The 487,587-nt window shown below is 41.2% G+C and overlaps 3 protein-coding genes and 2 long non-coding RNA genes across 12 annotated transcripts; 4 read left to right on the top strand and 1 right to left on the bottom strand.

Annotated features, from left to right (window-relative positions):
* Nucleotides 1-2,078: 2,078 nt before the first annotated feature.
* On the top strand, nt 2,079-223,563 carry PEPD (peptidase D). Of its 4 annotated transcripts, XM_073307879.1 has the most exons (15): nt 2,079-2,139; nt 9,909-10,092; nt 12,174-12,301; nt 38,655-38,718; nt 42,621-42,668; nt 44,114-44,175; nt 56,398-56,442; nt 70,323-70,398; nt 72,647-72,693; nt 132,782-132,850; nt 144,272-144,349; nt 172,003-172,151; nt 192,297-192,481; nt 209,217-209,408; nt 222,901-223,563. In XM_073307879.1, exons 1-15 carry the CDS (start codon nt 2,096-2,098, stop codon nt 223,045-223,047), a joined length of 1,518 nt encoding a protein of 505 aa, XP_073163980.1. In that variant the 5' UTR covers nt 2,079-2,095; the 3' UTR covers nt 223,048-223,563. The 4 variants fall into 4 exon arrangements, with proteins under 4 accessions (XP_073163980.1, XP_073163982.1, XP_073163981.1 ...); XM_073307881.1 differs by lacking the exon at nt 42,621-42,668; XM_073307880.1 differs by lacking the exon at nt 56,398-56,442.
* An 8,033-nt stretch (nt 223,564-231,596) lies between these two features.
* On the bottom strand, nt 231,597-242,216 carry CEBPG (CCAAT enhancer binding protein gamma). Of its 4 annotated transcripts, XM_073307876.1 has the most exons (3): nt 242,086-242,216; nt 241,102-241,170; nt 231,597-233,857 (listed from the first exon to the last, which is right to left on the bottom strand). In XM_073307876.1, exon 3 carries the CDS (start codon nt 233,738-233,740, stop codon nt 233,288-233,290), a length of 453 nt encoding a protein of 150 aa, XP_073163977.1. In that variant the 5' UTR covers nt 233,741-233,857; nt 241,102-241,170; nt 242,086-242,216; the 3' UTR covers nt 231,597-233,287. The 4 variants fall into 4 exon arrangements, with proteins under 4 accessions (XP_073163977.1, XP_073163976.1, XP_073163975.1 ...); XM_073307875.1 differs by lacking the exon at nt 241,102-241,170; XM_073307874.1 differs by lacking the exon at nt 242,086-242,216 and having other exon boundaries at nt 241,102-241,605.
* Nucleotides 241,859-275,566, top strand: LOC140896296 (uncharacterized). The gene is made up of 3 exons (XR_012154507.1): nt 241,859-242,160; nt 248,315-248,377; nt 275,209-275,566. It is a non-coding gene; the product is annotated as an uncharacterized lncRNA (long non-coding RNA).
* Nucleotides 262,816-267,063, top strand: CEBPA (CCAAT enhancer binding protein alpha). The gene has a single exon (XM_073307873.1). The coding sequence runs from the start codon at nt 264,115-264,117 to the stop codon at nt 265,069-265,071; it is 957 nt and encodes a 318-aa protein (XP_073163974.1). The 5' UTR covers nt 262,816-264,114; the 3' UTR covers nt 265,072-267,063.
* Nucleotides 275,567-294,657: 19,091 nt separating the features above from the next.
* Nucleotides 294,658-355,295, top strand: LOC140896295 (uncharacterized). 2 transcript variants are annotated; one of them, XR_012154505.1, is made up of 3 exons: nt 294,658-294,769; nt 297,698-297,785; nt 355,057-355,295. It is a non-coding gene; the product is annotated as an uncharacterized lncRNA (long non-coding RNA). The 2 variants fall into 2 exon arrangements; XR_012154506.1 differs by lacking the exon at nt 355,057-355,295 and adding an exon at nt 325,905-326,259.
* Nucleotides 355,296-487,587: the final 132,292 nt, after the last annotated feature.

The raw sequence follows: 487,587 nt of genomic DNA, 5'->3' as shown, positions 1-487,587 counted from the left end.
TGTAAAAAGCTGCCATCTTATTTCCTTCCTGAGTAGAGAAATATAAACAATGTCTGGTAAATGACCAGATAGAGACACATGTGGCACTCTTGAATCCCTTTATGTAACTTGATTAATTTACTTGATTTATATTGGCCATTAGGCTAATTATTTTCATGTATCTATTTTAATATTAATGAATAAGTAGAGTTTCCAGTTTATTTTTTAAATGTTTGTCAGAAGAGGTGGGAAAAAAATAAATTGGGGCAGTGAATTTACCTCCTTCTAAAAGGAGCATTAAATCCAGTTTTCTGCAGATTTTTTTTTTTAATTTAAAGCTGAGCAGAGTCAAGCCACTGTAGCTTTAAGGTGAATAGAGGGAAATTTAACTTTCCCCTGCACTGCTAGGCTATAACAAATTCACTTCCAGTAAGTCATTGTGAATGATACTTTGTTGCAAACCATGACCACTCAAATTTTCTGGGGACACTGATGATAGAACTTGTTTTAAAAGCACAGGTAGTTACCACCCCATTTAGCAGTGTAACAGCCGTGTTAGTCTGTATTCGCAAAAAGAAAAGGAGTACTTGTGGCACCTTAGAGACTAACCAATTTATTTGAGCATAAGCTTTCGTGAGCTACAGCTCACTTCATCGGATGCATCCAATGAAGTGAGCTGTAGCTCACGAAAGCTTATGCTCAAATAAATTGGTTAGTCTCTAAGGTGCCACAAGTACTCCTTTTCTTTTTAGTATAAAGCCTATGACTCATAATTGAGCAGTTCTGTTTCTACTCAGCAGAGGATAGTGGTATACATAAACAACTGCTTGCTCCTGACAGTATATGTCACTATATCACAGAGGCATCTAATCTAAAGAATTTATTCAAGTCATGCAAGAGGTCTGTCACGCTTTAAACTGTAGTTCGTGCTTCTGGGTCTTTTCTATTGCTGCTGTATTACGGATAGTTATCTGACCTCTAGCACAATAATACTTAGTTTCTACAGGTAGCTTATTATTTGTGCGCAAGGAAAAGTCAATTCAAGTTCTGAAGTAGTCTGAGGGGTGTCTGTCTCATCAAAAGGACCAGATTTAGGGCTTGGATCCATTTCCCACTGAAGTCAGTGAAAGCACTGACATTGATGGACATTGGTTCAAGCCCTTAAAGATTATGGGTAAACAAGTTCTCAGTTTCACAAGATACAGAGTAAAAGGATCTCTTAATGTTAAAGGGATTATACCTCTATAGTGCATTCTAATGGAATGTTTGAATAGCCATTTATTTCAGTGATCTCTATGCTATAAATGAAAGCAATTCATGTAAAAGGTAGATTCCTAGTCTGTTGCTCTTGGCACAGAGAAAACTAATTGTTTCAACTGGCCTATTTCTTGTACAATGAAACCTACACAAGAGGCCACACATATTAGGCAATCTCTTGACCACGAAAGTATTCACAAATGTGTACTCATTTGCACAAATGAATTCTGCTCCTCCTACATTAGAGGGAGCGAGGCATTTAAGAGGTTCAAGTCCCATCATTTTACCTGTGCCAGGGATTTTCTCTGAAATCATGTGAGCCAGGCCTCTGGGATTTGTAAGAGCCAAGCAGGGTGGCCTCGGGGGGCTGTACGAGGTAGGAGGTTGGGGCTGGGGAAGGGCTAGTCAGTGGCTGGCCCCAGAGCCAGGCGCTGTAGGAAGCAGCCCCAGGAACCAGAGGAGTAAGACAATCTGGGGTTTAGGGCAAAGGGTTGCCCCGTGATTTCTGGGCCGAGGGCTCCGCGTTGCTCTGAGGCCGAGGTGCAGTGCACGGCCCCCGACCGCAGGGCTCACGGCATGGCTTGCAAAGGAGCATCCGTCTCCCACGCCCTGCCTTTGCGGGTCCCCGCTCGCGCGCAGCAGGCAGGGTTCCGCGCGCACTTGCCCCAGCAGGGCCGCTGCCCTTTTCCAGGGGCGGCGGCCCGGCGCTCGCGCTCCGCCGGTCCCCGGTCACGCGAGCAGGGCAGCGCGGCCACAACGGTCCCACCGGAGTGGCTCCGCCGGCGGCTCCTCCCTCGCGAGCTCCGCCCCCAGCGATCCGCTCGCCACCGCCCCATCAGCTGACGAGGCAGCGGATCACATGACAGGCGAAGTCCAGCGGGGCAACATGGCTGCGGCTGAGGGGTAAGCGGCGGTTCTCTGGCAGCCGGTGCACAGCCCCTGGCCGCTGCCCGGTCGGGACCCCCTGAGCCAGCTCTGACCGCGGCTCCCTCTTCGTGGGGATGCGGGCCTGCCCCTCCCGGGAAGGCAAGGCGAGGTCCCCTGCTAGTCCCTTTGCAGACTGACCCAGCCGTCTGAGTTACCGCCTCCTGCTAGTCCGAGCCGGGTGTTTCAGGAGAGCCCCTGTGATAGTGGCCGGGGACAGACATGAAAAGTGCCTGTGGCATAGCTCGTAAGAGCAGGGGCTGGCTCCTGTGTCGCGGGTCAAAACTCCCCTCTCTCCCCTGTTGTATTGGGGGTGGTCTTCTGCCCTGGTGGCTTCACTCCAGTGGTGCTGTGGGCGGCTAGTGTATGTAGCATCACTTTTTCTGAGAGATTGAGAGCTGCTCAGCTGTGTGTCATAGGCCCTGTACTGCTGTCAGATAAAGGAGTTTCTCCTGTAACTCAATTGTTAGTCTTGTGCTTGGAGCAGCGTGGGTCTGAGTTCTACTGTTGCCGTCACAATGAAATTCTGGTTTGCCCTGGTATGTGGCATAGTAATAGCATTGGATTTTCTAAGTGACCCCTAGGTTTATGCACCTATAGTTATACTTAAGGCCCTACCAAATTCATGGCCATGAAAAACGCATCCTAGACTGGTGAAATCTGGTCTTTTGTGTGCTTTTTACCCTGTACTATATAGATTTCACGTGGAAGATCAGTGTTTCTCAAATTAGGGGTCCTTACCCAAATGGGAGTTGCAGAGGGGTTGCAAGTTACTAAAGGGAGGGTTGCAGTATTGCTACCCTTACTTCTTCACTGCCTTCAAAGCTGGGCAGCTGGAGAGCAGCGGCTATTGGCTGAGTGCCCATCTCTGAAGGCTGTGCCCCACAAGCAACTGTGCAGAAGTAAGGGTGACAATACCAGACCATGCCACCCTTAATTCTGTGCTGCTGCCTTCAGATCTTGGTGGCCAGGGACTGGTGGCTGCTGAGGGCTTAGCTCTGAAGGCAGCAGCACAGAAAGGTGGCAATATCATCCCATCCCATCCTTATCTCTGCGCTGCTGCTAGTGACGGCTCTGCCTTCAGAGCTGGGCTCCCGGCCAGCAGCCACTGCTCTCTGAGCCCCCAGCTCTGAAGGCAAGCGCCACCGTCAGCAGCAGTGCAGAAGTAAGGGTAGCAGTACCACAGCCCCCCCTATAATAATCTTGACTCCCCCACAGCTCATTTTTGGGTCAGGACCCCGACAATTACAACACTTTGAAATTTTAGATTTAAATATCTGAAATCATGAAATTTACAATTTTTAAAATCCTGTGACTGTGAAATGGACCAAAATGGACTGTGAATTTGGTAGGGCCCTAATTATATGTAAACTGAACTATAGCAGAGCTCTTGCTGTGCCATAGTAAATGTGCGTAGATTTGAAATCCTGAAGGCTCAAAGGGTCTCTCTAAATTACTTATACACAGAAGTCTTAATGTCCATCTCACATAGGCCATTTTGAACATGCTTGCCTTGACATCAAGCAGTTTTAACTATCTTTGTAGTGCCCATAGCAGTTATGCTGAGGATCATTTTTATCAGATGAAATATAGGGGCAAAGTTTCAAATTGGAAAACGAGAGAATTAAAGTTAATTAGATATTAAATGTCTCACTGAAATATTGAAGCAAAAAATTTCATTACAAGAGGGGGAAACTGTAAAATGGGTTAATCATTTGTTCAGCACATCATGTGATTTCTTTCAGCTTGGGTGGATTAGTACCAATTATATTTAACATTAACTTGCCTATAGAAATGAAAGCTCCATTAGGCTGCAGGAAGTGTGGTGAATTATGTTTAGAAATAGATTTGTGCTGAGTAGGCAATCTGATTATAGCTCAATTTTTGTAACAAAATTAAACCATTTTGCAGTTCTTCTTTTAAAAAAGCCATTAAATGTATCAAAATGACGGAGCCTCCCTCTGAATAACAAGAAAAGGTAGCTCTGGAAATACATTAATAAATCTTGTATGTTTACATGAAAATCAGCATCTTGTGAAGTTTGTCTCTCCCCACCCCCTCACAGTTAAGATAAATAGTTCCTTTTTTAAAGGCTCTCACATGCTCCTATTGAAGTCAGTGGCAGACTCCCAACTTGCACGAAAGAGAGTAGGTTGCAGGCAGGAAGATAAAAAGGACATCAATTTAAAATTGATGAAGTTTTTGACTACTATAATTACAAGCAACATTTAGGATTACAGAAATTAAAAGATTAGTGGTGAGGAAAATATTCTTTTCGATTGTTTGGTTTACTCTGTGTATTTGACAACACATTGTGCACGGATGAAGTTGCTTTTATGGTTTCCTCTGTATAGTCACAAAATATACTACACAGAGAATTAACATTAAAAATGTTGACTAGAATACAAGAAAATAGTGTTCCTTTAAATATAGCTTTTTAAAAGGTGCTCTTTATTAGTGAAAGAAAAGGGTAATCCTTTCAAAGCTTTCAACGTAGTTGCAGCTTGCTGGCAAGGTTAATGAAGCCTCAGTCTACACTACCAGAGGGGATATTACAGATGGATAAACTGAGGCACAGGGAAGTTAATGGTCTTAGGGGGAGATAGTAGAACAGCCAGAAATATATAGGAATCCAGGCTCTGAATGTGTGTTAATCACTATACCATAGTTCCCTACAAAGTCCCTCTGCCCCCCCACAACTCTCTGACATAACTCATGGTACCCTACAGTAATGAAATAATACCTGTCTGAAATACATAAACTTCTCACATAAGCTTTGAATGCCTGAGATGAAAGAAAGTGACATTTTAAAAGATGATGTGGTTTACTGTTCCTAGCTATGTTTCACTTTTAGTTTAATAGAAGTACAGAGTAAAGTAAACAGCTATTGTTCTGATCTCCTTTTGATGTTCACGTGTCATGAACTGGGTGGAACAGTAATCTCTCTTGCAGGGTTAAATTAATTTTTGCAGCTCTCTCTAGAAAGATATTATTACTGTGTATGTTTTCTAGTAGTATTATTAGGTAGCAAATATGGCCGCAGTTCTACACACACCCGCATGTCCCTTTGACTTCAGTGAAATACTGACAAGGGTAAGTTTGCAGGATTGGGGCCTAATTTTATTCATATAACTATCCTTCCACATTCTGCATCTTATATTTGCTTAAATTACAAGTATAAGAAACACATAAACAATAATTATAACATACCTGACATTGTGTAGTCACAATAACAGCTTTTAAACAAAACATCTTTAGTTTCTGAGCCACTGCTGTAGATATGCAAAGTCAGTAGTTTGGCAGCTTGTTATGCACCTCTTAGTTGGCAATGCAGTTGATAGTCATTGAACTTTTATATTCTGCATTTGAAGAAGGGTTTGATTAGTGTTCCATTCCTAAATACTACACAAGTCGCATTTCCAGTGTCACAACATGCAAAAGGAAACTGACTAAAGGATAATGCATACTACATTCTTAGTAGTGTTCTAACAATTGAATTTCTGTGCAGTTACTAGCCTGAGAAAGAAATGATTAAAATGAAGGATGGAGAGAAGTTAATAGGAGATGTGCATGCACAGAGGCTGATCCTCTTTCTACTGGAAAAATTCTCATGGATTTTGCTCTCTTTGTAGTCAGTCAGTCTATCTTCTATAAGATTGCCATCCTTGTAGTAAGAAAAGCTCAGAAAAGGAAAAATGGGATTTGGGAGGGAAGAGTGAGTAAACAAAGATAGCAGAGAAGATGTTTTTTGTTTTATTTTAAATAAAGCACTCAAACCCCTAACTTTGTCTCCTTATAATTTTCAGTCTGGACATTTGATATCTTCCATAGCAAGGTTGTATGAATTCATGCTGTGGGCTCTATAAAGTGTTCAGCAAAGAATCTGGGGAGCTAAATAGAACTTTGCACAAACATTCAACCAAACCCTGCTGTGTCCCACAAACCTTGCTGGTGGGGGTCCAGCACTCTCCGCTAATCTCATTCTATTTAGAAGCCACAAAGTAAAGTCCAACATGATAGTTTTTTTTTTTTTAAACCACAGTTTTGTATTCGTGCCAAATTACGTTGCCAGTTATATCCATGCTGTCACATTGACTTCAATGGAGTGTAATCATGGCATCTCTTAGATGCAACTGAGAGTAGAACTTTGCTTGTATGTAAAAATGCTCTCAGAAGAATTCATTTTCATCCTTATTTTAATGAATGTTTCAGTCAATATGTTCAACTGCTAGTAAAAGATCCTTTGTAGAATGGCTCGGAATGAGGTTAGCAATTGTAGTTGTATGTAGACTGATAGTTTACTCCTGAGGGCATTCTGTGCCAAAAAATTAAAAATTATGCACCAAAAATATAAAATTCTGCACACAATATTTTAAAATTCTGTAAATTTTAACTGTCAAATAAATTTGGAGTCTTCAGCATGGCATGGGGGAGCAGAGGCTACTGGCTGCACAGAGGTGGAAGGTCACTATGCAGCTCCACCTCCCCTGGGACACAGACTTAGCGGTGAGGCTGTACCCAACCCTGACACAGCTCAAGGACTGGGCCCAGAGGTGAAAGTAAGCCGGTATGCACCCGTACGGCATACCGGCATAGATCGGCTTCCCCAGGCGCAATTTAAAGGGTCTGCGGCTCCTAGCAGCGGCTAGAGCCCCCGGACCTTTAAATTGCTGCCAGAGCCCGGGGGTAGCGGCGGCGGGGCTGGGGCAGCAATTTAAAGGGCCTGGGACGGTAGCGGTGGCTGAGCACTGGGCCCTTTGAATTGTTCCTGGATCCCCGCCACCGCTCAGGGCTCTGGCAGGCTCTGGGGACGATTTAAAGGGCCTGGGGCGGTAGTGGCGGCCAGAGCCCTGGGGAAGCAGTGGCAGGGCTCCAGTGATGATTTAAAGGACACAGGGCTTCAGCTGCCGCTACTGCCCAGGGCCCTTTAAAGCACTGCCAGAGCCCCCGGCTGCTGCTGTTACCCCAGGGAGGGGGAAGGAGGCACTTGCCGGTATAGAGTGGGCTGGAGCTGGCTCTGACCCGCCCCCCCCTCCCCCGAGAGAGAGTTTATAATAAACTTAATGGAGATAAAAATCTGATCATAACAGCCTCATATCAGGAATACTCCAGGTTGTGTAGATGAGGGAGATCAGTTTGTTTGTTTTTTTTTAAAATCAGATGCACCATACAACCTTATAACTTTTCTCAATTTACAGTGAAGATGGTTTTTCTTCACTTGAAAGTGTAGACTGTGTTGTGCCAAAACATTTGTCTGTCTTCTTGCGCTGTGTTATAGAGGCTGTCCTCACATCAGACCATAATAGCCAGGAGAATCTGAAAAAGTAGTGTGGCATCTGACTGTCCCCTTTGTGCTAATCGCACTTTCTTATTCATATAGTGCTGGCAATAGGGAGAGCGTGTGACTTAAGAGACCCTGCATTGACTTTGTCTCCCAGGATCGCTCCTGTAGGGCTAGTCTACACTAGAAGCAGTACATCAGCACAGCTGCACTGGTGCAGCTGCGCCACTGCAGCACGTCTGGTGAAGATGCGCTATGCCTCTGGGAAGAGAGCTCTCCCATTGGCATAATAAATCAACCTCCGTGAGAGGCTGTACCTATGTTGGCGGGAGAAGCTCTCCTACCGACATAATGCTGTCCACACCGGTGCTTGGGTCGGTGTAACTTTATGCTGCTCAGGGTGGCTTATTCACACCCCTGAGAGACATAAGTTATGCCTAAATAAGTAAATAAGTGGTAGTGTAGACCTGGCCTCAGTCTTTTGCTCAGTTGTCCTACCTGGGCTGTGTAAACAGATTTTATAGCCCCCTTATAAAACAATGCAGTGCAATGCACGCAGCCACACCACACCTGAGAAACTGGCCTTAGTTTCTAATTAAGTTTTACTGCATTATTTGAAGATTTAGAATATTTATTGCTAGGGTTGAATAGATTTGCTTTATCATTCCTACAGCTGGAGTTAGCCCCCAAAGAACGCTTATTCTGTGCTTCTGTGCAAATGTGCTGCACAGCTAGTGACTCACTGGTCCCTGTAATTATCACGTAGCATGTTGCTGGGGTTGTGGGAGAAGGTAATAAAAATAATCAGATTTGAGCTTTATGCATCATCAGCTAAATTCCTATTCCTGTATTCGATCTTTCATCTTTTAAAATGTACACTGATATAACAGTGTAATAAAAAATAAAACATAAAATATTTTATTATCTTCTTTATGCTGTATCTGCAGTTAGAAATTGTTGGTTAGATTTCTGATTATAAAGTTTGCTCTACTCAGCTATAATAAATCAAAGGTTACCTTTCGGACGTGTAATTTTCCATGAAAGCCATATAATTAATACATGAAGGTTAATGTGGGTTAATTTTTTTTCATTGTAGCAACAGTGTAGCATAGTAGCAATGTGGCTGAATTCAGCACTATCATCTCTCTCAGAAATATTGTAAATGTAGAAAATGATCCTCCAACTGCTGAGAAGAATACATGCAATAAAGTGTCTGGAAAGAGGTTGAACTATATAGAACTAGTTGAACTTTAATCCTGGGTTTTTATTAATACCGCAGTTTTGAAGCTCCAGATCATTTTTTCCCTGTTGTAAATATAAAATAGAGGAATTCTGTTTTAGACTTTTTTCTTTCAGCTGGTTATGAATCAGCAACATATATATTTATGGAATTTTAAACACCTGAGTTATTTAACTAGTGTCCCTCAATTCTCCTTTCACTCAGCCATAGACAATAGCAGCTCCTTTAAGATTCAGGGCAAAATAGTGAATGATCATATAAAAACAAACTCATTAGTCTTCACCTGGGCCAAAGATGTAGCTAAAAGAACTTATCTAAACATGGATAAATCCATTTTACGTAAAGCTACCCTTTGGCTAGGATATTTCTTGTTGTTGTTTTTAAAGAAGTGTATCTCTATTCTAAATTTTACTCAAACAAACTGAATCATTGAAGAAAGTTTCTAAAAGACTATCCAGGCTTTGCTTTTGTGCAGCAATTTCCTATATGATCTGACCCAGTTACGAAGAAACACACAGTCATGTGTAACAGTAGGCTACTGATATTTAGGTTATGTTCCTGTTGGCCATCTATATGAAAACTATAGCTTTTCTTTGAAATCCCATATATACATACAAATAGTAAGGGAGTATCAAAAATGTTGTCGTTCTGCGTGCCATTTCAACTGCCATCTTTTCTAGGCGGTCCTTCGTTCAGCTTCTATAGGTTTTCCCAGATACTGTGTAATATTTGTTAAAGAAACTGTCCCATTCTAAATATAATCTTCAGTTCTATTCTCAACAACTCATATTTTTCTCTCTCTCTCCATGTTTGCTCTTATTTCAAATATCTCGGCAGACTAACACTGTTGTAATTTATTGCATGTCTCCCCTCACCCCAAATAAAGTCACTTCTGTTTTCTTTAAAGGAGGCTAACTTCTGTGTCACATTACGGACTATAACTGTAGCCAAAAATATTCATTTTTAGTACCTATTTATCATTTACTACTTGTACGACTGAAGTTTTAATATTTCATTCTCCCTCTCAGCAATACCATGCACTGTAACTACGTGGTTCTCTCTCTCTCTACAATCCTAAAACCTAGTCCACTTTTGTGATTGACAAATGACTTTTTTCAGATTTGACTTCCTTCTCTGTTAGACTTCAAATAAACCCTGTGCCTCGCAATGATATTAACCAGTATATTATTTTACAATACAGTTATCTTTTTTTAAAATCCTTTCTAGACCATCTTTTTGGTTGGGGAATGAGACGCTGAAAGTGCCAGCAGCACTCTTTGCTTTGAATAGAAAACGGCTGTGTGATCGACTAAGGGGGAACAAAGATGTCCAGAAGAATGCAATTGTTCTGATGCAGGGTGGCGAGGAAGCCCAAAGATACTGCACTGATACTGGCATTGTCTTTCGCCAGGTAAGATTTAGGTTCATAACCCAGAAACAAACTCTTGAATTACTTCTTTTCTAAGCTTGTCTCTCGCACTCTTTCTTGTAGTTTTTCCCTCCCTTTATTTTAGACTAGGGGCCAGATGTTTAAATGTATTTGTGTTGCTGCCCTCAGGATTGCAATGCCTAACTAATTTAGGAGCCTAAACCTCATTTTCAAAAGGAACGTAGGCACCTAGGAGCCAAAATCTCATTGACAGTTGATGGGATTAGACTAAGTGCCTAAATCACTTTTGAAAATGAGATTTCATGGAATCTCATAAATGTGGGACAGGAAGGGACCTTGAGAAGCCCTCAAGTCCAGGCCTTTGTTCTGATGCAGGCCTAAGTGAACCTAGACCTCCCTGACAGGTGTTTGTCCATCCTTCTTAAAAACCTCCAGTGATGGGGATTCCACAACCTCTGCAGGAAGCCTGTTCCAGTGCTCAATTGTAGTAGTAGTAGTAGTGTCGTACTTCTGTATTTTTGCACTTATTTGATAACCATGTTACCCTGTAGGTGCATACACCTTGATTTAGGCTGAGCACAGAAATGCCGAAATACCTTTAAAAATCAAGGACTAGTACATTCCACCCTGTTTAAAAGGCATTGCTTTTATTGTTACTGACTACTTCAAACCCTAGATTAACCATTGTAATAACAATACATCTTTCTGATGTATTGCTTCTTTGGCTTGGGGTTGCTCTTCTTTTTAATTGCTTATTTACTATATGTTTTCATGTTGCTTAGGTCAGTGGGGCCCCAACCTGGTTGAGACCTCTAGGCACCAGTGCATTATAAATATTTGTTGATAACTGTACATGTAGAAAGTGAACCTTTATCCTCAGACTTGCTTAGTTTTTGTCTGGCTTGGATCATAGAAGCCGTAATCTTCTACCTCACTGTGTAGCATTTTGCTAAATATGAGTGGTCTAACACAGGTTAAAAATCTTTCACTAATTTATTGATTTTCCCCATCTCCCCCCAAAATAGGCACATGGGTTTAAATGCCAGTTCTGAACACACCCAAGCTGTGGAAGAGCATGGATATGTATTTTAACTTGCATGTTGGACCTAAACTTAATAAATTATAACTTGACTAATACATAAGTACCTGTGTGTTTCTTTGTTAGCCCAAGCAGGATTTTGTTTCTTGTTAATTTCACTTTGAACACATCATTGATTTGTCATTAGATGATCAAGATAATTGAATGATTTTTAGCTAGAGTCAAGCTTAGTTGGGTCTTTTTGTTATAGCAGACTGTTTTCTGCTTTGCCAGTTATAAAATAAACTCTAGAGTACTGCTTCGGTTTTGTGAACGGAACTTTCACATTTTGAAGAAAGGGGTGGGAAAGTAAATTTTTATCTTCTGTGACAGCAGGCTGCTTAATACATTCTGTCTGGCATCTAGGGGAGAATGATACACAATCTATGGTCGCTTTTTGAAGAGGGTAAAAGGAGGCTTATTACCCAATCTCTCTTGCCTCTGCCTCACCAACCCACCCTTGTCAAATTTTGTTGTTCTATGTCTGCCTCATCTTTGAGTTTTGTCCATTCCTTTCTGTTCCCAATGCAAAATATCCCTTGATTTCAGGTCTTGATAAACTTGTGCCATTTTTTTATTGCAGCTTCTTCCTCACTCTTCTCCCCTCTAATTTGTCCAAAATTCTGCTGCAATTTAGGGTTGTGATTCGGAGGCACACTGTGCCCATAGGCTCTGCTCTGGTCTTACCCTCTTCTTTCTCTGACTGGCTGTTTCTTCTTGCTGTCCTTTTATCTTGCTTGACATAGATCCTTCCTTAAGGCTTACAATCTTATACAATAACATGCTATATAAGAAATAATTGTTAGTTCCAAAGTAAGGTTTGTATCACCGTGAAATGAAATGAGGTCTAAATTATTACAAAATCTACAAAAATCGTGATGCACAAAACAAAAATGTTCTTATTCAAGTCCACATAAATAGGAGTTAATATTAATGAACTGTTAGTATGTTGGTGTATTGTATTAGTATTTTGGGGGCAGGGTGATTGACGGATAAAGTAATGACACTCCATTTATTTATCTAGGAATCTTATTTTCATTGGACTTTTGGAGTAACTGAACCAGACTGCTATGGAGCGATTGATGTTGATACTGGAAAATCCATTCTCTTTGTCCCCAAACTCCCTGAAAGCTATGCAGTTTGGATGGGAAAGTAAGACATCTTTTTCAGTGTATCCGCTTATTTTACAATTCTGATGTATCTGGCTGTTAACTATGTGCATAATGTAATCAGTTGATATTTCAGTTCTTAAAGTGGCTTTAATGGTAGTGAAAGGTGCTGGATTAACCACATTGGAGATTTGAAATCTTCTGTTTTAACCATAGAACAAAGAAAACTGTACAGCTTAGGCTGCCCTGCCAATTTACCTCAACCCTGACTTGGGAGGGCCACTTCTAATGGTGAAAAGAAAGTTCAGTCTTCATTACCTCTCTCAGTTCTTGGATTCCCTGCTGAGACTGCTAGCAACTGACATTTTTGTTATGGGATAGTCTATGAAGCATTTACTAGATTTGACAATAACTGAACGAAGCTGAATGCAGCTCATTTCATGTACATTCTAAACATATATTTAATCAAAAGATCACTTAAGATTTTATACTGATTGTACATCAGTTTAAACTCTTATTGTCCCAATCCTGGTTGAGCCACTGACATGCCATGTGACCTTTGGTAAATCTACCCCTCAAATTAAGTCTTATCCCAATATCTAATAATTAGAGCTTGGTTTAAGACCTGAAACATCAGGTTTGATTCATAGATACTAAGGTCAGAAGGGACCATTATGATCATCTAGTCTGACCTTCTGCACAACGCAGGCCACAGAATTTCACTGACCCACTCCTGTGAACAACCTCTCACCTATGTCTGAGCTACTGAAGTCCTCAAACCGTGGTTTAAAGACTTCAAGGAGCAGAGAATTCTTCAGCAAGTGACCTGTGCCCCATACTACAGAGGAAGGTGAAAAACCTCCAGGGCCTCTTCCAATCTGCCCTGGAGGAAAATTCCTTCCGGACCCCAAATATAGTGATCAGCTAAACCCTGAGCATGTGGGCAAGATTCACCAGCCAGATACTACAGAAAATTCTTTCCTGGGTAAAGAAAATTCTTTCCTGGGTTCCCTTCCAAAATTGTTGTGATCAGTTATGACAATTCTGGATATCTGTATAAATGTCCAATTACTTTTTGAATCTTGCTAAGCCAGGAGGCAGGAGAGTTCTTTTTTAAGAGCCTCCTTTCCCCCCTTTTAAACCTGATTCTCAACTTAAGCCCTCAAGACCTTCCATTAATTCTGCATTATTGAATAAATCACATCAAGCCAGAAAGCTTGTGCTCTGGCATATTACTATGCAGTACTTTTTTTGGTAAACCTTTTGCAAACTTTGCTAAAGTGACTTGGGTGTTATAAAACCCTGGGTGCTGAAATTGCTAATGCCCAGATTTGCAAACAAGCCCTTCTCCTTGGATCAAATCCTAAACTGATGCTTCATCAGCTCTCAAATTCATCTAGGCACTTTTGATTCTTAACAAGGATTTTTGCATATTAAAGAATCAAGAATTCTTGTCTATTGTTTACTTCTTAATCAGTTTTCTCTCTTCAGATCCTGTTTCAGTCTTCTGAATCTTTGTTTCCCAAAATGTGCTTGTTATGGTTCAGGGATGACTTGTGACCTCTTTCTCTCCCTCCCCCCCATGGGCACTTCTTCCAAGTGACAGGCCTACACCTGCACTATTGAGTGCAACCCCCAGTTCACCTGACTTTATCCTAAGGCGACAATACCCCCATTTACCACGGTATCTACCTCAGCTTGGCCAGCTGGGTTTGGGTCACAAGCTCCCAGGGTAAACTTTCGCAGTGCTTCAGGACAGCTTCTTCAAAAACAAATATGATTTATTGGTTCATAGAAACTTGAGCAGAGTTACACATATAGGGTTTAATTGTTATATTTCTTACCTAAACCTAGCCTTTCGTTGCCAGTTTAGGTAGGTTCTCTTTAACCCAGGCTCCCCCAAGCTTTGGGGTTGGGTGAGACAGGGTGCCCTCTGCAACTCCTGCCACCTGATAGTCTGACTTCCCCAGTTCAGTGAGTGTCTCTCCTCAGCTCACAAGCTGACTTTTATCTGTTCCAAAGACCTGATCTGGGACCATATGCCTGGCTAAAACAGTCTATGTATTTCTTCAGAAGGGGTAGGCTGTGGTATCCCAAGAGTAGATTCAAAGTATTGTCCATTTGGGCACTAATCAAATAAGGTTATCTGCAGTCATTCATTTGGTTTCTGCAACCCAAAAGCTTTGATTTTAAACCCTTAACTAGCAACCTAATCCATCAAACCCACAGATATATAGAAATCTGTATATAGCATACATAATAGTTAATGCAGCTACTTCCCACATTTTTCACAATGCGTAGTTGCAAGTAGATGTTCATCTGTAGTGTAGAGCTCATAGGTGTATATAGTGCTTTATTTAAAAAACAAAACAAAAAAAACCTTCAGTTTTCAATGCTTTGAGATTCTGGCCTGGAGACTATCACCATACATCTGATCAGCTCAAACATTAATATTATCCTCACAACATCCTTGTGAGGTAGGGAAATATTTAAACTCATTTTACAGATGGGTAACTAAGGCACAGAAAGAGAACATGCCTAATTTTACTTGCGTGTTTGATCCTGTGCTAGTCCATGGAGTTACAGATATCCATGACTTTAAGCCTATGAGTAAGTTTTTTTTTTTGCAGGGTCAAAGTCAGAAAAGGAGGTCTCTAGCAGAGCTGAACTTCAGTATCTGTGTCCCAGACCAATGTCTTAACTACCAAACCGTTAGAAGATTAAGTTTAAGTTCGTAGCTCTTTCTTGTATGAGGGACATAAGCAATTCTCTTTCCAGATCCTGTTGTTTCAGTTCACTTTTATCGTAAAAATTGCTTAATACCATAGCCCTTGAGAAATTGGACCTTTTTATATTAATTTACTTTTTCAGAATCTTAATTATATTTATCCTGTGTCTAATAAGTTATAAAATTTTTGGCCCCTACAACATTTCAGAACTTGACTTTCTAATTTTGTTGTGATCTCAAATTGGATTGTTTCTAACTGAAGCTATTACCTTTATTTTAATGAGGAATACGGTTGCAGCCAATCCCATGTGCTGAACTGTGTTAAATAGACCATATGGCAGGGCATGTCTGCTGTCTTCTGAGAGAGATTGTGACTATTATTGTCTTAAAGCTACCTTGGAATTGAAATTGTTTATGATCACTTTAGAGTGGAATATTGCTTTCTGAAATGTTCTAGTAGAAAAGGTGCACCTGTCTGACAAAGTGTAGATGCTACTTAACTCCCACATGTACACCATAAACTCTATTCCCAGTGTAGGCTATTTGCCTGTTTGTAGATGAAACTTTACTACCTCCTCCTTGGTTCTTTTATGCTAGTTGAGATACGCTGTTTGCTGCCCACACTGATCATGAATGTCTGATCTGAAAGAAAAGCCTTCCAATATATCCAGTATCCATCTTGTCATGTCGTATTTCCCCACCAAGTGTTATTCCTTTGTAATGTACATATTCTAGCCTTCTCAGTCTAATGTTGTGAAGTACTCATCAATTTGTTTAGTAAATTATTGGTTTCTTACAGCAACAATTATGGTAAAACTGAGTTTTGTTGTAATTCTCTCCTTGCAATGTATATTAGAATAATTTTATCATCACTGGTATCTTTGTGTTCTCCAGACTCCTCTCTCTATCCTTACTGAATCCCTTTGTTTGATTCTTGTTTTGTTTTGTCAGCCACTGTCATGTACCTTTACTACTTGTCAGAAAGATGGATGAATAACTCCTTTGTGAGTCAGAAGTCCTGCTTCATAAGCTAGTTGGCAGGAGGTACTGCACTGTGGTGAGGTTTAGTTCCTTCCCTGAAGACTCAATTTTAAGTCAAAATTAGTACTGCAAGAAAAACAGCAAATTAGTTTGCCTTCCATCCCATTTTTATTTATCTAACATGGTTGGCCTTGGAAGTTCTTTTGTTTGCAGATGCAAAAGGTACTATCAACCCACTGAGGAAACTGTTATTTAACATCAGAGCAATGCAAATTTCTTTTATCCTTGTTGTACAGTATTCTGCAGTCTTAGATGCATCTGTAGCATCTAGTCTCACAGTTCATAGTGCAAAAGGCTTTTAATTTATTTGTTGCATTGTTTTTTATTTTTATATAAGGTAGATGTGGGAAGTTTTCTCTGTCCATTTTTGTCTTGATACAAACAGGTGAGTTTTAAGAGTTCTCTTTATAAATGTTAAAGGGTTGTTATCAGTTATATTTAAGATCCTGTTTAACTGTGGATTTTGTGTAGCTCTATCTCGTATCTCATTTTTGAGGCAATTAAATTTCCTTTTTGCTGCACATCTAAGGAAACACACGCAATTACATGTATAGAGAGCTGTTAAGTAAATTCTGCAGATTGGCCAGTGGGGAAGTTAACCTTTTTCTTGTACATCTTTCAAAAATGGGTCTACTGAACTTTTTTATTTTATGATCTTATTTTGGCCAAAGACAATTGAATGCGACAGAGAGAATTTGCTTACAAATGGACGGAGTGTTGGATTACAAATATGCTCATGACTATTGCAATCTTGATCTCGCCAGCTGCAGGTTTTTTTTTCACTGTCTGTTTTGGTTAACTGTTGAAGTGATGATACAAAGCTCTAATGGATGCTTAACCCTGTATGAGGCAGAGTTAAAATACAGCAAATAGTATCTACTGAAGGCAAGAGGCAATGATTGGCAGAGTTCAGTTTAATGAGCTTGAAGACTTGAGAAGACCAAACACAATGCTCAAGTATCAACTGGATGGTGGAGATAAAGTTCTCCAGGTGAGAGTAGTCAAGCTTAACATGAAAGGGAATGAGAAGAGATTCTATAAATAGATTAGGACCCGGGTTCTTATACTTTATTGCACCACAACTGCATTCTGACAAAAAAAATTACTACATGACCCCATGACGAAACCTGAGCCTGCCTGAACCCTGCCACCCTAGGGGAGTGGGGGTATATGTGTGTGTATGTCAGGGACAAAGCCAAAGCCCAAGGGCTTCAGCCCCAGGAAGAGGGCCTGTAATCTGAGCCCCGCTACCACTTTAGCCCCTGGTGGTGGGGCTCAGGCTTCGGCTTTGGCCTCAGGCCCCAGCAAGTCTAACATCAGCCCTGGCGACCCCATTGAAACAAGGTCCTGACCCACTTTGGGGTCCCAACTCACAATTTGAGAACCGCTGCGTTAGGAGTAAAGATGAAGGAAAGTGTATATCCTCTACTTAGCGGGAAAGGAGAGCTAATAAGGGATGACATCAAGAAGGCTTATCTTGCTTCAGTCTTCATTAAAAAGGTTGATTGTAACCAGATACTTAACACAATTAATATTAACAGTAAGGAGGAAGGAATGCAGCCAAATAGAGGAAGAATTGGTTAAAGAATATTTAGATAAGTTAGATGTGTTTAAATCTGCAGGGCTTGATGAAATTCCTTAGGGTACTTAAGGAACAAGCTGAAACCATCTCAGAACCATTAGCTGTTATCTTTGAGAATTTATGGAGGATGGATGAGGTCCTGGAGGACTGCAGAAGAGCAAACATAGTACCTGTCTTTAAAAGTGGGGAGAAGAAAGAGAACCTGGGGAATTATAGACCAATCAGCCTAGTTTCGATACCTGGAAGGATACTAGAACAAATTATTAGCCAATCATTTTGTAAGCACCTGGAGGATATTAGGGTATAAGTATTAGCCATCATGGATTTGCCAAGAACAAATCATGCCAAACCAATTGAATTTCCTTCTTTGACAGGTTACTGGCTAGGCAGATGGGGGGGAGGGAGATTTAGATATAATGTATTTTGATTTTCTTAAGGCTTTTGGAACACTCCAACATGACATTCTCAGAAGCAAACTTGGAAAATGCGGTCTAGATTAAAATAATATAAGTGCGCAACTGGTTGAAAGACCATACCCAAAGAGTCATTATCAATGGTTTGCTGCCAAATTGGGAGGGTGTAAGTACTGGGGTCCCACAGGGATCAGTCCTGAGTCTGATACTATTTGATATTTTCATTAATTACTTGCATAATGGTGAGGAGTGTATATGGAGAGACACTAGGCTGAGAGGTATTGCAAGCACTTTGGAGGACAAGACTAGAATTCAGAATGACCTTGACAAATTGGAGAATTGGTCTGAATTCAACAAGATGAAATTCAATAAAGATAAGTGCTGAGTACTTCACTTAGGAAGAAAAAAATCAAATGCACAATTACAAAATGGGAAATAACTGTCTAGGTGGTTGTACTGCTGAAAAGGAGCTGAGGGTTATAATAAAAGGTTTAGAAAACGCAACCTATGAGGAAAGGTTTTAGAGAAACAAAACCCTGAGCATGTTTAGTCATGAGAAAAGACGAGAGAGAGAGAGGATCTGATAACAATCTTCAAATATGTTAAGGGTTGTTATAAAGAGGACAGTGATCAATTTGTTCTGCATGTCTGCTGAAGGAAGGACAAGAAGTAAGAGACTTAATCTGCAGCAAGGGAGATTTAGGTTACGTATTCGGAAAAGCTTTCTAATGATAAGTGTAGTTAAGCTCTGGCTTCCAAAGGAAGTTGTGGAATTGCCATCACTGCAGGTTGGTGGATTTTTTTTGTTTGTTTTTTAAAAGAACGGGTTGGATAAACACCTGTCAGGGACTGTCTAAGTTTACTTGATCCTGCCTCAGCATAGGGGGCTGGACTTGATGATTTCCCCAGGTCCCTTCCAGCCCTATATTTATATGATTCTGTGATTATATGAACTGAAGAAATACTTTGATTTTTGATATGTTCAAATATCTCATGACTGCAAAAGTGAGCAGGGAACATTTTTCATAGGGAATAATTCCAAGATGACAGCTACAGGATAGTCTTGTGTTTGGAGGGTGCCTATAGGAATTATGGGTCCACTGCAAATCTTAACATGCTAGTACTATGTATATGGCAGTTAGGCTTTTAATAATATCGGAACTGAGTATGAGCAGTTTCCCTAGTGTTTAGATGGGCTCTTCCTCAGCTGAAGGATCTATTCTGGGCATCAACTGAGGAGAGCCATTTTATATAATACTTTTGATTCAATCTCCTTCTTGGTGTTTGGATAGCAGAGACAAATTCTCCTGGGATGTTTTAGAGAAATGTTTTGCCTTTGAAAAGTATCTGTTCCTCCTCTTCACATTTTCCGAGCAAGATATTTCATAAAGTCAAGAAAAATATATGGGTGCATAAGTTACAAAAATGGAAATACATTATTAAAAAATGCTAGTGTATTTCCAAGATTATGTGATGCAAAGCCATTAGCATGTTTTGCTTTTATACTTAGAAAGGATTAAGTTAGTATGACTGCATATCTTGCAGATACTTCAATTTTACTAATTAATGCTGCACCTGCCATTTTCCTTGCGTTAATTATAAATGACAGAACTAGTCACTATGCTGATTAAAGATATTTTGTAAAGTGAAACATACTGTACAACAGCTGCTTTATGTGCCGCACATGCCAAAATAACTTAATTGCCTTGCCATATAAAGAACAATTTTTAGTAAAAATAAAAATACTTTAACTCTTTAATGCTTTATGTTAATTGAAGAAATGTATATTAAATGGGGACTGAGAAAATATTTATACACGGTTTCATATGTTTTTAGAAATTGAAATATCATTGGGTTGCCTAGTGGTGGAGACGTTAATCTAACTTTGCATTCCATTTTAAGTAACATCTTCATGGAGAAGCTACCCTTGACTGGTAGCTACCTTCATTCACAAATAATATTTGTGCTGTAACACTTATATAAAAGTTTTATTTTCATAGCATGGTACAAATGTTAATCCAACACCCTAATGAGCACAACACTTTATCACTTTCACCAAACTAAGTTGCCTCCCCCAGCTCTTTCAACAGATAGATGTTCAGTGGCTTTAAAGGTGACCATTGTTCCTCTTCTTTGTGTGGGTTTTTCAAATTGAATGCACTTTTTCAGGTATGGTCATACCAATTCTTTATGCAGACTGTGGCCTCCTCTGTAATACAATACTCTCTCTGTGTGGCCCAAAATTGCACTTTCTGTGTATTTTGGAATTGCGTTCCAAACTAATTTGCTGTCTCACCCCTGAGTCTCTTTCAGCGTTAGTGCTTTCTGAGTTTCTCCCTAAAATGGAATGTGTTTGGGACTATCCACAAAAGCAATCCCATTTGTCTGGCAAGATTTGTTCTGTGTAAATCCTCATGCTGCTTATTCTTCTCCCTAAATGTAGTAATTTCCACACCTGCCTTCCATACCTTTGTTCCAGTAGTTCACTTGACTTACATTATGATAACTGTCAGGATTGCTCTTGCCACATTTGATGATAATTGCCTTTCTCTAATCTGCAAGTACCTTCCTAGTTCTCTGACTTCTCAAAAATTGTCAGTGATACAGGAACTTCATTGGCTGACTCTCTTAATGTGCCAGCTACGTACAAGTCTGCCAGTCCACATTACATGCTCGCATTTTCTAAGTATCTCTTTACCATTTTTTTTAATCAATTGTGATTTGTACAGGACTTTCCTTTTCTACTAATTGTTTAAACTTCTTTGCTATATATTTCTAATTGAAAAACGTTGGTAACTGCAACTTTTGGTATTATTTTTCCATCACTAACTTCGGTGGAACTACTTGCATGAGCAAGACTTGCCAGATATACGCTGAATTTACAAGTTCTAAGAGCACGTAGAAATACCTGAATATGCAATTTAGCAACTTTAGTAAATGTTAAAGCTCTCTTCTTCAGATTCCGATGTGGAGGAGAATGAATTTAACCCTAAAGTAACTAAATCTATTGAATGGTGTTTGCACTGAAGGTTTTTTTAATATCTTGCTATGATTTAATCCACCACAACAGAAAGTTGAAATACTTGCATATGTATTATACAGGCCTCTGGTGCTAAGAGAATGTTCTTAAACCCAGCAAGCATTTATTTTATATATTTACTTTAAAAACACTACAAGGAATATATAGTACAGTGCAATAAGCTCCTAATCACATCTCAGCAGTATCACCAAGTCCTAATTTTTCTTCTGAGCAGGCATGCCATCTGTTTTTGTCCAAAGATTCAAAAGCTGTTATCTGGAAGGTCAGTTGCAGTCAAAGAAATACCCATAGGGGATTTTACATGAGTGCTCCAGAAAGATTCTGCACCACCTCCAGAGACCACAAGACCAAAAAAAAGCCTTTGGGATAAAAGCCTGGGTTTTAAACTGATACGGGGCCACCTTCCTGATCCAGCAAACAGACAGAGAGCATCCTTGGTCCATGGCGTCAGCCTATTGAGGCCTCATAAGACACTGTGCTTGTTGTGAGCGGAAGCTCTGATGAATTTGTAACCCACAAAGAAACCCCTAGAGTCAAGTGATATCTGGTCAGCTTATTAGTATGCATGTAGGCTATTTTATTGTTGTTATTTTTAAATGTGGTTTCTTAATAGTGATTTTTTACATTAAGAATAAAGTAGGCTTGAGTAGAAAGTCTGTGTAGTAACTTATATCTGTAGCAATCACTCTATTATCAGTATCTGAAGAGAAAGCAAGCAGACCTATTTCAGCGGATTGTTTTTGCACAGTGAAGGGAGGGAGCTGTGCATTCTGGACTTACCCTGGTAAAACTCAAATGACTCATGTGTGTCCATCCAAGGGAGGCAACAGCTGGGGAGCTGTATCCTTTGCTAGGCCACTGAAGGGAAATGCAGGTACAGTTGCCCCAAGCTGTGACAACCGTAACTTTTACAAAGTGAACATTGCAAGGTGAGAGAAGACATTACAAGGTGAATGAACAGGGAAAAATCTGCCTGGTTGGTTGGTTGTGGAGGCATGGAACAAACAGAGGCAAACCTAGAATGGAAAAGCAGGTGAGATCCAGTGTGTGTAACAGTGCAGTAGAATTTTGTTAGGACACTACATTCCACAGTGTCCCCACTTTTGCTCTTGTAATTTTAGAGTTTTGAACATCTGAACTCCCCTTCCCCCTGATCCTGTTGCTTATACATCAGAAGTTCTCAAATCTCTTCTGTTTGTCAGAGGGAGAACGTGGGCCAATAGATAAGGCATTGGGTTGGGAGGTCTAAATTCTGTGCTTATTCTCTACTCAGTGACTCACTGTGTGACCTTGGGCAAGTTATTTTAACTTCTTTGTGCCTTAGTTTTCTTATTGTATGAATGGGGAAAATGAGACACGCTCCTTTTAAAGGTCTTTGAAAACCTCTGAAAATAACTATAAAAGTACAGAATGCTATTTCTTTGTATACTAGCACAACTGAAGATAACAGATGTGTGTTCTGACAATACTTAGGACTGCTGCAATGCACTCTGAAGATGACACGTCCAAACAGTGGTTTTGGTTTTGTGATGGAATTTTTTTCTAAATAAAATCCAGAAAATATCTTCAAAGTATAGCTATTTTTTAAAGTACATCAAGTACAGGGCTCAAGCAAGTCAACAGCATCTTAATACCATGCTTGTAGCACTGTTAAGATGGCACCTTTCTCAAAATTGTGCCTGTGTGCCAATCTTGTTGTTCAACTATTATAATTTTTTAATGTTCTGTCTTCTAAAGATCTCTAATGTGCATTAATTGAACATTGTTAAACTACATGCAGTCCTGAGATCCTGGCTTTCATAAATATCCTGGAACTGAGAAATTAAAAGATATAGTATTTTCAGTGTCATACTTGTGTAGTTGCATGATCGCCATCTCAGTTCAGTAAAATCCTTTATTCTCAAAGTCGCACAATTTGGGCAACAACAGTGCAAGCTTCTGAAGGCTACCCTGCCAACGTACTTCTACCATGTAGTGGAGGCAGCAATTCTAGCAGTGAGAGGGTAGTTCAGGCTTCATATATATTTAGTCGAGGAGTGCCATTTATGATAATGATACTCTTGTGATGTGAAGAGTCTAGTAGGAACAGTATTGAGACTGCCAATTTATCTTGCACCAGCTGAACAATTACATTATAGTGTTTGGTCACTATCAGGGCCAGACAGAATTGTAGTCTAAGGTGTGAAAGAGTCTTTAATGTATTATTTCTTATTCCCTGAGCACTATAGGCTAACAGAGCCCAGAAATTGTTTATAGAATTGTATTGTTTTTAAGTAATCTATGTGTTTAGGGAGTCCTGCATCTTGTATTATCTCCTCTTGCATATGAGTGGGCTCAACCACTTTAGTAATCAAGAAAACTTGGCTAAAGTTGCAGATTTGATTACTTTGCTTTTTTCAATTAAACCCATCAGGTTGAACATTTGACCTTCAGTTCAATTCCTTTTGGAATTCTGCTTGGTTAATGGCTTCTCAGAAATCCATCTTACTCTTGACTGCATCAAAAGCAACAGGGTAAATCTGCATACTTGTATGTAAGAGATTTTTTTCTCTCATGGCACCGAAACCAGACGAAATTGGGAAATGGGTACCAATTCAGGTACTGTCAAGCCCATTTGGGCTATTTTATATTCCATATCTAGTTATTTTTTCACCTTTTCTGTAAAGATAAAATTCCTTTTTTGATACATAGGTGAGTGTCTTATTTTTGACAGAGCCAGGAACATCTGTTGGTGCCTTGTAAAGCCTCCTGTGTTCCTTCTAGCAGTTCTTGACAACCTCTTGTTTTGTTAACGCTTCGCCATCTGTTAACCTGATGCTATTGTAATGAAGGGTGAGTTTCTTGACAGCATTAAAATGTCCCTCTTGCATCTAATCTCTTACTCCACTTCTATATGGTTGAATTTTGAAAGGTGGGAAGAGGGATTACTGTGTGACCTGTTTTGTTTAGTGACTTTCTAGTGACTGGGCGAATCGCTGTGCTGCATAAAGATACGTTTAGTAGACGCACATATTCATATACTCTTTTAACTAGAGTCCAGTGAGTTAAATTTGTTGCTCTGAACTTGAAAGTTAATTTGGAATGGAGGAAGTGATATTGTCATGTTTATGCTTTAAGGAAGGAAATATTTATATACTCTTGACTGTATAGCCTGCTGGCTTTAGCTCTACTCTCTCAAAGCTTTCAGAATTCCCTTGTTCTCATTAAAGGGATAAGAGCTTCCATAACTTCTCATGTAATCGAAAACATAATAGGTGCAGGATCTTCTAAGGTACTGTTCTTGGATTTCTTTAAGCCGAGAAGCATCTTGCATAGCCCAGTCCCTTTAGACTTTGTTTTACTATGTAGCCTCTTTCATATTCATCTACTTTGGGTTTTTTTTCCAGCTATGTTAAATCTTATTTATATTGTATACGTTATCTAGCTACATTATTACAAGGGGCTTGGAGCCCAAGGCTAACGCACAGTAAGTAAATGGACAAGGCATATGGGTCTGCATTTTAATCGTATTAAACACTCTTTAGTATGGCATGTCTTGTCTCCTTTCAGAACTTATTGTCTTTCTCCCTGACATTCTAATAGAATCTCAAAATGGTTACTGACTTTCATTTAGAAGATATTACTGATCCTTTTAAAAGTAAATTGAATTAATTACAATGGTATTTTTAACTGAAGGCAGACTTCAGCTATTGGAAATTGCAGGTGAGACTTATTCGACCCTTTTATATATGAATTAATAGCATGCAGGTGGTCAGATAGCCTGGAATACTTCATTGTTGTCTATGCAGCATTATATTAATGTAGTGTCTTCCTTTCACAGGAGACCCATTATCTATTATTTTGAGTTTGCTTTAATACATAGTGTTTATAATTCTTGCTTTCTTTTGGGATGTAGCAGTGAGGTAAGGCCTTTCCGCGTAATTGCAATGTACAAACAAACCATGGTGTAAAAGACACCATAGGTTTCTGCGTAACCATCAAACAGTGTAATGATTAGTTATAGTACATGTTAGTCATATATAATTTAGATGTAAATTTACTTTCTCACATCAAGTCTCTTTGACCTTTAAATTATACTTTCCAAAAATGTTGGATTGATTCTTCCTATACTGGAAAAATAAACATAAAAACTAAAATGTTTGTTAGGATTCTGATGTTTCTCATCCATCTGCATAGTTAAACAAGCTGAATAAAAGAGAACATAACTAGGAGGAAGTGTTGAATGCAGCTGAGTGAGTTTGGGAGTTAGCTTAAGGCAAAAGAGAGCATACCATGAAGGTGAAAGTAAACTGTCAGTGTTATCATTCCATAGAAATCCTATTGCAAGTCTAATTATGTGAAAATAACATAGGACAAACTGACAAAAGCAAGAAAGTCCACATTGAGTCTGTTGCACCACTTCGTAACTGAATGGCATTTTACTTAGACATTGCAGAATCTATGGGCTTCAGCAGACTAATACAATATTGTGTAGTGATGCAAACCGTAGATGGCTGTTACATTTTAATAAGAGTGCAGAAGGTTAACATTATGTTTAACCCCTCTTTAGGAAAATATATTCTCTCTCTTAATAATATACCATAACAAAATAAAATAAATGCTCTGTGCAGAGTTAGCTTTTCAGTATTCATTCATCTCCTTGTTCTCTGTGTGAACTGTCTTTCTAGGTTCAAAGGTAGCCTTGGTTCTTATGCCATACTATATTTGTATTTGCTGGAGCATTTCCTACAAATGTCAGTGGGAGTTGTGCATGTTTTACAGCCAACAATGTCTACAGAGCCACCATTGGAATAAATATTCCAACTATATGAGGAAATATACTATATTTCCAACTATACTTGTGGCTAAACACACTAACTCTTCTCGTTTGCAAGATATACTATATTATAGCTGCCATCCTGTCCAGGATATGCTGTTGTACCCAGTTCCCTCAGTGGCTGTTGTGGAATGTGGAATGAGGAAAAATAATGGCCATGAGTCTGTATTGAAGATGCATGTACAGATGAATCTTGATTTGAGTTACAAAAGAGAGTCACAATATTACTAAAATAATATTTAGACAATAACAAGTGAGTGTTCATGCATTGCTAAATGGTATCCATGATGATGATAGTATTAACATATTAAGAAAGAAAAATGTGGGTAATTACAAACTCTCTTCTCTGTCTGTAATAGCAGATTTAAGATTTCTTTAATTCAGCCTGCTGATGAGCTACTTTTATAGCTGACTTTTATTGTAGGGTGCCCAGGCATACTTTGCGGACAAGGTGACATTTAAATGACTTTTCAGTAATTAGCATTAAAAAACCTTGACAAATTAACTACTCTTCCAACTTTTTTTTATCTCTGCCCTTTTTTAAAAATAAAATTTTAAATGTCACAAAAGGAACTTATGACTTTCCAGTTTTTTAAATTAAGCCTCTGTTTAGGCAGAAAAGATTTGAAATTGACTCCAGACTATGTTTCTTCAACTTTTGGTAGCTGAAAGATATCTTAATAGATGTAAACAATTTTTTTCAACCAGAAAAATGATCATTTTTCATATTTTTTGAACATGCATTTCATTCAGCAATAGTTGTCATCTCATAACTTCTGCTCACAACTTTAATTTAGCATTCATCACTTGTAATTTGAATGCATTTTATTATATATAACTTTCTTGACTCGAGTTCTGAAAACTAAAACACTATTTCATCATGTTTGCATTATTATACTCTTGCCATAAAGTACTTTAAAGTAAAATGAAAAGTTTAATGGAGTTCTTATGGTAATATCAAATCTTTATAGAATCATAGGACTGGAACAGATCTCCCGAGGTCTTCTAGTCCAGTCCCCTGCACTCATGGCAGGACTAAGTATTATCTAGACCATCCCTGACAGGTGTTTGTCTAACCTGCTCTTAAAAATCTCCCATGATGGAGATTCCACAACCTTCCTAGGCAATTTATTCCTGTGCTTAACTACCCTGACAGGACGTTTTTCCTAATATCCAACCTAAACCTCCCTTTCTGCTATTTAAGCCCATTGCTTCTTGTCCTATCCTCAAACGTTAAGGAGAACAGTTTTTCTCCCTATTCCTTGTAACAACCTTTTATGTACTTGAAAACTGTTATCATGTCCCCCGTCCCCCCCCCCAAAGTCTTCTCTTCTCCAGATTAAACAAACCCATTTTTTCCAATATTTCCTCATAGGTCATGTTTTCTAGACCTTTAATCATTTTTGTTGCTCTCCTCTGGAATTTCTCCAATTTGTTCACATCTTTCCCAAAATGTGGCTCCCTGAACTGGACACAGTACTTGGGCTGAGACCTTATCAGGATGGAACAGAGCAGAAGAATTCCTTCTTGTCTTGCTTTACAACACTCCTGCTAATACATCCCAGAATGATATTTGCTTTTTTTTCAACAATGTTACACTCTTGACTCATATTAGCTTGTGATTCACTATGACTAGGGCCCTACCAAATTTACGGTCCATTTTGGTCAATTTCACGGTCATAGGATTTTAAAAATCTTAAATGTAATGAAGTCAGCTATTTAAATCTGAAATTTAACGGAGTTGTACTTTTAGGGGTCCTGACTCATAAAGGAGTTTGTTTGCGGTGGGGAGTGGGCGTCACGGTACAGCTACCCATACTTCTGCACTGCTGCTGGCAGTGGCGCTGCCTGCAGAGCTGGGCAGCTGGAGAGCAGTGGCTGCAGGCCAGGAGCCCAGCCCTGAAGGCAGCGCTGCTGCAAGCAGCAGCGCAGAAGTAAGAATGGCCTGGTATGGTATTGCTACCCTTATTGCTGCGATGCGATGCGCTGCTGCTGGCGGGGTCTGCCTTCAGAGCTGGGTGCCTGGCTCTCCAGCCACCCAGATCTGAAAGCAATGTAGAAGTAAGGGTGACAATACCACAACCCTCCTAAAATAACCTAGCATTAATAGCATGCAGGTGGTTTCCCCCTACCCCACAACTCCCTTTTGGGTCAGGAACCCCAGTTAGAGAAAGGCTGATCTCCTCTGTGAAATCTGTATAGTATAGTGTAAAAGCACACAAAAGATCAGATTTCATGGGGGAGAGCAGATTTCACAGTCCATGATGGGTTTTTCGTGGCCATAAATTTGGTAGGGCCCTAACTATGACCCCCAGATCCCTTTCTGCAGTACCCCTTCCTGGGCAGTCATGTGCATTTTTCTATGTGTGAAACTGATTGTTTCTTCCTAAGTGAAGTACTTTGCATTTGTCCTTATTGAATTTCATCCTGTTTACTTCAAACCATTTCTCCAGTTTGTCCAGATCATTTTGAATTTTAATCCTATCCTCCAAAGCACTTGCTTATATCAGAGGCTCCTCCCAGCTTGGTATCTTCCTCAAACTTAAGTGTACTCTCTATGCCATTATTTAAATAATTGATGACGATAATGAACAGAACTGGACCCCCCTTGATATGCCCTTCCAGCTTGACTGTGAACTACTGATAACTACTCTCTGGGAACTGTTTTCCAACCAGTTATGCACCCACCTTATAGTAACTCCATCTAGGTTGTATTTCCCTACTTTGTTTATGAGAAGGTCATGCAAGATAGTATCAAAATCTTAAATCTCTTAAAATTTGAAATTGTTTTGAATTATTGTGTAATGTAGTCAAGTGTAACTTTAAAATAGTTTTAATCAATGAAATCAAGGTTTTATTGGGTTTCAAGATAGAAAACAGAGCACAGTTAGTAAAGCTGCGAAGATAAATTTGTGATATTTTGATATGTCCAGCATACAACTATTTAAAATAACTGAAACAATAAACAAGATCTAGTGGTATATTTGTAGATATACTGTTAGATCTATTCAACTAATGGAAAAATGGAGAGAGGTTATGTCTACTTCAAGGGATCATGGGATGAGGCCAGACTTTAGCTCTGGGTTACTGATTCCTATTCCACTGATTTAAATGCTACACCACATACAATTATGAATTTAGTTGGGCTGAATGAGAAATACAGAAGCGAGTAAAACTTGAAATTTAATGAATGTCTGGTCATTCCGTATACTATCAGCTAGAATTCTAGCAAGTTTCTAATGCTGGCTCTCTATACTCACTCTTCTGATGATAGTTCTTGTGAGTGAGCTGTCTGGGATCGAAATTGGGTGAGACTTTAAAAAAAAAAGTACTTTCTTGTAATTTAGGATCTGATATGACTTGTATCCAATTCCCTTACCACAAAAACCCTGCTTCTCATCACCTTTCTTCCCCTTAGGCCATGTCTACACTGCAAAGTTATGTCAACTTCAAGTAAGCTGACATCGAGCCTCCAATTTAAGCAAGTCAATTTTGTGTGTCCACGCTATGTTCATTGTGTTGGCAGAGTGCATACTCACTAGCAGGGCTTGCATTGACGCACAGAGCACTGCACTATGGGTAGCAGTCTCACAGTGCACATACCTGAGTGGAATTTTGGGTTGGGCTTACAATGCCTTATGGGACCAAAACATTGGCGCAAGTAATTATGGGAACATGGCATTTGCCTCTCATGATGCACTTACCTCCCTCCCTCCGTCCCTGAAGTCAACGGCAAACAAATCAAGCCTTTTTCATGCCTTTTTTCGTAAGCCTGGGTTACCTGCATGGACCCATAGGACGATAAGCATGCACCCCGCTCAGTTGTATACTGATGCTATGAGCATTACAAACACCTTGTGCCTTATCCTGCAGTATTTACACAGCCGATACACAAGCCTCCGCATGGAACAATGTGGGTTTTTGTTTTTTGTTTTTTTTTGGTGAAACCTGTGATATTTGTTGTGTTTTAAAGTCCCAGCTGCTGAAATAAAGAGATTGAATGAGAATCTGAGCTTTCATTACAAAATATAAGTTCTTCTTTGAGTGCTTGCTCCTGTCCATTCCATGTTAGATGTGTGTGTGCCTCATGCACCATTGCTGGAGATTTTTCCCTTAGTAGTATCTGTTGGGCCGGCTTTAGCACCCTCTGGTGCCATGTGCTTATGCGCCGGCATGGGGGCACCCTCTCAATTCCTTCGTCCTGCCCATGATGGCTGATGGAACAGCTCCTCTTGCTTTAGCAAGGCTTCTTTTCATGTATTCTGTTTCCTAGTTTGCTAGTTTCAAATATAGTTTAGTGTGTGTATATAAATAGAAAATAGAATGTAAATAGAATGTATTAAATAGAATGCCCTCTCTCCTCTCGTCCCAGGGCTCTCTTTTCCCTTTGGGCTGGGCATGCCCTGATCCCCAAGGTTCAAACCTTGCGCTGTGTGTGGCAAATCTGTGCCCGTGAGTGACCCACACTCCAGTTGTCTGAAATGTTTGGGAGAAACTCACATGAGAGACTGGTGTCAGATTTGTTGGGACTTTAAAGCCTGCACAAAAAAGAATAGAGAGATAAGACTGAAAGCTATCATAATGGAAGCTGCTCTTGGACTAGCCTCAGAGCCAAGCTGATCTGATTCTGCACCAAGTACTCTGCACACTTCCCACCACCATTGCCTATCTTCAGTGCGAAGGAAGAAGCACAAAAAGCAGTGCGCTGACAGAGGGCTCTCACCCATGCAGGAGGAGGACAGACCTGGTGAAGGCAGTGAAGTGCAACCTGCACCAGGCTACTCTTCCACCCACAGTCCCACAGCAGCACCGTCAACTCCACCCAGAGCATTGAGTCTGGCGTGGGACCCTCTGCCGAAGCCCTGAAGCTACTGCAGCACCAGCAGATTGAGGGTACCATCAACTCCAGAGGCCTTTACAGTGGCAGGGACTTAATGACACTCCTGGTTCCACCAACTCCGATGTGACAGCTGCTGGCACCAACAGTCTTGAGCAGGAGGGAGCATGGGGCTCTGAGGTCCTTCCTGGCACCAGATCCTCCAGGACCAAGCTGTCCCTGATATTCTCTTCGTGACCATCTCCAGCCACTGGTCTCTGGACCCCCAGCACTGAATGGAGACAGAGAGGAGTACCACTCCACCGTGGTCACCTTGGGGGTACTCTTCATCTGAGTCCAAGGTGGAACCCTACATCCAGCATAAGGGCCACCACCAGTACCCATCCTATGCACCACCAGACCTTGGTATGGGACCTCCCACCCGTGCCTGGCCAAGTGGACAATGGCCTATGCAGTAGTTGTACTGCAACCCATGGTGGTTTCCCCATTGTAGTCCCCCCTTCCCACCGATCGTACTTGGCGCCTTCTAAAAGGCAGGCTACCACTCCTCCACACTTGGTACCAGACCCTAACTTCAGTACTGACCCAGTACTGGTGTTCAGGATGTGGCTCCCATGGGCATTATTGAGGCTGAGGAAGAAGCCCCTCCTCCCCCCCCCAGATGAGGCCGTCTCTGGGCTGAGTAAATCACTTCTGCAGGATGACATCAGGGCCCATCAGGACCTTCTGAAGCGGATAGCAGCTAATCTGGGGCTAGAGCTCGAGGAGCTTAAGGAATCATCCCACAGTCTTATCAACATCTTGGCTTCAGTTGTTCCTTCCAAAGTGGCCTTACTCATTAATGAGGCAGTAATGGGTCTGGTCAAGGCCCTGTGGCAAACTCCTTCTCTGTCTCCCCATCTCAAAGAGGGTTGAAAAGAAATATTATGTGCCAACCTGTGGGTATGAGTACCTATACTCCCACCCCCTTCCAGGGTCCCTTGTTGTGTTGTCAGCCAATGACCAGGGACAGACATGTGTCGTCCCCCCACCGCCCCCCCAAAACAAAAAGATGCAAAAAATGGAATCGTTGGGAGGAAAGTTTATTCAACAGGTAATCTACAGCTTCGTATCGCAAACTAGCAAGACTACAATCTGTCAGACTCCTTGTCCAAGTTCAAAGACTGTCTGCCTCAGGACTCAATGCAGGAATTCTCTGCCGCCTTAGAGGAGGGTAAGGATGTTGCCAGGCCCTCACTCAAGGTGGCACTAGACGCAGCCAATGCAGCAGCTAGGATAATGGCCTCCTCTGTCACCATGAGGTGATGCTCTTGGTTTCAGTCATCGGGTCTCCCTCATGACGTCCAGCAGTCAATCCAGAACCTCCCTTTCGAAGACTCTTTCCTATTTTCAGAGCAGACAGACACGAGACTGCACAGCCTGAAGCACTCAAGGTCCATCTTCAGATTTCTGGGCCTCTGCGCTCAGTCTACTTTGACAAAGCATTTCAGGCCCCAACAGCCACCACTCTTCTCGGCTCCAGCTCTAAGAAAAGGGAGAGGTTACAAGTGATGTCAACCACTTCCATCCAGCTCAGCCCCCCAGCTGGGGTTGCATAAGTACTCTGGTGGACCCAAGCAGGCCTGTTGAAAGTGCCAGTTCCCTCCTCAGATCCTCCCTCCCCTTTATTTTTGGACCAACTGTCCCACTTCAGTCTGGTGTGGTTGTACATAAGATCGGACCACTGGGTGCTAAATACAGTGGTGGTCAGCTATATCCTCCAGTTTTCATGCGCCCCTCCCTATCACCCCCAGCATTGTCCCTCCTCAGGGACGCTTCCCACAAGCAACTCCTCACCCAGGAGCTGCAAACCCTCCTACAGATGGGGACCGTGGAGGAGGTTCCTCAAGACTCAGGGGAAAGGATTTTACTCCCAATATTTCCCAATCCTAAAATCCATCCTGAACCTTTGTCATTACCTCCCTGGATTCAGGGGACTGTATGCTGCCCTCAACTTGAAGGATGCTGACTTTCACATTTCTATCTTCTGTGGCCACCGGAGATTTCTCAGGTTTATTGTAAACCAAACTCTCTACCTATAAGCTCTTCCTTTCAGCCTGTCCACAGCCCCCACAGGTGTTCATGAAGGGCATGGTGGCGGTAGCTGCCTTCCTCAGATGGTGAGGCATTCAGGTCTACCTTGTACCTACCTGTACCTAGTTGACTGGCTGTTCAAGGGTTGTTTAGAGGCTGAAGTAAAGAACATCATCATCATGGTCCAAGCCACCTTCCAAGCGCTGGGCCTGTTGATTAAACAAGTAAAAGTCAACTCTTATTCCAGTTCAGAGAATAGAATTTACCGGGGCAGTGCTCAACTTGACCAAAGCCAGTCTTCCTCCCAGAGGCTTGATTCCAGACTATATCAGACCTGTTATCTAAGGTCATGGTCCATCCAATTATGAAAGCCCGAGTTTGCCTCAAGCTCCTGGGGCACATGGCTGCATGCATTTACATGGTCCAGCATGCCAGGCTGTGCCTCAGGCCCCTGTAGATGTGGCTATTTTCAGTTTACTTCCCAAACAGACACTACTTGGATGCAGTGGTCACTGTTCCATCTCTGGTCCTTGCCTCCCTCGCCTGGTGGAAGGACTCAAGGTCGGTAATGATGTGAGTCCCCTTTATCACTCCCCAGCTGTCAGTGTCCCTAGTGTTGGATGCATCAGACCTAGGTTGGCAAGCCTACCTCAGCAACCTCAGGGCCTGTGTTCCCAAGAAGAACTCTCCCTGCATATAAACATCGGGGAACTCAGGGCGCTTCGCTTAGCCTGCCAACTTTTCCTTCCTCAGATCCGAGGCATAGTGATGCAGGTTATGATGGACAATACCGCCGCCATGTTCTATATCAACAAGTAGGGAGGAGCTTGATCCTCTGCCCTGTTCAGAAAGCCATCCATCTATAGGACTTCTGTGTGAAGCACTCCATCAATCTTGAGGAATACGCTGGCGGATTACCTCGGCAGATCCTTTTCTTCTCACCATGAATTCATAGATTCATAGATATTAAGGTCAGAAGGGACCATTATGATTATCTAGTCTGACCTCCTGCACAATGCAGGCCACAGAATCTCACCGACCCGCTCCTGTGAAAAACCTCTCACCTATGTCTGAGCTATTGAAGTCCTCAAACCGTGGTTTAAAGACTTCAAGGAGCAGAGAATCCTCCAGCAAGTGACCCATGCCCCATGCTACGGAGGAAGGCGAAAAACCTCCAGGGCCTCTTCCAATCTGCCCTGGAGGAAAATTCTTTCCCGACCCCAAATATAGCGATCAGCTAAACCCTGAGCATATGGGCAAGATTCAGCAGCCAGATACCCAGGAAAGAATTTTCTGTAGTAACTCAGATCCCACCCCATCTAACATCCCATCACAGGCCATTGGGCCTATTTACAATGAATATTTAAAGATCAATTAATTGCCAAAATCATGTTATCCCATCATACCATCTCCTCCATAAACTTATTGAGTCTAATCTTAAAGCCAGATAGGTCTTTTGCCGCCACTGCTTCCCTTGGAAGGCCATTCCAAAGCTTTACTCCTCTGATGGTTAGAAACCTTCGTCTAATTTCAAGTCTAAACTTCCCAATGACCAGTTTCTATCCATTTGTTCTTGAATGATCCCTTCACCTGGAGGTCATCAGGTTCATCTCCCAAAGGTAGGGGTCTCCCCAGGTAGACCAGTTCACGGCCAAACAGAACAGGAAATGCCATCAATTTTGCTCACTGTGTGGGCACAGCACAGGCTCCCTCTCCGATGCCGTCCTGCTCCTGTTCTGTGCATTTTGCTGAAAATCAAATGGGACAAGGCGAGAGTTATTCTTATAGCCCCAGCGTGGCCATGCCAACACTGGTTCAGCACGCTAATAGATTTATCAATAGTAACCCCGCTTGCACTTTGTCTGAACCTGATTTCACAAGACCACAGTTGGTTACTCCACCTGAACCTCAGCTCCCTTCAACTAACTGCATGGATGTTACATGGGTGAATCCAAAGAAGCAGGCCTGTTTGGAACAAGTTTGGCAGGTCTTCCAAGGTAGTAGGAAGCCATCCACTAGGGCGACCTACCTGGCCAAATGGAAGTGCTTCTCAATATGGGCTTACCAACAAGGCCTCTCTCCAATTTGGTCTTCCCTTTGGTCTATTTTAGAGCAAGTAGTTCATCTAAAACGGCAAGGTCTGGCTCTCATGTCTATCAAGTTACATTTAACAGCAATTTTGGTATTCCACCCAGTGGTGAATGTCAGGTCAGTGCTCTCTTGAGATGACAGTCTGTTTTCTTACGGTACTGCAGGGACTTTATCCTTGGGTCCGTGAGCCGATTTCCCCCCCTCCTTTGACTCTTGGGACCAGGGGCATGCGCAGGGTTTTAAATGTGATTATTTGGGGGGCGCACTTTAAACATCCCCCCACACACACACCCAATGTCCTCGGGCCCTGCTGCCTCCTCCACCCTCCTGACTCCTCCTCCGGCTCCCCACCCATCACCCCAGCCCCTGCTGCTTCCCCATTGTCCCAGATTCTAAACACTTACTGAAGGCTGTGGGCGAGGAAGGGATGGGGCTCAGCAGGTGTGACAGATTTTTTGTTACCAGTTTGCCTGAGGTGTCAGGTGATTAGGTTGAGGCCACAGGATGGTTAAGGGAGGAGATGATGGAACACACCAAGTGTCTAAGTTTTAAAGCTTTATTGATAAAATAATATCGGAGAGTGCTGGGGGCGGGGCGGCATTTTCCACATCACTCAGAGGAAGGAAAAAAGCGTTAGTGCCCTAAGCCCTAACCCACTTTTATACTTACACATGCACTACCCGAGGCTGGCCAGGCCTGGGTGTAACATAAGAAGAAGAGGGGGAAGGGTGGACGGGAGTTCTGTTTTGTGCGCACAGGTTGTTTAGGGTTCGCTGTGATCTCTGAATTACTCCAGCTTTTAGGAGGGTTTTAAGTCCTCAGTTTCTTTGGGGGTGTTTTATTTTTCGACCTCTGTTCCTGGTGCTTTTTGTGCCAGTCCAAATCGGCTTTCTGTGGTTTTCTTCACTTTCCCAAAACACAACGGCTTTAGGGATTCAAAGCTCTGCTCCCCCCTTGTTGTTTTGCCTGGGTGTTTTTTATTTTTGCAGCCCTGGTTTTCTTATGGCTGGCTGTGGCTGACTGAGAGATAAACTTTACGTCTAGCGCTGTGACCTTGGACTGGAGCCAGTGTCTTATTGTTAAACTAAGCTTGCTAGCTGCAATGTTAAATGAATTTGTTTTTGCTTCTTTTTTTTTTTTAGCCTTTTGCAGCCTGCAAAATTTTTTTTTATTTTTTACTTACATATTTAACCCTCCCCAAAATGCTTTTCAAAGCTTGCAACAGCATTAGCAACATGCAATGCTAATCTGCCTTCCCCCACAAAAACCCTAAAGTTGTAACACAGGCTACTCCTTTCACAGTACTCTGTGGCAAGCCCAGCTTCCCTGCTCAGGGCGCCATCTAGTGGGGTTCAATGAGAGCACTAGCTGCAGTGCCTTTCCCAGCCATGTCTCTTCAGCTGCGCTCAGCCCGACTCCCACACTGGCAGAAAGGGGGAAGGATGGTCTTGAGGCAGGGAATCACTGATCGGGGGCTGGAACAGAAGCTGCCAGAAATTGCGGAGATGATTATTGGGGGTGCGTGTACCCCTGATGCCCCCTGTGCACACCCCTGTGTGGGACTTAAACCTGGTTCTGTCAAGGCTCATTTGTCCTCCCTTCAAATGATTAGCATTGTACCCTCTACTGCATCTCTCTTGGAAGGTTGCCTTCCTGGTTGAGATCACCTCAGCCAGAAGGATCTCTGAAATCAAGGCACTTACCACCTCCATGATGTTCTTCAAGGACAAAGACCAACTGTGCCCCATCCTCCCGCCCCCCCCCCCCCCTTTCCTGCCAAAGGTGGTTTTGCAGTTTCATCGAAATCAGGCTATTTTCCAGCCAGTCTTCTTCCTGAAGTATCACAAGAACTCAGAAGAATGGTGGCTTTATTCATTGGATGTTGGGCATGCCCTCGTCCTCTAGATTGAGAGGACTAAATTCTTTCGCAAATCCACGCAACTCTTTGTAACAGAAGCAGAAAGAATGAAAGAACTTCCAGTGTCAGCCCAGAGGATCTTCTCCTGGATAACCTCCTGCATTTGAGCATGTTATGAGCAGGCAAATGTCCTACCTCTGGCCATCGTAACTGTTCACGCCACAAAAAGAGGAGAGTTCCTCACATATAGTCTGTTTGGAGCCTTGATTTTGGGGTGGGGGGAGGACACTTCACTCTTCAGTGTGGAGTTTAGAATAGCTAGAAGGGAGAAGTAAGGCAGAGAAAGGAGAAGTAAGTAAGGTAGACCCTTAAACATTCCAGAGAGGAGCCAAGTCCTCACACCAAGCAGAGTCTAAATGCAGTGAAGCAGGAGACAATGCAGCTGTGGCATATAATTCTGAAAATTTGTTCTGAAATAATTAAATCCAACCAATGAGTGTGGGGGCATTTAATATATGACCCATTTCAGTGAGTTCATTTTGCTACAATAAATCGAACAGAAAAAAGTGAACTAAGTATTGATGGATATTGATGATTTTAGAAAAGATTAGAGAGAGGAAAGAGAAGCTCACTCTTCAAAAGAAAGTTTGTCAGTAAGTGAGCGAATACCTTAGGATTGAATTATCAGCAATTTAATTTACTGATCAAAGGACAAAAAGAAGTTAGCAAAAATAGAAGAGCTAGTATACTAGACTGAGGATCTGCACATCATCAGGAACAATTCTCAGCTTTGTTTTGAACAATGCAGCAGGACATAAATGATGATTTGGAGGCACTGCAGTGGAGCATTAAACAACAGTGACCATAAGTTAACTGGGTTAACTTAGGGTTAGGGTTTAACTGTTAAATAGAGCCAAAATTATGAGAGTTAAATTTATTCCCAACTTTGTTGGAATATTTAAATACTTAAATATTTGAGGAATTAGGGGGAAAGAAACCTTGCTAATGAATGGGGAATATGCAAAGTCCTCAGAGGTAAAAGAACTATAAAATGTTAGGTATAGAAAGGGACTAGAATTCGAGTTATGTTTAAATAAAATGTGTAAAAAATAGAGAATTTCTGCAAAAGAAGGCAAGATCACTAATGTATTTTTCTATACCTCACAAACATTAATGAGAAGAGGTCATAGGGGAGGGTCACTTAAAGGAGTATCATGATTTAAAAAGTTTTTCTTCTGTTATCAGTAATTCCTCCGTTTATTAGACTGGCAAAAAACCTCTCCCACAAATTTTACCTATGATATGTGGTGGTTACTTTCTGCATGAGAATAGTATAGTCTTTCCTTTTGCAGGTGAGGGTGGGAAGGGACAGGATTTAGAAGTTGTTGATTCATCACCAGGACTCATCAGTTAGTGGAAAAACTCGCTTGCACCAAGTTGTTTCCACACCTTTTAAAAATTTGGACACAAATGAGTGTGGCACAATTCACAACCTTAACAAGGAGGATTACTCTGGGAATACAGGACATTTTAGGACTGGAGGAGACGATGAAGTGAGCTGTAGCTCACGAAAGCGTATGCTCAAATAAATTTGTTAGTCTCTAAGGTGCCACATGTACTCCTTTTCTTTTTGCGAATACAGACTAACATGGCTGCTACTCTGAAACCTAAGAAGTCTAAGTTTCAGACATGGTCTAGGTCAAAACCTTAAAGTAATGTAACCATAGTAAATTTTATTGTTAGCTATTGTACTGAGATGTTAATGTTTATTAACATTATTATTCTTGATTTCTTTATATCTATGATGGTAGTACTGTGCGAATAGCCCGGGCACTATGTCATCTTTTTCATAACCTAAACTATTTAATTTTATAACATGGCTAACACCAAGTATTGTATTTTCCTTGTATTCTAAAGGATTCATCATCCCGAATATTTCAGGAAGAAATATGCTGTGGATGAAGTACACTATAAAAATGAGGTGAGTGTCTGCTTTTCCTAATATTTTCCCTATGAATACAAAATTAATGATTGTTCTGAAAGTATGGCAGTAATTTCCTACAAAAAATCTTGTTCCACTAAATATTATCTTCATTTCCTAATTAATTAGTCCTACCTCCAGTTCCTGAATAATGACATTTGTTTTATAAACTTTTCTAAAACTCTTAAAAATATTATGCTGCCATTTTGTTGGATTGTACATTGAGACCAATTTAGAGACACTTTTTAATATGCTCTGTATTTAATAAAAAGGTTAATTGGGCATAATTCTGAAGGGTTCTGGGGACCTGTGGAGAAAAGACAGACAAATGGGTTAGCAATACCAATGCTTAACCAGGAAACATAAACTTTCCTCTTTATCCCTATTTCATAAAATGTATTAAATTTTCATGAGCTGCTTGAATGTAAAATATTTTAATTTTTCATTTAATTATTTATTCAAATATTATTTTGTCTCTTGTATTCATGTATTTTTAAATATGGGTATTAATTGGACACGTAAGTTTCTCTTTGTATAGTTGTTTTTGAGTAGATATTATGTTTTTGTGCACCTGGCTAGTTTTTTTTTTTTTTTCAGTAGGAAAGCTCAGCAGGATTATGGCAGCATGTTTGCCATACTCTGTGGTGAGTCTTATGGAGAGCAGCTTAAAAAGGAAGATCTTGCTATTTCTGTCCCCTGCAGGATGCTGACCTGACTTGTCAGACCGAAAATCTGATTTTTACCAGCTGTGGAGATGGTTTCATTTCATCTTCACATTGAAATTATCTCTAAACGGTGGTTGTGCTAGTGTATTTCCTTAACTGTGGGTTGAGGAAGCTGTGAAGAGATTGCTGCTTGACGCATTTGGATTGGAATCCTAGTTTCTTGTTATCAGACTTGATGTGTTAGAATACAGAAGTACAGAATACAGAAGCCAAGGCGAGCAATTGCAAGTAGGAACACATGCTTCTTTATAAAGAATCACATTTATTGACATTTTGTGTGCAGTCTCCTATCAACAAATGCCATTATCATGTATCTTTATATTCTGTCTCAGTGCTTAAAATTTTATCCAGGAAGGAATGTGGATCTCTTTAATTTGGGACAATTTGTAAGCCCATATAGTGACATTTTTCTCTTTGGAGTATCCCAGCTTAAGTCATAAACCAATGAAGTTTTGCAGTATTGTATTTCTCTGCAATATGAACCTGTCTGTATTTGACAAAAGCATATTGCCAGGTAATAAGTTAGCAAAGTCAGAATGGCCTGTAGGAACTCCGTGACAATACATTGTATATACATTAAATAAACACCATTCAAGAACACTTTAGCTTTTTAACTTCTATGCTTAGAAAGGAAAAGGGGCTTGTATGAAAATTGTCCAGTGCTTCCAAAGGTGAGCGCTCTCATTATTCATTTATTTGGTCAGTCAGTATGTACATATTTTGAGACATTCCTGGATTGTGCAAGCAGTCTTTCATTTTTCAAAGGCTTTGGATACAGTGCTTGCCCGTTCTACTAGGAACATACACTTCCCCAATGTCAAGGCACTAGGGGCCTGATTTGCAAAGGTATTTAGGTATCAAAAGATGCAGATAAACACCTAACCTGCTTAGGCATTTCTGTAAATCCCACTAGGTGCCTTACTCTCATTGGGTGCCTCTGTAATTCCACTAGACCTGTAAATACCTTTGTAAAATGACTCTAGACAGTGGTATTGGAACAATTTTTATAGTGGGGATGCTGAAAGCCAATGAACAAAACTGTAAATTCTGTGTATATGATGGAAACCACTTCAAGCCAGGGGGTGCTGCCCCACACCCAGCACCCTTAGTTCCAATACCCCTGGCCCTAGAAGTCTAATACCTTGGTTATCCACTGTATTAGCATCTTTAACTTGAATTCATCGGGTGAGCATGTATACCAGATTCTTCAATGATGGATACTGCTGGAAAGTGTGTAATAGTCACAGTATCTCATGAAGGTTAGAAAATACAAAAGATCTTTAAAAGACATTGCAGTATTGATATGTAATGTACTTGTGACTATGCATTTAGTTCTTTACTTCATGTGGTGTGTGTTATTGGAGCAAACTGGTAACAAGTTGATGCTAATTTGGTGAAATATCTTTGTCCTACTTATGTGGTTCATTTATTGGATCAATAAATGCATATCTCAGCACCCACATCTGTGCAGCCATATTAAAAGTATACCTGTCTGTGACCCCAATGTTTTCTTCTCAAAGAGATGGTAGGGTAAGAATTGACTTTAATATAAAGTATCTACTCCTCTCCATTTATTTATTTGTAATATAGTTACAACCAAAAGACAAAGCATTTTAAATACCAATAGTAGTATGAGAGTGGGAAACCCAGAATCTTTCAGATCTATCCCTTGTAACTTAAGTTGAATTCATACTGATTTTCAACAGAAGTACAAATAGTGACTAAAAATGTCTCAAGTGTGGTTTAATGGGACTGCTAGACTAATTCAAATCTGTGGTGATACCATTGTAGTGAGATGACATTGTTATACTTTTTCTTCTCCCGAAAGACCAGGCAGACTAGTGAGATGGCTGATAAATATTGTGTGTTTTTCATTCCCTCTTAAACAGTCAGGAAACCAGGCTTATTGAGAAATGTTAGCCACAGTGTGAAACAAACCAAGGGCATTTAACTGTGACTGTTCTTATGAAACCAGTAGAACCCCAGTGATGTCTAGTCTTGGGAAATGTGGCTGTTGAGTTGACATAAGCTATTCTGCGATAGAAGGCAATCTATGGAAATAACAATACTGTGGTTTACTTCAATTTCTTGTGGCATACAAATGGAACAAGTTGAAGAGTGTAAGCTTTTAATCACACCCCGTTGAAATAAAAGACCTACTGTAGCCTCAATTTATAAATGTGTCAAAGATGCTGAAGGAAGTTGGGATATTATAGAGAAGTTTTTAATCAAGAAAAGATGACCCAGTGAGAATAACTGTAAATATTCAGCACACGATAGTGTAATAACATTAATGCATACTGTGTTTTTATTTGTACTAGCACAAATCTTTTCCTGCTATAATTCCTGATTTCCATGTCCTATTATATGGGTCTTCATGGAAAAAACCCTTCTTAGCTCTCGCACATTTCCTCTGCCGATAATGGCTGTAGATTTAATCTTGCAATGCACTTGTTGCACGTGTCTTAAAAGGACACCAACTTAAAAACCACCCTTCTGTCTGAACATTTTTTTAATGACTCTTGTAACAAGTGACATAAGATTACTGAATCTGAAAGAGATCAAAGAAACATTTTTCTCTTTTCCAGTTTGTTTACTTTGTGCACTTGATAGCACTTTGTATATAGTGAGTATCACTGTTTCCTCTGTCAGCTACTTAGTCCATTTTCCCTGCCTGCATGGGTCTTTCACACAGCAACATGGGTGGGGGATGGAAGAAAAACTTATTTTAAATCACAAAAAGTGACAAATCCACTAAATTTGTCAGGCTTCGGGGAGGTGTAGGTCCTGAAACTACTTTATCATTTTTGTTGACTAGATTTTTAATTCATGTTTGTTTGTTTAATTGATATAAAATCAATTTTGGATGTGACATATTATAAGTCAGATGAGATTAGTCATGCTACTTTGGCTGTGTTCTGGTGTTTAACCTTTTTATTGTATTTCTTTTACAGCAAAAGGTTTTATTGATTCATACTTTTCACCAGTTGTATTGCTGCCTTTGCCTAACAAGCAGAATGTATGAAGTGACTTCTTTTAGCATGCTTGAAATGTTAGTACGTTTCTAAGATTGCCACATATAACATTGACAAGAAGCAAATTGTCCATGATAAAATAGTGTTATATGAAGTGGATAGGGAAAAAAAATGTACTATAACTGCAATCCTGTTCTTTTAGATAACCAGTGTCTTGGCTCAAAAGAAACCCTCAGTACTTCTTACCTTGGTAAGTCATATTTGTTGTTCCTGGAGAATACTTATTCTGTTGCTCTTCAGTAAACAGATGAATTAATCAGAGGTGTCTGCTCATTATGCATCCTCTTTGTCCCTTCTCCAGCCCAGAGAATAATGTCACCATCCTCCAGTTTGAGGTCAGCCGTCTTCGTATAGTTGACTAGCCTTTCTCCTCTCTCCTCACATTCAGTCAGTGAGTTGCTAAATCCTGTCCCTTCTTCCCTGTGTCCTATTACCAAAACTCTTATCCATGTTCTGGTAGTTTCGCACTTAATTTACAGGAAACTCACTTGACACCCACATTGTTTCCCTCCAGTCCATTCTAAATGCTGCGAAATCACATCCTGCTTTCCCATTGTTCTCACCATGTCACCTGCATATTTGAGTCCTCCCACTGGCACTTAGAGGAATTGGAGTACTGCCCGTCTGTATGATGAGGTAGGGGCTCAGGGCAGTTTTCCTTCAATAGTATGAGAGTGGGATCAAGTTACTATCTAGATCCCACTTTAGATTACAACATAACATTCACACGACTCCAGGGTGGGAGGGTAAAGTTATAATGCTCTTCACCCCTCAGCCACTTCTTCCCAGGGTGAAGTGTGATGGTGATTTGAGCTGTCCTTTCCTCTTCTTCAAATTTCCATTATCCTGTGCATGTGTCTGGTGCATGTGTCTGTCATTATTTGTCTATTTTTATGGAGGTTGAGCAACTCCCTGTCTACTGGGTCTGTTTCACTCAAAACTTCCTACTTCTCTGAGCTGCTTTCCCTTCCTGAGCTCTGGAGGAATGCTGATCCAAAGAACATTCTTTGCTTAGTTCAGCAGAATTCCTGCACTTGTGCCTCTTCTCCACTGGTTTTGTTCCAAGCACAGAAAGGCAGTGCTGTTCCATATGATTCCTCACAAACCGAGAGACGTCAGCAGTGCTATGTAGCAGCCAGTATGGTGTCTTTCATGCTTCTTGTGTGAATGGCAAGCTGTAGGGGAGAGGCACTCCAAGTTATGGAACAAGCGTTGCCAAGGCAGTATGGAATTACTTCTTTCCAAGGAAATGTGTTTTAAAAATTCCTAATACAGTTCTTATTCTACTCCCACCCATTACTGTCTTGTTTACGGGACGCACCTTTTTTGCCCTCTGCTCCCCACCAAGAAAATTGTCACCAAGATATTTTAGAAAAGAGAAGGTTAGCCCTGCTAAGATCCTAGGCAGCACATGTCAACTTGAGTTCCATCTGTCTCTTCAGTAATAAATAACTGTGTGTCTAAATGTGACTATGTAACCTTGTTTTTACCTCTTACTGATTTTATGCAATCGTTCAAATTATATTTACAAGTAAGCTTTCTAAAAGACCTTATGTAATGGATTCTGTCAATGAATTTATTGTAAAATTCGTGTCTTTAGCACACAATGATAGTTCTTTTCATCTTCCCCTCCAGCGTGGTGTTAATACTGATAGTGGAAACATCTCAAGGGAAGCTTCATTTGAAGGAATCAGCCAGTAAGTGACTATTGAGGTGGTTTTTATACATTAATTAAATTGTTGGATAATTATTAATAATGTTATGCTGGTTTTATATTTCAAATTAAATGACTGTGACTTTTGCTCATGACAAATTATAAAATGTTAATACATAAACAAGAGATTCTATGAGCTACCCTTCATTGAAATCTAGAGATTTGATTTGCACTCTAATGACTTAAGGGTATGTCTACACAGAAATTAGCCATCCATGGCTGGCCTTTGCCAGCTGACTCAGGCTCTGGGGCTATGGGGCTGTTTCATTGCTAGGTTGATTTCTGGGCTCGGGCTGGAGCCTGAGCTTTGGACCCTTGGGCTCCAGCCCAAGCCCAGAAGTCTACTCAGCAATGAAACAGCCCTGCAGCCCAAGCCCTGCGAGCCTGAGTTCGCTGGCACAGGTGAGCCATGGGTGTCTAGTTCCTGTATAGACAAATACTTAGTTTTCCATTTATTTGGTTGTTTGGAAATCTCTTTCAATCTGTGTTAGCAACAGCAGAGATATGTACATATGTTTCTTTTTATATTACTTGTACATTAAAGAAAAAACACTTAAATTCCTTGGCAGTGAATATTTGGATTTTACAATATGTGAAAAACAAACTTCAAATAACTTCTACTGTATGACTACCATACGTTATCCTCTTATGTACAATACTTTGTCTGTTAAGGATTCTGGAATGTCCACTCTTCTAAAAAGACACTGTGTAATATTTCTGCATAGAAGTGACCTTTTGAGGGCAATCCATACACTTTCAGATTTAATTCCTTTAAAAAAAGTTTGCTGCCAATGAAAAAGTGCTCCTAGATACAATTGTGTGAAATGGTAGTGAGCAAGGATAACAATTGCTTATTTCCTAGAGCAATCCTACATGATATAGCGTAGACTTATGCTATAATATGAAGAAGATGGTCAGAATTTTTAATCAAATGCAATAGTCTGCTATAAATTTTGATATCCTGAGATTTGATCGTCATCCATTTGGCTGAAAAATGGGCAGGGGTGGTGAACACTGTCTGGAAGCCTATTAAAATTAATGCTGTCTCAGAGATAATGAGTGGGTGGCCTTTTTATGATCCCTGACTCTAAGTCAGCCTGTTGTATTTTCCTCCATTCACCTCTGTGTCCACAGCAGATAACACTGTTCATGATAATACTGCATAGAATTTGTGGCTGTTGCCTGTAATTCTAGACACTCATTTTGCCAGGTCACATGGGATAACCTCTCCTCTGTGTCAAATAATGAGATTTGAAATCTGATTTCTTAATTACTTTTGTTCTCTTCTATAACCTGACTGGAAACTTAACCAGTCTGTCACAATTAAGGACACTGGAATAATGGGAACCAAAAATTAAAGATTCTGTAGCTTTCAGAATCTTTCTGTGGAAAAAAATGTAGACTATGACACTATTTTTGAGACTTTCTGCTCTTTCAGTTGTTACACCAGTGTTCTATTCTGATGTGTCCGTCTCCTATTGCTTTCTTAGGCATCTTTGCCCCAAATTATCACAGTACAACCGAAAGAAAAGGTGCTGCTCTTCTGTCCACTTCCTTGAAATTTTAATCTGAAAACCTATTTGGAGATCATGTTTATTTTAAATAACTTCTAGATCTTTTGTGTGGGAAACTATAAAATGTAACGTATGTAATATATACAAATATTTCTTTTATGTGACCTGTATTTCTCTATAGATTAATTCAAATAAATGTTATAGTAGCTGTGACGTAACATGGTGATCCAAATTGGGTTGTGACAGCTAAAGTTGGGGGGGTGATTTTTTTTTCCCCCTTCCAAAACTCATGAAGCTTACACCAAAATAGACAGGAGGTGTGGAGTGACATCTCTACTAAATGTACCATACATCATTTACGTTGGAGGTATTCCGCATGTAAAGATGCATCTATCTCCCTTTTTTTAGAAATATGTCACATTTAAGATACTGGATGGAAAAAAAAAAAATACCAACAGTGCTTGTGTCTTAAACTGTGAAACAGCCAGCTAAACGAGCCGCGTCTCTTCTCTTACATGCCTATAAATCTATAAAGTAGCTGCACAATTTCTTAACCTTTAGGAGTATGGCTCTTTTATTGTTGAAGTACTCTAGACCTGAACTTCAGTATATTACTTTTTATAACTGTTTCTTCAGTCCGCTCACAAATTTCTGAAGAAAGCAATTACAGTAGTAATTTTGGCCTTGTCTCTTGTTTTAATCCTATACAAGTTCCTTCCTGTTAGAACTGTTGGAAATTTTCCGATAGAATGCTTTTCCATCAGAAAAGACCAGTTAGTTGAAAGTGAACAATTCATGGAAATTTCGCTGTTGTTGAATCTTCAGATGAAAGCCACCCATTGGAAGCCTGCCTGGTTTCCTGCCAGTTCACTTGCCTGGTTCCTAGGCAGCCTGCCATGGTTCTGGGGCAGCTCCACCATGCAGACTGCCCCAGAACTCGGAACCCCAAAGCTTGCAGATTCCTGGACCAGCTGGCTCCTTGGGCTGTCTGATTTCCTGCAGCCTGCGGAACCAGCTAGTCTGGGAGCCTGGCAGATTTGGGGGTTCTCAGTGTCTAGTTACCCAGCTCCTCAGAAGGAAGCCTGGAAATCCTGGGGACAGTCAGTGTTTCTAGGCTCCCTGCTGCAGACCTGGAAGTCCTAGGACAGGCAACTAAGGTCTGTAGCTGCAGGGCAGTCCCACCATGTGGACTGCTAGAGGGTCAAGGGATCCCAGGGTTTCCAGATTTCTGGGGCGGCTGGTTCTCCGAACTGCCTGATTCCTGCAGCCTACCAAGCCACCTCCCCGAGACTCAGGAAGACTCAGCACTGGCAGCTCTGTGTCTAGTCTCCCAGTTCCACAGCAGGGATCCTGGAAGGCCTGAGAGCCCCAACTCAGAGGGGTTCCAGGGGTCCATGGCAGCAGGGCAGCTGGCCCTGGAGTCTGGAAGCCTTGGGTTTTCTGGGCCCAGGGGATTTTCGTGAGAGGGCTACCCTAGAGCTGTAGACCCTGGAAGTCCAGGCATCTGCTGACTGAAATTGATATGATTCTTATCAATGTTACAGATGCCCACTACAGAATAGCAACTGTGAGTGAAACTGACAAGAATCATACCCATTTCAGCCAGCAGCTACTGGAGTCCTAAGGACTCTATTTCATTTTGGAAAACACTGTATGTAGATGTTTTAGAAACACCCATTTTACAGATTTCCATTTTGTTGGAAAATTTTAAATACAATATCTTTTAATTGCAAATTGGAACAAAACCAAACATTAAAATGCTGAAATTTCCCACAGTAAGGAAATTCTGAGTTTTGATCAACTCTACTTCCTGGGCATTAGGCCTGTAATAGTATAAGCTAAGTGCTATAAATTATCATAACTCTCTTCCAAATTTGGTGATTTAGCAGACTATGTTCTTTAGCTTACCACTGCAGTTCTGTGTTAAATAGCTTCACGGGTATCTTCTGTAAACTTAATAAATCTGCATGATGGTAGACCCAGATAAAGTGTTTTCAGCTCATTTGTTAACTACATAAAAGGTAAAACAGCATGGAGGGTTCCTTTAAGAAAACCTGCAGATATGACCTGCTTACTACACTACATACTAATCAATATATTAATTTAAAGAGCACCCTAGATTTTAATCAGTTATAATTAGGATGTATTGTAGGTCATCGGATAATATAACAGGAGGTTCTAATTCCTTACCATACTATCTTTCTTGCTACACCAATAGAATTATTTGTAGATGCCAGTAGTCTTATAAATATATATCCTGTCCCAAAATAATAGTAATATAAAAACTGGTAGAGAGTGGAGAAAGCTGTTGCAACACTCATTTCTCTTTTAACTCTCCAAACAGTGACTCCTTGAGAATTTCCCTAACACATTCTATATGTATCTTGTCTTGTTCCTTATTAACTCCATTTATTTATTTAGGCTGTATGAGCTATATACACTAAACGCCTCATATGTTTTCAGTTTTCTCCATGACACATTTTATTTTATTTTTTTATATGTGCTCATGGTTAACACGCAAGGTGTCGGGTTTTTCATCTGTTGTACTTCAGAGTTAGGTTTACAAACTAAATCATTCTGTTTGGAAAGTTCACACATTCTTCACAGAAAGCAAATGGCAGGGACTACATTTTTACCAATCCTCAAGCTAGCTTCTGACAGTCTTGTTTTCTAAACTGCATGTGTGTAAAAATACATGTCCACTTGCTGTTGCCTAACTTGGGTGTGTAAATCCTACATTTACATATGTAAATGGAATATTGGGCATGCATTTGCTTGTATGCAGGTTAGAAAACAATTTGCCCCAACCTCCCCTCCCCCAATAGATAAAGTGAGGGTTTGCTCATGCAGATAATATACATGCAATCTTGTGAGCACAAAATTAAGCTCCTTCCAATTTTTTCCCCTCAAAACAGAATACATACTTGGGGTGCTGCCTTCTAGAATTAATAGCATTATGAAGAAGTGTTACCAGATTTGCCCGTTACTTTGGGATACGCTCATTTGTTAGGGTTACTCTTCTGGGGAGTGGGTTTCTGTAATTCTATCAATGTACTGCTTGTATCACTTGTGTTTTCATACAGAGCGCTACCTCTCCCTTCTGCAAGTTCCCTCCCAATGGAGCTATCCTGCAGGACCTAGGTTCCACCAGGCTGGGGTCCTCCAGCCCCAGAATCAGATGAACAGACACACGTATTAACAGAGCACCGGGTCAATCAGCACTCCCAAGCTGACCCCTTATATGTCCCTGGACTCAGCAAGCTGGGTCGAGCAGTACTTCAGGCTGCCACCCTCCTATGCCACAGGTTCAGCACACCCCTAGCCCCACTTTCATGGTACAATTGTTCTGGTAGTAACCCACTTGATGAACAAACCCCACAGGATTTTTGGATGCTACTGGGATCTTTAGCTTTGGTAAGAGGAGCATTGCTGCAGAGCAAATGGGGAAGCCAAAACATAAAAGAGAGAGAGAGAGGGAGGGAGGGAAGCAACCAGCTTAACCACAAAAGTTATTTATTGCCAGGTAATAGCCATACAAGGAGAGCCAAACAAACAAAACAGTTACAATATTAAATCTAGCTTAAATTTGATTACAAAAGTCAGGTTTAGAAAACTACACCTGATCACACAAGTCAGGGTTAGAAAGGTATACCTAGAGTAGAAAGAAAAACAGAGAGAGAGAGTTGGGTTCTCACCACACTGTGAAGCTTGAACCGGTTGGGGTTCCCAGGTGGTGGTGGTAATTGAGGGTCTGGAGTGCTGTAGACAGGCAGGGCCCCCAGCACGATTAGTCAGGAGAAGTAGTAGTCCCAGTGGAACTGATACAGATTTTGGATCCAGGCATCAGAACACTTACTTGAGTGTGGGTAGGTTTTTTTGTAGGGAAACAACAGTGGTTCAAGGGAGAACACTAGATTTGTTTATGGGTAAACTGCTGGCTCAAGGGAGTATACCAGAGTTGTTTTGTTCAGGCTAGACAATAGGAACTTATCATTCCTGGCTATGGGCAGTGTTCCTTCGCGGGAGCTCACAATGCAATTTTGGATACCAGTAAAGGATTTATGATGAAAATTGGCCTGATAACTACTGAACTGGGTGTGTGCAGGCATGGGTTCATTAACATCTGGAGCAGAGATCCCCCATCATGCAATGCTTCCCCGCTTTTCTGGTCCCAGAGTTCATTGCAGTTCTTGCCTTGGAATCTCTGTTCTCCATTCTGTATGCTAATGGAGATGACTCCCTGTCCCATCTCTGATGCAAATGAGGCTAGGGGAGTTGCCTTAATCCTGTCACCCTTGTCCGGAGGGGTTTAGGTGTGTCTCACACTGCCTTTTCATTGCTTTTTGTAAGTCTTTCTTCTGATCGGTTTTGGTTCAAGCAGAGGCTGCGGAGGGTCTTTGTGAGTCAGACAGGCTTGATACTGCACCCTAGTTCCCCGAGAACACAGGGCTGACAGGTCACAGAAGGTCTCTTATGAATACTTTGTTTCTGTGTATAATCAAAATCTTGTTGCTATGCTAAGTTACTTCAGGCCTGCTCTAATCCAGAGGCCAAAATAAGCAAACTTTCTACTAGAGTTGATCTTGTACTGTATGTTCTCCAAGAGTATGTGGACTCTGTACAATTGGGTGGAGTGATGTGTCTGAGATAGGAACTAAAGGCCTCTCTATATATGTATAATTTAAAAAGTCTTAGACCTCAAGGCAATTCTTCCCAGGAATACCATACCCAGGCTGTTTTGAAGCAATAGGATTCCTTATCTGTCTTAGGTAATGAAAGGTTGCTTTCTGTTGCAGTGTGTATAACTGTGTGGAGTTGCTACTACTGAGTAGTGCTCCAGAAACATTCCATTACTAGTCTATATTGAAGTAGGAATCTACCCCATTTGGCATATGGCTTGTATCCTTTTACTCTTTGCATAGTGTGTGTCCTGGGGCACTCAAGGGGTCTAAATAATTGTTTATCACTCCCTTCCCTGCTTATGGTAATTACATCTCCTGTTTACTTCCATAGGACAACATCTGTACCTTTTCAGGAGAGACTTCTAGCTATTTGGTAGGCAGGTCTCTCTGTTTGAGAACTCCGATTAAACTCCTTCTTCTACAACCATAGGCACAAAGATACTTTTTTTTATTGCTTCTGACAGATGTGAGTAATGCTTTTCAGACTCTCTCCCTCATTCCTCCCCACCCCATATAAAAGATTATTCACTGATTTTTGTTGAATATGCTGGAGATTTACTGCATCTTGCCTCTTTTGACAGATTTCATGCCCTCAGCTCTTAAACCACTTGGCATTGTACTTTTTCCCTTTATCTCCCTAATTTGTAGTTGTATCTTCTCAAGAGACTGTCAGTTCTGTCCATACAAGTTGCTTAATTTCTTTGACCACAATAGAGAGTCTTGCTATTAAGTGCTGCTAACTAATTGAACTGTGGGGGAAAAGAGCTTCCAAATGAAATCTGCTGTATTTGTAATTTCTTGTAACTGTAAAAAATATTTCTGTGCATTACTTTGATTTCTTTTGTAATAAACTTGAAACACCTTTAATTTTTTACCCAAGTTCTTATATCTCCAACTCTTTGCTTTATTAAAATGCTTGCCTATATGTTTACATGAATTGTGATGTCTTTAAATATGACTCGAGCTGGACTGTTTGACAGAACCTATACTCTCCCTCACATAAATAGTATGCAGTCTTTTTAGCTCTTGCTATTCATAGGTTATCTAGACTTTCTGGGCTATTTATGAAGATGTATGTTGTTCCCATATTCTTGATTGTCTCAATATTTTAGAGGCCTGGTGAAGATGAATTTGCTTTTCAGGACCCCTTCTTGTTTTACTTCGTTCCATTTGTGTGTTGTCTTCCATGTTTGCTGTGCTCCAGTGTTTTTTTGCTATGGATAATATTAGAAATAATATCACTTCGTAAAGCAGTTAAATCTTGTTCTCTATTTTCAGGATGTTCATCTGCTCCTGACAGAAGCTGCCTCTTACTTGTCCTAATAATGTTGCTTCCTTGCGTCACTTTTTCAACGTTTGGAATGTCTCCTTGAACATTAAATATCTTAGCTATTTTATTAATTTCCCACTTCAGAGCAATTACCGTGTCTCCATTTTGATCCCTGGGTTATTTCTACCTTGGCTGAAAGGCCAACCTTAGATTGCCTTTGTCTTGCCAGTGATGAGCAGGTTCACTTTTATGTATCTGCAGAAATGAACCTCTAATAATGATTCACATTACCATTTCCTATAGTATAGCCATCACTTGTTCTCCTGTTTAACTTCAGACTGTACATTTTGAAGAACTAAAAAGCAGTTGGTATGTTAGCTGCAACTTGTAAAAGTACAGAATTGTTTGTCTTTGTAAATGTTTCTGTTCACTAATGAATACTCATGTGCGGTATCATAGTCCTCCATAGGGAGAAAAGTGTTTTTTAAATTGTTTACAGTAGGAGACTGCTTAGGAAACCTGGTTCCTGTTCATGCTTCCGAAACTTGCTTGATTTTTAACCTTGGACGGGTAACATAGCCTCTGCCTGTTTTCCCATCTGTAAAATAGGCACAGTGATTTACCTGCCTCACATGACTGTAATGAAACATAATGCTTGTAAAATGCTTTCTTATCTTGAGTATAAGCACTATAAAATAATACAGCTCAAACATCAGATTATGTTCATACAAACTACAGTGCTGTGGTTTAATTTAAAAAGGCATTGAATTAATCTTTTTTACTTACAAGACATATTGAAGTGTGATTTTTTTTTTTCAAAATTGTTTGATGTAAGAGATTCAGACATCTCCTTAAAAATTGTTGGAATGTTTGGTGCTTTCAGAATGTCACCTGTTGGTCTGACAGAGCAAGACTGACCTTTAGATTACTCTGCAAGGTTCCTCTCTCTGATGCAGGCCTAGTACATTTTTAGGAAGGGTTTGACATTTCATAATAGAGGGAGGGAGATTTGGTCTTGTGTCTTTAATTGATACGCTGACAAGTGTAAGATTTCTATAGTTTTTTTTATCATACATGCATGAAGAGTTTCTGATCAGCGTATTTTGTAAGCAGGAAAAGCATTTACAGTGGCTGCTTATTCAGGATACGTAGACTGACTTTTTGGAAATGCATGAAATTGCCATGTTTATTAAAGAACTGGGCACAAAATTAATTCTGTTTGGACATGCAGTTAAATATAATATATCTTAGCTGTGTTGATTAATTGGGGATATTAACACATGTTACAGATTGTATAGCCACAGCAAAATGTCAGTTTTCCTTCTCCCTCCAGTCCATGTGTCAGATTTTCCAAGTGTTGTCAATTTGCAAATTGCAGTGAGATTTAAAATTGGATTGGTATATATGATCCTCTTAGCAGAAGGACAGCCGGGGGTTCATTTTTTTAGAGTATAATTGTTTGCTATCAAGTATAATCTAAACTTTTTAGAAGAATAAACTGGAATATTTATGTAATACTTTATATAAAATATTTTTGCTTCTCTGCTATTTGTGCATCCATATTAATGACTACATGTTCTTCCCCTTAGGGAAGTACCTTTACAGTGTAGTTTGTTCAGCTCCCTTATTGCTAATTAAAGTGAAGTATAATTTGAGTAATTAGTACGGGCGCCCTTGCAGTCATAAGTAGGGATAGCCTGCAGCCGTACTGCTTGTGTTGTGAGCCTGTCAGCATTAACAAAGGATTGAGCCAGGTCATTTCTTAGCTGATAGATTTCCAAGGATGAACTGTGTAGAATAGATGGTGCTGTTCCCTATGATTGAGCCAATTCCCCACCATTGTGTTCTAAGCTGCTATTCTGTACCTATCATTGTGGTATCTGCAACGCTATCTTTCAGGTCATGTCTACACTTAAAACGCTGCAGCAGTGTTGTAGCACTTTAATGAAGCTGCTCTACGCTGATGGGAGAGAGCTCTCTCGTTGGCGTAGTTAATCTGCCTCCTCAAGAGGCGATAGCTATGTTGGTGGGATAAGCTCTCTTGCCACCATAGCACTGTCTACATGGGGATGGGGGGGATGGGGGAAATAAGGAGGGATGGTTTGGTTGGTATAGCTACTGTTGCTCAGGAGTGTGGATTTTTCACACCCCTGAGTGACGTAGTTATACCAATATAGGTCTGTAGTGTAGACCAGACCTCAGATGAGAGATAAAACTGAAGTCCTGACTGTGACCTCTGGTCCCTTATTCATGCCATTCCTCTGTTTTCTGGCTTTTCCCACGTGCCTGCTGACCACAGCTGGTATTTAGGTGCCATATCTTAGGCAGTTGCCTCAACGTTGTGCTCTGGAATAGGTACTCTTCTCTACAAAGGTAGTGACTTCTGCAAATCTATTTAGTGACTCATCTGCCTCTGGCTTTTTTGTTCTCTCAGTCCTAAGTAGATCTTCTGAAAGAGGCTTATATTTCTTTTTGTTTCATTCAGTCCTTTGCATTTGGCTGCCTTTTTTGAGTTTGATCTCTTGTTTGGTTGGTTTGAGTAATTTTGCATCCTTGTATCTTTTGTTATGGTTATAAATTTAATAAGACAACCTCCGATTCACAGGAGAGCCAGTATGTTGGCTGACTAGATATGTATTTTCATCTTTCCTAGGTGCTTGCCTTCCCTGTCCTTTATGGTCTCTTAACCTTTCCCCTCAGAAATTGGGCTTTTTTTTTCTACTCATGTCATTGGCTGTTTTGTACTTGTCCATTAGAGAGACAAAGGTGGATGAGGTAATATCTTTTATTGGACCAACTTCTGTTGGTGAGAGAGACAAGCTGGGGCCAAACCTGAAGAAGATCTCTGTGTAGCTCAAAAGTTTGTCTCTTTCATGAACAGAAATTGATCCAATAAAAGATATTACTTCACCCACCTTGTCTTTATAATATCCTGGGACCAACATGGCTACAGCGCTGTATTTGTCTCTGAAAGTTTAAATAGAGCTGCTAGTGCAACTTTCTGCCTTGTTACAATATCTCTTTGTGCTATTTTTCTTCATCAGTCTGCTCTGAGTTTGCATTTCATTTGTTGTATTGATGTCACTTATGTCATTTTCAGCTTATATCCTTTCATATCTTGTTTCCTTTAATCTCTCTTTAGGGGCATGGTGGAATACTCTTCAGCCAGAGATGGAATTCAATCTTTTGTTCATTGAACCTCTCTATATTAACTTTATTACCTTGTTCATCTGTTTTTCTCTGTGTACATTTGTGTTTAACTGGCTCTTGCGTCCCATGATTACTTCTGTATAGAGCTACTTTAACAGCAGTTACTGGGATGATGTTCAGATGTTGTTCTTGAAGAAAATAAAACTAGACTCTTTCATGTTTCCAAGTGACCAGTTGTTTTCCATAATGATGCAGAATGCTGAATTGTGGTTTTCATGTTGTGGGGGTGTTGTGGGGGTGTCTAAATGAAGACCCTTAATATTGAATATGGTGCAACATGTAGTTGTATTTGTTGAAGTCTGAGATAAGTTGGCATTTTCTGTCTCATGCTCTTGAAGTAGGAATACAAAGCCCCTGACCCTCACATTTTTAGATTGTATCGGTTCATGAGCACATGTAGAAATAGTTTTGTTTGTTGTATTCATAGATTGATAGGTTATTGCTCTGCCATCTGAACCTCCAGACATTTAAAGGAACTAATCCCTTAAAAATTGGGTTTGTGCTTTTTTGGTGCCGTATGATATATATAAAGAAGTCCTGAAAGGTGCGCGTGCGCACTTTTTTTTTTTTTTTTTAAATACTGTGGAAATGGTAAGAGGAACCTCTAGTCTGTTTTCCCTAGCTTCACTGAAAGGTCTATTGGGGTGGGACATCCCGGGGCATTTTTACTGTGAGCTCTCAAACGCTAATTGAAGAGCTCATGGCACGGGATTGTCCTTTTATTCAAAATGTTTAGTAGTCATTGAAATGAAGTGTTAACAACAAAAACAAAATCCCTTCTCCCTGCTTAATGTCTCAACCTTTACTCTGCTGGCTCTTGTAATATGAAATGACAACAACTGCTCTAGTTATCAGTCTTTGACAAGATGTAAATGTCTAATGTAGGAAACAAAGAGAGCCCCTCCTTCCACAGTGTCTTGAGAGGTGGTTGTGGGGAGTTGGAACCTTCACATTCCCTTTATGCATCACAGAGAAGCACAAAGAGGACACATCCTTTTTTATTTTTTCTCTGTGCAGTTCACCTTTGACAAGTTTGTTTAAATATTATTTGATTTCCCCAAGGTTTGAAACTGCTAAAGAACTTTAGGGATGAACATGAAACATTCACCATTTTAATTTTAGTCAAGTGTATTTGAGGGATAAAAATGGAAAATTATATTTTACCTATTTATAAAAAAATCTCACTCCTAGATAGGGACAACTAGCATGTATGCCCTCTGAGCCTGATCTTGAAAATGCTTTAACATGGGTTTAAATGTATACATATGATTAATCCCATTGACTTCAATGGGACTACTGACATGGGTAAAGATAAGCACATGCATTTGCAGGATTGGGAACCTAAATACGTTTTTAAAAATTATGATGCAGTACATTATTTGATAACTAAAACTGTACTAGTTATCATGTGCTCAGATGAGACACTATGTAAAATGCATTTTGGTATTGTGTTTAAAAAATTCTGGCATCCACAATTCATAGTATTGCTAGTTTTTAATTCTGGTGTGTTGTTGGGTTTTTTTTGTTAGATTTAATGTGAACAATAAAATTCTTCATCCTGAAATTGCGGAATGGTAAGTAGTTTATAACCTTTCTTTTCCTACGCCTTTTTTTGTAACTTGTTTATTTTATTACTTCTCCCAGCAGAATCTGGTAAATTCCTTATTGCATGTTTTACAGTAGACATTCCAACAGAAGCCTCTCCCTTTACTGTTTGACATTTTTTTATTCTTATGTTTCATGCTGGGAATGAAAATAACATGCAAAGATTTAGTTTTTACTTTCTTTTAAAAATCAACATTCTGTAACACCATAAGGAACAGAGAAGTTAAGTAACATTTAAAAGGTCTAGGCATTACTACAATGAATACCAAAGGAACTATTAATTTAAAACTTGATATAAGGGGTGCCATTTTATAAACATTGTTTTTACTTCCTTTAAGGTTTATTTTAATAGCATTAATTCTGATGAATTATTTTATTGATCATATATATATCATATGTAATTCTAGAGGAACTCCATAGCAATCTATTTATATGTTAACACCAACCTAAGATAAACCAAATTATAAGGTGCCATAGAACATTAATGTTAATATTGCTTAATTTGTTACAATATTAGTTACAACACTTTGTAATATACGTAAGTTATAGTAACATACTATTTTGTCTTAGAAAGCTTTTGCGTTTTGGTACCCACGATTCCTCCATTTTAACAGTATCATTAATGTTGTCTTAACAACCGTTTTATAACTAAGGCTTTCTAGTTTTTCATTTAGCAAATTAACTGAAGAGACAGCAGAGTGGATTTTTGCTAATTAAATTGGTTTTTAACTAAGCATTTTAAATGTATTAGCATGGAGCTGAGAAAACAAAACCTTACTTATGACAGATAAGCTACTTGTTTTTCAGAACCTTTAAAAAATAAACAGGAAAAATACATACTGCATCCTACTATTGCAGCTTAATATATTACAGGCTACTATACATTACTCTTATTAATAACTTGTGTTAATAATAAACATTACTCTAGTATGAATAATCTTCTGTACAGTAGTCCATGTACTGAAAAGAAGTGTGAAGTTGAAATTTGTCTTGAAGGCACCTGATTATTAACATATCAGAGTAATGGAAGCTTAATAAGCCAGATTCTTTGTTCTGTTGCATATTCATTTCACTACTTTGGTAGTGTAATAATGTTTTAAAAGAAAAAAAAGAACACTTTTTAGATAAAATAAAGCTGTATTAGAGTCATCAGTATGAGATGGAGATGTGCAGTAGCTGAGTTCCTCTTCTGCAGTTCCCGCACAATTTAGGAGAGGGAAAGTCTCTTAGTGCAGAAACCTGTGACAGCCGCATAAACATTTAGAGTATGGACTTATTTTTATATATATATATATATATATATATATATATATATATATATATATATATATATATGTACACACAGAAGAAGGAAGTTCCCATGCAGAAGCTTTAATAATTTAGAGTCAAGGTTTCTGAATTAGGTGCTTGATCTTGCAAGGTGCTAAACTCTCTATGAAATGCATAGAACACATTGGTAGTCACTGTGAAATCAATGGAGCTACTCAAATACTCAAAATTAAACACAAGCTTAAGTGCCTTGTCATGATATAGACCAGTTCAGTGTGTATATCACTAATAGTTATGGCCCAAGATATACGTATTAATGAAGTTTAGGTTGAAAGAGTTCGTTATACATTTCAAAAAACTTCTTATAAATTGTTGCTTTTAATTTTCCCCCTCATTTTTCTGGTATTAAAAAAAGCTACAATCCATCCCCTGTTCCCCTTATCAAAGTAACATCTTGTTTAAAAAAATATTAAAGTTAAGTGTTGCCCAAGAGTGGGGCTGAACCCATGAGTTCTATATGAACTAGCATTGTCCTAATCCCTGGTTTCACACTGGTATATTGACCTGGGGTTGAACCTGGAGATTCAGGTAGTCACTGTGATACCTAGATTAGAGCAAACTGACTGGCTCTCATGATGTTAGTGTGACAGATATTGCAATCCCTTGTAATATTGTTGGGGACCATATTTTATTAAGTTTATGTATCATGGTGGTCCAAGGATTGTATGCAATGGGGGGGGGTATCACAAGTCTTCCAGGAACCCAAAATAGTAGGGGGTGATTGAGGTGAATCACTTACGTTGCGAACATCTCCACAGAGATACCACCCCCTGAAGAGGCTTGCATATACTGGTTCAAACTGGGTTTTCCAGAGACCAACAGACCAAAAGAGGGCTTTTGATATAAAAAGGCTGGATTTAAATTTTCTCCTCCAGCAAATAGACAGGACCTTCAGTCAAAGGCGGGCCCCAACTCTTGTGGAAGGGTTGGAAGGACTTTTTCCCACTAGGACCCCATAAGACAGATGGGTGACTCCTGGTATATTTAAAGATGATGTGTTTAAATCTGTTCATTGTTTTTATTATGTTTCATCTGTAATGTTTTTTCCTTAAGAATAAATGTGCTTGTTTGTATGGTAATTTGTAACTACTGGAAATACGCTGTTCATAGCCCTCTGAGAGAAAGCCTTTAGCCAGACTGACTTAATGGGCGTATCACAGTGTAAACTGTGCAGACTTAAAGCCCCTGGTCAGAAGGACAATGAGCAGGTGATTTCAGAGACCTGAGACCTGACTGGGCATTCCCGGAGTGGGCAACAGAGGAGGGGATACAGGTGCAGTTACTCTGAAACTATGACAGCTAGCACTTCAGAATAAATGTCACAGACTGTTTGCGTGTGAGGCAGTCAGGGTTGGTATCATAGTACTGCAGTATTTCTTATATGAAGCAAGATTACTTCAAGCATTTTGAACGGGTACTTAGATAAGTCTACTATTAAACTCCTTTTCCATTTTCTTGTCCATGCAAATCTTGAGATTCAAAGATAATTTATAGGGTGAGAGAATTTATTTAGCAGTTCAGATAAACTTGACAGGTACTCCGTTAGCATGGCTGGAAGTTTAGAATAGAGTTGCTGAATATGTTTAGATAATGCTATGTTTTATATGTGGTCACTTTCTATTGCATAAATTTTCTGATCCAGATGTCCTTTTATATATTGCTCCACCACTGATTTGTTCATCTTAATGCATGCAAAATTATGGAGGTGCTCTTGTAGCTCCTTAGTTAAAATTGCATTGTGATTTCCACTTCAGGCAGATGCTAAATCCTTCAAAAATATATATTAGTCTCTCAGAAGCATTCAAAGTATCTCTGTTGCAACAAGATCAAGATCCTTGGATTTGGGGCATTGCACATGGGAAAGGAGGGAATCACTTAAAGGAGCCTTCTACAAATGGCTACCTTTGGAAATTTACAGGAAGGAGTCTCATGATTCTGTGGGTCACTAAAGAATGTCAACAGGTGGCTGTCTGAAAATTGGTACCCCCCTTCTGAGACCACAGCTCAACAGCATCAGATTGAGGCTACAGTATGTGCAGGAGGGAGAGTAAAGGTAGATGAGGGATGTGAGGTGGAAGTGTAGGGGAGGAAATCAGAAGGAAAGTCTGAATTGAACTTGAAGAGATTGGTGGAGCTAGCAGTGGTGCAGAAAGAATCTCCTTTGTACTATATTGTACTTGAAAGCTAGAGAAGAACTTTGGACCTCAATTCTTTCCCAATTTAAAAAATAGCACTTGGTATGCTTTCTCAGGGCACATAGCTCTTCAGAAAATTCTACTGTAGTTGTCAGAGTTCAGGTTTTGTGTTCAGGTGTAATTGTAAAGGTGGTGTGTTCTTCATAACTTGGAAGCAAGTGTTTTTTGGGGGGTAAGGAGTCTAGCTGTTTGGGTGATATGGGATATGCACCAAGACTGCCTTAATTAATGGTTTCCTTGGCTTTTTCAGTTTGTACCTAAGCAACATTAGCTGGAAAGTAATACATTTTTGGAATGAAGAATATATTTTTTTAGAATATCGAATAGTTCGGGTCAATTGTATACTACATTTCGTGATGGGTGCACAAAAAGTCTTCTCCTTAAAGTTGAATTGATTAATTTGAGTTGTATTTTTCCATTGACATATTTACCCTTTCACATTTTAGCAAAAGCTACAACATTTTGTTTTCCATTATATTTGTTGGAGAAATCCCATTTTGTCAAAATTGGCAACTAAAGGTTAAATGGCTGAGCCTTCTGAACCAACAATAAATGTGAACTAGAATCTCCCACTGTCCTCTAACACCCTACTGGGACAAGGGTTCAGTACTGACAAGAGTGTATGATAAATTATGGATCGGATGTCCCCGATACTCTTTAAGCCTTTGTTTTCAAAGTTTTCTAATTAAACTGATTTATCACGCAATTTGAAAGATGAAACATATAAAAAGAACTTGACCTGAAAACTGAATGTATTTTAAATTTTTTTTGCAGTTATTGCAGAAGTTTTGTTTTAGATTATTTACATATCCAATACAATTTAAAACATACATTTAAGTGCTTTATTTAAAACGCCAGTTTAAAAATATAAAACATATATGCTGGATATGTAGTATACTTTAAATATTGAACCCCCTTTTCTCCCCCTGAAAAACACAACCCAGACACTAAACCTGTTTGACCTCATATGTCAATCAGAATGAAGTTTTTCTACAATTGCACAACGGGCTATTGTCAGTCTATAGTCCCAGTGTCCTTAATGCTGATCTCCACATCAATCATTTTATTGAAATAGAAATAAAGTAATTGCAATGAAACATTGTCACTGGATAAATGTGTCCCAGTTGGAACATGACTAAAAGTCATCCCTTTGCCTGGGTATTTATCTGACAGAAGCAGCTCATTACTCATAGTCACTGTTCTATTTCATTGCTTTTCTTCTTTAATTGAATAGAATCAAGCACTAAAAATACCAATTGTTATATAATGTTTGCAATAATTTTGGTATTTTAATAACTTGTAGTATATCTTAGAGGGGTTATCTGAACAGTGGGGGAGAAGCATTTAGCCGGCACCAGGCCCCACCGGGCACTGTTCCCCCTCCCTGGTGCCCAAGAAGTGGCAAAAGAAGAAGAGTCCCTCGGCACCAGAAGGGAGAGGGGCTTTGGGCAAAGGACTTATGTCAGGCCACATGCCCACCCTGGAGCTTCACGATGGTATTGCTGCAGTCAGACCCCCAAGCCCAGCCATGGATCTGCTTCCGACTCCCAGGAGCGGCAGGGGACCCTGGCTTCTCCTAGGGCCTTCATTGCCCTGCATTGCCATTGCATCTGTGGCCGGCTAAAGAACAAGTAGGCCGGCCACAGATGCCACACCAGGTGTCAGACTCAGCTAAGACCTCAACATCCAAGGGCAAGCTGGTCATGGGGCCACCTCATTAAGGCAGGGGAGCGTCCTCGGTCCCTGATTGCAGGCGTGGCTCCTCATCGCCACAGTCTAGGACACTGCCTCCGCATCCTCAGAAGGCCCACATCCCTGATGCTGTGCTTTCCCCCTACGAGGCATGGGACACTGGACTCAAAGCACCAGTCCCCATACCCTCGGTACCAGCAAACTTCCCACTAGATGTCGCCATGGCGCAGATCACCATCGCCTAGATGGTCTCCTAGGCATCCGTCCCCACCAGTGCGGGATCGCTTCCAGTCACAGCACCGGTCTCCACCTCCCCGGTACCGCTCGTCGGGCAAACACTGATCCTCGCCCTCTTCTCACCAATTGCTGATGAGGATCAGTCAGCAGTCTAAGGACTCCACAGCTCCACCCTGGTCACCAGAGGGGCAATGGTCCAGGAGTTCGCTCCCTCTCCAAGGAAGGGTGAATCACCGCCAACCCACGAGACCAGTATGGCATCCGCAGTGGTGGCATGGCAGCAGGGACAGTGGTCTGACCAATGGCCATACTGGAATCTGTGGGGTGTGCCTGTAATGCTGGTCCCTTATTCCCACCTTTGCTCCCTGGTCGCCTTGGACAAACTGCCCCTGGCACCACCGGCACCGAAGTCGGAACACAGTGCCGAGTCCAACTCAGGGACAGCACAGCAGGCTCCAACGCCTAAGGAGCCATCCCTAGAGGAGGAAGGGGAACCGCCCCTTCCTCTGAGGTGTCTCTGGACGAAGCGGTAATGGTTCCCTCCCAAACTGGCAGTCCCCCTGACGACTTCAAGGAGCACAAGACCCTCCTTAAAAGGGTGGATACCAATTTAAACTTGGAGATTGAGGAGTCAGCAGAGGAGTCTGATGACCTCTTTAATGAGATATGTCATCCTCCATCCCGGCCTGGGTTGCGCTGCCTGTCCACCCAGGGGTCTTTAAGATTGCAAAATTGCTGTGGCAGACCCCCTCTTCCATTCTGCCTACTTCTAAAAAGGAGGGAAATAAGTACTACGTCCCTGCAAAGGGATCTGAATATCTGTACACGCACCCTCCAGCAGGGTCATTGGTCATGTCCACTGTTAACGAAAGGGACAGGCAGGAACAGGTGAGTGGCACGCCAAAAAGCAAAGATGCCAAGAGATTGGATTTATTTGGCAGGGAAATTTATTCAATGGCAATCCTTCCATTTTGGGTGTCTAACCACCAGCCCTGTTAGGCAGGTACAGTTTTAATCTATGGGACTCCCTTAGCAAATTCAGGGAGGCCCTCCCGCAGGACCGAGCCCAGATATTTGCCACTTTAGTGGAGGAAGGTGAAGCGGTAGGAAAAGGTGCCCTCCAGATGGCCTGGGACGCTACAGACTCAGCAGCCAAGGTTGTCGCCTCTGCAGTGGTAATGAGGTGCAGCTCTTGGTTACAGTCCTCTGGGTTATCCCAGGAGATGCAGACCACCATTCAGGACTTCCTGTTTGAGGGAGCAGGGCTCTTCTCTGTGCTCACGGACGCAAGGCTCCATGGCCTTAAAGACTCCCGTGCCACCCTCCACTCCTTGGGCCTTCAGACCCCTGAGTTGTTCTGTCCTCTGCCTCCCCAGTGTAGGTCCTGAGTAGCTACAGGAAAAAGGACAGAGACAAAGGATTTAAGCAGTGACACTGGTCGTCTTCCCATTCATCTCCTCAGCCTGGCACTTCCAGTAACAAAGGAAGCCAGAAACAGGCATTTTGAGGGTGCGCACGAGGACTGCGCCCAGTCACATCCCAGGATCCACCCTCCTACTCTTTCCTCAACCACCTGCGCCCCTTCCAGTCGGCCTGGTCACGGCTGACCCTGGACCATTGGGTGCTTGACATAATATCTTCAGGTTACACCCTGCAGTTCGTGGCTGACCATCCCTCCCATCTTCCTTCCCCGTCACTCTTGAGGGACCCTTCTTACAAGCAACTCTTCGTTCAAGAGGTCAAGAACCTTCTGTGCCTGGGGGCAGTGGAGGAGGTCCCTCAAGACATGAAAGGGAAAGCTTTCTACTCCCAAAAGCAAAAGGGGGCCTCAGACCCATTCTGGATCTGTGTCACCTCAACAAGTCTCTCAAGAAGTTGAAGTTTCACATGGTCTCCCTGGCCTCCATCGTCCCCTCCCTGGACCTGGGAGACTGGTATGCCACCCTTGACTTGAAGGATGCATATTTCCATTTTCCTAGGACACAGACGCTTCCTCCATTTTGTGTTGGGCCAGTGCCATTTCCAATTCACTGTGCTGCCCTTCTGTCCCTTCAGCCTGAGAGTGTTCACAAAGTGCATAGAGCCAGTGGCTGCTTACCTGAGGTGTTGAGGTGTTCAAATTTACCCATACCTTGACGACAGGCTAATAAACAGCCGATCCTGGGATCCGGTGCGGCGGCATCTCTATCTCCATCCCCATCAGTGACCCACATCTTTGATGCCTTGGACCTGCAGTGGAGAGCCTACCTGGGCGATCTCAGTATGCAAGGTCATTGGTCTAGTCACGATCGCTCCCTACACATCAATGTCAGGGAGCTCAGAGCCGTTAACTTGGCCTGCCAAGCCTTCCTACCTCACATAAAAAGCAGGGTGGTACAGGTCCTGATGGACCGTACAGAGGCTATGTTCTATATCTACAAGCAAGGTGGAACCAGATCATCTGCCTTTTTGCCAAGAAGCCCTCAGGCTTTGGGACTTCTGTGTACAACACAACATACATCTCGTAGCCACACACCTCCCCGGGGCCAATTGCCTCAGCAGGACCTTCTCTTCTCACCATGAGTGGTCCTTCCATCCACAAGTTGTCAGTCTCATCTTCCAGAGGTGGGGGACTCCCCAGGAGGACCTGTTCACATTCAGACAGAATAAGAAGTGCCATGTTTTCTGCTCGATTCAGGGGATTGACAGAGACTCACTGTCAGATGCTTTTCTGCTCCCAAAACAATGGTAGTCTTCTGCATCCGAACCTGACGGCGCTACACCTGGCGGCTTGGCTGCTGCGTGGTTAAATGTGGAGGAGCACGAGTGCTCGGCCGGTGTCTAATAGGTCCTGTTGGGCAGCAGAAAGCCCTCCACCAGATCAACTTACCTGACCAAATGGAAGCGGTTCGCTTGTTGGTCCTCAGATAAAGGCATTCGGCCCAAGCGGACCTCGCTGCAATTAATCCTGGACTACCTTCTGCATCTCAAGCTCCATGGCCTGTCCCTTTCATCTATTAAGGTCCTCTGGCTTCCTGTTCTCTCCTTCTCCTTTCCTGGAAAGTCACATTCTTGGTTGCAATAACATCTCTGAGTCTCTGAGATTAGGGCGCTTACCTCGGAACCACTCTTTACGGTCTTTTACAAAGACAATGTTCAGCTGTGACCATACCTGGCTTTCTTGCCACAGTTTCATGTGGGCCAGGACATTTACTTACATGTCTTTTTTCCATAGTCACATAATTGAAGAAAGAGACTAGGTTGCATTTCCTAGATGTTAGGAGAGCGCTAGCCTTCCACTTTGAAAGAACCAAGCCATTCCACAAGTCGATGCAATTGTCTGTCATGGTGGCTGACAAGATAAAAGGTTGTCCAGTATCTGTTCAAAGAATTTCTTCTTGGATCACTGCCTGCGTTCGCTGCTGCTGCGATCAGGCAAAGGTGCCCCCTCCTGCATTTGTAACCGCCCATTCAACCAGAGTGCAAGCCTCTGAGGCAGCTTTCCTACCCCAAGAGCCTATCTAGGACATCTGCAGGGCAGCTAACTGGTTGCCCGTCCACACATTCATGTCCCATTACACACTTACCCAGCAGGCCTCGGACGATGCTGGCTTCGGTAGAGCAGTGCTGCAAGCCACAAGACCGTGAATTCTGAGCCCACCTCTGAGGATACTGCTTGTGAGTCACCTAGAATGGAATGAACATGAGCAAGCACTTGAAGAAGAAAAAATGGTGACCTACCTTTTCATAACTGTTGTTCTTCAAGATGTGTTCTCATGTCTATTCCATTACCTGCCCTCCTGCCCCTTCTGTCAGAGTTGCTGGCAACAAGGAACTGAAAGGGCGTGGGACCAGCAGTGCCTAATATACCAGCACATGAGTGCAGCACTCAAGGGGGCGCCACAGCCGATTCTAGGGATACTGCTAGGCAAAAATTTCTGACTATGGATGTCAGTGCGCACACCTAAAATGAAATGGACATGAGCAACACATCTCGAAAAACAACAGTTATGAAAAGGTAGGTAACAATTTTTTACTCTCTTACTCAGCTTTAATTTTTTTTCATTGCTTTAATGAAAGTATTTCCATAGCATAGTAGTTTGCATTAATTCATTCTTCTAACTGAGTAATTATTATAAAATAAATTGTAACCTTAAACTCATAAAACCCAGTAAATTTAGATTTAGGGTTGTCCCAGATCTTTAATGCTGCTCCTTAGCATACTACTGGATATGGGAATTTTTATTGCAAGATTACATACTCCCTTATAATTATGGACTAATTTTTGAAGATACAATAAACAGCGTATGAAATATTTATATCAGATAATGCACATAAATAGGTTTGAAGAGTTAGAGTTTAAACTCTTTCTTTGAAGTTCTTAACACTTATTTGAACTGAATCCTAGAGAGAAAACTTAACTGACATAAATATAACACTATTGTGGAAAAAGTGGCTTTTGAAAATTAAATGTAGAACGTAACAGCAGAATTCTGAAAGGATCAAGGCAACTCAGTTCTGTGTGATTTTGTTGCTTATCTAGAGCCTCCATATATAGGCCAGTTGTAAATTCCTAGCACTTGCCCAAAATGCAAGACTTCAGATGAAGTGACCAAAGAGTGAGTTGCGCACACAGTTCAAAAAGATACATTTCTGCCATGGAAAGCAGCTAAGAGATTGACAAATGGATTTACATTAAATATAAATAGGATTGATATATTGCTTTGATTTTTTTACCCATATAGTTACTTTCCAAGGGACCCAGATCACTCGTGCATTTTTGCACATACAAAGAGAAGCAAATAAATTAGAAAACAGGATGTTTATATGTCTCTGGAGACCAGAATACAGCATCTAAGGAATTCACAATTAAGTTATACCGTAGCCATGCTAATGACTTGTTTGGATCACTTCATTAATAGAGAGTAGGTTCTTGGTATGTTGGGCATGACAGTTTTGAAATTTAGCCAATTGAAAAGTTAAAATTAGTTTCAGGCACCACAGTGTTTCTATTTTAAAGCTTTTCTCTCCCCTATTGCTGTGTGAAAGACCCACAAAGAGGAGAAACTGCCTATGCAGAAAGTGCATATAAAAGCATAAAGTATATGTATGAGTGAATAGGGGTGATAGGGAAAAAATCTTTCTCTATTCTAGTTTTAGTAATTATAGGTTACATCTAACAGTAGCTTTTTTAAAAAAAAAAATCATACACGTGTGTGGAATTTTTTTAATTGACTGCTTTCAGTAATTTAGCTGTTAGTTTGAGGCTCAGTTTACATACCAACTATGTATATTCTGCAGTTGCATTCGCTTGAGCCAGTAAGCGATTTTTTCCCCATTCAAATATCAATGCAAGTATGCATATTTGGCCACAAGCTGTTTTTAATAGGATGCTTAAGTGCATATATAGTACACAAATACAATATTTTCTTCTCCTTACTAAGGATAATTATCTTAAAAAGTATAAATATTAATAATTGAGAATAGTAGGACTTTCACCATTTGGCTTTTCTTGCAATGTGAAACTCACTGCTCTTTACAGAAAGCCAGAGAAACTGGACTTTGTGCAGGGAAATGACTACGGGCTTAGAGGAAGAGAAAGGAATATCGTGCACGCAAAGCCCACAAAGCAGGCTGAAGCCCCTCCATGGTTGCTACCCTAATCTGCTGGTTGGAATATAGTCAGCTGTCCTTCTGCAATCCATACCTGGAGGTTATGAGCCATGTAATCATAAATTTGGTAGCCTAACAACCCCATCTGAGGAAGTTTTTTGCGGTCTTTTATAGATCACCACTACCACCACCACTGTGGCTTGAGGTGCAGAGGCCTCTGGGCAGTTGCACTGCCTGCAACCTCCCCTCATGGCAATCAAAAGCAGCACTTGTGTAGTGCGGAGGGCCTTGTGATGGCTCTCCAAGTGAGTGGATATTTCCTTACAGTTGCAGTGTTTAAATACCTAGAAACAAGGGTGGCAAATGCCACAGAAATGCCTATAAATAAAACTAATGCTAAATATGATCTCCTTTATGCAAAAGACAACATAAAAGTTATCATGCAAAGCAGAACATAAAGTTTTAAATAAATGTCTTGACAATAAAGCTTTGTGATCTATTCTGGTAGAGTGGGCTTTAGTCCATACTGTTTGTATATGTAGTTGAGCAGTTAGTAATTTGTCAGGAGCTGATCGCAGTAGAGATTAGACATTAAACTATGAAATAAACTATTTGTGAGGCACCTACAGATTACAGATGTATACTGTATATTGAAAGCAATAAAAAGGCAGATCAAACAGGTCTTAAATTGTCCGACTAGCACCTTTGGTACTCCAAAGAACACTATCAGAAATCAATAAACTGTTACTCCCTCAATCTAACAAGAATATAGTTAAATTGCTATTCCATGTCCCTTCTCCAAAATAGAGCAATTAATCTCCTCATCTGTACTTGGAATGGGAATATTTTATACCATTCTAGAATTATTCTTCTGGTTTTTCATCCATTCTAAAACACTATTTTTGAATGTATCAGAGGGGTAGCCGTGTTAGTCTGGATCTGTAAAAGCTGCAAAGAGTCCGCTTATGCTCCAATACGTCTGTTAGTCTATAAGGTGCCACAGGACTCTTTGCTGCTATTTTTGAATGGTTTATGCCAGTGGTAAAATTCTCATTGTGCTTAATAATTATTTTGTGTTATTTCCTAAGCTGTCAAGAAAAATCTAACCTATTCCCCTTTACCATGTTTCTGTTTATAATAGAATTTCAATCTGTATCAGCAGTTTTATGAAGGTGCCTTGATTGTCACCAATAAATATTATTTGTGAATGAAATGCACTATGTCCCGCCATCTCAAATAATTCTTGATTTGCAGTCAAATCTATGGAGAACTTCTCCTGTCACACACATGTTGGATGAATAAACAATTTCTGAGTTTCATTAAAGCAAGCCACGGGAGCACAAATATTTAGGCTTGGCAGAATTCAATTTTTAAAAAAATAATGTTGACAAATAAGGCTGATTATTTTTAAACATTTTTTAAGATTTTTATTGACTTAAATTTTCACAGTTTTGGATAATTGTTAGGAGGCAGGCAAGTATTTAATGACAGCAGACATTGAGATTTGAAAACTTAAAGCTTTATAACTCTTAAAACAGATATTTTCAACATATAAAATACACAAATTAAATATTCTTAAATCAATAAATTTTCATCGGTTTGTGTGTGTGTATGGTAAAACTGATATTTACCAACATTTATTGATTTAAAAATCTAATCCTTCCAAGCCTACAAATGTAGATACTGTTATTCCAAAATAGCATAAACACAGCAAGGTTAAAATAAAAAGGGTAAATGTGACAATTTCAGTACATTGTTGAATTATGATAATTTACAATCAATGCACGCTTAAGTTAAATTTGAAAACAAAACTTAAAGATGTCCACAAAACTCAATAGATATAGTTCTAATATGGGCAGTGCTCTCTGCTTTGACAGTATAAAAAATGCATTTTAGGGTTGCTTTTGAGATGAACATATGAATGGTGTGAAAACATGAAATCCTTAATGTGTAAAAAAGAATGCAGTTTTAATGGAAGAATATGCAATTACCTGCACAGTGTAGATCATATCAAAGTTACTTTTTTTTACTTGAAACATGCAATAAAAAGCACCATAGCCTGTAATTAAAAGTATATTTTTAACTAATCTCAAGAATTTTGAGTCATGAAACTCATAAGTGTATACACATACAATATTCTATACCAGAGTATTGCTTGGAAACAAGAACTCTGTCAGGAAACAAATACATAAAGAGAATGGGTAGAGTGGCCTTAGTTACTTTTTTCCTTTTGTTTTTGGGATCTCATATACTCTTTTATATCAAATGACCATCTTGTTTGTTTTTTCTTTGATGCACTGAAAATAAAAAGGAGTTTGGGTTGTGCTGCATACAAGCACATGGAGCCATGGGAAATTCCATTATGTAAAACAGTTTTGTATTGTGTTAAAAATAAATAAGGTGTAGAAATGTTCTGTTTGAAATAGTGTTTGAGACATAACTTAGAGAAAAGCAATTCATTTTTGTAGTTAATGTACACTGTTAGAAAATGTTGATTGGGCAAAATTTATGCTCAATATTATTAAAATAATGCAAGTCTGTTAAAATGCATGTGACTTCCTTTGCAAGCTTGCTGTGTTAATGACAAATTAATGCCAACAAAACATTTTCATCGAAAAATGTTCCTTATGTCCTGTTACTTATAATATCATTTCACTTTTGAAGCATATTTGGTCCAATTCTAACATAGGTTTATATTATTTCACTTGGTTATTTTTTTTGTTTGTTTTATTCTGTTGTTAGTCTGCTGACTTGCATGAAAAATGACTAACCTAACCTCATTCCTTGTATTCTTTTCTTTGAAGTCGGGTGATTAAGACAGACATGGAGTTGGAAGTTCTGCGGTACACCAATAAAATATCCAGTGAAGCTCATAAAGAGGTAATGGATCCTTTACTGTTAATAATTTTTGCTCTTAGTGTAACTGTAGTATTCAGAAAATGTTCCCATCAACCTGAATTGCTTAGTAATGAAATAATGGAAGAGTTGGATAGAAAGAGGAGGATAATAGCCCTCCTATTATAACCCTATAATACACCTTACATTGTCCTTGAGCTCACTGGCTCACTTATGATGTGGAGGAAATGAAGTTTTTGGGGGGCAGGAGGCTGGAGTGTCAGTGGATGGTGACTGTTTGCAATCTATGTAGTTACTATGTTCAGGTATACTCCCATGCACTTGTGGAGGAGGCAAACAGGTTTCTAGCCTGTTCCATTGTGAGGTCAGAATTTTGGAGGCTGTGCACAGTCTGCATAGTCCGGATTGCTTGTAGCCTGAGACAGTCAGCAGTTGCTCTTTGTGAGAGTTTTTCATTGCCTTTGGTAGAGAATATTGATCAGCTCAGCAGAGGATGAGCCCCTCATTGTTGAGACTGTCAGATTGGGATAGGGCAAATGCCCGCCCATGCTCGGTTGAATGTCAGGAGGAATTTTAGCTCAGACCCACTGTTTCAATTGAGGTCTTTGGGAGTGAGTCTGTCTCAGTTGCTAACTTCACACAACACTGGGCCAGCAGTAAGACTTTCAGTCAAAGGCCATAAGTTGTTGACATTTTTATACTATTATAGCATGTGAATTTCTTCTCTGAGGAGAGAAGTCAATGACAGACTCCAGTGAAGCCTGCCGCTACATGGTTGTCTGGTCTTAATTCTCCTCTGGGTTCTTAATTTAATTCACTTGCAGCCAGGAGTTTTAGCATAATGTTCCCCCTCTTGGAGCCTAATTTATTAAGTCCACACAAAATATACAGTTCTTTTGGCCCTTATAGTCTGAAACCCTTCTTTTGTCCTCATTTCCCTTACTTCCGAATTTCAAACTCCTCCCCTGTCTGCTGCCCAGTTCCCTCTGATTATCCCTGCTTTGGCCTCATAGCCTCTCTGAAGAGACTTTCTCATAGCTCTTTTCCTAGCCCCACTCCATGGGCCCAAACGTCTTTTGCCCTTGGGACACGGTCTCCAGAGTGCTCCTTTCTGGAATGCTCTTGACTCCTGGGAGACTTCCCTAGACCAGGGGTTCTCAACCTTTTCCCCCCCCCCCCGAGGCAAGCCCCTTCTCTCCCCCCCAACATTCTATAAAAACTCCACAGCTCATGTGTGCCACCAGAACTGGTTTTCTGCATAAAAGCCAGGTTTAGCATTAGGGGGTAGCAAGCAGGGCAATTGCCTGGGGCCCCAGACCACAGGGGACCCCGCAAATCTAAGTTGCTCAGACTTCGGCTTCAATCCCAGGTGGCAGGGTTCAGGGCCCTGGGCTTCAGCCCTGCACAGCAGGGTTTCAGCTTTCTGCCCTGGGACCCAGTGAGTCTAACACTGTCCTTGCTTGGTGGACCCCCTGAAACCTGCTTGTGGCCCCCTAGGGGGCTGTGGACCCCTGGTTAAGAACCACTGCCCTAGACCACTAATATCCTGGCTGGCCACAGCAGAGCGTCCTTTCTCCTCACTCTAGGATCCCTCTTTGAGCTAAGAGCACTTATTTTTAATTCTCAGCAGGTGATCACTTGATTCAATCACCTGATTATCATCCTCCTTTTAACAATTCTGTCCTTTCTGAGATTTTTATCTCTAGCAGCTAGCTGCCTAAAACCTTCATAATAAAGGCAACGGTCAATGAAAGAAAACTGCTAAAATAAAATATCTCAATGAACATCTTCGTTTCAGATAACAAAATCCAGATATGGAATCTCTTGTGGGGAGAAAAACCACATGTCAACTTCAGTTACTTTTTTCAGTGATTATAGTATTGTAATTAAATTATTTTTAAAGCTGTTCCATATTTCACTTCCTTCTGTGTTTTACAAAAGTGAACCCAAATCCAACAGAGCTTTCAGAATTAAGTTTTGACTTGGTAGTATTTTGATTATCCATGTCACTTTATTCAGGTACACTTAAAACTACTGAGCTTATTTTATTGCATGAAATTGAAACTATTCATAACTATTAAAATAATAATAGAGTTTGATTTCTAACCTGATTTTTCATATATTTCTAATTATATTTTTAATATAGATGTATAGGTAAATGATGTATATAATATATTTTTAAAATATAGGTTCTCTGAAAATCAGTCATAAGTGATATTATCTTAATATACCTTCTTACTAAGAATGTCCCATGTTAATATGTATTCCATAGGTAATGAAGGCAGTAAAAGTGGGTATGAAAGAATATGAGATGGAGAGGTAAGAGCTCCTCTTTCTGCATTTTTGATAAAAATAGAAAAAAGTATTTATGTTAACAGGAAAAGCAATATTGTTGACTGAAGGGAGATTGAGAGCTCATTGCTGTTTCAAGATTGTGTCTGAAGCATTATTTTTATTATTTACCAGAAGCATTTGATCAGTTTCAGCCATGTCTTTGATGGTGGTTGATTATCTTTGGATATGATTTAGTGCAGAATAATTCTGTTCTTAGACTTTCTGTAATTTACAGAAACTTTACAAAATAGCCGTATTATTGCTTGAATGTATCCAATAAAAGTTTTAGGGGTAAACATTGCCATTATGCCTGTTATGCTTACAGGGCTACATATGAGTATTTGAGGCGCTCATAAAATGTTCCGAGGTGCTCAGTTACATTTCAGCTACAATTAGAGGCAGCCCTGCTTACCCTATGGTAAGCACAGGTATGCTTGACCTGTGATGGAAGGATGAGGGGCTCATCCTCTTACTCTCACATTAGCTAGTGGGTATTATCACATTTCTTGAGACAAATCATTTGGAGTATTGTGCATGTACCTATGTATTCACTAATAACATGCACTATGTGGTACATTATTTCTGTCTTTTGACCTTGCCTGAAACCATAATGAAGCTTGTCATACAGTATACTAGGAATAATGCAACAAATGAAATCTGAAGCTAGAAGGCAACAGTGTTTACCAAACCACCGAAAGAAAAGGTGAATTTGAAATGGGAGCATTTTAGGATGGTACCAGATTTAGAGTACTGGACAGCCATTTAAACAAGGGATTGACTTCTGTTAATTGAACAGACTAGTGGCATGTCTAGATATGAAGGTGATAAATTTTCAACTTCTTTATCACAAGTTTCATCCATTACTCATCAGCAATGTAACTGTCCTCAAAATTGCTTTATAAAAATGTCCATTGTAGCAATAATATTTACACAGTGCTTTCCATCTTCAAAGTGCTTACAAATTGTGAGATATTTTTCAGACATCTGTCTTTCTTGACAGTTGTCTGCAGATTCCAGAATGACTTGTATTTTTCTATACTACAGAAGTCAACTGCAGGTCAAAATAAGGATTTTCTGTTATTCAGCAACAAGCAGCTTGCACCCTGCAACTTAATCTATCAGAAATATATACCTTAGATAGTAGCACAGATTCATTGCTATGTAAGGTTTCAGAGTAGCAGCCGTGTTAGTCTGTATTCGCAAAAAGAAAAGGAGGACTTGTGGCACCTTAGAGACTAACCAATTTATTAGAGCATAAGCTTTCGTGAGCTACAGCTCACTTCCTCAGATGCATATCATGGAAACATATCCACGATATGCATCTGAGGAAGTGAGCTGTAGCTCACGAAAGCTTATGCTCTAATAAATTGGTTAGTCTCTAAGGTGCCACAAGTCCTCCTTTTCTTATTGCTGTGTAAGTTATCAGAATTATCATCAAAGCAGATCAAACTTTCTTTAAGAGAATAAAGAAGTTTGTCTGCTTGAAGAAGTTATTTTTCACTCTCCCACACCCGCATCCAAGGAATTTAGTTATCACTCTGATGGCTTTCTGAACTATTTTTGCCAAATTCCACCTTTGTGTACATGTGCACAAATCCGATCAATGGCTGTAGGTTTTGTGTGAAGATGTTTGAAAACAGACTCTGACCCTTACATATATATGTCTTGGCAAACTGCTTTATAAAACACTTTTTTCATATTGCTTTACTGTGTGTGTATCTGTGTGAACACATATGATCTACACCTGCCTTCTGGCAGGAGGAATGGGGTAGCCATGCTAGCTCTTTTCCCCTCCTTTCAGGTCCTGAGGGGTTGTCTTTCCCTTGGTATTTTGATCAAATATCCCTCCCTCTGAGATGTAGGGGATAGCAGAAAGTTTTATAATACTCTAGAAAACTTCTTATATAATAAGCAATATAAAGAGAGTATATTTCCATTTCTGTGATTTTTGGATCATTCTCTGAGAATTAATTGGAAGGAAGTATAGTAAATCATGGTAAACTCTCTAGATAATCATCCTTTTTTATTACAAGGGTGGAAAGCTAACTTCATAAATATGCTGAAAATATTCTGTATGATTAAGGCTTAGTGAATGATGTTAAACCAGTAACACATTAGTACAGAGGTATATCAAAATATCAGCATATTTAACTTCAGGCACAGTCAACCCCCCTTTTTTTAACTTGTTGTTCTTTAAGTTTAATAACTGATCAGTTAACTTTAGAGAGACAGTCATGCCACTTATCTACAAATAGTGATTCAAAGCATGCTCAGTTGAACATAAAACTGTTTCTGTAGATCATGCTTTGGATTTGCTCTGACATTGTTAATTAATAATTGTGATTATCTGGTATTTTAATTGAAAAAGCTCTTTACGATCAAGTTGTAGTACAGCTAATACATTATGTTGAACTACAACAAAAGGTTACCAGAGATCTGTTTAGCATGGGAGGAGACGTGAGGAAGTAATAAAAGCCCAGCAGTTCAGTCAAGCTGTCCTACATTAATGTACTGTATCTATAAAACTATTTCAGCTGAAAGTGCTAATTAGGAAGCTACGATTATCTATTTTATCACCCTTTGAAATTATGCCAGTATCTGACCTTTCCTATGCACCCATCCATGTTCACTAGCCTCCAGGTTACTGCTTTTCATCTGTTGTTTTTGTTTGGTTCATAATTTGACTTTGTAAATATTAAACTTTGTCCCTCTTATAGTTTCTATTTCTTATGGGAACAGAAGGACAATTTGATAACTTTCTTTTTACTTTATATTCTGTCAGTTTGATTTGATCATAAAACAAAAACAAAACAAAAACAAAAATGCATTGCTGTAATAGAGGAAGCATGTAGAGAAGAACCAGTCTACTTTATCATAAGCGCAATCCTATTAGCTGTTTTGTGTATTGATTTTTTCCCCCTTTTCCTTTCTGCATATTGTCCATTTTGCTTGTAAGCTCCTCAGACCAAGGACCTATCCGGGTCTATATCTGTAAAGTCCCTAGCAAATACCCTTCTGTGCACATTAAATTATAGTGTACTCAACGTTGCTCCTGATAACAGGACAGATTATGTCCAGGACAGATTAATTATGTCTAATTAATTAAAGACATAAACTGAAGGTAGGACTTGGATAGTTGGATACCAGTTTATGTAGCCACCTCTGAATCCTTTGTAGCTGTGGAGACCAGGAGGATTGCAAAGCTCTTGTGCAGACAGCTTTGGGCTAGATTGTACTCTAGGGTCCTAATCCTGTCCTGAAATGTGTGTGGGCACAGTTCCCAATGAAATACAGGGAGGCGAATTGTGAGGAATGAAAGAAATTTGATTGATCCTACCATTTTGATCTACCACTGTTAATTCAAATTATACCCTTAGTGGCACAAGAGCTGAGTACTGTCATATGCTTTATATGAGGGTCATTCACCTTTTAGCAGGGAGCTGCCATCACCATGAGTCTTCCGTGGAAGTTATTGGATGTGGATATATTCAAGGATGAGTAGACCCTGAATTGTATTGCACATTCCCTTCCAGAATCAGCATAATAAGAAAAGGCTGCCAAACCTTTCAAGAGACAGCTTTGTCCAATGGATAAAGCACTGGACTCGCACTCTGGAAGCTTCAGTTTTATCAGGCCCCCCACTCCTCCCTTAGAAATTTTTCCCATGGTACACACCACCAGTCACTGTGCAGCCATACCTGTTGTGGTCGCTGATCCTGGTGTTGTGCCTGCGGATTCTCCACCACACTCAGCATCTGCCTGCTCAGGTGCAGTCTCACTCCCAATCCCTGAGAGAGGACACAGGCTGGAAGTGGGGCAAGGCTGGGCAGAGCCCTGGTGTAGGAGCTGGCCGCAAGACAGCTGATAGGAGGAGCAGCGCTGGCCACCCCACTGCCTGGTGCTTTGGCTTTGTGGCCCCTCTGTCATGACAGAGGGTCGGCAGAGCCAAACCTGATGGGGGGGCCAGAGCTGCTCCTCATCACCTCTATGAATGATGTGTACCTCGCATAACGTGTGATGTGGCTGCTGGTGCCAGTGGATTCTAGTACCAGTTCTGCTACTGTTCTGGTGTGTAAACTTGGATGAGTCATTTCATCCATCTGTCTCTCTCTCTTCCTCTATTTTCCCTCCTGCATATTTTGTCTGCCTTGTCTACTTAGACTTTGAACTCTTTTGGGGTCAGGGCCTGTCTCTAAATCAGTGGTTCTCAAACTTTTTTTTCCGCAGATCATTTGAAAATTGCTTAGGGTCTTGGTGGACGACTTAATAATCTTTCCAAACATTGTTTGTACCCTTAGCTAACCATTGTAAAGCACTTTGGATAAAAGTGCTATATAAAAAAACCTTAATAATAATAAACATTTTTTGGTTCTACAAATAAAAGCACACAACTCATATTTTAATATTAGTAGTCTTAGCTTTCTAATGCGATGGACGTGCCCTCTCTCCCCCACCACGGCAGCCCCCTAGCTGGGGCTGGGAAGCAGGGGGGTCTCCTCCACTGCGGCAGCCGCCAATCTGGGCTGGGAATGTGTGGGGTTTCTCCCTCTCTCCCCCACTACAGCAGCCACAGAGCTGAGGCTGGGAAGGAGGGCCGTCTCTCCCAGGCAGCTGCAGCCCTGGAGCTGGGGAAAGTCACCTCTTTCTCTGGCCCCTGTAGCCCTGCAAGTTCCAAATTCCCCCCACCCCCTCTTCTCACCCCACTGTCCCCTCCCACTTACCCCCTATTCCCCCCAAGGCCACCACCTCACCGTACATGTGCGTCTTCTCCAGGGTCCAGGCACCTAATTAGTGGAGCCAGGCCTGTGCAGCTCCACTAATTAGGTGGGTGGTCCTTCATTCTCTCATATCCGAACTATCCGCGGACCACCTGAATGGAGCTCACGGACCACTGGTGGTCCACAGACCACAGTTTGAGAACCTCTGCTCTAAATGCTTGTACAGTGCCTAGCACAATGGGGCTCCGGTCTCATTTGGGGCCTCTAAGTGCTACTATAATAAAAAATAATAAGAAATAAGCTTAAAAGTAAAGATAATTAAAACCCACTGTCTCATGGCAGTGACATTAAGAATAAAATACTGAGAAGATTACTAGAGAGATTTTTCTTTCCTGGCTTGCAGTATTTACAGTATATTTCTGCTCCCTACTCCACTTCACAGCTTGACAAACGGATTTGAGTTCTTTATCCTATATTCTTTTCAGTGTTGTCCCTGATTTCCAAGTCAGAGTTTAAACTATGAGATGAGTTGCTGTCATATCTGTCAATGTTAAATTTCCCCTATCTGTGAAGAACTGCAAGCACTTTCACGGATTACAGCTCTCATCTTTTATTTATCTCTCTCTTCTGCTTCACTGGAACAAATTGAAATGCTATTTCTCTAGAAAAGGGAAAATAGCAAGACCCATTTTAGTTTCCTTTGGGTATTTCCATTTTGCCAAACAGGGATTCTGGATTTTCTACTTTCCATCTTTTATTTGCTTTTGTTCTTTAAATGTTCCGGGGAAATCGTATTGCTCACTACAGCAATTGATCGCTAAACTTTTTGTATTTAATTTTTCATGCTAAGCTCAATTTACAAACTTTGAATTTCATTTTGGGTAGTCTAGTAATTCCCCAACGTGTTTTATATACATGCTTAGTAAATAAAAATGACTTCATTCCATTTACTTACAACAGAAGTAGCACAAAAAACCCCAAAATTTCTAGAAGATGGAGGAACAGGTAAATTCAGCTGATAATAGCTTCTGATACAGGAACAGATGTTACATTGTTCCATGACTGTCAGTGGTACAATGTATCTTACAGTTAGGAGTTGTTAGTACTGTGGAAGTGGCATGGAGGCATTTTGGTCCCTAAAACTGTTGAAAACTGTAGGTGTCCTGTTGTATAATTTTTAAAGATTGTGCATGTACCCTCCCACCCCCTGTTTTTTCTCTTGTGGGATGTATAAAGATAGCCTGAAATATGTGTATGGAGGGGAGTAAATGTTGTTCTTTAAATTTTTTCTTGTTTTATCTTGTGTCCATAATGCTACAGAATTCTGTCATATACTATGTGGGATGGTTTAGTACATATCTGCATGCATCTGGGCCAATCTGCAAACTCCATTTTGTTTTGTGAATGCCATTTTAATTATAAGACTATACTGTCCATACGTTTATGCCTTTTACCCTTCAACTTGTGCTGAAACCTCAAGTGAGGTATCAGGAAAAATTCTTGCACCTTACAAATCAACCCAGAGTTGTTAACCTGAAGGATTCACTATTCAAATGTCAGTACCAGATGACACCCAGAAGATTCAGCTCTGCAAAGCAGGCCCAGAAGCAGACAAGGCTGTGTAGTAATAAAAGGAGAGGAGGAATCCTGGACCTTCCAAAAAAGACACTAACCAAATCCCAAAGGGCTCTTTGATTGATGAGGAAACTGAGGCTGGGATTTGTGTGAAGGACTTGTTTTTCATAGGTGTATATGTTGTGCTGTCTAAGAGTAAAGTGTGTGTGTGTGTTTACAAATTACTTTGTAGAATCTCTGTGGTGCTTGCTTTCACTGCCTTAGTCCCAAAGAGACAAACAGTAAAGCAGAGGATACACAGCTTCAGTGGAACTCTGGGAGCATGTATTAACTATTGGAGAGGTTTATAAGAACAAGCACTAGTTTCAGGACCTAGGCAATTGGACTTCAGGTTCTTCACAGCTGAGAGGTGTCAGATACAGGATCTGCATCCAGAGTGTGTCTAGAGGCCTAGAGCCAGAGAGAGACAGACAGCTTGTGGGATCCTGCAGTAACTGTCCACCATGGGGAGCTCTTCTAGAGTTTTAACACCATGGATTTAACTTTTCACTATGTTAGATTAGATTATAAACTCTTTGGGGCAGGGACCATCTTTTGTTTGTACAGCACCTAGCGCAATGGAGTCTTTGTTCATGACTGCGTTGCTATGTATAACTGTAATAGAAAGATTTACTACAAATTGAACTTAATACTGAGTACTGTGCAACTTTTTTTGTAGAAGGTTGTGATATAGACATTCTTGGTTTGGTGCTGGGAACCGCAGCCAATGAGAGTGTGGAGGCACCACTCCGGGCAGGGCGAAGGCAGTGCTCAGAGCCGCCTGCCACACCTCTGCCTAGGAGCAGAAGGGACAGGTCGTCCTCTGGATCCGGCATCCTGAAACCGCTCCCATGCCTCAACCCTCCATCAGCCCCACACTAACCAGACTATAAACTGGAATTTAATGAAGATCAGAAATGCCGGTTTATAGAGCTTTTTGGTTGGTGAAGTGCCGGATAAAACAGCTTTTACTGTAATTAAAAAGGTTTTCCTAATATCTAATGTGTTAGATCCAAGTTTAAAGTTATGTCATTGTACTGTCTGACACTCTTCTATTATAACTTTTTGGCACTTACAGTATTTCATTATTATTTTTCTGTTGCTTACCTTTCTAGAGGCCAAAAGGTACAGAGCCTTGATTTTTATCTAGGTTTTCAGTCTGATTGAAAATGACCAGCGATATAAACCTGTAGCTCTTTCTTTGAATACATGTAGACTCAAACATGTCTACAGTAGTAGAAGAAGCAGCAGTTTTCTTTTCACATTAGTGATGTCCTCAATTTTTATTGAATCTAGCATCAGGATGACATATTGAGCTAATTAGCATTACTAATGACAAGCTAAGATTGCAGATATATGAAATGGAACTCATTGTAAAAGACAGCAGGCTCAGCTAATTATTCATTTGCTGTGGGTTTTCTTCATGCCTGCTCAGACAAGTCAAAAATAAAGATGCTACCATATGTGAGGCTTTATTGGCATTATGAACTAAGTTTTAAAATGTACTTTAATTGCTGTGTAACTGGAGAGATCAATGTTTTGTATTTGTTCCTCTTCTTTCTGTGACCAGAGCTGGTACATAATTGTGCTCTGTCAATGGAAGTCCTGACAACTTCAGAGTGGAATGTGTAGAATATTAAGATTGTCATTAATAACAACTTGTCACACACTGACCTTCGTAATATCAAAAACATTCTAGAAAAGTGCAAAGAAAATGAGGTTCTGCTCCCCACTTGCCACCATGCCCCCATGCACACAATAAATTTTGTTACTCTGACATGGAAAAAAAAACACGTGAAATGTGATGGTCTATGGAATCAAAGCCATTATGCCACAATAGTATTTCTCAATTAATCACAGCGCTGATGATGTCTGTAAAACATGTACAGGAAATCTTATTTCTTCAGGCCCTCTCCCCAGAATAATTTTGATTATTTTTACTACAGTGAGAGTTAAATTGTTTGTTCACATATTGTGAGCACCTACTCAGTGTAATGGTCTTTATTACCCACAGGGGAATAGTTTCACATCTCCAATATGAAAGAACACTAAGCTCTTTCTTAAGAATAATTAAAGTATTCAAAAAGAGCATCAAGGGGTAAATTAAACTCTCATTTGGAAGTCTAAACTACTAGTACTAACTCAGAAGTACAGTAAGGGCTTTCTTATAGTGTATTGTGTACAACACTCAGAACCTCAAATATTCAACTTGAAACTGAAATAAAGATTCTGAACCATAGCTATTTCTCTGTACAGCCAGTGGTGATTATGTTGGCATTTTGGGTCACTGAATAGCACTCGTTTGTACTATGTGTTGTGGGGGTGGCTGTGTATTTGCTAGGAAGCATAACTAAAGATGAAAGTTTAAGTAATTTAATTATTTCTTAGAGGCAAATCCGCCCTCCCATGGTTTGAAACTTGCATAGAAAAAATGAAAATACATCTGGAATATCAAAATTGGCTAAATTAAAAACCATTTGTTTTTACCCTATTTATTCTTCTGAATAATGAAATTTCCCTATGGTTCTTTGGAACATCTGTTAGATAATTACGCTGCAGAAGTGGTACTTTAGCTCAGCTTCTGGAGCTAGGGCAAACGTGATTCTGCTGCAAGCTTAAGTCCCTGTGTTATAGAAAATCTCATTCGAGGCTCTGTTGCAGTCAAGTGCATAAAACTATGACCCATGGATTGGTCCCTGTGGGAGCAATTATTCTTTACAGTGAGTTTTTTTCAGCACTGAATATTATAAATGTCAGGAAAAAGTTTAACCCCAGTAATTCTAAAAGAATGTTTCCATATCTGCTGGTAAGAAGATCAGTGTTTAGTCTTTGCATCTATAAGATATTTCTGATTTAAGCTTGTTTTTTAAATCTGTCTTTTATCAACAACTCAAAAGTAAAATTTTTAATCTATATTTTATATCTTGTTTTGAAAACAAAATAGAAGGCTGGATCTGGCAGCAAATACATCATACACATCTGGGAAACCCAAGTTGGAAGCACTCACTCATTTGGTGCATTGTGCATTGAGAAATAAATTTCCTTGTCTTCCAGTGACAGATGGGGAGAAAGTGGAGTGAGCACAGTGTTGCCTAGGAACACACGCTAGCATTTGATACCCAGTAGGAATGAGTGAACTGTTTTGGATTTAAAAAAAAAAAAAGGGGGGGGGGGAATCTACATCTACAACTATCAGTCTAGAAGGGAGGAAGAGGGTGGAGTGGGGATTCCATTGGCCTGATACCCGCCTCTAACAAGCCTACATCCTTTTTAGGAAGAGATTGAGGGGGAACTACTTCATTTATCTAGATTTTTAGGATGAATCTATCGTAAGAATGCTCATACTGGGTCAGACCAATCTAGCCAAGTATCCTGTCTTCCAACAGTGACTGGTGCCAGATGCTTCAGAGGTAACGAAGAGAACAGTGATCCATCTCCTATCATTCAGTATCAGCTTATGGCAGCCAAAGATTTAGGGACACTCCAAGCATGGGGTTGCATCCCTGACTATGTTGGTTAATAACCATTGTTGGACCTATCCTCCATCAACTTATTGGATTCTTTTTTAAACCCCATTATGCTTCTGGATTTCACAACGTGCCCTTGCAATGAGTTCCACAGGTTGACTGTGTGTTGTGCGAAGTATTTCCTTATGTTTGTTTTAAACCTTCTGCTCATTAATTTCATTGGGAGACCCCTGCTTCTTGTATTATGTGAAAGGATAAATAACACTTACTTACTCCGCACCATTCATGGATTTTGTAGACCTCTGTCATATTTCCCCCACCCTTAGTTGTCTCCTTTCTAAGGTGAACAGTCCCAATCTTTTTAATCTGTCCTCATATGGAAGCTGTTCAGTACCCCTAATCAGTTTTGTTGCCCTTCTCTGAGCTTTTTCCAATTCTAATATCTTTTTTGAGATGGGCTGACCAGAACTGCACAGAGTATTGAAGGTGTGGGTGCACCATGGATTTATATAGCGGCTGTCACACTGTCGAGTGGCTCTTGACTGTGAGTGCCTACCTCAGGGCAGATTGTCAGAAAACAGGGCAGACACCCCAAACTGATGGTGTGTTCTATAATTAATTAGATTTCACTAAGCCATTGACAAATGTGAACTCCTGGATTGCTATACCAGTCTTACCACAGACAGTCCCTTTAGACTCTCCAGACTATCTTGCCACCCAGACAAACTGGACTTCGTGATAAAACATCACTAAAAGCAAAAATCACATCACAGCAGGTTGCTCCCAGTTCTAAGGGACCAGTCATTTATCCCAGATCAACTGGTACTCTAGTTCTCAAACTTTTTGTGCTGGCTATCCCATTTGGACTTTAAAAAAAAATTGTGACCCCCTACCTGCCGTCCCACTCAGGGCAGGAGGCTTCAACCCCCTGCTGGTCGCAGAGCTCCCAGCTGGGGCTTTCTGCTCTGGCGACCCCATCAAAGAATTGTGTCCCACTTTGGGGGTCACGACCCACAGTTTGAGAACTGCTGTTCTTGATCTTCACCTAAGACAACTCTGGTAGCTAATAAGCCTGTAGTTAGTTTACTGTAGAATTGGCTAAGAAAAGGAAATGAGTTATTGAGAAGTTAAAGCAGGTAAAATATATGAACTGGTGAGTCACAGTTTGTAATTTCAAATGGTGGCAGTGATGTAATAAACTGCCAGTTTCCCAAAAGTATTTTCAGGGTACCCAGATTGTCTCTGGAAATATTCTCTTTGCATCTGGTACACTTCACTGTAAGTGTCCAAACAGTTCAGAGATCCAGAATCTTTCCTTGAATCCATACTTATAGCTTCTTCTCACAGTAAACAAGCTGACAGTGTCACTACCCCGGTGGGCTTTTCCTTTGGCAGAGAGTGAGGAATGCATTTTTAGTCTTTTTACCTCCGATCATCACACAAAATGACCATTTGCTTTGAAATTGCACTTTTCTGTTAAAGTTCTTCATTTGCATTCTTTCAAATTTTATGGGTTATTTAATTACAGGGGTATACACAGTGTAAATTTTTGCTGCTACTCCATTATAACGGTATATAGATAAGTGAAAACAATGCAAGTAACAGCCCATTAGCTTTCATGAAGTTTAAACACCAAATACATCCTTATACGTTATCAATTTGATCTGTACTAATACACCAGTGAATTGGTCTGAGGTCTCTGACACCTGGTCTGCCAGCGTCACAGTGGCATGATGATATTTTCTGTTGTATTTTCTATCCCTTTCCTAATAGTTCCCAACATTCCTTTTTCTTTTTTGACTTCCACTGCACATTGAGCAGAAGTTTTCAGAGAGTTATCCAAGATCTCTTTCTTGAGCAGTAACAGCTAACTTAGACCCCATCATTTTGTATGTATAATTGGGATTATGTTTTCCAATGTGCATTACTTTGCGCTTCTCAACATTGAATTTCATCTGCCATTTTGTTGTTCACTCACCCAGTTTTGTGAGATCCCTTTTGTAATTCTTCACAGTCAGCTTTGGACTTAACTTTTCTTCAGTCCTTAGCCAAATGGTTGGCCATAGCGTTCGTTCACCATTTGGTCTGTTCCTGTGTGGCCACAAGGGCTTGACGGGCCAAGAGTCTGATGCACTCATGTATTAGGGGGTCAGCCTCTGGGCCGCCTCCACCCTTTGGTTGGTGGAATTTTTTTCCTGTATGTTGCAAGCCATCCAGAGAACGGAGTTTACCGGAATATGTTGTGGCATTCATGTGACGTGTCTGAAAAGCATCAGATGATGTCTGCAGACAATGGCCCCAGTAGTCTGTAGCCTGGTGCAACCGTAAACATCTGCATTACAAATGAAGTCATTCCACTTTATGCCCAATATACAATGTTGGCATTTTGTGTGGAAAGCCTCAAGCTTTGCACAGTCTGAGTGGCATAGTGTGCATGTTTTGCAACTGTACAGCAGTACAGAGAGGATACAGCTGGAATAGATCCTGAACTTTGGTTGTTATGCTGAGATGGTGTTGTTTTGTTGTAAACGACTCATGGCAGACGCTGTGATGCCAGTCCAGTGGAGAACCTCCATGTGAGAGTTGGACGAACTAGTGAGTATAGAACCCAAATAGCATCTGGAAATTGCTTTGACAGTTTCATTATTCAAAGAGATAGGGGTCGCCGGTGGACCTGATCCTAGATTTTGAAGCTTTGCCTTTGACCACAAAACATGGAACCTTAGCCGCTGACTACTCCATTTGCTGGATTGCCTTGTGAAACCTGTGTACTAGAAGAACAATGTCATCCGCATAGTCAAGATCTGAGAGTAAGAGATCACCAGTCAATGCCTATAGATCTGACGGAATGCTGCATTATGAAATCCATTGCCCAACAAAAGAGTGCAGGGGTCAAGACACAGTTCTGCCTGACATGAGATACTGATTTAAAAGGTGCTGACATCTGATTCCCAAGATGTTTAGGGGCAGTGGTTCCATTATGCAATTCGCTAATCAAGTCCAGCAGAGTGGTTGGGACACCTAGGCCCTTTAATGCCTTCCATAGCATGACACTTGTATTGATGCACCAATGTTGGGTGAGGTAAAGCACACCATCTGCAAACTGAAAAATGGATGTGCAGCCAGCACTGATGGCATTTCTCAAGAGCTGCTAAAATGTGCTATTGACTCTGTAGCAGAATCACTTCTGGGCATCTTTCACCTGGTGTGGAGAACTGGAACCTTGCCAACTGCCTGGAAGGATGGTATTTTGATCTCACTTCTTAAGAGTCAGGCTTTATGAGGAACAGGTCCATATTAAATGCCATTTTGGACCTCCGCTTGTTATCGGAGATACATTGCAAGTTCAAGAAGCCCCTGCACGTGGCCTATTTTGATCTTAAGGGTGCATTTGATTCAGTTGACCAAGTTGCACTATGGAAGGCCTTAAAGGGCATAGGTGTCCCAAACACTCTGCTGGATTTTGAACTTAGCAGTCTGTATCATCTGCCAACTTTGCTACCTCACTGTTCATCCCCTTTTCCAGACAATTTATGAATATGTTGAATAAGATCCCAGTATAGATCCTTGGGTGACCCTGCTATTTATCTCTGTCCACTGTGAAAACTGACCATTTATTCCTGCCATTTTTTCCTATCTTTTAACAGTTACTGATCCATGAGAAGACCTTCCCTCTTATCCCATGATTGCTTATTTTCCTTAAGAGCCTTTGGTGTGGGACCTTGTCAAAGGCTTTCTGAAAGTCCAAGTATACTACATCAACTGGAGCACCCTTGTCCATATGTTTGTTGACACCCTCAAAGAATTCTAATAGATTGGTGAGGCATGATTTCCCTTTACAAAAGCCATGTTGACTTTTCCTCAACATATTGTGTTCATATATGTGTCTAATAATTCTGTTCTTTACTATAGTTTCAACCAATTTGCCTAGTACTGAAGTTAGGCTTATTGGCCTGTAAATGCCAGGATTGCCTCTAGAGCCTTTTTAAAAAATCGGCATTACATTAGCTATCCTCCAGTCATCTGGTACAGAGTCTGATTTAAGTGATTGGCTACCTACCATAGTTAATAGTTCTGCAATTTCATATTTGTTCCTTCAGAACTCTTGGATGAATACGATCTAGTCCTGTTTCAGAGTAGCAGCCGTGTTAGTCTATATACGGAAAAAGAGCAGGAGTACTTGTGGCACCTTAGAGACTAACAAATTTATTTGAGCATAAGCTTTCGTGGGCTAAAACCCACTTCATCGGATGCATGCAGTGAAAAATACAGTAGGAAGATATAGATAGATAGATATACACACACACACACAGAGAACATGAAACAATGGATGTTATCATACACACTGTAACTAAAGTGATCAGTTAAGGTGAGCTATTACCAGCAGGAGAGAAAAAAAAAACAAACCTTTTGTAGTGATAATCAAAATGGGCCATTTCCAGCAGTTGAGAAGAACGTATGAGGAACAGTAGGGGGGAAAATAAACATGGGGTAATAGTTTTACTTTGTGTAATGACACATCCACTGCCAGTCTTTTGTTCCAAAAAGTCCTCTGACACTTCACTTTGGGACAGTTCCTCAGCTTTGTCACGTAAAAAGAATGGCTCAGGTGTGGGAATCTCCCTCTAATCCTCCGCTTTGAAGGCTTTTACAAAGGATTCATTTAGCGTCTCTCCAATGGTTCCTTTCGCACCTCAATCGTCCAGTGGCCCAACTGATTGTTTGTCAGGCTTCCTGCCTCTGATATACTTAAATAAAATTATGCTGTTAGTTTTCATCTTTTGCTAGTTGATCTTCAAATTCTTTTTGGCCTGCCTAATTATATTTTTACACTTGACTTTCCAGAGTTTGTTCCTTTCTATTTTCCTCAGTGGGATTTGATTTCCAATTTTAAAAGGATGCCTTTTTGCCTCTAATCACCTCTTTTACTCTGTTTAGGCATTGTGGCATTTTTTAGTCCTCTTTCTGTATTGATTTGGGGTATACATTTAGTTTGAGCCTCTACTATGGTGTTTTTAAATAGTTTCCATGCAACTTGTGGGCATTTCACGCTTTTGACTATTCCTTTTCATTTCCGTTATAAGTGTCTTCCTCATTTTTTGTGTAGTTCCCCTTTTTGAAGTTAAATGTTATTGTGGTTGTTCTTTGGTATTTAATTACATTATGATTCCTATTACTGAGTGGTTCAGCTATACTCACCTCTTGGGTCAGATCCTATGCTCCACTTAGGACTAAATCAAGAATTGCCTCACCCTTTGTGGGATCCAACTGCTCCAAGAGGCAATCATTAATGGGGTCTAGAAACTTTATCTCTGCATCCCATCCTGAAATGACATGTTCCCCGTCAATGTGGGGATAGTTGAAATCCCCCATTATTATTGGGTTTGCTGTTTTTATAGCCTCTCTCAACTCCCTGATTTCACAGTCAATGTCACCGTCCTGGTCAGGTGGTTGGTGGTATATTGCTATTCGTGTACTATTGTTGTTCAAGTGTGGAATTTCTGTCCATAGAGGTTCTGTGGTACAGTTTGCTTCATTTAAGATTTTTTTATTGTATTTGTATGCTTTCTTTCACATTTAGTGCCAGTCCCACACCTGCATGGCCTTCTCTGTCATTCCTGTATATTTTGTATCCTGGTATTACTGCATCCCATTGATTCTTATTCACCAAGTTGCTGTGATGTCTGTTTATCAATATCCTCATTTAATACCAAGCACTCAAGTTCACCCATCTTAGTATTTAGACTTCTAGCATACGTGTACAAGCACCTAAAAAATTTGTCTATATTAGTTGTCTGTCTTCATATGACATAATTCAATGGGGCTCTTTTTCATTTGACTGTTTCTCTTTAGTTCCTACCTGTTCTTCTATCCTCTCCTCTTTATTAGGATATAGAGTATCCCTTTTAATAAATGCTTCTCTAAGGAACATTCCCCCAGCCCTTAGTTTAAAAATTTCTCCATGCCCTTTTTAATTTTACAGGCTAGCCATCTGATTCGGTTTTGGTTTAGGTGGAGCCCAGCCTTCCTGTATAGACTCCTCCTTTCCCAAAAGATTCCTCAGTTCCTCATAAACCCAAATCCTTCTTCTAGTTACCATCGTCTCATCTATATATTGAGACCCTACAGTTCTGCCTGTCAAACTGGCCCTGCGAGTGGAACTGGAAGCATTTCAGAGAATTCTACCATGGAGATCCTGGACTTTAATCTCTTACATAATGGCCTAAATTTGGCATGCAGGGCCTGTCTCCTACCTTTTCCTTTCTCACTGGTGCCTACATGTACCGTAACTACTGGGACCTCCCCCCGCACTTCACATAAGTCTATTTAGATGTCTTAAGAGGTCTGCGACCTTCACACCCGTCAAGCAATTTACTATGCTTTTCTCATGGTCATCATAAACCCAGCTATCTATATTTCTAATAATTGAATCACCCATTACTATTACCTGTCTCTTCCTAATAAGTGGAGTTCCCTCCCTGGAGGGGTGTCTTCAGTTCAAGAGGATATTATAACATCATCTGGAAGGAGGGTCCCAACTATGAGATCAGTTTCCTTTCTTCAGCGTGATGGTCTCCTTCTGAGACATTCAACTTCCTCAACAGTACAGAAGCTATCAGACAGGAGGTGGGACCTCTCTACTGTGTCCCTGAAAGTCTCATCTGTCTACTTTTGTCTATTTTAGCTCCTCTGGCTCAGCCATTCTGTTCTCAAGAGCCTGTATTCTGTCTCTGATGGCCATGAGTTGCTTGAACCAAATTCATCCAAAGCCAAAGTATGTAGGTGTCAATGCAAAAATTAAAATCAATTCAAATGGCTAGTGTACACACACATCAGACTGCTCCTTTCCTTACCTTCCCCCTTTCACACACACCCCCTCAGTGACAGGCAACTCCTTGTTCATTAATTACAGTAAAAGTCTGATGAAACTTGCACTATGTGTTCAAGGGCTTTTGCAAAGTGAACACAAGCATGAGCTGCAGGGATTACTGCTATATCACTTGACTCTTGCAGTTAAGCTCTGGGGATGGGCAACAAGAGCATTCCACCCATGATGATTACTTCAGTGAAGCATGAGAGAAAAGGCCATCTCAGATATAGCTGGGTCCCATGACATTGAAGATACGTCTACACTGCACACTAAGATTGGGCTCTGACTTCGATTTGAGCCTAAACCCCCATTCTGTCCTCACACAAATCAGTCTGATTCAGGTAAGCTAGCACTCCGGACCTGGGTTTTAGGACTCTGCTAGACGGGTGGGTGAGAGCCTGAGTCCCTCTGAGACTCAGGTTCAAGCCCTGTCATTTTGTAGTGTGGTTGCAGCTCAAGCTGCAGATCTGAGTTAGAAGGTCAGTGCAGTATGGATTTGTTAGCAACTGCGAGACCTGGTTCCAGCAATTGTAAGCCCAGGTTTACAATGTAGAGTGGACACTCAAGCACGGGTTTGGAAACACCAAGCCTGTTAGGCCAGGTCCCACAGACCTGGGTCTACAGTGCAGTGTAGACATACTACTAGGACCTCAGAGATAATCAACCCTTTGATTTGTACCTGGATGTGTACAGGATATCTGTGGAGATTACTTGAGAAATGTTACATGCTCATGAAACCCATGAAATGTTACATGCTCATGAAACTTAAGAAGTGATGAACCAGATTCTTCACCAGCTAAAGCTTCTGATGAGGCTTCAAAGGTAGCCTCAAGTAAAGCACATTATGGCAATCTAGTCCAGAAGTAGTCTCTGAGATCTTCTTTAGAGACTACTCCATAGTCTCTGACCCGGATAGAATAAGTAAAAGATATGGCGAGCCACCAATCCCACTGCAAATGAAACAGTGATATTTCCAACGAGATCTCCATATATAAAACTTGAGAGATAGAAGGTACGCATAGTGTATCCCCTCATTAGAGGGAATGGTGTTTTTTTTTTTAAACTCACAATCAACCAGCATAATCTCTCATCCAAGATGTGGAGCACATGTTCTTCATGGGTGACTCATGGCCCACTCCCCACTCTCATCACAGGGAATGCAAGTGGCTCTCTTCACTACAAGACTCAATCCACCTGCTACAGAGTCATGCTCTTATCATTGCCTTTAAATTTCCTGACAATCTGGTTTATGCCCATACAGTGTTGTGGTATTACGAAATCTGGGAATATATGATCCTCCTCCATCTTTCTCTTCATCTCCGTGTCTCTAGACTACTGATCGTGCATATTTTGCCATTTTGGCATATAGCCCAGAATACTGCTAATTTTAATTAGGATACCAGGGAGAACTTGAGCTGGTTGGTGAAGTTATGTTTATGGCTCCTTTGCACACCAGAGTGATCCAGAATGGCCATGCCAGAGGCCAGGGCAGGATCTGACCAGCCTTTTCTCAGTGGGAAGCCCTCAACTTGAAAATTCATTTTCTTTGTTGGTTCAACACAGCCTGAGTTTAACCTATAGGTAAGGCTATGGTTATTTCATGGAGGTCATGGAATCTGTGGCTTCCATTGATCTCCGTAACGTTTTCAGTCCTGGGGCTGGAGCTCCCAGCCAGCCCCGCCCTCGCAGCTCCCAGCCCCCAACCTGGCTGGGAACCCCGCAGCTGCCCAGCCACGGTGGGCGGCTGTGGACCCTGTTGCTGCCCAGCTGCAGCGGGCAGCCAGCGGACCCCTTGCATCTGCCCAGCCACAACAGGGACTCCCCACAGCTACCATGAATTTTTGTTTATTTCCCGTGACCTGTCCATGACTTTTACTAAAAATATCCATGACAAAAACTTAGCCTTACCTATAGGGCATGCTATAAAGTCAAACTATTTATTCAGGCTTTTGTAAAGAAGCTGGAGTTCTGGTGGGAAGATCTTAACTGTACTCGTGTTCATTTTTTTTGTTTGTTTCAGTTGGGGATTTTAACCTCTTATAAACTCCCTTGGCGATTATGATGTATTTTATAAACCTAAATAATATTGATGATACTAGAATGATCTCAGGAAACAGTAAGTGGAGAGCTATTCTACTGGAGAACTACAAATAATTCTAATTCTTCAATTGTTTTTATTTTGGCCTGCATCTTTACTCTGGTGGGGTCATGCTAGAGAATATAGGGATATGTATCTCTTACCCATTGTATAGTAGAATTTCAGTAGAATTAGACAGGTTCTTAAAAGAAAATGTTAATAGGTTTGATTCAATTATGCAGCAAAGTGCAGTATTACCTGGTTTGTGGCCATTATCTTGCCTTTTGTTGTAATTTTCACAGCTTCTCCAAATAAGAACAAAGATAAACTGCAGCAAATGAAGCTGGCCTGTCTGCCTTTATGAAAAGGGCTTTTTAATTTTTACCTGTGGAGAGTTCTTTTCATATCTATTTTGATGCTGATTGGCTACCTGTAAAATAAATACCCTTCCTAGAAATAATTGATCCCTATCTTCCTTCTTCCAGTTGAACAAAAGATGTATTTTTTTTTATGGTTTGTACTTAAAGTCCTTAATGTATTTGCCTAAACTTAAAGAACAAAACCAAACCACACCACTGTTGGGAGGAGATTTGACCTGAAAACTTCAGCCCAAAAGGTGAAAGCTTGAGAATCTTATAAACTATTGGAAAAGTGGAATAAAAATGGAATACATTGAAGCACGCTTATAGCTGCTTCTTTGTGTTTTTATATATATATATGGTATCTTTTTAATTTTATGTTTCCATAGCTTCTGGGTGCATGGCATATTTAATATGATAGTACATTAAAGCATGAGGTGTTGAGGTGAACAAAGGTGACTTGATGACCTAGCATTTATAATAGTCACTCTGTTTGCTGTAAGGATTTCTACTTGCTTAGGACTGAGCACCATTGATGGTTATAGTCTGAAATTGGAAGTTGAGCACAAGTAGGGCTGTGTGTTCAGTTTAAAGATATTGGTTTTGACTCTGCTCACAACAAACAGCCCCCAACTGTAACCCAGTCATAATCCAGCATCAACCAAGTGCTTTTACGTACAAATATATTTTATATTGTGCAGTGAAAGTCAGCAAGCTTTTGCTGTAATGCACTACTGGTGGGCTCAACTTTTATAGCTAGTGACCCTCCACTGAAGGGGCCCTACCCTCAGCCCCAAAGTATGCACATCAAGTTGGTGTACAGGGAGAGAGGTGCTCTGCAAATGAAGCAAATTCCAAAACTTTACAGATTATTAGAACTAATCTTTTGATTATCACCTGTGGATTGGAACTATGAAGCTAGTGCAGTTTGTGCAGCATAGATGTAATATTCTATCACAGGCCCATTTTACTAATTGCTTAAGCTGCTGCACTCTTGACTACCTGAAGCTTCAAGGACAGTTTTCAATTATAGCCCAATAGCCCAAGCAGGTGATGGCAAAGGCACAGAGGATTTTGCCTAGGTCTGTATCATCAAGAAAAGGCCCCAGGCTCTCTAACTGCAAGTGCGGGGTCTGGGGGCTAGGGGGAGTAGAATGCACTTCTACTGCCTGTTGAAATCTAAGCAGCCACAGGCCCAAAAGCAGATGGAGACTGAGAATATCTTTAACAAGGAATTGGAATCCTTCATTAAAGATGGTGCAGCCACAACCCCATGCAAATATCTGTTTCGATTCTCTGTCTGTGGTAACTTTCAGAGCAATGAGTGTGCCTCTCTAGAGCATTAGTGATTAGTTATAATCCTTCCAAAGGCAGTGGCAAATGTGATATTTTTCAACATATGATACACTAAATGAAACGTTCTAGTGCAGGGGTGGGCAAACTTTTTGGCCCGAGTGCCACATCTGGGTATGGAAATTGTATGACGGGCCATCAATGCTCATGAAATTGGGGGTTGGAGTGCGGGAGGGTGTGAGGGCTCCGGCTGGGGTGCAGGCTGGAGGGGTGGTGCCAGAAATGAGGAGTTCAGGGTGCAGGAGGGGGCTCTGGGGTGCAGGAGGGTGGGAGGGGTTCAGAGGGCAGCCAGTGGGAGCTGCGGGGATGGCGCTTGGCGCAGGGGCAGTGTACTATTAACCTTTTCTTGCAGAGCACCTGGTGTTTTTTTCCTAACATGAACACTGAAAATACTGTAAAATTACAAACATTGGTGATATAGATATAGGTATTGATATCATTTGGCAGTGGTGGCACAGAGCAAGTCAAATCAGCCAGCATCTGAAAAGCTGGGTTCTTGCTGTCCTCTTCTTCCTACAACATATTTTTGATACTAAAAATAAGCTTAATTTCTCTAATCAATACTCCAAAGTCTATTGCCTCCATTCTACTCCACCTGCTATCTACAACATAATGTTTCTGCTCTTTCCAGGTGTACCCATCCAAGCTTTGTTCATGTGCTCAGCAAATGTTCCTTTCAGCCAATCAAATGACTTTGCCAACTGCTTACTATGTTCATTCTATCATGAATTTCTCTCTCCATTTTATTTTACTTTTTTGCTTCTTTGATATAAAGACAGCCTGGAAGTGTAAGTGTGTCTGTGTGTCTGTGTTTGTAATCTCTGCTTGTTTTTTACTAATATGACTTGATAGACCCCTTAGCTCCACTAGTGTAAACTCAGCTTGCCGCTTCTTAAATTGTTAGTCATGTTGAATATATGAGGTAAAAAACAAGCCTTCTTTCATATATCCTAAAGAAACACAGACAAATGTCTATATTTTCCCTTGCTTTGAAGGTCACTTTTAAAGGGCAGTGGTAGTTTGGTCTCTATTTTCCGAAACAGGTAAAGCCAATTCTTCCTTTATTCTTTAAATCCAACCCAAGCCATCATAACAGTGCATGTGGACATATAAACAGTAGACAATGCATTGTAGTTTCTTCAGCTCTAGGTCACTCACAGCAGGTTTTACATATTCTTTTATTTCGACATGGGCCAGTATTTTGAGTCTATGAACTATTTATCTTGGCAGTTCTTTTTAAGACCGGGAGAAGGTGGAAATTCATCTAGCTGCTGAAAAAGGGAACTGGAAAAAAAAAAAGCATATCAGCTGCCATGATAGGTAGTGCGCTTGGGGACATTGCTGGTGGCTTAGAGATCAAACAGCAGAGAAATAGCTTCACAGTAAGAACCCAGGAAATTCTAACTAGATAACGAGTAGTGGCTTTCTTTTGATTTACAGCATGGCTTCACAATCCATCTATAATGCTTTGAAGAGAAAAGAAATAAACCTCTAAGGGAACAGAAAGGGCTATACAATTAGTTGTTACTGTCTGCTTACTTGTCTTCTCTGATTCAAGAAATGTGCACTGAAAATGAATGATAGTTTATATTTTATACTCTAACTTTTGATTCCTACCTAGATTCAAGCTGACACATTAGGGTGCATTTCATGCCAGCTCCTGGAGAATATTCAGTTTCATCCTGACTATAGATTACGTGTACACTGGCATAGTTGCAAGTATTTATAGCAAAGGTTACATGTGTGATGTAACTTTCATATTTTGAATTCCTGCTCTGATCTTCTTTTCTTTCATCTGTAACAGATGTCTTTCATTTAAGATTAGGATGCTGCAGTAGGTATGAAAAATGGCACAATATTTCAGAACCATATATAGTGCTATTTTTTTTCTGAAGTGAATCAGTATAGTTCAGAAAGTTACTGGGGAATATTGCACTGGAATCTGGATTTAGAAATGTACTTTGTAATTATCAAGGTAGTCTTTGGTTGAGCCTGCTTGGTCATTAATTTGTGGGACATTGACACTTGAGTTGAAAGACTAATAGCTACTTCAATGCATTGCTAAGTTTTAAACCTAATCTGTTCTAGAGTTTGGGTGTACTGTGACTGTGATGTAGTTTGTCATTTTTATAGCTAATGGGGCAATGCTATTGTTTTGGGATTTGGGGGTTTACTATCCTTTCACGTGCCCAGTCTTTTTGATGCCTTAATAGGGGTTGGATTCACTGAGGAGTCTAATGATGTGAACTGAAAGTTTTCAGATCTGTAATACAGAATTGTATTTTCCACTGTCTGGAAAAATATTTCTTTTACTTAGCATTAAAAAGGGAGAAATGTTTTATTTCCATGGTTTGTAAAATGAAAAAAATGATTCAAAAGTCACAAGTTTAATTCTTACTCTCTGTGTACAGTACTTGGTCAAATTGCCTTAATAACATGTACACAATCTCAGTTGGTTTTCAGTACAGTGTGGGAGATGGTACTGACAAAAGTGGAGGTGACTTTTTTTCTAAGCGGTTTAAAAAACAGTGGATTCTAATTTGTGGATAAGATTTTAGCTTCCATAATTAGCATTTGCAAATTCAAGTGAGATATATTCATTCAAGCAGTTTTTCTGTCATATTTGCTTTTTCACATTGTACAATAATTCATTATACTTGAACCATAATAACTTTAAATACTATGGCAATACTGTGTTCATATTACAAAGAATATGAAAGATACAGTATATACATGAGCTATACAATACCTCTATATTAGCAAGCCACTGATCCTTTGGGAGCCTTTTTATGCATTTTATGTCCCTTGGCACTTAATGTTTTTTTATTCCAGCTCCTTTTTATGTAAGCTAGCAATAGTCAACCAACAATTTTTTTATGTTTACATGCCTGCGCTCCATTCATTATCCCAGTATCAGGAATATTTGAAACTTGGAGTATAAAGCTTGAAATATTTGATGCACTGTTTGTTACATAGCTAATAGACATCTCAGATCCCCAAAGTCTAAATCAAATTATGTTGCCTATTATACTGTACATGGGAGAAGTAAAATTTGAAATATTTTATAACCATGAAAACGTACATGAATCAAACTTTTTTCCTAAGGGAAAATACCCTTGACAATTTTAGGTAGTTGTGATATGTTTATAGGAATGGTTAGCACAGATTTTGTGAGAACAATATACATACAGGCACACTACTAACAAGAGCATACTTTTTAGGTCACTGCGGCTATAGATTCATATTGTTATAGTGAAGAGTCTGTTAAGTGTGTCTTATATGTGCGCATTTTTAAGGGTTTTATAATTTTCATATCAATTCAATCCAGGCTGAACCCTGAGGGAAACGGTCAGAACAGTTGTTGATCTGTGCTCGGGAACTTTTTAAAAAAACAATTTAAAAAAATTAGTAATTAGAAATTAAGTAATCACTTCAAGGAAGTGACACTTCTGAAAGGGTCAGTAATTTCCCTCTCATTTAATGCATACGGATCAACAATAGTCATGCTCCAGCCAGCCCCATGCTAAACTGGTGTGGACAAATGGCTTAATCCAATCTAAAGTAATATGTTTGTTGGAATGACATTTGAATTAGCTCACCTAGCTCTGTTAATACACAAAATCCAGGAATGTGTTACTGTACAGAAAATATTTGGGGCTAAATTGTCACTTGACTATGCACATGCAACCCACATTAAAGTCAATGAGAGAGGGCATACACACAGGACAGGGTATGGCCTTTTATATTTACAATTTATAAACTAAATGCTTGCTTCATTCTTCTTATAATATAAAGTTTTTAAATGCTATTGTAACTTTCATCTGCTAAAAAGTGTTTAAGAATGTAACTTAAAGATTTGGGCTCCCATGTGGCTACAAAGTTATACACATGCTTAAGTCTAAAGAATCATGACCTTAAGAGTGAATTTTCTTGCTCTTGAAATTTAACTCAAAATGGCATATTAGGCATCAATCCAAATTTGCAGCCTCAGTTTGTAATTTCCTTGTTTTGAGCTGTTATTTCTTTGAAATTCTTTGGTTAGCATTCAAATATTTTAATAAATTTCTATACACTAAAACTATTTCAAAGCTACACAAATTAATAACCAATAATAATGGAACAGTCATACCTGTCCCCATCTTTTGTTTCTTTTTAATGCTTTTACTCTGTATTTACATTTACAGGTTATACTGTGTCTTTTAAACTCATTGTACTTGACTTTTTAGCATTATCGATTAAATAAGCTGCTGACATTTTCTGATAGAGATGATAGTAAAACTATTAAAAGTTTAGTTGTATTCTAGTATATCCTTCAACAGAACATAGTAAACATCAGAAGTAGGTGAACAACAAAATATGTTGAAGTAAATGGTGGAATTCAACATTATTAATTTCGCATTTATAGCAAAATTTCAAAACAACACAAGATACGTGTGGTGGAGTGTACTCACAAAACCCTGCATTTGATTTTAGGCATTTGTGCCTTATTGGTTATCTTTTTTTGGGGGGTGGTGAGGGGCGTCTGCAGTTGCTTGATATCTCTGCATAAATGTGGGTTGTTGAAAGTGCACTTGCATATTTGCTGCAGAATAGATAGGTCTTCTAACGTCTGTCGGACCAATAAAGGAAGCAAATTCCAGACCTGAGAGCCCCTTCAGCAAAAATATTCTGGGTAAAATCCTGGATCCATTGAGGTCAAGGGCAAAACTCCCATTGACTTCAGTGAGGTCAGGATTTCCCCTCTGGTCTCTGCTTGTATAAGTCCTGCATTATGGAAAGTACAAGGGCTACTTTCTTTCATTTTGTTGATTCGCTCAAATAATTCCATTAGGCATGAGAGGCGCAATTTTATTTTGCAGAAGCTACACTGATGTAAAATGACTTTTTTGTCTCCGTTTTTACTAAAAAGGTTGGTAGCAATTGGATATCAAACACAGTGTATGCCAGTGAAAATGAGATAGGATCAGAGGTTAAAATAAGGAAAGAATAAGATAAAAATTACTTAAATAAGTTAGATGTCTTCAAGTCACCAGGGCCTGATGAAATACATCTTAGAATACTCAAGGAGCTGACTGAGGAGATATCTGAGCCATTAGCGATTATCTTCAAAAAGTCATGGAAGATGGGAGAGATCCCAGAGGCCTGGAAAAGGGCAAATATAGTGATCATCTATAAAAAGGGAAATAAGGACAACCCGGAGAATTACAGACTAGTCAGCTTAACTTCAGTACCCAGAATGATGATGGAGCAAAGAATTAAGCAGTCAATTTGCAGATGAAGGAAAGATAATGTGGTAAGTAACAGTCGGCATGGGTTTGTCAGGAATAAATCATGTCAAACCAACCTAATAGCTTTCTTTGACAGGCTGATAAGCTTTGTGGATGGGGGGAAGCGGTAGATGTGGTATGTCTTGATTTTAGTAAAACTTTTGATACTGTCTCACGTGACCTTCTTATAAACAAACTAGGGAAATACAACTTAGGTGGAGTTACTATAAGATGGGTGCATACCTGGTTGGAAAACAGTCCCCAGAGAGTAGTTATCAGTGGTTCACAGTCAAGCTGGAAGGACATATCAAGTGGGGTCCCACAGGGATCAGTTCTGGGTTCAGGTTTGTTCAATATCTTCATCAATGATTTAGATAATGGCTTAGAGTGTGTAAAGTGTGTGGACGATCCCAAGCTGTGAGGGGTTGCAAGTACTTTGGAGGATAGGATTAAAATTCACAATGATCTGGACAAACTGGAGAAATGGTCTGAAGTAAATAGTATGAAATTCAAAAAGCACAAATGCAAAGTACTCCACATAGGAATGAACACACTCAGTCGCACACTTACAAATTGGCAAACCACTGCTTAGGAAGAAGTACTGCAGAAAGGGATCTGGGTGTCAGAGTGGATCACGAGCAAATATGAGTCAACAGTGTATCACTGTTGCCAATAAAAAAAAAAAAGTGAACATCAGTCTGGGATGTTTTAGCAGGGGTGTTGTCAAGCAAGTCACAAGAAGTAATTCTTCTGCTCTACTCTGCGCTGATTGGACCTCAGCTGGAGTATTGTGTCCAGTTCTGGGTGTCACATTTCAGGAAAGATGTGGACAAATTGAAGAAAGAGCAACAAAAATTATTATAAGTCTAGAAAACATAACCTTTAAGAGAAGATTTAAAAAATTGGGTTTGTTTAATCTGGAGAAGAGAAGACTGAGAGGGGACATAACATTTTTCAAGTTTCAGAGTAGCAGCCGTGTTAGTCTGTATCCGCAAAAAGAAAAGGAGTACTTGTGGCACCTTAGAGACTAACAAATTTATTTGAGCATAAGTACATAAAAGTTTGTTACAGGGAGGAGAGAGAAAAATTGTTCTCTTAAGCTCTGAGGACAGGACAAGAAGCAATGGGCTTGAATTGTAGCAAAGGAGGTTTAGGTTGGACATTAGGAAAATCTTCCTAACTGTTAGGGTGATTAAACACTGGAATAAATTGCCTAGGGAGGTTGTGGAATCTCCATCATTGGAGATTTTTAAGAGTGGGTTAGACAAACACCTCTCAGGGATGGTCTAGATAATACTTAGTCCTGCCGTGAGTGCAGGGGACTGGACTAAATGACCTCTTAAGTTTTCGTCCAGTCCTATGATTTTTTGATCTGTATCATATCATATTTATTGATGTTTTATAATTCTGGTTTTATTTTTTATTTTTAATTATCATTACAATGGATGTCCCTAGTACAGAAATCAGGCTCATTGGTCTGTGATACCCAGCATTACCCCAAGCCCTTTTTAAAAACGATTTAATAGAAGTATTGTGGGTGGGAATATATAGGGACTAAATAGAGTACTGAGTGAGAGTTACTGTTTGGAAGAGACTGGAGGGGTTTTGCAAAAGCAAGGGATGTTTTGGATCATGTGAGACAAAGAAAGCTGGAAGAATTAAAGGTGGAATAGAAATTAAAAATACTAAAAAGAATAAATTGCTAACAAATTTGCTCTAGCCCACTTCCAAAGGAGAAGTGAATAACAGAAAGAATTAATAAAATAGGTTGGTAGGGCGGAAAAGCAGTTTAGCAATAATGAGGAAAATTTAAATCTAGGCAGAAACGAGCACATGTGAGAAGGGTACAAACATGTTTTGTTTTTTCATGTTACAATGAAAGGAACCAGACCTGACTTGGTTCTTGGCTGCTTAATTAATGGAGAATTTGACTGTTGGTGCAGAAATGGAAAAGTACCATATTTAAGCATTAATGGCGAAAATCTGGTCATAAAACTAGTTAATGTTGGAAGATGAACGTATTAGGTGAAATCAAATTGAAGAAAATAAAAATGCCTGAGAGCCTGACCTTTTTTACCTACCACTCCAGTCAGGGCTGGATTAATGCTTATCTTGGTTAGCCCCTTTGTGCTGAACTCCAGTCCTGTACCATTCTCCCCATGTCTCTTACATGACTTGATTCCTTCATTATATTATTAAAAAATCAAGATGTTTCTGTAACAAAAGAATCTCCTGTTGTAACCCTTTTCCTTTCCATGCTTCCCCTGCTCTTTTGTCATCCCTTGTGTCACTGGACTGTAAATCCCTGGCTACAGGGACCTGGATGTCTATTTGTCAGTAGCCTGTATAAATGCCATTATATTGTGTTTTAACAATATAAAAACTAAAGGTGGATAATGAGAAGTTAATTGACTGGAGGTTAGGCTGAGTAACACATTTTATTCAAGTAACAGTGGAAGAAAGTAGGACTTCTAGGAGCTCAAAAGAGGGAATTGAAATGGCCAACATTTAAATAACTGAAATAATTTATCAGTATTCTCAAAAGACCAGAGACATCTGGCATATTCTAGGGTAGGGGTCTCAAACATGCAGCCTGCGGGCTGCATGCAGCCCACGGAGTTATTTCCTGCAGCCGCCAAACTCCCCTTACCTGCCGCCCCTCTCTTCCTCCCCAGCCTGCCGGATCCCTGCTCCTCTGCCTAGCTCCAGGCACTTCCCACCACTGAACAGCTGTTTGGCTGAGTTTAGCACTTTCCAGAAGGGAGGGGGGAGGAGCAGGGAGCTGCATGCTCAGGGGTGGAGGCAGAGAAGAGGCAGGGCAGGGGCAGGGATTTGGGGAAGGGGTTGGAATAGGGGCCAGGAGGGGGTGGAGTTGGGGTGGGAACTTCGGGGAAGGGGTGGGAAAGGGTGGGAAGAGGCGGCGCATGGGCGGGGCCTCATGGAAGTGGTGGAGTTGGGGCGGGGCTGGGGGCAGCGTCGGCGGGGGAGAGGCTTTTGTTCCTTTTATATGAAAAGGTGTCAGTGATGCAGCCCTCAGGCCAATGTACTAGTCCTGATGTGGCCCTCATGGTGATTTGAGTTTGAGATCCATGGTCTAGGGCAAGAGCTAATTCTGTTGCTCAGTTTTGAATCTTTTTGCGTTTCTCAGGAGTGTTTTCCACAGATCTATATAAAACCCCTTTGTTGGACTGGAAAAAGAGACTAAAAGGAGCACCATTATTTTAAAACAGAACTAGAAAACTAAAGACCTCTAAAATTTGACTTTAGCAATGGGGAAGTTATTAGAAGTACTCATCATGGAAGCACCGGAAAGGTCTGATTTAATGAAATGCTCTGTGGCTCACCAAAGAGAGAATGATATTCAAACAGTTTAATAGAATTATGGGGGACACTAATAATAGAATCATAGAAATGTAAGGCTGGTAGGGACTTTGAGTTCATCAACTCCAGCCTCCTGTGCTGGGGCAGGACCAAGAAAACCTACTCCGTCCCTCACAGTTTTGTCCAACCTGTTCTTAAAAACCTCCAACGATGGGGAGTCTGCAGCTTCTCTTGAAGCCAATTCCAGAGCTTAACTGCCCTTATCATAGGAAGGTTTTTCAAATATCCAACGTAAATCTCCCTTTGCTGCAAATTAAGCCTGTTACTTCTTGTCCTACCTTCTGTGGACATGGAAAACAATAGACGATCATCTTTTTATAACAGGCCTTAACATTTTTGAAGACTTTTATCAGCTCCCCCCTCAATCTTCTTTTTTCAAGATAAAACATGGCCAGTCGTTTAACCTGTCATCATAGGTCAGGTTTTCTAAACCTTTTATCATTTTTGTGGCTCTCCTATGGACTCTACAATACATCCACATCTTTCCTGAAGTGTGTTGCCCAGAACTGGACACAATACTCCAGCTCAGGCCTCACCCGTGCACAGTAAAGTGGGACATTTACCTCTGATGTTTTATAAATGATACTCCTGTTAATACACCCCAGAATATTTTTCTGAAGCTGCATCACATTGGTGACTCATACTCAATTTGTGATCCACTGTAACCCCAGATGCTTTTCAGCAGTACTGCCTAGCCAGTCATTCCCCATTTTTGTAGCTTTTCTCTAATTTGTCACGGTCCTTTTTGAATTCTAATCCTCACCTCCAAAGTGCTGGCAAGCACTCTCAGCTTGATGTCGTCTGCAAATTTTATAAGCACACTCTTCACTCCATTATCCAAGTCATTAATGAAAATATTGAATAGAGCTTAGACCCAGGACTGACCCCATGGCACCCATGAGATACGCACTCCCCTTTTGACAGCGAACCATTGATAATTACTCTTTGAGTACAGTCTTTCAACCAATTGTGCACCCCTTTATAATAATTGTATCAAGACCATGTTTCCCTTGTTTGTCAAAAACCTTACTTAAAATCAAGTTGTATCATGTCTACCACTAATAATCCAATGTGCATGTATTTTGAAAAATCATTTTCAGGGGCATTTAGCAGCCCTGGGAATCTTCTTTGCTGAACAAAAATAAAACCTCTTCCTTGCAGCAGGATATGAGAGTGGGAGCACCCACTAAGCAGTACCAGATCTGCCAGAGAGATGCTCTTCAGTCATGCTGGAGCATGGGAAGCATCACTAACGCACCCTTCAGCTACTGGGTCCCAATCCTGCAGTAATAGGAGGGTGGAGAGAAGGGGGACATGTGAAAGTACCCAGATGTCTTTTAGCATGATCAGTTAGAGAGGCAGGCAGGGGAGCTGAGTTAACTCCTCCCAAAAGAGCCATAGTTGTCAGGTTGAGAGGGAAGTAGGGAGAATACAGTCCGTTGATTGCCTATAGAAACCAGCTGATGATCCTTTCTTCTCCCCTACTGCAAGCAGAGGCACTGTTGACTTCTTTATGCCAAATTAGTCTTTTGATTTCAGTTTGCCACAGTGATGACTGGAGCCCCATGCTGCTGCACAGTAGTCAGCAGGTGCAATAGTTAGGGCATCGGTAGATGTCCATAAGGTTGTAGCACTAGCACCCCGTGAGTTCCCTGCAAGCCTGAAGAGGACTGAGAGACTTGATTGGATTGTAGCGTGTCTTCTCAATATGTTGCTGACAGAACAGAGAGGTCAAGCTTTATCCCCAAATAAGTACAGTCCTGTTTAATAGTGATTGGCTGGTTGTTCAGAAGGACCTACAGCTGTTGATGAGCTAACCAATTAGCGAGATGGAAACAAAATGACACTGTCTTTCTAAGTCAGGGTGTGTGTGTGTATATATGTATGTATAAAAAATATAAATGAGCAGTGGGCAGCGGAGACTGCGGGAACTGTGGGATAGCTACCCACAGTGCACCGCTCCGAAAGTCGACACTAGCCATGGTACTTTGGACGCACTCCGCCAACTTAGTGCGCTTAGTGGGGACACACACAATCGACTGTATAAAATCACTTCCTACAAATCAACTTCTATAAAATCAACGTAATTTCGTAGTGTGGACATACCCATAGCTAGGTCAACCTAAGTTTTAGGTGCAGCCCAAATATTAGTCTGTAAGCTTTTCATTGAGACACTTAGTGGTCGTTCCTAGTTCACTCAACCCCAATCTCATTTCTAGGATGTTTGAGGGTAGGATCCCCTTTGATCCCAGACTTTAGCCCTTGGAAGAGAACTATTCTAGCCTGAATTGAACCAAATAAGTAGTTTCTTCCCCATTGATGGCCCAACCACTGCCTTAAGTAGCCTTATCTTTGCCATTGTTTTGTTTCCTGTCAGTTTCTCCCTTAACAGCCCGTGACTGAGTGGGAATTTCATAATATTCATATGACTAATGGTTGTGCCTCAGTTTCCCCTATGTGCTGCATGTTTAACTAGGGGGAAAAGGTTGTTTACTCTTTGCAGAGACCCACAGATTCTGGTGTGACTGTTCCCTAGTTGGCTGGGGCATAGGCCCAGACAATGGTCCAGCCATTTGGTACCTAGCAACTAACAACCAGGTGGGCCCACCCTCTGCAGGAAGCCAGCCAGTTGTGACCAGCTGGAAAACAAAAGGACTAAGGAAGAAGGCCAAGTCACTATGTTTGCTCTGGGGATGAGACAAAAGCAGGGGCCTTGGGGGTTTTAAGTGGGGGCTGCTGGAACCGTGTCTAACTCTTCTGGACTGGGACTAAAAGGGGGTCAGAGGGCTCTGGGCTCAGGACTGACCCAGATAGACGTTGCTGTAAGTTTCTGTGTTAACCTAAGGACTTTCTATGGTGTGTTCCAGATGTCTAATAAATCCCTCTGTTTTTACAATGCTGTCTGAGAGTCACTTCAGAGTCGGGAAGCTGGGGATGCATTGCTCCTTTTGGGTGCATAAGTTTTCCCCAGGTGTCCAGTTCAGGTGGACTTGCTGAATGAAGTTCACAGAGTGAAGCAAGGGAGCTGATGGCTCTGAGGTTCAGTCTCAGGAGGCAGTGAAGCCAAGGGACTTACCCCAGCAAGAGGATGTGACCCTAAGGGGGTTGACACACTAAAGGGGTGTTGGGGACCGTTCCCAGGGACTGTTGAAGAGTGCTGGACCTGTGGATCTGTGACATAGTCTCCTTCGATTTAACTTCTGGCAGTCATACTATCAAACAGATAATCTGACAGGGGCATGTGTCATTTATAAATAAATAATATATATAATTCCTTCATTCTCTGAACCAGGCTTGTAATGTTAGTGATATTCCCTTTACTCTGAATAAAAGCAGGTAGTTGTTAGGATACTTCCCTGATTTCTTGTTTTATGGGCTTTTTTCTCTCTTGCTAGGATATCCCAGTCATTCATCTTCCAGTGGAGTTTAGTGGTCTTATTGCCTTTGTATACCTAATGCATATGTGAGAGTCCTTACCAAATTTCATATTGGCCACAGACAGAATGCATGGCGTTCAAGTCTGTTCTCTGAGGCCAGATGGAGTATTGGTATTTAGTCTGTGTGTCTGGGTCAAAGCATAGCTAGGCAATCTGACACTGCTAATGGTGATAGACTAGATAATCTTACAAGGCTTTTCCCTCTCTGATCTCTGTTAATAGCTGCTTTTTGGGAATAGAGAACCTATTCTTGGATTCCATTGCCACACAACTGTTGTTGCAACCTGAATTAAGGCTATGTAAGCACTCATCGTATCAACACAATTACTAAAAGTCAAAGAAGTGACCAGTTAAGACATTACCAATCAGACCAACCTCAAGTAAGAGTCAGCATAGTCCAGTGGACAGAGCTAGGAATCACAAAACCTAGATTCTATTTCTGGCTCTGCCACAAGTGATCTTAGGCAAGACGGTTGTTCAGAAGGACCTACAGCTGTTATCTCTCTTTACCTGTTTTCCCTCACCCTGTGTTCTGTCTACTTAGACACCTCTCTTTGGGACAGAGACTCTTTTGCTATCTATTTGTACAGCCTAAGACAATGGGTCTTTAATCTCAGTTGAGGCTTCTAGCACTATAGAAATAGAAATAACTATTCTTCACATGACCTAATAGCCACAGATTCCTCATTCCCAAAATAAATTCCCTTTCAAATCCAACATACAGCTATCCAAAGTATACACATCCATTTCCTTTAAAATCACACTCAAGCTTACTATGTTAATCAGCATGGAGTTCTTCTTCCTATATAAAATCTTTCATTATTTCTTACTGGGGTAATGTACAGGCAGTTCACAGCAAAGCAAATTACTAATTAAAAGGGGGCATAAATCTTTAAAAGGAAAATGGTTCTCCATCGATATGAACAGTAAAAATGAGAAAAAAATAAATTGTGTTCATCAACAAATATGGCTCGATAGTTCTAGGACAAGCACTCTAGTTAGGGTGTAGTTTAGAGTTCACCTCACCATGATAATTGCTAGAAATGGGGAGAACAACTAAAGTTGTTAAAGTTGTTAGACACAATTCTGAAGCACCACACATTTTGTAGCTGAAGTACCACATTTTTGTGTGGTTTTATCCACTTTAGTCTATGAAAGAAACCAATCTGCCTTATCCTGGTCTATGGGAAATCCACTGCCAGAACTCTCAGCCTCCAGCCTTTCTTAATGCTCTCAGATGTTTATTGGGCAGGCATTAAAAATCATCTCAAGGCCTATCTCTATGCCTTTCCACTCAATATGGTGGAAAACCCCAAAGAAACAGATTTGATAGGACAGAGGAGAAACAGGAACCACTATAAAAAGTCAGTTCTCTCCCATGCAATAGTTCTGCATTTTCCCCTATCTCCCATAATAATTTTCTGATTATCCCCATGTCCGGTAACTCCTTTCTTCCCAAAAGATCTTGCTGCAGATCTTTGCTCAAGTACATGTTGTATTGAGTAATTCTGTCTAATTTATTATGATGAGCTATATGCACTTAACAGTTTAGCAAAATATTTGTCACTTTGCTATAAACTATCTCATATGCTATGACCTAACAGGTTCAGACAGCAGATAGAGTTCAACTACAGCATAGAATTTTAAAGTTATTTACAGTGCTTGAAAGGTCTCTTTGCCTGCACTATCCACTTAATCCAGTCTAAATCTAGAGAGCTGTCTTCCAGTCCTGCCACTGTCTCTCTAATGGCTATTAATAATAGCTGTTCTAGGCACCATGTCTGCTGATTGAAAATCCATCTGAAGCTTTTGCATCTCATGAGGCAGATCAAAATTGACATTTTTTATTGATATAACTGGTTTCTGCCAAATACTTGGGGACAAATAAAAGTAGCTGAACTCAAAGATGAAACAGAGCCATTTGTTCGATGGAATTACCAGCCAATTGATGTCTGTCATTAAACAAGTGATTTCTCTCTGTCTCTCTCCCCCCATCCCTTTTTAAGGCTTTAAAATCTCATTGACAAGTTGAGAAATATAATTGGATTTTTAGTTAACAGTGATTTTGTGTATCAAATGACATTTTCAATTGTCAGAATTATAGGTGACTGGTTTATTCCTTCTGTAAGTGCCTAAATATTACACCAGACTAAATTAATCAATGATCTTGACTAACTTCATTCAGTATTTCACTATTCCACTTTTCAATTTATGGACTAAGTGAAAAATTAGATACATCTCTTTCATGGGTAAATTCATGTCACTTGTATTGGTTATATTTATTTTTCTCCCAATTTAGCTTTTCTTGGAGATAACTAAAAAGTAGGAAGTCAGTCTTAAAAAAAAAAAAAAAAAAAAAAAAGGTTTTGACTCCAGCAAGCCCCTTGTGCTGATTTACAGTTGGAAAAATTGTTAGGTGAATATAAAAACAATGAGGAGTCCGGTGGTACCTTAAAGACTAACAGATTTATTTGGGCATAAGCTTTCATGGGTAAAAAAACCCACTTCTTCAGATGCGTGGAGTGAAAATTACAGCTACAGGCATAAATATATTGGCACATGAAGAGAAGGGAGTTACCTTATGGGATATTAATGTACATTGTGAGGTGCTTAAAGCTTTGAGGTGCTTTCAGGTGTACATTAATATTGTAAGGTAACTCTCCTCTCTTCATGTGCTAGTATATTTATGCCTGCATCTGAAGAAGTGGGGTTATTTATTTACTCACTAAAGCTTATGCCCAAATAAATCCATTAGTCTTTAAGGTGCCACCGGACTCCTTGTATTTTTTGTGGATACAGACTAACACGGCTGCTCCTCAGATACTAGGTGAATATAGTGCCAGAAGATACCAGATTGCGAGCCCGGGAACGGAGGCCTTCTATCCACATATCCACTGTAGCACATACAGCAGCCATGGTCATGCTGATATGGGATTCAGTTAATGAAGAATTGAAGGCTGGGAATATAATTAATGCCAGTCAACATGATTCTATGGAAAATAGGTCTTGTCATGCAAACCTGATTTCATTTTTTGATTAGATTACAAGTTTGGTTAATAAACATAGCTATGTAGATATTCTTAGATTTTTGTAAGGCATATGACCTTCAGCATTCTGATTTTTAAAAATAGCACCGTACACTATTAATAATGCAGACATTAAATGAATGAAGGACTGGCTCACTGACAGATCTCAAAACGTCGTGTAAAAAAGTAGTTGGCAGTAGGGAATCCTCATCAAATGGGGCTGTTCCTAGTGGGATTCCACATGTACTGGAACTGCACCCAACGCTATTGAACATTTTTATCAATGATCTGGAAATACATATAAAATCATTTCTGATAGAATTCATGTTTCATGTTAAAATTTGGTGACATAGTATATGATGATGAGGGATCACTTGGTAAATGGGCTCATTCAGAAAAATGTGTTTTTAATAGAGTCAAATTCAAGATCATACATCTTGGAACAAAGAATGCAGGCTATACCTACAGAATGGGGAATTGCATCTTGGAAAGCAGTGACTCTGAAAAAGATCTAGACGTCATAGTGGACAAACAACTGAACAGGAGCTCCTCATGCAACGCTGTAGCAAAAAGAGCTAATGAGATCCTTGAATATATAAATAGGGAAGTAATGAGTATCAGTACAGAGGTGATTTTTACCTCTATGTATGGTATTGGTGATCTTGATGCTAGAACACTGCATCCAGTTTAAACATAATGTTGAAACATTGGAGAGGATGCAGAAAAGAGGCACAAAAATGATTCAAGGGCTGGAGAAAAAGCCTTACAGTGACAGACTTAAAAAGAGCTCAATCTGTTTATAAACCAATTGCTGTATAAGCAACTTCACAAGAAAATTCGAGCTACTAAACGGCAGAGGAAGTCATAACAAGAATAATAGCTGGAAGCTGAAACTAGAGAAATTCAAACTGGAAACAAGACTTTTTTTTTGCTTTTTTTTAAATAACAGAGAGGGTGACTAACCATTGGAATAACCTACCAAGGGGAAGTGGTAGATTCTCCATTCCATGAAGTCTTCAAATCAAGACTGGATGCCTTTCTGGGAAGGGATGCTTTAGTCAAACACAAGTTACTGGGCTCATTAGAGATGTAATTGGTTGGTAGTTTAATCATCTGTAATATACAGGAGGTCAGACATGATCATCTAATAGGCAAGAAGGGACTAACATCTATGAATTATTTTTTAGTGCATCTGCTGAGGTTATCAAGTGTATCAGTTAGTAAAGTATCCTTATAAGCTGAACTGGAACCTGTACCAACACCTCTAAATCATTCCACTAAGGACTTATTTACAGTAGGATTTTTAATTTTGTTTTAACATGTAAACTATGATGAATGTAAATTCTATTTGTTCCCTGCATTTGGGCAGATACCAGTTATATTTTCTCATTTGAGTATCTGAGAGAGCACACAGTCATATCTCTAGGTAAATATTGACTTCTAATGGTCTAACTGAATATCTGAGAAGACTTGCCAAATAAGGAGGCACAACAAGCTTAAAAATTCTACCTTTGATATTACTTGTAGTTCCAAAAATATTTTTAAAAGCCTATTTATTTCAGCCACCTGATGCTCCAATCCACATGCAGAGAGAACATTAAAAAAATAGAAGCTCTAGCTAGCAAATGTGGATATGAGCAAGCTAATTGTCAGTATTTTCCTAACCTTTGTTTCCCTAATTTCTTAGGAACAAATAGTCGCTTAAGTAGTTATGTACGCAGAAAATATGTAAATAGTTTTTTTTATTTGTTAAAGATAAACAGGATCAGGTTAAACTCATTTTAAAATACTAATTCTGTTCCTTCTGAACATTTGGATGTATAAACCTGGTCACGTTTTAAAATCTAGTGAGGTAAAGTGAATGTTCCTGGTCTATATTCCAGGCATTTAAATGCATGCATTAAATGATCTTCTCTTGACTACCATTAGTGTATTTCTTAAAACTCAATAAAAGAGCATATCTTCTTTGTTTTTAATTACTCCTATGTCCATGGATCTCATTCTAATGCACAAATAGCATAGTTTTCATTAGGACATAGAAAAAATATTGTACTGTTTCCATGCCAGTCTGGACATTGGAAGTATACTGCCATAGTCAGCTTCCAAAGATGACTTCATTGTAACACCAATTTATTTACCTTGCCTATGGATCCCTAATATCTGTCCCCACAAAGAGTTATAAATCAGCTTTTGCTCTAGCTTTTTGATTCCTTGGAACAGGTTGGACCTGTATCTTTCGCTGTTGAGAAACAATTGAGAAATTCAAAGATAATTTTCAGCTCAGCCTTTTGGCAATAGTTGCTACTACTTTGAAGACCTCTGTTCATTCCCACTGATGGTGTTTGGCACCTATAGTGTCTAGCTATGGAACAGTATAACAAAGCCATGTGTGCTGTGGGGTGTACTCTCATGCTATGAGGACATCAGCCCCATCTATAGAAGGGAGTGGACCCTCTACCCACCTCTGCAGAGGGTTGAACGGAACTACCTCTCGTGTCCGAGAGCTAGTTTAACTAAAAGAAGATAGGGTAGTTACATTATAGTTACAGTTCCCATAGTATAGTTAGAGTTTTTATTATTTGTTTGCCTTGGGTTATCCCCTAGGCTGTGTCTGGTCCCAGGCCCCTTACGGGATTCAAAAGGTGTGTGACCTGTGCTGCCATCTTTCCAGATGCACACATGTTCAGTGTCTAGGAGAGGCTCATGTAGTATCCCAGCATACAACTTGCTGCACAGATAGCTAAGACTGCAGACACATTTGGCTTCTTTGAGCTTTCAACTGCACCCATCTGTGAACTCCTTCAGGAGTTTCCGGATCCATTTCTTTGCCAAATTCTTCTGTAAGAGACCTGAGATGCATCTTGCCACCCCAACTTCAGCATCACCTTTGATATTGGATCTGAGAGCAACCTCCCTGAGTCAAATGCTTACTGGGGCTAAGTCTCCCGTCCAATACCACAGGCTGTATCAAAACAGATTGCTCTGGCACCACCATCTGTATCTGCACTGGAGATTCCCTCAATGCCCCAAAGTCAGCGGTGATCAACATAGTGAATCAGGCTTCTGGATCTAGTCTTGTCCCTGTTTTGGGAAAGAGGAAGGAAGCTCTCAGCTCTGCAAAAGGGGTCAGTGAACAAAAAAGAAAAGGAGTCATTGTTTTCGTCCAGTGACATATGCCACTTCTGGAGACTCTTCCAGTTTTGATACTGCCTCTGGCATGCATGTTACCTCACCTGAAAATCAAATTGGGGCTTCATCCATCTCCTACTCTCACCCTAAAGAGCAGAAACAATTCCAGGAGTTCCTGGTGGAGCTTCGTTTACAGGTTGGGGGTGGGGGGGGCGGGCAGCGCGGCACCAGACACATCTGATTAGACAAAAGAAAAGGTTTGTTTTCCTGTCCTCACAGGCTCACTCAGTCCAGCAAAGGACACTTGACTCTGACCAGTGTCCTCACCATCAGTATTGGAGAGACAATTATAGGTATCCTTTGCTCATGGAGGGTCATCAATTTGTATTGCAACATCCATTAGACAATTCAGTGTTAGTCTTTGCAGTTCAGGAACTCTCCAAAAGCAGCAGGATATCTCTGATGGCTCCCACAGAGAAGGGTGTAGCCTGAATGTTCTTGGGGGGAAAAATATATTCTTCCGCTTCCTCCAGCTTTCTTTATGGAGGGCAATGCTTCCTAATCTCCTATAAGTGGGAATGCACAGAGACTCTGGGGTGGGGTGGGGGGAGTTACTTACTAGTAATTTATTATTCCTAAAGAGTTGCTTCTGCATTCAAAGTGCCCACTGCTTTCCCCTCTGCCTTGGAGTTCTATATATCTCAGGACCCTGGGGGTAGAAGGAGCTGAGGTGGGTATAGATGATGGGGGGAGGGAATCACCCTTATATAGACAAGGCCAATGACATAACAACATGCCACTGCACCCCACATTGGCCATGGCTTTGTTCTGTAGTTTCACAGCTCCATGCTAGAGGCTAAATCGCATAAGTGTGGATGCACAGAGACAACTCTTGAAGAACAATAGTTACCAGTAAGTAACCTTTCTTTTTTCATTCTCCGCATGGATCCACTCTCCACAAACTGTCTAGTTGGACACCAGTCAGACTTATTCTATTTGCTGCCGGTGCTTCAAGTGCATGAAGCCTTGTGATCATGAAGTGGGGACGGTTGGAAACTTCCTCAAAATTCCAAGCGTAGTATTGTATAGTAGTTTGTGGTGTGGGTAAAACACTGCTCCTATTTAGTCAGTTGATGTCATCTTTAAAACCATAAGGATGAGTTTTATTTTTTTTTTTTAAATTAAAGCCTTATATTTACAGAAACTGCTAGTTTGAACCCACAAGTGAAAGCTTCTTTATTTGCCTTTTATGAGCAGGTTAGTGGATTTGTTAGGCCCAGCATAGATCCTGAGTGCCTGAACTGTTATCCAGATAAGTTTTGTCAGGGCTGCTGAGCTAGTTAGCATGATACCGTACTTGCCCACTTAACCAGGTCTTCTGCTTACTCTGCAACATGGACTATAAGGAATTATGATTCACATCATGAATCTTTACTTGAGACTATCTAGCTATGGAGGGAAGCAAGAGGTCCAAAAGCATTGAATTCTCTCTACTGAACATACACCATCCCCCAAGTCTTATGCTGGCTTTTGAGTTTTGGAAGCCATAAATGTCTGATGGCTCCCAAAAGTTGAATCTAGGTAAGGTGTTTTAGAATCTTTATTATAGTCAACTTTCACGTAACTGATAAGAGAAGAAAAGCATATAAGTGAGAATGTGTAGGTCAGTGAATTGGAAGGTCCTGCTTCCTTTGGCCTACTGAATTAAAACTTTCTTTGATTCTGTTTTCACCTTAAAATTAGTTGAATTTAGTCTTCTAATCTGAAGGGAGAGGAGGTTATTGGGGGCTCAGTAGATTTGTCTAGACACTTTAAGCCAAATTATATTAATGTTTTCATACATTTTTTACCCTAAATATTTTTCTAAGAGTTGTAAATCCTTGCTAGATTTTTGCAAGATAGTTCATAGCCCCAAGAGTGGATCCCCAGAGCCATTCATCTTTGAACTGGCTCTCAAAAGAGTAATTGCACTGGTTTGAAGTAGCAAATGTTTGAGATTCGGGAGACTATAAAATTGATTTTTCCATAAAGAGGTAATTTGTGGTAAATGGTGTAATCCTCTGGGCTGCTATTCACTCATTTTATATGTCCAGGACCCTTGAAACATGGACAGAAAGACTGGAGAAAGACCTCTTACATCAATTATTTATCTACACAAGACAGGAAAACCTTCCTTCCCGTTTTGAAGGCACAGTAGCCAGCAGCTGACCAAGACAAACACTCAATCTCACTCTCTCAAGCACATGCAAAAGATAGCAAGAGCCACAACTTCTTTAGAGGGAGGCATTTGTTGGCAAGGGAAGGGGAATGTAATATTCTGATGGATCAATCTAATGCATCTGGATAACATTTCAGAGTTAAATAGATGATTCTGGAGTATTTTGACCAAGTTTTGCGAAAGACATTGGTTACAAATTCCCTATCACTGAAGTGAAGAGAATTTTTAGTGCATGCATACTTTCCAAGCAATATAAGGGGACCCATAGAATAGTATGGAGGCTAAAATTCTGACATGAGCCTGGGAAGCCCTCCCCTGGAAAAAACGTTTAGTCACTTTTTCCCCTTACAAACCATCTTGATGCTAGGCTCACTCACCATGAGTGATGGCAGAGAGGGAGTTAGCATTTCTATATTATTTTCCTGCTTCAGTACATCAGTGCTCCTCAAATTGCTGGGAGGGGAATCAAAATATCTTGGAAGCCAAATGAACCACTACCTCAGAACAAAATGGGCTACTCTATAACTAGAATTAATCTCTAATAATATAAGATATACAATGGTAAGTAAGTTTAAAGCAAAATGTCAAGCAATTAATTTTAACCGTATGGATTCAGTTTGCACTTCTTTCTCATACCATTATTTATTTATTACCAGTAATATTGTCATATCTGAGTGAATGTTTAAAGATCAGGGCTCCCTGATACTTGTCCTCATTTTATATTATTGTTAATGTTGTCTTTTAAATTATTTGTATGGGTCTAGATTTCGGCCCTTCCTGCACGCCAGCACCACGCCAGGGAGCAGAGAGGATGTAAGGCACCTCCTTATTCCCTTGCACCAATGCACCATACTGTCACTCCCTGTTCATAGAGAAGGATGAGTTACAAGGTCCACAGAGCAGCTATATCCCCTCCTTGTGCATATGGGGAGTGGTGGTGGTAAGAAAAGTCTTAACTCCATTTCTAGCATACTCGATGGCATAGTACATTAGCACATTAGGGAACATACACTGTGACTGGAGTTGGCCTGTTGCAGTTTAATACCTCCTCAGAACAATGAGGAGACTAGGAGTCACAGTTTCTTTCCCACACTGTACTAGGGACAGCTCAATGCACTTTCCCTTACTGACAGCTGGATTACAAAGTGACAGCCTACCTCATAGTAACTAAAATGTCCTACCATGCGCTACAGAACAAATAAACACACAGTGATTTCCCATGAGAAACTTAGTTGTGACTCAACAAGTGAGCGCAACAAGCAATATTGGGAGAGAACAGGAGAAAGGGAGTTTGAGGGTTACAGTAATATTAAGCAGTGGTTCGTGTTCATTACATGCAACTCTTGATGATACCAAAAGTTTTTTTTAAATGGTGCAGCCATTCGCCTAGGAGCAAGAGTGGGGGACAGAGGGAGTTGGGAATGCTTTTTCTGGTGTGGCTTAAAAACAGCAATGTTAGAAGTTCAAGTCTAGGTAGGGAATCCAACTAATTGCCTCAAGTAATGCACAGTGGATGGCAAAAATGTTACCAGGATGTGATTGTTTGAGACATACATTGATGAGGTATTCCATCATTTGAAGTTTTTCTGCAATCCCAAATAAGATCGTGTCTCAGTCTCTGTTTATGGAAGACATAGGTGCATCTGCCATGTGATATGCAGGTGCAATTCGAAGTGAACCATGTTTTCCATGGGAGTGAAAAGCTCCTGGGTTCTTTGGTTGCATCCTTAATAAGATGTTTGTTCAGGACGTTCCACCTTGCTCACCATTGATCTTTGGGGTTAACCCTTTGAGCTCACACACTTCAAGCTAGATTTCAGTCAGTATCTTGGTATGTTATTCAGGTCTTCATGTACTGGAAGTTCTTTGTTCCATTGAATACAATGGTACTTCCTAAGGATTGTCATGTTGGGGTGAATTTGGGGTGGATAGATATGTGCCAGTACGGGAGGTCATGGTTATGCATTGATTTTACTGTACGTGTAATGATCTTCATAATGGTGTTAAGTTGAGAGTCGACAAATGATGTGTGGAAGCTGTGTGTCCAGACAGGTGAGCAGTGTTCTGTGGTATAGTAGACGGTGAAGAAGTCCGCAGAGTTTTTGCATCAGCTCCCCAGATCATTCCTGGCAGTTTCTGAATGAGACTTGCATGCATCTTTACTGTGTCATGAATATTTTTCAAGTGCTGGTGGCATGTGAGGCTTCAGTCTAATGCCACACCAACATATTTTCGGGTGGGATTGTATCCTATCAGCTGGTCACAGAAGTCCATATACAGTTCCACCCTAACCTTTGGATTGTTTAGATGGAATACTAACATGACTGTCTTAGTAGGGTTTCCTTGGTTAGGATTTGATAGGCAAATCTCATGCCTGTGTAGTCAGAACAATGTCATCAGCATAGACAAATTTCAGTGAAAATGGTTGCTGGTGTAAATATTAAATAAGATCAGTGCTAAGACTGATCCCTGTGGAAGGCCATCATTGAGAGTGCATGGCCTGCTGACCTGGTCACCAAGGAAAACATGAAACCTATGGTTGGTCAGAACTTCTTGGAAGACTTTTATCATTACATTGCATAGGATAACTTTGCTAGCTTTCCAGAGAAGACTGTTCCTCCAAATAGTGTCATAGGTGGCAGATAAGTCTAAGAAAGCTGCCCCAATCTTGAGTCTTCACTGTTAAGGCCTCAGTCTTAGTTCTTGGTCAGAGCAGCTGTGGCATAATCGAAAACCTACTTGTTCATTCACATTGTTTCTACAGATGGCATGATCCTTGCCAGTAATATTTTCTCATAAGTTTGTATAACATGCAGAGGAGTGATGTGGTCCTGTATGAGAAGCAATTACTGGTTGGCTTCCTGGGGTTGATAGTGGTACTGACCATAGTCTTGCACCAGATCCTCAGGACGACACCTGAGGAATGGATATAGGAGATTAGTGTGTTGCCAGCCATTTCTGTGCTTTGGCTCCGAGGTTTTTAAATCATTCTGGAACGACACCATCAGGTCCTTTTGCTTTTCTAGCCTACATGAGTGAGAGGATCTTGTTTATCTCCCAACAGTGAAGGGCAATGACAGAGGGGATGAGCTGGATAATGAACTGACTATTTGTCAGAATTCTCTGTGCACTTTGCATTTAATTGACTAGTCCCATGTGCTTTTGAGTTCATAAGAAGCATTTTTATGATAGCATCAGCTAAGACTTCAAGGTTTCGAGATTGCACTGTGTTTGCAAACCCAAGCTAATGTAATTATAACCAAGCTTTGCGGCTGGAGTGAGCAAAGTCCAGAGCTTCAGCCATCTCAATCCATCTTTGACAGCACATGAAATTCAATAACTCTAGCAGGGATGTTGCAGTGTTCAGGTCACATGACATTTGGAACTCCTTTAATAGCCTTTCTGTTTCTGGTTTCCAGTTGGGCCTCAAACATGAGGTTCAGGAAGGGAGGCAGGAGAGAGGAGGTGTGTAGGAGAATGTGGGTTTGCAGTGCAGACCAAGTTTAAGAGATGTCATCAGGGGTTACAAGGAAGAAAAAATGAGGGCTAGGTCCAGAAAAAATGGAAGGAAGATAAGGCAGAGAAAAAGAGCAACAAATATGGTGAGAAGGTGTGGGGATATCACAGGTAGACAAGAGAGAGAAAAGTGGTGTGAATGTTAACAGGCTGCTAACATTAAGATGCCATCCACAGTAAATCTGAAGGTTTTTTTTCTTTGAATTTAAACATTTTTAATAATGTAAAAGTAAAGCATTTTCTTGATTAAATGCTGTGATAAAGCAGTTTGTAACTTCAGCATCTGTTCCCTGTGTTTCGTAAGTGTACATTAAATTACAAAGTCTGAAACCTCAAACTGACCTTTACAAACAAGGCTCCCTACAAGGAGGGAGATAGTCCTGTAGGAATGTCTTGTTTTCATTTTTATTATTACTTATTCAGAGCATAAATGTGCATTGTCCCTGCCTCTAAGAGCTTGCTTGGTAAGTGAAAACAGCCAAAATGGGAGAAGAGAGGACAAGAGATACATAAGATTATGCAGCTACTTACCTTTTACTTGTCCCTTCAGGGGCCTGTGAGATGTTAGCATTTGCCAAGTCCTAGAAACTTAAAACACACAGGAAGGTAAACCAGGAACATTGGCAATTTAATTAATTCTGTCCTAATAGAATAGTGTTCATTTCAATGAAGTTTTTTTAATGTATTGAAGCTAGTAAAGGATAATAAGGTAGCATACCAATATAATTTTTGACTCTCTGTCAAGCACAAATTCAGAGATGACTTGTACAGTTTTCTGCAATAGGTTTACACATTAGTTTCATCTTGTCAAAGCTTAAATCATTGAATGCAGTAAAATCTTGACACTGTGAATCTGCTGTGTGATATAACTATTTGGAGTAAGCACAGTTTAGCAATATATTTAATAACTGTAATTAATCAGATGTGCTAGGTTGTCGCGGAATGCTTAAAATGCTCATAGTAATAGCATATAATTTTAAGGCTGGATTATGTAATTATAATATTATGCAGAGTTGACCAGTTACCCTGCATGCTGTGTAGTTCAAAAGTGTATAACTGATCCTACATTTGCATTAAAAACTGTTCCTGGAAGCCATTGCAAAGAATTATTACATATTTGAATCCCCTTTGTGCCTCTAAGTGAAGTAAAGCTGAATTGTGCGTCCATATAATATGTGTTCTTATAGTTAGGACTGTTTAAAAAATGGATCTTTACTAAACCATCTTTGCTGTGTTATTTGCTATACTTGGAATGGGAAATGTCTCCCATACTGTGCTTAATATAACATCCAGCAATCTATATAGTGCCGATCACTGTAGTGTCTTTGTGCAACTTAAGTAAATGCTCACTTACTGGTGTCTTCTGTATAAAATGTGTCAAATACAAGATTTGGATTAGAGGCATTATTGTATTTGGAGGTCATTCCTATATTTTACAAATAAGCAAATTTCCTTCTAAATACTTTTCTAAATACAGAGATTAGAATTAAGATTACTTTGTTAGGCTTGGTCTACACTAGCAATTTATGTTGGTATAACTATGTCACTCAGAGACGTGGAAAATCCACACATGTAAGCAACGCGTTTATACCAACCTAACTCCCGGTTTAGACAGTACTGTGTCAGTGGGAGGGCTTCTCTGGCAGGGATGCTGGAACAAAAAGAATCAGAAGACTGTTTTAAGTTTAGTTGCTTTAGTTTTCCTTCAAGCTAAAAAGACAGTTGCTGTCTTTATGCTGCAGTGTGATATTCCATTCTCTGTAATTTATAACAAAAATACATTTTAAAAAATTATTATTCAGACAACTCATATGAAATACTGTTTTCTGACTGTGACTGAGCCTAGGAAGGGGCCACATTGATCCCTTTGCAGGATTGGGAGATGTAGGAGGAATTTGAAATTTAAACAAATACGATGCTCTGCAGGAAAAAGTACTACAGTATATATAATCTGTTAATGCCAGGACCTGAGTATTCAACCCAGTAAAAGCAATTACAAAGTAGATAGGCCTTAATGTTTCTCATTTGGTGGAAAGATTTTAAATATAATGCATTACTCACTAAAAATCCCTACCAGCCTATTGAACTGTTTTTCATAATTCCAAATAATCCAAAACTATCAAAACAGGTAAAGAGGAGATGTAAAATTAATGTATAATTATTTAAATACTGATAAAGTAGTTAAATCCTCCCCAAGGTAAAAAATGAATATTATTCTAAAATAGCCTCAAGAGCTTTCAGCCTTTGTTTTACTTTCTGTTGGGGAAAAGGCCCTTTTTGGAACTGATCACGTTTATTTAAATATGGTGCTAGTAAGTCTAATCACTACGGCAACCAGTACTTCCTGACAAAGGGTTGAAAGAGCAACAATATAATCTTTATATTTACATTGTATATTTTCACCCAGAAAGACTAGGTGCGTGAACCCTGGAATTAGAATAGTTAAATTGCCCCAACAGTAACCAACATTGCCCTGTGTGGATACCCCATGTCAAGACCCACATTCAGGCTAAGAGGTTTCTTTTAGCACCATGCAAAAGAAGAAAGCTATCCAGCTGATCTTTTCCATAATAAAGAGAAAAGGTCCTCCAGCCAAATTGTAGTCCCTCCCCTTCTCATGCAAACATTTCAGGCCACTATCTGCACTAGGTAGTTGAATCCCCTATACTAACCCTCCATCACATGCCACGCTCCAAGCTTCCTGAATTTATTCAGTTTGCTAGGTGGTCCTTGGAAACTCCACTGGACTCCAGCAAATGTTCAAGATGAGCCTGTGTCACCTTTCTTACACACTGTGGTGTTTTCTCTGCTCCCATCCCCAGTGGCTGGATCAGATGAGTTTCGGATTTGCTGCAGACTTTGAGCGAACAGAGCTGGGTCTTTTAGCTCAGGCAGAAGAGGCTTGTGCTTTTTCAGTCCAGAGGTCCAAGGTTCAGTCCCCCTGCTGACAGCCAACCAAGGAGCATTGTCGTACATGCTCATAGCCAAGAACACCAGACCTTCTGGCTGCTGAGAATTTAAAAAATGCACTCTGTTCCAGTTTTGCATTATGGGAGGCAGTGGGGAATGTTTTCCTAACTCCTCAAAAATGATCACCCAAAACCTTCAGCCAGAACCACAAAATCGGGCACCAAACATAACACAACCACAGGAAGGTCAGGACAGCAGCTGTTGCCAGGAGGGGAGGGGGAAAGGGTCACTGATAATGCCCTGTCAACGGCAGGTTGAGGATGTGAGACAAAGAAGGGCGAAGCAGCTTGGTGGCACTCTCTTCATCATGAGGGTCACGGGCATGCTGAAGGGAGGGTGAGGAAGCCTTCCTCCCTACCTTACCTTCCACTCTGACCACACCCAGCAGAAAGAGGTGTTGACAGAAGAGATTTTCCCTTATTCCTGCCTGGCCAGCTCATAATAAAGTTTTATTATTTTTCATATGGGAAATTGATTGTGGCACAGCAAGTACTTCCGATAGTACTAACATACATTTTGAAGTAAGAGCTCCTGTAGAGAGAGAATAACGATTATTGTTAGTAGACATCTCAGCATATGCTGGCATCAGCTTTCCCCTGTAAACCAAGTGGCAATAGTCAGGTGAGTTTACAAGCAATAAAATAAGTGAAGGCTCTTCTATATACAAACCATGGTATCTATACAGGGTATGTCTATACTATTATTATTAACTCACAGCTGGCCCATGCCAGCTGATTTGTGGTCACAGGTCTTGGGCTAAGGGGCTGTTTAATTGTATACAGTATAGACATTCGAGCTTGGGCTGCAGCACAAGCTTTAGGATACTCCCATCTTGCAGGGTCCTAGAGCCTGGGCTCCAGCCCAAGCCCGAATGTCTACACCACAATTAAACAATCCCTTAGCCCAAGACCTGTGAGCCCGAGTCAGCTGGCATGGGCCAGCAGCAGGTTTATAATTGAAGTTTAGACATACCCACAGTGTTGGATTGTTGTTGTTTTTAACTTCCCAATTGCCTTAGACTGTGAAAAGTATCTGCAGTATTCAGGATAATTTTCTAACTAGATGAATTCTGAAGACAGAGAGGTCACCTTATTTAAGTACCACCAGTGTTACACCAGTTTAGGAAGCTCTAGGAAAATTCCATTTTAATAATAGGTATAAATCAGGGTGGGAAAACTTTTTGGCCCGAGGGCCACATCGGAGTTGTGAAACTGTATGGAGGGCCAGGTAGGGAAGGCTGTGCCCCTGCAAGCAGCCTGGCCCCTACCCCCCAAAACAGCCTGGCCCCTGCCCCCTATCTTCCCCCTCCCACTTCCCGCCCCCCTCAGAACTCCCGACCCATCCAACCCCCCCATTCCTTGTCCCCTGACCACCCCCTCCCAGGACCCTCTGCCCCTAACCACCCCCTGGGCCACACCCACCATCCAAACCCCCCTGCTCCCAGTCCCCTGACTGCCCCGACCACTATCCACACCCCTGACAGGCTCCCCCTGGGACCCCACACCCGTCCCACCCCCTGTTCCCCATCCCCTGACCCCTATCCACACCCCTTTCCCCTGACTCCCCGCCCCTTATCTGACTCCCCGGCCCTAGCCCCCTTACCATGCTGCTTAGAGTAGCATGTCTGGCATCCGCGCTGCCCGGCCAGAGCTAGACACGCTACCGCTCTGTCCATCAGGAGCACGCAGCTCCACCACCCAGAGTGCTGCCCACGCATCATCGTGGCTGCGGGGGAGGGGGACAGCAGGGGAGAGGCCGGGGGGCTAGCCTCCCCGGCCAGGAGCTCAAGGGCCGGGCAGGACAGTACCACGGGCCGTAGTTTTCCCACCTCTGGTATAAATGCATTTATCCCTATTTTCTTATATTTATGGCCAGTTATATCTAATTCACTTTTATGGTTTTTAATAGGGATTTATGAGGATTCGTTTGTATTTTAGGTTTAGAGATAATTAAGTACCTTGTTTCTGGAAAGAAAAAATGTAGAGAGAATTGGCTCAAACCTAAAACAAGATTCGTGTACTAGTGCATATATTAAACTTCCTTTTATTTGGTTGTCACCCCAATAGGAATGATTAGTGAGTCATAAAGAAAGAAAATGTATTGCACTACATCTATTAAAGCATGTTTTATATGTAACAGTAATTAAAATATAATTGAAATCATGAGTTCTTCTAATTATTGGCTTTACATAATGCATATTTAAAGAGTGAGCATCTATAAATGTGTCCTTTATATACATTCAGAAATGGTTTGCTGGCAGCATTTTAATTAAAGATGGATTAGTTAAAATGCTGTTTAATCATTCTGTCATCAAAGGATTTAGACCTCATTAATTAGCTGTTGATAAATAGGTTTAAACTACAAAATTTAATTTAAAATATGCCAGTTGAGATCTAGAATTATTAGAGAAGAAATGGAGCAATGAGTCTTAGAAAATCTTATGCCATCTCTTTATATAATATTAGATTAAGTGTGAAATTATTAGACCATAATAGTACTTGCAATTTTGTATCACTGTTAATGCTTGTAACACAGCGTCTTTTACAGTTGGTTAAGAAGTCAAAATGAGATCCTTATTGTTGACCACTCTTTTCATAGTACAAAGGACTACTATGCTATGTATTTAAATATTTATTTTGCGAAAGACTGAAAACTCCAAGGCTCATATGCCCAAGGAAAATGACCCATTACTGAAAGTGGTTTTCAGCAGAGATGGTGTTCCCCGTAATCCCAGATTCCTCTCAATTGGAAATTATTTAGCTGCTAGAGTGGATTAGCCAAAACCATTTTCAAAGTAGTTCCAGAAACTGTGATAGATATGTGGTGGAATTTGGTAATGATCACTCTTCTGTAATGGCAAACACTTTTAATCTCATTTATACTGACAGTTACAATGTTTTCAATAACAGTAGAAGGTAGGTTACCAATGAGGATAACTGTTGACAACTGTTGTCTTCACTGGATGACTTCCCACGAACAGGCAGTGCTTCAAAGGGGTCTGTCCTCCCCTCACTGTGCCACAATCTCACTGAGCTGAAACTGAAGTCCAGCTGAGTTTTCCAGCTTTCCCGTTAGAAACCTGCCCCTCAAACTGAAACCTCCAAGGAGTTTGGAAGGTTTGTTGTTTTTGAAGTGAAACTGTTACAGTTTGCAGTAAGAATCTGACACTTCCTCTGTGATTCATTAAGCACAGAACATGAGGTGGTTGTTTAAAAACAGTTCTATAAACAAAATGCTTTCAAATAAGAGGTTTCACTTTCTTCCTGTTTTACATGTGTCATTTCCAGATCCATGTTATGTTTTTGGAAACACAGGACCCTCACAGCTTATGTTCTCTTCCAGATTCAGACTCTTACATGATAGCCGTAATAATGGATCTTTGGTCCAAGGCTTCACAGCTTCTAAATGAATGGAAAGTAACAATGTACTGAGTAGCAATGAGATATTGTGGTGCTGTTCGTTATCTATTTAAATGCAGCAGATAGATAACTGCGTAGGTAGGTCAGCTTCAGGTGTGCAGGCAAGACAGTAACTACTATAGAATCCTTGAGCACTATGGAACCCGCACAGGAAATGAAGAGGACATGTTCTCCCACCCCGGACTTTTTATTATAATAATGTTTCTGAAGAACAAGAAGTACCATAGGAGGTTATACTTTTCACGCTCATTGTTTTCATTTCCAGGCTTCAGCTACAGCTCCATGAAAATGAATATTTGTCTAATTTTGATAGGCGGGTGAAGGAAGTTTTCACAAAATTCATAGTTCTATGAAATCTGCAGTACTTGGAGGAAAGTTAGAGAACTTCTTAAAAAGTTTTGGCTGTAATTGCATTTTCCCACCCCTGGTACAGCTAAAAACAGGAGGTTAAATTTAAACTCAAGAAGAGTTGTTTGGATGACCTCTATCAATATAATATGGTGAAACAAACAAACAAAAAAGTTAACTAGAAAATTTAAGCATAATCTGTCAAAATGCAGTTAGCAAAAAATGGGATCTCTTTATCCCTGTTCTCACCCAAAATGTATTCATTCTTTGTATGTTCCCAAATACCATTGGGAAATCCAGGAAGATGAGTAGTTTAATCAAAAAAGATCAAAGAAATATCAGCCAATGTCTTCTCATCTATTAAATTGTTCTTAACATAAGACAGACAATTTATAATTTCCAATTATCCAATTAATATGCTAGTTACGCCTCAGCTAAGTAACTCCATTCTTAAACTAAGAATATCATTTACCTTCGATGATCACAAATAATACATGACATTTGTGACAGTGCTGGATTTTGTATTATTTATGGACTTTCTCCTTGTTTCTTATTTCCAGGTGGTATTAATCCCTGGTGAAACAGATGTCATGGTATGGTTAGCTCCCTTGTGATCTTAAAAGCCCACAATCCTATTGTCTTGTATTCTGTTTTGCACCTGTCAGGCATTGTCATTCATAAATTACTTTTTTCTTAATCTTTTTGGTAATTTCACTTTTTGTTCCTTTCCTGAACTGTGGATGGGTATCCATCTGTTTTGGGGATAGAGTGCAAGAACGGTGGTACAACTTCTTGGAAAATCAACAGGAAACAATATTTGGAAATAAAGCAGATGCTGTAGAGTCATTTTTGTTTCTTACTCTTGAAATTCACATCTTCAGTGCTATTATATTCCTCCTTTGGAATGTATGTTCTGTTTATGGTTCATTTGACATGCAACCAATTATATTTCATGCCTACTTACTACGGTTCTAATTCTGGTACCTTTACTCAACTCAAGCATCCCCTTACTCCTCAAACAGCCGCACTGAAATCAAGAATCAGTCCCTGAGTTTGACCAGTCCTTTTTGCTTCAAGTTTTCCAGGATATTAAAACATAGTCTGAGGAACAATCTCTTATCTTTTTTTCTTGACTGGCACTAAAAATCTCAAAAGTGAGAGTGAAATTTAGAAATTTGAGCGTGCATGCATGCACACACACCATCCAGCTCAGATCTTAAATTTATAAGAAGCTTTTTCATTAGAGGAAGTTCAAATTACAAGTGATTGGATTTGAGAAATTAAGCTGTAGCAATGTTAATAATGTTGTGTATAGTCCTCTTGCTGATCGTGTAGTAAATTGCAAAGCTTACCACCCCATCAGGAAGAGGACTATACATAACAGCAATTTCTGATATCATGCAGGACATTGAAATAGTATTGCTTCATTCACAAAATTGTTAGGTATATTTGCCACGGAGCTATAGGATAAAGCTTCACTCTTCAGAATAGTTAGTACTAATTTCTTCATCGGCCTTGAGCTCACTGTTTGTGGACACGATGGTTTCTTTCTTTTAATTTCACTGACTATTTCTTCCAACTAGTTTATGTATAACATTTCTGTATGAAAAAACTTCTTTGCACATCGTATACAAAACTGAAAAGATACACCAGCGTATTAAAAGTCAAATGAGACTGAGTTTGTCAACTAAATCTGAGTAGCTAGTTAGCCCCAGATAGCCAATAAGAGTCCCATCTTAACCTGGACAATTAAGAAAATTGCCCTTTACTTATGAAGCTTTCTGTTGCTAATTCTTGGTTGTGTATGCTGTTTATGCTCATATCTCAGGGTAGAGAATGAGGTACTTTTCAAAAAAATGTGTGTACTCATTGATACTGATTATCTGCCAGACTTTAACTGGAGCTTTCATTTTTGTGTCTGTAATTCTACATATTTATGGTGGTGAGTGCCTTAAAAATACTTCAGATACAATAGATAAATTGCACCCATTGGTAACCGTGGATGCAAAAGTATAGACTATTTAGGCTTCTGTAAGCACCTTATCTGTAGGTACTTAAATGTCTAAATGATCAAAATTGTGGCTGCCAATTGCAGCACAAAAAAGGGAAACCAGTTTTGGAAAATCTGGCCCTGTGTGTTAGTTTATGCCTGCTACACCATACTGATACATCATCTTAAAATGAATTCCTAAACTACCACTGAGCAAGACGATTTGTTGAAATGACTCCAGAATCTGGAAGTAGCAAACCAGATTGTTCTGTGTTCTATTCCATCCTTCCAGGAAGCTCTTGGAGGGGGATGTTGAGTAGCTGTTTATTCACCCCCAGGTCACGCTCGTACTCTGGTGCCTCTCCTGTCCAGGAGACTCTGTAAAGTTCTTTGGGCCGTAGTGGCATCAGAAGGCTGATAACACTCTGTTTCATCTTGTTTTTTAAAGATGTGGATGATGCATTTCTTTGTTTTCTGAGTGCCTGACTAAGACCGAGAACTGTGTGTTGAGTGAAGATGTAGGGTGAAATCCTGGCCCTACTAAAATTGATGGGATTTTTGCCATTGACTTTAATGGGAACAGGGGACAGGATTTCACCCTCAGACTTGTAGCACTATTCTCCAGATTTGGTTCACCTGATGGTTTCTTCACATTTCTGGCCAGACACCAGGAAGTTGTTTTGATTTCTTTAAATCTTTGCCTTCTACCAGCCTCTAAGGGCTGTATGCTTCTGGCTATAAGGATGGGGGGAGACAGGAGGAGAGGTAGAAAGGAGAGGGGCAGAAGGCTGGCAGCTAAGACTCTTCTCCCTTCTCTGAGTGACCACCCACTCCAGGGTGTCAGATCAATAGCAGGTACTAAAGGGTGGAAGCCTGAGGGTAGAAAGGGATATTTTGGAGGGTGAAGAGCACAGGGAAGAAGAAATATGGACAGAGGCCCCGTTAATACTCACTTAAAGTAGGTGACAATTTAATTTTGGCGGGGTAGGGTGTGTGTTGGGGGCGGATTGTGTGGGGATTCTGTTTTGCTTATTTTGTACTTTTCCTTCAAAATAGAGAAAAGAATCTGCAGGGTAGGAAGGATTTGAGGCCAGAAGGAAAATGTCAGGCTTTTCAATTTCACATAGAAAACTAAAAATCAAAGCGAGGTTTAAGTTCATAATTTAAAGTTAAGCACATTTGTAAGCATTAGCATTATCGCTAAGGGAAAGTTGGGTACTTTTCCCTTTATCCCCCAAGTCCTAAAAAATGAGTACATGCTGAGGGCCATAACCCCAATTGCTCATATAAAAATGGGGAGGGGAGTGGAAAATGTTCGGCTAATTTTGAGGTTGCCTGAAAAACCCATGGGAGTTGTCCATTGTACATAGCACAGAAGGTTGCGATAACAAAGCACTTGGCATCTGAAAAGCAGTAGAAATGAATGAGAAATATGTGTGCATTGCAGTACAAGATCTGTGTATTTACTGAAGAATCTCACTTAAGCCAATGCAGCATCATTGGTTTCTTTCATTTTGGATAAAAAATTTTCTCTGTACTTACCCAAGTGTGTTAACTCAATTGCAGCATTAAATAAACTATCTTGACGACTGAATCAGACTTTGGCTCAGTGGAAGTCAAGCATAAGAAGCACTGTCATGTATCTGTCAAAATAATAGAAATTGGAGTTAAATTCTTGATAGAAAAAGTAACAAAGGGCTCTACTTTCTGCACTCTGTCCCTTATATTTTTTCTCTCTCCCATCCTATTTTACTAGATATAATTATAGATGGTACCGATTGTTAGACTAGACTCAAAAGATTTTATTTGTTTGATGTGATTTAGAAGTAGAAGTAGTAGTTTCTTAGTCCAAAAATATCTAGACTCGAAAGTGACTAGTTGAGAGGTATAGCGTATTGCTCTCTTCTACATATCCATTATCTGTTAAAAAGAACACCCTTGATAAGAATCATAAATAACATATTCTTTGTTCAGCCCATAAAGCGTTCACTTCTTTCTGGGAAATAAATACTATACGTTACTGAATGTGTGGGGATAGTTCGTATATTACGAAGAGGAAGATGTCAAAAGAAGAGAAAAGTGAAAAAAGTAGTTAATGAATATTGATAATACTCCTGGACTTTGCTCCTTTATTCTATGTATGCAAGCTATTAAATGAAGCTATGTTAAAATTAAACTCATACCTTATTTGGTTTCCTTTTTCCTGGTCAAGAGATCCCATTAGAATTTCCAACGTGTAAGATACTGCATTAGAAACCCTACCCACCTAAGGATTGCCATAAAAACACAAATGCAGCAAGTATAAAATATGCTAAGACAGATTCTAGTCATTTGTTTACAGAAAAGACAATCCAAAGTAGACTTTACATTAAAATAGTTTGAAAGACCCTTAAAAAATCAGAGTTTTTTTTATTTTCTGACAATTTTTGGCGGTTCAGCTCTACTTATATGCAATAACCACTTAGGATATTGAAAATACTGGTATGTGCTTGTAGAGACTGAGAGAGTTGTGTAGTATTTTTTATAAACATCAGATGCTCCTTAAGTTATCTGTTTGATATTAACCTATCTGAATGCCAGGAGTTAAATCAAACAAGGCTGTTAAGAAAGAAGCCAACAGGAAATGAAACAATGGCTCAGATAAGAGTCCTGAAGAAAATAATAGAAAAGCTGTTTATTGGAAAACTCTCTCTAAGGCACAGTTCACCCTGTAGCTGTGACAGTGCTTCTCTATTATTTCCAGTGGCTCAAAACCTAACATTTTTTGGGAGATAAATGTTCTTGTCCCTTAAATTAGCATTGTCAATAAAGTAATCAAGAATAGGCATAGCTGTGGGAATAAGATTACCTGATGCTTCAGATTTAAGAAAGAGTGAGCTAAAACTTTAGATTTTCTTCAGCTGTAATAAAATAGGGGCTAATGTTTGCCCTTTTTTAAATCAATGACAAAGAGGTCAGTTTTTAAAATTCTCTTTAAACTCCAGACTTTCCACCAGTTATAATAATTTTAAGAAGCTGAATTTCGAATGAAAATTACCTGATGGTATGTGCTCTTTTAAAAAATTAATTGTGGTTTCAAAGCAGTAAAAAAAAACATACAAGTTCAAAAGAACTTTGTGGATAAACAGGGTAACATCTGATGTAAATAGACCAATGACTGATCTGTATACACCATGAAGACATAGTGCGCATGGTGACAAAAAATACATATACCCTAAACTGGAAATACTATCAATGAAACATAAAAGGGGAGTTCAAAAAGAAGTGCCAACTGCTTGCACCTGTGATGCATGCATTAGAAATTCTTAGACAGATGATCCAGATCCAACATAAAACCATATTAAACATACATAGCAGCCAGTCAAAAAAGCGGCCAGCCTAAATGCCAGACACAGTGTTTCTAATATAACTGCATATGGATTTCCAGATTTAGGCCTTGTCTACACTAAAGGGAAAAGTCAATCTAAGCTACGCAATTTGAGTTACGTGAATAGTGACTCCCCTTACTCTTCTCGATCAGGTGGAGTACAGGAGTCGACGAGAGAGCGATTGGTGGTCGATTTAGCGGGTCTAGTGAAGACCCGCTAAATTGACCTTCGATGCATTGATCACCACAGCATCAATCCTCTGTTAAGTGTAGACAAGCCCTAAGTCATATGTCCAACTTGCAGTATTTCACTCCCTTAACTTTTGCATTGCACTTGGAGAATGCCATGAAGATCCATCAAATGTATTACTCAGAAAAATATATTCTGTTTCATATAACTATAAGCTGCATTGTTCAATGCAAAATTCTTACAGAAACTACAACACACAGCGTGAAATCTTGGCTCAAACTCCCATTGACTGTAATGGAGCCGGGATTTCACCCAGAGTGATATAGGCCACTTTTAAGATGCTGGACACGGTTGTTAACTTGAAAAAGCCAGCATTTGCCAGCAGTGGTATCTGAAATACTACAGTTATATCTTGTACTTGCAATAAGAAATAACTCTGGAAATTCAGGTGCCACACCATTGGCAAATGTTGACTTTTTTGATAGCAACCACGTTAGCACATAATTTATAATGAATCACTTGACTGAGAAAGTAACGATACAATAATGTGAATAATTTTACTCTGGTCTCTAGTGGGAAAACACATTACCCAGTAAAGATATACTATCCCTGGCTCAATCGCATTAACAACGCCTTTTTAATTTTTCTTTTTCAAAATAAATCCATAACATGTGAAACAACCAATGTAACCATTTTTGGAAAAAGAAAATGGGAAGTTCAGACAAAAGGTAGATTATATGCAGCATCTCTTAACTTATTTTACTACCTTTAATTGCTGATCTGGGAATGCTGCAAAAGGTAACAATTACATTACTGCATGAAGTTTCATATAAGTTCCAGCTTTATGAATATGTGGTCATTTGTCATATTGAAAAATAAGCCCTGCTATCTTTATATCACCAAAGATAGAAGGAAGTTTACAGCTTTCATTATTTCATTTTTAAAGCACTTTAGAAGGTTACTGAAAGCTTCTGAGACTAGGAAATATTTTACTCAGTCACTTAAATACTATGTAGGGGTTTATAAAAAACACTGAAAGCTACTTAAATACAGCATTATTATACATACATACAAATATAAGATGCTTGACAAAATGCTTGGGGGCATGTTCACGATGCCTGTAATAATAGACTTCTATATGCAAATGTGTTATGGAGACAGAAATCTAGAATTTGCAAATGGAAAGAAACAGAGATCCATAAAGTGAAGTGATAGTGGAAACAGAATGTGTGTGACTGCTAAATGGAAGATTGATAGCATCCAGTTGCAAAAGTTAGTGGAGCGCTTGTTATCCCATCTCTTAATTTCAGAGTGTCCCCCAGACTCCTGTACTGCTATCCTCTTCTCTGACTTTCTCTTTGCACACTTCTAAATTTCCAGAGTAATCCAAAACTAGTAAAATCATTGTAATTAAAGATGAGGAAAAATCATATAAAATCCATCTCCCTGAAAAGTCAGGATTTAGTCCTTAGAGATATAATTCTATTTTCATTTCCTTTCATTTCATTTCCTTTGTGTTCATTTCCTTAATTTGGGAGGTTTGGTGTATATCTTTTCAATTAATTATCCCTTTGGGAAGTTTTTGAAATATATTTTGACTCTATGGTTGTTTAAGTAATACTCTTAATGTCCTTCAAAGAATGAACATTGTGTTCTGTGGACTGCTATTACAAAAGGACAAAATCATAACATCTCTGAAGTTTGAATGGCACCAGTATCACCCTGTGTTAATGAAATGATTTTGGTATTACAACAAATGAGTTTTCTGAATCCATTCAATATTAAAGGGAATTGGATTGTAATTAGAGCATATTTCACAAAGAATAAAAGGGTCCGTGATATGTGCTTAACTCTTATAGCACCTAATCCTGTAGTGATTGTGCTCTGGGCGCGTCTGCCCTCATGTGCAAAGGACTTTTACAGTGCAATATTTGTGAAGATGAAAATGCTGTTGTGCTTTCAAGGCTAAATAGCTCCCCCAGGAGGACAGTGCTGCAAAGAGAATAAACTTCCAGAATGCATTATTTTATATATATAAAGCAAGCATTTTTGTAATATTTCCTTATCTGGCTCTTATTTACCACCATCTAGTCTTGGTGTTGAGATCCAGATCTTTATTTTGTTGCTCACATTTGAATGGTAAGATAACTGAGGTATTTAAGCGTATTTAAGGTATAAGTTAAGGTAAGATAACTCAGGTATTTAACAGGTTTCAGAGTAACAGCCGTGTTAGTCTGTATTCGCAAAAAGAAAAGGAGTACTTGTGGCACCTTAGAGACTAACCAATTTATTTGAGCATAATCTTTCGTGAGCTACAGCTCACTTAGCTGTAAGTGTAGCTCACGAAAGCTTATGCTCAAATAAATTGGTTAGTCTCTAAGGTGCCACAAGTACTCCTTTTCTTTTTGCAGTATTTAAGTGAAAATAAGTAGTTTCATGTTTTCAGTGTGTAATACAGCACACGCTTTTTTTCCTGTTAAGCTTACTGTGGATTGTGTAACTAGTAAAATGTGCCGGATTGTGGGACAATTAAGTCTTTTTATCTAGAGAACAGGTACAGCATGGGCAGCTGTCATGCAGGTTCCCACACACACTGCGAGTTTGCATCAACCTGCAATAGCAGGGACCATCTGTAGGTGTCAAAGCCAATTCAGTGGTGTGCAAACCTGAAACTCTGAAATTTCGAAAAGGCTTGGGCTAGCCTTGGATCATCTTTCCCAGTGGGACCCCTCATTCCACTCCAGAAAAGACTCCTTTATCTTTGTTTAGGTAGGCTCCTGTTGGTGGACAGAGCCAGCCTATCTGGGAAGTTGCATTTCCTTTCTGGAAAATATTAAGGTGGAGGTTTGCAACAAATGTGGATTGTATTTGTAGTTGGTGCTTCAGACATGCAACAGGAGGTATTTTATTCAACTCTGTAATCTCAGACCCAGGCAGTTTAACAATTGTTTTCAGCCTTTGATTCTTTAACTATTTATTAGCTAGTTGGTTCTAAGGTCAGATAAACCAGTGTATTCCAAAGTTGTTTTTCTGTGCTGAGTTACTAAGGAGAGCAATTTACCATTCTTCAGAAATTAAACGTGCTTCGCTGCAGTTTCAGTATTTTTCTGTTGCAAAGTTTCATACCAGGCTTGATGACAGGTACATCATGAAAAATACACAAACTGGCTGAGTTGAGAGAATGTAGGTTAATTTGAGTGTTAAATTGAGCAGAAATTCAGGGCGATGTTTGTCAGGTAGTAGGGAGACTTGCACACACAAGTCTCACTTCAGTGCAGTCTTGCTTGCTTTCTTGCTTGCTTTGTGTTGTTTCTGAATAAATTATTAATTACTGCTTTTTTTTTTTTTATTTGCAGCCTGTTTCAGCATTATTGCTATACTCGTGGTGGCATGCGCCATACTTCTTACACTTGTATCTGTGGCAGGTAAGATCTTTTTGTGTACTTCTGTAATATTTATTATCAAGATCCCATTGGAAGTATGTAAAATTATTTTTACCATATATGTCTGGATACAAGCAAAGTGAGCTTTAAAGTTTTGTTACTGAGAAAACAATGGGGAGATGGCTAGCACTGTGTAAACCAGATAGGTTACAGATTCTGCTGCACTCGGGAGATTATATGATTACCGATATTGCCAGTATCATGTTTATGCTCACGTCTCTGGGGCAATAGGTTTTTTTTAACGAAACAGCATATGAAGAAAGACTTAATATCTTCTCTTTGTAGCTAAAAAAAGGTACTTTCTTTGAAACATTCTTTCTTTAAAAAAAAGAGGATTTCATATCATTTTCAAAATTCCTGGTCTCTAAATTTATTATACACTGCACATAAACAAATCTTTTAAGGAAATTTTGCTCCAGCTCTCTTTGCTTGCTGAACATCTGCTGTTGAAATTACAGTTTTGTTAATATTGCTAAAATATCATTTGTAATTCTATAAACATAAATTTTTAATATGTAGAACTAGAAGACAAAATGGTAAATATTTTACTACAGAGATGTAAAACTCATTCTGTGAAGAGGATTTAGGTGCATTTTTAATTGTGATCCATGGGCAGATTTTCAAAATTAGAGCCATATGGTACCTTCAGTCCACAATAGATCTCCCACTGATTACAGTGAAAGGGTTGCTGTATCAAATAGTATAAAATAGCCTTTATACTGTAAAGTAAACTAAACTTAGGTTCATAAAGTTGCTGTTGCATTCAATATTGCTTGTGGGCAAAAATGACAAAGGGCACTTTTAGGATCGCTGTTTTTTTCTGCCATTTGCAGAAAATGCTCAGTTGCTTTTTTGTAAATGTATTTACTCTCTTTGCGTGTAAAATTATATAATTGCATATGCAGTTTTGATACTGAATTGTGCACCTAATTTGTTTGAAAACTTGCCCTTTATTCTCATTTAACTTGAGAGTTCTTGCCGTTTTCCTGGGAGGTCAACAGTTGATTTTCAGTCACTGGTCTGATGACCTTAGTCGCGGTTTCCCACTTAATAGGATGGACCGTGTAAAAGTTATCATCTTCCTGGTGAAAAGAGCAACAAAATAAGGCAATTTTTTCAGGGACAACATACTAGGCAGATCGAACTTGCAGAAAAGATCTACCTGTTGAAGGCCTCTCTCAGTCGTAGTGTGACAACCGGGAAAAAATACTGAAAATGACCAACATCGATGGCCTTGTCTTCCAGGGGATCCATGTCGCAAATTAAGAAAAAGTCCATAAATACAAAATCAATGGCTATACATTCCTAGCCAGCAATTACCATCCAAAATATTGGTTGGCAATTTACATAAAGCAGGAGATCAACTTAATATATGGTTCTACTTCCTATAGCACTCAAAAGAAACAACTACAATTTCCATGTGCATCGACAAGCTAACCATCGTTCATGTATATAAACCAACTGGTGCACAGTGGCCTCAACCAGCTCGACTGAATGCATAGGATCCTGCTGTATTTGTGCACGACTTTAATAGTCACCACATACAATGGGGCTATGCAGCAAGCAAATGATATGTTCCTCCTTTTTGATGCAAAACAGCGCATCACTTTCCATTCTGCAAGATGGGGCAGAGAATACTGCCCTGATCTTATGATCTTATTGGTGTGCCTAAAGACGATTCAGGCACACCAATACCCACATCATGGATCATCCTTGATAACTTCCCAAACAGCCAACATAGACCAATACTGACCCATATTGGCATTCAAATCCCAGTTGTCTACTCAAAATCGGCGCAGCGCTGGAACATCAAAAGAGTAGACTGTGCCATTTTCACTAGGACACAATCTCCTGCACTCCCCCCGCACCAAAGATGTTTGACTGTTTTACTGCACTCCTAATCTCCATTACAAAGAAGAACACGCCCCTGGGACACAGGTCATCATACATTCCAGGCTGAACTTCAGAGAACCAAAAGCTCCTCCACAAATATGACAAATGTAGAGACACAGAAACTGGAAAAGCCCTCCTGGCGTCACTGGATGCAGTAAGGGGGAAATGGTGGCATGAATGTGTAGAAGGTCTAAACTTCACACACTCGAGCAGATGCACCTGGCATCTGCTGACACACCTGGGGGCTGCAAATCCCACATATGTCACTAGCCTGCAGGTGAAAGACAGTGCCACCACTGCTAAAATTTAGTGGACAACAAAACAGCCTATGAACAAACAGTATCGAAGACAAGTCCAGCATCAACTTCGGCAGGTGTTGTCCACGTCCACTCCATCGTCCCAGTGGTCTGGACACAAGTAAGAAGATCGATGCCACCATTGCAGCCACAAAATTGGGAAAAGATGGTATCTATCCTGAGTTCATATGTCCTGGGTCCACTTACATGGAAATGGATGGTGCAGCTTTTCACCAACATCCTGAAGAACAATGAAATCCCTTGTGTGTGGAGAGAAGCCAAGGTCATTGCACCCTTAGAGCCTGGAAAACCTACAGATCACCTTCTAATTATAGACCAATATCCGTCTTGTGCATCAACTACAAGGTGATGGAGCATATGATTCTGAACCAAACTGGGCCCACTGTGGACACCAGCCGATCCAAGGAGCAAGCTGGTTTTTGACAGCACAGAAGCTGCTACTTCTGGTAGCAGAACCAGGTCCTGGCTCTCACTACAAATATTGAGGCTGAATTCTAATGAAAATTCAAGACTGATACCTGTCATCAATCTGTCAGCAGCTTACAACAATCTGGAAGGATGGTCTGCTACTGAAACTGGCCAAAGTGATCCCCATGTGTGGATTTTCAGGCTGGTGAACACCATGTATATGTCAGAACATAGGTGCTGACTCCGTAGGTGTTCTGGAGCTGGAGCACCCACGGAAAAAAAAAATTGGGTGCTCAGCACCCACTGGCAGGCCCTGTCAATCAGCTTCTCTCCCACCCCACCCCCAGCACCTTCTGCCCACCACTGATCAGCTGTTCAGTGGTGGGCAGGAGGCGCTGTGGGGGAGGGAGAGGAGTGGGGACAGGAAGAGGCAGAGTGAGGGTGGGGCACACACAGGGGAGGGGGATCCTCTTTATGAATTAAATTAACATTAGACTTTTAACAGTAGAAGGTGATAATAAGCATGCTTTCTCATATATTAGGAACCCCAAACTTGTTACAAAATAGACCTTTAAGATATACAACAAATAAACAGCTTGTGAAGATGACTCTTTGGGATAATTGGATTGTACAAAAATCAAACTATTGGAGCTGTGTATTAAAGCCTGTTATTCTATTAGTGCTGAGTCCAGAAGCTTCAAGTTTTGTAGCTCTAAACACTAAAGAATACATATATAACTGAATCTGTTCTGTGAGATACAAGCCCTGTTCTAATTTCTATAGAGAAATAGTGTTTTGAAATAAACACAAGTTTGCTGTTCAGTTAAATAAAAATTATGCATACATAGTCAGTTAATATCTACTAAATTCTGACAGGATTTTCAAAACAGAAATGACTTCACTAATTCATTCATGCTTTTTTCCCCCTCTCTTTCTCAAATTACCTCTTTCTTTTCTGAAGAAATAGAGGTACCTGAAAGTTCTGAGTGCTAGTAACTAAATGAGTTTTTATTAAACAAATCACAAAAGAAAAAGAAATCAAGAGCAATCAGTGCTGCAATTCAGTACAGAAATCTATAACTTTGCATGAATTTTTAGTGTAAGCTTTCAAAATTGTTGCCGTTCATCTCAAGATGGTAAATCAACATGTCAAAGACAGTACCAAGATTTCAATGTTTTGTAGGTAACTGAATAGGAGTTTACATCTTTTATTTTAGTTTACATCAATATTTTAGTTTACATCTTTACATACAGATTAGTCACCTTTAAAAAATCAATAAACTTTATTACTAACTATTATTATGGCTGAACACACACACTTGGGTATCAGATTGCACCTTGAAGGTCTTCAGGTAATTTCAACCAAGACTATATCACTTCAAAAGTAACGTTAAGTGTAGATGTGCATAAATGCAATTAAATAAGAATACCACTATTTGGTTATTGTGGCAGGATGGACTAGGTCTGTAGGCCCCCTACTGGAGGCCTCCTGGCCCTGCATCAGCCTGCCTGAGAATAGAGCAGAGAGAAGTCCTCCAGGCAGCCTAGAGTGGCTGCAGAAGAGTGGCCAATCAGAGGGGCTGATGGAGCAACCAGTCTGGGGCCAGAAGGGCCCTATATAAGACAAGCAGCAGACCAGAGAACTTCAGTTGCAGTGTGGAGCTCCAGGAGTGGAGACTGGGTGGCTGAAAGAGCAGCAATAACACAGACAGCTCACTGTGGAGAGCTCACTGCAGACAGGACTGAAGCCCAGGGAAGGCTGCTGAAGACCAGGTGCCTGGCTGGCAGGAAGAGCAGCAGGAGGAAGGCCAGTGCGGGCAGGCGGAAGCCCAGAGGGACTGAGCACAGAACCTGGCCTGATCAGAGGTACTGAGGTGGGCCCCGCTGGTCTGGTTGAAGACTGAGCCCAGGGAGGCATGCTGAAACACCACCAACTGTGGGTACTGACATAGGCCCTGGCTGGGTGGTTGAAGAAGGCAGTGCCTCTGGGAAGAAGCCTAAGAGCTACGGCCCCATACCAGGGCTATGATCAGAACTCTGGACTGTATACCCTGGAAGGAGGGACAGTGTCTGCAGCTTGGCCGGAGGGCTGAGTCGCTGAAGATGCACCAAGAGAACTATCAGCCGGAGGGGTGCTCGTGAGAGGTGGGTGCCACCCCGATATAAGAACTAAAACTGAAAGCAGGATCACACCCAACCAACCAAAGGGGGGCTGTCTGTGAGAGGCTGGTGCTGCCCTGAAAAAAGACCATGATTACAGGTAGATCAGCCAGAGAAAAGGGGGCACCCATGCAAGGTGGTTGCCGATCCCGTTACAGTTATTGGTAAGTAAGTGTGTGTGTGTGTATATTCATTCAGATGTGTGTATATTCAGATATACCTGACACTTACAGAGCACTTTGCCTACTTCAAAGCACTGTGTAAATATTATCCTTTTCAGTACCCCGGGAGATAAATATGTAGCCATTTTTACATCGGAGAAAACTGAGAGGTTAAGTGACTTGCCCAGTGACACACAGTGAATCGGCCAGAACTGTTACTTATGAGCTCCTTCCTCCTAGGCCCAGTCCTTTCAGACCACGGTGTCACTCTGTCAAAGATTAAAGCAACCACCTCACAGCCACATATGCTTTTTAAAATTAACATTGCAAATAAAGAAAGGTATCCTTGTAGCTGTGTTGATCCCAGGATATTAGAGACAAGACGGGTGAAGCAATATATTTTTTTAGACCAACTTCTGCTGGTGAATGAGACAAGGTTTCGAGCTACAAACACAGGACCTGAAGAAGACCTCTATCTCAAAGGCTTATCTCTTTCACCCACAGAAGTTGGTCCAGTAAAAGATATTACCTTGTCTACCTTACCTTGCTTTATAACAGTTGCTCAAAATAATGTCATAAGAAATTTACAAACATACATTGAAATGATATATTGAGCATTTTAGTAAAAGCATCAGATATTGCAAGAATGAAAAGGCAGCATTAGAGAATCACAGCTCTGCAATCTTGCACCTGAACTTGGAAACTTCTGTAGGATATCCAAAATACTATATACTTTTATTGTATACATTTCTTCCAATATTACTGGAAAGTACTAAGCAATGGTATACACAGGGCAAAGTACCCAGATCCTGAGCTAGGAGTAGAGGAATCATGAGATTCCATCCTGAGATGAGTAGGGCTGGAGGTCGAACACCTTAGGAATACATTCTGAGAGACCAGAAAGATTGACCAAGGTGCAGCTACAAGAGCACTAGTCTCTTACTTCACAGGTATGATCAGCAGCTATTTGGCAGCTGTTACCTCAGACATGGGTGTTTCTCAGGTACTAGTTTCCTCCATTGGTTATCTTAGCTCCCCACATCAAATGATTCTAGTTATATAAGAATAGGTAAGTAAAACGGCTCTTTATATCTGTGGACCTTTATAAATACTCTTGAGTCAGGTTGGTAAAGTTAATAACTCTCTCTGCTCCTTTCTTTTAATTATAATAAAAAATTATAATAAATTCCAGCCTCTCTCAGATCTAGAAGTGTAGAGAAGCTGCTTAATTCTCCCTTTTGGATTAAAATTATTCTCTCTATATCACAGAGGAAGTAGCTTGCTGTTGTAGTTTATGGTATCTTAATTTTAATTCAGGTTTTCCTGATATACTGCTAATTGTTCGTTTCAAATTGTTTGTTGCTATAGTTTTCCCCTTTTAATTTCTGCTGTTGTTATACTCTTTTTTTAATTGCTGCTATTACACTCCACTTCTCTTCCTTCTGCTCATTTCTCTTTTCATGGTCCTTTCTGACTGACAGTATGTTCTGAACTTTTCTGACTCCTGCAGTTTGTATTCTCTCAGTGACATGAATTTACCAAGTTATCTGGTCTTTTCCAATTCTTCAGATTAGTAACAATTTGGAAAAATTGTTAAAGGAATTAAAATAGAGGCAAAACATCCTCTGGCAAAACTTTTAAATTTGGATGCCTAAGATAGGCATCTAGATCCCTATTAAGGTGTCTAAATATTTTAAATATATGTCATGATTTTCAGAGCTTTTGAACATCATACTAAGTCAGTAGAGTGACAGGTGCTCAGCACCTCTAAGTTTTAGGATGCTTAAATATAGATTTGTCATGTACCATTTTAACACCTTTGCTCTCTGGAAGCAAAGTAATTGTTTCTAAATTAAGGATTGTGTATACCACCAGTGACTAATACTAGCAAATCATAGACCAATCTGATTTAAAATCCAGACTTTATTTTTTAAAGTTGCTTTGAAGTCAGCCTAAAAGTATAGCTGCAGCCTTATATTTGAGCTGACTTCCGGCAAAATATTAGAACTTCTCCCTATGGGCTGGTGTTACTTTCCTGGAGGTGATGTCTGTAGGTCCCAGATGGACAGGCTTCTATGACTTCACTCATACAGCAGTTTTTCCTCTCTGGTTCATGGAACACTGATCTTGATAACTTCTGAGAAGGCCATGTGTCTTGTCTCTCTTGACAGAAGCAGTAGAAGACAGTGGGTCATGGGCTGAATGAAAAGGAAATCCCGGAAGACGAGTGTGGGTAGATTAACACGCCAACTTGGTGCAAACTAATTGTCTGTGTAGACAAGCCCTCAGAAATGTCCTTCCAGTTGAAGGAAAATTATATTTGCTCCTATGCATTTAAATTAAAGAGAGGGTTTAAAGTATAGCAATTAGTGCTCATTAATAAAGGAGTGATTTTTACTATAAACCTCTACAATTAAACCATAACCTGAAATCCAGCATCATTGGATTTGGAATACCTGTTGCTGAAAACATTCTGCATAGTACACGTTTCCATAGTCGCCGTAGTTTTTCAGTACATGTATTTTTGGAGACTGTTTTACATTTTATATATTATAATAAAATTATAAATTTATATTATCATGTAAAATAAATTAGGAGAATCAATTTGCATAGGTGCACGATCCTCAAAGCAGATCCCATCACATGGTTATATGAAAATATCTACAGATACATTATGTCAGAATCAAGCCCTGAGGCGCCATGTTAAATATATATTTTTAAAACTGCTCATACAATATTTATATCTTGTTTTGTCCTCGCTTTTTGTAAAAATATTTTTAAATTATATTATTGAAATAACACAGCTAAAATAATGACAAACTGTGTTGTAGGGCTTGTTTTCATGCATGTCTGCATGATAACATTACAACCCATGCATACACGAGAAATTAACCAGCTGTAGGGCTCTTTATAGTAGAAGATATACATTTAATGTTTTTCTCACTTTTATTTATTCCCATAATTATCCACACTCACCAAGAATGAATAGAATCATAAAATCTTAGGGATTAATCCTACTAACCTTCGTCTCTCAATCTCCCATTTCAATGGGAGTTTTGCCAATGTAACAAGTGCAGGACCAGGCCTCTAAAAATTAGAACTCCCAACACTTGTCTTGGGAAAGGATTCCATAGTCTGTTTGAGATCATCAGGAACTTTTGCTGTTATTTGACCCAGTATGTTCTTTAAATTTTTTAAATTTTTGGTTACACCATCTTAGATCAACCTACACAATTCTTCTTGGCATTTACAACCTTCATATAAATGTGTACAGCTATTTTCTTCTTCGACCGTCTCCTCATCATTTGGCCAAGTAATTGAAAGTGGGGCTGGTAGCACTGTCTACTGTTAAGGCTGTCCAACTCTTTCCATTATAAGACTGTGTTTTCAGTTGCTTATAACTTTGCCAAACTTTGCAGGTTGATGTCTGTCTCTGGCCAAACTGTTTTTGAAAAAATCCAGACAGGATGGTTCAGTAGTGTCTGAGAATAAGGCTTAGGAAAAATATGTGTCTCCATGCTTTGCAGCAGGGACTTGAAATATGGCAGAGGAGTGTGGTCTTTGTGTCAAGGATGTGCCTTTTACTGTTCCCATGAAAATCTGCCCAGACTTGGTCAAGTGGTAAACCTTTGAGGAAAAATCACTGTTTGCACATGCTCAGTAGAGACTAGCTAGAAATTTGTGGCTGAAAACTCCGAAGATTCCATCCACACTGAGCTTGCTGCAGCTTGGAACTGAGTGGGACCTTCTCTGCCATTGCAGCTCCAAGCTGTGCTGGAGTCAGAATGGAAGGCAAGGAGATTCTCTCCTGCATTCTCAATTACCCCCCTGCTGATACCCAGGCAGTATGAAGAAGGAAGTTGCCTGATTCAAATTTAGAGGGGACAAGAGGTGGACCATGGAATGGGGAGAGTAGATTGAGACAGGAGCCAGAGTGGGGGAGACACTCACAACTAGGACAGGAGGTGGGGGCTAGAAGGGCCTGGAACTGACTGAGCCAGGAGACTGGGATTGATTGGAAAAGGAGACTGGTATTGAGATCAGGATCCAAGGGAGGAGACTGGAACTGGTAGTCGTATGGTAGGGAAAGGCAGAGGAATTAATTTGTTACAGTTTGAAGGTATGAAGTGAATGAGGTAGGAGATTGCAGGAAGATAAAGGACAGTCTCCTGGTTAAGGCAGTTGAATGCTGCCCTGAAGAATTTGATTCTCTGCTTCTGACACAGAGTTCGTATGTAATGCTAGTCAAGTCACTGAAACCAAACTTTTTGCACGTTGTCCCTTTTTGCATGTGTTCCTCATTTTCTGAATGCCTGATTTGAAACCCTGGGGTCTGATTTGCAGAAGTGCTGAGTACTCACAGCTACAATTGAATTCAATGGAGCTGTCCTTGAACATATAAAATACTGTATAATGCTAAGAACTCTGAAAAATCAGGTACTAGATGTGTCAAATTGGGCACCTAACAGTAGTGGATACTTTTAACCTTAAATTTCTCTATGCCTCAGTTCTGCATTTGTGGAATGGAGATAATATCACCCTTTCATTTCACAGAGCTGTTGTGAAAATAAATTAATAGTTGTAAAGAACTCAAATGCTATAGTGACATTCACCATAGAAAAGCCCATGAAGCAATTATTAATTCTGTATTCAGAGCAGGCTTTGATTAATATGCAGTAAATAAGGCTTATGGCCACACATTGAACAATGAGATGAAACAAAATATTGAATAGCTGCTTATGAAGTGAGCACCAACACTTCTTTGTACTGAATGAGGCAGGGGTCCTGTGGAGAAAAAATAGTGGACGATCATGTAAGTAAAGACTGTACCATGTATGTGCAGAAGGGGGCCAAATTAAAGTTGCACGGCAATTTTAATTCTGGCATTTCTTAACTTTTGAGTGCTTGACATTGTAACCTTGTAATGTTTTTAATGTTTGACAGTTCCTTTCCTCATAAATCAATCCCACAACACTCAGATTTTGGTACTTATAATACGAAAATCCTTAGCAATGAAAAGAAGTTTTTAAACAGGGCCTAGACCTTTAAACTGCATGCATGCAGAATTTGTACATGCAGTTGCTATGAATGTACACACAGTTATGTTAATTTCATGGACAAGTGATCAGTTAGACAAGTGGCCATTTCTGTGCACAACTACTAAATATGCATTGACTGTAAAAGCTCTCTGCAAATAATGCATAAGTATTTTCATTTCTCTAACTGCATGTGTACAGCTCTCAAAAATCTGGCCTCAAAAATATTTTAGAGGGATACTTTTATCCATGATGTGACTCCATTGAATTCACTGGAGTTAAGCCTAGGATGAATTACATCCAAGACACTAAGCCACCCTTTGACCGGAATTGAGAGAATCCTAATTGAACCAGCAAGGTTTTGATAAAAGGTTAGTCGCATATTGACAGCTGAAGTTGAGAGGTGACACAGATGCTACCAGTATATCTGTTCTGACACATGTATTTTTGGCTATAAAACAATTCTTTTAGCCTCTGTGAAGTAAAAAATGAGAGAGCACCTATCTGAGAATAGCAAAATGAAAATCAGTAGAGTTAGAGATCTCTCCTATCTTTTAACTTGATATTTGACAGACCTAGAGGAATAAGAGTAGACTAGACAAAAGAAGGCACCGTGGCCAAAAATAGGTCACTGGATGGATCATGGAGTTTTCAGAAATGTGGAACAAGTGCCTGTACTTCTCTGGAGACTTCTTGCTTCCCCTGTGATTCAGCAGTTTACTTAGTCTGGTTAATAAGAATAAAAAATGTATTTTTTACAATGAAAAGCTGTCTTTCTCTTTTTACTCCACAAAAAAGTAAATATGTCAGTTGTTATGCTTTGTATCGTGGCTGACGTCTTACACTGTGGCAATATTCCCCTAACAATCTGGGATGTAGGGCTCATACCTAACCATGCTAGAGGTAAGTTGGAACAGCTCACTTGCACAGAATTTTTCCCTGCCCCAGTAACTCTTAGGGAGTTATTAAACATCCCAGATCTTAAGTGAAGATTCAGTTTTATACCACTGTAACATTTAACCTTGAACAGGGGAACTTCTTATTTTAAAAATTAAGGACATTCTCGAAGGAAGTAGATGGATATTAGATGAAAATTACTTTTCTGTTGTTACATATATACTACTGTAGCATACATGGGGCTGCACCACACAATATGTTCCCTCCCACAAAAGACTTACATTCTAAAACCTAGATTTTCAGCTATGCCAATATCTTCTGTGCTCAGTCAAAGGGGATACAAAGCAGGCGGTTATGACACTGTTTCTGGAGCCAGTTCTATGTCAGCCTCAGCAGGTTGCATGATATTGGGCCTTAAAATATCCTGGTGGTATTTTTAAGAAAACTATTTTACACTTTATGGTTTTCTTTCTCCTTGTGTTTTTAATTGTTTCGTATGTTAATTCTGTGTATTTTATTTTTCAATGTCAGTGGCAACAACTCCTCTGTTTTGCACTATGGACATGCTGGAGCCCCAAATGACAAGACAATTGAAGATGGAGACTTGTGGTAAGTTAAAGGATTGTTTAGTGTTTCTTAGGCAGCTTTAAAAAGAAACAGTCTCAGCTTTGTATTTGAGTTCCTTTAGTCTTAATTTGAGCGGTAAAAAGATGGCCACCTAAGGATTAGGGTCCACATTTTTAAAAGTGGTGTACAACTTTGGGTGACATGGCTTTTTGGGAGCCAAACTTGACCCGTTTGTTTTTTTCTCTTCGGAGGTTCTGGGCACCTGTGTCTCCAATGGGGTGTGGGGTGAGAAGGAAGGACCCAGATTTCAAATACTTAGTTTCATGGGTAATTCGGTCCAGGGTTTTGATTGAGTGCATTATAGAGATAAAGGCCAACTGCAAAATCTAGATCCAGGTTTGTATTTGTAACTTCAAAGGAGGTGCTTGAATCTGGGTCCTTTAGTTCAGGTCCACATCTATTATTGTTTGTGGTTGCTAGTTAAACAAGTTTCAGAGTAACAGCCATGTTAGTCTGTATTCACAAAAAGAAAAGGAGTACTTGTGGCACCTTAGAGACTAACCAATTTATTTGAGCATAAGCTTTCGTGAGCTACAGCTCACTTCATCGGATGCATACTGTGGAAAGTGTAGAAGATCTTTCTATACACACAAAGCGTGAAAAAAATACTCCTGCTGGTAATAGCTTATCTAAAGTGATCACTCTCCTTACAATGTGTATGATAATCAAGTTGGGCCATTTCCAGCACAAATCCAGGTTTTCTCACCCTCTGCGCCCCCCCCCCCACACACACACAAACTCACTCTCCTGCTGGTAATAGCCCATCCAAAGTGACCACTCTCTTTACAGTGTGTATGATAATCAAGTTGGGCCATTTCCAGCACAAATCCAGGTTTTCTCACAACCCCCCCCCACACGCACAAACCCACTCTCCTGCTGGTAATAGCTTATCTAAAGTGACCACTCTCCTTACAATGTGCATGATAATCAAGGTGGGCCACTTCCAGCACAAATCCAGGGTTTAACAAGAGCGTCTGGGGGGGAATGTAAGCTTATGCTCAAATAAATTGGTTAGTCTCTAAGGTGCCACAAGTACTCCTTTTCTTTTTGTGAATACAGACTAACACGGCTGCTACTAGTTGAATCATAGACACACAAATATGCCTCTGGCTAATGACACAGGTGCTTCTGCAGATGCAGCAGATTGAACTAGGTAGGTAATGTCTTTATTAAACGTTTTAAAATTTTGTATAGTAGTATGTTGTCTGTTATTCTTGTTTGGTGTGAATAGTTTACTGAAAGCCATCCAATGTTCTACTCTATTATTCTGGTTTGTCACCATTTATTACTGCTTTATTGTTGTGGTTTGTCACCATTTTGTATTAGAGTATATAGTATACTATAAGAAGTTTATCATATCATAGTGGCTAATAGGATTAAGTAAGATATATGAACATGATACAATAGTGGCTAATGAGTTATATCAAGATTTTCCAAATGTCAGCGTTCAGCTTTCAGGGAATCCATAAAGTGGTTACTGAGGGAACAAGAAGTGTTTCCATAATGTATTATGATGTCATGGATTTATAATTTAACCAAAAGTGTTTTTAAAGAGTGGGGGAAATGTTATTAGGTGACTTCTTAGGCCAATGTTATGAATACAGTCCACTTATTTATGACCTAAAGCCTTGACCGTCATCTGTGGCTGTGTGCTGGACTGCAAAAAGACCTTCCTAGGGCCTGATGTAAAAGTCCATTGAAATCTGTGGAAAGACTTCCATACACTTCGGTGGACTTTGGATCAGCTTCCTAGTGAACAAAAGTCCAAGGGGAGATTTTCAAAAGTGTCTAAGGGATTTATGAGCTTCAGTGCTACTGACTTTCAGTGAAACTTAGGATCCTAAGTGCCTGTCACTTTTTAAAGTGAGATTTAGGCACTTTTGTGAATGTTACCCCATATCACAGTTGGCATCCTTTCTAGCAGTCTCAACAAAGAGAACAAGGATTAGCATGGATCTTCAATTATCCTCTCACCAGAGTGATTCTGCTAAGTCTTTGTCTTGACTAGGTAAAGTTGGTTGAGTTTAGGCTGGGTTTAGCTACTATATGCTAGCTAAGCCTGGCTTCAAATCAGCCTTTTTCATAATGTAGATGTAGGGTAGCATCTTTAGCTCAGTTTTAACTAGTCGTGTTGTCACGTAGACAGAAGGCTGGGCTGCAACTTGACTACCAAAATCTAGCTACAAGTAGGAAAAAGGTCAAATTTATATCAGGTTTTCCTAGTAAATGTTAACCATTTTTCATAGTCCAAACAAAGCCCAAAGGAGGATTGAGACTTACTGCTGGTCCAGTGACTGTGGTCTTGCTCTATTGCTGCTCATGTTGTACCTGCTACGTGACTAGAGGATTTCAATCCCTAGTGCTGGCATGCTGTACTTTTGTTATCTCGGTTCTGTTTAATCTATTTGTAATGCGGAAAAGAACTAACAGAACACTAGCATAGAAATCTGATCTCTTTCATAATCACGGTATGAAATTTAACAAAATTGTGTAGAAGTATTTTTAAACTCTCTCTAAAGCAGTTTTGTAGGCAGCACTTTTTAAAATCTTGAGCTACCTTGCTGTAGCACAGTGCAGCTTATTTAGCAACAGGAAACTTCACTGTTCTTCTCTGGATATTCTATCAAATTTTTAAGTTTTCATCTTGAAATACTCATTTGTTTAGGTGTTAATGAGCAACCGATTTAGCAACAGCTCTAATTTTGTTTTGGGCTGGCACACTGAAAATGCTAGAAATCCAATTATGAAAATCCTATATGTATTGTTACACGTAAATATTTGTATTTTAACATACCTATAAGTTCTGATATTTGACTCCCCATACATTTTGTAATGGCTGCTGGGAGCCCTCTGTTGGAAAAGATTGGGAATCCTACAGTACAACACATAAGGTTAAGAAAAAAAATTAGATCTCTCTGCCTGGTTAGATGAAGGCAGAGGTAGTGAAAGGTTATTTCTGCTCCTGCCAGCATATTGATACATAACGTGTTAAATTAATCATACAGGATCTGAAGGAAGACTTTGGTAGGAATACAATGATTTCTATGAAATATTCTTCAATTGAATTTTATACTTTTTTCCCCAGTTTTTTTCAGTTGATTCAAGTGGAATTCTGCATATGTTATAAATATTACATATTAAACAGTACATTGCAATAAACATGCAAGTCCGTAAACCATCTGGATACTGAAAAACCTGAATTTTGAAGAAATCATTAAGTGCCTGCTCCGTTTCTTAAATCTGTTACATCATCAGTATTACCTCTAAGGAAATCACATGCAAAGTTATTTGTGGTGTAACTTTTTTCCTCAGAAAATTCCTGTTACTCTTCTTTGTACTCTTCCTTTCCAAAATGTTGCCAATTTAGAATCTCCTGATTTACAATACCAAGTTATGAAAATTCGTCCACCTTTAATGTGTTTGTGGGTTCTGTAAGAAATCAATGCAGAATTGATGCAGACCTCCAATAATGCATCAGAATCCATCAGTATGCAGGGTCTGTGCTAGAAGATCTCCATGCAAGACAAGGGCCATGTAGTAGAGGCACCTAGTGAGCACTCTCCTATGGCCGAGTATTGCACTTCTGTGGTCTGCCTCAGTTTTCCCCCTCAATGAGGTTTCTTAAAGAGCCTGGTCAAGGAGAAGCCAAACACTCTGCTTTACAGCAGTATATCTCCCTTTAATAAAGCCTTCTGAAAGGAACACTTGTATGTTGGTTCAAAGGCTTTTGCCTCAGGGCCTAGATAAAACTTGAAAGTCCCCTAAAGTCTCTAGATTCCAGCACCACCTCCTGCTGCTGTAAGGCCTCAAGCTTCTCCGTTGCCTGGAGGGCTCTGCAGGCTTTCCCCTACTTGTTCCCCTACTATGCCTCTGTGCCTGGAGCGCTTTTGCCTAGTTCATGTTCCCTGAGAGCTCCCCTCCTCTGGATTTTCCTTTCTCCTCGGGGAGCCCTTGTCTAACTGAGGCCCTTATCTTTTTATCATGATCAGGTACCTTAGCTGCATTCCAGTTACTCAGTGAGTTAACTAATCCCAAGTGAACCTGAGTTGCCTCATTACCTCTTTTGAAGCCAGTCAGAGGTAGGCTGGGCCCCTGACTCCTTCAGAGGGCCAGCTACCCTCTGATGGACTGTAAAAAGGATTCCTCAATCTCTAATAGTGAGGCCTATGTTTTTAGGTGTATCAAACCTCTCAGGCACTGTAGCAGCCTAGCACAAAGCATATGAGGTGTCATACACAAAAATCAATGCACCGTATTAGGAGAATCTATGTACTTTATAGACCAATGCTCAATTCATTTATAACCCAGTACATTTAATTAACTATAAATATCACTATTAACATAAACCAGTGCTCCATATACAAGTTAATATGTTTTAAATTAACATCCACATAGTGAACAAGTAAATCAATATGGTCCACAAAAAAGCTGTTTTCATAAAGCAAATATATATTATTCATGCAGTCAAAAATGTCATGCAAATGAATCAGCATGCTCACTACACGTGTTGATCACAAGCCTACATGCAGTAGTTTGATTTGAAATTGCATTTAAACAAAATCTTTATACCTGAAAATATTATCAAATCAATGTATTACAAATGCAGCCCGCTCCAATAACATAAGTCAAGTAAAGCCAAAACGCTGATTTTCTTCAGTCATCTTAAACCCACAACAGCATGGATAGAAAATGAGTTTAAGGCTGAAATTTGCTACATTATGCCAAAGTATTGCAGCATTTATTTTGTCATACGATAACGACTGTTCCTGGAGCCATGCTGTAACTATGTTTCAAGTTAAAGAGGGGAGACATTTGGGCTAGAAAGACTGAGAACGCACCACTCTGTACAAGGGTGACACAGTTCCAGTTCTCTGGTGTCTTCTGACCCAGTCCTACCAATGCTGCCATGTGGGACACGGAGCCACAGGACAGTTATGGGATGAGAGGGAGGCTGGCAATAGAAAGAAGACTAGGGTGTAGTGGATGGGGGTGGGGGAAGGGATGCTTTGAGGGCAGCAAGGGGACATTTGTAAAGCAATGGAGTGTCACAATGTGGGGAAATGACATTCTTTTGGTTTGGAGCTATCTGTCCCTTGAGCATAGGGTAGTTGAACTGGATGGAGTCTGACTCCTGCTTTGCCTTCTGGGAGCATCAGGCAAGATGTCAGTTTCCCACATTGGGCTCCTCTCCCCCTTCATTGTCCTCAAAACGTCCCCTCTCCCTTCTACCCTAGGAAGTAGATAGGCATCTGGCTCTGCAACTGTGTAGCATGGGAACAGTCCCAGATGGTAACTTGAGCTTGACAAACCTTGTTGATGCTAAATCTATAATGTGTACTTTTATATTTTGACTCTGAGATGTATCCAGTAGAATCATTTGAGTTCATTATATTCAGTTTGCTAGGTAGGTGCTTAGTACAATATATTTTTGTTGATTACTGTTACTGCCAGTACTGTTACTGCCAGATTGATGAGGGAATTTTATAAATTCATTGATTTATTGAAATTGATCAGCAGGGTTCCTGCAACCTTTGATAATTAGGAAATGATTCCTATAATCCTAACATAAAGACTTCATATGTGAAATCCAAATTTAAATTTTTTTAAATGCTTGAAAATACATTTGAACCCAGATGCCACAAAAAAGAGAATATGGCTGCTGTTGCTGGACACTGTTTTATGTCTGTATTTTAAGGTGCATATTTCTGTCTTTTTATTGTTAATAAATGTGCCCCAAAGAAAATGTGGCATTTAGTAAGTTAGCTATTTTTGGCAGCCTTAAGCATTTGATAACATTTTTAGGATTGGTTTATATATTCTTGCTTTCAGAATACTGAAGATAATCAGAGTCTACTTAATTGCTTTATTTTCTTTAAAAAAGTTTTGGATGTATCCCTGTAGTTCACACTATTAACACAGAAGTGATCTTTATTCTTAGTGGTATGATCTCCCCCTATATGCATTTGTAATGCTCACTATCTGAGTTCCATGCACTTTGATAAATAGAATCCTGTGAATCTGTTATATACACTTAACTCACAGTGAAGTCAGTTGGTGTTTTCTGTGCATGAAGTCTGCAAGACTGGGCCTGATTGTCGAAAAGACGACTGAAGAGAAATACATAAAGGATTCTAGCCAGCCCTAAAGCAAATCCAAGGATGTAATTCATTAGGGGGACTCAAATGAAGTCATAAATAATGAGAGCCCGGCATGAACTACTTATGAAGTGCAGCAGACCTGTGAGAGAAAATGTTAGCCTTGTATTCACTCTGGAGCTATATATTATTTATACAATAAAATTAACTGTAAAAGTTTAAATGGGAGGATGTTGGAGTTTCAGGTGATATTTTTGCTTTTATTTTACCATTTTTTAATATTTTCAGTTATTAGTTCACTGATTCCAATGAAAGTATTAGAAAGTGCTACAATATCTTTTGTGAAGAGGGCTACTGTCCCATCACACCCCTTTGCTGCCATCATTGAGCTAGTACGTCCACACAATGATGTCAGTAAAATAATCACAGCTTTATTTAGTACTTAAATTCTGAAACCTGAGTGCTATAGACAAGTTTTATTCAAGTAACTGTTTTCGTCATAAGAACTGCATAAAAATATAGCCTTAATACTGGAATAATTTAAATCTACAGCAAGAAATATTTTATTTTATTCAGATTTATTTTCGTTAATGTCACATCTCTAGTTTAAATCATTAGCATAATATTGGCACAGTGAGCACCAAAATTAATATATAAATTGTCTCTGGAAAAAAAAAATCCTCCCATAGAAAGAAATTTCTCTCCCTGATGTTATTAGCAATGTATTGTTAATCTCCAGAAAAAAAGGTGAAACATCCACGCAAGTCTAAACATCTTTGTATAGTGTGTTAGTATATAACTACATCATCTTCTTGTATTATAATACTGAATTTCAATTTGTTTCTTCCCATTTGGCATAACTAAGAATCTGCAATTTAAGGGGATTCAAGATTCACATTTGTTTATTTTTCATAGTCTCACTATGAAAAGTCTCTACCCTGTTTGAACCACTGGTCCTCCCACCAACTGCCATTCCAGAAGTTGCTGGTTTTGCTCATCACTCAATCTCTGCACTGAAATGGCAGTATAAAAGAAGAGAACAGACAGATAAAGCAGGATGAATAGAATGAACAGAAAAAATAGTCCATTTTGAGCAATTAAGTGCATCTACATAAATGCACAGAAAAGATACATGGGAGACTTTTCAGGACACTTGTAGTTGATAATGATTATTCAAGACATATGAGGAATATGGCAGAAACTAGGTTACTTCTTGTAAGAGGCTATCAACCCGATATGAGTGTTGGTACATACAGTCTGAGCCCCTCTAAAACAACACAGATAATCTATAATTGCTTAGGTCTCATATTTCCTTCCTTGATCTAAGAACACAATATTGGTTTTTAATATTAAAAGCCGTGCCATAATGCCTAAAGTTCTGGATTTATTGAATTTGAAATACCTCAGAATATTCTCCATAACTAAATTATTTTTATTCTAATTTGCTGAAAACCATTGAGCTAGTACATCACACTATTTCTTTGTGGGAATGAGGGGGAATCTCTCTCTCTCTCTCTTCATTATACTAGGGTTTTTCATGTGCACCAAGCAGCTAACATTTATTTCTTTAGTACAAAATACTGAAAGCATTTGTTTAAAGTCTTCATCCATTAATGTATCAGATGAACTTTTTAAACAGATATATTAAACAAAAGGATAGGTAAAATTATTTGTCATGTTTTTTTAATTCTGTTTTAGAAAAACTGCTGCTTTTTATTGTTAGTGCTGCAACACTTAACACCAAACACTACACACCAAAAATGATTTTCTCCAGATGGGGGCAATGTTGCATTAAAAAGTGAGGACTGAGTCCAATCTTTTTGTATTAAAAAATACTGTTTTCCCCAAGACTGCTTAATTGTCTGATATTAAAACAGCTTATTTTATGATAGATATTTTATTCTTCTATATTTATTATTTTTTAAAACATTAAGGACTGCAAATATCCCCAGACATTAATATATCATATGTAAAACCTGAGCTGTTTGATATGGCTAAGCTAAGTATTTTCACTTGTCTTGTGCATTTTTATAGATTTTGAGGTTCAGTGCACTAATGATGTACAAAACTGATAGACTTTTTAAACTTTTTAATCTGATGCAGTTTGGAAACATTTTGTTAATATCTCTGTTACTGTTGTGTTTCTTAGAAGTAATATAAGGAATTAAATTGGTCACTACTTTTTTTAATGGTAGAATGGAGAAGCAACAGCCTGTCCATTTCTTTTAAAATTGCCCTTAAATTTTATTCAGTCATCTGCCGTTAGTTTACATTTTTAGTAAAAATTAGTTGTTTTTTTCTTATGGTATATGCATGGTTCATTTTACGCTAATTCACAAAAATCTGAACTTGATTAAAAATAGAAAAATGTATTTAGTAAGCCTTTTATTGAATTGATTTCCTTCTCTAATTGAACACATTTCCTATTCATACTAGATAATCCACGTTCCAAGTTTGAATTCTGCTTGAAATGTACAAGCATTCTAAACCAAAGCAAAGGTCATGAGCAACAATGTGCTTTTTACTGTAAAAATACTTCATTTTTCATTTAAGTGCTGTATTTTAGTCTTTTAATTTAACTTTCTCCTTAGAACACCATGTTAGTCTATTTCTCCTTTTTTGTCACATTCAGAAAATTAATTTCATTTTCTAGATTTTTATGGACTCTTAGATTTTGTTTGGTACTCTGTAAGTAAGACTGGAGAGTTGCTTTTGCATATCATGTTCCTGGTGTCATTGGGAGTTTGGTTGAATAAGATCAGCAAGACTAGGTCTCGTACTTTACTAAATGACAACTGAATTTAATATTTTCTATTTTAAAATATATTATTTAGCATAATAGAAAATAACATCCACAAAAATCAAAGTGGCTTTTTGTATTTTCAGCACATATAGGCAAATCATGTTTGAAATACTCTCTAAAAGATTAGGACTTATATTGCATTTCAGTAGAAAAATCAGCTTCCTAAAACCATCTCTTTTCTTGGTGTCAGAAGTTAACTCACAGTAGCATTGGAGTGCATAGATACAGAAGAACACAAATGCTGAGGCAAATTCAGCTTGGCCCTTAAACAGGTGCACAGTTCAGAGGAAGGGTACAAGGGAGCCTCCAGCCCATCCCTTAAATGCCCTGCATAAAAACCATGGATAAGCCCAGTCCCAGTCTCTACACTCAGGGCAGTTGAGGGACTGCTCCAGCTCTGTTACCCAGGAGCAGTCGTCACCCAAAATATTCAGTAGCAGGTATGCAGCCTCTGTGCACCCGGGAGCTCCAGAAGGCCTTCTCCTCAGGCATGCCTTCCAAGGCTGAATGCCTTCCAGTGCTTCCTCTAAAAGGAAACAGTTCTACACTGCCCCTAAATGGCACCACTGAGCCCTTCAAAAGCAAGAATGTTTCCCAATTGCAGTGGCATATTATCCTCTTGAGGTGCTGCCATGAAGAATAGACCTTGTTTCCCAACAGATAAAAATGTGCTTTCCTGTCGCTGGCAAAACACTCGTGGCACATGAACATTCAGGCACTGCTGTTCTAAATTACTGCCTACTGTCTTGATTGCTGCACATTTGGCTTGCACTTTTGGCCCTGTAAGTAGGAAGGCTGGCAACGCTTGGCTTTGTCTTCTTACAGCATGTATAGTATTGTGAAGTGTCTGAATAATGGATTAATTTGGAAGATGACAGAGTTAAGTAACTCTAAGGTTGCCTGCTTCAAAGCCAAGAAAAATCATGAGATGTTTCTGAAATGAAATGAAGTATTGCTTTGTTCACTGTTTGATGCTGACTCAGTTTTATCCATGGCAAAAGTGGGAAGCACTGACCTTTTACATATATGAGAGCTTGCGAGTATTTACAGTAAAATCAACAATCAAAGATCTGACATTTCACCTATTTCTCTAAGCTCCACTATTTGTTTAGCACACACAATCTTTGGTGCTGAAAGTTAAGCACCTAAATGGAAATTTTAACACCTAAATAACTGTGGGCTGACTTTAAAGGTACTGAATGTGCACAGCTCAGCAGGAGCTGTGGGTGCCCAGTATCTCTGGAAATAGTTGCATTTATTAGGCGTCTGTTATAAAATTAGATGCAAAACTTTGGTTCCTATGTATAACCATATGTGAATCATTTACTTTGTGCTGGCATTTTCTAGCCTTCACCTCATCAGGTCAGAACCAATGGGGTGTTCCCTCCCTGAGCTTGATGGAGAAGCATCCAGCTGCAAACAATTTACAGGGTTGCATGCTTTTCCATCAGCCTTCTGCTGCTGTGACATTCTCACCCTTGCCTCTGCAAAAAGAAAGTTGTTACAATGATGCTTCCGAATCTTCTGTTTCGAGATGGAGGTCTCAAGCAGATGACAAGCCAAAGTTGCAACCACGCTTAGGAAAGCACTAAGTGCAAGGCAGGCCTGACTTTCCTTCAGGAGAGAACTGCTTCTGTTAAAGATCTTCATAGCTGTAGCCTATTGAGCAGTACCAGAGGCAGAAAACACAGTGATTCAACAAGTTGGTAGACTTGTAAAGGAGGTAACCTCTTTGAGGAACTTTCCCTAAATTTTTTCTGACCTCATGAATATTCTCAATTGCAGAGATGCTAGAATAGAATACTGACACTCTTCTTCTGCAGCTTCCAGTGCATCCACGGCTGCCTCAGTCCCTCTTGCCCCGCAACCCCAAGCCCTTAGAGAGTCTAGCAGTAACTCCCTTCTCTTCATTGCTACCATTGCACTCCTTGTATTGAGCTGGCCACCTCCCTGCAAAAACTCAGTGAGTTATGGAGAATGAAAAGGCTTTCTCAGAAGCAGAGACTGGCTTCCATAGCAGATGATAGCTGTGCACAAGCTAACCAAGGTGCCTTTGGCTGCATCTATACGGAGAAAGTTAGGACCCATGATTTGCCACCAGTACAAAGCTTCCCCAGTGGTAGCACATTGGGCTGTATCAGAGTATGAAGACTTGTTTGATTGTTTTTTTTTTATTGCTGCTCTTTATTTTCTGATATTTTCGCAAAAGGCAAACAGTTAAAACAAGACAAAACCCAAGTACAATCTCTTACCCTTGTGTGAAGGGAATTAGAAAATGTATATAGGCTGTTACCCCTCTACTCTGGTATTTGTTGAAGCAGCTTTTAGTATCCAACTGAATGAGGTTTACAATTCATACCCCATGAGATGAACAGGGCTTAACTTCCAAAATTCATATTTAATTCCAATGAATATGGAAGAAAGAGGGAGGTCCCATGCTGCTGCTGTCTTTGGAGACTGTTTTCTTCCATACCAGGGTGATGGACGGGCAGACTGCTCCAGCAGCTTAGAAGCTTTGCACTGTGCCCATTTCTACAAATCTCTCCGTACCCATCTAGTACTGCTGCTGCTCCAGTGAGCCCACACCTTCTCCAGTCCTGTGAAAGGGAACCCCACTCCTAAGTAGTTTAGGAGCTGTGTTCCTGGGGAAGCTGTTTGCCAGCAGAGTTCCATAGCTTTCCTGCACGCCTCCCAATGTCCCTGTAAAAAATACTGAGGCCCCTTCCACAGCCGGCTGACCTTGTACCCTGCCACCTACTTCCTCAATGGACCATACAGTCCTCTCTCCTGCAAGGTCTTAACTAGCCAGAAAGTTCTGCATGCCTCACTTTATGCATGCCATGCTTTAACTTTGCACAGACTGTAAAGCTCCGTGGAAGATCTCTCACACCACCACCACCCTGCCACCGAGAGTTGTGGCAGGCTGGCAAATTTGGCAAAGCTATCTGAGGCTTGGACAGTCTGTCATTACTTCCTTTGAAGGGCAGCAGCATGAGAACCAGCACAGGAAATGGATTGAATTCCCTCTTCTGGTGAAAACACAAAGCAACCAGACAAGGAGGAAGACAGCAGGAAAAGTATGAGAGTGCACGGTGGCAGCATTTTGTAAATATATGTAGCACAAGCAGATTTATGTGACAAAGGTTAATTATGCAGCCATTTTCTGGATACATGACTGCATTCCCTGTATAAGCCATGGACCTAGTCACTATTGAATTGACCTGCTTTGAACAACCAGTTTAGAAGTGAAAGGCTCAATATTCCATTACCAGTGTTGAGTCTAATTTCCTGCACCCCATGTTCTGACCTACTTGAATCATGCAAAGAGAACAGAAACAGAACTGGCCACATCTCCGCTGCTGGAGAGCCCTCACTGGGTGTAAAGATAGTAAGTAGGTGGATCCTGCACCCTACCACAGAGATCATCTGGCTTTAATTTTGTCTGTACACAGAAGGTAGATCTGTAAAGTAAGGTGGCGGTTTGACATAACATTAGAAAGAGATGATTCTTTCATTTAACAAATACCTCATGCAGTGACTTTATGCCTATATATTGAGAAAATAAACCTGGCCATTTACACCTTATATTTTACAAATTTAAACTGATAAGCAAAGTGTTCTGAGGTCCTTCAGTATCGAAGACTCTTAATCAGTGTTATCAAACCACAAAATATTTTCCTAGATTTTAAAGCCAAAAATATAACTCTGAAGTTACCTTTTACTATACAGTGTGCTGTGTGAGTAATAGGACCACATCCTGTTCATCTTATTCACCCAGTAGTCCCAGTGTGACTCTGATGGGTAGGGTGAGGAGGATCTGGCCCATAGTAACAGATATTACTTTCAAAAGCATGTGAGTGACTTAGATGCCTAAAATTCCATTGAACGTCAATGGACTTAGGTGTTTTTGAAATTATTTCCAAGGTCCCTAAATTATATTATATATTAACATGGAACCTAACCTATGTAGTAAATGGAGAGTGCAGATTAGTGCTTAGCAACTGAACCTAGGACCTTCCAAACTTCCACTGAATAACTGAAAGGTTTCATATAAGAGAGAAGAATATCTATTAGTTCCCTTCTGCATTTATTTCTAACACAATCACAAGATTATGGAATAAGCCACATGCTGTCCCACTTTTGGCCTTTGCTCGTTTATGTTCAAAGTAATTTTAAATTGTGAGATCAGGCTTTTTGCCTGTGAAAAAAGAAGTGAAATGTACTTAGTGATTTTTGAAGGTTACTGGTCGAACAGATGTAAAAGGCAGCCTACCTTTTGTTTGACCTTATTGTCTAACATTACACTGCTGATACATAGCAATTCAGTCAGTCAGTAAAGCACCTGAAAGGTTATCTGCTTTTTCTCATACTTTGCATTGTCCAGCTTTAGTTAATAATGTTTACAGTATTTTGCAATGTGTGAGGGAAGGAAGATTATAAACTATATGCATGTGGACCTAGAACCAGCATGGGAGCTCTAAAAATTAAACTGTGCACTTCTATACAGGTAAGTCACTTTATGTCCTTACTCCCCCAAAATATTTTATTTGGCATTTTTTACTGTGTATCTTTTATATTAGATTCTAGATATATTTCCATATTTACTTTTAAAGAGAAAAATTGAAGAACTGGACAAAACCTATTAATAAAAATTATTAAAAGGGGGAAAAATAAGTAGGAGAATGTGGAATCAGTGACTATTAACTACTATTGCACACCATATGGATTCACCCTCAAAGAAAGTCAGGCAGGATTTTTGTTACTTGTCCTCCCTCAGGCGTAAACCAAATAAAGTTTGCTTTCTGGTGTGGACTTCAGGACTTGCAAGCGAAGATTTCAGTATGTATGAACTAAATCAATGCCTCACTCTCACTGATCATGCTCAGCATGTGATCAGTGACACTTTTCTGGCTGAACTGTCCATTGCAGACACATGGTAGATGTGAGTTTGCAATGACCTTATGCAACCTCAGCCACATTCTCCCTGAGCAGGTGTAAACCATGTATGAACAATCCTGTTTATAAAGTGCAAAAACCACAAGGAAGGGAAAATGGGGAAGTGATGCCAGTAATTTTGTTGGTTGGCTCTTCTTCCATAGTTAGACAATTCTGGGGAAAAAATGTGGAAAATATATCTTCATGTTTCAGAAAATGTGCAGTGAACAAGGTACATAAATAATGGAAATATACTGTGTATATTTTTCTTTAGTGAAGCATCACAATTTTTTAGGGACTTGTAGCATGCAACATATGTAGTGTTCCACATTTTCAGTTTTTACTGATTTTTCACTGGTAAATTACTGGGGTTTTTTTTATTAAAGAGGTTCAGTTTTTACTGATTTATATGTGTTTATCAATCCACTCAGTATTGTTTGCGATATTTATTTTTTAAACACTAAAGCTTTACACGATTGTTGTGTCCTGCAGCTCTGAAACTGAAGTGGTTCCACAGTGGAAAACACAAAATTCACGCACAGTGGAGGCTGGAAAATCAAACAATGTTAATATCGCACTATGGGCTTGCAAGGAGACTCTGCCTGCCTATTTCTTTGCGTCCGTTTAGTAGTGGGGGTACTGAATTTAAACAATCAATCTTCCACAGGTAAAGATATGTAGCGCCCCCTATCCACCTGGTTACCTCCTTTAGGGCCACTCTCCTCACTGGTTTGGATGGGCAGGCCTGGGTTCTTCTAGATCCCCACACAACCAGTTCTGCCCTTCTGTGGCTGGTTCCAGACTACCCCAAAAATTGCTTCTGTCCCTTCCAGGACTCTAACGAAAGGGCATCTCAGGCCCTATTAGTCAGGCTATCTCTTCTTCCCAGACTTTCCTTGGTCAGTCATTTGACTCTGCCCCTTCCTCTGAGCAGGCATGCCTGCAATCCTTCCCCAAACCCACAGGGGCCTCTGTTCTACATAGTCTCTCTCCTCTCTCCCTCTGGATTCCCTAGCAGACTCTGAGTCTGCCCTTAGCTCCCCTCCCTACCAGGGACCAGTCTGTGGTCTTGCTGCCTTTCCCACATTAGATCCACCATACAGCGGAGCATGTCAGTTTGCTCCCCCATAAGCTTGACCATAGCATCCTGCCTGCTCTCATCGCGTGCGTCCCTCCTCTCTTCATATTCATGTAACGCTTCACGCGACTCCGCAATTGTTTGCCTCCACGCATTCAACTGGGCCCTATCAGTGAGGGAAGACTGCATGAGCTCGGCAAAGATGTCGTCCCAAGTTCGTTTTTTCTGCCTTCTAATCTGGACCAGCCTCTGGGATGGAGTAGATAGGGGTCACATTGAAACATTTGCACCTGCTGCAGGAGGAGAAAAAGGGAGGGTAGTATTTTAAAAGATACATTTTAGAGAACAAAGGGGACACTGTTTCTCAGTGAAATAGGCAATTAATAGTACACAGCACATGTTCTTTCTGTACAAGGTCTCATTTTGCCTCTTATACTGAAGTGCCTGCCACTTTGGTGTGAGTAAGCCTTCACATGCGGCCAGGCAACAGAATTCAGCTTGCAGGCAGTGCCCAGGCAACAGAATTCAGCTTTCAGGCAGCCTGCGGGCTCTCTGGGATGATCGCTTCATACAACACCCTCCCCACACACACACACCGCGGAGCTCCGATGAGGCTCTGAGCAGGGATGAGCCCTTTAAAGTAAACGCAAACAGCCCAGCGTGGCTCTGAGAAGGGATGAGCCCTTTAAACTAAACGCAAACAGCCCAGCATTGCTCCGATGAGGCTCTGAGAAGGGATGAGCCCTTTAAACTAAATGCGAACAGCCCAGCGTGGCTGGGTTTCTCCCCATCCCCCACCATGTGGCTCCAATCAAGCTCTCACTCACCAGAAGTGCCTTCTCCAGGGTCATAGTCCGGGAGCATACTTTGAGAGTAGGGGGAGGCTATTGGCTCCAGCGTTAAGAATAGTTCTTGGCTGGGGGGAAAACAGATTCCCCACTTGCTGCCTGTGCACTGTCCTCCTCCTCCTCTTCATCCTCCAAAAACTCATCCTCCTCACTCGGTGCTACTCCCCCCTTGCAGGTGTCCACAGACAGTGGTGGGGTAGTGGTGTCATCACCCCTCATAATTGCATGCAGCTCATGGTAGAACCGGCATGTATGAGGCTGTGTCCCAGAGCACCCATTCGCCTCCCTGGCTTTTTGGTACGCTTGCCTGAGCACCTTGATTTTTGTACGACACTGTTCTGTGTCCCTGGAGTAGCCTCTTTCCGTCATGGCCCTGGAGACTTTAGCATACGTATTTGCGTTCCTTTTTTTGGAATGAAGTTCTGCCATAACAGATTCGTCTCCCCAACATGCAGTGAGAACCAGTACCTCCCGTTTGGACCATGCTGGAGCTCGTCTGCAAATCCGGGACTGCGTGGTCTCTTGAGATGGTGGACTCTGCATGGTCGCCTATGATGGTGGACTCTGCATAGTTCCCTGTGATGGTGTACTGATGGTGACCAAACAGGAAATTCAAAAGTTCCTGGGGCTTTTACTGCCTATCTGGCTAGTGCATCGGAGTTCAGAGTGTTGTCCAGAGCGGTCACAAGGGAGCATTCTGGGATAGCTCCCAGAGGCCAATATTGTTGAGTTGTGTCCACAGTACCTGTAACCCGGAACTGCGATCTTGATTTTTAGCGCTACTCCACTTGCCGAGGTGGAGTACAGAAATCGGAGTAAAGAGCCCTTTAAATTGAAAAAACTGGTTAGGTCGTGTGGACGGAACCAGTTTTATTTCGAGGTAACTCGGCTAATTCCGAAATAACCGCGCAGTGTAGACCAGGCCTTAGAGAAGAAACTGAGCTTCAGGATAAACAGTCAGTATCAGGAATTTTCACCAGGGCTTTAATAAAAGAGAGGACACAAGCACGATTGTGTCAATGAATTTGTGAGTGCTCTTTGTTTCACTGGACAACTGCTGTTAATTGCAGAGGAGCCTATTGGTGACTTCGTGTGACTATACTGTCCAGCAGCAAAACCCCTTCCTAATGGAGACAACCTCACTCCTAAGTATCGGAAAGAAAATTATGATGCTGTAATATCTAAACTGATGGAACAAATTGATGAAAATTGGTGTCTAGTCTGATTTTTAACTGACGTGTTTGAGATGTACCAACCATTTTGGGGAAATGTGGCCATAACACACATTCTGCTTCCTACATGGCTATATTTGCATAGGAGATTGAGTTTAATCAGAAAATGGAGCTACTACATATTACTTTCCTGCTCATCTGATTAATGTTGCACTGTCAGCAGCTACTGCTACAGAAGAAATGAAAGACATGAAATCTTGAATCGTTTGATTCAGGGCTGTTTTCAAGCATGCAAATAAGTTGAAGGCTTTATTTTACGTAGTGCGAGATGAGTGCAGAGCCAATTGCTAATTACCTACGCCTGTTGTGCCACATCAGTGGATGAGCTTGTATTTTGCTGCCTGTCATAAATATAATGCATAGACTGTGCTAATGCCTCTCCTAGATCATCCTAAATTTGTTGGTTCTAAAGCAGAAACTTTGAAGAGACTGGCAAATAAACAAAATGACCACCAGATTTTGTGCACCAAGGACATGTTCATTGTTTAAAAACTTGGAATCACTGTGTGGCACACAGAAATCACTGGAGTTTTGTTCAACTACTGCCAACACATTTGCCAATACAGATGTTTACTGGATCTTGACAACCAAAATCTCAGCTGAATTGAGCATGAAAGCTGCAGGAGAAACATACGGGAAGAAAACCCAGCTGTTTCCGGAAATCCTTGCTACGCCAGACAGTGCAAAACTGGATGTGCTGGCTTTGTGGAACAGTCCTCAAGACACTTCAGCAAAGTGGCACAGTGAGCTTTGAGTGTATCCACTGGACCTATTGATGCAGAGCGCATGCTTTCAAAGTTGGACAACCTCCAAGACAGCAAAAGTCTCAACATGAGTGAGGATATTTTGAAGAAAATTATGTGAGCATACACAAACAAGGATTTCTGGGAAAAGCTACTAACTCTGAGAGAGACAATGCATACCTTTGTACATGGAAATAAAAGTTTCAATTATATTGTTGTAAAATGTGTATATTACAAAAGCTTTTTGGTTTTCTTTTTTTCCCCCTTGGTTTTCTTTTTTTTATTGTTAACCCGATTTCATTCTGGTTTTAATGTTTGGAAAATAAACACTGAAAAATGCCCCCCCCTTTTTTTTTTCAAATAAATACTGAAAACGCAGAACACTAAATATACGGTGTATTGTTACATTTGTTACTGTGCGTTAAACTACACCTCTACCCTGATATGATGCAGTCTGATATAACGCTAATTCGGATATAACGCGGTAAAGCAGCGCTCCGGGGAGCGGGGCTGCTTTACCTCCTTATATCCAAATTCATGTTACCGCAAGCGGTTCCTCTGCCCCCCCGCTTACTTGCTGTGGCCACCCCAGCTCACCTCCACTCTGCCTCCACCTCCTCCCACGAGCGCGCCACTGCTCCACTTCTCCCCCCTCCCTCCCTCCCAGGCTTGCCGCGCCAAACAGCTGATTCACGGCAAGCCTTGGAGGGAGAGAGGGACGGGGAGAAGCAGAGTGGCGGCGGTGCGCTCAGGGGAGGAGACAGAGGTGAAGTGGAGGTGAGCTGGGGCAGGGGGGCATGGGGAGGGCAGCAGCAAGTAACCGGGGATGGGGGAGGGTGCAGAGGAACCGCTCCCCGCCCCAGCTCACCTCCGCTTCTCCCCCTCCCCTGAGCGTGCCGCCGCCACTCCGCTTCTCCCCCTCCCCTTCCTTCCAGGCTTCCCACGCCAAAGAGCTGATTGGCGCAGCAAGCCTGTAAGGGAGGAAGAAGCAGAGCAGAGGCACGCTCAGGGGAGGAGGCAGAAGCGAGCTGGGGTGGGGAGCGGTTCCTCTCCCTACCCCGATATAACGCGATCTCACCTATAAGACAGTAAGATTTTTTTGGTTCCAGAGGACCGCGTAGTATCATGGTAGAGGTGTATTCTTAAAAATAAATTGTAGATCAAGAAGTCCTCTAGGCTAAATATGATAGGCATGCAGTTGTGCATCTAGTGCAGTGGTGGGCAACCTGCAGCTCGCGGGCCACATGCAGCCCATCAGGGTAAGCTGATTGCAGGCCATGAGATATTTTGTTTCCTTTGACTGTCCGCAGGCATGGCACACTGCAGCTCCCAGTGGCCTGCAATCAGCTTACCCTGATGAGCCGCATGCGGCCTGCAGGTTGCCCACCACTGATCTAGTGTGTTTATGCAATTGCCACATTTAGTAACAGTAAAAATACTGCATTCATACAAACAGTCACAGTAATTGCACATATTTAATGGGCAGTCGTGTGTCTGAAAATATAGCTTTTAAAGTCTCTGGTCAGTGTGCTGTATTGCAACTGAATGTGGTGATTCTTTTCCTTGGTAGCAGGAAAAAAGAGGATGATACTCCTTTAAGGATCCTTCCTGCATTTGGGTTCTAAGGGAGGGGAAACAGGGACACACCTGAGTAGAAGCCGGGGGTGGGGGGATGGGGTGGGGGACAGGAAGTGGCCAAACCAGGTGGGGGCATTGAGCCACCATTCATGCATTCCAGATGGGGAGATCTCTCTCTCTCTCTCTCTCTCAGATCAGCAGCACCTACCCTCAACCCAGAACAGGACTGAATTTTATGACCTGCTGTGGCTTGCATTAGTCTCCTTTTTTCTTTTGGCGGCTGGGAAGAAATATTTCTTTCACCTCCAGATTGGCCGAGGCAGGGTGGGTTTTTTCATCTTCCTCACAGCAGGTCATGGACTGGTGGTTAGGTCGAGATGTCACAACTTAGTAGGTGGTAGGTGTGGCAGATTTTGGTGCAGGTAATTGTTACTGAGGAAATACAGTTCCCTGGTAAATGGGTTGGAAGTGGATTTATGGGGAGGCATGCTCTAAGGAAGCTGAAAAAAGAAGGGTTGAGGCTTCTAACATCTTGTACAGCAGGCAGACAGCCCCACGCCTTTTCCAGCTGCCCTTAACCCTCATACAAGGGAAGGCTGTTGGTGTCTCTGCAACAGGCTGGCTGATGTCTGGTCAGGCCATCAGCCTTCCTAAGTAGGTGTGAGCAATTAAGGAAATTAACTGTGACATACACTGCACGACTTGGCTGTCCAGAACCCAAGAGCCTACTCAAATGGTAGTGCCTGACCTGTAACTTTTATTCCTCTGTAGCATCTACTTGGTGATTTTCCATTACTCAGTTCTGCAATAACCCAAACATCTTAGAAAGCCAGCCTTCCTTATTAATATTGTTTGGTGGTTGTAATTATAATTGGTTTAAGAAAACCAGTAAATTTTTATGATGACAGTAATGTTAAAAAAAAAAAAACCTTAAGATTTTGGCTATTTTGATTGTGGTGTATTTAAATCCTAATTGCCTTTATTGAAACCTGTTAATCTATGGAAATTATGGAATGCCTCTGGAATTGTAATTATACTGAGTCAGGGCAGCCTTTACTTAGCAACATTACAGCTTTATATACCACAAACAGGAGGATAATTAATCCTAATACATTAAAATTTGAATGCATAAGGATAAGTACTTGAATGCTTTCCTCTTTCAAAGCAAGAATTCTATTCCTTTATGAAAGATTTGTAACTTGTCAAATATCTGTTATCATATAAGAGCCAATAGGTGGTAAAAATATAAGAATAAATTACCAAAGAATGTAGAATATCTATGTGACTAGAGGGAAATAATTTCTGCTCAGGCTCTAAAATTGTTACAAGGTTGTGAATGTGTGAGACAATTCAAAGTTCAGATAGTTAGTGGGTAGGTTTTTTGAATAAGAACACAGTGTTGGCCTAACTGCTCACATTGAGGTCGGTGGTAAAACTTTCATTGACTTAAGTGCAAGCAGAATTAGGCCAATGTTGAGCGTCTTTGAAAATCCCAAGTACTATGAACATCTGAATTTCACAAAATTAATTTTTTAGTTTCTGTCCTCTGAATTTGGGATTGTTTCACACTCTCAGGGTCTGCTACTGTCTAGAATGCATGCTATTGGAGTACAACACTAAAGAACATGGCGCCTTTTTACTGAGAACAATATTAATAATCACATCAAACAATTTCTCCATCTGCCAACACTTTTATGTATATGCTGTCTAGTTTGTTACTGTTTAGAAATGAGCCTGAACCATAAATATAAGATCCAACTTCAGCAATGTTGAGGGTTTTACTGATCTTGGGTTTTGGTTTGGGCTCACATGTAATTACCATTTTGTGAAATAATAGTAAAATTGCCTGTCTTTACTCTGAGTTGTGGGAATGGCTTCTCTTCTACAACTTTAATTCTTTAATTCAAATGTGGAATATATTTTTAAATATAAAATGTTTATTGAAGTGTATAATCTAGAAAATATCATGTGTTCATATATATACACACATGCACAGAATAATTTAATGATTAGCTATGCGAGAATTTTCTAAATAACATGAGCCTATATCCTCACAGCTGAATCTTCCAAACAGGAGTTTAATTTCTAATGCTCAGATCCTACAAATGGCTCCACATGGGTGGACCCTTGCATCTAGGCAAAGCAACATTGACTTCAGTGAGGTCCTGCATGGACACACAAGTTTGCCCACACAGAGCATGGATTTAAAGTCTGATTTATGCATTTAGACTGTAAACTCATTGGGGTACAGCAAGTGGAGAATTAGTAGGACTGACTTTTTTTTAAATGAGCAGTTGATTTTTAGTCAGACTATGGAAAATCTTGTGCCTCTTATCTTTTGTTAAAACCTATTTAACCTGGTTTTTGTATATATTTGTACAGTGCCTGGCACAATGGAGTCCTCATCCTGATTGGTCTTTGGACACTACTGTAATATAGCATTAAGTAGTAATTATGACTGTTCAGTTTTAACCCATTATATTAAAGTTAAATTATAATTCGTTTATTAATTGGAGATACAAAATATTAATTGGCTTAGCCACAAGGCACTTTAGGACACAAGGTATAGCCATCTAGTTATCTCAGAAGTGAGGGTCTCAAAATAGTCCTATGTGAGCTAGAGAATTGGGCTATTTATATTCTGATTCAGTGTTTTAAGTTGACTTATAAAATGTGACAGGGTCAGGCCAGATGGCTACAGGAGAGTGATAGAAGGCAGATATATTAACCCCAGGTTGAGTAGGTCCCTTTTCTCTGGGTAAGGCAACAGGGAAGGTTCCAGAACTATCAGGAACTTTCTGGAAACAATTAAGACAGACAGGCTGATTAGAACACCTGCAGCCAATCAAGAAGCTGCTAGAATCAATTAAGGCTGGCTAATAAGGGCACCTGAGTTTAAAAAGGAGCTCACTTCAGTTTGTGGCATGCGTGTGAGGAGCTGGGAGCAAGAGGCACTAGGAGCTGAGAGTGAGAACGTGTACGGCTGGAGGACTGAGGAGTACGAGCATTATCAGACACCAGGAGGCAGGTCCTATGGTGAGGATAAAGAAGGTGTTGGGAGGAGGCCATGAGGAAGTAGCTCAGGGAGTTGTAGCTGTCACGCAGCTGTTCCAGGAGGCACTCTAGACAGGTGGATTCCACAGGGCCCGGGGCTGGAATCCGGAGTAGAGGGGGGGCCCGGGTTCCCCTCAAACCTCCCAACTCCTGGTCAGACACAGGAGGAGTTGACCTGGACTGTGGGTTCACGAAAACAGCCAAAGTGAGGGCTGCCGTGAATCTCCGAGGCGAGGAAATCCGCCAATAAGCGCAAGACCCATCAAGGTAGAGGAGGAACTTTGTCACAAAAGAAAAAATAAATGGGGTGTTTGTTCATGAGTTTGTTACATAAAGACAACCTCCAAGTAAGTTTGGTTGTATAATTCTGCTTGTTTCTTAAAAACCTCCTAGGCAAGTGGAGAACTTGTAGGATTATGACATTTTAATCTTAAATTTCTTTTTTAAAAATAAACAATTGATTTGTAGTCAGATTATTGAAAATCTCATCTCTTATTTTTCATTAAAATCTATTTAATGTAAACGCATCCCAAACTGTTGGCAGGAGAGATCTTTGTTAATCATTCAGCACTCCCATTTTTTTTTTCAATTAACAGCTGAGCTCTTGCTTCGTTTCTGTGGGCCTCTATTGGGGACCATTAGCGGAAACAGTGAAAATAAGGTCTGATATTTCTAGGGTTAAAAAACAAACAGAAAACAAACTTAAACGCATACATCATAAAGAATCAAAGGGAACGCGCCATTTTTTCCTTTGAATATTACCCACTAATAGTTATTTTCCACTAAAAATGGCAAAACTTACTTTGTCTTCTGTAGGACCAGAATTGTTGCCTTGTAGAATGCAAACCAAAACACACAATCTGTCATATGTTATGAATTTCAGTATAGATGTTAATAGTTGGATTATGATTGGTACTAACTCATACTGTAGTTATTTCACTATAACCTAACCGCAAGATTTGAGACCCTGGCAAATATATACTTGCTTTCCATATTTGATATCAATCTCAGTGGGTATGTAATGTCTTCCCACACAGTACTTGTTTATTCCCTTCTGATAAGCTGGTGTGACCTCTTTGGTCATTTGGGTGTTTTGAAATAGGCCTTATCTGGTATCACTAGTATCCTCTTTCTATAAATTATTTTTATTACAGCTTTTGTTATAGGGGGTGGGGAGAAGGTTTGAAACACTGTTGGACACGTTTGTCCTAAAGAGATGTTAATGTGTTAACAGTGATACTAGGCTTTTAAGAGGTAAAGAATCATATAGTCACAAAAGAATGGAACAGATTTCAGTCAAATAATGTATTAAGTTATTACAAAGTAAGTTATTTACATTATGAATATTAAAATAAATATCCTCCTTTACAGCAACTTTCATAGAACTAAAATATCAAAGCACAAACTTTAATTTATGTCAGTGGCTACTAGTACAAATATGTTTAACTTGATTTATAGTTGTAGAGCCTATGTGGTTATAGCTAGCCAGAAGCCCCCTAGTGGAGATGCAGCATAAGTCAGCAAAAAGAAATTAGTACAGCTCATAAAGCTTATGCTCAAATAAATTGGTTAGTGTCTAAGGTGCCACAAGTACTCCTTTTCTTTTTGCGAATACAGACTAACACGGCTGTTACTCTGAAACCTGACATAAGTCAGCAGGAGTTCTTTGGCCAAGATATCAGCTACACCATATCCCTGAACAACATTATATAAGCCAACAGCGTACTCCTCTATCGGCGTAGTTGCATCTAGTGGTTTTGCCAGCAAAGCATTGTCAACTAGGGGATGTAATTTTTTTCGTGCTCCTAGGCAACATAGCTATGCCAGCAAAACTTTGTAGTATAGACTAACCTGAGGTGAGTGTCTCTCAAAAATGTTGGCTGAATATCTTACCCAAAATCCGAGAGAGACCTTTATGCATGCCTTTTAAGAAGCACATGTTGCTTGAGAGCTAAGGGATCAATAGAATTTGTTTATAATGTAGTAGTAACTCCGGATGAAATCCTGGCCCCATTGAAATCAATGGAAATGTTGCCATTGACTTTAATGGGGCCAGGATTTCACCCTCAGAGTGTACATTAATGATTTTTAATAAGTACATTTGCCACCTAAAAGATTCATATTTATTTCTGGCAAATTTACTTAGTTGATTCTGATTTTAATTTAATATGTTCAAATGTTTGTTTTTTCTTTTGTTTGGTGGTATCAGGGCTCAATCTATTTCATGATCACAAAATCAAGCATTTTGGCAGGGGAATGACTTCTAAGGCAAATGGCTTGTGCTCCAGAAGCCCTGCTTCCATTTAAAAACAAGTTTTTAATAGTTATGGTTGCAAAGATAACCTCAAAAATGTGAACTAAGTGTCCCTCCTGAGCCTTCATAGCTCCTGAAAGAATGGATAATAGATGGTAACGGCCCCATTCACCTGTCCCTTGGCCTCTAGTATTGTATCCCTGGAATGTGACATTTTTCCAAGATACAACAAAATTAAGCATTTATTGCAGTAGACAGGCATCCAGTATTTTGTTTTATCTCCCTGCCCTGCTGAGACCTGCCTGCAAGTGGCCTCTTCTGTAACTTTCTCCACAAAGGAGAATTTAAATTACAGTGCATTCTCCTTTCACTTGTTCGATAGAACCAGATGGGAAGGGGTCATGGAGCCAGGAATGCAGGCTAGGCAGCTAGGCTGCCTAGAGGATAAAGCAGCAGCCAAGGAATGAGGAGCTGAAAAGACGAATCACTGAGCCTACTATAATTTCCCCTCTTCCCCAACATGTGGTGAACACAGCTCAAAAAACCACCCAGCATCAAAAATAATCATTGCTGAAAATAATCACTGACAACGATTACATGACTGTGAGTCATAATCATATATGTTTGGGGTGGAATGGAATTGGAATGAAGGTTATTCTGTTTCATGGAGATACTATCAATTGACAATGCTGCAGATTTTAAAGGTACTTGCTAGAGAGTCCAGTCCCATTGTCCCTGTGGAATATACAGGGCTTTGGCTATTATAGAAGGAGATGCTATAGACACTTATCAAGTGTCTAAAACTTGAAGCGCAAAGGGTGAATGTTGGTTGAAACTAGAGGTGTTCCTCTTTGATTGCATAATAATAAAATGAACTTACATATTCCTCTTTATACCAAGGTTCCTCACAGCTTTGTAAATTAAAGTGATTTTGAGTTTTAAAACAGAAAGGGGGGAAAAAAGCAAAATGGGACAAATGTGTTTTGTTTAATTGACTGCACTATGAACGGCTGGGGAAAGAGAATTCAGTAACTTTACACACAATAGCTAAAAGCTCTAAAATCCATATTGTTTGAGATAGTAATTGTTGCCTAGGAGCAGTGAGAAGACCTATATCGGCAGATATCCGACTGTGGCTCATTACATGGGAAATGAGGAGATAATTCAAGTGCTAAGGGTCAACACCATACAAAGTCTTATATTGATTGTGGGAGAGCACCCATTACATGTATGATGATTGGGGGTGATAAGCCTTTCTGCTGAATTTTGAGTTTGCTGACACTGAGGCAGTGCCTTATCAGAAAGGCTTGTATCTGCACAGTATTGCAAGTGTGTAATCTGGCTGTCACAAGGACACAGAGTACCACTTAGAAATCAGCAAGAATGATGGCAGCTAAGTTGTAGTCCTACAATGGTAAACGTTTGATTCATATGTCGAATAAATATATTTCTCAAAGGGCAGGGCAAGGTTTATTGCCCCAGTAAAACTTCCTATTATGTGTTTTCTGTCTTTGATGCAGAAAGATGTATTAAATGATTCACCTCAACATGCAGATAATGTGTTTCTTAAAGTCCTATTGGACAAGTTTGTCATAAAGTGACATGAATGTTCAGAGCAGTGGCACTCAAACTTTAACAGAGAAACTGAGTTTAAACAAAAAATAGATTTTGACAATTAGATGCACATGGCCACGGTTTAATTAACAATACTCTATTAAGTTTTGGGGCTGGCCTCCCTGGAACGCCCTTGCTTCTTTTCACTGAGATACAAGTAGATGTTTCTTCATCTGAAAAATTGGTCATATGGGCAGTCACAGATCCACAGGATCAATACTACACTCTAGCTTTTAAACAGTCTCTGGGAGGAATCCCTTCAGTAATACAAACCTCAAAGGGTCTCATTTTTCCTTCAAGGTAGGCCATGCAGCCTCACCTCCTCCAGGACCAAGTCTCTGGGCACAAACACTTCTGCTTCACACTGTGAGCTATGCTCAGCAAGTCCAGATGAGAGACTCATGGTCAGATAGATTTACATTCTTTAGGGACCAATGTACCTCATCAAGTATTTTCAGAGACACCAGGCAACATTTCTAAAGCAACAGGATTTAGTAGTCAACTGAAACACAGCATCAGAATTCCTTAGGTTAGCACAGAGAAATAAGCATTAAGACATAGACCATTTTGCCAAGCCAGAGCAATCCACCAGCCAAGCTGTAATGGATTCTATTTCAGGCTGTGTTCTTCTCTGACCCCTTTGTCAGTCCCAGGTGAGAGCAGCTAGCCTCTTCCAGAAGCCCCCTCTTTATACCCTGCTTGTCACCACTCAGTCCTTTTGTTCGAGCTGGTCTCTGTTCAGCTACCCTGCTGAGAGGTGAAGGGAAAACCTCCTTCCTCTTGGTCATTGATTGTAGGTTGGCATGATCTGGTCATTGGGGCTTCCCATTGTCTCTTTCGAATTCTGCATTGATATGGGTTGGTTTCAGCAGTTCCAGACAGTTCCTTAGCAACCCATTCATTGCATTCCAGACAGCAAGGCAGGAACACACCCTCATGTCTTCTGTGATGCCATGAGAGCCCTTCTCTACCCCCACCCCACTGGATAGCATTGCAAAGTACAGCAGGAAACTGAAGTGCACACAGGATTCGTAAAAAAATCTCAAAAAAATCCCATTTTGTCAGAGGAGCTATAATTTGAGAGACTGCCGTGGATGCCTGCTACTCTTAAATCTTTTTCTAAAGGAACTGCCTTTATCCCTATTCATTCTTTTTACCCTGTGCTGAAATTCCCAGCAAGGGTGCTTGTTCATCATGTTCTCTGTGATGTGGATACCTGCCTACAAGGAAATACTGTGAAATTACCAACTCGTTTCACTTAGGTCACAGAACAGTGCTTTTGGGTCGTGATAATTTTGGCCTAATCTGGTTTAAATAAAGTCAGGAATGTAAAAAAAAAGTGTGTTTATTCTACTACTACTCTGGCATTTCATTTTTCACATTTTCCCCCTTTCTTTTCAGCTTGTTTGACATGGGAGGAGAATATTACTGCTATGCTTCTGACATTACCTGCACTTTTCCAGCAAATGGAAAGTTCACTCCTGACCAGAGGGCCATCTATGAAGCAGTGCTTAAGTCATCTCGTGCTGTAATGAAAGCAATCAAACCAGGTAAAAGATTACTATATGTCAACAGAAATTGATAAGCTTAATGGGAGCATTCAGGCTGTCAAAACAATGATGCTGAGACTCAAAGTGTTGGAAGAAGCAAGAAACTGATCACCAGATCATAGTTTAATAACAATAAAATTGTATGATGAGAGTCCTATTGCTAGGTTTAAATGGCTGTTAGTGGAACATAGAAATGGCCGTATATATTGCTCATCCAGCCCAGTATTTTCAGGACATAACATACGATGAGAAATTTCTGTCTTAGTTAATATTCATTTTTCTCTGAATACCTTAAAGGTGGCGGTGGTGGTGGTTATGTCAATTTGTAAATTGGCAACATTTTGTGGGGATTTTAGTGATGATTGCAAGGTTCAAAACTGGGCAATACATAAGTTTATTTCAGGCATTTAGTTTTTTAGTTTCCGTGTTACTTAAATAGAAAACTTTTGCTGAAAAAGTGAGTGAATATGTATTGGGGAATATACTTAATTATCTTGGAGGGCATCAGAAAACAGACTATGGAATACTATGCATTGTGTCCTTAAATTACATGTGAGCCGGTTCATCTAGCGAATTGTACGTTTTCTTAGTTGAAGCATCTACATGGAGTAATTGCAGAAAACACTGCAGTGAAAATCTTGTTTTTTGTCATTCTGTTTTCATTCAGTTTAGCAAATAAATGCTTTTAGAACTAAATGCTTTTAAAGCTAACTGTTGTGGTGAGCTTGAATATTTCAATGGTGAAGGTACTTGAACATTTCTAAGTATTAGTAATAGACTAGCTTTAGCTTAATTCACAAAGTACATTTCTCCTTTAATATTACCTTACCAGCTTTCAACCACCAGACCTTAGGAAGCTTTTTAGTTTGCCAGTTAGAACATGTTATTTCCATGTTATACAAGCTGGCTGCACATATAAGTGCTGCACATCCAGATAGGATTTTATTGTTCCACTTCAAGCTAAGATTATCTGGATCTGAAGTCTAGATATTTGCCAGTTTAATAATAATGTACAGGCTCCATCATCTATCTAATTTTTCCCCTCAAAGTCCTGGTTCCTCCAGTCTTCTTATTTTTCTCTACATTTTATTGCAAGCTTTAATTGTTTCATTTAATATGTATTGATAAAGTTGATTTCTAGTATGTTGCTTATTAGTTTTGGGAGTTGAAACCTAAAGCAATGTTATGTTCATAATAATATAGAGATTTTCTAAATTAACTTACCCATTTACTTTAACAAGGTCACAAAATTAAGTTATAATTTCTGAAACTACTTGCCAGGTTCTCAGCTAGCTTTGTGAATGTACCAAGCCCCTAAACAGCCTTCCAGATGAATTATTTTAAATTTTAATATTACTAATCAGATATTTGGCATCAGATCTTTACTGTTCTTTCTGAAAACACCATGTTGCTTTTAGCTTCTTGTCTAGTTGGAATATTGGTGCAAATATATTTATTGTACGTTCTTGAGGTTGGTAATCACAAACAGTGGCACATAAAGCAGGTTGAATTCATATGCTGCAGACTGGTTTTGATGTTGCTGCCAATATGCACCATAGTATTATGATGCATCCATGTAACTGTGATCATGGGAAGTGTCCATGAAAATACAAAATCTTCCACTGTAGAGACAAAACCCTTTGGGAGTTCGTAGGGCTGTTGCACCCTACCTCCTCAGCAGCCTCTGAACCCTTTTCCCTGAGCAGTAAACATGAAGGAAGCTCTGAGAGCAGAACCTCGTGGGTTTCTTTACCCTTTTTTCCCTTCCTATGTATTCTTCCTTGGCCACATTATGTTCCTAATAATCTTTACTGCTGAAAATGATGTGGGAGCATGTCATAAAGGTGGTTAAGTGAAAAGAATTTGCAGAAGCGCTGATTACCTGTGTTCTGCATGAAAGCTAGAGCTGTTGAAAAATGAAAACCTGTTTTGATTAAAATGTTGAAGTTTCCATTTTGAAGTATACAGAACAGACTGACATTTTTCTTTTATTCAGTTTTTAAATTTTAAAAATATCAAAAACATTATTGAAATTGTTATTGAAAGTTTTCATTTGCCCAACCCTACTTTTGACTTGAGGAGAGAGAGGATGGTGTGAGTGGGAGACCTGACTTTGTTTTTGAGGATTTTTCACCAAAAACTTTTTTTCCAAATAAAAACCCATTTTTACCAAAGAAACTTCCCTTAAAATTATTTTGACCAGTCCTAATAAAAACTCTTGTTGACTACAGTTTGATCAAATAATTTCAATAAAATCATAGAGGAGGAATGAAAATGTTAGAAACCAGAGTGAGGGAAAGAACTGTGATCTTTATAATATTTTGAAATAAAAGAAATGATCTCCTCTCTGCCTAAGAAAATAAAGCAGTATAGTTCTGCCTACTAGGAAACAAGACGCAAAAAACCTGTCAATTCAAGTGTCTTTTAAATATAGCCAGGCTCCAGCATATTTCAATCAGCCTTTTTAGCCTCCTGAAAGTCCTTTGTTCATTCCACTTCTACTTTTTTTTTTCTACCTCCATTTCCAAGTGTTACTCACTATGCAAAGAAAACCGTACAATTATAAACCCCTAATGTGGCAGGCTCCAGAAAAAGAATTTGCACACACAACAAAAATCAGCAGCTACTTTTTTTATAGAAAATAATATTTCTCTCCAATTGTAGAACTGGGTTCTTGGTTAATTTTGCTTGCTGGCATATGGTCATGTAGGACTTTGAGTAGCCTTTTCAGAAAGTTAGAGATGCCAGTAAAGAACTATTTTCAGAATATGAAATATATATCTATAGCTAGGGCTTCTAGATACTATGATAATAAAAATAAGAGGTTATTACTATATAAAGATATGAAATAAATGCTCTTTTTGGTTACATCATGTCATCTTCATGGGGAATACATGCTGCTAAAGAAAGCTAGCTCCGTTAATTGATGTGCACAGGATTTTTACACGTACAGTTTAGGAATTAACTTTTGAAACTTTGGCTCTCAAATGAGGCTAGTGATATCTCTGAAAGTTGATTTTGCTTCTGTTTGTTTCTATTGAATCTAATTTCTATTAAAGAATAACTTCAGAAGGCTCCCAAAGTTTCAGATTCTATTATAGCAAAGCATTAATTTGACTCTGTTCTCTGTATGGGTCAAAATACATATAATTCAGAAGTTTGCATATCCTAGCTTCCAATCCAAAAACAAAACAGAAAAAATCCCTGTGGGTTGCAAATACTATGTTCTGCAAATTGAGAAACCATCACGATGGAATTGTAACTCAAGTGCAACAGCAATTATGCCACAAAACTGATTTGTAGGAAAAGGCATATTCAATTCTATTGCACAAGCAGCAACTTTGGAACCACTAGACTATAGCTGTGTTACCAATTAAAAAAAAAGTTTGACCGCGTTGTTGATTAAAAATGAAAGTTTGAAGAATAGTAATTGTAGGGAAAAGATGCAAAAAGGGATGTTTGCATGTGATTAGAGCAGACATTTGTATCAATTTTCTTGATAGGTTAATGATAAAATATTTCAAAAATAGCAATGGAAAGAAACTGCATTTCTACTTATGTTGTATTCTTAATGTTTCATAACCATCTCAGCTAAATCTATGGAAAAAATCAGAAGGGAAATATGGGGACAGATATATATAAAGTACTGAAATTTACATAATTTAATGATATGATTCATCAGCTATTCGCTTCAAATATCTGTGTCTCGAATGCAAATCTTAATACGCATACAAACATATATATACAGATACATGATCACATACAATTTTTGCCACAGACCCCTGCCTCATTAAGTGAACATTATGGATAGTGCTCACTTAATGAACAGCTATTATATATATTTTTATCCTCATTGTTAAGTGTATAGCCGCATGCCTTATTTGCTGCACCTGCTCTGAAGACAGAATTATTAATTTCCTCATGGGCTTTTCAGTGGTGCTCATCACTATAATATCTAAGTGCTCAGAAATATTAACTAGTTTATTTTCAGAACATCCCTTTGGGTGAAGGGGTATTATCATCCCCGGTTTACAGATGGGGAACTGAGGCAGAGAGATTAAAGTCAAAAGTATCCATTAATTTTGGGTTTGAGATGCCTAAGACATGATTTTTCAGAGTACTCTTGTCACCTTTGCATTTGAATCAGACAGCTTCCTCCACACCAAAAGCACAGGAGAAAGTCTCGCCCAGCTTACAGTTCCAATGTCTAGACACAGACCTGGCCTCACCCTCTGCAGACCAGAGCAGCAATTGCAGAAGAAGTTGGAGAGGGCTGGGGGATGCATGTTGCCAGGGCTGGCATTAGGAGGCAGCAAGCAAGACAATTGCCTGGGGCCCTACGAAGCTAAGTTACAACACATCTACAGAGTCACTGTGGGTAAATGTAATGCAAATATTACAGTAATCTCTAAAAGTGGAAATAAATCACACTAAAGCAGCGGTTTGCAAACTGGGGGGCACACTCTCCTAGGGGAGCACAGAGGAAAGTTTTTGGGGTGGAGCAGAGACACAGGTGGCTCGGGCTTCAGCTTTGGCCCTAGGCAGCAGGGCCCACTCCTTAGTTTCTGCCCTGGGCCCCAGCAAGTCTAACAGTGGCCCTGCTCATTGCAAATGGAATCTTCAGGGAATTTAGCTGCATGCTCTTTCAAGTCTCAACTGAGCATGCGCAAGCTGCAATTTTCTCAAAGGCTTTTAAATTGGCTAAATTTGGGCAGATTTTCAGAACAGCAAAAGGCCATTCCTAACAAAAAGACCAGCTCGTGCCACATTTCAAGTCCTTGCTCCAATGCTCCACTAGAGCTTCTCAAAGAAAGGTCTCCAGAATTTTTAACAAGGACAAAACATATTTTTCTCTAGCCTCATTCTCAGAAATGACTGAGACACTTTGACTGAAATTTCAAAATAAATAAATAGAATAAAATAAAATAAAAAGCTGGAGGCAGTCACCCAGGATATAAAATTTTAACCCAAATAATTAAGCTTTGGCAAAGTTATAAGCAACTGAATGCAAGGTTTTAAAGTGGGAAGTTTCAGGAAAGCATAATCATGGGCAGTGCTAAGAGCCCCAATAGACGCAAAGAACTAGTATCCTAATAAAATATCTTCTCACACAAACACAAAATATGAGTACTCTCAAATAGGTGGTTTCTGCCTCCAAAACTAATGAAGATATATGCATGTTTAAATGGATATTTATAATTATTATTGCGGACGATACCAAGCTGGGAGGGGTTGCAAGTGCTTTGGAGGATAGGATTAAAATTCAAAATGATCCGGACAAATTGGAGAAATGGTCTGAAGTAAATGGGATTAAATTCAGTAAGGATAAATGCAAAGTACTCCACTTAGGAAGGAACAGTCAGTTGCACACATACAAAATGGGAAATGACTGCCTAGGAAGGAGTACTGCGAAAAGGAATATGGGGTTCATAGTGGACCACAAACTAAATATGAGTAAACACTATAACACTGTCGCAAAAAAAGCGAACATAATTCTGGAATGTATTAGCAGGAGTGTTGTAAGCAAGACACAAGAAGTAATTCTTCCACTCTGATTAGGCCTCAACTGGAATATTGTGTCCAGTTCTGAGCACCACAATTCAGGAAGGAGGTGGAAAAATTGGAGAGAGTCCAGAGAAGAGCAACAAAAATAACTAAAGGTCTAGAAAACATGACCTATGAGGGAAGATTGAAAAAATTGAGTTTATTTAGTGTGGAAAAGAAAAGACTGAGGACATGATAACAGTTTTCAAGTACATAAAAGTTTGTTACAAGGAGGAGGAAGAAAAATTGTTTTTCTTAACCTCTGAAGATAGGACAAGAAGCAATGGGCTTAAATTGCAGCAAGGAAGGTTTAGGTTGGACATTAAGAAAACCACCCTGACAGTTAGGAAGTTTAAGCACTGGAATAAATTGCCTAGGGAGGCTGTGGAATCTCCAGCTTGGGAGATTTTTAAGGGCAGGTTAGACAAACACCTGTCAGGAATGGTCTAGATAATTAGTCCTGCCACAGTGCAGGGGGGCTGGACTAGATGACCTCTCAAGGTCCTTCCAGTTCTATGATTCATTGTTTGGTTAGGCCCAGTTTTAGCAAGGTGCTTACACAAGCGTGGGACCGCTGAGTTCAGTGATTCGTGTGGTTAAATGTCAGCACATGCTTATATACCTTGATGAATCAGGGCATTAGTGTGGATCCCATACAAATATCCATAGCTTTTGCAGCCGCTTTCTTGGATTTGTAAACTAGTTTTACTATACGTTGGGGTTTTTTTAGGATAGGGGTTAGACTCTCTACATTTCAGCAACCAGTAAAACTCTTCATCAAAAATTGGAGGGAGTTATTAAATAGTGAGGTCTGCATTCTCTTTGCCCTCACCCATTAACTTAAAATATTCAGAGAATTCTTGTAAATAATTATGATCTCACAACAGGACTGGTCTTCTGACACCATTTTGAAATCCCAGTTTAATGAAGAGATATGAATATAAGGAAAATATGACCTGTGTATACAAATAAAAATGTTACCCATTAGTAATGAAAACAAGAAAACTGTGTAGACAGCATGGTCTGTTGCTTAGTGCCAAGGGACTATAGTTGTGTTTCTCTAGCACTGATTTGCTATGTAACCTTTTGCAGGCCACTTCACCTCTCTGTGCTTCAGTTTTTCTGTGTAAGAGATGGGTTCATACTTACCCAGCTTTGAAAAGCCCTTTACCATCCTCATGTGAATACTGTTACATAAGGCTAGTAATGTTCCAGTAATAGCCCACCCCACAGTAGCAAGACTGCTGAAAACTGTGGTATTTGGGCAATTACTGTAAAATAGTCCAGGGGTTCTCAAACTTCATTGCACCACAACTCCCTTCTGACAACAAAAATTACTACATGACCCCAGGAGGGAGGACCAAAGCCTGAGCCTGCCTCAGCCCTGCTGCCCCGGGTGTGAGGGCCAAAGCCCAAGGGCTTCAACCCAAGGTGGAGGGCCTGTAACCTGAGCCACACCAGTTAAGGCTGAAGCCCTCAGGCTTTGGCTCTGAGCGATGGGGCTTGGGCTTCAGTCCTAGGCCCCAGCAATCTAACGCCAGCTCTGGCAACCTCATTAAAACGGGGTTGTGACCCACTGTTTGAGAACCGCTGGAATGGTCTATTTTATAAGGTTATAACAAATGATAGTGTTGCTATGCCACCACCATTGTTTCAGGTGACTTATAAAGGTATTTACCGGGTCATTATAATGAGTATTTAGAAGACATCAATAAATACACATATACAAGCTAAATCCTAATTCTTGAGGACATAGTGCTGGTGACATTACATCTTTTAAATGTATTATTGCTTTAGACACCAGGTTGATAGATGGAAACTTTTTATTTCCTTTATTCAAACTTAGGTCCTTGAAACTACTTGGAATTAATGTTCTAGATAATAAGAGATTTACAGTGCACCTTCCATTGTTCTCCTGTTTAAGTTAAATACTCTACGATCCTTAATTTGTAGGCCCTACATCTATTCTTTACAGTGAGATACAGTCACATTCCAAGCTTTATTTTTAAATTTATGGACATTTTCAAAAATGACTACTCTGTTTTGTTCAGTCGCTCTCTAGTTCTTGATTTCATTTTCCCAGGTATACATCATATTATATGAAGAGAATTAAACACCTCTTTCAGTAAGGTCTATTATTCTAAATTCCTCTTTCTCTAGTCAACTGTTCACAAGCAACAGCTAAGGCCAACTTGGCAACCATTCAATTCCCTATCTGTACATTTATATGATTTAACAAGCTTGTATCTCAAGTCCCCACTGAACTGAAATTGCAGTCAGACATTATTTGGGCAGCTGGGCATATTTGTTGATTGATGTTGTTTGTTTCAATAAAATATGCAAAATTGTTCCAGATATGCACAAAAGTTGTTCACCAAGCCAGCTTATATCCAATGTGAAAGCTATTCTCCTTAATGACATCACATTTACAGAGCTACATATAGGAGTCTCATGGCCACAGAACTTTCAAAGTTGGCATTGGCATTTAGGGGTGTGGGCATATCCCTTGAGCCCTCCATTCTCCTTTCCAAAAGAGTTAACCCCATGTCTCCTCTACCTCTCCAGATGGAGTTGGCAGAATCCCCTCCTGAGAAGGTCAGACTTTCCTATGATGAACAATGTTGGGAAATGTAGTCAAGGAAAAGTTCTTCTCACTCCAAGCACCTCAGATAATGATGGACACGGATGTCGCTGGTATAGTGTGGAGCATAATTAGTAAACTTGACTGTTGATAGCCTTTCAGAGTTGAGGCTCCACGTAAATTTTCTAGTGCTGAGGACCCCTCGGGCTGGTTCTCAGTCATGGACAATATGGTTGTCCTGTAATACCTCAACCGAGTGGGCACATGGTCACTTGTCATATCAAAAAGCAATTAATCCATGGGAACAGTGAGTCCAAAACAAAGAAACCCCATCTGGCAGATGATGACCTGAGTTGAGGGGGTAGATTATTGAGTGGACGTTCAAACCCTCAGTGGCATCTTTACTGACTGAGGTCATCCAAATGTGGACTTGCATGTTAGAACTCAGAGCCAGTGTCTGAGGTTTTGCTCAAGAGTTAGCAGGGGCCTGCAACTTGTAGCATTGTCATTTTTCATTTGTGCTGGAGAAATACCCAAAGGCTTGAGTTAGGATTGGGGTCTCAATGTGCTAGGTGCTGTACCACACATAGGAAAGCACAGTACCTTCCCTTAAGAGTTTATAGTCTAATTTCAGACATCTTCTTTTATGTTACAGGGGAACATGCTCCTTGAAATTTCAATTAGGTGCTAAATAGGTCCTTTGATCCTACGTGAACTCACTCACTATACCACCTCTTGTGGAAAGTTTTTTTCTTGATGGCCATAACCTTGACTATTGGGATCTATAAGTTACTGACTGTTATGGGGTCAGGTCACCCTTTAACACCTTGTATAGGGAGAAGGTGATATTTAGGCCTCATCCAAAATTTTCACCTAAATCAATGCATATCGCTGCCTGTATTTTCCCCAAAGCCCTATAGCTGTCCTGGGAAGATGAGCTACATGTCCTGGATATCAAGAGAGTAGTCAGTCCCTACTTAGAAATAAACCTTTTAGATGGTCCAATACAATGTTTATGATCTTTGGAGAAAATTGGGCCACTTCAGCTCACATCCTACCTGAAAGGATAAGGCTGTACATTGTCTTATGAGATGGCAGATATTTCAGGGCTGAGGCAAAGGGTGGCAACTTCAGTGGCATGTATCTGTAAAGTGCCCTTATCTGAAAAGTGTAGAGCTCAGTTTGCATCTTCACAAATCAGTCAGTGTCACATCAAGAACTGATTTTGGTTTCGGGAGAGCAGTTCTGCCTGTTGAACAGTGACTGAAGAAGTCAGCCCTCTTCTTGACAGGAAGGTTACAGCTAGCTAGTCTCCTGCATTTGGGTTCTTATAGTCAATTTCATTTATGAGAAAAAATTACCAAAACAACTCCTGTACTCTGAACATATTGCCTCTAACGGAGCCACACTGATTATAAATGATTCAGAATTCAAGACCTAAAGCTTTTGGAGGCTGAGAAGAACTGAGTAATGGCTATACAGGCTGTAGTCTTGATTCCCTTGGAAAATAGAATGTAAGGTTTGAGTGATGTGCATCCTTGAAAAGGATTTGTGGCTGAGCGGTAGGCACACAACTCTGTGGAGGACGTATGTTCAGAGAACAAAAGCTACAGTGCTGAGTAACACCTCTTGTATACAAATAAAATGTAGAGAATGCTGTTTATACAAAAATCAACTTGAAAAATTCAAAGGTGCCATTTTTTTTCTGCTCTGTTTTTGCTACTTAAGTATGTTCCAAAAGGAACAAAATGGAGAAGATTGTTGGGTTTAGATAGTATAAGATCTGGGCATGAAAAAATCCAAATAATGTTAAGAACCGGTTAAAGGCACTAATAGCTACAGATTTGACATAGGATAATGTACTATTGATGACTTGTTCTCCATGTTATTAAATTGAGCGCACATGCTGTCAGGAATGTATGCAAATTCAGAAATTGTAAGGTCACAGATTACTTATTAAACACTTATTTGGAAGCATGATAGTTCCATATCTCACAAGAGCTCAGGTTTATTTCTGTATATTACAGTTCCTTATGCTGTTTTATAATGTCATTAATCCTATGTGTTCTACTAGAAAGGAAAAAAACTTAAACACATGAAGAATATCATTGTAACAATCCTATTAAAAAAGAACTATGATCTCATTCATAAATGCTGTTGACTACAAGATAAACTTACTAAAATATGACAGGTTTCAGAGTAGCAGCCGTGTTAGTCTGTATTCGCAAAAAGAAAAGGAGTACTTGTGGCACCTTAGAGACTAACAAATGTATTTGAGCATAAGCTTTCGTGAGCTACAGCTCACTTCATGCATCCGATGAAGTGAGCTGTAGCTCACAAAAGCTTATGCTCAGATACATTTGTTAGTCTCTAAGGTGCCACAAGTACTCCTTTTCTTTTTATTAAAATATGTTTCTCTCAATCAGAGATTCAGTACGTGGTTTTTCCATTTAAAATTCATTTATTTTTATTTTGTGTAGTCCACATTTTTATTGAGTTATAAGTGCATATTAGCTGTCAGTTGTGCTTTTTAAGGACAAACGTTTCTTTTAATTGTTTTTTTTTAAAGAATTAATACAGTTTTATCATGCTCTAAATTGGACTTTTTGACAGCAGCATTGCAGAGAGGGACTGGGGAAGACATGAGGTTATTTCATGTTTGTTTATTAATTTCTATCTTTCCTACTTGTATTACGGAATTATTTCTGTCCAGGTTTTCTTCTTTTCATGCAAACTACTGCAAGTCATTTTTACTCTTCTGAGATATCTAAAGCGTGGCAGTATTTCTTAGGCATAGAACATTTATAACTTAAGTTGAGGATTTCATATTGATTCCCTTGAAGAATAAGTGTTTTCAGAGTGTTACAACTAGTCCTTGATATTTAATGAATCCCAACAGATAACATGGCAATATACTTTTCCCTTTCAATTAAGAATGTGCTCTTGTGTTAAAAACAGTTGAAAAGAATCTAACCCTTGTTCATATATAATGTTGCAGCAATTAATAGTCCATTCTCTATTGAATTATGCCTATAGTATTTTCCTGCTGATAGGATACCATTATTTCTTTGTTCATAAACTAGATGCACTCTGTTTAAGTGTTAGTTATGTGTGCGTGACCCAGAAAAGGTATTGTGGCTTGCCATTGTAACTTAAATCAGAATTCATCAACATAAATTGTTCGCTAAAGGCGGCATGGCCATCCCCAAAGGGGGTTAGAAAGTGGGAGGCAGACAAAGTTCTAATATTGAACAGCAAGCGACATTAATTGATAAATTGAAAATTTACAACTTTTTAAAAATTGTTACACAAGTCTATGAACTAATGCGTGTGAATCCTATTGTGTTGGGGTGAGAGTCACTGTTAACCATACAGACTAACTACCCAGAGTTAGCATTAGCTAACAGTAGGAGATGAAAGAAAAGGGCATTATTCTCTGTCAAATTCTGCAAATCTTTCAGTCCCTCAAAGCAAGAAACAATCCGTTGTAATGTATGATCATCTTTTTTTCCCTAGATGCAAGATTTCAGACTGAGAGTCTCTCACTATGAACCCCACTGGGAGCTGTTCTTTTCAGATGTAGGCTAACACACAGCAGTTGACCCATGCAGAGTGACCACTGCAACATTAGAGAGGCAAAAATAACAGAGTATTCCCAAACGTATGAAACAAGGCACTTCTGAGAGAAGGCTGCCATTGTGTCCCTGAACTCTCTCCATGTGGCTTAGGTATTGTAGAGATCTCAGACCAGTTGGAATTGCAGCATATGCAAGACCTACAGTAGATGCATTGCAGTAATACAAGAACAAACGTGCAGCCTTAGACCCAAATTCTGCAAAGATTTATTCATGTGCTTAACTTTAAGCATGTGAGTATTCCCATAAACTTCAGTGGCACTATTCGCATGTGTGAAAGGACATGGGGTTGAATTTACATTGTTGCTTACGTTCTCAGCATTTCATAGAATGCTAAATTCATAGAATTTCTCTTTATTTAATATAGTTTTATGTTTCTATTATTAAATTTGAGAAATAACTTCCCCATTACACCTTACTGGCTATAGCTGTGACACTGCAAATACAAGTTTTGGATACTGTCATTGTGGGGGAATTGACTTTTTGTTCACATGGTGTCTGATCTGCAGTACTTTACTTCCAATCCAATATTCAAGGGATTGCTATGTGTTGCCCATAGTAATTTTCATTGATGTGTGAGGTACATGAGTCCTTCAGACTTGATACCACATCAAGGTAGCTCTTAGAGAACCAACCTACCAGAAACAGAAGATTATGTCTGGACAAGGTTAAAAATTGCCCTGAGTATTATCTGAGCTAAGTTTTCTCTAACCTTCAAAGTTTGAGTTTCCCAACTAAAACTAAACCCTGAAGTGCTGCTACTCTTACCCCAAATATGTGCATCTTTGAAGATCTTGTGTTGAAACTGACCAGGCATGATACATTCTGCTGTGCTTCACTGCAGCTTGTTTCAAAAATTGCATCTTTTCAGGCTTCCTAATAAAATGTTGTTTAAAAAGAACCCACAGGTGTGCAGTATCCATTCAGCTGACTTAAGCTACTGTGCTTTAAGAAAAATGTCATCCTAGTTTAGAATTATCTTGGTGGATTGACACACATTAAAAATCATCAAAATATAGGGCTTATAATGGAAGAAGTAACTGACCGTTATGTACATGTAGCAACAAACTATTGATTACCGGTGCAAAATAGGGCCCAAGTTTCAAACTTGGGTGCCTAAAGATAGGCACCTGAATATGTAGTACATTTAGGTAAGTTGTAAGTAATCATGCACCCACTATGCAAAATTGAGATCAGGATACAGTTTCCCCACATTTTGGGTTGCTGGCGGCAAAATTTCCCCAAAGTTCAAAGGTTTGTGGATTTGAGCTATGACTTTGGGCCCATTTCTGGTCATCAAGAACCCAAACGTAGTTGTAGATTTTAGTTCCCTTACATCTTACTTTGGTTTGTTTTTAGAAGATAGAGATTCTTGTTAGCAGTTACCTGCCATTTTTTGTCACAGCTACATAGTGAAGGCTAAGAAACATGCTCAGCAAACTAGTTTATTCAGCCACTTCAACAGGACAATGCTATTTATAATAAAGATTATTGTTAAATTACACCTTTTTTGTTGATGTTCAGGGGACATTTGCCAGGCCAGGTTCTTTGGGAACCAAATCTAGAAAACTGAAAACAAATTATTTGCTGTCTGATCTGTTGTGCAAAGGGAAGCTTTGAAAGTTTGAAATGTAGCAATTTTTTCAACAAAACAAAAAGAGAAGAAAGCATCATCTTTCTTATTAAACATTATTTAAAATGTATTTGCTTAGCATTTTAGGAAGCTTTTGTTTTATGTCTGCTATGTTTGTTACGTGTCTAGCCAATTTTAACATGTTCCTGTGGTTCACTGGCTGAGACAGGGATTGCATAGTTCGTCTGCATTTTAGTGGCACTACCAGGGGATGTCGGACCTTTTGCCCTTGTTTGTAGACACTCCGAAATTAAATATAACCTAACCTTAACACAGTTTTGGGAGAAATTTAGTATAACCTTGCACAGTATTTTTTTTTTTTACAAGTATTGTGACATCTGTACTGGCAGATCACTGCTAAATCACTTGTGGTTTAATCATTGTCACAATTATAACCACAAAATACCCTAACTAGCAGCAAAAAAATTGCTGTGTGCGACCTTTTGAGAACAGTCTCCAAACAGAAGTGACTAAGTACCAAGCAGTAATCCCAAGTTATTTTTGTATTTTTTGTTCTATATTCCAGTACAATTTCTAATAAAACTTTAGTAAATAACCTCAGATTACTTGGATGAAAAGATAACTGGGATAGCAGTAGTTTCTGAACAACTATAAAACCTTTTCTTAATGTGATATTCTTGTAAATTGCTTATTTAAGTTAAATAACGAGGATTATCCTGCCTTTTAAGAATGTCAGTTACAAAGTTACAGTACATCTAATAAAATTAAAAGATTTGTGTCTAATTCTCAACTTCACTGAACTCATTTTTCTCTTTTCTGTATCACCAAAATCATCTAGGCTCCAAATGAACATCCAGAGAGAGTGAGTGAGAGCAGTGGTTTTGTATGATGTTTTAAGTCTTTAAAAGTTAAATTTTAAGAAAATATTACAAAGTAGTTTGGCAGTTTAGGGGTTGGTGGGAAAATAACCTAAAAGGTAAAAACAAGAGGTGTCTTTTTTTTCTGTCATACCATTAGAGGAGTATCTAGGCATAGTATCTGATAATTTCAGATTATTGCTGGAAATTATATAACTATATCTATATAGCTATATCTTTGTCTCTGTATAACTATAGATGTGGCTCTGGTTTTTTTAAATATAATAATGCCAAATGTATTGATTGTGCCATTTTTAAGCATATTATACCATATACCATATACAACAGAAGTGTAAAATAATGGTACTTTTAGCATAGTAGCTTTCTCTATAGGTTAAGAACCACTGATGTTAGATTTTTTGCTATTTAATCCATGGACTGTCACATTCCATTATCTGAATTGCCCAACAGCCTGGTCGTTGTATATTTCAGAATGTATATTTAAAGCTCTTTAATATTTACATTGCATATGTCACTGTAAAAGGTGATTTTTATCCTGGCCTCTTGCCCAAAAACATGCTGAATGGCAACTAACCAATCAAAACTTACTGAGCCTTGGTAACTGGACTTTAGTGAGAAGCTCAGTCACTGGTTCACTGACCTGTATTACACAGTATCTCATTTGGCAGTGAATTAAGAATAGAGCAGACACATCATCAGCAGATTTTCCTGAGTGCAGACTTCTCTTGGTACTAACTTCCAAAGTCCAAGGACGCTCCAATCTAGCTTTCTAAACCTGATCTGTCAGTGTGGTATAACCAGCTTATAAATTGGCTTAAAGATGATAATTGAACTAACCTTTCTACGTTTAAAAAAACCCATAACATTTTGGCAATCATGATAAACTTCTCATAACTGATAGAGAAAGAACCTGAATAATACAAACCTTGAAATATTTCACAGGGTGATTGGGGATGCAGGACAAATACAAAATGATATTAAAGCACAATCAACTGTTATGATTACATTTGCAATAAACATGTAAATAATGCTTTTTCAGCAGGAACAAGATAGATAGATGCATCTTTGTTTTTATACTCCCTTTGGTCTCATCCAGATTGTTAAGTGATACTGCTCTAATGTAAAAAGAGGTTACTGACAAGATTCTGCTCTCAGCTGTCCAGGGTGAACCTTGGCTACAATATTTCTTTTTCTTTTCCCCTTCCATGTTCCCGTTGCCAACATGTGTCAGGAGAGCAGAGCATCAAAACTGGAGACACTGATAAAAGCCATGCGTTCCAGATGCACTTTCTAATTAATTTAGGATCTTGCTGGGGGTCTGGTCAGCTAAAGCCAGATTTGTATGTGCCATTGTATTATAAAGAAACATAATTCTATTTTGGTGGTTCAGTTATAACAGCAGTCCTTGACAATTTCACTCAACACAATTTTAGGATTAAAATTAAACTTTTAGTGTATGTTTTTATATTTATTGTATACTATATTAAAAACACAAAATTTGCATACAAATTTCTATCTCTCCTGCTTGTTAGTTTGCAACCTTCTTTCTTGAATAGACTGTATGCTCAAAATTTTTAAATATTTGTCAGATTACTCTGAAATACTTGTTTCTCATAGTAAAATTAATATTTTTGAGGCTCTATTAAGGTTACCAGTTAGGGAAGGTTTGATGAAAAGCTTATAACTGGAAAAGCTCTGTTAATTTGCTGTTTTAAAAAAAACCTATGTTTGCACCATATTAACCAAGCTTATCTCCAGCATGACAATCAGTTCATACCTAGCAAGACGATGACTCCAGCATTTTTTACTCCAAGAGCAGTAAGTTCATTCCACTTAGTTCAATATCTCCAGTTGGCTCAGAATTGCTAGTGTTTGTCCTTACCACACGAATAATGCATGATCACGTTCTACTGTGCAGTAGGTTAACAAAGATCTTAACATTTTCCTGTCTCCCCAGAGAATATACATTTAACCAGATAAAATGATCTGCAGGTGAAATATTTTAGTATTTAGAATTAGAACCATTTGAACTCGTAGCAAACAAGGCAGCTGAGTTGTTCAAAATACAAACACCCTTTTAAGACAACCACATAAAACGAAACATAAAGACAAACAGTGCAATAGCAAATATAGCTGCCTGTGCACTTCACGTCCTTTGTTTATTTTTTCATTTAAAAATCTTCGTTGTATTTTAATACTTACATTACAGGCCTGCTTGCAAAATGATACATGAATCATTTAAAAGGGTCTCTTAGGCAGTACTTAATTTCCCTATAGCCAGTGCTTTGCCAGTGCTATTTACAGCTACAAGAGTGCGATTCAGAGAATTGGAGCTGAAGTGATTCTCTCCTATGACTCAACTAATAAACTTTGTCGGAACACTAAAGAAGATTTCATGTTTGGTCTTTTTTGACTCTCACCTCTGAATATTGTAATAGGCTAAAGCCTCAGAGTTCCCATCCAACTTTAACTTTTCTGAACTCAAGGATAATTCAGAACTGGAGCTTTGGTTCTGATACATTTCTATTTGCATGACTAGATATGAGGAACACTCAATACTAGGAAACCAGGGGGGAGAGGATGCACAGAATGTTCTGGAGAAACAATTATAATTCCTTCTCAACTAAAAGAGAGAATCCAAAATTGTTCTCAGCAGTGGGTGCAAATGCTCAGCTAGGACTTGCAGCTAAAAATAATCAGTAAAACACCTTTTAATTAGAGCATTATAATGGTTCACTTTCTCAAACTGTATTGCCTACTAAGGATGAATATTTTTGAAGATTTAATTTACGGTTGGAAAATGTCTCCTAATGCCTTTTGTTAGCTGTAGAGCTTTCTGTGTGATTTTCTAAGTGTTGTTTTTACTCATGTGGATGCTTCTCCCCATCACAAAAATGCACCCATCATTTGGTGTAATTGATTCCATGTGCTAAATAAAGGCAAAGGGATGTTGTGAGTCAGGACTGAGGTGCATTATATTCTGCAAGGTTATGTAAGGAAGCTTGCACCTTACCTGTTTACGCTCAGCACCCTTTTTCTCTAATACTCTACAAATACCAAATGCTATTAGTGCTTGGAGAGGCCTCATTTTAAATTCATTGAAACAAGTTATTCAGAGCTTTCCACTTTATACACTGACCAAATGCTGACCTCAGTTACACCACTGCAACTGCATCGAATATGGTCCCAAATGAAATGTCCAGGATTGTGTATTAGCAATGTAGAGAAAGTAGAACTGATGACACAAAAATCCATATTCTGTATCTCAAGGCAGATTGTTATTGCTACTCAAGTTCTTCTCCATGCAGATTTTTTCTAATAGCAAAGGTTTGATTTTAAATTTGCAGAGTTTAGTCTAAGTTAAAGATCTCCAAAAGAACCAATCAGCAAACTTGTAGTCACAGTTGTGCCAGAATATTTAAGTGAAAGTACAATGTCTTTGCATTCCTAATGTTAACCGAGGTTTATTTTATTTTCTATTTGTTTAAAAGCTGCTTTTCTACCATTTTTTGCATATCTACTAGGTTCTTAATCTATTTCTGCTAACAATATTGTGCAAATAACACCGAAACTCACCAAATGTCAAGAAACCTAAATGGGTGCTCCATAAAGTGAAGTTACATATGTAACATAGTTATAGTTCGATGATGCAGAATTACAAGAAGTGAAATTTATCTAGAGCTTGAGGGGGGTGAGGTGCCTATTCTTTCTTTGATACACAGGTATAATTAGATCCATGTTTAAAATCTCATTTTAGTTCTACTTCACAAATATTCATGTGTGGAAACAGAGATTTAAGTGACTTTTCACACATATCCGTGCTTCTTGTGTGGCCGGTGCACAGCCTCACCAGGAGCGCTTGTACCAATTTAATTGCCAGTGTAGAGCATTGTGCAACAGCTTCTGAAAGGCTGCAACAATCAATGTAAGCAACACTGTGTCTACATTGACACTCTGTCAGCCTACTAGCTACATCGACCTAAGCGCTACACCTCTTGCAAAGGTGGAATTAAGTCGGTGAAGTGGGCGAGTTACATTGATGGGAGCTTTGTTTTAGTGTAGATACTTAGAGTTATGTTGGCATAAGCTGCCTTACATCGACCTAACTCTGTAGTATAGACCAGGGCTTAGTCCTAACCTAAAAAGCAGACACAGAAGAGAGATTTTCAAAGGGCCTTAGGCTCCCAGTTCCCACTGAAAGTCCATGGGATCTAACTCTCATTTGTACCTTTGAAAATCTTCCATAGCATGCTTCTCTTGAACCAAACAAAGGAACACATGAAATACCAAAGACTCAAACATCTTAAGAATTCTGTATGTCCAGAACTCACCAGAAAGGTTCATCACTAGTCCTCTAAGCTCAGACTGGTACAGAGGGAGACAGGAAGTCAGAGATATGTGGGAACAGTGATGTTTACCACACAGAAGTTGAGTACAGGAACCATATAATCCTAAGTCTACAACGTAAGAAGAAAAACAGACATGTCTGTATAGTAAATTACTGTATCAAGACTGTATTGATGCAATTTAACATATAATAGGTGTGGAATCTGTTATGAAGTAGCTGTGGAATAATACCAGACAAACTTAGAGAGTTGAATATTAGTGTAACCAGTGTTCAAATGTATGCAACACTTGAAGAAAGAGTGTAAAAGTCTAACGATGTGGGACTAATCCGACAGCTGAAATAAATGAATCTGCGTGTCATCTAACTTGACCCTATGATCAATTGAGCAGTTCCTGTTAGTGGAAACTCTTTGAGATGTGTTGGTTCATGTTTGGATAGTTTGCAGCGCTAAACGGATCTGATGATTTTAGACATACAGTGCTGCTCATCCTGCTCCTGACCTTTATTCCAAAGACACGTGACAAGTACGAATTTTATTTGAGCCCTGCTATGGGAGTGAAGTATTTCTCACTTTGCAACTTTATTACATTTAGCAGAAATTCCTTCTGTAATTATGACATGACATTAATGTTCACAGGAACTCAAAGCTGGATGTTCCACTGGGTAAAACAAATGGTAGTTGAAGTGGGGAGGGTGGACATAAAAATTGCTGATTTTTCTATAGTCATGCCAAATTTGAACAAGGAAAATACTCGTTACTGTACTTTAGCCCTAGTTACCTTAGTTCTCCGACTGTAATTGTTAATGATGACTCAAATCCTTGGTGAACTAATCAAAATAGTATACTATGTTACCAACAGTGGAAAAGACCCCTTCAGCAGTTTTAGTCAAATTATACTGTATAATACACACAAATAATAGGTATGTAATGTGTCCTGATACTCTACTTATAGGCTACCAGCAGTATGTTGTAATGGTCCTTTAGCATACGTAGTGGAGGACTTGACTTTTACACAGCCCATTTGCTGGGGGAAAGAACGAGGGAGTCATTAATTTCTGGAGAGTGTTTTTGCCAGAAAGACACAGGCTATAAATCTGATATATTCACAGAAAAGTGACATACATTTCAAATGTTCTAACCAGTATGCTCACCATGAGAGAATTGATTATACTGTAAATATAATTAAGTTAATATTTTATGCTCTGCTTTTCAAATAACTGGCTATGGTTTTACCCATTGATGGTCTTTCTAAAAACTCGTGAGTATATTAATGTTTGCACAGACATGAGCAAACACATACAATTTAGCAAAAAGTCTTATTCAAATCCCGGTTATATTTCATTAGGTGTTAACCATCTTGTTAACCTTCTAACGTTGCACACCCATGTTAGCTGTTTGTTTCAATTTGAAATGTTTTCCTGCTAATATGGATACTCTGCTTACTTCCTTTTTTTTTTTTTTTTAAAGAAGTGAAGGGGCTAGGTATATTTCTTTTGGTTTTTTTCTGTTTTATTTAAAAATATCTAGAAATAGTTAACTCAGCTGCTTTTTTCTGCTCTCTAAGGGGTCGCCTGGCCTGATATGCACCGTCTGGCAGACAGAGTCCATCTGGAAGAGCTGATTAAAATTGGCATCCTGAAAGGCAATGTAGATGACATGGTGAAGGTTCATCTGGGTGCAATATTTATGCCACACGGACTTGGACATCTACTTGGAATTGATGTGCATGATGTTGGAGGCTACCCAGAGGTTAGTGCTAGCTGTTTTGCAGATTAACCCTTCTGACTTGAGTAGGCATTTCTTTTAGTTTCACAGTCAGTAGCGTCTTCTCTGGGTAGGAATTGATATGCACTGAAGTTTTTCTTTGCTGGTGTGGTATTTCATGTGGTTTTCCTGAAATTAAATGATGATTTCATCAACACATGAAATGCTCCTGTGAAATGCCTACTCCTGCTGGCCTGCAGGGATTCTTAGCGTTCCTAAAGCTGTTCCTGTGAATAAGGTGCAAGAGTGTGTTTTATTTTCAGTTGGTCCATTTGTTGCATCTGTTTATTCAGCAGTAGCCTCATGATCAGCAGTGTGCTCATGCAGAAGCATGTGTTCCCTGCCTCAAAGAGTTTATGATCTACAAAGACCACACCGGAAAAAAAAATGTAAGGATGGAGGGAAAGGATTGCAACTTTGATGCAAGGTGATCAGGGTAACGGTTGGCACACAGCTTGGTAGAGCCATCATTTTACATGTATGTGTATTATATGTTAAAAATTTAGTTTGCAGGAGCGCATTTGTTAGTGGAGAAAAGGAAGAAATTGTTGGAGTAAGGGAAGGGAGTGGGGACAGAGAAACTGCATGGGAGGGAGGTGGAAATGGTGGTGGAGGGAGTAAAAGCAATGGACAGAGTTAGGTTGACAAGGTGGGAGAGGTCATATCTTTTATTTGACCAACTTCTGTTAGTGAGAGCATTAGGTTGGGCAGCTGGGGTGCAGCCATTGTAGAAGAGGTGTATGATAAAAATGTGACTAACACCCAATGGCAACACAGCGGTGAGACCTATTAAGACCTCTGATTTTTCCACTGCAAAATTAAAAATATACTCTGAAGCCATAGTCAACCTGGGTCTTGTGAAATCCCATAAAATACAATATCCCTGTTTCCCTTCATTTCCAACAATAATTGCTAGTACCTCTGTTTACCAGCCAGCACCTCTGTTGTTCTCTGAACAATTTTAGAGGGATTGATGCGAATATGCAACATTTCAAACAAAATGTTTTTTTGCCTATGAGTATGCTCAGTATCAATACTCCCAGCCTTGACACATGCTTCAAAAAACATTTCCCTCCGAGGAAATGCCATTGTAAAGTGTACATTTATTCTGAACCTGCACGGTGCAAAGTTCCTCCTGTGAGAAGCTGAGTGTCTTCCAGTCTGAATGGTGTGGGAGGTTACAAGAGCTCACCCTCCTGCAGCAAGGCCCTGAAGGGACTGATGACAAACTCATGCCAGAGTAGGTACAGATATGCCTGATACATGCACTCACTGTGGAAAAATAAAACACACACCTGCGAGGAGCACACACCTTGCCAATACATAATGCACATCCCTGCAGTTCTTTCATGGGGATTTTTAGAGGAAAGATACTTTGCCAAAAGGAGAAACCTCTCTTGAAGGGAGGAGGGAGATACGGTCCCTCCCAGACACCTGCCCATGGGTTTTTCCGTGGCTGCCCATCTTCCTACATTGAAGTCTAGTTCCAATGAATCATTAGCTTATTCTTCCAACTTGGGTCACCATATATTCATTGGCTGTAGTGTGTCACTCAGTGTATTGGTCAGCAGTAGGCATAGAAAGAACCGGACTGCTAGGTCTCTCCACAACCCTTTGCAATCTTTTCAAACCTAAGAGCGTGACTGTTGTGTCTGTACTACACAAGCTGCAAAAGGAGAGTCTCCTGAGGCAGGCTGGTTGCTATTAAAATGTTTTTCTCTATCCTTTTAATACTAATTTTAAACAAAACTGTGTGGCTCCTACATTTTTCCCTCTTTGGTTCAATTTTAAAATACATATTTTTCTGAAAAAAGAGTTTAAAGTTGAATGCGGTTTGTTAAAGTGAGGGTCAGCTTGAGTGGATTCTTGCATCAATTCTTAGTCCCACAACTGCTGCTACTGCATAATAATTGATTTAGGCTATATAGGAGAAGAACGTAAGGCTTTGGTGTGAGTGTACATACATTCCCTATGCAGAAAGAATTACTTTCTCCAGGCACTATTTGATCTTTACATGTAACCATATTCTGGCCACTTAGAAAACTTTTCAGTGCACTGAAAAGTTTTCTTTCTCAAGTACAAGCACGATATGCAACTACTTTTGTTCTTAAAAGATTGGTGACAAATGTCTTAAAGCCTGACTAAAACAGTAATGAAGAATAATAACCGAAATAACCAGGATGAAGTATACAGGGATAATTAAACAACTACATAATGATGTAACGTGTATGTCGATGTGAAGTCTGATTAAGGCCTGGTCTATGTAAGGAAATTAGGTCAATATAACTTCATTGCTCACTGATGTGAAAAATCCACACCCCGGAAGACACAATTAAATCAACTTAACCCCCTGTGTAGGCAGTGCTAGGTTGACAGGCAAATTCTCGCGTTGACCTTGCTACTGCCTCTCAAGGAGGTGGAGTATCTATGCCAATGGGAGAACACCTTCTATCGGTGTAGGTCAGTGGTTCTCAAACTTTTGTACTGGTGACCCCTTTCACATAGCAAGCCTCTGAGAGTGCGACCCCCCACTTATGAATTAAAAACACTTTTAAATATATTTAACACCATTATAAATGCTGGAGGCAAAGCGGGGTTTAGGGTGGAGACTGGCAGCTCACAGCCCCCCATGTAATAACCTCGCAACCCCCTGAGGGGTCCCAACCCCCAGTTTGAGAACCCCTGGTGTAGGTCGTGTCTTTACAGAAGTGCTACAGTAGCGCAGCTTTAGTGATACAGCTACACTGCTGCAGCATTTTAAGTGTCGACAAGCCCTAATATAGAAGAGTGACTAATACACTTTTCAGAGCATTAAAAACATTATTTCCTAGAATTAGAAGAACTATTTTTGTGTATTAAATGCATACTCTGAGTGCTATGTGAATTTGACAGTAGTTATGATTTCCCCCAAAATTAATATGATGGTTCATGAATAGCGTCTGAAAGAAGAGACTCTATAATTCTACTACCCAACAATGAGACATTCGCAACAGTCTAAAAAAACAAACTGTAACTGCCAAGGGGTTTGGCTGATACAATAATAAATAAAACTAGTTGAAATATTTTCAGAAAGATTTTTCTCTGTTTTGTATTTTTTGAGTATCACAAGATTTTAAGAAAAAAGTGTTTTCAATAATGTATCATACAAATGTATGTGTTCTGCTTCACATTTTTGTAAGATTTCCATCTTTTACATGGTCTCTGGGCCCCTTCATATGAGGATGAATGGGACTGGAAAAAGGAGTGCGAATTGGCTCCCACCTGCACCAAATGTTAGGAGCCCGGAACCTCCACTTCTCCAGCTTCTTTAAGGGATGCTTTCTTCTAGTCAGCTACAGAAGCTTTTTAGGCATGATATTAATACATTTAGGAATATGTTTGTGTTGTGGGGGTGTTCATTTATGTACCATGATCTTATTGGTTGAACAGTTGTGAATTGGATGTTTCTTTTTTAAAAGCTACGTTTCACAGTTATGATTTAAATACTGACGGAGATGTAATTTGAACGCTGTGTTAGATTTCTCTCCAACAAACCACAGGGTTTCACATTATCTCAGTTATGCCATGTAATGACAGCTGTTTGGGGATTGCATTTTTTAAGGAGAAGGAAGAAATCATACATAAACATTTGAACCTATGTTTTATTTTAAACATCACGGTATACAGATGTTCCCCAGGTTACGCAAGACCTGACTTACGCAAATTTGCACTTACGGAAAAAGTTCCGTAAACTAGAAATGGGGGGGGGGGAGTCTTCTTTTCTTTTCTTTTTTTTGTGTAACGTTTGGGGATACGTTTCCGACTTACGCAAAATTTGAGTTACGCAAGGCTTTCCGGAACGGAATGGAACAATTGAGTAAGTCGGGGAGCGTCTGTACTTAATGATTGACATAAAATTACAGTAATGTCAGTGTACTGGAATGGGCTTTTCAGCTTGAATTTGATGAAAAAGAAACAAAAATTAAATTGAACCCTTGGCTGTGTGCAAAGCTTCATCGCTAACTTATATGGCACAGATAATTAGTGGCCCTTTGCCCTCTGTCCATGCTGTTCTCTCACCTCATGTTGGCATTGAACTCACATAGCAGGAGTGACTTGGCAGACTCAAGGGAGATCTGTTAGTGGACTCCAGAATTTAAGAGCCCAGTCAACGCACAGTCAACCTATGGAACTTGTTGCCAGGGAATGTTGTGAAGGCCAAAACTATAACTGGGTTCAAAAAAGAATTAATAAGTTCATGGAGGATAGGTCCATCAATTGCTATTAGCCAAGATGGTCAGGGACACAACCTAATGCTCTGGGTGTCATAAGCTTCTAACAGAAGCTGGGAGTCGACAGTAGAGGATGGATCACTTAGTATTTGCCCTGTTCTGTTTATTCCCTTTGAAGCACGTGGCATTGACCACCATTGGAAGACAGGATGCTGGGCTAGATAGACCATTGGTCTGACCCAGGATGGCCATTCTTATGCTTCATATACTTATGCTCATACTTAACTTTTACGCATGTGAGTTGTTTTGACTTTAATCATGTGAGTACTGAAACTACTTCTACTTATAGTTTAATGTTTGTATAAGCTTTTGTAGGCCCAAGAGCCAAGTAAGTTTTAGGACAGGTGAGAGGAATCAGTGAAGTAGGATATCTCCTGCACTTTTAAAATTAACTACAGGATATACATTTTGTAAGGCCAGAGCCTCACATACAGAGGGAAAACCCATAATTGTTTTTCAATTAGATGTAAAGCAACAGATCCTTCTGATCCATCACAGACCTTTCTTCATTACAAATCTGTAGTTGTCCCAGCTATGCCAGAAGAAAGACAAGATGCAATGGATGTGATTTAATTAGACTGCAACTTAATTCGCTTAAAATATCTGGGAATAACCGGCAATAAACTGTTAGCGAGCAGGTCATCATTAGTTTCTTAATTGTTTCCCCCCTACTTGGAAGAACTGCTCTCAGCACTCTTACATCCCAACCTGGTCCCAGCCAGCCTGTTTCTGGGCCCCCTCATATGAGGATGAATGAGGCTGGAAAAAGGAGGGGGAATTGGCTCCCACCTGCACCAGATGTTAGGAGCCCCAAACCCCCACTTCTTCAGCTTCTTTAAGGGATGCGTTCTTCTAAATCTTCTTCTAATCCATTTTATCTGAGAACCATATCCCCTCTGTGAGAAGTACCCCTCCACTAGACATCTTTCACAAGGAGTTCCCCCACCACCTGATCCAGCCACTTCCTGTTCCTCCCTGCTCTGTCCAGGTAGATTCTGCTCACCACCTCCATTTGCAGAAGGGACCCCACATAAGGACAAACAACCCCTTTTCTTCCAACCAGCTGGACAAGGACATCCCCACATTTTGTGGTGAGCTAGTTTCTACAAATACTCATTTAGCATACAGAGTTGCTTTCTTTTCCCTTATGTGTTTCAGGAAAGGAGTTGTTTATATACATAAATCAAAATTAACAAATGTTCGTTCTCTTGTGTATTGTACAATCTATTTTAAGGGCTATATATTCAAATTCTGACTAATCTGTGTCGGCAGTTTTGCAAATACAGTCAGTTGTGGGTGCATAGGAATTTAGGGATAAGATTTCAAATAAATTAAGCTCTCTGTTGCATGTTTGTAAAATAAGTCTAATTGTATGCTGAATTTATGAACAAATACTGAAGTTGAATATAGATTGAGTGCATGTAGTCATGTAATTTCATTCTCAAATTACACATGCATTTGCATGCCTAACCACTCTAAAAATCTGACCCTAGACCCTATCCAGCTTCCTGATTTCTGTGTGCAAAGGTTTGTATCTACAGTTGGTCTGGAAAAAGGATAAACAATGAGGTGGCAAAGTTTGCAGACGATACAAAATTACTTGGGATAGTTAAGTCCAAAGCTGACTGTGAAGAGTTGCAAAGAAATCTCACAAAACTGGGCTACTGGGCAACAAAATGGCAGATGAAATTCAGTGTTGATAAATGAGAAGTAGTGTACATTGGAAAACATAATCCCAACTATACATACAAAATGATGGGGGCTACATTAGCTGTTACCACTCAAGAAAGCGATCTTGGAGCCATTGTGGATAGTTCTATGAAAACATCCGTTCAGTGTGCAGCAGCAATCAAAAAAGCTAACAGAATGTTATGAACCATTAGGAAAGGGACAGAAAATATCATGATGTCACTATATAAATCATGGTACACCCACACCTTGAATACTGTATACAGATCTGAACAGCCCATCTCAAAAAAGATATATTAGAATTGGAAAAAGTACAGAGAAAGGCAACAAAACTGGGGTATGGAGGGGTATGGAGCAGCTTCCATATAAGAAGAGATTAAAAAGATTAGAACTGTTCATTTTAGGGCATGTCTACACTTACTGGTAGATTGGCACTGCTGCAATCAATGCAGCGACTGTCGATTTAGCAGGTCTGGTGAAGACCCACAAAATCGATGAGAGAGCACTCTCCCATCTATTTGTGTACTCCATCTCCCTGAGAAGCGTAAGGGAAGTTGATGGGAGATGCTGTCCTGTCGACATAGCGCAGTGTAGCCACCGTGGTAAGTGGATCTAAGTACGTCGACTTCAGTTACATTATTCGCGTAACTTAGATCAATTTACTGCGGTAGTATAGACTAGCCCTTAGAAAAGAGGCTGCTAAGGTGGGCGATATGATAGAGACTTATAAAATCATGAATGGTGTTGAGAAAGTGAATAAGGAAGTGCTATTTACTCCTTCACATAACATAAGAAGCGGAGGTCACCCAATGAAATTCAGAGGCAACAAGTTTAAAACAAAAATAAGGAAGTACTTCTTCATGCTATGTACAGTCAACCTGTGGAACTCTTTGCCAGGGGATGTTGTGAAGACCAAAAATGTAACTGGGTTCCAAAAAGAATTAGATAAATTCTTGGAGGATAGGTCCAGCAAGATGGTCAGGGATGCAATCCCATGCTCCGTGTCCCTATATCTCTGACTGCCAGAATCTGGGACTGAATGACAGGGGATAGATCACTCAGTAATTGCTCTATTCTATTTGTTCCATCTGAAGAATCTGGCACTGTCCACTGTTGGAAGGAAGGATATTGGGCTAGATGGTCCAGTGCTCTGACCCAGTATGGCTATTCTTATATTATGTTCACATTTCAGATGATTAGATAACTCTTATCTACAAAAGATTGTGTGTGTAAAATTACAGGTCCACAATTAGTTTTGTTTTGAAAATATGACTGTAAAGATGGATTGGGAGTTTGGGGAAGGGAAGGAAACTTTTAAAATTTGGTCTCTTAGACACTTAAACGTCTGTCTCTGTGAATTATATGGAGAGTTTACTACCAGTGTTGTATCAGGAAATCAATGCAAGTAATTCTGCATGCCATCAACCTTTCTACAGTATTTTTCTTAATTAAATTATAAATATACACAGTTGGACACTGTAGCACGAACACACCGCTTATCCATGTTAATTAAAAGAAGAGTCTTGGCTATGTTTCATTTTCTTATGAGGAGACAATACATTTTAAATATATTTTATAGATTGTGAAGTTCTTTTGGTGTGTTTAACATTTACCAAGTAGACTGCTTTTATGAGGAATTTCACAATGCTGTTTGTGTATTTATTACATGCTGTGCACATGCTTGCCGTATCCTGCCCTATTTTCTAATTAGCGAAGAAGCAAGTTACTTGCTTTTGGCTGAGAGAATTTTTGAAAGCATTAAAAATTATTTTAAAAAAGAAAAACTTTCCAAGTGCTTATTATTCAATTATTTTTCAAGTATAAGCAGCAAAGTTTGGAATAACACTGTAAGTTTTTCATTTCCTAATTTCTATCCATAACAAAGTATGCTGTGTTCCAAAAAACTGATTCCAGACATTGTTAGCTTAGATTAGTTATTCATTAGTAGCCAGGTTTTTGCAAAATTGGCAGTAATATTTTTTTTCCAGTAAGCAGCTTTCACATGCAGCATTCAATAAGCACTTCCTTGCCCTTTGACAGCAACACTGCAAAATGTGTGCAAATATCCTATAAAAATAATGTTGTTTTATTCAGAATATATCTATTATCTTTCTTTTGTTGCTTTGTAAAAACTTTTAGTTTTGGAAAACAGTGTTGGTGGTATACAAACTACATTTATGGCCAGATTTTCAAAAGAATTTAACACCCAACAGCTCCCATTTAGGGACCTAAATAAGTGCCCTGATTTTCAGAAGTTCTCTGCAGTGAACCGCTCTCATGGAAAACCTTGTCCTAAATAGCATAATTCTTGATGGGAGCTGCTGGATCCAAAACACTTTTGAAAATCTGGTTGCTTCATTTAGGGCCCTAAATGGCAGTTGAGCAGGCTTGAAAATCTGGGCCCAGTGGTATACACTAAGTACTTCAGAAAATCTGACCCTTAGTCAGAAAAAGCTAACTTCAAAGTATGAAATCTCTATTAGGTTTAGCATCAACCATAGCATTTAATCATGGATACAGTTTTCCCACACACTTTCATTTGTTTTCTGAGTAAATTCTTTGTAAATGAGGATTTGTGGCTGTTCAATTGAAAAATGTTAAACATTTTAAATTGGAAGATGGTTGAAATTTTCTTTTAAATCCCAATTCCTTGTCTCTTGATTCTAGAGATGTTTCAATTTCATGTTATATTAATTGACTGCAAGGCTCTGTAAAATGTTAAGTATATTTTAAGGCTTTCTGCAATAACAAATCAGTTAATTTAAATTGGGTTAACAGCTGTCACTTGGACATCTCAAGTTATAAAAAAAAGTTGTAGAATTTGTCTTTAAACATCTCTGGTTTTAATTGCCTATATTCCTTGTTCCTCGATGTATACATTTACAGTTAGTCATATTAAAACGCATATTGTGTGCTTGCACCCTGCTTACCAAATGATACAGATTGTTCTGTACCAGGTACCTGTCCTCTTTATTATTTTTGTGTCATGGGCAAACTTTATATCAGTAATAAAAATGTTAAAATAGCATAGGGCCAAGAAGTGATCCATGTAGAACGCCACTAACAGCTCACTCATTTGAAGATGATTCCCCTTTGACGATCATTTGTGTAGGGTTAGTTCTGAGTTCATCTTTATCACTATAATAAATTGTGTATCTGGAGTGAAGATAAGGAGGTACTTGCTTCTCTTTCTTTATCTTTTTATTTTAATTCAGCCCCTTTTCAGCAATATACTGCCATGCGGGCCACCTTGGCAATGAGCAGGAAAAGTATTGCCAAGAAGAATGTTTGCAAAGGCTTCCCATAAGGAAAAATCCTATAGACTTTAATGGGGATGAAACCAATCAGGTTCTACAGAAATTAGCCTGAAAAAACCATGGTGTTTAGTACAGAATAGGATCCTTTCTATAAGACTTTTAAAGCCACCTATATAATTTAATAGAGCATTATATCCTAGCTGTGTAATTCTACAGGTGTGGAGAAAAATTATCATTCTCTATCAAGTCCCAAAGGCCTTTTCTGTGAGGGTTTAGTCTAAAGATTTTGGATTTACAGGTTGTAGTAGAAAAACGGTTTTTAACATAAGCAGAACAGGAAAAAAGCTCAGTTCATGATACAATGCAGCCCTTTACCTAACAAGTTATGAAACTTTGACTTCTCAGGGTCTTTACCCCTTCATTTGAATATTAGGAAACTGATTTTGTTTTGTTTCTTTTTAATTAATACACAGTCCAAAAATCTTTACATTTGGGGTTTAGATCTGAATTTTGCTGTGCCAGTCCATCTCTGTTTTTAAACAAGGACTAATATACATATTGGTGAGTGTATTCGGAGCAATTTACTGTATGTACAGATTGTGACTTTTATGTAAAAGACTGTGATAATATAGTTTTCTTTTAAACTATATACAGAAAATAAGATGTAAAAAGTATTACTATGGGGTGTGTTACAGTTTTGTGCCTTTGGGTTTTTGCAAAGGCAATTCCTATCAATATTAATAACAAAAGGCCCTCAAAAGAAAAAGCCCAGAATATCCTACATATGTTCTCTGTCTGTAACAAAAAAGTTATTTAAGTATTAAAACATTGAGTATTAATGTTCTCCTATTCTTTGCGATTATATGGTAGCTGCCAACATGGTGATTTTACCATTCAATATCTGCCATTTACTCTCATTCCTGAGTTGTATTAAATCTGTTGAAATAGAAAAAACATTCAGTATCTTTTAGTACTTTCATAATGGCATCAGGGGAACCTGGTGACATCTGAGAATGGGGAAGCAAAAACGACATGGGAAGTTAAGATCAGAACCAAGTTACAGGAGTAGATTAAAATCCCATTGTACCTGACTCCAAACATGCAGTGCTACTTGTAATAAATCACACATAATTCTGCTTTCTGATTCTCTTCCAGTCATTGCAAGGGAAGTATAGAGTGCAGTTTAAACTTGGTGCAAAGCTTGGTGCCTATGAAAAGAAGAAAAACTTTAAAAATAGCCAAATTACATTGTGGTCTCTGTTGCCCCAGTGTTAACTTTTAGTTGTGTCCCAAAAGCTCTGACACGTACAGTAATTAGATTATCCTACAGAAAAGGAAACTGTGACTCCCAAATACCAGGAGAAGTATATGGTGCTTGAAGTAGGAACTCATCTAACCTGCTGTGAGTTTCAAACTCAGTTAACTAGCAGCTTCTTTTGCTGGCTGGAGTCTGCTAGGGCTGTTGATAAAAACCCAGACAGAATGGTGACTGAAGTTTACTTAATTCACTGAGCAAGAAAACCAAGAATTCAGGGAGAAGGGACCAAGAGACAAATTATATGAAATTCAAGGTTTTATTTTATTGTTCACCATTCAGGACTCTGTTTTTTCTAAAATAAATGAGCTCATTAAACATAGGTGTGCACAAGGGGTGACTGGTAGAACAACCTAACTCTTATTTTTAATATAGATATAGTATAATATAGTATGAGTATTTAAATAATATTTGATTTTTTAATTAGATAACATTGTCATGACTGCTGTGCACTGGATGTGATCGAAAACTGAGATCCCAACAACTTGTGCTAGCTAAAGATCCCATGGCAACTTAGTAAGAAAAAGTACCAGTGTATAGTTTGAAACTGTTTAAGAGCCTAGCCCTGTGAATATTGCCCAGAGTTTACAACTACGAGTAGTCATATTGATCCAGATCTTGATCCCTGCTACAGCCACTTTGAGCTGTCCTAATCAGGTTGATATGGATTCTCTGTGAGGGTTGTGGAAGGATGTGACCAGAGCATCTCTACACTCAGGCAATCCCTGGCTGATATCCCTGGGGAGCCATTAGCAGCTGATACAGCTAGCAGAGGCCCTGGGCTCCCTCTTAAGTCCTGTGCGAAGCACAACCCAAGAGGACCCAAGGACTGGGGACACTAACCTCGCTGGAACTACTCACATTACATAGTAAGCATTACATCTGGTAATGTTACCAGGACTGGACCCTAAGTTAATAAAATACTTTGGATCCCTCAATGGAAAAAGTACTTATAAATATAAGATATTGTATTATTATTTTTATTCTTCTCAACTCCTGATGATGGCAAGATGTCCATGTACTGAGGCACAGCAGGGACATTGCAGCCCTTTAGTTTTAATTGGATCCTTTTACTAGGAAAGAATCAATGTATTTTTTCACCTCCTAATTTCCTTTTTATTCCAGACGAAATCTGTATTTCATATTACTGCCCACTTATCTTAATTTGAACTTTTATTTTGATCACATAGTAGCATACTCAGTTTACATAATGATTCTGTTGTTCCCTTGACAGTGCTTGTTGCCTAGATTTGCTGTTTTTTGTTACCTTACATGAACCATTAATTGGAATCCAATGTTCTTGGCAGGAGAACAGTTGCAAATGACCGTGTCATACATCTGTGCTTACTGTGGGCGTGAACCAATTTTCAAATGCAAATAGAACTTCAAAATAAAATCACAGTGTTAGAATATGGTTTTGGATACTGTTTGTTGCTTCAGCGTACAATAATATGAACAGTTCTTCAAAAGCAAGGCTTCCCAAAATACCACTGAATGTATCTTTTTAGATGCATGGGTGCTAAGATGTTTACTGTACCGTTGTTCTACATTTCTTTTTGGGGCAAGGATTGCCTTTTTGGTGCTTGTACAGCACCTAGCACAGTAGGGTCCTGGTCCATGCCTGGGGCTCCTAGGCAGTACTGCAATACAAATAATAAAGTCTAGTGATGCATCACTCTCATTTTGATCCTCCATTTCAGCTCTCAACAAGCAGCAATGCTATAGAAAGTATTCAATGCTTGATTCAAGGTGTTAGTTATTTGGGTGAGCATGCTGTTTGGAAATTTCAGTTATAAAAGGGAGAAAATCTAACAGAGGATTCTGGGGTCAACGGGACATATTTTGCCCACTGGGTTATGCACCCAATACAGTAGGGTGGCCCTGGAAACAGCAGTGTTCCTATTTTCAGGCCTGTCCCAGGGACCCTGCCAGCTTTACAGAAAACAGTTGCTTTAACCCAATTTTTGTAAATAGCCTGAGCAGACTCTGTCCTTAAAGGATATGTCTACGTTGCAATTAAAAACCAGGGTTGGGCTAAGGGTCTTTTTAATTGTGGTGTAGATCTTAGGCTGGTGCCGGGCTATAGGTGGGAGGGTCCCAGAGCTCAGGCTGCAGTCCATGCCTTAACATCTACACCGCAATTAAACAGTCCCTTAGACTGAGCCCCCCAAGCATGGGCCAGCTGCCGTTTTTTAACTGCAATGTAGACACAGACAAAGAAGCTGCCAGCCACCTGAGCTGGTGAATTTGATAACAAGTGAGATGAGTGCTAATATGTCTAAAAAACCAGGTACCACATAAGGCACTCAAATATCAGAGTGGTAAGCATGATAAGGGTATGTCTACACTGCAATTGCTGAGGATTGCAGTTTAGGTAGGCATATCTGTGCTAAACGTGGCAAAAAATATTAGTGAAGATATGGTGGCATGGGTTGTACAAGCGCACCTGGAACCCAGGGTACTTACCATGTTGCTAGCTAGTGTGGTCATGTATACTCAGCTGCAATCACACTTCCACTTGTAATGTAGACATACCCTGACTGTACCCAGAGAGAGACTGTATTCTTCCACCCTAGCCTGTCATATATTGATACCCTGCCCTTTTTACCTTCCCGATGCGCCAGGCCTCTAATAAGCTATTTAATAGCTCTGCCTTACACATGGGAAGAGGAAAGTGCTCTTGGGTTGAGAGAGGAAGAGGGAGAAACTGGCCTTATTTCCTTTTTCTTTCACACATTGCCAAATCCTCCAGTGCACACTTTGCTAACCCCCACCAAAAGAGTGCCTTTAACTCCCCCACTTCAACCCCAGCAACAGGTTTTCTGATTTGTAACTTTGAAAATCTGATCTTCTCAGTCCTTACTCTCTGCTGTGACATTTTGGTGCACAAATTTTGCCTTACCCCGTAACCACGTCCCCAGCCACTACTAAAATCCAAAGAACCTGGGTTTGGAACTTAGGACAAAAATGCTTTGCTGTCAGAAACAGCAGATTGCCACCAGAGCAGTTGCAAATTACTCTGTGCGTATTGATAGCAAACATTTGTTGTCTCTTGGGAGAAAGTATTAAAAGCAGTATCTGACTGCAAGCAGGACAGATAATGGTCTAAACGCTGAACTTTGAGATCTTAATGGTGAGCACCAAAACCTTTTTTTTTATATGAAAATGTCTTTCATCTCATTTGTGTTAAGTGGAAAGTAATAATTACAAAACCAGTGTCAATCATGTCTTCAGAGTGTTTTGGCATCTTGGTTATTTTTATCGTATATCAATTTATCTAGCAAATGGCTTGGAATGATTTACAAAAAAAAATTTAAAAACAAAATTGGGGAGATAGAGGCTTAAAAGTCAAATATGGTTTGTTGGTTCAGGGGAAGTTTGTATAAAGCAGCTTAGATATATTTGGAAAAACTCCAAAAGGCCCTGCTACTAATCTAATTCTTTACAGCTCATGAAAGAGATTAATCCACAAAACTGGATGCCCTTATTTCCTTGGCTTTAAATGTTACAGAATGAGACCAAGATGACATAGCTCACGGGACAGCAGTGAAAGAAAGATGCTCCATCTCTGTTCAGTTATACATAGATCTTAAATAACTAACGTATTGATCATTTCAGTATTTAAGACACATACAATTTCTAAATGCTTTGCTTAATCTTGATTGTTTCCCAGTCATAGTTCAGCAAGACAATTACATCTCAGCTCGCCCTGTTTTAGGTTAAACCTGGTGAATAATAATCATAAAATCCTGATCAAAACCCACCAAAGCAAACAAACAAGACTGGGTTTATCAAGTTTCAGAGTAGTAGCTGTGTTAGTCCCTATCCACAAAAAGAACAGGAGGACTTGTGGCACCTAAGAGACTAACAAATTTATTAGAGCATAAGCTTTCGTGGGCTACAGCCCACTTCATCGGATGCATAGAATGGAATATATAGTAATATATATATATACACACATACAGATAAGTTGGAAGTTACCATACAAACTGTGAGAGGTTAATTAGTTAAGATGAGCTATTATCAGCAGGAGAAAAAAACTTTTGTAGTGATAATCAAGATGGCCCATTTAGACAGTTGACAAGAAGGAGTGAGGATACTTAACTTAAGGAAATAGATTCAACATGTGTAATTGTCACATTGTAATTGACCTAGCCGCTCCCAGTCTCTATTCTATCAAGCATTCTTAAAACTACAATACCCACCTGCTGAAGTGAAGAAACAGATTGACAGAGCCAGAAGAGTACCCAGAAGTCACCTACTACAGGACAGGCCCAACAAAGAAAACAACAGAACACCACTAGCTGTCATCTTCAGCCCCCAACTAAAACCAGCGAATCATCAAGGATCTACAACCTATCCTGAAGGACAACCGATCACTCTCACAGATCTTGGGAGACAGACCAGTCCTCGCTTACAGACAGCCCCCCAACCTGAAGCAAATACTCACCAGCAACCACACACCAAAAACATGAACCCAGGAACCTATCCTTGCAACAAAACCCAATGCCAACTCTGTCCACATATTTATTCAAGTGACACCATCATAGGACCTAATCACATTAGCCATGCCATCAGGGGCTCGTTCACCTGCACATCTACCAATGTGATATATGCCATCATGTGCCAGCAGTGCCCCTCTGCCGTGTACATTGGCCAAACTGGACAGTCTCTACGCAAAAGAAGAAATGGACACACATCTGACATCAAGAATCATAACATTGAAAAACCGGTAGGAGAACACTTCAACCTCTCTGGCCACTCAGTAAAAGATTTAAGGGTGGCAATTTTGCAACAGAAAAGCTTCAAAAACAGACTCCAACGAGAAACTGCTGAGCTTGAATTAATATGCAAACTAGATACCATTAACTTGGGTTTGAATAGAGCCTGGGAGTGGCTGGGTCATTACACATATTGAGTCTATTTCCTTAAGTTAAGTATCCTCACACCTTCTTGTCAACTGTCTAAATGGGCCATCTTGATTATCACTACAAAAGTTTTTTTCTCCTGCTGATAATAGCTCATCTTAACTAATTAGCCTCTCACAGTTTGTATGGTAACTTCCAACTTATCTGTATGTGTGTGTATATATATATATATATATCTTACTATATGTTCCATTCTATGCGTCTGATGAAATGGGCTGTAGCCCACGAAAGCTTATGCTCTAATAAATTTGTTAGTCTCTAAGGTGCCACAAGTCCTCCTTTTCTTTTTTCAAAATCCTTTGTGACTTCAACATAGTCTCAGCAGCAAAATATTGTGATGACCAGTATATGGACTATATTGCCACAACCCCGCTAGCACTTACATATGTAAAGTTAAGCATCTGTAAGTATTTCCACTGAAGCCAAGGGAGTGGGATTTATTTTTATTCAGGTGTTGCAATACCTGGCACATTTTGGAGAAGATTATTAATATCCTCAACCGGTCTCTGCAATGTTTCTAATTTCTTGGCTAACTATGTCTTCATATATCATTGTACTTCACCAACTCTCAGAAAGAAGAGAGTGTTTTACTTGTCAGAACTTGATCGCTTTGGCTATGTTTTCAATAAAATCAGTCAGCACTATGTTGCCTGAAAGTCTGAATCTGAAAAAATCTAGTTCCAAGTGGACTGCAGTTGTGAGACACTCAAGATGAGAACTGTTGTAGACTCACTGCTTTTGAATCACGGTCATAAATGCACATTTTAATAACATTCAATAAGGATGTTGATTTGCATATCCTTAGAAAATTGTCCCATGCTCCATAATTCAATTCCTTCAGCAATAAAATGGGCCTGTGTTTCAAGATTTGTAACTCATTTTAAAATATTATACTGGAAATGCTTTAGAAAGGGTGCAGGGGGAAGAAATAATACAAATAGATTTTATTTTTCTAAAGGGGTAAACAAGGTGGGAGTTCAATACCAAGTACGTGGTGAGCCAGCATTTACACAGTATAAAAAAGCTCTGTTTACATACCTGAATTTAAAGCTGTGAATCTATTTGTTTGAAGTGCAGATGGATATGAAAGTTAAGATAGAGATGGTTGTATTGTGTTATTTCAGTCCTCTGCTTCCAACTCCATTTCTAGCCTTTCTGGGCTTTCATACGTCCTTAGAGGACTCAACATAGAAGAGTTATAATAAAAGGCTAACTGTGGATTTATTTTTCTGTCATTTAAAACAAATGCTTCTTTCCTAGGGAGTTGACCGCATTGACCTGCCAGGCCTCAAAAGTTTGAGAACTGCCCGAGTTCTTAAGGAAGGCATGGTGCTAACCGTGGAACCAGGCATTTACTTTATTGACCGCCTGTTGGACCAAGCACTCAATGATCTTTCACAGTCTTGTTTCATCAATAATGAAGTCCTCCAGCGTTTTCGAAGATTTGGTGGGGTGAGTAACTTTACTGGGTTAAAAGAAAAGGAGTACATGTGGCACCTTAGAGACTAACAAATTTATTTGAGCATAAGCTTTCGTGAGCTACGGCTCACTTCATCGGATGCATTCGGTGGAAAATACAGTGGGGAGATTTATATACATAGAGAACATGAAACAGTGGGTCTTACCATACACACTGTAACCAGAGTGATCACTTAAGGTGAGCTATTACCAGCAGGAGAGCGGGGGCAGGGGGAGGACCTTTTGTAGTGATAATCAAGGTGGGCCATTTCCAGCAGTTGACAAAAACGTCTGAGGAACAGTAGGGGGTGGGGGAGGTAAACATTGGGAAATAGTTTTACTTTGTGTAATGACCCATCCACTCCCAGTCTCTATTCAAGCCTTAGTTAATTGTATCCAGTTTGCAAATTAATTCCAATTCAGCAGTCTCGTTGGAGTCTGTTTTTGAAGTTTTTTTGTTGAAGTATTGCCACTTTTAGGTCTGTAATCGAGTGACCAGAGAGATTGAAGTGTTCTCCAACTGGTTTTTGAATGTTATAATTCTTGACGTCTCATTTGTGTCCATTTATTCTTTTACGTAGAGACTGTCCAGTTTGACCAATGTACATGGCAGAGGGGCATTGCTGGCACATGATGGCATATATCACATTGGTAGATGTGCAGGTGAACGAGCCTCTGATGATGTGGCTGATGTGATTAGGCCCTATAATGGTGTCCCCTGAATAGATATGTGGACACAGTTGGCAACGGGCTTTGTTGCAAGGATAGGTTCCTGGGTTAGTGGTTCTGTTGAGTGGTGTGTGGTTGCTGGTGAGTATTTGCTTCAGGTTTGGGGGCTGTCTGTAAGCAAGGACTGGCCTGTCTCCCAAGATCTGTGAGAGTGATGGGTCGTCCTTCCGGATAGGTTGTAGATCCTTGATGATGCTTTGAAGAGGTTTTAGTTGGGGGCTGAAGGTGATGGCTAGTGGCATTCTGTTGTTTTCTTTGTTGGGCCTGTCCTGTAGTAGGTGACGTCTGGGTAATCTTCTGGCTCTGTCAGTCTGTTTCTTCACTTCAGCAGGTGGGTATTGTAGTTGTAAGAATGCTTGATAGAGATCTTGTAGGTGTTTGTCTCTGTCTGAGGGGTTGGAGCAAATGCGGTTGTATCGTAGAGCTTGGCTGTAGACAATGGATCGTGTGGTGTGGTCTGGATGAAAGCTGGAGGCATGTAGGTAGGAATAGCGGTCAGTAGGTTTCCGGTATAGGGTGGTGTTTATGTGACCGTCGCTTATTAGCACCGTAGTGTCTAGGAAGTGGATCTCTTGTGTGGACTGGTCCAGGCTGAGGTTGATGGTGGGATGGAAATTGTTGAAATCATGGTGGAATTCCTCAAGGGCTTCTTTTCCATAGGTCCAGATGATGAAGAGGTCATCAATGTAGTGCAAGTAGAGTAGGGGCATTAGGGAACGAGAGCTGAGGAAGCATTGTTCTAAGTCAGCCATAAAAATGTTGGCATACTGTGGGGCCATCCAGGTACCCATAGCAGTGCCGCTGGTTTGAAGGTATACATTGTCCCCAAATGTGAAATAGTTATGGGTGAGGACAAAGTCACAAAGTTCAGCCACCAGATTTGCCGTGACATTATCGGGAATACTGTTCCTGACTGGTTGTAGTCCATCTTTGTGTGGCATGTTGGTGTAGAGGGCTTCTACATCCATAGTGGCCAGGATGGTGTTTTCAGGAAGATCACCGATGGATTGTAGTTTCCTCAGGAAGTCAGTGGTATCTCGAAGATAGCTGGGAGTGGTGGTAGCATAGGGCCTGAGGAGGGAGTCTACGTAGCTAGACAATCCTGCGGTCAGGGTGCCAATGCCTGAGATGATGGGGCGACCAGGATTTCCAGGTTTATGGATCTTGGGTAGCAGATAGAATACCCCATGGGTGTGTGTCAAGGTTCCTCCCCCACTCTGAACTCTAGGGTACAGATGTGGGGACCTGCATGAAAAACCTCCTAAGCTTATCTTTACCAGCTTAGGTCAAAACTTCCCCAAGGTACAAAATATTCCACCCGTTGTCCTTGGACTGGCCGCTACCACCACCAATCTAATACTGGTTACTGGGGAAGAGCTGTTTGGACGCGTCCTTCCCCCCAAAATACTTCCCAAAACCTTGCACCCCACTTCCTGGACAAGGTTTGGTAAAAAGCCTCACCAATTTGCCTAGGTGACTACAGACCCAGACCCTTGGATCTTAAGAACAATGAACAATCCTCCCAACACTTGCACCCCCCCTTTCCTGGGAAATGTTGGATAAAAAGCCTCACCAATTTGCATAGGTGACCACAGACCCAAACCCTTGGATCTGAGAACAATGAAAAAGCATTCAGTTTTTTACAAGAAGACTTTTAATAAAAAAATAGAAGTAAATAGGAATAAAGAAATCCCCCCTGTAAAATCAGGATGGTAGATATCTTACAGGGTAATTAGATTCAAAAACATAGAGAACCCCTCTAAGCAAAACCTTAAGTTACAAAAAAGATACACAGACAGAAATAGTTATTCTATTCAGCACAATTCTTTTCTCAGCCATTTAAAGAAATCATAATCTAACACATACCTAGCTAGATTACTTACTAAAAGTTCTAAGACTCCATTCCTGGTCTATCCCCGGTAAAGACCAGCATATAGACAGACACAGACCCTTTGTTTCTCTCCCTCCTCCCAGCTTTTGAAAGTATCTTGTCTCCTCATTGGTCATTTTGGTCAGGTGCCAGCGAGGTTACCTTTAGCTTCTGAACCCTTTACAGGTGAGAGGAGCTTTCCCCTGGCCAGGAGGGATTTCAAAGGGGTTTACCCTTCCCTTTATATTTATGACAGTGTGTCTGTGCGGATTTGTTCTTGTGTTTTTTCAGGGAGTTTCTTGAGCAAATGGTGTAGTTTCCTTTAGTAACCCTCAGTGGGATCAGAGGGTAATGGCTTGTAGAAAGTGGTGTTGGAGAGCTGCCTAGCAGCCTCTTGTTCATATTCCAACCTATTCATGATGACGACAGCACCTCCTTTGTCAGCCTTTTTGATTATGATGTCAGAGTTGTTTCTGAGGCTGTGGATGGCATTGTGTTCTGCATGGCTGAGGTTATGAGGCAAGTGATGCTGCTTTTCCACAATTTCAGCCCGTGCACGTCGGCAGAAGCACTCTATGTAGAAGTCCAGTCTGTTGTTTCGACTTTCAGGAGGAGTCCACCCAGAATCCTTCTTTTTGTAGTCTTGGTAGGAAGCTCTCTGTGGGTTAGTATGTTGTTAAGAGGTGTGTTGGAAATATTCCTTGAGTCGGAGGCGTCGAAAATAGGATTCTAGGTCACCACAGAACTGTATCATGTTCGTGGGGGTGGAGGGGCAGAAGGAGAGGCCCCGAGATAGGACAGATTCTTCTGCTGGGCTAAGAGTATAGTTGGATAGATTAACAATATTGCTGGGTGGGTTAAGGGAACCACTGTTGTGGCCCCGTGTGGAATGTAGTAGTTTAGATAGTTTAGTGTCCTTTTTCTTTTGTAGAGAAGCAAGGTGTGTTGTAAATGGCTTGTCTAGTTTTTGTAAAGTCCAGCCACGAGGAAGTTTGTGTGGAAGGTTGGTTTTTCATGAGAGTATCCAGTTTTGAGAGCTCATTCTTAATCTTTCCCTGTTTGCTGTAGAGGATGTTGATCAGGTGGTTCCGCAGTTTCTTTGAGAGCGTGTGGCACAAGCTGTCAGCATAGTCTGTGTGGTATGTAGACTGTAATGGATTTTTTACCTTCAGTTCTTTTGGTATGATGTCCATCTGTTTGCATTTGGAAAGTAAGATGATGTCTGTCTGTATCTGTATGAGTTTTTTCATGAAGTTGATAGATTTCCACTATCTTACTGGGTTAGATAATGGTTCAAGCAGATTTTCTACTTTGTCTTTTCATGCATGTGCAGGAAGAAATTTGTTTTAGAAAATGTAATACATTATGAAGGAAACTACTTCTGTAGAGGGCACTTTGTCAGTTGAGTCCCGCAGATCAACTGCATGCTTTCTAAATTAATTCTTTAACTCGTTCACCTCAGATTAACTGGAGGCCCATTTTCTTCACTGATAGAAGTACTCTCCTCCATCATCAACTGGCTGCATGTTAAATAGGTGGCATGTCTACAGGGTGAGGCAAAGAAACTTGTACATTATGAAACAAGATACTAAGGTTCATATTGCTGATTTAGTTTCTGCTCAAGCCAGCAACACAAAGAAGTGCTGTGGAAGGAAAGCCTTATGTTCCTTAATCCAGCATGGCATTAGTAAAGAACTGAAAAAACCCTTTGAGCAGGATTATAGTTGTCATGATATGAAACCTGTGCACCAAGATTGGTGAGGTTCTATACAGAGAAGTTCAGGGTTTTCACGAGCATGTAAGTTTGATCTTGGCTGCTCAGGCTCCATATTGCAAGGCCTGCCTGGCAGATTGTGCATGGGGAAAGATGGCTGTCTCAGAATAGAGGTTATGCGGTATGAGTCTTGCACCCTACTGACCCCAAATTATCATTTACATTATAGTGGCTGGTGTGCATGTGAATAAGCAGAGGGTCTCATTCCAGCCATGCTGTCTGTGATACTTCTCACGTCACTAAATTAATCTAGAACGTTTAACCAGTTAGATGCCTTCAGATGCGTTTCCCGTTAGCAAAATTAGCATTTTTGAAAGGGGTCAGATTGACCTGAAGACTGTAAGTCCTATGTTCTTCCACAGTCCAGACACAACTCAGGCAGTAGGAATTGAAGCTTCCCCATGTTGCCTTGTCAGTATATCCCTTAATTGGTGGAGAGGCTTTTAGTTCAGCCTGCGCACCCATTCACTCCTTGGCTTATCTGCTGAGACTCTCAGCAAAGACAATAGTTTTGTGGTGGTGATTAAGGAATTGTCTGTATTGCTATCACCAACTAATTTATCATAATCCACTGAACAATCGTCTGCTAGTAACAGCTTCACCACTGTTGATCTGAGCTGGCTTTGAACCACCAACCTAGAAACAAAAGATTCTATATTCCATTACCAATCCTCTGAGTCATCCAATCTACTATACAGCTGGCTTTAAAAGTACTATATCCAAAGTATATAATCTTATCACACAATGTGGGACTTTACCCTCTGATGTGTAATGCTCTACGGTAGTTTGGGATGTTATCTTACCTTGTTATTTCTTTTATCAATACTTGCCAGCCAGTCATGATCCTGATGAATGAAAGGAGTGTGTCATGTTTAACTGTGCATTTTCTAACTTTGAGCAAGTCATACTGTATGTGACCCTTAAACCTGTTTTAAAGGGACACTGTAGATGCCCTTTCCCAGTTAAACACCACCATAAAAGTAGATTGGATTTTTGTTACTTATCCCAAGAACAGATTTTGGGAACCATTTAGTAAGTGGATTTAATCCTGGCTCTCTTGTCTTGGAAATATTCAACCAAAACCCCCATTATTCACTGTACTGGTGCAAACACCCCAAAGGAGGAACACATGTTTGCTTGCGTTTTAACTCTGCAAGACAGAGCATGTGAGGGGATACATGGACTCCCATTATCTGTTTGGAGTAGGACAGTCCAATGTGCACACATTTTCTGCTTGTATCCATGAGCCCAGCATTGCTAAGTTGTTGCCCAACTAACTCACTTTTCATGTGCTGAACTGTAAATGTTTCCCTCCAGGGGGTTTCATGAGCACCCAAAATTCAATCCCTTCCCTAATTTTTGCTTTATCTTCCTTAATGATGACTGCTTTTTCCATCTAAGAAGAACTGGATTGGGCCTCTGAATTTGCCAAGGGGATTGGTGCACAGGAAAGGATTGAGCACCAACCTCAGTTTCCAATCCTCACTTATTATTTAAAATAACAACACAAACACAGCCAGCTGGTGTCATTTAATTCTGTCTTGGAAAAAAAATTGAAATAAATTTCTAAAACTGAAATACATCTAAATTTTACAGCAAAGCATAAAAGTAATACAATAAAAATACACTTGTTCATCCTTCTAATTCTATCTCTTAACATGATTCCTGGTAGATGAAAGATACTCTCCAATGAATGTTACTTAGTTCTTAGTAACTACATTCTAGTTTATTTCCATTTATACAGGCTGAGTTAATACCTCTTCCAAACACATTTCCGGAGAATTATCCTCTACAAACTAAAAAAATGTCAGAAAGTTGTCTGCAATACGAATAATTGATGATAATGTATGCGGCTCATCACTATAGCGTCTGGCTTTACTTTACAAGGCTTAAATTTAATAGCAAAAAAACTATCCCAAAAAAGGAAGCAAATTCCTTTAATAATAATATTATTAAAAATAATTTAATGCTGCAAAGCATCACTTAGCCAGTAAGAGACAAGAGAGTCCAGAACATGCAGTGAGCAAGTAAATAAGTGGCCAGACTTTCAAAAATGTTCAGCACGCAGCACTGTTTTCTGTGGGAGATTTTAGGTAGCGAAACTGTTGAACAGCTCTCACGCATGTTTCATCACACTCTAAATGTGGTCAGTTGAAGGCTCAGACATATTTCTGGCAGGAGCAATTTCCATAAGAGAGGACCCACCACTGGGAATTCCTGTCTCCCAGGCAGCATGGTGGAGCACAGAAATGCAGGAACAACCTCTCTCTCATCCCTGCCCATCCCAGTCAGTAGAGAAACAGACTTTGTTAGTCTTTTCACTGTTGAGAACAGAAAGAATTGGAGAGGAAGGTGTGATGGGTTGAATCACAGAAACCCCCTTGGGGTTGCCAACTGATGTGCCAAGTCTACCTCTGCCCCTGCTTTCCCAAGACTCCAGCACCCTGTCTTGTTGAGCCAGACACGCCAGTCTGCTCCAACACAGACCCAGGGTCTGAACCATGTGCCCCAAAGCTGCAGACTAAGAACTTAAGCAGTTGAAAGCAACTTAAGAAGTGTTCCTGTCTTTAACACTCAGATGCCCAACTCCCAATGGGGTCCAAACCCCAAATAAATCCATTTTACCCTGTATAAAGCTTATACAGGGTAAACTCATAAATTGTTTCCCCTGTATAACACTGTTTGCTCCCCCAGGTATTAATACATACTCTGGGTTAATAAGTAAAAAGTGATTTTATTAAATACAGAAAGTAGGATTTAAGTGGTTCCAAGTAACAACAGACAGAACAAAGTGAATTAACAAGCAAAATAAAATAAAACATGCAAGTCTAAGCCTAGTACGGTAATAAAACTGAATACAGATAAAATCTCACTCTCCGAGATGTTTCAATAAGTTTCTTTCACAGACGGGACACCTTCCTAGTCTGGGTACAATCCTTTCCCCTTGTACAGCCCTTGTTCCAGCTCAGATGGTAGCTAGGGGATTTCTCATGATGGGCGCCCCATTTGTTCTGTTCCACCCACTTATATATCTTTTGCATAAGGTGGGAATATTTTGTCCCTCTGGGTTCCCACCTCTCCTTCTCAGTAGAAAAGCACCAGGTTAAAGATGGATTCCAGTTCAGGTGACATCACATGTCACTGTAAGACTTCATTACCCATTTGCCAGCCCACAGGTATGCAGGAAGACTTGCAAGTAAAACAGAGCAATCTACAGTCAGTTGTCCTGGTTAATGGGAGCCAGTAAGATTCCAAACTACCATTAATGGTCCACACTTCATATAACTACAAAAGGACCTCTGAGTTATAGTTTGTATTTCTAGTTTCAGATACAAAAGTGATACATTTATACAAATAGGATGACCACACTCCGTAGATCATAAGCTTCGTAATGATACCTTACAAGAGACCTTTTGCATGAAGCAGTTATATTAATAGTTAATTATATTCACACTCATTAGCATATTTTTATAAAATCTCATAGAGTGCAACGTCACAGAAGGCATATGGCCTTCATTCTAATCACTCATGCTTAGAGTTGGCCAGAGAGAGGAAGTAGAATCCAAGTAAAGCTCCAGGAGAAAGTAAGAAAGAAGAGACAACACAGAGCTCCAATGTGGGTGCCTAAACTGCGCCTGCAAAACTTCTGCAAATATGCAAGTCCTATACATAGGTGTCCAAATGACCCATGTGTGTGACAGGTTTGTGCACACTTTATGGGTGCAACTAATGTGCTCAGGCTTAAAAATGTGATTTGGGGTCAACAATGGATTTCTTTCATCATTATTTTCCTGGAGGTAGTCAAGAAGTTAAAGTATACATTATTAATTGTGCCAGTTTGGAGAGGAAAGATGGTCTTGAGTGTAAAATACTAGACTGGGACTCAGGAAACCTGGGTTCAGTTCCTCGTTCTGTCACAGACTTCCAGTGTGATCTTAGGAAAGTCACTTTATCTCTTTGTGCCTTAGTTCTCCACCTGTAAAATTAAGATGATTTTTCTTTCTCACATCCTTCGTTTTGTCTATTTAGATTGTAACCTATGTGGGGCAAGGACTGTGTCTTGTCTTATATATTTGTACAGTGTATAATACAACATGGCATCCATCTCATCCGGGTCCTCTAGGTGCTTCCATAATACAAATGATTGTCCAGTTTAGAAAGTCTCTTGTGGTCTTATTTAATGCACAGGAAAAGTAGCTGGTTCCCCCAAGGGAAAGTGAAAGGCTGACTACCCTAGCTCTAAACAGTATCCTCTGAGCTTATCTTTCACATGTATTGGGGTTTGACATTTCCATTCATCATAAGCTGATTACTGATTTAGGCAGTTCATGTGATGTTTTCTCTAAAACCCAGTAAAACCACGCAATCTGATTTTGACCTATTATGTTCAGTCACTGCTCAGGCTTCATATTGCCCCATAGCATTAGTTGTTGATTGAGGTAGCGACCAGATCAACATGTGTGTCTGTCTGTAAAAACACTGAATCACAACTGAATTTTAAATGGATTTTTAAATTTATTTCCTGCTTAGATTTACAAATTGTTCTAATTTAAAAGTAAATGACTTTACGTATTCCATGACCTTGAAAATGTGGTCATGTTATGGTATTATTTTTCAAAATGTTGGTGTTTAATTCAGAAATAAACATTAAGTGCAATTAAAAAGCAGAAAAATTTCCTTTTTGCACCTGTATAGGGTCATTTAATTGCTTTTTTATTTGGTTCAGAGAGCAATGTAGTACACCTCTACCCCGATGTAACGCAGTCCTCGGGAGCCAAAAAAATCTTACCGCGTTATAGGTGAAATCGTGTTATATCAAACTTGCTTAGGCCTCGAGCATTTCCGTTATTAATAGTCACTTCCTGCCCCCTGACTGACCCCTCAGAACGCCTGACCCATCCAACCCCCCCCGGCTCCTTGTTCCCTGACTACCCCCTCCAGAGACTCCCAAGACCCCACCCCCTATCTAAGCCCCTCTGCTCCTTGTCCCCTGACCTCCCCCTCAAGAGACCCCCCCCCATCCCTAATCACCCCCAGGACCCTACCCAACTCCCCTGCTCCCTGTCCCCTGACTGTCCCGACCCCTATCCACACCCCCGTCCCCTGACAGGCCCCTCGGGACTCCCACGCCCTATCCAACACCCCTGACTGCCCCGCCCCCAGAACCATCCAACCCCTCTGCTCCCTGTCCCCTGACTGCCCCACACCCCCACCCCCCGAGACCTTCTGCCCCTTATCCAACCCCTCAGCCCCGGCCCGGCACTCTTAACACGCCACTCAGAGCAGCGTGTCGGAGCCAGACACACTGACGCGCTGATCTGCCGGAGCGCGCGGCCCCACCCCCCAGAGTGCTGCTTTACCTCGTTATATCCGAATTTGTGTTATATCAGGTCGCATTATATCAGGGTAGAGGTGTAGTTATTATACTTATTTTTAATTTACATAAGGCTGAGCTCACTTCCTGTGTTTGTGGTAGATGCATGTTACAGAATGAAACAGATTACTCGTAACGATTGAAAAATGATTCATTATAATCACAAACATGCTTGTCTGCTTCTTAATATTTCACATCATGCAAGTTTAATAGTGTCCCAAAAACATGTTTATAAAGGTTTTGTATAGAAAAGTTGTTAGCAATGATGAAATGTACAGTTTTCTCTAAAACCATTCTAAGCAACCTGTCTGTGATGGACTCTAATAATTGATCAACCATTTGTTCAAATAGCTACTAATATATTAACTGTCTATAAACTCTGACTGGACCATTGATAGCAAATGGGGCTGAAATAAGAATGTGCTGTGTGTAGGAATGGGGTACTGGTCAGGCTGAGATCATGAGGAGGTGTCACTCTGTAGTAATGTGGCAGTTTTAATCTTTGGATTTTCGGCAGATAGGATTTTATACTAGACTGTGCTCTCTGTAAGAAATAGAGCTATGAAAAATAATAACTACGGCAGACTGTTCAGTGCTCCATTGCCATTTAGTGTAAACATACACATTTCTTGTGTGATAAACTTGTAACCTTAAAAATAACAAGTATGCTGATGTGTGTCAGTGGAAGGCATCAGAATCCCTCCCCTTACCTCTGTCCATCGACTTCTCCAGAGTGCCACCTCAGACTCCTCAAGGCAGACACTCAATTGCTTTAATCGGACTGCAGTGTTTATGCTAATTTAATATGCATAGTAGCTTCTATGGGCCATATGTTTCCATGGTTTCACAGGCGGGACTCCCAGCAGCCGTATCCCATGTGACTTTGCTAACCATGTCTGGGGTCTGACATAATGTTAATCTGTACTGTTTAACTGTGTATGTGAGTCAGAACTGTGTTTAGACCCTCAAAGCTTTAACATATCATAGCCAAAAGAACTAGATGTGTGCGACAGCACCCTTCACTTGGCAGACAACACAGGACATCCAGCCCAGAGCACCTCACTATATTAATGAGTCTGGAAAACAGTGTATTAGGCTGGTTACATGGTCAGCTGATGAAAACTATTTAACCCACATCCTGTCCTTGGATTTACCCATGAGACTGCTGCTGCGGGAAGGATTTGGTCCATTGAGTCAACCCTGTGAAGGTCTGCTGCTGGAGATACACAGTTGTGCAATCTTATCTATCTAAATAGGCCATACCACCACACTTGATAGGAGAGTGGTGTTTGAAGGACAATGCCTACATTACTGGTCACTTTGCCTCTCCAGAAATATTTCTGAAACAAGTCATTTTGTGTATAAAAACCCAAAGATGCCTAGAGGATATGTTGTACAATGTATCCAAAAGCTAGACTTGTAGCTAAAAGCCACCTGCAATGTACTGTACATGTGACAAGGAGGCTGAATTAAGGTTGCACAAGCAACTAATCTTTGAGTGTTTGATTTTGTAGTCTTAATGTCCTCAACATAGCGTGTGTGTGTATGTGTATAATTTTCTGGGTTTTTAAAAAAGAAAACTAAAAAAACCAAATTCCATCCTGTAGCAGCATATTGAAACCCACATGGGTCATCAGTAGGGTTGCAACCTTTAGATCTACCACTCAGACCTCGCCGCTTGAGTCAATAAAGTAACTGATTGTAGTTGTAGGTTGTCATCCTCTGTGTGGACCATCACTAGAGTGGGATGAAACACACATTTTGTCAGTAGATTTCACTGATATTTGCAGACAGCAGAGGAATGGTGAGACCCAGGAATCTTGGATTCTATTCCAGGTTTTGGAGAGGAGTGTTCTCTAGTGTACAGGCTCTTCTGTCTGTTTTCTCTCCCTCCCCCCTCAAAAAAGGCAAGCTTGACCTGTTCGGCCCTGTCCCCTCAAACCTGTCCTTGTTGTCCCAGTCCTGGTTCCTTGTCCCTGTCTCATTCTCATTGCCTACCCAGTCCCAGTCTCCATTCCTCAGACTTCTTGTCCCAGTCTCCTTGCCCAGCCAGTCCTTGTCTCCCACTTCTGGCTCCTCATGCAATCTCTCTCTCCCCATCCCTTCTTTCTTCCCCTCTCCCATTACTGGCTTCCAGACCTAGTCATCCTCCCTGGCACCTCATCCTAGCTCAGTCTCTCCTCCACTCACCCTAACTCTTTGCCCAAGTCTCTGTGTTCAGTCAGTCCCAGGTCTACCCTCCCCACCCCCGGCAACTGGCTTCAAGTCCCCCCTCCCATTTCCGTCACTGGTTCCCAGTCTTACCATCACCCAGTTCTTCAAAGATGACATGGCAATGTTTAGGATTCTTTTGCATGCGTTTTTTTATTCTGATCCACTGATCAGTTCAAGAACAATAAAATAGAAATCTCTCTCAGATGCATGCACTTGCTCATGCCATGTCATCTACTTCCCTTCTGCTGTTTCAGATGCATGCTTTTCAGAAAATACAGAGTAAAAAGGAGATTCACAGCCTTTGATTTTATAGCTGTACAAATCAAATGTGTGAACTCAACAGTTTATTTAATTCTGCTTTATAATGCACTTTATTTTTTTTACGTGGTATCAAGTAATGTGGCAAAGACATCATTAAACAGTTTAATACGTCTAGATGACTCATTTTGTTTGAACAAATGGATTATTTTGCAAGCAGAAGTACAAATGTTAACCAGCTTTATTTTTAGTTTAAAATGTCAAGAGGTCAGAAACAATTAAAGCCACTGTAAGGTGGGAGTCACCATGGTTTGTGTTCTCTTGGATTGACACCTTACTAAAATTGCTTTTATTGCAGCTTAGTGACTTACTAGCATTTTTCTGATAAGATAACAGGAATGACTGGGTAGGCATATTTCCTGGTAAAAAGAGATATGGGAAATTAAAGCTGCATAGAAAATGGTACAAGCTGTTCATTTTAGCAGAACAAGAGCTGGAAATGTGAAGAAAAAAACCCTGCTGCTTTCTTACCCAACCTTAACACATAAATGATAGTGTTTTTAAAAGTAATGTTGGACTAAAAGCCACTGTAAGACTTTGTCAGCTCAAAGTTCAGTGGTTTGTTAGTAACAGTGTCAGGTACATGTAATTTGCTGTAGATAATTCATTGTGGAGCTAATTATGCTTTTCAAAAAAAAAAAGACAACAATGTGATGTAAAGTGAAAAAGACAACTAGACCCAGCACGGCAACATGGCTGCTCTGTATACAAATGGGTCAACATTTGAATGGCACCGTACTCAGGGACAAATCTGTCTCCAGCATAGTTAGAGTAAATGGGTTGTGTGCTGGAGAAGTGCCAGAAGATCCAGGGAAAGGGTTTGCCTGGTTCCCTTGCTGCCCCCTGTGCCTGAGAGTTTGGGTTTCTTGGATACATATAAGGTATCTTCCTCGTCCCTCCCACAGGCCACCCTAGCTGGCACCTGGCACACCAAGTGCAGATACACTTCCTCCGTCATGGTTGCTTTGCCTGCTGAGTTTATGTGAACCTGAGAGACTAGCATGGGCACCTGCAAAGGGGCAATTTTCACCCTAATGGACTTCTGTGCCTCTCTCCTAGCAGTGGGAAGTTCTGGTGCTCACAAAGCCTTGTTCATCTACACCAAGCTGGATTGAATGTGCACTTTACACTCCAACTGCCATTGCTTACTAGTGTCTCTCTCACACCACACTAGAATGTACTGGTAACTGTGTGTTCTCTGTAACAGGTCCGAATTGAGGATGACATTGCAGTGGCGGCCAATGGAATGGAGCTATTAACGTGTGTCCCGCGTACTGTGGAAGAAATAGAGGCTTTCATGGCAGAAGCCCAAGGCAGCACCAAGTCATTTGACACCTTGGCCAGCCAAAAGTAGTAAACTCCACAGTGGTTACTGCCTTCCGCTAACCAGCCATCATTCTGATTTTACACTACTGCTTATAAAATAAAATGTATCAAATTCTGCGCAGCAAATTGAATCAGGCAAGTCATTAGGCTGGAATGATTACTTGATTAGAAATGAAGTTTGAAGGATTCAGCACTATACATTCAGGTAGCTCTCCTGCAATCAACAGTTTATAGTACTAAGTGCCAGCTGAAAAATAGTACTGAAATTATAAAGCTTTAAAATCTCTGTTCATCTTTATCTTTCCAATCAGATCTGCATTTTGATACCAGTGATTTTTTTTAAAAAATAACAGCTGTATTATCTGATGTAATCATAAGAAAATGCTTAGAAGTCCTATTTTGGAAACTTATATCACAACTATTACAAAGTTTTTTTGTTAATTGGAAGTGGCTGAACAAGTGCCACACCTACATTTTTCTTGATATTGATGGAATGGACAGAATTAAATGTGTAATAAAAATCCTTTGTGAAAGTTGTTCATAACTTTGTGTAGGTCACTTTTTCCGTCTCCCATTACATCCCTCTTCCATCACCGTATCTTTATCTGAGCTTTCTACCCATTGTGTGCTCTGAAAATTCAGGCACTTCATTAACTAGGTTTTATTCCCCACATACTGAGGGCACTGAACTTTCATACACAGGCCACATCCCCTTTGCTCAGAGAGGCAGGGAGAGATGTCAGTTTCTGTCTCTGTCCTTTAAAGATGTGGGGTACCATCGTTTACAGATCTGGAGTCGTAAAAATTCACCTGAATAGCATGAAGAGAGAGTTTTATGTTACAGGAATTAAGTGTTATGCAATGGAATACACCCTATAGAACAGGTGGGATTTTCAAAGCTATCTGATAATAGTAAAGGATCCATTTAAAATTTGCTGTGATGCTCTATAAGTGTGTAATAATAATGATTATAAACTGAGTTTTCCTGCATGCAAGATATGCATTTTCCAGAGGAACATTTCCTTACCATACAGTACATGAATATTTATGAGATTGCCTGTAAGGAATAAGTACATTTCTCGCAATGACAGAATGGCATTACTTACAAAATAACAAATAAATCCAGGTCATATTTCCTTGTTTTGTGAATACACTAAAACACAGTTTAGACTGTCAGCTTATCTGGGTAGTGGTGGCCTGGCATGTAGTCTGACTACAAAGCACCACCAAAACAATTCTTCTGTTGTATAAACAACACATTAAATATTTATTTTAGCCCAAAAAAGGGGGTTAGGTCCAAAGTATATTGTAAAATCTTAAAAACAAAATCATTAATCCCAATAACCTCAATCTGTTCGGAAACTCAGTTTGTACAGATGTTAGCTCCAGTAACGGTAGCACCTATGTTGATACACTTCAGAACTTTCCCAGCATCATCATATAATCATCAAGTGCTCAGTTTCACTGATACCACTTCCAGACTTCAGGGCCCAGATTATTCCTTGTGTTAGAGCAGGGGTGGGCAAACTTTTTGGCCCGAGGACCACATCTGGGTGGGGAAATTGCATACAGGGTCATGAATGAAGGGCTGGGGCAGGGGGGGTGGGGCGTGGGAGGAGGTGCAGTGTGCAGGAAGGGGCTCAGGGCAAAGGGTTAGGGTACAGGAGGGGGCTCAGGGCAGGAGGTTGGGGTGTAAGGGGGGTGCAGAGTGCGGGAGGGGGCTCAGGGCAGGGGGTTGGGGTGCAGGAGAGGTGTGGGGTGCGGCAGGGGGCTCAGGCCATGGGGTTGGAGGCTCAGGGCAGGGGGTTGGGGTTCAGGAGGGGTTTGTTCCCGGAAGTGGCCAGCACCACGTCCCTATGGCCCCTGGGGAAGGGGTGGTGCAGAGGGCTCTGCGTGCTGCCCTCGCCTTTGGGTACCTCCCCCAAAGCTCCCATTGGCTGCAGTTCCCCGTTCCTGGCCAATAGGAGCTGCGGGGGGCGGTGCCTGCAAGCGAGGGCAGTGCACAAAGCCCTCTCCCCCCCCACACCCAGGGGCCACAGGGACATGGTGCCAGCCGCTTCCAGCAGCGGCATGGGGCCAAGGCAGGCAGGGAGCCTGCCTTAGCCCCGCTGCGCCATGGGGCTGGCAATCCTATGGGCCAGATCCAAAGCCCTGACGGGCCCACAGCCCATAGTTTGCCCACCCCTGTGTTACAGCCACTGTGCGCCAGACTATTGTCACAAGAGGGTGATCCCAAAGTGGACAGATCAACAGGTGGCATGGAGCCAGAATGACAGCTCTTGTCATCGTTGCCAAACTCCCTGTGACTGGCGTAGGGGACAGGGAGCCCTTTGTGCAGCGCAGCAATCTGCAGGATCACAGAATACAACTTCAAACCATTTTTGATCCCCTGCCAACTGGGTTGCATTTTGCTCTCATCAGCAGCTGGAACTGGGTCTTGGCTGGAATAATTTCTTCTGAAAATGTTAATTGGGTTCCTCTATGCACCACGAACACACTCATTGTGGTTAGTCAATGGTTGACCCATTGACAAATACAAAATTGTGCTAAATAGTGATTAACCAAACACACACATTTAAATAGTCTAGTCTAGAATACTTGGCTCAGTTAGTCTGATATAAATTTGTTTTACAAATGTGGGGACTGTTTCATCTTGTAGTGGTAACTCCACTATAATATGGCTTGTAAAAGGTAAGTCTCATGAGCTCTAGAATGAGGTCTCTGCTCTTTTCAATCGTCACTGAGAAGTGGGGTGAGGTGATGGGGCTTCTTGTGACAATTGGCAGGCTTGTCTGTAACTGCATTAATCCTTCGACTTTTTGTGCCTCCTAAAAAGCTTCTGGCTATTGAAACGTACTAATGAAAAGGACTCCAGTTTTTACTGCAATAATTTGGCAGCTGCAAGAACAGAGAGAGAGAGAGAGAGTCTAACAACATTCTAGACTCTCCTCCATCCAAAAACCCTACCGGTTTACCCAGTGCAAGACTGTGCCCGTGTCACCACTTCCTGGCCTTGGTCAGGATCTGTATTCCTGAATAAGTCAAAGTACATTTCTGTAATCATACTCTGAACACACCCATTAGCTCACTCATCTGCTGCTCTTGGCACTTCGAAACCTCCATTTGTTTTGGTTGGATAGCTTTGATTATTTGAAAGTAACTTTTTACAGTTTTTAGAAAATACAGTTTTGGATTTGTTTCAACTAGAATATAACCTTTGTCTAGTTAATAGGCTCCCCCCTTCCTCCGTGATGAATCTTGGCAGACATTGTTCCCTGTTGCTGTAGAACTGGTTGAGCAAATAGCACTGTACAAGGCAGAGCTGGTTGTGCTTCAACATGTACCAAAGAGCAAATGTTCTGAAAGGAGAGAGAACAAAATAGATGCCGCGCAACTGACATTCATCTCTCTTTCCTTAAACGTGCCCCAGATGTTTCTGTAAATCTAGTTTTGTTTTCTCACCTTTTTCTTTGTAGTCAGTGCCCCATAAAAGCTGCCTCTCTCTGCAGAACTCTGCTCTAGAATCTCAGCGTTTGTTTATAAAAAACTAAGTTTGAACCCCGTGTGATTGTGGGGAAAAAACCCTTCCAAGGATGACTGAAATATAACCCATGCAAAGACGTCTGCCCGAGGCCTGGTCTACACACACGGTCCTGATTTAACAAAGGGCGGCTGTACACGCAAACTGCCGCCAAAAGATCTCACTCCTGCACTAACTCACACCTTTTGTTATTTTGGTGCTAGTTAGTGTGTGGAGACACTTCTGTTGGAGTAAGTTTCCTATTTTGACTTGGCCTAAAGTAATTTTTTTCCAACTTAAAAACTATGGAAATAGGGCACATTTGTTTCTAAAAAGTCTTCACACTAGGGGTATAAAAGGTTTGTTTGGTTTGTTGGATGCGAGAGCTAACGTGTTAAATTTGTTAGCTGGTCAAGGGGAATAGGTTATAACTACAGCTTTCTCATTTCTTCTAGGGTTTTCAAGTGTGTTACAAACACATTTTCCCACCTAGGATGGACAAGTCCACACAGACTTACACTGAAATAATTAAAGGAGTGAATTAATTAGTTACTTTGGTGCAAGTTTGTGTAGCCAAGGCCTGAACTGATTTAGTTAAATTGGTGCAATGCACCTGTGTGGACATTACACCTCACCTACACATACAGATTGTACCAAGCTAGCTTTCCTGGGATAGTTAAATTGGTACAAGCCCTTCTAATGTGCATAATTATGCCAGTATAGCTATTCCCATGCAGGAAGGGGAATAAGATACATCAGTGTAAGGCATCTTTATCCTGGTGTAACTGCATCCACATTAGGGGTTGCCAGTATAACTATTATGGTAAAAGATATCACCTCTCACGGGACAGAGTTATACTGCTACAAAACCTGTGAGCAGATCAGACCTTACATTAGCAGGTCTTAACTTGGTAACAAACCTCAGTCTGCAACCAGGCTGAAAAAAGCACCTAAAGGGAGGAGTGCATTGCCTCCTCCCCTCCCACACTGTATTAGTGGGGCATAAATGTTGAACTCTCTTGTACTGCAGTATTGCCTTGACGCCCCACTGGGCTCGGTGCTGTACAAACAGAGGATTTTGCTACAAAATGTATGTCAAGCTTGCTGCAGAGCACATGGAACCTTTCTTAGAGGTCTCTATATATGCAGGTGGGAGATGCTTGTCCTGTGTAATCAACATGAATAACTAATGCAGAAAATCCAAAATGAACTTGAAAAACTACATTGAAATAGGTACACACTGAAGTTTCCAGTTTCGAAGCGTATTTATCTCATCAGTTACTGAGGAAGAAGAGAAAATAAGTCTCAGTATGTGTCTGAGTTGTACAGTTAACAATAGAAGCAATCCACTGTGCCCTTTCATTACCCCATGGGACTACAGGTATCCAAGGAAGAGAAGTAAGATTGATGTATTATGTTAAATAGACAGTCTGTGCTGTAACAGCTGGGTGCAAGGTAAGTAAACCCCTGTCTCTGACTATCCTTTGGTGGATTTAAGGTCAACGCTCCTATTCCTTTGACAATAGTTGTGTATTATTTAACCTCTTGGAATCTCTCTTGGAACTGATCCCCCAATTACATGTAATTTAAAATAATGAGCCTTTATAGTCTCTTGCATCAATGGGTTTGTGTATTTAAAGGGACACGCTGCAGTCTGGGCACTTCTCTAGTCAAGTAAAGCAAGCGCACAAACTGCTGTTAGAAAGGTCACTATGCAAACAAATTACTTTTCAACCCTTTAGTAGTGGTTTTAATAATTTTAAACTAGAAGAAATTGGAGTCCACACTGTTAGCGCACAGAGTGCACATCTCATGATATTGTCTTGCCTGAGTCTGGAGTGTGTGGTTGGGGTTGTTTAAGTCTGAAATACTAACTGTTTTGCACTGTAATTTAAATAGCTAGATGAGTGGCCAGCTCAGTAACCTTGAAGTGCTGTGTCCTAGAGACAGAATCTTCAGCTGCCAGGAAAGAGGGTGAGTATCTCGAAGTACCAATGCCTGTGATGAACAGCGCACTGAATTAATGAAACTCTGTCCAGCCTTGTTTACTGGAGGAGAGTTGGCAGGTAATACACAGGTAAGAGACCACTCAGATGCTTAGGCTCCAGTTTTTGTGATACAGAGAACAATGGCAGATGGTAGAAAAGGAAAAGGACAAAAATAAAGATTTTTGGGTGTGGGGAGTAATTATAGCTAGACTGCCGGGTCTTGTGCTTAATTCCTTTCTGAGTCACGTTAGATCATCAGCTTGGATGGGAATATGATATAAGAACCTCAGGCAAAAAGAATGGAGTATTCCTTTGTCTCTGTATGTAACGCACAGAGACAACTCTTCTCTTCAGTAATGATGGGAATCACCGAACAAGGATTCTACATAGATTAAATATGTGATCATTCCTGGTCCACGACTGGAGCTCCTAACAATATCATAATACTGCTTTTTAAATGACAAGGTGGGCAGTGGGAAGAGGAAGGAACTTTGCCTTGCAATTGTCTTCAGAATTAGAGTAATGAGTTTCGTAGTTCGTGGCACAACCAACATGACTATAAAGGGCCTATTTCCCATTTTACATCAGTGTAATTCAGTTGACTTCAATAGTGTTAGTACTGATTTACACTGGCTCAGAATCAGACCCAGGGAGTGTAGCGTTAAAAGGAAATTTTTGGAAACAGACTCCACAATTTTCCAGTAAATGCGAAGAGTCCGGAATCTTTGCACAAATCATGGCATTCTGCAGGGGAAACTTCCCTTTCATGATTTGGCTATAGCTTTACTTGTGATATGGAACGGGTTTCCAAAACTTACTGAGGCCAACTACAACTATGAAAATGTGTAGTAAGAGCTGTAGTATCCTTGCCTCAGATACCTGGCTCTGTGTCTTACCTGTTTGCTGCAATTATACAGGATACATCGTACAATGGTTATTCTATGCCACCCACATCTTGAGAAGAGTTATGTCAACATTACTGTAATGAGCATTAATGTTAAAAAATTATGGAAATTTCATCATTAGTATAAGCAGAGGAAGAGTGGCATACTTAAGATTGTTTTCTGTTTTACAGGCTCAGCAATTTTGAAGGCATACACCCACACAATAGTCCTCAAAACACATGGACCTTTGAGACCTTTAAAAAATCCTGTAGTAAAAAAGAAATTTTATGTCAGCTCATTCAATGCAATACAATGGACATTTGGGTAATTATTGCAAGGTTGCCTTGATTAACAAAGTAAGAGGAGGCATGTCTATAGCAACAGAACCAAATTTAATTTTAAAAAGTTTTTGGTGCTTGCTACAATAGTCAACTTAAATATAAGACATTCCACTCCCGAAAAACGTAATGCCCAGTGAGTTACTTAACACTTGCCGTGGAAAAACTCAACTTTTTTTTTTAACCTGGTTATTCCATACTAAAGAAATGGAAAATAAGTTACATATTCACTGAAGTAAAAATAGCAAATATAGCTTTAAAGAATCATACTGTATATCTTTCTTAAACTTAGTGTGCAATTGGACTGAATTCCAGGTTGTCCAAAAGTATTGAATGTTCAGTTCTGAAATAAAAGGCTAGATTTCATTCAGAAGAATACAAGAATTTACACGTTTTTATAGATTATCATTTATAGCAGAGTAGTACTCAAAGGTCCCTGGGGATGCATTTTACAAAGAAAATATACCAGGCTCTTAGGTTTCTTTTCCTTATACTCTAGTGGTACTGGGCATATCCAAGGGTCTTAAAGTGTAAATGTAACATAAGCCCACTTTAATACCCCCTTACACTGCCAGAGCAACATAAAGTGGACTTACTGTAATTGAGAATCAGGCCTCAGGTAGTTAGAAGCTGGCAAGAGAATGCCACCAATTCCCTGTAGGGAAATTTGGACCAATACAGAGCCTAAATGAGTCCAATGTTTTGGACTATTGCACTGATGTTTAATGGGATGTTGCACAGGTCAGCCATATCAATGTGGGCGGAGGGGAGGGAGGCTTTGCTGCCTGAACCATTTCTCAGAAAATATCACTAAAGTGAATAACTTCAGCATTTGTGGCTTTTCCATTGCACAAATAACCAGTAAATATGCCCAAGGCACCTTTTCCCACTGATTTGTTTTCATAATAGCATTAATATGCTGGCTGCAGTGCAGTTTCAGGGAACGTGGATGTTGATCTTAAGCTCTCGAAGCTTTTCTGAGTGAGACTTCAGACCAAGCTGGTTTTTGGACTATTGTTGGATATGTTGTAACTGACTGAATAAAAGGGTTTTAATAGAAGATAGATGAGGAATGGGGACAGGCTCCCTGTGGCTCTTCAGAAAATTACTGCTAATCACCAGCAGAGAGCTGCTGATCTGAATATATACCAGAAATAAGTCCAGCCCCCAATACAGCAGAGATCTCCAATGGCCTCCTTGCCAAGTTGTAGCAGTTCGAACTGAACAACCCTATTTTATGCAAATCGTTACCATTCTATTCCTAGCTCTGACACTGACTTGCTGCAGGACAACAGGCTAATAATCCTAGTGTTCTCTCCAGAAGTACTGAGCATCTGTGGGTCATATGAAGTACGTGTGGTGGAAGCCAAGAGGAATGGAGGTGATCAACATCTACAAAAAAACCAGGCCCTGAATCTCTCTCCCTCACTTTCCTAATTTATAACCAAGGGATACCTATCCACATTTGTAAAAAGCTTTGAATTCCCTTAAAAGCTCTATTACAGACTCCTTCCAACTATGGATGTTGTCTTTACATTTAGATGATATGAAAATAAGTTGGCCAGTTTCTTTAATATATTCAGGAAAAGACAAAAGCTGAAAATGTGGCTAAACTGTTCCAACGTCACCATAATGAACTACTACTGTACAAATAAGGTTAGCTGCAAAGGATTCTACTCATACCATTTGTGGCCTAGCCAGGCACTGCAGGCAGTGATCCTCATTAGAATACGCCAGGAAAGGGTCCCAAGGAAGTCATGGGTATAAGGTAGAGGTTCCACCTGGGCCCCAATATGCTGTTGCTTCTTTTAAGTATGAGGGCAAAGAAGAGGCAGCACGATTTAGGCTCTGAGGCAAAACATTTTTATTAGCTTTTGATATTTCAACCCTACCTACTTAAGCTGTGACTAGAACCAGAACATTTCTCTCTGTAAAAAGACTTCCATGAACTAGGACAAGCTGTAAAAGTCTTCCTTGGTTGATGACCTTTGCAGTAAAAGTTTAAACTCAAAATGGATTTTTTGAAAGTTTTATCTTCTAACTTAGCATCTAACCAAGATCTTACCCAAGTTCTCCTCCAAAATACATATGTAATACACACAATCATACTACAAAGTCAAGTATGGAAACAAGTAGTGTAGGAGGGAAATAAAAATAAGGTAATAGTTCACTAGCCAGACACACAGGTTATATGTAACACACATACCATAAATGGAACATTTAAAAATGAAAATAAATTAAGGTTACATCAAAGTTCCTGCTTCACTTTTCTAGTTTAACTCCTCAGTATAATACATACTTCTGCGTTATGGGTCACAGTGAGGGACTTATCAAATTTAAGAAAAAAAACATTGTTAGATAGAAACTGTTTCATCAGAATAAATCAATATTTGAGATACTCCTTCACATGGCAATGGTGTCTATAGGAAGTCTGCTGTATCAGTTATTCAGACTAGGGGCATCTCTTTTTTAAATTACTTCGGATTTCTGCAGGATATCAGTTGCTAAACTAAACAGCCATATAACTGGCCTTGTATGGTAGTAAGGATCAAGTAGTCTACATTGTGATTGAACAGATGTTCTGCATTAGTCCTTTCATTGCTTTAGTCAATGTGTGTATGTTAGTCTCATCCTGATACCTGCACCTTGGCAGCAGCGTGATTCTAATAAGCAATTATTTTACAGAACTTAAACATTTTCAGGAGACCAAAACATGATGCTATTAAGGACCCAAAGTCACCATATGAATAATGCTAGCATGTTGAACACAGGCTTAAAGGGGTTATACAAATAAAATGTTGTTCTACTTTACCTCCTATACATGATGCTTCTGGATAGCCATTTACAGGTTGTGAGCCAAAATTCTGGGTATGTCAGTCATAATACATTACAATTTCTCACAAAGAATGTAGTAGTCTTTAGAAAACATTAGTAAGCACCCTGGCTCACCATTACTAGGCACTGTTAGTAGGCACTCCCTGTTAACTATGACTAAGAGAGATCTACATTATCTTGGATAGGGCTTGTGCTGCACATTTGAAGTAGCCCACCAAATTAGAAAACAAACTTCTGCCCTGGCCTTTGAAGTTTTGTAATACACAATGTAGAAAACAGACTGCTTAAGAAATACATTTTAAAGGGTATTGAACAGATATTTCATCTAATTATCAATCAGTATTACAGTAAAACTTCCCAGCTGTACTCCTTAAAATATGCAAAATATAAGATGGTGAATGTACATTGCTGTAGAAATTCAATTTCACTAATAGGCTCCTGGTTTTGTCCATTTAGATCATTTTTACTTGTTTAACCAAACCTTTCAGAGCAGAAAATATTTAACACTTTAAAACATACTCAAAACAGTTTATATTTTATTTGTATCAAATCTTCAGTGTTAAACCTAAAAGGAGAAAAAATACCCACAAGATGATCTATAAAAAGGTAGAACAGCATTCCGTCCCTGTACTGAATGAGTAGTGCAGAGAGGGCTGCACCTCTGATGTTTAGTCCATGAGGTTGTGAAGTTTGGAGATTGTGTCTACTGTCCGGTGTTATCTGGGTTTGTGGTGGTGTTTTCAGTGCCAATAGGTTGCACATTGTCTGCAAGATTGTGTGCATGCTCAAGAAACAAGTCTTTAAGTACACTAAGCTCCTTTGTCAAAAGCTTAATTTTTGCCTCCAAACGTTCATTTTCTTCTTTAAGCTGGTTGACCCTCTGCAGCGTATCTTGTGCTTTCTGCTTGCTTTTTAACCGGCTCTTTTTCACTGCCATGTTGTTGCGCTCTCTGCGTTGGCGATATTCATCACTGTTTCTATCCACGGAGGAATTCTTTTTGCCCTGTTTGCTTGGAGCCACAGCTTTGCCTCCACCACCAGGACTAACTGGCACCAGCTGAGGAACCTGTTGCAAACCACTTGTGTGTGCTTGTGTGTGAATCACACTTATACCATTTGCTTCTGTAGTGGTGTTCTGCTGTGATGTTTTGCTCATTTGGACAGACTCTTCTTTAACACCACAGTACGATTTGTTAGAGATGGTGAAAAACTGTTAATAACTTCTATAATATGTTGCCAGCAAATCTTCACATGGATTACGGGCAAGTTGAACCTAACAGAAAAATAAATTCTATGAAACATTTAAAATGCCATGTTCAGCTATGATCTTACACCTCACTAGCATTAGCATACACTACTGCTGGTACATCTGGCAGTAATGTTTATTATGCTGGAAACAGAGAAACTGCCATTACTGAGATATTTCAGAAGTCTCATCGAATCATTTGGGTTGGAAGGGATTGTTAGTGGGTCATCTAGTCAACCTCCCATTATTATGCTTGGATTAATTCAGTTATTCCAAAATCATCCCTGATGTCTAGCCACGCTTGAATAGCTCCAGTTTCATAACCCCAATCTTGGCAATGCATTTAATGTCTAACTTTTCCTCCAATTATATAGTTTCTCTTAATTTTCAGACTGAATTTTCACTGCTGCAGATTAAACCTATTAATAGTCTGACTCTTGACCCAACAGTAATCGTTGATCCTTCACCTCTTTAGACTATCCCTCCCTGTACATACACGTAGACAAGTTTCAAATTAATCTCCTTTTCTCTAGGCTGAATAAATCTTACAGTATTTTCCAAACCTTTTATCTGCCCTCTTTTGAATTTGTTTCACTTGGGTCTGTTTTTTGAAGATATGATGCCCCAAACTGAACTCAGTGCTCCAATTAAGGCCTAACAATGCTAAACAGAGTGGAATAACTACTTCATTTAAGGTAAATGAAAAATATTTTCTATGGGTTTAAACTACAAAGTTAATTCGTGTTCGTTCTGTCTGAATGTATGCTTTCCAATGTAAAGTGTTCCCATTTCAGTTCACAATACTATGACAAAATGAAGTAGCAGCCAAAATGATTAATGAGAAAGTGTTAGCTTAACATGCTAATTGTTCTTTTTAAGGAGACTAAGTAGCCCTGCAAAGAAATACTTACAATATATACTTGATCAGAAACTGTCATCATGAAGGATATCGTATTTATACTAGGAATGGCTGGGAAGGTCCAGAGTCCCTATTTTCAGACACTCATAACTTTCCAAACAAATTGCCCTTTGAGCTAGAATTTCTCTACTTGACCTCAGACCAAAAGTGATTTTATATATATATATATATACACACATATACACGTGTGTGTGTGTAAGATGGTCTTTTAGCAATGAATCAAGTGACTCTCTAAATAAAGATGAAAAAACTTTCAAGCTTGTCAATAACTTAAGGCCCTGATTCTGCAAATAGTTAACAAGGTGCTTAAGTGTATACACCATTAACTTCAATCGGAGCAAAGTCAGGCTAAAAGAGCACTTTTTGAAAATCCAACTTTATAGTAACGCAGTGTGTGTGTAATTGGAGCATCGCACATTGAAATACACAGCTGTATTTAGTTGAATGGTTATGCATTCAAATAAATGCAAGTAGCGTTAAGGTAATAGTCTGTACAGTGAGGCCAGAGCTTGAGGACTGTGATGTCACCAGAAACTTAGACAGTATTAAAGTACTGGTTTCCTAATCGATACTGTCTTCTTTTATTACATGGATTCATTAAGAAAATTCTCTCCTACTTCCTGTTCTCTGACTTCCACTTTAGAGAGAGAGAACAACAGCACAGATGCCTGAAAAATCTGTAAGTCACCGCATATACAATCTCACACATCATTTACCAACATTAGAGACACCTCACTCACCTTGTCTCTCTAATATCCTGGGGTGGACAGGGTTGCAACTACACTACATTTTCAAGCATTGTTTTTTAAATGTACTCAGCAGCTCTGTATAAATTCTGTTTCCAAATGATTTAATCAAAACTGTATTCACAAAAAGTTGCATAATTTCTCTCCTGTATGCTCTAGACCCTTCATAGACCAACCCAGGAAATGAAAAGTGAAAGCAAGTAAGAGATAAGTGTCACACTCGGTTGTGCCCAGCAAAGAGGTGGAATGTATAGCCAGTGTGTGAGAAATCCAGGCAAACCAGATTGTGTCCAAGTGCCAGGCATGTACAAGCCGCACACATTCCACGTGAAGGCTGTGACAAGTCACATTAAGAGAACCACCTCAACCACAAACAAGCTGAGGCAACTGAGCGTGCAAACACAAGTTGTGTATTTAAAAAACAGGTGGGACCCACAAGTACTAACTGACAAGTCAAAAACAGGAGGATTGATTTCTCTTCATGTTGGGTTAAGAGAAAATACCTTATTTGCATAAAATGACCCTGCACTAACAAGACCTGATTGTTTAGGGCATAGCACAATAGATGGACTATCTGACTCCTGCACACAGATAACAGATCAACACAGATGGTTGTAAATGAGACACTGAGCTTATTAATGTCTGCTGTAAGAGCAAAGACAAATGGGTATCTTCAGGGTTATCGTCAGTCTATACAGAGGACTATTCCCTTATTGTGGGGTCCCTGTTTTTTCTTAGCTGGCTTCGTTCAGTCGCTAGCCATTCATATATGTCAATTTTCACATAGGGCAATGAAGGTGACGTGCAACTTCACACCAATATAAAGGAAGGATTCATTTGAGAATTCCTGTCTTTTACTGACTCTGATCATTATAATATTTAGCTCTTGTACAGCACTTTTCATCCATAGATCTCAAAGCACTTTACAAAAGGATGTCAGTCGTATTATCCCTATTTTACAGGTGGGGAAACTGAGGCACAGAAAAGGGAAGTGACTTGGCTAAGGTCACCCAGCAGCGCAGTGACAGAGCCAGTAATAGAACCCAGGTCTCCTAAGACCCAGTCCAATGCTCTATTCACTAGGCCATGTTAAATGTACAGTTATATTGTAGAAGTTGATAGGGCCAAATGTTAGCCTACTCTATGTATTTGTTTAGCAGATGTTTAATATTTATTTAATGTTACAAGCTCAAATAAAATGCTACCAGCACAGCAACCCTATAATAATAAATCAATGCATACACATGACTGAAGCAGGGAACTGTCAATAAAAAAAATCAATTTCAGTTTCAAGTTTTTCAGGGTGTCATTAAAGGACTGTTTTAATTATGAAAAATACCCTCATTAAGGGCTATACAAACCATTTCAGTGCATTTCAGCCATTAGCTACAAAGCTAACATTTTAATATACATTTCTATTTACACTGTTAAGTTTGGAACATTTTCTAGACAAGCAGCTATATTTTCTTTCACAACTTGAGTGTATAAAAGAGACTGTGGTTGCAATTTACACGCAAGTAAAATTCAGAGAAAAGCTGAATAAATCAGCATTACCTGATCATTTCAGTGTTTCTGCTCAAAACTTCTTCCACAATAAATGTGCCCTTGCACAGTCAAAACCCTTACACACTAAAAAGCAATTTCCTTAAAATGACTGAGAAGTGCACTGAGAAGTGTGGCACATTTATCTGCTACCAAAAAAATCTTCGTAGTGAAAATAGTATTTCAGGGCAGAAGGAGCCCATGTAGCCCAGATAATGTCTATTCAGCTGTATGTGCCTGTCTAGGCCTTGTCTTTAATAAGTTCTTGACTGCAGCTCTTAAAGCAACCTTTGGTAATTCATGCTACACTGAGGTCTTAGGTCCTGATTCCCCTAACTATGCAGCTAATTTGCAAATGCACATGGACAGATTCTCAGCAAGCCAGCTCCATGTGCAAGTACTAGATTTGCACGAACTGCACATGGATGTTTATTAAAGTCAGGGTCCTAGCATTTGCTTGTTTCTTAATTTTTGACTTGTGCTTGTTACCCTCCCAAATAATACTCTGACACACGCAAAATTGTATACCTCTCAAACAGACCCCATGTGAACCTTCTAATTACACTCAATTTATGTAACTTTTGTCATGTTGCTGATTTTGGACATATGCTATCCTACCCCCCAGTCCATTACTCCCAGGGCCCTCATTAACTATGTTTGGACAAGTCCAGTTAGATAACATGTTAGTAACAGTAACATGCAATTGCTTTTTGTACTTTTCAGGATTCTGAAGAGGAGGTTGGATCTGGATAGCCCATGCCCAACAAGCACCCCACCCAGATCTTGACAAGTCTCTTCATGTTGCCAAATGTCATGTTTTTGTTTTCCTACTGTAAGTATTTAATGTGATTTTAGCATTAGCTTGGGGGAAGGAGGAAAAGACCAATTTCTCCTCCAAATGGTTTTTTAAAAGCTTTAATGTGACAACTGAAGGATCAAGGGAATGTTCACTGAGTGTGGCACTTTCCACCTCCAATTTCAGATCGTAATCGTAGGTTACCACCATCTGATAGCTGTTTAGTGGGTTAAGTGCAACTCTTGCTAGAGAGATGTCCACGTCACAAAAAACCTCCACCTTAGTTGGTGGTCCCTTCAGCCCTTTACTTCTCTGTCAAGACTATCAAACCAACTATTTTGTCCCAAAAGATCTGTCCAGGTCAGAGTGCAGGACTGTTGGCAGGCAGTGCTGGGAAGTCTGCACTGCTGCTGCCTGTGCTGTACCTGTTCTGAAACAGAGGACTTTGATCTCCCAGGCTGTCAGTCTACCATTTTCCACAAGCAATAATTTCACAGGAAATAACACTTTAATAAGCAATTTGAACAACTGCGTAGTAGATATGTAGTAATAGCTCAGTGAGCATTGTTGTAGGCCCACAGTGAGCACCCAATTTCAGTAGACCCCTGAACATCATCCAGTGGAGGCCAAAATGCAAATGCCTGCAGTTTAAGCAAATCCCATAGCAAAATATAATCATTTTTCCAGCTACCTGCAGGGTACGTGAATGTGTATATTGCTTTAAGCGTAAGAGATTGTTTGGTGTTTGTGAGGATGCAACTACACTCAGTGATGCTAAGGAGTACATGAAGTACAGATTGTAAACAGTTTAGGCTCTAAATATGAATTACTGAAATCAGATAAAGAATGTTTTCCAGATTTTGAATAGAGACTTTAAAAATAATAAAATAAGTGCTTGCTCTTCTAACTCCCAATGAACATTCAGCTAGAATACAAAGATCTGACTTCAATGATCCTAGTCATATTAATTTCCTTAGAAGCAGAGGAAAAGGGGTAAATTATATTTGTCACACTGAAGAACAAATACTCCTCCTTTTGCCTAAGCTTCTAAGATACTGTTATAAATAGTGGAGGGTAAAACATTAACCCTTTTGAAGTCCTTAAGAATGTCTCTTTATAAGTCAATATTCTGTTTAGAAGCTTCTGTTATGGGCTGTTTAGATTTTATGATAAACAAAATGTTAATTTGGCTCATTTTTTGAGTAACAATTCTTACCACTTCTTCAGCACTTCAGACATTCATTTTGCTCCTTGCCTATTTTCTGAGAGGTGGGATAGAGTTGACTATGATCATCTAGGTAGAATGCCTTAAGTGTATAATTTTAAGTCAACTGTCTTGTTTATACTACCCAAATAGAAACTGAACCTGAAAGGTGCTGAGTATTTCTAATTTCCTTCTGACTTCAGTGGGCCTGTTCACTTGAGCTAAAACCGCAGGACTGTATTCAGTCCAGATAATGGTATATAAATGACAACAGAATAAAAGCTCCAAACCTACATTTGCTGTACACCTCGGTTAAAGGCTCAATCCTGCAAGGTGCTGAGCACTCTCAACTCACAGGACCAAGACTGCTCAGAACAGGGCCCTAAATCCACTACCCACTAACTGCTGTCACAAAGAAGATCAAAAGAAAATATTCCTCTTCCATGCTTTCCTAGATATCTCAACTGTTTTTCTACGTGTCATGGGAAAACTGTGTAACAAAAATATAATCACAACCTCTAATTATGAAGAAATGTAACCAAGTACTTTAAATGTCTTAAATATAATAAAATAAAAATCATGCAGGAGCTGTCATCAGTTTCATGGTGTAGGACAAGATACAGGAATCAGTCTGATTCTCAGATGTCATGGAAAAGGCACAGAATTTCAAACTTGAAGAGTAATTTCAACTCTGGTTTTAAAATATGTTGATTACTTTAATAGTTAACCAATTTTTAAAACAGATCTTTTACTTCATCTTTGACCCGTTTTTTAAAAATTGTGTCTAATATTTGTTCCAACCAACATGGAATAATTTTGCATTTAAAAATTTTAAGGAACTTTGATAAGGCATTTCCTGACAGTTTTCAGAACTGAATACCTAAAGCAAAGTCAGATATATTCAGTGCAAATAATTTATTTTTTAAAATATTTATGTAGGGATATGAAGATTTGTCTGGGAAAACAAAGGTTTTATGAAAATACTCAAAACTCCCTTGAAGAGTCCAAAAGAGAAAAAGTGTATATGCCCAGTTTAATTCAAGATCATTAGCACCCTGAAATCTTGAAAAAATCTGAACTGCAGATTTCCTGGGGGGGGGGGTTGGCAAAGAGAAGGACATCACAAGTACCATAAACAAAGGACAATGTCAAATGAAGGTGTGTACATACTTACCAACACCATCATAAAATTATTGAAATAAACTTTTAAAATTCAGTTTACTTTTCAATATTTATATATTTCCCTCTGGCTTAGTCAATTTCATTTTCATTTATAGTCAGTTTCATTTTCATGTTCCCAACATGCCCCTTGTAACAAATACAGGGGACTTTTTTATAAAATTAACTCTTTAGTTTCCACTTTGAAATTTTTTTCAACTTACAAAAACATCTGAAAAGCTTCCAATGATCTAAATTTCTAACTACATGAATCATGCCCCTGTAAAAGTGTCCCTCAAAAGAACTACTATTCTAACACCATAGTTTCATCCCTTTTATTCATATTACTTGTGATGTCGATGAAGAAAAATCAGAAGTCTGCAGCTCAGAATTGTCAGGATCTTAAGGAGGTAATTTTGCTGAATACAGTAGTACATACATTTCCAGACAGCCATATACAGTTTCCCCCTTTGGGAATCCTACAAAAAAGTTGTAATCTTTTGACAAAACCATTGCTCTTCACCTTTAATTCCCAAGTCTCTACTACCCCTGTAAACTATGAAAACCTTAAAAACATGAAGGAATTTTAAAAGTACCTTTTTTTGCCCCACACATAAGAGATACTTTTTTAAAAAATTCCTTTTTGTTTTTAAGGTTATGTTTGACTTCACTTTAGACCTGCATAGTGCTGTTTCCCACCAGGAAGTTAGACTAGTACAGCACCCAACAGGAAAGGAGGGCTTCATTCTGAACCCTGAGGATTATATTTTTATTCACAAACTATTTTGATCTCTAAAGTATTAAAGGAAAGCTGAAGGAATCACTTAACACTGTAGCTAATACATCCAGCTATGCATAAATATGAATAGTAAATATTTTTATTAACATGCTGTGCTCCTAGCCCACCTTGCTGATGTCTTTGAGTGACTGGATCTTCCATTTCCAAAAGGTGCAATAAAAGCTTGTGTACAGCAACTACACATTTTTCAAACAAATAGGCTTTCTGGAGAGGTTATTCACCTTTGTGCCCTAGGCCTCAATCATCCTCTTACTGTTGATCTCTATGTCAGTATTTGCACTTCTCCTAGCTTGAGGGTGTGTCTGTGGTTTTCCCTCGCTCTTGCCCCCCGGCCCTTCTCTTACGGCTGCCCCACGGGGGGTTGGGAGGGAGAGGGGCGCTCTGCGTGTGTCTGTCCCTCCCCCATCAGGAAGCAGGGTGTGGTTGGGGACTCGGGGAGCAGAGGCCTGCCTACCCTCTCTCCGGGCTCCCCTCTCCGTGCCAAGCATGACTTCATCCCAGCGGGGAGGAGAGTTGCCTGGAGATTGCATCATACGCTCTCCACGCGAAACACCACCGCGTAACCGTGAGGAAAGTCCCGGCCCCCGAACCCCTCACTCGCCCTCTCCACGACCCCCTAGACCGCACAGACCCGAACTTCCAGCCCCACCCCGCCCCACCTCTACTGACCCCGCCCCATTGAGAGACACCCCCCAGACGCCTCCACCGACCAGAACTCCCAGCCCCACCCCGACCACCCCCACAGACCCCGCCCCCCACACATGCCCACCCCAGACCACCCCTTCAGACCCCGCCCCATTGACCAGACCCCCCACCTACCCACCCCACATCTCCAACAGACCCCACCCCCACCCGACAACTCTCCCTAGACCCCCGTAAGCTCCCACAACTCCCCGATCGGCCCCCCGCTGCACCCCTCATCCTTCCTCTTCAGCAGCCCCACAGCTTCCTCCTCCCGCGCCGCCCCGCTTCGGCCTGTGCCCGGTGGCATTCCCCCACCCACCCCGGGGGTACCGGGCCTGGCCGGCTCCCCCTCACCGGGGACGGGAGGAGGGTCTCGCTGCGCGCGGCGGAGCGGCCCCGCGCCTCACCTGGCCCGGGGATCGAGACCGGTATCGATCAGGGAGGGGGGCGCGGGCTGGGCCCGAGTCTCTTTCTTTAAACTGGTGAGTGAAGGCGAGCGGCGATTGCGAAACCCTTCTCCTTCGGCCCAGCGTCCTAGCCAATCAGAGGCCGGCCTGCCGCAGGGATGATGCAATAGCCGCCCCGATTGGCAGTCCCCAGAGCCAATCAGACACCCCACTTCTCTCTTAAAGAGAGAGGTGCTGTTTTTGTGGGGTTGGTAAATCCCCCTGGGGCTGGGCACTGCCCTCTCCCTCCACGCTCCCATCCCACCCATATCCCAGGGAGCGCTTTTCCCTCGGGTGGGGGAGAGCTGTTACCCCAATAGCCCCCCCCCGACACCGGGGGGGTAAAACCTGTTATCCCAAGAGCCCCTCACCCACACCCTGCCTGACACGGGGGGGGGGGGGTTAAAACCTGTTACCCCAATACCCCCCCACTGCCTGAGATTGGGGGGAACCTGTTATCCCAATAGCCCCTCACCCACACACTGCTTGAGACTGGGAGGGAACCTTTTACCCTTGTACACGCCCCCTGAGACTGGGTGGGGAGTAAAACCTGTTATCCCAATAGCCCCTCACCTACACACTGCCTGACACGGGGGCGGAGGGGGGGGAACCTGTTACCCCAATACCCCCCACTGCCTGAGATTGGGTGGGAGGTAAAACCTGTTACCCCAATAGTCCCCCGCACTGCTTGAGGGGAGAACTTGCTACTGCAATAACACTCCCCCCCACACACTGATTAGACGGGGAAGGAAGGGGTTTCTAGAAGGTGCTCCAAGCAGAAAACTCTATCTTTCATGAGCTATGTTTGTATAATAAACTGGCCTAAAAAAGCCATGGACCAGGGAAAATGAGCAAGCCAACACCCCGATTTCTTGAAGATCCTTCTATGGCTGTTTGTAGGTTCTGTTCTAATTCACCTTTGTCTTTCTGTATCTTTCTATTCTGGTGAAATCTATGACCGAGAACTCTTATTAGTAATCTTCGAAATCCAGGAATTTGTAGTAATTTTTTATCAACCAACAGTATAAGTAGATATTGGACAATCTATTGGATATTAAATCCCAGTTTCTTTGTTGCATCCTCCCTGCAGTATCTCCATGATCTCTCAGGGCTACATGTCATTTCCCACTCAGCAGCTGCAGTTAGATAGATGCCTTGTAAGATGTTAATTAAAGGCCTGGAGAACATTCCAATCAACATAAAACAAAAACCATTACCCCCCCCCCCCACACACACACAAAGGAAATGAATTGTATGTTTTGGTGTACATGCCATGTCTGCCTACATTCCTTACTCCTGGGGGCATTCTGTGCCAAAAAAAATTAAAAATTCTGCTCACAGTATTTTAAAATTCTGCAAATTTTATTTATCAAAATAACACTACATAAGCATGCCAGTTTCAATTATTTTGGTAATTTATTTCAAAATATGTGTCAGCAAGTATGTCTGTAACAATACAGACACAAAAATTTCTCCAGGATTAGAGAAACCACTATGACAACCCAGTTCCTGTTTCTCTGCTTCCTCCCCCCCCCCCCCCCCCCCCACCGCCTCTCCCCACCGCCTTAAGCCCAGCTGGGGGCAGGGAGGGAAGGGAGACACCCAAAACCCCTCCCCCCCAGAGCCACCTGCGCCCCCCCCCAGCCAATACATCCGCATCCCCTCCTCCTCAGAGCCCAACCGCAGGGCCCCCCCATTGCCAAACACCCATCCCCCCTAGAGCCCAGGGATCAGAGGGAGAAACAGCTTGATGCTCTGTCACAGGCTTGCACGGAGTCAGTTTCCTGCGCACCGCCGTCTCCTTCCCCCAGGGTGTAATGGGAACTGCAGCTGCCAGGAACCCTCTAGCTCAGTGGGTCTCAAACTTTTTTACTGGTGACCCCTTTCACAGAGGAAGCCTCTGAGTGAGATCCACCTAATAAATTAAACACACTTTTTAATATATTTAACACCATTATAAATGCTGGAGGCAAGCGGGATTTGGGGGGATTTGGGGAGGTGGAGGTTGACAGCTCGCGACCCCCCATGTAATGACCTCGTGACCCCCTGAGGGGTCCCGACCCCCAGTTTGAGAACCCCTGCTCTAGCTCTCTTCCCCTTCCCCCAGCAGTGTCTTCCATGGGCAAGCTGGGCTCTGCAGAATCCAATGGCCCCTAGTGGCTGCTAGCAGCACTGCAGCCCATTTCTGTGGAGGAAAGGAAATTCTGCATGCACGCTAATTTCTACAAAATTCTGCATTGCGCAGTAGCGCAGATTTCCCCCAGGAGTAATTCATGTCTGGCACACTGCTTTCCTGAAAGCAAACTAGCCTGGCCTCAGTCAGAAGAAATTTTAGTGACAACAATGAGAGGAAACCAAGCTAACATTATTGCTCTTCTGAACTAGGCAACAGGTGAGCTCCCTTTTAGCATTGTATAAAAGGAACTTAGTTACTTCTCAAATGTAGATTCAACTTCTTGGGCTGAAAGTGGAAAAAGGTCACCCAGCGCCTCTCTGGAAATGTCCTTCCCGCTAACACAGCCTCTTGTGTCAAAGAAAGAAGGAGTTCTTACTCACGTTAGAATGTTCCTGTCAAAACCCCATGACCAAACTGTAAGATTTCTGTTTAACCACAACCCCAATCTCAGAGGCAGGGGATCTATCAGGGTAAACACTTTTACCCTCTCCTCCAATTCCAAGCAGTGTGGGTGGATGGAAGGAGACTATTGGCGTAATAGCTTTTAGCCCCGCCCATGCACACGCACACACACACACACACACACACTCAGTGCCAGACTGAGTGCACAGGGCTATTGGATTAACAGATTTGCTCACACATACCTCCAAAGCCTCAGGAAGTGTGTGTGGGGGCTATAGGAGTAACAGCTTTTATACCCACAAGATACAGCCCAGATATCCTGAATTCTGCACGCACAGATACACATGTAAAAATATGTGCTTATTTGCATACCCAATTTGCATATGCATTATTGTAATGCTGGCTATTTGTATCAGCAGTCGTAGGAAATGCATGCAGCAGTTCTGAAAACTTAGGGCTATATGATCAATTTTTTATGTTGCTTGCATGTGTGAAACATTGATTTTTGACCAAATTTAGGTGTTCAAGTTCATGTGTAAGCCAAGACTGTAATACAATTTATTGACTCTATACCTGCCCACACAGTGTTTTGGTGTACACAAAGGAAACATGCTAGTAATAGCATTTGTATGCACAATTGCAATATTCATTGGCACAAATATAATAATATGGTTTTGCCAGATACATAAAAGATTTTGGGCCTCTGGTCTTATGTGTGTTTTTTTAAGCCTTGTAGAAATAAAACATATCTTGAGGAAGAATTCTGAAGATTAGTCTGGACAAATTACTCAATTCATTGCTACCTGGGACTATTTCCTCACCAATCGCCAAACATTTGTTTTAACATCTTCAACTTTAATTTTGTTCTTTCTCCAGTTGAAACTCTTTGATGTTTTCTCTGATGGTATCTGCAGCCAGCAGCTTTTCACTAGTGATTTAATTCATATTACACCAACCGTATAAACCGTATAAACAAAAATTTGAGGTAAATATGAAACATTAGCCAGGCCCTAATAATACTTGAATAATGTGTACTTCTAATATGCCTTCCTGGGACCTCAAATTGTGCCTTACATTCATTAATCCTCATAAGGGAAATCTGATGTAAGGAAAAATTTAGACTAAACTCATCATTTTAGGACCTGATCCTGCAAATATTTAACCACATACGTAACCTTATTCATACGAATAGTGTACAATGCTAAAAACTCAGTGGAACTACTCATGAATAAAGTTACATGCATGCTTAATTGTTTGCAAGATAAACTCCTCATTTCAGTGAGAACCAGACTGGGCCTTCAGGAAAGAGAGAAAACTGAAGAAACCTACCAACTAGTAGAGAAAGAAAATTAATTAATGCTGTCTAGATATGCCACTGATGTACACACCTTAACAAATTATTGCCAGGTAACTGGCCCATGTACAATAGTTCTTGAATTCAAGTGTCACCAGAACTACCAAATCCCTGCTAGGATAGAATCCTTTCCGATTTGTTTGATGCTAGGTGGGCTCCCATAGCAATGTTCCAGTATTAATATTGTGCATATTGTAATAATATATACAGTTATATTAAAGTGAAAGTACCATTACCTAAAGACCATACTTTCCTTAAGCCTTATGAACACTTTTAAGAAGGTTCACCACCTATCACCTAGAGTGCGAAAACTATTTGTCCTTGTTTTAATATTTTTTATTTTGTTTTTAATATTTTTGAGGTTTTCTGTGTGATCCCAGTTTTATGCTCATTATTTGTACTTTCTTCTGCAAATGTTTTTGTTCATAAAGAAAAACAGTATGGGCCTTCATTTTCCCTTACATTACATCCCTTAATGAGTCTGCATTTAGCAATTTGACTTTAGTCTTGCATATTTCTGTTGACATTTTACTTTCATGCTGGCTTTTTCATTAATAGAATGCTAATGCCAGGTCACAAGATGTGTATTTTTTTCTCTAGTCTCACACACACTTTCTTGAGATCAGACAAGAATGCAGGTAGGACACATGTGATTTTCATATTCTTGTGACATTTATTATATAAGAGTCAATATGTTCAAACCTGGGTGCCTAAACTTAGATACCTAATATATGGCCTGATTTTTCAGGAGTGTGGAGCAACCATAAATCCCACTGATGTCAACAGAGGATATAGATGCTCAACACCTATGAATATCAGGGAACTTATATTTAAACAGCTGAATATTGATACCGGAGTCTAATTTGGAGCACTCAGCTTTGAAAAGTTTTAATCAAGTTCCTCTGTATCCCCTTATTCCATATTCTCTAAGGAGAACAGCTTGATCTGGAAGAAAGATATTTGTGCATCACATTGCTCATAGGTGCCTAAATTTTTAGGCCATTCTGAGACTGCCTTATCTAAAGGGGAGAAGATTGCCATGTTCTGGCAAGGTAGTAAATTGAATATCAAACTGTGGCTGCCTTTAAACTCTTTCCAGTTTTGCCTTAGATAACTAGGGGCGCAATTCTGCTCCTATTAAAATCATTGGCAGTTTTGCTGTTGACTTCAGTAGGACCGGGGTCAAAGCCCTAGCTAATCTTACCTCAGTATTTATAGCACTATGCTTAATATAAGGTTTTTTAGTTATCTAAGGCAAATGAAAAGGGGTGTTTTTTTTAAGTGGTTAGGGATAAATAATAGGTTTCTCACTGCCACCTGTTATGCTCCCATTCCTACAATGTGACAGGAGAGGCGAGGCTGAAGAACTACACGGGGGAAAAAATGAAGTAGGTACATGGCCTGAAAGAAAAATACTATGTATCACAGGTACACTTGATTTAAATGGGACTCATTAGACCCAAAACAAGTCTGAACGAGAATAATGCACCAAGTAATAAAAGGTGAATTCTCAAGTACCCAGGCTTAGTAACTGCCACACCTGTCCTATATTCCCAAAAGCACAAATGAGGGCTGCAAGGATCAAGATAGCTTAGTATTTGAATGCATAAGGCCATGGCTCTTTTCCAAGGCTTGATCAGCCACTGCACGAAAATCCCCACCCATAATTACTAGGACATTCATAGTATTTGTCATGGGGAGTATTTTAATGAAGAATTTTGTCTGATTCATATACACCTGATATTAAACAGTGTTAATGGTTTAGGGATAAATCTTCAGTCAGTTGAAAAGCTTCTTGGTGGATCAGAACAACAGCTTGAACAAGGTAGCTATAAAAACAGTAATGAAATATGAGAGGCCTAGATCTGTTTATTCTCGTTTAGTCCCTTGCTGTGGGAAGGAGGAGGGCAAATACTCCTTAATTCTTGATTACTATTCTCCATAGCATCAATGGTTTTATTGTACCCCTGCAATGGTCTTTAAAATAATACACAAACCCAATATGCAGCTGCTTGAAAGAGGGGGAAAAGAAATCACAATCTAGTCACTCCCAGGTGTAGCCTGCCTGATTGTTTAGCCCCCCTGGACAGGAAAATTAGTAGAAACTGAGTTATTTATACTTGAATGATTTATACTTGAATGATACAAATTATACAGGAGGGAAATTTGAGAAAGCATATTGTGAATAACAGAAAATCTGTGATCGGCTTCAGTCCTGCTGCTGCTAATGTCAACCAGAATTTTGCTTTTTATTTCAGTGGGAGCAAGATCAGGACTTTTGTTAACCACATATGGTACGTTTCCTCTCCATCGAAGAAAATGTAAGTAACTCCATATCTTTATGTAAAAATTAGAGAGAGCACAAGAGTTCAATCCTGTTCCAACTGAAGTAAATATCAAAACTCATTGATTTAATTAGGAGCCAGGCCCCCCTTTTTGAGCTTTTTGAAATGGAAACAAGTTCTAAAATAATTGCAGAATGCAACTACGTGTGGCTCTTTTGATTTTGTGTGCTTTCTATCATGCCATGGTTTTCCTCAGTAAAACGAGGCTAGTTCACTAGCACATGCAGCCATTTGAAAGTCTCTGTCACACAAGTAAGTGTTCCCATGAGTACTCACCTGCTTTTCCTACACGTTCTAGATGGGTGCATAAGGAGGCAGATGGTCTCTAGTCTGATTTTGTGGTCTGTAACAGACACCAACTAATATCCCATCTTGTGCTTTATCTGGAGGATGTTGATCCATAAGCATTCAAGATCATTTTCTTCCAAGTTATCAGTGACTCAGAAACAGGTAATGCCATTTTTGATGTAGTGCCACTCCCCCTTCCCTTTTGCCTACTCAGTCCTTTGTAAATAGGTTATGACCATTGATTTTAACATTTTAATCATACACATCATCCCATCAGGTTTCAAAAATACCAAGTAGATTGAATTTATGGTCATAAATGAGCAATTTCAGTTTCTCTTGTTTGTTATCCAGACTCCTAGGGTTGGAGTATAGGCAATTCAAGAATTTCTTCTCTTCATGTCCTTTGGTTCCTTGATTAATTTTGTTCTCAGCATCTCAATTTTGTGCTGAGTGCTTCTATCTTCCCTCTTTTTTCTACCCCATTTTCTATTAATTTAACTCCCTACTGACTACTCTAGCCAAAGTGTTCCTGAGGAGATCAGTCCCACCCCTTCTACTGAGATGGAGGCCATCCAACCTATAAATGGGGAGTTCCATCTCCCCATGGAAAGTGGCCCAATGTTTCACTAAACCAAATCCCTTCATTTTAGACCACTCACCTAGCCAGTGGGTTCTTTTCTAGAATCTTCTGCTTTTTGTCCTCCTTCACTTGTGGGACAGGAAAGATCTCAGAGAAGACCGCTTGGACATTCTTCTTCTTTAGCACACTTCCAAGTTCCCTGAAGTTATCTCAGATCTGTGATGTAGTGTCATTAGTGACAATATGAACAACTATCAAAGTCCTTGTGCGTCAGCTTTAGAAGCCTATCCAATCTTAGAGTGGCATCTTGTGTCTTGGTTCCAGAAGACAGCATACCCTTCTATTGTCCTCCTGTCCCTTGAAGAATGTTCTTTTGATTCTTCTGAGTATTGACTGTCCAACAAGGATCATCTGTCTTCCTTAGATGATTGGCAAACTCTTTGCGGGAAAGCTTGATTATCTTACAGGTTGGGCCAAGCTGCCATCCACATGTGTGTCTTGATTTATGTTGCTTAATCATATTAAAGGACAGTTGATCAGAGTCATCAGTACATTCACTATGACCATCCATTAGCAATGGCTTTATTTCTAGGTGTGATATTCTCAATAGTATGGAAATACCCAGAAAGCTCTCAGATAATCCATACACTAGCAGTATTGGTATCTGAGCTCTGGAAAAAGCTACAGCATTTGTGTTTGTGCTTTTAGATGCACTGAATTCCACACACTAGAAGTTTCAAATGGATACCAGGTTCTCAACATAGAAACTTCAGAAGATACCCCTCAAGATCCATGCAAATAAATGGATATTTTTGGTTTCTGGAAGTTAAGAAATTATCATTTTGTGTTGACCTAAAATTAATCTTTTTTTTTAATTTTTGGTGAACCAAAAAGTTAAAATGTTTAATTTCCACCCCTGTTATATTTCAATTTTGAGCATTTTTAATATTTTTTAAAAACTAATAAAATTGAACTACATTTTAAAAAAAGTCACTTATGTTCTTATGTGTTCTTTGCAAGCCAGATTTGGGGTAGGCTGCAATAACTTTTGCCCTCCAGGTCATTCCTAACTGTGGGTCAAAATCTGTAATACATTGTTTTCCTTTAGGATAATACTATAATTATCTAGTTACATTATAAACCATTTTAATACTTGTGTTAACACCCTGGGCACCCAAAGAACTTTACGGCTTGATTCTTTTCCAGGATGCATGGGCACATGTTGCTTATCTAGTAGAATCATCTGCTGAGCTTGTACAGGCTTGCATGTGTGGCATCCATTGTTATGAAATGCACAATGATGTGCACCTGCTTAACTAAGACCAGAATCTTGGCCTCAGACTACATTATTATAGAAATTCCAAGCTTGGCTAACCAAACATCTGTGTATTTATTTGTGTCCATTCATAAATGATTAAATTCATTCCTATGCAGTGCGTCCAGAAAAGGTCTATGCACCATTTAAGTCATAGTTAAGCCCTATCTTAACTATTTAAGTGGGACTTAAATGGTTCATAGGCCCTGTTATTATCGACATAAATATAATGCAGTATTTTAAGATACAGCACACAAAACATGTTACATTAATTCTTTTTATAACAGTGCAGCTCAAACACTGATATTATTATATCTATGTCTGATTAGGAATTTTGCCTGCATAAAGAATACAGGATCAAACCCTACTTATTTGTCTAAGATTAAAAGTTAACTTTACTAATGTCGGAAATTGTTTACACCTCTCAAATTCCCCATGAATTCAATGGATGTTTTGGGTGAGCAAAGAATGAAGGATTTTATGCTGATATTAACAACTATAAATAGTTTACATGAATAAATATTTGTTCCTGATTTACTTATTGACTAGATAAAACTATTCAGAGTGAATAATTTAGGACCTGATCCTGCAAAAACTTATGCACATGCATAACTTAACTGAGTTGAAGTTACACATGTGTGTACATTTTTTGCAGGATGGGGACCTTATTCTGTGAATGTAGCCTTTTTGACTTATAAACAGACTAATTTTTTAAAATGTTTATTTGTTTAAAAATTAAGAACATATTTCAGCTCATGGGCTCTCCATAAATTATTTGCTTCGGCTTTGTATTTGGTTGGTTTTGTATCTGGTTGTTCGCTATTTGGCATGTTAATTGGTCACCTAAGTCACATATTATTGTTTCTACTTCTTGGTTGGATGATTGAATGTTTTATTAGGGAAATTTCAACATTGCTTGGTGAGCCCTTCCAACATGAGACTTCATATAAATACACTAGTACAACAATTCATTAGATTTTTACTTTCTGAAACATTCTTGCAAGCAAAAAACCCACTCATGAATGCTCCTGGAAAACAAACAAAAAGGGTTGTGAATTCCCTCTAAATGAGTTCTCCATTTTTATCTAATGTGTGATGGAAAATACTTTTTTGGAGCATTCACTCAATTCTACTAATGACTACTAATAAAATGTAAAAAGTAATGGAAATTGTCTGTTGGTCTAAGTTACTCCACTTGATGTGTTAATTTATATTTTACAACAACATTTTGGAATTTCTTCTTTGTATCTCTGCTTTAGTTTCTGCACTTTTATGGGACAATGATTCATTCAGGAGAAATTAATGGTCATCTGACTCAGCCTGGTTTGTGATTAACTGTTACTGCACCAAAAATAAGATAAAGATTTGGTGTAGTTAGAGCATAATATTCCAGTTCAAATAAAAAATGTAAATTTAAAGATCTTATGGACTCACTGCTTGGTTTGTAACTTCTCTGTATTTTTATTAGCAAGGGTCAATGCTGAGCTTTACTGTGCATATTTAATATTCCTTTGAAGACTTGGAGGAAGGGGAGGAGGTGTTATCTCTGCTGCTTGGGAGTGTCAGGTTGGTTTGTTTTATGTTTTCTGACCTTTGGAATTTAAATTGAAAATGAAGGGGACTTTTCTATGTGACTAGAAAATGTTTCTGTGGGAGGGGATGCTATCTCCTTGGCTTGCTGTCTAGTTCCCTGGTCAGTCTTGAGTGCAGTCATGCTGTTGCTACATTAACGTATTGTAGATGGAAATTTCAGCACGATGCTTTATGTAAGAAGTGTGTTTCAGCAGTCTCATCAATGTAAGTGTAGTGAATTATTTGTAAGAGAGAGTCAAGGAAATTCCTTTCTCAAAAGTACCAGTATCTGTTGCTTAGCTCCAAATCTTCAATGGCTTTCAAGCCAGAGAATGTACCTCTTCTTTTCTGTTTATGTATTTTTCTGTTGTTTCCCTTACACTTGCTAAATATATTACAACATACTATTACTTTGATCATTAACATTTGGGATGTTTGTATTATTTCATGCATACACACACGTAGGAATTTCAGAAAACACCCTGTTGGCTCCTACTTCTTCTGATTCCTTCAAACTTTTCATTACACTTAGTGGATCAAATCCTGTTTAGTTTGTTGTTGGTAATCCCTTTGAAGTCAGTGGGATACTTTGCCTAAGGTAAAGTAAGCAGAATTTGGTACAGCATTGAGGTTAAGCTTTCAGATGCAAAATGTTGTCGACTTTAACACTAATTTATTCTATAGTGGTTAGTATCTAGACTGGTTAAAACCTGATTTTTTTTTTTTTAACGTGAGACAAGTCAGAGCCTGATCTTGCTGCCACTAAAGTCAATGGCATACTCTTTATGACTTTAACAGAAGCAGGATTAGACCATGGATGTGTTGTCTTTATCTTCCTGTGACTAAAAGTCAGATCCCAGAAGCATTCTTACATGCAGTGTTAGCAGGATCAGGACCTAAAATATCAGCTCTGGGAGAATGCTAACATGCTACAGTAATTCAAAAAAGAATGTAAAATAAATAGAAAACACAATGTAAAAAAATGCAATGCAATCAGATTCTTGACCTGACTATATCATGGGCCCGATCCTACAGTCCTCATTCAGACAAACTCCCACTGAAGTTAGCAGCCAGACCCACTGCACCTGAGGAATGGGAAAGGCATCCTGATTGGGAACTTTCCAGTCACTTTCCAGTAAACTGGAATCTGACATTTGGTCTCCTGTAACAACCTCCTCCCTGGAAAGGGATTTTAGTGGGTATAGAGAGGAGAGTTTGGGCTACATGTTGGGGAATATATTTTGTGAAAGGACACAAATAAGTAAATAAGTAATTGCACTCAGAGCTATCCCGTCCATAGGACAGATGGGGCAACCACCCCGGGCCCAGCGCTTCGGGGGAAGCAGGGTCCAGGGCAGCCTGGGGGATTAGCAGGTTAGCTCCTGGTGTTGCTTGTGGGAGGGGTAGAAGCCGGAAAGAGGCAGGGCGGGGGCTTGGGGAAGGAGTGGAATGGGGGTGGAGCAGGGGCGGGAAGAGGTGGGGCCTGGGGGAAGGGGTGGAGTGGGGGTAGAGAGGGGTTGTCCCAGGCCCTGCACCCCCCTAGGGATGGCCCTGATTGGATGACCTTATTTTTGTAACCCTTGTCTGTCCATCTATCCATTTCCCTATCTATTGTTATAGCTCTGACTTATTGTGTCATGCCCACTATTGGATTGTAAACAGTGCCGGGTTTACAGTGGCGCCCTGGAGCCGGGCCTATGCTCAGAAGGGGCCCCAGCCTGCTCTTCTTGCCCTGTGTCCTGAGACCCCTCCAGCCCGCTGGCTCCCGCAACCCCGCCCACCACTTGCTCCTCTCGGCCTGCCCGCTGAGGGCTCCTCTTCACCCCCTGACCCCACCCGCCAGCTTCTCTCTGTCCTCTGATTGGACCCTAGCGCACCTCCGGCTCCGGGAGTCTCTGTCTCCCTGGAACTGAGCCACCTAGGACTGGTGCAGAAGCCTGGCCAGTCTCGGACAGCTAGGCAGGACAGTGTCAGGGGCTTGGCTGGGCCCTTCCAGGCAAGTGGGTCCTGAGGGAGCCTGGCTGCGGCAGGCCCTGGCCTGGGTGATTGCACCACCCCCCAGGGGCCGGAGCAATTCCCCACCCCAGGACCAGCCCAGGCAGCTAAGCTTGGCAGACAGTCACCTCCCAACAGGGCCAGTGACTGCAGCTGGGAGGGAGGGCATGGGGGAGGAGCTGTCTGGATGGGGGATGGTGCTGGGCTGTGAGGGGGCAGGGAAGATCTGTGTGTTGGGGCACTAGGGAGTGGGGGTTCTGTGTGGGCTGCTGGGCAGTTGTGGTGGGGCTGTGGGCAGGGGGGCCCTGGGCAGGGTGGTGTTGGGCAGGGCACTGTGCATTTGTGGCAGGGTCTGGTGGGGGCACTGGGCATAGTGGGTCCAGCGAGGCTCTGGCCATAGGGAATCAGCGGGGTGTTCCAGCATTGGGTGGGGGGGAGCTGTGTGGCGTCATATAGGCCCACCCCCCGAGGAGAAGTGGCATGCTGGCAGCACAGGGCTGGGCAGGCCACTGTGCACCTGGCAACTGCCAGTTTGTAAATAGTGCCCTCGCACTGGGCTGGGCAGAGAAGGGCCGCTCATGCCAGGCCCCTGGCTGGCCCCTCGGGACAAAGACTGTGCCTTCCTATATCTCTGTACAGTGCCTAGCACATTTGAGTATATAAATAATAACAATAATAATTTTGTTTTTGCAAAATGCTGAAAGATCAGGTCCATGGTGGATATTGAGATAATCCAAGGCCCTGTTGTATTGTCTTTTTTTTTTTTTTTTAAAGTCCCCAATGACATCAATAAGAAGTTGTACCTAAACCAGTACTAGGCTCCTGGTTACTTAATGGGCCTTCCCAAAATGTACAACATTAACCCATTTTTTGTAAATATGCTTTTTAAAAAGTACAGAATTGTTTTGGGTTAGATTTATTCAATCCCAGTGTCCTGCTGGTAATCTAACATCAATTTTATGGTTAGCCCAGTAGTCCAAATATTGTATTAAGACAGCAAATTCAAGTATCTCTGCTGCAGGCTAACTGCAAGAATATTTTGTATACCTAAATAAACTAAAGCAAATAAAATGAAAAGAGGCAGTTTTTTTCCCAATTTTTTTCATGCAATTTAATTTTATGTTGGAATGTTCACACATTCTGTATTATCAGCTATTTGTAACAAGTGTAGCACTATTTCCCCTGTTTATTAGAAATTAGAATTTATGACGGGAGCTGGTAATCATAAGATTCTCATGGTATCAAGGTGAATTATATGTATACTTCGGGGGACACTATTCCTTCAACTAACTGGAATTTCTAAAACAGAACTGGGGCAGTGGTGTGGGAACAGTTTGTATGGTGCGGGTGCTTAGAGCCATTGATCCAAACTATAAACTCTGCATATGATGGAAATCACTTCAAGACAGGGGGTCAAGCCACACTCCCAACACCGCTAGTTCCAGCACCTATGAACTGGGGTAATGGGCAGCAAACTGATAGTCCCATCAGATAGATGTAGAGTCCAGACTGATTTTATCCATGACCGTGTCAGTCAAACATGTAACATTGTCAGTGAGTAACATTCTAGGCTACTTGCTTGCTGGATTTATTTGTAGGTCAAATTAATGTCTGATGGACTAAATTTCAGGTGGCACCAACAATACAGCCAATCAGATATAAAGCGTTCTAGCCTTTGGACTGTGGGGGACGGAATGCTTTGGAGAGCAGAGTAAGACTCAGTGAGGAGTGTATGTTCTCCTGTCTGTTGCTGTTCTGTTGTATTATAATTGCTAGCATGTTGTGATGCTATTTAGGATCCTAATTCAGCACCTACTAAAGTCAATGAGAGTCTTCCCACTGACTTCAGTGGGGGTTGGATTGGGATATAGAAGAACAACATATATTTTCCTATATATTCTGTTAATCTATAAAGTGCCATTAAACAAAAAAGAAAGGAATGCAGTTTTCTGTGATCATTTATTTTAAGGGAAATGTCTTTTAAGATACGTCAATTTAACTTTTCCTTTGGCTTATTTGCATAGTTAAGGCAAATCTTTGGAGGAAATAAACAGATGCTATGACTGTGGGGAAAGCGGAAGAGAAGAGGTTTTAAGAAGTTGCACCAGTGCAATTGTTAGATGGTGCCGTGGTTAGCATGCTAGCTTAGGACTTGGGACACCTGGGCTCAATTCTCTGCACTGTCACTGACTTCGTATGTGACCTTGGGTAAGTCACTCCATCTTTCTGTGCTTCAGCTCCCCACCTGTAAAATGGGGGATAATAGCACTTTTGTGCCTCAGAGGGCTGTTGTGAAGATAAATCCATTAATGCTTGTAAGGCAGTCAGGTACTATGGTAATGGAAACTACATAAGTAGCCAAGATAGATGATTGAAAAGTAAGTGCAGACAGGAGATGGGGGAGGTAGTGGGTAAATTGTAGTAAAGGATGAAAAACAATGAATGAATGGGTGGAGATGGGGGAACTATGGAAGAAAATTGATAATGGATACAGACTGATAAGAGAATTTTAAAGAATTATAGGGTGAAGTCTGAGACCCATGAGAATGTAATAGAGGTAGCTTGGGAAGGAAACAAGGGGGTGGGGGGTTAGAAAAAACTGTCACATACTTTCTCACACACCTTTGTGTGTTGTTTGTTTACACTGTAATTTCTATGGAGCAGGGACTTGTCTTACTCTGTCTGTAAAGCCCTCTGCGCATCTTGGGCACTATTTAAATGGTAAATCAAATAAGATTTTAATAAAAGAGGTGTTGTGTAAGTAAAGGATTGCTAATGATAAAAAGTGGTTCGATTAACTGGTCAACAGCTTATGGTTTTAGGGCCAGATTTTGCAGGACTGCAGGTAACATATTACAGACACGGTAGGTTTTGAGCTACAGTTTTGAAGAGATGAGTAGTAATCAGGGGAGAGGGAACTGGGTAGATGTTTCCTGGTAACTGATACAGCAGCAGCAAAGAAAAACAAAAACAGCAGAGGGAGGTCTGAGAAGAGGCCAGAACTGGCAAAGCATAAGGAGTGAGTAGAACATAGGGAGAGAATTGATTCTGAACTTGGATGGGGAAAGATAGTGGAGGTTTGATGCCTTTCACCTATGTGATGTAAGCACCAAAGAAAATAACCCCCTAATGATAAGTAATTTTTCTCTCACTGGACCAAACGTAGCATGTTATAAGTGATTTTTTTTTACTGTCGGGATAACCGAGTGCTGAGATACTCCCGGTTCGCTGGCTTCCATGGGAATGGGACTGGGTCTGTAGAGACCATTCCTCTGAGGAGCTCCACATCTGTGTGTGGAAGTGAGGGGATTCCTGTCTACTATGTTATGGAATGGTGATCCAGATCATCCCACCCCCGAAACCCGCCAGAAGGCAGACTAACATGGCCGCTACTCTGAAATCTGGGAAAGGGGGTTTCCACAAGGAAACTTCTCTTTTACTATGGGGCCAGGCTATATGAAGTAGGTAGGCTACGTGGCCTGCCACCAACCTGGTGGATCCCCAGGTCTTCATTAACATGAAAACCTTGTGCTTCTGGCTGCTCCCTGGCTCACTGGAAGTGTGGCTTCAACTGAGTCACATTAACAGGCACCATCTCTGGCTGGGGCAGCCACTGGGATCACCAGGGAAGGGCTGTCCATCAAGCTGTACTCTTTTCTGCATGTCTCTGTCCCTTAGCCCTGCCCTTGGAAGGCCAATTCCCCTCTTCCCTACCCATCTAGTCTCGTCCCCCTGCATAGGCAGGGGAAAGGGGAAAGGAGAGGTTAGCCTGTGGTGCAATACTGGCTGACTCCTATTTTGCTTCTGCAGCAGGGGGTGGAAGATCTGTGCCCTCAGAGCATAGGTCTAAGCCAGTATATTTACAATACCTTAAGAAAGGAGTGTCAGATTAATAGCCCTTCCTATGGACTCCTTCTGTTGGGTCCTGTTACCACTTTCAAAGTACAATCTCAGAGTATCTAAAACAAATATTACTGATCACAGCTAAAGTTTACCCAGTTAATAAAAAATTAGATGTTATATACTTTGGAGGACATCAAATAGTGATTTGCTTCTTTTTTTTTTTTTTACAATTTACTCAATTTTAAAAAAAATCTTAGGTCTGATCAGAATAATTAAATATTGAATATCATAGCTTAAAAATATAATTCTGTATTTACATGTGGGCAGGATTTCTGGTTAGTTCATCTAAAGGTTTCTGTCAAATGTTAAATACAATGATATTAACGAAATGTGGGCACACTCCATTCAAATATGAAACACAGATTGACTAAGTATTTGCAGAAGCATCAAGATATGGGCCAGTATTGCTTATATCTACTGCCTCATTATTCAGAACTACCCACTCCCCCCAGTTCATGCACAAAATTATCATTAATGTCAACAGTAGTTGTGCGTGCAAACATAGGACATTCTGGAACCCTGTTAGTGATGGTGAAATGTCCTTACTTAACAAAGTAATAAAATAAATGTATCTAGTACAATGGGATCCTGGTCCATGGTTGGCGCTCCTGGTTGCTACCACAATACAAAATATAGAATAAGAATAAGCTTTACACTTTGTGTGCACTTTCATACTAGTGGAGCAGAATGAGGAATATTGTACTGGGCATGCAATATGTAAAGCCAAATAGATCCTGCAGCTATATGCACAAGTAAATTGCTTTGAAGTCAATGAGAGTCTGGAGTATGAAATGACTGCAAGGTAGATGTGGGAAAAGAAAAGACTTTGGTTTGCTTTGCTATCAAGCTGGCATGTTTAAGGGCCACTAAATTAATTTTAAACCCAAAAAACAATGCATTTGTATTCTTTAATTATTACAATCTGCTCTTTCTTTTCATTTTCTCAGACTCCTCTCCTTACTAGCAGCAATCACAACTGATTTTGTCTAGTTAACTGATAATATTGTTTACAATTCTAGGGCCTTTTTCCTAATAGTTCCTTAGCCTTACAGTTATCAGAGAGCAGGATCTTACTATGAGATGGAAGAATAGCACCCTCAAGAGTTGACAGCAGTGCTGTTCCAGAGATGAAGTGAGCTGTAGCTCACGAAAGCTTATGCTCAAATAAATTTGTTAGTCTCTAAGGTGCCACAGGTACTCCTTTTCTTTTAGTGATGCAATAGGCATCCTTCCTCTTTTGGGCTGAATTCATTAACTCCTTAACACATTTAGCTGAGACCAATAGGTCTGGGGACTGAAATCCGCTCTTCCAAATGCGCTGCTATCCGTCCACAAGTTTGGAAGTGAAAATATGTATTTATATCATCTAGAGAGGTTATCAGTTGCTAGGTTTTCTAGTTTATTAGTTTTCAATTTCTTAGAAAAGTGAGGGACAAAAAAGCAGAACACAATAAGAACAATCTCATTTGTGTAAGGCTGGTGACCGAGTTTGCCTTATATTAAAGTCCATTTAAAATGTAACTAGATCTAAGGAGAAACATGCTAGGCAAACCAGTCAACATGACTAATTGTAGGGACTTGTTTGGTTGCTTGTTTGGGTGATAATGATGGTAGTTAAGAATAGAATAGAATATGATCCCAAACTTTCAGCCTTTACTTCGAATTTCTTTTAAGTTGTGGGTTCAGATCAAAACTTCAGAATTGTTATAAAATATTAATATGTTTTAAGGGCACTAGTAAATCCAACTGTTGTTGGATTGCAAACATTTTGGGTACACGTGTATGATGCACAGTACAACAATGACCATTCATTTTAAATAGTTAGAGCCTATTGCTGTTGACTTCAATGAAGGATAAGGCCCTTAAAAACCTTGAGGTATAAATTAATCATCAACTGGTAGTCAGAGAGAGATTTCCTCCCAAGGGGCAAAATCCTGGACTCAGACAAATAGTCTCTTTGTTGTGAATGGAGTTACTTGTATAAAGCAAGCAGGAATTGGACACACATTATAGTAATGAATAATTAGGTGCAGTATGGAGGTTTTATAATTTCATCTGAGGTATCCAGACCTGGTTTCTGTGAGAGACTAGAGGACTCATTCTGCATTTGCCTTTCAGAATTCCCATTAAAAGCCCGTAGACTTTTGGTTGTGCAAGAACTGCTAGATAGCATTCCACATGGATCACTGGCTCATTCCACTCATGGCAACATTTATATCAATCCTGGTAATCTTTAGGAAGAATTATTTGTGTATCCAGAAAAATCCAAGACGAACTTTACATTATTTTTTTAAATTTTATATTGAAAATGGAGATGTACATTTCTAAATCTGCACATGAGCCTCTTCCCCTGCTGTAATTACTGAATCCATTCTCCAGTCAGAGACTCTAGTACAACTGAGCCCTTAGAACACAGTGTTCTTACTCTTTCCAATCATACAAGATAGAATATTTATTTAGATTCACAATATATAACATATCCCATATAAGAACAGTGTGAATCTCACATTCCAACTTTATTTTCCCTTCAAAACATTCACTGTCAGATAGTATTAGTGGCATAAAATTCAGCTCCTTTTTGAGCCAGTAACTACCCACTATTTTAGAGCTTTATCCTACATCCCCTCTTACTCATGAGAGGAATCCCAGTGAAGTTAACAGAATTACTAAATTACTAACAAAAAGAAAAGGAGGACTTGTGGCACCTTAGAGACTAACCAATTTATTTGAGCATGAGCTTTCGTGAGCTACAGCTCACTTCATCAGATGTTTACCGTGGAATTCCACGGTAAACATCTGATGAAGTGAGCTGTAGCTCACGAAAGCTCATGCTCAAATAAATTGGTTAGTCTCTAAGGTGCCACAAGTCCTCCTTTTCTTTTTGCGAATACAGACTAACACGGCTGTTCCTCTGAAACCTAAATTACTAACAGAATTCAATTACTAACAGAATTCAAGTTGCAGTGGGGGAGGTTTAGATTGGATATTAGGAAAAACTTTTTCACTAAGAGGGTGGTGAAACACTGGAATGCGTTACCTAGGGAGGTGGTAGAATCTCCTTCCTTAGAGGTTTTTAAGGTCAGGCTTGACAAAGCCCTGGCTGGGATGATTTAACTGGGAATTGGTCCTGCTTTGAGCAGGGGGTTGGACTAGATGACCTTCTGGGGTCCCTTCCAACCCTGATATTCTATGATTCTACTAAGGGAGCAAGGCCTATTATAGTGAATAAGAGTTTGCAAAACCAGATTCTTACTGAAGACTTAAAAAAAAAAGTCACATTTTTTTCTCCTAGATAGTTTGGCAAGGAGTTTCTGGTTTCTTAGTTGGGACCAGGGAATTAAGCAGGGGGAATACAAACTAGTCCTTATAGTACAAGTACTTTACACATATTTATGGAACAGGAAAACAAACTTTTTCAACCCCCTTCCATTTTCACATCTGTCTCTGCAGCATCCCTTAGCCCTTTTAGACTTAGACCTGCTCCCATCGACTCCAATGGCCCTTAGGTTTGTTTCATCAAGGCACATTTCAAAGGTGTCAGCTGGAAGTGCGAGATCTATACAGGATAGATAGCAGAACCACACAGCCCCAGGGGAACCCTATGTATACACATGCTGTCTTGCACCAGAAGGAAATAATGTACATCTTCGCTTCTCCCAAGCGGAGGTCTGACTCTCCTATTATGGCTTTGCCAGGGAGGAGCTATTGTAAGGACATACTGTTCCGGGCACGAAGAGAAGTCACGCTGGCTGGGAAATGCCTGTCCTCTCTCAAAGCCCCCGGTCGGGACAGTCTCAAGGAAATACAGCCAAGGGACAAGCACACAGCCGGGCCCAGCCACGGTCACTGGCCGCCCCAGAGCTCCCTAGGGCGCGAGGTTTATTGGAGGCGAAGGCTGACAGCTGGGTCACGCGCGGTGCGGAGCTAGACTGGTGTGTTTGCATTTCGGAACTCGGTCAGTCCAGTTATCTCTGGGGTCCAGATTGTTACAACTAGGGCCCGTGCACTTATCGCCGACTTTCTATTGCGAAAGTAATCCGGGCCGTGCCATGCCCCCGCCCCCCGGCACGGGGCAGCGATCGCTCGCAGGGTTGGCAAAGTTAAGGAGCAGAGACCTTCCCATTTCGTTTAGCCAGAGGCTGATGGAGCCGGTTGTTACACGAGCAAGACGGGAATGTGTTGGAGAGACCCCCCATACTATCATTGCTGGGGCGACCCTGGGTGTAAGTGCCGGGAAGCGATGCGAACAGTTACAAAAAGAAACGAGAGGCAGAGGCGCAGGGAGCACTGCATAAACTGCCGCTGGCGTTGGAGCGGGGCCTGTCTGGTCGGTCTGTGGCATTTCTGCTTTTCCACCCAAATTCTCCCGGCCTGTTCTAAATGTGACAGCGAATCAATGTCCCCGTGCACTGAAGCCGAGCGAATGGCTGATGTCTGGCTTTGGCGATGTTATCAGGCGTGAGACGCAGCTATGTCACGCACAGAACTTTGTACGTTGTAAAGATAACATTGACCACAGAGGCCTCATTGCAACCCACCGAAACTCATTGCAACCCACCTTAAACCTCAGCCGCTTTAATCCCTCAAAAAAACCTTTGCCTACAGGCATCCCGAGGGGTCTCCTTACCCCGAGGTCTACCAGGGGAGCTTTTTATGTGCACTGTATTAAAATAAATCCGCTCCGAGCGGACTCCCCTTTGCCAGCTGCAGTCTGCAGAGAGAAGTGGAATTTCACCCCCTCCCCTGAGGGCTCCGCCTCTCTCCAGCCCGATGAGAGGCGACTGCCGGGGCTTTACGGCTGGGTCCTAGTGCCCACGCGGCTGCCTTTGGGCTTAACGTCAGGCGGTCTCACTTGTCTGACTCCCACTAGGCTCTGTGAGAAGTGCCTGTGTGCGGATTAGGTATTGACAGGGCCGGGTTTGAATCCGGAATCCGCAGCTGAACGAATACTAAGGCGGGTTTCTCACCTGGAAACCATACTGCCGAGAACTTCTTCAAACCCGGCTGCTCGCTCCTGGAACTGCCAGCGCCTGACCGGAACAACGTGGTGTTTAAACCAGCCTTTGATACTTTCGGCAAACACGGTCCCGCTAATATTCCCAGCTCGTGTTTGTAAAACGGGAGGATCGTAGAAGTGGAGGCTTTCCTCTGTAGCGCCCCTGGACTTAACAGGTCAAATTTGTTAGCAAGGACCCACGATTTAAGTGGATGATGGAAATGTGCTGATTTATTTTAGCCAAATTTCTCCTTTCACTCCTGTGCTGAGGCACGTGGAAGGCAGGACTTAAAGCACCTTGGGCTGCCACACACGTTTCACAGGGCTTCTTATCAGTGTCCCCAGGTGCGTAACTTTTCCAGCAGGTTTAAACCCCAGCGTTCTTCTATCTGGTTCAAGCCTTTGAAGCTATGGGGTGGGGGCGGGGGGACATTACAATGGTACATTCTGCAAATTGCAAACTCCAAGTTCTCTAGCCTCGCAGTTCCAGGGGAGACGACAACGCCTTGCCCCTGGAAAGGGTATTTAAAGGAGGGATTCTTTACGAGTCGTTCCCCAGGGAGGTGCAGATACGCGCTAGCTGCTGGACCCTGAGCTTTGCTTATCTTCTTGCTAGGGGTGGTTTGTAATATAACTGAGGCAGTCCGGGACGTGTAACACAGGCACTAAGACCCAGCAGCCTTGGCAGCTGCCTTGTGGTCAAAGGTTCCCAGCAGGAGGTTGGACACTAGAGGGCGATCCCCAGCCCTTGTGGGAGTGTATATATACAGCAGGCATAAGACCAAGTCAAGGCATTAGTAATTGAAAGTTATAGAGCAAGGAAGAGCAATTCGGACACGCTGGTGGGAGGGGATCGCCGAGAGCAGGGTAAGCAGTGGCACAAGTTGGTTAAAGTGAGAGGGGAAGTCGGGGCGGCTGACGCTCAAGATCCGCCGGCAGAGGCGCAGGGGGGTGTTCGGTCCCCGGCCTCGGAGAGCTTCACTCAGCCGCCTGGGTCCCCTTCGCCAGCGCGAATCCTGGATTCCAGGAGCCCTTCACCATGCCTGGCAGAGTTTAGATACTCCATGGAGCAAGCCAACTTCTACGAGGTCGATTCCCGGCCGCCGATGAGCAGCAGCCACCTCCAGACTCCGCAGCCCGGCAGCGCCTACAGCTACAGAGAGGCTCCCTCGGCGGCTGCACCTGCTGCGGGAGGCGCGGAGCTGAGCGACATCTGCGAGAACGAGAACTCCATCGACATCAGCGCCTACATCGACCCGGCCGCCTTCAACGACGAGTTCCTGGCCGACCTCTTCCAGCACAGCAAGCAGCAGGAGAAAGCCAAGGCCATCCTGGCCGGGGATTTCGACTTCCACAGCATGCACGGGGCCAGCGCCGCCGCCTTGGGGCAGGGGCACCCGCCGCCGCCGCACCACCCCCAGCAGCTCTTCGGCTGCATGGCCGGCTACACGGACAGCAAGCTGGACCCCCTGTACGAGCGCATCGCCGCCCCCGGCTTGCGGCCCCTGGTGATTAAACAGGAGCCCAGGGAGGAGGCGGAGGGCAAGCAGGCGGCTCTGGCTGCCCTCTACCCCCAGCAGCAGCAGCCCCCGTCCCATCTCCAGTACCAGATCGCCCACTGCGCGCAGACCACCATGCACCTCCAGCCGGGGCACCCCACTCCGCCTCCCACCCCCGTGCCCAGCCCGCACCACCCGCACCACCCGAGCAGCCTGCCCGCCGCCGGCGCCCTCAAGATGATGTCCGCGGATCATCGGGGCAAGACGAAAAAGTCCGTGGACAAGAGCAGCAGCGAGTACCGGGTGCGCCGGGAGCGCAACAACATCGCGGTGCGCAAGAGCCGGGACAAGGCCAAGCAGCGCAACGCGGAGACGCAGCAGAAGGTGATGGAGCTCACCAGTGACAATGACCGGCTGCGCAAGCGGGTGGAGCAGCTCACCAGGGAGCTGGAGACACTCAGGGGCATCTTCAGACAGCTGCCTGAGAGCTCCTTGGTCAAGGCCATGGGCAACTGCGCGTGAGGCACCCCGGCCCCACCTCCCGCCCCGCTCCAAACAAACTCGGGCTTTTGCAAACTCTTGGTGCCATATTCAGATCCCCGCCGGGGTCGAGAGCTGCGGTTCAGCTTGTCTCACGGGGTGGGTTTGGTTTTTAATTATTGACAGATAAAAGAATCCAGGCAGCTGTAGTATTAAACGGTCCGTGCCTTAGGAACGACACGAATAAGCTGAAAAGAGTGTGCTTTGACAAGAAAAAGAAAACGCCCACGTGTCTACGGGGTAAAGACAACCCACGCTGTGCCTTAAAAGTTGGTTGCAAAAGCTCTGTGGGCTTTCTGTTCACATCAGCCTGACAGCTGAGCAAACGGGTAGGGGTCCTGTGCTCTGGGTGGGGTTGGGGCATAATTGGTACTGCTGGGGAAACGTGTATGTCTTCCTCCCTGGGGGGCGCTGAGTGGTGGGGGTCGCAGGAAGCTCTGACAGAAAGAAAAGTGGGTGAGACATGACAAGCAACATGGGGAGAATGTATCTGCCTGTTGTTTAGCTCGTTGATCAGTAGGTGAGTGAAAGCTGAGTGCAATCCAGACTCTCTGTCCCTGTCAGTAAAAAGAACAGGAGGACTTGTGGCGTCTTAGAGACTAGCACAGTTATTAGAGCATAAGCTTTCGTGGGCTACAGGCCACTTCATGGGATGCATAGAATGGAACCTAGAGTAAGATATAGAGATACATACAGAGAAGGTGGAAGTTGCCATACGAACTGTAAGAGGCGAATTAAGATGAGCTATTTTCAGCGGGAGAAAAAAACTTTTGTACTGATAATCAAGATGACCCATTTAGACGGTTGACAAGAAGGTGTTAGTCTCTCAGGTGCCACAAGTCCTCCTGTTCTTTTTGCGGATACAGACTAACAGGGCTGCTACTCTGAAACCTGTCCCTGTCAGTGCTGCCGCCTTTCGGGTGAATCTCTCCCATTCTTTTGTATGTGGGGGAAGGTTTGGTGGACGCTGGGGCCGTGCAAGCAGATTGTCGTGTCCCGTCCCCCCCCCCCCCCCTTGTTAGAGGAGACCTGGTGGACAGGAATCCAGGACTGAAAGGGAAAAGCACCTAGCGAAGGAGTCTTGAATATTCTCCTTTAACCAAAACGAAGAGCAGCAATGCTGTACTGTATGTCGTGACAGGGCAAAGCACAAATCAATAAATACCTATCGATGCGGGTATTTACTACGAACTTTCCATGTATTTTGCTTTGTTCGAGGATATTAAGCCCCTCTCCAAGTCTGTCTCTTCTGTCCAAGCTGTGCCTCATGTAAGGTGATACCCTTCTGTGTATACTATTCACACTTTATTTTATTGTATTGCTTAGATCCTTGCCATCACCACTGTCTTCTCTGGTGGCAGAGAGATCATGCCCTTGTGCTGCAGCATTTTTGGTTATGGCTTCTTTAGGGGGCTGGATGCCTCCTAATAACCCAAAGTCTCCCCCTCTGGGGTGTCTGGGATTTGATTACCTTGGGAGTGGGGGCTAGGACACATCCAGTGTCTCTGGGATTTCATTCCCTTTGGGGTCGGGGGAAAGACGGTGCTGCTAGTTAACTGCAGCCCCCTGGACTCTGGATCCTCCCAAGGGAGAGGGACACAACAAACACCCCCCCTGCTAGCGAGCACTTTTAACCAGCCAGTGCTTTTCCTTATAACATGAGAGAGAGAGAAAAAAAACAAGGAGTCCATTTCAAATATAGGTAATTGGAGAAACGTGCAAGGTGAAGGAGAATCAATGTTGTTTGCAAGCGTGATCTCTGGAAAGCTATGTTGCCTGCGTGTGTGTGTGTTTGTGTGTGTGTTTGTGTGTGTGTGTGTGTGTGTGTAGATATCTATATCGATATCTCTCTAGCCAATCATCTATCTATACACACACACACAATGGTGAATGATGAACCGGAAAAAAACTGCATATAAAGTTTGTCGAAATACTGGTTACATTCATAAATAAACAATATATATTCTACCATAATCATCTCCTTGTGTCTTTTCCGCTTTTTCTCTTGGGCTGTACATGAAGCAAAATGTTTCCCTTTCGCTGAAACATGAATCTTTCTCTTCCTCCCCATCCACATGCACCCTGCTATGAATGGGAATTTGAATGTACACCTTGAGCTTAAAAGAATCATTTAGCCCCAGATCTTTTTGATCTTTCAGAGCCTGGCAGTATTATAACTGTTTATGATTTTAACATGTGCATTAGTTAATCACTCCCAAATCTGACCGGTTTAATCGTGTGCAGTGAGTGACACAGGGTTTTCTGAGGCTGTCCAAACTGGAATGGCCACGGGGGTCACCCCTTCCCAAATGCTTAACAAATTACTGTGCTGAAGAAGAACAAAATGATGAGAGGAAAGTCAATTGTCATTGCTGTAAGAGCAATGCTACCCTTGATGATCTCTTCCCGAGCAAAGGACGATGACCAGTCCCTTGGGATGCATTGACAGTGAACTGACTGGCTCTTGGGGGTTGGTAACACTGGAGGATCTAGGGGCAGTTATCTTGTTTAGTTCAGAACAACCATGTTGACAGCGACCTGTTCTGTGCTGCTTTCCCGGCCTAGAGAAAGCTGGTATGTTTGGAGTATGGGAGGGAGAATCCTAGAACTTCTGGGATTGAAAAGCCATTTTAAAAGCACTTCTATCCTGGTTGTGCCCCTCCCCCCCCACTCCCCCTACTTCTCTTCACTGGAGAGATTGGGGTTGCTAGGGGGACAGGCCTGGGCTCTGGTCATAGTTAGTTGCATCTCTGAGGCTCAAAGGTTATAATGTTGCATTTAAGCAATGCAAAAAGATACAGGATTGAGTGCTCTTCCAAAATACACAGAGCGGGTAATTCCTAGTGCCTGTGCCCTTTGACCTCTGTAGGTTAGCTAAAAATAATCTGGAAACCTGTGGGTGAGATACTGACAGTCTGGAGAAGCTGCAGAATGAGGACAGCGCTGGCCTGTGATTACAAAGCAGAGGCAATCCTTGAGCCCACAGGGGTGGTGGGAACTGATCAGGTGATCTAGTGTTAACTCGCTATATAATTAATAGTGGCCATTTGGAGATGAATAGTCCGGGGAAAGGGAGAGGGATGGTGCAAATGGATCTGAACATTCCTTACGGGCCTCTCCATTCATGTGCACATTGAGGGCCCGATCTTGTTGCCAAAGGGAGTTCTGCCTGAGCAGGGTGGGGTGGGTGGGTGGGTGTGTGTGTAACCCACAGGACACGCTGCTCGTCTGTGCTCTAGGGGCCGAGCGCCCCAGCCCCAGTCATGGCATCGAGCGGGGTCACCGCAGCGCTGCCCGGCAGCGAGATGTGAGTCGACATTTGCACCCGTTGCGAGTGGATTAGGAAAAGGCCGTCACAAGCGCTCACAGACTTCCTACCGTCTGAAAGCTGAACTCCAGAGCTCCCTGCGTCTAGCTCTTCTCGGGTCACTCCGGGAAGGATTTGGGGCTCCTGGCTTTGCGTCCCCTCTCCCATTTTTATTATGAAACCCACAGGAAGGTGTATACACACACTCACACACACACACACATTTTATACCATGCACTGCTCGGCCTCGAAGTCGTTGGTTTTAGCCCAGCCTGGGTCTCCCGGCCCCGTTGGCTGCAGGAAGTTTGTGTTCCCGTCCCAGGCATTGCTCGGGTTTGAGTTCATGGCTCCTGGCAGCTGTGTCTGTGTTTTCACAAGGGGGATTAGCGGGAGCCCATCGGGCACAGTTAGCAGCACAGCCGCTGGGTGGATGAGCCCCGCGCCTGGTGTGAACGCGTGATGCGCCCCTGTGCCTTGGCTGCCCCGTGTCTCGCACTGGTGGGACTTGCTAGTTTGGACTACACCCCATTTCACTGGCGGACAGTTCAGCCCTGTGGGTGTCTTCCGAGGGCCAGGGGCGGTTGGGAGCTGAGCACGGTTTTGGGGGGCGCAGTGGGACCAGCCAGACGTAGGGGTTCCCGCCCCAGCCCCCAGCCCGCTCGGCGCAGCCCCCCGCCCCCCGGGCGGCCCACGCGAGCTCACGACGTTGGGGAGGTGCTGATGCAGCAGGGCCGCCTGCCACCAGCGGAGCTGGAGCTGCCTGGAGCAAACCGCCCGGTTCACGGGCTGCTGGATGCTCCGGCGGGTCCCAGCTTGCTGCACTTTACTAAAAACAAACCGCCCCCCAGCAGTCAGTCAACCCCCGAGGCACGCGCGGCGCAGCGCCGGGTCCAGCTTTTCTCCCGCTTCGCAGGCGTCCGAGTCCCGCTGCCCCGGCCTCCCTCGCCCGCCGGGCGTGTGGCGCAGGATCGGGCCCGGACCCGGGACCGGGGTGGTGGCCAGAGGCGTTTCGGTGACAGGGGCGCATCGGCCCCGCCCAGGGCAACATCCCCAGTGCGGGGAGCCCCGCTGCAGCTGCGGCAGCACGAGGGAAGTTTCCCTTGGCGCTCGCTGCTGCGGGAGAGAAGAGGGAGCCCTCAGCCCCACTGTGCCTCGGACAGGTGCAGGGGCTGGGGCGTGGTCCTCCCGTCCTCCCCAAGGCGGCTCGCCGAGTCGTCCCGGGGGGCAGGGCAGGGAGCCGCCCCGCAGGACGGCGGGTGTGTGCTGGGTGTCCGCTCGCGTGCAGCACAGCTGCCCATGCACGAATTCCGCGCCGCGTTTCCCCTGCCCCTGCATTTGCACCGTTGCTGTCGTTTGAAAAGCAGCCGAGGTGAGGGCGATCTCCCCTCCCGCCTCAGCCGCTTGCACGAGCCTCCGCCGTGCAAAGAGCCCGGCGTTTGCCCTGCTGCGGGCACGGGGAGAAGGCAGCAGCAGCTGCACGTGGTGCCCCCTTCTCTGCTCTCGCGCACCCCCCGGCAGCCAGGTCCGCGGCGCTGGGAGCGGGACACCACAGAAATGCGCGGTTGGTGTTTGTTGGTCGCGTCGGAAGAGGAGTAGGCGAGTCAGGCATGATGGCAAAGCAGACAAGTGAGGAGGTTTGAATCAAAGAAGGGGACCAAAGAAATGGACGCGTGTTTGGAGCTCTCCTGCCGTTGGGAGGCATGTAGCCTCGTGCAAAAATCAAACTGGGCATGCAGAAAGTAACCCGCTCCCAGGAAATTACAAAACAAAACAAAAACTACCCGCCTTACTCAGAAAATAAGGTAACAAAAATCAGAGTAAAATACCCCCAAAGCTAAGCGAACCCGCAACGCTAATGCTGGGCAAGGCTATAAATTGAAATACCTAAAATTCAAGAAACTCAAAATTCTGGAAATAAGGAGAGTTTCATCTTGTCCTGTGTGGGGTTTTCTTTCCGGTGGTTTTCATTATGACTATGTGCCTCTAGCTGAGGTAGATGCTTGTTCATCATCATAATATCCCTGCAGTAATGCAGAGCATTTAGATGACCAGATGGGACACTTAAAATGGCATTAGATCTCAAAACAATCCATGTCTGGTGGAGTATTTAAAGGATGGTTCTAAATAGTTTGGCTGCCATTGTGTTTTCACTTGTGAAGAATGGGCAGGAAAGGTCTGTAGATTATTGTATCTGTTCTCATTTGAGAGCTACAGTCAGGGGTACAAAAATAGAAGGGAATTTGGCTTCACAGAGCAGCTTTCAGACCCAAGCTATTCCAAAGTGCTTCAGGAAAGGAGGCGCTGTACACTGCACTGAGGGTTCCAGACCCATGTAGGCTAACATGGCAGTCATTCCTCAGTCAGCAGTAATTTACACCCAGCTTTTGTCATCCAAATCCATTGCAGAGGATATCTCTTAATATCTTAATATCTCATCTGAAGAAACATGCCAGTTTTGGGGCAACATGTCCCACCCTCCATCTGCCGAGACCCCCAGGCTAGTCCTGTACTGCCTCTGGTTACACTTCTAGAGCACTAGGCCAGGAGAGCTAGCACTTGCCTCTACCCCAGCTGGGAAGCATGCCTCCCATTGCAATGTTGACTTACCCCTTAGAAAACAGCCCAGGCTTGATTTTTAAAATTCCCTGTCCTGGAGAATCCCCCACAACCCTTGATAAATTGTTCCAATGGTTAATTATCCTCACTGTTACAAATAATTAATTAGCTCTTGAACTTGTGAGGTGCTGAATGCCCTCAACTCTTGTTGGAAATGTTCTGCAGGCTTAGGCCCTTAATATAATAATCAGTTACAAATGTATGTTCTTTGATCTGGCTGAAATTTAAAAATCACATACTAGTGATAGTGTCATTGAGCCTCACTTACATTTTTAAGGCAGTCGGTCTGAGTACACAGTAACTTGGGATGAATGTGGATCAGAACTAAAGAAGCATGTTCTCAAGTAAAATGTAAACCTGCGGATGGGGACAATTATTTTTTCCCAACTGGAATAAATTGAGGGCTCAAGTCCTAATGATGTCAGGCAAAATTCATCACTTTTACTCTAATTCCCTCTCCCACTTTCAGAAACGCTCATCCTATAGGATATGTTATTCATTACTTAGCAACACTGTCAACCATGCAAAGTAAAGAAATTCTGCCATCATTTTAGTGCAGATTGTTGCAGGGTATATGTGTGAGGGACAGTAAACTAGTGGTTAGAGCAGGACAATGCAAATCTGAGCACTCGGGTTCAGTTCTAAACTGTGACTCACTGTATGGCTTGAGCAAAACAATTAGAGCCTGATTCAAAGCTTGGTTTCAGAGTAACAGCCGTGTTAGTCTGTATTTGCAAAAAGAAAAGGAGTACTTGTGGCACCTTAGAGACTAACCAATTTTTTGAGCATAAGCTTTCGTGAGCTACAGCTCACTTCATCGGATGCATACTGTGGAAACTGCAGAAGACATTATATACACAGAGACCATGAAACAATACCTCCTCCCACCCCACTCTCCTGCTGGTAATAGCTTATCTAAAGTGATCACTCTCCTTACAATGTGTATGATAATCAAGTTGGGCCATTTCCAGCACAAATCCAGGTTTTCTCACCCCCTCCCCTTTTTTTTCCAAAAAACACACACACAAACCCACTCTCCTGCTGGTAATAGCTTATCCAGAGTGACCACTCTCCTTACAATGTGTATGAAAATCAAGGTGGGCCAATTCCAGGACAAATCCAGGTTTTCTCACCCTCCCCCCCCAAAACACACACACACAAACTCATTCTCCTGCTGGTAATAGCTTATCCAGAGTGACCACTCTCCCTACAATGTGCATGATAATCAAGGTGGGCCATTTCCAGCACAAATCCAGGTTTTCTCACACACACACCCCCAACACACACACAAACTCACTCTCCTGCTGGTAATAGCTCATCCAAACTGACCACTCTCCTTACAATGTGTATGATAATCAAGGTGGGCCATTTCCAGCATAAATCCAAGTTTAACCAGAACGTCTGGGGGGGGGTAGGAAAAAACAAGGGGAAATAGGCCCTTGCATAATGACTTAGCCACTCCCAGTCTCTATTTAAGCCTAAATTAAACAGATTGATAATATAATATCAATATTAAAATATAAAATATATAAAAATAAATATAAAATATAAAAAAAATAGATTAAACAGATTGATAGAGCCAGAAGAGTTCCCAGAAGTCACCTACTGCAGGACAGGCCCAACAAAGAAAATAACAGAACGCCACTAGCCGTCACCTTCAGCCCCCAACTAAAACCCCTCCAACACATTATTAAGGATCTACAGCCTATCCTGAAGGATGACCCAACACTCTCACAAATCTTGGGAGACAGGCCAGTCCTTGCCTACAGACAGCCCCCCAACCTGAAGCAAATACTCACCAACAACCACATACCACACAACAGAACCACTAACCAGGAACCTATCCTTGCAACAAAGCCCGTTGCCAACTGTGCCCACATATCTATTCAGGGGACACCATCACAGGGCCTAATAACATCAGCCACACTATCAGAGGCTCGTTCACCTGCACATCCACCAATGTGATATATGCCATCATGTGCCAGCAATGCCCCTCTGCCATGTACATTGGTCAAACTGGACAGTCTCTACGTAAAAAAATAAATGGACACAAATCAGATGTCAAGAATTATAACATTCATAAACCAGTTGGAGAACACTTCAATCTCTCTGGTCACGCAATTACAGACATGAAGGTCGCTATCTTACAACAAAAAAACTTCAAATCCAGATTCCAGTGAGAAACTGCTGAATTGGAATTCATTTGCAAATTGGATACTATTAATTTAGGCTTAAATAGAGACTGGGAGTGGCTAAGTCATTATGCAAGGTAGCCTATTTCCCCTTGTTTTTTCCTACTCCCCCCCCCCCCCCCAGACGTTCTGGTTAAACTTGGATTTATGCTGGAAATGGCCCACCTTGATTATCATACACATTGTAAGGAGAGTGGTCAGTTTGGATGAGCTATTACCAGCAGGAGAGTGAGTTTGTGTGTGTGCTGGGGGTGGGGGTGAGAAAACCTGGATTTTTGCTGGAAATGGCCCACCTTGATTATCATGCACATTGTAGGGAGAGTGGTCACTTTGGATAAGCTATTACCAGCAGGAGAGTGAGTTTGTGTGTGTGGTTTTTGGAAAAAGGGGTGGGGGGGGTGAGAAAACCTGGATTTGTGCTGGAAATGGCCCATCTTGATTATCATACACATTGTAAAGAGAGTGGTCACTTTGGATGGGCTATTACCAGCAGGAGAGTGAGTTTGGGGGGGGGGCGGAGGGTGAGAAAACCTGGATTTGTGCTTGAAATGGCCCAACTTGATTATCATACACATTGTAAGGAGAGTGATCACTTTAGATAAGCTATTACCAGCAGGAGAGTGGGGTGGGAGGAGGTATTGTTTCATGGTCTCTGTGTATATAATGTCTTCTGCAGTTTCCACAGTATGCATCCGATGAAGTGATCTGTAGCTCACGAAAGCTTATGCTCAAATAAATTGGTTAGTCTCTAAGGTGCCACAAGTCCTCCTTTTCTTTATTCAAAGCTTGGTTTTTCCATTGATTCCAGTGGCTGAATATCAAGCCCCTGTAGCCTAATCTCCCTCTTATCAAGCCCCTGTAGCCTAATCTCCCTCTTATCTGACCACTCTCCTTACATTGACATCACTGCGGACAAGAATGGGTCCTTAAATGTTCCACAACTCAAATCACCAATCCACAAAATGGGTATAATAGTACTTACACACACCCTACCCAGGAGTCTTGTAAGGCTTAACTGATTAATAACTGGAAAGTGTTTAGAGAGACGTGCCTGAAACACAGAAGAAGTTACAGCAGTAGCAGTTCCAAAGTCAGCTGAGTTCGAAACTCCTCTGTCAGGCTCTTAACCCCTCTAGTAGAGAGAATTGTTTAACCGCATACGTGGCTCAGAAGGGAAAAGAGACACACATATCAGCTGTATCATAATGACTACCCAAGACGGGTGGTCGCTATGTTCTTGGGCCTCATGCGCTGGAGCTTGGTAAGCGTCTTAAATTATTTCTTTGATGGAAGGGTAAGAAAAGCATGGCTAAAGGGGAGGACACATAGAACTTCATTATTCCAGGTTTGATGCCTTTAAAATAAATGTCCTATTCCTATTTTAAAGGTGACCTGGAAAGTAATAAAAGAATCTTTGTCAGAGTTATTTCCTGTAATGGAGGAATGCCTTGGGTGACTTGAGCTTTTTCACTGTAGGACTATGCAAGATTCATGAACACTTAGTAGTGGGTGAGAAATAGATACGTTGAAAGATTCCTTCCTTCTACCTCCAAATAATTAGCACAAGGTGGAATCCAGCCCATGCCTTCTCAAGAGAAGCAAAACACCCAGAAGTCACTGTGATGTTGTGTATAAGAAAGGTGATCATTTATATCACCGTTGTTAGTACTGTTACACAAGGGATAATAGGCTAGAATGCAGGACTATGCAGGACAGGATGCTGTGTGACTGAGAGTGAAACTTTCTGAGTCTACACTGCAATTACAGAGCCCCTTAGCGCAAGCCCTGTGAGCCTGAGCCAGCTGGCCCAGCCATGGGTTTTTAGCTGCAGTGTAGACACACCCTCTTGTCATAGCTAAATACAAGATAGAACAGATGGTTTTGCATAAGTAGTTGTTATATTTCTAGGGACCATTCAAGGTAAAGTGTAACAAAATCATTCAGCAGAGAGCGTGGGGGGGAAAGAATGTGCAGGTTTCTCATGGATTTTCTTCTCTCCAACAGATGAATTAATGTCAAGGAGCTGGCCCTGTCCATCCACTTTAGACGGTTTGTTTGTTCCCATGCAGCGCACCTTGAGTTCCACAATGCAAAGAAGGCATGTGATCTTTGACAGGCTGTTTGGAGTCAGAAGAAACATATGCATATTAGGCCATTGCTCACACTGGATCTGATCCAGCACCTCTTTAAATCAATGGCAAAACTCCCATTGACTTCAATAGTGCAGTATCAGGACCACTAGTCCTGTTTCTTAGCATGGAGAATATTATCGAACCTAATAGGATGTGTAACTTGGCATCTCTGATTCTGGGCCTCCATTTCTTTCCACAGTCATGAAATCTCTGTATATATCATGCATAAGCAATAAACTTTAAATTAGATGCATGTGGTTTGAATGTGACTTGCAATATCTGATGTATTCTATTATGAATCAAATCCAGTATTATATAACATTAATCATATAACAAAAGATTAACTCTATGCAAACAATGCTTTGCAGTCTACAGCGTACTGGCCCAAATCATTATTATTATTTTTATTATGTTATTATATTTATTTTATGATATATTATTATTTATTTGTATTGTGGTAGGGACTAGGAGCTCCAATCTTGGACCAGGATCCCATTGTGCTAGGTGCTGTGCAAACACAGTAAAATCAGACAATCCTCACCCCAAAGAGTTTAGTCTCACTGAAAGTTCATCATGTGCCTTTTTATTTGAGCACTTGTACATGATCTGTATATTCAGTATGGCATAGTTCTGTGTGAGTAACTAAAGAAATCATTAGCCAGCTGTAAGTGTAAAATGTTGTTAATTCCATTAGTTTTTCTGCTTAGAAGGAATCTCGTCAAGCTAGCCTGGTGGTGCAGTGGCAACACGTCACTGCCACATGGCAGGATGGAGAGCCAGGTGATGCTCAGGAGCAACCCCTCTAACCAATATGCAGGAGCTGCACTCAAAGTCCTATAGGGAGTTGTGTGCATCTCCTCAGCTGGAAGGGAATCCTCACACTGTAATGCTCTGAGAGCTGGAGGGAGGGACTAAAGAAGAGGAAATTGGGATCCTACATGACAGATCTAATTAATTCAACCTAAAAATTTCAGTGGAATTTACCTAGTCGGATCAAGCAGTTTCATGGAGTTATTTCATCTAGCTTCTCAAATGTAATACCTGTCCTTCTCAGTGGTTAGCTATGGCGGATGGAACTCTGGCACCGTATCATCCCAGGAGTCATGTACATGCTGAGAAGCAAACAAGTATCGAACAATGGCTTTGTGCCCAAAACATGTCAAAAAGTAGATGTGTATCTTCCTTTGCATTGATTGAGTAGCTAGAAAGCTTGGCGTTGTTCTCATGGAAGTGGATTGGAGTCTTGCCACTGACATCAATGGGAGCAGAACTGGTCTCCCAGTATCAAGAAGCTGGCCCTTGATGCCTGCACTGTCTGTATTTTCTGGGCGGCAGAGGTTATTTTTCATTTTACCAATCTACAGAGACTGACACGACATGGCTTTCCCTAGTTTTAGCTTTATCCACTATTTCTAGTCACTTGATTAGTTTTATTGGATTAATTTCTTATTCAAATAGTTAGGATCTTGGGTGCAGACAGCATGGCAAAGGAACCTTTTCTGACAGCAATTTACGAGTGACTGTAAAACACAGATTAGTCCTTCTCATTCTCTGCTCAGGGACTCTGCATTTTCTAATCATTCATGTGACATAGTTAAGATGGAAGCTAAACCTGCACTCCTACTTAGTCAAAACTCCCACACAAGACTGTGGGCGTTTTGCTGAATAATGACCACAGAAAAGTTTCAGAATATTTTTATAGCTTCTCCCACCCAGTTCTCCTATCCATACGTCTTAGTGCATGTGGCGGTGTAAGAAAACAGTTAAAGCTTGGGCTACCATTATGTATTGGGCCTTTTTCATGATTTACAGCAAGGTATATGACGTCCCCCAGGAAGAGGAAATGGCACTGATAAATGTTGGACTAACCAATAGCTGTTATACTGGGGTTTAGAACAGGAACAGAATCCAGCTGTTTGTAGATAGGAAATGTGATCTAGTGGCTTTTTTTAGTTGTTTTCACACTTATGTTGATTCACCAGGCCAGTTAAACCGTTAGCAACAGATTCCTATCTGAAACTAATATTTTTATAGGTCACAAATTCAGAGCTGGAAATCAGCCTCTGTACATTCCATGAAGTGGTATTAGCAGAATTCTTTGGGCAAATCCTTCATGCTTTATTGTCCTGCGTAATTCCATGGACTTAATTGGAACTCATGTCTGCATAAGGAGACCAGGACTGGTTTTTATACCAACAGTTCCTTGACTTATTTTACTACTGGATACTGAATGGGCCCAGTCCCATGCCTACTGAGATTGTGTCACTGACTACAATAGGAGCATGACATGACCCCCATATACAGTGATTCTCAAATCTCCGTTGTATTATTAGGCATGTGAAAAATATTTACAACATTTCTGTTAGAATACATGAAAGACTGAAATAAATCCAGTGGCAACATTTATTATAAAAAGTCAGTATGTGATGACCACATAATAATGCAGAGCTCTGACTTTAAATTAACGTGCAGGTAATGTAAATTAAAAAAAAAAAGCTTTAAGCATATTTTATGTTTGCATTGTGGGCAATGCTACTTGCAAATATGAAAGTAAAAATTCTCTGTGTTAGTAAACCCAGGATTTAAAAAAAAAATAGATAAAGCCATTGTTAAGGCAAATCTTCTGTGTGTCTTTTATGTGTCCTGGACTATGGTATGTATGGTACTGTATGTGTTACTTTTTTAATCTACTTTATGTAATTTATTCTGATAGCATTTGAAAAAAGTTGATTTATAATTTTTTTCTCTTATCTATCAGATTAATTTACTCTTTTTCAGATTAATTATTTGTCCCTAGCTGTTTTCCTTAGTGTTTTAAATGGTGACAAATATTTTCTGTAATAGCTGATACCTACATATTTGATCAATGTCTCACCATATTCTCCAATGTACATCATTGACTTATACACACATACATTGTTTACTGTATCCATCCACTGGATTAAATTTATTGTAAACATTTCAGTATTCAATGGAATAAGGATTCAAATAATGAAAATATTATAGGTCTTACCTGGATGCATATTGGAAGTTTTATTTATTTGTTAATAACTGGATAACAGCTTTTTAAAATTACATATTTAATGCCCTAAGGGCCTGCCCTAAGATTATTGGGGTTAATGGGAATCCTTCACAGGGCTTTGAATTAGAATGTTGGTAATTCCAAGATAGTGGCCCTAGAACAGGGGTGGCCTGAGGGCCACACTGGGTTTCTGAAACTGTATGGAGGGAAGGCCTCCCCAAACAGCCTGGCCCCCAACCCCTATCCACCCCCACCCACTTCCTGCCCCCTCACTGCCCCCTCAGAACCTCTGACACATCCAACCCCCCCTGCTCCTTGTCCCCTGATTGCCCCCTCCCGGGGTCCCCCACCCCCTATCAAATCCCCCCTGCTCCCTGTCCCCTGACTGCCCTGCCTCCTATCCACACCCTCGCCCCCTGACAGGCCCCCCAGGACTCCCATGCCTATCCAACCCCCCCACTCCCCGCCCTCTTACCATGCCACTCAGAGCACCAGGACTGGCAGCCGCGCTGCCTGGCCAGAGCCAGCCACGCCACCACGCAGTCTAGAGGACCGGTGCAGGCTGGCGGCTCTCGCAGCCCCGCCGCCCAGAGCGCTGGTGGCAAGGCGAGCTGAGGTTCTGGGAGAGGCGGGACAGCAAGGGAGGGGCTGGGGGCTAGCCTACCCGGCCAGGAGCTCAAGGGCTAGGTAGGACGGTCCCATGGGCTGGATGTGGCTCGTGGCTCGTAGTTTGCCCACCTCTGCCCTAGAAGGACATTAACTTGTATTTCATCTTTCCCCCTCAGCTGTGCTGCTTTCTTATAGAAAGTGAAAGTACCGATGCTGTCTTTCAGCAAGTCTACTTTCCCTTTGATACATCATACAGTTTCCATGATGTAATCTAAATCAGTGTCTCCAATCTGTCATGATTTAGCAGAAGTTCTTGCTTGATCCCAGGCAGGCTAAAAGCACAGTACATAGAAATAGTTACAACAACAGCACTGAAATGCTGAGCAAATGAGCACACCAAGAATCCCATCTTATTCCAGAATTGGCATGTCCAGTGCTGCCACATCATGTGTGCCAATTTAGACATACGGTGAAACCCAAATTTGTAGCATCCTAAATAAGAATGTGAGAGAATATTTGTGTTTGGAGGACAGTGAGACAGAGAGTGAGAGAGAGCAAGGGAAAAGAGAAGGTGAATGGGGACAGAGGGAGGACTCTGGGGCAAAGAGAGACAAGTGAGGCATTTAGGGCTTGATCCGGCTCCCATTGAAGCCAGTGGTAAAACTCCCATTGACTTTAATGGGATCAGGACCAACTCTTTAGAGAAAGAGCACACTAGGTAGAGAGAGAATGGGGCATGATCAGCGGGAGAGAGAGATGCCAAAGACTACTGCTGGAGGGTCCAACGCTAGGAGAGCTGTCCAGCCAAATCCAGGAAATGAGCTTTATTTTTTCTATTTTATGCTATATGATATCATGAATTTATTTGGAAAAGCACATTTTTGCTGAAGTCTGAGTCATTTCCCATGAAAAGCAAAGTGCTCTTGTTGGAGAATTGCTGGGGTTTGTGAAATAGGAGAACAATCTGAAAAGTTTCAGAATATTTTTGAGCACAGGAGACCTTTTCCCCCACATTTCTCCCATCCCAAGGGGCAATAATTCCCAATGCATATGGTGAGGAACTGTGAAAGGAAACAATTAAAGCTTGGGCTTCTGATACATATTGGGCACTGTCACATGATTTATAATAATACATATAAAGTCCCATAGGATAAGGAAATAGCATTATTAAATGTTGGACCAGTCAGTAGCTGTTGCACTAGGACTTAATGCAAAACTGGGAAATAAATTCTGACAAAAATCCTGTTAGTTACAACCTGATTGCCATGAAGAACCCATGGGGTTGAAGTTTCAAAAACAACCTCTAATTTTGCAGTCTCACAACTGCAGATTTGTGCCTGTAAACATTTGTGAGGTCATATGATAGAATTCTTGTAGCTGCATTTGTGTGGCTAATTAGGACATATCATTTAATATGAAAATGGTTTTTGCAGGCAAAAAACCCAGGTCTTTGCATAGTCAGTTGCATTTATTGTGCATACAAATTAAGCACTTAGTTGCACCTGCAGTTTTGAATGCAAATTTGCACATGCACAGGTCTTAAACATTCCCTATGATTTGTACATACAAACAATGTTTTTTCGCTAAATCATGCATTGTAATTTGTAGCTCATAGAGCAAGCTTGCATATTATATTCACTGGCCTGCTTTCATTATATTCAGCTGCAATGCATGAAACCTGCAGGCCTGTATCCGGTAATATATTAGCTGAAGCATAAATTAACATAAGTGTGGTTAAGTAGGCCGTGACCCTTGGCATAGATTAACAGTTGCCTTTAGATTTTGAGAACTAAGAAGAGTTTGCTCAATGGTTGGAGTTAGACTGTTCCAGTAAGTGCTACCACAAGGGACATGGAAGTAATAACTGCTAATATGCTTAAGCAAGGGGTGACGGGTATGATCATGAGCTGAAATGGTAGTTACACATATTAATATACTCACCTGTAGAAGAAGGGCACCTCAATATTAGTAGGATGAGGAAATAAAAATAAGGGAAAGGGGGAAAACCCCTATATTAGGTATAGTGGCCTGGGATAAGAACCTGTCTACCCTCAAAGTGATAACTGGGAATTCTTAATAAAATTAATACATGATCTATAGATCAGACTACAAATTTGATTCTAGGGCCAAATGTTCAGAAGAGTCTCAAACCAAAACTCTGATTTTTATACCCACAATTTTGGAGACCAAATGGAAAGGCTGAACCAAAGATCCATTAAAAATTTAATCTACAGATTTTATATGTCACTATCTGAACTCTTTCTCAAACTCTGTTAGTGCATAACCAGCTGGCAGTTATATTTCCCAAACTTATTTTATGTATATAGACTGTAAAAAATGGCTGGAAAGACTAAATGTCACATTTCCAAATCTGTCAGCTTTTTAGAAGAACCTTGTACTTTATATTAAATGTGCACTTCAGTTTTCTTTAAGAAGTTACTTCAGTATATTTGAGGATGCGGGTCAGTCCAGGGATTGGAAATGGAATGTAGAACCTTTCCCTTCTGGGACATGGATTCAAATCTAGCCCAGGTCACTAGTAACTGAAAGATGTCACTGTCTGGTGGTTGCTGAATGGCCTGTCTAATTATTGTAGCTGTTATTAGTGTTATAATACCAGTCAGCACAGTACCTGGGTGTTGTCTTATGTGAAATGGTATTCTCAGTCCACTTCTCAGTGGAAAAGTATCCACATAACCAAAACCACTATCATACTTGACACTAATTGGCACCGTTATTAAAACAATCTCAGGGGAGAGACCGAAACACTGTTGAGACAGGTGCGTGAAGTCATATTGCCAAAAGTTGAGACAGGATCCCCCCACCCCACCCCCAAAATCAGATTGGATTAAAGATCTAGAGATTTTTTAAAAAAACACACGATAAATGTCAGGTTCTTTTTCTTTGCCTTCTTGTATTTGAACCTTAGGGTGCTGTGATGGGGTGTTTACCCCCACACAATTGCTGAAAAGGTTAATGTGATACCTGGTGTCATAAATATAAAGGGAAGGGTAAACCCCTTTGAAATCCCTCCTGGCCAGGGGAAAGCTCCTCTCACCTGTAAAGGGTTAAGAAGCTAAAGGTAACCTCGCTGGCACCTGACCAAAATGACCAATGAGGAGACAAGATACTTTCAAAAGCTGGGAGGAGGGAGAGAAACAAAGGGTCTGTGTCTGTCTGTAGTCGTCTTGGCCGGGGACAGAACAGGAATGGAGTCTTAGAACTTTTAGTAAGTAATCTAGCTAGGTATGTGTTAGATTATGATTTCTTTAAATGGCTGAGAAAAGAATTGTGCTGAATAGAATAACTATTTCTGTCTGTGTATCTTTTTTGTAACTTAAGGTTTTGCCTAGAGGGGTTCTCTATGTTTTTGAATCTAATTACCCTGTAAGATATATACCATCCTGATTTTACAGGGGGGATTTCTTTATTTCTATTTACTTCTATTTTTTATTAAAAGTCTTCTTGTAAAACACTGAATGCTTTTTCATTGTTCTCAGATCCAAGGGTTGGGTTTGTGGTCACCTATGCAAATTGGTGAGGCTTTTTATCCAACATTTCCCAGGAAAGGGGGGGGTGCAAGTGTTGGGAGGATTGTTCATTGTTCTTAAGATCCAAGGGTCTGGGTCTGTAGTCACCTAGACAAATTGGTGAGGCTTTTTACCAAACCTTGTCCAGGAAGTGGGGTGCAAGGTTTTGGGAAGTATTTTGGGGGGAAGGACGCGTCCAAACAGCTCTTCCCCAGTAACCAGTATTAGTTTGGTGGTGGTAGCGGCCTGTCCAAGGTGTAATATTTTGTACCTTGGGGAAGTTTTGACCTAAGCTGCTAAAGATAAGCTTAGGAGGTTTTTCATGCAGGTCCCCACATCTGTACCCTAGAGTTCAGAGTGGGGGAGGAACCTTGACACCTGGTGTCACCTGAAGGGTGGCCAGGCCAAATTAAAGATGAAGTCCAGCTGGGGAGGAGCTGGATAGCTTTTGTAAAGAGAGGAAACCCAGAGCAGAAGAGGCAGGGAAAGAACTCTGCAGTCCCTCTCTAAGGGTATGGCTACATTTAAACCACTACAGCAGCACAGCTGCAGGGCTTCAGTGAAGATACCACCTACGCTGATGGGAGGGATTCTCTCATCAAGAAGCAGTAGCTAGGTCGACAGAAGTATTCTTCTATTGACCTAGCACGGTCTACACTAGGGCTTAGGTCAGTATAGCTACTTCTCTTAGGGGTGTGGACTTTTCACACCCCTGAGAGACACAGCTATGCCATGTAAGTTCCCAGTGTAGACCAGCCCTGAGTAGTAGGATTAGGTGCTGGAACTAGCGGTGTTGGGTCCCCCTGCCTTGAAGTGGTTTCCATAATATGCTGGGTTTACAGATTGGTTCAACGGCTCTCAGCACCTGCGCTATAAAAATTGTTCCAGCATCCCTGGCAGTAGGTAGTGGAACATGGAGAAATACAGAGAAGCCTCTGGGGTGGAGGATGCCCTGGTGCTGCGCCTGGACAAAAGAACAGGATCTGGCCCTCTAGGGAAGAAATCCAGGAAGGCATTCAATCAAAAAGGGACAACAGAAGGGAGTTTATACCTGGGGAAGGGCCCTGAGGGGAGAGGGCAGTAGCAGTGAAGGTGATTCCTGGAGTAGGCTTGAGAGAGGGCCAGCCAACAGGCAGATGGCTGTAGGGGTAAATGGGGTAGAGGATCCGGAATAGAGGCCAGACTCCCGGGAATTCTTGAGAGTCAGAGTTCTGCAAGAGAACAGAGACTTGGGGGAGGACCCATTACAGATTAAAAGTTAAACCCAAGGGAGCTTTTGTCGTGGATTCTATTCTGCTTTTGAGTTTGGTTGAAAGACTCCAGGGAGAAGCCCTGACTAGCCTGACAGAAGAGTGGAATGGAAGAGGACCCCAGGAGGGTAAGAAGCTGTGTCAATGACCAGTGTCAAATGGGACACTATCCACGTGGGATGTTTATATCCTGTAAAGGAAAAGACTTTAAAGTGACGTGGCCAGAGGGCTGAGTCACAAGAAGAGAGGCCACTGCAGAGCCGGTGTGTCTGTCAGCAGGGGTGATAGAAAAGGAAAGAGCTGCTATGCCATGACCAGCCAGGAAGGGGTATGCCACCAGTGAGTCCACACTTCCACAGGTGCACATGAGTAACATTGTCAAGCTTTTCTCTAGCACCATGAGGGCTACAAACTTCCTTTTTTAAAAGAAGTTGAAATTCTCACATAAGTATTAGTTTTCAGGAGCTGGGTTTTAAGTAAAATATCAGATATTGCAAGAATCTTGATCAAATCACATCTGTGTTTGTACAGCATCTAGCACAATGGGGTCCTGGGCCATGACTAAGGCTCTTACCAAATAGTAAATCCTAACAGTAAGAGTTGGTGACACTGCTGAAGGCTCAACTGTTATCTCATTCCTATAGGCTGCCCCTCCAGGTCAGGGCTGATGTATATGATCTGGGTAGTGCAGAGCCACTTGCCCTCCTGATGCCCACGTTGTGGATAACTAGAGGCCCTCAGTCTGCAGTAGGATCAATCTGGTGCCATTCATCAGACCTGAATTCACCCCAATACAATATACAATAAAACTTCTTTAGGAAAGTCAGCAGTGGGCTTCTAATTCTTTTCTTGTTTAGCATTTTATATTATTTCATGGCAGCAAGTGACAGTGTATATGTGTCAGACATGATCCACTGTACCACGAGCCGGTAATAAGCCTGGGCTACCTTAACTGTTAAAGAATGACTCTGCTGTTTCTGCATAGATTTCAGTTTCAGCAGAATATGTTTTTCCGCTATGCTGACAGCTTTTCCCACCCACGTATTGTAAAGTGGCTGTGTGCCACAATGAGATATTTCAAGAGTTTCGATTTTAATGGGTGGTGTAAATGTTGTTTGCGCAAAGTTGCATGTGGGGCCCCCACAAGTCTGATCTGCGCTTGTCAGGAGGATTTGAAAATCCCATTTTGAGGATGGGGCGCAGGGTTATTCTAAGCTGTCGTCACATCTTTTTTTCATTACAGTGAAGGCCACTCAATACTGCACTGTGTCCACCTGTCTACTGCAAGGATATACTGTAATCACACTGAAATCCCCCCAAAACAGTTGACATTGTTTTTATTGTGGAACTATTTTATTCATTCACATACGTAGCATGTAGTGCTCCTTTCTTACAGCTCTCAGTGTAAGGTATTACAAAACAATCCTGATGTAGAAATGGGTGCAGAAAGACTCACAGAGAATGTAATCTAATAAAATATAGTGGTTTCCTCACCTGTCGGACACAATGCAATATGCAGTGAGTTATTGTATCCAGTTGAAGATGAGATTGTCTGGTGTGTGCTTGCAATATTTCAGTGCACAGAGCTACTGCTACTGCTTGCTAACACATACAACCTGCTTTGTGCAAATGCACAGTTAATTTGTCAGTCCTTTATGCAAGATTATAATCCATATTGTAGTCTCTGACTATTCCAGATCAGAGCAAAAAATTCATTTTGCTCTGAATCAGCCATGGAAATCCAAAGAAGGATTAGGCTCTTAAGGAAATGAACAAGCCAGAGTTGTGTTTTGTGTTACATTTACACAGACAAACACGACACTGAAGTTCAGTGTTTTGCTCTGTTGTGAGAACTGTGCTATGCCACAAATGCTGAAGCAGCAAAGTCCTTTGCTGGAGTATCAGGCGCCTCACCACACCATTTGACCGGAGAAGAGCCTAAATCTGAATAAGTCATGCTGGTAAGTTTAGTAACCAATAACCACTCTGTAACAGATTGCTATTGTAGAGCAGGCAAGGACATTGCTTCTCTTGACTCAATGTCAACTAAGGAAGCAGTAATTTATTTCTGATGGTGACAGCCGCTACACGGCTTTCTTTGTTATTTGGATGTGGGGGGTTTGTTTTTTTGGCTTTTATGAAGTTATTGCCAAAGCAAGATATGATACAAAATAAGAGCACAGATCAGGCATGAAAGCAGCGCTGCCCTCTGGGTGCTCTCTGAGAGGAAAGAAACTAAGCCACTGAAATTCAACCACCTCCATCTAAGCCAGGGCCCACAAATCTCCATGGCCTGTATTGGGACCAGAAGCTGACAGATCTAAGAGTATCAACCCTCAGCCAGTGGAGCAAGCTCAGTCTTCATGGTGCACTCAGGCTGAAAGCTAGCTTGCAAGGAGTCCAGGAAATCAGTGCCTTCAGCAGCCTTGCACCCACAACAGCAGCTCTGAATTTGGTCCTGCATGTTGATCGTATTTTTTGCTTCTGTTACAACTGGGCAACATATTTTCTTATGGTTTTATTAGCTGGGGTTGAGAAGAGGGGAAAAGCAACCATTTTCTACAGTTCTGAGCCCAAACCAGGCAAAGCTCAGCAGTTTGGGCTGCTTTGGGGGATTTGTGAACCCAAAAGTGAAATTCAGTGGCTGAGAAACCCATGGGAACCAAAAGGATCAGGAGGTTTGCATGGATCCCCTGTAGGCTAGAGCTGCTGAGTCTAACACAGCAATAGCAAAAAACAAAGACCCAGATAAAGGTATTTAGGTGCCTAACTCCCATTGAAATCATTGATCCAATGGGAGTTAAGGGGCTAAATACTTTTCATGATCTGGGCCAAAGTGTCGCTGAAAAAAATTCTGTTGAGAGACAAGCATGGGCATTTCCATCCAATATCTAATTCACTAGCTACAAGGAGTTCCAGACAGCAGATGCTTGTCCTGGGTACTTCAGAACATTAGGTTTGTTTTCCATTTAATCCATTTTGAAAGTGTCGCCTTACTTCAAATTGCTGAGTCTTCAAACTCCCCAAATGTCATTTTAGTCAAATCACCCTATCTCATTGACCAGAACGTTCAAATCTGAGTGCCAAAAGTTACGTTCCTAAATCCATTTTCAGACCCCCAAATGTCAGTGGCTGAACACCCACGAATCTCACTGAAGCCAATGGGAGCTACATGTGCTCGGCACCTCTGACAAATAAGCCACTTTTGTTTAGAGGCCTAAATATGGATTTAGGTGCTTAACTTTAGGCACTGAGGTTTGCAGGTTTTGCAAACCTTTTATTTATAGGTTGCTCCAAGCCACAAAGCCAGATTGAGAACCATGTTTTTTCAAGTGAGGGAGGTTCAGAGCAGAGGTGGGATTCCAGTCCAGACCCATTTGTGTCTGGTGTGACATGATACTTTACAATGTTGTAATGAGGTCAAAATGAGCTGAGCTGAGCTGTTACTTAGTATACAGGGCAGCTTGCTACTGGATTTACAATAGCACCAATGGCATTGTGGTGCGGGCCCACACTCAGAAGGAGCCCTGGGGCCCGGATCGTAGCCCCGTCCCCACTCAATCTCTTCCCCCTGAGGCCCTGCCGGCCACTCGCTCCTCTCTGCCCCCTATCCCCTGTGCAAGTGGTGGGCGGGGCCTCAGGGGGAAGAGGCCACGTGAGGGTGGGGCCTCAGGGCAGAGCTTGGAGCAGGGCCACAGTCCTGGCATTGTGGCAGCTTTATAAAGCTGGTCTTACAGGTTAGTGCTGGCTTTTTTAATGTGGCTGTCCTCACAAAGAATGGCCCCAAATGTATGAGAACCAGGTGATTGGGCCAGATTCTGCTGCCACTGTACCAAAGTGGAAGTTTTGCCATTGACTTGGAAAGGGAGCACGAGGGATCCCATAACAAAGAGCAGAAAACAATAGCATGTCTATCCTTTTCACCAACTTCCTGCCTATGCTACTTCTCTACAAACGATTAGCACAAGGCATATTTTACACGGCTACCATCTTCTGCTATTTCTATTTGTAGCAAGTTGCTAGACTGTCACGTCCAGACCAATCCAAAAACCTTCTGAAACTCCCCTGCACTAGCAGCCATGTGAAAGCAGATCTCTGCAGTGGCTGCGTGGCACCAACAGCAAGGATTTAACTTTAGCCTTTTGAGACCCACAAAACCTGAGAATGGAAATGTCAGCTGCCAACAGGAGGAGCTTGCAGCAATTGTATTGCACTGCGTGTTCCCTGAGACAAGCGTTCACGGAAAATATACTACGTGGCTCTCCCGGCCATTCGTCTGAAACTTGCACTTTTATTGCTTTGTTGATAGTTTATTTTCCTGTTATTATTGTTGTAAGGCAGCATCTAAGGCCATAAAGAGCAATGCATCTTCAAAATGAAGGAACAGAATTTATTCAGTGCTCTTAACGGATGTTTTACTACAGAGTGAAAAATGTCAAGTCAATTTTTCTCCCCTTCGTTGCAGGGAGGAAAAAAAGCAACTTTTAAAAATGCCCATTCCAATCAGAAGATAAAAAGGAGTGACAACAGCTTCCCCTGGAGCTTGCTCACTCACTAGCCAAAAAGATCTATAAATCTTCAGCCAAGCAACAGCTTCTTACACAAAAGAGTGTCGGTGAAATGAAAGACTCTTGTACTACTAGTGAAAATTACAGCATAGTATCAGATGTGGCACTACTAAGTGATGCCTTTAGTCGGCTGAAGGCCCAAACCACCTGCTTGGCTCTGTGTGTTGCTGCCCTCCATGCCTGCACGTAGTGGAAGATCAGCCAGAATCTCCAAAGCAGCTCTGATACACATTTTCAGGTTTGATAAAAAGCCCTGTGTGATGTTCTGCGGGGGAGACAGGCCCTTCACAGGTAGCGTGTGCGAGCTCATGAGCATTGCTATCCAATTTGGCAAGTTTTTTCCCTCTATTGATTAAAATTAAGTTATTGCAATTTGCAAGATTTTAGGATTACTCCTTTGAGAACCCTGGGCTTGATGCTAAGAGATGCCAAGCAGCTGCAACTGACCCAACTGCAGTGGGAGTTGCAGGTGCTCAGAACGTCTCAGGGGTTCCATGCCAATCTCCAATATTAGCACTGCCAATTTAGGGTCAGCTTCTGCTAGCCTCACTCAGGTTGAATGTACTTTGTTCCATAAGCAGGTCCACTGATTTCAGTGAATTCACAGGGTAAGGTACAGCTTGGTGTGCAGGTGGCAGAATCTGATCCATATGTGTAACATATAGCACAGTGACCAGACCTTTGTTGTGTAACCTTTATAGAGTAATTTTTATAGGGATCAATACTGTGAGGTGCTGAGTGCCCTCAACTTCCATGAGAATAAGCTCTGACCTGGCCTATCGTGCTGTCAGGGGACAGGGGCGCTGCCAGTGTACCAGTTCTGCTGCTGTCAGTATGCCTGCTGATGACAAAGCCAGACTGCTGGTTTTGTTGCCGTCAGTATCTTTACTGTTCTATTCAACTGGGACAGTGACAGCAAACAGACGCTAGTCCTCTGCCATTCTTCCTGGGCAGACTCCCAAGTTCCTGCACTGGTCAGACATCTCAATGCCATTAGCATTCCCATGCTTGTTGGGACTGCTGACCATAAACAGGAATGTGGGGGGGCAGCAACAGAGCTTTAGAATGAAACCAAAGGTAGTAAAATGTGGAAATGCGTTCGTGCTTTAATCCTCCTCTTGCTTTTATCATCAGTTGCAGAAAACAGGAGCTGATAATGACAAAGTGGGAGAGGAGAGAGGAAATGAAGCATCAAAGCACCAACCTTTGGTGGAGGCAGCAGGAGTTATATGACAGGAGACGTGCACAGGAGACAATTGTATCCTGTCTGGGACTAGCCTGTGTTGTAGTCAACAATTTACCCTCTGTTTCCTTTATGGGTATGCAGTACAGTACAGGGGCCTGATGCAAAGTCCACAGAAGCTGCACTGAATGGGAAAGACTCCCCTTGACTGCAGTGGGTTTGGATCAGGGCCCTGGAGATTTGTTGAAAGACCAGAGGAGAATGAGGCCGTATTTCAGAAAACTTTTCCTGTCTGAAGTTCATTTAGGGACAGCCCCTCCCCTGGGTGCGACATCGGAGTCAGCTCACTCATTTGTCACTCTGTTTTCCCTCATAGAGTTAACTCAACGGCTTCACCAGATACCCAGCGCTATTTGCTCTTACCCAAATCCCCTGAAGTCAGAGGGAATGGAGACAGCAGTGGACCAAGCTGAGCAGCCAAGAAAAGTAAATTATCCTTGGGTCACGTGGAGTGGCCACAGACAGCAAAGATGCTGATGAATCAGCGGTTCCACAGTCCTCTGCCCATTCAGAGAAAAATGTCTGTAAGCAAACATGAAGCTGAACAGAGCCAGGCTGCTCCCTTAGCATTGCTGAGGGGTCCCTCCTAGGCGCCACTGTGTACACAATGCTCATGGGACTCCTCCCACTGGGCTCAAACTGAGAACTGCTTGGGCCAGACTGTAGCTTTTAGCTCCTGACCTGCAGTGAGTGCAGCATGGAGTAAAACTGCTCCTTTGCTGTGACCCTCCCCATTCCTTCTACCCCCGAGCTGCAGGGACGCAGGCAGCAGTCCTTGAACTTCCCTGAGAGCAGGGACTGCAATGTCCTTGTGCTTTGTGTGGGGCCCTCGGAGCTCCTTGGGCCCTCCTCCCTGGCTTCACACAGCTGCGTGAGGGGTAGAGATAATGTAGTCCTTAAAAAGGCAACTCTCCTTCCCATCTTGATCAAACTAATTGCGTGGTAGGGCTGCATGCTCCCATGTAGCTCACAATATGGCAAGCCCCACAACCACCAGACACGAGTCAGAACCATAGAAGGGGCCTAGCCTCCACGTGATGTCACAGGATAGAGCGCAACGAATCTGCCAGCTCACAGAGGGGGTTTGGGTAATAAAATAGACTGCGAATGGCAAAAGCAGAGACTGTTGTTCTATTGCTTTCCTTCGGTTTCTGTCATTGGCTTGTTCCAAAAAAATGGATAGAGTCAGGGCAGGAGCCATTTCTGTGCAATGACACCATCATCCCCCGGCACAAAATAGTCCCAAACCAGGGTGCGTTCGGGCTTCCCGAGGCAGCAGTAACCGGGCCTCAGGCGGCAGCGTGCATTGTTGGAAGTTTAGTGGAGCCAATGGACAGGGCAACCATTATTATTTTAAATGATTTTTATTGTTATTGATGTTGTGGCACCAATGTGTTATTTGTCTAGACGCAGCAGTAGGCGCAGGGGTGCTGGACAGGAAAGAAGGCAGTGGGCCTGTGCTACGAGGGGGTCTGCCCCTTTAAGGCCTGGGGCTGGCCAGCACCCTTCAGTTAGCTTCACCCTGCCACACCTGGCCAGTGTGTGGGACTTAATAGGAAGAAAGCCCAGCAGTTGGGGGTGTCAGGGAAAGAGTGTGGAGTGACTGGTTCCCCTGGGGGCAAGCCTGGCTGAGGGCAGGAAGTTAGTGTGACTGGTCAGAGCTCTCTGTAGAGAGCTAGCTGAGGAGGAGACCCTGGGGGGGGAGGCGGGAAAGGGCAGGGCAGGGCAGGGTGTCTGTCCATTACAGACCTGTGTGGCTGCTCCTTCTCTTTTAGCAAACACCTGGGGAAGGAGCCTGCGCAAGCCCATGGCCGGTGGGCTGCGAGAAGGCCAGGATTTACCTGGAAATATTGTAGTCCCCTGGAGCTAATGGGCAGCGAAAAGGCCTGCTCCTGTGCTCTAGTGAGAGGGCTACTGTGGCCAAAGGGGAGAAGGACTGTCATGTGTCTGGATACAGGGGTGGAAGAACCCTAAGTGCAAAGCTTGTGGGTGTTGGCACCCTGGAAGAGACGGGACCAAATGTGACTTTGCTGGAGGGCTTAGTCACTGAAGCAGCCCAGAAGGTTTTGGAGGCTGGATGAAGTCATAGAAGATGGAGGGGAAACTGAGGCAAAGCTGCTGCAATGTTCCCCTATGTTGTGAGCATGTGCTCTGGGACAGTGAGTATAGTACAGCCTGTCCCACAGGGTTACAGCAAGAAGGCAGTGCTCTTGTCCACAGGACCTACAACCAAGCATACCATGTATAGCCAAAGGAGCGGAGATGGGATGCCAGAGAAGCATGATGATGGAGATCTACTGTGTGGTCTGTGCCTTATTAGTTGTATTCATGGGCAGCCAGTGCTGGAACAAGGCAGTCTGGAGCTTCAGACATGCCATGGTGTGAGGGTTCCCTGTGAATCTGCAGCGGAGGGTGACAGCAGGGGGCAAGGCAGGGGTGGCAGTCAAAGGAGTCCCCGTACCTAGCTCAGCAGCTGGGGTGTTTCTGTTTGGATCCAGGCCTACTACACTGCTCTTCTGCCACACACACTCAGGGCCCTCTCGTGGGGTGGTGTTCACAGCCCCCCCCCCACTTTAGTTGCAGTTAGTGCTGCATGGAGGTGCATTGGGTCATTCATCCCTTGCAGAGCTGTTACTTCAGGCTTAGGGAGGCCCGAGGGCATCAAGAGCCCTCTGTTCACATTTTTGAATGTCTCTTTGCTAGAAGCTTACTCTGAAAAAAATAGAACTGCTCTTGCAGTGAAATCTCACGCCTCTGGGAGAGCCTAGGCCTCAGTCCCGCTCTGTGCGAGGGTCTCTCTACGTACAGCATTGACTTCCGCCGTGCTGCTGCATAGCCCTGTAGGCATGACTGGTTGGTTTGGCTGATTATCACCCACCAGCCTGCCTGTCTCCACGGAGACCTGAGCACTGTCCCATCAGCAGCCAGGCTGGATGTGCTGCTTTATACGCACTGGCTCCCACGGCTAGACCACTTGCTTAAGGGATGAATGGGCCTTTTCACAACCCTGGCCGTGGGCAGCTGTGATAGAGTGGTTTTGAGTGCTTCCGAGGGGATAAATAAACACTGCTGCTGGTCTGCCATCATGTGAAACTGACGTTATTTGCAGCTTAGTCATTGTCTCTTATGCACTGGCATCATGTAACTCATGACCTATGCGCATAGCCACATGGCTTTTCCCTAGGCCACTGTTGATGTGAATGGCCAGTAGCTTCAACAGTGATTTACACCAGCTGAGAATCTGGCCTCATTGTCTAAAGAGCCCCAGGATACCATGTTGCTGGACCATGTTATACACCCATCAGGATCTCACAAGCAAAGGGTTTTGCTCCTACTGCTGCCTGGATTTAGGCCCCAAGGATACCTCTGCTGTAGAACATGTAAGTGAAAGGAAATAAGGAGCTGAACCCCAGAATGTGTATACAGTGTTTGGGATGTTTTCGTAAGTGACATATATGGGGTGAGACAATAGGCTGGATTTTTCAGATGGGTGCATGGGCCATTAGCAGCAGGGAACCATTAAGACTTAATGGGAATCGCACAACTAAAAACTTTGTGACACTGAGACGTTTCTTCACAGAAATAGCTGGAGTTTGGGATTTAGAGCCAACCACTCCTTGAAGCTTCAGGAAGTTAAAGAAAGCTGGATCCTGCCATCCCTCTGAAAGCAACACCTGACTACCAACCCTGGGGCTGGCCTCTTGTCAAGAAGGGGCTCAGGGTACAGGATACCACAGAGAATCTGAAACTGCAGGAGAGAAGTTGGGATTTATTGTTGACTATCAAGATAGGTTCTCAAACACTGGAGGACATAAAACTATTTCATAGGACAGCATAAATTACCATTTAAATAAAGTTGGCGATTTGGGTTACTCATTGGATCCCCAGTCACACTCAGCAGAAGGGGAGGAGGACTCTCAACCAAGCAGGAGTTTCTGAAAATCATAGCATGCTGCTCAGAAATTTCACTAACTCAGATAGTTCACAGCTACTTAGTTAAGCCGAGTCTTTTAAAAACTACAAATATCTTCACTAATCCACTTGGATGAAAGTGGCTATATTCAACTGCAAAGTATTACAATGAGAACTTTTTGGGGTGGGGGAATTTGGGGGGGGGTCAGTGAGGGGAGAAAGTGTTTCTACTTTGGTTTCAAAGTTCTCACCATATTGATCAATGACCCCCCCCATCACACTAGTATGGGAGAGCCTCACAATCTTTAATGTATTTATCCTCACATCTTTGTGTATAGGGTACTATTATCCTGATGTTATAGAGGGGGAATTGAGGCACAGAGAGGCTATGGGACTTGCCCAAGGTGACTGGGTATGAGGACAGTGAACACTAAGCACAGGCTCTATCTCAGGTTTGAGCCCAAAGCTCCTTCCATCCACACACACATTCATCTGATGTGGGTCTGTAAGTATGCAGCTCCTAGGACTCTGTAAGGGGCGAGGGGCAGCCCTGCTGTGACTCTGGTCCAAACCCTGTCATTTTGCAGTGTGGGCACAAGGCAAACAATAGACCCAAGTCCAAAAGTCTTTGTAGTGCAGTGTGGACACATGAGCACGGTTGTGAGACTTGGGTCCAGCAATTGTAAACCCAGGTTTACATTGCATTGTGGACACTCAGGCATGGGCTTGAAAACATCAAGGCCACAAACCCAGGCCCCACACACCCAGGCTTAGTGTGCAGTGTCGACATTCCTACAGAAGAGTGTGGCAACTTGAGGAATTCAACTCAAGACTCCCAATTCCCAGATTAGTTTTCTAACCACTGGACATCCTTCCTCTAAATACAACATCAGGTTTGGTTTGGGGGAGAAGTGTGTGTCTACAAGGGGAAAGACTTTTTGAATAAATCAAAGAAACAAGAAAAACAAGTTGTTCACCCATTATAGTGCATCCAACCCAGAATATACAGTGACATAATCTACCCGCAAGGAATCTGTAATTAATGCAAATGATTACCCTTCACCATGAAGAATCTCAGATGATATTGACTGGTTAATAATCTATGTGAAACTTTCACCTTGTTTACTGAGTGGCTGATGCGTCAGAATGATAATTAGGGAATAGTTAACTGCAGGATAAACCAACCTTCAGCTAAGATGTATGCTACAACCACCCTGACAGATTTCAGCCACCACAAACAGCTGACAGCTGCGAAGCTTTAAAGTGAGGAGAATGAAGGCAGAGACAATAAAGGAGCAGGTAGGAAATATACCTTAGTGCAGTCAGCTGCAAAGAGATTCCTTATTTTGTGTTTGCAGTAGTCTGACTCCCCCATGCAGTGTGATTTACCATAAAACCTGACTGAGGGGTTGGTGTCCATAGGACCACAATCAAGGCGTACACAGCTTCTTGACAGACTGTCAGTTCTTCGGCTGTACTGAGAATCAGTAACAGCGGGGTTTTCAAAAGTGATGAGGGGCCTCCTGTCCACCAATTTCAATGGGAGCTAGGTGCCTAGGTACGTTTGAAAATCCCATTATAAGTCTAATCCAAAACTCACTGAAGTCAATGGAAAAACTCCCTTTGCCTCTAGTGGTTTTGGCTAGGCTCCTAAAACTCTGTGGTGCAGTTCCCATCTCTCCCATTGACCTCTTGGGCAATTTTGTCCTCAGGCCACAGTTTTCTAACATGGCCAGGCTGGGTGCCCAGACTTTGGGCCTGTTTTTGTTTTTTTTCGAGGTGCTAAGCACCCATCACTCCCATTGACTTCTGCTGGAGCTGTATGAGCTCAGCAACTCTGCAAATCAGACCCCAAACCAGCGCCCAACAACTAAGGAACACAAAACCGAAGGGCCACTTCTGCAAATGACCTTAACCTTTCTGTTGTCCACAAGGGCTGTCATTTACTGTAGTTGGGGGGCAAGCTGACTCCCCCCAGACCTGCCCCCACAACTTTTAGGAAGCAGCCTTGGGTGGCACATTTGGCCTGGCCCCCCTGCCTTTGCAATAGGGGGCAGCCAGGCCAAATGTGAGGGAATAGCATTGCCACTCCATGTGCCAGATTGCAACACCACTTGCTCGTGATGGAAGGGCAGCCAGACCAAATATGCCACTCTAGGTCTATGAAGAGGAGGGGTGGCAGATTGTATTGAGCAGCCCCTGGCACCCCTGTCCCCACCTGCCAACCAGCCAGGAGACAGCAGCAATGAGAGCCTGGGCCAGAGATGGGCACAGAGTGAGCCAGGCCCCAATCCCTGCTAAGGCCAGCCACTAGTTCAATGCCTTCCCCCAGGCCCACTGTCCTCACTGCTCCATGGGATAGGACTGGTCTGCCACCTCCTTGTCCCCCTCTAGGCTGGGACTGGCAAGCTAACCCTCATGAGCAGTCATGGTCTCAGCAGAGAAGCAGAAGTGGGGAAGCTGGCACAACTTCGTCCGCCCCCTTCCACGCTCCTGGAATTTTTCTGAGCTAACACCTCTCTTCTCCTGCTCTAAAATGGGGATAACAGTCACTACCTACTTCATGGGGTACTGTGAGGTTTCTTTAATTAATGCTTGCAAAGTGCTTGGAGGCCCTCAGATCTCTAGTGCCATAGGAGTGGTGGTATTATTGCTACTATTACTACTAATAATCTTAAATAATGGCTTTACTGAGTCAGGCAAACCCAACATGCCTAAAACCCTTGGCAGAGATGCACAGAAAACTAACCTGGACGGTGTGAAGAGTACGTGACTCAGTTACCAGAATCTGCTGTTTACAAGTGGCAGGGAAGAGTATATTTGCTCAAATGAAAAAAGGTCAAGGCAGAGCCCCATTGCTGTTGGTTAATCAGTAATCTAAAGTACAACACAGCTTTACTGTAACAAACCAAGCCAGTCACCTTCCACACCGCCGCCGCCATCATTTCAAACTGGGGATTCCAGACGAAAGTAACAATTTTTTAAAAAATCCGTATTCTCAGGTATTGGTATTTTCACCCTCTCCAAAGCCCAATTAAAGGGCTGGAGAGGGTGAAACAAAGCTGGAAGTTGGGGGAAGGGGGGGGGGCAGGGGGAAGAACCTTTATTTTTCTCTGTCATTGTTTAACTTAGCCGACCAAAGAATAAAATATAACATAGGACAGTGTTTCTTTCATGGGAAATTCTCTTTTGAAATCAAATTTGGACGCAGTGAGAGTGGATTCCGCACCACAACCGCGTTGTCTGAAGGCACAGCAGTTCTGAATCTGGCCAATGTACAGCCCCCTCCCACTAACTTATTGATGTGTAATTTACAAAGCCATCTACACCACCTCTGAACCTGGTCCATAGGTCGGGACCCTGGTTGGCAGTTAAAATTCAAATGTGAGCATTAGCGAGCACCCTTCTTTCCCATTATTAGATGTGGGGGGGTGGAGGGCCCCCCCGGAAACATGTGCTTCTGAATTGTCTTCTGCCAATGATTGTCTTCGGTCCCCAAGCAGTACTTCAGAAAGGAGCTGGAATGCTCACATTGTGGCCTCTGTGCAAGCTGCAGTTAGTATTCACTGGGAAAGGGTTTCCAGTTAATGATACACCCAAACCTGTTAACAAAAAAAGAACTGCTTGCGCCAGAGGTCCAGCTAGTCACTGCCTGTCATTTGCAACGCTAATGTTCATGCCTTTCAACTACGTTAGAGAGACAAGGTGGGTGAGGTAATATCTTTTATTGGACCAACTTCTGCTGGTGAGAGAGACCAGCTTTTGTCTAGCTCTAAAGCTTGTCTCTCTCACCAACAGAAGCTGGTCCACAAAAAAGATTTAACCTCACCCACCTTGTCGCTCTAATGTCCTGGGACCAGCACAGCTACAACGACACTGCACACTTCAATTACACTGGCATCTAAAGTATTGCAGCCCACACAACTAGTCCTCAGAATTTACACCGAAAGCAAGTGAGGGATGTGAAGTATCAGACAACAGTGTGATAACAGAGACAACAGAGAGCCAAAAAGCAGATATATTACAAGGATCCATCTCCTCCAGTGTGCACCTCTGGCTGATTGTGAGTAGTGGCCTGTTTCTCTCATTGACATAAGGCATAGAAGGCGGAAGTTACATACACAAACATTTGCAAATACATCAGTGCACAACACAGATCCATTCATGTCGTCACTTTTGAATCAGAAGCCATAGAGGTTACCAAACTACAGGTTTTACCTTTCCCAGGAAAACAATCACCAGAGCCAGCGGTGGAGCATGCAGAAGAAAGCAGTGATGGGGCAGGAAGGAGGCTAACACGTCATGATCAGCACAGGTGAGCTTAGGGTCAGTCCCAATAAGTGCCCTACATTTTGGATATAGACCTGAAACTGGTCAGAATAACTTAAATATTTGAGGTTCCCCCCAACCCCAAGCTCTGCAATTCTCCCTCATAAGCCTCCAGCTCCATCGCCCTTCCCAAGCTGCCCCAGCTTCTTCCAAGCCTCAAGGTAGGTTAAGGGCTTGCTGGTGAATGGAGGCAAGGATTTCACTATATGGCAGCTCACATAGAATCATAGAATATCAGGGTTGGAAGGGACCTCAGGAGGTCATCTAGACCAACCCCCTGCTCAAAGCAGGACCAATCCCCAACTAAATCATCCCAGCCAGGACTTTGTCAAGCTTGACCTTAAAAACTTCTAGGGAAGGAGATTCCACCACCTCCCTAGGTAACACATTCCAGTGTTTCACCACCCTTATAGTGAAAAAGTTTTTCCTAATATCCAGCCTAAATCTCCCCCACTGCAACTTGAGACCATTACTCCTTGTTCTGTCATCTGCTACCATTGAGAACAGTCTAGAGCCATCGTCTTTGGAACCCCCTTTCAGGTAGTTGAAAGCCGCTATCAAATCCCCCCTTGTTCTTCTCTTCTGAAGACTAAACATCCCCAGTTCCCCTCAGCCTCTCCTCATAAATCATGTGTTCCAGTCCCCTAATCATTTTTGTTGCCCTCCGCTGGACTCTTTTCCATTTTTCCACATCCTTCCTGTAGTTTGGGGCCCAAAACTGGACACAGTACTCCAGATGAGGCCTCACCAATGTCGAATAGAGGGGAACAATCATGTCCCTCGATCTGCTGGCAATGCCCCTACTTATACATCCCAAAATGCCATTGGCCTTCTTGGCAACAAGGGCACACTGTTGACTCATATCCAACTTCTCGTCCACTGTAACCCCTAGGTCCTTTTCTGCAGAATTGCTGCCGAGCCATTCGGTCCCTAGTCTGTAGGGGTGCATTGGATTCTTCCGTCCTAAGTGCAGGACTCTGCACTTGTCCTTGTTGAACCTCATCAGATTTCTTTTGACCCAATCCTCCAATTTGTCTAGGTCCCTCTGTATCCTATCCCTACCCTCCCGCGTATCTACCACTCCTCCCAGTTTAGTGTCATCTGCAAACTTGCTGAGGGTGCAATCCACACCATCCTCCAGATCATTTATGAAGATATTGAACAAAACTGGCCCCCAGTACCGACCCCTGGGGCACTCCACTTGATACTGGCTGCCAACTAGACATGGAGCCATTGATCACTACCCTTTGAGCCCGACAAGCTAGCCAGCTTTCTATCCACCTTATAGTCCATCCAGCCCATACTTCTTTAACTTGCTGGCAAGAATATTGTGGGAGACTGTGTCAAAAGCTTTGCTAAAGTCAAGGAACAACACGTCCACTGCTTTCCCTTCATCCACAGAGCCAGTTATCTCGTCATAGAAGGCAGTTAGATTAGTCAGGCATGACTTGCTCACTTTGGGGTCTGAGCTCCAGAGTGCCCTTTAAATTTCAAAGAGGCCAAGGACAAGGACTCACTGGGCCCTGCTGTACTGGAGTGTACATGTGGGCCATCCAGTTGTCCACAAATGGACGTGGAAGAGCCAACGTTGGCCTTCCAGTTGTCCCTGATGAGGCCACCCCAAAGCTGAAGGTGGGGAGATAGAAGGCTTCTGGCGTCCCTTTAAAAACAATACACCGTGAAGAAAGTGTGCAAGGGCCATTGAGGGCTCATCACACCAGGCCAGGCTAAGAAGGGAAGAAAGCCCATGTAGCTGGACTTTTACAAACCTCAGAAAGTGGCTTCTCTCCCAATTTCTCCTGGACTGCAGAAAAGGAGGGATTCGGAATCCATCACTAACTTACTGTCTGCCTAACTGGCGACATGCTGGTGTCATTGACATGAGGTAGGACCATGGTCAGGGGAAAGCAAGGGTGGCTGGTGCGTTCCTGTCACCTCCAGCTGCACTATTGGCCCCTTAGGACTACTAGCAGCCACTGCAAATTAAAATGGCCCCCAGGCTGGAGTATTTGTGCTGGAGAATTGGCCCAGCACTGCTTATGCAGAGCTAAGGGATTGCCAAGGAGACTGATGCCCACCTTTGCACAGTCCTCTCCTTGCACCAAAGTGTGCTGTGCTGAGGAGCTGGGCCAGCGCGTGCTGGTTTAAACGTCACTGAGAGGAGAGGTGAAATGCATTCCCACATCTCTGGTGCCTGGGTTTGGTGTGCAGTGGGACATGTCAGGGTTACCTGGATGACAAGCTGAGCAGTGAGTGTGCCTCGCTGGCAGCCTTTGCTGAACATAACGCCACATGTGAAGGCACATGCTCATTACTGACCATCACAGATATTCAGCCCCCAGCCCCACCCAAGGCCTGGTGGAAGAAAGGCTATGCCTGAACTCTCCCACAACCGTCTGTCAATTTTCCCCTAAAGTCATCATTGGTTTTCACTGGATGGCACAAGTGATACCATGCACACATCACCACGGATCAGAACACTGCCGTCACATTGCTGAAACCTGCAACCTACTACATCACACGAGTTAGTAATGTCAGTGCGCCTAAAGCTGAAACTTTGCCCCTGGCACGTATGTTGATGTACGAGGGACGACTCAGAAAATGACAGAGAATTCTGTGCATGTGTTTTTCCATAATTATTGTGCTTTGCTGCATCTTAGCATTTACTAGTGTATGAATTCAGAATTGGCTATTGCTTGAGTTTTAATGAAATCCTCGGCAGTTGACTTCCTCATCCATCAGCTTCATAGCCTCAATGGAGGCTATAAGTATGGCAAGCATCTACAGGATCACATTTCAACAGACATGGGCCCGAACTGCAACATTCAGATCGAGCACAGCCCCAAGAGTTAGAGGCCTTCGGATCCCTGGCTGTGATTCAGGCTTATCTCAAGTTCAGTGTATATGGGGACCTCCCTATTTGGAGGCCAAAACTGGAAGTGTTGATCAGCTGTAATTCCCCGTGCCTTCAGGCCTTGGCTACAGAATAGACAGAAGTTACAACTCTGAAACAGCCGATATGTCATTTGATCAACAGGCTTATGCTTGTTTTGACCATAGATATTGTGCATGCGCCCCAGCAGGGTGCAATGATTAGTGTCTGAGGATAAGAGGAACTGGGTATATAATATTCTGGTGAGAGTGAGTTACCGCTGTGCCAAGCCGCAGCAGAGTATATGGCTCTGTTGAGCTCAGGAAGCCCCATGTGTATTGTTCAAGATGGAAGCTATCACAAGAGCCCAAGTGTGACCTTGTTGCAGAGCAGAAGATAAGAAATATGGACTCAGGTTTGTCTAAGTGCCAAATTCTGGGGGGTTTGCTCATTTTTCGCCTTGTTCTTTCTCATTCTCGTTTCATTTTTGAGCTAGTCAAGGGAAAGAGGGAAGAAAGAGTCATCAACTCCTCTCCATAGGGTGGTGAGTGTGTAAATGTCTGTTCTTCCCTCTACTCCCTGCATCGTAGGGCGAGAAGAGAAGGAACCCTTGAGACATTTATGGTGAGTGACTTGGCCTGTGATTTCTGCCTGATAGTGTTTGCTATATGTTTGCGTTCCTTCAGAACTGAGAGTGCCAAGTGGTTCTGAAGGAACGCATAAGGTGTGCATATCGCTATAGTAGAAGTTGAAATGTAACTTGGAAAGGTTACTGAAGACACTAGCAGCTGAATGAAAGTTAGGAACAAATTTTGTACCAAATGCTGAAAAGCAAAAAGAGGTATTTCGTACATTTGATCCAGAGCAGAATTATCTATTTCTGTGATAGGAAAAACAACTTTGTGCAGCAAAGATGGCAAATGGTCACCCTCTGAGACAAACTTTGTGAACTTTTATGACTTTGCACCTGTTGGAAGTTTGACATTTCCTCAGAGAAATGGCCCAATTTGTGCACTTTTTGTGGCAAAATAAGAGTTTTCTTTTTCTGAAACTGCCTTTCATTTTCCTGAGAAAATAGAAATTAAGAACGTGAAATATTTTGGTTTCCTGAGATTCTCCAGGATGATTTTTCACCACTTTTACAAAGACCAAGATTTTTCTTTGGGTAGTTTCAGAGGGTACATATGTCCTGATGAGTGTTAGAGAGGGGACTCAGGGGAAATTAATGTGGTTTTAGGGGTTCTCTGTTTTCTACAGAAAAATTAACAATATACATTTTTCACAGTTGCTTCTTAAATGACCCCTTCCCTAGTTTAGAACATATATTAAGCGGTGCATTAAAAACTCCACATTTTTATGCTCAAAGAGATGTGTGCACAAGTTGGGTAACTGAATAGGTGTAGAGCCCTGCAAATTTGGAGTTATCTGCTTTATATTTGCAGATATCCGTGGACCATGTTTGCAGCTTGTGAATCTGATGCAGATACAAATTTTGTATCTGCCCAGGGCTCTAAAAATGTGATTACTTGTGGGTGAAATAACAAATTTTGTGCCTGCAAATGCCTCTTTGAGAGCAAACTTGGCTACTGTTTGGTGCTTCTTTGAAAAATTGACACTAACTGAAATAATCCTCCTCAAAGACACCTAAAATGGATACTGACGGCTTTGATGGAATAATGCACGCTACAGGGGTGTGATTTCCTAAAGAACACAAACATGTTGCACGTTAATTGGTTGTTATAGACCCTGCTGGTGTGCACGAGGGACCTGTTAGTATGCACCAGCAGTCTACACAGATCAATTAATATGTGGTATGTTAGTGCACTTTAGAAATCACACCCACATTGAACACATCACCTCACTGTGTAGACATACCCTAATATCGCACCAAGAGTTTTAAAAAGTTTCCCTGTCCAGGCAATGTATGTATAAGGATGTTTTTCTAGGCAGCCTCAGTATGAGTGAGGAGTGCTCTACAATGCTGGATGAGTTAACGTGTTGTTATTCTTACCAAGCATGACAACTACTGTCAAAAAATCAAGTGCAACCTGTTCTAATGTAAACTAATTTCAGATTGCCCCTGGCGATCCCAGCAACCTCACCAAGCCAATTTTTTTGCCAATTTCCCTGCCGCCCTTTTTTTTTTAAATGAGATGTGTTCTCTGTTTTAAGTCAGGGCATTTCCTCTTCTCCATCTGACAGTACCACCCATTACCTATTCTGAGACATGCTGTGCACCTCCTCCCACGCATTATAATTAGTAGATTGAAGCTTCAGGGAGGTTTTTCCAAGGGAATCAGCTAGTGCAGGATTTAGCCAAAAGCCTATTCAGAAGGGCATCCCCACATAATCACTAAGCAACAGAGCCCTGTACTCTGCAGTGGGTCCCGATTTGTATCTAGGGGCAATTCCAGATACAGGTAATTACCTACAAAGCACTGTATTGCCTTGACCCAGGTAGCTCTAAGGTTGTCCTTTCTCCAATGGTTTAACGTAGTAGTTTTGGTGAACTAAGCGCTTACTGCCATCTGTTCCTAGGTCTGAGCAAATGGAGACAAATAGAGACGCATTCTCTAGTGAGAGGCCTGGAGCTCTGAACTTTACCCCAGAGCCCAAGTAGGAAGCAACTATGCTTGTAATTTGGAGGTGCTAAGTAGGATAGCTTTGGGTGGGGAGCGTTGGAGGAGCAATAGGCTGGTTAGCTGAACATAGCTCCTAGATGGGTGTGTTTGCTGGGTGTGCTATAAATTACTAGATGCACAACTGCATTAAAAGGAGGTTTTTCTTGTAGCACCTGCACAGGCTGCTAGTGCTCTGCTAAGGCTACAGAGGCATTTGTATGCAAAATAAGATGCTGGGCTAAAACTGAACAGACGTGAGTTCACCCAGACGTTAACTTTGGACTGCTGGGGGTGTTTTAAAATTTAAAATTTACAATCACTTTGGCCATTCAGGGCCAACTTTTTGGCTCCATTAACACAAACACAACTCTTGCAGATGGAAGGCCTGATGCCGGCCTCATTCTGCCTGCTTTGTGCTGTTCTGGCAGCACGACGCAAGCAGAAAGCCAGTTTAGCAGGCCACTTGGGGCTCCAACTCGAACCAGGACTTGAATTGGCTCCTGCTCTCCCAAGCGTTGGAGGGCAGTAAAGGTGGTGTGAAGGCTCCTTACCCCTTAGCTCATCACGGGTGAGTACTGAGCCATAGTATCCCTTTGTACACAGTGAAGACTGCCTGTGCAATGCACATGGGTATGTGAGCACACAAGCTAACTCCCTGAGATACGTATACAAATGCAGCTTTGTGCTAGAGATGGGCCATAGGCTCCTGTTTGGCCCTGGATGTAAAGTAGCAGACCAGAAGCCAGCGTGTGACGTAAAGACTGAATTAGGGTTTGGGTTTAGATGCCAACCATTCCAAAGCTCATGAGCTATTTTCACAAGATTTTAGGCCAAAGTGGTAGATTCATTAGAGAGCATCTAAACGCACTCGATTTCTACCATTTTAGTCTGAAATCTCACAAATATGACTGGTCTTGTGAGACTTTGAGCATAGCCAAACTGGAACCATAAAACTGGACCTTTCCAATAGTGGATCTGACCCAAAGGGGAAGGTTTGGATCCGAGGAGTCATATCAGAAATGCCCACAGTCCTTTCGAGGGGCATTTTTCTGTGCACAAAAATGGCGGCCTATTTTGTGGTTGTATGAAAGGAGGTCAGCTGCAACTCTGACCATGAAAAATAAAACCTTGAAGAGAAAAAAAAAAACCCACCCTCTTTACTAGCCTGCACTTGTATTGCACCAAATTCTCTCATGTTGAAAAAAAAGTACGAAGTGGGAAGTCATTGGCTGGCGATAGCATCTGGATAATTGCTTCCATTATTTTTCAATGAAAATTAAATCCAGCCAGGTATCCCACTTTGATCAATAGCTGCCATGTGGACAGCTGCTTTACAAAATAGCTATTATAACATTAGGCTGTGTTGCCTCTCTGTTAATGCTCTGGCTAAGCCATCTCAGCAGGGGACAGACCACTTGTGAGGGGTTTATGTGAGGCTCCTAGCAATGGATCCTGTGCTGGGGTAGGTGATTTCTGACAGACAGTAGGCAAAGCAGGTCAGAAACAGTATAACCAGAACACGTCTGTGCCCTCCCAGGTTGGAGGTCCCTGCTTCCCAAGCCTAGCCTTCTAGCCTCCCATTGTTGCCAGTTCATGACCCTGGCCTCAAGCCAGCAACCAGCAGGGTCAGTGGGCCAGTAGGGACTTGGGGGCCAGTGGCCAAGAGTAGAGGGCAGTAGAGTGCATTGTTGCCAGCCGACTAAGAAGGGACAAACTCTGGCACTGGGAGTGGGGCTCAAGGCTAGGGACTTGGATGGTATTTCATTAATTTGAGAGGAGGGGGGTGGAGAAGGAGCTGGGGCTCCTGCTAGCGGCTGAGGAAAGACAGAAAGGGCCCGCTCCTCAGTGAAGAGCACTTGTCTGTAAAGTGGGTGGATGGTTAAGTCAATATAAGTGCTTAAACATTTGCCAAAATACACGTTTACACAATGGACTATAATAGTCAATTGAGTTTCCCTAGGGATAAATTTGGCCCAGAGAGTCTAAGTATAACATCAAGAGGCTCTAGACACTACAGTCATAGTATGGTTTGAGAGCCAGCCAGTATGTGTCAGGGTCCAGAGTAAAGGCAAAGGAGTCTGCTTTTCACCCACTGCTCCAAACTGGCACACTCCCCTGCCCACCTGAACTCTGCTCCAATTGCAGGGGCCTTGCTTGATCCACTGGGCCCATTCCCAGCCAAGAAAGTTCCTGCAAGCCCTATAAATCACTCCCTTTCCATGGAAGGCAGGACTCTGGAAATGTTTGTTCAGCGCAATGATGGACAGACTCCATGGGGGGATTTATAGGGGCTTGCTGAGCTGGGATAAGGCTTGGCAGATGAGGTATGTCCCCTGTAACTGTAGTTGGACCTTGTAATTGCAAGTGAGGGGGAAGGCGAGATGGTTCCAAGGAGCGCGTTAACAACTGTACTTGCTACTTGAATACTTGTGCAGACAGTATTTGGCAAGTCCTACTAACTAGAGGAAGCCTACATTATCTAGTCATCTTTCAATGTAACCATGTTCATGTGATTCAGCAGACATAGTTTTGTTATGGATTTATAGTTCTAGTTAGCAAAGTATCAAAAAGGCATTTATTGGTGATACAATGAAATGGAAGGGGACGAAAGGTGGTTAATTTATTACCAACACTCCTCATTTCATTTACGTTTTCCAACAAGGCGTTTTCACATGCTCTTTATGTAAAGGCCAAAATGATCTCGTACATGTAGGACCACCTTTAAGACTTTTCAGCCACCTTGTTGAGATAGAGAGCAGTCCAGCTACACAGATTCCTTTTATACCATTCCCACACAGGCCAGCAAAAGGAGACCAAGGAATTGCTTCTAAATTGTCTCATGAATCCAGGGACTCACAAAAGCTAGTCAGTGTCCCATTTCTGATCTTCGGGGTTTTTGATTTCCCAGTTTAGCGAAATGAAATGATCCCCTTCTCATATTCTACCATATCTTGAAAACCATACATTTTCTGTGGAGGAAAGTTCTATGCTTGTACCAATTTTAGCTTCTGAAAGTGTTAAAACATAAGATTATCTTGTATGTATCTGACAAATCACCAGGGCAGAATGCTACCTTCCAGCAGTGCCAGAAGTTAATTTTGTAGACTTTTGGTTGGAAGCTAAGCAAAGCATTTTAATGGGACTACTCATGGGCTTAATTTTAAGCACATGCTTAAGTGCTTTACCAAATCAGGGTCTACTATGCCACTGTTTGTTGTTTAATTTGTTCTGAGGCAACATTTGGGCTCATAGGGAGAGCCATCTAATCATGGTAAATTTGCCATATACCCAGCCAACCATGTGTATCTGCATATTTAACATTAGCTGGAGCTTCACTAGTTAGTTCATACTTGTAGGGTCCATAGGGCTAGTACGTGCACACCTGGTCATTGATGCATTACTGAAGTATGACATACTGAGTCACACTCCTGTTTTCTTGACAACTACACAACTCATTTTGTTATTTGCTTATTATGCACCTACTGTCAAGAGGCTTGGTGTCCAGTTTGGAATCTGTCAAGAAAGTAAAACACTCACCTGTTCATCTTCATTGTATCTATTAGGGTCTCTCATTGATGTCATGTCTGAAAGCTGCTGAATCACGTCCATTCATTGGTAATTATGTGCTATTATGCATTGGAGGTTCCAGTGTTTGCCATTATAGCACTAAACATGCAACTTATTTTTGAGAATAATTGCAAGGTAAATGCACCATTTCTTGATGCCTCTCTCTGAGGCTCACCATAGTGCTATTCACTTAACTCATTTTATGATTAGTCTGTTGATCTTTTTGTTACAAATAGTTTTTAACTATCGTGCCTCAGATTGTCTTTATACCTCTTCGCTCCTATCTCTCAGCTGCTATTCCTTGCATTCACTCTAGCTAAAAGATAGAACAGTGACATTTGGCAGCTCTGATGTTAAGGTGATTCACAACCAGTAACCAGTGTTTATTTCTGTCTTTACCTCTCTTCCTGGGTTAGTCAGTTTGTTGAATACACAACCTTCCTTGTTGTGATATATAGGGTCCTATTAAGAAGGTTTCCAAAACCGCTTGTGGGCTGATCACAACGGATCATTTTTAGCCTCTCTTAACTTCAAGGTATAATTGTTTCCTTTTACAATAAAGATCTCACTACGGCAAGAAATCTTAGCAGTTCTGAACTCTCCCCTATCCTTCGTATGTACATTTTTTTCATATTGGAAAGAGAATAAAATGGATAAAACAGGTTGATTCAGAGCATTCAAAATAAAGTTTCCACCAGAGCATCTTTTTACATATGGTCTGAGTGCTCAGCTGTCCTTCTAATAGCGTGAGCATCCCCATCTCCCTTTCCCTCTAGAAAAAAACCTAGACATGAGCCTAGAATCAACCACCCAGCTTCAAATCCTCCCCAAACCATGGGCAAGTTCAGCTCAGTGAGAGCTGTAAGGGAGTTTTGTGGCTTGGCCTCCTTCTCCGAAAAAGCAAATGACATTCAAGACATCACACTGAAGTTAGCTAAAGCCTGAAGTCCTTATTTAGCCAAAGCTACCACTGAGATCAATGGGCTTTTATTTATGGATTAGATGATTTATCAAACTATTGTTATAAAATCAGTTGCGCAGTCAATCCCATTATCTATCTAAGTGTAAATTCCATTTTCATATACTCATCAGTGGGTCTTCTGCCTATGTTAGGATCAGGCCTGGAGTACATCACTGTAGCTAGTAAAGAAGAAAGCAGTGAAGGAGCAACTATGTATAAAAAAAGTGAATTCATCTTGCTGTAGCTGTGGCTGGCATACAGTAACCTTTAAAAAAGTAAAGTTGACATGGAGTGTAAATAAGTGAACAAATGTGTTGTACTTTCTGGATTAACAGAGCGAATAGAGCAGATACAGCACTGTAGAAAGGGAAAATCAATACAGAAATATTCAATCGGTGTTACTCTTTAACATAGTAACTTCATTGCCTTTAACATCAATGGTATCCATTTGGGAGAAGCAAAATACCAATTAATGGTGATGATGTTGCCTGAAAGGTATTCTGACAAGGTTAGTGACAGCCATGTCAGACAATGCCGTGTTTGTGAAAGGAACAAGACATAATAACAACAAAGCACTTGTTTAAAGTATATTGTCATCTACCTGATCTTTGAGGATCTCCGTGTACTGACTCAGTTACTGGAACTGCCCCTCTTTTACATCTATACTGGTGTTCTAGGGCCTAGTTTCCCTTTTTGAAGGCATTAATCTTCAATATCACAGTGTGCACCTGGTGAAAGGGAAACAGGAAAATTATTGCAATTTGCCTCCCATGGTTGCTGGATAAAGATTTCTCCCTGTATAGTGTAAATCATTTACATGTTAACAAGCATTTAGCATCTATAATCGACTCAAAATATTAGACTGTGATTTCAAAGGCATCTAAAGAAGTGAAGTGTTTAGTTCGCACTGAAATTCAATATGATTTCAGCACCTTCCTTCGCCATATTTACTACCTGCATTTTTAAAGTGTCCATCATCAGAATTTCTGAGTGCCTACACAAAATAATACATATTTTACAAATAATTTAGGGGGATTATTTACAGGAAGGGGAATTAATATAACACACAGATCCTCCTCACAGCAAGTTGCTAGAAAAGGGGGCTGTAAACCACGACTCGTGAGTTCTATTCTTGACTCTCACATTATCTGACTTTGTGATCACTATATTTCTCGCCCCCTTCTTCTCTGGGGGTGAAATTTACCCTGTTCTGATGTCCAGAGCAAGAGCTGTATAGCACTTGGGGTCTGCTTAAACCCTAGTTTAAGGATTTAAGGGCTGCATGAGCCTTGTGTGAGCCCTCTGCATAGGGGTGAATTCCCCCATGGACAGTCCCATTGGAGTCACTGGAAGTACTTGTATGCGAAAGGTACATTTTGGCCTCCAGGCCCAAATCCTCAATGATATTTAGGCACCTAACTCACACTGATTTCAATGAAGTCAGTGGGAGTTTGGCACCTAAGTACCTTTGAGGATCTGAGACAGAAGGCTTTTTCCTATAAATCTATGTATCAAATGGGCATCATATACAGACCCCATAGAGCTATAACAAGTTCATATTTGGAACCACCATGAGCTCTTTGGATCAAAGGCACCATGTACAGTAAATAGAAAGCAGTAAAGTTCTGGAGTTCCAGGCTTTAAAACAAATGATTGAGAGGGTAGTAGGAAAAGATTTGTATATCTGCAGGTCTTGTGTCAAATTTCCCTACACAAATGTGGGCGTCACAGTGATGTATGTGATAAACGAAAATGAATGCAGCCATATCCTGTACAGAGTACAATGTGTATATTGCCACACATTCTGCTTCTGCTTTGGCAGTCCAGCTGGAACTGTTCATGTGAGTACCTCCTGTGTCATTCATTTCCAGCTATATCCCCTTTAGCTTTACTACGGTGGTGTGAAAACGCTTTTATTCTTATACAACCAGTGCATTGCACAATTAAGCCACATTATTTCAGCACACTCTTTCTCCTGCAGTATTGGTCATAGTTTGAACAAAAATGCACATGAACTCTACTAGTGTGCTAGCGTATTGGTTATACAAGGGGCCGACCCCGCATTGGCTTGGGCAGAGCAAAAGCAGGCTAGGGGAAATGTCTCACACTGCAGCTGGGCAAGGGACAGGGAAGACTGTTTCTGGGCCAGATGGAGCTACACCGATTTACACTTACAGTGGTTTAGCCCCCTTAGAGTCCTGTCACAAAACCCTTTGGGCCTAATTCTGCCCCTCCTGAAATCAGTGGCAAAAGCCACGTTGACTGCAATGGGAGCAGAATTGGGACTCTTCATAATTAGAGGTTTATGGCTAAATAGCCTATTGTGTATCGCCGGTGCGCTCAATGCTCTGTGTCCAGGGGAAGCTTTGGCTGCTGCTTTTATGCTCAGTAGAAAATGGATTAAAATGAGTTGTTTGAATTTCAGTTGGTTGTGTATGTGGCAATCTAATGGCATGTGTAGTGTGACATGATCCATTCGGTAGCAAAAAATGCAGGTAATACTATACAATTGCTGAGATGTTATCACTTTATGATGAAGCATTGTCCTGCTAATGTGTATGTGTATTTGCATTATTGGGGGGGGGGGAGAAATCCCTGAAACCACATGTTTGAAGAATTTTGTATCACATAAAAACATTTAGAAATATTTATATAAGATGATTTTATCAACAGCTTTTTTTAAAGCTTGATAATTATATTTTCAATCAATTCCTACTTTTATAATCAATTGTATTTTCTATTAGCACCATCGAATTCACACTGGCATCAAGGGAAGTTTGACTACTGACTTCAGTTAGGAGCTGGGATGAGACCCTATCTTACCAAATGCCTTTCCAGTATGAAACCATTATATATTTTTAAAAGATGTTGCTAAACAACATTTCTAAATAAATCTTCATGTGTACAACACCATCATGCTTAGAATATATGTTGTAATAAGATCTGATCCAGCAAAACACTTAAGCAGATTAATAGTCCTATTGAACTGGACTACTCAGAAGCTTAATTTTTAAGAATGTGCAATGCACTTAGGTGCAGAAAGTTAAGTACATAATGGCTTGATTCTTCACTCAGAGGCATTTTATACTTAATTGGAGTTGGACTTTGTGAGAATTATTCCTGATTTGTAGTGGAGTAAGCAAGAAGAGACTCTGGACTTGTGAGTCTTATTGTCTATTAAAATGAGTGATGAAGCTCATTGGAACAACTGGAAAGAAGCTTGGCACATGATATTGCTCCTCTATCACCATTCCCTGCTTCGTTCCTCAGCCACTTTGCAGAGTCTTTCATTTCAGTGGGAGTTAGGATCCTAAATACCTTTTGTGGATCTGAGCCTCAGAAAGTCCATGTGTCCCTGGAAAAACAATCCTGTGGTTTCCCATTTATTATATACAGGTATTTGATTAGGAAGAGTAAAATTTTCCCTAGTGTGGCTCCAGGATGCAAGAACCTTCTAGTCACTTAAGCTCCACCATAGGGCAGAACAGCTGAGTGGGATGTCTGGGAAGGTGTAAGGATGCTGGTTCTGGTGGGACCCAACGGAGAGTGCCAATTCAGGACAAACTGATTAAAGTAGGGCAAGGCAGTGATTTCTGTGCACACCAAGGCAAAACAAACCAGCCAGACAGAGAGGCCTTTGGTTTTACCCCACTGACTAACCACAAGTCACACAAGCAATTCCCTTAGACACTCCAGTTTCCCAGTATCACCACCAGTGCCACTTGTTATGGGGATGAATGGTTATGAAAACCAATACCCCAGTAAAAGAAAAAAAGGTTCTCCTGATCCCAAAGGACCAAGCCTCAGACCCAGGTCAATATACAAATCAGATCTTACCCAAAAATCACGGTGTTGCCAATCCTTTAGAATCTAAAATCTAAAGGTTTATTCATAAAAAGAAAAAGATATAGGTGAGAGCTAGAATTGGTTAAATGGAATCAATTACGTACAATAATGCCAAAGTTCTTGGTTCAGGCTTGCAGCAGTGATAGAATAAACTGCAGGTTCAAATCAAGTCTCTGGAGTACATCCATAAGCTGGGATGGGTCTTTCAGTCCTTGGTTCAAAGCTTCAGTGTAGCAAAGTCCCTCCAGAGGTATGAAGCAGGATTGAAGATCAGATGGAGGAGCCGCAGCAGCTTTTTACATTTTCTCTCCATGTGTTTTTTCTTTCTTTGTCCCAAAGACAAGCGGTCCATCACATGGCCTGGAAAAACCTCAGAGTTCTGTTCTTAGGCAGGTCCCTGCATACCTTGCTGAGTCACAAGGTGTGTCTGCCTTCTCTCAATGGGTCAGTTGTATATCTGATAGTCCTTAATGGGCCATCAAGCAGGCTAGGCAGAGCTGACACCAACTTGTCTGGGGTGTCACCCAGAAGCATAGCATAAATTAGAAATACAGACAGTATAGAGCCAATATTCATAAATTCAACTACAAAAATGATACACACATACAGACAGCAAAATCATAAGCAGCAAACCATAACCTTGTCTTAGACACCTTATTTGACTCCCTTTATACAAGATTTGGTGCCACTACAGGACCTTGGTTGCAACAATGATCAATACGGTCCCCGATTATGCCAATAACGTCACAGAAGGGTGGTCATTGGACCGGGCCATAAACAGGATAATTGATTATGCAAGTAGCTTAGAAAGGCTGAACTCACTGTTAGACCTGTAGACCCTGAGTAGGAGGGTGGATTTGGCTTCCACATCCTCCCCATGTTTTACTTGCACAGTGCCTGATCATCAGGTTTTATGCAGTGAAGTGAATTGCACCCTGAATTATAGGGTTTCACTCCTGCAGAGCTACAAAATGATTGCATTAAACACCATTGAGAAATCTCCAGCACAAAACTCATCTCCCAATGGCAAGAAGCTGTTGTTATTTTACCTTCTAGCAACATGTAATACAGTGAAAGAAATGTTTCAGAGCAGCAGCCGTGTTAGTCTGTATCCTCAAAAAGAAAAGGAGGACTTGTGGCACCTTAGAGACTAACCAATTTATTTGAGCATAAGCTTTCGTGAGCTACAGCTCACTTCATCGGATGCATTCAGTGGAGCTGTAGCTCACAAAAGCTTATGCTCAAATAGATTTGTTAGTCTCTAAGGGTATGTCTACACTACGAAATTAGGTCGAATTTATAGAAGTCAGTTTTTTAGAAATCATTTTTATATAGTTGATTGTGTGTCCCCCCCACACAAAAAGCTCTAAGTGCATTAAGTGCATTAACTCGGCGGAGTGCTTCCACAGTACCAAGGCTAGCATCGACTTCCGGAGAGTTGCACTGTGGGTAGCTATCCCACAGTTCCCGCAGTCTCCGCTGCCCATTGGAATTCTGGGTTGAGATCCCAATGCCTGATGGGCGGGTGGTTCTGGGTACATGTCATCAGGCCGTCCCTCCCTCCCTCCCTCCCTCTGTGAAAGCAACGGCAGACAATCGTTTCGTGCCTTTTTTCCTGAGTTACCTGTGCAGACGCCATACCACGGCAAGCATGGAGCCCGCTCAGCTCACTGTCACCGTATGTCTCCTGGGTGCTGGCAGACGTGGTACTGCACTGCTACAGCAACCCATTACCTTGTGGCAGCAGATGGTGCAATAGGCTTGAAAACCACCCTCATCATGTCCGAGGTGCTCCTGGCTGCCTCGGTAAGGTCGGTCAGGAGCGCCTGGGCAGATATGGGTGCAGGGACTAAATTAGGAGTGACTCGACCAGGTCATTCTCTTTAGTCCTGCAGGCAGTCCTATTGTACCATCTTATGGTGAGCAGGCAGGAGATGTGGATGGCTAGCAGTCCTTCTGCACCGTCTGCTGCCAGCCAAAGATGTAAAAGATAGATGGAGTGGATCAAAACAAGAAATAGACCAGATTTGTTTTGTATTCATTTGCTCCTCCCTCCCTCCATGAAGTCCAGCCTGAAATACTAGAGGGAGGGATAGATTAGTGGGTTGAGCATTGGCCTGCTAAACCCAGAGTTTTGAGTTCAATCCTTGAGGGGGCCATTCTGTGTGACAGTTGTTTTTGTTTCTCCTTGAGGTAAAGCCACCCCCTTTGTTGATTTTAATTCACTGTAAGCCAACCCTGTAAGCCATGTCGTCAGTCACCCCTCCCTCAGTCAGAGCAACGGCAGACAATTGTTCCGCGCCTTTTTTCTGTGCAGATGCCATACCACAGCAAGCATGGAGCCCGCTCAGATCACTTTGGCAATTAGGAGCACATTAAACACCACGTGCATTATCCAGCAGTATATGCAGCCCCAGAACCTGGCAAAGCAAAACCGGGCGAGTAGGCGATGGCAGCATGGTGACAAGAGTGATGAGGACATGGACACAGACTTCTCTCAAAGCACGGGCCCTGGCAATGTGGGCACCATGGTGCAAATGGGGCAGGTTCATGCCGTGGAATGCTGATTCTGGGCCCGGAAAACAAGCACAGACTGGTGGGACCGCATAGTGTTGTAGGTCTGGGACAATTCCCAGTGGCTGCGAAACTTTTGCATGCGTAAGGGCACTTTCATGGAACTTTGTGACTTGCTTTCCCCTTCCTTGAAGTGCATGAATACCAAGATGAGAGCAGCCCTCACAGTTGAGAAGCGAGTGGTGATAGCCCTGTGGAAGCTTGCAATGCCAGACAGCTACCGGTCAGTTGGGAATCAATTTGGAGTGGGCAAATCTACTGTGGGGGCTGCTGTGATCGCAATCAAACGAAATCAAAGATCTGCTGATATCAAGGCTAGTGATCCTGGGAAATGTGCAGGTCATAGTGGATGGCTTTGCTGCAATGGGATTCCCTAACTGTGGTGGGGCAATAGACGGAACCCATATCCCTATCTTGACACCGGAGCACCAAGCTGCCGAGTACATAAACCTCAAGGGGTACTTTTCAATAGTGCTGCAAGCACTGGTGGATCATAAGGGACAGTTCACCAACATCAACGTGGGATGGCCGGGAAAGGTACATGACGCTCGCATCTTCAGGAACCCTGGTCTGTTCCAAAAGCTGCAGGAAGGGACTTTATTCCCAGACCAGAAAATAACCGTTGGGGATGTTGAAATGCCTATAGTTATCCTTGGGGACCCAGCCTACCCCTTAATGCCATGGCTCATGAAGCCGTACACAGGCAGCCTGGACAGTAGTCAGGAGCTGTTCAACTACAGACTGAGCAAGTGCAGAATGGTGGTAGAATGTGCATTTGGACGTTTAAAAGCACGCTGGCGCAGTTTACTGACTCGGTTAGACCTCAGCAAAACCAGTATTCCCACTGTTATTACTGCTTGCTGTGCGCTCCACAATATCTGTGAGAGTAAGGGGGCGATGTTTATGGGAGGTGGTGGGAGGTTGAGGCAAATCGCCTGGCCACTGGTTACGTGCAGCCAGACACCAGGGTGGTTAGAAAAGCACAGGAGGGCGCTGTGCGCATCAGAGAAGCTTTGAAAACCAGTTTCATGACTGGCCAGGCTACAGTGTGAAAGTTCTGTTTGTTGATGAAACCCCCCACCCCTTGGTTCACTCTACTTCCCTGTAAGCTAACCACCCTCCCCTCCTCCCTTGGATCACCGCTTGCAGAAATAATAAAGTCATTGTTGCTTCACATTCATGAATTCTTTATTAATTCATCACACAAATAGAGGGATAACTGCCAAGGTAGCCCGGGAGGGGCGGTGGAGGAGAGAAGCACCAGGAGAGGTGGTGGAGGAGGGAAGGATAAGGCCACACAGCACTTTAAAAGTTTACAACTTTAAAAATTATTGAATGCCAGCCTTCTGTTGCTTGGGCAATCCTCTGGGGTGGAGTAGCTGGGTGGCCGGAGGCCCCCTCACCGCGTTCTTGGGTGTCTGGCTGAGGAGGCTATGGAACTTGGGGAGGAGGGTGGTTGGTTACACAGGGGCTGTAATGGCGGTCTGTGCTCCAGCTGCCTTTCCTGCAGCTCAACCATACGCTGCAGCATATTAGTTTGATCCTCCAGCAGCCTCAGCATTGAATCCTGCCTCCTCTCATCACACTGCCGCCACCTTTCAGCTTCAGCCCTCTCTTCAGCCTGCCACTTACCCTCCTCAGCCCGCCACCTCTCCTCCCGGTCATTTTGTGCTTTCCTGCACTCTGACATTGTCTGCCTCCACGCATTCACCTGTGCTCTGTCAGTGTGGGAGGACAGCATGAGCTCAGAGAACATTTCATCACGAGTGCGTTTTTTTCACCTTCTCATCTTCACTAGCCTCTGGGAAGGAGAAGATCCTGTGATCCTTGAAACACATGCAGCTGGTGGAGATTCTGCGATTCTGGGACTCCATCATGGTCACCTCTGCTGATGAGCTCTGCAGTCACCTGCAGCTTGCCGCGCTGCCCAAACAGGAAACTGAAATTCAAAAGTTCACGGGCCTTTTCCTGTCTACCTGGCCAGTGCATCTGAGTTGAGAGTACTGTCTGGAGCGGTCACAATGGAGCACTCTGGGATAGCTCCCAGAGGCCAATGCCGTCTAATTGCGTCCACAGTACCCCAAATTCGACCCGGCAAGGCCGATTTCAGCGCTAGTCCCCTTGTCGGGGGTGGAGTAAGGAAATTGATTTTAAGAGCCCTTTAAGTCGAAACAAAGGGCTTCGTCGTGTGGACAGGTGCAGGGTTAAATCGATTTAACGCTGCTAAATTCGACCTCAACTCCTAGTGTAGACCAGGGCTAAGATGCCACAAGTCCTCCTTTTTTTTTTGATGAAAAAAATGTGGCTCATGAAAAAAGGAAGTGTGGCTTGTCTCTGTGTGTGGTTTGTCTTTCTATATGGCTGCCGTGAGCGGCTGGAACATTTTACGCTTTGGGTCCAATTCAGATATGATGTAAGTGGTTGTAGTTCCCCCTCCCGCTCTGTGCTGAGTTTGGCCCTTTGTTTATACTGCAGCCCATTTTTATGTATATGCTTCGTCATTAGAATTATTTGTTGAAAATAATTCACTTGCTGCATTTAGCTGCTTTTTCCATCTGTGAATTATCCACAAATAGTTCATGGTTTCTCTGAATGTTTCCACTATTCTCCATTTTTTGAATATTTTCATACATAAATTAGAACCGATGGCTTTTTTATGAATTGATAGTATTTTGAGGGCCCAAGTGATGCATAGACCTTGTGCTAGCATTCTGCACTGGAGTGACTTTCACTCACAATGCATGCTTCCTTCACAGCTGCTTCAATTCCTGCCTCATTTGCACCTTCCCTTGAATAGAGTGAAGAGTTAATCAACACCCCAGTGAGGATGCTGAATGAATTTTGCACAAAACATTATGGAGACTTTTACATTTCTGGACATTTCTGAGTAGTAAAACTGCAAACTAGACTCATTCTTGTTGCTTCTACATTTTGTAAGTACTGCAGGGAAAAGCTACATACATTAAAGTAAATGTTCTGCAAGACAGAGCTTTTAATTTCTATACACATTTTGCAAAATCAGAAAGAAAAGTCCTGATTCACCACCTTTGTGCTATTCCTGCTTGGCTGATGATTTCAATGGAGCTATACCAATGTCCATCTGGAGTAGCATAGCAGCGAATCAGACTCATTGACTCTATAATTCATTACCTAAAACAGGTATAATACCACATATCAAATGCTGTTGTTTTGCAAATATTTCATGTACTATGATCTGTTCTGGCTTCTCAGATCTTCAGCAGAAAAGGACAGAATGGCTCCAGAATTCAGATAGGCTGACTGTCATTTTAGTCAGTGGGACTACTTGTGTCAGTAAAGTGAGCAGGGCTTTAGTCTCATAGAGTTAGACAAATTGCTGTTGATAACAGTTACGACATACAAAATCAGGACAAACAGTTATACTTTTTATTGCTCACATTTTTGTTACCTCTTGCTGCAGCACAGATGTAGTGGGTTCTCTTTCCTCTGTTATCACTAGCCAAATGCAAAGCATGCCCTGGGCAAATGGGACACAGGCCAAATTATCTTTGCATTTACAAGGCAAAACACAGCAATTTTTGTATTGCATGGAGAAACTGTAGATGTGTTTTAGGAGTACACCTACTTTAACTACATATGCTGTCATCTGTATTCTCTGAAAGCTGGAGCCAGCCCACAACATTTTGGCACCTGAGGTGGGGAGCTCAAATGACCCCCCCCATGCCCCCTCGCTTGGGCCAAAACTTTCTCAGGGTCTCAGTTCTGCCTTCTTCCTATTCTACTCCTCTCATGGTACTGCTCTGCTACCTACCCCAATAAAGGAGAACTAACAACTTAAAATGCCTTGTTCAAAAATTTTAAGTAACACTTAACTTTCAAACGCCTGATCAGCAAATGTAACTTTTCTTGTCTGCATAGTAAACATTGGCATTTTTATCTGTTTGAATAATCAAAGTGGTGCTTTCTGTGCCTCCTTGGTTGCAAAGATTTGACCTGCTTCCTGAAGGTCCACAGTCTGGGCCAGCTCATGCTCTATTGAGATGGTTGCAAGGCCGACCAGCCTCTCCTGTGTCATTGTGGAGCATAGATGTGTTTTTATTAACTTCAGCTTGGAGAAGCTGCTTTCTCCACTGGCAACTATTACAGGAAGTGTTAGAAGTATGCGCAGAACAACAAAAGCATTTGGAAAGAGGGTGGTCATCTTATTTGTGCATATATATTCCAGAACAGCCTTTGGAGTTGATCCTGCTGAAATGTATCTTGAAAGGGCTTTCAGTTCATCACCGAAATCACTCGCATCAATATCACGCATGTCATCATGTGTCAACACTGTCTCTAGTGCCCTGCATTGCTGGTGTAGGTCTTCTTCAGGTACAGTGAGGAGTTTTGGAATACCATACAACATCCCAAATATACTGCTGTGTTCCTTGAGCTGCATGAAACGTTCTTCAACTGACTGTATTGCAGAATCTAGCACCTGGTTAAAGAATTCAACTCTGAATTGTTGTTTGGGGTCTCTTATGGGATTATCCCATGCCTCGTAATCAAAATGTCTTCTTCTTCAGTGACTCTTGTATTCTTGTGGGAAAATAGCTTCAGTGTGAAGTTTCTTTGCACTTCTGTGCACTCTTCAGAACATTTTGAAATCCCTCATCTGACCGGTAAGACTGTCGGTATGACTTTGCTTTGTGCAGTTGTTCCATTGTTCCATTGTTCCAGATATATCAAGGTCAACACCTTGAAGTCTCTTGCTTACAACATTTATTTCAAACAGTATGTCATGCCACAACACTAAGGCACACAGAAATTTGAAGTTATGTATGTTTCTGGTGATTCCATTTCCCTCTACCACTGTTCTCCCACGAACAGTTTCTGTCAGAGCATTATCCTCCATAATGGGCAACTATGGCATCATCTATCTTCCCAATTTGGTGTTTGATAGGCTTTATTGCCTCCACTCGACTTTCCCATCATGTGGCACTCAGTGGTTTTAGTGTCAGAGAGGCTGTTCCCAGATGTTGCTTCAAAATTTGTCATTGATGAGTTGATGCAGAGAAAAAAACATAGATGCTTTGAATTACATTAAAACATTCAGCAGTCTCACTAGAAGCTGATGCTGCATCATTGACCATCAAGTTCAATGAATGAGAACTGCAGGGGACAAAAAAAACTCGAGGGTTTAACTCTCGGATCTGTGTCTGCACTCCTCTGTTCTTTCCTTTCATATTGGTGCCATTATCATAGCCCTGACCTCTCATGTCAGCTATCACAATTTCCGTATCTTCCAGCTTTTTAGGAAGCACATTTGTCATACCAGCTCCTGTAGTATCATCAATGTCAATAAATTCTAGAAAATGCTCTCTGACAGTCACCATTGCAGGACATTTTCACTAGGTTCTGTTGTTGTTACAAAAGGCATCATTAAAGTCATTTGTTCCGTACAGCTGAGGTCAGGTGTGCAGTCCAGAATAACAGAGTAATATCTTGCTGACTTCAGATCTGCCACAATCTTCTGTTTGATTTTTGTTGCCAGTAACCGTATGATCTCATTTTGAATTGTTTTTCCAAGGTAGTGGTGTGTGTACATTTCTTGGGTGGTGACTCTTCTTAGATGCTCCTGGAGTACAGCATCAAACTCAGCCATCAGCTCCACAATTTTAAGGACGTTTCCATTGTTTGGCACATACAGCTGATCTGAAGTGCCATGCAGTGCTAGGTTTTGGATAACAAGCAATGAGCCTTTTCAGAACATTTTGCCAGTAAAGAGACTCTGACGCAATCTTCTCTTGATGCTGATCATCTATGGTGGCCTTTAACCTTAGTCTCATCTCTAGCTCTTTCCACCTATGGAATGCTCTCTGGTGATTTGCTGCCTTCTCATGACATGCCAGATTTTTAGCCAGATTTTTCCAGTCCTTCGTTCCTGTAGAACCCAATGTGGCTGGAACATTAGACTGGAAGAGTTTGCAACAAAAACGGTATTCAGCATTCTGGGTTTCTGAGTACATAAGCCATGGCCTCTCCACTTTGTCACCATTGCGGATTTCATGCCAGTAATGTGTTGGATGGAAATTTCTATTTTCATTGTCTTTGGGGAACACAAAGTTTTTCACTTGCTGTGGCCCATGCAGTACAAGGAAGTCCCTCAGGCTCCTGCTCAAGTGGGTCCCCTGTCCTGGATCATCTAGACTTAAGGAACTAAACTCAGCAGCAGCTGTTTCTTGCGCTTCCACCCCACTCTTCTCTGATCTGCACTTTTCTTCAGGAATTTGCATGGTTACATCCATTTGAGATGGAGATATGGATGCTGCAGTAGCTGCCAGGTCACCTGCACTCTGACTAACTGAAAGATCAGGCATCTCCTCACCACTCACATCCTCACTGGGTCTGGAAGGCTCACCGTGAACATTTGTGTCTATGTATCTCAGGAGAGCTCCTTCCTGCTTAGATAGAAAAGTTTCCTTTGATTTCTTTCTTTTTCTGAATGCTGCCCCAGAGGGATGTTTTCTTCTTTCTCTCATGACTGCTGTTCTGTGCCAGCTATAGTGGCTCTCAACACTCAGTTGAAGGGGACAAATAAGCAGGCTGGTAGCAGGGCCTGAGTGAGGGAAGAGATCAGCGTCTTAAGGGCCTAACTGGCTCCTACTACTTCAGTTGACTGCCTGTTCTCCTCAAGTGGGTTCAGGGAAGCAACAGGAAACAGGAAGCTCCCTGAGAAGCTGGTGTTAATCAGTCCAGGCTCCTGGGAGTGCTAAAGAGGTCACAAGAGGCTCCTCCTCCTGTCTCTCCCTGCAGCTCCTGCTGCTTTCTGTTATTCCCTCTCACCTTTCCTCCTGCCTGCCTGTAATGTCTCTTGTGCCCTCCTTCCTCCAGCATAGCACTCCACCACCTCTGTGCATCTAGAGCAGAGAGAATCCATGTGCACCAGCAGCAGACACAATTTTCTACACTCTGGGTCCTAGTGGCACCCCCCCGCACAGTCTGGCACCTGAGGTGGCCGTCTCAGTTTGTCTCATGGTAAGGTCAGCCCTGCTGAAAGCGCTTAAAGCCACCAAAGGGACTGCTATTTTTCTTGCTGTTATGGAGGCATAATTGTGGTTGTTAGGGCAAGTGACCCAGTTTAGCAATTGGCCCTTAACTCAGTCTTCACAATACTCTGGTAGAACGTTTGACAGCAAAGCACTGTGTTACAGCTAGTTACTGGAATCAATCAGCATGATTTCTCTCAGGCTGATCATTTAAAGGCGATTATGAAATCATCTCTGAATAAGCAGCCAACTAACAGTTTGCAAAAAATGACACTAAAGGAGAGCCTTTCAGCAGGTTTAAATCCCTTGGAGCGCCATCCATTTACACCAGCTGAAGATCTGGCCCAACATGGATATTTTTACATCCCACTCACAAAGCACTTAAGGTGTCTTGTGAAAATATAAATTCTAGTTGTACTGCAGTGGGCCATGGCACATTCAGGAAATATTTCCAGTTTTGGGGGATTTACTGAAAAACTGTAAAGGACATAAACAAAAGACTGTTTGCACACGTTTGAAAAAGGTGACTGTGGGCCTTCTCCAGCATGCACTGCAATTAATGGGATTATAGAATGAGGCCCTGTAAATGTGGCCTGTTACCAGCAATCCAGAAAACAATGTTGATTTGTTTAAAACCATCAAAAAAGGAACCATCCAGAGAGGAAGGACGCCCAGGACCTGAGAATTCCCTGCTCTGCCACAGACTTTCTGTGTGACCTTTGGCAAATCACTTAGTCTCCCTGTGCCACAATTCCCTATCTGTAAAATGGGGATAATAGCACTGCCCGACCTCCCAGGAGTGTTGTGAGGATAAATACATTGAAAAATTGTGAGGTGTTCTCATACTACAATAACAGGGGGCCTGTTGGGTTTCACTGTGATAGTCCAATCTATTTTTTCTCCATCAGAAGATTTCAACTCTGCCCTACCAGCTGAAGTCCATATCAAAATCTGTTCAACAATGATAATAATGAATTGGAAACTGACTTACATTGTACATAAAATCAAGTACATTTACTTTCTTGGGTCATGTTCGACAGCTGCCTTTAGTGTTTTCAGTTATCATTCAGAGTCTTACGCTTGGGAGAAATTTCTTTTTTTCAATCTTTCTCCTTTTCAAGCTGAGAGGCAGTCGCATTTTATAGTACAGAGAATAACATTCCAACTCGTCTGTGTGGAAAGGAGCCTCATGCTCTGTGGCACCCGCATCTGCATTAATCCATTGGTTACACTGGCAATCAGGAATCAGACAATAAAAATAAAAGTTGAAAAACTCTTTCCAAACGTCTTACCAAAGGGGTCTGAATGGTTTGGGAAATGGTCAGTGCCATCGGTGAAATACAGCCCCATTGAAGGCGATAGAAATTTTGCCATTGACTTCATTAGGCCAGGATTGCACTCCATATCTCTGGAAACTTTTACCTCTGGATCACCTTCATCAGTCTGACTCCAGCCCAGGTTGGTAGTATCTGAACATTGTTAATCTCTGGGAGCTATTTGATGGACTACACTGTGCGGAAAGCTTTGACCAGAGAGATAACCACATCACAAAATTACCACCATACACATTACTACTTGGTATCATTGTTGGCAGATAGGCTATGGACTGAAAGGGCAGAGGATGAACTGTTCTTAGCCCAGCTAAGGACAGGTATACACTACAGAGTTAGTAAACCTAACTCTGTAAGTGTCTACACTAAAACATAACTCCTACCAATGTAACTCACCCACGACACTGACTTAATAACTCCACCTCCACGAGAGGTGTAGCGCTTAAGTCAATGTAGTTAGGTTGATGCCGTGTCAGTGTAGACACTATATAGCTTACATCGCCCATTGCTGCCTTTCAGAAACCCTCCCACATGCCCCATGCTGGCAGTTAAATCGGTGCAAAAGCTCCTGATGAGGATACACACTGCTGACACAAGGAGCGTAGTCTGCATGTGTAAAACCGATTTAATTACTGCAGTGGCTGTACAGCAACATAACTTAGGTCAACTTACTTTTGTAGCGTAGACTTGCCCTAAAGGTGATGCCTCCACGTCAGCCTTCAGGCTAATTAGTGTGTAGTAGGAATATGTAAAGTTTTTGTGTTTGTGCTGCACATATTATGTGAGTAGACAGAAAGCTTCATTCTCCAGTGATGTTAATCCTTTCACCGGCACTAAGCAACTGCATTTTAATAGATTCTCTGTATGAAACAACACAAAATTAAACACAGCGATAAAAATGCAGGCTCAGTCAAAAAGACAGTAACCCTAATGTAAAACCAGCCTATTAAGAAATGTCAAACCTATTTTTTAATCTCATGCTTCAGTGAGGTTGTACCAGGTGCAATCATTAGTCAGTAAATTAATTATACATAATTATCTGCTTTACATTCAATTCACTTGGCTTCCAATTTCCCACTCTTAGCTTAGTGAATCTCTCTTGCTATCTCGCTCGCTTGCTCTCACACACACAAATCCATGGGTATGCAGGTTCTGGAGTACTGCCATCAGTTTGATTCATGAATCTGTCTCCATGATTGGAATGATATTTAGCTAAGATGGCAAACAAAGAAGATAAATATTGTTGTTATGTTTATAGAGCAACGAGGTTGGGAGCTAGGACCCTGGAGAAAAGGAGAACCAGGAAGAAGGAGTAGGGAAGCTTCAGGGATTGTTTAGCTGGATGTATGTATCAAGGGGTCACTGGGTTTCTCTGGTAATGCTTACAAAACCACAACCAATAATGGAGTTCAGAGGGTCGTGGGTCGGTGAATATTACTGGCCACACAGGTACATTCAAGCCTAGCTAACTGAGAGGGCTACTGTGTTGTGAAGGTACATTCAAGCCTAGCTAACTGAGAGGGCTACTGTGTTGTGACAAAAGAGCCTACACCACAACACCTGACTGGACTTTGGAAAAGACTTGCCAGATGGAGTGAGCACCGGCACAAAGGACTGTGGGCACGGAACTAGTCTAAGCTGGTAGCGTGCCCTAGGCAGTAGCTTTAGTGCTGTACAAGAGGCACAAAAGGCACTATTAAGACAGTATTGTTCCAATTCGGGCAGCATTATCATCCAGGCCTGTAGGGAAACATAACAGTTGTGTCCATTTTATGTTTTTCCATACACAAAGGGAAACTATATACAGTACTTTCATTCTGAATGACCTGGTTCTAGCTTAAGAAAAAACACCACCACAAGGAACTAAAGTACAACTTCCATAAGAGAGCATGTCGTGTGTGCCTCTCCCTTAACATACTCTACCAACTTGGTCTCCAGAATAGGAGCTTTCACCGCTAAAGGGCAGATGCTTTAGAAATGAAAAGGTTCCTGTGGGAGTGAACTCATTTTGACTTGTTCTACTCCATGCATTTCAGTCTGACTTCAGGACACAGGAGCATTGCATTGGGACGGGGCAAGGGTGGCACGTTATTCAGCCTTTCCCAGCAGATTGGGCAAGTCTTCAAAGTGCTTCTTTTTTAACAGTGCAAGTGGCATGCATTCCTTTAAACCATGATTTATTCTTGCTTGCTGCTGCCAGTGTTATGGTTTGGGTATTCATAGTGAGCAGTGATAGGAATGGCTCTGGTTGTTCTTTGGGATTGTTTGTAGTGGGATTCAAGATTGGAAAAAGTAGTAATTTGATCCCAGTATTTCTAAAATGTATCTGCTGTCATGAAGCCACATCTTGCCAGGATCTGAGTGCCCTCAACTCCCATTGAGTCCCAGGGATGTTGAGGTCAGCCACATGTTAGCTATGCAAGGAATGCAGAATTGGACCCATAATGTGCTGCTGTTGCCAGCGCACTTATTTGTATGACATTGATGAGTGCTTTCTTGACATGTCCTTGTTATCCAATTGTCCGTGCTCATATCTAACATGCTGTGGGTCTATACAGCAGGAGATCATATGTGCATTACCGTTTGGCTGCTCTTCCACAGCTTTCTGCCATAGACCATATGCACATGCCACGAACACAACAGCCTAATCCTAAGAGCTAAGGCAAGAATTCCAAACTCTGCTTGTTTTGAGTCGTGGTTTACAATCCTTGACAAGCAGCAACCCATGGTGAAGCCCAAATATCATTCCCGTTGATAGATGTATGAAAAACTGTAATTTTACTGCAATTAACACAATTTTAGGATTACTAAAGTTTGTGACTCATTTAAAGGGTAGAATATAGTCATCTTTGGGCTAATAATTTTCATACCTTGGGATACAGCGGGAGTACAATATTACACCAAATTGTTAAAGGGCTTAACTGCAAGGAACCACCATGTTGGTAGTCAGTTCATCTTGCCATTTTGTGGTTAAACTATCATGTTCCATCTAAACCAAGACCAGATTTGTGAACATCTACAGTACTGTATAAATATTGTTATTAATACTAGCTAAATATAGCTATAGCCTCACTTTCAATCAACACATTTTAGAATGAAGTTTTATTCTTTTAGATTTCTTAATCGCACACTAACTAACCCAAACCACTTTAATACCTAAGGATAAAAGCTGGCCTGGTTTAGAACTAGGTGGGGGGGGGAGGGGCTATACAGATATGCTGCTGTATTTGGGGTTGCAAAATATTCATTTGGAAGGATGAACTTTGCAAATAATGGCTCTTCCAAATGGTATTAAAATTTTCTTATTTATTTACTCTTTTTCACAGTATTTTGAGTTTTAGGAAAAGTATAATGGAAAAAGTGAACACATCACAATAACAAACCAGAAAAGGGATTGTATCTGAAACAGAAGGTGTGGCCCAGATGACTACAGAGAGGATACTGGCTATATAAGGAGAAAATGTGGTCTTGCGGGTTGATCAATGCACTGTGAGCAGGGAGTCCTGGATTAAGAATATCTTTCCAACTGTGCCACTATGGTGGTGAATGACATCGGGGAAAGTTACTTAACCTCTCTGGGTTTTGGTATGCCCACCTGTAACAATAAATATTGTACCATCTGCCTTACAACCATACTGTGAGAATAAATGAACGTTTACAGAGTACTTTGAGATCCTTGAATTAAAGACACTATATCAATATAAAGTGCACTGAATCATTATCACAGAGGACAGGTGGAATATTCTGAGACTAAATGGGATGCCGTGAATGCGCCTCTCTGAACTAGTGGCACAATATGCTGTCAAGGCCACAAGGCCATAAAGCCCTGTTGATTTGAAATCACTTGTATTGGACGCACCTGTTTCACCACACCTAGGGCTAGTTGTTGGACATAATGTGCTTCTAATTTTCTGAGATTGCAACATGTCTGAAAGCTGACTTTGCACACGTGAGTATGGTCCTATTGTCACATGCACCAAAATGCCACAGAACAATCATACTCTGCATCGTCAGACCCAAAGAGGCTTGTACAGCTGCCCTCTTCAGTGCACTCACCAGCTATTACTATGTGATCTGGCAGAAATCATTGGCCATTGGGATTGTCTAAAGTGTACCTTAACTTCAGGGATCTGGAAATCTTATGGTTCTGTCTAGGGATTTCTTGTGCTTTCTATTTCCAGCTAAGTTATAAGCTGTAAAAGGTAAGGTGATGACGCCTTTCTTGTGGTGGTGGTCTGATGCTTCTGCTTCTTGTAACCAGGAAGCACTTAGACATTCTTTTAAAACATAACAGTCTGATCACCATTTTCACACAACGGAAACGTTCGAGGATCAGGCTGAATTTTGAGTGAATATTTGGACTTCTTTGAATTTTCTCCAAACCTGTTCACTTATCATTAGCCACAAAACTATCAGTCAGTAAGAGTACCATTGCACAGAGCCTGACCTCCTCCAAGATCCTCTCATTGGAGTTAGAAGTAGAATCACCTTTTAACATCCGTTCCCTAAATTCTGTTCAGACAATGTACAATTATCCTGTAATCCTGCTAATTTGTCCATGTGCATTTTTCTGAAGCATGTAACTTTTGCTTTTGTGAAGTTATACCAATAGTCTGTCCAACTTTTTCCTATGTTTGCAATTCCTGTCTGGGTATGAGCATCTCCCAAGTGAGTATTTTACCAGGCATGTATGCTGAATCAGTGGTTAAAGTAGATCAATATAGGAAGAGAATCCCCCCCCACCCCGAACACACACACACTTTTGATGGTTTCAAGGTCATGTGGTGATGTGCTACTGGATCACCCTGTAGCGAAGGGATGCTTCACAGTGGAGAGAAAAAGGACTCTCTCTTTCTAAGCATAAGCAGGTACCTAGCAAGTCAAGCAAAATATATGCATATGCAATGCATGAAGGTGAAAATAGCATCAGCACTGATGTTACTTGCACCCATTCCTATAGATGACATTAATTAGGTCTGAACAGGATGGAGAACCTCTACTGACATAGAAACAAAACAAATAAAAATGCTGGGGTGAGGGAAGATTTCGTCTGGAAATGTTTTCAAGCCCCAGTGCAATTTTCTGCATTTTGGAAGCTATTAGGTTAGAAAAAAGATTTTAGAAAGGATGAAAGGGAAAGCCAGCCAGCTAGCCTTGGCTGGAAAGGTTAAATAAGAGAATATCAAGTTAAATGAGAAAATTCTGTTTTGCCACATAGGATGAGAAAATTAGGCTTCCATATGTCATTGAGTCCAGGTAGAAATGGGCCGTTCTTGATTAAGAACACAATAACATTTTGTGCAATGTCAATACAAAGTACAGTGTTACAAATGTAGCTAGAGAAGTTTTTAATAGTTTACAAAGTGCTGTAGGTAAAAAAGTAAAAACTGCAGCAAGTGACATAAAAATCTAAGGCATAACACTGATCTTAGTTCCAACAGCATAAATTTGAAATATGTCCCTTAAAGTCAATGGAGTGATTCTGTCCCATTATTTTAAAAAAAAGGAGACTTTAATAATATCCAGTTCCTGTGGGGACTTTTTGCAAAAATCAGAAATAATTAAAAAAAGGAATCTTCTTGCCAGCCCTGCAAAGATCACCTCTTTGGAGCTGAAATGGAAGCACGGATCTTACAAACAAGTCACTCCTGTGTACCTGAGAGATCACACGTTGTTGTTCTGTTTGCAAAGCACTGGCATGTAGCCTGTGAGCTTCCATTAGAAGCAGCAGCTGTACTACACCATGCTCCTTAATGTCAAAGGTGGCATCTTTTGCATACAAAGAATATTTTCTGGAGTCTGTCTATGTTAAACACAAAAATGTTAATGTATCAGACAGAACTCCTCTGAGCTTTTCCTGTTTGTTTGGTATGGTGCATCTCTCCAGCTTTTGCATTATTCTTTCTGTTCAAATGCACGTAGCTATTGCCTCAGCATGTTTCACTTACTTTAGGAAATATTTATGACTACTTATATCTGTCAAACCTGAAGTGCTCAGTCAGACTCGGATGATAGCTATAGTCCTGCTGCAGTTCATTGATAAAAACCTCCCATTGACGTCAATGGGAGTTTGGCATTTAAAAACTGATCACAGGGTATGCCATCTCTTTACAGGTCATGGACAGGATATGACATCCTGCATGGGGAAGACAGACTAACAATCCTAGATTATACTGTCTTGTATGAAGGGGAAGAGAGAGTCCTAAATAACGTGTTTCAGAGTAACAGCCGTGTTAGTCTGTATTCGCAAAAAGAAAAGGAGTACTTGTGGCACCTTAGAGACTAACCAATTTATTTGAGCATCAGCTTTCGTGAGCTACAGCTCACTTCATCGGATGCATACTGTGGAAAGTGTAGAAGATCTTTTTACACACACAAAGCATGAAAAAATACCTCCCCCCACCCCACTCTCCTGGGGGGAGGTATTTTTTCATGCTTTGTGTGTGTAAAAAGATCTTCTACACTTTCCAGAGTATGCATCCGATGAAGTGAGCTGTAGCTCACGAAAGCTTATGCTCCAATAAATTGGTTAGTCTCTCAGGTGCCACAAGTCCTCCTGTTCTTTCTACTGGATTGGGTCTCATTCAAAATCTGGTGGTGGGGCCACTGCTGCTACCTTATAACATTTAGCTCAGTGTTCAGAGCACTCACCTGGGATGTGGGAAGCATAAGTTCAAGTCCCCACTCTGCCTGAGAGGAGAAAGGATTTGAGGAGGAGGGTCTCAGGAGAGGTACTCTAACCACGGAGCTGTGGGATATTCTGTTGTAAGGCTCCCTCAGTCTCTCCTGTTGAAGCTGTTCCACTGGGTATAAATACTTAGTCATTGGGCCAGAGCGCAAGAAGGCTCTGTAGCCCAGTGATTAGGGCACTCACGTGGGAGGTGGGAGACCCCGCAGGTCTGGTCCCACTGCTTCAGTGACTCTAATTATTTATACCCAGTGGAACAGCTTTAGCAGGAGCGACTGTGAGGGAGTCCCCACTCAGAAGATCCCATCGCTCTGTGGCACCTATCTCTGCTCAGGATTCTCAGCCACAAACCCTCTCATGTTGTTAGGTGCCTAAGCCAGGCCAATCTATTTTAAAAAAAACAGAGAGAGAGACTCTATAGCCCAGTCACCTATAACACTCATCTGGGATACAGGAGAATCAGGCTCAAGACTCTCCTCAAATCAGGCAGAGTAGTGATTTGAATCTGGGTCTCTGATATCTCTGGTGATACCCTAATCACTGTGCTGTTGAGTATTCTGGGGGGACACCCCCCCGCCCCAAAATTCCTCATCTGCCTTTTGTGCAGGGTCTGATATTGTGGACACGCTAAAAAAATGCCCACAAGATCAGGCCCCGCAGGCAAGATAGGCAGGGGAATGCTTAGTTTGAGAATGTCGCTTTGGGGCTGCTGGGGCTAATGCTCTCTACAGCCTGTTAGCTGTGGGGTAGCACCAGCACTTACATGGCTTTGCTCATGCCTACTGGTGGAAACTAGGGGACCTAGGGCCTGTGGAATTAGGCTGCAGCTGAGCAGTGGTTTTGAAAATATCAGTGGCACCTAAATGTTGCATTTAAGCAGCTAAAGAAGCAGCTAACCAGTTACCTTTTGGCTCTAGCCCCTTTTGACATGAACACACCTGCTAAAGAGAAGTAGTCAGGAGGTAAGTTTAACTCAAAAGGGCTCAATTCTGTCATCTCAATGCAATTAAAATCAATTGGTGAGAAATTTTGGATATGCAAGATTTGGCTCAAAGTGAACAGAGGGGGGAAAAAAAGAGAGGCGGGGAAGAAGAGTGTGAGCATCTGAAAGAAAGTAGGGGGGTCAATGGGAAGGAAGAAAAGAAACAGAACCTTTACTCCTTAGGGTTCTCTGCATCACGACATTTTAGGCTTCCCCCTCACATTGAACCAACTCACAACTTTCCTGCATGCCCCCTGCATGCGTGCTTGTAGGTGGGTATCTTTCTCTTTGAAACCCTGTGTTGAAGCTGCACCCATTTTGTGTGTATTAATCAGTGCCCTAGCACGGTGTTCTACAGCATAACCCTCAACAGCTCAGCAGGCTTTGGACCAGGATGACTAAATAGCATTCTTTGCAAAATGAGATTCTGTAATGAAATAGTGACAATAGTATTAATACTTCTCACTTCTACATTTCTCCATGTGTTCAAAATATTTTACAAACATTTACTCTTTAACCCTCCCAAAAAGGCTGCAAGGCAGGTAGGGAAGACAGTAGCATCATCCCAGATGGGGAAAAACTATATAGCGAGGTTAAGGCGAAAATTATTAGAGGTGCCCTCTGAATTTGAGTGCCCAGCTTGAGGGGTTCCTACCTTCACCTTCGAAAAGACAGACATCCAAAATTAGTTGCCTCTTTTGAAAAACTGACTGCCTGTAACTTGCCCAGAGCCATATAATGAGTCAGTGAAAGAGCTGGAATGAAAATGCAGGTCTCCCAGTTCCATGCTCCGTCCACACCGGCTTTCAAAAGAGCTTCCAATAAACAAGTCTCTCCACTGAGCTGCAATCTGGTTTTACTTTCCTAAGCATATTGGCTATGGTCACAATATCAATTTGAACACCCACTGTGCCCTCTTTTGGCGGACTTTTTTGAAGGGCATGGACTGAAGGACCTCGTACCATAGCTCTCTTCCATCTCTTACGTTCTGTGATTCTATAAACCTATCGCAGTGAGAGAGAAGGTGTGGGAAGGTCTTATCCTGATCTCACAGAACTCAATGAATGTTCTGGCTTTGGACTTCAACAGAAGGATGGGCACCAAACCAAGCCTAATGTCCCTGTCCTCTCAGATATTCAGTAATGTTTAAAGCACACTGTATTGTGGTCAGACTATACAAAAAAAAAAATCACTGGTAATGTGTGCAGTGCTGTTGTAGCTGCAGATAATGCCCTATTGAAGGGATATATTATGAACTTGAAAATTTGCAGGATTAATCAGGGTATACTTTTTCTCTCCAAAGATAGAGTGACTCATGAGAAACTTTAAGGTGGAGTACTCAAAACAAGGAGTGTATAAATGATTATCAAGGGAAGGTCAGTACTAGTTCTTCAAGTCTGAGCATGTCCCATTGTTAATGGTACACAAATAATGCTAGGTAGATTCCTGTGGTGTAGAAGAATTGCTATCACACTTTCCCGAGTCTCTTACAGGTCTCTGACTCACTCCTTTCAGCATCAATGAGGCTGATCTCAGTTTTCCCATTTTAAAGTGTGGTTAAGTGTGCACTGGTAAAATGACACTCTCTCATTCAATAGTTTTGTCCCTTTAGTTTCAAAAGCAAAGGGATTATTTTAGTTTCAAAAGCAAGGGGATTATTTTAACTTTATTGTGTAGGAATTCAGTGTCACTTTGGAAGAATGATCTGGATTTTACTTGCCCTCATGTATTAATGCAATTAATTACATTTCCAAATAAGATCTAATTGTAGAATCTTTATTACAGCATGATGATATAAGTGCCGGAAAGAGTACCACCTGATTTTCAGAACCAGGCTGAATTTACAGCACTTGCAGTTAGAAAAATCATCTTTTGACTTAAGTGACCCGCATTGATTGGGAAAGCATTCAGAGAGAACAAATACGGAACCCCAGGATGTCCTTTGCACAGAGTCACTTCTAAGATTATAACCTCTTCGACATCATCAGTGTTACAAAATATCTCTCTAAATAACACACACACACACCAATAATGATATCCTTAGCTTCACTTATACTGGTGACATTATAATGTTGTACTTTGCTCTAACCTCAGAATAAAGCCTACTAAAAGTATCTGGTTTATGGTATTTCAAGCTATGAGAATCTTATATTACAATGTGGAACAAAGTCATCTTGTGCCTTTTAGTATCTGACCATGAATGCTGGCCCTGAAGCAACATCTTTTGTAGAACTAGCTAATATCTTTCTGACCTACACTTTCTGACTTACACTTAAAACTAAATTTTCAGTTCATTGAGTAGCAAAGATTCATGGTTGAATGCTCAGCTGTATAATACATATGGACTAAATCATGAGAGATACTGAGCAACTGCAATGCCCAGAGAAATCAAAGGAAATTGAAGCTACACTATAATGTAATAATTTAGCCTTAGATGAAGTGAAACAGAAATAAATTACTGTGCTGAGATCCACATCAAAGAGGGAAGGTCACACAGACTTCAAATGATGAAAAAGGCATTCTGTTGCCTGCCTTGTCACTGGGGAATCCAAGAGCAGCTACAGCTCTATGACCCAGAGACTACATGTCATACAAGCCAAGGTAGGATGTATGCTTCCAATAGACACAGTAATAGGTCTGGCCCTGTCCTCCAGATCCTTTGCCATCTTCATCTTATCCAGGCTCAGTCTAAGGCATTTTACTCCCATCCTCATCCCTACCTCTATCAAATATTGGGGAAGGTAGGAGCCTTCTGTCTCATGATTAGACACAAAGGAGAGGTAGATCTGAGTGTTGTCATATTGCAGAGATTAAATCTGAGTGTCACAATACAGACAACACGCCAGGCCAAAAAAATTCACTACCTCCCTTAATACTGGTGCATTGACATTGACCAAAAAGGGTGATGAGATGGAGCTCTGTAGTATTCCCCAGGAAAGCACCTTTTAGGAAGATGACCAAGTGCTGAGCACCACCCTTTCGCACATCTCAGAGGGGAAGGCATGGATACACTGAAGGACTGTCCTGTCTGTAGACAAGGCATCAAACGGCTGCTGCTAGATCTAAACAAAACCAGTGTGGACACTACTGGGATCCACCCTCAAACAGCCATCCCCAAAAACCTGACAATTAGAAGCAAAGGTCATCTGCAAGATGGAAATGCCACTGGAGCTGCTCCAACACCATCTTCCCAATAAGCCCTCCCCCATAAATAGATAGTTAATAGTTAAAGATCAGTGATAATTGAGTAGGTTGTTAATGGTGGCTTGTGAACAGGGTCCTCCCATAGCATGGGAGCCCATGAAAGGGCTTTGAAGTTCAATGGTGTCAGCCTCAGCTGGAATGAATGGGTGCTAAATGGTGGCTGGAATGTTTCCCCGCACGTTGTCTCTGCCCCTCCCTCTCTCCTCAGGCAGCATAAGGTGACTCTCCCATCTCCTGATTCCTCAGGAGGGAGGTAAGGAGAGGCTGGTCCAGCGCCAGCCCTTCTCAGGTGAGGAGGTTCTCCCAGCACCTCTAGGTACAAACTTGTTTTCTGTTCTCACTGCTTGTGACATCATTAGCTACATCTCCATCAGGCCCTCTTGGATCTTGTGTTATTCCCTGATGCCCTGGCAATACTGACAAATTACTCCCTGCTGCTAAATTACTCACCTGTAAAAATCAGTGTGCCATTTTGAATCCTAATATTGATACTTACCTTGTGTAGAACAGTACTGAGGAACAATGGAATACTTCTGTGTTCTTATATATGTGCTGTGTAATGGTGGATGTGGGGGTGTTCTAAGATATACACTGGTGGGTGTGTTTATTCCTTTCATTTGAGGATCTGAAAACACTTTACAAACGTTTAATTAATTAAGACTCACAACCCTGTGAGGTAGGAAAGTTTTATGTGAACCATTTTACAGCTGGGTATAACTGAGACACAAAGCATTGAGGTAACTTTCCAAAATTTTCCAAAAGTCACATAGAAGCAGGCAAGGAACTCAGGAGTCTTAGGTGTCTTGCTCTAATACCAAGACATCAGTCCCTCTCTAAAATGAACAGATGGTCATACAAGGTTTACGGAGGACCATTACAGAATATGCTTTTTTAACTGTGAGAACAGCAAATAAAATAGTTTGTTAAAAATAAACAAACAAAACGTTGTACAAACAGTACACAGTGGGTAAAGTCTGGAGGTAGTCTTTATTTGCATATGTTAGGAGTTACAGAAGGAAGCAGTGCCACAGATGGCTTGTGAGATCATCTTTGAGTTATAAGATCAGATCCTTTTTAAACTCATGCAAATAAACCCTACACCCAAACTTTTAGGTCTATTATATTGTCTATTATACATCTTCTCTGAATGCCTGTTGTACATGTACGGTAATGCATTTAGTTGAATGAGCCAAAGCCTGATTGCCTTAGTTAGATGATTGAACTTCTTAAATGCACAAACATTTATCTGATTTGTAAGTGATATACATTGAATTTTGGCCCTCTATGTGTATGTGTGTGTTGTGCTTGTACACAAATGCATTCCATATCAAATCTTCTTCAAGTACATTGAGTGCTGTGATTGATGACAGGGGTGTATAGTTTACTTACTCATAGGTAGGGAAATTCAAGTTCTCTTCCATTTCCCCCTTGGGAAGGTGCCATAAGGGTGCTGCTTGTTTTCAAAACAATCATTAGTGAAGTAGCATCTGCCTCCTTTTGTGTAAGACAATGATTTTATTGGTACATGGCAATAAAGATCATGAGATAGAGAAGCAAGCTACAAACTGCTCTGAGGCTTCGGACATCAGAGAAACTTCTGTTTCAATGTGAAGTTGCAGCCTTAGTTACTTTTCAACATTTTAAATAGCTGAAGCAATAAGGAAATTAAGTAGTTAAGGAATACTGTGTTTCTGCATTACTTTAGTCATTATGTTTCTGTGGCATATATGATCACCTTTCTGCACAGAGTACCAAAGCTGCCTGTGAGAAAGGGGATCAGAATGGTAAGGACTGAATTACTTTGTTAAGAACTGGGCTGAAAAAGAATGGTTAAAACTGGTGGCAGCTGGCAACTTTGAATTCTTTTTCCTCCATCACATGAGCACACTGTTAGAGTAGGGTTGATCATGAGTAAGGCAGCGAGTTTGTCACAGAGGTCACTGACTTCTGCACACTGACTGCACACTTCAGCCACACTGACTGTTGCTGGGGCAGTCTTGGGCCACTGCCCCCAGCAGCAGCGGGAGTTTGGTTTGGAGCCTGGGGCTGCAGGAGGGGGTGAGGGCTCTGGGTGGCACTTACCTCAGGGGCTCCCTGGAAGCAGTGACATTCCTCTGCTCCTAGGCAGAGGTGCAGCATGGCCAGGGGTCTCTGCATGCGTCTCCTGCCTGCAGGTGCCGCCCCCACAGCTCCCATTGGCTGTGGTTCCCAGACAATGGGAGCTGCGGAGCCGGCACTTGGGGCGGAGGCAGTGTGCAGAGCTGTCTGGCCATGCCTCCACCTAGGAGCAGAGGGAGGGGGATGTTGCTGCTTCTAGGGAGGTGTGGAGCCAGGTAAGGAATGTGCCAACCCTGCCACACACACCCCAGCACCAGCAGGGGTCCTGGTCCACCCCAGCACCCGTGGCACCCCGGGGCTGGTCCCTCCCCCAAGAATTAGTCAGGGGTATATAGTACAAGTCATGGACAGGTCACAGGCTGTGAATTTTTGTTTACTGCCCGTGACCTGTACATGACTTTTATTAAAAATACCCATGGCTAAAACGTAGCCTTAAACATGAGTACAAGGCTATTTTTATGAAAAGTCCTGAATCAAAGCATTTGTTGTATTAAAACAAGACATATATAACACATCCGAAAACTGACCATCTTATTTTCTTCTGTGTCTTTTGCAATGTTTGGGGTCTCTAGGCCTGATTCAAAACACACAAAAGTCTGGTCTATACCTAAAAATTAGATTGACCTAGTTACCTTGCTCAGGGCTGTGAAAAATTTCATACCCTGTGTGGCGTAGTGAGGTCAACCTAACCCCCACGGTAGACACAGCTAGGTCTACAGAAGAATTCTACTGTTGACCTAGCTGCCACCTCTTGGAGAAGTGGATTACCTGCATTGGGTGAAAAAGCCCCTTTTGTTGATGCTATAGCTGTGCCACTGTATTGTAGATATGGCCTAAGTCAGTGAGGTTTGGCCTGAGCCCTCTTGTTATTGGACTTTTGCAATGGGGTTAACTTGCCATCTGTTCTCCCAGGCTTTTGAGAAGAGATGGCTCTAAGAGGGTTATCGAGTCCTGCATGATAGGGGATTTGTAATTGGTTTATTTGGTCATGTTAATACTTTTCAGTATACGTTCACCCAGGGTAAATGGGATAGGCACTCCAAATAAATAAGGAGTTACAGCTTGGGACCATAACTTCTTATGTACAGCACCTAACATAACGGATCCTGATCCCAATTGGAGCCTCAGGCCCTACTGCAACATCAGTGCTAAAATACTACTACTAAATCTCCAGGTTCACACACCATTGCGATTCTGTTTGATGTTTACGATGTAGTTTGTCCTCTCTCATATTTCTACTTTTTTTTCTTGTCTGCTGATAGAAACCCAGCTCTAAGATGACACTTTACCTTAGCCTGGATCTCCAGCGCTTGGCACAATTGTCTCTGTAAACGTATCATTCATCAACTTTCCACTCTCCTGAACGCTGCATAGAATGTCACACTTGGTTGCAAGATCACCATCAGTCTTGCTATCAAGATCTTGACAAGCTCCCGTGATATACTCAGAGTACTGAACCAGTATGTATCACTGGATCAAGCACTGCTTTGCAAACCACAGAAGTCTCTTCTATTTTTGTCTCTAATCTTTCAGACTCACAGCCCCTTCTAATCTGTACAGAAAATCTGAGAAGGAAGAAAAAATAAATGAAACTGTGTAAATACATCTAATCCATCAGTAAAATTCCATTTATTAAACAGAACAGCTCACAGGAATGTGCATGAACTCAAAATGCAATTCTTTTGAAACACTGTGGAGCTCTTTAAGTTTTATGTAGCAACAAAATCAAAGCAGGAACTAGAAAGAAACAAAGAAATAATCTACAGTTTAACACCCACAATGAACAGCGCTTGACCATGCAATAGTGCACGGATGTTCACAAGAATAGGAACTTTGCAGTGCCCCCAGTGGCTGACCAGAGAGCAGTGCTGATGAGTTTGATGGGAATGTCCAATCCAGTCATCTTCCTCAGCCAAGGACAGCAGGAGCCGTGTGTGGCCTTCAGTAGGAAAATAGGGGGTGTCCTTTGTTCAGAGCCAGAGCTGAAAAGTCTTCTGTTGAGGATATACTAAAAAAAACCCTAAACCTGCCCCCAGTCACATACCAGCAGCATGGAACTGGTGAAGCTCAATTCTGAGTTTGCAGTCCCCTGGAAATGTTTTACCAGAGCTTGCAATCCTGAAAACCATCATGCAATGCAAATGCCAGAATAGGATACCAAGCAACTTTCTACTTTTCAGGAAGAAAAAGTATCTCTTTTGCAAGCACATGTCCACCCCAAGTCTTCATTTCTATTAATATATTTTACTTGTGGTGCTTGTAGGGAAAAGGAAGGTATCAGTCAAAGCACAGTATAAAATGCTGTATCATTTTGGGAGAGAAATTTTATTACCCTTTTTAAATGGGAGATAAAAATGCTGTTCATTCATCTTTATCATGCTTTTGCAATTTAGACTAAACGCAGACTGTAAGTGACATGGCAATTTTGGACTCTTTATAGAAGACACATTAAACAGCTTGAGCAACTTCATATGTACTCCCTCTGCTCAACAATGAGCATTCGCTGGCAGGACAGACAGAGTGACCAATATTAAGGTCCTTGAGAGGTAAACACAACCAGCATTGAGAAAATGCAATTGAGAGCATAACTTAGGTGGACGGACATGTCATCGGAATGGAAGACTATCATCACTCAAAACAGATCTTGTATGGGGAGCTGAGTCAGGGCAAAAGAAAGAAGAGTCGTCCATATAAGCACTTCAAAGATAACGTCAAGAACCATCTCCCGTGGACTGGCATCAATCTTAAAGAGCTTGAGCAAATAGCTCAGAACAGGACTCACTGGCGGTCTCTGACAAGATCAGTATGTAAGAGGTGAGAGCGGGATTGACGAAATTGTCTCCAGGCTGCACGTGAATTGTCTCCAGGCTGCACGTCACAGGGTTGCACCATCAAACATCGTAGATATGGACTTCCCATGTCCTCAGTGTGGCCAACTGTGCATCAGGGTTCGGAGTCATATGCATAGCCAAGGATGAGAATCATGACACTAGCAGCAACAGCGGCAGCAGCAGCAATGGACTACCAATGCAACACACAATTTTTGATTTGAAAAATGAGGGTTTGGTAACCTCTTAATTGAGTTAAAAAGAAAAGAGTCACTTGTGAGCATTTGATAGTTGGGGTATTAACCTCTATTTAGTTTAGAAGCCCGGCGCATGGGAGCTATCAATTCATAATAATAATTAAGAGAATAATCATAATGATGATAATTTTGTACCTGTATAGAACCTTCATGCACTCTGCATTTTTGGGAGGGAGATAAATATTTTGTTAACTTTTCAGATGGATAAACTGAGGCTCCGAGAGGTTAATGTGACTTTTACAAGGTCATGGAGCAAATTAATGGCTGTGGTTGAAATCCTGGCTCCCCTAAAGTCAATGGTAAATTTCCATTGACTTCAATGGGCCAGGATTTCTCCTGATACAGGAATTAGAACAGAGGAATTCTAGCAGCTCAGATCTCTAAGTACATGAACAGCAAAAAGAAAAGGAGTACTTGTGGCACCTTAGAGACTAACCAATTTATTAGAGCATAAGCTTTCGTGAGCTACAGCTCACTTCATCAGATGCATATCGTGGAAACTGCAGCAGACTTTATATATACACAGAGAATATGAAACAATACCTCCTCCCACCCCACTGTCCTGCTGGTAATAGCTTATCTAAAGTGATCATCAGGTGGGCCATTTCCAGCACAAATCCAGGTTTTCTCACCCTCCACCCCCCCACACAAATTCACTCTCCTGCTGGTGATAGCCCATCCAAAGTGACAACTCTTTACACAATGTGCATGACAATCAAGTTGGGCTATTTCCTGCACAAGTCCAGGTTTTCTCACATCCCCCCCAACCCCATACACACACAAACTCACTCTCCTGCTGGTAATAGCTCATCCAAACTGACCACTCTTCAAGTTTAAATCCAAGTTAAACCAGAACATCTGGGGGGGGGGGGGGGGGAGGAAAAAACAAGAGGAAACAGGCTACCTTGCATAATGACTTAGCCACTCCCAGTCTCTATTTAAGCCTAAATTAATAGTATCCAATTTGCAAATGAATTCCAATTCAGCAGTTTCTCGCTGGAGTCTGGATTTGAAGTTTTTTTGTTTTAAGATAGCGACCTTCATGTCTGTGATTGCGTGACCAGAGAGATTGAAGTGTTCTCCGACTGGTTTATGAATGTTATAATTCTTGACATCTGATTTGTGTCCATTTATTCTTTTACGTAGAGACTGTCCAGTTTGACCAATGTACATGGCAGAGGGGCATTGCTGGCACATGATGGCATATATCACATTGGTGGATGTGCAGGTGAACGAGCCTCTGATAGTGTGGCTGATGTTATTAGGCCCTGTGATGGTGTCCCCTCTGGTTTAACTTGGATTTAAACTTGAAGAGTGGTCAGTTTGGATGAGCTATTACCAGCAGGAGAGTGAGTTTGTGTGTGTATGGGGGTGGGGGGGATGTGAGAAAACCTGGATTTGTGCAGGAAATAGCCCAACTTGATTGTCATGCACATTGTGTAAAGAGTTGTCACTTTGGATGGGCTATCACCAGCAGGAGAGTGAATTTGTGTGGGGGGGGTGGAGGGTGAGAAAACCTGGATTTGTGCTGGAAATGGCCCACCTGATGATCACTTTAGATAAGCTATTACCAGCAGGACAGTGGGGTGGGAGGAGGTATTGTTTCATATTCTCTGTGTATATATAAAGTCTGCTGCAGTTTCCACGATATGCATCTGATGAAGTGAGCTGTAGCTCACGAAAGCTTATGCTCTAATAAATTGGTTAGTCTCTAAGGTGCCACAAGTACTCCTTTTCTTTTTGCGAATACAGACTAACACGGCTGTTACTCTGAAACATGAACAGCAAAGATTTTCATTGGCGGTGAATGGAGAATGAATTTTTAATTTAAAGAGCAATAAGCCTCTTATATATTAACACCAAAAAATCTAACTACTGACCAAATAAACTATTGATTACCCCAGTAATTTGCATTATTTCTAGCAGCACCAATCTCTGGTTTTGGTTTATGTGGTTGTTTTTTAGATTAAGGCCCAGATTTTTAAAGGTATTTAGGCATTTCTTTGTTCAGTGTTGCAATATCTAAGCGATTTGGGAGCCTACTTATCATTTTCAAACATGACTTAGGCACTTGGGAACTAAAAATCCTTAGGTTACTAAATGCCTAAATCACTTTTGAAAATGAGATTTAGGATCCTAAATCAGTAAGCATTCCAGCACTGAGCACAGCAATTCCTAAATAACTTTAAAAATTGGGCCTAAGTGTTTTAAATGAGATTTTATTGTTTTTCTCCAACATCAACAGAATTTTGCTTAAAACATTCACATTTCATTACTAGTATGATGGGAAACAACACATTTACTGCAATTTATATTGCTTGTGTTCTTCTTCACTTCAACAATGAGTCATTATTCAGAGTATGTTTATGTAATATCATAAATACCAATCTCTGGTATTTATGTAGCATACTATTTACTTGGGCAAGTTGCCACATGCACGAAAGTAGTAAACACAGAGCCATTCTTTGTGGGGGTTAAAAAAGAGTCTTAAAATGAATCCAATTTTCCTTCATAAGGCACTCCTTGTTATGTTACCTAAAGTGGCTCTTTAAGATATACAATATGATAAAACACACAATTCCTGGGAGACTTAATTATGGTTCCTAAGAAACTGGTGAATAAACAATCAGGGACAGAGTGTTTATTTTTCCCTAGGTTTTTCTTAACTATTAATGGGAAGCATGAAAATAAAAGATCAATTTTATAAAACCTCTGCTGTAGGAATGTGTCAGGCTGGTAAAAAACAAGGAATGTTGAACTACATACCCTCCCAAACACGACATTTCTGTCTAAAAGCACAACTATTTTATTGGAGACTCAATAATCCTAGTTTGTAAACTGACTTGTGGCAGGTGTAAATACCACAGTGAGCCCTTTGTTTGTTGTATTTACTGTACTGTATCTTATGCATCGATGGTACTAACTACAGTGCGCGTTCCAAAGTAAAGAGTTTGCCTTGTCTCACCTTGCTCTTGCATTCACACAAACAACTTCCTTCACAACAAGGTGTCAAACTCTTCCAAAGGCATATGAAATGTTCTGCCCTAGATGTAGTCCTAGAGGACCCAAGCCTGAAAAGGACTAAGCAACCTCAAATGTAATTGTTGTCAATGGGGGCCAAAGTGCTCAGCACTATACAGGATTGGGCCCAGAGAGTCTAAAGGGCTTCCATTGATTTCCAAAGCTTTGGATCAGGGCCAAAGTAAATGTCAACAGCTGAAGCAAAATCGTTTTGTATCCCCTCATGGAAAATCGATCAGGTCACATTATAGCGAGAACAGTAGGTTGGGAGATTCTGTATAATAGTGATAATTGCACTGGTCCGTTTAAGGCCTCTCCTTTTGGCCACCCAAAAATGGCACCATTCAAAAACACTCGTCACTTGTGAAAATCTGGGCCCAGACCTTCTTGGTTCTATTTCTAGCTCTGCCACTGGCAGCTGCTTGGGTTAGTCACTAATCTCTTAGCATCAGTTGTCCCAGCTGTAAAATGGGGGTGACAATATTTAGCTACTTCCTTAGGGTGTTGTGAGACTATAATTAATAAATGTTTGTAAAGCACTTTGTGGTCCTTGAAAAGTGCTTAGGAGGATGAAATGGCCCACATAATACACAAGCAAAAGCAAAGCCCTAGGCCACTCAAGGGTTTTGGCCCTGCATCACAGAAGTCAGTTGGAGCTTTGCCATTGACTTCACTAGGCACAGGATCAGGCCCTAATAACTTAGCAGACACTAGTGTTGACTTAGGTTTCTTCTTCTGGTCAGTGCATTAGATTGCTCAGATCTGTAGCTTACATTTATTTAATAGACACTATGTTCCCTTTTTTAAGCTTAGTCAAAGTAATGGTAGAATCTGTTATGTACCAGGAGCACTGAACTACATGTTGATGAGATCAGGCGTTCAGGAAAACATGATTGCTCATGAGTTATAGATCATTGCCTAGCTGATGGGACACTCTCTCTCTCTCTCTCTCTCTCTCTCTCTCTTTATTCTTCACAACCAGATCTGCAAATAATGTAACAAGGGAGATACATTCATTGGATGAAGCTGGTCAAGCTATTACTTGTTCCTGCCTTAAGGATTTATTAGAGAAGTGAATAAACATGATTGTTGTGGTAATTAACCCCATGTAAATCACAAATCCTGTCTTTATAGGCATTTGTTTGTGATGCTGTCGTTAAGGGCTAGTCATTGTTTCCATGAGGTAAACCACAGTTTTAAAGCAGGGTTGAGCCCTGAGGCAAAGCCACAGCAAACAAAGGGGAAGATCACACAAAGAAGAGAAATAGAGGGGACCCAAGGAGAGAGGACCCCGCAGAAGAAACTCAATTTTTGTTCATTTTTTGAGATTCTGCATGTATTTTTTTTTAAAAAGGAATCTTTGGGTGACTTCTGTTTTGTAACAGTTTTATCTAAAAAAAGGAAGGCTTAAATTTTCAGCGACTTGGAACCCATTCTTTCCTCAATCCATGCAAGTAAGTCCAACTGCCACTGGAAAGAAGAATAGATCCCAAAGTTCTTATGGTCATTAACAGCCCTTTAGACCCAGCAGAATACCCACGAATATTAGTGGCTGTTGCACGGCCAGGTGGAGGACAGTATAACAGCCTCTAATGTGAACTGTTCCTTTGGCTCTATTTATATTACATTAAAAACTATGTAGAGACTCAGTGTTCGTATTGTGTTGGATTAACAGTTCTGGCATTTGGAGTCTGGTGAGAGTTTTTGTGCCTCTGCCAATTAAGGCCACTTGTAGAGGTAGTTTTGTGACATGGACATTTGCTGCGAATAAATGGATTCTGTGCTATTATAAATAAACACAACAGTTACGTTATTTAACTTTCACTAGTAGCAATCTGACACCTTGTGCTAGAAATATAATCAACACCTCAACAGTGGGAGACCTGGTGACTCTGTAATTCTCTGGAACAGGCCATAGGTGAATTGTGCAGATCCATCAGTTAACGTCTGTAAAGCACATTGAGATTTACAGCATCTCTGTAGACAGATTTCCAATTACTGGATGAGGAATGGCTGAGCATATGAAGATGGCTTCCAGTTTCCACAGGATTCCTCTTACCACAGCTAGGACTCTTATCATTAACAGTGAACAATATTCAGAGTGACTGATGACTCTAGTCACTCAGCTGGTTTTAAGTCCCATACCAAGGAATCGAAAATACAAGCCCTTTGAAAATGCTTCCAGGCACTGAGCTAGATCAAACTACTTCTGAATCTCGCACTCCCCCCGCTCATTGCATGCACCCATCCCCAGATTTCTCTCTCTTTGGCTAGACTGAAGAGGAATGATCACCCGACAAAGGCAAAACTACACCGTACAAATGAAAACACATTTAGTAGTTCACATAACTAATATGCTATCTAAGGCTGGTGGAAATGTGTATAATGTGCAAGCCATCTCGAATCCAGGAACTACCCTCCCCATAATCCCTCAGGACAGAGACTTTTCTGATTGCGCTCCAGCTTCCCCATAAAAGCTCCGTTGTTACTGCAGGACAGCCTTTACCAGGAGCCATGGCACAGGGCCACAGCCTCCAGGGACACTCTGAAGCTGCACAAAACAAGTTTTTCCAAACAGTTAAAGTGTTCCCCAGCCCAGACTCTTACATTCTAGTTGTTTGCGCAGGAACCCACCAAGCCCTGCCTATAAAACTGGGTGTTTAAACTCCACAGAGACATTTTTTCTAACATACCAGTTCTCTAACCTACTGGCCCTTTAGAACTAGGATCAATAGGCAGATTCCATAAACACAGCAGCAGATTCAGCCCTGCTTTTTAAAAAAAACATATAAGGGAATCAGCTAGTAAAGGTGTAAAGGCTGCTTCCTCTTTGGATTATTCTGTTAGTCAGTATTTTCCCTTAGCCTAACTGTGATTTGCAGTAGTTCGTAGTTCATGTGCAGGGTTCATTAAACAACTTCTATTTGTGATACCATTTTATGATGAAGATAGTTACTTTCAATATGCTGTGTGAAAGCATGCACTGAATTAGAAGGCAGAGCAATTGTAGCAACGCTCCCCTGGTTTCAGTGCTCCAAATCAAACTGCCCTCTTAAAGCCCTTGCAAATCACAGAAGCAGGAAAAGTCCCTCTGAAGACAAGAGATGAAGGTAGAGCTCCTGCTCAGAGATTCCAACCCCTTTACTAACCAGAAAGCAGCACAAGGCCAGCTGAAAATCTCTGCAGTGGTTAAGCTCCTTCCTTAGGGTGGAAGCCTGGGGCTTGTGTCAAGTTCCAGTAAAGGCATGCTGCAGGGAGCTCCGTGGCAGACGTCACCGGACCCACTTTGCAGCTGCTACTAGTCACTGATGTGGTGCTCCTGCCCCCCTCCTATTCCCTCTTCCTGTGCTAGTAGGTCCAGAGGCTCTCTGTGGTGAGTGGCTCCACCACCCATGCCCCTACCCTCCAGAGTACGAAGTAGCTCACTCGTATGGGTTTTGAGTACCCCTTCTTGGGCTCTCTACAGTCTGGCTCTTGTGAACCTCTGCCACCTGGGCCCCCCATACTCACAGTGGCGAAGGGCCAGTATTTTCTCCTTGGTAATGTTAAAAATAAACAGGCTCCCCTTGTCCTATTTCACTCTCATTTCTTGCAACAGAACATGCCTGACTGCCTGACTTTTGGGTGCAGTTACCCATCTTTGCATGCTAATTGGGGATCTACATGGGGATTTGAGCGTGCAAGTTGAGAAGCCCATTTGAAAGCACAGCCTTGAACCTCAATTTCACACAAGTTTCAGAGTAACAGCCGTGTTAGTCTGTATTCGCAAAAAGAAAAGGAGTACTTGTGGCACCTTAGAGACTAACCAATTTATTTGAGCATAAGCTTTCGTGAGCTACAGCTCACTTCGAAATGAGCTCTAGCTCACGAAAGCTTATGCTCAAATAAATTGGTTAGTCTCTAAGGTGCCACAAGTACTCCTTTTCTTTTTGCGAATTTCACACAACACATTCCTTGCTAGCAAACGTCTGAAGCCACTTTGAACTCTCTTTTTTTCTTGTACATTCCAGACGAGTATTATAGAAAGAGCTAATGAACTGAAAGGGTTAACTATAATTTACCACCTGTGTTGATAATGGTCCTCCTTTTCACCACTTAGCCCTTCACAATGGGGCACTAGTCTCTCATATCTACTTAGATAGATAACCTGACTGAAAGTCACAAGCAGAGGTCACAGCCAAACTGACTATTTAACGGAACTTTTTTAAAGAGGGAAAATAAGATGGCGTGACCGTCACCACTTCATACCCTGGAGTGTTTGGTGTTTAGAATAGGAAGCCCTTCTGCGGGCTGCTTTGCAATGGGTTGCTCCGCAATGATGGTAAAGTAAACAACATCAAACCTAAAGAGGCTGTTCTTGAGTGTTCAGTGGCAGCCCTACCCTTGACAGAGAGTCTGGGCAGTTTCTTAATGATCTGCTTCAAACAAGAAAGTGTCAAGCAAGCAAAACCTTTTACAGGTGTCTAAGTACAAGTTGTTGTTTGAGGAAGTAAAAGGCTTCAAAATAAGCTTCTGTAGCTGTGTGCAGTGCTTTCATTGAGACCTCGTTTGTGAATTCTGTTTGTGCTTAAGAACCTGGACCAAAGCCCATTGGAATCAATTGAAAGACTCCCAGGATATGACTACACGGCAATAAAACTGGTGACCGGCCTGTGTCAGCTGACTCAGGCTTGTGGGGCTGGCTGTGGGGCTGTAAAATAGCCATGTAGATGTTTGGACTTGAGCAGGAGCCTGGGCTCTGGAATCCCACCAGCAGGGAGGCTCAGTTTGGTCTAATTTGTTGTAGAGTCTATGATTTTTACAGGGTTTATGTTTAGACATATCTCAGGAGTTCCTTGTGTATGTAATAGGAGAGGAGAATTCATTATGAATCCATCAGGGAAACAATGTTCTAAAGGAAAGGAGTACTTGTGGCACCTTAGAGACTAACAAATTTATTTGAGCATAAGCTTTCGTGAGCTACAGCTCACTGCATCAGATGCATTCAGTGGAAAATACAGTGGGGAGATTTATATACATAGAGAACGTGAAACAATGGGTGTTACCATACACCCTTTAACCAGAGTGATCACTTAAGGTGAGCTATTACCAGCAAGAGAGCGGGGGCGGGGGAAAAACCTTTTGTAGTGATAATCGAGGTGGGCCATTTCCAGCAGTTGACAAGAACGTCTGAGGAACAGTTGGGGGTGGTGAGGGGAATAAACATGGGGAAATAGTTTTACTTTGTGTAATGACACATCCACTCCCAGTCTCTATTCAAGCCTAAGTTAATTGTATCCAGTTTGCAAATTAAGTCCAATTCAACAGTCTCTCCTTGGAGTCTGTTTCTGAAGTTTTTTTGTTGAAGAATTGCAACTTTTAGGTCTGTAATCAAGTGACCAAAGAGATTGAAGTGTTCTCCAACTGGTTTATAATTCTTGACATCTGATTTGTGTCCATTTATTCTTTTACTTACACCCTTTGCTCAAGAAACTCCCTGAAAAAGCACAAGAACAAATCCGCACAGACACACCCCTGGAACCCCAACCTGGGGTATTCTATCTGCTACCCAAGATCCATAAACCTGGAAATCCTGGACACCCCGTCATCTCAGGCATTGGCACCCTCACAGCAGGATTGTCTGGCTATGTAGACTCCTTCTTCAGGCCCTACGCTACCAGCACTCCCAGCTATCTCCGAGATACCACTGACTTCCTGAGGAAACTACAATCCATCGGTGATCTTCCTGAAAACACCATCCTGGCCACTATGGATGTAGAAGCCCTCTACACCAACATTCCACACAAAGATGGACTACAAGCCGTCAAGAACACTATCCCCGATAATGTCATGGCAAACCTGGTGGCTGAACTTTGTGACTTTGTCCTCACCCATAACTATTTCATGTCTGGGGACAATGTATACCTTCAAATCAGTGGCACTGCTATGGGTAGCCGCATGGCCCCCACAGTATGCCAACATTTTTAAGGCTGACTTAGAACAACGCTTCCTCAGCTCTCGTCCCCTAATGCCCCTACTCTACTTGTGCTACATTGATGACATCTGCATCGTCTGGACCCATGGAAAAGAAGCCCTTGAGGAATTCCACTATGATTTCAACAATTTTCATCCCACCATCAACCTCAGCCTGGACCAGTCTACACAAGAGATCCGCTTCCTGGACACTATGGTGCTAATAAGTGATGGTCACATAAACACCACCCTATACCGGAAACCTACAGACCGCTATTCCTACCTACACGCCTCCAGCTTTGATCCAGACCACACCACACGATCCATTGTCTACAGCCAAGCTCTACAATACAGCCGCATTTGCTCCAACCCCTCAGACAGAGACAAACACCTACAAGATCTCTATCAAGCGTTCTTACAAATACAGTACCCACCTGCCGAAGTGAAGAAACAGACTGACAGAGCCAGAAGAGTACCCAGAAGTCACCTACTACAGGACAGGCCCAACAAAGAAAATAACAGAACGCCACTAGCCATCACCTTCAGCCCCCAACTAAAACCTCTCGAACGCATCATCAAGGATCTACAACCTATCCTGAAGGACGACCCATCACTCTCCACAGATCTTGGGAGACAGGCCAGTCCTTGCTTACAGACAGCCCCCCAACCTGAAGCAAATACTCACCAGCAACCACACACCACACAACAGAACCACTAACCCAGGAACCTATCCTTGCAACAAAGCCCATTGCCAACTGTGTCCACATATCTATTCTGGGGACACCATCATAGGGCCTAATCACATCAGCCACACTATCAGAGGTTCATTCACCTGCACATCTATCAATGTGATATATGCCATCATGTGCCAGCAATGCCCCTCTGCCATGTACATTGGTCAAACTGGACAGTCTCTACGTAAAAGAATAAATGGACACAAATCAGACATCAAGAATTATAACATTGAATAACCAGTTGGAAAACCCTTCAATCTCTTTGATCACTCAATTACAGACCTAAAAGTGGCAATTCTTGAACAAAAAAACTTCAAAAAAAGATTCCAACAAGAGACTGCTGAATTGGAATTAATTTGCAAACTGGATACAATTAACTAAGGCTTGAATAGAGACTGGAGTGGATGTGTCATTACACAAAGGAAAACTATTTCCCCATGTTTATTTCCCCCCCCCCCCACCCCCTACTGTTCCTCAGATGTTCTTGTCAACTGCTGGAAATGGCCCACCTTGATTATCACTACAAAAGGTCCTCCCCCCGCCCCCGCTCTCCTGCTGGTAATAGCTCACCTTAAGTGATCACTCTGGTTACAGGGTGTATGGTAACACCCATTGTTTCATGTTCTCTATGTATATAAATCTCCCCACTGTGTTTTCCACTGAATGCATCCGATGAAGTGAGCTGTAGCTCACGAAAGCTTATGCTTAAATAAATTTGTTAGTCTCTAAGGTGCAACAAGTTCTCCTTTTCTTTTTGGAAATACAGACTAACACGGCTGCTACTCTGAAACCTATCAATGTTCTAAAGGGTTCAGCTCCAGGTGCAGCAGCCTTCCACTGGCTGGGTATCTCATAGATGGGAACAGCTAGGAAAGGGTCATGAAATCTGGGGCCCAATTAGAGAAGGTGCAGATCAAATCTGGACTTTTGGCAAGATCTTGCTTCTCACCTTGCTCTCACTTTTTTACACGTCTGGCTTCTCTCGCTAGGAGAGAGCTAAATTAAGTAAGCTCCCTTTTGTGGTTTGTTTGATGCAACTGCTGCTTGGCACTAGGTGACACTGACCACTGATGTGAGGCAATCCTTATCACCGGCATCAAAAGGCTGAGTTTACTGCACTCAGCCCCCCGTCAACCCTCCGCCTCCCGCAGGGCCGCCAACACCTGCAAAACATTTTTATGAAGTCTCCTGAAATGTTACTGTGCCAGGACACAAGTTTACTGATTCCAAGGGCCTGATCCTGTTCCCCTGGTCAAAACTTCCACTAACTTGAATGGGAGCAGAATCTGGCTCCAAAACCAACTAATATAGGGTCCAATTCTGCAAACACTACTGAACTTAGTGCTTCTGTACTTACAGCATAGAGAAGTCAATGGGATTACTCATGGTAGTAAGCACTGTGCTCAGTAGTAAGTGTTTGCATGATCACCCTTTAAGTCTATTAAACAATAAATTTGTCTTAACCTTAATTCCCTGCTATACTACTATTGTCCCACTAGGATAACAATGTGAAACAAGCTATGTTGTAACTGGTTTTCCTCCACTTTTGTCACCTGTGGGGAGAAAAATAGCTGAAGTTTAGTTAAAACTTTAGTGTGTCTTCTCCCATGGCTTTCCAAGGTGGAGAGCATCGCAAGTACCAGCTCATGCAACCCAAGTCCGGGAGTCTTGGAGCTGGAGAGCTGGAGTCTCCCCAATGACAGCATGTTGTGCTTGCTATGTAATAAGCTATATCATACAACCACTGTAGCCCAGATCTAGTTTTGTACAGTTTTTTAGATGCACTATATAATATTGACTGCATCGAACCTGCATTGCAGTGTGGACAGTTTCTATACATCTGTACATGGAAAGGGTTTCACTGTGAACATCCATAATGAGCCAATTAGTTCTACACGGATGCGGAATTGTTACTGAGTTATGTTTATTCATGTTCTACAGTGTAACATTCCTTGCTTTCTTGCTTCCTTTGTTTCAGGCTTAGATAAGATTGAAATAATACTGGATTTAAATGATAAATAAGGCTGTTTGATTGTACTACATTTTGTGGCAAAAGACAAGAAAAAAAGGGGAAACCCCCCATAGCACCAGATTACAAAACAACCCGAGTTGTAAAATGAGGCTGTCACGTTTTTGGGCTTCTAAACACGTTTACGTATTATACAGACACAGAGATGCCAACATCATTCTGCCAAATCTACTTTTGAAACTGATTCCTAACCTGTCTTCTGTCCCTATATGATATTTGCGGTAGTAGTTGTATAGCATTGGCACATCGCAGGGGACTTCTAGGGGTCCAGTTCTGCCACGTGCTGAGCACTCAACACCCACTGATTAGCCATGAACTCCAAGGATGCTCTTGGTTTTCGAATGAGCATTGTAAGGTATGCTTGTTGCACAACTGTGAATTCCTGGCCTTAAGTGGAGATACTGAGGGTCAGGCACTAAAAGGTGGCAACTACTCTGCACTAAGCAACAAACCTCATGTTTCAGGTAGTTGAGAGAAGAGAGGTGGGAATATTGCTAGAGAGAATTGTTTCCTCTTTCGGGGTGATGTTAGGGAATTTTTGACAATTGTTTGGGACACTGATTTTATAAAGGTCCCAAGAGAGAGAGTTAACTTTCCAGAGGAATTAAAACATTTTAACCTCATATATTTATTTGCCTGCATTGAGTAAGACCAAATTATACAGAGTTCTGGGGTATGAACTCAGACCCTTCAACAAGGACATTGAGATGGCTGTCAAGTGCATAGTCTTATCAGGGTTCATCTTCCCTCATCTCATGAGAGACACAAAAGGCCAACTACAACCTTGGTGTAGGCAGGAGCAGCTCCACTAAAGTCCAGAGAATTGCTCTAGGTTTTACTAAAGCTAAATTTGGCCCAAAGGCTATAATTTTGTCTCACCTTCTTATTAATCCATTGATCCTTTCCACAGATCTTTGACTGGTCTGCAGAGTGCATTTGTTCCCTTTCACAACTAGTGGCTAGGAGTCCCAGTCATGGATCAGGATCCCATTGTACTAGCACTGTACAAACACAAAACAAAAAGAAAACCCCTTCCCCAAAGACTTTACAATCTCAGTACACAGGTAGTGTACTTTACTTTAAGGCATTTTTGATGCCTATCGCATTGTACAGACATCCCAGACAACGAGGACGGGGTGGTTCTCAGATGTCATTTTTGGATTGAGAGTAAAATGACCAGAGTCCATGAAATATCCCAAGTATCTCCTAAGAATACAAAAATATTCCAGAATGATATCCCAAGCCTATTTGTCCTGCTTTTAGACAGCATACTTTCTGCTGGCTTTGGGCGCACAGAATAGAGACAGAAACACCTTTCCTCATGGAGTGCTCATCACCCAGTATAAAGAATCCTATCAGACCTGTGTAACCAGGTCTGTCATCTAATAAACCTGCCCACCTGCTGTCGTTAAGTGTCAGTAATACAGGCCAAATACATTTCTCTTAACAGAAGAAAAAAGGCAAAAATACCTGTACAATTTTTCATCATTAAAAATACAACAACACATATAAAGTATGTTCACAGTGGTCAGATTTCTTACCAAAAGGTTTGCCCCATGGTCAAACATAATAAAAGGTCATGATGGCAGTATCCTCACTGAGAGTGATGATATTAAAAACAGGTGGAGATTTTACTGTGCCAATCTGTATGCCTCACCAGAGCCATTCATAAGACAGCATGACAGAAAAAAGAGTTTGGTGCCAGAGCCATCAATCCTGCAAGAGTAAGTGGTGTGTGATATTACGAAAATGAAGCCTGGAAGAGCAGCAGGAGTAGATAACATGCCTGCAGAATTGTTAAAAGTGATTGGCAAATGTGGTACTAATTTTATGTGGAAAATTTGAAATGATGTATGGACAACTAGAAATTGGCCAGAGGACTGGATGAAGAGAATTGTTCTGCCCTTCCCAAAGAAGGGAGACATACCAGAGAGTAGTAACTATTGTACCATCTCCCTGATATTGCACAGAAGCAAAGTTCGGCTCCTCATAATCCAGGATGGCATGAAATGAAGGATTAAAGCAGAACTAACAACCAAATCTCAAAACCTGTCACGTAATTGAAAAATGCAGAGAATACAATCACCCATTGAGCAGGTGTTTCTTTCTCTACTCAGAAGGGTCCGATACCAACCAGTATCTTTGGAGGATATTGCTAGACATGGGGACTCCAAAGCATCGAACTCATCACAAGTCTCTACCACCAACAGCAGACCATGATGCAAACAATTGTAGGCAACAGTGAATTCTCTTTTCCAGAAAATTTCAAAATTTGGGGGTGGAGTTCCAAACTGCAATGAAAGCAAATTTCAAAATCCTCTATGAAATGGAATTCCCACTCTCTGACATCCTCTATTTGCTCACAGGATGTGTGGAGCAGCATCAGTGAAAGCCTCCTCAAACCTTTACGCTGATGGCCTCAACTCTTTTCTAGAAGACCTACTTAGAACACAGCACTAAATGTATTGCCAATAGTGGTCTTGGCTTTTTGATGCAGATTTTAGGAGCTGATCTAAAGTCACTAATTAATTTCACATAGGGCACTGAATGTACATCAGATACTTTCTGTTCTCTTCTGACTCAGACTGTGCTTGAATGAATGAGACAACAATTACAGGCTTTATAGTGTTACCAATCTCTGGAGCCATCCACTATCCCAAAGGTCTTCATCTAGATTGTACAACTGATGGGATACTACATTACACTTTCGAGCTGATGGTGAGTTTACAGATTAAGAAAACAGAATTTGTTTTCTAAAACTATTGACTGGATTAAAAATCTTAAAACACTAGATAAACCTTGCTACCTAGAAAAAACAATTATATATAATGCAGACACATACACAAACCTGCAAACACACTGTGTGGCAGACTCTGATCATTAGTAACAATGGTGAAAAAAAAGGAAGGATAACTCTCCATGTCAAAGGAATTACTCTGGATTTACACAGATGTAACTGAGGTCAGAATCCATCCCAGGAACAACAATTTTATAAATGATTAACTCTACAAAGTATTCAATATATACATGAATTTAATTTCAACTAAACTAGCTGGCTGTGTATTGTACTTATTAGAAGAACATTGTATGCCATGGTTTTTTATTTAATTTCTTAATTGCAGAAGAATTACTGTGTGCTGTGGTTCATGTAATCTGGGGAGTATCTCTGTACTCTAGAAAGAAAAGGGTTTGTGTCAAGGCGAAACTAAACACACATCTGCAATCAAAGTTTGTTTATAACTTCTGACACTGTTCAGTCAGTTATGCAGCCGTTTCACTAAACAAACAAGTAGAAAGCAGGTCAATGTCCAAACACTGGAGTGAAGCTTATTTAAGTTTCATGAAAACTGTTAAAGGAATAAAGCCTTAAGCAAAACAAATTGCTTCTGTAGCAAATGAAAACACATGTGACTCTCTGGACCTCATTCTTGTCTGGGTGTTACTCAGTTGGCTGCCATTGCCTTCCACGAGGGTGATTTTGGCTCAGTGCCGGAATATAATACAGTAAATTACAATTTTGCTTTTTTGCATAGGCATGTTTGTTGCAGAATCAACAGCATGAATCTTTATAAATTCATTGTTTTGTGTTCATACATCGTAAGGTGCATGTCATAACCATCTTCCTTCAACATAGCAGAAGATGGAGACAGGAAACAAACTGAAACCTTATGATTAGCCCATTAAGTGTCACCATAAAGGGGACAGCTGGCTGAGCCACTGCAATTTCTGTTCCTCTCTGACCCTAGTTCAGCAAAGCATTTTAACCTAATATTCTCTAAGCATTTTACCTTTGGGAGTTAGTTATCTATTTTACGTATTTATATGGCCCCTCGATACTGTACGATCTGAGCACTCACCTCACAGGAAATTGAACTTATGCCTCCCAAGTCCCAAGCTAGCACATGAACGACTGGATCACACTTCATCTCTAGTTGAGCGCTACCCTTCAAAAGGCTCAAGAACAGACATGCCACGCCCATGAAAAAAACGCAGAAATTGGGCTTGTTTTTGGCTTAATTGGCTTGTGAATTGCTTATTGGCTAGTTTTTGACTTGTAGCTTGTTTGGCTTGTTGTAGCTTGTTGCTTCTTTTTTTTGATCAGCTCGTGGCAAGCAGGGGGAAGGGGCAGGGCAAGCAGGGGCAAGGAGGGGAGAGTCAGGAGTGCACAGCGGGCCCACTACAGTCCCAGACTGCACGCCAGGGGGATCTAGTCACATAGAGTGTTGGGGTTCTCAGGGATTGGCTTGTTTCAGCCTTATTTTGAAATGGGATTAGCTTGATTTTTGGTTTATTGTGAAAGTCGGGATGCTTATTTACCGCATGAATGTTGGCAACTGTGCTCCTGAAGGGTCAAAAGAACCACTGGAATTGGAGCAAACCCTTTCTCATCCATTGCTCTTGCAAACTCCTGCATTTTTACACAGGTAATTGCACATATAAGCAGATAAGCAATCAGTCATCTGATGCGCATATGCAAATATCCATTTGTTCATACATTTTGCATGGACAACCTGCTGCAACACTCTTTGAAAACATGATCCTTTGATTTAATAGTTCTTCCTTCCAAACTAGAAAGCTCAGTACAAAAACCCTCCATCTGATCATATTAAACACTTTCTATTTTAAAAAAATTCTATATATTGCCTTCTTACCTTTTTTTTTCAGGTCAACAAGAACTGGCCTACTATTGAAAATGGATGGAAAAATATTATTATAATAGAAGCTGGAGAAGTAAGAGTCTATTAATCCACTCTGTGCCCGAGCAGGATTGTTCCCTAAAGTACATTCTCGAGTACTTCGTCCATTATAGATTCAAATGACTCAAGTGATTCCCTAGTTTTATTACCAACAACTATATTGACCCAGATGTTGGTAACTTTATTGATGACCATAACGTTTAAGCTCAGCTATTTTTGAATAAATTTTGATTTCCTCTCACTTGTTAATGGCTCTTCTTTCTCTCCACTATTTATTTGCCTCCACTTATATTTGTAAACACTCCCTTTAGCCCCGTTGACTGAATTAATCCCAATTATTCAGTGGGAGCAAAGTTAAGTTAACGTCGAGTGTTTTTGAAAATCTCACCCTTAAAATATAAATCATTATCTCACAAAACTAACGCAACTTGCTCATGTGGCTACATTCCAATGGGAGCGGATAAGGTACATCTATACATTTGACTGCCTTTGGTTCCAGGAAGATCATGGTATATGAAGTCTGAGTTTCAGACAACACTCATCTGAGCAAGTTGGTGGTCAACGCTTGTAACAAGCAAATGGCTTTCTCATCAGCCATTACAATAGACTGGTTTGGGCAAAAAAATAAACAAAAATAAACAAAAACAAAACTACCCCACCCTTCACAAACCATATAAGACTCCCACGGAAAACTTATGAAAGGATTTTGCTGGTAATTCAATCTGAAAAGGTATAGTAGTGTACAACTGCACACCTCAGTACAGAACCACTCTGTCTTTACAGCTGTTTTCTTATGACTCCACTTTCAGTGGTGTGGTCCATGCTGGGCAGCTCAGTGCAGAAAGATGCAAAGAAATGGGAGGGAATGCTGACAAAGCAACAAGCATGACTGCAGGATGGGAGGGAAAGGATAAAACGGGTAAGTGTGTATTGCTTAGCTTAACAAGGAGGGTGACATAACTGTACCTCTTAGACAAGTGAGGAATTGTTCAGGGGGTTACAAGAGCATCTAACCAGGAACCACAGAACAAAATTAAGAAAAACAAACTATAGGGCAAATATCAAGAAAAGCTTCCAATCATTGAGATCTAGCAGCCTGGAGAATGCTGTCCCCAGGGAACTGGTGGGGCATAAAACTAGACTGGAGAGACCACAAATCAGTTAGGTGAATAGGACTATCCATGTACTTAAGTGCTTTGCTACAACTTCATCTTTTAAGGCCCAAACCTGAGATGCTTATTCAGTTTTTATGCAGGAAAATTCCCACTGACTTTAATGGGAATTTGCTAGAGAAAGAGTCTTAGGATCAAGTCCTTAGGCTGTAGGTGGGAACTGTCTCTGTTTTTGGATACTGTACAGTGCTAAGCTTTCTGCCAGCATTAAACAAATGATAATAATAGCTAGTAAATCTAGCCAATCTAGCCATCCTGCACTGACAGAGAGATGAAACAGCTAAAATAACAAGCCTTGCCCACCTCTAATTTCTCGGCTTCTGTGATTTAAACACTAAAAGTGATTTTCTAATAATTAAAATAACTCAAGAATTTGGTTTAAAATATTATTTGCTTTCCTTGCAGAAATAGTACATCAAACAAAAAGAGCACTTTTCAGCTAACATACACATGCAATAAAAGAAAATCTAAGAGGAAGTATTTAAACATTTTCCTTTCTGTTAGGCCATTTCAGTTTCCTACCCAACATCCAGACAGGGGGAAACGAATGGAGAAATTAAATGGGTCATATAAAAAAAATGAAGAAAGAAACAAAAAGAATGAGAAGAAGATTGCTTTTCAGTGTGCTTATGCATTTCCAGGCTCGAAATAATTGGCTCACAAGAAAGAAGCTCCCATTTTAACCTTTTCAAGTTTCCTTAAATATTTTTCAGCATATTATTACAGTTGCAAATTTGAGCACTCACTTTGAATTATTTGTGTTATAGTAGCACCAGGAGACACCAACTGAGATCATTGCCCATTGTGCTAGCACCATCCAAACACATAAAAAAAAGCTGAGATTCTGTGAGTAATGGGACTACTCACAATGTCTAAAGTTAAGCATGGGTATGATCAGGGCCTAAGATACAAGAAACAAAGGATAGAAGAAAGGGAGTTTTGTTATCCCTGACTGCTCACTTGCTCTTCCCACTTTTCTAATGCAACATCATTTAATTTTATCTGTAGTATAGTATTGAACTATAGTAAAGAACAATATTATCAGACATAGATAAATACTAATTGCTGTGGAAGAGTCAACATGGCTTTTGTAAAGGAAGTCATGCCTCATTGGTCTATTAGAATTCTTTTGAGAGAGTCAACAAGCATGTGGATCAGAGTGATCCAATCAACATTGTGTACTTGGATTGTCATAAAGCCTTTGACAAGGTCTCTCGCCAAAGGCTCTTAAAGAAATTAAGTAGCCATGGAATAAGAGGGATGGATCTATCATGGATCAGTGACTGGTTGAAACAGGAAACAAATCGTAGGAATCAATGGTCAGTTTTCATAACGGAGAGAGATGAACAGCAGTGTCCCCCAAGGATCTGTACTGGGACCTGTGCAGTTCAACATATTCATTAATGATCTGGAAAAGGGGATAAACAGTGAAGTGGCAAACCTGGCAGATGATACAAAATTATTCAAAATAGTAAAACCCAAAGCAGACTACGAGGAGCTACAAAGGGATCTCACAAAACTGGGTGACTGAACAACAAAATGGCAGATGAAATTCAACATTGAAAAAAATGATCCCAACTATACATATACAATGATGGGTTCTAAATTAACTGTTAACCACCTCCGCCTCCAAGAATGAGATCTTGGAGTCACCATAATAGCTCTCTGCAAAATTCCACTCAATGCACAGCAGTGATCAAAAAGACTAACAGTATGTTAGGAATTACTAAGAAAGGGATAGAAATAACAGAAAATGTCATAATACCTCTATATAAATCCATGGTGTGCCCACACCTTGAATATTGGGCCTGGATCTGATTCTTCCCATCTCAAATAGGATATAGTGAAACTGGAAAATGTTCTGCAAAGGACAACACAGGTGATCGGGGCTATGGAATGGCTTTCCTACCAAGAGAGACCTTGGGAAAAAAAGACAGTTCAGCTTAGGAAAGAGACAACTAAGAGGAAACATGACAGAGGTCTACACAGTCATGAATGGTGCGGAGACAGTGAATATGAGAAGTGCTAATCACCCTTTCACACAATACAAAAACCAGGAGCCACCCAATGAAATGAATAGGCAGCAGGTTTAATACAAACAAGAAGTACTTTTTTCACACACGCACAACTATCCTGTGTAACTGATTGCCATGGGATGTTGTGATAGCCAAAAGTCTCTGGATAAGTTCATGGAGGATAGGTCCATCAAAGGCTATTAGCCAAAATGGTCAGGGACACAATCCCATGCTCAGGGTAACCCTAAACCTTTGACTACCAGAAGTTGGGAATGGAACATAGAGGTGGGTCACTCCATAACTGCCCTGTTTTGCACACTCCCCGTGAAGTTTTAGTATGGGCCACTGTCAGAGACAAGATACTGGGCAAGATGAACCATGGTCAAGTATGGTAGCTCAGATATTCTTATGTTAAAGCACAGAGGTGAGCATTACTTTTGTAAGCATTTCTAGCTAATATTAGGAAACATAATCTATGGGCAAAAAGAAAAGGAGTACTTGTGGTACCTTAGAGACTAACCAATTTATTTGAGCATGAGCTTTCGTGAGCTACAGCTCACTTCATCGGATACACTATATTTCTGGGAGCCAGGTCTTCCTGAGCATTCAAAAATCATGAGTCAGGTGCCAGAAATTTTGAGATTGGCTTAAAAATCATGAGGGTTTTTTTTTTAAATAGTAAAATTGGAATTCTTTTTATTTGTCTTCTGGTTTCTGGGCCTCACAGTGCACTTGGGTTACTGTCAGGCTTTTCTCCACAAACAGGAGAGCTAGAAACATATGTTTTTAAAATGAAAGCTGAGATTCTTTGATGATCACATGCCTCCAGGAGCTGGAGCTTTAAGAAAAACACCAAATAGCATGAGACTTGCACTAAAATCCTAAGGGCTGGCAACACCATTTTTGGGAAGATCACTCACATGTGGAAAATGGGGGCAGTAATATCTGCTTCAAAGGGGTGTCATAAGGATTGGCCAGTTAATATTTGTAAAGCCCTTTGAAGATGAAATTTGCTAATCATTACTATTATTAAGGAGGAAGCCAAGGTATCTAATTGTTTTACAAATAAAACTGCCCTTTAGAGAAACAGCATTGGAAGGAAAAAATTGAGCTCTGGATTATTGAATGGTAAAGAAGAGGCTTTTAAACACAGCCATATATAGGGTGACCAGATAGCAAGTGTGAAAAATCGGGACGGGGGTTGGGGGTAATAGGCGCCTATATAAGAAAAAAGCTCCAAATATCGGGACTGTCCCAATAAAATCAGGACATCTGGTCACCCTAGCCATAAATCATTCAGAATGAAAATGATTCTGCTGCCAGCATTGCCTGCCGCAAGCTGAGATCAAAAACTCTGAAAGTGATCACATGTGGACCTCATGGTCTCCTGTCATGCCTTCTTCTGTCTGTCTCTCCTCCCTTCCTTTTCTGTGTGGAACTGTATGTAATCACCCTATAAACAGAGTTTGCCCTAATGTTTGGCTACATCATGGCTCCAGACCTGGCCATTGAGCCTGGACATTATCCTGCCTTAATTTCAGGACAGGGCATATGGCAACAGTGTTTAATGTTTGCAATAAGCACAGATAATCTCCCAGGTGAGGAACAGATTTGGTCTAAACACGCAGAAAAAATATATTAGGCCCTCTGGGCATGCCCTAAGCCGGTGAAAATTGTCACAGCTCCATCGACTTTAATGGAGCTACAACAGTTTACATAATTGAGGATCTGGCCCCTTGCCTTTAGTGGATGTAGGGTCAGACTCATTTTACACACAATATGACTAACTGGAATTCTTTGGTTCATTTCTCTTTCAGATTCAAAATGATGGGAACAGTGTGTGTGTAAATGAGAAAACTAGTAAGAAAAGCTACCACTGAGTCTCTGGTATATAGTGTCCTCTATATACGAATAGAAACATGAGGCGACTTGGCTTTGTATTATAGCATAATCTGGCAGTGAATGGGGCTCTTTTGGTCTCCCTCTGAGTCTTGGATTGCTTTTGTGAGATCGTTTCACAACTAATCATTACCTGTTTCATCAGAAGATTATTTATCTCATTTCTGCACTATTATTTGCTCCTAGCTCCTTATAAATTGGATCCAACCATTGGCAATACACATTATTCAGGCCTGGTCTACATTACACAGTTAGGGAGAGAGAGGGGAACTATGAGTGTAGCAACTGACATAGCACTTGGAGTAAGGTTGCCAGAGAGAAGTGTTTGGAGGAGGCACCAGAAAGCCAGTCTGTGTGCACATGGGTGGAATGCTAGTTGAAGTTGCTACACTTCTGTAAGTAGACCTCTTAATAAAGAGCCACTTCATTTTTAGAAACATGGAGTCCTCCTGTGATTGCCCAACATGCAATACATGAAAGATAGTGGCAGTGATCAGTCTAGTGAGATTCACAGCAGGGAAGAAAGTGTGATTAAGAGAAAACAAAGCATCACCTAGAAACAGAGCAAACAGGCAGGGACTCACGTCACTGAGAATGCTGGATTTCCAGACAAAAACTTGGGCTAACTGGAAAGAGGAATTAAGTTTGTGCACAGAGCTGACCATGGGGACAAAGATGAGAAAATGAAAGAAAAGCTTTTTTATTGTCCTAGTAGGGAACAAGGAAGAGACATGAGTGTGACACTTCAAGCCTCAAAGAGCCTCTAGTCTAAAGACTGCAAAGACTTGTACGTGTGCTTAACTTTACAAACTGCAAATAATAGGACTACTCACAACATGTAAAGTTAAGTATGTGCAGGATCAGGGCTGAAATAGACAAGACAGACTAAGGGTGGGAGAAAGGGAGTAAGATTTGACTCTTGGGGCTAGATTCACTTGTGTGCCAGACCTCCAGTGGTGAGAAGTCCATTTACAGGAGAGCTGCCCGGGGCTCTCAATCCAGCGTGGGGCTAAATGTGACCAACTCAGCACAGAAAGCAGGTAAAGCCAAGGCACCCAAGAGCCTCATTAATTCAGTTCACCCCAGACAGCCTCAGTCAGTGGGGATCCAATGGAGCCTTGTCAAAAGATTAGAGCTCTTTCCCTTTGGTAGAAGCCCCAAGGGACAGGGGTGGTCATGTTGTGGCCTGTATTTCTCCAGTGGCAATCCCCTGTCTGGACCAGCAGGCCCTGTGCCTAGACCTGTGACTCAAGTCATTGGTCTCTCTCGCCTTTTTAACTGTCATAGAAATGGAAAATCTGAGTTTATTGTTGACATAACTGAGGAACTAACACTCTGGAGCTGCTTTATCAAAGTGCTGTCCACAGTGAGGTGGCTTTTTCATCCTCCCTGTATGAAAAATTAACTCATCTGGTGAGTCAGATTGCTCTGAAGCCTCTTGTTCCACTTGTTTCATACTCCGGGAGGAAGGGGAGGAGGTCAGGGAAGATTACTGGATTTCTTTTACTTTCTCTGCTCAAGTACTACCCAACTGACCAGAGTCTGAGCCATATGGATTCTGGTCACAGCTTCCTTTCCCTACATCCAGCCATTCCCATCCCATCCCCATTTGATGTCAGGTTAATTCAGTGCCTGACTGGTAAACCTGGAGATTAAAGTCCTCTGTCCACAGAACAAGTGCAACATAAGCAGCTTTACTGCAACCTTGGTGTCATTTGTGCTGATGTTTCTGGTGATGTGAACACCTGTTGGCTCCCCTTGCAGAAGATAACTGAAGAGATAATGAAGAGGAATGAACAGTGAGAGCCACTGCTTGGTTCCTCAGTAGGTGCATAAGCGAAAGAGATGAGTTAAGGAACTTCCCCCCCCCCGCCCCCACCCGTCAAAGGGACAGGGTACAGTGCTAGTCCTTACACTTTCAGAATTCAAGGCTGCTGCACAGCTAGACAGCTCACCTCTGCAAGAGGCACTTGGCTGTATTCTAACTCTGCAGCAGAGCTTGGCTTGAAACCTCCTCTCCCCCCTCCAGCTCCAGCAGAGATTATCCAAGACAGTGAAACATTCCAAAGCTTTAATGATCTCCTCTCTTTCAAGATGTGTACAAGAGCATGGAAGGGATGAATTACTGGCACAACGCAAGGTCTTATTTTGGCTTTGCTTGGAGTTACCCACATTGGCTGGTGTGAAGTCATAGTCTGAAAATAGCAGTATTGTGAGTTTGAAAAGCATACGTCTTTGGGACTACCAAAGCAGAAGTAGATGCTGTCATAGCCCACTGCAGTCAAGAAAAAGGAAAATCATTGTCAGAGCGGAATGCTAGGTCTCTCTGTCTGTCTCCTGTATTTTAAAGCATTCGTATTAAACATAATTGTCTAAAATACAAACAAATGGGCCTGATCCTGCAGCAAGAGTTTATCCTGAGTAAGGAGTGGGCCTAATATGTGTAATTATATCATTGAGTGCTAGCTAATGGGGTATGCATCAAACAATGGCTATAACTTAATGAACAGTATTTGTTAGCATCCAATCCAGGGTAAAGATTTTAATATTCCACCATCCCTTGGTCACTTACAGTATACCACATTCCCCTTGGAGGGGAGGGATAGCTCAGTGGTTTGAGCATGGGCCTGCTAAACCCAGTGTTGTGAGTTCAATCCTTAAGGGGGCCATTTAGGGATCTGGGGCAAAAATTGGGGATTGGTCCTGCTTTGAGCAGGCGGTTGGACTAGATGACTTCCTGAGGTCCCTTCCAACCCTGATATTCTATGATTCAGTTCTTGAAAAACCTCCTTCATTGTCTTTGTATACACAATATTCATGGTCTACGTAATAGTCAGTTTATTTAGATTGTAAGCTCTTTGAGGCAGGAACAGTCTTTTTGTTCTGCATTTGTACAGCACCTAACACAATGAGATCCTGGACAGTGGGGCATCTGCAACAATACAAACACTCTATGATAATGATATGACTCTGCACGCACCCTATGATCTTTGCTAAGATTATATTTTCCACCATGCTCCCCTCCCTATGATTGTTCTTCCCAACTCCAAAAGTCCCTACCAACCTTCAAGCAGACAATGTCTGGCAAATGGAAGATGGAAGCAAAATGGCCATTTTTGCAGCAGAAATGGAGATTTGTGCATCTTCTGGAAAAGCAGTAAATTATAAAACCACTTACACATCTGCATAGTCACAGGCCATGTGGGGCCCTTACATTCTGTACATTCTATTGTATTGGCATATGTATATTTGTCATTTAAAGTACAGCATTTATCACTACAGCATCTATGGTAATCATCATGTACAGTAGGAGACACTGCAGTGACTACAGTGCAATAAACACTGAGGGAAAATTGTTCTGTGCCATATAGCTAGGAGATGTTAATGTTGCACTCTGTAGGTGTTTTGGTATTGAGGAGTAATGGTCAAGACACTGCAGAAGGATAATCTAGAATTAGGAAAAGGAAAAATGGATCTAGAGAACTACAGACGTGCAGCTTGACTGCTTTTTCAGCATAAAGAAAAGGAGGACTTGTGGCACCTTAGAGACTAACCAATTTATTTGCGCATAAGCTTTCATGAGCTACAGTTCACTTCATCGGATGCTGTAGCTCACAAAAGTTTATGCTTATGCTCAAATAAATTGGTTAGTCTCTAAGGTGCCACAAGTACTCCTTTTCTTTTTGCGAATACAGACTAACATTGCTGCTACTCTGAAACCAATTTTTCAGCATGGACACTGATAAGGAGCAAGCTTAGAAAACATTCAAATAGGGTCTCATCTCCACTCTCACAGGATGTGTAAAGTGGGTTCTAATGTGGCTTGTATGTGCATATGGAAGGAAAGTAACAGAGAGGTATAATTTAGTAAGCAGCCAGAATTCGTCACATAAAGGCAGATAAAATCTAGAAAGCAAAGGGACCCATGTGTGCCAATAAGCTGTTTGAGATGGCATCACATTTTGGGGTTCAACCCAGACCAGTGAGAGATTGTATGATGGCTTGTCCTGGAACTGTGAGTGCCTTACAATGTTCTGCTGCTGTAGTTCCCTGTCTGGACTCTCCCAGCCAGATATACAAGCATGCACTGAGTGTCTGTGTGTTGACCAGTTCTGGTTCAGCACCTCTGACTCCAGCAGCCTGCTTGTTACATCACAGCCACACTATGGTCTACACCAGTCTTGGTTACTACTTGCCCCCAGTCCCAAGTTTCCCCCAAACCACCTGCCCTGAAATGTCCAGTCCTCTCCTGGCACATCCAAAGTAGTAACAAGGTCCATTGCTCCATTAAAGAGACAAAAGTACAGCAGCTGGGTGCTTTAACTGCAGTTAATAACCACTTCACATCAAACACAGTACTGGGTTGGTTTAGAATGAAAGTAAAACAAGTTTAGTTAAGCAAAAAGAGAGAAGTTTTAATTGAGTTCAGGTATATGGGATGAAGTCAGAAATGATTACAAACAAATATAAGTGAAAAACCCTTCCCAGTGACTAAAATTTAACAGTCTTGGTTCAATATAAACATCTGACCACACCTTCTTCCAGCAAGACAGCTGACTACCCCGTTTGTCAGGATCTCCCACAAAGTCCAAACTGCTTGATTCCTTTGTCTTTTTAGGTGAAAGATCACTTGGGCTCTTTGCCCCTCTCTTTTGTAGTCCAGTGAACTTTTGACATGTACCTTTAAAGTCCAGTGCCCCTGCTGTGAGGAAAGGTACCATGGACTCTGATGGAGAGGGTTCCAGGCTGGTTTCTTCCCTGCTGGTACTTTCTATAATGCAAATTGATCTGTGCCTGCAGTCTCCAATATGCCAATAAATGGCCACTTAACTGTGAGTGCACCTGGATGGAAGCGCCAGCTTTTCCTTTTTCTGGAAGAAACCTGTTTACCCACTCCCCAGACTTGTCTGGTTCAAATATATTTTAGTCCCATATTTTCTTCACATTTCTGTGGGAGTTTACTGTACATACACCATGTAAGAATATTAATGATGAGTGTGTTGGTGGTTTTCCAATGATACCTTACACGACACCGGTTAGATAAAGATTATGATGTAAGTGAATTGGGGTAGGTTGAACTGGTCAGACTATCTGAAAGTCACTACCTGATACCAGTGAGCCCCTTGCCCCCTGGCACTGGGATGCGCTTAAGGTTACAGATGGTAACTCATTTGAAAGCATGTTACAATTTAGGCAGAATTTCTGCATAAAGAAATATTAACGAACTACCAAAGTCAGCATTAGAAGTAAGCCCTGAGCCTTGCTTTAGAAGGAGAGCTGGACATATTTTTTGAAAATATGTAATGGTTTTGCAAGTGTCAAGCTATGTTCACTTTGATACACACTGGGTTAAATCCAGATTAGATTTGTTAATATCAGTGGAGAAAGGCTGGATTTACACAAGAATACTGGACAGCAGAATTTAGCCCATAATAACATAGTAAAAATATTACTGTCTAAGCTGAGCAAAGTCAGCAGATTTGGGCGCATGAGAATAGATCCCTCATATCAGAGAAAGGAAAATTCTTTAAGTGTTGTTATTATTCTGATGCAACACATTTAGTAGTGTTCAATGTCAACCAAAGTATATGTGGTCTGAGTTTCAGTCTGAGCATCCACAGTTCCCATTGACTCAGCATCTCTGAAAACCAAGACAACACTGTTTGTGCTGGTGGCAGATCAGGTGCCAGCTCATGCCTAGCCCCTAGATCTCAGGTGAACACTGACAAATACGTCGCTGGAACCAGTCTGACTCACCTGTGTCTTAGTACTGTTCAAATAGGTATTAGAGTTATAAAAATAAGTTTAGTTTAGACTTTATGGAATGCTTGTACAACAACATAAGAATATAAGAATGGCCGTACTGGGTCAGATCAATGGTCCATCTAGCCCAGTATCCTGTCTTCCAACCATGGCCAATGACAGGTGCTTCAGAGGGAATGAACAGAACAGGCAATCAAGTGATCCATCCCCTGTTGTCCTCTCCCAGCTTCTGGCAAACAGAAGCTAGGGACACCCTGAGCATGGAGTTGCATCCCTGGCTATCTTAGCTCATAGCCATTGATGGACCTATCCCTCATGAACTTTTTAAATTCTTTTTGGAAGCCCATTATAGTTTTGGCCTTCACAACATCCCCAGTGAGTTCCACAGACTGACTGTACGTTGTGTGAAGAGGTACTTCCTTTTGACTGTTTTAAACCTCCTGTCTATAAATTTCCTTGGTGACCCCTGGTTCTTGTGTTTTGTGAAGGAGTAAATAACACTTCCTTATTCCCTTTCTCCACACTGTTCTTGATTTTATAGACCTCTATCATATCCCTCCTTAGTCATCTCTTTTCCAAGCTGAAAAGTCCCAGTCTTTTTAATCTCTCCTTATATGGAAGCTGTTCCCTACCCTTAATAATTTTTGTTGCCCTTCTCTGTACCATTTCCAATTCTAAAATATCTTTTTAGAGCTGGGGCAACCAGAACTTCATGTAGTATTCAAGGTGTGGGCATCCATTGGATTTATATAGTGGCATTATGATATTTTCTGTCTTATTACCTATCCCTTTCCTAATGGTTCCTAACATTCTGTTAGCTTTTTTGACTGCTGCTGGACATTGAGCAGATGTTTTCAGAGAACTATCCACAATGACTCCAAGATCTCTTTCTTGAGTGGTAACAGATACTTTAGATCCCATCATTTTGTATGTATAGTTGGGATTATGTTTTCCAATGTTCATTATTTTGCATTTATCGACATTGAATTTCATCTGACATTTTGTTGATATTCAGGGGTGCAATTTCAGATTTTGGTGGGTGGGACAACTTGAACCATAATTCGAGGGGCTACATAAGCACCTGAAAACTTAGTCTTTTTTGCAGATAATAATTTAGAAATTATCTAACAGGAGCACTGTATCTAATTCCTATATAAAGAAAGAAAAAATATATACAAACACCAATTAAAGCCATATTTTAAGTTTATATTTAAGTTTAGAACAATCAGGAGATAATACAGCAAGCTCTTATCTGGTGGGTGCATAACTGGTTGGAAAACCATTCTCAGAGAGTAGTTATCAGTGGTTCAGTCAAGTTGGAAAGGCATATCAAGTGGGGTTCAACAGGGGTTAGTTCTGGGTCCGGATCTGTTCAATATCTTCATCAATGATTTAGGTAATAACAGAGAGAGTACACTTATAAAGTTTGCTGATGATACCAAGCTGGGAGGGTTTGCAAATGCTTTGGAGGATAGGATTAAAATTCAAAATGATCTGGACAAACTGGAGAATGGCCTGAAGTAAACAGGATGAAATTCAATAAGGATAAATGCAAAGTACTCCAGTTAGGAAGGAACAATCAGTTGCACAAGTACAAAATGGGAAATGACTGCCTAGGAAGGAGTACTGCAGAAAAGGATCTGGGGGTCATCGTGGATCACAAGCTAAATATGAGTCAACAGTGTAACACTGTTGCAAAAAAAAGCAAACATCATTCTGGAATGTATTAACCAGAGTGTTGTAAGCAAGACACGAGAAGTAATTCTTCCACTCTACCCTGTGCTAATAAGGCCTCAACTGAAGTACTGTGTCCAGTTCTGGGCACCACATTTCAGGAAAGATGTGGAAAAATTGGAGAAAGTCCAGAAAAAGCAACAAAAATGATTAAAGGTCTAGAAAACATGACCTATGAAGGAAGATTGAAAAAATTGGGTTTGTTTAGTCTGGAGAAGAAAAGACTGAGAGGGAACATGATAAATTTCGAGGGGCATGAAAAGTTGTTACAAGGAAGACACGGGAGAAAAATTGTTCTCCTTAATCTCTGAGAATAGGACAAGAAACAATGGGCTTAAATTGCAGCAAGGGCAGTTTAGATTGGATATTAGGAAAAACTTCCTATCAGGGTGGTTAAGAACTGGAATAAATTGCTTAGGGAGGCTGTGAAATCTCCATCACTGGAGATTTTTAAGAGCAGGTTAGACAAACACCTGTCAGGGATGGTCTACTCAATACTTAGTCCTGCCATGTGTGCAGGGGACTAGATTAGATGACCTCTTGAGATCCCTTCCAATCCTATGATTCTGCCCAAGCCTTGAGGTAGAGTCAGAACTGTTCAGCTACCATTTAACCACTAAGACCCTTGTCCATCTCAGTTGGGGGGGGGGGAGGAGCTTGTGCTTTGCGAATGGGAGGAGTCCATTTCAATCCCCATGGCCAGGATAAAGTCCCATATGAGGAGGAGTGCTGTAGTCACTGAGGAGCCTGTTGCTCTCAGGGGGAAATTCTGCACTTGGGAATGACAGGTCCCAAGATCCCATCTCAGACAAGCCCGAGAAAGACTGTGGAAGTTATGAGTGGAAGCACTTGGTGCATAGCGATTTCTTATGCTAGTATCAGAAGTAAGATCTGAACAGCTGGTTCTGAGGGCAAGTTTTGTCTATCTAGGCAAGTGTGTAATGAGCAGGCTGGTGTGTCTATGCACCATGTACCTCTCAAGGTTCCCCTGCCTGTCATGGGCCCTACACTGCTAACAGAGAGCAGAGATTCTCTGTTAGCTCCGGCATCACCCTGTGCTACGGTGCAGGCGACAGAGAGGTTCTGCCCCACCTGCAGCGGTGAAGCTCTAAAAGGCTTTGTGTGTGCAGCACAGTGGCACATGCCGGTTCCTCCCTGAGTTACTCCTTTGCCATCCCAGTGAGCTGTTCAGGGCAGTGAAAAGGTTGTTACAGACCAGAACTGGATCAAATAGAAGCTGGCCATTGTCATTTGAAACCCAGGAGCCATCATTTCCTCAGCAGCTGTGAAAAACTTGAGTCTCCAGACCCCTCAGCTGGAATTGCAAGGGGACTCCCCAGTTCCCTGGAGCTGAGCGCACGTGAGTGCTGGGGGGGCTCGCTGCTGCGCGGGCAGGGAGGGGGCGCTCTAGGAGATCTTTCCTCCTATGCCATGCAGTTGTGTCAGGGTGAAAGGTTTGTCAACAGCCAAGGGGCAGAGGTCAGGCCCGTGTGCAACAAAGGCCCCAGGACGGCACCAACCCTGAGTGGCCTGAGCAGTGCCCCAGGGGTGTGTAGGTGCCACATTCAGCCAGGCCTCCTGGAGAGCCAGGGCCGTGCAGCTCAACATGCTGGCTCCCTGGCCAGGGATGAGTCTGTCTAAATTCCAAACACCCTCTAGTGGGTACATCTGGTGATTAGCAACTTTCACGAGAGTCTTAACCCCAGGTGCCCTCTCTCCCCTAGCACTGGGAAGGGCAGGCCCCAGGCTGGTGACCAGGCTCAGCCAGGGCTCAGCCCTTCACAAAGTTTGGGAGCATGAGCAGAGCATGGGTCTGGGTAAGACAATAGCTCTATCCACCCACACAGTCCCTTACGGCACGGACGAACACAGCATCTGGCACATTCCATATATGCTTTATCACGTGGCCCCACTTGTGCACCCCTTACCCTCCTACACCTATGCTGACGCTCATGTATGCCCTTCACCCCAACCCTGCCATCCCCTTCTGCGCCCCCTTCTGCCCTAGCCCCTGCCCTCCCCTCCCCTCCTGCGCCCCCTTCTACCCTAGCCCCTGCCCTCCCCTCCCCTCCTGCACCCCCTTCTCCCTACTCCTGCCCTCCCCTCCTGTTCCTCCTTAGCCCCAACCCGTCCTGCGCCCCCTTCTCCCCTACCCCTGCACTCCCCTCCTGCACCCCCTTCTTCCCTACCCCTGCACTCCCCTCCTGCGCCCCCTTCTCCCCTACCCCTGCACTCCCCTCCTGCGCCCCCTTCTCCCTACCCCTGCACTCCCCTCCTGCGCCCCCTTCTCCCTACCCCTGCACTCCCCCCTTTGCCCCTTAGCCCCAACCCCTCCCGTGCCCCCTTAGCCCCAACCCCTCCTGCGCTTCCTTTGCCCCAACCCATCCTGCACCCCCTTCTCCCCTACCCCTGCACTCCCCTCCTGTGCCCCCTTCTCCCGTACCCCTGTACTCCCCTCCTGCGCCCTTTCTCCCTACCCGCCCTCCCCTCCTGTGCCCCTTAGCTCCAACCCCTCCTGTGCCTCCTTCGCCCCAGCCCGTCCTGCCCCCTTCTCCCGTACCCCTGCACTCCCCTCCTGCACCCCTTCTCCCCTACCCTGCACTCCCCTCCTGCGCCCCCTTCTGCCCTAGCCCCTCCCCTCCCCTCCTGCGCCCCCTTCTCCCTACTCCTGCCCTCCTATGCCTCCTTAGCCCCAACCCATCCTGCACCCCCTTCTCCCATACCCCTGCCCTCCCCTCCTGCGCCCCCTTCTCCCGTACCCCTGCCTTCCCCTCCTGCACCCCCTTCTGCCCCAACCCCTGCCTTCCCCTCCTGCGCCCCCTTCTCCCCTACCCCTGCCCTCCCCCCTTTGCCCCTTAGCCCCAACCCCTCCTGCGCTTCCTTTGCCCCAACCCATCCTGCGCCCCCTTCTCCCCTACCCCTGCACTCCCCTCCTGTGCCCCCTTCTCCCGTACCCCTGTACTCCCCTCCTGCGCCCTTTCTCCCTACCCGCCCTCCCCTCCCCTCCTGTGCCCCTTAGCCCCAACCCCTCCTGTGCCTCCTTCGCCCCAACCCGTCCTGCCCCCCTTCTCCCGTACCCCTGCACTCCCCTCCTGCACCCCTTCTCCCCTACCCTGCACTCCCCTCCTGCGCCCCCTTCTCCCCTAACTCCTGCCCTCCCCTCCTGTGCCCCCTTTGCCCCCAACCCCTGCACTCCCTTCCTGCGCCCCCTGCACTCCCCTCCTGCCCTAGCCCCTGCACTCCCCTCCTGTGCCCCCTTTGCCCCAACCCCTCCTGCACCCCTTTCCCTCCTAATCCCTGCACTCCCTCATGGCCCTAGTCCCCTGTGCCCCCTCCCCACACACCCCTAGTCCCAAGGCACTTGGTGCAGCAGGTCTCCTACCTCCAGCAGCTGCACATAGCTCACCAGGAACCAGCTTGAAAGCCTGTCCTCCTTCTGCCCTTCCCATCAGCTGCTGTCTGGCACCTGCCGCACAGTGATCAGCTCCCCCACGGTGAAATGCAGCCCCTATCGGTGCTGCTTCCCAGAGACAGGGCACAGGGTCTGGCAGTGCAAGCCCGTTATGTTGCTCCATGGAGCTGGCCTGCAGGAGTGCCATTTAGGGAGGGCGGGGGGGTACCCCTACCAAAATCTGAAATGGCGCCCCTGCTCCGCTGTGGTACAAAACTCAGGGGGTGGGCGTAGTGTATTTTGTTGCCTATGAAAATTTGATTATTGTATCCACAGGTCACAGAGATCTTATGGGAACAGGGGCAGTGTCTTAACAAACCCAATAAAAAGATGTGGCACCTTAGAGACTAAAATTTTTTTGCGGATACAGGCTAACACGGCTGCTACTCTGAAACCAATAAAAAGATGAGGATCTTAAAATGTCTTTCCCTACATCACTGCATTGTTGTTTTGTTGGTGTCCCTCCAGGTCCAGCTCTTTGAAGGGTCACTAGCCCTTTAAAAAAGAAAAACAAGTGTTTTAAAAGTTGACTTGTTGCTATTGGTGTGATTTCTTCTATCTGTATGGCCAGGAGGTGAAATTACTGTTTAACATACAGAGTATTTACTTCAGACTAGATGCCATTTGCTACAGGATGGGTTAGTTGATAATCATATCGTCTGTGCTAACAATCCCTTACCAATTATTTCGCTGCCACTGTTTGGGACAGTAGTTCTGTGATGATTCTAAGCAGCTGGCAGACCAAACAAACCAACTCACTGAGAGGTGCAAAGACTAGAAAGAAGAGGTCAGTCACCATGAGAAAATGGTCACTTATCATTCTATTAAGCATGTGTGACATGGAGTATGGCATTACATATGCTGATTGGCCTCAGCAGTGACATGACCTTGAATAAGTGGTGTGTGCTCACCATACCCACCTGGAGGAAATCTTTCCCCAGGTACTGAACTAGAAGCTGGTCTGGGCTGGGCATTAAACTGAAATGCTCTGTGTTTGGACAGAGCAAATGATTTGTCAGAAAGCAGTGTCACAGAGAAGCAATTATCTACACAAAAAGCAGCATATAAGGTGAAATGCCCCCCTTGCCCTCCCCCCCAGCCCAAATAATGAAGCTATTTGCTGGGTGCTAATGGGATGAAATTTCATACCCTCACTCTGGAAGCAGGCTATGGTGTTGCAATACAGACACTGTAGTCCATAAGCTAAAATGGCAGCCACTACCACTGCACCACCCCTACATGGCAAGGGGCCTGGATTTGGCCATGGTGACCCTCTCCCAGCTTTCCCTGAGCTCTCCCTGAAGGTTTGGACTGAATCCCATTGGGTTTTGGATCAGGCCCAAAGTGCAATAAGCATGTTTGTGGAGGCTTTTAGATCTCCCCTCCTCTTAGCCCCTGCTGGACCCTATCTCTGTACTAATCCAGTGAACGTCTTCCAGGTATTACCAGTTCATCTCTTCATTTCTTTTGTGGCATTTCTAGCCAGCCATGTAGCATGTCCCATGCTCTCCACTCATTTCCTGGTAAGTGTAGTCCAGCTGCTGTCTCTTCTGTTCAGGACATGGGAAAGCAATTGCTAACTGGAGGATCAGTAATGACGAGGATTTCCAGCTGGGTTTAGTCTTCCCCATTTTGTGTTCCCTCTTTCCTGGTGATGTCAACCAGAGTTCAGAAGAGAACAGAAGTTCTGTTTTGCAAAGGATTTTGAAATTTGTCTTTGTTCCAAATCCGACCAAAAACTGAAAAAATTTAAAATTCTCCCCAAAGAAAAAAATTTTTTTTTCCATTTTAGGTTGATTGAAATGTGTAGTTCGAACAAAACTGAAACATTTAATTGATTTTGGCCTTTTTTATTTTGTATTTCAAAATGGAAGATTAGAGTGTTTCATGAAGAAAAGGTGGAACTGGGATGTTTCAACATTGTCAGAACAAATTCCTCTCCCCCCACCCCTGTTTTCTTCTGAAATGAAATTCTGGCAAAAATCAACCCAATTTTGTGAATACTTTAGATTTTGGCAGAACCACACATCAGACAGAATATGGTTCCATCTGAATTGTGCATACGTTTTTATTACATTACAAAAAACAGTATTATGGTGGGCATTCACCCCTAGAGTGTCCCCTGATGGCCTGCTGCAGAAATGCCATTGTGTCCCTGCTTCAGTTTCCCCAATGGACTTTCAGTTAGTGCAATGATACTTTTATGCAGTGAACAATGCCCTTTCATGCACTGTAATTTCTTTAACCAAAGACAAAATCATGGTACACAAGCAATTCTCTAATCCACTTCCTATCTGGAAGGGGTAGGGGGTCAGGAGAGGAAAGACAGCAAATTCATCTTAGTCTATCTGCCCCAGTTGAGTCCAGTCTCCTGCATTCAGGCTCCTTTCCAGTAAGGCCTTCTCAACCTAGGACTCCCTCTGGAGTCTCTTGCCATCACATGGGAAGCATTCCATCTCTGGACTCAGGATCCCTGGAGAAGTCAAACCACTGAGCTCTTCTGTGGAGCAGCATGTAGTTCCTCTGTGAACTGGACCACCTGCTGCTGTCTGATAAGGTCCTTTCACTAGGACCAGCTCTCTCCTTTTGGAACCTCTTTCCTCTAGGAGCACCTTTCCTAGTTTCCCTTTCCTGGTGAGTCCCTCTCCACGGGAGCTTCCTCTCTGACTAAGCCATCATAACCCATTATTAGGCCCAGGTGTTCCTCAACTAATTAACTATTGCCCAGCCACTGAGGTAATTAACTACTCACGGGTGGATCTGGGTTGCTCATTCTTTGCAGAGTCTGTCATAGTTAGCTAGGTGCCTGACCCCCTCTAAATGCCAGTTTTGCCCATGCAGCTCTGTGACACATAGCTATGCCCATTTTACAGATGAGGAAACAGAAGAACAGAGATGACAACCCTCCTGCAATCATCCTGTTTTCCTGATGCAGGATTGCGCATTGATTAAGAGTTTGAATCGGTGAAGTAGTGAATTCCCATTGGCTTTAGCTCAGGGTGCTCAGCACACTGCAGGACTGAGCCCTAAATTCAGCAGAAGACTTCTGTGGTACAGCTAAGAATATAATCCAGCTCTCCTGGCTTAAACTGCTATGCCTCAACTACAAGACCATCTTTCCTACCAATGAGCCATCAAGCTATGAAGTGGCCATATAATAATGACAGCAATATACACTGCAGAGTAATGTTAACATAACACGGAATCTTTAAACATGAGCCAATAGACTGAGGAGCCAATGATACAGGTCAGAGTTCCCAACAGAGATTCCTGGAGAAATAGCGTCTCCTGAATAACAAATGAAAGCATGAAGACAGAAGAGAGGAAAGAGGGAGCTTGTGGTCCCTGGAAAGAGCAAGCCAACAGCTAATGGTTCAAAAATGTCTAATGTTCCATATGTTTTATTAGACCATGCTACAGAAGCAAATCTGTAGTCATATTTTACCAAAATAAAAACTATACAGAGACTTAAAAAATGGTGCCAAGCAATGTAAAATTATGAGTTGGGAAAAGCACAATTGTAACATATAAAGTTAGCCTAATTTACATTTGACAACCAGAACTGTGATAACTAGTAGTAATAATAAATGTTATAAATATAATAATAATTAATAATTAAGACAATCACAGATGATAACTGTCCCACCTGGCACTGGTGAGGCCTCAGATGGAGTAGCTGTGTCCCGTTCTGGGCACCACACTTTAGGAAATATCTGGACATATTGGAGAGAGTCAAGAGGAGAGCAACAAAAATGATAAAAGATTCAGAAAACTTGACCTCTGAGGAAAGGTTAAATATACTGGCCATGTTTAATCCTGAGAAAAGAAAACTGAGGGGAAACTATAACACTCTACAAAATGTGCTAAGGGCTGTTATAAAGAGGACTATGATCAATTGTTTTCCATGCCCACTGAAGGTAGGACAAGAAATAATGGGCTTCATCTGCAGCAAGGGAGATTTCAGTTAGATATTAGGAAAATCTTTCTAACTATAAGGGTGGCTAAGCTCTGGAATAGACTTCCAAGGGAGGTTGTGGAATCCCATCACTGGAGGCTTTTAAGACCAGGTTGGACAAACAGGGATTGTCTGGGTTTACTTGGTCCTGCCTTAGCGCAGGGGGCAGAACTTGATGACTTCTCGAGGTCTCTTCCAGCCCTACATTTCTGTATTTCTGTGATCATTATCTTTTAAGCAGTCCATTTGTTCTTAAAAAGCTCATTCTCTTTCTCATTGGCCTCAGACGGGACTCTGCAGCTTCATAGGGAAAGAAAAGGTGCAAAGAACTCCTCCATCCACCCCTGTGCTGCACTATGGCACAACTGCATTCTCTGGAGTGCAGGGCCTGCTTTATTTATTGACCCTCTGGGACTAAGAATGAGGTGGAAAATTGGCCTCCCCTCCTTACATGCTAGCCAGCAGTGCTAATTGGTGCTTTGAGATGAGGGCAGTATGCTGCATCCCTCATTTCCCTGTGTAAATTAGGAATTCAGGAATGCATTTTGCCCTCCAAAGACAGAATTGCTCCCTCATCTCTCCCTGGAGCGGTATGACTCCCCTCTGTCCTTAATGCAGGGCCGCCTTAAGACACAACTGAGCCCAGAGCTGGCAGAGCAGGTTTCAAACTTAATTGCATCTGTAATTGAGAAGGCTGAAGATGGATCTTCCACAACAAAACTTTTCCCTGCTTAAACCATAGTTTAGTGACAGGCAGGAGAAACACCATACTTCTTTCCCCATAAAGTTCATGACCTGCTCCCCTCATGTGTGTGGTTCAGATTTGGGTAGAATAAAATAATTTTTCACTCAAAATCCTGACTCCTCTACCAGGAGAGCCGGGCTGCCTGAAAAATTTACTGCAGAACTCAATGGTCAGGAATGGAGATTTTGGGGAAACCACCTGCCTTTTTTCCCTGTTAGGTTCCCATTGAATCCTGTTGGAGTTCTGTAGTAATCAGTCCTACAATTCCTGGAAAAATATATGGTTTCAGAGTAACAGCCGTGTTAGTCGGTATTCGCAAAAAGAAAAGGAGTACTTGTGGCACCTTAGAGACTAATCAATTTATTTGAGCATAAGCTTTCGTGAGCTACAGCTCACTTCATCAGATGTGAGCTTATGCTCAAATAAATTGGTTAGTCTCTAAGGTGCCACAAGTACTCCTTTTCTTTTTGGAAAAATATATGATCAACTTAAAGATGGAGTTTCTCCTATCTGTGGTGTTGATGATTTGGTCATGCAAATTTAGATACTTTTTTATATTCTAAAGCCTTAAATCTCTTCTCAGGCATACCCATGGATGTTTATAAACAGCCTGTCTTAGCTAATAATCACTGCACTGACTTCTGATTGATTCGTCTAATCTTAAAGATCTTGACATGAAGCTGATGTTTCATCTATTCAAAACGTTGGCTGTATTCCCACTTGGTTAGGTGTGTAGCATATGACTTGAAAATTTCTGCATTTCCTGGCTTGCTCTTAGCTTCTGTGCTTCTTCGAAGAAGCTCCTGTATACAAAAATGTACATTTCTCACTACATCTTTTAACAAAATCAACAATACAGAAACAAAGTTGCTCACAGCCAGGAACTCCTGCAACACATCTGGTCTGCAGCTCTGTGCCCTGTGAAACCAAGTTTTTATGAAGAAGAAAAGGAAGAGGCAGAAACTTACTTGTGGCTTTGTCTCTGAAAAATTGGCTCATATTACCTTTGAGTTCACACTGGCTTTGAGCAAAAGAGTTGTCTAAAGAATGCATTTTCCTTCTCAGATAGATGATATCCTAAATATTTAGGGAAATTTGTTCATGCTTTGAAATCTATTAACAGTCCAATCAAATGGGGCCATGAAGTATGGAAATCTTTTAAGGTTAAATAGCTAGTTATCAATTATCAACTTTCCAGCAGCTCCTGTTGAGACAAGCTGAAACTGATGTATCATCTACAAACGTCTGAGATTAGATCATCTAAGATATTTGATGCCAGACATTTCAGAGGTTGTTCTTACTTTTGCAACCTCACTAAATCTTTGTGCTGCATTTTCAAGGAACATAAAGAACTGCACGTAGTATACTTGGTTACCAGCTGCTACTATCTGACTGCTGTGGTTGGCAACTGTAAACCTGTGTGGCCATTTTGAAACCATAAAGGGATTAAAGACAAGAGGAAGTCCAGCAGCTCGAAGATGCTATCATCAATTCACAGCTGGCCTTGAAACAGGAAGCAAGTGGAAACATGGCATAGAAAGCATGAGCCAGCTATGGCAAAAAGGCAGAAACAAAACATAGAGCCTGGTGGAAATGCTAGAGATTATATGTATGTATGTAATACCCATTCCTGGTAGGTCATAGATTATGTATATATACATAATACATAGTTCTCGTGGGTTATTTCACTATGTAAACTGCAGGCCAGATTCTCAGATGGTGTGAACTATATAGCTCCATTGACTTTAACCAAATGCCTAAGTCTTTTGACATCCCATGAACACAGTATTTTTCATGTGGGTCCTTAGGTACTTATACAGAGCTTGAGCAGTGCACATTTAGCAAAGAACTCTTCTTCCCTCCGCATGTTACTGAAGTCAAGCGGGGATTTGTAACTGTCTGAAATGGAAGCAGGTCAGGCCCTCTCTGAAGAATAAAAGTTGAGTCTGTCTTTTCCGTAGATTAGCTCAACAATTTAAAACCCAAGGAAGACTGAAGGTTGGATCCTGCTCCTACAGCAGTTCAGTGGAGTTTTCCATTGACTTCAGTGGGTAGGGTCAGGCCAGAGTAATTGTATCAGGTGAAGTGGGGCAAACCAAGCTGAGAAAAGACACCGCTTCTCACCACTCACACACAGGATTGGAATGGAGAGACAATGTCATCGTCACCTTAGGATTTTGCAAATAATGAAAAGAGTACTTTAGTGAAGTGACATTTAAAGTGAACTGTGGGAGAACACAGGTGAGAAGGAGGGGCACAGCTCCTTAGCGCAGTCCCAGGGGCTGTGTGACTCGTGCCCTGTGGCAATAAAATCAGAGACCTGCACAGCTGCTTCATTCTCTTCAAGTATGCTCTCTGAGACAGAGGTGGGAGGTTGTCCTGGATTTCCGCGACCGCACCCTCAAGTCTCAGAGTAGCAGCCGTGTTAGTCTGTATTTGCAAAAAGAAAAGGAGTACTTGTGGCACCTTAGAGACTAACAAATTTATTTGAGCATATGAAAGCTTATGCTCAAATAAATTTGTTAGTCTCTAAGATGCCACAAGTACTCATCCTCAAGTCTGGTATGGCTGCTGTGTGCTGCACAGCTGGAGTTCTTTGGCTGTAACCCAGCCTCCCTGGCACAGAGTGGATTAACATAACCAAAAGGGAACCCTTTTGTAGAGCTGATTTACCCACCCTAACCACACAATTCTCTGCTACGAGCTTAGTAGAGAAAAGGGGGCATGGTCAGGACAGCCTGATGATCCTGGCATATGTTTTGGCCTCCTGTGTCCTTTGCAAGCCAGCGTAAGTTAGAACAGCCCTTAGACTGCTCTAATACAGCATGCGAAGAACAGGCAGGACAGTGAAAAGGAGAACATTAAGCACTGACTTGCTTTCTGTGCCATTTGACCATGCCTGATGATCTGGCCCACAGCTTATTAAACAATTTAAACTGCCATGTTCACTTCATTTTATGTTTTGTTTTTTTAATGCAGCTGCTTAAGTTGTACCTGTACCGTGTTGCATGTATTGCTTGCATCGGGTTGGATTAAGGTACGAAAAGCTTCTGGAATACAAAAGCGCCCATTGTAAGAAAGCTGACATTCATGGCATTGTACTGATTTAGAGCAGAGCTCAGCCCCAGCCTACTGAGCGTCAATGAACAGAAAGCAACGTGGGTATGTTCAGCCTGAGCAATAACATTCAATATCTCCACCAGTGATGTAATGATGCTAATCCCTTAATTACTGGCAGTGGGAGAGTTTGGGAAAACCTGCCTAGTAAACAAGTTCACCTTATGAAACCAAAAGTTTGCAAGCCTAGAGAAAGCTTAATTAACTAAGTGGCGAAATTAAGAAAGGGGGGGAAATAAGGGAATTAAGAGAAAACAGAAACTAAAGAAGGGAGAAAATGAATGAGAAGAAAAGACAGGCTTCTCACTTGCACTATGGATGCATGATTTTTTTTAAAAAAATGTTTTTGTTGATTTTTCCCCAATTTCTCTAGCACTTTTCACAATCCATTTCACAGTCATTGCTGAAGTCTCTCCAAACCCCTGATATTATTTATTATTATGATTGTACCCATTGTGGAGAAAACGTAAAGGGAGACAGATTGGGGGCCTTGCCTGGAGATCCCATGGTGATGAACTAGAAGAATCCAAAAGATCTGAGGCAGTCACTTGCCCTAACCGATAGACAACACTGTCTCTCTACAATAAAGTAATAACAGAACTCAGCTGAAACTGGCATTAGGTTCTAACAGGAACACTAGATAGAAATTCAAGGGGAACAAAAAGCAACAGACATAATATACTTAACTATGCGCTAGGCTGTGGTTTAACATTCTGCCCTGAGTAAGGGGCAATGTGTAGCTCTTTGCTGTCCCAGAAGCAAACCAGGATGGGAACTCTGACTCTGAGAATTGTAATTCATTTCCTGTTCCCTCCCATTTTGTGGAGGAGGGGAAGGGAAGAGTAATCTCTTACTGGTCTACATATGCAATGGGTTACTTCCCCCTATGAATCATCTCAGCTGTTGCGACTGGTCCATTGTGTGGGGGCAGAGTCCTACCCACTCTCATGCCTGGGAGAGAGAGAAACAGCCCAGAGGAAACTGGTGGCACTGGTGCACTGAGCCCTAGGACAAGTAGTTGGAATAGGGAAGTAAGGAGGTGCCCTGCATTTGCAAGTAAAGCAAGTGATGATCTTGTCTTAAGAAATAAACCCTGAAGCCCCTTATTCAGTCCTAATTCAGATAAACTCACATTGAAATTACTTGGAGTTTGTCTGGGTTAAAACTGTGTAAGGGCCTCATATTTGTCCTTAAGACATGAATCATCATGGAAAGATTTCAGACTTGGTGATCGTCCACCAGTTTAGTGTCTAGGCACATGAGGGGGTGCTTTGCCTAGGTTGGCACTTTCCTCTCTGATCCATAAAACATTTTATCATGGTTTTAAAAACCAATGGGGCTTAGGTCCATATGCATTTCACGATAGAGCCAAATGTTGTTGTGAGGAAAATACGGTATCAAATGGAAAAGTGCTGCTTTTGCCTGCACGTAGAATAAACACTGGGCTAGGATTCTGGGAGTACCACACTCTGAATACTACGTATATTTACTAATAATAAATCAGAGTCTCAGCAAACTTAGCAAAGCACAAAACAGTCAAACATCTGCAAATCTCTGAAAAATTACTAAAAATTATCTTACTAAAATAAAATATAATACAGCAAACAAAACTCTGAATAAACTGTTCATTCATAAACTTTCTTCAACATGATAGTTCTCATTCTCTATTTTATTTTCAGGCTCCTTTTGGTTAAGTGTGCCGTTCTTTTAACACTGCTTATATCAACTCATCTGAAAACTCAGTCATGGCTTCAGTTTGAAGAAGGTTCTGTCTTAGTTTTAATTGTGAGGAGTGTGGTATGGGCCCCATCCAGACATATAAATATATCTGAGAGATTAGTAGAGGATTATATCGTGCTAATCAGGTGACCAGTGCAGCAACATAAGGACATGTGATAAAGGTTCAGGAGAAAGATAAAGCAAATGTTAGGTACATTTATATAAAACAAATGAGGCACTACTTCAAATTCACACACACACACATCCCATTTTAAAATGTGCTGGATAAATCTCCATTCTGTAATGAGTAATCTAGGCTGATAAACTTTTGTGAAATTTACAAGAAACAGAGAGAAAAAGAGAAACAGACACACAGACCTGAGAGAAGTTTCAGTAACAGCAAAAACGGTGTTCTTTGTGACTAGACTGCTAAATTATTTGCAGTGTTGGTCCTAGGGTATGAGAGAGACAAAGTGGGTGAGGTAATACGGTTTATCAGACCAACTTCTGTTAGTGAGTGACACGTTTTTGAGCTCCACAGACCTTTCTCAGACCTGAAGAAGAGCTCTGTGAATATTACCTCACGCACCTTGTCTCTGACATTCTCAGAGCAGAGTTGCATGCAATCATTCACTACAAATCGCTCCATCCAATGATATTAAAATAACCTTAAAACACCTTCTAAATTACTGTTCTCTTTTCTCTTCCCAATGCAGATATAGGGCCAAACTTTTCTACTCTATTGACTTTAGTGGAGCCAGGAATAAATTTGTTCCATTGACCTTTGTTTCTTTTTAAATTTGGAGTAAATGTTATGAAGAAGATGGAGAGAGCCAGACAGTGCAGGCACGTGCTATGTAAACTTCCCTACAGAAGGTCTGCTGATACAACACAATCCTGACCTCCAAAACCTCTGCTATTCTTGCAGTCTGATTTTCTTAGAGAGAAACTGTTACTCATGAGACTTTATATCCATTTGTTTTGTGATATGAACAGATGTCTTCTAGCAATTAGACTGAGACCGAACGTATTTCATGAGTGACCTAAGGTAGATTTGAACCTTGGCAAGTGTCTAGAAATAAAAAGCTAATGAATCAGGGAGGTACAACAATCCCTCTATAGTTAAGGTTGAAGCTAGATTATATTAGGAGCCTGATTTTCAGTCTTTACCTAACTTCTGCAAAGCAAACAAATAAAGGAGAAATGTTACATGCCATCCCAGGGTAAACATTTTCTGGAATGTTTAGGGCACATCATGCAAGGAATTTCAAGTGGGGAGACATTACAATTTCGTTAGGGTTCATTAAGATTAAGAATTAGGTACAGTATTAGTGGTTTTGTGGTTACTAATGAATGTACAGTTAGTTTTATGATACACAAAGTACTTAGCATTCTAAAAAGGCACTGGAAAAAATCTAAGGGACAGATTCTGTCACCCATTCTCCCTTACCTTGCTCCTTGAGTAGTACCATAAATTTCAACTCCCAATGAGTTTAAATAATGAAATGATTCTATGTGCTGGGTAGGCTAGAGGTTGCATGGATGTACTCTGATTAACTGCTGTGTGTGGTGTGCTTGGTCACATAATAGGAATGAATCCAAGGTAATTAATTCTGGGCACATTGCCTCTGTTTACAGATGCAGGAAGACCTGGCTCAAGCAACCATCCAAAGGAACAAGAGAAATCGGTTGCCTTTAACTAAACTGTAATAGAAATCTTGGGGGCTGTTTAAATTTGTTGATAAAACAGCAATTTAGCTATCGGAGGTAGTTTCTGGTGCTACTTTCAGTGCACTTGTGTTGCTAGAGAGGAGGAGGTGATTAATTTCCTACATAAATAAAAGGTTCAGCACACATACTAATCCTTAGGTTTATTCGGATTCTTAATGTCAACAATTAAGGACTTAACTTGTTTACTGTCTAACTATGTTGGCAGAGCTGTAGATTGGTTTGAGTGGAGATGTTTATAATGAGATTCAGCAGCAAGGGAGCAATAGAAAAACCATAGAAATGGAACAGATTTCAGGAATAGAAGCTCAGTATTGTCCTAATAATTATGTTGGCAGCTGTATTTGCATGAAACCATGCTTTTTCTGTGGTACTCAATTAAGGTTATTCAGCTTCTTTGATGTGTTTAGAAAAAACCCAGTGGCATCCAAATAAGTCTAATAAAAATGCAATATGATGTTTCCCATTTCCAGCAAAGGGTAACAGAACAGATGTTCCTTATGTTGCCATGTTTCATCAGCACAGGGGGGAGCAGAGGAAGTTTGTAATTCATAGTGACTGTGCCATTAAACTAATGTAGTACAGAATGTTTGCAACGGAAACATACAGATCTGAACAATCTGTTTAGGCACTGAATAAAAAAAACGATGAGTCTGACCTTTTAGGTTAAAACTGACCTTTTAGGTTAAAAAATAATTCAACAAACCAAACCAAACTCCCTTGGCCTCTCCTCTGAAGAATATACAGCAATGCGTTTTTTGGCTTGGCTATCAGTGGAATCCATCCAGTTCCAGTTTCTTCTCAGAGTTGCATCCAGCCCTGCTATGGATGCTAAAGATACAAAGATAAATTATTCATTTTACCCAGTTGTGACTGGTTAATTTATTGGAGTATTACGCACATTGCCATACTACTATATAGATAAGCTCAGACACTACAGTAATGGGGCCACACAAGTAACTGCTGTAGCTAGCTAACTAGATTGCAAATTGATACACAAGCCACCTCAAGCCATACAATTAACTCTCACTTTCTAGTGGTTGTTTCATAGTAAGGCACTGGACCACGGTGCAAACTCCGGTTACTATTTCGGTGTGGGAGTCTGGAGTGTAGGTTTTCAGATCTCCAAAGCAGACACAAGGTGGCAGCATTTTCAGAATATTGTCACTCCTTTCCAGCTCTTCCTTCCTCAGTGTCTTTCTGACCCAGGATGGGCTATGGGATGGTGCTTCTGGGCCCTGGCTGCCCTGCTCGCCTGTCACCTGCTGACCCTTGCTCCCAGTGCCTGCTTGCCGCACTCCAAGGCCCAGCCCTTCTCTAGAATTGAAAGGCTTGAGACTTTCTTTCCTGATGGAGCCTGAAAACAAAATCCTTATGGGGGCATACATAATCCCACAGTGCCTGTGCGGCTGGAATGCGTGGGTCAGTACTGGGACGTGATTCCAGCTACTAGCTGGATGCAGTCACGCAGGATGCACCACTAACCCACAAAGGATCGGCAGCAGGACAATCAGGTAGGAGTCCCACACCACTCCCTAAACATTTTTGTTGTGTGGTTAAACAGACCCATGCCCAGGGACACAGTAACTCGAAGAGGGGAAGGGAACATATTGTCTTGTCAGAGTTGTTCAAACTTGTTGATGCCTTCTTTGCAGACTTGTTTGCAAAACGTTACAAAAAACGAATGAAGCAAAACCCTAGAGCTTCATGGACCTGATTAAAACATGTATGAAGGTCGCCTTAACCAAAGCAGACTCCCAGAACTATCCCTTGAGCTAGTGTGATTATGCTGCGCTATGTAGGTTAGAGAGTTATACATTTCCCAGAGGTTACTATTGATTGAACAGGGACCTCACCACATCACCAGCAATTTGGAGAGCAGACGAAAATCCTGTGAAGCAAAACAGAGTAGTTTAGCTTGATACTTTGGGTATCTATAGCCAGTAATTGAAATAAAAGGAACCTCAGCACAGTCTATATTTATTAGAGAGAACAACCTTATTCCTTCGGCAAAGCATCACTGTGCAGCAGAACGCTTTTTTGGAGCACAAGTGTTTGCATATTGCCATGAACTCTGTCATCAGCCCGAGGGGGCCCTGTTCTCCTCTTCATATGGGCCAAATTCTCTGGCCCATGTAAGGCCCACAATAGGCCCAGGAAGCGGCTGAACAGATCTGGTTCCTGCTCTATACAATGGGGCAGAATACAGTCAGGCCACACAAAAGGACTCTGCACACGAATACAGCTCCTTTGCAGGCTCTGCAGCAGACAGCCAGGGATGCACTGGACAAACCCAGCCTAGAGCTGCAGGCAGGCAGTGCTCACAGACCAAGATTTGGCCGGGCATAGTTTAAATTCCTATTTGCATCAGTGGAAGAGAAGAGATGTCATTAGGGTCTATTCTCCACCCCATCCCTGGGCAGATGTCCCCTGAAAATCAGCTGAAGTTATTCAGATGGCACAAAGGGAGATTGCACCCCCTAATGATTCATACAACATGTTGATCATCACGAAAAGCAAAATTCTCTTCTCAGATCCACTGGGCTGACCTCAGCTCCACTACTCAGTCCCTCCTACACATGCAGCTTTTGTATTGGACCTGGGTCCAAAAGGACACTCTTATCCACAATGTTCTCGATTATATTAGCATGTTTGGGGGGAACCAGGGCACAAAATGGTCAATACTTGCTTTAAAGTATTTGTCTGGAAGCAATACAAAGGAGTTAATGGTTCAAAAATTCCCATTGGGACAGACTGGGAACGGAGACTGGAAGGATTGTTGGAAAACCGCATAATATCAAGGCAGGAGTGGATCTCAACCAAGGCAGAAGAGATCGGAGACACTAGCAGAGAAGGAGACACACACAACTCAGAGGATGCCAAAGTAAAATGTCCAAGGGATCCAATACTGACTGTTTCTTTACTTCTGTGCAATTGTAATCCACACACCTCTGGGGTGTGGTGTTCTGTCCCATCTAGTGGCACCAAGACCACTTAGAGAGAGAAAGGCTCATGCACTCAGCTCCAGAGGCCCCAGGTTCGATCTCACCCACCGATGACCGGAGTCTGTCAGCATTACACAATTCTTCTGGAACTCTCTAGGTGCCGACTGGGCTCTTAGTGCTGCCTTCAAAAGCAAGTCATAATTCCCAGACCTCAGCCTCAGTCCTGAGCAAGTGACTAGCGCCTCCAGCAAGTTGCTGAGCACCTTTCAGCTTCCATTGGAAGCTAAAAGGATCAGGCCCTTTGACAGAACTGGAGTATTTTCACTGACCTTCCCCCAAATCTCCAGCCCTGTCTCACTGTGCCAAAGTAAATAAATAAATAGACTAACTAGCAGAAATGCCTTAACCGGACATTATTCTGGGCTGATTGGTTGTGAAACTTTACTCTAAACCCCAAAACCACAAAAACTGCCAGTTTTCCAAGCCCTGTGTTTTTCATAGCTCTCATAGCATTCTGAATAGTTTGCATTATTTCAGACATAGAATAAATATACATTTAAACTACTTGGATTACTGACTCAGCAAAAATGCCACTTAACTCATTGCTGGGTTTCTTTTCTCTATGAGGGAAATAAGAATTAACACTATTTATCAACCACTAAAGCGGTTATTGGAAATCTGTTAATGCTGATGGTATCCCAAGTGCCTGGAAATGCATTGGTATAAAATCCATTTTACAGCTGTGCTGTTAGTTAAAATCACTTTAAAATGGCCACTAATGTCCCTGTAGCCTTTATGCATTGAAAACTCATTTTAATAATACTTTGCATTTACACAGAACATTTCTCTGGAGGATCCCAAAGTGCACAACAAACATTAACAGAGCCCAACACCATGCTGTGAGATAAGTGCCATTGTCTCTGTTTTTCAGGTGGGGAAACTGAGGAATTCAGAGATGAAGTGACTTGCCCAGAGTCACGGGTGAGTCAGTGACTGAGGCAAGGACAGAACTCAGGAACCCTGAACTCCCAGCCCCCCATTCTAAATATTATATCCGAAGTTTCCTTAGCTGATAAGGGCCTGATTTTAAAAACAAGAGGCCATGGCCAGTATGAATTTTGTGCACACCTCTGCATATCTGCTTTTGCATGCACATCCCCACAAGTGTGCATGCACACGGGTACCCATGCAGTAGCCATGGAACAATGGCTTGCCCGAGCGCAAGTTCATTTTGCATGTGTACCCTTGCAATAAGTATGAAAGCATTTGCAGGAGCAGAGGTGCCTGTGCAAAAGCATATTTAACTTCCAGCACCCTTTTGAAAATCAGGCACAAAATGGCATGTCTGACGAGTTCTTTCAGAAATATGGCTGTTCTCACTTTCAGGCTGTGCTCCTAGATAATTCCATAAATTTGACAAAGAACAATGGCAAAGGGCTACTCAAAGCTAACAGGGAGTTTGGGGAGCAAGCTTACAACACACACAGAAATTCAAATACACAGGAGTCGAGGACTTGAACTAGACAACCTTGTATACTGCTTAAGGTAGTGAATTAGGACACCCAACTATAACAGTGATGCCATACATGATTAACGCTTTGCACCAAATTATGCTAATATCATTACCTCAAGGACACAAATTCATTCAGTATTACGGAGGTGGGCATGGAAAATCATCCTGTATATGACCTGTATGGGTAGATTTCCTGATCCTGCAATAGCTGGTATTAATATCTCACTTTATAAACTGAAGTTGTACTTAGTGAAATCCCCTCCTCCATATACAGTATAAGAGCCTTGGTCACCCCAAGCTTCTTATTTATGAGTGGGAGTGATGGTGTCTTTACTGTCAGCCTGAAAATCATATGTTAAAAAAATTGTCTTTATCTGTTTTATTAATAATATTTTAGATGAAAAGTAAAGGCAATTTTCTGAGCTGAGGAAGTGATGCCATTTTTCTTTTTATGCTGATACAAAGTAATCACTTATTCAGTTAGGGTTGTATTCATTCCTGGAATTAGAACTGGACAGTAATTGTGCTCATAATAGTAAGTGTACTTTCAGATTGACTTTAGTTATTCTGTGATACATTCCATACAGTCACCCGAACACTTGTATATTGAGGAGGATTAGTTTTGTTCAGAATGAGCTTCTCTTATAGTACAAAAATAAAAATTAACATACAGTATTTCAGAAAAACTAAACATTACATTGCCTACTGGAATGTCAGACTATAAAGTACAGAAGCTAATGAAAAAGTAAACTATAGGATGATTAATTTACAGCATTAAATATACCCAGTTCAGAGACAACACTATAGATGAGACTGAGAAAGAATGTAAAAGAAGAAGAAATACTTTTTTATGGTGAAAACGAGAGGTTTATTTTCAAAGCTCCTGAGTTCCTGCAACTCTCTCTGATTTCATTGAAGCTGTAGACAGCTCAGCATCTCTGGAAAACAGAGCATGCCTTACCACAGCTTCTCATTGCATAAGTGGCAGTATGTTTTAAGTAAATGTATTGCTGCACAAAGGTGCTGGATTTGCATTCCCGTAGTCCACTTTTCATCACATAGGTTCAGTGCCAACAGAGACATTGTCATTGAATATGCCTAAATTTTTACTTCTAGACATTAGAGGATTATCCAGTTACCAAGTACATTTAGAGCCAAATTTTCACACATTGGGCTCCATTTTAGCAATGCAGTTATTTGCACCCACTAGTTAGGTCACCCACAAAATGGAGGTCTGGCTAAGACTGGGCTGTAAATCTAAGCCTGAACGCCTTGGCCTCTTTCCTGATATCACGACAGGTGCCAATTAGTACTAATTGTGGTGGGTTTTTGACATGTTTCTAAGCAGCCACTTCTCTGCTAAGAATTGGATGCAACCTCCAACACACTGTGACTAGGCTTCCAAACACCTTTCAGATGATAATTCCTGATCACTAAACACGTGGGCAGAATTTGATGACCTAGGTGAAATGCTATCCACCCCATTAACAATCCACTGGCACTTTTACTCTGGCCCTCATTTTTATTTTCTCTTCATAGCTCCTATCACCACAGCAACCATCCTAGCAACCAAAGAAGATTGGACATGGCTTCCCATCAATGCAGGTCTTAGCAATGGCCAGAGGAGTCCACATTTCCCTCCATCTCATCTGGATCTGGTATTATCCCTTATGATGTTACTAGAATTTCTTGCTGTTCTTTTGGTGATCATTCATCTTCCATTTTAAGGGAATATGTGCCATGTGCAATTCTCATCTAGGCTTATTACACATGACTTCAATAGAAACAATCATGAAACAACTTTGAAATAGTGACTAATTAGACCCATGACACTTTAACCTTTGATAGGTCACAATGAGTGCCCAATATGGGGCCACACGTTCTGGACATCTAAAAAGAGCAGAATATCAAAGCAGAGATCTGCTTGGCAGGTCTAAAAGGGTATTCTCGCTCATAATCTAATGTAATTCTCAGCATCAAAGAGGCTTTATGATCATACCTTATCATACTCCTCAATTCTTCTAAATTTTTGTGGCATTATCGCAGTGTTGCAATCCTTTCCCCTACTATTCTTTATTATTATGGTCATGCCTAAGGGCCAACCAAAAGTAAGGCCCCATTGTGCTGGGTGCTGTAAAAACACAGAGCAGTAGATGATCTCTGCCCAGAATGCTCACAGTCTAAATAGACAAGCAAGACGCAGGGTGTTGGAAAGGGTAGAACACACAAGCAGAGTGAACTATGTGATGGCAGCAAATGTCATGGTGGTTGTACTAATTTTTGAGGGGGGGTAGGTTACTTAGGCAGGGATCAGCTAATAGGAAAAAAAAAAGGGAAGGCAAGGTCGGGGAGAAGCAATTCTCACCCCACATTTCAATATAGGAAGGACGTTGGCAGAGGTCAGCTGCTGCACAGTGGGTATGCCAGTGCTTCCTCGTTTAAAACCTATCGTGGCATGTTTCAACAGCAGAAAAATATGTATTGCAACAGCAAGTATCTTATGGTTTATAGCCAGTGCAACTGTTATGATTACATTACAGTGCTGGTGTCCCTTTTGTGGCTACAGATTTCAGAAGCGCCAAACCATGTTTCATACAGTTATCAGACTTTTTATAGGTAAAGCTGATTTTACTCATTTATGGCCTGATCCTGCAAACCTTCCATGCCTGGCTCCCGTGGTGGGAGTTCCCAGCATGGGCAGCACAAAGAAATAGATCCTTCATTTTAATTGTTTGCTTATGATTTATATATAGTGGCCATTGTGCACTAAGGAGGAGATTTTCAAAGGCACATATGGAGTTAGAGACATCCCGTTCCCATAGATTTCAGATTGAAAATCAGTGGGAATTGGGTGCCTAAATGCCCTTTGTATCTTTGCAAATCTCCTCACAGGTGTTTCACAAACGAGATCCCTGCCCAAGTTGCTAACAAAGTAGCCAGCTTACAGAAGGATGAGAGGGGCTGGGATGTAACAAAAAAGCCTGTATCTGAATGAAGGGGTGTTGTTTTGGTTCACTGACAGCCCTAAAAACTATATATGTTTCAAGATGAAATAATTAGTTTTTTTTTAAAAAGTAAAAACAACACGAGACTGACCATCAGCAATTAAGTTGCAATGGAATTGTCCTTAGATTGCCATAATGTGCTGGTGGTATTTTATGGGCACAGAGTATGCCCGATAGTAACAGAGTCAATCACTATGAGGAAAAGCCATGATCAGCATGAACAATGCAGGAACAAAATCAAATAATGATTCAACTCAGTCCACACAGTACCATGTTTATCTAGCCTTAGAGTTATTAACCCTCAATTTGCTCATACAGCTCCCGCTATCAGTGGAAAAGTCTGGGTAAAGATCAAGGCTAGAATGTAGTCTTACAGCTGAATAAACTATGAGCCGAACTTGACCCTCAGTTTGGCCTTATCCAGGCAGAGCTCTGTGCCATACCCCACTGGCTACACCCCTTCGCACGCATGTAAATGAGGGCTGCCTTTGGCCTTATATTATCCTTAAGGGCCCAATTCAAATCTGATGTAAAGGGGGCAACTCCATCAATTTAGGGGCATTTCAGCCAATTATACCTGGTCTGAATTAAGCCCCACATCTCTTCAAAATCCTATTGAAAACGTTCACAAAAATCTTCATTTGCAATGCATACTGTAGACTATAATCAGAGTAAATCTGTAAACCAATGCACTGTGGCTGCCAAAGACGAATTACAAAACTGGAAATATTACTTTTTTTTCTCAAATGAAGCCTGAAGCAAAATGAGTTTCTTTGCCAGACACCTTCAAATCTCCAGGGATTAGCTTCCCAGACTGGCATAACCAGATGCTTTAAACATAGTTCTGAGTTGGCATTAAAGGTGTGGTCTCTGGCTTTCAGTTTTGCACATTTAAAATCCTTCCCAATGCTGTCACAATTTCTGAGGCGACTTGTTGCTGGCCATTGTTCTGTTGCAATGGAAAACCTGTCCAGTGTCCTTCAACCACTAACCCTTGTTTCCATTGAGGTCATTTGTGGCTCAGGTGAGCACACTGCCAGAATAGCAAACTGTTACATAAGAAGCCCGTCTAAGCTCAGGAGCTTCTTGTCGTATGACTGGTGTGGACGATGGCCTTTGCTGTGAGCCTGAACAGCACCATGGGGCTCACAATGAAGCGAGACCCTTGAAACAGCAGAAAACCCTCACTGGCAGGGAACTCAGACTAAGCCACTGAAAGGATGAGTGGGAACATTCAGAACCAGATCCTGGTGTCATGTTTTCAGTGTGATTTCTGTAAAGGCATCTCTCCAAAAGCAGAGGAGAGGAGGCACATTATAAACTGAGTCCTCAAATAGGATCTTGAAGAATTCCCACCCCCCACCCCCGAAAATCTGAAAACCTGAATATTGGAAGGGAAAAATTCACATTAGTCATCAAGATGCTTCAAACTACTCTTTTAAATGCATTTCACCCAAAAAGCATGAGAGGAATTGAGGGCGCAGATAAGGCATTTTAAGGCTCAGCCCATCTGCTATCTTTGCCCACCACACACACAAAAAACACATCAGAGAAATGTAATGGTCTGTTCTCATTCATGCATATGAATTATTTACACAGAGATGCCATTAGTATTACAAGTTTCCTGCAAAGGACTTGTGTTTTGATGTCAGAATAGACCCCTAGATTAGGAGAAAGAGAAGGGAAATGAACAGAGCAACATATAACAAACTAAGGCTTAAGGGTTCATTGGATTTGCATTCCTGAAAGACGTGGGGACCCCACCCACGCAAGCCTGCTGGCAGAAGGTGGGAACATACCCTGGTTGATTAATCAGTTTGATCCTGCCTTATTCCACAAAACAAACCACTCAGCCCTTCAAGAATATTTTGCATTTTGTCTTTTCCAACAAGGGAGTATACCTGAGCCCTTGTCTACACTGAGGGGTGAAATCCTGGCTCCACAAAGGCAATGGGAATTTTGCCACTGACTTCATTAGGGGCAGGATTTCACTCCCAGTGTAGCTATTATTATTAATAACCGTGTCTATTATGACAGGTTTCAGAGTAACAGCCGTGTTAGTCTGTATTCGCAAAAAGAAAAGGAGGACTTGTGGCACCTTAGAGACTAACCAATTTATTTGAGCATGAGCTTTCGTGAGCTACAGCTCACTTCATCGGATGCATCACGAAAGCACATGCTCAAATAAATTGGTTAGTCTCTAAGGTGCCACAAGTACTCCTTTTCTTTTTGTGGAGTAGTGTTATTCAAAGTGAGTAAGGGTATGAGACTCTGATCATGTGGTCACACAAATGGTCACGTAGGTGCCAGCATTCATGCCAGGTTTTAAACTTCACCCTTCAGTCATTCTGTGCCAGAGCAGTTCATAACAGTGTAGTTAGAGTTTTCTACAATAGGAAAAGTATAGTTTTTTTCCCCCAATCTCCCATAACTCAAAAATATTTGAAGAAATCTTTCTCATCCGTGATTCGCACACACACTCTACTTTGGAGCAGAAACCAAACATGAAAAATGCCAGTTCCCAAAGATGCATGGTTTAGAAGGTTAGGCACATGTGAAAACCTAGGGTTGTAATGTTTTGCAACCCTAACAATAGCAGTTTTTTGATAGATAATCAGCCAAATTCAGCAAGGATAACAGGGCTAACACTCTTACAAAAGGCTCCACATGATCTCTAATGAGCAGCATAAGTGACCAGCACCTCAGTTTTACAGCTCCTTTGAAAAACAGCACCTCCAGCATCACAATACCCCATCACATCATGCCAGGGCAATGGCTCTGTAGTAAGTCAAAGGGGAGAATGCTACTTACTGAATTACCAACACCACCTTCCTTCAGTACCTAGGTCATCTGAGAGCTTTCCTGTTCAAGTGCTGAGCCAGTTAGTTAGTAAGTGAAATCTGGTAAGACCATACAAGAAGAAGATATGACTGCAAGCCAAATATTTGAAAGATTATCAAGAGATTTTGTCTTTCATCCCTTTTTGGAGGGAGACTGAAGGAAGATCATCTTAAATTCTTAAATAATAGAATACAATATGGTTTTACCCCATCATCTTAGTAATATAAACACAGAAATGACAAATACATGTCTAATTGCACAGCTATTTTGTGGTAAAATACTTCAAGCCTCTAATACTATCAAAAAAGAATTACTTTAGTTAGCGACTTTGGAACATTATTTTCCTTAAAATTGGGAAATTGCTGAAATTACTCCCAATTATGAATTGTTCTCGTTGGGAGCAATACATATCACTGTCCCTCCTATCCATTTGGTTGAAGGGGGCGGGGAGTTAACTAATGGTAAATTCTGAGATGTGCTCTATCATTCATAGCTAGATAACATTAGTTCTTCAAGATCTCTTAATTTGAATCTGATTAGAATGCTTTTGTTCAATGCATTTGGAGAAAACAGCAGATGCAGGTGTGGGTGTATAGTTATGGAAACTATAGGCCTTTTGTTAGGACATATGGTGATGTTATGTTCAGTAAAGGTTTTAGCCAAGATTTTCAAAACTTGGAGCCTAACTTTTAGACAATAACATCCATATTTAGGCTCCCAAATAAGAAGCCTGTTTTTCAAAATGGATGAGTACCCAGCAGGCTCCCATTGAAGTCAATGAGGGCTCAGCACTTTTGAAAAATTGACCCCCACTTATTTAGAAATTTAAATATGGATTTGGGAGTCTAATTTTAGGCTCCAGAGTTTTGAAAATCTGGACTGAAATCCTGGCCTCACAGAAGTGAACAGCAAAATGCCCATTGACCCCAAGGTCTTTATGGAGATTAATTTGAAAAGACCACATTACTCCTGAGTAACAAAGCCCCATGTTACATATGCAGGCCTTCCCAAGTAAGTGCTAATAAAACCATTATACTACGTACTTTACAGAATAACTACAGGCATTTTAGAAGGGCTAGGGATGGTTCTAAACATGTTTATTGGTACTTTTTACTTTCATGTACGATACATTCCCATTTATCTGAATTCCCTTTATCTGAAAATCCTAGTTATCCGAATCCACATACCCAATGTAGCCCTATGTTAATTACTTTGAATAATTTCTCAGTGAGCCTCTTAGTGCTAATCGATACAAAGCTGTTGATTAGTGCCAATGGGCGCTAAGAGGCTAATTGAGAAGTTATTAGTGCTAAAGTAGGACTACATGGGGGATGCATTGTGGATTTGGATAACTATGATTTCTATATCAATGAAACAGCAACTCAAAATGGCACTTCTGTTTATCTGAACGCCTGGTTATTTGAAAGTTTCAGATGTCCCCCAGGCCATTTGGCTAAACAGGAGTGTACTCGATTCTGTACATTCTCATGTATAGGGGCCCCTACTCACTCCCACTGAAGCTAATGACAATTTTGTCTGTGTAAAGACCTCAGAACCAGTCGCTATGCATACACAAAGTATTGTTTATAAGGAAACTGCAGTGCAGTGAAAATTACTATAATTAGATGGTTAGTTCCAAAGATCATGAGTTGTCCTACTGCACCTTCAGGGTTTCATGAAATATGTGTGTCCTCAGAAAGAGCTGTCAAAATAGACACTGTTTTAGTGACCCAAAGTCTCTCATTACATTTATCTTATCTCCCACCAAACACCTTTGAAGGAACATAATTACAGAAGTCAAAAGCATCAGAAGTGTTTTCTGATAGCAACCTAGTGATCTGTCCATACGATGGTGAGATATAGAGGTTTGATTGTGATGCAACAGGAGAAATTGTCCACCTTACAGTTGCGCCATCCAAATTACCAACAGTTAAAATGACTTCCTTTCTGTAATGGACAGTGCTCCCCTGCTGCTCTGTAAAGATCTTAATCTCTTATCTGTGCTACTTCTACTTCCTAAGAAACTAGAGAGCAAAGAACCTGATTCATTTAGCATTTGGCTTTTGGTAGCAATCTGTTTACTGCATTTCTCCATAAGAGTCATCTGAAAAACATGCTTCACTGTACAGGAGCTGTGCAATGGAAGATAAATGTAAAATGATAGTGGTGTTGTTCAAGGCGGTTTATCTTCTCCTCCACATCACTATTCTCCTTTCCCTCAGAGGTTTGTGAATGACCCATATTAACCGTTCCTGAGGAATATGGAAAAGATGCATTTTGGAAATGAGATTGAGCTAGATCCTCAGCTGCTCCAGCACTCTGCTTAGTGCCGCTGAGGGAAGTGGCAAAGATCGGTCCATGCCCCCTTAGTTCTTCATTATCCTGGGCATCACTGGGGACCATTTTGGTTCCTGACATAATCTAGAGCATCCACAGGGCTGCTCTGAATTACACTCAGTTGTAATGACAGTCACAGGACTGTTCCACAGCTGGGGACTGTTGGAGCACAGCAGCATCCCAACAATGGAGCCTGGGGATGACATTAGTTTTTCACAGCCAGCGAATCCCAGTCTGATTGCTGAATCTTTTTTTTACCTGCTTTGAGCAGCCAAAATGCAAGTTATCTTTTGTCAGCAGGACAGGCCTACACACATACATCATCTATGGTATGTGAAACCTCGGAATATGAGGCCAAATTCACTACTGGCCAATGTCATTAATGTCAAGGGAGATACACCTGCTTAGGCCAGCAGCAAGTCCCTTTTACATGAACAGGTGAATCACGCCAACATGAACCTTGATTCTTTGGGGGAGATACACTATAGACAGAGCTTTAAATACACCTGGTTGCTTGAGCTCCTCTGCTTAAAATCACAGAGTGTCTCCTTCAGTTTCAGGAGGTGAGAACCAGAATGATACTTGGCCTCCAAACAAAACCTGGCATTTATTCATTTTCCAGGGCTTTCTTAATGCCAATTCTGTAATATTCTTCTTTCAGAGAAATGTTACTAATAATGAAGACATTTCGTGAAGAGTTCTAAGATTTATACCAACTGGCGGTACACTCAATCTCTAATTGTTTTTTGGAACAATCATCATCTTATTCATTGCCAATCCTTTTCCCAAAATAATTTGGGCCATGCTATCCTGGTTTAATGTAGCCGTTGTACAAAGATATATAAATATTCTGCCGTAAGGGGTGTTAAACCCTGAAGCATCCAATTAAGAGGTAGATAATTAATTACTAGCGGTGAACAAAGACCATTCATAAGCTCTGACTTTGTCCAATTACTTTTATACCAAGACACTGAGGTGACTTTGTCAACAAGTTTAAACAAAACATCGGAATGTCCTCAGCAGAGAAGGAAATTTTATATTGTTTTGAATTGACTAAAGAAGTATTGTAACCCTTGAAGTTGCTTAGGTCCTGTGGGACTAGCCTGGGATTTCAAAGTCAAAATTAACTGCAGTTAGAGAATGATCAAGATCTTGAGTTATCTGGCTAAGATTGCAACATATCCTTGTTTTATTTATTTATTTATTTATTTACTTTATTAGAAAACTCAACCGGTCTGGCTGTATAGCAAATGCTGAATAACTATTTCTATTCTTGAAGTTCTAATATTTGAAAAAAATCTTGCAACCTGAAATCCTGTTTACCAAATCATGCTAGACTACTAATAATCATACGCGCTGACTCCATGGGTGCTCTGGGGCTGGAGCACCCACGGGAAAAAAATGGTGGGTGCTGAGCACATACTGTCAGCCCCCTTACCAGAACCTCCCCCTCCCCCCAGCGCCTCCTGCCCACCCGCATGCCCCACCGATCAGCATCTCCCACTCCTTCCCAGCGCCTACTGCCTGCCACGGATCAGCTGTTTCGTGGCGTCAGGAGGCATTGGGGGTAAGGAGGAGGAGCAAGGGCGCAGTGCATTTGGGGGAGGGGCGGAACTGAATGGGAAAGGTGTGGGAAGAGATGGAGTGGGGGCAGTGAGGGTGTAAGAAGCAGAGTGGGGCCTTGGGGGAAGGGGTGGCGTGGGGGCGGGGCCTGGACAGAGCTGGGGGGAGCACCCTCCAGCAGATTAGAAACTCAGCACTTATGCTAATGATACTTTTACCCATTTCTGATTATGACAAACTATTATTCTAGCAGACAGATCATATTGGTCCAAATCCAGACCTGATTTAAGCAGCTGCAATGGCTTACAAATGTTGAAATTTGGCCGATTTAATTAAATAAAACAAAACACAAATACAAAAGTCAGATGTGAACCGTAACCATCTCAGAACATTCTGAGGGATTTATTTTCAAAGCTAGCGATGCCCTTAGCTTGTGTCTATAAATAGTGTGTGATTGTATTTCAAGTATTTATGCATGCAGATGGACAGTTGTATATCTAACTGGCCATTTGCCATGGATACGATCAATTGTGCATGTAAGATATGTGGAATTTACATACCTCTAAATTTGAAAATCAGGCCCCGAGTAAATTCAATAAGGGTTCCAAACACCCCTCAGAGACAGCACAGGTGAATACAAAGGTGAGTTTAATATTAAATTTCAGCATTTATCCCAAATGTTTAGTATAGTCAAACTGTTATGCTCCATTTGGGTTACATATCTTTAACGGGACACTTTCCTGTGGTTGCTGCCCAGTGATATTTGGCCACTTTGTATTCTCTTTTCAGCAGTGCAATTATAAAATTAATTCACAACATCTGGTTTCTGTTATGGTATAAACATGTCTCAGGAGTATTTGACTGAGAGAGCCATGCAGCTGAGCAGTTCTGGAAGCCAAGCTACAAAGGAAAGGATTCACATTCCCTCAGAGATACCTCTGCACATGCAGCATTCAATCCTAAGTGACTGTGTTGGTGTTATTATGCGATTGGGATTCTTTGCATGGCTATATGGACATAATTTACTAAATGCACCCTCCCTGTAATGGAATGTTTCACGAACACAAAATAACTTCTTTCCAGCCAACCTGGATTCCCCAGCATTCTGAGAGCAGCTGGAGATGGCACATTTAGCAAAATGAAAGTGTGTCGGAGAATTGCTGATGCTTGGTGTTGATGAGTGTGTGCGGAGGGAATGGTCTGTTTAAAATAAGGTCCTGTGAGACATCAGGGATTTATCAGGTGTGTGTGTTGGAGGGATGGCTCAATTTCTCCAACATAGCTTCCTAATTAGGACATCCACTCCCCATCCCAAATCCGGATCTTTAAATTGGCAAACAGACACCTGAAATGGGCATTTATGCAACTTCATGTCAATTTAAGCATTGGCTAAAAGGTGTGAATGCCCTATTTAGGTTCTTATCTTTGGAAGTATGGGCTTCCATACGTGTATGAGGGGAAAGGGAAAGCCATAAGCCTATCCCATAAAATGTAGTGGTCACATCTACCTTGGCACCTCACTGGTTGCATAAGTGCTGCTAAATCATTTCCCTTCGACTGCAGTGTTGTTCCTTATTGTACATTCTATAGTGCTTTGTCTAGTCTAGGTTTAAATGTTACAAGTAGAGCTGGTTGGGAAATGACTTTTTTGCAAGAAAAATTTAGACAAGAGGATTTTCTCTCTCTCTCTCTCTCTCTCTCTCTCTCTCAGTGTACATATATATGAATAAAGTATGGGTTCCCATACTTCAAGGAAACCTCAAATTTTTAACAAAACCAGATTTTTTTTTCTGCCAAAATTTCTCTTACTCCAAACCACCATATTCCAGTGAAAAAATGTGGGTGGACAATTTCCAATCATCTCTAGTAACATGTGATAGGGGAGATCCCATGCTATCCTCTTACCATGCTAGAACACAACCCTGATAATTTCTTTAGACAAGTTTTATCAAACCAAAGCCTGAGATTTGATTTTGGTCACATGGAAACCTACTTGAGTTTCCTAGAAAAGGACAAGATCATTAGAACATCCCATTAATTCTACAAACCCTGGAGCAAATCTGCAGCCATACCAATACGAAGTGTCAGTGAATAGTCCCAAGATTTAAGTGCCATGCACTGGGAAATAGTAGCTGTTTTTATTTCAAAACAAAAACAGAACAATAGTTAATCTCTATTCATGTTCTTATCATCCTAAGTGAGTGGTGACAGGTAGGGTGTAAACATAAACATATGCAAAAAAGTGTGTAGGTTTTAATTAAGTGAACCTGACCGAAAAAATAATTGGGATGAAAGCTATTCTTAGCAACTGCGTTCTGTTGTTTGATTAGCATGAACACTTGTTTACCGTTTTGTGACTACAGTTTGCTCGGGTTTCAGTTAGTTAGAGATGAGCACAAGCAGCTGTGTGAGTCTTGCCAATCAGTCAAGGCCCAGGTGTCTCTTGCTCTAAGATATCAATAAACTCTGGTTTGTGTCTCTCAGTGGAGTTTTGTTTCACTAGATTGCACTGGTGTATCTACTAAATCCCATTCTTGGATGAAACCATTGAGAGAGCTCCTTCAGTGTCAGATTTTTTCTTCTGTTACATGTCCCTTGCTAATTATAGAATTATCTGAAGGGCTTTTTAAGTGATAATGACTGTAAAACACAGTCCAATGGTGCAATTACATTTCCTCTCTCTAAGTGAGGCTAAAGATTAACTGATTTTGTCTTAACATGCCAGTTTTTTGACAACCTCGTAATGTTTCCTAATCTCTGACTAATTTCTAACTCATAATCTAAGTAGTGTAAAATAGGTAACACAAAATTGCCATTATAAGCATTTTTCTGCAGCAAGAACATCGAGAGCAAAAGAGAGTAGAAATAATCAGACCTTAGATTCCTTCACAGATTATTTGGATTTGGATTGGATCAATTGGCATAATGGCTAGTGTAGATTATAAAAACATATTACATAATTTTTCATATTCTGTAACTTACAAATAAACAAAATTGTATGCACTGTTTGCTCTTAAGGAATGATTTGCACACTAATTTCATCTTCAAATTCAGTTTTCAAGCAATTTTTCTGGATTATCCTCCCATAACAGCCAGGGAGCAATGCTAGATAAAGCATCAGATAGAGAAACTGCTGCTCTGGCAAAGGAATGACCAGATAGGCATGAAAAGTATTCATATAATCACAGTGATCATGGATTTGTGCCTAGACTGGGATGCACTTTTCATTTGCAAGCAGGCAACTAGCTGTGTGTGTGCAAAAGAAGAAGGCATTTCCATACGTATTTGGATACTGACAATCAAACCCTGGTTATGCAACCTTTTTCCCTACCTACCTGAGTCAAATTCCTTTACTGTGCCAGGTGGCAGTGAGTGGTTGGAGAGTCAGACCACGGGATCGTTCAAGGGGATGTTTCCAGAACTGCTGAGTATGTGTCTATGGAAGGAGTTCCGGCAACGGACAGAGGTTTCCTGTTAAACAGAAAGAAGAGAGTAAAAAATGGTGATGTGCCTCTCTCCCTGAATTTAACAAGAAGATCCATTCTCAGTGGGCTAACAGTATTATAATCACTATATACATCATGTTGTACATCACATGGCACTGGCATAGATATTACATCTCCCTAGCCTTTCAACCTGTCTGCCTTGGATCAAGCCCCCAGCCTTTAAGAGCTCCTGTGGCTGCACGTTCTTTGGCAATGACTGAACCAGCTTTGACAAACCCTAGGGCCGGGTCTACACCACCACTTACTTTGGTGGAGTGTAGAATAAGCCACCTCCCTGAGTGACATAACTTACACCGACGTAAGAGCCAATGTGGACAGCGCTATGTTGGTAGGAGAACTTCTGCCACCATCATAGCTTCACCAGACACGCTACAGTGGTGCAGCTGCACTAATGTAGCACCTCTAGTGTAGACTAGCCCTGATTTGTTAGGTCTCACATGTCCCTGGATGACAGGGAGGATCTCTATCCCTATTTTACTAAGGCATTTGCTCAATGTCGCACAGCAAATCAGGGGCAGAAACAGAACCCAGGAGTCCTCATTCCCAAGCCTCCTGTGCTAACCATTAGACCGCACTCCTCTTTTCTTGAAAAGTTTTCACAGCCAAATAGGAGCATTTTTTTGTTATCAAGGATGTTGGTTGGCACCTGATTTTGTATATAATTTGGCTGTACAGCAAGGGCCAGTCACACAATATCCAAGTTATTTCTCTGCTTTCAGAATAGGGCAGCAAACTGTACTACCCCAGGCATGTAACTGTGGGCAAATATAAACTTTTTATAATAACTATTAATTCATGCCAGACTTGATTCCAACTCACAGTATTAAACAAAGAAGAAAGACAACTCTGCTCCCATATATTTCATTGTGTATGGCTTGTTCTATTGGTGAGCAGCATACGGCATTGTAGGGATCTACTGATATAATTTTGAAATCGATTAGACAGCACTTTCTATTTTTGTATCTTGAAAAAAATGCTTAGTACAGGTGGGAATTGTCACAAATATAACACATGGGGCGAAACTGTGACTGACTGGGCAAGGAGATTGGGAATGGCAGCTGGGGAGGAAAGAGTGGAAGCCAGTAGGTGTGGGAGGACTGAGATCGGAGGAGGAGCTGGAAGGGGAGGAGCTTGGGACTGAGAACCTGTGGGGGAGAGGAAGGAGGGGAGGAAGCAGGGAGACAGATCTGATGAGGATCTGGGAGATAGGGGAAGAACTGGGACTGGCTGAACACAGAAATTGGGATCAGGAGTCAGGGGGTTGATACTGAGTTTGGATGAGGAGTCTGGGAGAGAGACTGGGACTGGGAACCAGTGTGGGAATAGGAAATGGAGGGTGGGGGTGAATGAAAGCAAGGGTGGGAGATTGACAGAGATTGGATAAGGAGCCAGATGGGGGAACTGTGACTGGCTGGGTAAAGAGATGGGGGACAAAGAGCTAGGAGGAAGGAATTAGGAATGGCTGGGTAAAGAGACTGGGACTGGGATGAGAAGTCTGAGGAACGGATATGGGGACTGACTAGGTGAGCGGAATTGGACTGAGATGAGGCGCAAGGGGTGGAAAAGAGAGATGACCAGGACAGGAATAGGTTGGAGGTCATGTTTATCCATATACCAGTAATATCAGTTACTCCATTAGCTCAAGTGGCAGAGGTCTGTGCTAATGATCTAAAGGTTGCAACCCTGCTGGTGAACCACATGGATGTCACTATGATCCCATATGATAGAATTTCTGTTTTTCATTTTGCTTTTTTAATAACCTACAAAATTACACCCAAAAACCCAACATTAAAATAATATCATTAAAGTTTCAAAGTCAAGCATGCAAAAATTAGGAAATGCCAGAATTAAAGTTGCCTGTGCAACCTTAATTTGGCCCCTTTGTGCATATGCATTATGGTACAGCCTTTAATTATGTACTATTTCTGTCTCATACAGTGCACAGGATGGATCTACTCTGGGGCTGAATCAGGATTGAGTAGTGTAGAAGAGTGCTGTCTGTAGGACTCCTGTCCCATTTGTTGCAAAAGTGGGAAGGTGTGTTGTGAATGAGGCAAGGGAATGCAGAAAGATAAAGGATGGACTCAGAATTAAGGCAGTTGAATGCTTCCTGGAAAATATGATTCTATCCTTGCCTCTTCCACAGAGTTCCTATGTGATGCCAAGCAAGTCACTTAAACCCAGCTTGGCATAGATGGTCACTAACAGTTTATTCTTCATTTTTGGGGTACCTGACTTAAAACTCAGGTGCTGACGACTTGCAACTGCAGCTGACATCATTAGGAGCTGTGCTTTAATATATAGAGTATTATGTGATGCCAAGTACTCTGAAAAATCAGGTCTTCAGTGTTTCAGATGGGCACCCAAAATTAGTGGATGGTTTGGATCTTAGTTTCTCTGTGCCTCAGCACCCCAAAAGCAAAATGGGGGCAGTGCCAAACTCTCATCTCACAGGGATGTTGCAAAAATAAATTCATTCACATTTATAAACCTCTCAGCTGCTGTAGAGATGTGTGTCATAGAAACACCAATGGGGAAATTAATAATTCTGTCTTCAGAGCACAGTTTGACTAGTGTGCAGTAAATAAGGCCTAGAACCATACATTGAATAATGAGGATAAGACAAAATGAGGATACTGCTCATTAAGTAAGCACTGTCCATCCTGTGCCCTGAATGAGGGCCCTGTGGAAAAATAGTATGTGATCTTGTAACTAAAGACTATCATAATGCTTACACACAAGGAATGCTGAATTAAGAGTTGCACAGAGAACCTTAATTCTGGCATTTCCTAGCTCTTAAGAGCTTGATTTTGCAACTTTAATAATGTTAATTCAATGCAGTTTTATGTAACATTATATATATACTACTGAAAGCCAAAATGCCCTTTCTACTCACCTGCCACAGTCTGGATGTGCCTAAGTAACTGGAAAATATTTTTATACAGCTAAATGAAGTCCCTCAAGTATTTTGGAGGAGGAATTTGTGCACTCCCAGGCTGGTGAGTGTTGTCTGCATTAATCAGTGCACTGACCCTTGATCTCAAACAATGCAACTACTGTCAGGCACACACCTTGCTTGATTAAATTGCTTGTGAATACTTAATAAAAGCTAATAGGCTATCTATCACTCAGTGAAAAGTCAATCTGTTTTCATTTGTGTCTGTTTGCATTTACCATTAGTCCTGATCCTAAAGTTGATCTATATTTTTATAAGGTTGCCCATCGCTTTCCATGAAAATTAAACACACACAAAAAGAAGTTAACACAGTCTTTGCGTATGCAAAATTCCCAATGAGTTCAGTAGAAGTTTTGCTTGTGCCAGGAGGATGGCAGGATTGGGCTTTAAATGTTGATTATTAACAGGGTCTTAATTTTTAGATTGGTCTGAAACAATCATGCTGATTCTCTAAAACCCAAGATTTATCTGCTTTGCACAATCGAACATTTGAATGACCTCCTGCAAGCATAGATTTTGTCAACAAACTATTCCCTATGTTTGCAGGAGTTTTACTGATACATTTCATCTAGACAGATGTGAAAAGCAGATAATGAGTTGGACATTGTGGTGTTATTATCAATGCATCATTGTTTTTAATTGATTAATCAGATAAGGAGGACTAGGGGTGGTTTTATAATAAATGGTAATTTTCTTCCTCTCTCACATGCATATGTTGTAGGAAGCAATAGACCACAGAAAATGGCTACCCCCTTTGATTTTACTGCAGATCTGGCCACAGGAAATGTTGCACTTTTGGATCAAGCAGGATAAACAGCAGGAGCTTCCTCTTTTTGTGAAATCATCTTTCAGCAGCACCCCTCCCCAGGAAAATAGGTTTTCCACTTTACATAATGTTGCAGCAGCAGTGGTAAGAAGTGGTTTGTTCCTAAGTTTTTCTGGGTAGGTTATGAACTTTACGGCTCTGACCACAGATCAGTTATTTATCATAACAGGAAAGATGAGACCTAAGATATTTCCTAACCTTCTTTGCAGATCACAGAGGAGCAAGCCAACAAACATTAACGCCTCATATTCAACTGACAATGAGTCCTCAGAAATATTTACTCTGCTTTTTGAATATTTGGTTAAATACAACTGTAATTTTAAAAAACATCTAGCAGCAAATCTGTAAGCACAGTTTCCTTCAGTTTCCTATCAGCCCAAGGCAATGAAATACTATCAGTATACTCACTCAAAGATAAGAATGCATGCAGGGGGAAGAAAAAAAGTTTGTTATAAGAGACAAAGAACTAAATTAGTTATTTGCAAATGTGAGATTTTTCACTAAAATGATCCTGGCACCATGCATTTAATGTAGCATGCATATTTCACAGTCTATCCTTACATTAAATAAAAATTCTACACACAAAACTCTCTTTTGAAATGTCCCTGGGTGCAAAGTAACTTTTCTTACCCAATGCAAAATTTCCCTCAATACTGGGAGTTTGGAAACACTGCACTCCAGTGATAGATTTAGTATATTTTTAAGACACAGGAGACAATGAATAACTGCATTAAAGTGTGATCCTAATTTGCAAGGCTATATGACTAAATGCCCATTATTTAGATTGCTCAAGTTACTGTACCACATACCTAAAGTGCAGAGTATTACATACATACGGCCAGATTGCAGCATTTAACCACAGGCCCGCACTGTGCTGGTGCAGAGCTGCACATCCCAGGGGAGGCGTGACAATAGCCACTGGAGTCAGTGTCACATAACAGGGTTACTAACCTCTGTGCCCCTTAGGTGATGGGGCCAGTAAATGAAGTGCAATCTCTTACCAGCACTCCTGTATGTCAGATGTTTAATACTGGAGGGATTGTGCCTCAGGAGCCTAAATCCTTTCCCCTGCTGCCCATCTGGCAGGGCGAGTGCTCAGTTTGCCTGCTGTTTCAATATGGTTGTTTCCTACATGGCTGCACCCAGGATGAAAGATGGCAAAGCCTGGCCTGCTGGTCACTGCAAAGTTAATAGGAGAGGGAGGCTCAGTGTTGCAAGCCTTCGGGACCCATGAAGTTACCCTAAAGTATGTGAAGGAAGAACCTTGACATCTGTCTTCAACTAAATGGGGAATCTATTCAGCGGGCACAAGTGAGGCAAAAGTAGGGTGATAGGATAAAAACTGTAAAAAAAACAGGACGGGGGAGGGAGGGGATAATAGGCGCCTATATAAGAAAAAGTCCTCCAAAAAAGGGACTGTCCCTTTAAAAATGGGGCATCTGGTCACCCTAGGCAAAGGTCACTGGTGTCATTTACAGAAGGGCCTGATCTCAAGGCCACTGAAGTCAATGGAGTCTTTCCATTGACTTCAATGACCTTTGGATCCAACCCCAAGTGAGCTGCTTCTGGGTTCACTCTGAGATTAGCTGGGAGTTTTTGAGTTCACATTAATCTGAATCCCAAGCAAAGGCCAATAGGTATGAACCTCAAACCCACACAAAACAAGCCTGCCAGTTTGAACGTAATGAAACTTGTGCAAAACAAAAATTGGGCGAAGCACAGCCCTAGAGCCGGGTGTAAACCAAGCAATGGCATTGGCATGGCTCTGTACATTAACCTATACGCAGGTTCCTACTGCTATATTTTTTGCTCTATCATGGACTTTGTGCCCTATCCAGGATGGACTTCCCAGCCATTTATTCACTGGGAACATCATCAAGAATAGCGTATGCAATTAGCACTAGATGGGAATCTTTGACTAGACTCCCAACAGATCCAGCAATGCATACCAAATAAGTTCAACATTTGCAGATAAAGAAATGGGCACATTATCAGTCTACTAATAAACTTTGTGCCTCATTCCTTCAGCCAAAGCAAGTCATGCAGGCTGTGTCTTTCTTGCTGTGTTTAGAAATCCATCCGTAATTTTTTTTTAAAGAAGCAACTAAATTTAAATTTACTTATTACTGAGCCTAAATTTTCCCTGCACCAAAGTGTCTGATTTATTTCTAAGCACCTGAAAGCCATCCAGATTAGTTTTTTAAAAGGGAATATATCTTTCCCCATTAACATCTCTCCTTAACTGAGACCCCTCTTTGTAGGGAGCAATGTACCTATAGTATGTGCAGCATTGGCAAAGGAAAGGTAAACTTGTCATTTGAAAAGAATGCGCAATTAAACCTCCAGAGCTGTGGCTAAATTGAAGCGAAAGAGGTGGCGGATGGGGCTTGCCTGGATGCCCCAGGCACTGCTGATGTTCTAAAATATAGCAGCAATCTGCACAGGGAGTTTGGCTATTTCAACAAGGAGTCTCATTTTTGTGCGGTTGCTCTTGTGGAAACTCACCCCACTCTCCTCAGCTTGATTATGCCTCTGTACATACAACATTAATGAATCACAGCTGACATCTCTGGGGCTCTGCCTCTTTGAAGGTATTTGTCTCACCCCCTAAGCTGCCTGGTCAAAGGAAAAAATGAGGATTTAAAGGGCTCCAACACACACGGATATTGCGAGGCATCATTAGTTAATGTGTGTAACTGAAGATAACTATAATCTAAGTAGTGTTATTGTTATCATTTATGTCATTGTCACTTTTTTGGGGGGTGGGGAGTGTTTTGCTTTTGAGCAGTGCTGAGATGCCACAGTGCTCAGAGGCATAAAGAGGGAGAAAATAAATACACAGCAGGATATAATAAATAAGTCATCCTAGGGATTCCTTCCTTTGGGCTTCCTAACGCCTCCTGTCTACACTGTGTGTCTGTCTTGCTTGGGTTACATTCTGCAGGCCAGAAACTTTCTGTATTTTGTATCTTATACTGTGGCAGGTACATTATTGATGAATATTCATTATATGTGTTTACACTGCTCAGGGCAGCAAAGTCTTCGGGCTTTTCTACACTCACAGCGGTGCAGCTGTGCTGCTGTAGCGCATCAGTGAAGCTGACGGGCAGGCTTCTCCCATTGGCGTAGGTAATCCACTTCCCCCAGAAGCTCCCCGTTGACAGCGCTGTCTATACCAGGCGTTAGGTCAGTGTCTCTACGTCACTCAGGAGCATGGATTTCCCGCACCCCTGAGCGATGGAATTATACCAACATAAGTTCCTGGTGTCAACCAACCTTCATGTGTGTTTGAAAAACACTTGAGCTCATGAGTGCCCCTAAGTCATTTTTGAAAATGGAATTTTAGGCTCCTAAGTCACTTGGTTGCTTTTGAAAATTTGACCTTTAAAGTAATGTAGGTGGCTACTGCAATCTAAATAATAATAAAGACAAAAATTAAAGCACTACATAGACCCCACGTACTCTGGCCACTAAGAATGCAAGCATTCGACCACACAGTGCTTTCTTTGATATTACCAGTGAACTGCTGAGTTCATGTAAACAAATACTGAGGGGTTAGACTTACGAGATTCTTCTAGTGCTCTAGATTTAGGGACTCAAACACAGCAGATAGGAATCTAAGGGCATATTGAAACAATGAGACTCATTTGTTGTTTTAAACAATCAGAAATCTGATAACATTCAAATAGGCCCAATCTGCAGGAGTGCAGAGGCCCCTTGCTCTCAGTGTGTTTAGGTAGGTTCTTATATTGGTGCCCAGTATCATAATATCCAAGTGGCTGGGGGCTCCACTCCAGTCTGACCAGTCCTGAGCACGATGATTGTGCAGGAGATGGAGTGAATCAATAGGTATCAGAGTGGTAGCCATGTTAGTCTGTATCCACAAAAACAACGAGGAGTCTGGTGGCACCTTAAAGACTGACAGATTTATTTGGGCATAAGCTTTCGTGGGTAAGAAAACCACTTCTTCAGATGCATGGAGTGAACATTACAGATACAGGCATAAATATATATTGGTACATGAAGAGAATGGAGTTACCTTACAAGTGGAGAACTGATGTTGAAGGCCAATTTAGTCAGGGTGGATGTAGTCCATTCCCAATAATTGTAGGTGTAGGCTGACCTCTCCTCCAGTACCTTTTCCTTAGAGAGGGGAGTCTTTGGCCCAGTGGGTCCCCAACCTTCCTGACAACTCCAGTGCCGAGTAGATTAGGAGGACACTGACCTCAATCATGGTTTTCCTATCAGTAGGATTGGGTGAAATATTTGGGTTGAAACTATTTTTTTATGATGATGATGATTAAAAATGTAGATTTAGGTTGACTGAAACATTTTGCAAATCCATGTTGATTTCACTGAATTATTTCAGTTTAAAATAAACTAAAAAAATTGTGAAAAAAAATCAAAATGGTTCAATTTGACATTTTTTAACTGAAATTGTTCAATTTTTCAGTTCAAAACAACTTTTTCTTTCAAAACTTCCTTCAATTTTATTTTAAACGGTTAAAAAAAGCATGAAACTGAAACAGAGCATTTTGTTTCAGGCTCACACAAAACATATCGTTTGACCCCCAACGATGGGGTGTTTTTTTTATTTTCCAGAACTGCCACGGAACTAAAAGATTGGTTATTCACATGGCTCCGTCAGTCAGCTCGGGAGAGCTTGCCCCCTAAATATGGACACTGGGGGACTCTACCTCCTCTTGACATCCTTCCCCCCACTCCCCTCTGTTATGTGCTGTGTCTACACTATGAGCTAGCTAGGGGTGTGCTAGCTCCCCTGCTTGGGTACACATAGTCATGGAGCCAGTGTAGCATAGTAGCAGCAGCAGAGGAATAGCTGGGCCATGCCAGGTACAGACCCACCAGTTTCAGGCACGTTTGTACTCGGCATGGCTCAGCCACGCCTCTGCTGCTGCTACCTGTGTTACCACAGCTATTATGCTCGCACAGGCTTTAGGAGATCTAATGTGATATGTGGACACGAGCAGGGGAATCTCAGAGCATCGACAGCCTTACATGCTGGGGGCAGGGCGGGAGGGACAATGGTGGTGGTGGTGATGATGATGATGGTGGGAGAGGAGGACCAGTCTCTGTGGGATTCGCTCCAGGTTCTATGAGCACAGAGGCAGGGCTGGGCTGGAGAGCTGTGGTTGGGCTGTGCGTCCAGACAGCAGTGGAGTCAGGAGATGTCTTAAACCTGTATAATATTATTGTGATTACCAGCACTAAAATACATCCCATTTTTGTCTCCTAATAGCTGTGAAAAAAAATCCAGCTATTTTATGATTATTAGGCCCCCAGGAGTTCACGCTGCAAATCACTGACAAGCCCCTGTCATGGAGTACAGATGATTTTTTTGTCCAGCGGTTGAGTTTGGCTGACACTTTTATTATGCTCCTGAGCCAAACAATCAACAGTGTTTTGAGGCCAGATAACTCTCCAGTTGTACATATATATGTGCTTTACGGTACATCTGTAAACAATAGTGAAAGCCTTCACAGGAAATTAGATTTGCTGATTTCAGCTTTGAGACAGCTGGGCAAATTAACTTTATGATTTAGTACTAATCTTTACCTGACAAATTCTTCATTTCTACATTCAAAATGCAGTTAGGACTTGATCCAATGCCTATTGAAATCAGTGGACAAGTTCCCATTGATTTCAGTAGGCTTTGGATCAGACCCTTAAAACAGTTACTCTAAATTCAAACTTGATTTAAGTGGGTAAAACTTGAGTACCTTTATTGCTATTTAAATGAAGTCTGAATCTGGTCCATTATGAATAGAAACTGTTGGAACTGTTAAATAGGCTTAAATCATTTGTCACAAACTCATCTCTGTTCATAAATCAATTGCAAATTTCTCTAATGTAGGCATTATTTTCTCTAATTTAGGCATTATTCAAATTTATTCAGATTATTTGTGAATTTCTTCAGCAAATAATTCTTGCTCTGTAGATTTCTCATAAAGAATTCACTGAAAATATTCTACAGTTATCAGTCATGCTGTGGTGATGATTAACCTCAGTCATGAGGAGTTGTTTCTGTTGCCTCATTGGATGATTTATTTCAGAGTAGCAGCCGTGTTCGTCTGTATCTGTAAAAAGAAAAGGAGTACTTGTGGCACCTTAGAGACTAACAAATTTATTAGAGTATAAGCTTCCATGAGCTACAGCTCACTTCATCGGATGCATTCAGGGGAAAATATAGTGGGGAGATTTTATGTACACGATGTTCTCCGTGTACATAAAATCTCCCCACTATATTTTCCCCTGAATGCATCCGATGAAGTGAGCTGTAGCTCACGAAAGCTTATGCTGGATGATTTATGTAACTAAAGAAAATTCACAATCTCAGATTCAAAATTCACACTATCATTGGTTACTTACATGACTTGAAATTTGCTTTCTGGCAATAATCAAACATTCAACCATGTTTTTCCATGAGTAGCCATGCCAAAAAAAACCCTAATTCACTAGAATATTGATGGAACGTAAATACAAAAAAGGCATGAACATTGTCAACAGGAAATTTGTTTTAAAATAAAAACAAATATTGTGAACATTTTTAAATGCAGTGTTCACCCAGCATATAAAGCTGTATAGGGAATCCAATAGAGAGGATTCTTTGTTTCTCAGTTTTTAGGAGTGTTATCTCCATTTGAATTCTCGTCTGCATATTTTAACTCAAATGACCTCTGAGGTATGGCCAGGTAACTTCTCTGAGGTATGCAAGCTGCCGAGATTTGTTGCATCATGCACAGGCCTTTTTCTTTTCCTTTTATGGTTTTTAGTTTCCATTTTAACTCCAGCCTTGTGGATAAAAAAAGCTGTGTAAATAATGAAAGTTTGTTCTCATTAGAAGTTATCTTTTCTATCTTTCCTTATGCAAATAAATCTCCCATTGACAGCACATGAATAGGCATTGTAGAATTGGGCCCTTATAATAACATTAACATAATACTTAACCCTGATCTACACACAAACTTTCATTAAGTTAATTAAATCAGCGCAAACCCCTAGTGGACACACTTAGTTCAGTTTGAGTGACTTATTCAAATGGTTTACCTTTAACCTGTACCTGACTGATTTAAGCTAAACCCAAATAAGCCTGCTTTAAACCTAAATAAGAGAATTCACACAACTGTTTGCACCAGTTTAACTAAATCAGTTTAATAATACACTTTAAGTTAAACAGGTGGAACTTGGCATGTAAACAGTCCTTTTTACAGCTCATTTCACTTTCAAAGCACTGTTCAAATGTAAAAGTTGTTTATATGTATCTTAACATCACACAACCCCTGCATTTTACTCCTAGGGGGAGCTCCCTGATCCTGATTGGTTCATTTGGGCATTACCTCACTACAAACAATAAATGATAACAAATAAGTAACACAGCCTTTAGTGACTTGCCCAGTGCCACAGGCGGCTTCTCCTGGAATTAGCACTCGGGTTCCTGGTTCCAGGCCTGTGATCAGACCACCTCTCTCCCCAAAATATTATATCCAGAAAAGGAGTCAACAGGTGAATAGATAAGTGCTGGTATGATTCTGGTTTGCATAGGGTAATTTAGTGTTGCTGTTATTGTGGGGCAGTCCATTAATTAAATCATTGTATTGAAGGTTTTAAACAGTGTATTGATTAATGTAGATTTTAAATTGGGTAAAGATCCTCGAGCCTGGGAGAGGTGCAAAACAAATCAAAATATAGAAATAATCCAAATGGCCCCAAACTTGGAAAGTCCAGGTTCAAGATCCAATTCCAAATACTAACTTTGCAACTAATAGCTTATCTACACATGGAGTTATTCAGGAACAGCTATTCCTGAATAACTCCATTTGTGGACACTTTTATTGCATAAGAGTGCCTCGTTCCTATTTATCTTAACCCTGTGGGTTCCAAAATAACAGCAGCCACACATGGCATTATTCAGGACTAGCTGTTCCTATATGGCTCCAGGTGTAGTCAAGCCTTCAGACTCACCTCTAACGGAGACTTACTTCCACAGACCAGAGTAAAAGAACATTAAAGAGAACAAAAGCTGGACACAACAAAGAAAGGAACAACAAAATGCTGCACACTGGAATGGATGTCACAGTTTTTATGCAGTGGCATATTTTTCCAGTTTGAGTACTGCATTCTAATACTAATGTAACCAATACAGAGTTCAATAAACATGTTCATCCTCTTGGATCTCCAGAATATTCCAAAATACTACTACTGTACTACGTGCTTCTTCAGCATGACTTGCTGTTCTGCTCTTTCTTTGTACATTGAGATGAGCCACAACAAACATACATAGCCACTTCCCTCTCTACGTAAATCTTTATGGAGTAGTCAAAACTGTAGAAAAATCAATGCTGAGAGAAAAAACCATTCTGCGTGCTGCCCTTTTAAGAAGCAGATGGAATGTTGGATCTTGAAAGCCCCAGAGCATTTGGGAAGTGACCTTAAGAAACCTATGGCAGCAGTCTGAGCTATCTGTTGTGAAGATAGATGCAAAATAAAATAAAATACCAGATTAAACGTTCCATTGAGCACCTGAATCATAAAAACAAATATGGAAATTGAACAGGAAAGTGAACATCTACATTCTATTATTAAAGAATTGAAAACCAAAGGTGTACTGAGGAAGTGAAAACAGTAGAGCACAAGGGGGCTGGAACTATTTGTATAGTGGGGGTGCTGAGAGCCATTGAACCAAACTGTAAATCCTGTGTACAATGGAAACCACTTCAAGTCAGGGAGTGCGGCAGCTCCCTTAGTTCCAGCACCTATGGCGAAGGGAGAAGAAAGAGAAAACTTGATACATTTTGAAAGCATTCGCTAGGGTACTTACTCATTGCTGAGCAGGTGTTACTTGCACAGTTGTCAAAATATAATGTGGATTTTAACAAGTAATTAATTAATAGTGTTTCTAATGGAGCTACTGCATTCTTATCAGGTAATAATGCAAAGGTGCTATTCTGCACTCATCCCACTATGTTGAGTCAGTGGGTGCTCAGTCAGCTGCTGCTGACATGATCACAGGGAAGGCTGCTTCTAGAAATATTATTTTTAGTGCAGCAGGAGGAAGGAAAGAAGGCTTGTAGCCAGTAAAAGAGCTATGATGGATTGATTTAGGCTTATAATAAAGCAACCTGTAAATGTTGTTTAAAGCTGAAAGGAAAAAACAAAGGATTTAGAAATGGTGGGAAAAGGAAGAAGGAAATTACTGTTGTTTTCTAGGTGTGCTTAGTAATACTTCATGTGTTCTAATGTAGCTAATGTGTAACCCAAGGTGTAGACGAAGGGAAAAATTATTTTCATCCCATCAATGAAATTGCATCATAGTCTTGAAAACACACCAGAATTCCTTCCCAAGAAACATGCACAGGGATTTATTAATTCTCTTCCAGGCTCAGATTATGCTTATGTTCACATGGATCAAACTGGCAGGAACATAATTTCTCATATTGGAGAACACAAGAGAGCTGTAAAATTGGGATTTGTATGGAAAATTCAGCTGGGGAAGAACATGTGAAAATGTGCATATCAACGATCCCTATGACAACTGGAAAGAAAGCTGGATATTAGAAGCAAGCAAAGAAACCAGAGCACATAATGCGTCATCCTGAAAACTTCAGCATCACATGGTGCAGCATGGTTAAAAGATTCTTTGGGCTGCTCTGATTCTGTAAAAGTTAGTGCATCCCACACTACTTGGGCACATGAGAAAGGGGATGTGCTCATGCTATATGGCTAGAATGTCTGCTGAAAATCTCTTAAAATATTCAATCCCATTTCCCACCACCACCCCCTGACTCCACCCTTGGCCAGCACCTGGCCCCAAATGCCTTTTCCTTTCATGTTCTTTTAGTCTCACTTTTCTTTCTGGTCCTTCACTGGGTACTTATCTTGCCATACCATCAACATACCATGGCATGCAAGCCACAGGAAAGTGCAGAGCCAGAAAACACATTTACTGAGACCTTTCTGGCATATGCAGGTATGCAAGTTATTTCAGACAGGAGCTGAGATACTGCTGCTGGGCTGTGCAGTGAATCAGTATTTGATTTCCCTTACTTCAGTTCTCTTAGGCTAGGGTCAGCCAAAGTACAACCTGCAGCTGCTGTCCTCTTTGATTATTGATGGGGATGATGATTAATATTTTTATATAGCAAAGTAGCTATGCAAGATATTCTACACAAATATAAGACGACAGGAACCTGAAGCTTTTTACACAGTCCAAGTAAGACACAACACAGTGAACAAAAACATGCAATTGAAGGCTTAATATTGTAAGTTGTATATACATCTTGCTAGCTGGGCAAACTTTGGCTGTTTCTGTGTTAGGCTGTGTGAAAACTATGATTGCAACCTCTGGGCCTTTTCACCAAGCTAAAGTGTCAATGTAATATCAGACACATCCTCTGTCATGAGAACTTAACCCGTCCTTGTAGGTGCATGGACTCGACAGGTTCATTGGACTCCCCTAAACAAGGCTAGCCAAACAATGCTCCAGCAGGCTAATTAGTGGAAAGTTTTAATTAAGATTAACAGCTTTACTTAAATGCATAGAAAAAACACCATATAGTGTTATGCAGCCATCTACTGCCCTGTGTCATAGCTCCGGAACTATTAAGAGCTTGAATCTCTACAGCCTGACCTAAAAGACTAAGTCACCTAACTAGGAGCTGTGGAAGAGTCAGTCTCAGTAGCTCGGGCACGGAGCAGGACGTAATATACTGACTAGCAGGTTAAACCCTCAGGAGAAGAAAGCAGAGAACCCCTCTCTCTACTCACTCCCAACCCAGCTGGCCAGCATCAGGAAAGGACTCCAATGTAGCACCCAAGAAAGCACTCAGGAAAGCAGGCCAGCTTCAAAGTATGCCCATGCACCACAACCCCATTGTTTGCCCACTAGGGACCCCAGCCAGAGCCTCAGCCATGCTACAGGGCATATTCAAGGGCAAGAGCTGCTCTCTTCTAATGAAGCACAAAATGCGCCCAACATGCCTTCCCATGCCCACCCTGGACCGTCTTGCTGTGCCTAGGCAGGATGGCCTAGATCACATACATTTCCAGCACTACTTTGCTCTTACACATGACTTTCAACAGTAAAGGAGGATCTGGGCTAAGTACACTGAAACATCGCTATTATATTTAAAAAAATCCTGCTGTGTTTATAGCATGCCACTGCATACTACACTCTCGATCCATCTACTACATCTACATTCTTATACCATCCCCATCCCCTTTACATCCTAGCGCGTACAAGTGTACTTAACAAGTGAAGATATCCACCAGTTTGTAACTAGTCTACTCTCCCCCCATTTCTGGCTAAGCAGAATTCAGATTTGAATCAGCTGCTGTTCTGTATTTAGTATCGCTCATTCCACTCTCTGAGCTGCTAGGGCATCACATGAATAAGTCAAAACTGTCTGAGAACTTTCACATGGTTATTGCTAGCTACTTTCTTGGTATCACGTCTGTCTCATTGCCTCTGTCTGCCTCATCATGACATTGTGTCTGAAACAAAATGGTGAATAAAAATCTCTCTGTCACTCCTTGAATAAACAGCAACAGTTAATTGGCGATTATTTATCTTGCTCATTAGTTTTCATGTAAATCAATTGCAATGCACTTTGAGTAAGTGTGGATTGAAATAAGGGATGAAATGAAAAAAAAAGTCCTCTCTGTAGTGCTCTACCTAGTTGTTCAAATACATTTGTTTGAGAGGCAGCATGAGCTGGTGGATTGATTTGGAAGCCTGGAACTCCTGAGCTCTAATCTGTCGTACCGTTTAATTGCTGTGTGGCAAGTCACCGAGGCTCACTTTTTCAAAAGTGTCTGCTAATTTTGTATGCACAGATTGAAGACACACAGGCCCTGATTTTCAGAGGTGCTGAGAATTTATAGCTCCAGCTGGAAATGGATGGCACCTCTGAAAATGAAGCCCAAAATTTCTCAAGTTGGGAACCCAAAAATGGAGGCATGCAAAGTCAATGGTCACTACTGAAAAAATTTGCCCTTAATCTCTCTGGTTCAGTTCATCTGTCTGTAAAATGAGAATGATTATAATGTGTATTTATATACAAAACTGAAATTCTTTGGGCTTTGGAGCCGACCTTACGCTAGCCAGAGCTGAGAGTAGGAACTGTTGAGACAGCATGCTCACTTAAGTATCAGGACACACAACCTTGTATTGTTCAACAGTAATCACTTTGGTTGATTTAGGAATTTCATTGCTGGTCTTCATGGTGGCTGACTACAGACAAATCAGGAGACTGGAGAACTGCAGAAGAATGCAACAAATACAAGGACATACTGAGGTATGTGTCATGCCCCAGGGGAAAAAACAAACAGGAGAAAGGAAATATAAATGGCCATAATTAATTTTGCATGTTCAAAGTCCTTCAAAACAAGCAACACTTATCATCAGTGGCCTCAAACACTACTGAAAAAAATCTATTTGGAATTGATTATCAAAAGGGTCATAGATGTATTACTATAGCTTAGAAATCATTTCTAGATTATCACAGATGATAGGGATCAGACAGAGATGAACAACTACTGCACTCAAATGTTACAAAAGAATGGGTAGAACTTTGGCATTTTGAAGAGTTGTCAAACAAGTTATGTCAAAATATTCAGTTCTGGAAATGATGTTTCAGCAAAATTCTTCCCTTACAGCAAGAGCCTTAGAGTCAGCTATATTTATTGGAAAGGGTGCAAAGTAGATGCCTCCTGGTATGCTAGCAAAGAAAGGGCACTGAATAATGAGCTGGCATGGAGAGACACATTTTTAATTCCATGATCTTTATTGGCTGGCTGGAGGCCCAAAATTTTTTGCAAATCATGATTTTTCCTAGGGGAATATCTCTGTCTGGCTAGTTTGTTTGTTTGTATGTACATTTGGTAACTAGGTCATAAGCTTTATAGCACTGCCTGTCTCTAAACTGTTACTTGGCTCTGATTTTGCAGCCATGGTATTGAGACTTTTTTGCAATATTGTTAATAATAGAAATGTACTTTGTTTTAGTTTAAACTAATTATAGACTTGTCAAATGCAGTATTTCATGTGTATGGGTAAAAGTTAACTGTAAAATCTAACGGTTAAATTCTGCCCTCAGTTACCATGATTTCACTGGAGTTTCTTGAGGTTAAATGAGGTCAGAATTTGTCCCTAGTACTGTTTTAGCCACGTAGTTAAGCAAAAATATCTGTTAGTTGATGTCACACTATAGTAGCATGAATTTATTTATGAAATTATACAGCCTTTTGTAATTACACTGCTATCTCCCGACCTGAATATTTCCAAGCCTTAAATGAGACTTTTTCTGCAAGTAAAACAAATTCAAAGTTGCAAAATGTGCATCACCTAATATCTGAAATTGAGCTATTTGAATGCTGCAAAAACCAGTGTCTGAATGTTTTTGCAAATTCTGAACAGTTCTCAGTTTGCTCAGGTTCAAGCCCCTTATATTTGCTATCTGAAAACACGTGCACAAAAGAGTCTTTTCAGGTATTTTGAGGGAATAGCTATTCTTTGCACCTATAGCAGCATTGACTTGCTAACAAGTTTGTTTGTACAGCCAGCTAAAGTAGTCTCTATTTATCATCGGTCAGTCAACATTGTCCTGTTGAAATTGTTTCTTACGCAATCAGGGAGCAGAAATGACACCATGAAATTTAGGTGACAAATACTTAATAGGAAAAATGAACTGTTCACCAACAATCTACAGGCTGATGACTATCCATCTGGTCTTTTTGGAGAATATTTACAAACAACAATTACATCTGCAGAAATCAGGATTGGTTTTTAAAATGACAAACAGAAAAAAGGGCTAAATTTGTTACATAAGTTATTTGCAGTTAAAAATGTAGTAGAGCCATCCATATGAAGTTTTAAGTATAATTTCCAGCACTCAAACTGGGAAAGAAAAAAGAGGTGGTAAAGGAAGCAGGAGTGCCATACAGGGAACAAAAGTGTTCACCTCAAATATATACTGGAAAAAGAAAAGACAATAACAACAACATTAGTATCAACAACAAGGAAGCCCCTATGAGTGCTGTGTCATCATCACCATTGCTTTAGATTATCAGTGTATATTTGTGATCATTATTTTGTTCAGCTTCCAAATTGAACTTCCACTCATCAGATTGTCATTTTTCATCTTCTTGAGACTGAAATTTGGCTGAGGAAAGATAGTGGGTGAGGGTTTTTATTGTTTTTGGTTTCGGGGGGTTGTTTGCATTTGATAGAGAGATTATTATTTTTTTAAAATTGATTCGGTCGTTTCAAATTGGACAAGATAAAGCACTGGGAGTATGTTAAAAAGAACAGTGCTGATAGTATGTATATTAAACCATTTTAAATGCAAAGCCTTGTAACACTACTTTGGACACATCATAGGTTAAAAGAGTTCAAATTATGTGCATTAGTGTGATGTTTGTGGAGTATTAGCTCAATTTTAATGCTCACGTGAGTAGCTTTATGCACGTAAGCAGGTTCATCAAGTTCAGTGGTACATGTGTGCTTTCTGGATTGTGGCCTTAATTTTTTAACATTCATTTTGTAATCCATATAATTTACCAGACACAAAGATGAAAAGAATACATAATATACAGTTATATCTATATTTCCTGCTGTGCTTCTTTGAAACTAACGCAATTACAGAGCTATTTTGATGAAGACACTTTTGCTGACTCCTTCACATAAGAGAAGTTACTGGCGGGCTCTTATCTCCTTAATCACGAGAGTGTTCCTGGAAACAGGACAGTACGTGGCTACTGATAACGCATCGTGGAATCTGCTGCACCTGCTTGGCTGCAGTATCCGTCCTGGTGGTCACATGTATCTTATGGTGATAAGAGATAGTCATTTTTGTCCCTGTACAAATCAACACACTCTGTCCCACAGAGCAGAAGTGGTAGCAGTGGCGGTTTCGATCTGATCAACCAAAATGAAAAGCTTTTAAGAGCTTATTTCGAGTTAGACTTGTTTAGAAATCAATTGACATGACAAAAAAATCATATAAAGCCCATGAATACTAAAAGTTTCTCAGAATATATTTTCTATAGACAAAAATGATATTTACAATGCACCCTGCAGGAGTTATTTATAGATAATTATTGCCTATATTCATTTTATTATTAAGAATCCAGAATTTATTGTTTTTCTTTTTAATTGTCTAAAATGGATCTTGGTTCATGAAGAAGTTATTTAATGTATTTAGCTTCATTCGATTTTTACTGGGAAATATTTTACTCAGCTCTAGATATTATTATTTTATAGCACCCAAAGGTGAGCAAGTGTAACCCACTGGTCACTGCAAAATATGGCCCCCTCTCTGCCTGACCCACACCAGATGTGAGTCTGTTGAAGCCACTACTTACAGAGCTCTTTAGCTCAAATTATAGCAGCTCATGCTTTTAATTCTGGTTCAGTCTCAGTGCCAGCCATCACACTAGGCACTACACAAAACAGACAAAGATGTGGGGTATCCTCCCCAGTATTAATCATCTTAGAGCTACTAATTACAATGTACTCACAATCTTGCCCCAAGGAGCTTACAAACTAAGGCCCCAATCCTGTAAAGACTTCACGGTCTGTTTGCATGGTCACATCAGGGCCCTACCTCAGATAGAACAGGAGTCCGGTGAAGAAGGATGGGTGCTAAGAATTTACTCCCTGAAGTCTAGTGCACAGCATGAGGAAAGGAAGCTTGTGTTTTGGTTCTTTGTTGTTTTAGTTAATGAAACAAACAAATGTGGTTAATATGTGGTAGCCATTGGGGTACAGGCGAGACTAGCTCAGGAAGGACATTCCATGGAGACGTAGAGAAGAAAGTGCATTGATGATTGTGGGAGAAACAGACAAGCAAGGCATAGAGGGGTTTGCATAATTGCTTCTTGTTGGTCAAACGTCACAACCCTGCCAGGACCTTTAGCACACTGTAATATGCCACTAATTTCCCAAAAACTTAGGCATACTGTGACTTGTCCTTGTAAATCTGGGTAAAGGAGGTCAAATCCTGAAATGTGCTCTTGTTCTTCTCAGAAAGTTGTCACCCTGAAGGAACAAAGAAGGAAGCTCCTCTTTGTTTGAACATTTATTTTCTGCATTGCTGTTATATTTTTAACAGCTTGCAACAGAAACACATTATCACATGACTATCTAAAGCAAATAGTACATTGTGGTTTTGGGCTTGGACACTTGAATGTGTAATTTCACAGCAGCAAGTACTCTTCCTACTGTGGGCTACTTCTGGTAACTCCTCCCTTCTAGTAAGAAATAAGGAAAATGGTCACCTGAGACTTGAGAGACAGTGCTTTTTAATAGATATTGTTTACATTCAGGAATAAGAACATCACATACTTGTTTAACAGAAAAATAGAGTAGATCATCATTATTATACTAATGGCCTGACCTAGTGGTCAGCATACAGGACTGGGATGTTGGAGATCTGACCCTGGTAGTGGCTGGCTGTATCACCTTGAGCAAGTTGTAACTCTTCCATGCTTCAGTTTCCCCGACTGTGAAAATAAGTGTTTCTGTGGTTTATTCTTGAGCATTTGAGCAACTGATATCCTGCATCTCCAATTTATTAAATGGTTACATCATTTTGACTGCTATGAAAAGTTCACTTAAAATGGTGTTTCAAAATCCATCTCTATGTATTCTACTTTCTGTTCTCAAGATTCTGACTGTGGTTTGGCCCTTGGCATCTGGCTACTGTGGTTTGACTTCAGGCTACTATTGTTGCTGAACACAAGTGCAGGTCTTGCTCATCAGTGGTTACCTGAATGACAGCCTCATCATTAAAACTGTGGGAAAGATAACGGATATATTTTTCAGATTTGCCGCTCATTCAGCCATGAACAGAAAACTCTTGACCAAGGTTCAGGAAAGAACAAAAATGTGCAGTTATTTAGAAACAAAAGCAGAATGCCCTAAATTTACTACATGCTTGGTAATGAGGAAATTTTCCAAACAACAAAGACAATATTTTCATTAGCAAGCACAAGGCTGAGAATGTGGATGCTTTCATCATTTGTACCCATTTGAATGTTACTACCAGTTCAGTCAGTAACTATTTGAAGTGGCCAGCTTCTCAGTAGTAATTATAGCGGGCAAATGATTTCAGTGACAAAATTTTCTTCTTCATGAATTATACATCAGCTGCTTCTGATTTTCTTAGTCATCTTTATTTTTTTGAAACTATTTGATGACGAACTTTAGTAAATAATTATTGGTCTCTTATTTTCCTCTTCTCTTTCTCTTCTCTCATTTTCTCAGTCTGTTGCTACAGCTCCATAAGCAGCTCATTGGTGAGCAATGGAATTGTGACATTATAGGTAAATAAATGGATGTCATAGCTGTGATATCAAAAGTAAGAGGGGCACAGAGACACACAAACAGCAACAGAGATCTAGGCAGAGATTATTACAACCGATAATTAGAGAAATAGGGCCAGATTCTGACTTATGTCACCTTGCAGTGAAATTAGTCCAGCTCTACAATGATGTGATGAAGATCAGAATCTGGCCCATTGCGGTGGTCCTCTATCAACTGAGCTAAAAGATTAACTCTATTAGCTTGTCCAGTAGTAGACTTTTATCTTCAATGTGGACCAGACACCAAAAGAGGCCACAGCACATACTGTAAGCATGTTACATATTTCTCCCTCCCTCCTACCTAAATATCTGACGTTCACAGGAATTCAAGTCACCATTTAGGGGCCAGTTTTGCAATGACTTCCCTAAGCATGGTTTGAACCTGGGACCTTCAACACTAAAAGTATGGACTGCTACCACGTGAGCTAAAGAAAGACTGCCAATGAATGCAGTAAATGATTGCAGCCTACCATATTGCTCAGATGCAAGAAGCTTGGGAAACAAACAGGGAGAACTGGAAGTCCTGGCACAGTCAAGGAATTATGATGTGATTGGAGTAACAGAGACTTGATAGGATAACTCACATGACTGGAGCACTGTCATGGATGGATATAAACTGTTCAGGAAGGACAGGCAGGGCAGAAAAGGTGGGGGAGTTGCATTGTATGTAAGAGAGCAGTATGACTGCTCAGAGGTCCGGTATGAAACTGAGTGTCTCTGGATTAAGTTTAGAAGTGTGAGAAACAAGAGTGATATTGTGGTGGGAGTCTGCTATAGACCACCAGACGAGGGGGATGAGGTGGACTTTCTTCCAGCAACTAACAGAAGTTACTAGATCACAGGCCCTGGTTCTTATGGGAGACTTCAATCACCCTGGTATCTTCTGGGAGAGCAATACAGCAGTGCACAGACAATCCAGGAAGTTTTTGGAAAGTGTAGGGGACAATTTCCTGGTGCAAGTGCTGGAGGAACCAACTCGGGGCAAAGCTCTTCTTGACCTGCTGCTCACAAACTGGGAAGAACTAGTAGGGGAAGCAAAAGTGGATGGGAACCTGGGAGGCAGTGACCATGAGATAGTCAAGTTCAGGATCCTGACACAAGGAAGAAAGGAGAGCAGCAGAATACAGGTCTTGGACTTCAGAAAAGCAGACTTTGACTCCCTCAGGGAACTGATGGGCAGGATCCCCTGGGAGAACAACATGAGGGGGAAAGGAGTCCAGGAAAGCTGGCTGTATTTTAAAGAATCCTTATTGAGGTTGCAGGAACAAACCATCCCGATGCGTAGAAAGAATAGTAAATATGGCAGGCGACCAGCTTGGCTTAACAGTGAAATCCTTGCTGATCCTAAACACAAAAAAGAAGCTTACAAGAAGTGGAAGATTGGACAAATGACCAGGGAGGAGTATAAAAATATTGCTCAGGCGTGCACGAGTGAAATGAGGAAGGCCAAATCACACTTGGAGTTGCAGCTAGCAAGAGATGTTAAGAGTAACAAGAAGGGTTTCTTCAGGTATGTTAGCAACAAGAAGAAAGTCAAGGAAAGTGTGGGCCCCTTACTGAATGAGGGAAGCAAAGAGTAGTGACAGAGGATGTGAAAAAAGCTAATGTACTCAATGCTTTTTTTGCCTGTCTTCACGAACAAGGTCAGCTCCCAGACTGCTGCACTGGGCACCACAGTGTGGGGAGGAGGTGACCAGCCCTCTGTGGAGAAAGAAGTGGTTCGGGACTATTTAGAAAAGCTGGACGAGCACAAGTCCATGGGACCGGATGTGCTGCATCCGAGGGTGCTGAAGTAGTTGGTGGATGTGATTGCAGAGCAATTGGCCATTATCTTTGAAAACTCATGGTGATTGGGGAAATCCCGGATGACTGGAAAAAGGCTAACGTAGTGCCCATCTTTAAAAAAGGAAGGAGGAGGATCTGGGGAACTACAGACCAGTCAGTCCCTGGAAAAATCATGGAGCAGGTCCTCAAAGAATCAATTCTGAAGCACTTAGAGGAGAGGAAAGTGATCAGGAACAGTCAGCATGAATTCACCAAGGGCAAGTCATGCCTGACTAATCTAATTGCCTTCTATGACGAGATAACTGGCTCGGTGGATGGGGGAAAGCAGTGGATGTGTTATTTCTTGACTTTAGCAAAGCTTTTGATACGGTCTCCCATAGTATCCTTGCCAGCAAGTTAATGTAGTATGGGCTGGATGAATGGACTATAAGGTGGGTAGAAAGCTGGCTAGATCATCGGGCTCAACGGGTAGTGATCAATGGCTCCATGTCTAGTTGGTAGCCGGTATCAAGCAGAGTGCCCCAAGGGGCAATCCTCGGGCCAGTTTTGTTCAGTATCTTCATTAATGATCTGGAGGATGGCATGGACTGCATCCTCAGCAAGTTTGCAGATGACACTAAACTGGGAGGAGTGTAGATAAGCTGGAGGGTAGGGATAGAATACAGAGGGACCTAGACAAATTAGAGGATTGTGCCAAAAGAAATCTGATGAGGTTCAACAAGTGCAGAGTCCTGCACTTAGGACGGAAGAATCCCATCCACTGCTACAGACTAGGGACCGAATGGCTCGGCAGCAGTTCTGCAGAAAAGGACCTAGGGGTTACGGAAGCTGGATATGAGTCAACAGTGTGCCCTTGATGCCAAGAAGGCCAATGACATTTTGGGCTGTATAAGTAGGGGCATTGCCAGCAGATCGAGGGATGTGATCATTCCCCTCTATTCGACATTGAGGCCTCATCTGTAGTACTGTGCCAGTTTTGGGCCCCACACTACAAGAAGGATGTGAAAACATTGGAAAGCGTCCAGCGGAGGGCAACAAAAATTATTAGGGGGCTGGAGCACATGACCTCTGAGGAGAGGCTGAGGGAACTGGGATTGTTGAGTGTGCAGAAGAGAAGAATGAGGGGGGATTTGATAGCTGCTTTCAACTACCTGAAAGGGGGTTCCAAAGAAGATGGCTCTAGACTGTTCTCAGTGGTAGCAGAAGACAGAACAAGGAGTAATGGTCTCAAGTTGCAGTGGGGGAGGTTTAGGTTGGATGTTAGGAAAAACTTTTTCACTAGGAGGGTGGTGAAGCACTGGAATGGGTTACCTAGGGAGGTGGTGGAATCTCCTTCCTTTGAGGTTTTTAAGGTCAGGCTTGACAAAGCCCTGGCTGGGATGATTTAGTTGGGGATTGGTCCTGCTTTGAGCAGGGGGTTGGACTATACGACCTCCTGAGGTCCCTTCCAACCCTGATATTCTATGATTCTATGAAGATGATAGAAAGGGACACACACCCTGCAATTATGTTCCATATGCAAATAAAGGCCTGCAGTATTAGCACTTGCATGGGTGTAGAGAGAGATTAAAATCACTGTTTTCTATGATTTTGTGATAGAGCTATTGCCTTACTAAACCTTACAAATCCTGTTAATGTTTATCAACCAGCATTATCTCCTGTTGCATATAATATGACTATCTCCAATATAACTGATGAAATACTATCATTGTCTTACAGATATGCATTCCTACATTACAGCTATCACAATCAATCTATTTGCAATGCAGTGTGAAATTTAAGGAACTGCAAATAATTACTTGAAAGTATTGTGTGAAAGTAATAGTGAAAAAAATGGTTTCTGCAGTTAATTGAAGTAAAAAAAAAAAAAAAAGGAACATAACAAACCTATATGACTTCCATTATTTGTATACTTCTCTTACTGACATTCAAAAAGTGTCTTCCAGTAAAATCTGGTCAACCAAATGACTCATCTGACATCTGAAGTGACTATGGACAACTTCTTAGTTACATGCACTCCTTGGAGTGCTTGTGTCCAAGGGTGGAGCGGAAAAAAGAAGAACTGAAAATGGCTGACAGTAAAGATGGCTACTTTGTACTTCCCTATTTATACTAAAATAAAATACAAAACATCATTAACCATTTTATGCTTTAAATTATGGTCCCCACAGACACTGCAAGGACCATTAAAAACCAGGCCCCATATTTTTAAAAAGTGCATCTGCCTCATCTGTACACACAAAACACCCTAAATTGGGATTGCAAACACACAAAGAGATGTTTATGTAGAAAACCTCAATTTACATGCATGTATCTGATATTATACAAATAAAATGCCATGTACACTTAAAAATGGGTCTGTAGATTTAACTCCACATCATTTACATTTCCCACACTCTTTAGAATATTTCCAATATTAAGTATAGGAAAGAATGCAATTATTGAGGTAAATGTAAATACTGTAGTGTAGTAAAACTCCAGGCCATTATTGTCAAAAGTGACTTGTGATTTTGGGTGGCTCTATTTTCAGGTGCCCAATTTGAGACACACAAAAGGGGCCTGATTTTAAGAAAACACTGAGCACTCTCCATTGGAAATCAAACACTTTTAATCTGTCTTACATTGAGCACCCAAAAATTGAGCCACCTAAAATCATTAAAAAGAAAAGCAGTACTTGTGGCACCTTCGAGACTAACAAATTTATTTGAGCATAAGCTTTCGTGAGCTACAGCTCACTTCATTGGATTCAGTGAATGCATCCGATGAAGAGAGCTGTAGCTCACAAAAGCTTCTGCTCAAATAAATTGGTTAGCCTCTAAGGTGCCACAAGTACTCCTTTTCTTTTTGTGAATACAGACTAACATGGCTGCTACTCTGAAACCTAAACTCATTAGTCACTCTTGAAAATCTTGACCTGGCCAGTTCTCATTGGCGACCACAGTATGTAGCCATCTGTATACGTCTAGAATTTAAAGACTCCCCCCCCCCAAAAAAAAAGAAGAAGAAGAAGAATGCAAGAATAGAGTTGATTGGGCAATATTTAAGTGAAACTATTTTTAAATATAGACAGTGACTGTGAAAAAAAAGTCTGAACTTAGAAACAGCGTGGCTTTCATAGAGGACAAAACTGAAGATCCCATATATCACAGCGGATCAGACATCAGAATCATTGATATTCCAAAGGAAAAAATTGAAATGCCATCTCTTTTTGTGCAGCAGATACTTAAATGGTATTTTAAAATGTGAAGTGGAAGCTGCTATCTTTGAACTTGCGCAAGATTACTCTGCCCCCTTCAGCAAAACCTAATGATAATGAGCCTCCACATACCACCATTGTGAGGATTCTCCAATTTCTAGATAAGGCACCAAATTCTATTTTCAATTGCTTTTTCTCCTTGGGCTAAATTCTACCCTCACATATGATCATGAAACCCCACTGACATCATGGTTGTAAATGAGGTTAGAATTTAAATCCCAAAGAGAAAAAGCAAAAAGAGACAGAAATTAGAATTTCAGAGTCTACACAGTTATAGCCTTGATTTAAATGCTGAAACTTTGAAATGCCAGAGAGAATGGAATAAATATATGGAGCAGCTTATTAAACAGGGATTGTTGACCTCTGTGTGGCATCCATCCAAACTGAACTTCCTGCAGAATCTGAGGAAGAAATACCTCAGTCCACTATTCCTCAAGAAATCACTGTGATCATCAGAGATCATCATTCTCTATTTACCCCATCGAAACAAAAATTCTCCCTTCAGAAGTCCCAGGAGAAAATATTCCCATTAGCAGAGTCCCAGGAGAAAATTCTGGACTAGTGCTTGGATCTTGGAGTGTACTAATGGGCCAAATTCACTTTGCCTTACTCCTCACAGAAGCACATATGCACAGTAAAACAATCAGGATTTGATTCTCTCAGAGGATAATATCTCTGCAATTACCATAAAGGCTACATTAATAGTGTAAATATTATCTGGTTAACTCAGGTTTCTATTGGGTTTGAGGCCTCCTGAAACCCATTCTAGAACCGAGGCCTCTGTTGTGCCATTGGATGCCACAGAACATATCAAGGGAGGCCAACACCTAGCAGACACACATAATACACAAATTGGGGGAGAGTACAGAAGGGAAGACAGGTGGTGAGGTTTGGTGGAAAGAGTGAGGGAGGAAATGGATAGTGAGGGTGCATGGATGACCCAGGGAATGGAAAGAGATGAGGAGGCTTCTATGTTGACTCCAGGGAAGGTCATAAAGCTAATAAATATTCTCCACTAAATATGCTTAGAACGAGTTCTCTTCCCACCGCAGCCCCGAAGAAGCCTGCACCCCAAACCCCTCATCCCCGGTCCCACCCCAGAGCCCGCACCCCCAGCTGGAGCCATCACCCCCTCCCCACACACACCAATCCTCTGCCCCAGCCCTGATCCCCCTCCTGCACCCTGAATCCCTCATCCCCGGGCCCACCCCAGAGCCCACACCTTCAGCCAGAACCCTCACCCCCCATCCGCCCCAGCCCTCTGCCAAAGCCCTGAGCCCCCTCCCATACTCCAAACCCCTCTGCTCTACCCCCGCCATACATGACATCCATACTGGTGCACATACAAAATTCATTCCACCAATGGATATAAAAAAATTAGAGGCAACATTGGGGAACCACTTTGGGGTCCCGACCCACAGTTTGAGAACCGCTGCACTAGAAGATTATCTTGACACTGATTGTGTACAATGCTACAATCATTGATATGGTACCTCAGTGTTTTCACTATATCACTATAAATTATACAGTATTATAGAATACTCCACTCATTCTAAGGGGAAACTTGAAATTATTATTTCCAGTTTATTTATATCTATAATCTACCAGGGAAAGGGACACAGAATGGCTGCCCAGCTGCTTCACAGTCAGGATCCAAAGCCTCATCTATAGACAAAGTTTGCACTGGTTTAATTAAAATCAATTTAAGAACCGATTTGGTTAAAATGGCAAAACCCTTGTATGGATGCTCTTAAACTGATTTAAGATTTAGCTTACTTTGGTTTCCTACTGAATTAAGCTAAATTGATACAGGCTGAATGAAAAAAGAAAAGGAGTACTTGTGGCACCTTAGAGACTAACCAATTTATTTGAGCATAAGCTTTCGTGAGCTACAGCTCACTTCATCGGATGCATACTGTGGAAACTGCAGAAGACATTATATACACAGAGACCATGAAACAATACCTCCTCCCACCCCAGTCTCCTGCTGGTAATAGCTTATCTAAAGCGATCACTCTCCTTACAATGTGTATGATAATCAAGTTGGGCCATTTCCAGCACAAATCCAGGTTTTCTCACCCGCCCCCCCCCAACTCACTCTCCTGCTGGCAATAGCCCATCCAAAGTGACCACTCTCTTTACAATGTGTATGATAATCAAGGTGGGCCATTTCTAGCACAAATCCAGGTTTTCTCACCCCCTCACCTTTTTCCAAAAAACACACACACAAACTCACTCTCCTGCTGGTAATAGCTTATCCAAAGTGACCACTCTCCCTACAATGTGCATGATAATAGGGAGAGTGGTCACTCTGGATAAGCTATTACCAGCAGGAGAGTGAGTTTGTGTGTGTGTGTTTGGGGGTGGGGGTGAGAAAACCTGGATTTGTGCTGGAAATGGCCCACCTTGATTTTCATACACATTGTAAGGAGAGTGGTCACTTTGGATAAGCTATTACCAGCAGGAGAGTGAGTTTGTGTGTGTGGTTTTTGGAAAAAGGGGGGTGGGGGTGAGAAAACCTGGATTTGTGCTGGAAATGGCCCACCTTGATTATCGTACACATTGTAAAGAGAGTGGTCACTTTAGATAAGCTATTACCAGCAGGAGAGTGGGGTGGGAGGAGGTATTGTTTCATGGTCTCTGTGTATATAATGTCTTCTGCAGTTTCCACAGTATGCATCCGATGAAGTGAGCTGTAGCTCACGAAAGCTTATGCTCAAATAAATTGGTTAGTCTCTAAGGTGCCACAAGTACTCCTTTTCTTTTTGCGAATACAGACTAACACGGCTGTGACTCTAAAGGCTGAATGAAAAGTATCCACATGGGGGTTTGCCAGAGAGCAGCAGTAGCCTCCATGCCACCACTTGTGATACGCTGAGAAGTGGAGCCCTGAGGATTAGAGAGCTAAGTGTAATCTCTCACGTAGCTGCCACGTTTTTTGACGTTCTATGTGCGACATTTCATCCACATTATTTAATGACCCAGTTTACATATTTTTGAATAATTTTCCTGGGACCATCTGGTATGTAAATGGTCAATATACCCTTCCCAAGTAGTGCAGGGATAGCACATGGAGCTGCACAAAATTTGGCAGCTCTGAGGCTTGCACAGCTAAGGATGTGGGAGGTTGTCTAGGAATGCTGGGTTTGGTGAGGGGAGCTGGGACATGCCTGGAATTGCTAGGTGAGGTTGATGAATTCTGGGGATCTTGGATCAGTGGGTACCAAAGAGCATTTAGGTGCTGCCTAAGGGTAGCTTGGCACTGGTGGGTAGGTAGGTGGGTGTGTTCTGGGATGTCTGGAGGTACTGAGGCAGTGCTGTCTGGGAGAGGAGCTAGACGCTGTGGTCTGTCTGAAAAGCAGGAGATTGGGGTCTGGTTAGGGGACATGGGGTCTCTTTTGGGATTTGGAAGCTGCTGCTAGCTGCTTCTTTCCTGCTTGGATCTAGCAAGGGAGCAGTCTAAGGAGAAGAAGCAAGTCCACCTGGCTACCAGAAGCTTTTTGCAGGTGAAACTACATTTGCCCACAGCTCAGCTGGAAGCATGAGATTCAGGATGAGCCACAAGCAGGCATGATGGCTGCCAAATACATGATACTTGGCAATCATGCTCGTAGGAAACTGCTTGTTGGGAGGAGACCATGATGTTCCCTGCTGCTGCCCCCCACTTCCTCTCTCTTGAGAAAGTGTCTCTCTCTTCAGTATGATGGGCCCCCAGCTGGCTGGTTTTGGGGCTGCCAGCTTGCTCTGATGTTGGTGTTGTGGACACCTGGCACTCCTGCCACTGTGTATCACTTCCTAGTGACTCCACTGCCATACAGACATTGCCTCTTCAAGTAATCGGGGCTGGGCAGACCAAGTGATTCCACAGCCACTTCTCAGGAGACCTTCTTGACCCATGGGGAGAAAGCATGGCAAGGCCTCAGAACTACGGTTGACTGTTCACCCTCAGTGCAGCAGGGTCAAGATTTTGTCCTGGAGATGTAAATATCATAATATAGCCAAACATTCCCATTAGCAAAGCAAAGACATAATGTGCAATTAAACCTGCTTGTCAACACAGATTAAGCTCATCATGCTGCATAATCCATAATGCAAGCAACATTAAACCCTTTGTTGTTAAGCAATCAGCTGAAGTTCATGTAAGCAATGTGAAGGCATTCATCATTGCCTTGTGCTGCCCTTCTTCAGGGGCCTAGGCAGCACTTCGAGCAGTCAGATGACATAATGATTATTGGTACAGCTAAGTGAATGTCATTCCTCCTGATTTACCCCAGTACAAGTGAGAGGCCCTTTATCTTCTTCTGTACCCAAAAGACCACATCTCCCAACCTATCTTCTCAAAGGGGATTCTAACACATTGATCCCCAACCACTGCAAACTCCAAATGATTGACCTATAGTTACTGGCCCTGTGGCAAGGGCGGGCGGGAGAGTATCACACTTGTTTCTCAGTTGACAGAAAAGAGAAAAAAAAAAAACGGAAGCTGACTCAGACAAATCCTTTGATTTACTCACACTCCACTCCCTTAGCTTTGGGGTGCACCAGTCTGCTGGGGAAGGACATAAAATTAAGAGAGGCGTGTACTAGAGGAGAAATGGGGAAATCTTGTTCCCAAAAATTACTGTAAATCCTGCTTCACAAAGATATACTGGCAAGATTGGGAAAGGAGAAGGAGATCATCCTCTCTGTAAGACTGCATATGATAGAGAACAGAAGGTGCAAGTGCTCATTACTAACAAAGGATGGCTCTAATTTATTTATCTCTTCCTGTTGAGCTGCCCAAGACTAAGATTAAAGTTAGTCAGCCCGCTCTCTCCCCTCCTTCCCTATGCTGTATTTTCTGAAAGGACTGATTTGTTTTCATTATGGATACTTTACTTTGCTATAGAGCTGGTGTAACCAGTTCATGCAGCCCCAGTACAGAACTGTATTAAGGGCACAGAGGGGATGGTGACAGAACACACTGCTCTGGCGGGCCTTTGGTAGCTATAGGGAATTGGTTTCCATTTGAACAGCCTCCATGATCTGTAATCTGTACTCTTATATTACTCTCATCTGTGTTGGGGCCAGCGTAAAACCTGATGTAGGATCCAGGAACTGCAATTAATTTGCTTTGGCTTCCAACAGGATCTGGGGACAATTGAGAACCTGGCTATCTATTTTAACTTGAAGCTAACATTTCTTGGACTCTAACATAGGTATAATGAGTTTTTCCTCATGCAAAACAAGACTTCCAGTGTTCCATGTTAAGTAGAAAAGAGCTGGGGAGAGTGTGTGAATTATTGTGATTTCTTTGCTGTTTAGGCAAATTTTAGCTCCATGTTTACATAGCTACAACAGGCACTGCCTCAGTGAAGAGCCTATGGAATCAAGACTATACACAAGTCAAATCTGAAAAGGGCAGTAAAACTACAATATATATTTCTTCTAGTAAGTAATAGTAAATAATCTACCAGGTTAATGATTCACTGATGAGACTCAGTTTTAAAAAAACCCCTAGGGGATGTTTTATCTATGACCCTTAGTTCAGTTCTTTTAGATACAACTGAAGAGCAAAGGTTAACTGTAATAGTAAATGTTCACATGACTATAGCTTAAAAGCCATATTCTATACCTTTAGTCAAAATGAAGACAAAACTATTTAACAGTAATAACAGAGTCACAGAAAAGTCCATTGTCTAAAATTATTTATCAGGCATTCCTCAAACTGGAGGGACAGAAGTAGATGGAAACAGAAATGGGACAGAGAGAGAGAAGAAACTTCTTGCTAATGTAAAAACAGTGAAGAGAAGAGGTACATTCTGGAAATGTATACAAACCTCACAGGGGCAAATGACATCCAACATACAGAATATGAGTCACCTAAAAGTAACTGTAAGAATGCAGTCAGGAGGGAGCTAAATGAATTTCCAAACAACAAGGTCCTAAGAGGGCACTGACTTCAATGGGAACTGTGTGTGGTCAGCACTTCCCAAAATCAGGCCTGGAGAAAACAAGAGAATGTTCAGAGAAGCAGGGAGATGGAAAATTCAGGGCAAGTGTTCATAACTATATGTCCAAATCCTGCCCTCAGATGTGCTCACGCAGAGCGTAAAGAGATCAAGAATATGATCCACTAGCTCTTGATACAATATACCAGCACAGAATTAGGAAACATTAAATAAAGCAACATAGAAGGAGCTATGACAGATAAGATTTACACCATCTAGCCAAAAAAAAAAAAAAAAGGGGGCAGTCTGTGGTTTTTCTGGTATTGTCTTTTGGAAAACATTGGGGTTTGCTACCCTTTTCAACTTCTGAAGTTCTCACAAACCCTCTAAACCAGGTCCAGGTCTTTATTTATTATGGGAATTGTGAAAGTTTTTTATTTTACATTCTTTTAAGCTCATTCATTTTTTTACCCCAATTATATTGGATAATGTGGTTATGACTAACATAAATATAGTTCCCTTAGAAATCAGGACATGTTTGCCTCAAGATAGCTGTTTTTCTCCTCTTGCCCATATTCCACAGCTGTCCAAATATATTCCCACAATCCTTGGCACCTGCAGCATGTACACGTTGCCACAGATGGTGAGGGAAGAGGTAATGTGCTAAAGGCTTCCCTCCCTTTACATCCAGCCAGAAGGCTGATTCATGCTCCAGTTTACATTTTGACACTGAAAATATATTCTATTTCTGCTACAGACCCTCAGCCTCTCTATCAGTGAAAAGAGCTCTCCATAGTAGTTTATTAAAGTTCCAGTAGCTTGCTGGTTGACTACCAAGGACACATTTAGACTTGATTCAACACTAACAAAAATCCAATTGCAACTCCATGCAAAGAATAAATGATCCTCAGTGATATAATTAATGCAAACTGAGCACCCAAGGCTTCTGATGGTGGTTGCCATTAAAAAGCCAGCATTTGTCATCATTTACCAATCAGATACCTCTGTGATGCCATCTTTTTTCCTAGGCTTAGAATAGGAAATAAATGTGGTTATTGTGTGGTATCTGGCAAATGCTGACCTTTAATGTTGTGTCACTCTGAAACATCAGGTATTGGCTTTCACCACAGGCATAACTAGAAGAACAAACAAACTTATCCAGCATGACAGTTGTATGAATTTAATTTATTGCCAAACAGAGGACCTATCTGGAAGAAGACAATGGTGTAAATACTAGGGACTGGCAAACCAGCAGAGAAAATAAGGCCAACCTGAAACTTCCCGAGAAACGCAAAAGATCAACTGACTTTTTTTTAAAAGTTCTCATCATCTTCACCCTCCTGGTTTCATGTGGCATAGGAAATTGAAGGAACAAAATACTTCAGGAAATACATAGAAAATTGAAGTGTCACCTAGGATAAAGCAATAATTGGATCTCTCACAAGAAAGCCAATTCTCATGAGATTCCCTGGTCCAGGTTCTAGCTCATGAGACTCAGATGAGCAGCTAAACTTTTGGATACTTCTCTGAACAGCTTTCTGAGATTCAATGATCAGTTAGCAAATAAATACAAATTAAGGGTCTGATCTTTCAAACTGTTATTCATGCATACAGTCCTATTAAGTTAATTATTTGTTGGAGTGAACCCTAGAATATAATCCTTAACATCCTACATAATACTTTTAAACATAAACATATACAAACCCTGTATCACAGCACCAAGAAACATTTCCAAAACAACCTCTGAGTTTGCACCAGCAAACAGCTGCAGCCTCAATTTTATAGGTACATGATAAACTGTGGGTGAAAATGAAAATTTTAGATTTACTAGACAAACCTGGTAGGTAGCCATGTATCATTTGGGCCCGCTGTTGATTGTATGTCCATAAAACTAAGCCTCAAGTTTTGCCATAAGATTTGGGGTTCATTTGCACATTAAGTAATGTGAATTTTCCCCCAGTGAAAACTAAGTAGGGACTGAAGATTTGGGCTCAGTGGGGTTTTATTTATTCTGGTGCCTCACTGATGCCAGAAAATTGGCTACATTGTGAGCTTGATCTTGGAGCACTTGCCCATGTGAGTAATCCCACTGAATTCAGTGTTACTAAGGGTTGCAGGATTAGGTAAGACCTGGCAAGGACTTCTTTGCGGTTGTGAGGGAGCGTGTTGAGGGTGTTAATTTAATTAAACTGTAATTCTATTGATAGAAACAACAGAGTTCATGGTTCTGGGGTGGCTGGGACTGGGTACGGTTGCCTTGTAGTCAACAAGTGAGCAATGAATCTATGAATACACTTGTAATATGTATTTTGCAACTTTTCCTAAGAATTCTTATGACATGTAGCTGGTGAGAACTAGTACAGCAAGCAAAGATGCAGGTTGGTACCCACGTCTGAGGGCTGAGTGATTGTTCTTCAGTTTTAAGTGAGAAATTATAACAATATAAAAGCACTTTCTTGACCATTGATCATCTGTATATGACATCTCTAAATGGCTTAGCATCAATGCAACTGATATACCTCTTTTGTATTCATCCTGTCATTACTATATTTTTTTTCATGTCTCTTTGATTTACTCTATATCTCTTGGACAGAGTCTTGAATTGAGGGTTTCCCTATTCAGGTCTGGATTCTGATAACCTTTCTAAAACCAAAATGCACCTTACTCCATGAGTTATTCCCTCTGAAACCAATTTAACTGCTATCCAAATAGGCCCACTATCCAAATCTGGCCCTTTACTCCTGAGAGCCCAGGAGAAAAGGGTAATCAATGGGAAGACTGATGGAGGAATTCCTAACTTTCTCCTTTTTTCTGCTCATCGGGCTTTTATTTCAAAAGACTTCTGTATTTTTAGAAAATTTACTTAAAAATTCAACCGTCAGCATGTGATACATTGGCATGAAGTGAAAGTTTGCAGCTGCAAATGATCCCGGAAACTTTGCAATACTCAGTGAAGTGCATTATCATAGTTTTGCAATTAGATTAGCATTTATAAAAGAACTAAACACACTAAGAAATGTTTTCCTTGCAATATGGCTAAGTGATACAAGAATTTAAGTTAACATTGCAGACAGATACGTCACAATACCCCTTGCCATGTGGGAGGCCTCGTCTTGATACATAGTCCTGGTCTCTTTCGCTCACCTCAGAAGTGTAGGGCGTTCTCCCGTCAGCATAATTACTCCACCTCCGTGAGAGGCGGAAGCTATGTTGGCGGGAGAGCAAAATAGTGCTGGTGTGGACAGCACTTAGATCTTTTTCACACCCCTGAGCAACGCAAGTTAGATGGATTTAAGCAGTAGTAGAGACCTGCCCTGAGCCTGGAGTGAAGATTAGGAATACCACATACCTCAGCAGCAACCCATGTGGCTGATTAAGGAGCAGTATTCAAATAGCCCACAATGGGGTCCTTGTCCTGCTCCCATTGAAATCAATAACAAAATTCAGATTGACTTCAGTGAGAACAGAACTGAACCCAAAGCAGGCAACAAGATGTGTGGCACCAGGTGCATAGCAGCCTCAATGGGGGAAGAAATTTAGGGGGAGCTAATTGGAAGGGTCTCTGGCAAGTAGGCTGAGACCCTCTGGAAAAGAACATTCATGAGCAGACTAGCCAAATCTGCTCTCATTAGGAGTCAACTGACTTAAATGGAATTACTCCAAATTTACCCTGGTGTAACCAAGATCAGCATTTGGCCTGTTTAAACTAATACATAAAGGATATTACCTGAAATATCAAAAGGCTGTTGAAGTTCATTAGAAACCAACATACCCCCAACATTCAGTCTGATAAAGCTTCTCAACATCTCTGAACTGTACAAAGTGGGGATCAATTTTTCTACTTTGGGGGAATATTATGGGTTATATTTTGGCAGCAGATCCACAAGCTATACTTCAGAAAAGTGGCTGAAATCGTTATTATCTTGGTTGAAATTTAGAGATGTTGATCTCTGGCTGCTTTCATGCTCCATTTGTGGATTTATGCAGGCTTGACACCACTTCTATATTAGGGAAAAAAGGTCTCCAAAAAGGGATCAATTTTAGCTCAACACACCTCTATTCTGGAGGCGCCGTGTCCTAACACTGGCTGAAATAAAAGCCAGTTCAAACACTGCGGTGAAATAACTGATATGCCTTGGCCACCTCAGATGTGGAGTCATTAAGCTGATGGAAAGAAATATCTCAACTGTAAACTGGGACTGTCTTTTTGTTTTGTGTTTGCATAGCACCTAGCACAATGGGGTCCTGGTCCAGGATGTGGCGCCAAGGTGCTACAACAGCCTAAGTAATAATATCTATCTCAGGTTACCTATTGCACCTTTCACCCTCTGCCACCAATTCAGCCACCGTTACTCACAGTGAGTAGTTCTGCACTCAGTGAAAAGTTTCACTGAAGTACTGTTGCTGTGAGTAAGGGTGGCAGAATCAGATGCTAAATGCATATCCACAGATATATCTGTTATGTAATGGTGCCTGAGGCTATGTCTACACTATGGACTTTACAGCGATACACCTGTGCTGCTGTAAGGTGTCCTGTGTTGTCGCTCTGTGGCGGCAGGAGAGAGGTCTCCTTCCAGCATAATTAAACCATCCCAATGAACGGTGCTAGCTACATCAGAGGGTGAGTGGCTCCCGCCAACAAAGCGCTGTCCACACCTACACTTTCATGGGTGAAACTTATGTCAGTCAGGGGTGTGTTTTTTCACACTCCTAACCGACAAAAGTTGTGCCAACAGAAGTGCTAGTGTAGACTACTCGTCACATTTGGACCCTAACCTCTTACTCGCACTAAACATAACTTGGGGAGGGTCCAGCACAGTGATTCTGTTATCCTGGGTCTTTGAGAGAGATGCAGTGTTATTGACAAGTACTGTCTGGGATAATTCAGTATCTCTGCTGACACATTGGTCTTCCAGCACAAATATAAATGCACTTCAGAAAATGTTAGTCCAAGTTATGGCAAATTATGTGTAAATTCACAGTGAAGAACAACCGAGGAGCCTGTTCAGTGTTTGGCAGCTGGAACACCACCACCTTGAACCCACAACAGAGGCTTAAATCTGGCTCCTGTAGGATTTAGTAGGTTATGGACTAAGATTTATCTGCAATACTGCGTTTTTCAGAACATTCATGTCAAAGTAAATTTGCAAGCACAAATGCTATACAACCTGCTTTTGCACCTCCTTTGAATAATTTTAAAGACACTAGGCCAAACCTGAGCTCAGGTGCATTACAACAAAATGAATCTGCAACAATTCCACTGAAATCAGTAGAGTTAACTGTGGATTTACAGCAGGGCAGGATTTGGCCTATTGTCATGTACTTTTGAAATGTGACTACTTTTCATACCCTTCCTTCTCCCATGCAGATGCTGACCACAATAAATGCCACAATGATAAAGCTGTTTTTTCTTATTAGCCCATTTTTGTAAACAGTCCTGAATGCCTGAATTTTAGCACAGACCATGATTCTATACATTACAGAACTTATCTATGCATTTTAAGCTGCCATTCTAATTAATAAATCTTTGCTTCTTCAATTAGACTGTATTAGACCGAAGAAAACTACCCATATAGGAAAGGAGTACTTGTGGCACCTTAGAGACTAACCAATTTATTAGAGCATAAGCTTTCGTGAGCTACAGCTCACTTCATCAGATGCTGAGCTGTAGCTCACGAAAGCTTATGCTCTAATAAATTGGTTAGTCTCTAAGGTGCCACAAGTACTCCTTTTCTTTTTGCGAATACAGACTAACACGGCTGTTACTCTGAAACCTACCCATATAGGGCCATATCTTCCACTGTTTGAGCATCCATTCCTTGAATAACTTTGTGAACACCATGGTAGTTTTGGGTGCATAAGTAATGCAGGATCCAGCCCTTAATTGTTTCCATACTTAGTAAACATTAGCTACTATACTACACACTGCTCAGACTGCTATGATATTCTCCACCTTATGGGAGTATTTTTTGTTTTGTTTTGTTTTCCTCCCCATTTTCTCTGCTTTTACTGAGTTATTGACAGTGAGATATAAAATAGTATAACAAATATTTATTCAATTTGTCCATCAAATAGATCTGACTTGTTAGCCTGAATCAATGTAACATGTTTTTAAATTATACTTTGAAAGTCTAATTTTAAAACCATTTTAAATCTAATTTATATTAGATTTAGCTTTTGGCAGAAAAAGGCAGTTAACAATTTTGACAAACACATTTTAAATGGCAAAGAACTGAATATTTATTATAGTTTAAACTATTGGATTTTAAATAAACCAATTAAATTGCTTATGTTTTCTTCATAAAAAATAATTGGCAACTTTTTAAAAAACAAAAGATTCTTAACCACAATGTGGAAAAGCTTTCTACAGCTCTGGCTTATAGAGCAGGCACACACAAAAGAAATTCTTGCTTCTAAACCACATACTCACTAATGTTTTACTTTGTTCCCATAACCCAGATACTAGCATTGCTCTGAAACAATGATGAGCTGATACAGCATTCTAAGTACAGATATGCAAATGAGTAAACAAAGAATAAAGCTTTCCTTCAGAATTTCTGAACCAGCGTTGTCACAATAAGTAGTTTGGGCTGGTTGTCATCTAAGATCTGGATATCAAAATGGAAGGTGTGTAGGCATCTTGCCTTCCAGCAATTTGCCCTGCAGCGCACAATGGAACCCTCTAGAGCTGGAAAGCACAATGGGTTTTTTGCTATTAAAAAAATTTCAGCAAAAACAGTGTATCTAAATTTTCTATCAAAAATTGGTTTTGGTTTTAGGTTGTTTGGTTTTTGCAAACAAACAGCCAAAAACTGAAATTTTTTGATTCAGAAATGTTTCCATATTGGCTCATGGTAGAGGTAGTTCGGTTACCTCATTAGGTTCTCCTCTATAGGCCAGGCTCCCTGGTCAGACCACATCTCCCATGGTGCACCAAGGTTTGCCCTAATGATTAGGGAAGATAATTACATCACGGGTGCCCTTAGTTATGTTGCACTGGAGGAGATGTAGCCCAGCTGGGAAGCCTGAGCCATAGAGAAGAGTGGAAGCAGCTATCTCTTATGTTATTATATGAAAAATAATCACTTTGAAATCTTGGCGTCAATAATTAGGACCACTTTTAACAGCTGTTCATGCCATTAGAAACTGATGCCCCAATCCTGCAAAGAGAACCACATAGAGGGACCTCCACTGAAGTCAATACCAAGGTCTGTTCACATGGTTCTCTTTGCACGATCAAGGTGTAAGAGTTTAAATTCATTTCCCTTGTTTAATTACAACTAGTGGAGACAATTGTGTTGGGGAAAATTGTCCAGCTGTATCCTTTGGAACCCTAACTCTGGGTCTCAGAAAAATGCAGTTTCTGGTGGACATTTCAGGGGGAAAGGCACACTGCAGACAGCTACTCTCTCACAGTCAGATTCCTGCACTTATCCTCCAACATCTCACACTGACAGGCACACTCAATGCCACTCTTAACAAGCTTCTATTGATTGTCCCCTCAGCGCAACTGCTGCTGACAAATAAGTGTCACCCTTTTTCTTTCCTGACATTTGTTCTGTCACAATGTTTAATGGTGGTCTGCACATACGTGTGTCACACATGAGGAAGAGAGACAGATGGTCTTGTGGTTATAAAAATTAGAAATCTGAGTTAAATTCCCAGCTCTGCCACACATTCCTGTGAATCCTGGGGGAAGTTATTTAAACTTTCTGTGCTTTGTTTTCCTATCTGTAAAATGAGGATAATGATACTTCCTTTCTCCTACCCTTTTTCTGTCATGTCTATTTTGATTGTCATCAGTTTGGAGCCAGAACTGTCACTTGCAATGTGAATGTACACCACCTAGGACAATAGGGCAGTAGTCTTGTTTGGGCCTCTAGATGCTACAGTAATGGAAATAATAAAATAATAATATATACAAGTGTGGGTTAAATCTCCTCAGGATAAAGAAACATTGATATTTGTACAGGGTATTATTTGTTCATTACTAACGAGTCTAATTTTGACCCATTGCTGTGAAAATTTTTATATGCACTACTTTTTTATATTTGGTAAAGCAGAAACAAAGGGTAAAGGAGAAATAGAGCACTGTAATTGACAAGATGCTTTATATGGTTTGATTCTTTAATTCCCCCACCCCCTAGCCCCATGTTTCAAATTAGAACCATATTGTTCAATTTTTCAAGTGCATTTGCCTGAGGCATTGCAAATTTTTTCACCTACGCACATGTCTTTTTTTTCCAGGCATGTACGTGGCTGTTGTGAATGCCATTAGCCTTCATTAAAACTGCTAGGTCTTCAAGACAAACAAGCACAGATTACCATTCCTCAGCTGAGAGTGGGTCTATTATGTGAGTAGTCATTCTGAGATTCTACAGTTCAGTCTTGCAAACCCTAAGCTATTGTATGTGCCTTCTTAATGCCTCTCATCATGTTATAATTTCTTCTCTTTTCACTGGGAATCTCTTACCATTTCTAAAAATATCAAAATAGTCTGTCTTGTTAAATATTAGCAAAGCACTATAAATACATACTTTAAATTTTGGAGTATTTGCTCTGTGTAATCGTTAACTAATTCCAAAACTAGGGCTTTTGCTTTAGAAAAAAAGTATTAAAATCTCCAGGCACAATTACAAACTCACAGAAATTTGTTTTCTAGCAACAGATAATGCTGAATTTGTGTTGTGGCATGACAAAAATTCAGCATTGATTTATTTTAAAGAGGCTTTGTCTAAAAACCATCATATTTTGCCCCAAAATGAACAAACACACAAAAGAAAAATTATATTTTTAAGGAACAACCACTCTGTATGTTATTACACTGATTTATTAAAAAACGTGCTTTTCATATTGATGGCAATATCTGTATTTCTTCAGGCTGTGGCTTTTAGCTTCCATACATGACTGAATTCTCAGTTAAGTCCTTACATTATTTGCTCGATAGCCTGAAAGCTTCAAACAAAGCTACTTAATGACAAGAAAGTATGTCTATGGGCTTGTCTACGCTTAAAACGTTGCAGCTACACTGCTGTAGCGCTTCAGTGAAGATGCTACTATGACAATGGGAGAGCTTCTCCCATCAGCACAATTAATCCATCTCCACAAGAGGCGATAGCTATGTTGATGAGAGAAGCCCTCCCATTGACATAGCACTCTCTACACCGAGGGTTAGGTTGGTATAACGTAGTTATACGGACATAAATTTGTACTGTAGACTGGCCTACCTCCCCGAAAGGTAGGGTGACCATACGTCCCATTTTGACTGGGACAGTCCCTTTTTTAAGCCCTGTCCCGGCCATCCAGGATACCCCCCGCCCCAATGAAACATTTGTCTCATTTGCTCTGACTGACTTGATCGGTTGGCAAAAGCAAACGTAACACTGACAGACCCTAATCGTAGGCGGGATTGAACCTGGGACTTCAGGAGCTTAGTGCACAAGCCTCTACTGCATGAGCTAAAAGCCAACTCGCCATTAGCTAAATCTGCAGAGCAAACTCATTAATCTCTCTCTCTCTCTCGGTGGTCTCAGTGCCACTAGATCGGACAGAATACCACACACAGGAGGTGTGTGGGTTACACAAACAGGACAAATGCCCACTTTTGTCAAAAAAGTGGGGTGCAGTGCAGAGGAACGTGTGGAGGGGGACAAGCAGAGATACCAGCCCCCCTCAGGGAGAAGGCAGAGCTGGGGTGGGGAAAGGCAGCATTCCAGCATGGGAGGGGGCAGCGTTTCAGCTACGGGTGACAGTGGCGCAGGGTTCCAAGGACAGGCAACAGCCTCGCGTGGGGGAGGGGAGAGGAGGAAATGTCCCATTTTTTCTATGGAAACTGTGGTCACCGTACAAGAGGTGGTAGCTATGTGAGAGAATTCTCCGGTCAACCTAGTACTGTCTATACTGTGGGTTAGCTTTGTTTAACCGGGGTGTGGTTTTTTTTCACACTAGTGATTTCCTAATGGAGACTAGGCCTGAGTTTCAAAATAGCTTCCATTTACACAAGTGAATTCAACTCATTAAAAAAGAAGTGCAAAATCAAAAATAATTTCTAGACATTATATAAGGCTAAAAAAAAGTCCCCCAAAGTCTTATGTTTATTGGCCCGTAATGTCTGAGGTTTGGTTCAATGCAATGACTACACAGAGTAGATAAGCAGTAGACAGTTTTGCCTGCGCATGCACGCACATACACATAAAACACATTCTTCAAATATAAAAATGCTCAGTCATGGATTTGCTTTCAGATGTTCACTACTGAAACCATGGAAAATGCCTGCTTTTCAGATCCATGGGCTGAGTTTACAGTGCTGGCACTTAGGGCTGGACAGAAAACAATAGTTTCATTTCACAAAAAGTGTCTAAGTTTTGAAATTTGATTTTGTTTCAGTGCAGAATGAAAATGAGACCTCTTGATTTTGGGGCAGGGAGGGAGAGAGAGAGAGAGACCCACTCACCCCAGAATAGGCAAGAGCTTGGTGGTTAGGGTACTCATCTGATGAAGGAGACCCAAGTTCAAGTCACTGCTCCAGATTAGGGGATGGCTCATTCTCCCATCCCCTTCCAAGACCTGAGAAACTTCCCTATGAAATATATTGTCAAAATCAACCTGTTTCTCTGAACCATTTGTTTGATCAAAGTGTTATTTTTAGACAGAAAAAAGTTAAATTGAAAATGTTTTGACCAACTGTACTGGCATCTAGAAAAACAACTTTTGACTTTGGTGCAAATTTGTTATGAAAATTGCAGATGGAGAATAAATATGGAAATGAAAATCAATATGAGCCAGGTATCACCCTTAGCTTCCATTTATGTGCTCAGAAACTTTGAAAATCAGGCACTTATCAACATGCCTGAATATGGACATAGACACCCATTTTTGAAAATCTTGACCTTAGGGTCAAATGCTGCCCACCGGTGGGAAGGACTCCCAGCAGAAATTACAGGGTGGGTCTATTATGAAAGAAGGGAACAGGATTTGTAAAGAAATGCACGGGGTGGTGCATTCTTTGCATATGGCAGAGCTCTCTGCTGGGAGGACTGAGCAGCAAAAGAAGGAAAGAGCGTTGAGGGTGGAGCAAAGGAAGATTTGGAGCCAGAGGCTTCAACAATGCACACATCCTCTCCACCCTTTCCTGGCAGGTCCTGGAACAGCACTCAGCTTGATGGGCCAAGGGAAGTGGATTTGGACCTTTTCTAGCACTTTGGCTCAAAGGACTCAAAGCACTTAAAATGCTAATTAGTTCAGCCTCATAACGCCCCTGGGTGGCAGACAAGTACCATTATCCCTCTGTCCTAACTTCCAGTCTCTTCATTTTCTCCCTTTACTGGATATCAGGAAATGAAATGACAAGGCTGCTGTGCAAAGGGCTAGTGCATGAGGAGGCATCCAACTGCTCCCATTACTATATTAGACTATTTTGCAATATAATAGAAATACATTGATTTGTTTGGGAAAAAAACCAGACAAACTGCCATTTTTCTTCATTGGGAGTAAGATTGGGTCTCCATTCTGTAAAGTCATTCTTGAAACTGCTTTGCCCAAAAAAACCTCAGTCTTTCTGTTGCACACTATGCCCTCATTTCATTATTTCCCTTTCCTTCTGGGTCACTTAATTGCTCCACATATTTAATATATATGAAATCAAAAGCTCATTATTTTATGCAGTCAGTAGCCAAAGAAAAAGACACTAATTTTCTCAGAAGTGATTTCTACTTTAAAAAAATTAGAAGCCTTTTGCTATGAAATGTGGGATTCTCTTCAATTATTAACTGTTATCTGGTAACTTATTATACAAGATAAAATTAAATGACTGTGTAACCTTGGGCCATTCACTAGCAATGGTCATTTCTTGTGGCATTGTTTCATGCTGGATTCCCATTTGCCATAAGTAATTTTTATTAGTTAGATTTTCAGTTTTCACTCGCCCATTGTATTAATGGTCAGTCTAAAGGATCACTGGATATAGGCTCCACTTCCTTTGGATCTACTGGATTTATAATCAGATCCTGGTAGTACTGAATTCAATGGCAAAATTCCTATTTGTTTCTCGATGGAGGCAAAGCAGTTTCTCAGATATCAGATAGAGGGGACTAGAGAAAGTACAGCAATATAATAGCGTAATGATTACTGTAGACAGCACTCCACCAAGAGGGTTGTTGTATGTTTAGCTTAATTCTAAGCTGTCTTGTTTTCATGTTATGTTGTATCTCATGGTTGGGAAGGGATTGGTAGGAAGTTTCATACCATCTGTGTGTGCTGGAGTTGTTATTTGCAGTGTCCCAATAAATCCTTTTATTTCCATAAGCGAGTATTACAATATTAATAATTTTCTATGGGTCTCATCCCAGATGTTAATGTCTTTCCAAGCAAACTGGAAAATGATGCAGTATCTTGAAGTAATAGATGTAATAGAAGATAAAGGAACCAAAAGAATAAGCAAGACAAAAGATCTTGTCTTAGACAAATCTTTCAAGACACCGGCTGTGTTTTAGCATGATGGAAATGAACAAATATTATTGGTTTATTGATTAGTTTATATAACAGAGAGAAGTTTCTGTAGAAAGGAGTATTGCCAACCACAAGAGATCAAAAATCATGAGTCGGATCCAAAAACCCATGACATGGCCCAAAAATCATGAAATTTTTAAACCGGGTTTTTTAGTTTGTCTCTTTACTTTTTAACTCCCCTCTACACTTTTGGCTATAAGAAAAGGAGTACTTGTGGCACCTTGGAGACTAACCAATTTATTTGAGCATGAGCTTTCGTGAGCTACAGCTCACTTCATTGGATGCATACCGTGGAAACTGCAGAAGACATTATATACACACAGAGACCATGAAACAATACCTCCTCCCACCCCACTGTCCTGCTGGTAATAGCTTATCTAAAGTGATCATCAAGTTGGGCCATTTCCAGCACAAATCCAGGTTTTCTCACCCCCACCCCCAAACACACACACACACAAACTCACTCTCCTGCTGGTAATAGCCCATCCAAAGTGACCACTCTCTTCACAATGTGTATGATAATCAAGGTGGGCCATTTCCTGCAGATTGAAAAGTCAACCTGTAATGCACACAAAAATGTATTTCTCTCCCTGGCTGTTCAGATAGAGACTCCATTTAACCCCTCCTCATCCCTATGATAGGGGACCTACCATCCATTTCCTATGATTGTCTTGACTCCACCCTCCCCCACCCACCCACATCTCCTCTGGCTTGCTGCCCCCTGGGCTTCTCCCCTTCCCACCACCAGCACCTCACTGACTCCCCCCTTCTCCTGACACATTTCCCGTCTCCTGCCCCCCAGGTTTCTCTCCCCAGATTTCAAGTAGAGGAGAAGTTCCAGAGCAGTGGGAGGCCCTTAGCCATGTGTCCACAGGGCTGGATGAGCTTCTTGCATCATCACGACAGCTCCTCCTGCAGGCACCAAACTTCTGTGACTTGAGATCAGTTTCCCTGGCTGTTTGGCAGGGACTCGCCCTACCCACCACTACCCCAATCTGGGGACCTGCTATCCAATCCCCTCCATCTCCAACCCCATCACTATCCTCTGCTCCCCAGCCTCCTTTTTGGCTCTACATCGACCTGCACTCCATTTCCCTGAAACCCCTAAAACTGCCTCCTGTTCCCCGCACTGCCTGCTCCCTCTCACTTTCCACATTCACTTCTCACAGTGTCTCTGCTGCTCCTCAGTCCCTGGGTAACCCCCTGAACCATAGAGTGGCAACCATTTTGCTTGTGGGTGTGGCTGCAATCTTATTGAAAATAGTGGGAGGTAGCAGCCAACTTTATTAAGGGCAGCCTCACTTCCACATGCAGATAGACTGTAGGGAACTGGCAGCCAGCTTGCTGACTTCAGCCCCAGTAACAGTAATAGCAGGTGGTGGCCATTTTGAAAAAGGAAAATGTTTTGAGTTGGTACCTTACATCATGTTTTCACAGTAAATAGGTAACAAGCCACCCCGAAATTGCTGGAGTTATGATAAAATCCTGAGAGTTGGCAATACTAAGAAAGAGGATCTAGATAATTTTTTAATACAAGGATATTTTAGGAAACTCAGAAGTAGACATTATTTCTCTCTCTCTGGTGTATTCCTACTATTTGAATGTCATAAACGTTCCTGCATACAAACAAGCCTATTGCTCAATATCTGAAAAGGACACCATTCCCAGACAGCAGATTGGCTTGTGATGGTCAGACAGACTTCCTACTAGCATGTGATGAAATAAAATAATCAATTAAACTGCTGCCTGTTTGTCCTTGAAAATTATAAAATGCATATCTAGTCAAACCATCTCTACTACCAGCAAATAAACACGATTTACTTTTAATATAGCTGCAAAGATTGTTGTCTGGATCATGGGAACAAAGGTGCTGCTTTTCTACTGGATTTCATTTAAGGAGTTTTTATTTGCATTTAAATAGTTTACATATCTGTACAATCTTATCAAACTGCCTAACCAGCAGTGTACTTTTAGTTGGCTGAAGAATAAAGAACTGAGGCCAAAGCTGGTGCAACTTGGTGTAGCTTCACTTAAGTCAATGGAGTTATGCCAATTTACACCACCTGAGGATTGGGCCCCAGATGTTTAAAAAAAAAAAAAGATGTTTCCAAAGTCACACTGTGGTCAAGTTTGGTTTGTTAACAGAATTTAACCAAACCTTCTTCCAGCAGCTAGGATTCCTTCTTCAGGACTGTTCGTCCCATACGACATGCTCTAGACCAGTGTTTCTCAAATGCAGCCACCATGGCCGCATGCGGCCGCCAGGGGCTTTTCATGTGGCCACAGCCTCCTGGGTGGTGATGGTGAGGCAGGGGAGCAAATCAGTGACCCCTCCCAGAGCTGCCAGTAGGGGTTGGGCCCTCTCCCCCTCTGAAGACACAAATGCTAGAGGAGCAGGCTGGCGGCGGGGCTCGGGGTTCAGATCTGGGCTGGCAGGCTCCAGCCATGTGGTGGCAGACTCCATCCCCTGGCTGCGGGATTTGAGCCCTGACCCTGGCCCTGGCCCCAGGCTTACTTCCCCCCGCTTCTGGCCCCGGGCTCTGGCCATGTGCTTTGACCCCCAGCTGCAGGATTTTGGACTCCACCCATGGGGCCACGTGATCCAGCCCCAGCCCCCAGCCATGTGGCAGTGACTGCCAGCCCCAAGCTCACCACCTTCCCCATACACACATTGCCCCAGCCCACCCTGCATTCTCTGGCCCCGGACTCACCAGGCTGTGCAGCTGCAGGGCTCCGGTCCCCAAACTCATCCCCCCCCATCCTCCCTGGCCCCGAGCTGCATCCCTACCCACCTCCACAGCCAGGGCTTAATTTGTCCCCCAGCTAGCCAGGGCTGAGTAAGTCTGTTGTGAAAAATGATAATTGTATGTTTGTTAATGTCACTTTTCACTGCCTCCCTGCTAGCCAGCAAGTCTGCTGCTGTGAAAAGTGATATTAACAAAATACAAATATCACTTTTCACACAGACTTATTAGCTAGCAAGGCTTTAAAAAATAAGCAACCAAAAAAAGCAAAAGAAACAACAACAAAAAGGGACAAGAACATGCAAAACACATTATTTGTTTCTATGCTGTCTAGGTCCAGTAAAGAACAGATAAAACTGTACATTATTTTTATTATTGAGTCTGCAAAAAAACCCCACATAAATAAATTGCAATGATTTGGACACGTATATTTGCATATGTATTTGTTTTTCCTAAAGTTAATTGAGTATTTTAGGAAAAATTGTCAGAGCAATAGTTGGTGGCTGCACTCTGAGGCCACCCAAAAAATTTCCTGTGAGAACCTGTGCTCTAGACTGGGCTACTCACACCTCCCTTATAACTGGGTGGGGTACAAGTCACCTGCCTAAGGGACTCAGCAGAAACACACTGAACTTTCTTCACCAGATGGAGGTTTCCGGCAAATGCTGCCAGCCTGTTACACATAAGTTTTGCCTCTGTTTCACAGAATTACTGAACCTGGCTTCCTGACATAGGAAATGGGGAGATACTGGTATCAGTTTTAGGTTATTATAAAATATAATACACATATATAATATATACACATATACAAGTGAAGATAAGGGACCAGAGCGGACTTACCACATGTATGTGTGCAAGGAGATGGCCCAAGGACCCGTCACCCCCTCATTGATCCTCCTGTGCATTGGCTGGACACAATAGCATTCCCACTAGCATACCTGAAGTGTCTCAGCCATTCCAATGTGGGCAGGGAGGGATGGCCATGCCTCCACCAGGCAGAAGATGTGTCTAAGTACAGAAGGATCTGCCATCTGAAAAGATGGTGCGCATTGGCAATTCTGTCCCTGTGCATATTGGAGCTGTAGATGGGACTTGCTTTCCTTAGGCACAATGCCTCAAGAAGAAACCCTCCCCACAGTGGTCTCATTTAGCATCAGCCCTTATATGGGCCTGTTTCTGACACACAATTGAGACCAAAGTTTACAGAGGGAGTATGGTTTAATGTTCAGAGTGGTGGAACAGGCATCAGGACTTCTGAGTTCTGTTCTTTCTGAGGTAGGAGGGGGTTACAAATTGGTAAACCAAGGCAGAAGAAAGACTCCAAAAGCTCTTTACATAATCACTCATCTATAGTTCACATCCCTACAGGAAATCCACACACGGGCACACAGTGTTCTTTACAAAACTCTTCGCCTAGCAAATTAATCACTGTGCTGTATATCTAATACTCATATGAGACCACCTCAGCCATTTCCAAGTAGCAATCTCTTCTTACTGGAATGCCGACACTCCTCCATCTTCTCAGAATCACTCTCATTACTCATGGGAGATTAACAGAAAGCCATCCTTTATTTTTTAAAATCTGGGATTACATATCACCCCATCATTGCTACAATTATTTCTGCTAAATATTTTTTCAGTATTGCAGGATACAACTAATTTTATCTACTTCAGACCAAATGTTTAGTTGTTAGACATAATAAGATCTTGTGCCTGAATACCTCCTTTGCCATACTTCCAACAGATAGCATTGTCTTTTCCCCCACATTTAAACAGACGTGATGGAATCAGATTCCAATTAGTTCTATTCACTAAGACATATAAGCTCTTCTTCCACAATAAATTCTTTATCAAACCATCAGTTTGTTTTCTTGCTTAATATGACAGACAATAAAATAGTGGGGGCTTTGAGTTTCTTTCCAAAGTTCACAAGGTATGTTGGCTTGTACATACATGCTATAATAAGGAGAAATAAAAAAATTTGTAACAGCCTTGAAAGTGATCCAGAATGAGCAAAATGATATTCAGCCCTACTAATTAGTGGAAAACAAACATTGTTCCTGAATTACCAATATCATAAACATATTGCATGCAGCTTTGAATAATAGGCTGCAAACAAACCACATTGTAATTCTTCAAAACAGACATGCACATTTTGTAATTGAGGCTTCCAAAGAAAATTTTTTTTCATTCTTTCTTTCTTGAGAATAGGGATTTGTCAATCCCTTTAGTCATACCAGCATCCAACTTTTGAATCCTTCTCTTATCACATAACTATGTGAAACAGATGAACAGCTAGACAGAGATTTTATAACAGTATTTTAAATTATTAAGGGGGCAGAAAATGATCCACAGCAGGGTTGAATGATTTGTTGGATAATGTATTAAAACACAGTTCACGTTGGTATTTTATTAATCTTTGTGTACCAGGGGTTAGTGTTGTATAATGCACTGAGGACAACTGCCTGAAGTAACTTTCCTTGTGTTTGTGTTCACAATAACACCACATTTTACTAGGAAAGGCAGATAATTATTGTACTCTCATAAATAAAATAAAGGTTTAAAATACAATACAAGTGTATAAAGGCTTCTGTGTGTGACAGAAAAATTGGTGCGTCCTCCTGGGTTAGGATTCTAAACCCTGTATGTGGCTCAGCACCTTTTAGAAGGTCTTGAGCACCATCAGCTCTGACTGAATTCAGTTTGCAGAAGGTGGCCTCCAAAGTTTGGCAAACCTGGTGCCTTGAGTAGACTTTCTCCATCAGCACATAAAACCTCAGGCAAGAGTAGGGAGTCACCCTCTTTCTCCACTCTTATCAGAAGCCAACTCTGAAAGCACTTTTGTCTTTTCCTACCTCTTCTCTCTCTTTCCAACCCACACACTTCGCTTAGGATTTTATTGTGTGATTTGCCCTGCAGGGAGGTCTACAACTAACCAATAAGGCAGAGAGGCACTTTAGCATGATGCCCTTTTCAAACTCCCCTCACACCTAATTGGCTGATATTTAAATAGTCAAGTTCCAGTTGAATCTGTTGTCTGTAAACAATATAAAGAGAGTGAAAGAGGGAGACAGGCAAGCCAAACCTTTTGACACTCTGCCAGCCCAGCAGGCATCTGAAAGGAGTTTTCAATTTCACATCAACTTTTTTGTTCCAAGAAAGAAAGAGAACTTGTACTTTATTTAAAAGCTGTTGCAGTTATATACACTGTCTTAAGAGGAGCTTATTTTACCTAGATTCCTCTAATTTTATACAAGAAACAACCAACTGACTCAAATTAAAGACTACAACACTCTTCTACCTTTATGCCTCTTCTCTCTGTGGCAAGTTTTTTATATATGTAAATGTACTGGAAAGGTTTTACATACAATGTTTTAACCTATTCTCAAATGTATTTTTAAGTTGGATTCTAGCAGCCTATGTTTAATATGATGCCAAACTCTCTCCTACTTTTATCTTGGGCCAAATACTGACTATTACCCTACCTTACTCAGTGATGCACAATGGGCCCGATTAATCACCTGACTTCAGTAGTTACACCAGCAATTAATTGACCCATTAAGTTAAATAGGGACTCTGCATTTTTAAAAACAAAACAATCATATCAAACTTTATTTCCTCACTGAAAGTCTTCAAGCCTCTGCCAAACTAGATACAATTATTGGGCTCAGTGCAGGAATTATGGGGTTAAAATCTGGGACCTACAGAAGGTCAGACTATATGATCACAAATGGACCCTTCTGGCTGTAAAAGCTATAAATATACAACAAATGTCTCTTTACAGCCATCTTCCTCTTTTTCCATTTGCTTTTTATATTTATATCTGATCAGTTCGTTCATAAGCTGATAAGATGCCCTAATATTTATTTCCACAGTTTTAATACACAAAATAACTCCAGTTTACTTAAAGGCCAAACCTTTCTAATTATTGTCTAAAACATAATAATATCCAGCCCTTTATAGTGTTTTTCATCCTTAGATCTCATAGTACTCTTAAAAGAAAAAAAGTAAATATCACCAGCAGGCAACTGTGTAACTTGATAGAAAAAGGTACCTGTCAAAACACAGATTGGACATTTAGCACCTAGTACTCTGTGCCCAAAAACATTCCTACTGAAATAAACAAGGCCATGACAGAACATAAGAGACTGACTCATCTTCAAGAATGCTTCTAATCCAAGTATGTGCTTCCTATCACTCCCATTTTTACTTATGAGTAGGCTTGGCAGAATTAATTTTTAATTTTTAAAAATAATTTTATTAGGTAACATTGGTTCATTTTAAAACTTTTCATTTACTTAAAATTTCACAGTTGCACAGAATTATGGATTTTAAGCATATTTCTATTTTTATTTATTTAAATTTTCACAGGTGTGGAAAATTAAGGGCAGCAGACCGTGTAATTTAAAAAAGCTTTATATCTATTAAATCAAATTGTCAACATCATATGTCAAAATATACAAAGCAAATATCCTTTAATAAAACTTTAATAAGTTCTCAAGCAGCATTTTTCTTACTTTGCCTATCCATAAATTTTGATCATCATCATCAATGGAAACAGTTTTTGTTGGTTTGTATGTGTGCAGTGAAATTGGTATTTACCAACATTTACTGATAAAAATCTAATCCTTCCAAGCATACTGTCCTCACTGAGTTAATTTATAGCACCTTCTTTGGTATTCTACATGCCTTTTGTGGACTTTTAGGTATAGATGTTCTTTGTATTCCCTCATTTTAATGGCTGTTTTGTAATTTAGAAATGCTATTAATCTAGAATGGGTTAGTCAAGTTCTGTTTAACCCTCTTTATTCTCTTCTTAGTTCCTTTTCTCCCCCCAGGGCTAACAAATCCTCCTTAATAACTAGAGGTAAGCCTCCCCCAGAAGATTAATACATATCCTGTCTTTAAGTCATACTAAATACAGTGATCCAAAGTGTTCTACTAAATTGTACCCCAAACAGCACCGCCTCCTTTATTATAATGGATATCACACAGCTAAGTATGATGAGTTTCACCTTGCTTGCATGCACTGCCAGGAAGTAGATGCATGCTAAAAGGGTATGCTGGAGGAGTCAGAACATAAACTCTCTTCCACTTTAAGGACAGTACCCCCAAGGCAACACTGTATAATTTTTCAACTGTTGGTTCAGTTTAGGCCTTAGTACAGTTTGAGTAAGTTGCCCCAGTAGGTAGAAAGTCACACAGAGACAGACTACAAGAAGGAGATGGTCCAAAGAGCAAGTCTACTGATGCCATCCCAATTTCAGTGCACAGCATACACATGCCACAATTTATATCAGATTCTTGAAAACAAAACATGATGAGGAAAAAAGCCACTCAGAACTTCAGGCACAGGAAAGCCTCTCCTATCAACCATGACACTGTGAGGAAAGTCCTGCAGCTGCAACCCAACCCCTGCAGCTACCAACTACTGACGAGGGAAAAGAAAAGCCAGAGAATATGTCAAGAGCAGAGCACCTCCAGCAGTCGGTTCATAGCTAATTCATCTTTGTGAATCATAATTGCAAAAGTCAGTTATTCACTATTATTCACTGTTACCTTGTATTAGAAAACACGGTACCATAATATGCTTTTCATTAGAGATACTGGAACATCAGCTATACCTGTAGATAGCAAAGGAAATATTCTTACCCATTTACACCTGCTTTGGAAAGTAGAGTGACAGAGGACTGATGTCTAATAAAGCACAGGTTTTGTCACATATTTAAAGAATAAGTGGCACCTAGAAAGTCGCCATCCCATCAGCCAGCCCATTGCTCAGCGGTATGTCAATTTCTTAAAATACAGGCCACCCCATATTCTGAGGGTTGGCTTCAGCTTCAGTGCCAGTTAGAGCTGCTATCACTTGCCAACAAGACCAATCAGCTTTGCTACACTCCCTCACCTTGGGGAGCAGAACCAGCATTATCTTCTTTGTTCTCCCCAGCCAGGGAGCAACACCTACAGCCTCCTTCTGGCTACCACAGCAGCAGAACAGCACCACTGAGCAGCTATGCTCCTCCTCTCTCTACTCATCTCCCTCGTATATCCCTCCTGTCATGGAATGTCACTCATTTTAGTCCCAAAGTTACCTATGATTCATACATATTTAGAATTCTCTTATTTTTATTGCTGAAAAGTTTTTACATTAGAAATAAAGAGTTGTGAACCTATGGTCACAGAGAATTATTTACATTAAATAGGATGCATCCCACAGCATCTTCCATTTATGTGTCTCTGGACTTCAGTATTTGGGCTTGTCTACATGGCAAAGTTTTATCAGTTATACCAGTATAATTACACCACTATAGTTAACCCCCGATAGTTACAGCAGTATAACTTCCAGTATGGCCACTCTTATTGCAGAATAGGAGTGCCTCTTAGAGATGTAGCTTAAACCCCTTACAAAACAACACAAAGTGAACCTTAGTTTAGTTACATTGTATAACTGTCCCGTGTAGACAAATCCTTTGCCACACACTACGTCCCACATGTGGGTCATGGCAGATTGAAAGGATTTCTCTGCAGGGGGTGGTAATATGCCTGTAGAAATGCAGTGCTTCATCCATGCAACTAGTTGCGAAGTGCTGGGTTCCCAGGGCCTGCCAATTCTCCCACCACCCTTACTCACACTGAGCAGTACCTTACTCTGTAAGCATTCCCATCAATGGGAAAGACTATATTTTGTAGTAAAGAAGGAGGAAATATATACCAGCAGTCAAAAGAAAGTTAAAATGGCTTTTTTTCTCTTCAAAGTATACCATAACCTTTAAGGGTTTTGTCACTGGTATAATACCCTCATTCTGCAGATAACCATCACCATTGGCTGTGGCTTTTAGCAGATTATAATTAAAGAGGTTCCCTGCAGTCAACTCGCTGGCTGTTAAGCAAAGGAGAGTAAAGGATGAGCACCTGATTCTATTATATAGGGATTTGCAGGGAAGGTTTGTGGGGTTGTTTTGGTTTGGTTTGGTTTGGCTTGGGGTTTTTTTTTGGGAGGGGAGGGGAGGGAAATAGGGGTAGAAATTCATGGCTTTGAAATACTGTGTCACTGCAGATGCCTCCATTCCCCCTCTGTAATATGAGGATAGTTATACAGAGATGATGCAAGGATGGATTAGCTAATGAAGCAACCCCTTACGTGCAATTCCACACAGTTGTGACTGCTTACAACAGTGGTCAATTTGGCCCAGTGTTGGTAAAGCCCTTTGAAGAGGATTCTCAATTGGCCTCACCAGTACCTGACCCAATACTCATAGTGAAAACAGGGCTTGTCAAATGCACTGCTCCCCCAGTCATAGAGAGAATTAGGGTTAGAGCCACTGTTAGAATCCAGGCGCTCCTGGCAGCCATCCTTTGTCCAGATCACTGGACATAAACTTCTCTCACGATATCATAGGGGAGACCCAAGTTCAATACGTGGCAGCAGTGTCTGGTTATAGCCTTAGGGGGCTGAGGGGATTGCAGAGGTGATGTACTCAGCTAGTTTCTTCAAGGGAGGGTGTGCCTTGAATCACTCAACAAGAGCTTTCAAACCAATTAAAAAGAGGCATTTACAGGCTACATTGTATTTACAAGATGTCCTTTCCATTCATTTTCATCTGAAAGGGCAATAGCTGTGCCAGGGTCCTTAAGGATGTGTATGTCAGGCAAAGCTGGGAAATACAGAGGGAATCTTTTAGAGATCTGTCAGGGAGCATCAGCAACACACACTTTCCCCAGGATCAGTTTAAGTGGATAAAAGATCACTGAACAAAACACATTGATCATTTTGTAATGAAAGAAAAGAAAGAAAATTACCCAAGGCAAAATCTCGAGATATTTAAAATAAAATAGCTTCGACTAGTGCTGATCATGCAAAACCTTACTCACACAAATAGTCCTTACTCATGTGACTAATCCCATTGAAGTCAATGGGAATAATCACATATATAAATTTGGATAATATTAATCAAATACATACATGCAGCATCTTATTGAACATTAAGGCCTTGTCTTCACTGCAGGGGAGAACGTGCTCTTAGTATGAACTAAGATAATTTGGCCAGTTTAAGGTAAAACCCTAGTGAAGACAAAGCAGATATCAGATTAGCAGCCTCGTTAGTCTCTATTCTCAAAAAGAACAGGAGTACTTGTGGCACCTTAGAGACTAACAAATTTATTTGAGCATAAACTTTCATGGGCAGTTAGTAGTTTTCACAGGAACCCGACCTGCCTTGTCTTCATTAGAATTTTACCTCAAGATCAGAGCCTTATTGTGCTAGGCACTATACAAACAGAAATATTATATTAATTCCAGGAAACAGTACGTTCTGGGAAGGCTCCTGGTCTTTAGAGGCAGTATTGTCTGTTGAAATGAGCATGGGAGTAGCAGCCAGGATCTCTGTGACTCACAGTATGGGTTTATGCCAGTCACTGCACCACTCTGTCTCGGTTTTCCACCTGTAACGTGGGGATAGGATCACTAGCAAACAAGATGCTACAAGCATTAGTGTTTGTAAAGTACTTAGAAGATATAATGCGTTGTAAAAAAGAAAAATCCCATAGCCAACAACCTACATACTTTTCATGAATCTTTTACATGTGACACAAATCCCATCATAACCCAATTTGCAGCTGCCTATGAAATGATTAGCGCAGCATGAAATTTTTTAACCAAAAGATTTCCCCACTGAAAAATGATGTTTCAATTAAAATATTATTTCATGGAAAATATCATTTTATTATATTTTTAATGGGAAATTTCAAAACAAAAATTTTCAATTTCTTTAAAACTTTGTTCTGAAAAAAATGAAAAATTTAAAACAAAAAATTTTCCGTGGAAGTGTTTCACAAGACGAAACAAATAAACAGTTTTGCACAGCTCTAGAGATAATCAATTACTCTTTAGAACTTGTTTATAAAAATCATAGGCAAATAAGACAAAAGTCCATTTGTTTTCAGTTACAGCTTAATATGCCATTACAATGTTTAAGTCTTATTATGCACTTTAAAATGCTAGTGCTTAATGTGCTCTGATTGGGGTTTAACAAGCCCTTTAAAATGTTAGTGTTAAGACACCAAATCAAACTGTGTCCAAAGACTAACAGCCTTAAAAAAAATCTCCCATTCTCCACCACCTAACCCATACATTAATAAAAACAAAATCGAGTCATTATGAGTTTATATCATATATCAGAATGTTTTGACATCCTTAATGACTAGGAGTTAAAAAGTTGGCTTAATTCTATGTGCTAGTGTGTGCTTGTTTAAGTGTAGGAGTTAAGGTTAGTGGTTTTCTGAAAGCCTTAAATAACAAAGATAATAAGGATGAAAATCATGCATTTTTATCATAACTGGTGTTTGGAATCTTATTGCCTAATTTAAAGGGCCAGCAGTATCAATCTTTGAATCATTGAGAAAATGTCAGCTCAGCTTCATGTTATATGACACCGGGCAAACTACCTGAAGTGAAAGTAATTTGTGTTCAGGGACAGAGCCAGAAAGGTTTGGAACAAAAATCTTGTTAACTCTCCACCAGTATGTTACAGCACTAAGGACACATTTGCAAAATAAGTGCCTCAGTGTGTGGTGAGTAGCACTAGTCAGGAATTTTAAAAAACAACAACATTTTTCATTGAAAATGCCAATTTGTTAGAACCGAAACTTTTCACGAAAATGAATCAATTTCGACTAAATTTACACCAGGAAGTTTTTTTAGGTCCAGGATGGAATTTCTGGTCAAAGAGAGAGGGAGAGGCTCTGGGATAGAGTCTGTTGCCCTTCCTCAAATGAGTAGTATTAAGTACCAGTAACTCTGGCACTCAGGTCTTCCTAGTATTAAAGAGTTGTTTATAGTCAGTATATTGGAAATATTTTTATTTATTATTTGAAAAGGAATGACATACCAAAGGGCACCTGTCCTAAGCTCTAGAAGACCTTAACATATATTTAAACAGATCATAATACAGAAGTTACAAAACCCAAAACCAGACTTGTATGATAAAACAACAGTAATGTAAGACATTCAAATTCAGGGCCTAAGTTTTATGCCATGTAAAATAATGGGTATACATAAAATGCACATGCAACAGTTCCCATTGCATATATAATACCAGTAATTGTGCACATTATATTCATCATCAGCCTGTTTCTTCACTCCGTCTCACTAGTTTAAGATGGTGTAACTCCACTGAAGTCAAATGAACATTTGTGCAAATATGCATCCACATCCATATTTGTTTGCCTAGCCATCTTGAAAGGTGTATGTTTGGGGGACATCCAATCAGGGAACAAAACAACGCAGCATGACTTAGTTGACTGATCAGACAATGTGAATAGTGAATTATAAATAGCAAATATTCAAAGTAATACTCAAGACAAATAGTTCTTGAGGTTGAAATATGTTTGCACAAACTATTCATCAAATAATGTCAAATAAATAAAGCAGTAAAAAGCTAAGTCTCCACATGGATAATTAACAGGGAAAAAGGCCTAATTTGTCCAATAAATTGCTTGCTATACTAGTTTCCTCTAAGCTTTAAGGGGCATTCTGCAAGTGAGTAATTGTCAAGGGGAATGTTAAAAATAATCCAAGGTATTAGCTGAGAATTTGGGTTGTATTTCATGCCCAAGACATGGTCCCCTCGTCGCAGACTATCTCAGGCAGTCGAAAACTTCATGCCCCTCCCCCATTATTAAAAGAATGCATGGCTGTGTGTTTTAACACACACATACCACTGAGTTAAAGTAGCACCCCAAACCCTCCAGGTATCACCAAACCTGCAGTGTTTGCTGTCTCCTTATTTCTCTCTAACTGACATGGAGAATCTCTCTCATCTTTGGTTCCTCTCATTTACGAACTTCAGGAATGCTGTATTAGGAAACTAATGTTTAAAAAAACCTTTGTGGGCTAAAAGATTCTTTCCCCACCACTTGGAGCTTCCTGTTCTGCTCATTTTTAATGTATTATATATTGGAAGGCTCGATATTTTTTATTTTGTATGTATTGATTGTCTTCTGCTCCTTTGTATTAATAATACAGTGAAAATGCATTTCCATCCTGGACTCCAACTGTTAATGTTTAGGTCTAGATTGTGCCCTTGGAGATTTCTGGATGGAGTAAAGGGGACATGCTGCAGGCAGAGGTCACAGGGAGAATTCTGTTTGACTCAGTATTGCCAACCTCAAGCATGCAAAAATTATGAGTCAGGCCCACCAAAAATCGTGAGATTGGTTTAAAATCATGGTGTTTTTTAAAGTAATACATTCTGGGTTCATTTAGTTGGTTTTGGAGCCTCGAAGTTGAACTTGCATCTCATTTTCAAGCTTTTCTTTGCAACAAGGAAGGCTAGAAACTCACTTCTTTTTAAATGGTAGCTGAGATCCTCTTGCTATTTTTCCCCAGAAACTGGGACCTTAAGAAATACACCAAAAAACATGAGGCTCGCAACAAAATTGCAAGAATCAGCAGTACTGCTGACTCAGCTGTAATTGGTTCTAGGGGCTTCTTTCCTAGCAATGCATAGCCATGTAGCAGCTACCCAGTGTCCCATCTCCAAACTTCCCAGCCTCTTTTCAGACAGGAGAAGACAGGCCCCGGCCCTCAGCCCCACTGGACCTGTCTCCAGCACAAGAGGGTGGGGGAAAGGATCCTTGCACTCTCCTCCATTGTGCAGCCATACAAAGCCCAAATACATTCCTTTCTTTTTGTGCTCCTTTCATATATGCTGCACCCACCTTCTTAATTTATGTCAGCACAGGGGACTTCTATGTCCAGCCTCAGTTGAAATTTTGTGGTGATAGCTGACAAGAGTGAAATCCTCGTGGGAAGGTCTATGGAAGCTTGCACAGGGGAGGAGATTGTGGAAATCTGAACATTTACTTTGTGCTGCCATCAAAACTAAAATCCATATCACTGTCTCACTCAGATAAGTATGCCATGTCATTATAGTCACTGTGCTGAACGGAGGTAACCAATGTTTAGAAAGGGTGGTCTGGTGCTCCAGGATGACTCTCCTTCAGGGACAACACATGAATAATCAGCCTGACCAGTCAGGTGAGGCCTGGAGTATCGTTATAGCTGGGAAGAGAACTGCTCCAGAGCCCCACGCTAGCAATGGCATGGAATGATGGCTAGAAAGTTAGCTCCCTCTTCTGGACTCGGTCAGTAAAGACAAATAAAATAATGTGTTTATCGACATGTACCTTGGATAGATTGTAAGAATGTATCAATGCTTCTTATGCTTTTCTTTTTTCTACCACAAGCCTGGAGGTGTCAGATGGAAGGTACTATAACCAAGGGCAAATCATGGTCCCTGCACGCAGCCTGAGTAACTGGGCTGTATATGCTGGGAAGGTTCATCGACTCGGAGCCTAGGAATGAAAAAAATCCTCACCTCCAAAAGTAATGAAACAGCAGCTAAAACACTCTACAGCCTGGATGCAGAAAGTCCCCACTGAACACAAATCTATGAGGCACAGGGAGTGTGGACCTCCTGGACAAAGTGTCACTATCCATACCAGTGTCACTGCACACAGGGCCCTCTAATGGTCAAAGGTTTGCCCGTCAGTCCTCATGCAAGCAAAAATCCTAGTGTAGTCTATAGCAGGAGTGGCCAAACTGGATCGTGAGCCACATGCAGCTCTTTTACTGTTAAAGTGCAGCTAACAGAGCCCCCCCCACTCCCCACCTACCAGACTGGGGGAGGGGGAAGCTTGGGACCTCTGTCTTGCAGCGCAGTGGTGGGTAGGGGCTTCTGCCCAGTGGGGAGAGGGGTCTCGGGGCTTCAGCCCTGCAGGGCGCGCCTGCTGGCGCTCGGGGCTTCAGCAGGAGTGGAGCTGAAGCCCTGAGCCCAGTCAGGCGCCTCCCGCAGGGCAGAAGCCCTAAGCCCTGGCAAGTGTGCCCCAACTCTCAAACTTCTGAAGACTGTCATATGTGGCTCAGAGGGTCAGAAAGTTTGGCCACCCTGGCCTATAGGAATTTGGCCTGAATAGGAAATTTTGTAAGGACAGCAGGACTGAGTCCTCATTGTCTAAGTTGTGAATCCAGGTTTTTCTAGGCATACAGGGTAGTCAGCAGTAGCCTTTCTAAGGGTTCCAACATGTTTACTTAACCTTCTTTGCATAAAAGCTGTAATATTGCAAGTTTGTTCTCACAGAATCTCCAGACCACATGGAAACAGGAAGCACCAGAAATCTCACCAGAGACACTATTCTTCAGAGAACTTGAGCTCAATTTTGCAGACCACAGAAGTTCAGAATATTCAAATACATTTGAGATAAGCACATAGAAATGTCTGTGTGCTCATCTGAACCAGACATTTGTGGTTTATCCATCACTGTGGGCCTGATCCTGCTCAATCTGAATTTAACAGCAAATGAACTATGCGATCTCTAGTGTTTTACCTTGGCACTATGAAAATGTACACAATACTTCACATGCCGAACTGCAGCCTTTATTAACTGCAGATTTTGGTCTTTTTGAAAAACAATTCTATGGTACCTTCTGTCTGAGGATCTAAAACATCTTTACAAACATCAGTGAACTGAGTTTCACAGCACATGTGTGGGTCCTGTTATCCCTGTTTTACAACTGGGGCACAGAGCAGTTAAGTGCAAGGAGGTCCACAGAGGTTAAGTGACTTCTCCGAGATCACATAGGAACTGCTAGGAATAGAACATAGCTTTCCTGATTCCCAGCTCTGTGGCTTAACTGCAAAAAATCCTTCCCCAAAAGGATGCACTTACTGTAACAGCATTGCAGGAGCATCTTAAGAGGCCTTTTCGAAATTTGGAATATGTGTTATTGGTGAGAGAAACACTCTCTGTCCCTCCAAACTCCAGAGCAATGGTATTTAAATTCATATTATCACATTTATACATTTACACGCCTACAGAGAATTGGGGGTGTACGTGGTGCTGTATAAACACTTAAGAAGGCAAGGTTCCTCTTGGCCACTAGCTCAAATCCAGCTAAGTTCATTAATACAAGTTGTTAACCTGTTTGCTGGTATCTTCCACCATCACTTCACACGCTTTCTGACTGTTTCAGCAGACACACCAAGGACTGACTGGCTATGTACACTGTATGACTTTTTGGCTTTTAGATATGGTCCCTCTGAATTAAGGATGAAGCTCTGAAGGGATATGTGTGGTTCTGGTGTTGCTATCTATACGGTCTGCCCTGCTCTATAGATTAAAAGAGCACATCAGTCTCCCGTGCTGTCACTCTGGTAGCTTTTATGCGTGCTAAGACGCACTCAAACACTTATAAGAAATGTAAACAATAAAAAAAATCTATTTTATACCACTGCATCTACCTGAAGTATTTTATGGACAAAATTATACCTTGCTATTTAATAAAAAAATTACTTCTCTAGTAATAAAGATCCCAACATAAAACTTCACTAACAATAAAATCTACAATGCATTCCAGATATTATTTCCAGGATACCATATATAAAGAATCTCATAAAACAGGATATTATGTTCTAATGCAGCACAAGTTACTGGCTAAGGTTAGTCAACTAATGCTAGCATTAGGCAGGACATGTTATAAGAAAAGTAGTCTATATAAAATGACAAAACATCACGCACTGGAGAGCGGCAGTATTTGCCAATGAACATGTGAAATGCAGAATTCTTTAATCAGTGTGCAAATAGAACATCTAATTTGAGGATCAAAAAGCACTTTATAAAGGCGGAGAAGCTTTAGTAATTAGTTGGCTGATGCTTACAGCAGGAGAGTCAGGAGTAGGTCCATACAATACTTTTGACTAGAGCCTTGAAATCAGGCTGCCAAGCCCTAACCTACCTCCACCTTCAAGTATCCTCCCTCCTTTCCACTAACCAACCAATTCTATTCCCTATTAACATTGCCATCAGTCTTCATGTTTAACTCAAAACTTGTTTTTGATGAAAAATGGCCTTTTTCAAAATGAAAATTTTTGTGGAGAATTTTATTTCAAAATTTTCTGATTTTTCAACTAAAAAATCCCTAGAAATTTTTTCATTTTTTGCTTTGTCTCGCTCTTCCCATTTTTCCACTGGAAAATGTAGAGAGAGAGAGAGAGAGAGAGGGTGAAGAACACACAACAGCAACAAACTATCATTGCCATTGTTTTGTCCCAAGATTTAAAATATTTTTGTTTTGCAACATTTTTCAATTTTTCATTAAAACATTTTTGACCAGATCTAATCTAATCTGTGTGGCTCAAATGCTTTAACAAAATTGTTTAAATATAGCTCTGTAGTCAAGTCTGACTCCTACTTGCACAGCAATAGTACATCTCTCCAATTATTTAAAACCTCTAATGGCAGAAATGGGACTTTGCACAGTCGTTTCTTAAAAAAATTTTTTTTTAAAACCATTGTATCAGTTTCCATGGGGACTAGCAACAAAAATATTGGCAATGAAACTACTGAGGGAGTTTACGGGAAGAACTCAATATAATGGGCATGACTTTTTTTCTTTTCTAGCTATTCCAAAAGCCAAGTGTAAAAATACACATTTTATGACTGAAAAAAAGCAACCATTTTTTCCCTTATTTTAAGTTTGGTCAAGTTATTTGACTAGAAACAGTTCAACAGTTACTAAAGGAACTTGAGAATTTATGCTTCTGCTACTTTTCTGTAGAAGTTTCTGTAATACCATCATCATGACTAATACACTACAGCGGGTAAACATGAATCAGATTATTGAGGATTATGTAGTAGAGATCAACAGTCTTCACAAAATTGCATCATTTCATTCAGAAAGAACTTATTGTTCTGTATCAATAAGAAATTATTGTAAATCTCCAGATGTGTAATATTACAATCCTGGAACATTATGCAATCTTGCAAACTCTTGCAAAAGTACCTAGTATCAGCAGTGAAAAATCAGTAATATTGTTAGTTTTTTCTGAGCATACAGTAGTACCTATCAGTGACTAAAAACTGCCAGTTTATATAATAATATGGCATACAAAGAGCCAACTGTAAGGTACAACTTTTTTCAAAACTAAGATTTGAGAATATTAATTGTATAAAAGTTTAGCAGGAGTGAAGAGAGTCAACAAAATTTCTGGCAGCTTAAATTAGTCCTGACACAGAAGTGATGGAATTAGCTTGAGTCCTGGGAGAGGTTCTGAACTCATAGTTCTTTTACTTCTGCTATTTCAGTGATTCCTTTACAGATACTAGTTTTGAAGGAGAGCTAGTAAAATTGAATGAAAGTTTTATAATATTGTGAGTCTTTCCTCTTGTTTCAAAATACATACACACAGAGAAAGCTGCAAACATGTGATAGAGTGGTGGTTCTCAAACTTTTGTACTGGTGACCCCTTTCACATAGCAAGCCTCTGAGTGCGACCCCACCCTTATAAATTAAAAATACTTTTTAATAGTATTTAACACCATTATAAATGCTGGAGGCAAAGCGGGGTTTGGGGTGGAGGCTGACAGCTCGCAACCCCCATGTAATAACCTCACAACCCCTTGAGGAGTCCCGACCCCCCAGTTTGAGAACCCCTGTGAAAGATGTTAGTCATGTTGCTTAATGCACTACTGGAAGACACTCAGATACTACAATGATGAGTATGGTGTAAGAACCTATAGAGAACAGAATAGATCATGTGTATTGATAATAATAATTATTAATAATAATTTTGTAAGAGTTAAACAGTGCCATTCATCTGAGAATCTGAAAGCCCTGCCTCTGTTCTCACCAAAAATGTGCACACAGTTGAATAAGTAACTATTTGAAAATCTGGCCCATAAATGTTACTGTAGAAGTACAGCAGCATTTAGGAGAATTAAACTTGGACATAAAGAGTGCAGATGAAAAAACAGTTAAGGCCTTGTTCTCAGAAAAGTTCTCAAAAACAGCAGTTATAATTCCCAGATGATGACAAATGATATAACCATGCACATCAGGAAAGACCCAACTATCTGAATTCAAACTGATGATTATTTTACACATCCCTTGGTAAAATTATCCCTGAATTTCTGCCAAAAGCCAATGAATTATTAAACTAAAGCAAAAATTTTCATGTTAGGCCATGCAATCTGCCTTGAAGCTTTATGCTGTTTGCTTGTTGGGTTAAAACTAACACAGTTGTATTCACATAGGGTGAAATCCCCAGGTCCCCTCCATGTACTTGGAAGGCCCCAACAACAGCAGAACCATTCTGGTCTTGCTGTATAAGGAGGCCAGAAAGCAGGATCATGCAGAGACATCACAGTTCCATCTGCCAGGGAACTGAGCTCTGTGGCAATCCACTCTCCTTGAACTCACAAGAAGATTGTGGGGATGTCAAGGGAATGTCCTGGTGTGGGGGTTGGGGGGCACACACTACAAACCCTGCTTAAGGCGTGTGTGCCAAGTTATGGCTATTACTACACCTATGAGCTGTACTGGTAACTATGGAATAACTACACAGTTGTTGATGACCTAAGATTGAAGGAGGGTGAATTCTGTTCCCTTGCCAGTAACACATTTGTTGGTTCTTCATTCGAAGTTTCCTTAGCTTATATGGGGGTTAAGAATCTGTCTCTGAGTAAGGAATGGAGGATGGAGCCCTAAATCCTGCCTTCCCTTACATGAGTGTTCAAGGGATGGAAGATGATATAGGAAGCCTCCTCTCCCATGCAAAAATTCTAGTCTTCTAGGTAATTAACACCTATGCTTCACTCAGCAGAAGGCTTGACTGGGGATGCACTTCATTCTGCTCAGAGAAGCACCAAACATAGGTGCTGGAACTAGGAGTGCTGCCGCACCCCCTGGCTTGAAGTGGTTTCAATCATATACAGAGCTTACAGTTTGGTTGAATGGCTCTCAGCACCCCCACTATAAAAATATTATTCCAGCACCCATGGCACCAAATAGCTCTTCACAACTCAACTTCCACTTTAAGCTGCCACCATGACCTCCTCCCATACCCAGAGGGTGCATTGGACAGTGTTTCCTTACCACGCACTGCACCAGCCAGGGAAGGATTTTGCCACATAGGTTTCAGCATGAGCCCAATAATGGTTCCCCCTGAAGTCATTGGATTTTTTTTCATTGATTTCAATGGACACAAGATCAGGCTGTATAGACTGCATCTCCATCCAAATTATCACACTTTAGTCAACCAGTAAATGTTATAAAAACATACATAATATCATGTTCTCAAAGATGATGGTGAATTTGTAATTGCTGTTTTCTGCTTTTCTTCAGTGTTATGGAATTGGACAGTGAGAATGTCGGAAGTTTCTTTTTTATGTAGGTTATATCTTGTCCCACCAAGGGCTATTTTCGTTAGATAACTACATTCTGAACGTTCTCTTTGTGGCCTTTTTCCTTAGGTTAAAAGGGCAAAGGTAAAAGCAGCTGCCTTTATGCAGGCCTTGGATTTGAGACTTTGTAAATAAAATTAGGTTTGGCAACCTGATAAATTGACCCGTGAAATAATGTCAATTGACCGCCTGCTGTTTGAACACAGTCAAATATTGTCAAATATTCCAGGAAGAATGCCCTCTTAAAGGCATCAGAGTGGTAGGCGTATTAGTCTGTAAGGTGCCACAAGTACTCCTTGTTCTTTTCTCTTATAGGCAGTGACCTATCCTTTTTATTTCATTTTTTTTTAGAAGTTCCTTTAATTGTTTTTCATTAAAATAAGTCAATTAAATAACTTTTTGTAATGAGGCACAAGTATCTATCTAAGGCTAAGCCTATTGGAGACTTACTCTTTTTCGTTACTGTTATTTCTCTTCTAATAAATTAGAGATTTAAAATATTTGACCACTTTTACATCACTTGACAATAGCTGAACAGTCAATTGAGCAATTACTTTTGGACCAGTCAAATGCCGAACTCTAAATTAAATGTTCTTATATATCTTCATGCTGGCATTTATTCTATTTGGCTAATTGATTATTTCAGTTAAAACATTCATATGCTGTACGGGGTGAATTTCTAAGTTATGCTCAGTATCTGTGTGAGTGCCAATACGTCCTTTCAGAAACTGTCGTGCATCAGCAACTGTGGTTTTTCTGCCGATGCATCTTGAGGATATTTCTATAGAGTATGGCAAGAAAGGAAGCTAATGGCTAAAATTTAAGATGAAACTTGAAAAGAATTAAATTAACGAATTTATCTTTGATTACTGTGCTGTGTGTCCAGGAGGGTCCTGTTCCATTCCTCTGTTAATATAATCTTGGAGATCCAAGAACTACAGGGTGAAAAACTATCATTCTGCACAGATGTGAATCAGCAGAATTGTGTAGTCTCAACTGGGAAGTGGTTTAAACTTCCTCTTTCAAGTTTTATTGTTTTTAGACATTTGTCTTGTGATTATTCTTCAGACACACAAGCTAACCCACTCCCTGAAGAACCAAGATGAGCCCTTTGATTCCACCAGCAATAAGAAACAAAAATGGAGCAACCTAAGCAAATAGATTTAGATATCTATTGGAAGAATTGACACCAGGGCCAAACTTTGACGACATGCCTCATTTCAACAAAAAAGAGTTAAACAATATAAAAATCACAGATATCACCATGACTGCAGTTTTTAGATAGTGGTACTCTTGGGATAGCTAAACTTCAGGAAGAGATTTCTCTTATTTATTCCTCTTCGTAAAAAAATAACCAAAATTAAACACAAAATCATTTTATTTAAAAGGTTGAACTGTAATAGAGACAGGAATTTCTCTCTTAGCTCAGAGAGAAAGGTGTTGTCCCCTGTTCTCAACTCAGTAGTATATACAGTCAAAGACACCACAGATTGGCCAGGGGGAATTCCCCTGGCACAAGCAGTGTAGGTCTATCATTAGCAGCCCTATGATGCTCTCCTTGCAAGCCCAGTTTAGGGGGTAGATGAGAACATCTGCATAGCACATGCCTCTATGGAGATTCTATTGGTTGCATCACATCCCAGACTTCTTTGGGAGGTCGCCATACATTTATTTATACCGAGGGTTACATCAGAATCTGGGCACTGCAAAGGTGGCTGAAAAAGTGCCCCCCACCTTTCCCTGGACCACACCTCCAGATCTAGAATATTTCCATGCTGCATGCGTCTGCACTCCTATTGCACAAAGGCCACAAAAGCAGCAGCTGAAACTTTGACACCGCCATTGACTGCAGTGGAGGTTGCAAGTGCTCAGCACCTTAGTCAGTCATAAAATCTGCTTTATGTAGGTGTCAATAGTTATATAAAAACCTATTTTCTTTTACTAAGAAATGGACCAAATCCGGAGGAGTATTATCAGAGGGCCTACTGCAGCACTTGGTTTATGAGAATATCCTTCCAAGAATCTGTCTCTCCTCATTGTGAAGAGTACAATGCCATGCCTAATCCTTTTTTCACTTTTCATTTATCATGCAGGAGATCACAGCTGTTGATAAAGCTTAAGCAATAGGAAAAGAAATGAGCAGATGCTTAGCCAGTGTCTGCCTCCTGTACTGTATATATTGTGCCTGATCTTGCAATTGAGCCATGCACTGTCTCATATCCATGAGGAGTCCTCCATGTGGGGCTTGATCCTGAGAGGTACGGAGCACCTGAGGACTCCCATTATAGTCAGTGGAAGAGAGAGATACTCAGCTCCCCTCAGGATCAGGCCCAAGGAAGCTAGCAAAATCAGGCTTATTCAAATTACACTTCTCTGTTATATTAAAGCTACTAATGAGAAAATTACACAGATTACTTAAGACTCAATTTATTGATTGATTTATTTTAGAATTATGGGGTAAATCCTACTTCCTTACATGGACACACAAGCAGAGGAACTGAGATAGTTCAGCTTGCAGCTTTAATTCCCTCATCGTGACTTCTGCTCCATTGGAGAGGAAGATGGTACACAGTCATGGGGGATGGAGGGAGCTGATGTCAGCATGGTTGTTGATCGGTCCCTGAACTATGCTGCTGGGAAGGTGGGCCTAGGAATCAGTGCAGGCAGGTTTCCTTTCCTCACTGATACCCCAAAACCCAGAGATCTTTTGGCTCTGTTACCTTGTCTACAATACAAACTCGTTTCCCCTGATAGGAGAATATAGTGATAAGTCTGAGTTCACATCTGCAGAGTCACTAGGATATTTTTCTCTTGTTATGGGCTTTTTTTTCCTGTGGAAAGGGAGGATTTGAGCCTGATTTATGGAGTTTCTATAAAATCATATAATCTACTTCCACGTTTTTATGGTGCCATTAAATTAAAAACTGTTTAGCTGATCATGAATCTTGGTGAAGACTGTTTTTAATCTGACATAAAACCATTTAATTTTTAATAGAATTCTATAGATTAGAGTGGAAATGCTTTCTTACAGCACCTAGCAGCTTTCAGAAGGCTTCTTAGGGTAACAGATGTTGACTTCAGAGGAGTCCTCTGCATAACATTCACAATACATTGAAGAGGCAAGTAGATAATCCATCCCTTTCATTCTTTGCAATAATCACATGCTGCTAAATAATTTCCTTTATCATCAGAGACAGCATATGGAGTCTAGAGCAGATCCTTCTATATGTGTTTTTGTTTTGGTGTTTTAAATCTCTACTTTTTCCTTTGACCATCCTGTTTAAGAGAGATCAATGATTTATGGAGTGTGCATCTGAAAGATGTAAGGAGCACAAAATATTTTTGCAGAGAACAGACAAATCCAATATCTGTTTTCCAGTTTACTTATATATTTGTTTTATGCCTTTTAGCCCAATGGATTCTTTAGAGAAGTAAAGTTTTGTATAATGTATCAAATCTAGTGGCATTGTGCTCTCTAATAAAATATTTATTCTCAAATCATTAGCAGTTTTTCATTTGAGATATAAAAAACGTTTATGTACTTGTGTATAAGACACACAGAAATGTCTCCTGTCCTGTCTGTGGGGAGAGAGACAACAGGATCTCCATACACACACGCACCAAAATATACTCTTATGTTGAGTTTTCATGGCGGGTTAAATGAGCCAGAAGCCTAAGAACTTGCTTTAAACATGTTAATAGCATTGCATTATATTGTGATAATTGCCCTGTGTTATGTTTTTGAAACTCATAATTAACCTATATCTTTAAAAAAGGATAAATTCGTCAGACAGACGGCCCAATATTAGTACACCTGTGGTGCTCAGTAATACATACAGTTACTGTAAATTAACACATAAATAGTAAGCTTCATTTTTAATCTTAATTCTTAATCTTCTATATTTACATGGTGCCTTTCATCCCAAAGTACTTTAAAACCTACATACTGCAATGTGTGAAATGCTTTCACTCTAGCGTGCAAAAGCAGCAATCAGCTGTCTCAGAGAACACTACTCAGTAGCTGGGGAATGGAACTTAAGGTCAACAATACGGGGCAACCCCCTATAATAATGGAAAGTGCCACAGAATCTTTGAAATCCACATAAAGCAAACAGGAGCCTGACCCACCCATTACTTAATGGAACTCTAGCATTTGTCTAACATGGAGGAATGAAATGCTGAAATGACCCTGCAAACATTTCAACAAATAGCTCCAGAAAATATTCATACTTTATTCTTATGAAATAATATACAAACTTCCCAGTCAACCCAATTGTTTTTATACATCTCCTTGGCTCTTCTCTGCTGCCCCTTTAAGCATGGAACAGTCTCCCCAGTCCTTATGTGTTAATCTGCCATTCGTTCAAATCCTTCCTCAGAATTCACTTGATCCACAAAGTTTTCAAAATCAATCCACCAAAAGAGGATGTTATATTTAAAAACAAAAGCCAACACATGTATGGCCAACTGGTTAATTGTGTGTCTAATCTGTATCACCTGTCCAGACTGTAGAACAGGTAGTGTGTCATTTTCTTTGTACTATAAAAATCGAAGCACTCTGTCATCACTTAATGTATTTATTTAGATTTAGATAACTAAAAAGACACCTAACCAAGGCTCAAGGTGCCCTAGCACATCCTTAACACCATAAATCTCAGCAGCATTAACATGATCAGTTCAACAGGAACTCAGCCACCTACACAAACTCTTTTCCAGCCCTCCATTGCTGTATAACAAATCATAAAAAATATAATTCCATATTTGCCATTTTTAACAAACATGGAAGGTTTTCCTGCTATGAACTAACATCCTGAGCCTCTAAAGACTAATTTATGTGAGTAACTTAATGCAAAACAGGTTCTGATTTTACACTTACACATGTAACATTTTGCATGTGAATAGTCCTATTGAATTCAATGGTACAACATACAGGAGGCATTCACTTTTATTCAGAGGGCCAACACACAGTCTGTGCACTACTGAAGTCCCTTTTTCACACTACATGCATAAATTTTATATATAAAAATCAAGATGATAGTAGAACAGATTTAATATTTTAAGTGATGTCTCCTTATTCATGTGTACATTTTAATGAACCATTCTAGAAATAACCTCCAGTTTTTCATATTTGCAGAAAACCAGCACTCCATAAATATTGAATTGTACTGTTATCTGTGGAGGAACCAGGTTTCTATAAACAGAGAAAATCCAAACTTATCACTGCGTGTAGCTGCTGCAAATATTAAAGTAGCTAACAAATAAGAATGTTGTTTATTTGTTACCTTACTACTAATGAAAAAAAGCTGTTATCCCTTTGATTAATCCAGACCATAGTGGACAATGTTGGCATAAATGTCCATGAGGCGTACTAGTGGCTATTAACTCATTTCGTTTTCATTCTACACTTTTATACAATGTATCTGGAGTATGGCCCAGGTTTCATAATTTTCACTATATCCACATTAACAGCCTATATACGATTAAAAATATCTTTTGAAGATGTATTAAAAGGGTGAAGACAATCCAAGAATTTTCTTCATTTCTAAAGGTCGAAATTTTACATATGTCCACATAAGAACTTTCAGTGAATTAAAGGTGTTCAAAGGCATAATCAGACTAATCAGTTACAATAAATTAATTATGTCATTTCTTAATCTTTTTCAATGCATTGTTTTCTCTTTCCCTCTCTGTCTGTACATATATATATTACACAGTATAGAGATAGAGTCATTATTGAATAGCATGAGGTGCTAAAGATTTTATCAGCATGACTTTGGGAAAGCCACATATTTTCATGACTGGTGAAGCCAAGCGTGAGTTATACACGTAGTCCAAAGTGAATACCAGTCAAACCTTTGTATCTGGTAAATATTATCGTTTCTAGAACATATAGTATATTATGTTAATAGTGTTGCATTCTTGCCTTAACTAAAAGACATGTTGGGAGCTGGTATATTCTACTTTAACTCTTTGACTATAATACACACAGAAATGCCACTCTACAATTTTATACCTCCAGAAGTCTTGAAAATGTCATTATTTTAAGTGTTAAGACAAGAGAACTGTATGCTGGCACACAAAAGATATGATTGCCAAAGGACATAAGCACCTACGGATGCCTTTCTGGTTTCTCAATGAAATCAATTTAGATTTATTTGGCTAACAGCGGACAAATAAAGTGGTAACCAGATGACATTAATCTCAGCTTCAGTACACTGGAGAGTTGAGTGCGCTGGGACTAGGAATTGGGAATCATATTCCGATGTAACTATCACTTCAGAGCCCCCATGTTTAATGGTTGGCATTGCAATAATGACAGTAAGGAAAGCCCCTCTAGGCATATTGTTTCTTTTAATTGCAACTTGAAATCTGGCTTTGATACTTTGTGAGCAGGCAACACTGTAGTCTCTGTTACTATTGCATTTATAGCTTTATTGTATTAGAGCAGGGGTGGCCAACCTGAGCCTGAGAAGGAGCCAGAATTTACCACTATACATTGTCAAAGAGCCACAGTAATACATCATCAGCCACCCCCACCACCTCCTGCCCACCAGCAGCACTGCTGATCAGCATCTCCCCCTCCCTCCCCATGCCTCCTGCCCACCACAATCAGCTGTTTCACACTGTACAGGAAGCTCTGGGATGGAGGGGGAGGAACAAGGGTGCAGCAGGCTCAGGGGAGGGGGCGGAAAGGGGTGGGGGCCTTGGGGTAACGGGTGGAGTGGGGGCAGGGCCTGGGGTTGAGCAGTGGAAAGTTGGCACCTGAAGCTCCAGCCCCAGTCAGCACCTATGCAAGGAGCCGCATATTAACTTCTAAAGAGCCGCATGCAGCTCCAGAGCCACAGGTTGGCCACCCCAGTATTAGAGATAAAGATTTACAGGATTCTGAATGTAGCTGGATTTTAGAGGAACAGACAGCTTCCCAAACTTCATACATGTTGTGCTGAAACCATACACTTATAATCTGCTTGAAACTGGACTCTCACAACTATGGCAAGTTATTTTCCATGTACTGAGTCAGTTTTAAAATATGCTAAGCTGATCTATTAGGGTTGTTGTCAGAAAAAAAATGTAATTTTGTTTTGTTTTGTATTAAATGACCATTACTTATAACAGGTCTTAAAAACAGAGAGAGCTTCCTTTTTCCTGCTATAAACTATTTTAAAACAAAAATCAAAGGTGGCCTAGCTCCAGGTTGTTCTATTTAAGTCACACTCATCCATCAACCAGTTGTCCATGAGATGAAAGAATCCAGATTCCTCCCTTTTCTTCCATAATGGAACTTTATATCGGAGAAAATATTAGGGATAAAAACACATTTCCTGCTCTTGGTTTTCAGTTTTCACTTGAAGTTGATTCATTATTGAGTATGACTAGGTACAACAGATGAGTTCAGCTACTCAGCTTGGGCTGGGAATCTTCAGCTAGACACTACCAAAACGATTACTGGATAATGACCTTTCCCAATTTAAACCACTGCAGATTCTACATGCAGTGTAGGGGTATTTGGTGATGAAAGAAGTTAGCCAAAAGTCGACCCTGAGAGGCTAATCCTGCAGTCTTTCTGCATGCAGAACTGCAAGAGTCCTGGTACTGAATAACTGCTTGGTCCTAATGGGGGGAAGCGGTAGAGAGGAAGGAGTTACATGGCTCCCTGCTCCTTATATGATCAGCATAAAGGCCAGGCAGAATTGCAGCTGCTCCCTTCTCCCTTGACACAATGGTTGCTATAGCTGTAGTGTGAGATACTCACTAACAAGGTAATCATCACTTACAGGGATACTACAGTCTCCCCCCCTCCCCGTGGATACAGAACCCTAATGCACTTTGTAAGTGTTATCTAGGTCACACCACACATAAGTAGTATTATCTACTGGTTTTATAGTGAAATGTGTGACTGAATATATTATTGTTTAGGTTAACAAACATATACCATCACATAAACAAGGTGCACAATGTGTGCAAGTTAACATTGCTGCTAAAATCCTCATGTATCTACTTTAACATGCTTTTTTGTGTACTAGAGGAGTTCGTAGTTGGAACAGAATAATTGTTCAGTGGAACAGAATTCATTGTTTTTTGTGTACCAAAAGAGAGTTCAAGCAGACTGAGAAACAGCCCAAACAGACTGTTAAGATTTAGTCGTATAATTCAAATGTCTTGCCAACTAAAAATGAAATTATCATCCAGCCTAAGCACAAAAGAAAAAGGTGTGCTAGATGTAAAAGGTGTGTCTTTAGTACAGTTCATTAGCAAAGTGAGGAGTTCTTTCATTTATTATTGGAATTTTTTAAGCAAAGTTTTTTCATTGAAAAACAGCCTTTTTCAATAAACTGTTTTCACAACAAATTGAGATTTTTTGTGAAAAATAGTAACTTTTATTACTTTTAAACATTTGTATCAAAAACATCGTATTTTTGATGTTTTTAATAAAAATTTCTAAAAAATTCATGATTTTTTAAAAATGTAAAACAGGTTAAATTGAAGTACTTCAAAAGGAAAAAAAACTTCAACATTTCTAAATTTTTCATTAAAGTAGTTTCATTTTTCAGCCAGTTCTAGTTTAGTTACTTATGATTATTACCAAAAAGAAAAGGAGTACTTGTGGCACGTTAGGGACCAACAAATTTATTTGAGCATAAGCTTTGAGCAACAGCTCACCTCATTGGATGCATGCAGTGGAAAATCCAGTGGGGAGATTTTATATACACAGAGAACATGAAACAATGGGTGTTACCATACACACTGTGACAGGTAAGGTGAGCTATTACCAGCAGGAGAGCGGGCGGGGGGAGGGGGGAGGACCTTTTGTAGTGATAATCAAGGTGGGCCATTTCCAGCAGTTGACAAGAACCTGTGAGGAACGGTGTGTATGTGGGAGGGGAAATAAACAAGGGGAAATAGTTTTACTTTGTGTAATGACACATCTTGTATCCAGTTTGCAAATTAATTTCAATTCAGCAGTCTCTCGCTGGAGTCTGGTTTTGAAGTTTTTTTGTTGAAGAATTGCCACTTTTAGGTCTGTAATCGAGTGACCAAAGAGATTGAAGTGTTCTCCGACTGGTTTTTGAATGTTATAATTCTTGACATCTGATTTATGTCCATTTATTCTATTACATAGAGACTGTCCAGTTTGGTCAATGTACATGGCGAAGGGGCATTGCTGGCACATGATGGCATATATCACGTTGGTAGAACAAACCTCTGATAGTGTAGCTGATGTGATTAGGCCCTATGATGGTGTCCCCTGAATAGATATGTGGACACAGTTGGCAACGGGCTTTGTTGCAAGGATAGGTTCCTGGGTTAGTGGTTCTGTTGTGTGGTTGCTGGTGAGTATTTGCTTCAGGTTGGGGGGCTGTCTGTAAGCAAGGACTGGCCTGTCTCCCAAGATCTGTAACTGGCCTAAATCTTGTTTTTCCCTGAGATGGAGTTTGCTACACCCACAATGCACCATATTAATTATTTGGCATTAAAGCAATTTTGAAAATTTGAATGAACTTTTATTAATTTGAACGTATACCTGTAGTACAATATTTCAGTGATTGAATTTAAGAATAACTATTCCAGGACCGGCTTTAGGCACCCGCAAAGCAAGCATGTGCTTGGGGAGGCACAATTCCTGCCATCCCTTTTTTTTTTTGGCTTGGGTAGTTGCGCTCTCAGAGCTTGGGGCAGCAAATGTTTTGCTTGGGAGGGCAAAAAACCTGGAGCCAGCCCTGAACTATTCATTCATCTCTACTTACCGAGAACATGTATTTGTAGTAAACCCTCAACAAATTGGTAATACTAATCTCAGTCAATGAAAAAAACCCTGTACATTTATTGTCAAATTACCGGCAACAGATATACAGTCAAATGCAGTAAAATGTCTATTTTTATAGTAAATCTAGTTTCTGATTCACATTTTAAGTGAATGTCAGTGTTAAAATTTCTCTTTTTTACTGTAAATACCAGTTGAAATCAAATGATCTAAATTAGCAGTGACAAACCATTTTACACAAAAAACATGACGCAAATACAGATGTTCAAAGTGAATGCTCACTACAATACAGGAAAAGTTACTGTACATACCTTCCAGAGTAGCAGCCGTGTTTGTCTATATCTGCAAAAAGAAAAGGAGGACTTGTGGCACCCTAGAGACTAACAAATTTATTTGACCATAAGCTTTCGTGAGTTCATTTGTTTTAGACAAAGAATTAGAAAACAAAAACTGTCATTTCAAAGAAACATTTACTGCTGCATAATATCATGAATTATTGTTTTGCAGAGCAGCACAAGTATCCTCTTTCATAGTTCAAACTGTAGAAACAAGCGAGAGAGAGAGAGAGAGAGAGAAGCACCTGTCCATTCACAAATAACAGCACAGTTTCAAAGGACAACGGCAGAATCATTTTATAATATCATTCATTTTACAGCTTGAAAACTCCAAGCCAAATTCTGTTTGATGGTTTGGCCTATGTACATGCCAGAAAAACTGCAGGCCAATGGGAATATGAACAGAGTCTGGGGGCATGGTCCATAGGACAGCACACACACACCCTGTTCTCAGCAACAGGACCTAATCTCACACACACAACGTATATTATCCCTGCTCCTGGTAGGAATGAGCTGACACTTTTGCATTACCCAGTTGTTCTCATTTGGGGGGCCATTGAGACCAGTAGCAGAATTTGAATCCGATAACTGCATTAAGTGATGAGTGAATCTAAGCAAAATATTTCTATCTTTAATATTTCACATGGAGTTTATTAATAATCCCATGGCCTCTCTCCACCCCTCCCCCTATAACTCCAACAGTTCTTCCTGAGGAGGAGCACTCCCCACTACATTGGCTCTGGCTCTGTCCCAACACGCACACATGCCCTGTCCCCAAGCCAACTATCATTCTTCCCAAAAAACCAGCACAGTAAATTGGAGTAGAGAGGTGACATTACCACTATAGGCAGCATTAGTGAGACCATTATTCGAATACTGTGTCCAGTTCCGGTGTCCATGCTTTAAAAATTGGAGGAGGTTCAGAAAAGAGCTACACCAAAATGATTTGAACTGCCTTGCAATCAGAGACTAAAGAGGCTCCATATATTTAGTTTATCCAATGAAGACTAAGAGGTGACTTGAACACAGGCAATAAGTACCTATATTGGGAGAAGATTTCTGATAGTAAAAGTCTCTTTAATTTAGCAGACAAAGGCATAATAAGATTCAGTGGCAGAAAGCCAAAGTTAGACAAATTCAGACAAAAAATAAGGAGAAAACTTTTAAGTTTATGTAATTAGCTACTGGAACAAATTACCTAGGGATGTGGTAGACTTGCTGTCACTTGAAGTCTTTAAATCAAGATTGGATGTCTTTTTTTTTTTTTAAATGATATGTTCCAGCTAATATAAAAGTTATGCAGGGATCATTTGGTGCAAGTCTATGGCCTTTGCGATGCAGACCAAATCAGATGAGCACAATGGTCCCTTCTGGCCTTAAAATCTTTGAATTTTTGTGACTAGTAAGGGCAGCAAATAATTGGGAGGGGATCGAGTAAGGAAGGATGGGGCAAAAGCAGCAAGTAATAAATAATATTCTGCATCACTCTTCTATAGCACTTTACACATTAAAAGTGCTGCAGAAGCACTAACTAATTCATCATAACAACTTCGTACTCTGCTGCCTTTCACTGCAGGACCTCAGAGCACTTCACAAAATACGAATTAATACATAGGCAGTATTTTTAGGAAAGACATGGCATTGGCCCCAGCCAGTGTTAATTTGTTCTTGAACATCATTGCTTCTGAAATCTGGTGGATTTTACCATTGAAACATAAAATGTATATATTGTCCTGGCAACAGAACTGAAAATGTGTTTCCGCATTCAAATATAAACCATCCCATTGCATTACTGACAATATGGCATGCCACATCCCTTCATGTTACACTCACCCAGTGTAACCTCACATAACACAGCATGGTTGAAATTTAAGAAGAGATTAACTTTACACGAGAAAATTGGATAACTGGTGTTTTAGTCTGAACATCTGGCACATTTTTTGTTAAGTGTTCAAAAGAAGCTAATTTTTGCATAGCAAAATGTTTCACTGACTTCACCCCAACAGCTGAAACATAAATTTCTTTTCTGTGTCTGATTAACCTGAAAGTACCCAAAATGACCAGATGCCTGTGTATATTAGGATTATTAAAAATCACACATATATCACTGTAAATTCACATAAAATTTATAAACTTTGGGCCAAATCCTGCTCACCTTATAGACATGAGCAGTGTTTTTAGTTTCAATAGGAGTGCTTGCTTGAGTAATGGAACCGGGACTTGGCCCATATCCCACATATAACTTGATAGCGTATAGTACTTTAAAATTTAGACAGAAATGGTGCTAAATCTCCCAAACTTCTGAAATGAAAAAACAAATTCCTCAGTGGGATCAGTGTCTCATTTTAAAAAGCTGGAGAAGCCAAAAATATCAGACTCAACAAATTGTCATTGAGCAACAGATGTTCTGCATGGTGACAACAACAGAAGCTAAGAACCTTAATTTCATTGAGTGCTGAAAGTCAGTACAAGTACTATGTATTAGGAGAAATTGTGGTTTAACTTACGTGAAAGTGCAAGTCTGCTAAAGAAAACATTTCACAAATCAGAATCCATTTCTTTTTTTAATAGATGAATCTAGTTCTTTTTAAAAAGAACAGGAGTACTTGTGGCACCTTAGAGACCAACAAATTTATTTGAGCATAAACTTTCATGGGCTAAAACCCACTTCATCGGATGCATCTTTGTAATACAAATAATCACAGCAATAGCTAGATTTCTTTACAAACCCAATAATTATAATAAACTAGAGCTTAAAGCTGTGTCTGCCCAATATTGATTAGGTAACTCAAATCCTGGAATAAGTTGATTTACAGGCAAGTATAAAGGGAAACAAACATATATATAAAAAACTTAAAACCTAACAAGAGACTAGTTTTAAACTGTGAAAAGGAATTTAAATGATCTCAGGAGAATTCACATGCTTAACTGAACTGGCTTTGTACTTAAAATATAAATGAGGCAATCTTACTGCAGCTAGAACAAGATTAAAAACCAAAACCAATAGCACAGCCTGATTACTCTGAAATGTTCTCTGTGCAATCCTTTGGAAGGGAGAGAAACAAACACTATTATTTGGGCTTGTGAAGCCAGTAACCTTCTAGAGCTCCTTAATCAAGCTCTATGCAGACCTCAGAATTTCATTGTTACTTTATAAGGCCCTCATCACTGTCATCACCTCCCCAAACTGCCTCTCTCCTAAAGAGAAAGACAGCAGGTAAGAATAGGAGAGTTTATTATTTATTTATTTCACACACACACACACACACACACACACGGCCCTTTTTCTTTATAATTAAAATGAGTCCTTGTGAGTGGCATACAACCTCTATTTAAATGCAATCTGAGTTTTGTGGTACTATATTGTTTCAATTCTTAAAGGTTCAGAGAAACAGAAGGCTTTCTGCCCACATAAATTAGTGTGGTTCTGAACGTAAAGAATGTCCTATAAAAAATGTAAAATATATGGAGCAATTGAAGGTACTAGATGTCTGTTTTAAACATAGGCCTTATCTTTCATGTTTTAGGAGAAATACTAAACCTAAAGGGGAAGCACAGTCACACGGTATTACATCAGTGTGTGACCCACTGTCTTTTTGGTTAGGGATTTTTCTATAAAGCCCAAAGTAGATGCACATTGTCAGGGTCAAGGGTATTAAAAGTGATTTGTTAGATGCAACTCACTGTTTATTATAGTCCAAAGACCAAGCCAACTTGAAATAAAAAATGTGTGCCAGATGAAAAACTGCCAGAATTCTCTGTTATACATGGCCTTATCTTGGAAATTCTCCCAGATTTTTTTTTTTTTTGATAGGTACTTTCAGTGAAGCCTCCCTTACTAATGGGGTGTGAGCAAAAGTTATAGATTATAAAAGGGTCAGTGAGGAGCATTAACTAAAGGTTTCTGGGGGGGAGCGGCGGGCAGGGACACATATTGTAAGCTATGACTACAGCCTAAAAAGTTGCATACGTATGAACCACAGAATATGTTGAGCAAAGCACATGGAACTCACTCAGTGTGGTAGGTCAAATAACTAGCATTATCAGCAATCTGCAAACGGTGCAAAGAGCTCACATTCTTCTTCTCCTCCTCCTCCCCAATTCAAGTTTCTTTTCTTGTTAAAATGTGCATTAAAAACCAATAAATAATTTGTCTGATTTAGGAAGAGTTTGATTCTTAACTTAAGTTTAAAAGACTTTCTCCAACGCTCCCTCATACCGTGGAAGCAAAGCAATTTGTATGACCCTATTTCAGCCTAGAAGGTGGGTTTTTACACAGAGACTTTGCTTCCCGTCCCAAGTTAACAGATGGGAAAATATGCATGATCATTCTTCAGTGGAAGATTTTATACTTATAACTGAGATCCTTTTTGATAAATGAAGACAAAATTTTAAAGTACATCTTTCTTCCACTAGGCCTCATCTTTCCTGTGAGACTCACAGTAGAAGTGGAAAGATCAGCCTATGTCTAGCTCCCTTGTGCATTATTTTTGATTCATCATTACATGCTGAGAAAGTAGGGTGGGACCATTGGTCAGTGCAAGTAAGCAGTGAGAGTAGGGACAGAAGGACATCTTTAAAATCAGGTAGCTGGCTGTTATTGGGGCCTCCGAAGGAGACCTAGGACAAGACTACAATGCGCACTCTTTGTGCATGTGTTCCAGATATGATGCAGTTAAGGGTTGCATTCTCTGGGTCTTTTGGCCCACTGCACCTTCACAGGAACGCCAAGAAAGTGGCCTCAAACAGCATCTGCCAGCTAAAAAGCAGCAAAGAAAACACTGCCTAAGGGGTCAACTGAAAATAAAAGTCATCTTATAAATGTATATATGATGTAAGTTTGAAGTACAGAATCTAATAATTCTCACTGGATCTTCTCTTTCACTTCTATTCTTGGTGGCTAAATAATAAATTCAGCCAATCAACCTACTTTAAAATGTACCGACATGAATCTCCATAGTGGAAATAACATATCTTACCTATAAAGAGTGATTATGTTCTTTTTAGTATTGAAAACTACATCTCTTTAGCCTGCTCATGAAAGGACCATAATACAAATTCTTCTGACAGTTTGCAGTGTAGCCTGCAAACAGAATACTGAGTATGACTGTCAATAATTGGACATTTGAAACAGACCCAGATCAAAACCCTGGATCTGACATCCTATAACTTAAAGAAGTTTGGATGTGAACTTCGCAGCTCCAGTCTCTCTCTGCTGGAAATTCACAAAACAATAATAATATAATAAATAGCACTTAACATGTTGGGCCCAGTTCCTCCAACCCTTAGTCCTCCTGTACAGAAGGTCCAGACAATTCCTGTGCACCACTGAAGTCCCATTTCAGCTCTCCAAACGGGGTTTACGTCGGACTTAAGTGCCACTCCTCTGCACTGGAATGAATTTCATCCTTAATGCCTACTCATATAAGATGTACCACTGAAATCAATTATACTACTGGCATGAGTGAGGATTGATCACATATGAGTAAGAATTTGCCAGATCAGATACTAACTAATTAATGTTTCTAAAAATATCAGTCATTTGACCTCTTACAATCCTTCTCTTTGTGATTTCATCACTAGCAATTTATCAATAAGGCCTTACATGAGTCACATTGTCCCAGAAGTCATGGAAAGCCAGATTTGTTCTCCCTTTTTCCTTAACACTGCAATTGTTGTAAATTCGCGATAACTTTCTCCTTTTCAAAATCAGAGATCACTTTGCAAATGAGTTATGCAGCCTATGGGGCAGTACAGTCAGGGTGTATATCTAGTGGGGAAGAGTCTGGAGGAGATAGTACATGTAAGAAAGGAGTCAGGGGCTAGGGTGAAGGAGACACAGATGAGCTGAGCTTCTGGGAGACAGTGAAGTCAACGGAGCTATGACAATTTACACCAGCTGAGGGACTCCCACCAGGTTTGTACACTAAGGGCACAGGCCACAGGCAGATTCTGCATCTGGCAGGGTTTGTCTCCTCTGCAGGAGGCTTATATTCTACTTGTCTTGGGTGGAGGCAGATTCCAGGGATGGGGAAGGAGGATGCCCATGGTTTTCCTGTCACATATCCATGAATTCTCATATTTTGCCACATGACTTAAAATTTGTCTTTTGCATATAAATTACTTTCCCTGGAGCAACTCATTTCTTTTCATTCTTCTACCATCTCCAAAAAACCAAACAAAAGCTTTTAAAACTTACAGTACAAAACTTTGGGCAAAACCTTCAAACCATGGAGACTGACTGGTGCATGCAAAAAATACACTGAGCTAGGCAAATAGGGTATTTGCAAAATCAAAGGGCTACTTGCATGAACAAGTACTCCCTGGTATGTACAGTTACCTGATTTGCTATGGTAGCACCAGATTCGTATAAGTAATCCAGATGCAGAAACATTCTTTCCCCCCCCCCCCATGTACTCATTATCCACTACTTTTAAAAAATGTGTTTCCTCAATGGAAAATCCAATCAAACTTCCAGAAATTTATCATGAAGGGGGAAGATGGGTATTTTAAAATATGAAAAATGCCTTAACAACACTCAGTTAGTATCACCTTAAAAGCCAGTTCTCCAAAGGTAAAAACCAAATTGCTGACACACTTCCTTTTCTCAAGTTACTAGTGCTGGATGCCAAGAAGAAATAACACTGAATTCCAGCTACATTGTGGAGACCCAGTTACGATAAAGATTTTGGTTGCTGTTTGTGAACTTAGTGGAAAAGACTGAACTACGTTAAAGGACTAAGAAGGCAGTAAAACGAATGAAGAGGCTATCACAATGTATTCAGTGGCCACTGGTGGATAAGTTAAAAGGAGCCTGATGCTTCCATTGTCAGCGTCACAGCTGGCAGGGATAAGGGGGTTGCTAAATTTGAGGCAAGTAGGATTCAAAATAAGTGACAAGTAGAACTGTGGGACTCTTCAAGAAATGCAGCCTGACTGAATGTGTAGATTCTCCTTTATGCCATACTGTGGGCAAAAGAGGATCAGCTCTAATAGTAAGTGAGATCAGCTGGGATTCATTAATCTGGTTTGGAAGGGGAATGTTATCCAATGTTACCACTTGGTGCTTCGTACCTAGAGGCTTGTGCTATGCCAGATGTAACAGAGATGCTGCATGGAAAGGGGAAGGGAGTACTGATCAGGAGGTAGTGATGAGTGCTAATATTACAGTGTTTTTCAAGAGTGTGCGTGTATTATAGTGTGATTCACGAATATCAGGACTTATAAGACTGATCTAACATGATCCCTCAAAGGTACAGAGGCTGTCAAAGAGCCCAGTGGGCTGTGTCTACTCTAGCAATCATCAGGAAATCTCCTACAGTTTCACTACCAGCAGTTCAGCTCCACCACTGATGGTGTTAATGTAGACTGGGCTCAGGCATCATCTCGGGTTCAGGCGGTTTTGTGTCTCTGCTGGATCTCCCTCTGTTGCTATCACCAGTGCAGGAAAACTAATGGTAGTGACCTAGAAGAAGATTTTTTGAAAATTGCTAGAGTAGCCATTAAATACACAGTCTCAAGATATTAAACAGGGTGTAGTTTCTTTCGACTGCTCATAGTAAATGGAAATGCATGGACTTACCATCTTCCTTTGCTTCCAGGTAAAGAAAAATGTCTTTTGTTCCCCTTTTTCTCGTTAAATAGACCATCCTTATGGGGGGAGGACAAGAAAAAAGGAGTATATGTAGCACAACAAGGCTGAATGGGAGAGGTGCTTACACTACATTTTTTAAAATTGCTCATCTCCAAACACGCATGAATGAACCCTTTTGTTTTGACACATTCTTGTTTGGGTTTTAAAAATTTATATAATGATAAGCGCTCACACTGCTTGTGTTTATATACTGGCTGCCTTGTGGCTTTCCTTAAATTAACATGAACATAAATGATTTAAAATTAAACTAACCAAACACTAAAAACATGTCTAGAATGTGTGGACATTTGGGATAGCCCATGTCAGGAAGCGCAACAAACAGCTGACAGTCAACAAAAACAACTCATATATTTGTGGTTAAATAAGCAGAAGATGAGGTTAGTCGTTCACATCTTCATGCTATTCTATTTTAAATTAAAGTGGAACCCTTTCACAGTAAAGGCATTGTTTGAGGGTTGTTGTTTTTTTAAACAGAGTAACTTCACTAAAACCAGTTGTGACAAGTTCCTCCTCTACCTTGGTGGGTCTTGCGCTTATTGGCGAATTTGCTCGCCTCGGCGCTTCACGGCAGCCCTCAGTTTGGCCGTTTTCATGAACCCACAGTCCAGGTCGACTCCTCCTGTGTCTGACCAGGAGTTGGGAAGTTTGGGGGGAACCCGGGCCCGCCCTCTACTCCGGGTCCCAGCCCAGGGCCCTGTGGAATGCAGCTGTCTAGAGTGCCTCCTGTGATAGCTACAACTCCCTGGGCTACTTCCCCATGGCCTCCTCCCAACACCTTCTTTATCCTCACCACAGGACCTTCCTCCTGGTGTCTGATGATGCTTGTACTCCTCAGTCCTCCAACAGTACGCCTTCTCACTCTCAGCTCCTAGTGCCTCTTGCTCCCAGCTCCTCACACACGCACCACAAACTGAAGTGAGCTCCTTTTTAAACCCAGGTGCCCTGATTAGCCTGCCTTAATTGATTCTAGCAGCTTCTTGATTGGCTGCAGGTGTTCTAATCAGCCTGTCTTAATTGTTTCCAGTAGGTTCCTGATTGTTCTGGAACCTTCCCTGTTACCTTACCCAGGGAAAAGGGACCTACTTAACCTGGGGCTAATATATCTGCCTTCTATCACTCTCCTGTAGCCATCTGGCCCAACCCTGTCACACCGTATTGCAATATGAACATTGCAATGCATTGAATCAGGCTGGCACTTCCCTTCTACTGCACTTTACATAAAGTACACTCTATAAGTGGGTTCAGTTTTCAGTACAATACAAAAGTGATCAGAGAGGAAATTTTCTGACCAAGTCTTGGCTGAGGATACTGTCCCTTACTACCACTGAGCAAAAACACATACAGTTCAAGTTAAGTAAGTAAGTATCAGCTGCACAACAAAATGTTGTGTTCATTAATTTTAATATTTTGGATGTCTGATAACCCATGGCAATTCTCACAATTAAGCCAACTTCTCACATTATCATTTCAGTATTGAAATGTTATAGCTCTGCTATACTGTTGTGACACTGCTTCTTCAGAAACCCTATTTCTCACCCCAAGTGAGCTTCAGATCCATTGGACAGTCTGAGTGCCCTGAATTCTGAAGAACTGCCGAACAGTTATATAGCACCTTTTTAGCCATAGATCTCAAAGGGCTTCAAAGAAATGGTAAAGAATAATCAGCTTTATTTTACAGATGAGGAAATAGACACACAGCAAGTCAGTGGCAGAGCTGGCAGTCAAGTTCAGATCTTTTCATACTCCCATTTCCATAACTCATTTGCTGGACCACGTTCCTTCCATCAGTCAATAACTGGAATTGCTGAAGAAAGGAGACCTGTGGGTTGTTTATGTGAGGAGATAGGGTAGGCGCCCACCAGCAATCTGGCATCATGATCACTCGTGAGAGGGAACACTGGTGTATGGTTTTTACAACCCCTTCTGGCAGCAGGGGGATCCTCTAATGCAGAATAGAGCCAGAACTCAAAGTCTAGTGAAGAGCCAGAATGCCGTCCTAAATTCTTCCACCTCAGTTCCACTGATAGCAATGAAGTGATTCCCAACAAATGCAGCAAAATCACTCAGAGAGCCAGAGCCTGAGTCAGCATACTGTCTATCACTGACCAAGCATCCTCTAGCTTTTCTCATGCCGTCCTGCAAGGCCTTCGCTTTAGTCAAGTCTCCCTTTGCCAGCAAAATGAAATCTTTCCCATTTTATTTGTAGCACCTCATTCAGGTTGAAGACAACATGTACTAAGTTATTTGCACACTTCATTTCTGTATCCCAACATTTTAATCAGTTCATACTCTCCCAGAAATTCTTTATGATTTATTCTTAATCGCTGCTGGAGCAACATGAACATGCTATAATGTGGCAATCAAATGCATGCTTCTTTAAAAGTACTGCCAGTCATATATATGTATATTTTCATAGGACATCTTAGATAAGCTGGACAACCCTGAAGCTCTATTCTGGGATCTACCATTGTCCTACCATGCTACCCAAGGCCTAGCAAAAATCACCATTCTCACAACCAAGCTAATTGCAGGCTATTCTGAGCCTGGTGCACATTCTACTACAGTTGAAGCAATTTAATAGTGTAGCCTATGTACATAAGGAGCAACCTGAAAATATTCTGGAAGCAAAGATTTCCCTGCCTTTTACCTACAATGTAAAACCATTTTAGCATTAGGCATGTTTTCTTTGCTATCATTTTGCCCCCATTAACAGTCTCCTTTGGCCAAACTTTTCAAACTTGGGTGCCTTAAGTTAGATACCTGAAATCTGTATTTCAGCATCTGAATAAAAGTGTGGAGAACAACCATAACTACTACTGAAGTCAGTGGGTACTCACACTTCCAAAAACCAAACAATGTGTATATACATGCACCAATATGAATTTAATTGCCTAACTTTAGATACCCCCAGTCTGAAAACTGGTCCAAGGACACAAACCCACAGCTCCTCCTTAACTCATCAACAGGGGTCTTCCATACCCATTACAAACAAATCAAATCAAATACTTTGACAAATCTAATCCTTCGTACTTCCCAGTAAACTGAAAAAAAGATGGCACAGCAGGAATGTCAATTATGGGATGAGAGAACTGAAAAGTGAAATGGGGGAACCCCAATTCTAGAATGAAAGTGTCAGCCTCTAGAACATATTAAGACATTGGCTAGAAGGAGGTGGGACTAGCCAAATTAAAAATTAAACCAGACCCTGACAGTTATGCTACCCAACACTAAAAGGAATTTAATTGCTCCTTCAGCGCTGCAGCTGACTGTCCTGCAAATGTAAATCAAGACTTTTAGTGATAGGATAGGATAGGATGTTAGTTCAGATTCTCAAAATGAAAAACATTATGAAAAAATTAGTCTGTATGTAATATATAATGGTCACTTTACAGTATTAAATTACCTGTTCATTAATTTTACCTGGCCATTTTGCAATTTTAAAAAATGGTTATTTAAAACAAAAGTATCAGATCTGTTTAAAAAAAAAAAGCTCTTTAATGCTAACTTTACAGTGGTTCTAGCAGGTACCGCTGTAACAAAAGGGAGTTTCAATTTGTCAGTGGCACCAGGCACAGACTGAAACTTGTACTTCCTTATCTTTTTAAAGCTGCTCAAATAAGCATAAAGTAATGGTGTCATCAGAGAAGCTGTTTCCATTAATCTTTCTTGAATTTATTTATTTTATTTATTCTTAAATCAGGCTAAACATTTATAGAGAGACTTTATAGGGACTAGTGTTTTTCTTACATGCACACTCCCAATGCTTTCAACACAGTGGTCCTCACAAAGGCAACATTCTTTTTGAAACTACTGGGAATTTCTGCCTTAATGGAGAGATCCTATATTTGACTGGTATATGTTTTATACTAGTCAAACTCTGAGAAGATGCTGACTTATACTACCACAATTTTAAGAAGAGAAAAAGAATTAACTCCGTTTTAGCTGTTCCCTGAATTTCGCTAGCTGTAAATCTCACAAGTCCAAAATTTGCTGTGATTAAGGGACCTATGTATGTGTTAAGAGAGCACAACAAATGACATTCTGCACTTAATTAGGACTCTAGTGGAACCGCATGGGGTATAAGTCAGCACAAAATGTGCCCCCGCTTTTACT

The sequence above is a fragment of the Lepidochelys kempii genome, chromosome 12, assembly GCF_965140265.1.
Source record: "Lepidochelys kempii isolate rLepKem1 chromosome 12, rLepKem1.hap2, whole genome shotgun sequence".
NCBI lineage: Eukaryota > Metazoa > Chordata > Testudines > Cheloniidae > Lepidochelys > Lepidochelys kempii.
The sequence above is the reverse complement of the archived record's forward strand: the minus strand, read 5'-3'. Positions and strand labels throughout refer to the sequence as shown.

Excerpts from the sequence above, each read along its gene's own strand:
- PEPD (XM_073307879.1), top strand. The coding sequence starts at position 2,096 with ATGACAGGCGAAGTCCAGCGGGGCAACATGGCTGCGGCTGAGGG. Across the intron at positions 12,302-38,654 it reads TATGCAGTTTGGATGGGAAA|GATTCATCATCCCGAATATT; the intron begins GTAAGACATCTT and ends TGTATTCTAAAG. Across the intron at positions 144,350-172,002 it reads ATTGAAGATGGAGACTTGTG|CTTGTTTGACATGGGAGGAG; the intron begins GTAAGTTAAAGG and ends CTTTCTTTTCAG.
- CEBPG (XM_073307876.1), bottom strand. The coding sequence starts at position 233,740 with ATGAGCAAAACATCACAGCAGAACACCACTACAGAAGCAAATGGTATA.
- CEBPA (XM_073307873.1), top strand. The coding sequence starts at position 264,115 with ATGGAGCAAGCCAACTTCTACGAGGTCGATTCCCGGCCGCCGATGAGC.